Source organism: Oncorhynchus masou, chromosome 22 (assembly GCF_036934945.1).
Source record: "Oncorhynchus masou masou isolate Uvic2021 chromosome 22, UVic_Omas_1.1, whole genome shotgun sequence".
In the NCBI taxonomy this organism is placed as follows: Eukaryota; Metazoa; Chordata; class Actinopteri; order Salmoniformes; family Salmonidae; genus Oncorhynchus; species Oncorhynchus masou.
Window position 1 is genome coordinate 35,263,128 of NC_088233.1, and position 518,452 is coordinate 35,781,579.

The 518,452-nt window shown below is 44.0% G+C and overlaps 9 protein-coding genes across 13 annotated transcripts in view; 5 read left to right on the forward strand and 4 right to left on the reverse strand.

Annotated features, from left to right (window-relative positions):
• The window catches only part of LOC135508713 (trafficking protein particle complex subunit 14-like), a 5,946-nt gene extending 4,380 nt beyond the window's left edge, over positions 1-1,566 (reverse strand). The window contains exon 1 of the mRNA XM_064928942.1: positions 925-1,566. Within this exon, the coding sequence (XP_064785014.1) occupies positions 925-1,443 (519 nt within the window). The 5' untranslated portion in view covers positions 1,444-1,566. The remainder of the gene's footprint in view (positions 1-924) is intronic.
• Positions 1,567-30,800: 29,234 nt separating this feature from the next.
• Positions 30,801-46,475, forward strand: LOC135509390 (transcriptional repressor CTCF-like). Of its 2 annotated transcripts, XM_064930016.1 has the most exons (12): positions 32,026-32,042; positions 32,185-32,275; positions 32,477-32,977; positions 33,131-33,482; positions 33,585-33,755; positions 33,850-34,104; positions 34,201-34,350; positions 38,754-38,914; positions 43,422-43,604; positions 43,705-43,849; positions 43,960-44,208; positions 44,649-46,475. In XM_064930016.1, the coding sequence occupies exons 2-12, from the start codon at positions 32,252-32,254 to the stop codon at positions 44,858-44,860; spliced, it is 2,403 nt and encodes an 800-aa protein (XP_064786088.1). In that variant the 5' UTR covers positions 32,026-32,042; positions 32,185-32,251; the 3' UTR covers positions 44,861-46,475. The 2 variants fall into 2 exon arrangements, with proteins under 2 accessions (XP_064786089.1, XP_064786088.1); XM_064930017.1 differs by lacking the exons at positions 32,026-32,042; positions 32,185-32,275 and adding an exon at positions 30,801-30,968.
• Positions 46,476-46,636: 161 nt separating this feature from the next.
• LOC135509391 (capping protein, Arp2/3 and myosin-I linker protein 3-like) lies at positions 46,637-80,229 on the forward strand. 2 transcript variants are annotated; one of them, XM_064930018.1, is made up of 39 exons: positions 46,637-46,781; positions 47,047-47,141; positions 47,657-47,707; positions 48,939-48,998; positions 51,621-51,742; positions 52,031-52,128; positions 52,269-52,339; positions 52,484-52,633; positions 53,216-53,304; positions 53,535-53,629; positions 53,752-53,838; positions 54,044-54,153; positions 54,969-55,046; positions 55,195-55,271; positions 55,344-55,448; positions 55,603-55,672; positions 55,961-56,042; positions 58,620-58,716; positions 58,828-58,882; positions 61,014-61,186; positions 61,317-61,385; positions 61,523-61,616; positions 61,697-61,795; positions 62,472-62,600; positions 62,745-62,858; positions 63,056-63,231; positions 63,447-63,534; positions 64,027-64,116; positions 64,271-64,337; positions 65,787-66,136; positions 69,665-69,771; positions 70,319-71,051; positions 71,150-71,254; positions 71,563-71,599; positions 76,393-76,467; positions 76,591-76,968; positions 77,596-77,706; positions 79,080-79,184; positions 79,883-80,229. In XM_064930018.1, exons 1-39 carry the CDS (start codon positions 46,745-46,747, stop codon positions 80,080-80,082), a joined length of 4,929 nt encoding a protein of 1,642 aa, XP_064786090.1. In that variant the 5' UTR covers positions 46,637-46,744; the 3' UTR covers positions 80,083-80,229. The 2 variants fall into 2 exon arrangements, with proteins under 2 accessions (XP_064786090.1, XP_064786091.1); XM_064930019.1 differs by having other exon boundaries at positions 79,886-80,229.
• Positions 80,230-80,655: 426 nt separating this feature from the next.
• LOC135509393 (transmembrane protein 170A-like) lies at positions 80,656-87,071 on the reverse strand. Its single transcript, XM_064930022.1, has 3 exons — positions 86,598-87,071; positions 82,964-83,134; positions 80,656-82,814 (listed from the first exon to the last, which is right to left on the reverse strand). The coding sequence occupies exons 1-3, from the start codon at positions 86,710-86,712 to the stop codon at positions 82,684-82,686; spliced, it is 417 nt and encodes a 138-aa protein (XP_064786094.1). The 5' UTR covers positions 86,713-87,071; the 3' UTR covers positions 80,656-82,683.
• A 22-nt stretch (positions 87,072-87,093) lies between these two features.
• On the forward strand, positions 87,094-141,778 carry LOC135509392 (craniofacial development protein 1-like). Of its 2 annotated transcripts, none has more exons than XM_064930021.1 (7): positions 87,094-87,479; positions 87,684-87,816; positions 87,976-88,210; positions 88,392-88,516; positions 91,273-91,398; positions 114,601-114,759; positions 140,522-141,778. In XM_064930021.1, the coding sequence occupies exons 1-7, from the start codon at positions 87,410-87,412 to the stop codon at positions 140,613-140,615; spliced, it is 942 nt and encodes a 313-aa protein (XP_064786093.1). In that variant the 5' UTR covers positions 87,094-87,409; the 3' UTR covers positions 140,616-141,778. The 2 variants fall into 2 exon arrangements, with proteins under 2 accessions (XP_064786093.1, XP_064786092.1); XM_064930020.1 differs by lacking the exon at positions 140,522-141,778 and adding an exon at positions 120,854-122,185.
• An 8,177-nt stretch (positions 141,779-149,955) lies between these two features.
• LOC135509394 (breast cancer anti-estrogen resistance protein 1-like) lies at positions 149,956-282,582 on the forward strand. Its single transcript, XM_064930023.1, is given in 9 exon segments — positions 149,956-150,437; positions 202,354-202,398; positions 246,456-247,190; positions 270,066-270,221; positions 276,069-276,101; positions 276,104-276,172; positions 276,396-277,610; positions 278,691-278,774; positions 280,282-282,582. Coding segments are annotated over 9 exon segments (2,862 nt in total). The 5' UTR covers positions 149,956-150,425; the 3' UTR covers positions 280,795-282,582.
• A 6,859-nt stretch (positions 282,583-289,441) lies between these two features.
• On the reverse strand, positions 289,442-291,585 carry LOC135508714 (apelin receptor-like). The gene has a single exon (XM_064928944.1). It carries the CDS (start codon positions 291,559-291,561, stop codon positions 290,491-290,493), a length of 1,071 nt encoding a protein of 356 aa, XP_064785016.1. The 5' UTR covers positions 291,562-291,585; the 3' UTR covers positions 289,442-290,490.
• A 10,367-nt stretch (positions 291,586-301,952) lies between these two features.
• Positions 301,953-312,497, reverse strand: LOC135509396 (heat shock factor protein 4-like). Its single transcript, XM_064930024.1, has 13 exons — positions 312,372-312,497; positions 310,752-310,860; positions 310,443-310,570; positions 310,245-310,369; positions 309,607-309,682; positions 309,359-309,426; positions 308,009-308,108; positions 307,709-307,830; positions 307,388-307,579; positions 307,153-307,261; positions 306,921-306,986; positions 306,371-306,475; positions 301,953-304,441 (listed from the first exon to the last, which is right to left on the reverse strand). The coding sequence occupies exons 1-12, from the start codon at positions 312,495-312,497 to the stop codon at positions 306,416-306,418; spliced, it is 1,281 nt and encodes a 426-aa protein (XP_064786096.1). The 3' UTR covers positions 301,953-304,441; positions 306,371-306,415.
• A 45,405-nt stretch (positions 312,498-357,902) lies between these two features.
• LOC135509397 (guanine nucleotide-binding protein G(o) subunit alpha) lies at positions 357,903-505,508 on the forward strand. Of its 2 annotated transcripts, none has more exons than XM_064930026.1 (8): positions 357,903-358,336; positions 358,517-358,559; positions 408,282-408,423; positions 473,410-473,570; positions 488,458-488,586; positions 491,099-491,228; positions 500,220-500,373; positions 501,541-505,508. In XM_064930026.1, the coding sequence occupies exons 1-8, from the start codon at positions 358,219-358,221 to the stop codon at positions 501,726-501,728; spliced, it is 1,065 nt and encodes a 354-aa protein (XP_064786098.1). In that variant the 5' UTR covers positions 357,903-358,218; the 3' UTR covers positions 501,729-505,508. The 2 variants fall into 2 exon arrangements, with proteins under 2 accessions (XP_064786098.1, XP_064786097.1); XM_064930025.1 differs by lacking the exons at positions 500,220-500,373; positions 501,541-505,508 and adding exons at positions 495,496-495,649; positions 496,205-499,257.
• Positions 505,509-518,452: the final 12,944 nt, after the last annotated feature.

The window sequence follows — 518,452 nt, forward strand, 5'->3', positions numbered from 1 at the left end:
TGGAAGAAGACAAGAGGCAGAGAAAGAGACAGAGGGTGAACATTACCCATGCTCTATTTACTGCAGTCACAGAGAGAGGTCATTGTTACACAAAATGCCTCTTCATCTTCAGTCAGTCATTAAGAGACAACACAGGGAGTCCCTATTGTTCTCCTCACACACACACACACACACACACACACACACACACACACACACACACACACACACACACACACACACACACACACACTATTATCACGGGGTCAACAAAAGACAGCGGCAGACACAAATACTGTAGATGTTTTCTGATATCTATGCCTATGAGACAACAGTACAGTAGTGGATTTAGTTAGTGTGATCTGTGATGTTGCTGCTGATACTTTACTAGCTAGCTACAACTCTATGATACACATTCAAACAAAGGGACTTTACTTAGCCCATATAAAATCACACATTTCCACAGGCCAGTAGGAAAGACCAACCAACCAACCCCTTATGATGTCATGTCAGTTTCTATCATAGAAGTAGGAATCAGAAATCATTTCTATACTGACACTAATATGAGGCTTATAAGAAAGTTCCCAGTATGTCAGCCAATATACAGTGCGGGTGCTGCTGGGTGTTGATGTTATGATGCAGATTTACAGAATAAAGGTGAGAGGCCATCCCTTAAAAACAAAAAACCTGTCAGTTTGCATTCTGAGGTGACTTGTGAGAGCAGGTCAGAGTAAATATAGCTCAGGTAAGGGGTTAGTGCAGAACAGACCGATAGGGGCAGATACAGAGATGAATTCCCTTAGAAGGGCATATAGAAAGAAAGACATCATTAGATTCCTATCAAAAATGTTCATACCAGAATCTAGGATACCAAAGTTACACAACAAACACACACAATACCAAATAACCCATAACGATCCCCATAACCCATAATGATCACCATACCTGCAACGGCGCCCTGCGGAACTCCCGAACCCCACTACCCGTGCTGTTGTGGATGAGAAGCGGCCTGCAGTCCCTGAAGCCCCGGCATCTCGCATCCACCCTGCCTGTCAACGCCGGAGCCCCGTACTCATCCTCGGCCTCCTCCGTGCCCTCGTCCCCGCTGCTCTGGTAATCGTGGTGGAGATGATGCGACCGGTGCCTGCTCTCTCCGGGGCTGACGCTGGCAACGGCGCACAAAGAACCGGCCAGCTCCCTCCATGCCCGGACACTTGGGGTCTCCGAGCCGAACCCAGCAACATCTTCCCCGCCTCCCACTATATAAATCCCCGGCCCTGTCGGTGTCTCTCCGCTGGACGCGTCCCTGCACCGAAGCACCAGGAGAAAGCGGACCGTCTCACCGAGGTAGAGGTGACTGCGCCGGGGTAAGGTTCTGTAACGGGCCGGGTCCGAAAGGTCGGAGATTGGCACCGCGGGGAAGTACATGAAATACTCGCACTGAGACTCCATCATCCGAACCATCGCAGCAAACAAGCACCTGCCTGTCAAATATAGGCTATAGAGACTGTATATTCTACAAACGCTCCTGATGTAGCCTACACAAACAGATCATCAAGTAATGCACTGATATCAAACCGAATAAGATCCAGCATCCTATCTATTTGATGAACAAAAGGTTAACACCATTCTTGATTTAAAGACAGTAGCCTAGTCATTTCATAGGTCCTGCATCATCATCGCTCCTCTACATACATGTAGCTGCTACTGCAGATGGGCTAGCAGCCTCGGAAGCGATGTTCAAAAGCGCAAGTAGACACGGGCAAAAGTAAATCAGCATAGAGGATGCTGCAACAATAACAAATGGGTTTTCAGAATCATTTATCAACAATGACGTGCCCTGCCCTGTGTGTGTATGTGTGGTTGACCCTGGAATGGATTCAAATTAAAACATAATATAGCCTATTTCTAACCACTTTGAAATAAGTTTGTATATCACATTTTAGCCACACAAACATACAAGGTTATCACTAGTTAACACAGCCACAAAAATCATAATTATGGCTAAACCCCGCCCATTTCTACAATTGATTGTAAAACCTAACCTTAACCACACTGCTCACCTTATGCTTAACCTCAACCTTAAATTAATACCAAAAAGCTAATTTCGTGGCTGTGTTATTTGGTGGGAACCAACATATGGTTTTAGCTAGCAGATTGTAACCGAGGTAAAGACCGTTTCAGACTGGATATTCGCCTGTAGTTTTCCTTACGTCCACCAACCGCAGTTAGGGACCGTCAACATAGTGACAAATCAAAATTTTCAAATTTCAATAGCTATTTAACCACTACTCCTAAAACTTCTAGCTAACCCGAGGGCATAGACACACATTACACACATTTATTTTTTGTCAATTTACATCTTGCACTATTTTAAATAATTTATTTACATTTTTTATTTCAATAGCTTATTGGTCATACCTACTGAACTCAAACAATGTTCAGAATGTCCACTGATTACCCTTCTATATTGCACACCCTTTAGTTTGTCCATTTTCATCTCACAAGATTTTACATTAATTTTTCCAAATGTAAAATTCCAAAAGCTTCAAACATGGTGCAGAATGTACCCTTCTATATCGCACACTCTTGCTTGTGTACTGTAAAATCACTTTGGTCATGTCAATTACACACCTAAGAAGTGTGCAGTGGATATACACTCATATTGCACAACCTCGAGTTCTGTCTCTTCTATATTGTTGTATCCATAATAATGACTTATTTTACCAGTTTTTTTTCTACAGTATTTAACAGTGGTGCACAATAGGAGAGAGACAGATAACATCTCCTTTCATCGTTAATATTAACCATAAAGGAAAAGGGCAAAGTACGAGAGTCATGTTATTAATTGTCCAAAGCAGGGATGAGAGTGAGCTGGTGAGGTAGGCTGCAGTGGGTTTGCTGGTCAATACATATACTGAACATGTAACCACAGTAATGGTGGCCAGTAAATCAATTAATAAAAATGTAATATTGACAAATTAAACAGAAATTGTACACCTTTAATCTTTTCCAACATGTCAACAGACACTTAATTTCAAATAAGTATGAAACATTTCACAGTGTTAATTTTCTCTTTATCTCTGGTTGATGTACATTTCAGAGCCTCTTCAGTGTGGATGGGGTATAGCATACATTTTCAACAACAACCGACTGCACTTCCAGTTTGTGTTCTTTACTCTGTTGAACTATTTTCTCTTCATTCCTGAGCACAGCACATGGAACCACCGTCGGTATGCAAAACATTCAATCTAAAACAAACAAAGCAAAACACGTTATAAATCATATCAAATATCAATGTAGTATGACTGTCAGGACCTGGTTACAAACCTGGGTCTCCGGAGTGAGAAACAGTCACTTAACCAACTGAGCCACGAATAGTCAGCAGAACCCAGAAGATGAGGCAGACACAGCAGTACTTAAGACGGTGTATTTAATAAAGTAAAAAGGAGAAGTCCTTCAATACAAAATGGCAAATCCAAAAGGTGGTAGGTATAGCACAAAAAAGCCTCAAGAGATACTCAAAAAACAAACAGAATTCCACAAGAGCGTCCACCGGAATCGACAAGAATACACAGAACACTAGGGCTGGGTGCTAACATACAAACACAGAGCACAGAACTGAGGGAAACTAAGGGTTTAAAACAATCAGGGGAAACGAGGCACAGGTGCAAATAATAATGGGAATCAAGGGAAAAAACATAAGGTCAAAAAGCACAATGGGGGCATCTAGTGACCAAAACCCGGAACAACCCTGGCCAAATCCTGACAGAATCCCCCCCTAGGAACGGCTCCTGACGTTCCTACCAGCTCTCTCAGGGTGGAGGGCCCTGAACTGACGAATGAGGTCAGGGTCCAGGATGTCTTTGGCAGGAACCCAGGAGTGCTCCTTGGGACCGTAGCCTTCCCAGTCCACCAGATACTGCCAGGACCGCTGCACCCGGCGGGAATCCAGTATCCGATGGACGGTATAAGCCGACTGGCCTCCAATGACACGAGGCGGAGGGGGAGGTCTGTCTGCCGGGACAAGGGGAGAAAAACAACAGGTTTTAACAATGAAATGTGAAATGTGGGATTAATCTTAAGGGATCTGGGTAAGTGTAGGCGATAAGAAACTGGGTTAACTCTCCTGGCAACCTTGAAGGGACCGATGTATTTCTGGGACAGCTTGCGAGACTCCACCCGTAGTGGTAAGTCTCTTGTGGAGAGCCAGACTCTCTGGCCGGGGCGCAGGGTAGGCCCGGGACGGCGACGTCTGTTGGCTTGTTGTTGGTACCTCTGTGAGGAACGCATAAGATTAAGACGGGTCTTCCTCCACATAAGCCGACAGCGTCTGACGAACTTCAAGGCTGAAGGCACTCTGACTTCTGCCTCCTGGTCCGGGAACAATGGAGGAGCATAGCCAAACTGACACGTGCGGGGACATACCAGTGGAGGAGGAGCGCAAGGTGTTGTGCGCGTATTCGGCCCAAACAATAAAGGATGACCATGTGGACGGGTTGTCACGAGTCATACATCGGAGGGTGGTTTCCAGCTCTTGATTCATCCTCTCTGTTTGGCCGTTGGACTCCGGATGGTACCCTGAAGATAGACTGGCAGAAGCCCCCATGAGTTGGCAGAAGGCCTTCCAAAACCTTGAGGCGAACTGGGGACCTCTGTCAGAAACCATATCTTGAGGAATGCCGAAGACTCGGAACACATGATTAATTACCAACTCAGCCGTTTCCTTGGCAGAAGGTAACTTAGTCAGAGGGACGAACCTGGCCGCCTTTGAAAACCTGTCGATTATGACTAGGATAGTAGTATTGCCATGGGATGGAGGAAGTCCAGTAATAAAGTCCAATGAGATATGGGACCAGGGTCTGTGGGGAACAGGTAAAGGGTGAAGGAGTCCTTGAGGGCGGAGGTGAGAAGATTTGCCCTGGCAGCACACGGGACAGGCATTGACGAAAGTGGCAACGTCTTCTCTTATGGTAGGCCACCAGAACTTACGCTGGATGAACTCCAAGGTGCGACCTACGCCCGGATGACAGGTGAGGCGAGAGGAGTGCCCCCACAGAAGGACCTGAGTCCTCACTGCCTTGGGGACAAACAACCGATTGGCAGGACCTCCTTTCGGGTCCGGTTCGCTAGCTTGAGCACGTCTCACGGTATCCTCAACTTGCCACGAGATCGGAGCCACGATCTTAGCAGCAGGAAGGACAGGCATGTCCGTGTCATCTCGAATGGCAGGAGCGTAGACTCGGGACAGGGCATCCGGTTTGAGATTCTTCGACCCGGGCCGATAGGTGAGGATAAACTGGAATCGATTGAAGAAAAGAGACCATCTAGCTTGTCTAGAGTTCAACCGCTTCGCCTGCTGGATATACTCCAGATTTTTGTGGTCCGTAAGCACTTGAAACGGGTGAGAAGCCCCCTCGAGCCAGTGTCTCCATTCCTTCAATGCCATCTTAACCGCTAGGAGTTCACGATCCCCCACATCGTAGTTCCTCTCAGTCGGGGTAAGCCGGTGTGAGAAGAAAGCGCACGGATGAAGCTTCTTGTCTTCACCCCTCTGAGACAGGACAGCTCCAACACCAACCTCTGATGCGTCTACCTCCACCACAAATGGTTCATCCGTAGTCGGTAGTATCAGGATGGGAGCAGAGAGAACGCGCTGCTTGAGTCCTTGGAAGGCCGTCTCAGCTTCTCTTCCCCACAAAAACCTTGCATTGCCACCCTTGGTTAAAGCTGAGAGAGGGGCTGCCACCAAGCTGAAGTTCTTGATGAACTTGCGGTAAAAGTTTGTGAAGCCCAGGAAACGCTGAACTTCCTTAACGGAGTTGGGGGTGGGCCAATCCGCTACCGCCCCTACCTTCCTGGGGTCCATTTGGACTCGACCGGGTTCCACTACAAATGCCAGGAATTGTACTCGGGATGAATGGAATTCACATTTTTCCGGCTTAACGTACAGATGGCTGTCTAGGAGGCGTTTGAGTACTTGTCTGACATGCTTAGTGTGTTCTTGAAGGGAGCTCGAAAAGATGAGGATGTCATCCAGGTAAACGAACACAAATATGTTAAGCATATCCCTAAGCACATCGTTTATGAGCGCTTGGAACACCGCTGGGGCGTTGGTCAGGCCGAAGGGCATCACCAAGTATTCATAGTGACCAGTAGGCTTGTTGAAAGCGGTCTTCCACTCGTCACCAGGTCTGATCCGCACAAGATGGTATGCGTTCCGCAGGTCAAGCTTAGTGAAAACAACTGCTTCCGGGAGCAGCTCGAAGGCTGTGGCCATAAGGGGTAGCGGGTAACGGTTACGGACGGTTATGGCATTGAGTCCCCGGTAGTCGATGCAAGGACGTAATCCACCGTCTTTCTTGGCCACAAAGAAAAACCCTGCTCCCGCCGGGGAGGTGGATGGACGCATGAGGCCTGCTTCCAGAGCGTCCTTGATGTAGGTATCCATAGCAGCTCGTTCGGGTGGAGATAGGGAAAAGATCCGACCCCTGGGGGGGCAAGTGCCCGGAAACAGGTCGATGGGGCAATCGTAAGGTCTATGGGGTGGTAGCATGGTGGCCCTCTGTTTGCTAAACACCAGTTTGAGGTCATGGTAACACTCGGGAACTCGGGTCAGGTCGATGGATTCTAAAGACTCGGGAGTAGAACTCGGAGAATTCTGGAATATACAAGTAGCTTGGCACATAGGACCCCACTGCTTGATAGTGCCCATAGACCAGTCGATGTGAGGGTTATGGCTGTGAAGCCAGGGGTATCCAAGGACGAGAGGGAACTCGGAACAGGAGATCAAATGAAAGTTCATCAATTCCTGGTGTTGTGAAACTGAAAGTCGCAAGGAGGTAGTGACATGAGTGACAAGTCCAGATCCCAAAGGGCTTCCATCCAATGTAGTAACCCTCATGGGGTCACTTAGAGGTTCAGAGGGAACGCCATTGTCCTTCGCCCAGACACCATCCATGAAGTTACCTTCGGCTCCAGAGTCTACCAAGGCTTGAAGGTGAAGCTTGTGGTTGTCCCAGGAGAGAGTGACTGGAATGAGCAGACGGGAGTTGGACGGATGGGAGGAGGTTATGTTTCCCGTTACAGTTCCCCCCGGTCTGTACGGGACAGAGCGTTTCCCTGGAGCCCGGGACACGTGGAACGGAAATGGCCCGGTTTGCCGCAATATAGACAGCGTCGCTCCCTCATCCGGCGGTCTCTCTCAGCCTGGGAGATGCGTCCAATCTGCATGGGTTCCGGTGGAGCCAGCGAGGATAAAGGTGGGGACTCGGAGCTGGGACTGATAGGGGCTAGAGGTCTACGGTTGAGTTCTCTCTCTCTCTCAGACGCTGGTCAATGCGTGAGGCCAACTTGATCAGGGACTCGAGATTGTCCGGTGGTTCCCGAGTGGCCAGTTCATCTTGGATAGTGTCGGAAAGGCCTTTCAGAAAGCACACCGTGAGCGCCTCGTTGTTCCAACCACTCGCTGCTGCCACCGTGCGGGACTGGATGGCATAGTCCGTCACGCTGCGCCAACCTTGGTGGAGAGTCAGGAGCTGTTTGGCTGAGTCAGAACCACTGCTTGGGCCTTGAAACACTCGTTTGAATTCCTCAGCAAAGGCAGAGTAGCTGGCACAGCAGGAACTATGGGCATCCCACACAGCAGTAGCCCAGGCCAGGGCTTTTTCCGACAGCAGGGTGATGATATAAGCGATCTTAGACCGGTCGGTGGGAAACGACGAGGGTTGTAGCTCAAAGGAGAGAGAACATTGGGTGAGAAACCCTTTACAAGCACTTGGATCACCTGAGAACCGTTGGGGAGGTGGAAGACGAGGTTCAGCCAGGGGGTTAACTGCCATGGGTACGTGAATCTGAGGTACTGGGACGGGAACTGTTGCCGGGGTAAGACGATCAGATATTTGCTTAATGGAAGTCAGCATCTCCGACAGAAGATGAGAATGTCTAGCCATTAAGGCCTCTTGCTGAACCAGGGCGGCTTCGTGGCGTTGGACAGTCTCCTGGTGGTGGGACAGCATGGCAAAAAGGTCCTGGGAACTGGCTGCCTCTGGGTTCATTTTTGGCTCTGTGTTTCTGTCAGGACCCGGTTACGAACCTGGGTCTCCAGAGTGAGAAACAGTCACTTAACCAACTGAGCCACGAAGAGTCAGCAGAACCCAGAAGATGAGGCAGACACAGCAGTACTTAAGATGGTGTATTTAATAAAGTAAAAAGGAGAAGTCCTTCAATACAAAATGGCAAATCCAAAAGGTGGTAGGTATAGCACAAAAAAGCCTCAAGAGATACTCAAAAAACAAAAACAGAATTCCACAAGAGCGTCCACCGGAATCGACAAGAATACACAGAACACTAGGGCTGGGTGCTAACATACAAACACAGAGCACAGAACTGAGGGAAACTAAGGGTTTAAATACAATCAGGGAAAACGAGGCACAGGTGCAAATAATAATGGGAATCAAGGGAAAAAACATAAGGTCAAAAAGCACAATGGGGGCATCTAGTGACCAAAACCCGGAACAACCCTGGCCAAATCCTGACAATGACGAATGACGAATTAGCCATTGATTGTGTTTTAATATAAATGATCTTGCATGCCGTCACTGTTGTCAAAAGATTATAAACATGTTAAATGAAGTTACTAACCCAGGCAGTCTCTGGGCCACATCCAGGGTCTTTATCAGTGTCACACATGAAGCAGTGGGTTTGTTGAACTGTGAAATCATAGGCATGAACTGAACATGTGGCTGTCCCACACAACTACACAAAAATAAAGAATTGACATTTACTTTGAATTAAATGTCATTTCATACCAGACATTTTTAGTATATCCTCAGCCATTTCTTTTCGCAGTTGCTCCATGTGTTTTTAAGGTTCCATATCAATTTGGGAGGGAATGTTGGGGAAGTTCGGTGCAACTTCGTTGGCCATCTACACCAAAGAATAAAATATCATTTTTGACCTAATTCTCACATAACAGCTAACCATTCATTATTGAAAATATAACTATCAAACCTGCATTACAAAGACCCCACAGCTGAAGGTGTCCTGCTGCATGGTGGGAGTTATTTCCCCTCCTTTCCACTTTATGTCCACGCAGTCGTCTTTTCCATGGAAGGATCTTCTCATTTTGAAGTATTCTCTTTTTTATGTAAGCATAATGGAATTGTGATTAGTTATAGGCAAATGAATACACAAGCCAAATTTGTATGCTGTTTTCCTTATCACTATAATCTAGTAGTAATTTAGTAATAAAGGTAATTTCCTTAATGCCCCATTCTACACACACAGCCTAAATTATAGTCACTGAACCATTTACGGGACAATAATAAAAGTAGCATATAGGGTCCAACCCTATCACAGAGTGAATGAATGTAGAGCGTTTATAGACTTTAAGAAAAAAATATTAAGTGACAGTTTCATAAGTACGTGCTTAAAGAAAGTCATATCACAAAGATCACAGAAGACAGTGCCCACCAAATCTATGACAATAGAAAATGAATTGTAAGCACCAAAGTGTGTTTGTCAAAATAATATCTGAAAATGTCAGTTGTTAAACATAATACTTCTATTTACAATAGCAATTCATGATATATGCAGTTGAGGAATATTCCATGTACCAACACTACATGTAGGACGGACATAAGACATTCCCACACACAGTATTTTTTTAAAGGTATTTTTTATTTCACCTTTATTTAACCAGGTAAGCCAGTTGAGAACAAGTTCTCATTTACAACTGCAACCTGGCCAAGATAAAGCAAAGCAGTGTGGCACAAACAATAACACAGAGATACACATGGAATAAACAAACGTACAGTCAATAACACAATAGAAAAGTCTATATACAGTGTGTGCAAATGAAGTAAGATTAGAGAGGTAAGCCAATAAACAGGCCGTAGTGGAGAAATAATTACAATTTCACAAATAAACACTGGAGTGATAGATTTGCAGAAGATAAATGTGCAAGTAGAGATACTGGGGTGCAAAGGAGCAAAAAAAATAAAACATATAAATAAAATAAATAACAATATGGGGATGAGGTAGTTGGATGGACTATTTACAGATGGGCTATGTACAGGTGGAATGATCTGTAAGCTGCTCTGATAGCTGATGCTTAAAGACAGTGAGGGAGATATGAGTCTCCAGCTTCAATGATTTTTGCAATTCGTTCCAGTCATTGGCAGCAGAGAACTGGAAGGGAAGACGGCCAAAAGAGGAATTGGTTTTGGGGGTGACCAGTGAAATATACCTGCTGGAGCGAGTGCTACGGGTGGGTGCTGCTATGGTGACCAGTGAGCTGAGATAATGCGGTTCTATGCAGACGACACACAATTAATCTTCTCCTTTCCCCCTTCTGATGACCAGGTGGCGAATCGCATCTCTGCATGTCTGGCAGACATATCAGTGTGGATGACGGATCACCACCTCAAGCTGAACCTCGGCAAGACGGAGCTGCTCTTCCTCCCGGGGAAGGACTACCCGTTCCATGATCTCGCCATCACGGTTGACAACTCCATTGTGTCCTCCTCCCAGAGCGCTAAGAACCTTGGCGTGATCCTGGACAACACCCTGTCGTTCTCAACTAACATCAAGGCGGTGGCCCGTTCCTGTAGGTTCATGCTCTACAACATCCGCAGAGTACGACCCTGCCTCACACAGGAAGCGGCGCAGGTCCTAATCCAGGCACTTGTCATCTCCCGTCTGGATTACTGCAACTCGCTGTTGGCTGGGCTCCCTGCCTGTGCCATTAAACCCCTACAACTCATCCCGTCTGGTGTTCAACCTTCCCAAGTTCTCTCACGTCACCCCGCTCCTCCGCTCTCTCCACTGGCTTCCAGTTGAAGCTCGCATCCGCTACAAGACCATGGTGCTTGCCTACGGAGCTGTGAGGGGAACGGCACCGCAGTACCTCCAGGCTCTGATCAGGCCCTACACCCAAACAAGGGCACTGCGTTCATCCACCTCTGGCCTGCTCGCCTCCCTACCACTGAGGAAGTACAGTTCCCGCTCAGCCCAGTCAAAACTGTTCGCTGCTCTGGACCCCAATGGTGGAACAAACTCCCTCACAACGCCAGGACAGCGGAGTCAATCACCACCTTCCGGAGACACCTGAAACCCCACCTCTTTAAGGAATACCTAGGATAGGATAAAGTAATCCTTCTCACCCCCCCCCTTAAATGATTTAAATGCACTATTGTAAAGTGGCTGTTCCACTGGATGTCATAAGGTGAATTCACCAATTTGTAAGTCGCTCTGGATAAGAGCGTCTGCCAAATGACTTAAATGTAAATGTAAATGTTCTCAATCAGAGGCAGGTGTTTATCGTTGTCTCTGATTGGGAACCATATTTAGGCAGCCATATTCTTTGAGTGTTTCGATGGTGATTGTTCCTGTCTCTGTGTTTGTTTGCACCAGAATAGGCTCGGTCACTTTGGTTTTTCTTTTTTCCTTGTTTTGGAAGAGAAGAGAACGAGCGCCATTCTCCTTGCGGAGATGGTGCAAAATACATCAACACGGTCGGTCCCTGGGATTGGGCTGGCCAACACGATTTGGTTTGCTTGGAAGGAAAAGGAGTTGGAGCCTTTAGGACGGGAAACTTTTGGAAGGATAATATTGATGGGAATTCTAAAGCTGTCGGTGAAGGACGTGTTAAGTTTCCAAGGCAACTCATTGGAGGGAGCATACGACGTGGCACTATATACAGAGGAGAAACACGATGATATCCTGAGAAGGGCAAGAGCAGTGGGAGGTGAGAGGCCGATGAGCCACTATGAAATAACAAGCCTGGCGAAGAACAACTTTAGGGTTGTAACTGTCAACATTTACAACCCATACGTTAAGGACGAAGAGGTGAGGGCCTTTCTGGGGAGATACATGGATAACGTCTCCTCAGCAAGGCACCTCAAAGACTCCCTTGGGTTTTGGAATGGGAGGAGAGGCTTCCAGGCCCTCCTCAGGGAGGACCCAAAGGGACATGGTGGCTACCTCCATCCTCCTGCTATGTTCTCCCTAGGGGCTGACAGGGGGACGTTGTTTTATGCACGTCAGCCCCCATTTTGCAGGCGCTGTATGGCCTACGGCCACATTTTCACCTCGTGCAGCACGAGAAAATGCAGATTTTGTGGATCTGAGGAACACGAGGCGAGGGATTGTGACAAGCCAAAGGCGTGCCACGGGTGTGGCTCGTCAGCACACCTGTGGCGGGGGTGCCCAGCTCGTCAGAGGTCATATGCGTCTGCGGCTGTGGAGGGAGCAGGAGCGGGGGATGGGGGAAGAAGAGGAGGGGAAGGAAGCACGCCTCATGACCAGAGTACAGGTCCAGAGGGGAAGGCCGCAAGGAAGGAGGAGGAGCAAGAAGCGGCAGATGGAAGAAAGAAGGAAACGGAAGGCACGGGAGTAGGAGAAACAGGAAAAGTGGCGGAAGAAGGCAACCGAGTGGAGGAGCATGAGAGAGAAGAAGGCGAGGGAGGAGTGTTGGAGACTGTGGAAGAGCAAGTGGACTGGGGGGAAAGTGCGATTGGCCGACAGTGAGAGGGAGGGGATGGCCAAGAGAGTGATGGGGGTGGGAGAAACTTCTGGGTTGCTGCTGGTTTCCCCAGGCCCTCAACTTCTGTTGGGTGGGGACACACCTAACAAGACTCAGGACTGGGTACAGGAGGAGGTGGGGAGTTTTATGTTTGTGGACTCAGCCTCCCCGATTTTTTTTTCCAATCCAGCTGTAGCACTGGGGAGGGGGAGGATTGTGGGGGTAGACCCAGGGTGCAGAGCACCCCGGAGCCAAACACTATTCCTGCATCCTGGGTTGGTGAGATGGAGGAAGAGGGGGGGATGACGGGAGTACGGATGGTGTTCTCACCGGTAGATATGGAGCAGGGGAGCATCCGGTGAGTCTCCTGTTTTTGTTTTTTTTCTGTCTGGGTTTAGGATTTGAGTGTATTACATGTTTTTATTTTATTCTTTCATGGGGTCTAATTTTACTTTTGTTAGTTTAAATGTAAGGGGTTTAAGGGATTTTGTTAAGAGGAGGGCGGTTTTTAGTTATTTGGAGGGTGTGGGGTTTGATTTGTTTTTTTACAGGAGGTTCACCTGAGGGATGGAGGGGATGTTAGTAGGTTTAAGAGGGAGTGGGACAAGGGGGAGTCGGTTTGGGGTATTGGGGGGGTGCACTCATCGGGGGTAGGGTTTTGTGTGGGCACAGGGAGGTAAAAGTGGAGGATTATTTTGTGGTAATGCAGGGGAGGGTTATAGGGGTGGATGTCACGATAAGGGATTGTAAATGTAGATTAGTGGTGGTGTATGGGCCACAGGTGGTGGCAGGCAGGTGGGAGATGGTGGACTGTCTGACGCCCTGTGTGTCACAAATAGGAAATTAGTGATAGGGGGGGATTTTAATACAGATTTAGGAATAGGGGGGGATAGCAGTGCAGGCGCCATTGCCGGGCTAATGGCTTGCCATGGTCTGGTAGATGGTGGTCTGCACACTACTCCGAAAATGGCCGGTCCTACATGGCGCAACTCCAGGGGTTTGAGCGGAGGCTTGACTATATTTTTGTACCCAGGTCTTTGGGTAAGTTGTCTGGGCGGCTGTTGCCTGTTTTCTTTTCGGATCACGACGGGGTGCTCCTGCAGGTGGGGTCGCCAGTCTGCCTCTTTGGTAGGGGGTACTGGAAGTTAGATCGGGATGTGCTGGAGGAGCAGGCTTTTGTTGACGTTTTTTTGGTTTCTTTTGGAGGCTTGAAGGCCTCCGGTCCATGTGCGAGGGGGTGTTAGAGTGGTGGGAATTAGTTAAGGTGAGGATTAGGGCTTTTATAATAGGATATTGCAAGAGGGAAAAAAGGGAGGAGAGGAGGGAGGTGGATCGTATCCAAAGGTTAATTGAACTCGAATACGAGGCAGGCAGCCTCGGCGGGTCGTTTGACTGGGAGAGATCCGCAACCCTAAAGGCGCAGCTCAGGGAGTTGCAGGAGCGGAAGGCTCGAGCTTTCCTGGAGCGTGCGCATAGTGGCTTTCTAGAACATAATGAGACTTGTTCTGCTATGTTCTTTAAGTCGGTTAGGGCCAGACAGTGTAGGAAGGTAATGCATGGCGTTAGGGAAGAAAATGGTAGTACAGTTAGAGAACCAGAGGATATGGTCAGGGTGACTACTGATCATTTCCAAGGTTTATTTAAGGAAAGGGAAATAGATGTAGAGCAGGGAAATGTGTTTTTAGAACACTTGTCCAGGCGGTTGCCGGAGGACATTAGAGAAGTGATGGAGGCCCAGATTTCACTAGAAGAGGTTGAGAGCGCTCTTAGGAGGATGGGAAAAGGGAAGGTGCCTGGGATGGATGGGCTGCCGGCTGAGTTTTATCTCAAGTTTTGGGGTATACTTGGACCAGTGGTCCTCAAAGTCTTGAAGGCCATCCTTGAGACGTGAGTCCCGGGAGGATCAATGGCTGTTGGTGTGCTGTCACTTTTATATAAGAAGGGGGAAGTAACAGACCTTGGCAACTGGCGGCCGTTGACCATGCTGTGTGTAGATTACAAGCTACTTGCAAAGGTTTTAGCAGACCGGTTGCGCACAGCCTTTCCCTACGTCGTCCATGAGGATCAGACGTGCGGGGTAGAGAGCCGCTCTATTAGATGGAACCTACAGTTAATCAGGGACTCCATCGCTTGGGTTGAAGATAGAGGACTGCCTTTAATGGTAGCAGCGCTAGATCAGGCGAAAGCCTTTGATCGCGTGAATAGATCCTTTTTATTCAGAGTGTTAGGTTGATTAGGATTTGGGAAGAAGTTCATAGGATGGATTCGTACATTATATGTCGGAGCGGGGTGCCGAGTTAGTGTAAATAGTCACTTGGGTGACGTTTTTGACCTCTCGTCTGGGGTCAGGCAGGGGTGCCCACTCTCGGCTCTCCTCTTCGTTCTGTACATGGAGCCTCTGGGGGCTGCCATTAGGGCAGACACAGGGGTGGAAGGCTTGTTGATCCCTGGAAGTGGTGGGCTGCGTGTTAAGATGACGCAGTACGCCGACGACACTTCCTTGCTGCTGTGCAAGGACTCGTGCCTGACAAGGTCCCTTGCCATCTTTGGGGATTTCACCCGAGCGTCGGGAGCAGTTCTGAACCATGCAAAGTCTTCCGTCAAGTTTTTCGGAAGATGGCGCGGTAGAACGGATGTGCCTGGGGGGGTTCTCTCTCTGTGAGGGGGCCCTGAGGATTCTCAGGGTCCATTTTGAGACCTCCGGCTCAGCGACGCTAAACTGGAACATGCGTATCGCAGCGGTACAGAGGAAGCTAGCAATGTGGAAGGCTAGGTATTTGTCTCTTGTGGGTAAAGTCCTGGTCCTAAAGGTGGATGTGTTGCCGTCTCTTTTGTATTTGACGTACATCTACCCATTGCCGGCTTGTCTGAGGAGGCCTCTTGTGAGGCTTGTGTTTCAGTTCATGTGGAGTGGCAGGTGCGAGTGGGTCGCCAGGGCACGCATGATCTGTCCCATCGGGGAGGGAGGTAGGGGGGTACCACATTTCCCCCTCAAGCTGGACACAATTTTTGTTTCTTTCTTGTTAACGGAGCTTGCTCATCCAGTGATACACCCATCCGGTTACCTCCTGCGGGTGTTCTTCTCGTATCAGGCAAGAAGCGTAATGGTGTGGTCTAACACGGGTCCTCGGGCGGAACAGCTGCCGTGGCACTTTGGTCATGCGGCCAAGTGGCTGCGTGCGCACCCTGAGGTTGAAGTTGCCCGAGTAGGTTTAGATCACAGGCACCTGTACGAGGAGGTCAGAAAGGCAGGGAGTCCGGCGCCTGTAGTGGGCATCTCGGAAGTGGTCTGGGAGGGAGTGCAGGCGCGGGGTCTGGACAACAGGCTCAAGGACCTGAATTGGTTGAGCCTCCATAAGTGCTTGCCGGTACGTTCCATCATGTACCGGTATAGTTTGGTGCAATCCCCCACCTGTCCAAGATCCTCTTGTAGCAGGGAGGAGACTGTGCGCCATGTCTTTTGGGACTGTGCCTTTGCCGGAGTAGTATGGGCTAGGGCACGGGTGTTGTTAGGTTTGGTAAGGGGGGATTTTGTATTGACGTGGGCCAGGTTAGAGAGAGGTGTAGGGAGAGCGAGAGGGACGGATAGGGACAGGTTTCTGCTCTGGCTTCTCATGAGTCTCTTTCAACGGGGGCTGTGGGAAGCCAGGCAGAACATGGTGAAGACAGGGAGAGATTGGGGGGGAAGGGATAGTGAGGAGGGTGGAAGGAGATTTGAGTGGGGAGGATGAAGAGGGAGGAGAGGAAGTGGGGGCAGCATGCTGCTCGGGACAGGTGGAAGGGGGGTTTAGGGCTGGGTGTCATTTAGATTTGTAAGGGGATAGATTAGGGACGGGGAGATAGGGAAAGGTATTTTGTAGGGTGACGGGGAGGGAAGATGCTCCCCTGAGGTTTTGTTTGGGGTTTATGTTTAGTTAAATTAGTTTAATTAAAATACCATTATTTGAGTATGTATGACAATTATGAGTTGTAAAGAATGAATGGTATTGAAGATAATAAATAATTTTTTTATAAAAAAATAATAATAATAAAAATTAAAAAAAAGGCTGTTTAGGTTTTCGCGTTACGTGTTTTGTATTGTTTGTGTGTATTCGTTTATTAAATATGTATCAAAATTACCACGCTGCATTTTGGTCCGATCCTTGCTACACCTCCTCTTCAGAGGAGGAGGAAGAAGAGAACCGTAACACTCTCCTGTCCTTGATCCATACCACCTACAGCCATTTGCGGATCTTCTCAGTGTCCATGTGAAAGACAGTTATTGCGAGGCTGCAACATTTGTTATCTTCAAAAAATGTTTTTAACACCCATGTGAAATGAAGGACTGCAAAGCTTACAGATTTAAGTCTAATAGCATGAGATGAAAGTAGACAAACATCAGAGTGTGAGATATGAAGGTCTAGTCAGTGGACATTCTGAACCTTGTTTGAGGTCACATGACCAAGGAGCTATTGAAATTCTAAATTTTGAAAAATTCATGCAAAATCATGTGAGATGAAAATGGACAAACTAAAGGGTGTGCAATATAGAAGGGTAGTCAGTGGACATTCTGGACATTGTTTGAGTCAAGTAGGTCAAATGACCAATGAGCTATTGAAATTTGGATGTAAAAAAGTTTGTATAGGTAGATAACAGGAAATCCAATAGGTTAATGTACAGGCAGGGAATGGGCAACAACAATCATACATGGGAGGAGTACATCACAGGAACCACATCACTCTGAAAATCATGTGTCACAAAACAAACAATACCTCACAGTGATGGGGTGCAAAGAACTGAACTAAATAGTGTGTGATAATGACATACAGGTGGTTGAACAGGTGATTAGAATTCAGGTGATTGGGATATGGAGGTTGAGCTGTGTTGAGGGGATCTACATGTTTGAGAGTGTGAGCTGGAAAGTAAGCTGCGTTCAAGGGATCAGACGTTAAGGTACCCGCTGTATTTAGCCTCATTGTTATTTTATTGTGTTACTTTTTGTTTTATTTTTTTACTTTATTTTATTTAGTAAATATTTTTTAACACAATTTATTGAACTGCATTGTTGGTTAAGGGCTTGTAAGTATCTTATTTGCATAAGTATTCACACCCCTGAGTCAATATGTTAGAATCACATTTGGCAGCGATAACAGCTGTGAGTCTTTCTGGGTAAGTCACCAGAAAGCACACCAGGATTGAACAGTATTTGCACATTTAGTCTTTTTAAAATCCTTCAAGCTCTTCAAACTCAGCCGCTAAGGAACATTCACTCTCTTCTTGGTAAGCAACACCAGTCTATATTTGGCCTTGTGTTTTGGATAATGGTCCTGCTGAAAGGTGAATTAATCTCTGTGTTTTGTGGAAAGCAGACTGAACCAGGTTTTCCTCTGGGATTTTGTCTGTGCTTAGCTCCATTCCGTTTCTTTTTTATCCTGAACAACTCCCCAGTCCTTAATGATTACAAGCATACCCATAACATGATGCAGCTACCACTAAGCTTGACAATATGGAGAGTGGTACTCAGTAATGTGATGTATTGGATTTGCACCAAACATAACACTTTGTATTGAGGACAAAAAGTTACTTGTTGCAAACATGCATGTTTTGTAATATTTTTATTCTGTACAGACATCCTTCTTTTCACACTTAGGTTAATATTGTGGAGTAACTACAATGTTGTTGATTCATCCTCAGTTGTCTATCACAACCATTCAACTCTGCAACTGTTTAAAGTCACCATTGGCTTCATAGTGGAATTCCTGAGTGGTTTCCTTCCTCTCCGGTAACTGAGTTAAGACAGATGTATGTATCTTTGTATTGACTGGGTGTTTTGATACACCATCCAACGTCTAATTAATAACTTCCCAATGCTCAAATGGATAATCAATGTCTGTTTTTTTAACCACAAACCATATGAACATGTTCAACAATATCCCTAATGGTGAGAACAACTCCATACTTTTTTGCTATATCTGGTTTAAAGGGTAGGTAGCATAAACGTCATGTATGGATTTGCATTAGTATACACATCGAAAGCCTCAAAGTAAAGTTACACCTCGCTTGTATTTTTTTCCGAGTTATTACATAAAACCGATCAGAATTCAGAAGAAAGTCATGTTGGAAAATGTTTTTTCCGGAGGTTCATGTACTATGGAGGCCCCGCAAGCCAGCCTATTCCCAACAATGTAAACTTGAACAGAAATAACTTCAAATGTATAACTTAAAGTTGTTTGCACTCGCATCTACTGGTTTCAATAAAAATTTCAGGCAACTTACAAGCAAACACTTTATGAATGTAATGTTCCATATCAACTTGCAAGGTTGCTAACCTTATTAACCTGCTAACGATAGCCCTATTAGCCTGCTAATGTTAGCCCTACCATCCTCCTAATGTTACATTAGCTCTACACGAGTCAGCAAGTTGCTGTCAACACCTAGCTTACAGATACATTAAAGTAAACCAAGTTTTGGGAATGCATAACCAGTTATCAAATAACGTTAGCTATATGCAGTTATGTTAGCCAGTCAGCTAACGTTTGCTATTTAGCTAACTAGCTATTAGCCTTCTCAGCAAGCTAGAGCCCAACCACTGTAGACCAGCTAGAACACAACTAAAACATAACCACAGATCAAAGCATCGAGCGAGCAGAGATTTACAGATTGATGTCTAGGGCACATCCCATGGTAAAACTTAGCTTAGTTCGCTACCAAAGCCAGGGGGAGACAGGCACTTCACCAGCTGATGGAGAGTCAGGATAATCCAAAATAGATAGATTCAAGATGTCCGTCAGCTAGCGCACTTGCACTACTGTAAGTCAAGGTGGAAAAAGTTACAAAACTCCCGTAGCCCACTTCGCAGAGAACATCCCGAAAAGTTGTAAAAAAACAAAACTGAGAACAGACGAGGTCCTACATAATCAGAGCAAGTAGGTATGATTTTCTCTTTAGTTTTGAGCCCACAGTAAGAAGGCAGCAGAGCCTGTCATGCTAAGCGGTTCCAACTAGATAACACAGCTACAAATTCTGTGAAGAGCATGCTGCATGGCCGCACAAGCTCCTCCTTCATACTTCCTGTGATTGGTGGATTGTAGCTCACCACCACCAACACTTGATCTGGAATGTAATTACATGCTAGCATGGTTAGTGGCTAAAGTTAGCCAGCTTGTGCTAGCTACCCAGCTAGCATACAAACTCGGTAGTACAGAGTAGATCCTCCATATGACGTTGAGAAATTGTGCATTGTGGGTATAGTTTAGAAGCTATCCGGAAATAAGATAATAAATATGTAATAACCCCTAAACATAACTATGTACTTATCATGACTACAACTAAGTTACTAAGTATTTGACCACACTGTGTTGTTACATTGGTGAGCAAAAAGTAATGGTTCCTACTCCTTACAGCACAGGTGTCAAACTCAGTTCACAAAGGGTAGAGTGTCTGCAGGTTTTCGGCCTCCCTTGTACTTGATTGATGAATTAAGGTCACCAATTAGTAAGGAACTCCCCACACCTGGTTGTAGAGGGCTTTACTTTCCCCATTACTTTCCCAATGTTGTGGCAACAACGTGCTGGTTGGGAAATGTTGGGAAATGGTGGCTGGATAGGTAGTGCTACAGTACAAACACCAGAAGCATATTCATTCAGTTTAACAAATCTCATCTGAGCACAAATGCAAAGTCAATTAAATTATTAAGATCATTCATACTGTAGTATTTATCTAACTGTATTTATCTAGCTAATGTGTGGGAAGTGTTACCGAGGTGAGCACTGGTTTGCTATGAACAGGAGTCACATTAATGCTAGTGCTGTGATGATACCAGTATCGCAATATTTTTTCCATGGCAAAAAAGAAAATACGAAGCAGAACAAACTCTTTGGTCCTTTTAAAAACCTTCTGTATGTAAAATATTGTGTGATTATAGCTTGGAAAATAAACAAAAGTTGCTGGATATTGGCAGGAACTGGAACACACTGTTGTACACATCGATCCAGAGCTTCTCAAATATGCTCAATGGGTGACATGTCTGGTGAGTATGCAGGCCATGGAAAAACTAGAACCCAGATTCTGGTTCACTGGCTAGCTCGCTAACAACATGGTACTACCATGGCTATGCACAAATTTGAATGGCACAGGAAAAACGTAAAAGGGATAGATAGCCTAAATAAAAGGTAGGATGCATATGCCTAATCAATGTAAGTGAAAATTTTAAGTGTTTCTGCGTTAAAAAGTTTCACCTTTTTTGGCCCTTACCAGTGTGCATCCCTGCTAGTGTCTGGAGTCAGACTGTTCAATCCAATCTATGTTTTTTATGTTCTGCAGACCAAAGAGAGCATCTACCAGCTGGGCTATCTCTGTCGATCAGACAAGGATGTGAGGGATGTTGACATCACACTCTGAATTTAGTTTGATATTCTATTTGAAGGATGGGTAGGGATTAATTTAGAGACACTGGCAAACAAGTTTTGCTGGCTCTTGGTGAGTAGAAGGATAAGAAGTAGATGTTTGATAGGGGACTAAGTGAGATCAAGGGATACAGGGGCATAGAGAGTGGGATTTCTGTGTGAGGGGAAAAGTAAATGAGGGAATAATGGGGTAAGATGTGTGAGAGGAAGGAGACACGTGTGTGTGATTGACGTTCTCTGTGTTCCATCCAGGTGAGGAGGGGAAGTTAGCCCACAGACTGGTTGAGGAGGAAGCGCCACACCTCTTCTCCCCTGGCAGCACGACCTTCTAATGCCACTACAACAGAATACTGAGATTGTCATGCTAATGTCAACACACTGTCACAGAGCCATTAACATCACACACACAGACCAAAATATACTTGCATATTACTACCCTGTGTGTAAATAAATAAGAGCTACTCATGAAGAACTGTGTATTGTAGTAAAATAAAATGGGTGCATCGTTTCAGACCAGTACAGGCCGTCGGAGATGCACCCAGAAAAACAAAATAGAGTATTTGACCCGCTCACACTCACGTTACATATGAGGATTGCATCTGTCCAATACAGCATCCCCATCCTTGCCCCAGCACGGATACACCCAGTCTCCACCAACCAACATCCTTATCCAACCGTTAATTGGCTGACTAAAGTGTCAGTGCGAAGGCAGAAACAAAAATGCGCAGGCCCCCAGGACAAGGACTGGGAGACACCGTTCCAGTGTAATAGGCCTCCCTGCTATTGAAACCCCTGGACAGGATATTGCCAAGCTCCCCTGGAAAATGGCTTCCACATTTTAATAACACTATTTTCATTACAGTGTAGGACTGCCAACAGCATCTCCAAAGGGAGAATCCTAAATATTTATCTGTACCACATTGTTAATGTTGTTGGCGTGTTGTCAACCCATTTACAAAGAATACATTTCCTTGCCAACAAAAGCAGCTTTTCTAAAAGTTGTTGTTCGATCATATCCAACCCAGATGGGTCAGGATGTACACTGAACAAAAATATAAATGCAACATGTAAAGTGTTGGTCCCATGTTTCATGAGCTTACATTTGCACCATATGCACAAAAATCTTATTTATCTAAAATGTTGTGCACAAATTCGTTTACATCCCGGTTATTGAGCATTATCTTTTCCAAGATAATCCATCCACCTGACAGGTGTGACACATCAATACTCTGATGAAACAGCATGATCATTACACAGGTGCACCTTGTGCTGGGGACAATAAAATGCCAATTTAGAATGTGAAGTTTTGTCACACAACACAATGCCACAGACGTCCCAAGTTTTGAGGGAGAGTGCAATTGGAATGCTGATTGCAGGAATGTCCACCAGAGCTGATGCCAGATAATGTAATGTTAATTTCTCTAGCATAAGCCGCCTCCAACATCATTTTAGAGAATTTGGCAGGACATCCAATCGGCCTCACAACCACAGACCACGTGTAACCACGCCAGCCCAGGACCTCCACAACCGGCTTCTTCAACTGTGGGTTGGTCAGAGACGAGCCACCCTGACAGCTGATGAAATTATGGGTTTGCACAACCTAAGAATATCTGCACAAACGTTCAGAAACTGGGAAGCTCATCAGCCTGCTCATCATCCTCACCAGTGTCTTGACCTTACTGCAGTTTGGTGTCGTAATGGGCACGACAATGGGCAGGCTTAAGCTACGGACAATCAACACATTTGCATTTTCTCTATGGCAATTTGAAAGCACAGAGATACCGTGATGAGATTCTCAGGCCCATTGTTGTGCCATTCATCTGCCACCATCACCTCATGTTTCAGCATGATAATGCAGGACCCCATGTTGCAAATGGTAGTGCATGACCCCATGTTGCAAGGATCTATACATAATTCCTTGAAGCTGAAAATGTCCCAGTTCTTCGAAGGCTTGCATACTCACCAGACATGTCACCCATTGAACATGTTTGGGGTGCTCTGAATCGACGTGTACGACAGACAGCGTGTTTCAGTTCCCGCCAATATCCAGCAACTTCGCACAGCCATTGGAGTGGGACAACATTCCACAGGCCATAATCAACAGCCTCGATCAACTCTATGCAAAGGAGATGTGTAATGCTGCATTTGGCAAATTGTGGTCACACCAGATAATGACAGTTTTTCTTTAGCCACGCCCTTACCTTTTTTGTCAAGGTCTCTGTGACCAACAGATGCATATCTCTATTTCCAGTCATGTGAAATCCATAGATTAGGGCCTCATGAATTTATTTCAATTGACTGATTTCCTTATTTGAACTGGAATTTAGTCAAATCTCAGAAATTGTTGTATGCTGCGTTTTATATTTTTGTTCAGTGTACAGTCGTGGCCAAAAGTTTTGAGAATGACACAAATATTAATTTCCACAAAGTTTGCTGCTTCAGTCTCTTTAGATAATTTTGTCAGATGTTACTATGGAATACTGAAGTATAATTACAAGCATTTCATACGTGTCAAAGGCTTTTATTGACAATTAATCAAATCAAATTTATTTATATAGCCCTTCGTACATCAGCTGATATCTCAAAGTGCTTTACAGAAACCCAGCCTAAAACCCCAAACAGCAAGCAATGCAGGTGTAGAAGCACGGTGGCTAGGAAAAACTCCAGAGAAAGGCCAAAACCTAGGAAGAAACCTAGAGAGGAACCAGGCTGTGGGGTGGCCAGTCCTCTTCTCGCTGTGCTGGGTGGAGATTATAACAGAACATGGCCAAGATGTTCAAATGTTCATAAAAGACCAGCATGATCCAATAATAATAAGGCAGAACAGTTGAAACTGGAGCAACAGCACGGCCAGGTGGCCTGGGGACAGCAAGGAGTCATCATGTCAGGTAGTCCTGAGGCATGGTCCTAGGGCTCAGGTCCTCTGAGAGAGAGAAAGAAAGAGAGAAGGAGAATTAGAGAGAGCACACTTAAATTCACACAGGACACCGAATAGGACAGGAGAAGTACTCAAGATATAACAAACTGACCCTAGCCCCTCGACACATAAACTACTGCAGCATAAATACTGGAGGCTGAGACAGGAGGGGTCAGGAGACACTGTGGCCCCATCCGAGGACACCCCCGGACAGGGCCAAACAGGAAGGATATAACCCCACCCACTTTGCCAAAGCACAGCCCCCACACCACTAGAGGGATATCTCCAACCACCAACTTACCATCCTGAGACTTGACCGAGTATAGCCCACAAAGATCTTCGCCACGGCACAACCCAAGGGGGGGCGCCAACCCAGACAGGAAGATCACATCAGTGACTCAACCCACTCAAGTGACCCACCCCTCCTAGGGACGGTATGAAAGAGCCCCAGTAAGCCAGTGACTCAGCCCCTGTAATAGGGTTAGAGGCAGAGAATCCCAGTGGAAAGAGGGCAACCGGCCAGGCAGAGACAGCAAGGGCAGTTCGTTGCTCCAGAGCCTTTCTGTTCACCTTCCCACTCCTGGGCCAGACTACACTCAATCATATGACCCACTGAAGAGATGATTCTTCATTAAAGACTTAAAGGTTGAGACCGAGTTTGCGTCTCTTACATGGGTAGGCAGACCATTCCATAAAAATGGAGCTCTATAGGAGAAAGCCCTGCTTCCAGCTGTTTGCTTAGAAATTCTAGGGACAATTAGGAGGCCTGTGCCTTGTGACCGTAGCGTACGTGTAGGTATGTACGGCAGGACCAAATCAGAGAGATAGGTAGGAGCAAGCCCATGTAATGCTTTGTAGGTTAGCAGTAAAACCTTGAAATCAGCTCTTGCCTTGACAGGAAGCCAGTGTAGGGAGGCTAGCACTGGAGTAATATGATCAAATATTTTGGTTCTAGTCAGGATTCTAGCAGCCGTATTTAGCACTAACTGAAGTTTATTTAGTGCTTTATCCGGGTAGCCGGAAAGTAGAGCATTGCAGTAGTCTAACCTAGAAGTGACAAAAGCATGGATTAATTTTTCTGCATCATTTTTGGACAGAAAGTTTCTGATTTTTGCAATGTTACGTAGATGGAAAAAAGCTGTCCTTGAAATGGTCTTGATATGTTCTTCAAAAGAGAGATCAGGGTCCAGAGTAACGCCGAGGTCCTTCAGTTTTATTTGAGACGACTGTACAACCATTAAGATTAATTGTCAGATTCAACAGAAGATCTCTTTGTTTCTTGGGACCTAGAACAAGCATCTCTGTTTTGTCCGAGTTTAAAAGTAGAAAGTTTGCAGCCATCCACTTCTTATGTCTGAAACACATGCTTCTAGCGAGGCAATTATGGGCTTCACCATGTTTCATTGAAATGTACTGCTGTGTGTCATCCTCATAGTAGTGAAAGTTAACATTATGTTTTTGAATGACATCCCCAAGAGGTAAAATATATAGTGAAAACAATAATGGTCCTAAAACGGAACCTTGAGGAACACCGAAATTTACAGTTGATTTGTCAGAGGACAAACCATTCACAGAGACAAACTGATATCTTTCCGACAGATAAGATCTAAGCCAGGCCAGAACTTGCCGTGTTGACCAATTTGGGTTTCCAATCTCTCCAAAAGAATGTGGTGATCGATGGTATCAAAAGCAGCACTAAGGTCTAGGAGCACGAGGACAGATGCAGAGCCTTGGTCTGATGTCATTTGATTTGATTTGTCAGAATATGTGGGTTTTTGTTTGTCCACCCACCTCTTGAGGATTGACCACAAGTTCTCAATGGGATTAAGGTCTGGGGAGTTTCCTGGCCATGGACCCAAACTATCGATGTTTTGTTCCCCGAGCCACTTAGTTATCACTTTTGCCTTATGGCAAGGTGCTCCATCATGCTGGAAAAGGCATTGTTCGTCACCAAACTGTTACTGGATGGTTGGGAGAAGTTGCTCTCGGAGGATGTGTTGGTACCGTTCTTTATTCATGGCTGTGTTCTTAGGCAAAATTATGAGTGAGCCAACTCCCTTGGCTGAGAAGCAACCCCACACATGAATGGTCTCAGAATGCTTTACTGTTGGCATGACACAAGGACTGATGGTAGCACCTTCTCCGGACAAGCTTTTTTCCGGATGCCCCACACAATCGGAAAGGGGATTCATCAGAGCAAATGACTTTACCCCAGTCCTCAGCCAGTCCAATCCCTGTACCTTTTGCAGAATATCAGTCTGTCCCTGATGTTTTTCTTGGAGAGAATTGGCTTATTTGCTGCCCTACTTGACACCAGGCCATCCTCCAAATGTCTTCGACTCACTGTGCGCGCAGATGCACTCACACCTGCCTGTTGCCATTCCTGAGCAAGCTCTGTACTGGTGGTGCCCCGGTCCCGCAACTGAATCAACTTTAGGAGACGGTCCTGGCGCTTGCTGGACTTTCTTGGGCGCCCTGAAGCCTTCTTCATAGCAATTGAACCGCTCTCCTTGAAGTTCTTGATAATCCGATAAATGATTGATTTAGGTGCAATCTTACTGGCAGCAATATCCTTGCCTGTGAAGCCCTTTTTGTGCAAAGCAATGACGACGGCATGTGTTTCCTTGCAAGTAACCATGGTAGACAGAGGAAGAACAATGATTCCAAGCACCACCCTCCTTTTGAAGCTTCCAGTCTGTTATTCGAACTCAATCAGCATGACAGAGTGATCTCCTGCCTTGTCCTCGTCAACACTCACACCTGTGTAAACGAGAGAATCACTGACATGATGTCAGCTGGTCCTTTTGTGGCAGGGCTGAAATGCAGTGGAAATGTATTTTGGGGATTCAGTTAATTTGCAATTAGTTGCAATTCATCTGATCACTTTTCATAACATTCTGGAGTATATGCAAATTGCCATCATACAAACTGAAGCAGCAGACTGTGAAAATGTATATTTGTATCATTCTCAAAACTTTTGGCCACGACTGTACATACGAGTAAGGGGACCAGCACCTAAGATATCGGGCCCATAACCATGCTTTCCTGCTTTGCAGCGAGCCGACTACCTCTAAGACCTCAGCCTCAGAGATTGGTTGGCATAGAGATTCTCTATGTTTCTGAAAGAGTGAGCGGAGAGCAATCTTATCAAAGAAAGTTGCCTGGTTTTCTCCAAAGTCTGCACACAGTAGAAGTAGTCAAACCTGGAGTATTAGAAAAAAATGTAATCAGTTTAGCGAGATAATCTTGGCAATACTCATTTAAGAGCCTTGTAAAGCATATATCAAAAGCATGTGTTGTAAATTAATCTTTAAGAATTCTGAACATTATCACAAGGATAAGTCTGCTTATTCAAGTGAATGATATTTGTAAAGGACAAAGCATTGATCACAAAAAAACAAAACAATTTAAGACACAACACACAACATTTAGTGCAAACACAAACCCACAGGTACGTGATACTGAAAGAAGTTCAACCAAAAGAACGCAGTCTATCTCGAGAATGTCAATAAACTCCCCTTCCAAGCTCCCTAACCACATATACACGGAGTGTACACCTGCTCTTTCCATTACATAGACTGACTAGATGAATTAAGCTGAAAGCTATGATCCCTTTTTGGTATCGTGTTAAATCCACTTTGATCAGTGTAGATGAAAGGGAGGAGGCAGGTTAAATAATGATTTTGAAAACCTTGAGACAATTGACACATGGATTGTGTATGTGTGCCATTCAGAGGGTGAATGGACAAGACAAAATATGTATGTGCCTTTGAATGGGGTACGGTAGTAGGTGCCAGGCGCACCGGTTTGAGTGTCAAGAACTGCAACTCTGCTGCAACGTTTTTCATTTTCAACATTTTACCGTATGTATAAAGAATGGTCAACCACCCAAAGGACATCCAGCAAACGTGAAACAACTGTGGGAAGCATTGGAGTCAACATGGAATGCTTTTGACACCTTGTAGAGTCCATGCCCTGACAAATTGAGACTGTTCTGAGATCAAAAGGGGGTGCAACTCAATATTAGGATGATGTTCCTAATGTTTTGTACACTCAATGTTTACAGTACCAGTCAAAGGTTTGGACACACCTACTCATTCAATGGTTTTACTTCATTTTTTACTATTTTCTACATTGTAGAATAATAGTGAAGACATCAAAACTATGAAATAACACATATGGAGTCATTAGTAATCAAAAAGTGTTAAATAAAGATGATTCAAAGTAGCCTTGATAACAGCTTTGCACACTCTTGGCATTCTCTCAACCAGCATAACCTGGAACGCTTTTCCAACAGTCTTGAAGGTGCGGAGCACTTGTTGGCTGCTTTTCCTTCACTCTGCGATCTATCCCAAACCATCTCAATTGGGTTGAAGTAGGGTGATTGTGGAGGCCAGGTCATCTGATGCAGCACTCCATCACTCTTCTTCTTGGTCAAATAGCCCTTACACAGACTGGAGGTGTGTTGGGTCATTGTCCTGTTGAAAAACAAATGATAGTCCCACTAAGTGCAAACCAGATGGGATGGCATATTGCTGCAGAATGATGTGGTAGCCATGCTGGTTAAGTGTGCCTTGAATTCTAAATAAATCACTGACAGTGCCACCAGCAAAGCACCCCCACACCAAGACAGAGCGGTTGGAAACTAAAATCTCATATTTGAACTCATCAGACCAAAGGACATATTTCCACTGGTCTAATGTCCATTGCTCGTGTTTCTTGGCCCAAGCAAGTCTCTTTTTCTTATTGGTGTCCTTTAGTAGTGGTTTCTTTGCAGCAATTTGACCATGAAGGCCTGATTTATGTAGTCTCCACTGAACAGCTGATGTTGAGATGTGTCTGTTACTTGAACTCTGTGAAGCATTTATTTGGGCTGCAATTTCTGAGGCTGGTAACTCTAATGAACTTATCCTCTGCAGTAGAGCTAACTCTGGGTCTTCCTTTCCTGTAGCGGTCCTCATGAGAGCCAGTTTCGTCATAGCGCTTGGTGGTTTTTGCGACTGTACTTGATGGAACTTTCAAAGTTCTTGAAATGTTCCGGATTGACTGACCTTCATGTCTTAAAGTAATGATGTCCTGTCATTTGTCTTTGCTTGTTTGAGCTGTTCTTGCCATAGTTTGGATAAGAGCGTCTGCCAAATGACTTAAATGTAATGTAAATGTTTGGACTCAGTATTTTACCAAGGCTATCGTCTGTATACCACCCCTACTTTGTCACAACACAACTTTTTGTCTCAAACACATTAAGGAAAGAAATTCCACAAATTACCTTTAACAAGGAACACCTGTTAATGGAAATGGAAATGCATCCAGGTGACTACCTCATGAAGCTGGTTGAGAGAATGTCAAGAGCGTGTAAAGCTGTCATTAAGACAAAGGGTGGCTACTTTGAAGAACCTCAAATATAAAATATATTTTGATTTGTTTAACACTTTTTTTTGGTTACTACATGGTTCCATGTGTTATTTCATAGTTTTAATGTCTTCACTATTATTCTACAATGTAGAAAATAGTCAAATAAAGAAAAACCCTTGAATGAGTAGGTGTGTCCAAACTTTTGACTGGTATTGTATATACTTCATTATTTTCATGCACCGTTTTCTGAATTGTTAAAAATCTGAGTTATACCAATCAAATAATTTCCCCAGAGGTGGTGAAGGGGGCCATCCTCCTGCGGGAGCCCCCTCACTTAAATGCACTTTTGATCTGCTGTATTTGAAATGAAGCTGGTTTTCTGACGGTCTGTGTGGAGAATGTCAGCGTGTGGAAGGAGTAATGAAGTAAATCATGGGGGTGGAAGGGATTTGGTTGTTCCTCAGATGATGGTGGTACAGTTCCACACTCTAGGACCACAGTCTGATGAGGAGCTTGTTGCCATGCCGGCCAGGAAAAGTCGTCTGGAAAAACATTTATTACAGTGCCATCATTCCATACTATCATTCTATGTTTCATGGGAATATTTTTCCACTGGAAGTGTACACATTATGTAGTTGAATTGTAATTCAGTTGGCATTGTTGAAACAATCTAAGTAAATTAATATTTGGTTTGAGTGCTGATACCTCAATAAGTCACCATTCACTTCCTGAGACTTGCCACTAGGTGATATAACTGAAGATTATTTCAGCTGTATGGGTGGTGGAGTTCTTTTTTATTATCATTATTATTGAACACTTAAAACTGTGATGGACTTGCCTTTTTGGAGCAGAAAACTTCTCACTGAAACAGACAACCAAACTGCTTGTACTGGCCACCTGCTGGCCATTTGAGTGGAATCAGGGTGTGATGAGAACGGGCATTCACTGTACATTATTACGTTTTCAGACTGATCCGTTTTATTATATAGCACTTCAAAATAACAATGGACTTCAGTGGCTTCTTCAATGTATTAATGGCTCAAGTTACAGTGGAGCAAGGTTTAATTAGACTTGAGATGAAATACTGTAAGAATGAATAGATACAGTGCTAATAGAAACAAAGTATATTTATTTACCTTTGACTGCAGCTTTAAAATATATATATTTGTTATATTGTCTGGCAAATATCATGTCTGGCATCAAATGTGATACAAACTATATATTGTAGCCTTGGTGTTTGGCACGGGGTATACATAATTAAATGATTGTTCAAACTGATAGAAAAATCTGGAAATTATTGAAGACAAAATTGAATGGCTCAATGAAATGTATAGGTTTTTAATAATTTTGGTACAACTACACATTTGGAGTATTTATTATAGGCCTGTTGAATAAATATAGAATACAGCCTGTGACAACCACTTTTAACTGCCTGTGAAGATCATAAAACAGACATTGACATTCGGATGAAGTTAGAAATTCAATCAGATTTATGACAAATAACCTCATAAATGATATATTCATTACGGTGTACTGTATTTCAAAAGTAGCGCCCCACATGGCCAATCCCCATAATTCAATGTTTAGAACGGTTTACACCCACCCTCTCGCCACCGCCCCCCTTCAATGCACAGGCGCACTAACTTTCACAAGGCCGCCATTTTGTGCGGAGCCCACTCTGCAAAAGCGGGAGAGGATTAAAACCGCAGGAGAAGAAGGGCGCAATTCTCAGCCATCTCGATCTGATTGAAGAACATACTCTGGGCTTTCTGTCGAATTCAGCGAGGAATTAAACGACGAAGAGCAGGTAAAGTAACAGTACTTTCCAGGAAAGGGGGCAGTTTTGCAGGAGCTTTAATCGGCCTCTAGGTGTCACGATGGGGCTCCCGGTCCAGGCGGTAGACGGGGGTGTTTGTCTCCCTCTATCGTTATCGAACATTCAGCAAAAAAAAAACATTATAACCCAGAAGTTCAACGAAATGTCTCATTAACGAGTATTTTTAGAGCTATATTAGTTTGCACTTTGGCATGGCTCGGTCATTAAATACTTCAACGTGATGGTTTAGTGTTTAGGCCAGGCGTCCATTTTATTTTTCTTCTTTGTGCCAAGATAGAAACTCGCGGCTGCTTATGAAGTCGGCGAGCGACAGATTGTAGCTCAGTACACGGAATTTACTAAATCTCACAAGCATAATCTAACTAGTTAGACCCCTATCTACACAACGTTAGGTTTGTTCGCTAGTAAAGCCATCAATCGAAATTAGCTATAATTTACAAGATCGGTTTACTGTCAATATTGCCCCACCTTGATAATGGCCTTCGCAAAAGCTAACGTTAGTAACCCCTTCCGTTGATCAAACTAACGTTAAATAACTTTCTAATTAGCTAGTTAACGTTCACTGTTTTAATATGACCACATGAACTATAACTTCTAGCGTTAGCTGACAAGCGTTTTAAAATGGTAAGGTCCTAGATGCAAATACTTCACAATTTAGCAGACGCTATTTCTCTAGCAATATAAAAGTTAGCTGGCTTGGCTTGTTGCGCAGACCGAATTCAAACAAGGAAGATACATATCATAAATGTCTCCGGTAGTCATTAATGCGAGCGTTTCCACTAGTACGTGGTATTCCTCCGGTCTCAAATTAATGCGACTTATCTAAAAAAAAAAAGATCTAAATGCCTCTGCTGCAGTTCGTCTTCCATCCAGTGTCCGCTGTCTGATTCAAAGCCTACATCGAGCTAGAATGGACACAAACAGGGTAGAGCTCCCTCTACAACCCGGCTGGTAGCGGTACAAAAACATGACTACCTATGTGACTTCATGTCCACTATCAAAACGCTGGCCATGTTCACTGTGAATGAATGTCACATCGTACTTGTAGGTTGTTTTTGATAATACCAGGTCAGCCACATTTGCTAGACTGGCTTAACTAGCTACGGATGTGTCTGCATTCAATACATTTATTACATAAATCTACATAGGTTTATGTAGACGTTCAACTTGTTTGTCTTCCCCACAGGTTGAGTGTCAGGTAACAGTCAGGAGAGTTGAGTGAGAAATTGAGCAAGCCAAGCAGATCTAGAAAGATGAAGTATTCCTTTCTAGTGCAGGTAACAATTTAGAAAGCTGGGGAAGTTGCATTATGTTTGAGATCTTGCCTGAACTGAACACAGTATGCCATTTTCAGTCTGTTAGGCCTTGCTAGATTGATCATACGTCCTGGTACACTTTCAACATGTATTAATAAATGGTTATGCGTTAAGATTACATTTTAGATTGTGTGCTGATTGGTTTTGGGGTGATTCTCTCAGTTGCTACCGATGGACGGAGGACCAACAGATGTTGTGGTTGAGGCCAAGGACTTCACCTACGAGGGGGAGGAGGTGGTGGCAGACCTGCTCCAGCAAGCAGCAGAAGGGGTGATGGACCAGCAGCCAGAGGGAGTTGCTGGTCTGGATACCCAGCAGCTGGTGGAGGGAGTCAATGTGGAGATGATGGTAATGGACTCCCTGGACCCGGCCCTGCTGCAGTTGAAAACTGAGGTGATGGACGCCCCTGTGGCTACAGCCCACGAGGCCACGGTCACCACGGTGGATGAGACCCAGATCATCACTCTGCAGGTTGTCAACATGGATGAGCAGCAGCTGGGAGGCCTCGGGGAGCTACAGCTGGTCCAGGTCCCTGTCTCTGCTGTCCCTGTCACCCAGGCCACTGTAGAGGCGCTACAGGGCACCTTCGTGGACACCACGGCCATGCCCAAAGATGGAAACCCTGTTATCTGCCACACCCTGCCCCTGCCAGAGGGATTCCAGGTAAGAGAGACTGCACTTCATGACTAAATATTACATTAATTCAGAACTAATGGGAGCATATTTCACTATGCGTGTACAACAATGTTTTGTACCACAGGTGCCTATCTAAATGTACTAGTAGTAGAGAAATTAAAAACACTACTGCGTCTTCAGGTGGTGAAGGTGGGTGCGAATGGTGAGGTGGAAACAGTGGAGCAGGATGAGCTCCAGCACCAAGAGGAACAGCAGGTCCAGCCTGAGGAGGAGGAGGAGCTGCACTGTGAGCCCCAGCCTGAAGAACCACAATGGGCCAAAGACCCCGACTACCAGCCCCCAGCCAAGAAGACCATCAAGAAAGCAAAAAAGAGCACGCTGCGCTACAACACAGAGGGGGATAAAGACAACATGGACGTGTCTGTGTATGATTTTGAGGAGGAGCAGCAGGAAGGGATGCTCTCTGAGGTCAACGCAGAGAAGGTGGTGGGCAACATGAAACCCCCCAAACCCACCAAAATTAAGAAGAAGGGTGAGATTACCCCTTCTTTCTGTGTCCTTTGTTTGTGAGGTATTTTGTAACTAAAGTTGTGGTGCTAAATGCCTCTGCAAGTGCTGACTTTGTATGCTCCAGGTGTGAAGAAAACATTCCAATGTGAGCTGTGTAGCTACACCTGTCCCCGCCGCTCCAACTTGGACCGACACATGAAAAGCCACACAGATGAGAGGCCCCACAAGTGCCATCTGTGTGGAAGGGCCTTCAGGACTGTTACCCTGCTAAGGAACCACCTCAACACACACACAGGTATGGTGACATCATAGGCACATTGACAGACAATTCTATATTCCTGTCCATATTACCATGTTAGATACTATTATAACTCTATTTCTGTTTACAGGTACCAGACCACACAAGTGTCAAGATTGTGACATGGCCTTTGTGACCAGTGGAGAGCTGGTCCGACATCGTCGCTACAAGCACACTCATGAGAAACCCTTCAAGTGCTCCATGTGTGACTATGCCAGTGTAGAGGTGAGCAAGCTAAAGCGGCACATCCGTTCCCACACTGGGGAGCGTCCGTTCCAGTGCAGTCTGTGCAGCTACGCCAGCAGAGACACCTACAAGCTGAAGAGACACATGAGGACACACTCGGGTGAGGCACAGCTGCAGGGATACTGTGTACACACAATTAGTGACTGGCCTGATTTGTTGAACTTGTGCACTCATGTTTTCCTGCTTTGTTTTCCAGGAGAGAAGCCGTACGAGTGCTATATTTGCCACGCCCGTTTCACCCAGAGTGGAACCATGAAGATGCACATCCTGCAGAAGCACACAGAGAATGTGGCTAAGTTCCACTGCCCCCACTGTGACACAGTCATCGCCCGAAAGAGTGACCTGGGTTAGATAGCTAGCCATTGACTTTTGGCCTGATTATCCCAATATGTTGACAGCATAATTTGGAAGTCTCCACCGTTAACTTAATTGTGACTAAGGCTGTTGTGGTGACCGTATTGGCGGTCACGAGTCATGAAGGCAGTAAAATTCCACGTGACCTTTTAGTCACGGTAATTAGGCTTCTCCTAGATCTGCTGCTGATGGTCATTAATAGCCTACCGAACTTGCTAACTGCCTGGTACTCAGCACTCTATTGCCCCTCTAATTACTCTGACATCAATGCAAATGTATTTGGAAATTTAATCAAACACTTTAGGAGCTCGTGTAGCGCAACATTTCTATAGGCTATGCAATTGCGCAAGAAAACAGAGTGATGGTCTCTACAAAAAAGAGGAGGATCCCATCAGCTTTCTATAGGCTAGGCCTAACTATATTTATTTTTCAATTTTCCTAATATTCAGCACATTGCTTATATTTACAACAGGAGTATAGCCTACCTGGCTGGCATGAAAATGAACCATGGGGAAAGCGTCCCCTATTTGCTATTTAAATGCACAGATGACATGTATTTTTTTCATGCTGCACCTGTTTTGTTTCAGGTGCATGATAATGGTCCATTCTAAATCGGAACAAATTTCACACGTATATTATTTAGTATATGTAAAGTTAAGATTAAATCAAGAATAGGCTGATGGGTGACCGTATTAGCCGATCACTTGTGAATTATTGTTTTTTTTGGCGCTAGTGGTTGTATTAATTTGGGATCTATTCTATCCTGCAGCTGTCCCAGACTACGTTTGGAATATTTATTTGGCGCATAGAATAGTTTAACTTTTGTACTATGGTGGATAGTAGATTGACATAGGCTAGTGCTTTAGCTGTTCGTTAAGTCTACTCATCTTGTTGGCTGACAGTAAATGTGGACAGTTCTTCCAATATTTTCAATATGCACCTCGGAATTGGATAAGGATGTGTCTGTCTCCACTTTGTAGCCTGTGAAAAAGACCTGATCACGTGATGGGGAGGTGCTTAGCGCAGCACACCGGGCCAAGGACACAACGTCCACTGGCCGCAAAAGGCCTGGATTTTTTTTAGGGTGCATTATGGCCACAAAGGGGGTGCCGTTGTAAAATTCGAAGCATTATCAAGTGCTTGCATGAATGAGAGGTTAATTAAGTATTTTCAACCTGCTCAAAATCAAAGCAGAGCTCAGCCTTTCAAGCAACTTTTTTCTAATCATCATTAGTTGCATCATGCAGCCTTACACTGAACTCAAACTGGCTGCTCATGTGCGCTGTCGTCCAAACACCAAACACGATCACGACACGCAGGTTAAAATATCAAAACAAACGGAACCAATTACATTCATTTGGGGACATGTTGAAAAGCATTAAACATTTATGGCAATTTAGCTAGCTGGCTTGCACTTGCTAGCTAATTTGCCCTATTTAGCTAGCAGGCTAATTTGTCCTGGGATATAAACATTGAGCTGTTATTTTACCTGAAATGCACAAGGTCCTCAACTCCGAAAATGAATCCACAGATAAAATAGTCAACTGAATAATTTTTAGTCATCTTTTCGTTCCAGGCTTTTTCTTCTTTAAACGTATATGGTGATTGGCATCTAAACTTTCATAGTATTACCACGACGACCGACAACACAGTTCGTCTTTCAATCACCCACGTGGGTATAACCAATGAGGAGATGGGAGAAGCAGGATTTGCAGCGCAATATGTTTCACAAATTGAACTGACTTCTATTTTAGCCCTTGGCAATGCAGACGCTCACGTACAGTGTGGGTGCAATAATTGAATAATTTAGATTTCTAAATGTATTTTGCAACGGTTGCACCGCGAGCGGTATAGTCAGGGTGAACATATAGCCCAACGTTTGTAGAACAAGATACATTAATAACTCTAAATTAAGCATATAGAAGTACCTATTTTTATGTTAACCGCTCAATACCGAAGAGCCGCATGAGCGCACTCCCTCAAATCATTGGGAGAAAATATCCTTTCTATTTTATTCAGCTTTGTTCAATTGTATTCTTCATACTATTAAATATGGTTGCACATTTTGGGGAATATTCAGAGGTGGAAACATGATTAAATCCTCCCAAAAAAACAATTTAGTCACGAATTGAACTTTAATTAAATGAGTTGACTACACATGGGATGATTTCACTGAACAATAAAAGGGAATATTGAATGATCCCCACTGATTCATCTCATCTCCCAAAAAATGATAGTCTAAAAACTAAAGCTTTGGTTGTCTTCCTCTCAGGCTTCCATGTCTTCTCCAAGGACGACCTCAATGTCCACCTCTTGAACATCAGACTCTGAGGCCTCATCTTCACGGTCACTTTCCAACCTTGTTGAGGATGGCTCGTTGTCAGGCTCAAAAAAGCCTGACCAATTTTTCAACCCTTGTATTTTAAAAATATTTTTTACATTTTACCTTTATTTAACTTGGCAAGTCAGTTAAGACCAAATTCTTATTTTCAATGACGGCCTAGGAACACTGGCTTAACTGCCTCAAGGGCATAATGACAGATTTTTACCTTGTCAGCTCGGGAATTCGATCTTGCAACCTTTGCAATGTGGTGCTTTTATTCTTTTCACTTTGCTTGGTGAGGTAGATTGCTGCTATAACTTGATGACGCTTTACATAGCTAATCATTTCCTTGGCTCTCTGTGGAGTGTATCCATTGTTTTCAGTGGCATGGTGTCCTGGAGAAGTAGATTCCAAGCATGAGCAGCACAGCCAATGGGTGTGATGTGAGGGTAGGACTCCTCCACTTTAGACCAAGCAGCCTTCATGTTCGCAGTATTGTCTGTCACCATTGCAAATATCTTCTGTGGTCTAAGGTCATTGATGACTGCGTTTAGCTCATCGGTAATGTAGTGTCTGTTGTCCCTTGTGTATGTGCTCTTGTAGAATACTGGTTGAGGGGTGGAGATGTAGTTAATTATTCCTTGCCCACAATCATTTGACCACCTATCAGAGATGATTGCAATACAGGCTGCTTTCTCTATGATTTGCTTGACCTTCACTTGAACTCTGCATCCAGTAAATGTGTAGATAAAGCATATCTGGTTGGAGGAGTGTTTGCTGGCGAATAACATTCAGAAATCTCTTCCAATACACATTTCCTGTGAGCATCAGAGGTGAACCAGATGCGTACACGGCTCGAGCAAGACATTCATCAGCATTTCTCTGACTACTTTCCTCCATTGGGTCAATAAGGTGTCTGATTCATAATTTTTACCTGAAATAGAAGTATAGGGACTTTTGTCAGAGGTTGCTTGTTGTGAGCGCTGAGGGAACTTTATGCACTTGACCAGATGATTCTGCATCTTTGTTGCATTCTTCGGATATGATTTGCAAATGAAATACAGTGAAATGTCTCCACGCATCAGATAGTGTCTGTGGCATTTTCCTATAAAGATTAGGGGGAAAATTTTACAAAATCCCAAATACAATTCCATGTACAGATAAGTGGTTAAACAGTTAGATTAAACAACTCCTTTGTAAAATGAATATTTAAAATTAAACATGTATGGAAACAGGTGAATTAACACCTCAGTTAGCAGGCTCAAGGAAGCTAAAACAAACTAGCAGAAATTAACAAGTTAGAAATTATTTAAATACAATTTGCTGTAGGATACTATTTACTAGTTAACAAAAATCCTGTATGTCCTAAAAAATATATTCGCCCCACCCAGTATTGCAATCAAAACTTACCAGAAATCATGTCGTCCTTGGCTCAGACAGTGTAGTAGTGTGGGCTCAATGGCATCTCATAGTGTGCAATATCTTGAGAATCAGCTGTACATGTGATGAAGATTGCAATTGAACATACCTGCGATGGAAGAATGCACTGTGCATGCAGAGGGTTACAATTCCATTGAATTGTGGATAGTTTAACCAAGATATGCCACAGGACCTAGAATTGCCTTATGTGTATCCCACAAAAAAAGGTTCACTGTTATAAGCTAACTTTTTTGATGAATTTAAGCAAACATTTCAAAAGTGTCCTGGAAAGTTTCCAACCCATTGCAACCCTACAATTAAATAATGCCACAGAATTTTAAGCAAATCTCATCAGGCTATATTACATGGATTTATTGTGACGGTGTAGGCTATGTTACATGGATTTATTGGACTTTTTAAAATGTATATGTTCCAATTGTCTGCATCATTGGTTTCTAGGCTGTGTGTGGAAGCCAGGAGATGATAAATGTGTTTGTTAATTAACGGTAAATTACAGGGAGACCGATGGTTATTTGCTTGACATTCACCGGCTGACAATTTTGTGATCGCCACAGCCATAATTGTGACTGAACTTGTTTACATGGATGACATCTCTTTCAATAAGCTTTTTTTTGCCCCCTTCTCCCCTTCAGGCGTCCACCTGCGAAAACAGCACTCGTTCATTGAGCAGGGCAGGAAATGTCGTTATTGTGATGCTGTGTTCCACGAGCGCTACGCACTCATCCAGCACCAGAAGTCCCACAAGAACGAGAAACGCTTCAAGTGTGACCAGTGTGATTACTGCTGCAGACAGGTGAGGTCCTGCTGTCTCTAACCTGGGATGATAGAGAATCTAGGCTGGAGTAAATATTAGGGGTATGAACGATTAAACCAGGGGTCGGAACCGGTTCAGGGAACAGAACTCGAAAACTGGAATGGAAGTGCTCAATACTTTTCCTGTACAGAACCATTATTTTAAACTCATTAGAACCAGTTAATAACCTCTTGCTTTGCGGACATGTTTTTCCAGTCCCACAAAAAAACATGCTACAAAGCACCTATGCAAAACCCTCCTTTCAATCAGAAACTTCTTCCAGTGTCTGCCTGCCATCTGAAAATATTTGCCTGTGTGTGCGCATGTAGGCTTCCTTTCCCTCCCCCCGCAGACGCTGTAGTCTAGCCTATTGACGTTAAACCGTGATTCAAATGATTGTGAGAGACATGTTTAATTGGAGAAGAATGGATTCACCGTTTTAATGCTAGTTTAGGATACTATAGTTATCACGTTTCACAACTACTTTTTAAAATTCTGCTGCCGCACTGTAAAAACAAGCTCGTTAGCTAGCTTCTCTGGTCCAACGTTAAGCCAACTCTGAAGTTCAGACATTAAAAGTTCCTCTGTTTAAGCCGCCCCTCCGTTGGTATAATTCTCTGGGCCTAATTCAGATAATACATGTCATCACCAGATGCCCAGCGCTTTAAGCCAAGCTGCCTCCACCCTTTATCCCCACCCGTAAAATTGGTTGCAAACTTCACGCCTTGTCTTTCCATCACACATGTAAACAACTCACTTAACTATAGCTTGCCTGCTCCAAAGAAAGCTGCTCTATCCACACTGCATGATTGGTGAAGAAATGTAATGTTGAGCTAAATGTACAAATATATGATTTCAGAGGTTTAAAAAGGAACAGAAAGAAATTATTAAAAAAATGTACTTTTTTGTTCTAGCCATTTTTACTGGTCAGAACAGTGAAACAAAAAAAAACAGTGGTTCTGTTTTAGAACGAAACGATTGGAAAAAAGTTTTGGACCCAACCCCTGGTTTAAACTTTTTGTTTAAAAAAAAACAAACAAGAAATGTAATTGTTAATATTAAGAAAACAACCAAATTAAAATCACAGTGCCGTTATCACAAAACTACCACTAACAGGTCCTGATCATCATAAAGTTGAAAAATGAACACAAAAGGCCTGCCTAACCCGGTTTGTTACAGCATTGTAATGCATGTAGGGCCTCCCAAGTGGCGCAGCAGTCTAAGGCAGTGTTGAGGCGTCAGTCCTTTAAAAAATATTTTAAGGGGTTTTTATTTTTATTAACCCCTCCCCACCACCCCCCTCTTCAGAAGACAAATATCTTTAGTTTTTTTACAACTTTTTTTGCTACATTTTTACATACATGGTACTTTTATTTAAAGCAGTCAAATAACAGTAATACATTACCAAACATAAGCTCTTTAATCACCACTCTCAGCTCGTCCCTTCTTTCACTATAGACCACCCTAGTTTGGTTTCCATGTGCCATATATAGTTAAATTGTACTATGATGTTTCACAAAATTTTGGAACCTTTCTAATCGTATATTATCCACAGATTGTGAGCTAAAGATGAAAACCTTTCCTACGGGTATTATTATATTGTTTATTGACTGACTACAGCTATCCAAATCACCCAAAACTGTTATTTGTAAGGTTAATTTTAAGTGCATGTTGTGATTTTTTTTTTTTTTAAATGTTTAATAAAAATGTTTTACCTTTTTTGCCATTCCTGAACCTGTGACCAGAAACGAGCTACATAGGGGCAATTCCAGAATAAATTATCTATTGATTCTGTCTCTTCGCGGCAAAATCTACAGAGCTGTGATTGTTGTATGCTCCATATACAGCTCTGGTTGTACTATTTATAGGTATGTGTTTGGGTAAAATGAGGATAACATTTTTATTCTATAAACTACTGACATTTCTCCCAAATTCCTATTAAAAATATTGTCATGTAAGAGCATTTATTTGCAGAACTGTCAAAATAACAAAGATGCAGTGTTGTCAGACCTCAAATAATGCAAAGAAAATAAGTTCATATTCATTTTTAAACACAATACTAATGTTTTAAGTTAGGAAGAGTCCAGAAATCAATATTTGATGGAATAACCCTGATTTTCAATCACTGCTTTCATGTGTCTTGGCATGCTCTCTACCAGTCTTTCACATTGATGTTGGGTGACTTTATGCCACTCCTGGCAGCAAACATTCAAGCAGCTCGGCTTTGTTTGATGGGTTGTGACCATCCATCTTCCTCTTGATCACATTCCAGAGGTTTTCAATGGGGTTCAGGTTTAAAGATTGGACTGGCTTTGACAGGGTCTTGATCTGGTGGTCCTCCATCCACACCTTTATTGACCTGGCTGTGTGGTATGGAGCATTGTCCTGCGGTTAGGCGAGGGTTTGGCCGGAGGTCTTTCCTTAGCTCATCATGCTCTAGCGACTCCTTGTAGCTGGCCTGGTGCTTCCTCTGTTTCCTATGACGCATTGGTGGGTCTGGCTTCCGGGTTAAGCGAGCAGGCATTAAGAAGCAGCGCCGCTTGGCGGGTCGTGTTTCGGAGGACACGTGAAGGGGGTCAAATTGCACTAAGCTATATGGAATCAGTTTTTCATTAAAACAATAAGAAAATGTGAAATCCTATTGTGCTGTATGACCACTAGGGGCAGTGAAGTTCTACCGCAGTCATAAAGTAGGCTAAGGCATTTGTGGCTGCCTGAAAAGCCAGGTGAGATTTTCGTCCTGACGACCGCCGTTAATTCACATTGACTCGTGTTCCTTCCATTTGTTATGTGCATTAGCTACTCTAGCCAAGTGATCACACTTCTTCTCCCTGCATTCTCTTTTCCCTGCATTAGGCCTACCTGTCTCTCTCACAGTTTTGATCTGATCGCTCCCTCTACACACACGCGTGTGTTGCGCGTCCAAGCTCACATTAAGCCTACGGAAATGACTGCCTACAAAAACATATCTAACCGATGAGATACACTAACAAAGCTGTAGAACAGCAACATTCCTTGCCAGATCATGACATTTTTTTCACAATTTCAAAATGGACTGATTGATTTAAAGTAGAGAATACGAGTTCCAACCCTGAACTGCAGTTCTGGAATAATATATATGTGTTTTGTCTATTTTAGGCTTCTTTTTTTGCGAACTGCTATAGTGTTCTGTTTCGAATAGGTTACAACCCCCCCTAAACCCTGGCAGGTTCTGGACTGAAATATGCAACAAAAACATTTTGATGAAGGCAAATAGGGTATTCATTAGTCTCTGGGCCTACTTTGTTTCATGTTTAACAAAAGCCTGCCCACTAAGTTTAAGCTCACAAATCAAACAGGGCAAAAGAAAGCAACATGCCAAATGAGGGTATATATTGGTAAAGAGTGGGAAGAATTTTGGCTTTCTAATGCTGTGAATTGGGCTTTGACTAAACCAGTATCGTAATAATTGTTCAATGTCAACTATGAAAACACGAAGCAGACAACTCTTTGGTCCTTTAAAAACATGCTTTATGAAAATAGTGTGCTATAGCTTGGAAAATGAATAAAATCTGACTGGATGACAACATGATGATCATCCTGGACCTAGCTGTTAAACAGAAACAAACGAAACAGGTAGAGGCTAACCTGAATTTGTCAAATTTTAAAAACTCTCGTTTTGCTCTTAGTTTATAAATGGTTTCATAATGAATACACCCCTGGCTGAGAGAGGGTGTGTGCGATGGTGTGATCAAAATGCACCATATGAGTAGACTGTAAACTGTTGACAATAGACCCATAACTGATCTAAATGGTTGGATAATCAGGCCTAGGCTTTATGGTACCCTGTGTATATAGCTCCATTCTTAATAATAGGTGTGCAGTAGGATATACAGCGTGCAGTAGGATGCTTTGATCAGTTGATTGGCCTTTGTAGGCTACTGTAGAACAAACTTTCCTCTAGTGTGGATGCTCACTAACAGTTTAAAGTCGTGTAATTTATAGTTATCATCCTTTAACGGATGTCCCTTAACACTTAAAGTGGCAAATGCTGCCCTCTAGCGGATAATATGAATATGGTATGAATATAGTAGTGGTTCTCAACCAGGGATTGATTTGATAGAAATCACGACTGCAACATTGATCACCTAGTAAAAAGGGATTCAATATTCCCTGCTATATCAAATCAAATTTTATTTGTCACATACACATGGTTAGCAGATGTTAATGTGAGTGTAGCGAAATGCTTGTGCTTCTAGTTCCGACAATGTTTGTTTTAATGATCATTTTGGAGGGGGAAGGTTAAAAACAGACAGTCAAGTTTCAAGCGCTCTGGAAGGGCCAGGTGAAAATATATATTTTCCTCGGGGGGACCATCCATTTTAATTTCATTGCCATTACCTCCAGGTGTCCCTCAATATAAAAACGTTCACTCATTATGGATACTGGACAATCAGCATAGTTTTGAGATGGAGTTGGTAAAAGTTTTCTGTCCTTGTGTTTTTCTTGCTGTCCTTGCATTGACTAGGAGCGCCATATGCTGATGCACAGGCGCACCCACACAGGAGAGAAGCCTTACGCCTGTAGCCAGTGTGAGAAGACCTTCCGTCAGAAGCAGCTTCTGGACATGCACTTCCGGCGTTACCATGACCCCAACTTTGTGCCTACTGCCTTTGTGTGCACCAAGTGTGGCAAGGCCTTCACCCGCAGAGTATGGACACTTACTCAAACACACATTTATTGCGTGGAAGAATACATCCATTGTTTTTGGTATAGCCCTTCATTTGATCCTTTTGTTAAACTCTCCTCAGAACACCATGGCCAGACATGCAGAGAACTGTAACGGGGATCCTAGTGAAGGAGAGAACGGATCCCCACTCAAGAGAGGACGAGGTGGGAGGAAGAGGAAGATGCGCTCAAGGAAGGACGAAGACGATGATGACGATGACGACAGTGGTGAGAGGCCCTTTCTAATACTGAAACATATCTAATTGTAGTGTCCTATAAACTATTGCTCTTTGGATGTAATGAGATCAGTGTTAGACTCTTTAACTTCCCACCTCCAGAGGACAATGCTGATCCTGAGCTGGATGACATTGATGAAGAGGATGAGGAGGCTGAGGCAGCACTGCTGGAGGAAGAGGAGGAGGAGGAGGAGATGATGGAGTTGGAGCAGGCTCCACCCACCAAACCTATTCCTGCCCCTGTAGAGCCACCTGTCAAGAGGAAACGCGGCAGACCTCCAAAGAACATCCCCAAACCCTCCCCCCCCGCCAAAGCCAGCAAGGCTGCCCCCAAAGGCAAGGCTGCTTCAGGTGAGTTAAATCTCCCTGATCCAATATCATGCAATGTTTAAATCAAGGATGGCGACTTTGATGGGGTAGAGGCCACATCAAATCTGAACTCTGCGATTCTCAAGTTTCCCATGTGTATCAAGAATTAGGCCACCCCCCAAAGGACATCCAGTCAACATGACACAACTGTGGGAAAGCATTGGAGTCCACATGGGCCAGTATCTCTTTGGAACGCTTTCAACACTTTGATGAGTCCATGCCATGATGAATTGAGGCTGTTCTGAGGGCAAAAGTGGCTGCACTTAGTATTTTTTTAACATTTTGGGTAAATTGATCTGCGGGCCTACAAAAAGGGGACGGGCTGCCAGTTGCCCATCCCTGGTCTAAATCTGTGCCCAGTTTATGCTTTACTGACCATTTTAATGTCGAGTTATAATACCGGGTGTTATCTGTCTCCTCAGCTGCAGCCGTCATGCAGGTGGAGGATGAGAATACCGGCGCCATAGAGGACATCATAGTGAAAAAGGAGCAAGAGGCTGAACAGGCTGCCCCAGAGGTGGTGGTGGAGCAACCAGAGGAGGCAGGGGTGGAGACGGTGGAGCTGCCTGGAGCAGACGCTGCCCCCAACGGAGACCTCACCCCTGAGATGATCCTCAGCATGATGGACCGGTGATCTAGCCCACACAGACTGCTCAAAGACATCCCCTTGTCTCAACCTTTCCCTTCAACAAGTCTACCCTCTTCATACGATCTGCCATCTTACAAACCACTCCGCTTTATACTTTTGGTTTTTGTCTTAAACAAATCAGTGTGTTTTCTTATCACTCTCAAACCCACTTCCTTCCATGCATTCACTGTAACAGTTTAAGTTCTAGCTGCTTGGTCTGTAGAAATGTAGATATTTTTATGTGGGAGGAATGTTGTAGAAACGTGTAATAATGGATCCCTTCATGGAGGGATGGTAGCTGAGGTTTGACACGTGGACATTGGGACTTTCTGTAGTGGTCTTCTTCTTTTTTTTTTTTTTTTTTTTTTTTTTTTCAAACTATTTTCTTAACCTGTATGTGAGCTTGACATGGCAACAGTGAGTGCCAGTAATTTCAGCCTTGTTATCTAGGACCTCTGCGGTAGACTAAAACTATTACTTTAACTGTCAAAGGAAGTCCTTCCATATTTTTTACACTTTATTCACTGCATATTACATTTTACTTACTGTTATACTTGTCACAGATTATGGAGTTTGTAGAGGCTTACATTAACTACTGTAATCGGGGACAGTGACATGCATCGACCTACAGTTTTTAAGACTGCAGTTATATTGTACAAACGGTAATCTCGGCTGGTTTTGCTTGTAAATACTTTTTTAGTTTTATTACAAACATATTTTAATCTTTTTCTAGTGATCTAAAAAACTTTAATGCTGGGAGAAAGGAACTCTTAACCAGCTGTTTGGAACACAGGCAGTATGTGGATTTCTAATCTCTTAAATGGGAGGCTTTGCCCACTCTGTAAATCATGTTGGAGATATGATCTTTCCGGTTTTGAGCTTTTTAGCATGAATATCTAGTGTTATTTTTGGAGGTACCGAGGTTAGCAGCTTTACTCACTCTTAACCTACCTAACATCTCGACCGCATGGACTAATGTTAGAGGTTTTGAAAGATGACCATATACGTCTTGTTTTGCTTTTCAAGATAAGGTAGAGAGATTGTGATGTAAATTGCGCCCATGTTCTGGAAAGCTTTAATCAAGTTCTGTGTGAAACTGTAAAGGGGGGAGGTGTCCAATTCAACGAGCTTCAGGTCTTAACTGTAAAGGAAAGATGATTATTAAGGCTTTGGTAATCTTGTGAAGCAGAATGTTTTTCCCAGTTCACTGTTAATTTCTCGAACCATTTTGTCCCAATGGTGCAGTTGTGTTGGATGTATACAGACGCGGTCAGAGGGCCTTGTGGAATTCTGATAAGGAGGTTCAAAAGGGGAGGAGAGAACTATAAGGGAAAGATATTTTGTATCAAGGTTGTTAGTCGTTTCAGAGAACAATGTCCTTTCTTTCATAGACCATTTGACGCTGATACAACATGAAGCTTCCTTCTATATGTAATTGCATTTAAATTGCTTTTGTCAAGCTCTTAAAAATTCTAGGTTGATGCATTTTTGTACCTGGCTGTACTGTGTGAATTTTACAATGATCTGAAAACCAACATAAATACATGTATTGTTGGGTTGAGAGGGCATGTTGGTATGCGGAATGTATTACTGTACAGCTAATAAAAAGATATGGGCCTACTCCTGTTTTTTCCTTTGTATTTTTTGTTGAAGTGTGTTTGACGTTACTATGTTATTGCAGAAGATCATGTAAGGATCTTTAGCAAAGGTGATACTGAAAGGGTTGTCATTTCCTGTCTCAGGGCTCCTAGCTTGCTATGGTTTCACTCTGAGTGTGGTAGACAGCAGCAGGATGTGTGTGTGTACCTCCCAGACCTGCCTGAGCTGCCTCCGCTGCTGCTACTCCCACGCTCTCTCTTACCCCTACTGACAAGAGCTGGGCCCAACATCATGGCTGGCAATACTGACATCTCTTACAGCTTGCAAGGTATGGAGCTCCACTGTTTTTCCTGCCACTTATCTTTCTCAATGTATTCCTGTTTGTATGCTCATTTAAGATTGAGATGGCCTCTATTTTTTTCTCCTGTCTCCCCCGCCCACCCCCCCAAATATATATTTGTGTTACGGCGGTGCCTGTGTTCTCTTGCAAAAGATCTGTCTGAATGCCGGGCTGAATCTGAAATATTTGATTTATTGTATGAATGGCTCGCTGTCCCTGTTATTGTCATTCTTCTCTATTCTCTCCTGAGAAGAGCACATCACTCAGCTGCTGAAGCCTCAGAAGATTTGTCTCATGCGGCAGGTGCAGCTAAACCAACCCAAGGGGAAGGCTGAGAGCAGGGTTCTGGTGAGTAGGGACCTCGTGGTCCCTGGGTCCAACAAATCACTGTGGTGGGTGGTTTTTAACCTGTTATGGTTAAGAAAACCCTGCTTCTTGCCATCGGCTGGGGCTTGTTTGGCGCTGTTGGCATTAGTTTATGTTGACCACAGAGGGTTAAACTATATTAGCTGTGTGTGTTTAAATGTACAAAAGAGCAGCAGCCGGTTATCTGGAATCTGGTGTGTTTGCATATTGGGCTGGAACAAAATGCTACCGGAGGGTCTCGAGGAGGAAGGTTCACCCCTGGAGAAATACAGTGTATCTGTTTGTAATGTGGCTGAAGTTACCAGGTTCCACCTGCAAGTGGAGCTATTAAGCTGACAGCTGACAGTCTACACTGCAATGTGAATGGGGGAGAATTTGAATAAACCTCCAATACAGTTGGCTACATACAATGTAGTCCATTCTCACTCACACACGAGACAGACAGTCATTGATCTTGTAGTGGTTACTGACATGTTTGTTTTTGTTTACACAACCAGGTGATGACTCTATGGAGAGCTTATGTTGTCCACAGTAAGCAACCTGCCAGGGTAAGTGTTTGTGTGTTTACTCATGTCTTGAACACAGTTGCTCCAACTGGAAATCAACTACATGTTAACACCATTGCTTGAGTCTGGTTATGGTCAGTCAGGACCCATTTACAGTCTGATATGAGCTTACAGAAGAATGAGGAAATTATTGTAAAAATAGACTTTGGTTACTGGAAGTTAGGTATGTATCTCCCTTTAGAAGAAATACCCAGCCAGTGCCAACTGAATCCCAGCACGCACCTGAAATAACAGTGAAGACCTGCAGGTCAAGTTGAGTATTAACTTACCGAGCAGAGGAAGGGAGCATGACACGCTAGAGGGAGACTGGAGGAAGGGAGTATGACACGATAGATAGAGAGGGAGACTGGAGGAAGGGAGTATGACATGATAGATAGAGAGGGAGACTGGAGGAAGGGAGCATGGCACACTAGGTGGAGAGGGGGAGTGGAGGAAGGGAGTATGGCACGCTAGGTGGAGAGTGGAGGAAGGGAGCATGGCACGCTAGATGGAGAGTGGAGGAAGGGAGCATGGCACGCTCGATGGAGAGTGGAGGAAGGGAGCATGGCACGCTCGATGGAGAGTGGAGGAAGGGAGCATGGCACGCTCGATGGAGAGTGGAGGAAGGGAGCATGGCACGCTCGATGGAGAGTGGAGGAAGGGAGCATGGCACGCTCGATGGAGAGTGGAGGAAGGGAGCATGGCACGCTCGATGGAGAGGGAGGGTTAAATGGAGCGGCTCAAGGCATTAGAGAGAGGATGGACCTGTATTAGTACATTCTAATACTTGTTATACAGTGTAGAAACAAGTTATGCTGGCCTCAGTTTCACGTGGAAAAAGGGAAGTAACACAAATAAAATGTCATCTCATGTGACTGAAAGTGGACATGACTTTACTTATGCTTATGTCAGTTGTGTACTTTGCTATAGGTACCGTGACCATGCTTGGAGGCCCATGAAGGCAAATGTTTTGTTTAAGGTTCAGTTGTAATGACCTCCTTCCCCCACTGTTAGCTGACATAGAAATGAGAGCTCTTATCTTACTTTGACTCTCATTGGAGCCGTAGCTCCCCCCCCCCCAACTAGGACCTCAGTCTCTCCCACCCACCCCCCCTCTCTTTCTCTCTCTTCCCGTCACCTTCCCTTTCATGTATTAACCTGTGTGAGTCAGTATACATTTTCTGTGTTTGTATCAGTGCTTCACTGTTGTCCACAGTCTGGTCTCTCCCTGCAGGTGGAAAGCTCCTTCAGCTATTTAGAGATTTATGCCATCAGCATTGAGAGTCTTAATCAGGTAAACCAAATAATGTCCTTGTATATGTGTTTGAGTGACATGTTTTGTATTGTGGTGTGTGTCACTTCTAACTTGTCTGTTCTGTTCAGATTGAATGACGTATGTTTCTCAGTACTTCATTGAACTATTTGAAAGCTGCCTGAACCAGGATGCAAAAATGTGTTGCACATACAGTACCTGTACTGTGTATATAAAGGGACCGGGAAACAATGGTACATGGCTGGCTGACCACTGTGACCCATGGTTACCACTGCCTGACCACTGTGACCCATGGTTACCACTGCCTGACCACTGTGACCCATGGTTACCACTGCCTGACCACTGTGACCCATGGTTACCACTGCCTGACCACTGTGACCCATGGTTACCACTGCCTGACCACTGTGACCCATGGTTACCACTGCCTGACCACTGTGACCCATGGTTACCACTGCCTGACCACTGTGACCCATGGTTACCACTGCCTGACCACTGTGACCCATGGTTACCACTGCCTGACCACTGTGACCCATGGTTACCACTGCCTGACCACTGTGACCCATGGTTACCACTGCCTGACCACTGTGACCCATGGTTACCACTGCTTGACCACTGTGACCCATGGTTACCACTGCCTGACCACTGTGACCCATGGTTACCACTGCCTGGGTGTTAAGAGGTTTTAATGTCTGTTGGAAAAATAGCAGCCCTGATTGACAATAAGCTAGCTCTGATCACTGCTGGTCATGTAAATTATTTGCTGTAAAAACATGCTTTGTGCTGAAGCAGGGATCAGAAGCACATAGCAAATTATCCAACTCAATGCTGTTAAATGTGAACAGTAAAATATTCCAGATGTAATTTCTTTGTAATTTAGCAGACATACAGGAGCAATTCGGGTGCCTTGCTCAAGGGCAAATCAACAGGTTGTTCACCTCGTCAACTTGGAGATATCAAACCAGTGACCTTTTGGTTATTGGCCCAATGTTCTTAACCGCTAGGCTACCTGCTGCTGTTGCTGTCCTCAACTCATCACCATATGTTTACAGTGTTTGACCTACCACATATGAAGATGGAATTATACCAGTAAGAAATGGCGTAAACTTCAGATTTCCATCCACTCATCTGAAGAATCCCCTCCTTACGCACCTCTGGTCCCATTCCATATACACAGGATGCAGTCAAAGGTCACCCGACTTCAGTCAGGGCTCTGAGATGGTGGTTTGTCTTCTGTAGCGTTGCAGAGGTTAACACTACGTCCTGTTGGTAGGAAACATTAGTCACCACTACCGGTTCAGGTACTCGAGGGGGGGGTAAACATGTGCAGACTGTCATTCTTTCTCTGACTGTTGCTCAGTTCAGTGACACCAAATATGTTTTAGAACTAACCCAAGATAGACCACAGCCTGTCGTTTCCAATGGGAATGAATGAGCCTAATAGGGTTAAACTGCATTTTAATGTTGACTTCCCTTGATATGCTTTTCCGTAAGCAAAGGGTTTTTACACATGCTCAGATCTTGTGTCTCGAGGGCTATGCGAGTGGACATTTGAAATGTAAGTTATGGAACTCCCTTGCTGACATTAAATGTGGAGAATGATACATTTGCGTTCTTGTTTTAGTTTTTTTGCACCCCCCACTTTGAGACAAAGTCAGGCGCCAATGTCACCACTCACCACAATGTCTACAGTAGTGGGGCGCTGGTCAGTTGTTTGCTGACCTAGAACTGCCTGACTATATGTGATAAAGTGAAAACCTGCACCTGAGCCGAAACCGCTATATAGAAAATACGCTGTAGGCTACAGTCAAAGATGGTGGAATGTTTTTTTTTGACAGGGGGTGCAGTATTTTTTGCCAGGTTTAAATGTTTCTTAAAATTTCCGACGCTGATAAAGAGCACCTCAGACGGTATCTAACTGGGCATTCACATTCTCTCAAGATGCTGAAAGAAAGAAGTCATGTTTCTCCCCTCCTTTTCCCTAGTCAACATTTTGCCTACATTAATATTAAGGCTATGTGAGAGGTTATAGTCCAGATTTCAGTTTCCATTTAACCCATCTGAACAGTAGGCTGCAGTTCCCTTGACGTGCCATAAACCTATTGTAAGTCCCATCTTGTGACTGTTGAATATGTATAGCACCTCACAACCACACATCCATCCACACAATAGTTAATGACCCCAAACCCACCGGGACTGCGAGCTATGAGTCAACCCCTGCATCACTACTCTACAGGTATTTAGTTACACCAAATGAACAAGCAGAGACGGTGGGGTGGCAGCATAGCCTAGTGGTTAGAGCGTTGGACTAGTAACTGAAAGGTTGCAAGATCAAATCCCCGAGCTGACAAGGTACAAATCTGTCCTTCTGCCCCTGAACAAGGCAGTTAACCCACTGTTCCTAGGCCGTCATTGAAAATAAGAATTTGTTCTTAACTGACTTGCCTAGTTAAATAAAGGTAAAATATATATTTTTTTAAAGAGACGGTGTTAATGTGTTTCCGAGTTCATGTGTCCACTAACCACTATACCATTTAGACAATGTTTCTGTCAGAATGTGTATCTGTGTCACTGCGTGTTGGTTGTATGTAATGGTGTTGTCAGACCGATAGAAAGACTCCTTTGTACTGTGTGTTGACCATTTAGGTGGTGATTGAGACGGACAGACAGACCTACTCTCTCAGTCTGACGTCTGTTGAGGACCTCGAGGCTATGGTCAGTCATGTGACAGCTTCTCTGAAGAAGATCTTCCCTGATTCATCTCCAGGGTGAGTGTCGTGGCAATGCAGATGGACATTTTCCTCCCTCAAACATGGTGAGAGTGGCTTGTGATATACTTATAGCAGAAACCCCTGAGGTGAAACATCTACCCATTAACCAACTGATTAGGGCTCCTCTTCTATCCAAGAAATTGAGCTTTTTTTACTCACAGAGGTCACTTCTGAATCATATTTCAATCCAATGCCGATGATAAAGTGGATACCTAATGTAAATATCTGCCATTTTAAGAGGATTAAAATGTGTGACATGTATGTGTGTCGATTTCCTGCCCTCAGGAAGATCCTGAAGAAGATCCCTCCAGACCTGCAGGAGCGGCTGATGAACCTGGCAACCCGGGTGGAGGAGCACCTGACTGGAACACTGGGACCATGTGGTCAGTAGAATCAATCCAAGCTCTGACGCATTGTCCCCTCACTTGTGTGTATTGTACTATGTGGACACTGTGTAGGTGTGTGGATGTGGATTTGTACAATATTTGATCGCTCTGCCATTCCTTGGTTCTCTACACTACAGGAGGCTTCTCAGAGACGTATGCTGCTCTATGTGACTTCAATGAATTACCTTGCAGAGAGGAGGTCCAATGGGTCAGTAGGTTACCATCCCCCTATGACGACACAACATTCAATGTTTCTGATTTAAAAAATATAAAAAATCTACTATTAATATCAACTGATGTCGTCATACATCAAGAATATTAGTAAAGGTGTTTATGATTTTTATTCTTTCAGGATGTGGACAACATCTACTATGTCCAGAATTGTCGGGAATTCAACCTCCTGGATTTCAGTCATCTGGAAAACAGAGATTTGGCCTTATCAGTGGCTGCACTTTCCTTCAACCAATGGTTCACCAAGATCTCCAGCAAAGACCTCAAATTGGTAAACATTTTAGCCACATCTTGGTCTGTTTCTCCAGGTCCAGTTGGAGAGCTCACTGTCTCATGTTATCACTCTCTATCCCTGAGTACTGCTCTCTCTGGGCCTGTCATGACTGTCTGTACGTGTTGGCAGTGTGAGCTGATGATGGGATCCTGTGGCTGACCTAACTGGCAGCCTGGTCTAGGCTGCAGGGGCTAGCAGGGCTTATCAACAGTCCTCACATGTACACACAGACTGTTGTGCCCTGGAGGCAGGGCACGATAATGACTTCATAATCTAGCTACTTTTGTGTTAGTGATACTGGAGTGCCTTTAGGCAATCACATGGCTATGATGGAGTTCAGACGAAATGACCTTCATGATAAGGGAGAGAAGCTGTCTGGAACTGCACAGATGTAGTTATATTTGACAGGAAAATGTATTTAAGGTGGTTTGCAACCAGAGAAAAGGGCTGACACTGAAGATGGAGATCATATGGAGATTCTCATTGAGATTAGATTTCCTGTCAGTGTATGGAGGTGGGATGTCTAATGATTCAATAGAAATCAGAGAAATAATAATCCCCCTCTGTATCTATCCGCAGAGCTCAGAGGTCCAAGAGCAGGTTCTCTTCATGATCAACAGATCCTCCACCTTGGAGGAGGTGTATCTAGAGGGATGTGGGCTCAAACTGTGAGTAGTCTACTACCTGATACACCTTCACCTCATTAAAAAAATCCCTTACTCCCTCCCTCTCTACCTCCCTCCTTCTCCCCCAAAACAGCCTACCTGGTGCCAGAAGCACAGAGGAAGTGGGAAATCTTTTGATTTATGTGATTGGTTGACACTTTATTATTCATTTTAGTTCACAGGAATAACTATTTTTCATTCCTCTTTCTCTCTCCTTGCCCTTCCTCTTGTAGGGATTTTGCAGTGAAGATGGCCTGTGCCCTGCGAGATCACACCTGCTCCGCCATCCACATCATCAACCTGTCAGCCAATCACATAGAGGACAAAGGCAAGCATTTAGTTACCATTGAAAACGTTTTAGGTTTGTCAATGTCCATTGCTAGTGTTCCCTGGAATGGCTAGTGACTACTCATCTGCTCATGTGTGTAACGTTGTGATATCTGTCATCAGGTGTGACAGCTCTCAGTCAGGAACTGGAGAATCTGCCCAATGGTCTCACCCAGCTGTCCCTCTCCAGGATTAGTTTCTCTCACAAAGGTACATTCCAACTCTTCTGTCTGCTGCACCCTTTTGCATGTCCATCTTTCACAAAGATGTGAATGTAATGTCTTTTACATATTCTATTAAAAGCATGCTTGACTACTTGGGTTGCTTTTGTTAGTGCTACATACTGTGAATAAGTAGAGATCCATGCAGCTTCTTTTCTCTCTCTGATTCCTTTCCCTCCCTTTCATCTATCCAGGTCTAGGAAATCTGACTCGGGCGTTATGGCAGAACAAGGCCTTCTCCAGCTCTCTGTGTCACCTGGACCTGTCAGGGAATACAGGCATTTTGGCTACAGAGGAAGCTGTGGTGAGTGCGGGGGCAGCACTTGTTTTCAGTTCACTTCTTAGAATTCAGTCTCGCTCGCTCCATACACTATTACACTTGAGTAAAGCTCCATACTGTAGGCACTGCTAATCTCAGCTAAATGCATTTTGTAATGTATAGGGTGTATCTATGGAACATTAACTCTGTGGTTATATTCAGTAATGGGTTGTCTAGAGGTTATTTGACAAAGGGAGTTTGTTTTGCCAGTACAGTCTCAAGTGACAGGATATGCATGCTACTTGATACTGATATGTGACAGGATATGCATGCTACTTGATACTGATATGTGACAGGATATGCATGCTACTTGATACTGATATGTGACAGGATATGCATGCTACTTGATACTGATATGTGACAGGATATGCATGCTACTTGATACTGATATGTGACAGGATATGCATGCTACTTGATACTGATATGTGACAGGATATGCATGCGATATGTGACAGGATATGCATGATATCTGATATGTGACAGGATATGTGACAGGATATGCATTCTACTTGATACTGATATGTGACAGGATATGCATGCTACTTGATACTGATATGTGACAGGATATGCATGCTACTTGATACTGATATGTGACAGGATATGCATGCTACTTGATACTGATATGTGACAGGATATGCATGCTACTTGATACTGATATGACTTAATGATACAGGAGGAATCTCAATCAGAGTAAATGTATTACTCCACTGTACAGTATTGAATTGAGTTGCCCTGTAGTTGGGTTTGGCTCTAGTCTACAGGACCATAGCACTGAATAGCTTTACATCTTTACCTGTCAGAACCTGTTTAAGTTCCTGTCTGGGACCAATGCTGTATCTTACCTGGACCTGAGTGGCACAGACTGCCCTGTGGACACTGTAAGTGGCCTTTGCCCTTTCACCTCCAGCCAGTTTCTGTCATATTCATCAACTTAAAATACACAACCTGATCTGCTTTTCGATGTCACATGTTTGTGCCAATGTGAACCAATGAACCTTTACATCCCCAACTTCCTTCTCTCCCTAGCTGTTTGTATCTCTGTCAGCAGGCTGCTGCCCCAACCTGGCCCACCTCAACCTGTCCAGAAACTCCTTCTCCCACAGGTGAGCTCCCTGCCATCTGTCATCTCTGACTAGTGTTGTCCAACCCGTCCACTGACCTGTCTCTGTCCCCAGGAAGGTGAGGGAAGTGACGAGGACCGTAAAGGAATTCTTCAGTAAGAGCAATGAGCTCAGATACGTGGGATTGGCAGGAACCAAACTACCCCCAGAGGCTCTCAGGTGAGCACTGATGGAATGTTAAACCAGTGCATGCCAAACAGAATGTGATGCCTACTTATAATTATATGTTTGCATTTTGATTGACATTTGTGTATACTGCTGTTTGATACGCATATTTTTGTGGTGAAATGAACCCAATCGGTCTTGTATGCAGATTGTTGTTGCAGGGTCTTGCCACAAATACCCATCTGTGTGGGCTGGAGCTAGACCTGAGTGGCTGTGAGGTACCTATATATATATATATATATAAACACACACACACACACACACGTTGTCGTGGAAACTCAGTACTGAGAGAGATTTGGTCATTTCTTCAAATAATCACGATTTAATATTGATTAATTATTGCTATAATGAGGCCCCCCCCCCCTGAGTAACCTAACCTTTACACATTTTTCTATCGCAATGTATTGTACACACACATGCACGCCATTCACTTTTTTTTATCATCACGAACCAGGTAGCTGAGCTAGGTTTTGTCTGGCTGATAATCATGTGTATTATATGTGCAGCTGGGGTCTGCTGGAGCCCAGGTGATTCAGGAGCACATCTTTGAAGCCAAGGCCATCAGCAGTCTGGACCTCTCTGACAATGGTATGATTCCTCACCTCACCCATTTTCTCTCTCGCTCTCTCTCCTTCTCACCTTTTCTCCTCTCTCTCGCTCTATGAATCGGATGCTCTCTCATTTTCTTCCTACCAGGAGAGAGTACAGGGAGGTGTGTGTGTTAGGTGGTGCCAGCAGGTGATAAATCACACACAATTCAGATAATATAACATACATTATTCTCTGTGTGTGTGTCTCATGGGATGATCCCCTGCTCTATAGCACAATGAGGAGAGGCCAGGACCAGCCCAGCCTCACCAAGGGGGAGTGGAGGGGGCTGAAGGGCTGTTCTGGGAACTGTTCAGGGGGACTCAGGGGGACCAGTGTGTGGGCATCATTATGATCAAACCCCTTCACTAGAGTTGAATATTCTGTATACATTTCTGAGCAGGAATCTCAAAGGGCAACCGAATGCTGCAGGCAATTTATATTCAAGGCCAAAGAAAACATTTGGTTTTCCATTAATAATATGAAATGTGAAGTACCTGTTTTTTCTGCGTTATTATTATAACTAGGCATACTTTTGGAACTACCAATAGATATGAGAAAATACCATTCTCTTCTCTTACTATGATCTACAGTAGCTTGCGAAAGTATTCATCCCCCTTTGGCATTTTTCCTATTTGATTGCCTTACAACCTGGAATTTAAATGATTTTTGGGGGGCGTTTGTATCATTTGATTTACACAACAGGCCTACCACTTTAAAGATGCAACATATTTGTTATTGTGAAACAAACAAGAAATGAGACAAAAAAAACAGAACTTGAGCGTACATAACTATTCACCCCATACTATTCACCTCCCCAAAGTCAATACTTTGTAGAGCCATCTTTTGTCACAATTACAGCTGCAAGTCTCTTGGGGTATGTCTCAATAAGCTTGGCATATCAAGCCATTATGATTTTTGCCCATTCTTCAAGGCTAAACTGCTCCAGCTCCTTCAAGTCGGGTTCTGCTGGTGTACAGCAATATTTAAGTCATTCCACAGATTCTCAATTGGATTGAGGCTAGGCCATTCCAAGACATTTAAACGTTTCCCAAATGTTTCGCAACCACTCGAGTGTTGTTTTAGCAGTATGCTTAGGGTCATTGTCCTGCTGGAAGGTGAACCGCCGTCCCAGTCTCAAATCTGTGGAAGACTGAAACAGGTTTCCCTCAAGAATTTCCCTGTATTTAGCACCATCATTCCTTCAATTCTGACCAGTTTCCAAGTCCCTGTCGATGAAAAACATCCCCACAGCATGATGCTGCCACCCCCATGATTCACTGTGGGGATGTTGTTCTCGGAGTGATGTGAGGTGTTGGGTTTGTGCCAGACATAGCATTTTCCTTGATGGCCAAAAAGCTAAATTTTAGTCTCATCTGACCAGAATACCTTATTCAATATGTTTGGGGAGTCTCCCACATACCTTTTGGCAAACATCAAATGTGTTTGCTTATTTTTTTCTTTAATAAGCAATGGCTTTTTTTCTGGGCACACTTCCGTAAAGCCCAGCTCTGTGGAGTGTACGGCTTAAAGTGGTCCTATGGACAGATACTCCGATCTCTGCTGTGGAGCTTTGCAGCTCGTTCAGGGTTATCTTTGGTCTCTTTGTTGCCTCTCTGATTAATGCCCTCCTTGCCTGGTCCATGAGTTTTGGTGGGCGGCCCTCTCTTGGCAGGTTTGTTGTGGTGCCATATTCTTTCATTTTTGAATAATAGATTTAATGGTGCTCCGTCGGATGTTCAAAGTTTTGAATATTTTTTTATACCCAAACCATGATCTGTGCTTCTCCACAACTTTGTGGCAAAGAGGGTGAATCCATATGCACAAGTTTTTGAAAAGTTATTTTTTAAATTTCACTTCACCAATTTGGACTATTTTGTGTATGTCCATTACATGAAATCCAAATAAATATCAATTTAAATTACAGGTTGTAATGCAACAAAATAGGAAAAACACCAAGGGGGATGAATACTTTTGCAGGCACTGTAATTTTAAACCTGGTTCTGAAAACACAGTCAAAAGCTGGACCGCTGAGAATAGCTCAAATCATGTTATTTCTGGAACAGGCAGATCAGGCAGGCAGGGCTCCCAGCCTCCATGCAGCACTGAGGAGTGACCAAGGGCAGACACATCAGTGTCAGTCAGAATAGACAGAGCACTTCTGGGACACTGAGGGTCCTGCACCTGCCTGTCTCCCAACCAATTTCCTCATCCATATTAATCCGGTACAGACAGAGCTTGGACAACAATTTATAATGAAGAGCGGCGGTGTATTACTGTAACCATGTAGCATGAACACTTCTGGGGATCACACCGACATCACACTGACCAAGACTATGATGATGTGGTACAATCTCCTACACTAGCCAGTGGCTCAGATATAGAGACCATTCGTTTTCATGGAGCATGCACCTTTCAAAAGGCTCCTGGGAATCCTAATTGGTGAATTTATGACTGAGTAGGCTCAACATAAATTGAGCTGACATGAGATGGCTTCCTCAAAGCATACAGATATACAGCATGCAGAATGTCTACTCTTCCACAGTGAGTTACTGATATACATCTCTCTCCTCTCAGGTTTTGAGAGTGACATGGTCACCTTGGTGCTGTCCATCGGTCGTAGTCACTCCATTCGCCATCTGGCATTGGGACGCAACTTTGCCATGAAGTCCAGGTCAGTAATTAAATCTGTCAGAACCACTGTTTTATATTCATCTACCTGTCAGCTGTCTCTTCACACTCTCTCTCTCTCTCTGTCTCTCTCTCTCTCTATCTCTCCCCACAGAGCTCTAACAGATGTCCTACAGCGTATCGTCCAGCTCATTCAGGAGGAGGAGTGTGTGAGTGCTTGATTTCAGTGCATTCTGAAAGTATTCTGACCCCTTGACTTTTTCCATATTTTGTCATGTTACAGCCTTATTCTAAAATTGATTGAATAAAAAATGTCCTCATCAATCTACACACAATACCCATTCATGACAAAGCGAAAAACAGGTTTTTAGAAATTTTTGCTAATTTGTAAAAATGACAAAAACCGATACCTTATTTACATAAGTATTCAGACACTTTGATATGAGACTTTAAATTGAGCTCAGGTGCACCCTGTTTCCATTGATCATCATTGGGATGTTTCTACAACTTGATTATGGTAAATTCAATTGATTGGGCAAGATTTGGAAAGGCACACACCTGTCTATATAAGGTCCCACAGTTGACAGTGCATGTCAGAGCAAAAGCCAAGCCGTGACATCAAAGGAAATGTCTGTAGAGCTCCGAGACAGGATTGTGTCGAGGCACAGATCTGGGGAATGGGACCAAAAAATGTCTGCAGCATTGAAGGTCCCCAACAACACACTGGCCTCCATCATTCTTAAATGGAAGAAGTTTAGATCCACTCTTCCTAGAGCTGGCCGCCCGGCCAAACTGAGCAATCGGGGGAGAAGGGCCTTGGTCAGGGAGGTGACCAAGAACCCGATGGTCACTCTGAAAGAGCTCCAGAGTTCCTCTGTGGAGATGGGAGAACCTTCCACAAGGACAGCCATCTCTGCAGCACTTCACCAATCAGGTTTTTATGGACTGGCCAGACGGAAGCCACTATTCAGTAAAAGGCACATGACAGCCTGCTTGGAGTTTTCCAAAAGGCACCTAAAGACTCTGACCATGAGAAACAAGATTCTCTGGTCTGATGAAACCAAGATTGAACTCTTTGGCCTGAATGCCAAGTATCTGGAGGAAACCTGGCACCATCCCTACGGTGAAGCACGGTGGAGGCAGCATCATGCTGTGGGGATGTTTTTTAGCGGCAGTGACTGGGAGACTAGTCAGAATCGAAGGAAAGCTGAACGGAGCAAAGTACAGAGAGATCCTTGATGAAAACCTGGTCCACAGTGCTCAGAATCTCAGACTGGGGCGAAGGTTCACCTTCCATCAGGACAATGATACTAAGCACACGGCCAAGACAACGCAGGAGTAGATTCAGGACAAGTCTCTGAATGCCCTTGAGTGGTCCAGCCAGAGGCCGGACTTGAATCTGATCGAACATATCTGGAGAGACCTGAAAATAGCTGTGCAGCGACGTTCCCAATCCAACCTGACAGAGCTTGTGAGGATCTGCAGAAGAATGGGAGAAACTCCCCAAATACAGGTGTGCCAAGCTTGTAGCATCATACCCAAGAAGACTCAATGCTGTAATCGCTGCCAAAGGTGCTTCAACAAAGTACTGAGTAAAGGTTCTGAAAACTTATGTAAATGGCATATTTCAGCTTTTTTTATATACATTAGTAAAACATTTTTACCCTGTTTTTCCTTTGTTTGTAAAATGATGAGGAAAATAAACAATTTAATCCGTTTTAGAATAAGGCATAACCAAATGTGGAAAAAGTCCAGGGGTATGAATACCTTCTGAATGCACTGTACATAGGGCAGAAGCCTCGAAGTTAGAGGATGAGTAACCTGGTGGTAGACGGCTAGTGACAGTGACTAAGTTCAGAGCAGGGTACTGGGTGGAGACCAGCTGTGATTGCTATTTAACAGTCTGATAGCCTTGAGATAGAAGCTGTCTCTCGGTCCCAGCTTTAATGCACCTGTTCTGACCTCGCCTTCTGGGTTGTAGTATTCTCCTGTTCCCTGCTAGGAGAGCTTTGTAATGATGGAGGCTCTGTGGAAGCATAGTCCTCTGGGACCTCCCCTTGAGTGAAAGAAAGTATTTTAATTACCCCAAATCCTTCTCCAGCGAGACGAGGCCCACCTCAGTAATTCACATTGAGCAGCTGAGACTCGTACAGTATACAAGGCTCATTGAAATCAGGCAGACATTTTCTCTGAGTATCAAAGAGCCAGATGTCAGGCTGAAGGTCATGTAATCCAACTGAAGTTTTATCAGGCCCAGAGCCCCAGACTCTGGGCTCTGATTGGACAGATCAGATCAGTGGTGTATGTGTGTGTGTGCATGTGTGTGTGCCATGCCCACAGCCCCTGGAGTCTCTGTCAGTGTGCGACTCCAAGCTGAAGACAGGCACCACCATCCTCATCAACAGCCTGGGTTGCAATGCCAGCCTCACTAAGCTAGACATCAGTGGCAACTGCATCGGAGACACTGGAGCCAAGATGCTGGCCAAGGCCTTACTCATCAACACTAAACTCAGGTAACCTAGCTATAATCCAACGTAACCATAAACTGACCTGCCCCAACCTTGCCTACCCTAGCCTCAATCTGGAATTATATAACCATGAACTAACCATCACCTGACCTGCCCAGTGTATATCTCTACACAGGACTCTGGTCTGGGACAGGAACAATGTGACAGCCAGGGGATTTCTGGATGTGGCCAATGCTCTAGAGAGGTAATTCATAGAGAGGAAGAGTCTCAGTCCATCAAATAGGAATATTGCCTAAAAGATAACGTTACCCCTCTTTTCCTGCCTTTGATTGGTTGATTAATTCCTTATTCTTTTCTCTCTGTGTGTATGCATAAACACAGGAACTTCACACTGCAGCACATATCCATCCCCATGAATGATGTCACACACGGGTATCGTAACAGTCCCGAGAAGACAGAGGAGGCTCTGCAGAAGGTGAGATTGGGTTGTCCACGAGGTGCATGATAAAAAGGGATGTCTGAGTCACCCTGGTATAAAACACCTGTTGTGTCCAGATCCAGTCGTGTCTGATCAGGAACAGCCAGAGAAAGTCTGCAAGCCCAGACCAGATACTAAACCTCCAACAGGGCCTGAAGACCGTACGCTCTGAACAGGTGGGTCAGTCCTTGTTCTTGGAGGCAACAGAAATATACACTGAGTGTACAAAACATTAGGAACACCTGCTCTTTCCATGACATAGACTGATCAGGTGAATCCAGGTAAAAGCTTTGATCCCTTATAGATGTCACCTGTTAATTCCACTTCAATCAGTGTAGATGAAGGGAAGGAAACAGATTAAAGAAGGATTTTTAAGCCGATTGAGACATGGATTGTGTATGTGTGCCATTCAGAGGGTGAGTGGACAAGACAAGAGATTTAAGTGCCTTTGAACAGGGTATGGTAGTAGGTCCCAGGCGCACCAGTTTGAGTGTCAAGAACTGCAATGCTGCTGGGTTTTCACGCTCAACAATTTCCTGTGTGTATTAATGGTTCACCACCCAAAGGACATCTAGCCAACATGATACAACTGTAGGAAGCATTTGAGTCAACATGTGCCAGCATCCTTGTGGAATGCTTTTGACACCTTGTAGAGTCCATGCCCATTGAGGCTGTTATGGGGGCAAAAGGGGGTGCAACTCAATATTAGGAAGGTGTTCCTAATTTTTTTGTGCACTCAGTGTATTAGTGTCTGTTAGTGTCTGTATGTATGAGGGTCTGTTCCTTTCCCATAGTCCTACATTTCAGGCACAATTGCCATTCTCACCCTGTGTCTGTCTGTCTTCATCTCAGCTGGTTCAAGGTCTGTGTCAGAGGTTACAGGAGAGTGTCCGACCTTTAGCCCCCTGCAATATACAGGAAGTGCAGTCAGACATATTGGCTGCAGAGGAAGTGCTTCATAATACTAAAACCTCCATTATGGTAAGGTATCTTTGAGTCCCACTGATACAAAAGGTTCATTTATGTTTTTGAAAGGTCTAGATTCAACATAAACATCCAATGCCTAATAATGAAGGATTTTGAGAATGGTGAAATATCACTAATAAGTTTGTGTTCAACCTCTAGCTATTGCCTTCACTTTATGATCTGGTGAAGACACCCTCTAGTGGTGCAATGCTGCAACACATACTGAATGACACAGCCAAAACAGTCACCAACGAAATAACAGAGGAGATTCAGGTAATACTGCCATTTTTGTTTCTGCATCATGTGTGTGAACAATGTATATGAGGCACATGGTATCAATGTCAGTTACCAACCACTGTTGACGATCAACATTCAGACAAATTGAAGAGATATGTCTAAACCTGCAACGTGTGGTAGGGAAAGTCTCAGGAGAGGTCATCCAGGTGACTGGTATGCCATGTGTGTTCCAGGAGCTGGCTCAGGCCTTGTTGCAGTCAGCCCAGACCCTCTGTCCTAGGGTCACCCACAGGTCAAGTGTCTGTGAGCAGCTGGCTGACTGTGTGGCTAAGAAGTCCAGACAGACAGCTCTGTTCATCCAGGACACCTTCATGCAGCATATAGGAGAACTCATCAGTAACAAACTAAGGTAAACAGCTGAATACACCCACATCCACCGTGAAACAAAAACACAGCTCATGAAGAACACAAACAGTTACATCGTACATAATCCTTGTTGTTTTGTGTCATGCTCATGGAATTTTTCCACCCAGTGCCTCCCACATCTCTCATTAAGCTCACTGGTGTTGCTTAGGATTTACTTCTCCCCTTCCAATATTTCTTTGTTTTTCATTTCTTTTTCAGTGAACTCAAACTGTCAGTTAGTGTCTCCTTGGTGGAAAGTATCATTGATGAGGTTCTGCTGGACTTGTCTGTGGCTCAGCAGAAATTGGTGAGAGAGAGAGGGAGAGAGTGTGTGTGTGTGCCAAGCACACACTGGGAGAAGTTAAGCTACACTACATCTACCCTTAAGAAAAATACAGTTTACTTAACAAAAGTTGTTCCCTACATACAAACTACTTTGTGATAAATGATCATATCCAAATTTGAAATGTCTTAGACAACAAATTGCAAGAACAGATCACAGAATGCGTCATTTAGCCTATTAAACAGAAAAACTGTTTCATGTAAGAACTAGACAGGTCTGATGACGGGTCATATTTTATTTTAGCAAAAATGTAGTGTGAGGCTTCCAATAGATAGCTACACCTATACATGGAAAAACAAGTTATTAACTACTGAAAACACTGAGTTCAACTACCACCAAACTACTGCATAATGTAGTTAAATTACTAGTTGAACTATGTATTTCCCTACTCCGCAACACTCGTTGTGTTGGGTGTGTTTGATTAGTATAACTGGTCACCACCCTCCCTCACCTCAGGACCGTCATATGAGGGAGCAGACCACCTCTGGACTCAAAACCAACGTCCCTCATCTACGAGTGGTAGACCATGACTTCCCCATGGATGATGTAAGAGCTCTAACATAGCCCCTCTCTAAAACACACACAACCCACCATACTAAACAGTATATGCTGTACCATTGTACCAGTCTACACAAGTATCTACATGACCTGCATTAGTTCTTGTTTAATACAACTATCTGAATTTCTCTCTCTTTCTCAGTATGTTCCTGTCATTTGGAGGAGCAGCATCCACTCCAAGAGTATCCGTCCAGCACCCTCAGTGAAAAGTAAGAACCAGGCTTGTCATCAGTCTAATTCTGATTTATTATACAGACTTTTTAGTAGGAGAGCTTGGAGTCTGGGATGAAACTAGGCAGATTGATTACAGTGTTAATCAGGTTTAGTTATTGGCAGCAGTCTGCTACAGCAAAATGCCCTTGACCTGTGATGTCAGCAGCTGCAATCAACCGCCACTGTGATTGGCTTAGAAAAAGGTTTCAACCAGAATTCACAGTTGAAAAGGTCAGGGGTCGTGTCTAAAGCATTTAATTATCCAGTGAGGAGTGAGCTCTAACAAAAGAGGGTCAGAAGGGCAGTAACATGAAAATAATGGAGCAGTCACAACAGAGGGAGATTCCACTAGAGCAATATGTTTCTGGATTGTTCTGCGTAAATCCCTTTAGTGCAATGTGCTCTTAAGTACATCCCAAATCAGATTTAGAACCAGTCAAAATGTGTCAGTGTGTTACACTCCTTCTGTGAGTAGAAAATAACACTGCACTTTTTATCTCCTTGTCTGTGGAAAACTCTGTCAAGAGGCACCTTTAAGCCCATGTGTTTTACTGAACGTGAAGGGGTTATTGCTTATGTGTGTCATTCATGCAGCCCGGAACACTTGAGGGGCTGTCCCCCAATGCGTCTTGGGATTTCCCCCTCCTTGTGATAGTGCTGTGTCAGGGTGCTGTAGGGTTAAGGTCCCATATCGGAGGGGAGATTCTGGGGGGCGGTGATGGAGGTGGTAGGGGGGTTAATACTCTAGCCTCAACAAAAGATAATCAGCTGCCTGTCCAATAAAAAGGGCTGTGGTTAACTGGAGCATGGCCGGGTTACTTTCAGACCACTGAACCTCACTTGGGGGGACAGGGGAGGGAGGGAGAGGGGGGCACCGGCTTACAACTATTGTACAACACCCCCCCCCCTCCTTTGCCACTCTCTCCAGCCGTCCTGCTCTGCCGCTACCTGCAATCTCTCTCTCCCCATCTCTCTTGCACCATCTCTTTTTTTGCTCTCTCCCTCTCGTCCGTCATTTAGATTCAGTGTTGTAAATCTGTCTGATTAGTCTCCTCTCTACTCTGATGTTGAGCCTATATCTATTGTCATCCGTCGGACTCCTCTTCCATCCATATTTTCTGTTTGTAGCTCTCTGATTTTTTTTGTCTCTCCTCCCCCTTTCTTCATCAATGGTCTCTCAATCACTATTCTCAGCTTGTCCTCTCTCTCTCTCCCTCCCTCTCCCCCATTATATCTTACATCCCCTCCCAGTTTATTATCTCCACGTTATACATCGTTGCCCTATTTTTACATGCATCCTATCATACGTCCTGTGCCTTTGTGTGTTGGTACCATTCCCTCTCTCTCTCCTCCTCTCTCTCTGTCTCTCTCTCTCTGTCCTCCTCTCTGTCCCCCTCTCTCTGTCTCTCTCTCTCTCTCTCTCTCTCGTGTTTCTCTCTCTGCAGGTCTCCTGGATGTGGACTCGGAGCAGCAGGCAAGAGAGAGCATGCATTATCAGCAGGAAGGAGCATGGGTAGGAGGGAATGTGCAGGCGCTGTCGTCAACGACGACACTGTCAGTCACAGTGGGAGGCCAGCTGAAATCCGAAGGCCCCTCCCACACAGGGAGAGAGGCGGATGCTGCTCCTGCTCCTGCAGCTGCTGCGGCTCTTAGCAACAGTGAGCCCCGGCGCCCTGAGCCCGCAGATCCTCAGGCCCCTATGGACCTGCCCATCGACTGCCACACACTGAGGCACTACACCCGCTCCAGGCCCAGACCCAACCGTCGGAACAGCAAGCCGCCCAGCAAGACCCAGGTAAGAGGCAACACGATGAGCACCATGGAGGATGGGGATGGAGGGAAGAAAGGCACAGACAGAAGAAGAGAGACTGGGTGGGATGCAGGGAGAGGCTAATCAATTGTAGCGACAGAGTTGCTTTCTGACAGAAGGCTGGATGAGAAGGGATGGCGAGAAAGAGAGATGAGGGAAGAGAAATCAGGGGAGAGCAGAGAGGATGGTGATAGAGGGGGAGGGAAGAGAAATCAGGGGAGAGCAGAGAGGATGGTGATAGAGGGGGAGGGAAGAGAGAAATCAGGGGAGAGCAGAGAGGATGGTGATAGAGGGGGAGGGAAGAAGAGTTGTGATGGCGGTATTCAGGTTATTGCAGCCGCAGCAGCAGAGGCAGTGTCAGTGGCTTGCAGCTCTGGGCATTCTCTCTACATCTCCCTCCTTCCCTCTCTCTGTCGATCTGATTCTATTTCATCGTCTTGTCAGTGCTGCTGCTGTTGATGTGTTGAGGAGCCATTTCTGTGTGTTTTCTCCATATTTCCCCTGCATTAACGGCGGCCCTGTGGTTCTCAGTGGTGGACTGGGGGCTGTCAGAACAGGGCGCTCTCCCCACACTGATTCTGGATGGCTCTGCTCTATGTGACTGCTGTAGCATTTTAATTATTCATGTTTTCACATCAAGGAGTGCTCCCTCTCTTTCACTATCGCTCTCCTGTCAATGCCCTTAGGAGAATCCCTCTTTTTACAGTGTAATATTGTTAAGGATTGTCAATGGGAACTGGTTGTGCACATGTGTGGGTGTGTGCCTGTGGGTATGTGTTTGCATGTATATATTCATCGTCGTGTTTGATTAGAATGTCTCAATGTTCAGCTGGTGCTTGGTGATGATTGATGGAGGTCTAGTGGTCTGTCTGTCTGTGAGTGTGTGTATTTTCCTCTGACACTGTCTGTTTTGCCAACTGATCAAAGACGGCTCTCTGTTATGTGTGAAAAACAATGCTGCAGCCATCTTATAAGCAGCACTTGTTCAAAATAAATGGTTTTCTTTGTAACATCATCTGTGTGCGTCTGTGTTTTGTGTGTCTGTTGTTGTTAGTGCTGCTACATTGGTGTTGTAGTGTGATTCATTGTTGGTGTAGTAACAAGGGAATTATTGTTCTTATTGCAGGTAACACTGTGCAATGGAATGTTTCCCAATACCACATTAACTGGGTGTCTGTATCCCCTGTGTTGTCATTACTGGAACACAGTGTCTACACTTTGTTATTTAGACTGTATTCAAGGTGCCCCATTCTGTACTTCTGTATTTCCAGTGCTGTCGCTGGTTACCTGTGTGTCTGTAATACGATTGAAACAGTATTTCCAGTGCTGATGTCTGTGGCCACCTGTTTTCCTGAATAGTGATTGAAACAGTCCTGGGACCTGTGTGCCTGTAATACAATTGAAACAGTTTATTCATTGCTATTGTCCATGGTTACCTGTGCTTCTGTATAGTAATTGTTCATGCAGTTCATCCCTATGTGGTTATCTGAGCCTCTGGGGTCACTATGCAGTCAGGAAGGACGGGCGGCCAGCTCAGATCAGAGATTTTCTGGAGAGGACGACACTACTCCTCAGTTACCACAGAGATGAGAGGCAGATAGAACCGCTTTACCCTTCTATGGAAAAGGCAGTTCACATATACTTGAAGCTAAGTGTTATGTAGCAGAATTTCTAGTTTGTTTTGTGTCTGGATCTATAGGTTTTTATGAACATAAAACATGCATGTGTATCACAAGTAGGTTTGTCTAATGTGCATGTTGATAATGTAGCTAGTTGGCCTGGTGAAATAAGGGGCCAGGTGGTGGTTGTAGCTTGGAGGGCTGCTGGCTGTGTTGACTGTGGGAAAGGAAAGGGCAGGGTGAACTGTCGCTTTGCTGTAACACTCACTGTGGTTGGTGGAGGTGGTGGGACCGCTCCTCCTTCTGGGTGTGCCTACTGCCTGGCCCACTTTGAATATGCTCACATGACTATCGACTGTATATTATTCCTGCTGTAGAAAAATGTAAAACAATCTGCTTTGGGTTTTTATGTAACAGCATTCCTCCCCAGAAAATGTCTTGCTGCGGAGAGAGAGCTTCTTGTTGTCATGAGGTTTGCTCATAAACCATTCACTTGCCATCACTTAGTGCAATGTTGAAGCCAAAGCACAGCCAGTCCAGTGCTATAGACAGACTAGCAGTTGAATTCTGCAAATGGTGGGAACTCCTACTGAATGATGCTCTGGGAATATGGGTGAGACCATTCCTTTGAAATCCAAGATATCATATTACCAAACATATGTCAGTGATTTCTCTTAGATTTGATGCTCACGGTTAATTGACTTATAGAATTAGATTGAAATATCATTGAATGAGCAGAGCCCTCTACCTACATTGACATGTACTGTATGTGGGAAAAGGCCACCTATTGATGTCCTATTTACCATAATAGAAAATACACTGCAAAGACAATACTACATTATGAAGAAACCAATGGACACACCCCTACCACACAGTCTATCAGTAACTGTTGCTATGCTAGATATATGAAAGTGTTAGTGTGTCGTCATCAATGGAAACACCATCCTTGTGCTTTATGGCAAGTATTTTTCTCTTCCTAAAGATAGAGTGATGGGGATCGTTGCTCTCTGATTGGCTGGGAGGTACTAAATTATTTATAATCCATTTCTCATGCGGCGTGGCACACCATTTGCATACATTTGTTATTGCTGTTCTGCAGTGGGTTGGTTCTCCTGCTCTCTGTAACCACAGCGCCTAAAGGCCTCTCTCCTCCCTCAGTCTGTTCTGCAGTGGGTTGGTTCTCCTGCTCTCTGTAACCACAGCGCCTAAAGGCCTCTCTCCTCCCTCAGTCTATTCAGCAGCAGCTGCACTCATAGACTGGCTAAATACAGAACATCGTCTCAGACACTGAGACACTGAGAAAACAGTCCTCGCCTTCACTCTCTTTCCACCCCTGAAAATTGTCAGCCAATACTACCTGTCAAAATATTGTGCACTGCCTGTTTGTATTTGAGTAAGCGACAGACAACCATTAAGAGATTGCTCTTCCCACCAGCCTGCTAAATAACAGTGAATAATGAATCTTTTAAATCATCACCGTATGATCCAAACTAAAGAGCTGCTCTTCAGACTGGAACAGAGGAGAGAGTGGTGGTGGTGAAGGGGGTGTCTGAGAGATATAATTATATTGTGGAGGATCAGGGAGAGGATGGGGGCTGAGGGGTTGTGTTCTCTGCTGGGACCTGAAGCACAGATGTGCCTGCTGCAGACACACACACTAATGGTCTATAGAATCGAGAGGATGATCTATTGTGTGTGTGTGTGCGTACGGATGCGGGTTTGTTCATAAACATATATTTTTCTCTATAGCATATCTGTTGGCAAGCATCATAATCAGTATGTGTACTGTGAGTGTACTCAGCCTACACTATTCAGTCACACAATGGTATTACCATAAGCATCCGCCAAGCCTCTCTCTCTGTGCGTGTGCGTGTGCGTGTGTGTGTGTGTGCAGGAGCAGGCAGCTGAGAGTGAAGAGAATGGAGCCAATGAGACCATTGGCAGGGTGGATGAGGGAGTAGAGGAGTTCTTCACTAAGAAGATCATCCATGATGACCATCTGTAAGTATCCATATAGTAAACCTCCAAGTGAATACACCTTTCCATACTAATACAGATATGGTATGGATGTACTGCATGCACCCCCACTAAACAAACCAACTAACACTGGCTCTCTGCACCCCCACTAAACAAACCAACTAACACTGGCTCTCTGCACCCCCACTAAATTAACCAACTAACACTGGCTCTCTGCACCCACACTAAACAAACCAACTAACACTGGCTCTCTGCACCCACACTAAACAAACCAACTAACACTGGCTCTCTGCACATGCATGTTCCCACACTCTCCACGAAGACTGACAGACTGACAGGCAATACACACAATGCATATGTACTGTACAAACAGAAAGATAACAGAATGTTTTCGCAGAATGTTTGTCTACTGTAGTTGAAAATGATGTATCCCAAATACACAGCATCCCACTGATCCCATCCCAATAGCCACAACATCCCATCACTAGATAGTGTGAACACTGAACAAGCACCACCACTGAATGGAGACTCAGAAGTGTTGTTGCTGTTTTGTGCTTCACCTCAATTGCAGAAAAGCGCAGAGGGAGGAGATCCTTGACAAAGCACAACCCATAGAGTTGACTTCCACCACCCCTGCCCCTCCCAGCACGTCTGCCCCGGTCCCGCTCCCCTCCAGCACCACCTCCTCTAGCACCTCTTCCTCCTCCGCGACTGAAACAACCACCCTTTCCTCCGCCCCCTCCAAAAACATCAAGAAGAAGTTTGGGGACTTCTTCGCCTTCAAGAAAGGCCGTGCCAGCCGGGGGGCGAAGGGCGAGGTTTGCCCAGAGGGCAAGGTCAAAAAGACCTCCATTGCAGATCTAATCAGACCACTCAGGGAGGCAAAAGAGAAGGAAAAAGAGAGGGAGCGAGACAAAAAGGGGAAATTGGAAGAGGAGAGGGGTGCTAAGGCCACCAGTGTTAATGATTCTGATGCCACCACAACAGTAAGAGCAGCAGAGGACAACACCATGGCCTCCGCCACTCCCTCTGACGTCGCCACTACATCCGCCTCCCTTCCCACCAGTGCCTATGCCCAGGAGAAGGGGACCCCCATGTCCCCCAGCGCTCTGACCCCCAGCCCCGTCATCAGCCCTATTGGGGGGTTCTTGGTGGAGAGGGAGAAGAGCCGGACTCTAGAGAAGAGCAGGACCCCAGATGGAGAGCGGAGGCTGAAGGCCACACGGCGCTCCCTCAGGGATGGGAAGTCCCAGTCCCTCATCCTGCTGACAGGCCTGGAGGATGGCACTGCCACACATGGAAAGGTAGGTACCACTCTGCACTAGTCAGAAAGCACATAGAACCAATCTGTGATAAACAAAATGCACATCATTTAGATATGCCTTTGGTCATCCTCTTCCAGAAACACGCATCTGAGAGCACATCCAGCCTTGAGCAGCGTCTCCACGTCATGCTCCACCGCATGGGGGTGGCCAAGACACCTCCTGCAGACACAAAGACCAGCCAGGTGTGTGTGTTAATGTGTGATATGAATAGTTGAGGACCACCCTTCCTGTTCTCTACTTGACTATTTCCTTTCTGTTCTGAGCACACAGCTGTAGTGGGATTCATTAAGGATTACAGTACCTTTGTGACATTAATGTAATGTGGCATGGCCTTGAATGTCTCAGTATAGTACCTGATGGTGAGGGTGTGACAGCCTCTGTATTGTAAATTATTTAATAGGACTTATCCACTGCAGCCTGCATTTTCAGTCCAGGTAGGAGCACATAGGAGGATAACTCAAGAATAACATTGTCTTCTATCCCCTTGTAGAACAAAGAAGAGGAGCTGAGAAAAGCCAACTCAGAGGGTAAGACTCTCCCCACTCCTCCTCAGCTGTGTGTCTGGGATCTGGGACTTCCTGTTCCTAGCTCCTCTTCACACTGTATGTAGGAGAGAGTGGGGCTGGTTGTCACACTTACTGGTTAGTGTTTTCCTCTCAGGTTGAAATTTATTGTCACAAATCTTGCCCTGGAGGCAGAACTGAGCGATTTCCCCTTAGATAGCCAATTTTGACTTTGCAGCTGGCCTATGTTGTAAAAATAAATGAAAACAAATTAGCTTTTTGGTCTTAATTTAAGGTTAGGCATTAGAGTTAGCTGTGTGGTTAAGGTTAGTGTTAAGGTTAGGTTTAAAATCAGATTGAATGGCTTTGTGGCTGTGCCAGCTTACGGAAATTAAATATATTGAAGATATCTTTTTCATAATAAGATATAACAGTATATTATAACATACCTGTATATATCATTATTAGCCATAATGACAAAAATATATCAAGTATTATAATGAGAATGATTTTAGATTAAAGTGCTAACAGTGTGAATGAAACAATACCCCAATAAAATAACATGTACACACTACCGTTCAAAGGTTTGGGGTCACTTCGAAATGTCCTTGTTTTCCATGAAAACATTGATGAAATTAGTTGCAAAATGAATAGGAAATATTAGTTGCAAAATGAATAGGAAATATAGTCAAGACATTGACAAGGTTATAAATAATCATTTTTAATTGAAATAATAATTTTGCAGCAATTACAGCCTTGCAAACCTTTGGTATTCTAGTCATCAATTTGTTGAGGTAATCTGAAGAGATTTCACCCCATTCTTCCTGAAGGCCCTCCCACAAGTTGGATTGGCTTGATAGGCACTTCTTACGGTCAAGCTGCTCCCACAACAGCTCAATAGGGTTGAGATCCGGTGACTGTGCTGGCCATTCCATTATAGACAGAATACCAGTTGACTGCTTCTTCTCTAAACAGTTCTTGCATAGTTTTGAGCTGTGCTTTGGGTCATTGCCCTGTTGTAGGCCGAAAGTGGCTCCAATTAAGTGCCGTCCACAGGGTATGGCATGGCGTTGCAAAATGGAGTGATAGCCTTCCTTCTTCAAGATCCCTTTTACCCTGTACAAATGTACATAGAAGGAGCAGAGGGTCGGTTTGGGTAGGAGTATTTACTAGCCTCTCGAAGAACTTCATGATGACGAAAGTGAGTGTAACGGGTTGGTAGTCATTCAGTTCCGTTATTTTCACTTTCTTGGACACCGGATGATAGTGGACATCTTGAAGCAGGCCTGAGCTAGAGACAGATTGAAAATGTCCAAAAACACAACAGCTACCTGGTCTGCACATTCTCTGAGGGCACGGCTAGGGATGCCGTCTAGGCCGGTAGCCTTGCAAGGGTTAACAGGTTTGAATGACATAAATATGTCCACCGTGGAGACCGTAAGCACATACAGTGGGGCAAAAAAGTATTTAGTCAGCCACCAATTGTGCAAGTTCTCCCACATAAAAAGATGAGGCCTGTAATTTTCATCATAGGTACACTTCAACTATGATAGACAAATCAGGAAAAAAATCCAGAAAATCACATTGTAGGATTTTTAATGAATTTATTTGCAAATTATTGTGGAAAATAAGTATTTGTTCACCTACAAACAAGCAAGATTTCTGGCTCTCACAGACCTGTAACTTCTTCTTTAAGAGGCTCCTCTGTCCTCCACTCGTTACCTGTATTAATGGCACCTGTTTGAACTTGTTATCAGTATAAAAGACACCTGTCCACAACCTCAAACAGTCACACTCCAAACTCCACTATGGCCAAGACCAAAGAGCTGTCAAAGGACACCAGAAACAAAATTGTAGACCTGCACCAGGCTGGGAAGACTGAATCTGCAATAGGTAAGCAGCTTGGTTTGAAGAAATCAACTGTGGGAGCAATATTAGGAAATGGAAGACATACAAGACCACTGATAATCTCCCTCGATCTGGGGCTCCACACAAGATCTCACCCCGTGGGGTCAAAATGATCACAAGAACGGTGAGCAAAAATACCAGAACCACACGGGGGGACGTAGTGAATGACCTGCAGAGAGCTGGGACCAAAGTAACAAAGCCTACCATCAATAACACACTACGCTGCCAGGGACTCAAATCCTGCAGTGCCAGACGTGTCCCCCTGCTTAAGCCAGTACATGTCCAGGCCCGTCTGAAGTTTGCTAGAGAGCATTTGGATGATCCAGAAGAAGATTGGGAGAATGTCATATGGTCAGATGACACCAAAATTGAACTTTTTGGTAAAATCTCAACTCGTCGTGTTTGGAGGACAAAGAATGCTGAGTTGCATCCAAAGAACACCATACCTACTGTGAAGCATGGGGGTGGAAACATCATGCTTTGGGGCTGTTTTTCTGCAAAGGGACCAGGACGACTGATCCGTGTAAAGGAAAGAATGAATGGGGCCATGTATCGTGAGATTTTGAGTGAAAACCTCCTTCCATCAGCAAGGCCATTGAAGATGAAATGTGGCTGGGTCTTTCAGCATGACAATGATCCCAAACACACCGCCCGGGCAACGAAGGAGTGGCTTCGTAAGAAGCATTTCAAGGTCCTGGAGTGGCCTAGCCAGTCTCCAAATCTCAACCCCATAGAAAATCTTTGGAGGGAGTTGAAAGTCCGTGTTGCCCAGCAACAGCGCCAAAACATCACTGCTCTAGAGGAGATCTGCATGGAGGAATGGGCCAAAATACCAGCAACAGTGTGTGAAAACCTTGTGAAGACTTACAGAAAACGTTTGACCTCTGTCATTGCCAACAAAGGGTATATAACAAAGTATTGAGATGAGTATTTGGTCAATAACAAAAGTTTATTTTCCACCATAATTTGCAAATAAATTCATTAAAAATCCTACAGTGATTTTTCTGGATTTTTTTTTCTCATTTTGTCTGTCATAGTTAGTGTACCTATGATGAAAATACAGGCCTCATCTTTTTAAGAGGGAGAACTTGCATAATTGGTGGCTGACAATACTTTTTTGCCCCACTGTAACTCAAGTTCTCCTCAGAGGCTCTCCTCTGCAGCTCGGTTGTTTTGCATTGGTGTCCGAGACATGACAGACTTTATTTTTGTAATCCTTTATCGTTAGAAGCCTCTGCCACATACGCCTATCCGACCTGTTGAATTGCTCCTCCACGCTGTCCCTATACTTGTCACATGTAGTATATTCAGTGTAGTATATTCATAAGTGAAAAAAGTAAAGCTGTAAACATTTGTGTTAACTCAATGTTTTGTTGAAAACAAGGAATGCTTTTTCAAACAGGAAGAGGCGTGTTTGTGAATGTTGCTGACTCTGTTGGAGAAGCAGGTTCGGAACGGACCAAAACAGAACCAATCATAGACATCCACGTTTCCCAAGTTTTGACACCACAGTATACAGTAGAGCACAACAGAGTACATTCAAGAAAAGTAGTTTATTCAGTAGAGTATATTTCAGTAGAATACAGTATAGTATAATATAATGTATCTCAACTGTACTGTACTCTACTGAATTAAACTCAACTGTACGGTACTCTACTTTGCTGTACTCTACTATACTGAATTAAACTGTACTGTACTCTGCTGAATTAAACTCTACTGTGCTGTACTGTCCAAACTTGTGAAGCATAGAGGGCTTTTCAACATCCAGAAAACAAGTCTTCTATGCATCTTCTCAACGTAATTTAGCTTACTGGGCACATTGTTACAATGGAGATGGTTGTTAGATTGATGTTTTGGTTGCTTATCACAATGTGACAACCATTCCCAATCTTAATTAGCATGCTAATTAAGATGCTAGTTACCACATGGCTTCATCTAGGAACTCACAAATAGGCTTGAAATAAAGCTCTCCCTTTTCTATAAAAAAAGTAATTGTTTATGGATACTCCCATCATACTATTTATTAAAGAAATAACAAGCATATTAATATTTAATTTCACAGATGAAAAATGCAGTTATTCCTCTCACCTCAATGTTTTGTTAGCCTGACCTGAATTGACCAGATGGACACACATTTTTATCTTGAAATTATTACACAGCCACACACACACACACACACACACACACACACACACACACACACTGTGTGGCATCCAACCCCCGGTCTCCCCTACAGATCCTTTCTAGGAAATGTGGCAGCATCTCAGGTTTGCTGTAGACGTGGAGACTAAGTCAACTTAGAGTTGGCTGGTTGCGCTAGATGTCAATGTCTCATCTTATAGTTGTTGAATTGTAGACTGTCAAGTAAAAGTGTTGCTGTGACACTAGTGATGCTAGTATAATGTCAACTGCAGTTGTTGTGCTTCTTGAGTAACCCTTGAAAATACAATGGAACCTATAGATAATATTCCTCTTAATTTTGATTTGATAGAAATGTAAAAAACTGAGCTTATTTCTGTCAAATTCACCTTCCGATGGTGAAGGCCAGTGAGAAGACCAGAGAGGTAAAGGTTAACAGAGAAATCAATCCTACATCTATAAATAAAAATGGTACCTGGAGATGACCGAAATTTAGAGCAGGTCAGAGAGGCTCACGGGAGGTCAGAGCTACACAGACAGGCCAGCCTGGGAGTCATTTCGTCCATCTGTCATTCAGTGCTGGAGGTCAGGGGTCAGTTCACACATCCACTCAGAGGGGAACTCTGCACTATCAGCCAATGGCCTGTGCTCTAAAGGTGACAGTGACAGCGTCCTTTGATGTCTTTTGTGTGGATTTGTTCGTTTTTTCCGTGTCAGGCTGCTTCAATTATGGAGGGTTTGCTATAATCTTCTCTTCTTCTCTTTCTCAGGTGCAATTCTGGACAAAAAACCTGAACCTCCAACCACGTTGATGAAGCCTCGCACTATGTCCACATCAGCTTCAGGTAATTCTGACACTTAAAGCTGGTGAATGGATGTCCACGTAATAAATCCATCCATACTCCAAACCAATATGTAAATGTTATGTTGCAGTAATGACTTCAGTGCTACCGCCCTTCTCTCCTCAGACACCAGGTGGCCAATCAGAGCAGGCCTAACTCCTCTGGAGGCTCTCCGAACAGATAAGCCCCTCCTCCCAGGACGACCCATCGGCCCCCTCCCTCCCAAGCCCACAGTGGCAGCCAAACCCCCTCTCCCTGCCCCCCAGCAGCCCCCTGCTGCAGCTAGGACGTCCCCGGGGTTCCCCCGGCAGCCAAGCAAAGCCACAGGCCCAGAGACCCAGCCAACAGAACCAGAGCCCTCCCAGAGCCAGACCCAGCCCCAGCAGAGGGAGCCCCCCTGCCCCTCCCCCCGCAAGGAGACTCCCCCTGCCCCATCGCCACGCAGGGGACCCTCTGCCCTGGAGAGCAGGGAGCGCTCTGAGAGAGCACAATCAGTTACTGAAGGTACACTTATATACAGTCCTTACCTCTCCTTGGTGACAAAATATATGAGCAGCTTTGGTGTTTTTCTGTCTGAGCAGAAAAAGACCAAGCTGGCTTGTATTTGTATCTTCTCTTTGTCTCTCCAACTCTCTTTGATTATTTGCCTTCCATTATGAGCTTAATATTAAATAATGCAAGAACAGTGAATGCTCAGAGCATAATTACTTCAGTGTCTCTCTCTGTTTTCATATACTGTAATATTTTGTGGATGGCAGCTCCTAATGCACTTGTCTGTATTGGAAAGATTGTTTTACACAATCGAACAGAGCTGAGATCAATCCTGGGAGTCCATTTGCCAGGAGTTGGACTGTATTGGTTTTGACTCAGCAATGCCTAATTCGAATGACTGAATTACCACCACCAATATGTAGCACCCACTCATCTGATGTTATTTGGGTTCAGATTATGGCAGAGGATGGCATCCCAAACATGTGAGCCAAACATGTGTTGGGTAGTGCAATGCCTGGTCTGGTCTTTTTTTTGAACATGAATGTCATTGTGACTCAAGTGTCAAGTGCCTAAACCCACCTCCAGTTATGTTGTGTGTGATTGTGTATCTGAGTCCTGTGTGTCTTGGTCGTCCCCTAGAGAGCCTTCCTAAACCCCGGCCCCGCATGAAGCCCTCTCCCCAGCGGAGAGCTGTGTCTGTCTACGACGACTCTCTCCTCCGAGAACATGCTGCTCTGCTGGACTATGAAGGTGAGCTCAGCAGCAGAGAGAGAGAGAGCACTTCCTGCTGGACACCACAGGCTATTGCAGAGGATCAGAGCCATATAAAGGCTTTACTGTGTGTATACAGTGCCTTTAAAAAGTATTCACACTCCTTGACCATTTCCACATTTTGTTGTGTTACAGCCTGAATTTAACATTATTATTAAATGTAGCTTATGTGTCACTGGCCTACACACACTACGCCATAGTGTCAAAGTGGAAAAACATTGTTTTTAGACATTTTTACAAATTCATAAAAAATTAAAAGCTGAAATGTCTTGAGTCAATAAGTATTCAACCCCTTTGTTATGGCAATCCTAAACAAGTTCAGGAGTAAATATTTGCTTAACAAGTCACATAATAAGTAGCATGGATTCACTCTGTGTGCAATAATAGTGTTTAACATGATTTTTGAGTGACTACTTCATCTCTGTACCCCACACATACAATTATCTGTAAGGTCCCTCAGTCGAGCAGTGAATTTTAAACAGATTCGACCACAAAGACCAGGGAGGTTTTCCAATGCCTCGCAATACACCCAGTTACTACAAAGATACAGGCATCGTTCCTAACTCAGTTGCCGGAGAGGAAAGATACCGCTCAGGGATTTCACCATGAGGCCAATAGTGACTTTAAAACAGTTTAATGGCTGTGATAGGAAAAAAACTGAAGGTGGATCAACAACATTATAGTTACTCCACAATACTAACCTAAATGACAGAATGAAAAGAGGGAAGCCTGTACAGAATACAAATACAATCCAACAAAATACATCACTGAGTACCACTCTTCATATTTTCAAGCATGGTGGTGGCTGCATCATGTTATGGGTATGCTTGTCATCAGCAAGGACTAGGGATTTTTTATGATAAAAATAAACTAAGAGATAAGCACAGGCAACATCCTAGAGGAAAACCTTGTTCAGTCCACTTTCTAACAGACACTGGTAGACAAATTCACCTTTCAGCAGGACAAAAACCTAAAACACAGGTCCAAATATACACTGTAGTAGCTTACCAAGACGACATTGAATGTTCCTGAGTTACAGTTTTGACTTCAATCGGCTTGAAAATCTATGGCTGGACTTGAAAATGTCTGTCTAGCAAGATTCAACAGCCAACTTGACAGAGATTGAAGAATTCCTTAAGGAATAATGTGCAAATATTGTAAAATCCAGGTGTGCAAGCTCTTAGAGACTTCCCCAGAAAGACTCTGAGTGGAATCGCTGATTCTAACGTATTGATTGACACAGGTGTGTGTCAAATACATTGAAAATACTAGTTGTGTTCATAGACGTCCTGCTGCAATTTGGATATGAGGAAAATTCCTGAGGCAGGTTGTTTCTTTCCTCTCCTTCTCAGAGCTGAAGGCAACATTGCCACGATTTCAGAGGTCACCAGCCCAGAAACGTGCCAACCCCGGGGACCTCCCTACCTGTAGTGAGGACCAGCCTGAGGGGAAGGATGGTGAGGAAGAAATATTGACAATTACATTTTATACTGAGTGTTTTTACACATGGGGGGGATAAGTTACTAAGTGAAAATGGTTTGAGAGATTTTAAGATGTGTATGGCTGTAAAATGGATGCTCTTTTTGAGGCATTGTGCCAAATGTACAAATGTTTGGTTTGGGACCTATAAGCCTTGGACTAATGGGCATATGCTCACTTCCTCCCCTTCTTTCTGCTTTGTTCTATAATAATAACTCACCCATCAGGCCATCAGCACCACATACACTGTCGTGCAATTACCATCCTATTATATCTCAAATACTTGTTTGCATTCTGACACAGGGATATTCATCACAATTTCCTGGCAAATCACCTTCAATTACAGACATGAAGGAGGACTGAATATCAGGTCCTTAATGTGACAGATTTATTAAAGCGATGCTTCATCATTATGCCCACAACTCTCAGTAAATATCTACCTTACAGAATGCTATAGAGTGCAGCTATTAACATCTAGAATAACCTTGTTTTGGTTTAAACAGAAATTACTTATTGAATGATAAATCTAATCAAGAAACTTTTGTTTTTCTTTTCACTGTTCAATTTTGTTAGGTTTATCTTTCTGCCAGTAAAAAAGTCAGGTTGTGTCTTGTTCTCTGTTGTCCTTGAGATTGAAAATCTAATCTCTGCTGTGTCTTATTAATAATCCAAACAGCAGAGGAGGAGAGGACTGGCGAGGGGATGGACAGCTGGCCAATAACAGAGGACAAGCCAGGGCCAAGCCCAGTGGGGACCAGTCAGGGAGAGAGCACAGTAGAGAAGAGGGGAGAGACTGTCTCACAGCAGCACACAGCACAGGCAGAAACATCAGACCAAAGAACTGAACCCCCCTTACCAGAGACACACATGGATTGACCTGCGCATAGTCTATTTTCTATCATGTCTACCTTTGCCTTGCACGCCAGATTATGGAGAAAAAAAACAAATTATAAACAAAATGTTTTAAAGAGTAAATCCATACATATACTTGTTAATTATTAAAAAGTTGATTTTTAAGTGTCATTAAGTGCACTTTCCTCACTGCTTTAATTTGATGCACAAAGCTACAAAACCTTTATCAAATATTCAGCAGTGTTTTGCCTAAAGTGCATGGAAAACATGAAACGGCCAAGGAAACATTCTCAGTGATGATCATATAAAGCGCCAGGCTGTCTCATGGAGTGCAGCCTGGATAGTGGCCCCCTCATGATGAGTCATCTGTGTGTAGTTTCTCCTTGGTAACGCCACATTACTCCCTCCGTCCGCCACTGAGCCATGCTACTGCTGGGAGTTGGCTAGTGGAGGCAGTAAAGGCACAGGAGTGCCATCTGTGTGTATGGAGAGGCAGAAAGATGGAGCAGGAGATAAATAATCAGTATTTACTCTGGTGTTATGCAGTATTGTCAAAATGAGTTGAAATCAGTCAGGTGTAAATCAATTCACTACTCAAACGATTAATGTAAACATTTATTACATGAAAATATTAACAATTGGCACTTAATTTACTGTAATAAAATCAACCTTGTAAAAACAAAATCAATCCATGGATTCAAATCACATGGTAAATAAAGAGCATTAACTTAATGGAAATTGAGACAAACCAACCAGCTATAACAAACAGTGTGCAGTCATGCTACAATGAGGAAAGTTAAAGAACTTTAGAAAAAATAAACTCTGTGGAATTGAGGTGTCCAAGGCTTAGATAAGCAGAGCATGGCTTTCAACATGTCACTGCCAGGACGTAGACCAGCTCTGGCCTGCTGTTAACTTCAATCACCACAAATGTCTACATTACAATAATGATTCATAACCCAGTAGTGTTATTGCCAAGCCAACCTCAATATCCTAATTTATTCCTATAACCTGTCTGTTCTCAATCCACCCCTTGTATTATTTACTGCACTTATAATGACCACTACACTGAGGTCACTAATCTGCTGATAGTTTTGGACAATCTGCATGCAGCGGTGCTGAATAATAAAAAACATTTTAGTTTAACTGTAATTAATGCTTCATTTCACTAGTCTTTGCATGTAATAAGAGATCTCTGCAAAGTTGTGATTTTTTTTTTCTTGCTAAATTTGACTTTACCCTTGTCCTTACACACACGACTCCAGATTTATACTCTCGATACACTGTCAAAATCCTTAAAGTAGGATTTCGGGACATGGGGGGCTTTCAGTTTAAACTAAATCGGTTCTCTTTGGTAAAAGTTTAAGAAACTCCACAAGGGATTTTAAGGAAATTAGATTCACATTCATGGTTTAGAGTGAGGTTGCCTCTTCCTTTAGCATAATCAATGCCAAAGTAACAATATATTACACTATTCCTATATACTGTTCACCATTAACACCAAGGCCAATATAAAATTAACAAAAACTGAGCAATGCTGCAAAGGTTCTTGAAAGAGACATACAATTCTATAAGTGTGTTGATGCCAGATAACCAAGTGCAGTCTGCTACTATTAAGATTTCACTCAGAAAGAAGTGTTGCATACACACTGGACGTAACCCGCTGATCAACCATCTGAAAATACCCCTAACAACGTAGAAAAATATTTAAGAGAATAAAATACATGGATCAACTCTATTCCTTATGGCAGTGGTATATTGAAGTCCAGAGCCTGATGGTGTTCTGTTCTACTTGACCATTAATTGCAGCCTCCTGATGTCCCAGGTCTGAATCAGTCCTTGATTAGAAGGGAACAATGAAAAAAACGCTGAGGAACTTGCTTCGAGGTCGAGAGTTGAGTTTTTAGGGCCCCATGGTTCTCAGCAATATACAGAATGCCTCTATGCTTACAGAATAAACTGGAATGGGCTTAAATATTATGTACAAACTTTATTTTACACACCCCAAGTAGGAATGTTAAAGTATAGACAATCTCTAATGCTATAAAACACATGTGGAAATAACAAAGCTTAAAGTTGTAGCTATGTCTGACTTAAAATATTTAAAATGTCAATACCAATGTCATATCATCAAGCACTGTGCCTCATTGTAACGATATTACACCTCAGTCAAGACATTGTATTAAGCTGAATGACTTGGGGAGGAGCAGAGAATGTTCTCCTTTAGTGTTTCTCTAAAGGCATGCAGGCTCAGACATGTATAGGCTAGTCTTTTACAGGCTGTTGAACAGTAAAACTTAAGAGTTTACTCAACCAAATTGTAGAGTGCAATTTTTCTGGAATGTTTCATTCCCAGCCATGTGTATGATACACATAACTCACAAAATGAGAAGGCTAGTTCAGAGTATAGTGCCACAGCCACACACACAACAATCTGAATGAAGAAGACAGAGCCTCTGGTTAGCCCTAAAATATACCACTTTGGAAAATAATCATGTATCAAACAAAGAGTCATCCGGTAATGGTTATAGAAAATAAGGCCTCTGAAGGAACAGCTGTCTCTTGCATATGCCGTCCTGCTGATTGCATGTTCTCACTCCCTTCTTGAATTCCTGTGTCCTTGTGCTAGAGTGTAGCTAGGACTCTGAGGAAGGATATAATGAGAACACAGAAGGACTGGCCCACTCCAAACACCAAGGCCTCCAAGGAGATCATCCTCTTCCCTGCTGCTTTGTAAACCCCAGCTATGGCAGCACCTACAAGCACAAATATTTTTGTTTTGTTTAGAGTAATGTATAAAATAATTTGAACATCATGGCTTTGAGCACTGAGTTGATGAGTAGTGATGTTTGTACTATAATGGATCATGTTCATAGCTTATCAGAAGATGAGGTGAGTAACTCACTGGTAAGGACTCCACCACACACAAGGCCCACGATGCCCATCAGTAGGATGGCGATGGGCATGAAGCGGGCCATCTTGTGTTGTCGCAGGGTGGCGAGGGCCAGGAGAGCAGCGGGGAGGTGGAACACCAGTGAAGAGACAGCAGCCCACAAGAAGACTCCATACCACATCTCTGAGCGAAAGAGCAGAGGGAGTTAAGCAACTGAAGGAAGTAAGTAAGTGTAGGCAGGTTAAGGGCGTTGGTTTGAATCCAAGCCCGGCTAGGAGGGAAAAAAATCTGTCGATGTGACCTTGAGCAAGGCACTTAACCCTAACTACTGCTGTAAGTCGCTCTGGATATGAGCATCTGCTAAATTACTAAAATTTTAAAAATGCAAGTGCATCATGATATAATAGAGCTATTCCATGTAAATGGACCCATGAGCACCAACAGGTGAAGTTCATAGGAGCATGTCAAAGGAAAGCCAAGAGTCAGTTTTTTTATTAAGGTATGTATATACACATTTCTCCAACCAATTTCTATCCTAAAGTTAGGAATAAGCAAATGCTTTGATTTCTGGTCAAACAAATGGAAAAGAAGTCTTAAACATCAACCAGAAAAATTCTTAAAAGATATTAGAAATGCATCGAAACACAATGTTGAAGTAAAGACCCCTGCCTAATATCAGCATTCATATTTCGTTTTGGAGAAATTAATTGCCTTTAAGTTCAAAAAAATATTGCCTACTGTACTGTAATTCTGTTACCAAAAACCCCACATACATGCTGCGAAAACATTTTTGCCCCCTTTCTGATTCTCTCACTTTTTTATGAATATTATCAGATCTTCAACCAAAACCTAATATTGGATAAAAGGAACCTGAGTTTACAAATAACAAAACATGTATAACCATTTTCATGTAGACTTGGATTGTGTGTTTTGGATCATTGTTGTGCTTTATGACCCAGCTGTGCTTCAGCTCACAGACAGAGGGCCTGACATTCTCCTGTACAATTCTCTGATACAGATCACAATTCATGGTTCCTTCTATTAAGGCAAGTAGTCCAGGTCCCGAGGCTGCAACGCATCCCCAAACCATCACACCACCATGCTTGACCGTTGGTATTGGTTTTGTTATTTGTAAACTCAGGTTTCCTTTATCTAATATAAGGTTTTGGTTGAAGATCTGATGATTCAGTATAAAAAAAAATACACCAAAGTAGACAAAATTATAAAGGGGGCAAATACTTTCACAGAACTGTATCTAAGATATTTTCAATTTCTCTCCCTCATGAGGACGGAGGATAGTAAAAGTAAATCTACCAATTAGTTATCGTGTTTCTACTGATGACAATTTTGTTAATTAATTATTAAGTGGGCCTAATTAAAATGCATCCTTCTGTTACCAAATCAGTAACAGAATGAGGGGAAAAATAACAGAATTACTGCAATAGAATTGTCTACAATGGGAAATCATAGTAGTCACAAACCACAGTTGGGTCACCTGTTACGGTCTTCCCTTCCACTAGTATACCACTTTTTACTGTTGTGTTAAAAACAAGAGTGTGAAAACAGTCTGGGCAACCCCTTCCCCTCTCTCTCTCCAGTTAATTTCACCACTCTTTCCATTTACTGTAACTAGCATCCTCACCCACTGACCACCAACCAATACAAGACGTCCCTGGACATTGAAAAGTAATTTAAATTTGGTTAGTCCGCCCTGGCCTGGATTTCAACGTTGATTTTCTTGGTGAGGTTCGGAATGGCCTTGACTTCAGAGTAAGTCTGAACCAATCATAGATGCCTAGTTTCAGAAGTTTGGACAGCACAGTTCAGTACAGTAAAGTGGAGTAGAGTTCAGTACTACAGTGGAGTAGAGTTCAGTACAGTAGAGCAAACTAGAGTACAGTATAATACTCTACAGTACTGAACTATACTCAACTAAACTATACTGTGCTCTGATTCAGAGGGGATGGGTTAAATGCGTTAGACACATTTCAATTGAATACATTCAGTTGTCCAACTGACTAGGTATCCCCCTTTCCCCTGTACTGAACTCTACTATGATGTCCAAACTTGTGAAACTCAGAAGTCTATGATTGATACAGATTTGGTCCAGTCCGGAACAAATGTGGTCTTGTTCAGGGGCAGAGCTCATTAAAATAACCAGTTTGTAGAATAATACCCAAATATGCATGATATTGCATATTTCTACCTTTGTGTACCTATTCAGGATACATCAATGTGAAGAGAATGACATTCATATCCATAATTATGCATTTCTTTAGTACTGATCAGGTATCCATGATGTCATTCTGTTGTTGTTTTTCAACTCAAGGTGTCATAGCTGACACCCCATTAATTCTTTCTGCAGAATTTTGAATCTTAATTCAGATTATACTTACGTTTTTGGAAAACATGGTCACATAAACAGAGATTTTATCATCATTCTGTTACTACATTTTGCATCTGCACTGTTCTTCAAGTAGCCTAAAAGTGTTATTTTATTTCCTGTGTTAACTGTTAAACGTAATCTCGCTAGTCCTTGTGCATTGAGTTGTATCGTTTTTGTTTGGCGTGCATTTTAAAGTGAACCTTCGGAGTCTCAGCGTCATTCTATTACCAAGGAATTGCCCAGAGGTTACACCAGGGCTTCCCAAACTCGGTGCACGTTTTCTGTTTTTGCCCTAGCACTACACAGCTGATTCAAATAATAAACTATTCACCAAGCTTTGATCTTTTGAATCAGTTGCTATCAGACTGTATAATAACTCTAGCTCTTAAAACGGTTCTCCCAAAAATTGTATCAAACAAATTTAATAAAAAAAAATAAAAAAAAACATTTTAATATTTAAAATGTCCATCATGAAACATTTCCTGTAATGTTTTCAATTGTTCAATATTCTATTTATCACATGCGCCGAATACAACAGGTGTAGTAGACCTTACAGTGAAATGCTTACTTAGAAGCCCTTAACCAACAATGCGGTTTTAAGAAAGTAAGAGCTGAGATTGATGTCACGTATTATGTATTTTAAATTAGTGTTTTGCAATTATTAATAATGTAAATTATGCATTAAGTTTTATCTGTAAGCAAGAATAAATCAACTCAAACTCAGTGTTAGGGCAAAAACTAAACACATTCACAGAGTTTGGGAAATGCTGGGTTACACAGACATTACACACATTCCTGTTGTCTCTGACACGTGTTCTGAATTCAATACTACCTACCCAGTACCCATGTTTCACATCCATAATGTAAAACTAACCCCTACATAACGCAGCGAAATAATATAAACTGCTAAAGATTACACATTATATACACATCTCCCACACACAGTAGTCTGGAGAATAATTTTCTCACAAACACATGGAACTTTCTCTAAAAAAGACCACTGCATTGGTGACTAATATATGGATTAACGTTATGGGCAATTTAAAGCTGTCCGCTTGTACGATAACTAATATTGTTGTTATTGCCAGCTAACACAAGATTAGCTACTCAGTGTACGTTTACATAAACTAACGTTAGCTATGTTAACTTAGTTTGCTTACTAGTTAGCTACGTTAAATCGGTTAACGAAACATTCACTTTAGGTTTACAGCGAAAACTGTTCGGCTGGATACAACAGAGCGAGGCGAGATTGAATCTCACCTGAGAAGTCGCTAAGCGATGTGTCGTTGCCTCGATTGGTGCCATTTTTCCTTGGGACCAAATTCAAGCTAAGAATTTGCTGAACAAACCCAATCTCGTTATATCCGTTATGCATGTCTTATGCACATGAGACCACGAATATCCGAATAACACCATGAGAACATTAAAGTTGGATCTAGCAAGTCCACAAGGGTTGGGTTGGTTGATCTTCCTGAATATATCTGTTAGCTCATGTAGCTTGATGTCAACACGACTTGGTTTGACGTCACGCCGTTAACATACTCAAAGGGCTACAAAAACGATTTCACAATCGTAATACGCTAGCTAGCATGTTGAACATAATTTACAAAGAGTATTGACATGTACACATATAACAATGCAATCGATAAAGAAACCGGTATTTAATTTCCAACAACAAATATGCTATAAATCCGTCGTTCTTCACGATTTGTTGATCCTGTGGACTTGCCGTAGTAGAACAGGAAGTCAACAGCTACCAGATAATTACCCATTGAGCTCCTCCCTGTAGCTAGTCACCAAAGCCACACGTTTCCATAGTGTAGAAACTTGTTTAGTATTTGTTCGTTCATTTAGTTGTAGGTATAATAAGCTATACAGCTAGAAACAGTTGATATATTTCTCAATTATTTTGTAACCGCGTGATACTAGCTACAGCCAGGGTTTGTCAGACAACCGGTGCTTTGCCTTTGTAACTTGCTGACGTTACTTGAGACAGCTATCTAGCCAACTATCCATACATTCCCTGCTGTGTTTACTATTGGTAGAACGTGTAGGCTCTTTCTGGAGGGGAAATGATGAATTACTCAGATTATGATTCCGATGGCTATTCTTCAAATGCAGATCAAGACTATGTCCTATCTGGTAAGGTTACTTCCACAATCAGATAGACATGCAATGCTAGAGTTGACAATATATTTTATTACACGTGACAGAACATCATAACCATTCTATACAGTAGTTATGCAATGTAGGTGTCATATTCTTCATGTATGCTTGATGAAAGCTACTGTATTTGTCATTCCATTCAAGTCTTCTAATCATGGTTGTTGTGTGATTGAATGACAGATGACAACCTTAGTGAAGATGACATGAATGAATGTGTGAAAGAGGATGGTCTGGAAGGGGATGACCAGCATGGCCAACAGTCTGATAATGTCACCAAGAAGAAAAAGAAGAAAGGCCAACACATTGGCATGAGGTGAGTGATTCAACACTTTTGTGCTTGGCTTTTGTGATTGCTTTGTTTTGCTCAGTTTTTCTTGTAAAGTCCATGTTGTTAGTCTACTGGAATTGGTGAATGACAATGTACTACTATATTTGTACATTATTTTCCAACTGTACTTGTCAATCCTCATAGGAAAAGAAAGAAAGGAGGACTGAAGTTAGAGGAGTCACTGCATGATGGCAGTGTGGAGGATCAGAAAGTAGAGCAGGGGGAGGAGAGAGAGTTTTCTACTCCCAGGCCCAAGAAGGAGGAGGATGAACAGAAAAAGAAGAAGAAGGCAGATGATTTGTGGGCCAGTTTTCTGAGTGATGTTGGTCACAAATCCAAGCCACCTACCCCAGTGCCGCAGGCTACTACTAAACAGCAGGTATTGCACCAAATATAACAACTCCTGGCCTGTAGAGATACACCAGGCATATGATCGTTGGAACCTGGGTTCTTGTTACAGTTTGGTGGTTGTGCATGTTTTTTGCATTGGAATCAAGTGTTCAGTTTTTGGAACGCTACTCTGATGTTTAACACCTGTTTTGTTTTATTATCTCCACCAGGCTGCACCCACAGACAGTCCGAAGAAGCCCATTTCGGCTCCATCAGAACCTCAACTACCAGAGCCTAAAGAGCCCTCTAAGGTCACCATCACTAAGGTGTTTGACTTTGCTGGCGAAGAGGTCCGGTAAGTTTAGACCACTGTTGGACAATCAACAAATTGATTTATAAAGCCCTTCTTACATCAGCTGATGTCACAAAGTGCTGTACAGAAACCCAGCCTAAAACCCTAAACGGCAAGCAATGCAGGTGTAGAAGCACGGTGGCTAGGAAAAACTCCCTAGAATGGCCAAAACCTAGGAAGAAACCTAGAGAGGAACCAGGCTATGTGGGGTGGCCAGTCCTCTTCTGGCTGTGCCGGGTGGAGATTATAACAGAACATGTACAAGATGTTCAAATGTTCATAGATGACCAGCAGGGTCAAATAATAATAACAGTGGTTGTAGAGGGTGCAACAGGTCAGCACTTCAGGAGTAAATGTCAGTTGGCTTTTCATAGCCGATCATTAAGAGTATCTCTACCGCACCTGCTGTCTCACACAGGACACCAGATAAGACAGGAGAAATACTCCAGATATAACAGACTGACCCTAGCCCTCCAAGACCTAAAATATTGCAGCATAAATACTGGAGGCTGAGACAGGAGGGGTCTATGCATATACTGGTAGATGACCACCTGATGGCAGTGCAACCTAACAGTTGAAACCTTCACATTGTTCCTGAGAAAGTGTCTGAATTCCACAGCATACTGTTGCATTTTGATTTATGAGTTACAACACCAAATGTCAGTTTACAGGCCAAATAATGTGCTGGGAAAGTGTTTTTACTTAGTCGGGGTCTCACTAGTAGTATTATCTATATAATATGAAGCACATTAAAGGACTTTGTTTATTTTCTCTGAAAGCCCTAATTATTGCAACATATGATTACCATTGCACACAGGCAGCTATAACCCAGACCCTAATGGATGCAATCCCCTTAAGGAATGTATTCCCAGAGGGATGTACTGGTTGACCTTAGTATTGGACTGTTCTCCTACACAGTGGTGTATTGGTACATCTTATCCCTGTCATTATGTTCTATTTGAGAAGAGAGTTAGGTCTATTATATCTGATGGAGTGCAGTGTCTGTTGAGGGATTCAGATGCTGTATCATCCACTACACTCAGGGTCGGCATTAGCCTTTTGGGGGCACTAAGCGAGATTTGGTTGGGGGTCCCCCCACCTAGAGGCAAAACATTTGTGGCCCCTCTCTTGACGCAGAGTAACTTTCCTTTAATTCTACACATTTTGCAATGGGTGGAGAGAGAATTTAGCTATTTTTTTTATAACACATTTAATTCAATTCTATAATTTTGTCATTGGGCAGAGAGATATAATGTGCAGTTTTGCAGTACATTTCCTGCAATTCTAAAATACAGGGTGGAAACTTGTGTTTTTGCACCTCCACTTTTTTACCAGCAAATTATAATAATCCATTGGGTAAACTGGTCTGTATCTAAACAATATTACCATTTCATAAATGGTAAAATAGCTTGTGATGTGATTGCATTTTGGAAGCCCGCTCCCACTGTTCCCCAAAGATGAATGGTTTTGACCATGCTCTCTCTACTGCTTTGATTACTGTAGCTAGAAATCACAAGTGCCTGTTTTTTTAATGAAAAGGTACCCGCAAAAGAAAATGTCACAAACTTGTTTATCTATTTTGTGATGTTACATTTGTTTTGGTGTTTTGTTTCGTGTCTGATGCACTGATGGTGTTACATATAATTTGCGACATGCATCATGAGCAATGTCATTGCCATTTCACTTTTCTAGCTATGAGAACAATGGCATGAGCATGGACTTATTTGGCATTGCTGTAGCGCATCAAAATAGCCTGCAAGCAGCCTACCAAATTTTGCACCCTGTCATTACAATGTAGAAAAATGTATCTGTAGGCCAAATCGTTCATTGGTCAGGCTATCCATATTACCGGTGCTTCATCTTATTATTTTTATTTCTATGGTGGACTCGCGGCCACAATTTATGGAACATGGCAAAACTTGAGATAACAATAGATGGCAAATTCAAAGATACTGATTTCCCCTATCCATCTGTGGCAGAGTTCCCTAAATGCTTATGACAAATCCAGCTCAAGAACCTGCTATTGCATAGCCAGCTGGCTAATATTTTGAATACGGTGTAGCAACAACAGATAACATTAGCTAGCTAGATAACTACACTGACAGCTGTCAGTGCCCTACTTGTGGTGATTTCCATTTGGAGTGGAGAAATAACAACAACGTTCCCACCCCCTGCACCTGGTGTGTTTTACTATTCTTACTCACAATAGTAAGAACCCCAACATAATATATATATATTTTTTTTTTGGACCAGGGGCCCTAAGTGACCACAGGGTTGTGTAGATGGGGTGCTAGAAGCGAGTGCAGGGTTTAAGGAGGAAAGGGAGAAGAAACAGAAGAGTGAGAGGCAGAGGCATAGCCTTGAATAAAAAATTACCACTTGGCAGGAGATGGAGGGAAAGTATTGTAAGATATTACAGAATGTTGATTCGTGTTTGTGTGGGAGGGGATTCTTGTACTACCAGCGAGGGACTCAACCAAAAGCATTGGCTTGTAAACAGTGACCAGCCTAAGGGGTTTATGAAACATCAGCCGTGCCGTTTTTGGGAAAAACTGATGTTTTTATGTGTGTGTGAGAGAGAATTATAGAGAGGGTGGGAATTTGTTTAAATGCCAGCCAACCCATGGCTTCTTGTCTGTGTGTCCTTTTCTTGAGAAATGTACAGACTTACGTAACTTGATGATATTTACTTATGTTCGTTAGACTGCCACTAATACAGTCCTGGGTTTAAGTATCTGTCTGTCTTTTTCCATCTCCAGGGTAACCAAAGAGGTTGATGCTGACTCCAAGGAGGCCAAGAGCTTTCTGAAGGCCAAGGAGGAGACACCATATGTACAGACTGTACCCAGAAGATTTGAGCCCCCCTCCCTTGCCCCTGGACCGAGGTACATCCCCACCTAGTCACTACATCACCCAGACACCCACCTCTGTCTCTTAATATTTGACTTGTAGAGCAGTTAAATATCACTGTATTTCCTTAATTAGCACTTTCATTTGTATAGGAACAGAGGTATTTCCACTGCTTAAAGCTGGAACCCTTAATGGTGAAACAACCACGTCTGGTTGCGATATTACAACAATGAAGAAGTTACTGCAAATAACAAACATTGTTTTCCCCCTCGGACTTCATTGCGCGCGATAGAAGAGCACAATATGTATTGCCATTTATTCTCTCTCAGCTCGGCAACAAAAATAATAGTAACGGTGGTGGGGTGGCCAGTGGCGCTGTTTCTCCCTACTGCAGATTCCATCGTTAAGTTACAGTAATGCTAACTGTATAACGTGGTGTCAATTGTGTTTCCACAGCCATGTTTGAATAGTCTGTGAAAGGCGTGTGTATGTGTCTAGGACATGAGGGTATAATCCTTGCCGGTTTCACTCCATTGATTTCTGACAGCTCTTCCAGAAAGCCTTTGATCCTGTCATTCCGCTCTCTCTGCTACCGAGACACCAGGGAAGGGGATTATTGCTCACCTTTCACACTACTCTGATACAACTGGTTGTGTGTGAGTGAGAGGGAGAGTGTTAGAGTGCATTTTAGTAGTGATGGTGGGGGGATCGATATAGTTACATATCTCAATATTATTTTGGACGATAGTATATCAATACTTTGACTCCAAGGTGGAGAACAAGCTATAGGTACCTTTTTTTTAATGGTTTAGTTAGAAAGCCCTAGTCGGCTGTACCTGCGCCAAAACTGGTATTGTTCATCTTATAGCTTGGACTGCATCTTCTTTTTAAATAGTGAGCCAACATATTTTCAGCACTTTCCGTTCCATGACTGGTGAAAACTCATTTCCTCATGCTCTCTTGTCTCTCTGCAGCAGACACATATATAGTGAGCAATATGTTTGAACATCAAATCGCCATATAACCACAGTATCGAATCGCAAAACATATGATATCGTGAAAATTGCAATACATATCGTATCCTGATATTATCGTGAGGATCCCTGGCAATTCTCAACACTGCGTTTTAGTGTATGTGAAGTTGTGGATTCATGTTCCGTTCAAGCTTGCATGTTTGACTACAGTATTTCGGAGTAGTTGAACTTTGCACTGGATGTCAGGGGAAGGAGCTGTGAGTTTGAAGTGGATGTGTGTTGTAGCAGCAGGCGGTGCATCATGCATTGGTGCATCGTGTACTTTTGGCTGCTTGGATAGTGTCTGTGCGTGTGTTGTGTGTATGTTCTGTTTGTACATATTATTTTGTGTGTAATGTGTGTGTATCATTGTCTATCTATGACAGCTCCAGCTGCTCTACTCTCCCGCTCCCCTGCATGTCAATACTTCCCTCTGTTGCCATGGTGTTTAATTTGCCGAGCGCATCTTTCCTCTGAGGCGGTGGCTTGTGTCCAGACAGGAAGTGATATTTTCCTTACAGGATGTACAGTGTGTCCAGAACCATTTCCTGTTGTAGAGGATGGGCTTACCTACAGTACGACAACAGGAAGTAGCCGTCAGTCAGTCAGTAGCCCTCATTCCTGTAGACCAGACCCATTAAGTTAATTACCTCGCCTTAAAACCACATCACAACCTGCTGCATGGACAGGGCAAATGTTGTTTAATTTTGTTCTTATCAGCTTCTAAGGCTCTTTGGACGTTGAGATAACGTTGCAGTTACGTAAGGGTGGCAAACGCTGTGCTGTTACGGAGGTCCCATGGTGCTCTCTTTTTCCCATGTTACACCCACTAGTTTCCCGCCTTAAACAAGAGGCAGAAAAGTGTTGACTGCATTTTTCCACCCTTTGTCACTCCATTATTTTCTCCATCTTCGGCTCTCCTGTCCTGTCTACACCCCATCTCACCACCTCTATCTCTCTGTCTCTGTCTCCTGAGTCCTGTGTGATTGGAGTTAAGCCCCTCTCTCTCTCTCTCTCGTATGATTTGAGGTGAGCATGGTAGTGGAAGGCCTGAGTCAGCAGGACAGGCCCCAGACATGTGATCTCCATTGAGTTCAGCCTCTCTTAAATGAACACGTGCCTCCCTGCCATACTGTTCAGCTCTGTCTGTCTGAGCTCCTACAGCGCTGTAATGTGGCCCTGGCCTTCTGACTGCCATTACTGCGCACAAAAAACTGCTCTCTTGTCTGCTTTTTCATTCACTTTCTGTCTCCCTCCTTTCTCCCTTCTCTCAACCTCATCTCAATCTATTTTTCTCTCTTTCTATCCCCACACCTTCCCTCCCTCCCTGTCTTTCTCTATCTACATTTTATATAATTCTTCCTTTATAGATCTGTTCCAGGGAGGCACTATCAAGATAACTGTATTGAGACATGAAATAAACACAATAAAAGGAAAGATGGCTAAAAACAGAGCTCTGTGGTGCCTGTCGTTGCATAAGGCATCATAGTGGTGTACTCAGCTTTGGCGGTATCCAAATTGTAATACCTTCATGCCGACCTTGTGCCTTACCAGGATATTTGGTAATGTCAGCACTGAACACAAGGGGTGCTATTTTCAAACCCACCTTAGCCTCTGTAATCCATGGTTAGCAATGCTAACAAATACATGTAAAATCCCAGAGAAAGAGCTAACTAAATACTAACGAGCGTATTGCAAACATTGTATACAGTCTCTTACCTAAACTATTTGCAGGACAACTCATAAAGTTTTACAAGTAACGAAAAAAATGCAACTCACATTTTGCTGCACACACACAACAAATATTGGGCAGCAAGGCTCTTGATCCAGGAGGCATTGGAGGCTCCTCAGAGGAGGAGGGGGAGGGCCATCCTCAGTGAATTTCATATATTTTTTTACATAGTGAAACATTAAGAAAGTTAGCCTTTCTAGATAAAACTATACTAAATATATTCACGTCACCAAATAATTGATTAAAATTACAGAAGCCTCAACAGCACAGTCTGGGGTTGCACCATTGTGTACATTTACATTACATTTAAGTCATTTAGCAGACGCTCTTATCCAGAGCGACTTACAAATTGTAGCCACCGGACAGCTAGTTTCTGTCCTCCTCTGGGTACATTGACTTCAATACAAAACCTTGGAGGCTCATGGTTCTCACCCCTTTCATAGACTTACACAGTAATCATTACAACTTCGGGAGGACGTCCTTCAACCTATCAGTGCTCTTGCAGCATGAACTGACATGTTGTCCATCCATTCAATGGATCAGAGAATTAATCTAGTACTGAACGCATAATCTACAGCTAGCTAGCACCGCAGTGCATAAAATGTTGTGAGTAGTTGACTCAGTGAGAGAGCGCGCTATATATATATTTTTTTCCCCACTTGCTTAGCTAGCGAATGCAGCTAGCTAGTTTAGCCCACTCAAACACCCGGCTCAAACAGACAGAAGCTATGTTAGCTAGCTGGCTATGGCTATTCAACACTGGAACTCTTCCAAGTCAAGGTAAACTTTTGGTTTTATTCATTTATTGCCACCGGGGCCAGCTGGTGTAACTGCTAAACTACTTTCTGTATTCTCTACTGCATTATTGTAGCGGGTTTACTAACGCGTTAGTTCTCGTAGCTATTTTGACTATGACGTTAGTCAATATGGTGACAACGTTGTAGGCTGTGTGTATCGGTTATGGTATGAAGGTTTGGCTTGTTCTTTTTGCCTGGTCACAGACAGCTGTTGTGTTGTGCCCTGAAGTCCACAAATGAAGGGAAAAGTTGAGAGGAGGAGAGCTCATAGATGCGAGAACGAGTTGTACAACAAGCAAAGTGATCATGCTATTTGTTTGTCGCTGCTATGAAAGTGAACTGTTTTTGCAGGTGATCAGGGGTGTTCCACTGATTCGGTTGAAAAAAAAAAATCTTATACGGAAGCAAATGGAATGAAACAGGGATAAACATACCTGAATTTGTCCAATAGAAACTCTTGTTTGCAACTGTTGGACAAATGATTACACCCTAGATCAGCTAGATGCAGGCAAGACTGTGCAAGGCGGTATTTAATGTGTCACTGTCTGTCACCTTGATTACTAAAAATGGTCTCTCGACCTGTTGTAGCAACCTTATGAAGGGTATAGGGACAATTTTAGTATCAGGTAGTAGCCTAATCCTATCAATGTTACATTGAGCTGGTTGAATGGAATATGGAGACAGTCATCCGATATACTGTAATAGAAATAAGGTCATGCTCATCTTAAAAGACCCCGACTGCCACTACCTGCTGTTAGACTACCTCAGCTTGATTTTGGAAGATAGCTAACTAGACAATAAATTAGAAAACCAAATGCACAACTTCAGAGAGTTTAGAACATTTTAGACAGTTCACTTAATAGTTATAAGATGTCTAACTGGCAAACATATAGTTGTGAATTTCATACTGTAACTAGATCCCCTGGTGCTTGCTGCTCACAAGGCGGTCTCTCGTCGTTGTGTGCTTGTAAACGAACACCACATGACTGGGGACTACTGGTAAGCTTCATAATGAAAAACTATGTGGCAGGTGTAATGAAGAACGCCATTGCACAAGTTGACTGCTGGTATTTACTTAAGAAGTTAACCAACAAATATTTTGATTTATAAAATAAAAATCAAAAAAATTGTTTAAACGGTATTGAAAAACCATCTTGTGGCTATTTCCAAATAACCCGGTATACGGTATACCGCCCAAGCCTAGCACTCAACAAAAACACCAGCCAACATTTCATCAATCCTCCATCCCCCATCTAATTGAGAGCAGTTGTGTTCATAGATTTGATTGACCTGCTGTCATTCTGTGTGTGTGTGTGTGGGTGGGTGGGTGGGTGGGTGGCTTGGCTATAATCTGCCAGAACAGTGGTCCACAGCGGCATTGTGAAATACTGGCGGTTCAGGCTAAGTGCTATCGATTAGCATACCGCTGAGATTTAGAGCCGCTTGTTGGGAACTCTAGTGATTGGTTGATTGATTGCTCTCTGTCTCTATGGTGCTACCTCACTACTCAACACCGGGTGACATTGATTCTGAACGTAGGCGGGCACACACTCACGTACACATGCACGTACATCATCGCCACTGTGACACAACATTAAGACTGTCTTCTCTACACTTCCTAATGTTACTGTAGTCTTGTGTACACACACACACACATTTGGTTGTTGATAAATATATTTATTCCTGTTTTTCTCATTTCACCTTTCAAGTTATTACATATTTAATGATTTAGAATTTCAGACAAGGTCACAGCCATTTTTTACATTGTTCAGAGGATGTGCTTCTTAATCCTGATCCTGGGGACCCAAATGGGTGCACATTCCCAGCCGCACCCGCACGCACCCAACCCCAAATGGGTGCACGCACGCACCCAACCCCAAATGGGTGCGCACGCACCCCAAATGGGTGCACATTCCCAGCCGCAACCCCAAATGGGTGCACATTCCCAGCCGCACCCGCACGCACAACCCCAAATGGGTGCACATTCCCAGCCGCAACCCCAAATGGGTGCACATTCCCAGCCGCACCCGCACGCACCCAACCCCAAATGGGTGCACATTCCCAGCCGCACCCGCACGCACCCAACCCCAAATGGGTGCACATTCCCAGCCGCACCCAAATGGGTGCACGCACCCAACCCCAAATGGGTGCACATTCCCAGCCGCACCCAAATGGGTGCACGCACCCAACCCCAAATGGGTGCACATTCCCAACCGCACCCGCACGCACCCAACCCCAAATGGGTGCACATTCCCCCGCACGCACCCAACCCCAAATGGGTGCACATTCCCAGCACCCCGCACCCAACCCCAAATGGGTGCACATTCCCAGCGTCACGCACCAACCGCACGCAACCCCAAATGGGTGCACATTCCCAGCCGCACCCCATGCACCCAACCCCAAATGGGTGCACATTCCCAGCCGCACCCGCACGCACCCAACCCCAAATGGGTGCACATTCCCAGCCGCACCCGCACCGCACGCACCCAACCCCGCACCCAACCCCAAATGGGTGCACATTCCCAGCCGCACCCGCACGCACCCAACCCCAAATGGGTGCACATTCCCAGCCGCACCCGCACGCACCCAACCCCAAATGGGTGCACAGCCGCACCGCACGCACCCAACCCCCAGCACCCAACCCCCGCAACCCCAAATGGGTGCACATTCCCAGCCGCACCCGCACGCACCCAACCCCAAATGGGTGCACATTCCCAGCCGCACCCGCACGCACCCAACCCCAAATGGGTGCACATTCCCAGCCGCACCCGCACGCACCCAACCCCAAATGGGTGCACATTCCCAGCCGCACCCGCACCCAACCCCAAATGGGTGCACATTCCACCGCACCCGCATGCACCCAACCCCAAATGGGTGCACATTCCCAGCCGCACCCGCCGCACCCAACCCCAAATGGGTGCACATTCCCAGCCGCACCCGCACGCACCCAACCCCAAATGGGTGCACATTCCCAGCCGCACAGCACGCACACAACCCCAAATGGGTGCACATTCCCAGCCGCACCCGCACGCACCCAACCCCAAATGGGTGCACATTCCCAGCCGCACCCGCCGCACACAACCCCAAATGGGTGCACATTCCCAGCCGCACCCGCACGCACCCCAAATGGGTGCACATTCCCAGCCGCCAACCCCAAATGGGTGCACATTCCCAGCCGCACCCGCACGCACCCAACCCCAAATGGGTGCACATTCCCAGCCGCACCCGCACGCACCCAACCCCAAATGGGTGCACATTCCCAGCCGCACCCGCACGCACCCAACCCCAAATGGGTGCACATTCCCAGCCGCACCCGCACGCACCCAACCCCAAATGGGTGCACATTCCCAGCCGCACCCGCACGCACACAACCCCAAATGGGTGCACATTCCCACCCGCCGCAACCCCAAATGGGTGCACATTGCACACAACCCCAAATGGGTGCACATTCCCAGCCGCCACAACCCCAACCCCAAATGGGTGCACACCCCAAATGGGTGCACATTCCCAACCGCACCCGCATGCACCCAACCCCAGCCGCACCCGCATGCACCCAACCCCAAATGGGTGCACATTCCCAGCCGCACCCGCATGCACCCAACCCCAAATGGGTGCACATTCCCAGCCGCACCCGCATGCACCCAACCCCAAATGGGTGCACATTCCCAGCCGCACCCGCATGCACACAACCCCAAATGGGTGCACATTCCCAGCCGCACCCGCATGCACCCAACCCCAATGAGGGGCTAAATGGGTCCCCAGGGCCAAGAAGCACAGCTTAAAGGTACATGGACGGGTATGGTAGCAGATCTCAGCAGTTTCAAATCAGTTCAACAGAATGGAGGCACGTTAGATATTTGCATAAAAAAATCATAATTACAAAATCAGCGACAGTCAGTCAAGTAAATTACCTGGAAAGTCTTGCCTCTGAAGGAGGGAGGAAATAGATCATTTTCCCTTTTTAAAATGTAACATTTTTTTTTCTAGTTTTAAAAAGTGAATCAAGTCCTGCAGCCATTGACTATGCAATGGTGGGTGACCGTTTTTCCACTCCAGGACTTTACATTTCCTGGCAAAGATAGTAGCAAAAGCAATTACATCCTGCACACCATTAAACCAGTAGGTGGTAGACCAAAAAGGGCCAACAGAGGGCACAATTCTACATTGACTCCAAAAACTACAGACATTGTTGCAAAAACACTTGTCCAAAACACAACGATCTTGGGACAGGATCAAACATATGAAGAACAGTGCAGATGCAAAGTTTATCAACACAATGATGGCACAGCAGCACAAACCATCATTCTGTTACCAAACTTTGCATCTGTTCTTCAAGTAAATGTGTTTTTGTACAAATTTCTATGGAAATTGTTACAAGTAGTCCTTGTGCATAGTTGTAAGGTTTGTTTAACTTTGCAGTCATTGGTTTTTGTTTGACCCCCGGTCTCAGCATTATTCTGTCACCATGGAATTGTCCTTCTTAATTAATGTAATTGTTAACTTCCCACTCTTTGTTCCTGACTGTAACTGGCTCTCTATAAAATAAGCCTGTGTTATGGTGTGTGAGTATTTCAATGTAAACAGGGCAGTTGCATTGGTTGATATTTTTCTGTATTTTTGTGTGTATGACATATGTTCGGTGTGAGTGTGTGTGAATATATTTGTGTGTGCGCACGCTCATGCTTCATGAGAGAGTAAGTATGTCTGCAAAGGCTAATGATTTCCATATGTTCTCAGCTTAGAGGGCTGCTTTTCTAATTCTAGAGGGACATCTCAGGGGCCTATAAATAAACATTTTCTTTTGTTTTTACAAAGATGGAGAGGAAAGCTATCATACATTATGTCTGGCCTGACTCTACACCCAAGTTATACATTAGAGGGATGTCTGTCTGTATTTTTGTGCACTCACTTCTCAATTTAGTGTGTGACTGAGTGCGTTTGTGTGTGTGTACACGTTTTTGCATGTGTGTGTGTATGTAAGTGTGTGTGACTTCGAGCCTGACTGGAACATTTTGCTCCCAGATCAGAACATTTTGCTCCCAGATCAGAACATTCTCATGAATTCTACAAAGTTCTGCAGTGTTATTTTAAAGGGTCTCTGCTCAACTCTGATCTTAACTTAATAAATCGGGGAAAGGAAGGCCTACATCTAGAACAGTAGAGAGGGTGATGAGAGACTACCAGTGAGGTATGCTGCAGCAACAACAGTAGTAGTTTTCTCATCATTGGACTCTATGGCTGTGGACCATCCTCTGGAGCTCTGTAGCACACTCATGTTTCCCATCTCACTGAGAGCTCTGAGAGCAGGTTGCCCTCCAGAGGTGAGGGGTCACGGGATAAGTGGGGTCAGAGCCAGCAGCAGTGTGACTGAGGGAATTAATGAAGGGTAATAGAGTAGAGATGATGAATCTGCGGCGCTGTCAGTGAAGAGAGGTGTGGCAGACGACGAGTGCTCCCCAGATTTAGGAACATAAACTATTTTCCTTCATCATAGATGTGTGTGTCCTCTATTGCTGAGCGATTAGTGCTTTTTGAGGTCGGTTTTGATTCGTTTTTAAATCACGGATTTCGGTTTCGATATTTATTTTACATTAAATGCGCTATACGTTATGTGGGTTGAATACTCTAAAAACTCTATAAAACAATTCGTACAAGTCCCATGATGGTAGTGACTGTCCATTACTGATTACCACTTATTAACCATCATTTATTGACATTACTTTAATACAATATTTGAGATGTTGTGTATTTTATTTGATGAATGTATTATTTCATTCCAGGTCATCATCTCATCTCTATAGAACTGCTGCTTATATCTGTCTGACAAAATCACTATTTGGTAGTTCTTCAAAGGCATACTTTAATGACTGCTGAATACCAACTATCAATCACTTAGATCATGTATTTTCAGGTAGAGAATTCGCGAAGTTAAAGCTGCTCTTTATATCACCTCATGCTCATGCATTCTTTTGTCTCTTCCGTAGCAGGTGTAAAAGAAAACAGACCGGACAAGTAGATGCGAAATGGATTATGGTCATTGTAGTTAATTACCATGTTTTATGCTTTCAATTACACTATATATACAAAAGTAGGTGGACACCCATTCAAATAAGTGGATTTGGCTATCGGGAAGCAACATCAACGCAAGTACTGTTTGCGTTCTCTGGAGTGATGAATCACGCATCACCATTTGGCATTCTGAAGGATGAATTTGGGTTTGGTGGATGCCAGGAGAATGCTACCTGCCCCAATGCATAGTGCCAACTGTAATGTTTGGTGGAGGAGGAATAATAATCTGGGGCTGTTTATCATGGTTTGGGCTTGGCCCCTTAGTTCCAGTGAAGGGAAATCTTAACGCTACAGTATACAATGACATTCTAGACAATTCTGTGCTTCCAACTTTATGGCAACAGTTTGGGAAAGGCCCTTTCCTGTTTCAGTATGACAATGCCCCCTGTGCACAAAGTGAGGGCAATACAGAAATGGTTTGTTGAGATCGGTGTGGAAGAACTTGACTGGCCTGCACAGAGCCCTGACCTCAACCCCATCGAACACCTTTTGGATGAATTGGAATGTAGACTGGGAGCCAGGCCTAATTGCCCAACATCAGTGCCGACCTCACAAATGCTCTTGTGGCTAAACGGGAAATCCCAGCAACAATGTTCCAACATCTAATTGAAAACCTTTCCAGAAGAGTGGAGGCTGAATTAGCAACAAAGGGAGGACTAACTCCATATTATGAGTTTGGTATGAGATATTTGACCAGCAGGTGTCCACATACTTTTGGTCATGTAGTGTATGTAGAATATTGGCCTGTTGGAAACAACAACTCCCTATTAAATTCCACAGTTCATGCTGGATCTGATTTATCTCTAGAAAAACTGTGCAATGTGCTCATTGACCTCACAGAAAAAAACAGAAGGTAATGGGATTCAAATAATTGAACCTGATGTCGGGCAATTAAGTTGTTTTAAAAAACAAAAAATAACCAACATTTTGATGAATCGCTCAGCACTAGTGTCAACGCCCAGAAGTGAAGGACCAGTCATGGTGTTATGTTTCAGCAGGGCTATCAGATGTGCCTCACCACCATAGGTTATTATGTCTGAGTGTTACATGTTGCTATGTTTGTAATGAGAGGGTGCTAAAAGATACTACCTTAAGTGGAGGAGCCTCATTCAGCTGCAGAGCAAAGAGCATCCTCACATACCAGTGAGACCTCTCTATAGAAATCTGCTGTACATGCACCATCTAGAATGTACAAGCTTTGTGTCGTATCTTATGTTGAGATTTCTATGTTTAGGTAGAGTTCTGTGGTGTCATGATAACTGTTGAGGAGATTGACGTAGTCACCCGTAGAGAAGCATCTGTGTGTTTGTTGTGTGTACACACTGCCCGGTCAGGTGACCAGTGAGATGAAATGTCCATTGTATAGCTTTTAAGCTCACCTTACATGGTTACACCACCTTATAACAACCCTTTCTTTAATCCTCATCTTCTTTCAGAATTGTGATTTATCATTGAAAATCTCCCTGGCCTGAATCTGTGTTTGAAATTCACTGCTGAAATGCGGGACCTTACAGATAACTGTATGTGTGGGGTACAGAGATGAATGAGGCAGTCATTAAAAAATCATGTTAAACATTATTGTTGCACATCGGATGAGTCCATGCAACTTATGTGACTTGATAAGCACATTTTTACTCCTGAACAGATTTAGGCTTGCCATAACAAAGGGGTTGAATATTTATTGACTCAAAACATTTCCGTTTTTCATTTTTTATTTGTAAAAACATTATACCACTTTGCTATTATGGTGTATTATGTGTAGAAGTAGGCCAGTGACAAAAACATATCTAAATGTGATACATTTTAAATTCAGGCTGTAACACAACAAAATGTGAAACAAGTCAACGGGTGTGAATACTTTCTGAAGGCACTAAACATTTAATTGCAGCTAAGCACTTAAAACTGGGTTGTGTTTGTGGGGGGTGTATCCATCCACTTGTGTTAGTATGTTTCTGTGAATGTCCTCTCCTTGGCTTTGTTGTAAGGAAACCACTTGCACTACCTGTAACCTCTAGCACATCTTCAGGTTGCAGGTCTATGTGTAGCTGGCTGAGCCTGAGTGAGGTTAAGCTAGGTCTGTGGTGGTGACAGGCTGAGGTCTGCTAGGGTGGTGACAGGCTGAGCCTGAGGTTAAGAGGTCTGTGGTGGTGACAGGCTGAGCCTGAGTGAGGTTAAGCTAGGTCTGTGGTGGTGACAGGCTGAGCCTGAGTGAGGTTAAGCTAGGTCTGTGGTGGTGACAGGCTGAGCCTGAGTGAGGTTAAGCTAGGTCTGTGGTGGTGACAGGCTGAGCCTGAGCTAGGTCTGTGGTGGTGACAGGCTGAGCCTGAGTGAGGCTAAGCTAGGTCTGTGGTGGTGACAGGCTGAGCCTGAGTGAGGCTAAGCTAGGTCTGTGGTGGTGACAGGATGTAACTGCGACACTGGAATGTGAACACATTGTGTCAGTGATGTGTGGGGAGCTGTGACAGGAGAGAGATGACAGTCTCTGTGTACACATTAGCAACCAGTGATCACACTGTGACTGCCACACACACACACACACACACACACACACACACACACACACACACACACACACACACACACACACACACACACACACACACACACACACACACACACACACACACACAGAGCTCTCCAGCAGCCATTATAAGGTGTGGGTAGGTGCAACCCCACTGGGTGGAGCAGAAGGCAGTGTTGTTAAAAGTATGTCTCAGGTTGTGTTTCACAGGACCTGATGCATCACGCCTGCCTATAGTGTGTGTGTGTGTGCGAAGTTCTTTCTTTCAGATGGTGCTTACATTTGTGTTGAGGATGCATCATTTTTGTGAACTTGCATGGGATTTGTTCGTTTTTTATTGGTTAGAGGCAGACAGTGTTTTATGGATAAGAAGCAAGACAAGCACTCACCATGTAGATGTCTCTGTAGGTTACTCTCACCATGTAGATGTGTCAGTAGGTTACTCTCACCACGTAGATGTCTCAGTAGGTTACTCTCACCATGTAGATGTCTCAGTAGGTTACTCTCACCACGTAGATGTCTCAGTAGGTTACACTCACCATGTAGATGTCTCAGTAGGTTACTCTCACCACGTAGATGTCTCAGTAGGTTACTCTCACCACGTAGATGTCTCAGTAGGTTACACTCACCACGTAGATGTCTCAGTAGGTTACACTCACCATGTAGATGTCTCAGTAGGTTACTCTCACCACGTAGATGTCTCAGTAGGTTTACCATGTAGATGTCTCAATAGGTTACCACCATGTAGATGTCTCAGTAGGTTACACTCACCATGTAGATGTCTCAGTAGGTTACTCTCATGTCTCAGTAGGTTACTCTGTAGATGTCTCAGTAGGTTACTCTCACCATGTAGATGTCTCAGTAGGTTACACTCACCATGTAGACCATGTAGATGTCTCAGTAGGTTTCTCTCACCATGTAGATGTCTCAGTAGGTTACAGAATGACATAGGTTGCACGTAGATGTCTCAGTAGGACATGTAGATGTCTCAGTGGATAGATGTCTCAGTTACTCTCACCATGAGATGTCTCAGTGTTACACTCACCATGTAGACCATGTAGATGTCTCAATCCTGTAGATATCTCCAAATGTTTGATTTCGTGTCAGTGGATATGTCCAGACAATGTACACCCACTAATGCACTGTTATCCCAAATGTTTACACACACACACACACACACACACACACACACACACACACACACACACACACACACACACACACACACACACACACACACACACCACCTACCTGAGACACCCAAACCCTGAGCCACATTTCCCCAGACCTCCCTCTTTCCTTTTGAGTTGGTTTGACAGTTTCCCTGGCAACCACAGCAGCAGAGGAACATGTGTGCTGGGGGTATCCTCTGGGAGAAAAACTTTAAACTGTTAGAGGTGCCCTGAGACCCCCCCACCCCCTCTGATTTGGGCCTAGTCTGTGTTAGAGGGCCCGATGAAAGAGGAGAGGCCCCTGATGAAACAGCACACTGGGGCCCACTGCTCTGACGTTCCCTTCTCTTAGCCTGACCTCTGGTGCTCTATGTGTGTCTGCTTTTATGTCATTTCTCCAGACTAAATTGGCCTGAGATGTATTTCTGAATCACATAGTTGTCAGTCCTCTGGAGAGTTCTGGGCTAGTCTGCACTTTATCCCTGATTTGTTTAAACCATCTGGATTTTTACAGAAAGTCAGATTGAGAGAAACTGAGATGGGAAATATTGAGTGGGACTCATGGGGAGGAGTACTGTATGAATAGCCTGTGTGAGAGCGAGCTAGGGCTGGTGAGTGTGTGTAAGTGTGGAGCGAGGCCCCCATTGAGAGGCCCAGCAGGGGAGAGGAGATATTAACCAAAGTGCTGTTTCGTTATTCACTTACGACACATCACAGCCAGACAGAGCAGCGCAGAGTAATGAGCTACTGCTGCAGGTACAGTGTGGCTAGACCTGTTAGGGGACAGAAGGGGCTGTGTATGTCACAGAGTGCCAGAAGGGACCTGTGGCGGTGTCCCAGGGGTGTGCCTGGCCAGGTAGGTCAAGGTTTGTGTGTGTAACCAGGTGGCAGTAGCCAGAGGGTGGTTGGCCAGCTGACCTGGGAACAGGTGGCAGCAGTATAAAAGAGCTCCTCCACAGCAGGTGTTCCCTATTGTTCACCCTAACCTAGAGCTGTCACTCACTCACTTACTCACCCAGGGCAGGGCGTGAGATACCAGCACCCCGGCAACACATTCCTGACTGGACCATGCTTTGAAGATGGGAGGGATGGCGAGAGAGATGGAAAGAGAGAGGAAGGGAGGGATTTAATCTTCTGAGGAAAGTTCAAATGGGTATGTCAGAATACACACTCACACAAAATACGGTTTAGTCCATTTTGGCATCACTTCAGTCACCTGAGTCTTGCATCAGAGAGAGAGTCTGTACTGTAGGCCAGTTGGAGGACAGAGTGGGGCTCGGGCCTCTGGTACGGCTGTTGTTGGCTCATTTAGTTTGATATTATGGGCTTGTTTTAAAAATGAGTCTTTCAAAGGTCTCTATTCAAATTGTCAAGGCTGCAGTGGAATAAAGCCTTTAGCAAATACAATTAAACCTACTCTACTGTCCCTATTCTGGTATCCAAAACACACTCATAATCATGCATAGCCTATCACCGACTGTCCACTGGCTAGATGTTTGCGCTTGTAATGAAAGGATTGTGATTGGGTTGTATTGGACCATTGTGATGCATAACTCCTCTTTTCTCTGGATACTACTCCCGCTCCCTGGCTGATGTTAAGGTCCTCTCTGTCCTACCTGGCCACTGCTCCAGGAGCATTCCTACACATTTTTTCCCTGATATCTGGGTCATTCAAGCATCTCCCTGCCCCGTTGCCCAGACAGACCTCTCAGCACAGGTAAGACAGACAGGGGACAGACGGGGGAAGTTTTAGGTCCACAACGAAGAGGATTTGACCATGGTGTTCTGGACTGTAGTATAACAGAGCATAGTAGTCGTTATTCCTAACTAACCATCAGCACCCACTCCATTTTATTCTAGTGGTCCATTTGTTTGTTATGGGTGAATCCTGGGGTCAGTCCCACTCTGAGAAGGGGACGCATTTCTTCTGGAGCACAATGGAATGTGGTTGGCATCCTGCCAGAGAGACGACCATGTCACAGTCCTGTCTGTCTGCAGGGGGTGGAGGAGGCTCTTAGCCCCACCTCTCCTCACCTCGCTTCGCCTTTTCTGCTCCTCTCCTTCCTTGTGCCAAAGTTGCAGAGCTGCGTGTGTGTGTCATCATTCCCATTTTGTTGTGTGTATTTATTGTGTGTGCACTGTGTAGAGTAAGTGTGTGTCTTCATGCTCTGTGTGTTATCAGTCTCCCTATTTGAGACATCTATAGAGAGAGGCTCTGGTCATGGGAGACCTCAATCTTCAAATAAAATGGATTGTGATTACTGCCAGCCTCCTATCAGCCAGACCCTGTGTGTTTCCCCAAACAGGCCCTGCAGCCTGGGCAGTACATTTAACATTCTCCCCTGCAGCCTGGGCAGTACGTTTAACATTCTCCCCTGCAGCCTGGGCAGTACGTTTAACATTCTCCCCTGCAGCCTGGGCAGTACATTTAACATTCTCCCCAGACAGACACAAAGACACCGAGAGAGGAGTGCTGCAGCCTGGCACACTGCCCAGACCTTCCCCAGCCCACCACACAGGGACGGGGACAGGCTGGATAGAGTATCAGTTGAGCCCTGATGGTCTATTGATCCCCTGTCACAGCAGTTTGGAGCCTGGATTACAGTGGCGTTGTGTGAGCATGTACTGTATGTGTCTATAGCTGCACTGTTTATCGTACCTGTTCTCTAAGGAACTGCTTTGTGTCACTTTCTAGTTTCTCCTTCATCCCTCTTACTCCATCCCTCATTGGTCCTTTATTCAGGGGAGAACGACTGCCCCCTCTCATTGAAGCCACGGAGGTTTAAGGCCGACCATGGTACTTCAGTTATTGTTAGCAGAAAACGGGATCCATCCCCCATTATAGTGAATGGAAAAATGGCAATCTTCGTGTCAGTAAAATGTTTCAAAGACAGTCATGGTACCAATAATTGCTTCAAAATACACCAGATATATGTCCTTGATTCAGTTTATTTTAAAATCGGACACATAAGAAGTTGCTCTTTGAAACATTCACCATAGTACCCTCAAAGCTCATCACTTAGCTAAGAATCCTGGGACTAAACACCTCCATCTGCAACTGGATCCTGGACTTCCTGATGTGTGCCTCCAGGTGGTGAGGGTAGGTAGCAACACATATGCCACGCTGATCCTCAACACTGGAGCCCCTCAGGGGTGCGTGCTCAGTCCCCTTCTGTACTCCCTGTTCACCCACGACTGCATGGCCAGGCACGACTCCAACACCATCATTAAGTTTACAGACGACACAAAACTAGGCCTGATCACCGACAACGACGAGACATCCTATAGGGAGGAGGTTAGAGACCTGCCGGGTGGTGCCAGAATAACAACCTATCCCTCAATGTAACCAATACTAAGGAGATGATTGTGGACTACAGGAAAAGGAGGACCGAGCACGCCCCCATTCTCATCGACGGAGATGTAGTGGAGCAGGTTGGGAGCTTCAAGTTCCTTGGTGTCCACATCACCAACAAACTAGAATGGTCCAAACACTCCAAGACAGTCGTGAAGAGGACACAACAAAGCCTATTCCCCCTCAGGAATTAAAAAAGTTTGGCATGGGTCCTCAGATCCTCAAAAGGTTCTACAGCTGCAATGTCGAGAGCATCCTGACCGGTCGCATCACTGCCTGGTACGGCAACAGCTCGGCCTCCGACCGCAAGGCTCTACAGAGGGTTGTCTGTACAGCCCAGTATATCACTGGGGCAAAGATGCCTGCCATCCAGGACCTCTATACCAGGCGGTGTCAGAGGAAGGCCCTAAAAATTGTAAAAGATTCCAGCCACCCCAGTCATAGACTGTTCTCTCTACTACCACATGGCAAGCGGTCCCGACATGCCAAGTCTAGGACAAAAAGACCCCCCGCCACCCGCCAACCGTCTTTTACGCTACTGCTACTCTCTGTTTATCATATATGCATAGTCACTTTAACCATATCTACATGTACAAACTACCTCAATCACCCCGACTAATCAGTGCCTGTATATAGCCTCGCTACTGTTATAGCCTCGCTACTGTATATGCAGTTGAAGTCGGAAGTTTACATACGTTTAGGTTGGATTCATTAAAACTCATTTTCAACCACGCCACAAATGTCTTGTTAACAAACTATAGTTTTGGCAAGTTGGTTAGGACATCTACTTCATACATGACAAGTAATTTTTCCAGCAATTGTTTACAGGCAGATTATTTAATTTATAATTCACTGTATCACAATTCCAGTGGGTCAGAAGTTTACATGCACTAAGTTGATTGTGCCTTTAAACAGCTTGGAAAATTCCAGAAAATGATGGCATGGCTTTAGAAGCTTCTGTTAGGCTAATTGACATCATTTGAGTCAATTGTAGGTGTACCTGTGGATGTATTTCAAGGTCTACCTTCAACCTCAATGCCTCTTTGCTTGACATCATGGGAAAATCAATAGAAATCAGCCAAGACCTCAGACAAAAAAATTGTAGACCTCCAGTCTTGTTCATCCTTGGGAGCAATTTCCAAACGCCTGAAGGTACCACGTTCATCTGTACAAACAATAGTACGCAAGTATAATTACCATGGGACCACACAATCACAGAACAACAGCAAATGACCTTGTGAAGATGCTGGAGGATTCAGGTACAAAAGTATCTATATCCACAGTAAAACGAGTCCTATATCGACATAGCCTGAAAGGCCGCTCAGCAAGGAAGAAGCCACTGCTCCAAAACCGCCATAAAAAAAGCCGGGCTACGGTTTGCAACTGCACATGGGGACAAAGGTCATACTTATTGGAGAAATGTCCTCTGGTCTGATGAAACAAAAATATAACTGTTTGGCCATAATGTCCATCTTTATGTTTGGAGGAAAAAGGGTGAGGCTTGCAAGCCAAAGAACACCATCCCAACCGTGAAGCATAGGAGTGGCAACGTCATGTTGTGGGGGTGCATTGCTGCAGGAGGGACTGGTGCACTTCACAAAACAGATGGGAGGAAAATGGTGAATATATTGAAGCAACATCTCAAGACATCAGTCAGGAAGATAAAGCTTGGTCTCTAATGGGTCTTCTAAATAGACAATGACCCCAAGCATACTTCCAAAGTTGTGGCAAAATGGCTTAAGGACAACAAAGTCAAGGTATTGGAGTGTCCATCACAAAGCCCTGACCTCAATCATATAGAACATTTGTGGGCAGAACTGAAAAAGTGTGTGCGAGCAATGAGGCCTACAAACCTGACTCAGTTACACCAGCTCTGTCAGGAGGAATGGGCCAAAATTCACTCAACTTATTGGGTCGCTTGTGGAAAGCTACCGACACATTTGACCCAAGTTAACAATGCTACCACATACTAATTGAGTGTATGTAAACTTCTGACCCACTGGGAATGTGATGAAAGAAATAAAAGCTGAAGTAAATAATTCTCTCTACTATTATTCTGACATTTCACATCCTTAAAATAAAGTGGTGATTCTAACTGACCTAAGACGGGGCATTTTTCCTACAATTAAATGTCAGGAATTGTGTTTAAATGTATTTGCCTAAGGTGTATGTAAACTTCTGACTTGTTGTTTTTCCAATGTCTTTTTACTGTTGTTTTTATTTGATTTATTTCTTTACTTACCTATTGTTCACCTAATATATTTATTTTTTAAATATTTATTTTTAGAAATTGCACTGTTGGTTCGTAAGCATTTCACTGTAATGTGTTAACCTGTTGTTGTATTTGGCGCACGTGACAAATAAACTTTGATTTAATGCAGCCTCTAGTACCCCAGTTAGCCTTCAACTTGAGTTACTCAATGAGAGGGGACTTCCCAAACAAGCTCAAACTGCTCATGTTATGTCTCCAAATGTCCTATGTTAATTTTTTTAATCGTGATAAATAGAAATAAAGCATGTTATGTCTCCTTGAGATGCAAGTAAACTGCACCCAAAAACAATGCCACTCCGACATTGCTTGATCTAATATTTATATATTTTATAATTCCACTGTTGGAGCTAGGAACACAAGCATTTTGCTACACCAGCAATAACATTTGCTAAACATGTCTGTCATCAATCAAATTTGATTTTGATTTGATATCTTTTGGTACTTCTTTCATTAGTCCGTCGTTGATATAGTACCAATATGTATTGCATGTCAGCAATCAAGTTTTCAAAATACAGTAGCAGTCAAAGGTTTGGACACACCTACTCATTCAAGGGTTTTTCTTTTCTTTTTACTATTTTGTACATTGCAGAATAATAGTAAAGACTTTAAAACTATGAAATAACACATATGGAATCATGTAGTCATCAAAAAGGTGTTAAACAAATCAAAATAAATATTTTTGATTCTTCAAAGTTGCCACCCTTTGCCTTGATGACAGCTTTGCACACTCTTGGCATTCGCTCAACCAGCTTCACCTGGAATGCTTTTCCAACAGTCTTAAAGGAGTTCCCACATATGCTGAGCACTTGTTGGCTGCTCTTCCTTCACTCTGTGGTCCAACTCATCGCTGCAGAATGCTGTGGTAGCCATGCTGGTTAAGTGTTCCTTAGAATTCTAAATACATCCCAAACCATCACACCACCTCCTCCAAGCTTCACGGTGGGAACCACACATGCAGAGATCATCCGTTCACCTACTCTGCGTCTCACAAAGACACGGCGGTTTGAACCAAAAATCTCAAATTTGGACTCATCAGACCAAAGGACAGATTTCCACCGGTCGAATGTCCATTGCTCGTGTTTCCTGGCCCATGCAAGTCTCTTCTTCCTATTTGTGTCCTTTAGTAGGGGTTTCTTTGCAGGTTAATTGACCATGAAGGCCTGATTCACACAGTTTCCTCTGAACAGCTGATGCTGAGATGTGAAGCATTTATTTGGGCTGCAATTTCTGAGGCTGGTAATTCTAATGAATGTATCCTCTGCAGCAGAGGTAACTCTGGGTCTTCCTTTCCTGTGGCAGTCCTCATCAGAGCCAGTTTCATCATAGCGCTTGATGGTTTTTGCGAAATTTTGAAAGTTCTTGAAATGTGCCGTATTGACTGACCTTTTATATCTTAAGGTAATTATGGACTTTATTTTCTCTTTGATTGTTTGAGCTATTCTTGCCATAATATGGACTTGTTTTTTTACCAAATAACCTTATCTTCTGTATACCACCCCTACCTTGTCACAACTCAACTGATTGGCTCAAAGGCATTAAGAAGGACAGAAATTCCACAAATGAACTTTAAACAAGGCGCACCTGTTAATTGAAATGCATTCTAGGTGACTACCTCATGAAGCTGGTTGAGAGAATGCCAAGAGTGTGCAAACCTGTCAAGGCAACGGGTGGCTACTTTGAAGAATCTAAAATATACTTTGATACTTTCAAAATACAGAAATACTGCTGGTTTGATGCAAAATGCATCATACATGAAAAACATTTTGGGACCATATCAACAATGGACTAATGAAACCAATACATAAAGGGTAGAATTTTGTTTTTTTTTGGGTGGAATTTTCCTTTAACCGTCTTCATTTCACTTCAATGTGCTATTGAGTCTTCAGATAGGGTTGAATGGTGTCATGTGATCGATGGCTTTGTCCATTAATGTGCAGCCATTGCTTGTAATAGAGAAGTTGTGCCACAATATGAGACTCACAAACCTTTACACAGTCACACACATGTTGAAATATTAACACTGGAGTTGTGTAACTGTCCTCTATAGATCTGTGCGCTGTAGCCTGTGTTGGGGGAGGCTGAGGCTCACTTTGCTGCATTAAGGCTTGCTGCTTGCACATGACTGAGCAGCAGCAGCACAGTGTTTTGCAGAGGCCGATGATGCAGTACAGTGATTGGGACATTTGCAGCACTTGTCTTGCGAGCTTCTCCAGGATTAGATCAGGGAAAAGAAAAACAATATTAGATATGACCTTGATTCATTTTTCATTTATCACTACTCCATGTAGTTCTGTTCACCATACACTGTGTTCTAAGTGGATATTATTGTTTTTGTAGATGTAGAAAGATGGCGTGTGTGTGTGTGTGTATGTGTATGTGCTAAGCTATTTGGATGTTTAGTCTGGCCTATGTCAGGCTGTCGTGGGAACAGTGCTCAGTGGGCACAGCTGGCAGAAACTGTGTGTAAGCATGGGCTTATGTGACATGTTCAGTCAGTGCGGTGTGTGTGTGTACATTACTAAGGGAGTGTGTTATTGAGGGGGAGTTTGGTTGTGTGTTGGTAGGATAAGACGTGTCTGTGTGTGTGAGTATTCTGCCATTCTACAGGAAATTGATCTGTTCCTGAAGTGCATCACAGAAAGACCCACAAACAAAACAATGCAGAAGAAAAGTTCCCCCTTGCATTTCTGTTGCCCGCCATCCTCTTCTCTCTGAGCGATGCAGACAGCCCCGGTACAGATGGCAAATGCATTCTGTCAGGCAGACTTTACCCTTGTTTCTCTTCAAAGCACCCTCTCTGTGGAATGAGAACAATATCTGCCTTGTGTGGACCAGGGGTCTTTCTCCTATTCCTCTCTTTCTCTCTGTGTTAATTCACTTCAGTACTTTTAGTAGCAATATACTGTAGTAGCACTGTATGACTGACAATGTGTTACTGATTCAGGCTTGTCGTTGGCCCTACCTCCAGCTGGATTGATTAGTATATGTTTGCCAGTGTGTGTTTGTCCTCTCCTTGCCATTTCATTTTATAGCCAGCCTGTTACAGGCATTTTAGATTATGAGCTGCTTGTTGTAACACACTTCCAATGAGCTGGAACTCTATAAACAGGCTTGTTATCAACATGGTTAGAGTGGGATACATGGTTGTGTGTGGGTTTGCACGTGCGGGTAACGTGCGTGCGCAAGGGTGTATGCTGCCATGTCTTCTTTTGTTGACCTCTGTTTCATTGTCACTTCCATTTCCTGGTTATCCACAAAAACCTTGATATAGGAGACGCCCTTGTTAAACACACCCCGTCTTTACTGTCTGCTGACACACACAGATGCAAACAAAGAGAGGAAAGCATTAGTGTAAACACATTTTGAGTCTGTTCTCCTAGAAGGGACCTGCAATATGACTCAAATGAGCATGAAAGTGCTCGTCCTTGGACCCTGACACCGTCCAGTACCTCCAAGGTCTGATGGTGCCCCAACCACTCCGCCAGCACCCTGGGAGGCGTGCCAGTGTGATGTCTTCAGCTATTTCTCAGCACACATTGTTTAGCATTTCATTGCTGCAGCCAAGAGAAACCTCAGTGTCAGGATGACTTTCTTCTGTATCAAAATGGACTGACATCTTTGTTCACACAGCTGCACAAAGAAATGAGGTGATGCTCTGAAATAAACTGCTAGAAGAATAATTTCAATTCGGGAGCCTGTTTTGTTTGGTTTTATAATCTGAAATCTGTATATTTCCTCTGTCCTGTCTCTTCTTTTCTCTCCTCTCTTCCCTCATTCACTCTCTTCCCCCATTATTCAATTTTCTTAATTGTGAGCATTAGAGCTTGTGACTATTTCATTTAGAGCCCGATACCGATTCAGATTTTTTGGGGGACAAAACTTTACGATATATCTGCCGATACACTGTTTTACGCCGGGGAAATTCAAGTGTAATTATTCCACACTGAATTCTTATAAATTGCCATCCAAAACAGCAATTGTCCAACAAATATGTTTGAAATGTTTTTAAAAAATTACATTGTGAAATGAATCACATCAAGCGTTCAGATAAGCATGAGATTCCCATTTTTCATCCTATTTATTAGTGGAATTATAGGCTGATACCGATATAGAGGTAAAAGGCCAATATCAGCTGACAATATCAGTCGGGCTCCAATTTCATTTATTGCTCTCCCTTGAAAATGTCATAATTTTTCTGAAGATGAGGCTTGCAAAAATATCCAACTTCATCAGCCCTGCGTCACAATGAAGCACCTCCCCTCCTCTGTGTTCTCTTTTATTGTGTAACGTTTAAATGTGTCCCCCTCAGTGTGAAGAGGCCTGTAGGGATGAGTAGCATCCTGAACCGCCTCGGGGGGAAGAAACAGAAGATGAGCACGTTAGAGAAGTCTAAGATGGACTGGAACGCCTTCAAAGACGAGGAAGGCATCGGGGACGAGCTGGCCATCCACAACCGCGGCAAAGAGGGGTGAGTCTCTCTCTAATAGTACCAGCGATGCCATACAATGTACTGCAATACCATTCCACCAGTTCAACAGGCTGGTAAACTGATAGTTCAGTTAAAAAGTATTTTGCCTCTACCCACCAGCCTTATCCTGATGGACTGGTCCTATATAATATCTACTGTCCAGTACTAATGTCCAGTACTAATCCTGAGGTACAGAACACATCTGTGTCACATACCAGTGGCCTTTATCTGTTGTGATGGATCAGCTAGTCCGAAACACCCGAACACAGGCGGGAGGCATGAAATGAACAGACCTGAGGCAGTGGTTGTGGTTCCTTTTCTTTTGTATAGTCACTAAACAGGTTTTCTTTTCGCCAGACAAAATAATTCCAGTACAAGGTAGCGTCCAACAGCGTAAAAATAATACACATAAACTAACCAGGTGACCAAAAGGCCATGGCCAAAAATGGAACACGAAACAACAAACGGCTCCCCTTGTCTTTAGTCTATCATCTACACATCATATTTACAGGGCGAACGTTTCCCTCTATCAATAGCCTGCCTTGTTTAACATAGAGCCGAGGTGCATCAGATGAAGAAGCTTTCTCTGAGGTAGGAAAGTCCAACGTTCTCACAGGTCCCGGTGTCTGCTCCTAATCCACTTCGAGCTCATCTCCTGGCACACCTATATAGAGGGAGACACCTAGCCAATCAGTGGGCCCAGGTATGTACTAATTGGCTTTAAACTGAGTACCGATCCCCTGAGGAGGGTGCTGTCGAGTCGTCTTCTTCCGGCTGGTCACTAAATCCTCACACTATCTACAGTGGTCATCAGCAGGTTGGACTGTGGATAGTCATGAAGAGAATCCCCTATAGACACGAGCTTTGTGATCGACAGCTTGTACCTTGCTGAGCTCTGCAGCAGTCCAGCCTTATTAAGATGCCTAAATGAGTCATGCCTATAAATTGGCAATTGTAAGCATTTAATTGTGTTTGGTAAAAATGATAGACCTTTTTTATGCAAATTTATCAGGAAGTAACTTGATGCCTGCTGTGCCTAAGTGATATAAAGTTGTTTAACGGTAATATTATAAAAATCCTGCTTTTAAACCATTATACTGTGATTTACTTTAATCTCATATTAATATTGTCTGTCTATGACAAGCAGAACGTTTTTGATTAAAATCTATGTATTATTTTATATTAATGTCTAGAAATCAATCTTTGAATTTGCTACCTTGATGAAATCACTCTCCTGCTCCGCTACGATGTAACAATTGCAGGGATGCCAAGATTTAATGGACAGTCGGAAGAGCGAATTAAATGGTAGGAAGGACATCCCAGCTTCAAGTGGTTTCAGATTTCACATCCTACATCACACAGGCTCAGAAAATATAGTGTGGTTGCAGTCCAAAAACGTTATTTTTACGTCCTCCGCACTCGTGCTAGCCACTTTGCCTTGCGGGAATCCTTGTCGAAACTAGATGCAGTTTGTCTTAAGTGGAGGTCCAATTCACTAACGTTGCCCCCTCGATTTAGCAAGGGAATGATCACTTGTGGGGTTGATATGACAATTCAATGCAAACTGTGGTCACGTGTCATACTCCGGTGGCCGGAAAGTGTCAAATGGAATCAACACGGCTGCATTTTCCGCATGTCAGACAAATTATGAATTTTGTAAGCTAGCTTACTAAAACAAATGTATAGATGACATTAGTCGTGTAGTGAGGACCCTATAAAACATAGCTATCTTCATAAACATATTGGAATAAATTACCAAACTATAAAACTAGTTAGCCAGCTATGGGTAACTGTAGCTAGCTAGCTAACTGACAGAAGTGTTAGCTAACTACATTAGCTTGCTAGGTACATTCATACCTTTAGGTTGGTTGTTTTTTGAGCTCAATTTCAAGATTTCAACCAAGGACATTGGCTCTCCGATATGACAATGTAAAACGTCATTCTAGGGCTGTTTAGGGCCACGGTCTGTCTACTTTGAATTTGGACTGCAGCCTCTGTATCCGTGGGAACCAGGGCTATCGCTCAATTCAAGCCATTTTGATCTACAGTGTCCACAGATCGATATAAGCGAAAATGACGTTCGGAATCTGTACCAGAACCACGCAGGTCCCCAAAACAGGGGACTTTACATCTAAGAGGTTTAACAAAAGAATGGTCAAAATATCTCCTCCAGGAGGCGAACCCGCAATGTTATGACCCACAGCTGGGAACTCTAACCATTACACTAGGAACTTAACACCTTGCCTTCGACAGACCATTCACATTTTTTGGAAGCGTTCATTCCAAAATGATTGTGTTACATCACTCAGTAGTGATTCCACATGTATTTCTCTTGCTTGGTTAAAACAGTTGATTTAACCTCTAGCGTCGAGCAATCCCGTATCCGGGAGCGTAATCATAGCCTCAAGCTCATTACCATAACGCAATGTTTCCTATTCATGAAAATCACAAATGAAATGAAATAAATATATTGAAACACAAGCTTAGCCTTTTGTTAACAACACTGTCATCTAAGATTTTCAAAATATGCTTTAACCAAAGCTACACAAGAATTTGTGTAAGATTATTGATAGCCTAGCATTCAGCAGGCAACATTTTCACAAAAACAAGAAAAGCATTCAAAAAAAAATATTTACCTTTGAAGAACTTCGGATGTTTTCAATGACGAGACTCTCAGTTAGATAGCAAATGTTCATTTTTTCCAAAAAGATTATTTGTGTAAGAGAAATAGTTCCGTTTTGTTCATCACGTTTGGCTAAGAAAAAACCCCGAAAATGCAGTCAACACAACACCGAACTTTTTTCCAAATTAGCACCATAATATCGACAGAAACATGGCAAACGTTGTTTAGAATGAATCCTCAAGGTGTTTTTCACAATTCTATTGGATGAAAAATCATTCCTGGCAGTCGGTTTCTCATCCGAGGCAAACGGAAAAATACTGCAGCTGGAGATTACTCAATAATTGCGACAGAGGACACCAAGCGACCACCTGGTAGATGTAGTATCTTATGGTCAATCTTCCAATGATATGCCTACAAATACGTCACAATGCTGCAGACACCTTGGGGAAAACGTGGAAAAGGTAAGCTGACTCCGAGCTCCTCCACAGCCGTATAAGGAGTCATTGCCATGAGGCAGTTTCAAAAAATGCGGCACTTCCTGATTGTATTTTTATCTGGGTTTTTTCTGTAACATCAGTTCTGTGGTATTCACAGACAATATCTTTGCAGTTTTGGAAACGTCAGTGTTTTCTTTCCAAAGCTGTCAATTATATGCATAGTCGAGCATCTTTTCGTGACAAAATATCTTGTTTAAAACAGGAACGTTTTTCATCCAAAAATTAAAATAGCGCCCCCTATATCCAAGAAGTTCAAGTAGTTAACAAAATGCTTGCTAACTTGGTTTTCTTTTGACCTCGCACTGACCTGATCGTATAGCATTTCGTATTATTCTGTATGTAAATCCGTGACATTCCATTTATACTGAACAAAAATATAAATACAACATGCAACAATTTCAAAGATTTTACTGAGTTACAGTTAATAGAAATCAGTCAATTGAAATAAATTCATTAGGCCCTAATCTATGCTGTTCACATGATTGTGCAGGAGTGAAGCCATGGGCCCACCCACTTGGCAGCCTGGCCCAGCCAATCAGAATACATTTTTCACCACAAAAGGGCTTTATTACAGACAGAAATACACCTCAGTTTTAATTTTAAATATATATATTTATATATATTTTTGTATTTTACCTCCTTTTCTCCCCAATTTCGATCTTGTCTCATCGTTGCAACTCCCCAACAGGCTTGGGAGAGGTGAAGGTCGAGTCATGTGTCCTCTGAAACATGACCCGCCAAACCGCGCTCGTTAACTTTTTATGGCTGCAGGGGCAGTATTGAGTAGCTTGGATGAAAAGGTGCCCATTGTAAACGGCCAGCTCCTCAGTCTCAGTTGCTAACATATGCATATTAGTATTGGATAGAAAACACTCTAAAGTTTCCAAAACTGTCAAAATATTGTCTGTGAGTATAACAGAACTGATATTGCAGGCGAAACCCTGAGGAAAATCAAAACAGGAAGTGGCTTCTATTTTGAAAACTCCATGTTCCATAGCCTCCCTTTGCTGGATTTAAAGGGATATGAACCAGATTCCTTTTCCTATCGCTTCCTCAAGGTGTCAAGTCTTCAGACATAGTTTCAGGCTTTTATTTTGAAAAATGAGCCAGAACGATAACATCGTGTCAAGTGGTCAAATGAGTTTGGACAACCATTGTTTTCCCCTCTCCTACTGTGAAAGACATTTGTGGTTGATATATTATCGATTATATATTTTAAAAACAACCTGAGGATTGATTATAAAAAACATGTTTCTGTGGACATTATGGAAACTATTTGGAATTTTTGTCTGTGTTGTCGTGACCGCTCTTTCCTGTTGATTTCTGAACATAATGCGACAAACATACGGAGGTATTTTGGATATAAAAATAATCTTTATGGAACAAACGGAACATTTGTTGTGTAACTGGGAGTCTCGTCAGTGAAAACATCCGATCATCAAAGGTAAACGATTAATTTGGTTGCTTTTCGTGACCAAGCTTCCTGATGCTAAGTGTACTTAATGTTTTGTCGTGCGATCGATAAACTTACACAAACCTTTGGATTGCTTTCGCTGAAAAGCACAATTTCAAAATCTGACATGACAGGTGGATTAACAAAAGGCTAAGCTGTGTTTTCCTATATTGCACTTGTGATTTCATTAATATAAATATTTGTAGTAATATTTATTGAATGTAGCGCTAGGCTATTCAGCGGTTGTTGATGACACAAGTTAACACCTGCAGGCTTAACCCGGAAGCCAGCCGCACCCTGTTCAACTGACAACTGAAGTCACCCAGCCCGCCAGAGCGTGATGAGCCAATTAAAGGCCCCCCCCCCCGCCTAACCTGGACGACGCTGGGCCAATTGTGCGCCGCCCTATGGGATTCCCGGTCAAGGCCGGTTGTGACACAGCCTGAGGTCGAACCCAGGTCTGTAGTGATGCGATGCAGTGCCTTAAACCGCCGCGTCACTCACGAAGCCAGAGAAATTAACATTCAGTTCTCTGGCAGCAGCTCTGGTGGACATTCCTGCAGTCAGCGTGCCATTTGCACGCTCCCTCAACTTGAGACACATGGGACCAACACTTTACATGTTGCGTTTATGTTGTCCTTCAGTATAGTATATGTTATGTTTCGTATGGTATGTATTAATTTGTGGATGGCCATCATCTATTTCACATTATATGTTACGAATTGGAATTTGTATATATTACGAATTTCAATTTGTACGATACGTTATGAATTTCCATGTCATTTTAGGTGAAAATTGGGGGGAAATGGGGCAGATCCTTAAGAGCTTTTAAGTAATCTACTGTCTTATGTAACCATACCAAACGTAACATATCATACTAATTTCAGTGTCCCAGCTTTACATGAGACCAGGATGGCACACAGAATGTTCGGCAAGCAGTGATTCTGAGTAGGATTGCAAAGGGTCGGAAATATTCCAGGAATTTTCCAGAAGTTAGGCCCTGGAATTTGGGGAATTTTGCTTAAAATCATAAGGCAATTCTTGGTCTTGTGGCATATTTTGGTTAAACTATCCATAATTCAATGGAATTGCAACCCTTAGTGCATTCTTCCATCACATGTACAGCTGTTTCTCAAGATATTGCACACTATGAGATGCTATTGAGCCCACACTACTACACTGTCTGAGGCAAGGACTACAAGTTTTGATTACAATACTGGGTGGGGTGAATATATTTTATATGACGTAGATGATATTTTTGTTCACTAGTAAATCGTAGCCTACAGCAAAGTGTGTTTAAATAATTTATAAATTGTTAACCATTTTTGTAGTTATTTTTTGCTAACATGTAGATTTTAGCTTCCTTTGAGCCTGCTAACTGAGGAGTGTTAATTCACCTGTTTCCATACATGTTTAATTCTAAATATTCATCTTACAAAGGAGTTGTTTAATCTAACTGTTTAACCACTTATCTGGAATTGGATTTGTTTTTTTTTGTCATTTTTTTTCTAATCTTTACAGGAAAATGCCACGGGCGCTATCTGATATGTGGAGACATTTCACTGCAGCTAATGTAGAAGGAAACCCTGTGTACATTTGCAAATACTGTGCCAAATCATATGTGAAGAAGAATGCAACAAAGATGCCGAATCATCTGGCCAAGTGCATAAAGTTCCCTCAGCGCTCACATCAAGCAACCTCTGACAAAAGTCCCTATACTTCTATTCGAGGTGAAAATGATGAGTCGGACACCTTATCGATAGCAAAAGCTCATGGTCCTCCTGGAATCAGAAGTTTTTTTGACTCAATGGAGGAACGTAGTCAGAGAAATGCTGATGAATGTCTTGCTCGAGCTATGTATGCAACTGGTTCACCTCTGATGCTCACAGGCAATGTGTATTGGAAAAGATTTCTGAATGTTCTTCGCCCAGCATACACCCCTCCAACCAGACATGCTTTATCTACTCATTTGCTGGATGCAGAGTTCAAGTGAAGGTCAAGCAAATCATAGAGAAAGCAGCCTGTATTGCAATCATCTCTGATAGGTGGTCAAATGATTGTGGGCAAGGAATAATTAACTACATCTCCACCCCTCAACCAGTATTCTACAAGAGCACAGACACACCGGTCTCTACATTGCAGATGAGCTGAAGGCAGTTGTAGTGGCTTCCTTTCGTCTTTACCATAGCCACTGCCCAAGCCTGAAGCGGGGTTGTTTGGTACGCATACAGTCCACACTCAAGGTTTCCAAACGGCCAAACATTCCATGACATCCAGGGATATGGTGCAACAAAAATGTTTATTCTTCTTATATCTAACAAATAAATTATTCTCCAATCAACTTAAAGCAGAGAATACTTGATATGGAAAATACATATTATGACCTGTCTGTATGTCTGTATGTTTGTTTGTATGGTCAAAAAACTATACCGCTCCCGCATCTAGCAAGGACTCCCTCTCCCGAAGGCCCAACTTCCTGCCTTTATCCTAACACACTTACCACAATACAATGGATAGGCAAGAGAGGGGGGACAAAAACTGAGTTACACAAACAACAAATGAATATATCTCGAATCAGGTAAATATAAATCATAATGGTACGTACCTAATATTTCATCATTTACATTAATATTTAATATATTTACACAAATATACATGGAGCTCCATATGTTCAGTCTTTTACGCAAATATGTCCAAATCGGCTCTAACATACCGGCCCCTAATTGTTGACTGCCTGAATGCACAACAATTACTTAATATTCAGACATAGAGCCAATACACAAAACATTCTATACCAGAGCACTATTACAGTTCATAGCTATATACAAATATACAAGGTGCCATATAGAAAAATAGTCCATACATCTCAGTCTGAGTTGAAGTGTAAAGGTGTTCAACTTCCAAAAATGTCAAGAGTTTGACGTCCAAAAATGTATGACATCAAAGAATGTAAGAGTTCAACATCAACGAATCAGGGGTGCACGTGATTCTAAGATGGAGCACTGTGTGTGTGTGTGTGTTTCACTCAGTCGCCTCAAGGAGCAGACAGAGTTTATTGATAGGTCTCTGTAAGATATTGGTCTTAGTCTTAACCATGACGCTCCGGACAAGACCTTTGGCCCCTGGCAAGGCCTCCACCACACGCCCCATTAGCCAGGAGTTCCTTGGGGCGGTGTCATCGACGATGACCACGAGGTCACCAGGACTGAAGTTTCTCTTAGTTTTGTTCCACTTGTTCCGCTCCTGCATAAGTGGAAGATACACCCTGATCCATCTCTTCCAGAAGAGGTCAGTGATATATTGTACTTGCTTCCATCTCCTTCGTGTGTATAGGTCGCTTCTCTGGAATAGTCCTGGTGGCAGGACTGGCTTAGCTTTCAGATGAAGCAGATGGTTCGGAGTCAGGGGTTCTAGATCATTAGGGTCATTTGTTACAGTAGTGATTGGTCTGTCGTTCATAATCGCCTCAACTTCACACAAGGCGGTCTGCAAAGCCTCATCATCCAGTACTTGCTCTTTAAGGACTGAATAGAGGATCTTTTTCACCAGTCGGATCAACCTCTCCCATACCCCCCCATGGTGGGCTCCAGAGGGAGGGTTGAATGACCATGTCACTCCTTCCTTCAGTAATTCATTTTGAATCTTGCTGTGATCTAGCTCTTTCATAGCTTCCCCTAGCTCTCTGTGTGTTCCAACAAAGTTGGTGCCATTGTCTGTTCTGATACTTGTTACTGGGCCCCTTCGACAGATAAACCTGCGCAGGGCATTGATGCAGGAATCAGTATCCAGATAACTAGCAACTTCTAGATGGACAGCTCGACTCACAAGGCAAGTAAAGATCACACCGTACAGCTTCACATGAACACGGCCTCGCTTCACCTCTATGGGGCCGAAGTAATCTATGCCCACATGGGTGAAAGGCGGCAAATCAGGTGACACCCGATCTTGTGGAAGGTCGGCCATCTTCTGTTCTCCAGCTCTAGCTTGCATCCGCCTGCAAAAGACACAGCTCTTAAGGATCTTCCTTGCTAAAGAGTTGGCACAGGGTATCCAATATCGCTGGCGAAGTCTAGAAAGCATGTGACCTCTCCCAGAGTGGCCAACCTGCTCATGGATATGGAGTAAGATCAGTCTAGAGATGTAGGAGTCTTTTGGAAGGATCATAGGATTCTTTAGTTCCGTAGGCATAGCAGCTTTGCTTAACCTTCCTCCTACTCTCAGAATGCCATTGTCAACAATTGGATCAAGCTTACAGATTGAGCCACTTCTCTTGGCACATTGTTTTCCTTTCACAACTAGTGCAATTTCTTGTTTAAAGTGCTGTCGTTGTTCAAATCGGATGATGACTTTTTCTGCTTCATCTAGGTCATCCACAGACAGACTTTCTTTTCCAAACGTCAGTTTGAACTTGTCAATTTGTTCCTTCAGTGAATTTGTCAGACTCTGATCTGGATCAGTTTGAGAGAGAATTTTCTTTTTCTGGCTTAACTGTAGAAGACGTTTCTTCAGTTTCAGCATCCAGGCAACTGCTTTCTTCAAGCTGTTCCATGTTGAATAGTACTCAATCAGTTTGCTGGTTGGACTCTTTTCTTCCACACTTGTACTGTTTACGATTACGTCTTCCCTCACCTCTGGGTCATCCGGAGGGATGGAGTTAAGCTCCTCGGGGACTTTCGGCCATTGAGTTTCTGGTTTCTCCAGGAATTCTGGTCCATTGTGCCATCTCTTTGAGTTCAGGAACATTTCAACATGTAATCCTCTTGAGGCATCATCGGCTGGGTTGTGTTTGGAGTTCAAATACCTCCACTGTTTTGCTTTCGATAGGTCACGGATCATAGCAACCCTATTAGCCACAAAGGTATGGAATCTCTTGGTATCATTGCGGATGTATTTTAGCACAGACTGGCTGTCCGTCCAAAACGTTGACTCCTCAAGTTCAATCTGGAGCTCCAACCTTAACATCCTGTCCACTCGCACTGCCAATGTTGCTGCAGCAAGTTCCAGTCTGGGGATTGTCATCTGCTTGAGTGGAGTCACCCTTGATTTCCCCAGAATGAATGCAATGTGAACCTTTTCCATACCGTTTGTGAACCTAAGGTAGCTTGCCGTGCCATAACCTTGTTCACTTGCATCACCGAAGTGATGCAGCTGTGCCGTCATGACTTGACCAAAGTTCTCAGGCTTCATACACCTGTCTATCTGGAATCTGGAGAGCTGGTCCAGCTCTGAGAGCCATTTCTGCCATGAAATAGAGTGTTCTTCAGGGATGACTTCGTCCCATCCACACTTTAGCTTGCAGAGCACTTGAAGAATTTGCTTTGCCTTTAATACAAATGGGGCGAGGAAACCTAATGGATCATAAATAGAGCTGACAGTTGAGAGAATACCTCTTCTTGTAAGGGGTCTGTTCTTGACAGTGACCCGGAAGGTAAATGCATCTCTTTCAATGTTCCATCGGATTCCAAGTGCTCTTTCAACAGGCAGCTTTTCTCTGTCCAGGTCCAATTCCTTAATCTGCTTGGCTTTGTGTTCATCAGGGATAGAAGCCAGCACAGTGCGGCTGTTGCTGACCCACTTGGTCAATTTGAACCCACCCTGAGAGCACACAACCCTGAGGTTTTTTGTGAGGGCTATGGCTTGTTCTTCTGTGGCCACTGACTTGAGGCAGTCATCAACATAGAAGTTGGACTTGACTGTTTGAATCACCTCTTCATTGTACCTCTCACAGTTGTCTTCTGCAGTCTTTCGCAGTGCAAAGTTTGCACAACTTGGAGAGGATATAGCACCGAAAAGATGAACCTTCATTCTGTACTCCTCCAATCTTTTGTTAGTATCACCGTCCGGCCACCATAGGAATCGCAGGAAGTCTAAGTAATCTTCATGGACAAGAGATGTACCTTTATAGGATGATGAACAGTCAAACACTACTCGTATCGTTCCTTTGCGCTTATGGTGAACGCCGTGGTGTGGTATGTACCATACCTTGCCTTTCTCTCTGAGGAGCTGTTCTTGTGGTACCTTCTCGGCGTAACCTTTTGTTATCATCTCTTCCATGAAGCCTTTGTACTCTGCAGCGTAACCTTTGTCCTTCTTGAACTTCCTGATAATATTTAGAGCCCGCTGCTTTGCCATGTCACAATTGTTTGGCAGGACTACATCTTTTTTTGCGAAAGGGCAACGGTAAGTAGTAGTGATGGTCTTTGAGGGTTATGGAGCTTGATACGATCTCCATAAACCTACGATCCTCAGCTGACATCTCACTTTTCTCTTCATACCCTCTCTCAGGGAAGTCATGGTTGTACTGATTTACAAGAAGAACCCCCAGGTCGGCCATTGAGATACGATTGGCCATCACCGTAGGATGCCCAGATTCTTCTGCCATGGTACAATTGTTAAGAGGACCGTTCATCACCCATCCAAAGAGGGTTTTCACTGCATACGGTCCGTTGCCTTGACTATTTATGATTTTCCAGGGTTCCATTGCCTTTGGAGCATTTACGCCAATCAGGAGTTCGACGTCGGCGTCAATTTCCTTCAACTGAACCTCTTTCAGGTATGGCCACCTTTTGAGATCTTTCTGAGTGGGAATATTTTCTCTTGTCACTGGGATCTTATTTTGGGTGTAGACCTTTGGTAATGCAAGAAATGTGTCACCTTCCACATTGCCAATCTCTAATCCAGATATCTCAAAGCTCTTGGTAGGACTCTCCTGCCCCATTGTGCGTAGCAGAATTTCAGTCTCACTGCCTTTAGCTTGCAACTGCCTCATGAGTCTCTCTGTAGAAAATGTTGCTGAGCTACCAGAATCGAGAAATGCATAGGTTAACGTAGACCTGCTTCCATTTGCCATCTTTACTTGAACTGGCACAATCGCAAGTGCACAATCTGTACCGGCCCCGGTATCTTCACCAGCTTCCAGTGAAACAAGAGCACTGCTGACAGTCTCCTCCCGCTTTACTGCTACACCCCTCGTATCGGCCTTCAGAGATCTAAATCTCTCTCTTCCTTCAATGTGCAGGATCGTGGGGTGCTTTCTTTGACATTTCTGACAGGTCATCCTTCTTTTACATTCTTTGCTTAAGTGTCCTCTCATCAAACAGCCAAAACAAAGGCCTTTTGATCTCAGAAACTCAACCTTGGCTTCGTGTGGCTGTGCCTTCACCTGTTGGCAGTCGACCAGGAAATGCTCACCAGCGCAAAATACACATGAGATACTGGGAGAATCAGAAGGGTAGGTGCCTGGTTTCTTGACTTTGAATGTCTGTTCTTTTAGAGGTTTTTCAGGGTCACAATCTGCCACTACAGCTACTGCAGTGGCAAAGCTGCTTCCCCTACTCTTGGACTTGAACTGCTGCTTAAAGTCAGCTTCTGTTTTGGTTTTAAAAAACCTTTTGTTGATCAGGGGATCTTGGATATCTCCGTACAAAGGATCCTGCAGTATTTTAGCCTGTTTTTCCATGAATGTCACAAGGTCACTGAACTGGGCCCTCAGGTGGCTTCTCTCTAAAATATCACATGCCGTAGACCTCCATTTTTCCCTTAGTTTGTAGGGAAGTTTTGACATGATCAACTTTATGTTGGAGGGAAGATTAAGCTCTTCCATGTTCTGTAGGTCTTGCATAGCGTTACAGCATCCTCTAAGATAGAGTGCATAGCCACCCAGTCCCTTTCCATCATCCGGTTTGATGTTTGTCCAGTTCCAAGCTTTTTCCATGTAAGCAGTGGTGACTTTGATTTCATTGCCAAAGTGTTCCTTTAACAACCTCTTAGCCTCTGCATAGCCTCTTCTGGCTTCCATATGCAGACAACTACGGACCAGATCCTTGGGCTGACCAGAGGTGTACTGTTCCAGGTAATAGAGCCTATCCTGGTGACTGCTTGTCTTATCTTCTATACCATGCTCAAATGCACGCATAAATGGCCTAAAGTTTAGAGGATCACCGTCAAACATAGGTATCTCCCTAACAGGGAGTGTGGCCTGTTTGTGCTGTAGTACAAGGAGGTCAGCAATTTCATTCTGCCTTTGCATGACAGTAGAGAGGTTATCATGGCTGATACCCGCAGTGTTGATTCCGTGTTGATTGCTAGACCTTGATGTTGGCTGCTGAAGGGTGTGGTTTATGGCTGTTTTCTGAATAGGTTTTGATGGCTTTGTGGTCGGTTGTAAAACTCTTTGTAGCGGGGTCTTTGGAACTGCACCTAATGCAGCAAACTCAACAGGTGCTGGTTCAGGTTCCTTATAGACCTCGGGTTCCTGGTTCTCAAAATAAGAGTTCATTCCATCTTCTTGGCTTAGAAAATGGGCTGCCACAACATGGGATTGAGAAGTTGAGTCACTCTCCAGGACCTTCAGTTTGGCATTATATGCTGCTATGTCCGTTTCCAGTGCCATTTTTTCCATCCTAACATTCAGTTGAGCTTTCTCCAGTTCCAATGCATGCTTGTCCTGTAATGATGCTTGGCGAGCTAGTAGAGCTGCTCGTTCTGCCTCAGCTTTTAGGGTGTGCGGAGGACACTGAGGAAGCAGTCTTAGAATACTTTGTTTTACTTGATGTTTTTGACACATTGGAAATGCTGTCATGTGGTTCAATGAGCATTTGAGGCTCGATTTCAGCTTTTTTCCATATTTCCACCTCTTTCAGGAAATGTTCATAAGTTCTCATTCTTGGTTGATAATAGTTAATGCTCTCCTGTTCGTGTTCCTCCTCTGTGACCAGCTCTAGCACAGAATCATGAGCATTCTTAAAGTCATTGAGAACAGCATGAAATGCTTCAAGACTCTCATCCACAGTTTCAATGTTTCCTCCATCAACAAGAAGGGCTTTTATTTCATTCATTTTACGTGTACACACTCCAAGTTTGCCTCTCCGGGCTGCATAGAGTGAATTTAGATGCTCCTCTGCCCTCTCCAGTGGAGTCTTATTTGGGATTTCATCCTCCATCATTCACTTTTAGTTCACTCAATTTACAATGACACAGTTGTTGGTTTTTGATTGTTAAACGTAATGCCCCTTTAGACCTCCTTTAATGCTTTAAAACAGTCCTCCATTTCAGCATATTGACCCATTTTGAATTGCACATGTGCAAGTTCGGCATTTTATATGCGTTTTAAACATTTCATCCCATTATCAGTTGTCCCTTTAATGAAGTTTAAACACACAGTTGGCTTTAGATCCTTAGATTGCATTCGTTGCATTGCATTTCCACTTGAGGCCAAATATTAGACATAAGATTAGGCTACATTGTGCGTAGGATCTCAGTGTTACCCAAACTTAAACTTCTTAATTGTTTTCACAACGCTGTTTTTTGAATTCCATTCCCAAGTTTATCAAACATTCCAATTAAAAGCACGTTTGCGCTTCCATAATATGCATGATCAAACGATCGCATTGAACAGGGCAGCTCATTCATTCGCAGTGGGTTACTCACGGCTGGCGAATTCTAGGAGTTCAAATCCTTCCAAGCGAGCTGTCCTTACGATCCGAATGCAATTACAAATACAACAATATCCAGCGTGTGTCCGAACCGGAGATTTCCTTCCGATAGTAATCCTTCACTGAGTTTTTTGACTTGATTGTAGTGGCTTCCTTTCGTCTTTACCATAGCCACTGCCCAAGCCTGAAGCGGGGTTGTTTGGTACGCATACAGTCCACACTCAAGGTTTCCAAACGGCCAAACATTCCATGACATCCAGGGATATGGTGCAACAACAATGTTTATTCTTCTTATATCTAACAAATAAATTATTCTCCAATCAACTTAACCTGTTGATGCTCTGGGGGCGCTATTTCATTTTTGGATGAAAAACGTTCCCGTTTTAAACAAGATATTTTGTCACAAAAAGATGCTCGACTATGCATATAATTGATAGCTTTCGAAAGAAAACACTCTGACGTGTCCAGAACTACCAAGATATTTTCTGTGCGTGCCCTAGAACGTGAGCTTCAGGCAAAACCAAGATGAGACGGCATCCAGGAAATGAGCAGGATTTTTGAGGCTCTGTTTTCCATTGTCTCCTTATATGGCTGTGAATGCGAGAGGAATGAGCCTGCCCTTTCTGTCGTTTCCCCAAGGTGTCTGCAGCATTGTGACGTATTTGTAGGCAGATCATTGGAAGATTGACCATAAGAGACCACATTTACCAGGTGTCCGCCCGGTGTCCTGCGCCGAAATTGGTGCGCAAAAGACAGCTGCCAGTATTTTTCCATGGGATACAGAGAGGAAAGCAAGCTTCCACGAACTGCATATCAATGAAGAGATATGTGAAAAAACACCTTGAGGATTGATTCCAAACAACGTTTGCCATGTTTCGGTCGATATTATGTAGTTAATCCGGAAAAAGTTTTACGTTGTAGGTGACTGAATTTTCGGTTCGTTTCGGTAGCCAGACGCAATGTAGAAAACGGAACGATTTCTCCTACACACAGACGCTTTCAGGAAAAACTGCGCATTTGGTATGTAACTGAGAGTCTCCTCATTGAAAACATCAGAAGCTCTTCAAAGGTAAATGATTTTATTTATTTGGTTATCTGGTTTTTGTGAAAATGTTGCGTGCTAAATGCTACTCAAAATGCTATGCTAGCTTTGCATACTCTTACACAAATTAGTCAATTTCTATGGTTCAAAAGCATATTTTGAAAATCTGAGATGACAGTGTTGTTAAGAAAAGGCTAAGCTTGAGAGCAGACGCATTATTTTCATTTTATTTGCGATTTTCAGAAATCGTTAACGTTGCGTTATGCTAATGAGCCTGAGGCTTTAGTCACGATCCCGGATCCGGGATGGGGAGTTCCAAGAGGTTAAAGCAGAGAATACTTGATATGGAAAATACATATTATGACCTGTCTGTATGTCTGTATGTTTGTTTGTATGGTCAAAAAACTATACCGCTCCCGCATCTAGCAAGGACTCCCTCTCCCGAAGGCCCAACTTCCTGCCTTTATCCTAACACACTTACCACAATACAATGGATAGGCAAGAGAGGGGGGACAAAAACTGAGTTACACAAACAACAAATGAATATATCTCGAATCAGGTAAATATAAATCATAATGGTACGTACCTAATATTTCATAATTTACATTAATATTTAATATATTTACACAAATATACATGGAGCTCCATATGTTCAGTCTTTTACGCAAATATGTCCAAATCGGCTCTAACAGCAGTCATCAATGACCTTGGACCACAGAAGGTATTTGCTCCAAGGTGACAGACAATGCTGTGAACATGACTGCTGCTCGGTCTAAAGTGGAGGAGTCCTAACATCACATTACACCCATTGGCGTGCTGCTCATGCATTGAATCTGCTCCTCAAGGATGTCATTGCACTGAAAGAAAATGGATACACTCTACAAGAGAGCCAAGGAAATGGTTAGGCAGGGTCATCAAGTTATAGCAGCAATCTACCTCACCAAGCAAAGTGAGAAGAATAAGAGCACCACATTGAAGCTACCCAGCAACACCCGTTGGGGTGGTGTTGTCATTATGTTTGACAGTCTCCTGGAGGGGAAGGAGTCTCTCCAGGAAATGGCCATATCACAGTCTGCCGATATGGACAGCCCCATCAAGAGGATTATGTATTTTGGGAGAGAGTGGTAAGCATCCTGAAACTCTTGAAACCAATAGCAGTAGCCATTGCACAGAATGAGGGAGACAATGCCATCCTGTCTGATGTTCAGGCTCTCCTTGCAGATGTAAGAAAATAAATCCGTACTGCGCACCCTCTTCAGTGTTGCTCCAAGCAGAGGAAATTGCAGTTCTGAGAAGTGTGAAGACTTCTGCCTGAAGCCCATACACGCCGCAGCGTACGTGTTGGACCCCAAGTATGCTGGCAAAAGCATCCTGTCTGGTGCAGAGATCAACAAGGCCTATGTTGTCATCACTTTTGTCTCGCCACTTTGGCCTGGATGAGTGCAAGGTTCTTGGCAGTCTGGCAACGTACAATTCCAAGCAAGGGCTTTGGGATGGAGATGCAATATGGCAGTTGTGCCAACATATCTCATCAGCCACCTTATGGAATGGACTTTGTGGATCTGAGGCTCTTTCCCCTGTTGCCTCCATCATCCTCCAAATCCCACCAACATCAGCCACCTCAGAGCGCAACTGGCCCTTGTTTGGGAACACACACACCAAAGCATGCAACAAGCTGACCAGTACAAGGGTTGAAAAAGTGGTGGCCATCTAGGCAAATTTGAGGATTTTTTAACCTGACAACGAGCCGTCCTCAACAAGGTTGGAAAGACTTAGCCACCTAGCTAATCTAAATATCTGTTTGCATGTATTGATTAACCTCAGCTTGAATATACCAGCTAGCAACATACAGTAGCCTAGGTTTGTTCGCATACACTTCCTGATTGGCAGCTGCGTTGTTCCCGAGCAACCAACCTGGTGTTAGAACTCTGAGATTCGGCCGATAAGAGATGGTAGTGTATTGTCAGAGATGCTACAAGAAGGTAGCACGTCGTTGTTTCTTACTAAGAAATGTGCACGGGAGAGCGATAAGTTATACATTTAATAAAAAACTATTGCACCTACAAATTTTGTCAGTCCAGCATGTTCTTATGTCCAGTGCTCACTTTATGGATGCTATAGTCTAGTTTTAATCCGACATCTAGAATTTGAGCGAGGTCGGCGCAAGTAATATTCTTAAAAATCAATTGCTAACAACCCTGTTAATTAAGAAATTCGGTATGTGGTTCTCGGCTACGGTGGATGGCTCATGGCGAGAGGCGGGGAGTGTTGTGTACCACCAACCGAGTTGATTTAATTATTTTCATTGAAATTGTTGTGATATTGGTTTAGATATGATTGATGGAAGATTTGAATTTAACACTGAGTTTCAATCAAAGCCTATAATCCCCCTGCTTGACCTGTAGCTGTGGAGCAGCTGTCCATCTGCATGCCTTCTCAGAATACCAGCATCATCTGACATCCAGGGCTTTCAGTGGTGCTCATCTCCCTGCCTGCCTGCCTCCTCTCCCAGAACAGGATTTTCTCTCTGCTGTCAGAGAGGCCCTGCAGTGGCATTATTCTTTCCTAAAGGTTACTGTTGAACAGATGAATAATTGAACAGCCCCCCCCCCACCATCTTTCTCTCCTCTTCTCCATCCTCCTCTGTGTCTCTGACTGATGAGCTATGCAGCCTGGCTGCTGGTTGCTGTTCCTGCGTCACAGGAAAGGAAATGTACGGAGCAGAGCTAAGAAAACACAGTCGAGAACAGGTTATATATGAGGTTAGAGGGGGGCAGGGAGTCGGGTGCAGAGCAGCACCTGCTCTATACATAGCAATAGCAGTCCACATCCATTTACCCAGGAGCTCTGCAGATAAGGCGTCCTGCCTTTCACTCCTTGATGCTGATGAATGCACTACTATAGCTTGCCCTTTGCTGCAGTGTATAGGTGTGTGGTTAGGTGAGATCGCGTGTGTATTCATATGCATTTTTAACCTGCTCTTTTCTGAGTACATTTTTGAAACCCCACAAATACACAAAGCACTTGTCCTATGTGCCTGTTGTATGCAGTGAGTGTTTCAGAGCAGCCAACCACAGGAGTGTGAAAAGACACCTATACTAAAGTGGTGCATATACACTGCCCACTTCCTCCTCCCCCTATGTTCTGTGGATATTAATAGATATGTGTGCATCATACATATGCCTATTTCTGTCACACACACAAACCACATAGGAGATAGTCAGGCCATGAAATGAGAGTGAGAGTTCACTCTAAATCGGCAAATGGCGGCCCATGGGCCACCTCCTTTACTCCTTTACAACTTACTATTAAAAGTTAGAATAATAGAATTCACAGGGTGCAATTTCAAAATGTGCTTGTGCATCAGGATGTGTTCTATTATGTCAGTCACTGACAGTCACTCAATAAGCCCATGTCAGCTAAACATTTTTAGATTGGTAAGTTAGTTTAGTGGCCAGCTATTTAAACTTGTAGTAAGCAAGGTCGAATTACTGACCGGGTGGGGCCCCATTGATCATCAGTTATCATATTGAAAACTGCAAACATTTGTCTCAACCCTATGGCAAAATGTGTGGAATTGCAGGAAATTAAATCTAAAACTTCAATTGTTTCTCTTCACTGTCTAGATGTTGCTTAGGGCCCCCAAAAGGCAAGGGTTGACTCTGACTGCATGTGGGTATGGATGTGTGTATGGATGTGTGTATGGATGTGGGTATGGATGTGGGTATGGATGTGGGTATGGATGTGTGTATGGATGTGGGTATGGATGTGGGTATGGATGTGGGTGTGGATGTGGATGTGGATGTGGGTGTGGATGTGGATGTGGGTATGGGTGTGGGTATGGATGTGGGTATGGATGTGTGTACGCAGACCTGCGAGCCACTGCGGCCCCTCATCAGTTCCGATTTTTTTAGTGTGGCTCCCACCCACATTAAAGTCGCCCATCCCCTGGTCTAAATTAACTATGTAACCAACTTTCTTCTGAACATCTCTTTGCTTTTGATCATGAATAATGAATGTTGAAGAGATGTAGGCCAGTCTTATGGTGTGTGTAGCTCACAGTGAGAGCTAAGGGATAAAAGTAATCTGTGTAGACAACAAACTACCTAGCACGCTATATTCCTATCTCCTCAACCACTAAAAGGCTGTCACCTCGATGCTTATCACTTAGTCTAGTTCAAGTGTTCACTCACAGGGAGGTGACCTGCTTTGTAGGGCACATTATGAAATGACAGAGAAATTAATGATGTCAAAATAACACAGTGATGTGGATTGGGTGAAAAATGTGTGCAGATGACCCAATTTTGTCAGGAGGGCCGAGGATCTCTATCAACTGAGTGGGGACAACAGACATGGGCAGTATTTCTGTTACGTGTATTTGAAATATGCATTTTAATTACGTATTTTTTACACTGGGCTGAACTACACTCAAATGTATTTTGTTACAAGATACTTTCGGGAGCTGTAGTTTATTTTCAAAATACTTTTCTATACCATATTTTATAGAGGTTCGCCATTTTTCATGGCCCCCTTTCACCTTGCATTGGTATCAGAAGTCTGATGGTACTATGGTGTGATAAGACCATCTGCTAAATTAACTAAATATAAACGTGTATGTAAAAATTTACAATTGCAAAGAATGCTGAGTATTGTTCTAATGAGCTCTGCCCCGAAACAAGGTTGTCAAAATGGACGTTTCTAGGCAGGTTTCGGAGAATTTACACAGCAGATTAGTAGAATTAGGTTTAACTGTAGCCCACATTGTTTTTTTTTGTATGTTCATTTTCATATGTACATTTTACAAATCCAGAGTGACTTACTGTCAGTGCATTCAACTAGAAACAATACCAGCACAGTCATAGCAAGTAAAATGCTCTGTTACTGAGAATGTTTATTGCCGTTCGGCCCGGCTACTTGTCGTTTATTTTGATACATTGATCTCTCTTTTTTTGTGATTGTATTTTGTAATTTTTGCTCATCCCTGGGTGACACTGAAAGTCAGGTGTCAGGTGATATAGCCAAGTTCTGTAAGGTGGGTTGTTATTGGCAGAGAGGTTTGCCTCTGTTATTGGTCTATTAACTTATACGGCCTTCTGATATCACCAGGCAAGCAAAAACTCCACTCATGCAAAACCTGCTGATTAGAAGGTCCTGTGTAAATTTTATTTTCAACCAGCAACTATCAGGGAAAAAAACTTTTTGATATAGTTTCGTTAGATGTTGTACAATATGATACAAAACATAGAAAACAACAGAATTTTGACTGCACTGGGCCTTTTAAGGGTTCATTTGTCTCTTAAACCCAATAAAAGGAGTCAGACATCTGCTCACCTGTGATTACCCAGCCTGCTCTGGGGCAGGGGATGACATACCTGCTGCCACTGGCTGAGGTCTCTGTATTATCTCTTCCCGTAATCATAACCCAGCCTGCACCTGTCTCCATGGCTACCCAGCACCCCAGTACTCTTCTGTGTGAGCTAGCTCTCTCGTTTCTCCAGTCTCACTGCTTTGGGATGATTTGGTCTCCACCAGGGGGGATACTAATCTAGCATGACATCATTGGAGCAGCCTTGGAGACATTGGGATGATTAACTCTGTCACTGCCTGTTGAGAGTAGAAGAGGCTTTCAACCATGCAGGCAGAGATGTCACACTACCACCACTTACCCTGGTTTTGGCTATGTCTGTCTGTGCTTCAGTATAGGAGATGAGAGAGAAGAGTCTCACTGTATATTCAGCCAATCTAGATTGTGGTGAGATGAAGTAAATATACATTAAATTAAAGACTGTAGTTGGAGAGTTCAGAAATACAGCCTATCCGATACGCTAAATGGCTGCTTTCTCCCAGTTCCTCCCTTTTCTCAGTGTCTCTTTGGGAGGGATGTGGTTGCGGAGGCCAGGGTCCTGAGAGAGAGGCAGCAGTGGGCTGAGGGCGGTCCACTAGGCCACACTAGGAGACCACATAGCTGTTCTTGAAGCTCCAGACAACCCCATGGTAGGGGTTGGGACTGCCCTGGGACTCCTCTCCCACGGGGGGGCCAGTGAGGAGGCCTCCCTCCCTCTGATCCAGGGCCAGACAACAACCAGTGGTGGGCGTGAGCCGTGAGGCTGCTGGTAATGGCTTTGGGGAGGAACTTTGGGTATAGTGGTATCTTTCTAGCTGTCCCTTATGTATAGAGAAGGCTCTATGTGGTGTGCATAGGCCATGCTAGGAGAAGGAAAATGAGATGGAAATCAAATAACATTTTATTGGTCATATACACATATTTAGCAGATGTTGTTGCAGATGTAGCGAAATGCTTGTGTTCCTAGCTCCAACAGTGCAGTAATATCTAACAAAACACACAATTCTAAAAGAATGGAATATATAAATGTTAGATTGAGCAATGTCGCCGTGGAATTGACTAAAATACAGTAAAATAGAATATAGTGTATATACGGTTGAAGTCAGAAGTTTACATACACTTAGGTTGGAGTCATTAAAACTAGATTTTCGGCCTCCCGGGTGGCATAATGGTTAAGCGCATCCAACCCGGAAGCCAGCCGCACCAATGTGTCTGAGGAAACACTGTGCACCTGGCAATCTTGGTTAGTGCGCACTGCGCCCGGCCCGCCACAGGAGTCGCTGGTGCGCGCTAACCAAGGTTGCCAGGTGCACTGTGTTTCCTCAGACACATTGGTGCGGCTGGCTTCCGGGTTGGATGCGTGCTGTGTTAAGAAGCAGTGCTGTTTGGTTGGGTTGTGTATCGGAGGACTTTCAACCTTCGTCTCTCCCGAGCCGTACGGGAGTTGTAGCGACGAGACAAGATAGTAGCTACTAACAATTGGATGCCACGAAAAAGGGGTCAAATTCAACAACAAAAAAACAAAACAAAATAAAACGAGATTTTCAACCACTCCACAAATTTCTTGTTAACAAACTATAGTCGGTTAGGACTAAGTCATTTTTATAACAATTATTTACAGACAGATTATTTCACTTATAATTCACTGTATCACAATTCCAGTGGGTCAGACGTTTGCATACACTAAGTTGACTGTGCCTTTAAACAGCTCGGAAAATTCCAGAAAATTATGTCATGACTTTAGAAGCTTCTGTTAGGCTAATTGACATCTAATTGACATCATTTGAGTCAATTGGAGGTGTACCTCTGGATGTATTTCAAGGCCTACCTTCAAACTCAGTGCCTCTGCTTGATATCATCGAAAAATCTAAAGAAATCAGCCAAGATCTCAGAAAAAAAATTGTAGACCTCCACAAGTCTTGTTCATCCTTGGGAGCAATTTTCAAACGCCTGAAGGTACCAAGTTAATCTGTACAAGTATAAACACCACAGGACCACGCATCCGTCATACCGCTCAGGAAGGAGACGCATTCTGTCTCCTAGAGATTAACATATTTTGGTGCGAAAAGTGCAAATCATCCCCAGAACAACAGCAAAGGACCTTGTGAAGATACTGGAGGAAACAGGTAAAAAAGTATCTATTTCCACAGTAACACGAGTCCTGTATCGACATAACCTGAATGGCCGCTCAGCAACGAAGAAGCCACTGCTCCAAAACCACCATAAGAAAGGCAGACTACGGTTTGCAACTGCACATGGGGACAAAGATCATACTTTTTGGAAGAATGTCCTCTGGTCTGATGAAACAAAAATAGAACTGTTTGGTCATAATGGCCATCGTTATGTTTGGAGGAAAAAGGGGGAGGCTTGCAAGCCGAAGAACACCATCCCAACCGTGAAGCACAGGGGTGGCAGCATAATTTTGTGGGGGTGCTTTGCTTCAGGAGGGACTGGTGCACTTCACAAAATGGATTGCATCATGAAGATGGAAAATTATGTGGATATATTGATGCAACATCTCAAGACATCAGTCAGGAAGTTAAAACTTGGTCTTCCAAATGGACAATGAACTCAAGCATACTTCCACATTTTTGGCAAAATGTCTTAAGGACTACAAAGTCAAGGTATTGGAGTGGCCATCACAAAGCCCTGACCTCAATCCTATAGAGAATTTGTGGGCAGAACTGAAAAAGCGCGTGTGAGCAAGGTGGCCTACAAACCTGACTCCGTTACACCAGCTCTGTCAGGAGAAATGGGCCAATATTCACCCAACTTATTGTGGGAAGCTTGTGGAAGGCTACCTGAAATGTTTGACCCAAGTTAAACAATTTAAAAGGCAATGCTACCAAATACTAATTGAGTGTATGTTAATTTCTGACACACTGGGAATGTGATGAAAGAAATAAAAACTGAAATTAATAATTCTCTACTATTATTCTGACATTTCACATTCTTAAAATAAAGTGGTGATTTGAACTGACTTAAGACAGGGAATTTTTACTAGGATTAAATGTCAGTAATTGTGAAAAACTGAGTTTAAATTTGGCTAAGGTGTATGTAAACCTCTGACTTCAACTGTACATGAGATGAGTAAAGAGATGAGTAAAGCTGTATGTAAACATTATTATTCAAGTGACTAGTGTTCCTTTATTAAAGTGGCCAGTGATTCCAAGCCTATGTACAGTACCATTCAAAAGTTTCGAACACAGCTACTCATTCAAGGGTTTTTCTTAATGTTTACTATTTTCTACATTGTCGAAAAGTAATGAAGATATCAAAACTAGGAAATAACACATGGAATCATGTAGTAAGCAAAAAAGTGTTGAACAAATAAAAATATTTTAGTTTTTAGATTCTTCAAAGTAGCCACCCTTTGCCTGATGACAGCTTTACACACTCTTGGCATTCTCTCAACCAGCTTCATGAGGAATGGTTTTCCAACAGTCTTGAAGGAGTTCCCACATATGCTGAGCACTCGTTGGCTGCTTTTTCTTCACTCTGCGGTCCGACTCATCCCAAACCATCTCAATTGCGTTGAGGTCGGGTGATTGTGGAGGCCAGGTCATCTGATGCAGCACTCCATCACTCTCCTTCTTGGTAAACTAGCCCTTACACAGCCTGGAGGTGTGTTGAGTCATTGTCCTGTTCAAAAACAAATGATACTCCCACTAAGCCCAAACCAGGTGGTATGGGTATTGCTTCAGAATGCTGTGGTAGCCATGCTGACTAAGTGTGCCTTGAATACTAAATAAATCACACACAGTGTCACCAACAAAGCGCCACACCATAACACCTTCTTCATGCAGGGAAATACACATGCGGAGATCATCCGTTCACCCACTCCGTGTCTCACAAAGACACGACGGTTGGAACCAAACATCTCCAATTTGGAATCCAGACCAAAGGACATCTTTCCATCAGTTTAATGGCCATTGCTTGTGTTTCTTTGGTCCAAGTAAGTCTCTTTTTCTTATTGGTGTCCTTTAGTAGTGGTTTCTTTGCAGCAATTCAACCATGAAGGCCTTATCCACACAGTTTCCTCTGAACAGGTGATGTTGAGATGTGTTTGTTACTTGAACTCTGTGAAGCATTTATTTGGACTGCAATTTCTGAGGCTGGTAACTCTAATGAACTTTTCCTCTGCACCAGAGGTAACTCTGGGTCTTCCATCCCTGTGGCGGTCCTCATGAGAGACAGTTTCATCATAGCACTTCACCACTCTGTCTGTGTGGGTGGACCATTTCGGAGGATCTTACGCCAAGGAACTTAAAACTTTCCACCTTCTCCACTCCTGTCTGTTGATGTGGGTGGGACAGGAGTGCCTTCTTGGGTACAGGAACAATGGTGGCCATCTTGAAGCATGTGGGGACAGCAGACTGGGATAGGGAGAGATTGAATATGTCCGTAAACACTCCCGCCAGCTGGTCTGCGCATGCTCTGAGGACGCGGCTAGGGATGCCGTCTAGGCCGGCAGCCTTGCAAGGGTTAACACATTTAAATGTCTTACTCACATCGGCCACGGAGAGGAGAGCCCACAGTCCTTGGTAGCGGGCCATGTCGGTGGCAGTGTATTATACTCAAAGTGGGTAAAGCAGGTGTTTAGTTTGTCTGGAAGCAAGACGTCAGTGTCCGTGACGTGACTGGTTTTCTTTTTGTAGTCTGTGATTGTCTGAAGACCCTGCCACATACGTCTCGTGATTGAGACATTGAATTGCGACTCCACTTTGTTTCTATACTGACATTTTGCTTGTTTGAATGCTTTGCGGCGGGAGTAACTACACTGTTTGTATTCGGCCATACTCCCAGTCAAATTTCCATGGTTAAATGCGGTGGTTCACTTATTAACTCACTCACCAAATCAGCGTATCAATCAATATTATTCACCTGAGGCTACCCGGAACATGTCCCATTCCGCGTGATAAAAACAATCTTGAAAAGTGGATGCCGATTGGTCAGACCAGCGTTGAATAGTCCTTGTCACGATTATGTCCTGTTTGAGTTTCTGCCTAAATGAAGGGAGGAGCAAAATGGTGTCGTGGTCAGATTTGCCGAAGGGAGGGCGGGATGCATGGATCGCGCAAATTAGAGTAGCAGTGATCCAGAGTTTTGCCAGCGTGAGTACTACAATCAATATGCTGATAGAATTTAGGTAGCCATGTTCTCAAATTTGCTTTGTTAAAACCCCCAGGTACAATAAATGCAGCCTCAGGATATATTGTTTCCAGTTTGCATAAAGTCCAGTGAGTGTGTGTGTCTGTGTCTGTGTCTGTGTCTGTGTGTGTCTGTCCGCGCACATGTGGGTGCTTCTTCATATCTCCTGCTAGATGTTTGTTTGATTTAGTAATTATTTTTTCTGTGTTTGTTTTTAGGTATGTGGAAAGAAAGAATTTTCTGGAGAGAGTTGACCACCGGCAGTTTGAGCAGGAAAAGAAAGTGCGTCTCGGCAACATCATGAAACGATGAAAAGGAATAATGTAACAGATACACTTACATTTGTGACACACACAAACTGTACATGCCTGCCCAGTTCCTCCCAAGGTTTCTCAGCCCAATACTTAGCCACTGGACTGTCCATGTCTCTGGATGGCCTACTGACTGTTCCTGCTGCCGGCTGCTCCTTGACCTATCAGACCTCACATACCCAGTTTACACTCAGCACTCTCATTAAACCGCCATCTGTTCCTGGACCTGTGTGTGACCTGAGTCACCTGGACTCAGACCCCTGACACTCAGACCCCTGAGTGGCTTCCTCCCTCTTCCCGATTTAGAGGTGTGGTTGCACTGCTAACTTGCTTGCCTCAGCACATGGCTGTGTGGCCGGGTGTTTCTGTACATTTGCCATAAAAAAAAAGAGAAACCATTCCAGGAGTGAGAAGAGGAGAATGAGTAGCACACCCTGAACTCTGAATCAGACTTTATGACATTGACTTGAAAGAGAGGAAGAATCCACACAGCTCAGATATTTGTGCCTCTCCACCTCCTGCAGTGATTCAGTTTGGTGCGCTGTTCATCGGAAGAGTTCAAGTTGATTGCATTTCACCACCTTGTTGTGCACACTGTGATTCTCTGGAGTTGTTCCAACTAATCTGAAGATAAAACATGGTCTCACTATTATGTACCTTATTTATACCAACAACAATCAGAGATTCTGACATGATAAAAGATTTATCAAGGATTGCTAAACTTTTCTCAACGTAATGACACAGCTCCTATTACAAGGTAATTGTATTGCTGTTCAATAGTAGGCACTCACACACAGGTGAATTCAGGGACTTTAGTTTTAGTTACTGGTTGTTTTTTACCTTTATTTAACCAGGCAAGTCAGTTAAGAACAAATTCTTATTTTCAATGACGGCCTAGGAACAGTGGGTTAACTGCCTGGGAACAACAGATTTGTACCTTGTCAGCTCGGGGGTTTGAACTTGCAACCTTCCGGTTACTAGTCCAACGCTCTAACCACTAGGCTACCCTGCTGCCCCTGGTTGTTAAATGAATGTGTCTGAAGGACTGGCAAGGGTATGATGAAAGTGTGTCTGAATAATCACAGGTGAATTTGGACTTGTTTTGTCTTGTCATCCTGTTGCTGTACTTTGTAACATGGAATAAAGCTTGTCATTTGGTTTGAAGTTGTTGTTTTAGTACTGATGGTCTTGTTTTCCTCGTTTGTACCCCTCACCTCCCTAAGGCCTTATATTCCACCCTTCCTCTTCCCGCTACCAAGGCTCTTCCCCTCTCTCCAGACGACTGTCTACAGACACACTACCATTTAATCATACCCTTGCCAGTCCTTCCCTGCCCCCCTCTTCCCCAAATGCAATTGTTTCTATCTCCCTCAACCCCCAGGTCCTACACCCCCAACCCACCTCCCTCCTATCCCTCACAGGCCTTGGATGGGTGCCTGCCATCTTACCCACTCTGCTCTGTCCTAAATAAGGTCAGAAGACTCCAGTCACACAGTATCTTTCAACCTCATTTCCCCTGTATCCAGGCCCCCTCCACTGCTTCTGTGTTTCCTGCCTGAGTGTTTGGAAGGGAAAGGAGGAGACGCCTGCGCATCCTTCATAGAGGGTAATTGACTTGTTTACGTTACATAGGGATCCACCCTCCATCCCCATGGGTGCAAACTCTACATTTGTTTGTTTCTTCTAATTGTGCTTCATGTTACCAGATGAAACTTACTCTATATTATATATAAGCAGATTTAGATAGAGATCCCGTGTACTGTACTCTCTATTCAGCAGGGATACTCTCACACATGGAAAGACTGCAGACACTATTTCAAAAATAATCATCCTTAACTTTAACTCGGCATTGTTGGGAAAGGACCCGTAAGTAAGCATTTCACTGTTAGTATACATCTGTAGTTTATGACGCATATGACAAATAAAATTTGATTTGAGACATGCATATTATTCATAAACAAGCTCACACAAACAGTTGCGTATTGGATGGAGATTATTATTGTTTACATTTTAGCTAACAGTACGAAATGAAACATACAAAATGAAACATACAGACATACACATCAGCAATCTCAGTCCTGCCCAGACCCAGCTGCTCTCACCCCTATCTCCAGTGCCTGCACTACTCACTACTATGCCCTAAAATTGCACCATTTTGTTCCTCTCCATTGCCTGCGCTCATTCAATATTCAGATAATGAAGCATATGATTTTTTTAATGGTCTTAACTATGGGAGATTGGTTGATTTCCAGTTTAAGTATACGTTTTTCTCAAGACAATTGACGAGAAGAGTATCCTCCAGTCCATCAGGTAACTAACTCACTGCCCCCTCATATGACATGTCTTGAAAGATGCCGACAGATGGATTTGAAGTAAAATTACATTTGTAATACTTTGGATAACTTTCTAACTCCAGAACTTTTGGACTTCATGGCGCTCTCAGAAGGAATGGGTTATTGCGTCATTGTTAGTTTTACATGATGACTCTTGTTGTGCTGTAGAATTTTATTTTCTTTAATTTGTAAAAAACTATACATTGGTTTAAGCGTACATTTTCGTTAGCTGTCATTTTGTTAGTTATGTTTCAACATTCCTTCCATCTTGTGCCAATAGCAATTATTTTTTAAAGTATTGGTTCTTACCTATCATATGAATATCCTTTGACTCAAATAGGTTTCCCTCAAGATTTGCTATGATGTCCAAAATATTTAAAATCTATATTTGTGATAGGAAACGTTTAAGTTGCATGTACAGTGCAACCACTTGACATATTCCACTAGGCAGGGTAGCCTAGTGGTTAGAGCATTGGACTAGTAACCGCAAGGTTGAAAGTTCAAATCCCTGAGCTGACAAGGTACAAATCTGTTGTTCCCAGGCAGTTAACCTACTGTTCCTAGGCCATCATTGAAAATAAGAATTTTTTCTTAAATAAAGCAAAAAAACAACCAGTAACTAAAACTAAAGTCTACTACTTTAAATTCACCTTGGCCTCACGGTGAAATCCCTGAGCGGTTTCCTTCCTCTCCGGCAACTGAGTTTGGAAGTATAACGTTAGTACGTTGATGCAAACAGGATGCCTGTTTTGGAATATTTTTGTTTTGTACAGGCTTCCTTCTTTTCGCTCTGTCAATTAGGTTAGTATTGTGAAGTAACTGCAATGTTGTTGATCCATCCTCAGGAGAAAACTATCACAGCCATTAAACTCTAACTACTTTAATAATAATAATATTGGTGAAAAGTCCGGCAACTGAGTTTGGAAGGATACCTGTATCTTTGTAGTGACTGTGTATTGATACACAACCCAAATTGTAATAAATAACTTCACCATGCTCAAAGGGATATTCAATGTCTGTTTTTACATTTTTTTATTGGAAAACCTCCCTGCTATTTGTGGTTGAATCTGTGTTTGAAATGCACTGCTCGACTGAGGGACCATTTTGTAGGGTGTGGGGTACAGAGATGAGGTAGGCATTCAAAAATTAAACACTATTATTGCACACAGTGTGCTGACAGTGTCAACAGCAAAGCATCATCACACCACCGCCATGCTTCCCGGTGGGAACCACACATGCAGAGATCCATTCACCTACTCTGCGTCTCACAAAGACACAGCGGTTGGAACCAAACATCTCAAATTTGGACTCATCAGACCAAAGGATAGATTTCCATCGGTCTAATGTCCATTGCTGTGTTTCTTGGCCAAAGCAAGTCACTTATTCTTATTGGTAGAGGTTTCTTTGCAGCAATTCGACCACGAAGGCCCGATTCACGCAGTCTCCTCTGAACAGTTGATGTTGACATGTGTCTGTTACTTGACCTACTTGAAATATTTATTCGGGCTGCAAATTCTGAGGCTGGTAACTCTTCTGAACTTATCCTTTGCAGCAGAGGTGACTCTGGGTCTTTCTTTCCTGTGGCGGTCCTCATGAGAGCCAGTTTCATCATAGCAATTGATGGTTTTTGCGACTGCACTTGAAGAAACGTTCAAAGTTCTTAATGTTCTGCATTGACTGACCTTCATGTCTTAAAGAAATGATGGACTGTCATTTATCTTTGCTTATTTGAGCTGTTCTTGCCATAATATGGACTTGGTCTTTTACCAGATAGGGCTATCTTCTGTATACCACCACTACCTTGTCAAAACACAACTGATTGGCATTAAGAAGGAAATAAATTCCACAAAATAACTTTTAACAAAGCACACCTGTTAATTTAAATGCATTCCAGGTGACTACCTCATGAAGCTGATTGAGAGAATGCCAAGAGTGTGCAAAACTGTCAACAAGGCAGGGTGGCTACTTTGAAGAATCTCGAATATAAAATATATTTAGATTTTGTTTAACAATTTTTTTGTTTTGTTATTTCAATGTTTTGATGTCTTCACTATTATTCTACAATGTCGAAAATAATAAAGAAAAACCCTTGAATGACTAGGTGTGTCCAAACTTTTACCAGTACACTCTCCAGAGCTGTGGAGAGCAAGACATCCTCATACTTATTCAAATACACCTTCTCTCATGTTTTCTGTTACTACTCTTGGATGGTTAAGTGACTTTGAGTCCCAAGTAATTTTCCCAGCTTGTCTCCTTCCTTCGCTGACTGCTCACTTCCACCTTGCTGTTACCCTTCAAATGCATTTTAAACTCTCAACTTTGTCACCGTTTATTTTGCTCAGTTTAATTTTACTGCTCTTCACCTCATCTAACTTGCTATCATGTACAAAGGTGAACTTGAAATACTTGTGTTCAACCTGTGCTTGACGATGATGCCAAAATATCTTCCTCCAGTAGAACAATAAAGCTTATCAAACTGAATCTAATTGACGTAGTCTTTACTATGAGCCTTGCCTCGTGACAAAACAACAGATTGAAGGAAAAGGGAAGAGAATGGATAAAGAAGACATGAAGATCAGATTAAAGGCCAAGAGAATGTGGAAGACAGAGATGGCTGAGAAGCAACATTTATATAGATTGTAGACCGTTCCTTCTGTTGTCAATGGAAAGGAGTCTTATTAGTGTGAAGAACCTACTGTAACCTTTAATCCTCCACTGAGGTTGTTGTCTCAAACCTTACCGATAATTCTATATGTGGTGTACAGAAATAAGTTCGTCATTCAAAGATCATGTGAAAAAATATTATTGCACACCTATTATGTGACTTGTTAAGCAAATTTCTACTAACAAAGGGGTTATACACTTATTGATTCTCCACATTTCAGCATTACATTTTTATAAATGAGTTAAAAAATATATGTACAAAAATAATCCACTTTGATATTATGGGGTATTGTGTGTAGGACAGGAACAGAAAATATCAGTTTAACTCATTTTAAATACAGGCTGTAACACAATGAAATGTGGAAAAAGTAAAGTAGTGTGAATACTTAAGGCACTATATTTTCAAGTATTTTCATTCATCAGTGCAAAATTTCTTTTTAATTCTGTGATGTAAATAAATGTATTTCCTATTACCAAGTAATTTACGGGTTCTATACCTTTTAGGTTTCCATGTGGACCAATTTTATCGGTGCATTCTGAAAAGCTATCCAAGGACTGTTCCACATGGTTGTGTTTTTAGGGAGTGATATTGGTTCTTCTAGAATACTTTTCATTTTCCTCCATATTGTTACAGTGTTCTTAACTATGAAGTTGTTAATGTTCCTAGCTTTATCCTTTGAAAACAGACATGTGAAAAGATTCTGGGGATGAGCATGTACATCTTCAATATGTACCCATTGTTCCTCTTTAGTGCACTAAACTATATGTCTCAAGTAAAAGCCCTGGGCAGTGAGTTGATACAATTCCATACCTGGGAGGTTAAAACCACCCTCACACTTTGGGAGATGTAAAACTTCCCTTTTTATTCTATGAGTTTTATTTGCCCATATAAAGTCTGCCATGGCAGAGTATACTTTTTTAACAAATTGATGGAGATTATTCTATATGCTATATACACTAAGTATACAAAACATTAAGAACACCTGCTCTTTCCATGACAGACTGACCAGGTGAATCCAGGTGAAAGCTAAGATCCCTTATTGACGTCACTTGTTAAATCCACTTCAATCAGTGCAGATGAAGTGTAGGAGACAGGTTAAAGAAGGATTTTTAAGCCTTGAGACAATTGAGACATGGATTGTGTATGTGTGCCATTCAAAGGGTGAATGGGCAAGACAAAATATTTAAGTACCTTTGAACAGGGTAATGGTAGTAGGTGACAGGCTCATCAGTTTGTGTCAAGAACTGCAACACCGCTGGGCTTTTCACACTCAACAGTTTCCTGTGTGTATCAAGAATGGTCCACCACCCAAAGGACACCCAGCCAACTTGACACAACTGTGGGAGTCCATCCCCCCATGAATTGAGGCTGTTCTGAGTGGGAAAGGGGAGGGGTGTAACTCAATATTAGGAAGGTGTTCCTAATGTTTGGTATACTCAGTGTAGGCCTTTGTAGGAGGCAGGCAGCAGGTTCCCCGGTGGAGGTGTGTGTGCCTCCTGCATTACATTTCCTCACTGGCACATCTCTTTACAAGCTGCCTCAACACCAGCACACACCAAAGCAGAAACTAGGTCTGCAGAGGCCTGCATGATCCATTCTACACTGCTGTTACACACACACACACCACCTCACTCTCTCTCTCCTCTCTGTCTCTCGCCGTCTTACACGGAGTCAGGAGAGGAGCAGTCATCCTCATCTTTATTCAATTCCCCCCCTCACACACACACTCCTAGAGAGGCCAGTACACTCTCCAGAGCTGTGGAGAGCAAGACAACCTCATACTTATTCAAATACACCTTCTCTCATGTTTTCTGTTACTACTCTTGGATGGTTAAGTGACTTTGAGTCCCAAGTAATTTTCCCAGCTTGTCTCCTTCCTTCGCTGACTGCTCACTTCCACCTTGCTGTTACCCTTCAAATGCATTTTAAACTCTCAACTTTGTCACCGTTTATTTTGCTCAGTTTAATTTTACCGCTCTTCACCTCATCTAACTTGCTATCATGTACGAAGGTGAACTTGAAATACTTGTGAGCAACCTGTGCTTGACGATGATGCCAAAATATCTTCCTCCAGTAGAACAATAAAGCTTATCAAACTGAATCTAATTGACTTAGTCTTTACTATGAGCCTTGCCTCGTGACAAAACAACAGATTGAAGGAAAAGGGAAGAGAATGGATTAAAGAAGACATGAAGATCAGATTAAAGGCCAAGAGAATGTGGAAGACAGAGATGGCTGAGAAGCAACATTTATATAGATTGTAGACCGTTGCTGCTGTTGTCAATGGAAAGGAGTCTTATTAGTGTGAAGAACCTACTGTAACCTTTAATCCTCAAACCTTACACTAACTCAAACACAAATCTTTACCCACACACTGACCCTGACTTAAATACCTACAAAATATCAATTTAAACCCTTAATGCGCCCCCCCGGGTGTATTTATACACTACCCAGAGTGTAATTAATAACTTCACCATGCTCAACAGGATTTTATTGTCAGCTTTTTTTCTCCTACATATCTACCAATAGGTGCCCTTTGCGAGGAATTTGAAAACCCCTCTGGTTTTTGTGGTTGAATCTGTTTTAAATTCATAAGTCTGTTTGTCAAATTTCTGCCCTGCTTGAGCTGCCCCTGGCAACTGTAAGTGCTGTTTTTGTGAAGTGGAAACGTCTAGGAGCAACAACGGTCCAGCTGCAAAGTGGTAGGCCACACAAGCTCACAGAACTCGTCTGTCCTCGGTTGCAACACTCACTACCGAGTTCCGTCAGCACAATAGCTATTTGTCTGGAGATTAATGAAATGGGTTTCCAAGGCTGAGCAGCCACACACAAGCCTAAAATCACCATGTGCAATGCCAAGCGTTGGCTGGAGGGGTGTACAGCTCAAAGGCATTGGACTCTGGAGCAGTAAAAACACGTTTGGTGGAGGAGGAACAATGGTCTGGGGCTGTTTTTCATGGTTCGGGCTCGGCCCCTTCGTTACAGTGAAGGGAAATCTTAACGCTACAGCATAAACTTACGTTCTAGACGATTCTGAGCTTCCAACTTTGTAGCAACAGTTTGGGGAAGGCCCTTTCCTGTTTCAGCATGACAGTGCCCCTGTGCACAAAGTGAGGTCCATACAGAAATGGTTTGTCGAGATCAGTGTGGAAGAACTTCACTGGCCCACACAGAGCCCTGACCTCATCCCCATCGAACACCTTTGACATGAATTGGAATGCCGACTGTGAGCCAGGCATAATTGCCCAACATCAGTGCCCGAACTCACTAATGCTCTTGTGGCTGAATGGAAGCAAGTCCCTGCAGCAATGTTCCAATATCTAGTCTAAAGCTTTCCCAGAAGAGTGGAGGCGGTTTTAGCAGCAAAGGGAGGACCAATTCCATATGAATGCCTATTATTTTGGACTGAGATGTTCGACGAGCATGTGTCCACATACTTTTGGTCATGTAAGGTATCTGGCACACACTTCACATCCAAGCATGTGTAGCTGTCTCTCACCAAGGGCTTCGTTTTCAAATGGGGTAGCTGATTTTAAAATAGCCAACACCTTTGGGAGGATAATTCTAAACAATCACTGGCGCAAGAATCTCAAATAACAGCAGGAGCAAAGTAAGTATGCCTTCCCTCCCTGCTATCCAACCACTGGAAGCTCCTAAAGGCTTTGGTAATACTTCATCCAGGTATAATTCCTTAGAACTTCTTATAAGCATATTTGAGCCTTTACAATGTCTTATAAAAAGGCTTATACATGTCTCCCAATGGATCAAACTGTCTGTTATTCCTACCATGAACGTGCTTATTAGGGTCCATAGTGCTTATGCATTTGAAGAGGGTGATCATAGAGCAGTGCATAAGGTGATTTGTGATGTCTCAAAATCACTTCAAAAGACACCTACACTTCCACCTAGGCATGTAGCCTAGGTTAGGCCACGTTATTGTATAACTAAATGTTTCATTGATTAAACTTCACATTAATTATTGCAATACATTTGACAACAACCTCTCTTTCAGATGTGGTACATTTCCATAAATGTAACCTATTGGACAATTCACTCCAGCAGCCGACAACAATGTAGACATTCCCTTTAAGGGGCAACCTTGGGGAACTCAGAAATTATTCTGATGTAAATGCATAGAATTCAATAGATTAAAAAAAAAATCAAATGCAAAAGCACATGAGTTTAATAGGATCAATTAGGGCAGGCTATAGCCGTATCACGATTTTTTAAAACGAGCTTATTGCTGTATCTTCTTTTTGATGGTGGAAAAAAGGAGACCATCCCTTTAAATAAAACTTGATGATTCCATTAGAACGGCAGCAGCAGCAGCAGCAGTGATACACGCAGCCGCCCAACCTGGCCGCAGCAAGATTGTTGAGCAACATTTTTTCCCCGTCTACATGACACAGGTGCGATTTAAAACATTATTATATTTGTTTTATACATTCTTGGGAGGATAAACGAAACGTGTGACATAGAAGAACAATAGGAGAACGTGTTTACGGTATTGGAGACACGGGTGCTCTGGACGTTCATGAGGTGGACTTCGCCGCATTTGGTGGGCTGCTCCTAGCTTGGAAAATCCCACCACATATCCCTGACATTCATTCCAACTCGACCTGTACGGTGAACTGTCACCGACACGTAGATACATTTGAAAGGAAAAGCATGGAATAAAGCCTGACATCGAAGGAGTCCTGAAGAAAAGTAGTTTTTTTTCTGGTGAAAAGTAGTCCACTGCTTGTTTTAAATAACCTATTCATTATTAAGTAGCCTAGGAGAGGCATAGCCTACTCTTACAACTCACCACAAGATGTCTGTTCCGGTAAGTCTTATTTAAAGGTTAGATTTTACATTTGGCATGAACTTTTGTTGACTACAAATAGTCAGCGATACAATGTGGCCAAGTGTAATTTCCTTTGCTGCTCTGCCATTTGAAATGCACTAGGCTATGTGTCAGTGATGAGTATGCTACGTCTCGTGTATTACTTTTGTAGTATAATTGTAATACCACCGTTATAATGATATGAGATATGTATTTTCAATGTGTCTCTAATTTGTAAAAATGTCCACACTAGGAGTGCAAGCTCCAACGCACACTGCTAGCTGTCAGGCTGTTGGCAAACTGTCAAATTTGACTTGTAGGAGTGCCAACGTTGCAGCCTGGGTTTTGTGAGTTACATAGTGTTGAGTTGAAACTTTACTGCAATTATGTAACCACCTGTATAGTTTGAGTCTAAGGCCAAACGTATTGGACTTGGACACTTCAACATGTTTGTGGTGATTATGAAGTTATGTGAATAGGATCAGGAATATGCAGTTTTGCTGGAGACCATTTTTGCTTTCTGTTGTCTTTTTCTGTTGTGTTTCCTGTTGCCTTGCACCATTAATCCAACAGCCTGCAAATCAGTAAATAGCCCGATTGTGTACCCCTAATCATATCAAAAGGTACCAGTTCCATCCTTTGATGTGTATTTGGGTTGTGTACTGTAGGTGTGTGTGTAGATATTCAGGATACGACTGTTCCCCTTGGCTAAGCACTGTTCTATCTAGCTTGGCATGCGTTGTTATGCACACAGATAAAACAGCGTGCTCTAACCTGTGTGAGGATTCCTTTGGCAATACACATCGCAACCCTAGCAGTTTGTGAAGAGATTCCAAGTTTGTGTATCTTGCTGCTTGAAATTCAGAACTCATTGTTTTCCCTGTTAGGCTTAGGGAGTAAAATGTGCTGATTACAGGGTTGTCTCCTAAACACTGAGATATATGGAGGCATCTTTGCCTGTAGATCATCTGGACACATGATATATACCATTTTATGAACTGAGTGGTTCGAGCCATGCTGATTGGCTAAAAGCCATGGTATAACAGACCTAATACCACGGGTATGACAAACATTTATTTTTGCTGCTCTAATTATGTTGGTGACCAGTTTATAATAGCAATAAGGCACCTTGGGGGTTTGTGGTATATTGCCAATATACCACGGCTAAGGGCTGTGTCCAGGCACTCCGTGTTACGTCTGGCATAAGAACAGCCCTTAGCCGTGGTATATTGGCCACCTACCACACCCCTTTGTGCCTTATTGCTTAAATCAGCCATGCTTATAGCCTCATTCAATTACAGCGATGTAAATGTGTAATGAACAAGCGTTATTTCCTTGTTTGCTTTGCTATGTGTTTGAGCACATTATGAATCACTAACTGTATTAGGCTACACTTTTAGAAAAACGGTGCTATCCAGAACCTAAAAGGGTTCTTCAGCGGTCCTCATAGGAGAACCCTTTGAATAACTATTTTTGGTTCCAGGTAGAGCACTTTCCACACACTCTGCGCTGTATTCAACAAACACAGTCCAGATTGCAAATCCCATGCCTTGCGGCCCGGGTTTGATGGCAACAACTGCTGTTCTCTGTGCAGACAGGATGACGAGTCTCCTAAACACCATCGGTAAACCCAGCACCGTAATGACTCCCCCATCTCCATGCCAACTAGTCTGAGCCCCTTCACCTGGCTGCCACAAATGTCACTGGGAAATCAAAGACAAACAGGCAGGGCCATGGTATGACTGTCTACCTAACCCAGTGGACAAATCATTCTTGCACACTTTTCCATTGCGTAGATATCATTTAAGATTTCCCATAGAAATCAAGTTAGATATGGGGGTGTTTTGGAAGATGGCTGATGTATAACAGCTCATTTCCATTTGTACACTACTATTATTGAGGTAATAGTGTAGTAACATTGTAATTACAACGTTATAGCTGTCAATATAACATCTGCTATAGGCTACATTTTAGTCTGGGAATGCAGATTTTTCAACGCATCCGATGTTGTTGCTTGGGTGATGGGTGTATTCCCTTGATGGCCTGCCAGAATTCTAATAGACTGGGAGTCCCCGTGGAGAGTATCCTCCTGCAGTATTTGATGGGTTAATTCCTCCAGTCAACCATATTATGAGGGAAATTAAACTGATGTTTGGATGGGATCAGCCCATAGAGTTAAGCATGCTTAGGTGAACATGAAGTCCCAGTTGGCTAGTAGTAGGGGTCCCAATGTTCCAACGCTGCAAGGCTTAGATGCTAAACACCCTGTCATTCACCATTCACATCTGTGGCTTTTTAGTCATCCCTCATTTGATATTATGAATTTAACATTTGCAGGTTGTAATCCACTGATTTACTATACGTAGAATATAATAGCATCAATTGCATTGTTGTATATATATGTATATTGTATATAGGTTGCTATTATAGTTTACAGTGTAGCATGCTTTTGCAAATGCAAACATTTTGGCAATATGCATGTCCTGAATACAGTACAATGGGACATATGGATAGATATAAAATCAAATCAAAGTTTATTTGTCACGTCTGCCGAATACAAAATGCTTACTTACAGGCTCTAACCAATGGTGCCAAAAAAAGGTAGGTGTGTGTGTGTGTGTGTAGGTAAGTAAAGAAATAAAACAACAGTAGAAAGACATTTGAAAAAAAGAGTAGCAAGGCTATATACAGACACCTGTTAGTCAGGCTTATTGAGGTAGTATGTACATGTAGGTATCGTTAAAGTGACTATGCATATATGATGAACAGAGTAGCAGAAGCGTAAAAAGAGGGGTTGGCGGGTGGTGGGACACAATGCAGATAGCCCGGTTAGCCAATGTGCGGGAGCACTGGTTGGTCGGCTCAATTGAGGTAGTATGTACGTGAATGTATAGTTAAAGTGAATAAGCATATAAGATAAACAGAGAATAGCAGCAGGGGGGGCACACAATGCAAATAGTCCGGGTAACCATTGGTCACCTGCTCTGGCTTGGGGGTAAAAACAGTTGAGAAGCCTTTTTTATCCTAAAGCTGGCACTCCGAGTACCGCTTGCCATGCAGTGGTAGAGAGAACAGTTTATGATGGGGTGGCTGCGGTCTTTGACAATTTTTAGGGCCTTCCTCTGACACCGCCTGGTGTAGAGGTCCTGGATGGCAGGCAGCTTTGCCCCAGTGATGTACTGGGCCGTATGCACTACCCTCTGAAGTGCCTTGCGGTCGGAGGCCGAGCAATTGCCGTACCAGGCAGTGATGCAACCAGTCAGGATGCTCTCGATGTTGCAGCTGTAGAACCTTTTGAGGATCTCAGGGCCCATGCCAAATCTTTTTAGTTTCCTGAGGGGGAATAGGCTTTGTCGTGCCCTCTTCATGTCTTGGTGTGTTTGGACCAATCTAGTTTGTTGTTGATGTGAACACCAAGGAATTTGAAGCTCTCAACCTGCTCCACTACAGCCCCGTCGATGAGAATGGGGATGTGCTCTGTGCTCCTTTTCCTGTAGTCCACAATCATCTCCTTAGTCTTGGTTACATTGAGTGATAGGTTGTTATTCTGGCACCACCCGGACAGGTCTCTGACCTCCTCCCTATAGGCTCGTCGTTGTCGGTGATCAGGCCTACCACTGTTGTGTCGTCAGCAAACTTATATACATTAATGCATGCAGCCCAATGTACAAGCATTCATAACATGCCATGAATTGATGTGGCCTATTGAGAATGTAGCACCTCTACCAGAGTACAGAGTATTCTTATCTTTAATATGAGCTCAGTTTCCCCAAGGGAACATCTCCGCTCAGCTGCAGTCTTTCTCGCCCCTCCCTCCCTCCCTCCCTCCCTCCCTCCCTCCCTCCCTCCCTCCCTCCCTCCCTCCCTCCCTCCCTCCCTCCCTCCCTCCCTCCCTCCCTCCCTCCCTCCCTCCCTCCCTCCCCCTCCCTCCCTCCCTCCCTCCCTCCTTGCCAGCAGCCATGCAATGTAGGACACAAGGGGGTTAAATGGGACGTCTGCCGGGGCTCTATCGACAGCCCTCATATCTCCCTCTCAGAAGCCTGACATTTGACGCTTGTCATAGATGATGCTCCACATACATATTCCTAATTGGGTTCATTTCCATAACCCCTATCAAGCTCTGGCTATTTGTATGGGCAACATTTAGCCATCAGCCTCCCTTCCTTCTTTGTGTCTATCACATGTAAATCTCTATTCTACTAGATAGGTACACATAACTCACAGCAAATGCATTATTACACAGGAGGTGAGGTTGCTTATAAGTCATCCAAAATGCATAGAATACAATGTACTACAACAGTGCAACCAGCTACCATCAACCAGTTGATGTAGCCTATTTGTAATTCAGACACACACACATGCATGTACATATCCACACAGGCATTCAAACACGCACACACAGTCACACACACACTCAGACACAACCTCTCTTGCAAGGGAAGCCAGGCTTCCCCAAAAACTGACCAGAAGAAAAAAACTGAAATAAATGGTCTTTTGTCTGTCTGTGTTTCATCATTTGCCCACAATTCACAAGAGGCTGAATGTATGGTCCTGGAGTACCAAAGAAAGTATCAAGGGAAGCTTGTTAGCTGAAATTGTCCCTTTCCTCAATTAGCCATGGATGGAGATAAGGATTTGATTTGGACTTGTGGTTTTACTTCATTCTTGGTCCTGGACAATGATTATATGATTATAACGGTGATTCTGATCCAACCATAAATTCATACATTGTGCCCCTGGCCTGTGAGGATGGAAGTTCAATATGTAGCTAGATGTAGAAGGCTAATGTTAACTAGCTGGCTCATCATTACCCATGAAAGGAAGTTAGGCTAGTGAGCAAGCATTTTAGCCAGGACAACAACAACTGAAAGCATGTAGTCTACTGTATGACAGAGTCATAGACAGTCTCGGCGACATGAAAGAGAACAGGATAGTATTGGAGTTTCTCTACAACTAAGGTGAGTCAACATGTGTTTTGTTCTCGCGCGCGCACACACACACACACACACACACACACACACACACACACACAGACTGAGGAAGCATCTTAATCCAGCAGTCAGCTGACACATCAATTTGTTTACAACTGACAGCTCAGGAGATATTATCATATTTATGCTATAAAAAGCTGCAGGTAGAAATATGAATAAACATTTAAGCATACATATGTAAACTGCCGCATGTCTCTTTTTCCCTAAATATACCATCATCAGGTGTCAATGGACCACACAGAGCAACTGCTCATCATTCAGTTATTTTCTATTCCAATAGCACTGTACACTGAAATGGTGTTCTGATGCTATCTAGTCATCCTATCCAGGGTCTTATAGAGTTCAGTAATGGTATTGACTATTGCGTGTCTGTCATCAGTCAGCCACAGCTGACCTACTAATACCAAGGGCCCATCCACAGTCAGCCTGTCATATGAATCTCCACTAAAGGCCATGTCTTGTGACTGGTTGGTTTTATCTGATCTACAGCTAATACGTCTTGCTTGACTTTTCTCCTTCCATCGTTGAACTGCCAGTATTTCAGGGAGAAGAGGTGGCATCAGCCTTTCTGAAAGCTAGTCCCTGTGGCTAAGAGGAGAGCAATAGAGCAGAGCAGTGTGTGTGGTGGGACTGGGGCTGTGTGGAGTCTGTCCTCACTCACGCTCAAACAGTCAGACACACAATGGAGGAGCAGAGCCACTGCTGCATGCCAGAACATTCCTGCTCCAACGGTCCCTGGGGAATTCACTTTCCTCACTCTGCTCACTCACTGAAGAGAGACTGTGTGTGTGTGTGTGTGTGTGTGTGTGTGTGTGTGTGTGTGTGTGTGTGTGTGTGTGTGTGTGTGTGTGTGTGTGTGTGTGTGTGTGTGTGTGTGTGTGTGTGTGTGTGTGTGTGTTTGCGTGCGAGCGAGTGAGCGAACGAGCGAGAGAGAGAGGAGAGAGATTCTGCAAGAAGATTGAGTATTGGTTTGTACCTACATGTATGTGTGTTTTAGAGGACAGTGTGTGTAAAGGGGTGTGTAGATATGCGTGGGACATTGAATGAGTGTGTGTGGGAGAGCTACCCTATGTATGTGATCTTACATTCTTCTACTGTCCTCCATCAATCTTGTAACAGTGCAGTATGTGTGTGATCATCTGGTATCTTGTGGGAGGACTGTGTGCATACTTGTATATGTGTGCGTCGTTTGTATATGTGTGCGTCGTTTGTGCATGTTTAAAACATTGTTTTAACCAGGCTAGTCAATTAAGAACAAATGATTATTTACAATGATGGACTGGCAAGAGGCAAAAGGCCTCCAGTGGGACGGTGGCTGGGTTTAAAAAAGCACAACAACAAAAAACAATGGAAGACAAAACTAACAATACAGATCGAAGCTACTGGCAACAGCACAAATACAACAGCAAGCAAACAGAGGGATGTGTGTGTGAAGTAAAACGACATGCTTCCTTACATTAGGCATTGCAAGTACTTGCGCGTGTGTGTGAAACCTTCTGAGTCAGTGTGGGAATGCTCAGTAATGAATAGCACTGTGTGGTGAAATTCCGTTCTGTGCGTCTACATTCTTATATGTGTTAAACCCTCTGTCTGAGAAAGTGTGTGAATGCTCAGCAGTGTGGTTCTCTGTCAGTCTATGTGGCGGTGGACTGGCAGCAGCAGCAGCAGTCATGTATCTCTCAGCCAGGACTCTGTAGCTATTGCTGTTATTTATTATCTTGGCTATTTCTAGTAGCAAACGCCACTATTTGGCGTCTCTCCCTCAATCTCTTTCTTTTTGTGTTCTTCTCTGTTCTCTTCATCCCTATCCATCATTCTAGCCATCTCCCTCCTCCTCTCCTCCTCCCTCCTTCTCTCCTCCCTCATCTCCTCCTCTCTCCTTCTCTCCGCTTCTCACCTTCTCTCCTCCTCTCCTCCACCCACCCTTTCTTCTCCTCCACCGCACCCTTTCTCCTCCACCCACCCTTTCTTCTCCTCCACCGCACCCTTTCTCCTCCTCTCTCGTCCTCCCTCCTTCTCTTCTCCTCCCTCGTCTCTTCCTCCCTCCTTCTCTTCTCCTCCCTCATCTCCTCCTCCTACCCTCTCTCCTCCTCTCTTCTTCTCTCCTTCTCCCACCCTTTCTTCTCCTCCCTCATCTCATCCTCTCTCCTACCCCCTCTCCTTCTTTCCTCCTCCCACCCTCTCTCCTCCTCCCACCTACTCTCCTCTCCTCATCCCACCCTTCTCCTCCCTCGTCTCCTCCTCCCTCCTTCTCCCCCTCCCACCCTCCTTCCTTCTCTCCTCCCCATCTGCTGTTCTTTCCATGTTTATCCCATCATCTTCTTATTCCAGTTTCTTCCTCTTTGTCTTGGTTAATGATGGGCAGTACAGCCTTTGTCTTGGTTAATGATGGGCAGTACAGCCTTTGTCTTGGTTATAGGATGGGCAGTACAGCATTTGTCTTGGTTAATGATGGGCAGTACAGCCTTTGTCTTGGTTAATGATGGGCAGTACAGCCTTTGTCTTGGTTAATGATGGGCAGTACAGCCTTTGTCTTGGTTAATGATGGGCAGTACAGGCTTTGTCTTGGTTAATGATGGGCAGTACAGCCTTTGTCTTGGTTAATGATGGGCAGTACAGCCTTTGTCTTGGTTAATGATGGGCAGTACAGCCTTTGTCTTGGTTAATGATGGGCAGTACAGCCTTTGTCTTGGTATAGGATGGGCAGTACAGCATTTGTCTTGGTTAATGATGGGCTGTACAGCCTTTGTCTTGGTATAGGATGGGCAGTACAGCCTTTGTCTTGGTTAATGATGGGCAGTACAGCCTTTGTCTTGGTATAGGATGGGCAGTACAGCATTTGTCTTGGTTAATGATGGGCAGTACAGCCTTTGTCTTGGTATAGGATGGGCAGTACAGCCTTTGTCTTGGTTAATGATGGGCAGTACAGCCTTTGTCTTGGTATAGGATGGGCAGTACAGCCTTTGTCTTGGTATAGGATGGGCAGTACAGCCTTTGTCTTGGTTAATGATGGCAGTACAGCCTTTGTCTTGGTATAGGATGGGCAGTACAGCCTTTGTCTTGGTTAATGATGGCAGTACAGCCTTTGTCTTGGTATATGATGGGCTGTACTGTATGCAGTGTATTGGTCAGTGCGGGAAAGGGAAAGGGGGATACCTAGTCAGTTGTACAACTGAATCCATTAAACTGAAATGTGTCTTCCGCATTTAACCCAACCCCTCTGAATCTGAGCGGTGCGGGGGGGCTGCCTTAATCAACATCCAGGTCAACGGCGCCCGGGAAACGGTGGGTTAACTGCCTTGCTCAGGAGCAGAATGACAGATTTTTGCCTTGTCAGCTCTGGGATTTGATCCAGCAACCTTTCACTGGCCTAACGCTCCTACCCGCCAGGCTACCTGCCACCCTTATACAACTCAGTGTGAGACCCAAGCAGTTATCTTCTCATTTCAAAGCCTGGTGTCATTTTCCTCACACTGTCTCCTGGTTTGTCCCCAGTGATCTGGCCTAGACAGACAGCACTGGATTTCAGCCCTGTGGTCAGAAGTATTATGCCTTCTCTCCCAGGGAAAATCACCATCACAAAACACGATCCCGCACTCACCTCCCTGAGGAGAAGTCCTTACTTATGCTTTTATATCGTCCTGTTTGATATGAGCCTGTGAGAATGTGGGCCACGCTGAGGCAGAGATGGCTTCCCACAGAGTTGTGACCTCCTGATGAGAGAGAGAGAGAGAGAGAGACACTCCTAACCTCCTGCCAAATGTATGACCATATTAGAGACACATATCCCTCAGATTACACAGATCCACCAAGAAATCGAAAACAAATCCAATTTTGATAAACTCCCATATCTATTGGGTGAAATACCACAGTGTACCATCACAGCAGCAAGATTTGTGACCTGTTGCCACAAGAAAAGGGCAACTAGTGAAGAACAAACACCATTGTAAATACAACCCATATTTATGTTTATTTATTTTCCCTTTTGTACTTAACCATTTGCACATCGTTACAACACTGTATATAGACACAATATGACATTTGAAATGTCTTTATTCGTTTGGAACTTCTGTGAGTGTAATGTTTACTGTTCATTTGTATTGTTTATTTCACTTTTGTATATTATCTCTTCACTTGCTTTGGCAATGTTAACATATGTTTCCCATGCCAATAAAGCCCCATGAATTGAATTGATATTCCTCTGTGGCCTTTATAAGAGCCATAATGAAACCCAGGGTTTCTCAGTGCCTTCTGGGTAGACTGTCAGAGCATAATAACCCCTCCACGTTGTTTCACTGCTCTCTAAATCACATCATCTCATTATGTGCTTCTCATTAGCCGTGCATACTTGTCTTCATGACAGGGGGAGAGAGTGGTATGTTTGTGTCAGTGTGATGTGCATATGCGGGTGTCATGAACAGTATGTTGGTGCACAATTGTTTTGCTCGATGCTATATGTGTGAGGTATGTGAGGGTCAAATTGAGCAGCTGTGAGACAGACAGACAGACAGACAGACAGACAGACAGACAGACAGGCAAGAGTGTGTGTGTATTGTGTCTGTTCCTTCTGCCAAAGCATCCCGTCCCTGGCTTCGTAAATCTCCTGGCTGATCTGCGTTGTGGCGCTGTTAATGGCTGCCCATCGATCACGCTCACGTGTGCATTATCGCTGACGTGGTTAGGTGCAGGCTTAGCGACTTATTTCGCTGGAAATTGGCCAGTCAATTTGGCAGAGAAGGACAGCGCCGGTCCAGAGAATTGATCATCATTTGAAATGCAAAGCTGTTGGCAGCATAAACGAGTGTGCAAGTGAAAGGGTCAACTGAAGAGCATGAGCTAGAGAGAGGAGGATGGGGATGGGGAAGGAGAGAGAGAGGGGGATGGGGAAGGAGAGAGAGAGGGGGATGGGGAAGGAGAGAGAGAGGGGGATGGGGAAGGGAGAGAGAGGGATGGGGAAGGAGAGAGAGAGGGGGATGGGGAAGGAGAGAGAGAGGGGGATGGGGAAGGAGAGAGAGAGGGGGATGGGGAAGGAGAGAGAGAGGGGATGGGGAAGGAGAGAGAGAGGAGGATGGAGATGGGGAAGGAGAGAGAGAGGAGGATGGGGATGGGGAAGGAGAGAGAGAGGGGGATGGGGAAGGAGAGAGAGAGGAGGATGGAGATGGGGAAGGAGAGAGAGAGGGGGATGGGGAAGGAGAGAGAGATGGGGGTGGGGAAGGAGAGAGAGAGGAGGATGGGGAAGGAGAGAGAGATGGGGATGGGGAAGGAGAGAGAGAGGAGGATGAGAGAGGAGGATGGGGAAGGAGAGAGAGAGGAGGATGGGGAAGGGGAAGGAGAGAGAGGGGAGGATGGGGATGGGGAAGGAGAGAGAGAGGAGGATGGGGATGGGGAGGGGAGGAGGATGGGGAAGGAGAGAGAGAGGAGGATGGGGATGGGGAAGGAGAGAGAGGAGGATGGGGAAGGAGAGAGAGGAGGATGGGGAAGGAGAGAGAGAGGAGGATGGGGATGGGGAAGGAGAGAGAGAGGAGGATGGGGATGGGGAAGGAGAGGGAGGAGGATGGGGAAGGAGAGAGAGAGGAGGATGGGGATGGGGAAGGAGAGAGAGAGGAGGGTGGGGAAGGAGAGAGAGAGAGGAGGATGGAGAGAGGGTGATGGGGAAGGAGAGAGAGAGGGGGATGGGGAAGGAGAGAGAGAGGGGGATGGGTAAGGAGAGAGAGAGGAGGATGGGGATGGGGAATGAGAGAGGATGGGGATGGGGAAGGAGAGAGAGAGGGGGATGGGGAAGGAGAGAGAGGGGGATGGGGAAGGAGAGAGAGAGGAGGATGGGGAAGGAGAGAGAGAGGAGGATGGGGATGGGGAAGGAGAGAGAGGGGGATGGGGAAGGAGAGAGAGAGGAGGATGGGGATGGGGAAGGAGAGAGAGAGGAGGATGGGGATGGGGAAGGAGAGAGAGAGGAGGATTGGGAAAGAGAGAGAGAGGAGGATGGGGAAGGAGAGAGAGAGGAGGATGGGGATGGGGAAGGAGAGAGAGAGGAGGATGGGGAAGGGGAAGGAGAGAGAGAGGAGGATGGGGATGGGGAAGGAGAGAGAGAGGAGGATGGGGATGGGGAAGGAGAGAGAGAGGAGGATGAGAGAGGGGGATGGGGAAGGAGAGAGAGAGGGGGATGGGGAAGGAGAGAGAGAGGGGGATGGGAAAGGAGAGAGAGAGGAGGCTGGAGAGAGGAGGATGGGGATGAGGAAGGAGAGAGAGAGGGGGATGGGATGGGGAAGGAGAGAGAGAGGAGGATGTGATGGGGAAGGAGAGAGAGAGGAGGATGGAGAGATGGGGATGGGGAAGGAGAGAGAGAGGAGGATGGGGAAGGAGAGAGAGAGGAGGATGGGGATGGGGAAGGAGAGAAGGATGGAGAGAGGGTGTAGGGAGGAGAGGAGAGTAGTTAAGGGCATGTATAATCGAGTACTCGAACGGACCTCAAAACTCGATCTTTAATCAGAGATACAATTTTTTTCTAATTCTGTACAGCTACTGGGTGGAATGTGCTTTGAAATTCTGTCTGGAAGATGTTCATTTGCTATGACTCTAGTGTTCCATTTGTACATGTGCATTTGTGGAGCACAACATCAAAGAAACCAAGGTAGGCATTAATTGCACAGTTCCATAATTCCCTTTCCCCTCCATGTCTCACTCACTCAATTGCATTCCGACCGCTCCCTCCACACACATGTGCCGAGTTCGCACACAAGCTCCCATTAGGCCTACAGAAATATATGTATCTAACTGATGGGACACAAGCTCCCATTAGGCCTACAGAAATAAATGTATCTAACTGATGGGACACAAGCTCCCATTAGGCCTACAGAAATAAATGTATCTAACTGATGTACTCAAGCTCCCATTAAGCCTACAAAAATAAATATCTCTAACTGATGGGACACAAGCTCCCATTAGGCCTACAGAAATAAATGTATCTAACTGATGGGACACAAGCTCCCATCAGGCCTACAAAAATAAATATCTCTAACTGATGGGATACAAGCTCCCATTAGGCCTACAGAAATAAATGTCTCTAACTGATGGGATACAAGCTCCCATGAGGCCTACAGAAATAAATGTCTCTAACTGATGGGATACAAGCTCCCATTAGGCCTACATAAATAAATGTCTCTAACTGATGGGACACAAGCTCCCATCAGGCCTACAAAAATAAATATCTCTAACTGATGGGACACAAGCTCCCATTAGGCCTACAGAAATAAATGTATCTAACTGATGGGACACAAGCTCCCATGAGGCCTACAGAAATAAAGAAATAAATGCCTACAGAAATAAATGTATCTAACTGATGGGACACAAGCTCCCATTAGGCCTACAGAAATAAATGGGATACAAGCTCCCATGAGGCCTACAGAAATAAATGTCTCTAACTGATGGGATAGGCCTCTAACTGATGGGACACAAGCTCCCATGAGGCCTACAGAAATAAATGTCTCTAACTGATGGGACACAAGCTCCCATGAGGCCTACAGAAATAAATGTATCTAACTGATGGGACACAATGGGACACAAGCTCCCATCAGGCCTACAGAAATAAATGTCCCAGGCCTACTCTAACTGATGGGATACAAGCTCCCATTAGGCCTACAGAAATAAATGTATCTAACTGATGGGACACAAGCTCCCATTAGGCCTACAGAAATAAATGTATCTAACTGATGGGACACAAGCTCCCATTAGGCCTACAGAAATAAATGTATCTAACTGATGGGACACAAGCTCCCATGAGGCCTACAGAAATAAATGTATCTAACTGATGGGACACAAGCTCCCATGAGGCCTACAGAAATAAATGTCTCTAACTGATGGGACACAAGCTCCCATTAGGCCTACAGAAATAAATGTATCTAACTGATGGGACACAAGCTCCCATGAGGCCTACAGAAATAAATGTATCTAACTGATGGGACACAAGCTCCCATTAGGCCTACAGAAATAAATGTATCTAACTGATGGGACACAAGCTCCCATTAGGCCTACAGAAATAAATGTATCTAACTGATGGGACACAAGCTCCCATTAGGCCTACAGAAATAAATGTCTCTAACTGATGGGACTAACAAGCTACATTCCTTGCCGACAGTTTTATCACAAATGTAAAATGGACTGGTTGATTGAAGTAAGGAAATATGTGTTCCAAAAATGAGCTAGAGTTTTGGAATAATTGGATCTTGTCTATTTTCTGCTTAGGTTACTTTGCAAACTGCTGTTACCATTATGAATAGGTGAGCTTAGGATATAACCCCCCTAAACATAGACAATTTTCCACACTTAAAATATGCAAAAACATTTGTTTGAGAAAGACAGCGTATTTATATCAGAATCATTAAGCCTACTCACCAAACAGATGTCCATAATTCATCCCCATGCAGTGCTCAATGTGGAATTGTTTATCCATTTAGAAAATTCAAAACAGGCAGAGTAAACTAAATGGAATATCTGTTGGCCTATATTGAAAAGAAGACACATTTTGGTTTGTAACCCTGAAAGAAATGGTCTTTCAACATGTGAAACTAAAAGCCCCGTTTCAAATGATCTCTCTTTCAGAGTATCTGGCAACTTTTACATTTACAAAAATATTCTGTTAGATTTGATTCTGTTATATTACATCATGTTTTTTGCCAATCTTAAAATAAATAAGGAATTGTTGTACACTGTTGACATATAGATAAATGCACACATTTTATTCCAGTTCTAAAAATGTATTATTATGAATACAACAACAAACAGAGCAGGCACCTGAACAGTCAACAGTCATCCCTAGGAGTAGTACAACATCAATATGCCCATCCCTAGGAGTAGTACAACATCAATATGTCCATCTCCAGGAGTAGTACAACATCAATATGTCCATCTCCAGGAGTAGTACAACATCAATATGCCCATCCATAGGAGTAGTACAACATCAATATGTCCATCCCTAGGAGTAGTACAACATCAATATGTCCATCTCCAGGAGTAGTACAACATCAATATGTCCATCTCCAGGAGTAGTACAACATCAATATGTCCATCTCCAGGAGTAGTACAACATCAATATGTCCATCCCTAGGAGTAGTACAACATCAATATGTCCATCTCTAGGAGTAGTACAACATCAATATGTCCATCCCTAGGAGTAGTACAACATCAATATGTCCATCTCCAGGAGTAGTACAACATCAATATGTCCATCTCCAGGAGTAGTACAACATCAATATGTCCATCCCTAGGAGTAGTACAACATCAATATGTCCATCTCTAGGAGTAGTACAACATCAATATGCCCATCCCTAGGAGTAGTACAACATCAATATGTCCATCCCTAGGAGTAGTACAACATCAATATGTCCATCTCCAGGAGTAGTACAACATCAATATGCCCACCCCTAGGAGTAGTACAACATCAATATGTCCATCTCCAGGAGTAGTACAACATCAATATGCCCACCCCTAGGAGTAGTACAACATCAATATGTCCATCTCCAGGAGTAGTACAACATCAATATGCCCATCCCTAGGAGTAGTACAACATCAATATGCCCACTGCTGCTTCTGCAGCCAAAGCATGGTGTTATAAAGAGATAATGTTATGTAGCTCCTAGCAGTAAGACCTCCCCCTCATTTAGTCCTAATCTCCTCTCTTCTAAACCTCTAGTAAACCCTCTGATGACTCCACAACAGCATGGCATTCAGCATGCAGCAGCATTTCCATGGAACACAGGACTAATGTGTTTCTGCTTACCATTTAAGACATAGGCTCCTACAGTGGGTCAGGGAGTTAGTAGGCTACTGTACGTCTCTTAGAGCCTTATGGTGGATAGTGTAATTTTCTTACTAGAGATGATCAACTCCACGGCAGGGCTGCTGTTCCATTAGATTAATTTTCTAAGCAAAAACTAATTACTGGAGCCCCAGCTGAGTCAGTGTTTTTGCATGCTCAAGTTCTCAAGAGGTTCCTGAGAGAAGCACTAGACCAACAGTCAGATGTAATCAGCTTAGCCCACTGCGCCACACAGCAGGCCGGAGAGTAGGACCGCTGGGCTGCAGAGAGCAGGCGGCTCAGATAGAATGGAATAGTGTGTGTTTGTGTAGTAGTGTGTGTATAATGTGTGTGTGTGTGTGTGTATAATGTGTGAGTGTGTGTGTATAATGTGTGTGTGTGTGTATAATGTGTGTGTGTGTATGTGTATAATGTGTGTGTATGTGTATAATGTGTGTGTGTGTATGTGTATAATGTGTGTGTGTGTGTGTGTATAATGTGTGTGTGTGTGTATAATGTGTGTGTGTATGTGTATAATGTGTGTGTGTGTGTGTGAATAATGTGTGTGTGTGTGTGTGTGTGTGTGTGTGTGTGTGTGTGTGTGTGTGTGTGTTATGTGTGTGTGTGTGTATAATGTGTGTGTGTGTATGTGTATAATGTGTGTGTATGTGTATAATGTGTGTGTGTGTATGTGTATAATGTGTGTGTGTGTGTGTGTGTATAATGTGTGTGTGTGTGTATAATGTGTGTGTGTATGTGTATAATGTGTGTGTGTGTGTGTGTGTGAATAATGTGTGTGTGTGTGTGTGTGTGTGTGTGTGTGTGTGTGTGTGTGTGTGTGTGTGTGTGTGTGTGTGTGTGTGTGTGTGAGAGCATTAGCCTGTGCTAGTAATGTATTATCTATGAGCAGCTAACAGTGTGAAGAGCCTTTAATCCGTGCCCACGCAATGTAAAGAACCTCTAATCTGAGTGAAGGTTACAGTTGCTTTGTGCATTTACATTTCCTAAATCACTGATGCATTATGAATAATGTATGCACAGGCTCAACGGATCCAATCTGGTGATTGATGGATTCCGACAGATAAATTAAGGTTTATGTTTCCATCTTTAATTCAGACATTTAGCGCCGTCTGCTCTCGTACGCTATTACTGTACCATTCAACATATAGGGAAATCTGTTGGTGTGGTTTTGAGTTATAATGGAAATGAGAATTGATTATGGCATAATGGGTTTTATGATGATAAACTAACCTGTGGATGACTTTTAAGTATTGTTCTGTACATTTGAGAGGGAGGGATCTTTCTCTTTGTGACCTCCATCAGCCCCATCAGTCACCATTCTCCCCTCCCTGACGCCCTCTCTCCGCCCTGTTCCCTCCCCAATAGGCATTGTCATGAAGAGGGCACAACAACGCCTATTCCCCCTCAGGAGACTGAAAAAATTTGGCAAAGGCCCTCAGATCCTCAAAAAGGTCTACAGCTGCACGATCGAGAGCATGTAGGCGGTGGTTACATCACCGCCTACAGAGGGTAGTGCGTACGGCCCAGTACATCACTCGGGCCAAGCTTCCTACCATCCAGGACATCTATACCAGGCGGTTTCAGAGGAAGGCCCTAAAAATGGCCAAAGATTCCAGCCACCCTAGTCATAGACTGTTCTCTCTGCTACTGCACAGCAAGCGGTACCGGAGCACCAAGTCTAGGTCCAAAAGGCTTCTTATCAGCTTCTACCCCAACCCATAAGACTCCTGAACATCTAATCAAAAGGCTACCCGGACTATTTGCATTGACCCCCCCATTTTTATGCTGCTGCTACTCTGTTTATTATCACTTTACCTACATGTGTATATTACCTTAATTACCTCAGCTAACCTGTGCCCCTTCACAATGACTCTGTAACGGTACCCCTGTATTTTGCCTCGTTACTGTTATTTCATTGTTGTTTTTTCATGATTTGTTATTTTACTATTTTCTTCTTATTTATTTTAATTGTATTTATTTTTTACTTCAGTTTATTTTAGTAAATACTTTCTTAACCCTTATTTTTCTTAAAACTGCATTGTTGGTTAAGGGCTTGTATGTAAGCATTTCACTGTACACCTGTTGTATTCGGCGCGTGACTTGATTTCATTTGATTTTCCCCTCCCTGTCGCTCTCTCTGCCCTGTTCCCTCCCTGACATGAGCCTGCTCTTGGTGGAAATGTGTCATTCCTTGTGGGCCAGCCCTGTCACTCTGCTCTGACTTATCTACTGATGGAGGTTAGGCCATTTCTGATTGGGGATTTAGAGCAAAAAGATAGCGGAAAAGAGGATGGAAAAGATGAGGAGGAGAAAGACATAGATATATAGAGCTAGACAGAGGGATCTAGAGCTAGACAGAGATATATAGAGCTAGACAAAGAGATATAGAGCTAGACAAAGAGATATAGAGCTAGACAGAGCGATATGGAGCTAGACAGAGAGATATAGAGCTTGACAGAGAGATATAGAGTTAGACAGAGAGATATAGAGCTAGACAGAGGGATATAGAGCTAGACAGAGGGATATAGAGCTAGACAGAGGGATATAGAGCTAGACAGAGGGATATAGAGCTAGACAGAGGGATATAGAGCTAGACAGAGGGATATAGAGCTAGACAGAGAGATATAGAGCTAGACAGAGGGATATAGAGCTAGACAGAGAGATATAGAGCTAGACAGAGAGATATAGAGCTAGACAGAGGGATATAGAGCTAGACAGAGAGATATAGAGCTAGACAGAGGGATATAGAGCTAGACAAAGAGATATAGAGCTAGACAGAGGGATATAGAGCTAGACAGAGATATAGAGCTAGACAGAGAGATATAGAGCTAGACAAAGAGATATAGAGCTAGACAGAGGGATATAGAGAGCAGAGATATAGAGCTAGACAGAGGGATATAGAGCTAGACAGAGAGATATAGAGCTAGACAGAGGGATATAGAGCTAGACAGAGAGATATAGAGCTAGACAGGGGGAAAGGATTTCATGACGCTGACTCTATGTCATTTAGACACTTGTTGCTGCCCCTATCCCTCATCAATGCAGCTGCCGGATTACCATTGCATCAGCAGCACCATAGTGTTAACCGAATGTTGCGGCTCCCATTTTCCGCTCGTGAAGCGACCTTTATGTGCCTAACGCACCTCTTTATTGCCAGTTCCCGGGATTAAGCCTGGCTTGTGAAGGATAATGAAAGGACTCCACCCGTTATTACTGCGGCTTTGGGGGGAGATAGAAGGTCATTTATGATTTTGAAGATGGTTTTTGATTTCTCGCACAAAATCACGCTTCACAGGCTTGAGTGAAGGCAATTATTTGTCTTCTTTTTGTGTGATTGTGAGTGAAGGGAGATTATTGCTGCTCCTATGACCACAGCCCTTCCACACACATTACACACATACCCAGTGCTCACACGCACACCCACATTACACACACTCACACCAACCACCCACATTATACACACTCACACCCATACACACCAACCACCCACATTACACACACTCATACCCATACACACCAACCACCCACATTATACACACTCACACCAACCACCCACATTATACACACTCACACCCATACACACCAACCACCCACATTACACACACTCACACCCATACACACCAACCACCCACATTATACACACTCACACTCACACTCACAAACACACACACCAACCACCCACACCCATACACACCAACCACCCACACTCACACCAACCACCCACATTATACACACTCACACTCACAAACACACACACCAACCACCCACATTACACACACTCACACCCATACACACCAACACACACACACACACACACACACACACACACTCACACACACATACACAATAACAACAACACACTCAAGACAGTAGGAGGCTATCTGTAATGCCGTGTGTATGGCAGGTTTTTGTTCTTGGAGCATCTTTCCACTTGGAGAGACTTACAGAGCACCACACGGTTTAGTTCTATATTATAAGCACCGGGCCAGCGTTTTGGTTGGGCTCCTGGGAGCTCAGTATGCTCATCAGTAAACATTAATGTTCCTCAGCTGCCTTTTATATCCATACTTATGCTCAGAGCGTAACACCAAGCCCTTTTTATACACACAGGATTTTAGATTTCAGTTCAGTCAGCGGGTATAGTTTTAAGATCCACTTTACTCGTAAAAACTGTGTGTTAAATTAATGCAGAATCTAATGTTTTGGCTAAAGCTAGGATTTTGAAATGAGATGTCCTTATAGACTGCTGATGTGGTATTTCAGCTCTCTATTTGGCTCCAGCTCGTAGTAGGGACATATGGGATACCTCCACCACTCCTCATTCCCACTAGGATCTCACAGGTGGCATATGGTCGCTGGTGCCTCTTCCTACACCGATGCTCTGCTACATGTCCTCAAACAGAAGGTGTACTGATCACTGAAGTCAGAGGTCAAAGGGTACAGCTGTTACCTGGTCTTCCTGGGGTTAGATAGGTGTTCCAGGACAGTGTAAGACGGCCCTGTTCAATCTTAGTCAATAAGGTTTGGTAAGGTTGTTATGACAGGGTTGGCAGGGCCTTAGGCCTTAGCTGGGAAATGGCTACAGTGAAGGCTGCAAACATCAGGGCTTGCAGGCATTGGAGCTTCAGGTTTCTCTCAGGGGGGTTAAAGGGAAGATGGCTCTGAAGTCATTGGTCTGTGGAGGTGGTGGGAACCAGGGCTAAATGGCTTTTGGTCCTGAGCCATAGGAGACCAGGGAGAAGGGATGGGTTGGATTTCAGCAACATTTGGGTATAGATTGTAGAGTAGATTGAAGATGAAATCAGAATCAAATGACGAAGACTCACATAACACACCGTGTCCCACATATCCCCACCTGACTGATGCTTCTCAGTCCCCAAGTCCCCACCTGACTGATGCTTCTCCGTCCCCACCTGACTGATGCTTCTCAGTCCCCATGTCCCCATCTGACTGATGCTTCTCAGTCCCCCATATCCCCACCTAACTGATGCTTCTCAGTCCCCACCTGACTGATGCTTCTCAGTCCCCACCTGACTGATGCTTCTCAGTCCCCATGTCCCCATCTGACTGATGCTTCTCAGTCCCCCATATCCCCACCTGACTGATGCTTCTCAGTCCCCACCTGACTGATGCTTCTCAGTCCCCACCTAACTGATGCTTCTCAGTCCCCACCTGACTGATGCTTCTCAGTCCCCACCTGACTGATGCTTCTCAGTCCCCTTGTCCCCACCTGACTGATGCTTCTCCGTCCCCACCTGACTGATGCTTCTCAGTCCCCATGTCCCCATCTGACTGATGCTTCTCAGTCCCCCATATCCCCACCTAACTGATGCTTCTCAGTCCCCACCTGACTGATGCTTCTCAGTCCCCACCTGACTGATGCTTCTCAGTCCCCATGTCCCCATCTGACTGATGCTTCTCAGTCCCCCATATCCCCACCTGACTGATGCTTCTCAGTCCCCACCTGACTGATGCTTCTCAGTCCCCATGTCCCCACCTGACTGATGCTTCTCAGTCCCCACCTAACTGATGCTTCTCAGTCCCCACCTGACTGATGCTTCTCAGTCCCCACCTGACTGATGCTTCTCAGTCCCCCATATCCCCACCTAACTGATGCTTCTCAGTCCACATATCCCCACCTGACTGATGCTTCTCAGTCCCCATGTCCCCATCTGACTGATGCTTCTCAGTCCCCCATATCCCCACCTGACTGATGCTTCTCAGTCCCCATGTCCCCACCTGACTGATGCTTCTCAGTCCCCACCTGACTGATGCTTCTCAGTCCCCCATATCCCCACCTAACTGATGCTTCTCAGTCCACATATCCCCACCTGACTGATGCTTCTCAGTCCCCATGTCACCACCTGACTGATGCTTCTCAGTCCCCACCTGACTGATGCTTCTCAGTCCCCCATATCCCCACCTAACTGATGCTTCTCAGTCCACATATCCCCACCTGACTGATGCTTCTCAGTCCCCATGTCACCACCTGACTGATGCATCTCAGTCCCCTTGTCCCCACCTGACTGATGCTTCTCAGTCTCCCATATCCCCACCTAACTGATGCTTCTCAGTCCCCATATCCCCACCTGACTGATGCTTCTCAGTCCACATATCCCCACCTGTCTGATGCTTGTCAGTCCCCATATCCCCACCTGTCTGATGCTTCTCAGTCTGCATATCCCCACCTGAATGATATCCCCACCTGAATGATGCTTCTCAGTCCCCCATATCCCCACCTGTCTGATGCCTCTCAGTCTGCATATCCCCACCTGTCTGATGCTTCTCAGTCCCCATGTCCCCACCTGACTGATGCTTCTCAGTCCCCACCTGACTGATGCTTCTCAGTCCCCACCTGACTGATGCTTCTCAGTCCCCCATGTCCCCACCTGACTGATGCTTCTCAGTCCGCATATCCCCACCTGTCTGATGCTTCTCAGTCCGCATATCCTCACCTGACTGATGCTTCTCAGTCCGCATATCCCCACCTGTCTGATGCTTCTCAGTCCGCATATCCCCACCTGACTGATGCTTCTCAGTCCGCATATCCCCACCTGTCTGATGCTTCTCAGTCCGCATATCCCCACCTGACTGATGCTTCTCAGTCCGCATATCCCCACCTGACTGATGCTTCTCAGTCCGCATATCCCCACCTGACTGATGCTTCTCAGTCCGCATATCCCCACCTGTCTGATGCTTCTCAGTCCGCATGTCCCCACCTGAATGATGCTTCTCAGTCCCCCATATCCCCACCTGTCTGATGCTTCTCAGTCTGCATATCCTCGCCTGACTGATGCTTCTCAGTCCCCCATATCCCCACCTGACTGATGCTTCTCAGTCCGCATATCCCCACCTGTCTGATGCTTCTCAGTCCGCATATCCCCACCTGACTGATGCTTCTCAGTCCGCATATCCCCACCTGTCTGATGCTTCTCAGTCTGCATATCCCCACCTGACTGATGCTTCATGTCTGAGTCCACCTGACATATCCCCACCTGTCTGATGCTTCTCAGTCCGCATATCCCCACCTGACTGATGCTTCTCAGTCCCCAGTCTGACTGATATCCCCACCTGACTGATGCTTCTCAGTCCCCATATCCCCACCTGACTGATGCTTCTCAGTCCACATATCCCCACCTGTCTGATGCTTCTCAGTCACCACCCCATGTCCCCACCTGTCTGATGCTTCTCAGTCCCCATATCCCCACCTAACTGATGCCATATCCCCACCTGACTGATGCTTCTCAGTCCACATATCCCCACCTGTCTGATGCTTGTCAGTCCCCATATCCCCACCTGTCTGATGCTTCTCAGTCTGCATATCCCCACCTGAATGATGCTTGTCAGTCCCCATATCCCCACCTGACTGATGCTTCTCAGTCCCCATATCCCCACCTGACTGATGCTTCTCAGTCCCCCATATCCCCACCTGTCTGATGCCTCTCAGTCTGCATATCCCCACCTGTCTGATGCTTCTCAGTCCCCATGTCCCCACCTGACTGATGCTTCTCAGTCCCCACCTGACTGATGCTTCTCAGTCCCCACCTGACTGATGCTTCTCAGTCCCCCATGTCCCCACCTGACTGATGCTTCTCAGTCCGCATATCCCCACCTGTCTGATGCTTCTCAGTCCGCATATCCCCACCTGTCTGATGCTCAGTCATATCCCCACCTGACTGATGCTTCTCAGTCCGCATATCCCCACCTGACTGATGCTTTCAGTCCGCATATCCCCACCTGTCTGATGCTTCTCAGCATATCCCCACCTGACTGATGCTTCTCAGTCTGCATATCCCCACCTGTCTGATGCTCAGTCTGCATATCCCCACCTGAATGATGCTTGTCAGCATATCCCCACCTGTCTGATGCTTCTCAGTCTGCATAGTCCCCATATCCCCACCTGACTGATCTTCTCAGTCCCCATATCCCCACCTGTCTGATGCTGATTCTCAGTCTGACTGATGCAGTATCCCCACCTGACTGATGCTTCTCCCCACCTGACTGATGCTTCTCAGTCCGCATATCCCCACCTGTCTGATGCTTCTCAGTCCGCATATCCCCACCTGTCTGATGCTTCTCAGTCTGCATATCCTCACCTGACTGATGATTCTCAGTCCTCTTGTGGCCTGTGATGTTGTTTATCTCTGGGTATTTGCCGTGAGCTGACGGACACGTGCAGTGCTGCTTGTTTGGAGTGTGTGGGCTGACCCGTCCATCACATCCTGCGCCCCCGTCGCCCAGTTGGCCAGGAACGTCATCTGCTCAGCTGCCATCCTCAGAGCCACAGCTGAATTGGTTTTGAACCGAGAGGGCAAGCAATTTACTCCACATTCAGAGACCATTCCACTTCGCAGAACCCAGAGAAGTGAGGAAGGGGCCGATCCGGGAGAGAGGGAGCGAGATAGAGATGGAATAGAGGAGGGAAACGAGGGCTTTGGTGAAAGATGTGGAGGCCATAGAGAGAGGTGAAAGTGAGAAAGGAAATGAGAGAGGGATTGAAGTAGAGAAAATAGGGGGAAAGGGGAATAATACCACTATTTGGATGGAGTGATGGAAAGAGAAATTCAAGCACAGAGATGATGAGCTTGAGTGATGTAGAGACAGACTCCTGTATGCTTTTAGTCCTCTTTCAAGACACATAAATGGATCTTATTTTCAAAATTTGTATGCAAAGACGTAAACACATTTGTACAGTCGGACTAGCAGCTTCAGAAGCACAGGAAATATGATCCTCACAGGAGCCCTGGCAGCCAATATATCTACCAAAGCAAACTGAGAAAAAAACACTATCCTAAGTGTTGCCTCAGCGTTTCTGGAATGGCCTGAATAGGTTATTTGTCTCAGCTACGGGTTTGAAAGCTGATGGGCAGACTCCTGGACCGCCATGCTGGAATGTGGGATCACTCCAGAGTCTGGGCCCAGAGGCTGAGAGCTGAGCTGAGCCCAGGCGAGGTCCAACAGACAGACAGCAGGAGCAGCAGGAGCTGGAAAGTGTTGTTGAGCCAAACTGGGCCAGCTCCAGCCTGATGTCCTGTCATCATCACCACCACACAGCCCTGCTCTGCTCACATCATCCCAGCCTGCACCTCCTCCTTTTCCAGGAGTCTATTTTAGCACCAGAATAACTCAAATACCATTTATTTCCTGTGAACATTAAGTTCAAGAGTACTAAATTCAGCTGTTCAAATCAGATGTGCAGATGTATATGCATGCCCTGGTTCCATGGATCTAGGTCATTATCTGAGACAAATTAGGATCTGTAGACAGTTTAATTGGCAGAGGAACTGTATGCACACGGGTAGCGTACAGCGGTGTTAATGTACTACTACAGATAACACCCAAGATGGCAGATATTATGCAACCGTTATGATAACTCTTATGATGACACAAGTTCTGTGAGGATGTTATGTGAGGATGTTCTGTGGGTGTAACAGTGTTGCTTCCCTCCCTCTCTTTGCCCCAACCTGGACTTGAACCAGGGACCCTCTGAACACATCAGCAACTGCCTCCCACGAAGCATCGTTACCTTTCGCTCTACAAAAGCCGCTGCCTTTGCAGCGCAAGGGAAACAACTACTTCAAGGTGTCAGAGCGAGTGACGCACACCGCTAACTAGCTACCCATTTGACACCAGTTACATGAGAAGCATGTTATAGCCTAGAAATAGCCCCCAAATAAACAGCAGAATGTTGAACATATTGCTGACATGGTGGAAGATACAGTAAGTTTGTTCTGATGTGTTCTGGATTGTATTTTAGAGCCCAGTCAGCTCTTCGCAAAGGCTCTGTCTAAAGCTCTTTGAATCCATGCCACCTGCCTCAGCTGTGGTCTTGGGACGGCTCCAGGTCCAGGGAGAGTCAGTCTGTCTCTGGGTAGCAGCAGCTCCTGAAATATCCCCCTGCAGTATTTCCAGCGGAGTGGAGGAACGGATGGATGCTGGGGTATTTTTACTCAAGGCATGCAGCCCCGTCACATGACCCCATAGACAGCCTTGAGTCTCTCAATGAAGTCACGGTGTCCTTCTGTTCTTCTGGATTCAATACGGTATTTTCAGGCCCCTGTAATTTATGTATCTCCTCTAAGTATGTTTAAAGCCTCCTTTTTAGCTGGGTATGGTGAATGTTAAAGGATAATATCAAATTCCTATACTCTAGTGCATCGTTAGAACACTGTATCACCCATTTGAATCTTTAATGTTCTTGCCCATGGAAAAGCATGGCGATAGTGAACAATTAATCTCTTGTGGACAGACTATGTAAACATCTGACCAAATTACATTTTAGTTCTGGGTTAACCGATATTAGTAAACGGTTGATATGCTGATGTACAGTAGCTAGCTGTACCTTCCCACAGTAAAAAGTAATGGTGTCAGCTTCCCAGCAGAATCCCCCTCTGAGGAGATTGAAGGGAATTGCAGGAAATGGACAGAAATCACTCCGTGCTGGAGGGCGGAAGACCTTGTCCTATTGGCTCCCATAATGGATTTCCCACCTAACCAAAGCTATATTTCGCAATTCTGGACCATGAGTTTACTGTACCTTTTATTTAAGGTTACTTTGACACTTTTTTTTTCAAACTCCATTGTACAATTTAGGCCATTTATAGGACAGCTACACCATCGAGAGCACCCTGACTGGTTGCGTCAACTGCTCGGCATCCGACCGCAAGGCGCGACAGAGGGTAGTGCGTACGGCCCGGTACATCACTGGGGCCAAGCTTCCTGCCATCCAGGACTTTTATACCAGGCGGTGTCAAAGGAAGGCCTCTGACACTGCAATAAGACTTCTAAAATTGACCACCTTTTTTAGGCTGCTGCTACTCACTGTTTATTATCTGTCACTTTACCCCTACCTACATGTACATATTACCTCAATTACCTCAACTAACCTGTACCCCCACACATTGACTCAGTACCAGTATCCCCTGTATTTAGCCTCGTTATTGTTATTTTAATGTGTAACTTTTTTTACTTTAGTGTATCCAAACTTTTTTTTTTCAATTTTTTTTTGCAAATATTTTCTTACTTACTTTTTAAAAAACTATGCGTTGTTGGTTAAGGGCTTGTAAATAAGCATTTCACAGTAACGTCTACACCTGTTGTATCTGGCACATGTGACAAATAAAATGGGATTTGATTTATGAAAATTAACCTCTGGCCTGTTAACTTTGTTGAATTATGTAATCGATGTGCTTCGATGGCAGATTCATGTGTTGATGAATGTGTATTTGATGACTGACTGGTGTGTGTTAATGCTTGTGAGGATGGAAAGATGTGTTTGAGGGTATGTTGTGTGTGTATGAGTGATGTGTGTGTCAGTGACGGTGTTAGCTGGTGTGTGCTAGGCCAGGGGCAAGAGCTGCACATCCTCTGTCCATCAACACAATGGCCACCGGGAGAGAGTCCAGCTGGGAGAAGCATTGTTCTGGGCTGCTACAAGCTTCCTGTTCCTTCATGCTGAGCTAGCTAACACGTTCTCATCACTGCCTGGACATCTGCATTGATAGGTGTCTAGCCAGTGATTGTCACTGAGATAGCTGCAGATGAAGCAGAGCAGTCTGACTTGTGAAAATGTGCATCAGGCTTACTGAAAATCCTCCTCCCCTGGTCAAAGGGGGGAGTTTAGAATTGGACAGTCTTATCTAGGATTTCTGGAGGGGAATCAAGCAGGGCCCAAGACAGCTTTGCAGATCTGCAATTTCCTTGGCTGGCCCTCAGGGAAATCTCACTCAGTGGTCTCCCAGCCACGCAAGCCTCCCTTCATCCCTCATGGGCATGAGTGGACAGACACAGTGCACTGCCTTCAGCAGTCAGAACCAACTCTCATCCTTACTCTTCCTTTACTACAAGTCTGTTCTGTAGACGGAGTGGTTCCATTTACTAGGGGTGGATAAACGGTAAAGTGGTGAGATGTACAGTATATGAATAATTAACTACATTACTTCCATTGTCAGTATTTTCATGTTACTGTATTTCCCTAACAATAATGACATTGTTGTTAGCTATATGGTAGTACAGAATGTCTATGACAGAAAGGAGAGCTAACAGACGACCCTTATTACGTTGTTACAGTTGTCACAGTACAGTAGTAGGAGACGTGATAAGGAAGTACAGATCACACGTTCCCAGCATCTCCCAGAGGCCCCTTTGGGATACGCTGCGACCGCACTGGGCATGCCCAGTACACTCAGGTCAACAAATGGAGCATTCATTTGTCCACACTGGGTGCCTGGAAACTTGGCTGGCTTGGTACAGGGCAGTATTGACAAGGTCTCACATTAGTGTGTGTTTCAACATTAGCCTATGTGTGTATGTTTTTTCACTCACACTCAAAGCTTTTAGTATCAAGGTCTTAGGAGGGTTGGCTTGGAGGTAATCACAGGCACGTAAGAGACAGACAGACATACTTGTGAATGGGGGCTGCATAACAGCTTTAATACCAAACTACCATCAGCAGGTCAGTGTGTAGTGCAGCAGGTTCCACAGTGGCTGGCTACTCTAAATATGGTGACAGGAAGTAAAGAACTGGCAGGGCTCAATGTTGTGGAAACAATGGAGTCATAGTGGCTGGCTATTAGTGCCTAGTTAACGTATATAACAGAGACTAATCACTGACCTTATGCAATGTGGCAGCATTGTCGTTATTACATGTCACAGCAAATTGAGTGGCAGATGAACTCGATGGTGTTGATTTTAGTTGTTGATTTATATGCCAGTTCTCAGCATGCACCCTCATTCAAATCTAGATAAAAGCTGACAATGAATGTTACCATGGCCTATAACAGACCCTTTCGGATTTATTGCTGTAGTTCAACTCTCCAACCACTATTCCATTTCCTCCTCCCATTCTGGAATCTTAAGATCCCAAAGAATCTGCCCTTGGAAAGAACGTTTTTTTCCCATGGTAACAAACCTTTAAAACAGTTTATCTTCTCTAACGAAGCAGTTAACTTGGAGAAACAAACTTTGTGAATGTGGATGTTCTATGTAGACTACACGAGGCTCTCTAACACAGAAAATCACTGAAATCCATAATATGAATGTAGGTCGCCTCTGTTAGGAGTTGTCTCATGTGCAATGACATGTCTCATGCCCAGGCCTCTACACTCCACATAGTAGTAGGAGGCTATGCCCAGTCCCCATGCAGTCCACATGAGCTAGCTGTAGCTGGCTATCTATAGCCCTTCCTCTGTTCATGTCATGCATTGATAGACATCAAACTAAGGGCTTAACTCTAATGGGAAAACGGGGCTGTGCTATTTCCATGCAGAGAGATGACTTTCCTCATTTTCTGTGGCTCTGTAGTCCCACATCATTATTGTAGATTAAGGGAAGATACCCGCCTCAGTAGCTCAGAGTTCTAATTGGTTTTCAGATGATTAGGCTTTGATTTACCAGCAACTTATAATTTTATTTCTCTGTAATGAAGTCATTTCTCGCTTTCCTCATCATCATGTCTTTGTGTATTGTAGTAAGGTCTCTGAGGAGAGAAGAGGCTAATGCAGGGTAGGGAAGCACAGGGCAGTTAGAAGGAATTTTCTGCAGCTCTTTAACTATCTGACTACTGCACCTCTATGTGCACCTTTCCCCATAATGTACATAGCTTAGAGTGTTTGAGTTTTCCTGTGTGTTTGCATGTGAGATCTCTGCTTACATGGAATGGAAAAGTGTTACCATCGGTAGTGGTACTGGGTTACCAACCTTAGGGTTATTTTTGCTGTCATCATTACATACATCATGGTGTGCCATGAGAAGTATAGGGGTTGGTTGCGTGTACAGCATATAGAGTATGTGAAGGCTTTAGAAAAAAAATGTGTTACCCTGGCTGGGTGGAGGCTCTCTCCTCTGCTGTCCATCACACACATCCCCTGATCTACATATCACCATGGCCCCTGGACATGCTATAGAACCCAGTAACATTACACACACACACACACAATGCATTAAAGCATATTTTAATGGTATGTGAATATCAATATAACACGGTTCAGTGGAGCAGAACAAAGGCTTTGGAGTTTAGCTGCCTAGATGAAACCCACACATGAAACCATTGCTGCTGCTGTGCTCCTGTCCTGGGATATAAAGGATGGGAAATATGAGTCTTCACCTTGTAGTCTTTGAGTCCTATATGGCAACCTGAAAATAGTTATTTAGCAATGATTACCAACCAATTTGACAAAGCTTGAAGAATTTTTTAAATAATGTGCAAATGTTGCATAACCCAAGTGTGGAAAGCTCTTAGAGATTTACCCAGAAACACTCACAGCTGTAATCGCTGCCAAATGTGCTTCTACAATGTATTGGCAGGGGTGTGAATACTTATTGAAAATTAAATACAGAAATATCTTATTTACATAAAATGTGCAAACATTTCTAACAACGTTTCCACTTTGTCATTATGGGGTATGGTGTGTAGATGGGTGATAAAAATATATATTTAATCCATTTTGAATTCAGGCTGTAAAACAATAAAATGTGTAATAAGTCAAGTGGTATGAATACTTTGAGGGCACTCTATATATCGAAATATACTGTTTTGTAGAAAGAGGAGGTAGCAGAGAGGAGTCTAGCCACAGCTATTGCATTAGAGTTAATATTGTAAGATAATTGAGGTCTCGGGATGTGCCATTGTTATTGTGTTCTTAGCCTGTAAGGTTTGTCTGTCAGGTCATGGCAGGGTTTGTGTATCTACCCCCTGTGTTGTTATTGCTTAGTGTGATGGTAGGTGGTCTGTCTGTACAGTAGGTCTGAATATTGTTAATGTGTTTATGAATGAGCGCTGAGATCTCGGTTAGGGCTATGGCCTGTAGTTCAGCAGCATGCTCTGGGGGATTATTAGCCCTGACAGGACTATTAGCCCTGAGGAAAGAATCTGTCTCTTAGGATGACCACATATCCCGGATTGTGTGGGACAGTCCTGCATTTTGTCCCGCGTCCTGCAACCAAATAATCATGTACCGCATTTTATCAACAAATTCAAACACCACATATTTCAGTTAGACTTTCCTGCCTGTGTCTTGTAGTCACATTGCACTTGTAAAAATATATACATCATAATGAATGTGGTACTGGTGATGTTTAACACTTCTCCAATCGTTGTTGAGATCTGATATTTTGTGCAGCGCAAGACAAATCGAAAGGCCGATGTAATAGGCCTATCATCAACCAATCATATTTCTCAAATACTTTCGTGCAAAATTCTAGATAAAATTGAAGGGCAGTTAGTAGTTCATCCTAACTAAAAGTGTACTTCTGACGAAGAGCTACACAAGTAAGTAAATAGCCGTATTAGACTAAAAGATATAAGGTTTGTCAAATTTGTGATGCTCTCTATGCTTATTAGTTGCCCATTCAACATATGTGCTGCTATTTCACTAAATCCTGTTTTAGAATTCTCCCTTCCTAACTGTTTTACATTCCCTGAGACCAACCAGAAATGTTTCCCAGATTTTCGTAAAACAGCCACACGTAGTCTCATTTCTGCATCACCAAATTTTGCTCAAGGCAAAAGAGTAGGCACTAGAATCCCACAGTGGATGTGTCATAATACCCATAAAACCAAGCGGTCAAACAGGGAAATGGTTCCAATCGTTTTTCCACCTCTCATTTTTCCCCATAGGGAATTTTTAGAAACACTTACAGTAAAATACAGGCTGTGCTTCCTGTAGGCTTGCCCTGGCTTGAGGTTTTGATAACCATGTAAATCTTTATCGGACAAGGTGACTTTTATCAATATATTCAGCTCTATTTACTCTCAGATTGTAAAATGATAATTAGCATCAAAGTAGACATCATGCAAGACGACAAATCCCTGCATGCTTCTGCATGTCATCTCCAGCCGACGCCTTTGCTAACAGATGGTGTCAATTTAAAACTTGCACAAGACAGCTCATAGAATTGTAAATTTAAAGAAATGTAGTAATGAATAAATTGGCTACATTTCACTAATATTCAAAAGTTAATCCCGAGATTCTTACCTCGATTTGGCAGTCTTGTCCAGATCATCATGGCTTTTGTAGTCCTTTATGACAGCCACATTAGCAGCTAATTAGCGTATCATTTTTGGAGGGTAAATACAGACGAATATATTGAGAAAAGTCACCTTGTCCACAAGAGATTTACATGGTTAGCAAAATGTCACACCAGGGTAAGCTTACACAAAACACAGCCCTTATTTTAAGTGTTTGTAAAATCCCCTATGGGATAAATGAATGCTGAAAAAAACAATTGGAACCATTTCCTTGTTTGACCACTTTATGGGTATTATGATTCATACTGTGGTACTTCTTATAGCCTACGTTTTGTTTGGTACAGCAGGAGCAGGGCTATAGCGCTGCCGGAGCCGCCACTTCTCACAATGGTGTTGATTTAGTAAAGTTAGATCAAAGCAGAATCTTGGAAGATCACATAATGATTCATTAGTAGTCTACATAACAGCACCAAATATAATAGCGTAGTATAACTTTACTGTTACACCAAAACACCACCTCAACTCACCTCAACTCAACCTTGCGCTACTAGGTAGAATGTGCTTGGATTAAAACTAAATACAGGAAGGCTACATACTTTGTTAACACCATCTGCTCTAATGTGCACACGAAACATTTGCTCTAATTTGCTCACGAAACATCTGCTCTGATTTGCTCACAAAACATCTGCTCTAATTTGCTCACGAAACATCTGCTCTAATTTGCTCACAAAACATCTGCTCTAATTTGCTCACAAAACATCTGCTCTAATTTGCTCACAAAACATCTGCTCTAATTTGCTCACAAAACATCTGCTCTAATTTGCACACATTTATTCCATCATTCATCATTGAAGAACGATCTGGCCTTAATGGCCATGTATTCTTATAATCTCCACCCGGCACAGCCAGAAGAGGACTGGCCACCCCTCAGAGCCTGGTTCCTCTAAGTTTCTTCCTAGGTTCCTGCCGTTCTAGGGAGTTTTTCCAAGCCACCGTGTTTCTACATCTGAATTGCTTGCTTTTGGGGGTTTTAGGCTGGGTTTCTGTACAGCACTTTGTGACATATGCTGATGTAACAAGGGCTTTATCAATACATTTGATTTGATTTAATTCAAGAAAATCTAATTGCATATTCCCATGAAACTGATTGAGATCAATTCATTGTGAAGAATTATCTTTCGATTGACAGTAGTGAGTACAGTTACATGCACACAAAAATGTGATTACTTTAGATAGTCAGACTAATTAAATAGTTTGACTAAAACATTTACTTGCTTTGCAAGAAGAACGATTTCCCTAATATTCCTGTTTACATGGACACATCTGAAATCAGGCTACCTGATGGCACTAAATCCAGAAAATCAACAATCAAAATAAACGTTCTACCACAGCAAACATGTTACTTTTGGGATCAAATCATTTGATTTGGAGTTTGGACGTATAAAGTATGTATGTGAAAACTACTTCTAAGATGTATATGTTAATTTGTCGCAAACTGACTTCACACATGCTAAAGAGGGAGGCTCGCTCGGCTGGTGCTAGCACACGTGCGGATCAAATACACTGCTGGGACGACGATTAAGGTGTTTACATGTTTTAATAATTCGAATGATTGCTCAGAAAAAACAGGTGTTTTAAATCGGGGTATTCTTACTTCGTAAGTAAGTCACCTTACTGGCACTACCTGCCCTGGCCTCAGCCTGCCATATCTCTTATTCTGCTACACAGGCTTTAGCTCGCTACAACCAGTGTGTGTTTGTGTGTGAGAGAGAGATGGCTGGCCCCCGCTGTAGAGTGTGCATGCAGCCATGTGTGCACTGAGCTTAAACAGAACATAGGAGCTGTTGTTTTGCAGCAGTATTATTTTTCAGCTCTTCCAATGTTTCATATATGGGAATTAACGGGACTATATGGGATTTAATGGAAATGTATGCGCATTAATATTAATACCATTTAAATGTATATTTTTGCATTGATGTAGTTTTTTTTTTATATAGTTTTTTTGCATTGGATATATTTACCATATCATATGGAGACAGAAACATAAACCTTATCATAAGCAGACATAATTGCAAATTATTAAATTCTTCCAATAGATTTTTTTAAACAATTTAGTTACAAATTTAACTTTAATTAAATGAGTTGACTCTTCACATTGGATGATTTCACTGAACAACAAAAGGGAATATTGAATGATCCACAATGATTCCATCAAATCTCCCAAAAACATTTAACATACATCTGTAAAATGATAGTCTAGATACTAAAGCTTTGGTTGTCCTTCTCTCAGGCTTCCATGTCTTCTCCCTGGACCTCCTCAATGTCCACCTCTTGAACATCAGACTCTGAGGCCTCATCTTCAATATCACTTTCCAACCTCGTTGTCAGGCTCAAAAAGCCTCAAATTTGACCGGATGGCCACCGATTTTTCAACCCTTGATTGGTCAGCCTGTTGCGTGTTTTGGTGTGTGTCTTCCCAAACAAGGACCAGTTGCGCTCTGAGGCGGCTGATGTTGATGGGATTTGGAGGATGGAGGCAACAGGGGAAAGCGCCTCAGATCCACAAAGTCCCTTCCACCAGGTGGCTGATGAGATATGTTGGCACGACTGCCATATTGCATCTCCATCCCAAAGCCCTTGCTTGGAAGTGTACTTTGCCAGACTGCCAAGAACCTTGCCCTCATCCAGGCCAAGGTGGTGAGACACAGTAATGATGATACTATAGGCCCTGTTGATCTCTGCACCAGACAGGATGCACTTGTCAGCAAACTTAGGGTCCAACATGTATGCCGAGGCGTGTATGGGCTTCAGGCAGGAGTCTTAATTTCAGAACTGCAGTTTCCAATGCTTGGAGCAACAGTAAAGTGGGCAGGACGGTACGGTTTTGTATTCTTACATCTGCAAGCAGAATCTGAACATCAGACAGGATGGCATTGTCTCCCTCAATCCGTGCAATGGCTACTTTTATAGGTTTCAGGAGTTTCAGGCTGCTTACCAAATTACATAATCCAGGAGGATCCTCTTGATGGGGCTGGCCATATTGGTAGACTGTGATATGGACATTTATTTGAGAGACTCCTTCCCCTCCAGGAGAATGTCAAACATGATGACAACACCACCCCAACGGGTATTGCTGGGTAGCTTCATTGTGGTGCTCTTATTCTTCTCACTTTGCTTGGTGAGGTAGATTGCCACTATATGACCCTTCACATACCTAACCATTTCCTTGACTCTCTTGTAGAGTGTATCCATTGTTTTCAGTGCCATGATGTTATTGAGGAGCAGATTCAATGCATGAACAGCACAGCCAATGGGTGTGATGTGAGGGTAGGACTCCTCCACTTTAGACCAAGTAGCCTTCATGTTCACAGCAGTCTGTCACCGGTGCAAATACCTTCTGTGGTCCAAGGTCATTGATGACTGCCTTCAGTTCATCTGCAATGTAGAGACCGGTGTGTCTGTCTCTTGTGTCTGTGCTCCTGTAGAATACTAGTTGAGGGGTGGAGTTGATGTAGTTAATTATTCCTTGCCCACGAACATTCGACCACCCATCAGAGATGATTGCAATACAGTCTGCTTTCTCTATGATTTGCTTGACCTTCACTTGAACTCTGTTGAACTCTGCATCCAGCAAATGAGTAGATAAAGCATGTCTGGTTGGAGGGGTGTATGCTGGGCGAAGAACATTCAGAAATCTTTTCCAATACACATTGCCTGTGAGCATCAGAGGTGAACCAGTTGCATACATAGCTCGAGCAAGACATTCATCATTTCGCTGACTATGTTCCTCCATTGTGTCAAAAAACGTCTGATTCCAGGAGGACCATGAGCTGTTGTTATCGATAAGGTGTCTGATTCCAGGAGGACCATGAGCTGTTGCTATCGATAAGGTGTCTGATTCCAGGAGGACATGAGCTGTTGCTATCGATAAGGTGTCTGATTCCAGGAGGACCATGAGCTGTTGCTATCAATAAGGTGTCTGATTCCAGGAGGACCATGAGCTGTTGCTATCGATAAGGTGTCTGATTCCAGGAGGACCATGAGCTGTTGCTATCGATAAGGTGTCTGATTCCAGGAGGACCACGAGCTGTTGCTATCGATAAGGTGTCTGATTCCAGGAGGACCACGAGCTGTTGCTATCGATAAGGTGTCTGATTCCAGGAGGACCACGAGCTGTTGCTATCGATAAGGTGTCTGATTCCAGGAGGACCACGAGCTGTTGCTATCGATAAGGTGTCTGATTCATCATTTTCACCTCGAATAAAAGTGGAGTGACTTTTGTCAGACGTTGCTTTTTGTGAGCATTGAGGAAACTTTATGCACTTGGCCAGATGACACGGCATCTTTGTTGCATTCTACACATATTGTTTGGTACAATATTTGCAAATGTACACAGATTTTCCTTCTACATTAGCTGCAGTGAAATGTCTCCACACATCAGATAGTGCCCGTGGTACTAAAATTAGTAAAAAAATAAATACAAATGCATGTACAGATAAATAGTTAAGCAGTTAGATTAAACAACTTCTTTGTAAGATAAATGTTTTAACATTAAACATGTATGGAAACAGGTAAATAAAACACTCCTCAAGCAAGCTAAAACCCACATGGTAGCAAAAACTAACTAGCAGAAATTGTTAACAATTTAGAAATAATTTAAAACACACTTTGCTGTAGGCTACTATTTACTAGTTAACAAAAAATTGTCATATAAAATATATCCACCCACCCAGTATTGTAATCATAACTTACCAGAAAGCATGTGGTCCTTGGCTCAGACAGTTTAGTAGTGTGGGCTCAATAGCATCTCATTAGTGTGCAATATCTTGAGAATCAGCTGTACATGTGATGAAGAGTGCACTTGAACATACCTGTGATGGAAGAATGCACTGTGCATGCAAGAGATTGCAATTCCATTGAATTGTGGATCGTTTAACCAAAATGTGCCACAAGACCTAGAATTGCCTTACGTGTAAAACTAGAATTGCCTTACCACAAAAAAAAGGTTCACTGTTATAAGCTAACTTTTTTGATGAATTTAAGCAAAATCCCCAAATCTCCAGGGCTTAACTCCCCATCGAAATGTTTGGAAATTTCCCGTAAAGTTTCCCACCCTTTGCAGCGCTACTAGTCGTACAGTATGTACTGGAGACACGTGGTATACACCGTCCAATGAAATGCTTTCTTCCAGATTCCTTTTCACCAACACAACAGTAAGAAATAATACAAGATAAGAATAAACATAAGAATATGAACTTAAAGTAAATAAATAATAAATAAAAACATGTTAGCATAAGTATAATACAGGAAGGCACAATTTATAGTCCAAAATTTACATGTGTTTTGGGGGGGTAAGTATTTACATTTTGCCATATTTAGCTATAATAATAAGTATGGTAGCAGCTGTTTTGACCTGTGTGCGTGAGTGAGTGCTGTTGGTATCAGACCTAATGCTCCGATACCATCTCCCCGATGGTAAGGGAGAGAACAGCTTGTGGCTGGGGTGTGTGGGGTCCTTGATGATGCTGCGGGCCTTCCTCAAGCATCGCTTTGAGTAGATGTCCTGGATGGGTGGGAGCACAATCCCAGTGATGTACTAGTCGTCTTTTCCACCCGCAAGAGGGCCTTGCGGTCGTGGACGGTGCAAATAGATGATGCAGCGGTAGTATTTGGAGAGGTCCCGGATTTCTTCAACCACCTGAGCAACTTAAACTCAGACTCTCTCTACTGCAGGGATCATCAGTGTCGCAGAGGTCTAAGGCGTCAATACAGACCCAGGTTCGATCCAGCGCTGTATCACAACCGGTCATGATCGGGAGTTCCATAGAGCGGCGCACATTTGGCCCAGCGACGTCCGGGTTAGGGGAGGGTTTGGCCGTCATTATAAATAAGAATTGACTTGCCAAGTTAAATAAAAGGTTCAATCAAATAGATGTAATATTTGACTGAAACAATCATTTCAAACCTTGCTTACATTTGTGTGTGTGTGTGTGTGTGTGTGTGTATATATATATATATTATGCGTGGGAATACTTTGGAACAGAATCCCGAAATTAATAAGATACATTATTTGTATGACTTTTTTAGGTTACATGATGTTAGATAAATTATCTTGGTACAAAAAAAAAAATCAAGAAAACAAAAACCAATTTAAAGTGAATTATCACTCAATATAAGATATTTAGGCTTGCTTTATTTCACTTTTTGCAGTGCTCTCCTGAGAATAGATGACCTTGGTGCCATCTGTGAACTCACAGCCTTAATCCCCCCCCCAGTCCTCTCAGGCTTCTTACAGGCTCTGGCCCTGACAGTTGATTGGCGTTGGTCTGAGGGACTCTAAATCAGCGTTAACACAAATCTCATTCCAGCCAGCCCTCATTCCATCTCCTCCTCCACACAAACCCCATCCCACTGCTCCCCCTTTAAATCCTGACGGGATGCTGCTGCTAGACAACAAACATTCACTGAAGAACCAGAAATGAAAATGTCTTTGTCAGTATGCTCCCCAGTCAGTGTCCTCCCAGTATTTAGGCCCCTCCTTCCTCCTGGGACTTCATCGATCATGTTTGAGAGGAACAGCTAGAGGTGAATATGTAAAAGCATTTCCCCTGCGTGGGCAGACATAGCCTTTTGAAAAGTTTCCATCTCTGAATAAGCAGGGCCAGGAAATGCTATTGTTATTATTTTGATTTAAAGTAGGACTCATTTTCCAATTAGCCTACTCCACTTATGAGGAGGTATAAAAAGCTCTGTGCCACTTGCTCATGTGCCCTCATGGATGAAGCGTTCTAGCTCTGCTCAACCCGCCTTTTTTTCTCCCTCTCTATCCAGAGTGCCCTGTGATGTAGGGCTGGCACAATAATCGCATAATCACGTAACCGTCAATACAGACCCAGGTTCGATCCAAAAATGACAAGTTTGACAATAGCCATGGCCATTTTCCGCTGTAGGCTGCTCTGCAGAGATCGGTAAGCTGCTCTGACAGCTGATGTTTAAAGTTAGAGAGGGAGATAAGTCTCTAACGTCAGTGATTTTTGCAATTTGTTCCAGTCATTAGCAGCAGAGAACTGGAAGGAAAGGCGGCCAAAGTAGGAGTTGGCTTTGGGGATGACCAGTGAAATATACCTGCTGGAGCGCGTGCTACGGGTGGGTGTTGCTATGGTGACCAGTGAGCTGGGATAAGGCGGGGCTTACCTAGCAAAGACTTAGATGACCAGTAGCAAGTGGGTTTGGCGACGAATATGAAGTGAGAGCCAGCCAACGAAAGCATACAGGTCGCAGTGGTGTGTAGTATATGGGGCTTTGGTGACAAAACGGATGGCACTGTGATAGACAACATCTAATTTGCTGAGTAGAGTATTGGAGGCTATTTCGTAAATGACATCGCCGAAGTCAAGGATCGGTAGGATAGTCAGTTTTACGAGGTTATGTTTAGCAGAGTGAAGGAGGCTCTGTTGCGAAATAGGAAGCCGATTCTAGATTTAATTTTGGACTGGAGATGCTTAAGAGTCTGGAAGGAGAGTTTACAGTCTAACCAGACATTTGTTGTTGTCCACATATTCTAAGTCAGAAATGTCCAGAGTAGTGATGCTAGTCGGGCGGGTGCACGCAGTGATCGGTTGAAAAGCATGCCTTTAGTTTTACTAGCTTTTAAGAGCAGTTGGAAGAAGAAGTGTTGTATGGCATTGAAGCTCATCTGGAGATTTGTTAACTTCTTATGGTATAGGGGACGCTTGCGTCCTACTTGGCCAAAAGCCAGGGAAAATGCAGTTTGGTAAATTCAAATAACTTTCATTAAACCACACATGTAGATACTAAATTAAAGCTACACTTGTTGTGAATCCAGCCAACATGTCAGATTTAAAAAAAAGAAAGGCTTTTCGGCAAAAGCATAAGAAGCTATTATCTGATGATAGCACAACCGTAAACAAAGAGTAGCATATTTCAACCCTGCAGGCGCTACACAAAACGCAGAAATAAAATATAAACCATGCCTTACCTTTGACGAGCTTCTTTTGTTGGCACTCCAATATGACCCATAAACATCACAATTGGTCCTTTTGTTCGATTAATTCCGTACATATATATCCAAAATGTCCATTTATTTGGCGCGTTTAATCCAGAAAAAAAGAGCTTCCAAATTGCGCAACGACACTACAAAATATTTCAAAAGTTGCCTGTAAACTTTGCCAAAACATTTCAAACTACTTTTGTAATACAACTTTAGGTATTTTTAAACATTAATAATCAAATTGAAGACGGGTCTATGTGTTTTCAATAGCGGACGAGAGGAAACTAACGCTACTTTTCAAGCCTTGTGCAACTCTCAGTGTTACCCATTTCCTAGATGGCCATACTTCTTCATTGCACAAAGGAATAACCTCCACCAAATTCCAAAGACTGGTAACATCCAGTGGAAGCGGTAAAAACTGAGAACAAGTGCCTAAGAAATATCGTTTCCCAAGGAGAACTCACTGAACAGACAGACCTGTTTTGGGGGGTTTTGCCTGCTACATAAGTTCTGTTATACACAGACATGATTCAAACAGTTTTAGAAACTTCAGAGTGTTTTCTATCCAAATCTACTAATAATATGCATATCCTATATTTTTGGCATGAGTAGTAGGAAGTTGAAATTGGGCACGCTACTTATCCAAAAGTGAAAATGCTGCCCCCTATACCTTAAGTTAAGCAAGGATTCAGAGACTAGGCTATAAAAACTAGTCGTCTTGTGTGTTGGGAACAGAGAATAAAAGGAGCAGATTTCTGGGCATGGTGGAATATATTCAGGACTAGCCAATACAGCAGTGTGCAAGGCATATTGACATTAGAGAGAGGCATAAAGCAGTCACAGGTGTTGATCGGGAGAGCTAAGACAACAGGTAAATGGCGATGAATGTGCAGAGCAGGTCAGTTATGTACATACAGGACCTGAGTTCGAGGCTGGGACTGACAGATAAACAAAATGAGGTACCATGTTATTGAAAATGTCCAGGGGGCATCAGCTGTGTAGCCGAGTGATCATAGGGTACAAAGAACAGCAATAGGTGAGTCAGGGAGCTGTTCAGTAGTCAATACTACGCTAGGCAAGTGAGAAACACAGCGCTTAGAAAGCTAGCGGGCCGGGGCAAGAAGATGGCTCTTCGGCGACATCGCAATGGAAATCCCATTGAGACCATATCAGGAGACCACGTCGGCAGATCAGTCGTGATGGATCGGCGGGGCTCCACGTCGACAACAAAGAGTCCAGGTCAATTGGAAAAAGAGGTATTGTAGCCCTAGAATTAGCTGGTATATGGGCCTAGCTAGTGGCTAGCTCAAGGCTAACTGGTGCTTGTTTCGGGACAGAGACATTAGCTAACAGTAGCCACTCGACGATCCGGTGTAATGATCCAGATCGGCAGGAATCCGGTGATGTGGTAGAGAGAAGCAGTCCGATATGCTCTAGGTTGATATCGCGCTCTGCAGACTGGCAGGTATTGTCCAGCTGTGGCTAACAAAGACTAGTAGCTAGTTAGCTGGCTAGCTCCTGACGGAGGGTCCAGTTATAAGGAATAAAAATAGCAGATCCGTACCACATTGGGTGAGGCAGGTTGCAGGAAAGTATATTTAGTTTGTAGATAGAAAGTGAGATTAAAATGTATACGAGAAAAGAAAATGGCTATTTACACGGGATAAAAGAAAGACAAACACAACACACAACCGACTACTACGCCATATTGGAAATGACATCTTCTAGTTTTGGAAACAGAAAACTGTATTGAGATCAAATGTTTAGTCGATGAGAAAATGAGCAGAATGTCTGCCAAAATCCATCATGATCCATCTTCTCCCACTGCCGGCCACTGAGCTTCCTCTCACCACCATATTTGGTAGTGAGTGGAAAAGCCAACCGGATACTTCACATTTATACATACAGTGAAATATCTGTCTCATTGTACTATCCAGGGGTGCAACTTTCACTGGGGACATATCCCCCCCCCCCACATTCTGAAATTGCATTTATGTCCCCCCCAGTTTTATCTTTGGAATGTGGTACAAGGCAACGGTGTGCATTAGGCCCATGCAGATGCCTCAGAGTGGTCGGGTAGGCTGTTTGGAGTGTTTATCCAACTGGATAATAGCCCTTACACAGCCTGGAGATGTGTTTGGTTTTTCAACAGGACAATGACCTATGATAGTCCCTCTAAGCGCAAACTAGATGGGATGGTAGCCATGCTGGTTAAGTGTGCCTTGAATGCTAAATAAATCACTGACAGTGTCACTAGCAAAGCACTCCCACACCATTACACCTCCTCCATGCTTTACGGTGGGAACCACACATGCGGAGATCGTCCGTTCACCTACTCTGCATCTCACAAGACACGGCGGTTGGAACCAAACATATCAAATTTGGACTCATCAGACCAAAGGACAGATTTCCACTGGTCTAATGTCCATTCCTCGTGTTTCTTGGCCCAAGCAAGTCTCTTCTTATTGGTATCCTTTAGTCATGATTTATAACTACTGAACTTATCCTCTGCTGCAGAGGTAACTCTGGGTCTTCCTTTCCTGTGGCAATACTCAAGCCATTTTTATCATAGCGCTTGATGGTTTTTGCGACTGCACTTGAAGAAACTTTCAAAGTTCTTGAAATGTTCCGGATTGACTGATCTTCATGTAATGATGGACTGCCGTTTCTCTTTGCTTCTCTGTGCTTATTTAAGCTGTTCTTCCCATAATATGGACTTGGTCGTTTACCAGATAGGGCTATCTTCTGTATACCAACCCTACCTTGTCACAACACAAACGATGGGCTCAAACACATTAAGAAGGAACAAAATTCCACAAATTAACTTTTAACAAGCACACCTGTTAATTGAAATGCATTCCAGGTGAATACCTCATGAAGCTAGTTGAGAGAATGCCCAGAGTGTGCAAAGCAAAGGGTTTCTACTTTGAAGAATCTCAAATATATTTTTATTTGTTTAACACTTTCTTGGTTACTACATGATTCCATATGTATTATTACATGTTTTGATGTTCACTATTACTCTACGATGTAGAAAATAGTAAAAAATAAAGAAAACCCCTTGAATGAGTAGGTGTGTCCAAACTTTTGACTGGTACTGTATTATATTGTTTTGTCCCCCGCACTTCTAAAACCAAAGTTGCTCCCCTGGTTCTATCTGTGACATTGGCGCAGCTTGCTAGTTAGCTAACATTAGTTATCAACAGCAGTCACAAGCCAAACATTGCTTTAAAAAAAGCAACTGCCACCTTGTGGTGTGGAGTATTTTTAAAGAGGCTGATCAACATACGATCTGTGCTATGTGATCAACAGAAAGTTGGTGTGTCTGAGGCTTAAAATCAGAATCTGCAGTCTTTTTTAATGCGTTCTTTAAATGTATTAAAACAATTGTACAACCCAAATGCTAGAAACGGTTATTAATATGGAACATAGTGACTAGATGTGTATTTTTTTGTATACAGTGATGCTACAACATCGTTATACCATAATGTGTTGCATCTCCCACCCTCCTTCCTCACCTCCATCCCTCCTTGCCTCCCTCCCACCCTCCGCCCCAGAGCAATGCTAATTGGAGGAGGCTGAGATGCATTATCAGAGGGCCTGCGCTCCCTGCAGTGCTGATTGGACGCGTTTACTTGGCCTGCTTTCTGGCTGACCGCCGTCACCGTTTGTTTTACCAGAGAGAAAACACTGCTACATTTAACTATGTTTTACTCTGTTAAAACCTACAGAGTCCCACAACAGCAGTAGGTGTTTTCAGGCATACTTTATGCTCTGACGGCAGTGTGATTAGTGGAGCTAGCTGTAGGTGTTCTGAGGCAGCTCTGTTGGGTCCAGTGAGACAACCTGTGCTATGTGTTGTGTAGAGAGGATGAAGAATGAGCAGTGGGTTAGAGGACATAGCCCATGTATAATCATTGTGGCGTGTTGCGTGTGACCTGTGCTGATGGATCGCCAGAGAAGAATGCGGAGCGCCACATCGATTGTCTTATCAGCAGAACTGGACAGACCGGTCTGTCTCAAAGGGTCCTTCAGGGCTGGTAGCCATAGTAACCTCTCTCTCTGACCCCGAGGCCTGTGTCAGCAGAAGCAGCAATGTGCTAGTCTCTCTCTCTCTGTTTAGTGTGTGTGTGTCAGTCAGTGGTGGTCGGTGCTGTTTACTATTAGGGAGGACAATTGTTTTAATGAGTATGGCCTTATTTCAATATTGGATGACTGTCATTCATATTCCATTCACCCAGCTCAATGTAACATCGATAGGTTTAGTTTACTACATAATACTTGAATTTGCCCAGGTCGAGAGGCAAATTGGACTGCTCAACGTGACAGACAGTGACACATTCAATACTGCCTTGCACACTCTTGCCTGCATCTAGCTGATCTGGGGTGTAATGATTAGTTCAAACATCTGCAAAACTGAATATACAAAATAGGGTAGGTCCATCCCCGTTTCATTTTGTTATAATTCAGTCTTCTGTGATGTACATAGTGTAATATTGGGATACAAACTCAAAATGTAATACATTTCAACTCTATATCTGACATGGTACAGGTGTCTTCTGTTTTTTAAGCCCATAACCATGTGTATGAGGTGTATGCTTTTGTTTCACAGTAGATTTGTTCAAGACTACCAATAATCACTCTGTGTGACCCTGACTAAGCCTACTGCAGTAAAAGGTTAAGAAACATTTCGCAACGGAATCGCAGACTGATCACCCGCACACAGTTACTTCCGGCGCCGACAGAGATGGCCGCCTCGCTTCGCGTTCCTAGGAAACTATGCAGTTTTTTTTTTCGTGTTATTTCTTACATTAGTACCCCAGGTCATCTTAGGTTTCATTACATACAGTCGAGAAGAACTACTGAATATAAGAGCAGCGTCAACTCATCAGTACGACCAAGAATATGACTTTCGCGAAGCGGATCCTGTGTTCTGCCTTTCACCCAGGACAACTGAATGGATCCCAGCCGGCGACCCAAAAAAACGACTTTGTAAAAGAGGGAAACGAGGCGGTCTTCTGGTCAGACTCCGGAGACGGGCACATCGTGCACCACTCCCTAGTATACTTCTCGCCAATGTCCAGTCTCTTGACAACAAGGTTGATGAAATCCGAGCAAGGGTAGCATTCCAGAGGGACATCAGAGACTGTAACGTTCTTTGCTTCATGGAAACATGGCTCACTGGAGAGACGCTATCGGAGTTGGTGCAGCCAGCTGGTTTCTCCACGCATCGCGCCGACAGAAACAAACATCTTTCTGGTAAGAAGAGGGGCGGGGGCGTATACCTTATGGCTAACAAGACCTGGTGTGATCACAAAAACATACAGGAACTCAAATCCTTCTGTTCACCCAATTTAGAATTCCTCACAATCAAGTGTCGACCGCATTATCTACCAAGGGAATTCTCTTCGATTATAATCACAGCCGTATATATTCCCCCCCAAGCAGACACATCGATGGCTCTGAACGAACTTTATTTGACTCTCTGCAAACTGGAATCCATACATCCTGAGGCTGCATTCATTGTAGCTGGGGATTTTAACAAGGCTAATCTGAAAACAAGACTCCCTAAATTGTATCAGCATATCGATTGCGCAACCAGGGCTGGCAAAACCTTGGATCATTGCTATTCTAACTTCCGCGACGCATATAAGGCCCTGCCCTGCCCTCCTTTTGGAAAAGCTGACCACGACTCCATTTTGTTGATCCCTGCCTACAGACAGAAACTAAAACAAGAAGCTCCCACGCTGAGGTCTGTCCAACGCTGGTCCAACCAATCTGATTCCACACTCCAAGACTGCTTCCATCACGTGGACTGGGATATGTTTCGTATTGCGTCAGACAACAACATTGACGAATACGCTGATTTGGTGTGCGAGTTCATTAGAACGTGCGTTGAAGATGTCGTTCCCATAGCAACGATAAACCGTGGATTGATGGCAGCATTCGCGTGAAACTGAAAGCGCGAACCACTGCTTTTAAATCAGGGCAAGGTGACCGGAAACATGACCGAATACAAACAGTGCAGCTATTCCCTCCGCAAGGCAATCAAACAAGCTAAGTGTCAGTATAGAGACAAAGTAGAATCTCAATTCAACGGCTCAGACACAAGAGGTATGTGGCAGGGTCTACAGTCAAGCACGGATTACAAAAAGAAAACCAGTCCCGTCACGGACCAGGATGTCTTGCTCCCAGGCAGACTAAATAACTTTTTGCCCGCTTTGAGGACAATACAGTGCCACTGACACGGCCTGCAACAAAAACATGCGGACTCTCCTTCACTGCAGCCTAGGTGAGTAAAACATTTAAAACGTGTTAACCCTCGCAAGGCTACAGTCCCAGACGGCATCCCCAGCCGCGCCCTCAGAGCATGCTCAGACCAGCTGGCTGGTGTGTTTACGGACATATTCAATCAATCCCTATACCAGTCTGCTGTTCCCACATGCTTCAAGAGGGCCACCATTGTTCCTGTTCCCAAGAAAGCTAAGGTAACTGAGCTAAACGACTACCGCCCCGTAGCACTCACTTCCGTCATCATGAAGTGCTTTGAGAGACTAGTCAAGGACCATATCACCTCCACCCTACCTGACACCCTAGACCCACTCCAATTTGCTTACCGCCCAAATAGGTCCACAGACGATGCAATCTCAACCACACTGCACTAACCCATCTGGACAAGAGGAATACCTATGTGAGAATGCTGTTCATCGACATCAGCTCGGCATTTAACACCATAGTACCCTCCAAGCTCGTCATCAAGCTCGAGACCCTAGGTCTCGACCCCGCCCTGTGCAACTGGGTACTGGACTTCCTGATGGGTCGCCCCCAAGTGGTGAGGGTAGGCAACAACATCTCCACCCCGCTGATCCTCAACACTGGGGCCCCACAAGGGTGCGTTCTGAGCCCTCTCCTGTACTCCCTGTTCACCCACGACTGCATGGCCACATACGCCTCCAACGCAATCATCAAGTTTGCGGACGACACAACAGTGGTAGGCTTGATTACCAACAACGACGAGACGGCCTACATGGAGGAGGTGAGGGCCCTCGGAGTGTGGTGTCAGGAAAATAACCTCACACTCAACGTCAACAAAACTAAGGAGATGATTGTGGACTTCAGGAAACAGCAGAGGGAACACCCCCCTATCCACATCGATGGGACAGTAGTGGAGAGGGTAGTAAGTTAAGTTCCTCGGCATACACATCACAGACAAACTGAATTGGTCCACCCACACAGACAGCATCGTGAAGAAGGCGCTCAAACTTCTACAAAAAAGCACTCAAACTTCTACAGATGCACAATCGAGAGCATCCTGGCGGGCTGTATCGCCGCCTGGTACGGTAACTGCTCCGCCCACAACCGTAAGGCTCTCCAGAGGGTAGTGAGGTCTGCACAACGCATCACCGGGGGCAAACTACCTGCCCTCCAGGAGGACACCTACACCACCCGATGTTACAGGAAAGCCATAAAGATCATCAAGGACAACAACCACCCGAGCCACTGCCTGTTCACTCCGCTATCATCCAGAAGGCGAGGTCAGTACAGATGCATCAAAGCTGGGACCGAGAGACTGAAAAACAGCTTCTATCTCAAGGCCATCAGACTGTTAAACAGCTACCACTAACATTGAGTGGCTGCTGCCAACACACTGACTCAACTCCAGCCACTTTAATAATGGGAATTGATGGGAAATTATGTAAAATATATCACTAGCCACTAAACAATGCTACCTAATATAATGTTTACATACGTATACATATGAGATGAATAATGTAGGGTATATACTGTACTCTATATCATCTACCGCATCTTTATGTAATTCATGTATCACTAGCCACTTTAAGTATGTAAACATCTCATATGTATATACTGTACTCGAGACCATCTACTGTATCTTGCCTATGCTGCTCTGTACCATCACTCATTCATATATATTTATGTACATATTCTTTATCCCCTTATACACACATGTGTAAGACAGTAGTTTTGGAATTGTTAGTTAGATTACTTGTTGGTTATTACTGCATTGTCGGAACTAGAAGCACAAGCATTTCGCTACACTCGCATTAACATCTGCTAATCATGTGTATGTGACATAGCAGCCATATACAGCATCATCACTTTGCTCGTTGTATAACTCCTTCTAGCATCTACGCATTTTCCTACTCTCACCTTTTCCATTGACTTTTGGACTTCAGTGCACAACACAACAGCTGTCTGTGGCAGACAAAAAAAGAAACTCTCCAAGCCAAATCTTTATACCATAACCACTAACTGCTACACAGCCTATATCATTGTCATCATATTAGCTAATGTCATAGTCAACATAGCTACTGGAACTAATGTGTTAGTAAACCCACAATCCAAGTGTACAATCAATCAGTACAGTGTACAGCAAGCAGTTTAGAGGATACACTGCTGGGCCCCGGTGGCAAAACATTTAATAAAGCTTACCTTGACTTGGAAGAGTTGCGGTGTTGTAACGGTTTTCTATATGCGAAAGAGAGTCGGACCAAAATGCAGCGTGGCTATTGTGATTCATATTTTAATGAAACAAGGAAAACCACGAATCAATACAAAAACAACAAACGTAACACGAAAACCAAAAAAGCCTATACTGGTGCAAACTAACACGCAACAGAAATAAGGACAATCACGCACAAAACACTCAAAGAATATGACTGCCCAAATATGGTTCCCAATCAGAGACAACGATAAACACCTGCCTCTGATTGAGAACCACTTCAGACAGCCATAGACTAAGCTAGAACACCCCACCAAGCTACAATCCCAATACCTATGAAATAACCCCAAGACAAAACACACCACATACAAAAACCCATGTCACACCCTGGCCTGACCAAATAGATAAAGAAAACACAAAATACTAAGACCAGGGCGTGACAGGTGTTGGATAGCCTTACCCAGCTAGTTAACATAAATAGCATTCCTCTCTGAGTCAGGTTGTTGAGTAGGCTACATTAGCTAGCTAAGTAATTGAAAGGTAAACTAAGAAGAATAAATTACATACAATTAAATATAGCTCTCTCTCTCTCTGCTGCTTCTTCTTAATTTTGGATGAAATGAATTTGTTCAAAACTGTTAAACTATTGTCTTTCTCTCTCTTTGAGTCAACTACTCACCACATGTTATGCACTGCAGTGCTAGCTAGCTGTAGCTTATGCTTTCAGTACTAGATTCATTCTCTGATCCTTTGATTGGATGAACAGGTCAGTTCATGCTGCAAGAGCTCTGATAGGTTGGAGGTCATCCTTTGGAAGTTGTCATAATTACTGTGTAAGTCTATGGAAGGGGGTGAGAACCATGAGCCTCCTCGGTTTTGTATTGAAGTCAATGTACCAAGAGGAGGACGGAAGCCAGCTGTCCTACTGCTACACCAACCGTGGTGCTACCCTACAGAGTGCTGTTGAGGCTACTGAGGACCTTATTTGCAAAACAGTGTTTTAATCAGTTATTTGGTGACATCAAATCAAATCAAAGTTTCTTTGCCACGTGCGCCAAATACAACAGGTGTAGACCTTCCAATGAAATGCTTACTTACAGGCTCTAACCAATGTGAATATATTTAGTATAGTTTCATCGAAAAAGGATAACTTTTTTAATGTTTCACAATTTGTATTTTTATGGAGGATGGTCCTCCTCTAAGGAACATCCACTGGGGGTGTGAGGGTGCAGAAACGTAATGCAAGTGTGTGTATGCTCTCATGTGTGCTACATGAGGTATATTATAGCAGAAGAGATTTGATGAACATGGGGTAGGCACTAGGCAGCCTGGCATTGACTGCTTTACACTTGGAGACAATTACACAGAGTGGAAAATGTAATAGTATGGTGTTTAGAACCGGTAGTCATGTTAGTGTTAGGTGTTATGCCTTTCCACAGGAGATGATTCTCCCTCCCTCTCCCCTCCCGCTTTCCCCTCCTGTCCCCTCCCTCTCCCCTCCTACTTTCCCCTCCTGTCCGCTACCTCTCCCCTCCTACTTTCCCCTCCTGTCCCCTCCCTCTCCCCTCCTACTTTCCCCTCCTGTCCGCTACCTCTCCCCCTTCTCTGCTTTCCCCTCCTGTCCGCTACCTCTCCCCCTCCAGTCCTCGGGTGACATTACCTGCCCTCCTGCTTTGAGTTTGAGTTTATTTTTTATTTTTACAGGGACAGTGCACATTAATCAACGTTTCAGTAAAAGTGCCAGTTTTAGCCAGCCGGCTAATTTTCAACCGCAGTCCCTGGGCAGGTTATTAAAAACAATTACAATATAGACAATAGCAACATAGGACAAGCAATACATAGCAAACAGACAGAGCAACATAGGACAAGCAAGACGTAGCATACAGACAGAGCAACATAGAACAAAAAGCAGCAAGACAAAATTCATAAAAGCAACAAAGTGTTTCCACACCTCACAAGCTACAGACAACAGACAACATGGAAAGCGGCAACACACAGCTAGGGACCATGTTCACAAATCTGATTGACCTTTAGCCATGTCTTCAAGCATTTTGTGAAAGTGTGATATGTGGTGCAGTTATGTGTGTCTGATGGCAGTGTATTCCAGACATGGGAAGCTCTCACAGAGAATGCAGATTTACTAAAGGCGCTTTTCCTTAGGGGAACTATACAGTCACCTCTCATGGCAGACCTTGTGGATCTGCTGCCATATGTCTGGGTTTTCTGTTTAACAAAAATATTGAGTGGAGGGGGAGCCAGGCCATTAAGGATCTTGAATACAAGACATGCGTCGGTGTATTGCACAAGATTTTCCCAACTCAAGAGCTCATGCTTTCTAAGGATGTGACAATGATGATGGCTATTGGGCTTCCTATCAAGCACTTTGAGAGCCTGTTTGTAGACAGACTGAATAGGTTTTAATGTTGTACAGCAAGCTTGGGCCCAACTAGTCAAGCAGTATGTTAAGTGGGGGAGTATCATAGAGTTGAAGTACAGTTTTGCTACCTCTGTAGTCAAACAATTTCGTATATATCGGAAATTAGCTAGGTTGAATTTAGTTATTTGAATTACCTTTTTCACATGCTTTTTAAAAGAGAGGTTGGAATCAAGTATGATGTCAAGGTACTTAAAATCGGATACCACCTGGAGCTTCTCCCCTGACACATAGACATCTGGCTCAGTAGCATCTGTTGCCCTCTTTGTGAAGAACATGCAAACAGTTTTTTTCACATTGAGATGCAAACACGAGTCACTGAGCCACTTTGTAACCTGGACCATTACAGTAGTGAGTTCTTGTGCAGCTTGTTGTTTGCTCTTTGCATGCACATATATCACTGTATCATCTGCATACATTTGAACTTCAGACCCAGTACAGACAGAAGGCAGATCATTAATGTACAGGCTGAACAGGAGGGGCCCCAGTATTGACCCTTGGGGCACGCCCACATCATAGCTACGAGTGGGCGACAGCTCATTGCTCACTCTGACACACTGAGTTCTGCCTTCAAGGTATGATTGCATCCATCTCAAGGCATCAGGGGAAAAGTTGAACTTGGACAATTTTGTGATGAGAATCTCATGATTAACAGTATCAAAAGCCTTCCTTAGGTCCAGAAACACAGCCCCAACAGCACCCCCTTTGTCCATCTTGGACTTCACATTTTCCAGAAGAAAGCAGTTGGCCGTTTCTGTGGAGTGTTTCGCTCTGAAGCCAAACTGCACTTTCCCCTCCTGTCCGCTACCTCTCCACCTTCTCTGCTTTCCCCTCCTGTCCCCTCCCTCCTGTCCCCTCCCTCTCCCCTCCTGCTTTCCCCTCCTGTCCGCTACCTCTCCCCCTTCTCTGCTTTCCCCTCCTGTCCGCTACCTCTACCCCTCCAGTCCTCGGGTGACATTACCTGCCCTCTTTCCTGACACAGAGGATGCATACCGGGTGACACATGGTGATGAGTAATGGCTTCCCAGGGCCCATAAAGACACTAACAGGACTGTGGGGCTCAGTAAGGGGGGTGTCAGTTACCTGGGTCATGTGATAAGCTGATATAGTGGTCGCTGTGGTGTCTTTGAGGTGCCTGTCCCTAGGAGTGCCATGGGAGATGGGCTGGCTGTGTGTGGGGGTGTAATAATAGGGTGCTGAGGTGGAGCACTGACTGCTATTGTTCCTCAGACAGTTCAAACAGTCTTTTGTGCTGTTTGCTTGACGCATGGACACCTGAAACATTACCAGATATCTATTAGTTTGTTCCCATAATGCACACTTAAATACCTTCTCACCTGTCTAGTTCACTATGCTACATCAGCCAAAGCTTTCTAACAGTGACACTTTTTGGCAGTTGTTCTCTAAACCTGGAAAAGGTCTATATTTAGGCCAGGTTGTGTCTGTGTTGGTTCAAAGGGCCTTGTTGCTTTGAAGTAATGAAAGACAAAGAGATAAAACAGAGCAGATCAGAGGTGGCTAGGCCAGCTGTGTCAACAACAGGTTGTTTCATCAGCCCTTATCTCCCAGCACTCTACTGTACTGTTACCTCTCTCAGCAAGAGTCACCAGGGGCTTCCCCTCCCCAACACCTTATCCCCGCAGCCACAGGAAGACCTTAGAGACTGTTTGAGAGGTTAACAATACATTTTACACACTCAATGATAGCATGTTACTACAGGGTGGAATATTTCCAGGCACATTTGTATGTTGACGTTTATTGTCTTGAGTCTTGTCTTGGAGGCAGAACTGAGAGATTTGACCTTAGACAAACCAGCTGCAAAGTCAAAATTTGCTATATTGTAAAAATTCATGACAACTAAAATGTGCTTTTCAGTCTTCATTTAAGGTTAGGGTTCGGCAATAGGGTTAGCAGTGTGGTTAAGGTTAGAGATAAGGTTAGGGTTAGGTTTAAAATCAGATTTGATGACTTTGTGGCTGTGACAGCTAGTGACCACTCTGCAGAGCTGCCACCAGAACAAGATTCATAACGATGAAATATGAACAGGACTTGACAGGTTAGGAAGTTAGGTCCTGACACACGCTCACACTCACGCTTATGCTCGCAGACACTGGGATGTTGGTGCTTCACTGCTTTCCCAAACAGAATTAGCATGAAATGAAGATGGGCATGTTTGTGTCGAGCTGCTGCTCGCTTCCCTGACTTATTATTGTCATCTCATCACTTCCTCCTTCCCAGGTGTTCTGTAGAATGTTTGACTGCCTGCAGGGGGCATCATCAGAGGTAGGTACAGTACTGCATGGTGTGATCAGTACTGACCATTGATGGGTTGATGAATATACAACTGAACCTTGAACCTGTTATAGAACTGGGCCAGGGCCAGATGTAACACAGGACTAACCAGAGAGATTACTTTTTGGAGCGTGGTGCAGTTTGGTTAACCAGTTTGATTGATGTTCTAGCTAAACATCAATGATGTGTGCACTGTGCATGAATGTGGGTTCTCTACTGCGTGTTTACAGTGATGATTAATTGCTAAGTGTACCACTGCCTCCAGACATCCACTGACCTCCCAACTAGCAATTCTAGGGAGAGAGAATGATTTTGTAATGTTACCCGTAATGTTCCTGTAATGGTTGAGTGTCCAGTTTTTGTTAGTTATGGGAACATTATGTCTATGCTAGCAAAAAACTTCTGAGAACCTTTTTAGCATGTTTTGGCGTTAGAGTGAGAACGTTCCCTTAATTTCAAACAAAACATACCCAGAACGTGCTTACCATGTTCTCAGAATATCCCATATGAATGTTCTAGACACGCTTCATGGGATGCTGCAAGAACATTCATGTGTCCAGTTTTCTGTGGGTTAAGAGAATATTTCATCAACATCCCAACAAACATACACAGAACATGGTTGCCATGTTCTCAGAACATACGATCTTAAAGTTCTGGGTAAGATGTATTTAACATTAAGGGGATGGTCTCTTGGAGACATCCTTGCACATCACAGGAACATTCCTCTAAAAATGTTATTTAATGACCAAATGAGACTCTTAAGGGAACGTTCTCTAAAGTTGGGGGAACATTTGTTGTTAGCTGGGCTGGTGCCTCTTCTCGAGCTGAAACTGTGTAGAGGCTGCTATTCTTTTCTGTGTTTCTTCCCTTTTGCTCTCATCTCCATCCCTTCCATCCATCCTATCACTCCCTCTATCTTTTAATCAATCTCCCCTACACTCTCATCACTACTCATCATTTCCCCTCTCCTTGTTCTTATCCTTCCTCTTCCCACTCTCCTCTTTTCTCTTTCTCTCTCTTTTTCTCTCGGAGCTATACTTGGTTGTGTGGCAGTGCTGTGCGCCCCGTCAGCTCTCTAATGGCGGCTCCCACTGTGCAGGGCTCTATTTCAGCCATGGCCTCGAAATGAAGCTCCAATTGCCAGCTCATCAGCCAGGGCGTTCTTCATTCCTTAAGCAGATCTGATCTAGCGCTGATTAAACACTGCTAATTTCTTCTCACGCTGGCTCCAAGCGTCTGTGCAAATAACAATGTGAAGGGATTAAAACAGCCTTAGGCGAGTGAGGGTACAACACAACAGCATTAGGAGAGGGAGGGTACAACACAACAGCATTAGGAGAGGGAGGGTACAACACAACAGCATTAGGAGAGGGAGGGTACAACACAACAGCATTAGGAGAGGGAGGGTACAACACAACAACATTAGGAGAGGGAGGGTACAACAGCATTAGGAGAGGGACAACACAACAGCATTAGGAGAGGGAGGGTACAACACAGCAGCATTAGGAGAGGGAGGTACAACACAACAACAGCATTAGGAGAGGGAGGGTACAACACAACAACATTAGGAGAGGGAGGGTACAACACACCAGTATTAGGAGAGGGAGGGTACAACACAACAACATTAGGAGAGGGAGGGTACAACACAACAGTATTAGGAGAGGGAGGGTACAAACAACAACATTAGGAGAGGGAGGGTACAACACAACAGCATTAGGAGAGGGAGGGTACAAACACAGTATTAGGAGAGGGAGGGTACAACACAGCAACATTAGGAGAGGGAGGGTACAACACAACACTATTAGGAGAGGGAGGGTACAACACAACAACATTAGGAGAGGGAGGGTACAACACAGCAGTATTAGGAGAGGGAGGGTACAACACAGCAACATTAGGAGAGGGAGGGTACAACACAACACTATTAGGAGAGGGAGGGTACAACACAACAACATTAGGAGAGGGAGAGAACAACACAACAACATTAGGAGGGTACAACAGCATTAGGAGAGGGGGTACAACACAACAGCATTAGGGTACAACAGCATTAGGAGAGGGAGGGTACAACACAACAGCATTAGGAGAGGGAGGGTACAACACAACAGCATTAGGAGAGGGAGGGTACAACACAACAGCATTAGGAGAGGGAGGGTACAACACACCAGTATTAGGAGAGGGAGGGTACAACACAACAACATTAGGAGAGGGAGGGTACAACACAACACTATTAGGAGAGGGAGGGTACAACACAACAACATTAGGAGAGGGAGGGTACAACAGCATTAGGAGAGGGAGGGTACAACAGCATTAGGAGAGGGAGGGTACAACACACCAGTATTAGGAGAGGGAGGGTACAACACAACACTATTAGGAGAGGGAGGGAACAACACAACAACATTAGGAGAGGGAGGGTACAACACAACAGCATTAGGAGAGGGAGGGTACAACACAGCAGCATTAGGAGAGGGAGGGTACAACACAACAGCATTAGGAGAGGGAGAGAACAACACAACAGCATTAGGAGAGGGAGGGTACAACATCATTAGGAGAGGGAGGGTACAACACAACAACATTAGGAGAGGGAGGGTAAAACAGCATTAGGAGAGGGAGGGTACAACACAACAGCATTAGGAGAGGGAGGGTACAACACAACAGCATTAGGAGAGGGAGGGTACAACACAACAGCATTAGGAGAGGGAGGGTACAACACAACAGTATTAGGAGAGGGAGGGTAAAACAGCATTAGGAGAGGGAGGGTACAACACAACAGCATTAGGAGAGGGAGGGTAAAACAGCATTAGGAGAGGGAGGGTACAACACAACAGCATTAGGAGAGGGAGGGTACAACACACCAGTATTAGGAGAGGGAGGGTACAACACAACACTATTAGGAGAGGGAGGGTACAACACAACAGCATTAGTAGAGGGAGGGTACAACACACCAGTATTAGGAGAGGGAGGGTACAACACAACACTATTAGGAGAGGGAGGGTACAACACAACAACATTAGGAGAGGGAGGGTACAACAGCATTAGGAGAGGGAGGGTACAACACAACACTATTAGGAGAGGGAGGGTACAACACAACATTATTAGGAGAGGGAGGGTACAACACAACAGTATTAGGAGAGGGAGGGTACAACACAACAGCATTAGGAGAGGGAGGGTACAACACAATACTATTAGGAGAGGGAGGGTACAACACAATACTATTAGGAGATGGAGGGTACAACACAACAGCATTAGGAGAGGGAGGGTACAACACAACATTATTAGGAGAGGGAGGGTACAACACAACAGTATTAGGAGAGGGAGGGTACAACACAACAGCATTAGGAGAGGGAGGGTACAACACAACATTATTAGGAGAGGGAGGGTACAACACAACAACATTAGGAGAGGGAGGGTACAACACAACAGCATTAGTAGAGGGAGGGTAGAACACAACACTATTAGGAGAGGGAGGGTACAACACAACATTATTAGGAGAGGGAGGGTACAACACAACAGTATTAGGAGAGGGAGGGTACAACACAACAGCATTAGGAGAGGGAGGGTACAACACAACAATATTAGGAGAGGGAGGGTACAACACAACAACATTAGGAGAGGGAGGGTACAACAGCATTAGGAGAGGGAGGGTACAACACAATACTATTAGGAGAGGGAGGGTACAACACAATACTATTAGGAGAGGGAGGGTACAACACAACAGCATTAGTAGAGGGAGGGTACAACACAACAGCATTAGGAGAGGGAGGGTACAACACAACATTATTAGGAGAGGGAGGGTACAACACAACATTATTAGGAGAGGGAGGGTACAACACAACAGTATTAGGAGAGGGAGGGTACAACACAACAGCATTAGTAGAGGGAGGGTACAACACAACATTATTAGCAGAGGGAGGGTACTACACAACAGCATTAGGAGAGGGAGGGTACAAAACAACAGCATTATAAGAGGGAGGGTACTACAGCATTAGTAGAGGGAGGGTACTACAGCATTAGTAGAGGGAGGGTACTACAGCATTAGTAGAGGGAGGGTACTACAGCATTAGTAGAAGGAGGGTACTACAGCATTAGGAGAGGGAGGGTACTACAGCATTAGTAGAGGGAGGGTACTACAACATTAGTAAAGGGAGGGTACTACAACATTAGTAAAGGGAGGGTATTACAACATTAGCAGAGGGAGGGTACTACAGCATTAGTAGAGGGAGGGTACTACAGCATTAGTAGAAGGAGGGTACTACAGCATTAGGAGAGGGAGGGTATTACAACATTAGCAGAGGGAGGGTACTACACAACAGCATTAGTAGAGGGAGGGTACAACACAACAGCATTATAAGAGGGAGGGTACTACAGCATTAGTAGAGGGAGGGTAATACAGCATTAGGAGAGGGAGGGTACTACAGCATTAGGAGAGGGAGGGTACTACAGCATTAGTAGAGGGAGGGTACTACAGCATTAGTAGAGGGAGGGTACTACAGCATTAGGAGAGGGAGGGTACAACACAACACTATTAGGAGAGGGAGGGTACAACACAACAACATTAGGAGAGGGAGGGTACAACAGCATTAGGAGAGGGAGGGTACAACACAACAACATTAGGAGAGGGAGGGTACAACACAACAGTATTAGGAGAGGGAGGGTAAAACAGCATTAGGAGAGGGAGGGTACAACACAATACTATTAGGAGAGGGAGGGTACAACACAACAGCATTAGGAGAGGGGGGGTACAACACACCAGTATTAGGAGAGGGAGGGTACAACACAACACTATTAGGAGAGGGAGGGTACAACACAACACTATTAGGAGAGGGAGGGTACAACACAACAACATTAGGAGAGGGAGGGTACAACAGCATTAGGAGAGGGAGGGTACAACACAACACTATTAGGAGAGGGAGGGTACAACACAACATTATTAGGAGAGGGAGGGTACAACACAACAGTATTAGGAGAGGGAGGGTACAACACAACAGCATTAGGAGAGGGAGGGTACAACACAACAATATTAGGAGAGGGAGGGTACAACACAACAGCATTAGGAGAGGGAGGGTACAACACAACAACATTAGGAGAGGGAGGGTACAACAGCATTAGGAGAGGGAGGGTACAACACAATACTATTAGGAGAGGGAGGGTACAACACAATACTATTAGGAGAGGGAGGGTACAACACAATACTATTAGGAGATGGAGGGTACAACACAACAGCATTAGGAGAGGGAGGGTACAACAGCATTAGGAGAGGGAGGGTACAACACAATACTATTAGGAGAGGGAGGGTACAACACAATACTATTAGGAGAGGGAGGGTACAACACAAGACTATTAGGAGATGGAGGGTACAACACAACAGCATTAGGAGAGGGAGGGTACAACACAACATTATTAGGAGAGGGAGGGTACAACACAACAGTATTAGGAGAGGGAGGGTACAACACAACAGCATTAGGAGAGGGAGGGTACAACACAACATTATTAGGAGAGGGAGGGTACAACACAACAACATTAGGAGAGGGAGGGTACAACACAACAGCATTAGTAGAGGGAGGGTATTACAACATTAGCAGAGGGAGGGTACAACACAACACTATTAGGAGAGGGAGGGTACAACACAACATTATTAGGAGAGGGAGGGTACAACACAACAGTATTAGGAGAGGGAGGGTACAACACAACAGCATTAGGAGAGGGAGGGTACAACACAACATTATTAGGAGAGGGAGGGTACAACACAACAACATTAGGAGAGGGAGGGTACAACAGCATTAGGAGAGGGAGGGTACAACACAATACTATTAGGAGAGGGAGGGTACAACACAATACTATTAGGAGAGGGAGGGTACAACACAACAGCATTAGTAGAGGGAGGGTACAACACAACAGCATTAGGAGAGGGAGGGTACAACACAACATTATTAGGAGAGGGAGGGTACAACACAACATTATTAGGAGAGGGAGGGTACAACACAACAGTATTAGGAGAGGGAGGGTACAACACAACAGCATTAGTAGAGGGAGGGTACAACACAACATTATTAGCAGAGGGAGGGTACTACACAACAGCATTAGGAGAGGGAGGGTACAAAACAACAGCATTATAAGAGGGAGGGTACTACAGCATTAGTAGAGGGAGGGTACTACAGCATTAGTAGAGGGAGGGTACTACAGCATTAGTAGAGGGAGGGTACTACAGCATTAGTAGAAGGAGGGTACTACAGCATTAGGAGAGGGAGGGTACTACAGCATTAGTAGAGGGAGGGTACTACAACATTAGTAAAGGGAGGGTACTACAACATTAGTAAAGGGAGGGTATTACAACATTAGCAGAGGGAGGGTACTACAGCATTAGTAGAGGGAGGGTACTACAGCATTAGTAGAAGGAGGGTACTACAGCATTAGGAGAGGGAGGGTATTACAACATTAGCAGAGGGAGGGTACTACACAACAGCATTAGTAGAGGGAGGGTACAACACAACAGCATTATAAGAGGGAGGGTACTACAGCATTAGTAGAGGGAGGGTAATACAGCATTAGGAGAGGGAGGGTACTACAGCATTAGGAGAGGGAGGGTACTACAGCATTAGTAGAGGGAGGGTACTACAGCATTAGTAGAGGGAGGGTACTACAGCATTAGGAGAGGGAGGGTACAACACAACACTATTAGGAGAGGGAGGGTACAACACAACAACATTAGGAGAGGGAGGGTACAACAGCATTAGGAGAGGGAGGGTACAACACAACAACATTAGGAGAGGGAGGGTACAACACAACAGTATTAGGAGAGGGAGGGTAAAACAGCATTAGGAGAGGGAGGGTACAACACAACAGCATTAGGAGAGGGGGGGTACAACACACCAGTATTAGGAGAGGGAGGGTACAACACAACACTATTAGGAGAGGGAGGGTACAACACAACACTATTAGGAGAGGGAGGGTACAACACAACAACATTAGGAGAGGGAGGGTACAACAGCATTAGGAGAGGGAGGGTACAACACAACACTATTAGGAGAGGGAGGGTACAACACAACATTATTAGGAGAGGGAGGGTACAACACAACAGTATTAGGAGAGGGAGGGTACAACACAACAGCATTAGGAGAGGGAGGGTACAACACAACAATATTAGGAGAGGGAGGGTACAACACAACAGCATTAGGAGAGGGAGGGTACAACACAACAACATTAGGAGAGGGAGGGTACAACAGCATTAGGAGAGGGAGGGTACAACACAATACTATTAGGAGAGGGAGGGTACAACACAATACTATTAGGAGATGGAGGGTACAACACAACAGCATTAGGAGAGGGAGGGTACAACACAACATTATTAGGAGAGGGAGGGTACAACACAACAGTATTAGGAGAGGGAGGGTACAACACAACAGCATTAGGAGAGGGAGGGTACAACACAACATTATTAGGAGAGGGAGGGTACAACACAACAACATTAGGAGAGGGAGGGTACAACACAACAGCATTAGTAGAGGGAGGGTATTACAACATTAGCAGAGGGAGGGTACAACACAACACTATTAGGAGAGGGAGGGTACAACACAACATTATTAGGAGAGGGAGGGTACAACACAACAGTATTAGGAGAGGGAGGGTACAACACAACAGCATTAGTAGAGGGAGGGTATTACAACATTAGCAGAGGGAGGGTACAACACAACACTATTAGGAGAGGGAGGGTACAGCACAACAGCATTAGGAGAGGGAGGGTACAACACAACATTATTAGGAGAGGGAGGGTACAACACAACAACATTAGGAGAGGGAGGGTACAACACAACAGCATTAGTAGAGGGAGGGTATTACAACATTAGCAGAGGGAGGGTACTACACAACAGCATTAGTAGAGGGAGGGTATTACAACATTAGCAGAGGGAGGGTACAAAACAACAGCATTATAAGAGGGAGGGTACTACAGCATTAGGAGAGGGAGGGTACTACAGCATTAGCAGAGGGAGGGTACTACAGCATTAGTAGAGGGAGGGTAATACAGCATTAGCAGAGGGAGGGTACTACAGCATTAGTAGAAGGAGGGTACTACAGCATTAGGAGAGGGAGGGTACTACAGCATTAGTAGAGGGAGGGTACTACAACATTAGTAAAGGGAGGGTACTACAACATTAGTAAAGGGAGGGTATTACAACATTAGCAGAGGGAGGGTACTACAGCATTAGTAGAGGGAGGGTACTACAGCATTAGTAGAAGGAGGGTACTACAGCATTAGGAGAGGGAGGGTATTACAACATTAGCAGAGGGAGGGTACTACACAACAGCATTAGTAGAGGGAGGGTACAACACAACAGCATTATAAGAGGGAGGGTACTACAGCATTAGTAGATGGAGGGTAATACAGCATTAGGAGAGGGAGGGTATTACAACATTAGCAGAGGGAGGGTACTACACAACAGCATTAGTAGAGGGAGGGTACAACACAACAGCATTATAATAGGGAGGGTACTACAGCATTAGTAGAGGGAGGGTAATACAGCATTAGGAGAGGGAGGGTACTACAGCATTAGTAGAGGGAGGGTACATTTACATTTACATTTAAGTCATTTAGCAGACGCTCTTATCCAGAGCGACTTACAAATTGGTGAATTCACCTTCTGACATCCAGTGGAACAGCCACTTTACAATAGTGCATCTAAATCATTAAGGGGGGGGGGTGAGAAGGATTACTTATCCTATCCTAGGTATTCCTTGAAGAGGTGGGGTTTCAGGTGTCTCCGGAAGGTGGTGATTGACTCCGCTGTCCTGGCGTCGTGAGGGAGTTTGTTCCACCATTGGGGGCCAGAGCAGCGAACAGTTTTGACTGGGCTGAGCGGGAACTGTACTTCCTCAATGGTAGGGAGGCGAGCAGGCCAGAGGTGGATGAACGCAGTGCCCTTGCTTGGGTGTAGGGCCTGATCAGAGCCTGGAGGTACTGCGGTGCCGTTCCCCTCACAGCTCCGTAGGCAAGCACCATGGTCTTGTAGCGGATGCGAGCTTCAACTGGAAGCCAGTGGAGAGAGCGGAGGAGCGGGGTGACGTGAGAGAACTTGGGAAGGTTGAACACCAGACGGGCTGCGGCGTTCTGGATGAGTTGTAGGGGTTTAATGGCACAGGCAGGGAGCCCAGCCAACAGCGAGTTGCAGTAATCCAGACGGGAGATGACAAGTGCCTGGATTAGGACCTGCGCCGCTTCCTGTGTGAGGCAGGGTCGTACTCTGCGGATGTTGTAGAGCATGAACCTACAGGAACGGGCCACCGCCATGATGTTGGTTGAGAACGACAGGGTGTTGTCCAGGATCACGCCAAGGTTCTTAGCGCTCTGGGAGGAGGACACAATGGAGTTGTCAACCGTGATGGCGAGATCATGGAACGGGCAGTCCTTCCCCGGGAGGAAGAGCAGCTCCGTCTTGCCGAGGTTCAGCTTGAGGTGGTGATCCGTCATCCACACTGATATGTCTGCCAGACATGCAGAGATGCGATTCGCCACCTGGTCATCAGAAGGGGGAAAGGAGAAGATTAATTGTGTGTCGTCTGCATAGCAATGATAGGAGAGACCATGTGAGGTTATGACAGAGCCAAGTGACTTGGTGTATAGCGAGAATAGGAGAGGGCCTAGAACAGAGCCCTGGGGGACACCAGTGGTGAGAGCGCGTGGCGAGGAGACAGATTCTCGCCACGCCACCTGGTAGGAGCGACCTGTCAGGTAGGACGCAATCCAAGCGTGGGCCGCGCCGGAGATGCCCAACTCGGAGAGGGTGGAGAGGAGGATCTGATGGTTCACAGTATCGAAGGCAGCCGATAGGTCTAGAAGGATGAGAGCAGAGGAGAGAGAGTTAGCTTTAGCAGTGCGGAGCGCCTCCGTGATGCAGAGAAGAGCAGTCTCAGTTGAATGACTAGTCTTGAAACCTGACTGATTTGGATCAAGAAGGTCATTCTGAGAGAGATAGCGGGAGAGCTGGCCAAGGACGGCACGTTCAAGAGTTTTGGAGAGAAAAGAAAGAAGGGATACTGGTCTGTAGTTGTTGACATCGGAGGGATCGAGTGTAGGTTTCTTCAGAAGGGGTGCAACTCTCGCTCTCTTGAAGACGGAAGGGACGTAGCCAGCGGTCAGGGATGAGTTGATGAGCGAGGTGAGGTAAGGGAGAAGGTCTCCGGAAATGGTCTGGAGGAGAGAGGAGGGATAGATAGGGTCGAGCGGGCAGGTTGTTGGGCGGCCGGCCGTCACAAGAAGCGAGATTTCATCTGGAGAGAGAGGGGAGAAAGAGGTCAGAGCACAGGGTAGGGCAGTGTGAGCAGAACCAGCGGTGTCGTTTGACTTAGCAAACGAGGATCGGATGTCGTCGACCTTCTTTTCAAAATGGTTGACGAAGTCATCTGCAGAGAGGGAGGAGGGGGGGGAGGGGGGAGGATTCAGGAGGGAGGAGAAGGTGGCAAAGAGCTTCCTAGGGTTAGAGGCAGATGCTTGGAATTTAGAGTGGTAGAAAGTGGCTTTAGCAGCAGAGACAGAGGAGGAAAATGTAGAGAGGAGGGAGTGAAAGGATGCCAGGTCCGCAGGGAGGCGAAGTTTTCCTCCATTTCCGCTCGGCTGCCCGGAGCTCTGTTCTGTGAGCTCGCAATGAGTCATCGAGCCACGGAGCGGGGGGGGAGGACCGAGCCGGCCTGGAGGATAGGGGACATAGAGAGTCAAAGGATGCAGAAAGGGAAGAGAGGAGGGTTGAGGAGGCAGAGTCAGGAGAAAGGTTGGAGAAGGTATGAGCAGAGGGAAGAGATGAAAGGATGGAAGAGGAAAGAGTAGCGGGGGGAGAGAGAGCGAAGGTTGGGACGGCGCGATACCATCCGAGTAGGGGCAGTGTGGGAAGTGTTGGATGAGAGCGAGAGGGAAAAGGATACAAGGTAGTGGTCGGAGACTTGGAGGGGAGTTGCAGTGAGGTTAGTGGAAGAACAGCATCTAGTAAAGATGAGGTCGAGCGTATTGCCTGCCTTGTGAGTAGGGGGGGAAGGTGAGAGGGTGAGGTCAAAAGAGGAGAGGAGTGGAAAGAAGGAGGCAGAGAGGAATGAGTCAAAGGTAGACGGGTACAACATTAGCAGGGTACTACAGCATTAGCAGAGGGAGGGTACTAGAGCATTAGTAGAGGGAGGGTACTACAGCATTAGCAGAGGGAGGGTACTACAGCATTAGTAGAGGGAGGGTACTACAGCATTAGTAGAGGGAGGGTACTACAGCATTAGTAGAGGGAGGGTACTACAGCATTAGCAGAGGGAGGGTACTACAGCATTAGTAGAGGGAGGGTACTACAGCATTAGCAGAGGGAGGGTACTACAGCATTAGTAGAGGGAGGGTACTACAGCATTAGTAGAGGGAGGGTACTACAGCATTAGTAGAGGGAGGGTACTACAGCATTAGTAGAGGGAGGGTACTACAGCATTAGGAGAGGGAGGGTACTACAGCATTAGCAGAGGGAGGGTACTACAGCATTAGTAGAGGGAGGGTACTACAGCATTAGCAGAGGGAGGGTACTACAGCATTAGTAGAGGGAGGGTACTACAGCATTAGTAGAGGGAGGGTACTACAGCATTAGTAGAGGGAGGGTACTACAGCATTAGTAGAGGGAGGGTACTACCGCATTAGCAGAGGGAGGGTACTACAGCATTAGGAGAGGGAGGGTACTACAGCATTAGTAGAAGGAGGGTACTACAGCATTAGCAGAGGGAGGGTACTACAGCATTAGTAGAGGGAGGGTATTACAACATTAGCAGAGGGAGGGTACTACACAACAGCATTAGGAGAGGGAGGGTACAACACAACAGCATTATAAGAGGGAGGGTACTACAGCATTAGGAGAGGGACGGTACTACAGCATTAGGAGAGGGAGGGTAAAACAGCATTAGTAGAAGGAGGGTACTACAGCATTAGTAGAGGGAGGGTACTACAACATTAGGAGAGGGAGGGTACTGCAACATTAGCAGAGGGAGGGTACCACAGCATTAGTAGAGGGTGGGTACTATAACATTAGCAGATGGAGGGTACTACAACATTAGTAGAGGGAGGGTACCACAACATTAGTAGAAGGAGGGTACTACAACATTAATAGAGGGAGGGTACTACAACATTAGCAGAGGGAGGGTACTACAACATTAGCAGAGGGAGGGTACTACAACATTAGCAGAGGGGGAGGGTACTACAACATTAGCAGAGGGAGGGTACTACAACATTAGCAGAGGGAGGGTACTACAACATTCATATTCACTGAACTCCAGGGATGGGGTACTACAACATTAGCAGAGGGAGGGTACTACAACATTAGTAGAGGGAGGGTACTACAACATTAGCAGAGGGAGGGTACTACAACATTAGCAGAGGGAGGGTACTACAACATTAGCAGAGGGAGGGTACTACAACATTAGCAGAGGGAGGGTACTACAACATTAGCAGAGGGAGGGTACTACAACATTAGCAGAGGGAGGGTACTACAACATTAGCAGAGGGAGGGTACTACAACATTAGTAGAGGGAGGGTATTACAACATTAGCAGAGGGAGGGTATTACAACATTAGCAGAGGGAGGGTACTACAACATTAGTAGAGGGAGGGTACTACAACATTAGCAGGGAGGTACTACAACATTAGCAGAGGGAGGGTACTACAACATTAGCAGAGGGAGGGTATTACAACATTAGCAGAGGGAGGGTACTACAACATTAGCAGAGGGAGGGTACTACAACATTAGCAGAGGGAGGGTATTACAACATTAGCAGAGGGAGGGTATTACAACATTAGCAGAGGGAGGGTACTACAACATTAGCAGAGGGAGGGTATTACAACATTAGCAGAGGGAGGGTACTACAACATTAGGGGGTACTACAACATTAGTAGAGGGGGTATTACAACATTAGCAGAGGGAGGGTACTACAACATTAGCAGAGGGAGGGTATTACAACATTAGCAGAGGGAGGGTACAACACAACAGTGACACTGCACAGGGGTTGCTTCATGGTCCACTATCAGCCTGTAATGTCCCTGTCCATCAGTCCTTCTTGTCCCTGTCATCATTTTGATTATAACTCTCTTCATATTCACTGAACTCCATGGTGATGGGCTGTAATACCACAATCTATATTCTCTACACTACAGTCTGTTAGAGGTGTTCACAGGTTTTATAGCATTTTCCCAGGCTGCGTTGGTTCTGACCCCACCACCCAGAGATAATGACACCAGGATGTGCTCCTAATGTGGTTGTAGACAGTGCTCTTGCTGCCTTGGCTCTGGGGTTGGGATTGACTGTCGAAGCACCTCCTGCTGTCTGAAAGTGGAGCCTCCAAATTGTCCAATGAATTCCAGTGCCCCCCCAGTGTTTTTGCCTCTTGGAAGTGGAACACAGCCTAGAAATCTCATTTGCCATTCCAAATGTATTGTGTATGATGTCATTCCTATTCCAGGGGGTGAGAGACAAGACAAGGAGATGAATGTGCACGGTGGCTTTGTCTTGAGGGTGACATCAAGGCATGGACGAATAGTTGGTTCCAGTGAAGTGGTGCCGTTGGCAGTGTGGCCACTACAGTATGCCTACTGTATGTGTTCACCAGCACTGTGAATAGTGTGTCTGTTTCCTTACAATTCATCTGTGTGAGGTCTAAGAGCCCTTTCGCCTCCATGCTATCCAAGCCACTAATTAGTTTATTAGCCCGGCCTGTCTTTCAGTTTGACTGGCACAAGCGCCTATTCACCTAATCCCACAAGCAGGCAGGCAGGCTGAGTGTGTGAGTTAGTGTGTGAAGCAGGGAGCTGGTGTTTAAGTGTCTCAGTGGTGTTAGCGACACAGCAGGCATCAGAGAGCTGTGCTGATACTGATCTGCTCATTAGACAGCGTTATTCCCCATGCAGCTCTGACACACACCGCCTCCTCTTTCACAAAGCTCAGTGGAACGCACCGATCACAACGCCGGATCTGACTGACCCCTGACCTCGTCCGTGTGGTGTTGTCATAGACAGAGAGGGATAGTCAGTGGGGTGGGTCATCTAATGATTTGTCCCCACTACAGCCGCCAGCCTACCTGGTCTTAAATCGTCTTGTTAAACAGTGGTCCCTCCACCTCTTGTTTCTCACTAACACACATTCCTCTGATGAATGAGTGTCATGTTTCACTGGGCGGTAGTGGAGCTAGCGAACCTTAGAGGTTGTGGACCTCACAGGGGTAATGGATGGCCCTCAGGGTGATAGCCGCAAGGTGAACACGCCTGACCTTACACCACTTTGGCCTTCTAGGACAAACACAGGACAGAGACATTGACCACATTTCACTCCTGTCACTTCACCAGATGACTAACATATCTCAGAGGGACCAGTAGTGTCAACAACTGGTTGGCACCATGTCCTAATTTGGTCGAAGGCTGTCCAATTACATAGATCTCTTTGGTTATACTGCAAGGACATTTGGATGTGATTATGTGATGCTTGTCTTATGTTTGCAGTATAAACAAATACAAACTTTATGGTGGCCACTGATTCCATGGTTACCTTGATTTGTGTAATCTCCAAGGGGGCAGTAGTGCGCTCCAATCCCCAGAGCCATATACAGTATACAGTACCTATGTATCTCTGTATACATTTCTCTTTGCTCAGCCCTGATATCTGTTGAATAGTTAGTTAACTTCTTGGTGACAGGGGGGCAGTATTGAGTAGCTTGGATGAATAAGGTGCCCAGAGTAAACTGCCTGCTACTCTGTCAAAGATGCTAATATATAGTATTGGATAGAAAACACTCTGAGGTTTCTAAAACTGTTTGAATGATGTCTGTGAGTATAACAGAACTCATATGGCAGGCAAAAACCTGAGAGAAATCCAACCAGGAAGTGGGAAATCTGAGGCTAGTAGTTTTTTTAAACTCGGCCCCTATTGTAGATACAGTGGGATATTGGTTATGTTGCACTTCCTAAGGCTTCCACTAGATGTCAACAGTCTTTTGAACTTTGTTTGAGGATTCTACTGTGAAGGGGGCCGGATGAGAGAGGAATGAGTCGGGTGTCTGGCAGATTGCCACAGGCTCTGAGGCGCGGTCACGAGAGAGTTCGCTCTCGTTCCATTGCTTTTCTACAGACAATGGAATTCTCCGGTTGGAACATTATTGAACAATGCTGTTCATCGACTACAGCTCGGCATTCAACACCATAGTACCCTGGGTCTCGACCCCGCCCTGTGCAACTGGGTACTGGACTTCCTGACGGTCCGCCCCCAGGTGGTGAGGGTAGGTAACAACATCTCCTCCCCGCTGATCCTCAACACTGGGGCCCCACAAGGGTGCGTTCTGAGCCCTCTCCTGTACTCCCTGTTCACCCACGACTGCGTGGCCACGCACGCCTCCAACTCAATCATCAAGTTTGCGGACGACACAACAGTGGTAGGCTTGATTACCAACAACGACGAGACGGCCTACAGGGAGGAGGTGAGGGCCCTCAGAGTGTGGTGTCAGGAAAATAACCTCACACTCAACGTCAACAAAACTAAGTAGATGATTGTGGACTTCAGGAAACAGCAGAGGGAACACCCCCCTATCCACATCGATGGAACAGTAGTGGAAAGGGTAGCAAGTTTTAAGTTCCTCGGCATACACATCACAGACAAACTGAATTGGTCCACTCACACAGACAGCATCATGAAGAAGGCGCAGCAGCGCCTCTTCAACCTCAGGAGGCTGAAGAAATTCGGCTTGTCACCAAAAGCACTCACAAACTTCTACAGATGCACAATCGAGAGCATCCTGGCGGGCTGTATCACCGCCTGGTACGGCAACTGCTCCGCCCTCAACCGTAAGGCTCTCCAGAGGGTAGTGAGGTCTGCACAACGCATCACCGGGGGCAAACTACCTGCCCTCCAGGACACCTACACCACCCGATGTTACAGGAAGGCCATAAAGATCATCAAGGACATCAACCACCAGAGCCACTGCCTGTTCACCCCGCTATCATCCAGAAGGCGAGGTCAGTACAGGTGCATCAAAGCTGGGACCGAGAGACTGAAAAACAGCTTCTATCTCAAGGCCATCAGACTGTTAAACAGCCACCACTAACATTGAGTGGCTGCTGCCAACACACTGACACTGACTCAACTCCAGCCACTTTAATAATGGGAATTGATGGGAAATTATGTAAATATATCACTAGCCACTTTAAACAATGCTACCTTATATAATGTTACTTACCCTACATTATTCATCTCATATGCATACGTATATACTGTACTCTATATCATCGACTGCATCCTTATGTAATACATGTATCACTAGCCACTTTAACTATGCCACTTTGTTTACATACTCATCTCATATGTATATACTGTACTCGATACCATCTACTGTATCTTGCCTATGCTGCTCTGTACCATCACTCATTCATATATCCTTATGTACATATTCTTTATCCCCTTACACTGTGTATAAGACAGTAGTTTAGGAATTGTTAGTTAGATTACTTGTTGGTTATTACTGCATTGTCGGAACTAGAAGCACAAGCATTTCGCTACACTCGCATTAACATCTGCTAACCATGTGTATGTGACAAATAAAATTTGATTTGATTTGATGATAAAAACATCCTAAATATTGATTTTATACTTAGTTTGACAAGTTTCTACGGGCTGTAACAGAACTTTTTTAACTTTTCGTCCGACGTTCGGCGGGACCTGAACGCGCTTTTGGATTTGTTTACCAAATGCCCTAACAAAAGAAGCTATTTGGACATAAATGATGGACATTATCAAACAAAATTCCTGGGAGTGCATACTGATGAAGATCATCAAAGGTAAGTGAATATTTATAATGCTATTTATGACTAATGTTGACTACCCAATATGGAAGATATCTTTTTGGCTGCTTTGTTGTCTGAAAGCTGTACTCAGATTATTGCATAGTTTGCTTTTTACGTAAAGTTTTTTTGAAATCTGACACAGCGGTTGCATTAAGGAGAAGTATATCTCTAATTCCATGTATAACAGTTGTATTTTCATCAACATTTATAATTTTGATGTATTTCTGTGAATAGATGTGGCTCTCTGCACAATCACCACATGTTTTAGAACTACTGAATGTAACGCACCAATGTAAAATGAGATCGTTTGATATAAATATGCACTTTATCGAACAAAACATACATGTATTGTGTAACATGAAGTCCTATGGAGTGTCATCTGATGAAGATCATCAAAGGTTAGTAATTAATTTTACCTCTATTTGTGCTTTTTGTGACTCCTCTCTTTGGCTGTAAAAATGGCTGTGTTTTTCTGTGACTTGGTGGTGACCTAACATAATCGTTTGTGGTGCATTCGCTGTAAAGCATTTTTGAAATCAGATACTGTGGCTGGATTAACGAGAATGTTATCTTTAAAATGGTGTAAAATACTTGTATGCTTGAGGAATTTTAATTATGAGATTTTTGTTGTTTTGAATTTGGCGCCCTGCACTTTCACTGGCTGTTGGCGAGGTGGGACGCTACAGTCTCACATATCCCAGAGAGGTTTTAACAGCTCTGACCTGTATGTTATTTTCCTCCAATTAATAGTTTTTTGTCTCTTTTTTATTTTTATGGTTCCACTAGACGAGAGCTCTTTTAAATGATAAAGACAGCTGATTAGAATACAGTGCATAGCTACAGAACTCATTATAGCTCTGTGAACCCTGAACCACACTGTTCACTTATTCCTCATTAGCTGTCATCTGTTGTCATGGTTTCACGGGGCTAGGAACATCTGTGTGGCACTTGAACACGGTTAGGTAGTGTACCTGTGTTGAAATTAACACATATTTTTTTAGTCAATCTTTACCGTTTGAACAAGTGTATTTATAGCTCATATTTCTCTCAAGAAGCTTGCCTGCTCCATGATCCCCATCCACAAGGGAGGCTGTGGCTGTACGGCGGTAATATTACAGTAGCCTAGTTGACAGTTACAAATGGCTGAGCTGACTAATCAAATTAAATTAGACCGTAGTCACACTTCAGTGAGAATTGTAATGATATTAAGTTAGATGGCAGTTACTGATGGCCTGTCATGGCTGGCGCCGGTGCTTTCACCTCAACACCTCTCTAGGGCTACCTGTTATTTCATCTATACAGGGCTACGGCTGGGCTCCGGTTCACACCCAACACCTCAGATACAAGACCACAGAGCAGAGACAGTAATGCAAACACATATCAGGCAGATGGAGAGAGGGAAAGGCATCTTCAGAGATATAACTCTGCCTATGACGAAAGGGATTATTGCAGTTATTTGAAGGAACATAGCGGAAATCCTTCACATATCTCCAATTCTCCAGACATCTGCTCCAGAGAATGGTTTGGCTGTGTTGTTCAAGCTATAGATTATAGTGATAAACATCAATATTACAGGTATATTACAAGTAATTGTGTCATGCCTATTTTGACATGTTTAGTGATGGTGACCACCAAGCTGCATTGTTTTGTAGTGACTCAGTCCTGCCACTGTGCCCATAGGAAAAGGTCCCCTTCCTGGAATTTATGGTTGGAAAGTCCGAAGTTATGGTAGAGTTAGGGTTGCAAAATAAAACTTTTAATAAATTCCCTGGATTTCCCGAAGACCCGGTTGGAGGTTTCCTTGAATCAGTAGGGAATAAGTAGGAAATCCATAGTCCTCAATCCAGGATTTCTGGAAAACCAGGGAATTTATTGAAAATTCACAGAATTTTGTAACCCTAGGTGGATTGTAGAGTTTGAGCCACATTCCTACATTCCAACCTGACTGAAGGGAAAACTGTGTTTGTTTTTCTTAGACTGTGTGTCTTGTGTCTATGTAAGTAATTCTGTCTGTGTGTGTCTTTTGTCTGTGTAACTCTGTGTTCCTGTGTGTGTGTGTGTGTGTGTATCTGTTGTGAGTGAGAGTGTATTTGTGTGTGTGTTTGTGTATACCGTACACTACCATTCAGAAATAAAGTGTAGGCATGGTTCATGTTGTAAATAACTATTGTAGCTGGAAAAGGCAGATTTTTTATGGAATATCTACATAGGCGTACAGAGGCCCATTATCAGCAACCACCAACCTGTGTTCCAATGGCACGTTGTGTTAGCTAATCCAAGTTTATCATTTTAAAAGGCTAATTGAAGCAATAAAACTGGCCTTCTTTAGACTAGTTGAGTATCTGGAGCATCAGCATTTGTGGGTTCGATTACAGGCTCAAAATGGCCAGAAACTAAAAACCTTCTTCTGAAACTCGTTTGTCTATTATTGTTATGAGAAATGAAGGAGATTCCATGCGCAAAATTGCCAAGAAACTGAAGATCTCGTACAACACTGTGTACTACTCCCTTCATAGAACAACGCAAACCAGAATATAGTCAGGAGTGGGAGGCCCCAGTGCACAACTGAGCAAGAGGACAAGTACATTAGAGTGTCTAGTTTGAGAAACAGATGCCTCACAAGTCCTCAACTGGCAGCTTCATTAAATAGTACCTGCAGAACACCCATCTCAATATCAACAGGGAAGAGGCGACTCCGGGATGCTGGCCTTCTAGGCAGTGTTTCTCTGTCCAGTGTCTGTGTTCCTTTGCCCATCTTAATATTTTATTTTTATTGGCCAGTCTGAGATATGGCTTTTTCTTTGCAACTCTGATTAGAAGGCCTGCATCCCGGAGTCTCCTCTTTACTGTTGACGTTGAGACGGGTGTTTTGCGGGTACTATGTAATGAAGCTTCCAGTTGAGGAATTGTGAGGCATTTGTTTCTCAAACTAGACACTCTAATGTACTAATGTAGATATTTTTGTTAACTGCATGTGTGACATAACTCCACCAGTCCTATTTATGATATAATTTACAAATATTATACTTTTTTTAATCAATTAGTATATTTGAGTTTAACCATAATATTTCTTGTAGTATTTGTTCTGTCTCTTCTGGTGGATTAAACTGAACTCAGTATTTGTGTTTGGCTCCGGAGCCCGGAGCCAGGCAGCAGATTTCACAAGATTTTAGCTGATTACTCTTCAGTGGAAGTGCTGCCGAACTAATAGCAGCACAACGACACCCAACTATAATAGAGATTAAAATGAAAAAGCAGATCAGGAGAATGTAATTAACTTGTCAGTGGAAAAGCGTATTTTGGGAGAATCTGAGGTCCTATTGGACCTCCTCTCCTCTGCATACAGAACGCCTAAGCATCTCAGTGAGGAAGACGTTTTTCCCCAAACAATGACTTCCTCCAGGGATCATCTTCTCTCGTTTAGCCTGGAAATACAATCAGCCTCCCATTCTCCACACACAGAGATAATGCCATTTGCTTCCTGACGCATTAATGCTAATCTTTTTATTGCAGCGAAACAGAGAGAGGGAAATTACCCCTGTGCTTCAGAGCGCTTATACTGAGGAACAGGCAGCTTTGTGGAGCGAGCTTTGATGAAAGAAATACTCACTTTGTGGTTTTTAATCATCTCAGAGTATTAACAAGCTTTCCTGATAAGAAAACAAATGAAATATAAAATCAGAGAATAAACAAATGCAATTATCTATGGAAATGAATGTTGAAGCTGTTCAGATCAATCCTATTACTCGGGGGGAAGGGGATTTGTAAACACTTACAGTGAATATTGTTCATTTATCATGGTAGGCTATAGCTTGTTTTTTCCTGTGCATCCCAGTCTCCTCCCTCAAACTGCCAGTCTGGAGCGATGATCCAAAATGTCAGATCACACTTTCAGGATCTTTGACGCTGTATCCTGTAAGAGGACAGACTTTGTCCTGTGTCTGTGCGTGTGCGTGTGTGTGTGTCACTGTCCATCCAACGTGTGCGAGCAAGCTTGATTGTGTTTCGTTGTGGATGAGTGTATTACTGTGTTTTTGGAGGATTTCCCCACTCTTTCATCTTAAGCCTTTGAAAAGCCTTATGTTACAGACTGCACAGCAGGACTGACACAGACACAACAAAATAATCAGTCTTTTACTTTTTGCCCTTCGAAGCTGCAGGAATATTCCTGTTGACCAGGGGGGTTGGATGTCAAACACAAGGATGTGCATTGTTTCACTCTCAGCCACTATGAATGATGTCACAGTTTTGCAGCACGGTCCCATTCCCCACAGGACACCCTTTGTTATTATGCATAGTTTGGATACGACTGTGTGGATGATACAACTGTTTGGAATCAAAAGAAATGCCTTTCAATTATAACGGCTTACTAGTCAGAGGCTTACAGTAGTAGGGTTAATCAGTACAAATGACAGCTTGAGGTTTAGTCAAACCCTAATAATGATTAAATATCTATTTGAATTATGGAATACTAAAATCCACATTGTCATAGGCTTATACTAAAATTCATAAAATCTCACTGTAGAATGGGCTCATTTAATGCTAAACATCACACACATTATAGAATAAGTCATTTTTAAGGGGTTAATTATGTAATTAGTGATCCACGTGATTCACCATTGTGAGCTGGTTTTGGGGAGATGGTGGAGGGAGAGCTGGAGAGACTGTGGTCCTGCCCAGCAACAGTCCCAGTAGGACCTCTGTACTCCCTGTGAATTCACAGAGAGACCGAAACATAACCTCAATTCACTAAGAAACAGAATTTCCATATTTCCTTATTCACATTTGGTGAACTACATCTCTTGTCCTCCTTAATGATAAGTCTGTTCTGTCTGAGCATGGCGAAGGGGAGCCAGTGTTTTCAGGCATTTGTACAATGTGTGAGTGACAAAGGCTGTGTGCTGGCTGGAGCAGGGGGCCATAGGGGCCAGGGACCAGGGCTGTGGCGGGTGAGGCTAGGCCAGGAGAGGCACTCAGTGTGTAGGTGTGAGGAATGCATGGGCAGTTGGACAGCTATGGTCTGGACAACACCAGCACAATGGACCCAGTGTTCTGCTGCACAGCAATGACAGAACCAACAGACCCTAGATGCAAGCCATGCAGACCCACAAGGTCTAGCTGAGAGATGTGTCTGAATTATGTGCTGCGGGTGCAACTGTATGTGCCTGCGGTTAATGACTTGTAGTCCACTGTTATATCTTCTTCTTCTGAGATATTTAGCACCGCAATATTCTCTGGTCAGGTTTACAGGTCTATGTGTGTACCATTTATTGAATGTCTTTCTTTGTGCCATGTGGTATTTTGACAGGTAGTTAAGCCTGTTACTCTGGGCTCAGGTCTTCTCTCCTGGGCCAGGGGTATTGATTAGTGGGCCCGGGTGGGGGGTGGCTCATTAGCTAAGTAGTGAGAGGGGAGGAGGGGAGGGAGTCTAATTGAAGTAATGTCTGACTCTGATGTGATGGTCTAATCTCTGTGTCTGAACTGGCTCTCTGTTTAATTGATAGCTGTGATCTCACCGAGGGTCTGACGAGAGAGACTGGGACTGTTGTACGGGTCCCATGAGACAACAGTCCCATGAGACCATGTAAAACTCTGAACTTCACACGTGTGTGTGTGAATTTGTGCTGCGTATGTGTGTATTGAGCACCAGAAGTGAGTCTACTTCAGTGAAACAGCTCAATCACCATGGTGATTGATACACCTCAGGACCTTTGGCTTCTTTCTTTCCTTCTTAATGTGTTTGAGCCAATCAGTTGTGTTGTGACAAGGTAGGGGTGGTATACAGAAGATAGCCCTATCTGGTAAAAGGCCTAGTCCATATTATGGCAAGAACAGTTCAAATAAGGAAAGAGAAAGAAAGTCCATAATTACTTTAAGACATGAAGGTCAGTCAATACGGAACATTTCAAGAACTTTGAAAATGTCTTCAAGGGAAGTCGCAAAAACCATCAAGCGCTATGATGAAACTGACTCTGATGTGGACTGCCACAGGAAAGGAAGACCCAGAGTTACCTCTGCTGCAGAGGATACATTCATTAGAATTACCAGCCTCACAAATTGCAGCCCAAATAAATGCTTCACAGAGTTCAAGTAACAGACACATCTCAACATCAACTGTTCAGAGGAGACTGCGTGAATCAGGCCTTCATGGTTGAATTGCTGCAAAGAAACCACTACTAAAGGTCACCAATAAGAAGAAGAGACTTGCTTGGGCCAAGAAACACGAGAAATAGATATTAGATCGGTGGAAATCTGTCCTTTGGTCTGATGAGTCCAAATTTGAGATGTTTGGTATCCATCTCCTTCAAGACTGTTGGAAACACATTCCAGGTGAAGCTGGTTGAGAGAATGCCAAGAGTGTGCAAAGCTGTCATCAAGGCAAAAGGTGGCCACTTTGAAGAATCTCAAATATGAAATAATTTTGATTTGTTTAACACTTTTTTGCTTACTACATGATTCCATGTGTGTTATTTCATAGTTTTGAGGTCTTCACTATTATTAGAAAATAGTAAAAAATAAAGAAAAACCCTTTAATGAGTCGGTGTGTCCAAACTTTTGACTGGTACTGTATATTCAGCATGACATTCATATGAGCATTATAATATGATTACAACCCAAAAGTAATGTGAAATGCACTCATAACTTAGCTATGACAGCAATATATTTAGACTACTTTGCATTTGTCTGGGCTTGCTAGCAGTAGCCACTAGCCAGCCAGCAGACCTGGGTGGCGCATTACACCCTGGGAGTTGAAATGCACTCTTGGAATCGTAGTATCACAGTTTCTAAACCCAGAGGTGCATCATGGACAAACTGAAATGGTCCACCCACACAGACAGCATGGTGAAGTAGGCACAGCAGCTCCTCTTCAAGCTCAGGAAGCTGAAGAAATTTGGCTTGTCACCAAAAACACTCACTAACTTTTACAGGTGCACAATCAAGAGCATCCTGTCGGGCTGTATCACCGCCTGGTACGGTAACTGCACAGCCCACAACTGTAAGCCTCTCCAGAGGGTAGTGAGGTCTGCACAACGCATCACCGGGCGCAAACTACCTGCCCTCCAGAACACCTACACCACCCAATGTCACAGGAAGGCCAATAAGATCATCAAGGACAACAACCACCCGAGCCACTGCCTGTTCACCCCGCTATCATCCAGAAGGTGAGGTCAATAGAGAAGCATCAAAGCTGGGAACAAGAAACTGAAAAACAGCTTATATCTCAAGGCCATCAGACTGTTAAACAGTGACCACTAACATTGAGGGCCTTCTGCCAACATACTGACTCAAATCTCTAGCCACTTTAATAAATAAAAAGTGGATGTAATAAATGTATCACTAGTCACTTTAAACAATGCCACTTTATATAATGTTTACATACCATACATTACTCATCTCATATGTTTATACTGTACTCTATACCATCTCCTGCATCTTGCCTATGCCGTTTGGCCATCGCTCATTCATATATTTGTATGTACATATTCTTATTCATTCCTTTACACCTATGTGTATAAGGTAGTTGTTGTGAAATTGTTAGATTACTTGTTAGATATTCCTGCATGGTCGGAACTAGAAGCACAAACATTTCGCTACACTAGCATTAACATCTGCTAACCATGTGTATGTGACAAATAAAATTTGATTTGATTTGATATGAGGCGCAATATCGTTAGACCTTCGGGAACACTGCGAAACAGACTAAACAGACCAGAACGGGGTTCGGGATTTGAGAAGTCAATGAGAAATGTGAAAAATTATTCTTTAGTGGTTCATTTTCTCTAAATCTAAAGGCACAACCTCGATTCCAGCCACTCTCTTAAGTAGTTTTAACTCCAACCTCGTGGAAGTGACATGTTTTAATTTTCTTAAAAAACAACTTTATATTGAAGAATTGCCTTTGATTTGACGGCCAGCACATGCGCGGTTCGGCGCGAGACAACCGGCCCGATGACTTGTTTCTACGCATGTGCTTAGCTAGCCAACGTCGCCATGACATCACCTACGAGTGTGATAGTGGATTATTATTGGAGAAGCAGTTTCTGCCTATCTTCATACTGTAGACTTTGGTAGTATTCTGTGTAAAATCCATTGTATTTCTATGGTGTCAGTGCTACTGTCTATTATCTATCCTGTTGCTTAGTCACTTTACCCCTACCTATATACATATCTACCTCAATATCGTCGAGTCGGTACTGGTACCCCATGTACAGTGGGGCTAAAAAGTATTTAGTCAGCCACCAATTGTGCAAGTTCTCCCACTTAAAAAGATGAGAGAGGCCTGTAATTTTCATCATAGGTACACTTCAACAGACAGACAAAATGAGAAAAAAAATCCAGAAAATCACATTGTAGGATTTTTAATGAATGTATTTGCAAATTATGGTGGAAAATAAGTATTTGGTCAATAACAAAAGTTTATCTCAATACTTTGTTATATACCCTTTGTTGGCAATGACAGAGGTCAGACGTTTTCTGTAAGTCTTCACAAGGTTTTCACACACTGTTGCTGGTATTTTGGCCCATTCCTCCATGCAGATCTCCTCTAGAGCAGTGATGTTTTGGGGCTGTTGCTGGGCAACACGGACTTTTAACTCCCTCCAAAGATTTTCTATGGGGTTGAGACCTGGAGACTGGCTAGGCCACTCCAGGACCTTGACATGCTTCTTACGAAGCCACTCCTTCGTTGCCCGGGCGGTGTGTTTGGGATCATTGTCATGCTGAAAGACCCAGCCACGTTTCATCTTCAATGCCCTTGCTGATGGAAGGAGGTTTTCACTCAAAATCTCACGATATATGGCCCCATTCATTCTTTCCTTTACACGGATCAGTCGTCCTGGTCCCTTTGCAGAAAAACAGCCTCATAGCATGATGTTTCCACCCCCTTGCTTCACGGTAGGTATTGGTGTTCTTTGCATGCAACTCAGCATTATTTTTCCTCCAAACACGACGAGTTGAGTTTTTACCAAAAATGTATATTTTGGTTTCATCTGACCATATGACATTCTCCCAATCTTCTTCTGAATCATCCAAATGCTCTCCAGCAAACTTCAGACGGGCCTGGACATGTACTGGCTTAAGCAGGGGGACACATCTGGCACTGCAGGATTTGAGTCCCTGGCAGCGTAGTATGTTACTGATGGTAGGTTTTGTTACTTTGGTCCCGGCTCTCTGCAGGTCATTCACTAGGTCCCCCCGTGTGGTTCTGGGATTTTTGCTCACCGTTCTTGTGATCATTTTGACCCCACGGGGTGAGATCTTGTGTGGAGCCCCAGATCGAGGGAGATTATCAGTGATCTTGTATGTCTTCCATTACCTAATAATTGCTCCCACAGTTGATTTCTTCAAACCAAGCTGCTTACCTATTGCAGATTCAGTCTTCCCAGCCTGGTGCAGGTCTACAATTTTGTTTCTGGTGTCCTTTGACAGCTCTTTGGTCTTGGCCATAGTGGAGTTTGGAGTGTGACTGTTTGAGGTTCTGGACAGGTGTCTTTTATACTGATAACAAGTTCAAACAGGTGCCATTAATACAGGTAACGAGTGGAGGACAGAGGAGCCTCTTAAAGAAGAAGTTACAGGTCTGTGAGAGCCAGAAATCTTGCTTGTTTGTAGGTGACCAAATACTTATTTTCTACCATAATTTGCAAATAAATTAATTAAATATCCTACAATGTGATTTTCTGGATTTGTTTTTCTCATTTTGTCTGTCATAGTTGAAGTGTACCTATGATGAAAATTACAGGCCTCTCATCTTTTTAAGTGGGAGAACTTGCACAATTGGCGGCTGACTAAATACTTTTTTGCCCCACTGTATATAGCTCATTGTGTATTTATTTCTGTTACTATTTTTTATTTTCTATTATAAAAAAATACAATAAAAAGTATTTTGCATGGTTGGGAAGGGCCCATCAGTAAACATTTCTGTCAGGATTTGGCCAGGGTTGTTCCGGGTTTTGGTCAGTAGATGTCCCCATTGTGCTTTTTGTCCCTATGTTTTTCCCTTGATCCCCATTATTATTTGCACCTGTGTCTCGTTTCCCCTGATTGTATTTAAACCCTTTGTTTCCCTCAGTTCTGTGCTCTGTGTTTGTATGTTAGCACCCTGCCCTAGTGTTCTGTGTACTCTTGTCGATTCCGGGTGTAGTTCTTGTGGTATTCTGTTTTTTGTTTTTGTTTATTTTTTGGTGAGTTTCTTTTGAGGTCTTTTTGTGTTTTTCCTACCACCTTTTGGATTTGCCATTTTTTGCATTTTAGGATTTTTTCTTTATTAAATACACCGTCTTAAGTACTGCTGTGTCTGCCTCATCTTCTGGCTTCTGCTGTCTATTCGTGGCTCAGTTGGTTAAGTGACTGTTTCTCACTCCGGAGACCCAGGTTCGAAACCGGGTCCTGACAATTTCACTGTTAGTCCACACATGTTGTTTATAAGGTATGTGACAATAACAATTTGTTTTCATTTTATGGTGTGTAGACTATTGCAATATAGAAGCTTCAGAAATTAGCTTGTCGTTTTGGAACTAAACTATTAATTTAATACATTCAGTTATTTTCCTGTAATGAATAATGAATCATTGTGCCACGACTTCCGCCGAAGTCGGCCCTTCTCCTTGTTCGGGTGGTGTTCGGCGGTCAACGTCACCGGCTTTCTAGTCACCACCGATCCATGTTTCAGTTTTGTTTTGTCTGTATTACACACACCTGGTTTCAATTCCCATATCATGTTCCTTATTTAACCCTCTGGCATACATTTCTGTTCTATCCGTGATTGTTGGTGTCTTCAGTGGTTGTTGATTGTGCTAGTGTGTATGTATGTTCCTATTTGGAATTTTGATTGACTTTTTTTGAGTAAACTCAGTTGTGTTGCTCAAAACCTGTGTCCTGTGCCTGACTCCGCTACATCTCTGCACCCAATCGCTGACACATAGGTCAAATGCAGTGGTTCTCAAACATCTCCTCTGGGACCCCCAGACATTTCACAGCTCAGTTGTCGCCCTGAACTAAGTCACCTGATTAATCTAGTCAAGGGCTCGATGATTAGTTGACTATTTGAATCAGGTGTGCTGGCTGTGGAATAGTTCAAATACATGCAACAACTGGGGGTTCCCAAGGAGAGGTTTGAGAACCCCTGGTCTAATGAATGTCAGTTGAACCAATATTATGGCCATACTGTACATGAGCAAATTAAACCTGATATGTATCAATTTACATTTGAAAACAGTTTAGATGTTATTGTCAAATTAGTCTCAGATATGGTTTTTCATAAGGAACATTTAAGATGTTCTTCTGTTATTTAATATGTTGTTGAACTTTTTTTTATGAATATAGAATAGAATATATTCTATTTGTTATTTTAGTTCTACCAGTTCTTCATATTGTTCAATGTTTAAATAAATAAAACCCAGTGGTTATTCTGTGACTAGCTGATATGCTTTCTTTTTTTGCTGTGGTATCCTTTCGGTATCAAGTATCGTTTTGGTTTTGAATATAATTTTGGTATTGAATATCGTGATGCTTCACCTGGTATCTGTTTCAAAGTCAAAATTCTGGTTTCGTGACGACATTAGTTCTGAGGCTTGACAAGTAGTGCCTGCTACAGTGGTTCGGCCCATGGGACAGTGTGAGCCCTGCTAGACTGTCACCTCTATTCTGTCTCCCACAGCCTGCTGACATTTCTAGTGCTTTGTGTGGTGTTTTTTTTCTCCATAGTTTATGATTGTAGTAGGTGCTGTTGCCCTCCATGCATTACACCTCTTTGACTGTAGTCTATGTAGGCTATGTAATGGTCTACCCACAGCCCTCATTCTGTAAGGAACATGTGTCTCCGCCCTTTTTCACATCATACAGCCCCCACCTCCATGATAACACTCTCTTATCTTTTTCTCAATTCAATTCAAAGGGCTTTGTTGTCATGGGAAACATATGTTTACATTGCCAAAGCAAAAGTTCCAAAGGAATAGAGACATTTCAAATGTCATATTGTGTCTATATACAGTGTTGTAACGATGTGCAAATAGTTAAAGTACAAAAGGGAAAATAAATAAATATACATATGGGTTGTATTTACAATGGTATTTGTTCTTCACTGGTTGCCCTTTTCTTGTGGCAACAGGTCACAAATCTTGCTGCTGTGATGGCACACTGTGGTATTTCACCCAGTAGATATGGGAGTTTATCAAAATTGGATTTGTTTTTGAATTCTTTGTGTGTCCATGTAATCTGAAGAAAATATTTGTCTCTAATATGGTCATACATTTGGCAGGAGGTTAGGAAGTCTCTCTCTTTCTCACTCTCACCTTCACATACCTCATTCATATAACTATACCATATCCTGCTCACCTTTCTGTCTCATAACAAAGTCTAGCCACTATTGATTTAATCAGTATACTGTAGTATGCCACATGGAGGTGAGTCATGTTTGGGTGTTGGACATATCTGCATGGAGACTGAATGGTTCCATTGGAAGCAATTGGTGTTGAGTTAGTTCTGGAATATTGATTGAGAAGTTGGCCTGTATTTGACCTCCTGACCTGCTTAATCTGGTTTAGATGGATGACTAGGAGTTGGATGTCATCCCAGTTGGATGTCATACCATTGTTTGTTTTCCCTGAGCCGTGAACTCTACCTTAGATACGGACTTAAAGCTTTCTTCAACAACCTTCAGATTTTTCAGAGTACTTTAATGGCATCTTAACAGTCTTGTGAGATTTCCCTTGTAGAACTACTTATGTTACAGTGCCTTGCGAAAGTATTCGGCCCCCTTGAACTTTGCGACTTTTTGCCACATTACAGGCTTCAAACATAAAGATATAAAACTGTATTTTTTGTGAAGAATCAACAACAAGTGGGACACAATCATGAAGTGGAATGACATTTATTGGATATTTCAAACTTTTTTAACAAATCAAAAACTGAAAAATTGGGTGTGCAAAATTATTCAGCCCCTTTACTTTCAGTGCAGCAAACTCTCTCCAGAAGTTCAGTGAGGATCTCTGAATGATCCAATGTTGACCTAAATGACTAATGATGATAAATACAATCCACCTGTGTGTAATCAAGTCTCCGTATAAATGCACCTGAACTGTGATAGTCTCAGAGGTCCGTTAAAAGCACAGAGAGCATCATGAAGAACAAGGAACACACCAGGCAGGTCCGAGATACTGTTGTGAAGAAGTTTAAAGCCGGATTTGGATACAAAAAGATTTCCCAAGCTTTAAACATCCCAAGGAGCACTGTGCAAGCGATAATATTGAAATGGAAAGAGTATCAGACCACTGCAAATCTACCAAGACCTGGCCGTCCCTCTAAACTTTCAGCACATACAAGGAGAAGACTGATCAGAGATGCAGCCAAGAGGCCCATGATCACTCTGGATGAACTGCAGAGATCTACAGCTGAGGTGGGAGACTGTCCATAGGACAACAATCAGTTGTATATTGCACAAATCTGGCCTTTATGGAAGAGTGGCAAGAAGAAAGCCATTTCTTAAAGATATCCATAAAAAGTGTCGTTTAAAGTTTGCCACAAGCCACCTGGGAGACACACCAAACATGTGGAAGAAGGTGCTCTGGTTCGATGAAACCAAAATTGAACTTTTTGGCAACAATGCAAAACGTTATGTTTGGCGTAAAAGCAACACATCTCATCACCCTGACCACACCATCCCCACTGTCAAACATGGTGGTGGCAGCATCATGGTTTGGGCCTGCTTTTCTTCAGCAGGGACAGGGAAGATGGTTAAAATTGATGGGTAGATGGATGGAGCCAAATACAGGACCATTCTGGAAGAATACCTGATGGAGTCTGCAAAAGACCTGAAACTGGGACGGAGATTTGTCTTCCAACAAGACAATGATCCAAAACATGAAGGAAAATCTACAATGGAATGGTTCAAAAATAAACATATCCAGGTGTTAGTATGGCCAAGTCAAAGTCCAGACCTGAATCCAATCGAGAATCTGTGGAAAGAACTGAAAACTGCTGTTCACAAATGCTCTCCATCCAACCTCACTGAGCTCGAGCTGTTTTGCAAGGAGGAATGGGAAAAAAATTCAGTCTCTCGATGTGCAAAACTGATAGAGACATACCCCAAGCGACTTACAGCTGTAATCGCAGCAAAAGGTGGCGCTACAAAGTATTAACTTAAGGGGGCTGAATAATTTTGCACGCCCAATTTTTCAGTTTTTGATTTGTTAAAAAAGTTTGAAATATCCAATAAATGTTGTTCCACTTCATGATTGTCCCACTTGTTGATTCTTCACAAAAAAATACAGTTTTATATCTTTATGTTTGAAGCCTGAAATGTGGCAAAAGGTCGCAAAGTTCAAGGGGGCCAAATACTTTCGCAAGGCACTGTATATACACTTATTATAAGGGCACAGGGCAAGACCCAAATGCAGACACAGGAGGCAGATGGTTGAGCTCCGATATTTATTACACCAAAAGGGGTAGGCAAAAGGCAGGTCGGGGACAGGCGAGATTTCATAAACCAGGTCAGAGTCCAAACAGTACCAGGGGATAGACAGGCTCGAGGTCAGGACAGGCAGAGTGGTCAGGCAGGAGGATTCGGCATCAGGACAGGCAAGGGTCAAAACCAGGAGGGCTAGGAAAAAACAGACTGGGAAAAAGAGGAGCTAGGAGAAACGCTGGTTGACCTGGCAAAACAAGACGAACTGGCACAGAGAGACAGGAAACACAGATAAATACACCGGAGACTAATGGGGAAAACAGGAGACACCTGGAGGTGGGTGGAGACAATCACCAAGACAGGTGAAACAGATCAGGGCGTAACACTTATACAGTTATTGTGTTATACTCTGATTTACCAAGTTCATTTCTCAAAGGACACCCCTTGTATGATATAAAAAATGATTCACTAATTTATTTTGTGGTGTGGTTGTTGGGTAGGGGCTGCATGACCGACACTGAGATATTCTACCCAGTTGATATTATACTGAACACAAATATAAATGCAACATGCAACAATTACAAAGATTTTACTGAGTTACAGTTCATATAAGGAAATCAGTCAATTGAAATGAATTCATTAGGCCCTAATCTATGGATTTCACTTGACTGGGAATACAGATATGCATCTGTTCACAGATACCTTAAAGAAAGTAGGGGCATGGATCAGAAAACCAGTCAGTACCTGGTGTGACCACCATTTGCCCCATGCAGCGCGACAGATATTTCGCATAGAGTTGATCATGCTGTTGATTGTGGCCTGTGGAACATTTTGAGTTTCCAGGAATTGTGTACAGATCCTTGCGACATCGGACCGTGCATTATCATGCTGAAACATGAGGTGATGGAGGTGGATAAATGGCATCTGTTCACAGATACCTTAAAGAAAGTAGGGGCATGGATCAGAAAACCAGTCAGTACCTGGTGTGACCACCATTTGCCCCATGCAACGCGACAGATATTTCGCATAGAGTTGATCATGCTGTTGATTGTGGCCTGTGGAACATTTTGAGTTTCCAGGAATTGTGTACAGATTCTTGCGACATCGGACCGTGCATTATCATGCTGAAACATGAGGTGATGGAGGTGGATAAATGGCACAACAGTGGGCCTCAGGATCTCGTCACGGTATCTCTGTGAATTCAAATTGCCATCGATAAAATGCAACTGTGTTCATTGTCCGTAGTTTATACCTGCCTATACCATAACCTCACAGCCACCATGGGGCACTCTGTTCACAAAGTTAACATCAGCAAACCGCTCAGCCACACGACACCATACATGTGGTCTGCGATTGTGAGGCCGGTTGGCCATACTGCCAAATTCTCTAAAACAACGTTGGACGCGGCTTATAGTAGAAAAATGTACATTCAATTCTCTGGCAACAGCTCTGGTGGACATTCCTGCAGTCAGCATGCCAATTGCACGCTCCCTCAACAGTTGAGACATTTGTGGCATTGTGTTGTGTGACACAACTGCACATTTTAGAGTGGCCTTCTATTGTCCCCAGCACAAGGTGCATCTGTGTAATAACCATGGTGTTTAATCAGCTTCGTGATGTGCCACACCTGTCAGATGGATAGATTGTCTTGTCTTGGATTTGAATGTGTGTGTTGTAGTACAACACACTGCCCGTAATAGTGTTTAGACATGCATTATTAGATTGACTAACATGTAACGGTATCACAACCGGCCGTGATTGGGAGTCCCATAGGGTGGTGCACAATTGGCCCAGCGTCGTCTGGATTTGGCCAGGGTAGACCGTCATTGTAAATAAGAATTTGTTAAGGTTAAATCAAATCAAATACGGAGTGTATAATGTGTGTATAATGTGTTCATGTATCTGAGCAACAATGGGAGACGAAAGAGAAATAAGAATAGTTTTAGTGAGGAGGGAAATGCCAATTGAGTCTATAGCCAGCGGGTAGATAATACAAATAGAGATGAGATTGGTGAGGAGGAAAAGAGTGAGCCGAGGTGGCTGGGGGAGGTATGTGTGTTCTGCTGGGGTAATTCATTTTTTTGAAAACCTCAGTGTCTGTGTCCCTCCAAGGTCTGAGCACAGGCACTAAACATTCCACACAGCCAGGGGGAGAGAGAGAGGGCAAGATTCATTAACATAAGAAGAGGTCCTTCGACCAATCACAGCCCGAGAGTGGGAACTGGGGGGTGTCGGATTACTGCGCATTCTTCCCTCCCTCTCCTGGCCAGAGACAGAGAGCAAGTGGGAGTCGGGAGAAGCAGCGAAGGACAGACACAGAGAGAGAGAGAGATGTAAATGGGACAGTCTCATTCTTGCACTCTGAGATCACAGTGCCAGAGAATGTGTTAGGATCTTCCCAAGTCCTTCTGCCTGGGAAAGAGACAACAGGGAACTTTAACTGGTGACTAGACAGGGGCTGTTTCCAGGACCAAATCGCTGCCCTGTTACTCCTGTCTGGAGTCTGTCGGACGGACCCACACAAGAGGGCTGAAAATGAACTATCTGGTGAGTGTGTAATGTTTGTGTTTGCTGTTCCCATTGCTGTGTGAACACTTTTGTCGGGACATACTAAATGCCCCAAATGGGAAAGAGTAGAGATGTGGAAAAAAGAGAGGGAGGGCAGCACACTGAGGGAAGAAAAGGACTCGAGTGGGGGGAACTTGAGTTAACATGTTTTCTGTGTATTTTACCTTTTCTTAGTTACTTTGTTTGCTGTGCTATGCATCTCAGAATGTATATTGTGTTGTCTATTTGAGGTAGATAGAAATGTTAAGTTAAAATTCTACACACGAAAGGAGAAGAATAGAACACAAGTAAACTCTCCTTGGTCTTTTTCATACTAGTTCCTGAACAAAGTGTCGTGTTATTTTCTGCTGTCCTGTTTGGTTTGTAAAGGCCCCGCTTCTCTGAAAGGGGGAGAGTTGGAGGACTTAAGACGCTGTTAGAAGAAAGGGCTTTGGAACAGCCAGACAGGAGGGAGAGACATGGAGCTCCGCTGCTCTGGGCTGCCTCTGCTGACTCAGGAGAAAGTTGAAAGATTAAGGTTTTATAGAGAGAGTAGAGGGGAGAGAAAAGTCTTTGGCAGTACCGTCCGTTCCTTGCTATTGTTTGAAAGTGTTGGCATTCTGTCAGCTTGTAGTGCTGTAATTACACAGGGGTTTGGTATTTGGTTGACAGGACCATACTGCATTTCCGTCTCAGAGGCTTATGCTCTTTAGCAGCACTGGGGCCGACCCCCTGGAGAGGCTTTGGATACTCCCCTTGTTTATCCCTTGGCCTGGGGTTTCACACACACATTAGAACACATGTAATTACAAAATCAACAAACACCACTGGCATTACCATATGTCTTCTAGACATTTCCTATTTGTCTTTAATTAACAATGACTGATTGGTGATGAGGTTATGTAGATGGAAGGTTTAGCCTTCATGTCTAAGATATGTTTATTTCCCAGGTTGGCCTGGGTAATTATGGATGCCATTTTGAGAGAAGCCTTGTAATGTGCTAGGTAGCTATCGGCTTGCTATTTCACAAGGAGGGGTTAATGAAGCCAGGTGTGATGCTAGTTTACAAATCAGGGGTTCCCAAACTCTTTTGGCCAGCGACCCCATTTTGATATAAAAAAAAACAATTTGTGACCCACCATGTAAAACAAGTTATGTAATCAACAGCCAATGTTAACTTTAAAACATTTTTATTAATATGACAACCTACAGTATATATGTGTTCCTGAGAATTATCTTTCAGTGTTGTCCTAATATTTTGTAGCTTAAACCATTCAAAAGATAGAGACATATTTGTATGAAGAAAACAGAAACCATTATTTTTATTACATCTGCATCGAGCTGCTACCAGAGGTTACTGACTTAACCCTGGTTCTATGAACCAAACGCACATTTTCTCTCATGACCCCATTTTCAAATCAGGCGAACCCTAGTTTGGGAAACTCTGGTATAAATAGATTAAGTGGATTCCCACCATGCAGTAGTGACTGAGTGAGTAAGTGGGGGTGTCTGTGGGGGTCAAAGGAAGAGTGGCTCTCAGGCCTACAGAGAGCTCAACTGAGTAACTCAAAGGCCCTTGCCTCTCGCCCCTGTCTCCGAGGCCTGACTAATTTCTGACTGACTCACAGCCTCCTGCCTGCCTGGGTGCTGGGGTGGAATTCCCCCTGTCATTCCCTGGGAGATCTGACAGTGAAACCCCTCACCCAGTCAGTCCCTTCCCTCAGAGAGATTATAGGTGCCACACAGTCACTGAGCGTAGTAATACCCACTGGGACACCAAGCGCCAGGCTGTGACTCAGCCCAGGTGTAGCAGGAAGGTTGATACAAGGAGGGTCACTCGACACTGGTGAAACTGTCAGCTCTGACGTGTCTACACAACCAACCATCAGTCACAGGGTTTCAGGTATAGGTTATAAACAGATTATTGGTACACACAGACATGTAAAATATATACCAAACATGAACATAAGAAGATGTTAGTGACTCAAATACAGTGCATTCGGAAAGTATTCAGACCACTTGACTTTTCCACATTGTGTTAATTTACAGCCTTATTCTAAAATGTATTAAATTATTTTTTTCCCTCATCAATCTCCACAAAATACCCCATAATGACAAAGTGAAAACAGGTTTTTAGACATTTTTGCAAATGTATTAAAATAAAAAAACAGAATGACCTTATTTACATAAGTATTCAGGCCCTTTGCTATGAGACTCAAAATTGAGCTCAGGTGCATCCTGTTTCCATTGCTCATCCTTGAGATGGTTCTACAACTGGATTGTAATCCACCTGTTGTCAATTGAATTGATTGGACACGATTTGGAAAGGCACACACCTGTCTATATAAGGTCCCACAGTTGACAGTGCATGTCAGAGCAAAAACCAAGCCATGAAGTCGAAGGCATTGTCCGTAGAGCTCAGAGATTGGATTGTGTCGAGGTACAGATTTGGGGATGGATACCAAAAAATGTCTGCAGCATTTAAGGTCTACAAGAACACAGTGGTCTCCATCATTCTGAAATGGAAGAAGTTTGGAACCACCAAGACTCTTCCTAGAGCTTTCCGCCCGGACGAACTGAGGGTAATCGCGGGTCAGAGAGCTGACCAAGATCCCAATGGTCACTCTGACAGAAATCCAGAGTTCCTTTGTGGAGATGGGAGAACCTTCCAGAAGGACAACCGTCTCTGCAGCAATCAGGCCATTATGGTAGAGTGGCCAGACGGAAGCCACTGTACAGTAAAAAGGACATGACAGCCCTCTTGGAGTTTGGAAAAAGGCACCTAAAGGACTCTCAAACCATGAAAAATAAGATTCTCTGGTCTGATGAAACCAAGATTGAACTCTTTGGCCTGAATGCCATGTGTCACGTCTGGAGGAAACCTGGCACCATCCCTACAGTAAAGCATGGTGGTGGCAGCATCATGCTGTGGTTGATGTTTTTCAGAGGGTGGGACTGGGAGACTAGTCAGGATCAAGGGAAAGATGAACGGAGCAAAGGACAGAGAGATCCTTGATAAAAAATCTGGAGCGCTCAGGACCTCAGACTGGGGCGAAGGTTCACCTTCCAACAAGACAATGACCCTAAGCACACAACCAAGACAACACAGGAATGGCTTTGGGATAAGTCTCTGAATGTCCTTGAGTGGCCCAGCCCGAGCCCGGACTTGAACCTGATCGAACATCTCTGGAGAGACCTGAAAATAGCTGTGTAACGACGCTTCCCATCTAACCTGACAGAGGATGAGAGGATCTGCAGAGAAGACTGGGAGAAACTCCTCATATACAGGTGTGCCATGAATGTATTGTCATACCCAAGAAGACTCGAGGCTGTAAATGTGATAATTCAGTTTTAAAGTTTTAATACATTTGCAAAATTTATACAAACCTGTTTTTGCTTTGTCATTACTGGGTATTGTGTGTAGATTGATGAGGGGCAAAAAAACTATTTAATCCATTTTAGAATTAGGCTGTAATGTAACAAAATATGGGAAAAGTCAAGGAAGAATACTTTCCGAATCCATACAGTACAGTGTGCTATCACTCAAATAATTATGTTGAATTTGTTCTTTGTCATGAAGGTGTCATCATGTAGATGCTAAACATCATAATTTCATGGTGTTTTTCAAAGAGCTTTACGTTGAAGAAAACTACAGGTTTGAAACAGACCTTGGTTTGTGGCTGGCCTAATCTCTTAAACACAGTTCACCCAGTCTCTTCCGCAGATAGCACTGGCAGTATCTCTCTTTTCCCAGTTTAGCAGCCAACAACAGGGCCTGGGGGCACATGTTTTCTGCTGTAGTCAAACTGCACTCTCCCCAGGGCACCTGCTTTATGTGGGGGATAATTGGGCTTTACTGGAGGAATAGAGGCAGAGACGGAGGGAGTTCAGATAAGAAACCCGTTGCAGAGCAGAACAGCTAGCTAGGCCTACACCAGGCAAAATGGATTCTGCACAAAGCGCTGGGTTTTCAGCTGTCTGATCTAGTTACAATAGCGCTTGGCTTTCTCCTCACACAGCCAGGTTGGTTTGATGCCCTCAGGGCAGTTGAACGAGCCAGGGAATGCTGTTGTCAAAGCTAACAGAACAGAACACATATCCAATGATATTTTATCTAAACAGATTGACTGAGGTAGTTCTGTGAGGCACATGCAGATGCTCTAAAAACCTGTAGAGCTGTGCCATTTCGCTTGGTTGAACCTTCCCATTCCATCCTAAGCAGTAGGCCTATCCTTATCTTGTCTTTGTATTTCCCTTCCCTGAAATGTATCAGAGTGCTCCCTGAATTCCTAGCCTTGTCTCTCACACCGAACCACTGGAATGTTTGGCTGAGGTCACAATGACGTTTCACGCTCTGGAAAATCATTGTATCTCTCCACTGTATCCCCACTCAAGGCTGTAATTTTAGGATTTATTGTCGGGCATTGAGAGTTCTGTACATGTTTTTGCCATTGCGACTGCCTGTGTTTATAGATGAGAGGAGAAATTGTTTTGGTATGTAGATAGGAGAAATCAGAACTGGGTGTCATTGTCCTTCCTCTCTCGCTCTGTGATTACAACAGTGGAACTTCTGTCAGCTTTGTGTGGCATACAGGGTGGAGTTCCACCACACACTCACGGTTAGCCTGTCACTCAGTCTTGTGCAATGGGCAGAGCTCAAGCACTTTGTTGTAGCCTGTAGCTCCAAGAATCAGAGATCTTTTCTTACCGCTGTTGAAACTTGACAGGGAGGAGGGGGTTGATGCTCTTTGTGTGTTATTTGTCTCTTTTTTTCCACCTTGAGAAGAGATGATTCATAATAGTGGCACACATTTTAGCATGCTTTAGTGTGAATGTCTATTTGTGTGAAATCCTTTATTTGACTTGGCCTATATATTGTAGGTGTGACTGATAAGATTTGAAAGTATGCTATGTTGATTACCACCTTATGAACGAGTCTTTCGAGCTAGTATGAATGTCTGTGTTTGTATTTTGTGTAGCGTGTTGTAGAAGGGGTGTTGTGACACCTTTGGATTGTGAGGTAACAGGAGAGGTGTATGTAGAGGTTGTGGAATGTTCCGATGAGGGGTCCGCTGAGAGCTGGTGCTCGTGGGAGACGGGTCTGGGCTCGTCCGGAGAACACCAAGGACATGGAGAGAGATCAAGATGTAACACACCAACACATACACACATTCACTGGAATAACAACATCAATTCTAAAAAATAGACATAATAAATGGAATTTACTGATATAGCCTATTTTCAACTAGGAGAGTGGTGTGCCTCTTTAACCTCTACGCTACCTTATGCTATTGTCTCTTATAGGTTATTTGTGTTTAGTCTTGTCCTGCAGGATTCTTTTCCTGCAGCTAGACCCTGTTTGACTACTGTAGTTTATTGTTCACATTGTTTGCCTACAAATGGTCCCATATGGGCTTCTCGCTGGTCTTTTTATGAGGTAGACCCAAATTGTTGCTTGCTACCTTGTGGGAAGACGCCAATACCTCCACAGCAGCAGCACATTGTGTCTGTGTGTGTCACAGCAGTGTCTGTCTCAGCTGATAAAGACCAAAACAAAATCCCCATTGGACTGACTGAGTCACATCTCTCCATTCCCTCACTCTGGCCTTGTTTTTCTGCTTGGCAGGCAGACAGACAGACTGTCACGCCCTGACCTTAGAGAGCCTTTTAAATCTCTATTTGGTAGGTCAGGGTGTGACTACGGTGGGCAATCTATGTTTTCTTTTTCTTTGTTGGCCTGGTATGGTTCCCAATCAGAGGCAACTGTCTATCATTGTCTCTGATTGGGGATCATATTTAGGCAGCCTTTTCCCACCTGTTGTTTGCGGGATCTTGTTTTTGGATTGTTGCTTTGAGCCATACAAGGCTGTATGTTTCGTTGGTTACGAGATATTTCATTGTCTGGAGGCGTTAGAAAAAGGTTGTATTTTTCCACAAAGCACAGTGAGCAGCGTGTCCTGAGCTGCATGCGCTCTGGATCGGAAGGTGAACCCACTTCCTGTGTCATCCATATTCAATCACTCACACAGACAGACAGACAGACAGACAGACAGACAGACAGACAGAGACAGACAGACAGACAGACAGACAGACAGACAGACAGACAGACAGACAGACAGACAGACAGACAGACAGACAGACAGACAGTGTCTGATCCATCCATCTGATACTGAGTCTGCTCCTGGTCTGTGAGTATGTCATATACCACTGGCTTACACACAGGCCTAGCCAAGGCTTTGCTGTAATTGCAGTCTGTGTACTGCTGCTATGCTGCTGTGAGCATCTGAAGAGTCAAAGGCTATGTACCTGCATGCTATTTAGCCCCAGAGAAAGCCAGTGACTTCTCAGACGTCTACCCCCAAACCAAAAAATGAAAAGTTTACTTTTTGTAACCCAGTGGCACTGTTTGGCCAGGCTCAGGTGGCTAATGTGATTTAAGCAGCAGAGACAGCCTTGTTTTGTCTGCAGCGTCTATCTGTTTTAAACTAATAAAAACTTTCGATGACTGAGGGGGCGTTTGTTTAAAAGGGTGGGGGCTGGATGGGTAGAACAGAGAGACAGAAACAGCACAAAGGAGAAAGGGCAGAGTATTGTTTGCAAAAGACATGACTTATTGCTGTGATGCTTTGTAAGTCGAGGAGAGAGGGCTTTCATAAAATGTCTGTGCCCAAAGTCCTGTCTCCGTGGGACAAATATACAGTCGTGTACAAAACACACATACACCCTCTTGTGAGTTAACTAGTGTGTGTCCCACGGGGTCACGTAGAGGCAAAAGACAAAGACCACCCTGCCCTCTCACGTTCACGCACGCGCACACACACACACACACACACACACACACACACACACTTGCTGCCTTCCCCTTCACTGACCTTTCTGCACTGAGCGTGCTTAACCAGCTGCCACATTACTTCCTGCTCAGTGGCTGTCTGAATGGACACTGCAGCCATTTCCTTCCCTCTCCCAGACCCACTGCACCTCTTTTTCCTCTCCCTCTCTTCCTGTGGATCTCTCTCCCTTTCCTTCATTTCTACCATCACTCTTTCCCTAGTTCATACCCTAGCTTCTTCAGCTTGCTGTTAAGTGTAAATGTGTAAGATCCCCATTCCATGACCCTTCTAAATGCAAATCAATGAACATTTAGGCCTCTGGACTCTCTCTCTCTCTTCACCTCTTTCTTCTCCACTCTTTCTTTCGTGGAGTGATAACGTTTGCCGTCAGATTTTGGCTGCTCCCGGCTCGAGGGTGATGGGGGCAGGCTTTGACCTGCTATTACCACAGGGACCTCCACGGTGATGTGTTAGCATAGTGACTTAGCTGTACACAGCTAGAAAACTGCTGGACCCCCGTGACTCACTGTTGCCATTGTCAGGTTTCTACCCCAAACAAAGGAAATGGAGCACAGCACAGACAGAGCCACTGGGTTAGTATGGCCACCTGAACAACATTGTTGTTAGAACAACAGATTCAAATGAGCCCTTGCTGTTTTGACTAGAGTTGGAGGTTGGCAGAATAGAAACAGATTGTGACCCGGCAGAGTTGAGTTTTCTAGTCATGGCGATGTCTCCACCCTCAGCTGTGTCTGGGCTGGTGTGTACTTCGTATATGCAATTTATAGTAGGGAGTGAGACTAGTAGTCATCTAGTTATTTACTCATACCCAATCAGAACGGCACATGATTCATTCTCTAAGCACTTCCTGTTTCTGTGGCCAGAGTGAGAAAAACAGGGAGAGATCTGTGGGTGAGTTATACTGAGATTTGGCAGGCAGGCCTTCGGCTAATAAAGGCAAAGTTCAAATCTTGTGATGTCATCAGTCCTCTCTGTCCACTCCCTCGCTTCAACAGGAAATGAACTTATGACAGAGAGCAGCAGACAAAGCATGGTCGTCAAAGGAATCTCTTTATTTTTGTCTGAAGGGAGAGATGGATGGAATAGATAAAGAGGACAAGCTGGAAAGGGAGAGTAAAGATAAAATGGAAGACTTGGCAATATGAGGCACCATGCTACCCTTATCATTCCCTCATTGCCACTTAAGCTTATAGAAGAATTTATACTTCTGACTCTCATTCTATTCAAACCTCTGTTAACATCCTCTCTAAAACCATTCACATTTCACGTGGCCTTTTTGAAGGTAGGGATTACTTTAAACCATTTATCTGTCCACGTTGAGTAGAATCCATTTATCCATTAACACCAGCTGATTTGATACATCCCTGGTGGGAAATGGAGAATCACTCTGGAGTCCTGGGAATGCTCAGTGAGTCTGAAGACGTAAGCTCTGCTGCAGTCAAGATGTTGCTGTGAGTAAAACTCAAAGTATAATGAGCTCTTTCTACTAGTCTGAGGACCCCTCATTATTTCACAATCAATGTGTGTGTGTCAGTGTGTGTGTTTATGTGTCTCTGCCTGGTCAGTGTGTGTTCGGCCTGCATGGTGACATCGCAGACAGCTTCTGGCCACAAGAGAACCACTCAGAGGCTATAGTAGGGCGCTGTGTGTGTGGATCTGCCCGTCCAGAACCTCCTCAGGCGTGATGGGCCATGGTCTCAGAGCAGCTGTCCCTCTCCCATTACAAGAAGGCCATTCATCAGACTGTGACCGGGAGATAGGCCCTGACTGTCCCTCCAATAGACCAGCACACAGCCCTGCATTCATCACTATCCCAATATGCTCTGAGTCAATCCCTGAATACACATGACGCAGACAGCGATGCATCACATCACAGCAACCCTCACTCAGCACGGGGACAATTCTGATTCCTTACGTTGACTACATATAGGGAACATCTGAACGTACATTAACATTGCCATTACCGTCAAGGTAATGTCATAGCACAATAATCACACATGTTTATAATTGACCATGTCTGGCACACAGAGAGTAGGCAACGCAGGGTCTGTTGTAATTGTCTCTATCTGGCAGTGGAACAGGGGTGTTTGATATCTCATCATGAGACTGAAGGAGCCAGGGTGGGGGATGGTACATTTCTTACCTGACTGGGATTCAGGCAGCACAAAGAATGTGGGACATTTTATTTCTGGTATTGAGCACCTATATGCGTGTGTGTGTGTGTGTGTGTGTGTGTGTGTGTGTGTGTGTGTGTGTGTGTGTGTGTGTGTGTGTGTGTGTGTGTGTGTGTGTGTGTGTGTGTGTGTGTATCAGAGAGAATGACAGAGAGAGGGGGGTTGTCAGGTCAGGGTGTGTTATAATGGGTTTTAGACGGGGGAAACTTCCTGACAAGACGACACCATATTAATAACTACACTGTGAGCAGAGTCACACTATCTCCTGCCTTGAACCCCGCTCCCCACACCCAGTCAGACTCGGCACAAACATCCTTATCCCAGTGATAGTCAATCTGGGCTGGGGAGGGAGCGAGCCATGTGCAAGCGGGTGGAGACAGAGCGGGAGTACTCTGGGCACGTAAAGGATCAGCCCTGTGTCCTGTGTGGCATTGCTCCTTGGTAGAGGCCTGGGTGCTGAATAGACAGATGAATAGGAGCAAGAAATGAGAGGCCCCTCTGATTAATACGGCAGTATTGACTCTCACTCTCTCTTCCTCTCTTATTAAACACAAAGACACTAAGTTGGACAACGGGAAGCCAGGCAATAAATCAGGAAGTGGAGGCTCCTCACAATTAACTAATCAGACTTAGTTAATTTAGCTTGGGGACATTGATGGAGGACTGTGTGTGACCTGAGGTCTAGTGAAGGGGGCCACTTGAAGGGGCCGTGTGTGTGTGTGTGTGTGTGTGTGTGTGTGTGTGTGTGTGTGTGTGTGTGTGTGTGTGTGTGTGTGTGTGTGTGTGTGTGTGTGTGTGTGTGTGTGTGTGTGTGTGTGTGTGTGTGTGTGTGTGTGTGTGTGTGTGTGTGTGTGTGTGTGTGTGTGTGAGTGATCTGGCCCCATGCCAGGCTTGTCGTGCCACTCTGTACTAGTGCCAGGTTAAGGGAGAGGAGGAGGTACCGGTCAGGGGCGCACTCCAAATATTAGTTTAGTTTCAAAGCGTCCCAAAGTGAGTGGGTGGCTGTTTGCTCTGGGCAGACAGATGGAGCCTGTGTTGTGTCCTGCTAGGTGTCAGCTGTAAATTATAGTTATTTCACTGTCCTGGAAGGCCTTAAGTCTGGGGAGTCAGTCTGCACCAGCACTAGGGCATGTGACAGTCCAACATTATGGAAGAGTTCTTTCTCACTGAAGGGTACTACAACAGTAGTAGGAGACACATATTTTCTGTAAATGTTAAGGAATAATGAACTAACCCTCTCTTTCCTGTCTTCTGCAGAACGTGCTGGCCAAGGCCCTGTACGACAATGTGGCCGAGTCCCCAGACGAGCTGTCCTTCCGGAAGGGTGATATCATGACGGTATTGGAGCGGGACACCCAGGGTCTGGACGGCTGGTGGCTCTGCTCTCTGCATGGACGCCAGGGCATCGTCCCCGGCAACCGACTCAAGATCCTGGTGGGCATGTATGACAAGGCGGGCCAGCAGCAGCAGCCTCCACTCCTCCAGGCCCCCCAGGCTGGCTCTGCCCAGACCCAGAGCCTGAGCCAGCTGGCCTTCCCCCCGCAGAGTGCCTACACTAAGCCCTCCCCCTCCTCCCAGTACACAGCCATGCACCCTGCCTTCTCCAACCCTGGTCCTGTCCCCGCCCTACCCGACAGCATCTACATGATGCCCCCCAACCATGGCAAGCCCTCCCCTTCAAGCCTGTACCAGATACCCACGGGCCCCCAAGCCCCACCCAAGGCCCCCATGCTCGCCCAGAAGCAGTACCACGCCCCTGTCCAGGACATCTACCAGGTGCCTCCCTCCATGGGGCCAGCTCCTGTCCAGGACATCTACCAGGTGCCTCCCTCCATGGGGCCAGCTCCTGTCCAGGACATCTACCAGGTGCCCCCTTCAGCAAGAGGGCCTGTTCCTGGGCAGGATATCTACCAGGTTCCTCCCTCACTGAGCCAGACTCAGATCCCCCCCTCCATAGAAAAGAGGAGCTGGGACTCTAAACCTCTAGGAAAGGTAAGAAAAACGTTTTGAGACACATAGTCACATAACACAACAAACACATTCCTCTAAAACCATAAATACAGACGGTCTCGTTAGACATTCAGGTCCAAAATAGCTGGTTTAAGCTCTCATTGTCATCTGACCTCATCCTGGTTGGGATCTGAGCATCTTCCTGTTATTGTTTTTCCCTCATGTCCTCCAGTCTCTGTCTGTTCTCACTCTAAACAACAGCTCAAGGTTCCCTGTCATTTTCAAAGCCGCAGGGATGACAGGAAAGAAAACAGAGGATAGAATGATAAAAGAAAACCCAAAAGAGAGAGAGGGGGGATGGGGGGAGGAGAGGGGGACAGACATTGGAATAAATAATGGGGTGTTTAATAATTCAGGTATCTATCTCCTGAAGTTGGGTGAGTAAGCGTTTTGATCTGTTAGGCAGCAGGCTGGAAGGGGAGGGGGTACCAGTACCAGCCAGGCAGTGTGGTAACAGTGCAGTGTGTTGTGACTGGTGTTCTGCAGGGAGTGCCCCCCAGGCCTGCCTTAGTGCACTCAGCCATGTGTGAGAGCAGCGCTGGGAAGTGAAGTGTGATGATGATGATGGGAGAGTGATGGGGAGGTAGTGACAAGGTGCACCTGGTCCCTGCATGAGGGGGCGTCGCACATGAGACAGCTCACCATCTTAAATGAGGCTGCTGCTGCCATAGAAAGGGAATTATATAATATATACAGTATAGTATATCTAATCCTATAGCCCCCCCCCCCTAACCCCTAGCAGGGCTCTCTGAGAGGCATGACCACAGGGATTTGTCCCTCACAGTGGGGGGCTGGAGATGGGCCTTGCCATGTTGACAATCTGCCTCTCAATAAGTCCTGAGATGACTCGGAAATACTGAATCACACAGAAGGAAAAGAGAGTGAAATGTACAATAGTGAGTGACTGACAAAGCAAGCATACATTGCCTTTGTGTCCCCTACTGTGTGTTGAACCTTTGACCTGTCACCAATGATCAATGGGTGCATCCTGAAAACAACCTGAAAACGAGAGGAGAATAACAGCTGTAGAAAAAGAGAGTGAATGGCTTCCAGGCTGAGACAACCTCTGTTTTTAGGTGACATGAGCGACATCAGAGAAAGGCATCAGTGAATCAAAGATTTTATTTAACTAGGCAAGTCAGTTAAGAACAAATTCTTATTTTACAATGACGGGCTACCCCGGCCAAACCTCCCCTAACCCTGACAACACTGGGCCAATTGTTCGCCGCCCTATGGGGCGAACAATCACCGCCGGTTGTGATACAGCCCGGGATTGAACCAGGGTCTGTAGTGTCGCCTCTAGCACTGAGATGCAGTGACTTAGACAACTGCTCCACTCAGGAGCGAAGGATGAGTCCAAGGCCAGGGCTCACAGAGTCACAGTGGAAAGGATCTATGAGGAGCAACATAATTTCCATGACAGCTCCTGCCTGATGATAAGACGATCAGAGGACTTCAACAGAGTTCACACTCCAGCCCAGAGCAGGGTGTTTCCAAATGTTCCATTGGATGATTGTAGAGTGATGCCTCAGTCTTTTGGAATGCTCTTAGCGTCATGTACTGTATGTCATCAGCAGGCAGTACAGGGAGGAGGGAGGACAAGCAACACCAGGCAGTACAGGGAGGAGGGAGGAGAAGCAGCACCAGGCAGTACAGGGAGGAGGGAGGAGAAGCAGCACCAAGCAGTACAGGGAGGAGGGAGGAGAAGCAGCACCAAGCAATACAGGGAGGAGGGAGGAGAAGCAGCACCAGGCAGTACAGGGAGGAGGGAGGAGAAGCAGCACCAGGCAGTACAGGGAGGAGGGAGGAGAAGCAGCACCAGGCAGTACAGGGAGGAGGGAGGAGAAGCAGCACCAGGCAGCACAGGGAGGAGGGAGGAGAAGCAGAACCAGGCAGCACAGGGAGGAGGGAGGAGAAGCAGCACCAGGCAGTACAGGGAGGAGGGAGGAGAAGCAGCACCAGGCAGTACAGGGAGGAGGGAGGAGAAGCAGCACCAGTAGGGAGTAGTACAGATGAAAATCCCCTATGGTTTTATCTCACCACAGCCTCAAGTTAGTGGCACTGGCAGGATCTGAATTGCCTAAGATGGTGGTGAAGTGGTAGAGATTTTTATCAAGGTAATTCTTCACTGACGCATTAGCTAATTTTGCTCTTAACGCTGTGGTGTGCAGGTTCTTTATGCACGTTGTTACCTTGTGAATGCCCTTAATTGTTATCACTTGTCCTTGTGCCCGTACTGAACCGCTTCACCCGCCCCCCTGCTCCACCACTGCCAGTTTCTCAATACAAGATAAGGAGTTCCTGCTGAGAGAAGAGATGACAGACATCGAGCCAACACACACACACACAGCTCTCACATACAAACTGGGATGAACACTAATTAGGGAGTGATGAAAAACCCAGGCATTGTCTCATCATCCTTTGCTGCCGGAGGAGGTAGAAACTAGTACAAATACAAGGTTACTGCTACACAGAACACTTGGCAAAGCATCTGAAAAGCAGGAAGCTTAACACACACTCAGAATCTCACTCTAACCCCATCTCCACAGTGTGATGTTGTTATGCTGCTAGCTTGGTTTTGTCTTTTCATTGGGGTATGTTGTGGATGCAGGCCCGACCCCCTCAGCCTTTTCCTCAGATGGACTGGCATCACATTTTATTCATCACATGCTTCGTAAACAACAGGTGTGGACTAACAGTGAAATGCTTACTGACGGGCCCTTCCCAACAATGCAGAGAGAAGGAACATAGAGAAATAATAGAAAAGTAAAACAGGTAATAATAAAAGTAATAATAAATACATAATGAGTAACGATGACTTGGCCATACTATATACACAGGGTACCAGTACCTGATTCGATGTGCAGGGCTATCATTGAGGTAGGTATGTACATAAGGAAGTCCAGGTAGCTATTTAACTAACTATTTAACTAACTATTTAGCAGTCTTATGGCTTGGGGGTAGAAGCTGTTCACGGAGGGGTGATGGGTGGAGGGGTGAGGAGAGTGGTAATAATGCCCCTGTACAAGGAGCTTCCCACAGACTCGTGTTTGAAGGGGAGTAGGGGGGCAGGGGGGCGCCCTGATCCCAGTCAGCTGTGCCAGCCAGGCCTTGTCCAGGTCTGGGGGACTGGGGCAAGAGGTGGGAGAGGGTTGCAGAAGGCCAAGCAGCAGCTGGAACAACTGTGATTGGTTAGCAGGCTTTACATCAAACAGAACGTCTGAGGAGGGGCGTGGCGGCACGCGCTTCAAAACCCTGACACACTCCTCCAAGAGGCTGGAATTCCTCAGCCCCCCCCCTCCTTTCGCTCAGTCCCCCCCCCCCTCCTTTCGCTCAGTCCCCACTCTCCATCCGACTGTGTTTTTCAGTTTTCTACCTAATCCATTTATGCTTCATTAGCATGCCACCCAGCCGCTCCAAAAAACAACCCCCACCTCCTCTTCAAACCATGGCAACAGCTTAGCCCAGCCGGAGAAAAAACAAGTAAACAATTCACCGCTGTCCCTACGTCCTCTTCCCTTCTGAGAGGACAGACACAGAACCTTAGTGGCCTCAGTAAACACCCAGCTGCGTTGGAGCTGAAAACGCCACTGCACTCTGTGTCTCTGCAACCCAATTCATCAGAAAGTATATATTTGATCAAAGTTATGAAGACTCTTAGCTATCGCCCTCAGTACCTTTAGCAGTGTTGCTATTAGAGGTCATGAACTTGCTCTTGTATGTCTGTAGGTGAATCCACTGATCTACTCGTGATAACTGCTGATAGGGGCTTGAGAGTTGCACCACTCAGACTTTGACTGCAGGGAGGAATGACAGACAGCACTCTGAGTGAGGACTGGAGCTACTACCTGATCTTTACAACCTCACTCTCCTGCAACTGTGTAGAAAGTATACAAAGTACAATGTGTGTCTGTGACTGAATGACACGTTCATGGCCGAGCTCATTGCTTTGTGTGAAGCAGATAGTAAGGGGAGAGGTGGAGGCAGGACGGCCTGTTTGAACCTGGGTTCCTTTGATTAGGCCGAGGTAGGTAGATCAAGCCTTCTTATCACCTGCAGCCTCTAATGACCCTGGCCTGTTTGCAGGTGAGAGACGCTGTGATAAGGAGCAGGCTGCCCAGGGCTAACAGCACAAGCTAATCTCCTCTGCTCTGCTCTGTGGATTGAGATTCTGCTGGTGGTTTTGTGGACTCCCTGCTCTGAAAGTCAATGTGTAATCTCAGGAGTGTTTAAAAAGACCTGGTGGGCGCTCACCTGAAATATAGGGAGGAGGAGATGGAGGAGCAGGCAAACATTTTGGGGGAGGGGTCGTTGTGAAGTGAGGGGGGAGAGTGAGACGTGAGGGGAGAGAAAATGAAGGTGTGTGTGATCTCCTGCTGAAGAAATGACTGCATGCTGCTGCCTGTAGGTGTATCTGCTGCCTGTAGGTGTAACTGCTTCCTGTAGATGTATCTGCTGCCTGTAGGTGTAACTGCTGCCTGTAGGTGTATCTGCTGCCTGTAGGTGTAACTGCTTCCTGTAGGTGTAACTGCTTCCTGTAGATGTATCGGCTGCCTGTAGGTGTAACTGCTGCCTGTAGGTATATCTGATGCCTGTAGGTGTATCTGATGTAACTGCTGCCTGTAGATGTATCTGCTGCCTGTAGGTGTATCTGCTACCTGTAGGTTTATCTGATGCCTGTAGGTGTATCTGATGTAACTGCTGCCTGTAGATGTATCTGCTGCCTGTAGGTGTATCTGCTGCCTGTAGGTGTATCTGCTGCCTGTAGGTGTATCTGCTACCTGTAGGTGTATCTGCTGCCTGTAGGTGTATCTGCTGCCTGTAGGTGTATCTGATGTAACTGCTGCCTGTAGGTGTATCTGCTGCCTGTAGGTGTATCTGCTGCCTGTAGGTGTATCTGCTGCCTGTAGTTGTATCTGCTGCCTGTAGGTGTATCTGCTGCCTGTAGGTGTATCTGCTGCCTGTAGGTGTATCTGATGTATCTGCTGCCTGTAGGTGTATCTGCTGCTTGTAGGTGTATCTGCTGCCTGTAGGTGTATCTGCTGCCTGTAGTTGTATCTGCTGCCTGTAGTTGTATCTGCTGCTTGTAGGTGTATCTGCTGCCTGTAGGTGTATCTGCTGCCTGTAGGTGTATCTGCTGCCTGTAGGTGTATCTGCTGCCTGTAGATGTATCTGCTGCCTGTTGGTGTAACTGCTGCCTGTAGGTGTATCTGCTGCCTGTAGGTGTATCTGCTGCCTGTAGGTGTATCTGCTGCCTGTAGGTGTATCTGATGTAACTGCTGCCTGTAGATGTATCTGCTGCCTGTAGGTGTATCTGCTGCCTGTAGATGTATCTGCTGCCTGCAGATGTATCTGCTGCCTGTAGGTGTAACTGCTGCCTGTAGGTGTATCTGCTGCCTGTAGGTGTATCTGCTGCCTGTAGGTGTATCTGCTGCCTGTAGGTGTATCTGATGTAACTGCTGCCTGTAGGTGTATCTGCTGCCTGTAGGTGTATCTGATGTAACTGCTGCCTGTAGATGTAACTGCTGCCTGTAGGTGTATCTGCTGTAACTGCTGCCCGTAGGTGTATCTGATGTAACTGCTGCCTGTAGATGTAACTGCTGCCTGTAGATGTATCTGCTGCCTGTAGGTGTATCTGATGTAACTGCTGCCTGTAGGTGTATCTGCTGCCTGTAGGTGTATCTGCTGCCTGTAGATATATCTGCTGCCTGTAGGTATATCTGCTGCCTATAGGTATATCTGCTGCCTCTAGGTATATCTGCTGCCTGTAGATATATCTGCTGCCTGTAGGTATATCTGCTGCCTGTAGGTGTATCTGCTGCCTGTAGGTATATCTGCTGCCTGTAGGTATATCTGCTGCCTGTAGGTATATCTGCTGCCTGTAGGTATATCTGCTGCCTGTAGGTATATCTGCTGCCTGTAGGTATAGCTCTCACTAAGCACTGGGACATTATCTCTTCACCCATCTAGCACATAAATATACTAAATATGGTAGCACCTTACGTGTACGTGTGAGCACCCACATATATGTGAACGTGCAGGCACATATGTGTGTGTGTGTGTGTGAGGGAGAAAGAGAATTGAATTGAAAGAATCAAATCAAATCAAATTTTATTTGTCACATACACATGGTTAGCAGATGTTAATGCGAGTGTAGCGAAATGCTTGTGCTTCTAGAGTGAGAGTGAATGTGAGGAGGGAAAAGAGAGAGATACTGTAGATGGATGTTCACGGCGAGGAGGCACTCTTCCGCAGACTGGAGCATCCGTCTAAAAGCAGTGCAGCTGTCAGTCCGGGGTTTGGAAGTGTGCTCATCCATAGAGATGAGATGGGTGCTTTGTATTCCCGTTATTGCCTCATGGGCTTGTAATTTTGTGACCCTCTTTAGCTGTAACCCACACGTTTCTATGTGCCCTGCCTCTCTCCGTACCTCACTCCCACACGGCCTCTCTCTGTACCTCACTCCCACACTGCCTCTCTCTGTACCTCACTCCCACACTGCCTCTCTCTGTACCTCACTCCCACACGGCCTCTCTCTGTACCTCACTCCCACACTGCCTCTCTCTGTACCTCACTCCCACACTGCCTCTCTCTGTACCTCACTCCCACACTGCCTCTCTCTGTGCCTCACTCCCACACGGCCTCTCTCTGTACCTCACTACCACACGGCCTCTCTCTGTGCCTCACTCCCACACGGCCTCTCTCTGTACCTCACTCCCACACGGCCTCTCTCTGTACCTCACTCCCACACGGCCTCTCTCTGTGCCTCACTCCCACACGGCCTCTCTCTGTGCCTCACTCCCACACGGCCTCTCTCTGTACCTCACTCCCACACTGCCTCTCTCTGTGCCTCACTCCCACACGGCCTCTCTCTGTACCTCACTCCCACACGGCCCTCTGCCTCTGTGCCTCACTCCCACACTGCCTCTCTCTGTACCTCACTCCCACACTGCCTCTCTCTGTACCTCACTCCCACCCTGCCTCTCTCTGTACCTCACTCCCACACTGCCTCTCTCTGTACCTCACTCCCACCCTGCCTCTCTCTGTACCTCACTCCCACACGGCCTCTCTCTGTACCTCACTCCCACACGGCCTCTCTCTGTGTCTCACTCCCACACGGCCTCTCTCTGTGTCTCACTCCCACACGGCCTCTGTAGTTTCTCTTCATCTCAGCCTGGGTGCCAGAGGAGCTCTTCTCTTCTCTGCCACACACTCTATCACAATCCCAATTCTTTTTAGGAGTCTCTTTGCTTTCTTTCTTCCCTTCTGTTCTATATCTCTCCTCCTCCCATACCCTCCCTCACTTCCTCTGTCTATGTAAGCGGAGACATCCTCCTGACCACGAAAGCCTTCCTGTCTGATTGTGTGAATGTAGGCATTGCTCTGCGGCACTCTGGGGTTAAAGTCTCCATAGATGAAAAGGGTATCTCTGGGCCTAATTGGTGAGCATTGAGTGCCCTTCTAAAAGGGGCTCTTTCGGCCCACATCACTGCACATGCTCGAGCAGAGAGAGGGAGGGAGGGGGAGAGAGAGAGAGGGAGGCCTTGCCCCACGCTGCTCAATTTTTTTTTTTACCTTTATTTAACTAGGCAAGTCAGTTAAGAACAAATTCTTATTTTCAATGACAACCTAGGAACAGTGGGTTAACCGCCTTGTTCAGGGGCAGAACGACAGTGACAGTCGTTAGACTCCTTGTTCCCCGGGCCTTTCCACTGGAATGTAATGTAGAGCTGGAGCTGAGTGACTGGACAAGCATCTCTGCACGGTGCTCCACCATGCATTGAGAATACCTTCAGAATGTTGTGGCACGGGGACTGTGTGACTGTGACAGTGTATAAATAGAGGCTCCAGATGTGAGCGTCCCTGCCCAGCTGTTCTGGGCTGTGCTCTGGGAAGAGAACACTGGGAGGGTCAGGTAGCTGTGGTAGGAGCTCCAGACAGTCCTCCTCAGCCTGAGCTCATGCTCCAGCAGTAACAGGAGTGCTAGTATAGTAATGACTCAATGCTGGGATGCAGCTTTAATGGCTCTGCCTGCCCTCAGTCATGGCCTTCAATTGGGCCCAAGCTTTAGGAGCCCAACTTGAAGTGTGTTTGGTTTCGGACAGCATAGTACTGAAGTGGCTTTAGGTTAGTCTTTATAGGAACAGAGTTCACTCTTCTAGTCCATGGCATCACCAAAGGGAACTGTGTGGGTATGTGGTAACCTCTTGGATGGTGGCTGCTCAGGCATTTCTCTGTGAAGGGTGTTGGTGCATGAGGGTGAGTTGAGGACTGGTGAGCTGTGGGTACATGCCGGTACCCAGGGACGAAGGAGATAGAGGATGCCCATCTGGCACAGTGGTTCTTACTGTGGGCAGTGGTGTAAAGTAAAAATACTTTCAAGTACTACTTAAGTAGTTTTTTGGTGTAGCTGTACTTTACTTTTTATATTTTTGGCAACTTTAACTTTTTCTTCACTACATTCCTGATGAAAAGAATGTACTTTTTACTCCATACATTTTCCCTGACACCCAAAAGTACTCGTTACATTTTGACAGGAAAATGGTCCACATACATTTATCAAGAGAACATCCCTGGTCATCCCTACTGCCTCTGATCTGGTGGACTCACTAAACACAAATGCTTAGTTTGTAAATGATGTCTGAGTGTTGGAGTGTGCCCCTGGCTGTCCATAAATAAATATAAAAACAAGAAAATTGTGCCCTCTGGTTTGCGTAATATAAGGAAGTTGAAATTATTTATACATTTACTTTTGATACTTAAGGACATTTTAGTGATTCAATTTACATTTGATACTTAAGTATATTTAAAACCAAATACTTTTACACTTTTACTCAAATAGTATTTTACTGGGTGACTCACTTTTTCTTTTAAGGTATCTTTATTTTTACTCAAGTATGACAATAATTGAGTACTTTTTCCACCACTGACTGTGGGCTCATTGGTCAGTAGCACTGAGGGATCTCTACTGTATAGCCTCTCACTACGGACCCAGGTGAATCTATATGTGAGTCACACACACTGCCTCTGTAGATATGATTCAGTGTGTGTGTGTGTGTGTGTGTGTGTGTGTGTGTGTGTGTGTTTAAAAGCCTTGTTTCTTGCCTGCCGGGTCTCTCCTCCATTACCTGCTGTGGACTCATTTTCTGCTCTGATAGTGTAGAGAAAGGGAGTATGGGAAAGAGGGAAGGGTAGAGTGGGAGAGTGCAGAGGGAATTAGAGGGGACACAGTCCCCTGAGCAGTGGAGCGCGGGTGGGGTCTTTTTGGGCTCTCATGTACAATTTCAGCCCGGGTCCTGTTATTACCTCCCCACAAAGCCTGCATCAGATAGAGGGGAGGGACTGGGGGGAGTCGATAGGAGGGTAATGAGGGACACAGGGACATGGATCTGCCCTCAGCATAAACAACAGGTCCCCACAAGCCTCTGTGTTATCCAGTGGCACTCATCAAAGGGATGGGATATCACAGGAACCAGAGAGACTCTTTGTTCTGGGCTGGGAGAGTCAAACTGGAGAGAGAGAGGCCAGGTCAGAGTGAAGGGACACAGGGTTCAGCGTGTCCTCACACACACACACACACACACTGCATCTCCTCTGTCAACTCAGCACACACTCCTGACTTCCGAGAAGGGTCATTAGTGTGAGGATGTGTGTGTGATTGTGTCCATGTATGGCTTTGTTTGTGAGTGTGTGTGTGTGTGGTGTGTGAGGTTGGACCTATTAGTGAGTAGTAAACCCAGTGGTCTCGGCTTCAGTAGGGGCTCTTTGATGTTTTCACGGTCCTCTCAGTAGGGTCAGGGATAAAATGGACTAACCTTCATTAAGGAGACAGGAAATACATGAAGCTTGAAATAATGGGGACCAAATGCTACTTTGGGCTATGTTCTAATGTCACTCATGTTAAAAACACATCTTATTTGTCACGTGCTTCGTATACAGGTGTAGACTAACAGTGAAATGCTTACAACTGCTCATTGTCAGGCTAACAACATACAGTAGATGCAAACAACATACAAGCATTTCTATTCCCACTTGACTATCGCTCTATGTAATCATAGAAAGTAGAGATGAATAGCTTTTCCTGTTCTCTTCTGACCTGTCCTGTGACAGATACCCTGTCACTGCCTGGATACTGCTCTCACTGTGTTTCCACGGTAACGCAGTCACGTCCATTCAAATGAATAGGTTGGAGAGAGCAGAGACAGACCTAAGTGTTGTGTTGCCAGGAGATGCTGAAGAAAGATTGTGGCGTTTTATGTGGGGACTGTAGATAAACACACAGAAAGAGAGAGTTGCAGAGAGAGGAGTAGAGAGTGGTGCTCCCAGCCACTCACGCCCTGCCCAGTCATGGCAGCTATGTGTGGCATGCATCCCAGGCCTGTGGGGTTGTTGAGGGGGTCTTTGCGGATTAGTGGTTGGGGGCTCCCTGTCTCCAGGAGTACTGTACCCCAGTCCTGCCAGGCTCACCAGGCTGAACCACACTGGCCCGGGGCATGCCACATGCCGGAGAGCTCCGACACAAATGTGGAGTTAATTAGGCTCTGATTAATCCTGCAGCCTGGACCAGGGAACCAGGGATATGGGGCTGTAAATCTACCACCCTGCGTCAGCGTCTCAACCCCCAACACTGACTCTGCTACAGCCAGGCTTTACTTCTCTGCTCCCATTTACTGCTGCTGCTGCTGGGAGGGATACCAGCTCTCATCTGGGTCACACACCAGCTGCTTTGAAAATGTTAGGTTAAACAACCTTATGTCTGAGGGAGGATTAAAACCTTATTTTAGAGCATGCTCGGAATTTAAACCCACTACTATACTACTATATATAGCTGACGTGGTCTGTTGGAACCTTGTCACATACATTTATAAATGTGCAGTTTACCGTGTACATATAGGATAAAATTACTACCTTTCGGACAGCTTCGATTGACCCTTATTTGACCTTTCCTCTGTCCTGTTATCTGTGCTCTGTGTCTAACCTGTACTGTGTCCAAGCCACATTGCCTCCCACTCTCTCTCCGCCATCTTGGAGTGGGCGGCGGTGCAGATGAGTTCTCTCTTCTCTGGCAGCCACATCACACTCCAGCTGAGGACCCCGGAGCTGGGTTGCCATGACGCAGCTGCAGCCTGCCATGCCCTGTGCTGCGCTGGGACGGGAGCTGACATCACAGCTGATCATGCCTGTAACCTGTGCAGCTGCGAGGCAGGGGCAACACTCCCCAGTCCCTCAGCCATGTAGGGGAAAAGATGAGGAAAATAACATTGAAAAGAGAGGCTTGGAGGGAGTGTCATCATCTTCTGAACAACTGAATGATTCCTCCATGCCAGCAGGACACAGAGTGCCCCCCATCCCCCCCCTACACATCCCTCTATCCCCCTGTACAAAAAAAGGAATGTTCGCAGCTTGTGCCACAGATGGCCTCCCATCAGGCTGAGATGGGGGAGATGGTGGGGGGGTATGTGGAGGAATTTTCCTGCGAGGTCGGCCACCTAATCCTCATGAAGATAAAAAGATTAAGTTACTTCAACTCCCCTCAGCGTTTGGACTTTGACCCTTTTTGTGCAATAGCACTCAGAGCTTTGTTATTCATGGTCTAGTCAGGGCACTGTGTTAACTTTACAACACTCTCACGCTGCATGTGAACTGAAATGGGCTTCCTCTGGGAGTAACAGAAACACACATCAGTAGATTCAGACTGCATTTTCTACCAAAACATAAATCTCATTGAATTCTCCTAATGATAGGTATGAAATTATGATTATTAGGTTGCTGGTAACACCTTATCTAAGGTGTTTGAATCTACTGTAGGTGTTTAAATGTGGTCATTTGTACCTCTGTTGGTAAAGCATGGTGCTTGTAACTTCAGGGTCGTGAGTTTGAGTCCCGGTACCACCCACATGTAAAATGTATGCAGGAAGTCACTTTGGAAAAAAGTGTCTGCTAAATGGTGTTTATAAGCATCAACAAGTTCTTATGGTATGGGTATAAAAGAAGACAACAATCTGAGTTAAATGTTCAAACGTGAGCAGTTTCATTTTAAAACAGGTGAGCAGTTTCATTTTAAAACATGTGAGCAGTTTCATTTTAAAACATGTGAGCAGTTTCATTTTAAAACATGTGAGCAGTTTCATTTTAAAACATGTGAGCAGTTTCATTTTAAAACATGTGACATCCAACGTGGAATATTAATCTTCGTACTCTGACCTTTGTTCACTTGAAAGACCACATCACAAGGCTTTATTTGTCTTTCCTATTGCAGGTGGACTGGAAAAAACCCTTGTGTTCTGAAACGATCTGAACAGACAGACATGGTGTCAGCTGGGTTAGGGGTCAGTGGACTGTGGGTGGTGGGGGGGTCTACAGTCTGTTCCTCTCCTTGGGGTGACCTCTGTTCCAACAGACAGACCTTATGGCCAACTGCCAGCCCAGTGAAGCAGTGAGGGCTCAGGTCAGAGCGGCACCGCTCCCTATTGTTCCACAACCTCAATGTCTCCTCGTCTTTTAGTGACATCATTATTATGACCTGATAGAATGTTGTGACAGCTGGCTGCTGGGTGTTGTTGTCCCCCCCCCCCCCACTCCCATTGACAGAAGCCTTTCAACACTATTGATGAGGACTTGGCTAAGAGCCAAAGCCCATATGTGCCCCCGTGCCCTCCCCTCTCCAACACCTTCCTCATTGATAATTCACACTATTGATCACCATTAGTTATGCAGTTCATGGCCTCAGAGGGATCCTCCATTAACGTAGATGAGGTTAAGGGCCGGCTAAGGAGGTCATTGATAGGGCTGGCTCGTTACCATGTGATCAATTACCAAAAACCAATAATGTTGCCTTCTAATCTTTTTAATAGCTTATGGAGGATCTGTCGATAAGAGCCAGGTTAAGTGATAGATATCTGACTCTCACTTACTGCTGTCAATAGTAGTGTGATGCGCCCAGGAACATGATGGTGTGTGTGATCCATATTTCTGTAGTCTGTTTACATTCATGTGAACCAGAAAAACATGCCAGACAATACACAAGTCAAGAATAATAATTATGAATAAACTCAGAATGACATGTTGTCAGTAGTGCTTGCATATTCCATCCTGTCACCCATTTAGCACAAAGTAACAGGTATGTAAGTCGCTCTGGATAAGAGCGTCTGCCAAATGACTTAAATGTAAATGTATGTTGTTACTATGCTGTTGTAAAAGGTAGGTGTTCTTTAGCTCAAGTGGAGCATACAGTACATGTTATGATCTGATCTATATCTCAGTATGAGAGGAGAATGAGTGTTTTGTGGTAGAGAAGGCTGCAGAGGAGGCTGTGCGATATTGTCCTAGGATGTGTTAGATGAAACACCTGCTGTGTTTCTTAAACGTGTGTGAAGCTGGCTAGCTCTGTGGAGAATGGGTTGTCTGGAGAGACGAGGAATTGAAGGCAGGGAAAGGAGGAGAAAGAAAAGGGGGGAGAGGGAGGGAGGGAGTTTGATGTATGGAGAGATTCAAATATGACTTTGATTCAGTTGATTTCATTTGTTCTGGGGTTTTTCCTTAGTCCTATTTCAGTTTATAGGCTGTCAGTTAAAGACATCTACTCAATTTCTTTAGACACTGGTTCTGAATGAATGGGGAACTAAGGGAAGCTGTAGGGGAGGAGATGGAGGAAGGATACAGGGATGAGACATATTAACAGAGGCAGATTGTCAGATTTATTTAATGGGCAATGGCTTAATTACCCGTTTAGCTGGGCTGTCACCTTTCAAGTGGCAGGCAGCCTGACTGGGAGAGCAAATATTATTAGAGGATCCGGGCGAGTTGTGACGTTTCATTAGCAAATAATGTGATTGGTTTCTTAAATCCCAGTCCAGCAGGCTACTGAGGTAACCTCCACAAAGTAGAGCCAGAGAAGGGGAGCAGAATCAACAGCAAAGGCAGGTGCATGAGGGTGCGTGCAATTTGTGTATGCAAGTGTTTACAGTTGAAGTCGGAAGTTTACATACACCTTAGCCAAAATCATTTAAACTCAGTTTTTCACAATTCCGGACATTTAATCCTAGTAAAAATTCCCTGTCTTAGAAATGTGAAACATCAGAATAATAGCAGAGTGAATGATTTCTTTCAGCTTTATTAGATTTTACATTTATTCCCAGTGTGTCAGACGTTTACATACACTCAATTAGTATTTGGTAGCATTGCCTTTACATTGTTTAACTTGGGTCAAACGTTTCAGGTAGCCTTCCACAAGCTTCCCACAATAAGTTGGGTGAATTATGGTCCAGTCCTCCTGACAGAGCTGGTGAAACTGAGTCAGGTTTGTAGGCCTCCTTGCTTGCACACGCTTTTCAGTTCTGCCCACATATTTTATATAGGATTGAGGTCAGGGCTTTGTGATGGCTACTCCAATACCTTGACTTTGTTGTCCTTAAGCCATTTTGCCACAACTTTGGAAGTTTGCTTGGGGTCATTGTCCATTTGGAAGACCCATTTGCGACCAAGCTTTAACTTCCTAACTGATGTCTTGAGATGTTGCTTCAATATATCCACATAATTTTCCTCCTTCATGATGCCATCTATTTTGTGAAGTTCACCAGTCGCTCCTGCAGCAAAGCACCCCCACAACATGATGCTGCCACCCCTACAACATGATGCTGCCACCCCTGTGTTTCACGGTTGGGATGGTGTTCTTTGGCTTGCAAGCCTCCACCTTTTTCCTCCAAACATAACGATGGTCATTATGGCCAAACAGTTCTATTTTAGACCAGAGGACATTTCTCCAAAAAGTACAATCTTTGTCCCCATGTGCAGCTGCAAACCATAGTCTGGCTTTTTTATGGCGGTTTGGGAGCAGTGGCTTCTTCCTTGCTGAGTGGCCTTTTAGGTTATGTTGATACAGAACTTGTTTTCCTGTGGATATAGATACTTTTGTGCCTGTTTTGTCCAGCATCTTCACAAGGTCCTTTGCTGTTGATCTGTGATTGATTTATACTTTTCGCACCAAATGCATTCATCTCTAGGAGACAGAACGCGTCTCCTTCCTGAACGGTATGAAGGCTGCGTGGTCCCATGGTGTTTATCCTTGCGTACTATTGTTTGCACAGATGAACGTGGTACCTTCAGGCGTTTGGAAATTGCTCCCAAGGATGAACCAGACTTGTGGAGGTCTACATTGTTTTTCTAAAGTCTTGGCTGATTTCTTTTGATTTTCCGATGATGTCAAGCAAAGAGGCACTGAGTTTGAAGGTAGACCTTGAAATACATCCACAGATACACCTCCAATTGACTCAAATGATGTCAATTAGCCAATCAGAAGCTGTTTAAAGGCACAGTCAACTTAGTGTATGTAAACTTCTGACCCACTGGAATTGTGATACAGTGAATTATAAATGAAATAATCTGTCTGTAAACAATTGTTCGGAAAATTACTTGTGTCATTCACAAAGTAGATGTCCTAACTATAGTTTGTTAGCAAGAAATTTGTGGAGTGGTTGAACAACGAGTTTTAATGACTCCAACCTAAGTGTATGTAAACTTCCGACTTCAACTGTATATGTGTATTTGTTCATCTGACTATCTAAAATGGACAATGGATTTATTTTAGTGAATGTGAATTCATATATCGATTACTATTGCTGCATTATAAACTTGGGTGGTATCCAGAATGTCATACCTTCATACTGGCCTTGTGCCACACAGGGATATTTGGTAATACCGGCACTGAACACAAAGGCCACTATTTTCAAACCCCACTTAGCAATGCTAACAAGTGCATGTAAAATCCCATATAGAATGCTAACTAAATGCTACAGTCGCTGACTGAAACTATTTGCAGGACAGACGTCCCAGCTTATAACATTTTACACGTAACTCAAAAATGCTACTCACAGTTTGCTGCACACACAAAACAAATATTAGACAGCAAGGCTCTTGATCCAGGAGGGGATTCTCTGCTGTTACCAAGTGAAGCTTCATTTTGGAAGAAGCTAGCCACTTAGCTAGATAGCAAACTAACTACAAAATTAGCAAACCAGATGCACAACTGCAGAGCATTTAGAACATTTTAGACAGTTAACTTAATAGTTTTAAGATATCTAACTGGCAAACATATAGTTTTGAAATCCATACTGTAACTATACTGAACAAAAATATAAACGAAACATCTAGAATTTCAACGATTTTACTGAGTTACAGTTCATATAAGGAAATCAGTCAATTGAAATAAATAAATTATTCCCTAATCTATGGATTTCACATGACTGTGCAGGGGCGCAGCCATGGGTGGTTCTGGGAGGGTATCTCCATTGGGGAGCCAGGCCCAGCCAATCAGAATGAGTTTTTCCCCACAAAAGGGCTTTATTACAGACAGAAATACTCCTCTGTTTCATCAGCTGCTTGAATGGCTGGTCTCAGACGATCCCACAGGTGAAGAAGCCGGATGTGCAGGCTAGCGTGGTTACATTTGGTCTGCGGGGTGAGGCCGGTTGAACGTACTGCCAAATTCTCTGAAACAACGTTGGAGGTTGCTTATGGTAGAGAAATTAACATTAAATTATCCTGCAACAGCCCAAGTGGACATTCCTGCAGTCAGTGTGCCAATTGCACTCTCCCTCAACTTGAGACATATTGTGTTGTGTGACAAACTACCAGTGACTCGCTCAGTAGGGAAGTGGTCAGATGACGCAGATGCTACACTACAGGACTGTTTTTCTCTAGCACAGACTGGAATATGTTCCAAGATTCATCCAATGGCATTGAGGAATATATCACCTCAGTCACAGGCATCATCAATAAGTACATCGACGACATTGTCCCCACAGTGACTGTACGTACATATCCCAACCAGAAGCCATGGATTACAGGCAACATCCGCACCGAGCTAAAAGCTAGAGCTGCAGCTTTCAAGGAGTGGGACACTAATCCGGACGCTTATAAGAAATCTTGCTATGCCCTCAGACGAACCATCAAACAGGCAAACCGTCAATACAGGACTAAGATTGAATCCAACTACACCGGCTCGACACTCGTCGGATGTGGCAGAGCTTGCAAACTATTACGGACTACAAAGGGAAATCCAACTGCGAGCTGCCCAGTGACGCGAGCCTACCAGATGAGCTAAATGCTTTTTATGCTCTCTTCGAGGCAAGCAACACTGAAGCATGCATGAGAGCATCAGCTGTTCCGGACGTGTGATAACGCTCTCCGTAGTAAGCATTTAATGGTAAAGTCTACAATTGTGTGTATTCGGCGCATGTGAAAAATACAATTTGATTTGATTTGATTTTAGAGTGACTGGGGACTAATCTTAAGCTTCATAATGAAAAAATATATGGCAGGTGTAATGAAGAATGTGATTTTCTTTTTCTCATAACATATAGCACAAGTTGCTACAAATATACACTACCATTCAAAAGTTTGGCCTTGTTTTTGAAAGAAAAGCACATTTTGTTGTCCATTAAAATAACATAACATTGATCAGAAATACAGTGTAGACATTGTTAATGTTGTAAATGACTATTGTAGTTGGAAACGGCAGATTTTTAATGGAATATCTACATAGGCGTACATAGGCCCATTATCAGCAACCATCACTCCTGTGTTCCAATGTCACATTGTGTTAGCTAATCCAAGTTTATCCAAGTCTGTATAGTTAGTATCAGTGAGGTTTTTGTATTGTATAGTGTTTTTAGGGCTTCTTTGCCCATGCCCAATGTCATTCCATTATGTTGTATGGATTGTGGCTTGGCTGTATCTAATCCAGTGTCTATCAGTCAGACTGGAGAAATCCACTTCCTCTGTCACTGTGTCATGCTAATCACGGCCCTTTGATCCTGGTCCTCATCAGCTGAACACTAACATGCATCTGCATGGGCTCCAATGCTTCCTTTGTCAGCCAGGCTGAGATATTGACGGCCTATAGGGAGCAGTCCCTCCCCTCGTTCCTCACTGGGGTGTCCAGAGGGGATGTGGGGTGTCTGGCAGTGAGGGGATCAGCTAGAGAGAAGGGGGGATGGGACCAGGGGAACCTGTCAGAACTCTGTGAAGTTATCGCCTCTGAAACCCGTAGTAAGCTAGGCATGACTGCTTCAGTGACGTCTAGAGATCTCCTCAGCTTGCTTCTGCATGTTTAGTTTTGCCCTTGTCTGGCACTGAAAAGAGACAGGCTAGCAGACACGACCAGAACTACACACCCTTACTGTAGCCTAGGCTCCAGAGGAAAGGACCAGGGATACTTTCAGTTTTTTTGGAAATGGGATTGACTGCGCTCGTGTGTGTGTTTACTCATAACCCCAAATCCCGCGGTTATATCCGCTGAGTGGGCGGGATTAGGGTCATGAAATATTGTGTGGATGAAGGGCGGGTGTGTGGGTGGGTGGCGGGCAGGCTGAATTAAGAGAAAACAATGCATGAAAAAATCCATACATGTATAATTTTTGTGCAATTCATATCTATAGGCTACATTGATGTTTTTCTGTCATCTTTTTTTCTGTCATTAGTGCGTAAGCCTCGCTGTACGTGTGCCAAATACACACCAATCGCCAAATATTATATCCACTGAGGCAAAAATTACACTAAACAGAGAACAGTACAGTGCATTTTCTATATTTACAACATAAACAGTACTAGTCAAAAGTTTGGACACACCTACTCATTCAAAGGTTTTCTTAATTTTTTTGAACGTTCTACATTGTAGAATAATTGTGAAGACATCACAACTGTTAAACAAATGAAAATATATTTTATAGTTTAGATTCTTCAAAGTAGGCACCCTCTACCATGATGACAGCTTTGCACACTCTTGGCATTCTCTCAACCAGCTTCACCTGGAATGATTTTCCAACAGTATTGAAGGAGTTCCCACATATCCTGAGCACTTGTTGGCTGCTTTTCCTTCACTCTGCAGTCCAACTCATCCCAAACCATCTCAATTGGGTTGAGGTCAGGTGATTGTGGAGGCCAGGTCATCTGATGCAGCACTCCATCACTCTCCTTATTTGTCAAATAGCCCTTACACAGCCTGGAGGTGTTGAGTCATTATCCTGTTGAAAAACAAATGATAGTCCCACTAAGCGCGAACCAGATGGGATGGGCATATCGCAGCAGAATGCTGTGGTAGCCGTGCTGGTTAAGTGTGCCTTGAATTCTAAATAAATAACCGACATTGTCACCAGCAAAGCACCCCCACACATCACACCGCCTCCTCAATGCTTCATGGTGGGAACCACACATGTTCACCTACTCTGCCTCTCACAAAGACACGGCGGTTGGAACCAAAAATCTCAAATTTGGACTCATCAGACCAAAGGACAGATGTCCACCGGTCTAATGTCTATTGCTCATGTTTCTTGGCCCAATTAAGTCTCTTCTTCTTATTGGTGTCCTTTAATAGCTGTTTCTTTGCAGCAATTCAACCATGAAGGTTGAATCAGGCTCCTCTGAACAGTGATGTGGAGATACGCGTCTGTTACTTGAACTCTGTGAAGCATTTATTTGGGCTGCAATTTCTGAGACTGGTAACTCTAATTAACCTATCCTCTGCAGAAGAGGTAACTCTGGGTCTTCATTTCCTGTGGCGGACCTCATGAGAGCCAGTTTCATCATAATCGCTTGATGGTTTTTGCGACTGCCCTCGAAGAAACTTTCAAAGTTCTTGAAATGTGCCTGATTGACTGACCTTCATGTCTTAAAGTAATGATGGACGGTCATTTCTCTTTGTTTATTTGAGCTGTTCTTACCATAATGTGGACTTGGTCTTTTACCAAATAGGGCTATCTTCTGTATACCACCCCTACCTTGTCACAACACAATTGATTTGCTCAAACACATTAATAAGAAGGAAAGGAATTCCACATATTAACAAGGCACACCTGTTAATTGAAATGCATTCCACGTGACTACCTCATGAAGCTGGTTGAGGGAATGCCAAGAGTGTGAAAAGCTGTCAAGGCAAAGGGTGTCTAATTTGAAGAATTTTAAATGTAACATATATTTTGATTTGTTTAACACTTTCATGATTCCATGTGTTATTTCATAGTCTTGATGTCTTAACTAATTTCTACAATGTAGAAAATAGTCAAAATAAAGAAAAACCCATGAATGAGTAGGTGTGTCCAAACTTTCGACTGGTACTGTAGTTGGGAGGTTGCAAACGGTTTATTACCACTGGTGTGTGTGCAGGCATGTGTGTGTGATTGGACTGCTATTTTCCTCTCCCATCAGTAGTGAAGGCAGAAGCAGCAGTGTATCTGTAGCTGGGAGTAGATAATCAGAGATTTCCCCAGTGCCCTGATTGGGAGAGAGATAACATTCCTTATCTGTGTGATTCCATAGCCCTTGCCTGCAGGGGATCGATAGCAGGGCCAGATTAAAGGAAGTGAGAGGAGAGGAGAAAGACACACACACACAGCCAGAGGTGCTCAGATAGACTTCCAAGGAGCACTGATGCAGGACATTATGTGGTGGTGACATGACATGATATGGTCCTGATAGGAAGCGCTAATGATTTGATTTTCAATATCCTGTGATGTATTGAATACTAAATCTGAGTACTAGTTTGGATGGACACTTATGTTCCAGTTACTGTCTCTGTATTGAAAGCAGCCAGTGTGCTGTTATCAGTCAGTCTGTTTTCATTTCCCAGGCCCAGACAGTTGACATAACACTGAGACTATAATACTGTGGGTAAATAGGCAGACAATAGGACAGGCGTTGTTCCCACACTGACCTGCCAAGACCTCCATTCTGTTTTTACTGTCTCTGGGGTTAATCCAGACCCTGACTCTGTTACAGGCTGTTTTGGCTCCTCACTGTGGGTCAGGGGAATTTCATTAAGAGTCTTGAGTGGATATAATGTGTTCTCTCCTGTTATCCTCTACGGATCATCAACTAGATTCAGCCGTGGGACAATGTTTTCTTGAGTGGAAGGTCAGGGGGCCAGAACATAACTACCAATTAGTAGTAGACTGCAAAACGCCCAAACAGATGGAATATTTCACTAAAACATTATAATTTCAAACCTTGTGTAATGCTCCGGGTGTCGTGGGTGTGGAGTCAAATGCAGGAGACAGAGAGTTCAATGCTGTGCGTCTTTAATAGCACCAACGCACCACAGGGTGCTCACAATAGTTACGTTCCCAAACACAGGGAATCAAAATGTACAACAAAAAATACACGACCAAGTACTAACACGTACCTCTACAACAGAGCCGAAGGTTACACTGAAATAATCCCGCACAACAACCAGGCGGGCCGGCTGTCTAATAAAGACAAACTAATTAAACATAAACAGGTGCTACCACTAAACATACAAGGAGGGGGAGGAAAGACAATCAGTGGCAGCTAATAGGCCGGTGACAACGACCGCCGAGCGCCACCCGCCCGGGAAAGGGAACCACCCTCGGTCAGACTCGTGACACCTTGCTTACATTTGTACATGATCACGTACACTGAATGTTCATTGCAATTGGAACACCTGCTCTTTCCATGACACAGACTGACCAGGTGAATCAAGGTGAAAGCTATTATCCCTTATTAATGTCATTTGTTAAATCAGGTTAAAGAAGGATTTTTAAGCCTTGAGACAATTGAGACATTGATTGTGTATGTGTGCCATTCAGAGGGTAAATAGGCAGGACAAAAGATTTAGGTGCCAGGCACAATGGTTTGAGTGTGTCAAGAACTGCAACATTGCTGGGTTTTTCACATTCAACAGATTCCCATGTGTATCAAGAACACTTTGAACACTTTGAACACCTTGTAGAGTCCCAGATGGATTGAGACTGTTCTGAAGGCGAAGGGGGGTGTTCTATTGTTTGTACAGTCAGTGTATATCTCTCTGTTATGTGTGGAAATACTTTGGAACAGAAGAGCATTGAAATCACTTGGAGCTGATTTGCTGGTGTTTTTACACTCTTTTATAAAGTACAGTTGAAGTAGGAAGTTTACATACACTTAGGTTGGAGTCATTAAAACACGGTTTTCAACCACTCCACAAATTTCGTGTTAATTTCTTGTTATAGTTTTGGCAAGTCGGTTAGGACATCTACTTTGTGACACAAGTAATTTTTCCAACAATTGTTTACAGACATTTTATTTAACTTATAATTCACTGTATCACAATTCCAGTGGGTCAGAAGTTTACATACACTAAGAGTGATTTGCTGCAGGAGGGGCTGGTGCACTCCCCAAAATAGATTGCATCACGAGGGAGGAAAATTATGTGGATATATTGAAGCAACATCTCAAGACATCAGTCAGGAAGTTAAAACTTGGTCGCAAATGGGTCTTCCAAATGGACAGTGACCCCCAAGTATACTTCCAAAGTTGTGGCAAAATGGCTTAAGGACAACAAAGTCAAGCTATTGGAGTGGCCATCACAAAGCCCTGACCTCAATCCTATAGAAAAATTGTGGGCAGAACTGAAAAAGCGCGTGTGAGCAAGGAGGCCTACAAACCTGACTCGGAGGAATGGGCCAAAATTCACCCAACTTATTGTGGGACGCTTGTGGAAGGCTACCCGAAATGTTTGACCCAAGTAAAAGGCAATGCTACCAAATACTAATTGAGTATATGTACACTTCTGACCCACTGGGAATGTGATGAAACACATAAAAGCTGAAATAAATAATACTCTCTACTATTATTCTGACGTTTCACATTCTTAAAATAAAGTGGTGATCCTAACTGACCTAAAACAGGGCATTTTTACTAGGTTTGAATGCCAGGAATTGTGAAAAACTGAGTTTAAATGCATTAGGCTAAGGTGTATGTAAACTTCCGACTTCAACTGTACATAAGCTTTAAAGATGCATCAATTTGCTAAAATCTTCTAAGGGACCATTTCACTAACCTCATGCCTCTCTCGCTCTCCGTCAGGTGGTGGTGCCGACGCGGGTGGGCCAGGTGTATGTGTATGACACGGGAAAGTCGGAGCAGGATGAGTATGATGTCCCTCCCAGACACACGCCTCCCTCCCAGCAGTCACAGGATATTTATGACGTTCCCCCAACCCGCGCCCAGTACAGCCAACAGGTGAGGAGTCAGCTAGTCTCTGTCTCTGTCTCCCCATCTCCCTCTCAATTTCAATTAAATTTGCTTTATTGGCATGACGTAACAATGTACATATTGCCAAAGCTTACTTTTGATATTTACAATATAAAAATAATAAGAATCAAAATTGTCAAGGGACTACAGTAACAACTATAACCAAAGGTCAAAATAACCATCCATTGAACAATAACAATAAGCATACAGTAGAGGACATGTGCAGGTTGATTGGTCTGTCAGATACTGTCCCTCATCTTATGACAGGCAGCAATGTTGTGCGCTGCCAACCCACAGCTCTCTGCGTCCTCCCCAAACAGGACGGGTAGCCTACTCTCAGAGGTCTTTGAAACCTTGAATAAGGGTTTCAAATTTGGGTAAATGACAGTCTCTAATTGTTTTATATTTTTGACATTTTGTCAAAAATGCAGCTCCATCTCATGTTCTGCTGTTGTGCAGTGGTTGCACAGCCTTTCCTCTGCAGGGAGCCAGGTTTTCCTGCGTCTACCCTTCTCAATGGCAAGTCTGTGCTCACTGAGCCTGTACTTTGTCAACGTTTTTCTTGGGTTCTGATCAGTAACCATGGTCAAATTGTTTGCCATGGTGTACTGTCGATTTAGGGCAAGACAGCACTGCATTGTGCTTGTGTTTCCCAATAATTGATTGTGTTGTAATTTGTTTAATTCTGATTGATTGGATGTTCTGGTCCTGATGCTTCAGTGTGTTAGTAGAACAGGTTTGTGAACTCAGCCCCAGGACTAGCTGGATGAGGGGACTCTTTTCTTTGCTCAGCTCTTTGCATTGCAGGGCTTGGTAATAATATGAGAGGGGGTCACTGTATTTTAGATGTTTCCAAAACTGAATTGCTCTTTTTTGAGTTTTTATTATTAGTGATATTGGCCTAATTCTGCCCTACATGCATTGTTTGTAGTTTTCCTCTGGACGTGAAGGAGAATCTTACATTAAATTAAATAAATCTTTAATTTTAATAGGTATTTCAATTTGAATTTGTTTTTTAATGGCGTAGAATGTCCTGTATGCTTTCTCTCTCAGTTCATTCACTGCCTCATCTCTCTCTCTCTCACCTGTATTTATGTTCAAATGCTGCACTCTCCCGCTTCTCTAGTATACAGTAATACACCCACATACAGACACAAATCACTGAAGATACAATTTCTCATCTTCCATATCATCAGCAATTGAGCCACACTAGTCTTGACCTCTTACCCTTGACCACCCCAGTGATGGTGGTGTCCTGTGTATGAGGGGGTGTAGTATTCATGTCCTCTCACTGTCCTGCCTCGCCACTTATTGTCTCTGATGTCACTGAAGTAATTTCGTCCCCTCCACAAGATGGATGGCTATTTTTCCTCTCTGCTGGCTTAGACACACTTCCTGACTCGACTGGTCATCTTTCTACGAAGTGTCTCATTAACCTCTCATTAATATCTGATGTATTGGGAATATTAAACCTCTCTCTCTCTCGATCTCTCTCTCTCTCTCCCTCTCTCTATCTCTCTCCCTCTCTCTCCCCTCTCTGTCTCTCTCTCTCTCTGTCTCTCTCCCTCCCTCTCTCTGTCTCTCTCTCTCTCTGTCCCTCTCTCCCTCTCTATCTGTCTCTCTCTCCCTCTGTCCCTCTCTCCCTCTCTCTCTCCCTCACTCTCTGTCTCTCCCTCTCTCTCTGTCTCTGTCTCTCTCTCCCTCTCTCTCCCCCTCTCTCTCTGTCTATCTCTTTCTCTGTCCCTCTCTCTCCCTCTCTCTCTGTCTCTCTCACTCTCTTTGTGTGTTTAAACCCACGGCAGCTCTGGGATTCCACATTTATTTTTAGAGGAGGTCATACATTACTAGCAGGGGAAGTAGATATTTCATTGTCTGGAGGCGTTAGAAAAAGGTTGTATTTTTCCACAAAGCACCGTGAGCAGCGTGTCCTGAGCTGCATGCGCTCTGGATCGGAAGGTGAACCCACTTCCTGTGTCATCCATCCATCCTCACTCACACACACACACAGACAGACACACAGACACACAGACACACAGACGCACAGGCGGCACACATACACACACAGGCTCCTGAAGCAGATAGAGAAACACACAGCCATTCCCTCTACTGACATCATCTATTCCCAAAACAAGTCACATGCATTCAAGCACAACATATCAGGACAAATGGCTGCAAGACATGGTGAAAGAGAGGGAAAGAGAACCAGCTGGAGGGAGGAGAGAATGAGGGAAAGAGAACCAGCTGGAGGGAGGAGAGAATGAGGGAAAGAGAACCAGCTGGAGGGAGGAGAGAATGAGGGAAAGAGAACCAGCTGGAGGGAGGAGAGAATGAGGGAAAGAGAACCAGCTGGAGGGAGGAGAAAATGAGGGAAAGAGAACCAGCTGGAGGGAGGAGAGAATGAAGGAAAGAGAACCAGCTGGAGGGAGGAGAGAATGAGGGAAAGAGAACCAGCTGGAGGGAGGAGAGAATGAGGGAAAGAGAACCAGCTAGAGGGTGGAGAGAATGAGGGAAAGAGAACCAGCTGGAGGGAGGAGAGAATGAGGGAAAGAGAACCAGCTGGAGGGAGGAGAGAATGAAGGAAAGAGAACCAGTTGGGGGAGAAGAGAATGAAGGAAAGAGAACCAGCTGGAGGGAGGAGAGAATGAGGGAAAGAGAACCAGCTGGAGGGAGGAGAGAATGAAGGAAAGAGAACCAGTTGGGGGGAGAAGAGAATGAAGGAAAGAGAACCAGCTGGAGGGAGGAGAGAATGAGGGAAAGAGAACCAGCTGGAGGGAGGAGAGAATGAGGGAAAGAGAACCAGCTGTAGGGAGGAGAGAATGAGGGAAAGAGAACCAGTTGGGGGGAGAAGAGAATGAAGGAAAGAGAACCAGCTGGAGGGAGGAGAGAATGAGGGAAAGAGAACCAGCTGTAGGGAGGAGAGAATGAGGGAAAGAGAACCAGCTAGAGGGTGGAGAGAATGAGGGAAAGAGAACCAGCTGGAGGGAGGAGAGAATGGAAAGAGAGGAAAAGCTGTTTGACAGCGTCAGAAAGAGTATAGTGCTGGGACTGGAGGGATATCATTGCATTCAAGTTCAGATAGCAGGCCTAAGATCAGTCAGTGGGTTCTGTGGACAATCCAATGGGCCCTGGCTTTGGTTTTCTGCTGAAAGGAGTAACACAACCATCTCATTTTCACTCCAAACTGTCTGCGATCAGATCAGTGTACCCACTGAATACCAACTCCAAACAACATCGCATGAATTCAAGATTCTGACAAAGTGTTTTGGCAAGGTGCCCAATGGTTGTGAAGGTGGATTTGGTATTCATACTGTCGTCCCTCTTGCCTCCTCCCTCTGTCACTCTAATTCCCCAAAGGCCCGGGGAACAGATTGTATCACATTGTTTGTGCAGAATTATAATTGCTAATCTGTTTGTTTGGAGACAGTCACATGGCGAGAGATGGGAGTGCAATTTTCTGTGTGTTATTAGGGGTTCAGGATTGGATGGAGGAGTTGGCTTGTCCGTCTGCTGCTGTTTGCTGTCAGGTCATAGAGAAACGAGGATGAAGTTGAATCTTAGATACCACTTACTCTGTTCCTCCTCAGGTGCAATGCTCATTGACAACCAGCTAGCAGATAATCCTGCCTCAGCATCATAAACTTTAGAGAGTGTCTCTTGTCAGACCCTGGAAGTAGATTGGGTTGTGTGTTTGTGAATGTACGTGTGTGTCACACATGGTGCATCAATCTGATGTTTATTATCAACAAAGATCTTTTTAATACAGCCAATAACCTAAAAGCTGTAGCTTTAAACTGCCCTCTAAAACTCATCACCAATCTCATTGACTTGGTGACTTCCATCATCACCTATATACACTGAACAAAAATATAAACGCAACATGTAAAGTGTTGGTCCCATGTTTCATGAGCTGAAATACAATATCCCAGAAATATTCCATACACAGAAACATTTTATTTCTCTAAACATATGTGCAGAAATGTATTTTCATCCCTGTTAGTGAGCATTTTTCCTTTGCCAATATAATCCATCCACCATCCATCCATGGCACATCAAGAAGCTGATTAAACTGCATCTTCATTGCACAGGTGCACCTTGTGCTGGGAACAATAAAATGCCACTATAAAATGTGCTGTTTTGTCACACAACACAATGCCACAGATGTATCAAGTTTTGAGAGAGCGTGCAATTGGCCTGCTGTGTCACGTGTGCTCACTCTGCGGCCTCTAGGTCACCAAGCTGCTCATTAAGGTAGTCCTAAAGGTTTTTAGGGTGTGTCTTTTAAGTGTTTGGACTGCAGCCACTGACTTGTTTTCTGGTCCACGCCCTTACTTGTTTTAAAAGGTATCTGTGACCAACAGATGCATATCTGTATTCCAGTCATGTGAAATCCATAGATTAGGGCCTAATGGATGAATTTAATTAACTGCTTTCCTCATATGAACTGTAACTCAGTAAAATCTTTGAAATTGTTGCATGTTTATATTTTTGTTCAGTGTACTTGTGAAATACTCTACTAATCAAAGCTGTAAAAGTAGTGTGCAAAACAACAGAGGTTTCATGGGCTGGAGAGAGAGAGAGAGAGACAGGACTTTCGCTGCTGCAGGGCAGTGTGTTCCAGAAGTTTACTCATACAAGACTGACGGCAAAGTTAATTCCCTTGCCGCTGCTCCAGGCTGAAGTGCATTATGGGATTGTATTGACTTTAACAGTGCCTTAGAAAAGAGTGTTTTTGCAATAGGCATCCTCTCAACACACATTCTGCAGCATTGTTGCAGAAATATCTCCACATTATTTTGAATGTTGCATTTTGTGGGCATCACACACATATCCTAATAGTTTTCATACATGTCCTACCGTGGAGAATGTATGCACAACTTTGCCTGCCTACATATCCACATTGCTCCGGGCCAACTGATGTTTTTTTCTCCACAATGAGTCTGGATTTGCCTCCCTCCCATATGATTTCTAGAATGTAAACACATTCTGACTGTTCTGATTTGTCCCAGAAACTGATGGGTTGGGCCAGAGCCGGCTTACATGATACTCTGATTGGTTAGATTTGTTGGAGACCATCCAATCGCTAATGAATTTGTTTTGTACGGTGCCCCTCATTTTGAAGTCAAACAACGACTTCAGGATGTCAGTTTCAGAATGAATGTAGAAATCGCTAGAGCGCGGAAATAAATTCAGGGGGAGTCGTCAGACAAGGCACAACTGACCAGTGTCACAGAGGTTTAGTCAGAACAGAGTTAGCACTGAGGTTAAGGTCTCTGCTGTATAAGAGATTCTCTTCAGTTGTTTCCAACTTTGGTCATGCTCCAGTCCATCCAGCTCCCTGTGTGCGTGTCAGGGCAGTCCCAGACAGGATGTGTGTCCTCTGTGTAGGAGTGGGAGAGATGGTCCTCATGTTGTGTGTGCCAGTGCCCTTACTGACCCCCTCTCAGCCTGCAGCCTCAATAATGCCTCCCTCCCTCCCCCCTTGTAGGGAAGGCAGTGGAGAAAAGAGGGGCCCCAGGGAGAGACGAGATTAGAGGACAAAGTGGGCAGAGTGTCTGGGTCCCTCCCGCCCTCCCCACCTCCTCCACATTAATCCAGCACGCCCTCAGAAGCTTGATTTAATTTGTTCCTCCCTTTTTAATATGCTCATAAATTGAGTCTGCTGCAGCTGTAACTGAGCTCTCATTGCTGATTGTATATTTATGTGTATGTCTGTATGTGTGCAAGTATGAACGTGTGTGTGTGTGTGTATGTATATATATCTGATGTGTGTTAATGTAAATTGTTCTTTATTGTGGGGTGTGTGTGTTTTACCTCTCTGTGTCCCCCCCCATCCAGGTGTATGACACACCCCCAATGGCGGTGAAAGGCCCCCCAGTGGTCAAGACATCTATGACACACCCCCCAGTGTGGACAAGAGCCAACTGCTCTCTCAGCAAACGGTGAGGCTGCAGCTACTGCACCACTAACACATCCTCTCTGTCTGTTGTTGTCGTAGAGGAGGGACACAGGGGGATACTCATCAGTCACAGTGGACTTTACCATCTGTACTTGATAGGTGGTGTCTTCTCCTTATCAGAATGTGTGTTTGACATCATTATGATGTCCTATGGCAGTGAGGTTAAGTACAGTGTGTGTTTGACGTTGCCTCTGTCTCCCTCCCAGGTGTACGACTTCCCCCCCTCCGTCAGCAAGGATGTTCCAGACGCTCCTATCAGGGAGGAGACCTATGACGTGCCCCCCCACTTTGCCAAGCTGAAGAGTCTGGAGAGCCAGAACCAGGGCTATCTGATCCCCGGTGGGCCTGAGCCCCCCATCCCTGAAGATGTGTACGATATCCCTCCCCCTCCCCTCACCGGAAAGCACCACCCAGACACCCACCTGGGTCAGGAGATCTACGACATCCCCGCCAGTCTGAAGAAGGGTGGACTCCATGACCCCCAGGATGTGTATGATTTCCCCCGCGAGCGGCCTGCAGGCGAGGACTCCATCTATGACATCCCCCCTCAGGTGGTGCGAGATGCGGGCGCCACAGAGGAGCTGACTGTCAGCTTCAAACGCCTGTCTGCCTCCAGCACGGGCAGCACCCGCAGCAACCTGTCCACCTCCTCTCTGGACATGGTGCCAGTCAGGGAGTCGGCGGTGCCCAGCCAGTCCGGCCCAGGGAAACTGTTGATCCTGGATCTAGATCAGGCCATGGAGCGCCTCTCCCGTCTGCAGCAGGGGGTGGAGGGCTCTGTCTCCCTCCTCATGTCCTTCATCAGTGGGAACTGGCGCAGCCCCACCCAGATGGAGGCCAACCTGCCAGCCATCAGGCAGGCGGTGGACAGGATGAGGGTGGCTGTCAGGGACCTGCTGGAGTTTGCCAGGGGGGCTGTGGCCAACTCTGCCCAGGCCACTGACCGCACGTTACAGGCCAAGCTGGGCAAGCAGGTGCAGAAGATGGAGGAGGCCTTCCAGGGCCTTGTCAAGTACAGCCAGGCTCTGGATGCTGTGGCCTGGGCCCCTTTTGCCCTGATGACGCCCTCAGCAGGCAGCAGTGGGGATGACCTGGACCGGCTGGTCATGTGTGCCCGGGGTGTGCCTGACGACACCAAACAGCTGGCCTCCTTTCTCCATGGCAACGCCTCGCTGCTCTTCAAAAGGACAAACAAGCAGCAGCAGCTTCCTCTGCCCCCCGTCCCCCATGCCGCTGATCTCATGGGTCAGATGACCAACAACAACATCTCAGCCTATCAGATGGGAGACGGGAGAGCCAACATTCAGTCCCGCCCCCTGCCGTCCCCGCCCAAGCTCACAGCCGAGGAGGAGACCCGTGACCGGCCGTACGAGACCACCGAGGAGGGATGGATGGAGGACTATGACTATGTGCATTTACAGGTAAAACCCCCTCTTATGAATCATCACACATTTATGTCCTCATTTATCAGTAGAGAATTAGTTTGGTGTATATTGGTACTCTGAATCAACAGCACCAGTACTTCCTCATAGCGGTACGGTGGTTCGGAACAATCAGCAACACTCTACATTAGCCCATGGATTATGTTAAGCATGTCGAGCCATGGTGTCTGTCTGTGTTCAATGATACGCCGGAGTGTGAGATGAGAGAGAGGATAGACTCCCGGTGTATCTCCATTTCCACACCACAGCCAGCAGATCAATGCCCCATACAAGGCTTCCCCATGTGGGCGACGCATACTCCCCCAGTGCACTGCTTCAGGTGTCATCATCAATTATCAATACTACATGTACAGGCGTGTTTCTCTACATACCCATCATACATCATCACCATCTCTGTCCATTGTTGCTGTTGTTGCCCTCACGTGCAGCAGTATTGTGGTTGTGAAAATGCAAGAGGAACAGATGATTTTAAGACGATATGATATCTTTGTGGGTGGCAGGTAGCCTTGCGGTAAGAGTGTTGAGCCAGTAACCAAAATGTTGCTAGTTCGAAGCCGACAAGGGGAAACCCTAACTTAACCCTAATTCTCCAGGGTTGCAGTTGATAATGGCAGAGCCTGGCCGTGACCCCACTCTCTGAGTTGGGATAGGCAAAAAAACACATTTCCAATTCACTCATACATATTAATACACACTTGTTCATGTGTGAAATAGGAAAAATATAAGCACCCACCAAATTATTATTATCTAAGAGACATTTATATATTCACTGTTTCAGTGCTTTGTGTGTGTGTAGCACACTAACATACAAACCCTGAATTCATGTGTCAACTACCCAGCAGAGCTGTTGTGTGTGGTCTGGTCTGATATGAGCTCATACTGCCCTCTGCTGATTAGGAGAATTATCACATGTTGAGTCAGACGGATCATTTTATATGGGTGATCCTTTCTTGATCCAGTAGAATTAAAATCCCATCCCAGCATTGTCTGAGCGTGTTTGTGTCTGTCTATGTGCTTGGAGCAGTAAGTTTACTCTTCTTTCCGTCCTTTGGTTTCCAGGGTAAGGAGGAGTTTGAGAAGAATCAGAGGCAATTATTAGAGAAAGGGACCAGACACAACAAAACCACACTGGAACAGCAGCAGGTGAGGATCTGTGGGTCTGTCAGTGAGCGAGTGGATGTGTAAATGACAGGCAGCCCAATTCTGATATTTGTTTTACTAATTGGTCTTTTTTGTGCCCGGTTTCCCAAAAGCATCTTAACTTCTTGGCGCACCCATCCCGTTAGCGGGATCATTTTCGTCAACATCCGCTGAATTGCAGAGCGCCAAATTCAAATTAAATTGCTAAAAATATTTAATTTTCATGAAATTACAAGTGCAATATAGCAAAACACAGCTTTGCTTGTTGGTAATCCACCTTGCGTGTCAGAGTTCAAAAAAGTTTTACAGCAAAAGCTATCCAAGCGTTTATGTTAGGACATCTCTCTCAGCAGACAAAACATTACAAACAGCTAGCAGCACAGTAGATTGGTAACGATAATCAGAAAAGCAATAAAATGAATCGCTTACCTTTGATGATCTTCGAATGTTTGCACTCACGAAACTCCCAGTTACACAATAAATGTTCCTTTTGTTCCATAAAGATTATTTTTATATCCAAAATACCTCTATTTGGTTGGCGCGTTTTGTTCAGAAATCCACAGGCTTGAGCGGTCACGACGGGGCAGACGAAAATTCCAAATAGTATCCGTAAAGTTCGTAGAAACATGTCAAACTTTTTTTATAATCAACCCTCAGGTTGTTTTTACAATAAATAATCAATAATATTTCAACCGGACCGTAGCTTTTTCAATAGGAGAGAGAGAGAAAATGTCTGCTCCAAGCTGTTGCGCATGCAAAACTCTGCTGGCACCCAGCCATCCACTGACGCGATGTGATCTTTCTCGCTCTCAGAATAAAAGCCTGAAACTATGCCTAAAGACTGTTCACACCATGTGGAAGCCACAGAGAAAGGAATCTGGTTGATATCCCCTTAAAAGGAGGGAAGGCATGCAATGGAACAGGGAGATTCGGTTCTCTTAGGCCTTGTTGGAAGAAAATAAATCCTTGTTGGATTTTCCTCAGGTTTTCACCTGCAATATCAGTTCTGTTATACTCACAGACAATATTTTGACCGTTTTGGAAACTTTACAGTGTTTTCTATCTTAATCTGACAATTTAATGCATATTCTAGATTCTGAGAAATAGGCAGTTTCAGTTGGGTACGTTTTTCATCCAAAAATCAAAATACTGCCCCCTACACTCAACAGGTTTAAGGCTAAATTCATCTTAGAACAATAGGAACTAATGGTTCTAACGATGAACTTAGCCTTAAAATGCTTTTGGGAAACCGGGCCCTGATCTTTTCACATCAGATCCATTTCAGAGCTGATCTGATTGGTCAAACGATCAATTGGTGAAAAAAATATCAGAATTGGGCTGCTTCTCTAAAAGCAGCCTTTGTCAATAATAAGGGAGTGTTTGGAAGGACATTATATGTGACTGTAGTGTTACATTGGTGTCTCAGAGGCTGAGCTTTCAGTCAGTTCATATGGGATGTTTACAGATCAGGCAGATATTTATTTACTCTCTTTGTTCCCATCTACTGCAGCTTAAACAGTTTGAGCGACTGGAGCAGGAAGTCAGCCGGCCAATCAACAACGATATCTCAGGCTGGACTCCGCCTCCCCACTACCCAACGGCCCAGCGGAGCAAGCTGAGCATGGGCGACCGGCAGCTGCTGCTCTTCTACTCGGAACAGTGTGAGGCCAACGTCACCACCCTCACCAACGCCATCGACGCCTTCTACTCCTCCATCAACAACAACCAGCCGCCCAAGATCTTTGTGGCTCACAGCAAGTTTGTCATCCTCAGCGCACACAAGCTGGTGTTCATCGGGGACACGCTCTCGCGACAGGTCAAGTCCCCAGAGGTGCGGGCGCATGTGGCCCAGCACAGTAACACACTGTGTGACAAACTCAAGGACATTGTAGTGAGCACCAAGACTGCAGCGCTGCAGTACCCGTCCCCCGGTGCGGCGCGAGACATGACGGAGAGGGTGAGGGAGCTGGCCGGCTGCACACAGCAGTTCCGCATGGCTCTGGGCCAGCTGGTGGCCATGTGAACCTCCGGTCCTGAGACACTGACATGGGAAGTTCACACTGGGACACACAGCACCCACACACCCAGTGGGTCACTGTCACAGACACATGGACCCTTCAACCTCCTCTTGTGCTTTTTATTTCAAAAAAGGACAACTATCTAACTGGGCTGGGCCAATGGTTGTAAATTAATCATTGTAAATATTTTAAGTTACTATTAGCCAGAAAAAAAAGTCAAAGAAAATGAACTTCCACTATATATATATATATGTTTTTGAGACCTGGAAAACATGATGTAGTCTTTAGACAATGTCCATTATTATTATTGTTGCTATACTGTAATTATTGCTCTGCTTATTATAATTGTTATCATTATTGTTATAATGCGTTGATTAAGGATGTTTACATTTCAAACACATTGTATGTATTACGTAATGCTGTTTTTCATCCCAGATGATCAAATATGGTGGATTTTGTTAAAGTAATGTACTTGTCAGGTGAGCTGTAGGATATGTTGACAGAAAATGAATAGCTTTCCTTGGAGCTGTCAAAGGAGGCTCGTGTGGGGATCGTGTTGTGAGTGTAAGGCATTCTGGGTAGGGGCTGGGAGGGAGAGGTTTCCCTGACAGTTAATAACATTCTCAGATATACTGCTGTCATGGGACAGGATTCATTTGAGTAGTTCTACATGCTAATTAAAATGCCCCAATTAGAAGACTGTCTTATAATACTATCTCTTCCTTTGAGATAGAAGTCAGAATGAAAAGAACAAACCTGATTTGGAGGTAAAAAATCTGAGGTTAAAATAAATATGAATTTACGTATTTTTTTCTGCATTACAACTTCCCTTGTTCTTCAAAAGCACAAGGCTTTATCCGTCTGTCTGCTGCTCCTAGAGTGCTTGTTGTATCACCACACTCTCCCAGACTCTCATAGTCCTGCATGCTCTCTGTGATGTAAAAAGGGTTGGTTTGGACTCCTCTGTGGCTCCACTGTTCTAGAAGTCGCCTGTGTTCCAGACCATGCTCTATGCTCACCTCATACAGGAATAACTCTGCTTTCCCTCCCCCTAGCACATCCTGGACAGCACCACTGCACCCTGCAGGCCAGGGAAACCCGCTGTGGGGGTAAAGGTGTGAGAAGTGCATTTGAATCATTAGCATACACTCAACACCCTTGTAAATTGATGAGCAAATTAGGGAGTGGTTGTTTGTGAGCCACATCTCTGAATTTTACCAAATGTATGTGTACACACACACACACACACACACACACACACACACACACACACACACACACACACACACACACACACACATAATATTGAAGGTAATGTCTGTTTGCATAACAGTAACCATTCTTGACACTTCAAATGACTCTGCAGCAGCTGTATCATATCCCCACTTCCGATAGCTGTACCAGAGGTATGTGAGTTAGCTTGGCCAGTGGGTGTGTTTTACTAGTTCTTGAGTCGTGGAGACATCTCCACATGAAGCAGAGGAATCTGCTGCCACTCCAGTTTCCATTGTCCAGTTTTCTAAAATCTGATTGGCTGTATTCCAAGTATCAGATTACATATTGTACTATAAAGCGCTGCAACATGTTGTTGTGGGTATAGTTGAAACCCCTATCAAGTAAAAATAATACCTTGAAAACAAAGCAGACTGGTATTTGTGGTGATGTTATTATGGTCTCAAATCTGTGTTTTATGATTTGAAATATATATGTTAAGGATATTGCATAACTGGAAAATATATGCTTAATATATTTTCATTAAAAAATAAACTTCAAACCTACTCTCTCTTTAAGAAGCTATGTGCTGTGAGTGAAATTGCATATACTAGACATGCTTAGTTAATTGTAAGATAATTGTCAGTAACTTCAGCACTAACACCAACTCCTGAGAGATATCTGATCTCCTTGTCAAGTGTGTCTCTACTTACCCTGGGGCGAAAGTTCATTAGAGTTACCAGCCTCAGAAATTGCAGCTCAAATAAATGCTTCACCGAGTTCAAGTAACAGTCACACCTCAACATCAACTGTTCAGAGGAGACTGCGTGAATCAGGCCTTTATGGTCGAATTGCTGCAAAGAAACCACTACTGAAGGACACCAATAAGAAGAAGAGACTTGCTAGGGCCAAGACACATGCGCAATGGACATTAGACCAGCGGAAATCTGTCCTTTGGTCTGATGAGTCCAAATTTGAGATTTTTGATTCCAAACACTGTGTCTTTGTGAGACGCAGAGAAGGTGAACGGATGATCTCTGCATGTGTGGTTCCCACCGTGAAACATGGAGGAGGAGGTGTGATGGTGTGGGGTGCTTTGCTGGTGACACTGTCTGTAATTTATTTAGAATTCAAGGCACATTTAACCAGCATGGCTACCACAGCATTCTGCAGCGATTTGCCATCCCATCTGGTTTGCGCTTAGAGGGACTATCATTTGTTTTTCAACAGGACAATGACCCAACACACCTCCAGGCTGCATAAGGAGTATTTAACCAATAAGGAGAGTGATGGAGTGCTGCATCAGATGACCTGGCCTCCACAATCACCCTACCTCAACCCAATTAAGATGGTTTGCGATGAATTGGACTGCAATGTGAAGGAAAAGCAGTCAACAAGTGCTCAGCATATGTGGGAATTTCTTCGACTGTTGGAAAATCATTCCATGTGAAGCTGGTTGAGAGTATGCAAAACTGTCATCAAGGCTACTTTGAAGAATCTAAACTATAAAATATAATTTGATTTGTTTAACACTTTTTGTGGTTACTACATGATTCCATATGTGTTATTTCATAGTTTTGATGTTTTAAACTATTATTCGACAATGTAGAAAATAGTCAAAGAAAGAAAAACAATTGAATGAGTAGGTGTGTCCAAACGTTTGACTGGTAAAGGTTTTGAGACTGCCAAAAGTTTTGAGAATGACACAAATATTAATTTTCACAAAGTCTGCTGCCTCAGTTTGTATGATGGCAATTTGCATATACTCCAGAATGTTATGAAGAGTGGTCAGATGAATTGCAACTAATTGCAAAGTCCCTCTTTGCCATGCAAATTAACTGAATCCCCCCAAAAACTTTTCCACAACATTTCAGCCCTACCTCAAAAGAACCAGCTGACATGTCAGTAATTCTCTCGTTAACACAGGCGTGAGTGTTGACGAGGACAAGGCTGGAGATCACTCTGTCATGCTGATTGAGTTTGAATAACAGACTGGAAGCTTCAAAAGGAGGGTGGTGCTTGGAGTCATTGTACTTCCTCTGTCAACCATGGTTACCTGCAAGGAAGCACGTGCCGTCATCATTGCTTTGCACATAAAGGGCTTTCACATGCAAGGATATTGCTGCCAGTAAGATTTCACCGAAATCAATCATTTATCGGATCATCAAGAACTTCAAGGAGAGAGGTTCAATTGTTGTGAAGAAAGCTTCAGGGAGCCCAAGAAAGTCCAGCAAGCGCCAGGACCGTCTCCTAAAGTTGATTCAGCTGCGGGATCGGGGCACCACCAGTACAGAGCTTGCTCAGGAATGGCAGCAGGCAGGTGTGAGTGCATCTGCACGCACAGTGAGGCGAAGACTTTTGGAAGATGGCCTGGTGTCAAGAAGGGCAGCAAAGAAGCCACTTTTCTCCAGGAAAAACATTGGGGACAGACTGATATTCTGCAAAAGGTACAGGGATTGGACTGCTGAGAACTGGGGTAAAGTCATTGTCTTTGATGAATCCCCTTTCGGATGGTTTGGGACATTTGGAAAAAGCTTGTCCGGAGAAGACAAGGTGAGCACTACCATCAGTCATGTGTCATGCCAACAATGAAGCATCCTGAGACCATTCATGTGTGGGGTTGTTTCTCAGCCAAGGAAGTTGGCTCACTCACAATTTCGCCTAAGAACACAGCCATGAATAAAGAATGGTACCAACACATCCTCCAAGAGCAACTTCTCCCAAGCATCCAGGAACAGTTTGGTGATGAACAATGCCTTTTCCAGCATGATGGAGCACCTTGCCATAAGGCAAAAGTGATAACTAAGTGGCTCGGGGAACAAAACATTGATATTTTGGGTCCATGGCCAGGAAACTCCGCAGACCTTAATCCCATTGAGAACTTGTGGTCAATCCTCAAGAGGCGGGTGGACAAACAAAACCCCACAAATTCTGACAAACTCCAAGCATTGATTATGCAAGAATGGGCTGCCATTAGTCAGGATGTGGCCCAGAAGTTAATTGACAGCATGCCAGGGTGGATTGCAGAGGTCTTGAAAAAGAAGGGTCAACACTGTAATTGTTGACTCTTTGCATCAACTTCATGTAATTGTCAGTAAAAGCCTTGACACTTATGAAATGCTTGTAATTATACTTCAGTATTCCATAGTAACATCTGACAAAAATATCTAAAGACACTGAAGCAGCAAACTTTGTGGAAATTCATATTTGTGTCATTCTCAAAACCTTTGGCCACGACTGTATATACATATTTTTTTGTATTTTACCCCCTTTTTCTCCACAATTTCAGGCGCCCGGAATGCCACAAGGAGTCGCTAGAACACAATGAGCCAAGTTAAGCCCCCCCGGCCAAACCTTCCCCAAACCTGGTCGACACTGTGCCAATTGTGCGCTGCCCTATGGGACTCCCAGTCACGGTTGGTTGGGATCAAATCCTGGGTCTGTAGTGACGCCTTAAGCGCCTTAGTAGACCGCTTCATCACTCAGTAGGCCCCGGTCCGCAGTGACTCCGTTTATACCTGATTCTAACATACGTCTTTTGTCATGATCTTGTTCACATTCTGATTGTGTCCACATTTTTAGACAGGTGTAGATGATTAAAAGACTCATTGTGATCTACCTCCTGAGGTAGTCAGACACGCATTGTGTCTGGATATCTTACAAATGTAGATGGATATGGAGAGTGAAATCATTTAATCATTATCCCGCCCTCTAAAATCATTGACAGGTGGCACCGTTGACTTATGGCATCAATATGTCTTAAAATAAATAAATACATATTATTTTGAATGAATATGTGTCAAATAATTTGCATACAGGGAAGGACCTGGAAATCTGTTCATAGTACAGACACAGTGGACTATGAGACACATATTTCTGAAAATGTGGGCACAATCAGAATGTGGAAAAGATTAGGACAAAGGACGCATGTTAGCGGCAGGTATAAACGAGGCTACTGTGAAACTATAGAAACTAAATTGTTAATATCTTAATGTGTAACTAAGGCCTAGAGTCAATCAGATCCAGCGTGATGCCCCATTTACATTGTGATGTATTTCATTATGTCGTGCTTCAACTTCATACAATCTCATTCCGCTACTGGACGGAGAGTATAGGATAGGGTTTAACAACTCAAGACAAGGTGGAGGAGAGCATAGTCTCTCGTCAGAGATCGCATTTATTTGGGGAAATGGCTAAATATGACCTTTTCATTCGACAGGATAAACATATTGTTCTAGTTGATAATAAAACATTACATTTAATTACTTATTACTCAACTTATTTGTATTTTTTTCTCAACGTTTTTATGATTATTGCAAGCAACAAGAGAATACATACCTACTACGGTAGAAAATAGAAAATGACGCTCATTGGAGTTAACTACATTCACTGGAGTATCTGACATAGGCTTTGAAAAAGCACCGGTGAACAGGCTACCAGTGCAGCAAGTGTTGCTGGCTGCCGGTAAGCTTTCTTGACTTGGACATACAGTTGAAGTCGGAAGTTTATATACACTTATATTGGAGTCATTAAAACTAGTTTATAATTCACTGTATCACAATTCCAGTGGGTCAGAAGTTTACATACTCTAAGTTGACTGTGCTTTTAAACAGCTTGGAAAATCCAGAAAATTATGTCATGGCTTTAGAAGCTTCTGATAGGCTAATTGACATTATTTGAGTCAATTGGAGGTGTACCTGTGGATGTATTTCAAGGCCTACCTTCAAACTCAGTGCCTCTTCCCTTGACATCATGGGAAAATCAAAAGAAATCAGGCAAGACCTCAGAAAAATAATTGTAGACCTCCACAAGTCTGGTTCATCCTTGGGAGCAATTAACAATTTTCCTGAGCCGTCATACCGCTCAAGAAGGAGACGCGTTCTGTCTCCTAGAGATGAATGCACTTTGGTGCGAAAAGTGCAAATTAATCCCAGAACAACAGCAAAGGACCTTGTGAAGATGCTGGAGGATTCAGGTACAAAAGTATCTATATCCACAGTAAAACGAGTCCTATATCGACATAACCTGAAAGACTGCTCAGCAAGGAAGAAGCCACTGCTCCAAAACCGCCATTAAAAAAGCCGGGCTATGGTTTGCAACTGCACATGGGGACAAAGGTCATACTTATTGGAGAAATGTCCTCTGGTCTGATGAAACAAAAATATAACTGTTTGGCCATAATGACCTTCGTTATGTTTGGAGGAAAAAGGGGGAGGCTTGCAAGCCGAAGAACACCATCCCAACCGTGAAGCACGAGGGTGGCAGCATCATGTTGTGGGGGTGCTTTTCTGCAGGAGGGACTGGTGCAATTCACAAAATAGATGGCATCATGAGAAGGAGAATTGAAGCAACATCTCAATACATCAGTCAGGAAGTTAAAGCTTGGTCGCAAATGGGTCTTCCAAATGGACAATGACCCCAAGCATACTTACAAAGTTGTGGCAAAATGGCTTAAGGACAACAAAGTCAAGGTACTGGAGTGGCCATCACTAAGCCCTGACCTCAATCCTATAGAAAATGTGTGGGCAGAACTGAAAAAGCGTGTGCGAGCAAGGAGGCCTCTAAACCTAACTCAGTTACAGTTTGAATTTAAGTATGCTCTCTCGAATTCTCTCTTTTTCTCTTTCTTTCTTTTTCTCTTTAGGAGGACCTGAGCCCTAGGACCATGCCTCAGGACTACCTGGCATGATGACTCCTTGCTGTCTCCAGTCCAACTGGCCGTGCTGCTGCTCCAGTTTCAGCTGTTCTGCCTGCGGCTATGGAACCCTGACCTGTTCACCAGACATGCTACCTGTCCCAGACCTGCTGTTTTCAACTCTCTAGAGACAGCAGTAGCGGTAGAGATACTCTCAATGATCGGCTATGAAAAGCCAACTGACATTTACTCCTGAGGTGCTGACCTGTTGCACCCTCAACAACTACTGTGATTATTATTATTTGACCATGCTGGTCATCTATGAACATTTTAACATCTTGGCCATGTTCTGTTATAATAATCTCCACCCGGCACAGCCAGAAGAGGACTGTCCACCCCTCATAGCCTGGTTCCTCTCTAGGTTTCTTGCTAGGTTTTGGCCTTAGGTTGGGTTTCTGTACAGCACTTTGAGATATCAGCTGATGTAAGAAGGGCTATATAAATACATTTGATTTGATCTGATTTGAGTTACACCAGCTCTGTCAGGAGGAATGGGTCAAAAGTCACCCAACTTATTGTGGGAAGCTTGTGGAAGGCTACCCAAAACGTTTGATCCAAGTTAAACCATTTAAAGGCAATGCTACCAAATACTAATTGAGTGTATGTAAACATCTGACCCACTGGGAATGTGATGAAAGAAATAAAAGCTGAAATAAATCATTCTCTCTACTATTATTCTGACATTTCACATTCTTAAAATAAAGTGGTGACCCTAACTGACCTAAGACAGGGAATTTTTACTAGGATTAGGTGTCAGGAATTGTGAAAAACTGAGTTTAAATGTGTTTGGCTAAGGTGTATGTAAACTTCCGACTTCAACTGTATGTTTGGTACACCTTTTACAATTATAATGTGGGGAGGTCAAAATAATCAAAAACGATCTACCAAATCTATTCATGTTAAAATGTCTCCTTGCCATTATCATTCACCTGATGATAAGACAAGATGTGGAGACTGTCACGTTCTGACCTTTATTTCCTTTGTTTTGTCTTTATTTAGTATGGTCAGGGCGTGAGTTGGGGTGGGCAGTCTATGTTTTGGGTTTCTATGTTTTGGTTTCTGTTTAGGCCTAGTATGGTTCTCAATCAGAGGCAGCTGTTTATCGTTGTCCCTGATTGAGAACCATATTTAGGTAGCCTCGTTTTCACTGGTGTTTGTGGGTGTTTGTTTCCTGTGTCAGTGCCTCACGGGACTGTTTCGTTTTCATTTCACTTTGTTATTTTGTGTTTGTGTTCATGTTCAGTTTTTTCTATTAAAACATGGACACTTACCACGCTGCGTATTGGTCCGATCCTTGCTACACCTCTTCAGACGAAGAGGAGGAGATCTGCCGTTACAGAGACATATTTTTGCTAACGTATGATGGGAGTCCCTGGTTCGCCAGTTTGTCTGGGAGGGGGTCCCTGGGAAAGAAAAGGTCCCTGGTCTATACCAATGCAGTAATATTAAGCATGAATCCTATTATGAAGACACTTGATCGCAATGTTAAGTTGTGTTTTATCTTCATGTGGCCTTGTGAATTTCAGCAATGATTGCAAGGTCAGTCTTTTAATACACAGCAGTGACCCTGCCTGATTATTCCAAACACACTGACTTTGTCAATGTTACTGTATTAGCGGGATTATGGAGTATAACCACAGCTAGTGCAAAGGAAGGTGGGGATAATTTCATACACACACACACACACTTTGTATGCAAATAAAACATCAGATAAAACAAAGGCCATACCACAAAAGGCAAATGTATAACAAACAAATAGCTGTTTACTTCTTCTACATGTACAGTACATCAAGCCACCACAGGCAATGATTTATTAGCAATTATTTTCACCATAAAATACATCAAATAACTGCACAATGCAGCAGCGTTGTTCAGTGATAATTACGTTCACCATTAATTAAAAGATAAAACAACGATGTTATCAGGATGTTTCTCTACACAGAAGGAACACTATTTTAATGTGCACTTTATTCAAAGCCTTGATATGGTTTTTCATCTTCATATAAAATAGTTATTTGGTCAATTCATAATCAGGTACCCGATACCAATTTAGCGTCAAACATTTAAATCAGCAAATCAATGAGTTTTAATGAAAAGATTGTGAAATATTCAGGAGGCATGTTTTATACCACACAGAATTTTATAGTTTTGCTCTGATTATTTTTTATCCACCAAGTGTTTTGGTGTTTTACTGGAAACTGTGAAGCTCAAGCTTTTGAGAGACAGAGAGCTATAAATGTCAGAGACAAACCACACTGGCCTACATTTGACAAGCAAAATACCACCCATCAAATAAGTATAGAAAAATCAAACATGTTCTGAACACAGGAAAAAGACTAAATGAGAGGGCTTGCAGAGAGATTCGGATCATCCACTATTCGACTTTGATTCATTCGGATTCTGGCTTGTGTAAAACACAATAATGTATTTAAGTATCTAAAAAGATACCACAAAATGTATCCTTATATCATTCTAATCATAAAATAATTATTGGTTAGTAATAAAAACATTCATTTATAACATATTTTACATTCCCCAGCAAGAAAACCAAACATTTCGCTCGAACAGAAAGGGGAAGTAACAAAGAGTCACTGAAAACAATCAAAACAGGTGGGGTTTTAGAAGGGGTTCTGAAAGACACTCGTGGGTTTGTCCACTGAAAGTTCAAAATCATGTAAATGTTACAACCAAAATGCAAACACGTATTCTGCCAAAGAACTTGTTTGATCACCTGCCTGATTGCACTACACCACTGTGTTGGCCCCACACGAAGCTACTGCAGTAATCACAATAATCAGACAGAAGTTGCATTCATGGGGTTGGTTTGATTCTGATCCTGTGGCTTAATTCTCTTTTGTCTTTCATACACAAAGGCATACAAGAAGGGGTTCAAACAGCTGTTGATTAAGATCAGAGCCTTGGCATTATCCCCAACCATCCTCCTAAAATATTTAATGTTGTGGTAGTCTCGCGGATGAGCCGTTCTGACTAAAATAGCAGCAATATCTACCGTATTGATGATATTTACAGGCATCCAGACTATAAAGAAGGTTACTAAAATGCTGGTCACTAGATTTTTCATTCTCTGATGCCTTGAGACAGCGTTTCGATGCATTGAGCATTCCTCTTCTGTATCCTTTGGCTTGGTCCTCTTCTGGAAACAAAAGTAGCATGTGGCCAGGATGGAGAAAGGGATGACAAACCCAAAAATAGTCTCCATCAGAAGAATTGACACTTTCTCCCATTCAAACATTGTACTCCTTTGGCACCTCAGCCGTCCCCTCTTGGGCTCAACCCCTCGAGTGAAGACAATGGGGAAGGCGAGGACACACACCAGTACCCAGAGGCCCACCAGCATCTTATTATGTCGCTCCTTGAGGTGTCGCTCCTTGGAAGGGTTGTTGCTCATTGTGTTTCTAGTCTCATTCTTCGCAATGCAGTGCCGGTGCACACCTATCAAGGTGACATTCAGAACACTGCCATATAAACAGCAGTACAGGCCGTAGGTGGAGAGGCCACACATCCAAGGACCAAGGGTCCATTCATAGGTCAGTACGTAGATGACCAGAGGGATGGTGCTGAGGGACAAAGTGTCTGAGACAGCTAGGCTCAGGATCAACTTCAGAGAGAAGCTCTCGTTCTCCTTCAACGTCATGTGCTTGATTTTTTTAGCAAGGGTGACGATCACTGCTATATTGCAAGGCAGTCCCACTAGAAAGCACAGCCCCAGAACCAAGCAAGGGGCTAGAACATTCAAGTCCCTGGATGTATTGTTGGAGGTGAGGTTGCTGTCCAAGATGGTGGTACAGTTGGAAGTAAGGTTCCCATCAAAGTTGAAGGAGGTAGAAAAGTTGGTCGGCTGCATGGTGAAATGGCTTTGTGTTAGTACTCCACAGCAGAGTGAAGAGAAACTAGAAGCTCAGGAAAATAACTTGGTTCATGTTTTAAATGAGCATGACAACATCTACTCCCGCCCCCACACACACACACACACATACTTGGTTCACCAATCAAATGTTAGCCTACTTGGCACCTTTTCAAAAATATTCTATACATTGTGTATTACCGGAAGCATTTTACATAATTCTGCATTTATTAAGAAGATAGATATTTGAGGGCATCAGTGGTAGATAGCAGATTGCAGGAAAATAAACTGTCCTCATACTAAAAATAATTTGAAGAAAATAAACAATCTGTGGACATTGTCTATCTATGTTTGTTGATTATAGATGTTATGGTAAGTAGTTGCCCGACAAAGCTGTGATCCTGGAGGTTAGAAGCTCTGCTATTCTCCATTCCCAATGCTCTGAATATACTGGACATTTATAGCTAGTTCCGTTTAATGAATTACCAAGGAGTTAAGAAAGACAGTGAAGTATGTTACAATGATTAAAAACACAAAGCACACCGTTTTATTTTGTTCACATCTACACCAACATAAAAATTATACTTTTGTGTGAGTACATGTCACAACGTTATAAATCTGTAAGAATAAAAAAGTTGACAGAAAAAGATTAATAACACTATCTTTATTTTCTATACAGATCAATATTCAAATGTTTAGTACCACTGGGCACTCTGTTTAAAGCTAGGTGTAGTGAAATCCTGCTTGCCCCTTTTCCTCTGCCCAGACTGAACTCACAGAGACAGTCCTTGATCGCCACACACAGGTTGTTGGGATTTAATTTTAAATTAAGTTGAACCTGCAACAAAAATAAAAGGTTGTATTGTGAATATACAAACTAATCTAAAAACAATGCACATGTATCAAGAAGCTGATTAAACAGATCATTACACAGGTACATGTGTACAGGTACTGGGGACAATAAAAGGCCACTTTAAAATGTGCTGTTTTGCCACACAACACATGCCAAAGATGTCTCAAGTTTTGATGGGGCGTGCAATTGGCATACTGACTGCAAAAATGTCCACCAGAGCTGTTGCCAGAGAATTGAATGTTAATTTCTCTCTCATAAACTGCCTCCCTAAATTGTATCAGCATATCGATTGCGTAACCAGGGCTAGTAAAACCTTGGATCATTGCTATTCTAACTACCGTGACGCATATAAGGCCCTCTCCCGCCTACAGACAGAAGCTAAAACAAGAAGCTCCCGCGCTGAGGTCTGTTCAACGCTGGTCCGACCAATCTGATTCCACGCTCCAAGACTGCTTCCATCACGTGGACTGGGATATGTTTCGTATTGCGTCAAACAACAACATTGACGAATACGCTGATTCGGTGAGCGAGTTCATTAGAGCGTGCGTTGAAGATGTCGTTCCCATAGCAACGATTAAAACATTCTCAAACCAGAAACCGTGGATTGATGGCAGCATTCGCGTGAAACTGAAAGCACGAATCACTGCTTTTAATCAGGGCAAGGTGACTGGAAACATGACCGAATACAAACAGTGTAGCTATTCCCTCCACAAGGCAATCAAACAAGCTAAGCGTCAGTATAGAGACAAAGTAGAATTGCAAATCAACAGCTCAGACACAAGAGGTATATGGCAGGGTCTACAGTCAATCACGCATTACAAAAAGAAAACCAGCCCAGTCACGGACCAGGATGTCTTGCTCCCAGGCAGACTAAATAACTTTTTTGCCCACTTTGAGGACAATACAGTGCCACTGACACGCCCGCAAACAAAACATGCAGACTCTCCTTCACTGCAGCCGAGGTGAGTAAAACATTTAAACGTGTTAACCCTCGCAAGGCTTCAGGACCAGACGGCATCAGCTGGCTGGTGTGTTTACGGACATATTCAATCAATCCTTATCCCAGTCTGCTGCTCCTACATGCTTCAAGAGGGCCACCATTGTTCCTGTTCCCAAGAATACTAAGGTAACTGAACTAAACGACTACCGCCCCGTAGCACTCACTTCCGTCATCATGAAGTGCTTTGAGAGACTAGTCAAGGACCATATCACCTCCACCCTACCTGACACCCTAGACCCACTCCAATGTGCTTACCGCCCAAATAGGTCCACAGACGATGCAATCTCAACCACACTGCACACTAACCCATCTGGACAAGAGGAATACCTATGTGAGAATGCTGTTCATCGACTACAGCTCAGCATTTAACACCATAGTACCCTCCAAACTCGTCATCAAGCTCGAGACCCTGGGTCTCGACCCCGCTCTGTGCAACTGGGTACTGGACTTCCTGACGGGCCGCCCCCAGGTGGTGAGGGTAGGTAACAACATCTCCACCCCGCTGATCCTCAACACTGGGGCCCCACAAGGGTGCGTTCTAAGCCCTCTCATGTCCTCCCTGTTCACCCACGACTGCGTGGCCACGCACGCCTCCAACTCAATCATCAAGTTTGTGGACGACACTACAGTGGTAGGCTTGATTACCAACAACGACGAGACAACCTACAGGGAGGAGGTGAGGGCCCTCGGAGTGTGGTGTCAGGAAAATAACCTCACACTCAACGTCAACAAAACTAAGGAGATGATTGTGGATTTCAGGAAACAGCAGAGGGAACACCCCCCTATCCACATCGATGGGACAGTAGTGGAGAGGGTAGTAAATTTTAAGTTCCTCGGCATACACATCACAGACAAACTGAATTGGTCCACCCACACAGACAGCATTGTGAAGAAGGCGCAGCAGCGCCTCTTCAACCTCAGGAGGCTGAAGAAATTCGGCTTGTCACCAAAGGCATTCAAACTTTTCATATGCACAATCGAGAGCATTCTGTCGGGCTGTATCACCGCCTGGTACGGCAACTGCTCCGCCCACAACCGTAAGGCTCTCCAGAGGGTAGTGAGGTCTGCACAACGCATCACTGGGGGCAAACTACCTGCCCTCCAGGACACCTACACCACCCGATGTCACAGGAAGGCCATAAAGATTATGACTTCCGGCGCCGACAGAGATGGCCGCCTCGCTTCGCGTTCCTAGGAAACTATGCAGTTTTTTGTTTTTTTACGTGTTATTTCTTACATTAGTACCTCAGGTCATCTTAGGTTTCATTACATACAGCCGAGAAGAACTACTGTATATAAGATCAGCGTCAACTCACCAGCGTCAACTCACCATCAGTACGACCAAGAATATGTTTTTCGCGACGCGGATCCTGTGTTCTGCCTTACAAACAGGACAACGGAATGGATCGCATGCAGCGACCCCAAAAACGACTCCGAAAAAGAGGGAAACGTAGCGGTCTTCTGGTCAGACTACGGAGACGGGCACATCGTGCCCCACTTCCTAGCATTCTTCTTGCCAATGTCCAGTCTCTTGACAACAAGGTTGATGAAATCCGAGCAAGGGTAGCATTCCAGAGGGACATCAGAGACTGTAACGTTCTGTGCTTCACGGAAACATGGCTCACTGGAGAGACGCTATCCGATGCGGTGCAGCCAAAGGGTTTCTCCACGCATCGCGCCGACAGAAACAAACACCTTTCTGGTAAGAAGAGGGGTGGGGGTGTATGCCTTATGGCTAACGAGGCATGGTGCGATGAAAGAAACATACAGGAACTCAAATCCTTCTGTTCACCTGATTTAGAATTCCTCACAATCAAATGTAGACCGCATTACCTACCAAGAGAATTCTCTTCGATTATAATCACAGCCGTATATATCCCCCCCCAAGCAGACACATCGATGGCTCTGAACGAACTTTATTTAACTCTTTGCAAACTGGAAACCATTTATCCGGAGGCTGCATTCATCGTTGTTGGGGATTTTAACAAGGCTAATCTGAAAACAAGACTCCCTAAATTTTATCAGCATATCGATTGCGCAACCAGGGGCGGAAAAACCTTGGATCACTGTTACTCTAACTTCCGCGACGCATATAAGGCCCTGCCCCGCCCCCCTTTCGGAAAAGCTGACCACGACTCCATTTTGCTGATACCTGCCTACAGACAAAAGCTAAAAAAAGAAGCTCCCACGCTGAGGTCTGTCCAACGCTGGTCCGACCAAGCTGACTCCACGCTCCAAGACTGCTTCCATCACGTGGACTAGGACATGTTTCGTATTGCGTCAAATAACAACATTGACGAATACGCTGATTCGGTGTGCGAGTTCATTAGAACGTGCGTTGAAGATGTCGTTCCCATAGCAACGATTAAAACATTCCCTAACCAGAAACCTTGGATTGATGGCAGCATTCGAGTGAAACTGAAAGCGCGAACCACTGCTTTCATTCAGGGCAAGGTGTCTGGTAACATGACTGAATACAAACAATGCAGCTATTCCCTCCGTAAGGCTATCAAACAAGCTAAGCGTCAGTACAGAGACAAAGTAGAATCCCAATTCAACGGCTCAGACACAAGAGGCATTCGGCTTGTCACCAAAAGCACTCACAAACTTCTACAGAGGCACAATCGAGAGCATCCTGGCGGGCTGTATCACCGCCTGGTACGGCAACTGCTCCGCCCTCAACCGTAAGGCTCTCCAGAGGGTAGTGAGGTCTGCACAACGCATCATCGGGGGCAAACTACCTGCCCTCCAGGACACCTACACCACCCGATGTTACAGGAAGGCCATAAAGATCATCAAGGACATCTACCACCCGAGCCACTGCCTGTTCACCCCGCTATCATCCAGAAGGCAAGGTCAGTACAGGTGCATCAAAGCTGGGACCGAGAGACTGAAAAACAGCTTCTATCTCAAGGCCATCAGACTGTTAAACAGCCACCACTAACATTGAGTTGCTGCTGCCAACACACTGACTCATCTCCAGCCACTTTAATAATGGGAATTGATGTAAAATATATCACTAGCCACTTTAAATAATGCTACTTAATATAATGTTTACATACCCTACATTATTCATCTCATATGTATACGTATATACTGTACTCTATATCATCTACTGCATCTTTATGTAATACATGTATCACTAGCCACTTTAAACTATGCCACTTTGTTTACATGCCCTACATTACTCATCTCATATGTATATACTGTACTCGATACCATCTACTGCATCTTGCCTATGCCGCTCTGTACCATCACTCATTCATATATATTTATGTACATATTCTTTATCCCTTTACACTTGTGTGTATAAGGTAGAAGTTTTGGAATTGTTAGTTATATTACTCGTTGGTTATTACTGCATTGTCGGAACTAGAAGCACAAGCATTTCACTACACTCGCATTAACATCTGCTAACCAAGTGTATGTGACAAATAAATTTGATTTGATTTTGATTTTTAGAGAATTTGTCAGTAAGTCCAACCGGCCTCATAATCATATACCACACCTTCCCTGGACGTCCACATCCAGCTTCTTCACCTGCAGGATCATCTGAAGGGGGTGGGGGATTTCTCTCTGTAACAAGGGCATTTTGTGGGGGAAAAACTTATTCTGATTGGCTGGGCCTGTCTCCCCAGTGGGTAGGCCTATGCCCTTCCAGGCCCAACCATGGCTGTACACCTGCCCAGTCATGTGAAATCCATAGATTAGGGCCTAATGATTTTATTTCAATTGACTGATTTCCTTATATGAACTGTAACTCATTAAAATCGTAGAAATTATTGCATGTTGCGTTTATAATTTTGTTCGGTATACTTGACTCTGTTTGACAATGACTACTATAATATCATCAGTATACACCTATCATAATAATTGGGGAAAACTGAGAGATTTTTTAAAACACTGTTTTGATCATCAACCTTTTTTGGTTTAGGTCCAATCCCTGATTTCTGAAGCATCCTCAGGTCAGCTCTAATTAGGATCACAAAGATGAACTGGTTAGTCCTTACTTACCTTAGTCTGGGACTTCCTAGTCTAGAGATAATTTATCTGAAGTTAAGCAATATCTCAGAAAGTCATTTTTTAAAATCTGGATGAAATTAAGTAGAATTAGCCTGGTCTTGACTTAAATTAAAATCAGTCTGGGTAACCACCACCACCACTCCAAGTTTATCTGGAATTAAGCCCAAAATATTTGAGGAATGCTATTGGTTGACGATAGACCTATGACATTGGCCTACGTCTTGCGCTGCGCAGAATATCAGATCTCAACAACGATTGGAGAATTGTTTAACATCACCAGTACCACATCCTTATTATTTACTGTTGAAGTCGGAAATGTACATACACCTTAGCCAAATACATTTAAACTCAGTTCTTCACAATTCCTGACATTTAATCCCAGTAAAAATGATTTGTTTTAGGTCAGTTAGGATCACAACTTTATTTTAAGAATGTGAAATGTCAGAATAATAGAGATAATGATTTATTTCTGCTTTTATTTCTTTCATCACATTCCCAGTGGGTTCAGAAGTTTGCATACACTCATGTGGTAGCATTGCCTATAAATTGTTTAACTTGGGTAAAACGTTTTCGGTAGCCTTCCACAAGCTTCCCACAATAAAGTGGGTGAATTTTGGCCCATTCCTCCTGACAGAGCTGGTGTAACTGAGTCAGGTTTGTAGGCCTCCTTGCTCACACACGCTTTTTCAGTTCTGCCCACAAATGTTCTATAGGATTGAGGTCAGGGCTTTGTGATGGCCACTCTCATACCTTGACTTTGCTGTCCTGAAGCTATTTTTCCACAACTTTGGAAGTATGCTTGGGATCATTGTCCATTTGAAGACCCATTAGAGACCAAGCTTTATCTTCCTGACTGATGTCTTGAGATGTTGCTTCAATATATTCACCATTTTCCTCCCATCTGTTTTGTGAAGTGCACCAGTCCCTCCTGCAGCAAAGCACCCCCACAACATGAATTTTCCAAGCTATTGAAAGGCACAGTCAACTTAGAGTATGTAAACTTCTGACCCACTGGAATTGTGATACAGTGAATTAGAAGTGAAATAATCTGTCTGTAAACAATTGGAAAAATGACTTGTGTCATGCACAAAGTAGATGTCCTAACCGACTTGCCAAAACTATAGTTTGTTATAGTGGTTGAAAAACGAATTTTAATGACTCCAACCTAAGTGTATGTAAACTTCCGACTTCAACTGTATATATTTTCATAAATGCAACACGATGCAAGAGACAGGTAGAAATGTCTGACTAGAATATGGGGCAAATCTACATTATTTTTCAAAATTTGAGGTGTTTTAATTTGTTGATTAAATGCGAGATATGATTGTTTGGTTGCAGGACATGGAACAAAGAGCCAAAATGCAGAACTGTCCCGCACAATCTAGGACATTTGTTCGCCCTGGACTGCTATACGATCTGCACCCACCTCAAAAGACGAGGCATCCATTCAGATTTGGCTCAACGCCACACATTTTAATAAAACCCCGAAACTACTCTCAATTGCTCTTTTCACTTTGTGGACAGGAAACCTCCAGAGCACCACCCTATTCCAGAAAAGTATATTGGCTACGATGCCCATAAAGACGATGCCCATAAAAGACGATGCCCATAAAAGACGATGCCCATAAAAGACGATGCCCATAAAAGAAGCGAAGGCAGAAGAAGCGAAGACGTCATCAATTCAAACATGTAATGTTACAACTAGCCAAGTGTAATAAAATAATATACTTACATAGCTGCTCTAGCTATGTAAACACAATCCAACTCTGAACACATTGACCATACTAGTCAGTCAGCTACAATTAATGTTAGTCACGCCTATCTGTTTAATTTCTTTGCCAACAACAAGTTGCTAGTCTGTGTAGATATGAGAACATGCATTCAGGTTAGAAAATGTAGCTAGCTAACGTAACCTAATTGATTTGAGACACATTGTATTTAGCTAACTTGTTTTTTTACGTTTGAGTGTTGTGTCATGTCGGAGTGATCGGAGGAACGACTGAGCATTCAAGTGCTCAGGGCTTGGTAGGAAAGCAAGAAACCTTCTCACCATTGACAGCCGAAATCGCTGCCATTTTCATTGGACATCCGAGTTCAGCATGTGGGACAGATCAGGGTCCACAAATCATACCCGAGTTTCCAGTCGTAATTACAAGTTGGAAGGGTGTTCATGTGTATTTTCCCAGTAGGAAGGTCGTATTTACAAGTTCCCAACACGACGTGTATGTGGCATTGGTCAAGTTTGCAAAAAATAAGTAGTTAACATTCTTACATTTTGTACAGATGATCGTCATGGTGACAGTTTACAGCAAAGCTAGATATGATGACCAGATGCAAACTGCGGAATTCAAATCAAGTTGGAAGATTCAGCTACATGACAAAATGGCCTCCAAACAAATCCACCTGTCATAAAAAAATCCAATGTCACAAAGTTGAGGAACTATTAACCAAAAACCATTCTCAAAAACGACACCTGCTCAACAATTTACACTGGCATTCTTTGCACATTTCTTTCCTTACACATTTCAACAGAACCAACTTCAAGCTGGACATCATGGATCTAATGCTGATGACCCTGATCAGGCAGAAATTCAACCTATTCCAAGAAGATCTTGCAGGTTTCCCAGAGTCTTGTAAGCAGGATCATATCCCACTGCATGAAAGTAACTAAGGAGCAAAAATACTTAGAATCTGTACTGCTTGTTAACCTCTACCCTCAGTGCCACCCTCTACTCCCACCCCCAAAGATGAGTTTTCCTTTCATTTTTGATGAGTTAACAGCTATCATATAGTTCTTACAGAAATCATGTAAAATAATTATGCTGCTTAGAAAAAATTTAACTGATCACATATACATGAGAAAATACTATAATTTCATGCTAGGTCTCTTTTTTGGTAAAATACCCTAATTTCATGCTAGGTCTCTTTTTGGTAAAATACTCCACCTGTTATGGATACAGTTATCCTGTGTGTGTGTGTGTATCCTGTGTGTGTGTTTCTTTTCTCTCCTTCTCCCCTCACAGGTGAAAATCATCACTCCCCAATCAGTCAACAACCAATCATCAATCAGAAGACACACCTCCTCCAATTTCCTGACCTATCACAGTTCCTTCCCCATGGTTTAAAAACCCCATTTGTTTGTTCTAGAGCCCAGCTCAGCTCAGCTCAATCTCTCTGTAAATGCCATGTCTGTAGGTCTCTGTGTTTCACTCTCGCTTTGTGTCGTAACCTCTCTTTTGTTTAAGCACCTCATAGCACTTTGTCATCACCTGTGAGTATTGTTTTTGGTTATGGTGTTTGTGTTTGATTGCTGGTGGAAAAGGGGGAAACCAAGACAAGTCGCCCATGGGCATACACTACCCGTAGGTGAACTTTGTTAAATACACTAGTTAGAACTGGGCGGACCACCCACTGTATTTTTGGTTAGTTAGTTAGCTGTTGTTAAAGTAGGCTAGTCTAGCTTAGGGGTGTTTTTGAATACTTATTGTTTCTTTCCTTGGGTCCAGCTCAGCCCCTTTTCCTGCTCCCCCCATTACCGTGTGTTTATAAATAAACCTAGAGTTTGACGGTAGATTTCAGTTGTCGTACTTATTTCGTTCACACTTTTCCTTTGTCACAATAATAATTTGCATGAGTTATGTTACGAGTCTCATTACCATCCCCCCTAGACTGTCGGGCCAAAAGGGATTCGTAACACCACCCTTCCCTCTTCCCCTCCCCACAAACAAACGAGAGCGCTTGTAAAATGCTCACTTTTATTTTTAACTACTTTTATTGTCATTGCATACATGTTTTGTTTCATTGTGACTTTAGTCCAGTTCTGCCCATGTACAACACTGTCCTTGCAAAGCCATAGACAAAGATGCATTATAACGATGGATTTATTTTGTTACAGAAGATGATTAATCCAAAAAATGTAAATACTTTGAGTCTGCAATCTTGACAAGCATTATGTATATTTAAAAACATCCGATCATCAACATCCGATCAGTGCAAATGAATAAAAAATAAATACAATGCCAATTGAATGTAAAGTATCACTCCTAGCAAATCAGAGAAACACTCATATTTCAGTAATAAAGAAAACACTGATAAATACTAAGTCTAAATGAACACTGCTTAATCTAATACAATGATAATTCTTAGTGCAATTTCAATTATACACCACCTTACATTTCCCTCTTCTAAGACTATCGTCTACAGGTGTTACTTATGATGCAGCCTCTGATACAGTTACTTTATACATTCCAAGGGTCATTGATGTATTGCAACCTTGTGAATTCTCACAACTCTGTAATATTGCACAGTATAGTATTATCAGTTCAAAAGGGAGATTGTCAAGACCTGGGCTGTTTTCCATGTAGATGTGTCCTCCACAGTTAAAAGAAGTGCACTGGTGTTTCTTCAGATTCTGATGGTTTTCCAGAAATTCCAAATTATCTGAGGAATATAGGATGTCTATCAAAATCATATGAGCCTGCTCAGATCATTGAGAAGAGGGTGGGGGAGGGTATTGCACCCCCCCCCCCCTACATCATCAGTCCACATCCATACCTTCTGGAGTTTGTATAAGAAAGATACACTACATGACCAAAAGTATGTGGACATCTGCTCGTCGAACATCTCATTCCAAAATCATGGGCATTAATATGGAGTTGGTCCCCCCCTTTGCTGCTATAACAGCTTCCACTCTCCTGGGAAGGCTTTCTACTAGATGTTGGAACATTGCTGCAGGGACTTCCTTCCATTCAGCCATCAGTGAGGTTGGGCACTGATGTTGGGCGATTAGGCCTGGCTCACAGTCTGCGTTCCAATTCATCCCAAAAGTGTTCGATGAGGTTGAGGTCAGAGCTGTGCTCAGGCAAGTCAAGTCAAGATCTCCCACACCGATCTCCATAAACCATTTCTGTATGGGCCTTGCTTTGTGCACTGGGGCATTGTCATGCTGAAACAGGGGGCCTTCCCCAAACTGTTGCCACAAAGTTGGAAGCACAGAATCATCTAGAATGTCATTGTATGCTGTAGCATTAAGATCTTCCTTCACTGGAACTAAGGGGCCCGAACCATGAACAGCCCCAGACCATTATTTCTCCTCCACCAAACTTTACAGTTGGTACAATGCATTGGGGCAGGTAGCATTCTCCTGACATCCTCCAAACCCAGATTTGTCCGTTGGACTGCCAGATGGTGAAGCAGGATTCATCACTCCAGAGAACGCATTTCCACTGCTCCAGAGTCCAATGGCGGCGAGCTTTACACAACTCCAGCCGACGCTTGGTATTCCACATTGTGATCCTAGGCTTGTGTGTGGCTGCTTTGCCATGGAAACCTATTTCATGAAGCTCCCGAACAGTTCTTGTGCTGATGTTGCTTCCAGAGGCAGTTCGAAATTTGATAGTGTGAGTTGCAACCGAGGACAGATGATTTTTACGTGCTATGCACTTCAGCGGTCCTGTTCTGTAAGCTTGTGGCCTATCACTTCGCGGCTAAGCCGTTGTTGCTCCTAGACAATTACAGTGCGTACAGTTGACCGGGGCACCTCTAGCAGGGCAGAAATTTGACGAACTGATTGTTGGAAAGGTAGCATCCTATGACGGTGCCACATTGAAATTCACTGAGCTCTTCAGTAAGGCCAGTCTACTGCCAATGTTCATCTATTGAGACTGCATGTCTGTGTTCTCTATTATATGCAACTGTCAGCAACGGGTCTGGCTGAAATAGCGGAATACACTAATTTGAAGGGGTGTCCACATACTTTTGTTTGTATATTGTGTATAATCCAAATATGGGATTTGGCCTGTCTCTGAAACAAATGGAGGCATTGTAGAGTCCAAATGCTCTAGGGAGGCTCTTCATCTGTCTTGAAATCAAACGTTACTTTGCCTCTATCCACCACTAAAATCAATGGAAGGTCATAATGTTTATCTATAATAAATCAGGTTAAACTAGTCAGAAAAAAGAGAGATGTGGTAGCTAGAAAGTTATATGGATGGAAGAAAAAAGACAAATAGACAGACACAGGTTTAGTGACACTAGTACATCTCTCTTTCCTCTCTGTTTAGTGAGTCACATTGATCTTATCTAAACTTCAGCTGAAGTTGGGTCATCTCGCTCTTCATCTACATTTGACTAATGCACAGTATTTAACAATTTGTCTAAGTTACTCTTGTGCACAGGAGTGTTTCAAGGGAAATATATGGATTGTGATTAAGAATAAATTGTGATACAAATTGTGCAAAACAGCAATGTATGGTGTCTTCATTGTTTTTTTCAAATGGGAAGTCTATCATAAATATTTCCTAGACCTCTCACATTAAAAACATACAGAAGATAACACTATTTCTGTAATTTTATGAATATCATTTTGAAATACAAATATAGTATTTGCACAAGAATATAATTTTCATACCAAATGGGCTATTTGGGAAATAAATCAGCGCCACAAGCAGAAACTCTCCCACACAGAATAAAGTGCTTACAAACTTGGGCCACTTTGGTATGATGCAACTTTGCATACTACCACTGGAATGATGGCAGAGAACAGTAGAACTTGCTGGTTGTACTCCAATTCTGTGCTAGGAATTTATCCTGGAAATATCAACTGGTCGGTTGGTCTTTCATGAGTTGAAGTCCCTCAGTCAGGCACTCGAAATGTAGCTCAGGCAAGTTTTAGATAGAGAAGCCATTGCTTATGTCAGGATGTCCTGCGGATCAACTTTTGAAGTGAAAACTGCCAGGGTCTCCACCAATAAAACTGTTGAACTTCAGTGAAGGAAGTCTGAATAATTCCAAATAGATTAACCTCTGGTTCTCTGAAAAGCCATATAGTGCTTCTGAAAAAAACTCCCCAGAGCTGACAGTCTGGTGGATGGAAGGTGGGCCCACAGAGCTCTGAGTGACAGGAATCCCTCCTGCTCTGCTCACATTGGGTCAGGTGCGCTGGATCTAAGACGTGACGACTGCGGATGGAACACATCTGAGAGCCTTGAGGAATGTCTTGTTTTCTGGCCAAAAGCAGAAACACAAAAGAAAGGTAAATATTTTCTATTCTCAGTACAAACTGAGCTGTCCATCAGTAGTGGTGTGTGGGTAAAGTCATTGGGGAAGCCAAGCCAGGGAAAAAAACTGCCATATTACAACCTATTGCGTTGTTTGCTCTATAACCTGTTAGGTCTATATTTCAGTGTGAAGGCATATGAACTAAGGCCGAGACAATAAACTTTTGTTTCATCACAAAACCGGAGAACAACATATGTCCACAAAACATATTGCATGTAACAAACAGTTACATGACCTATCAAGTTAATGTTTGACATTTTCGGACTACTAAACAACTATTGATTTAGAACCACGAGTTACCGCAAGTGTCAAAGAAAACAGGCACTGCCTCCACTATGCCAGCACCATTTCATCATCTAATCACTTAAGTCTAATACATTGACAACTAAACGATACCAAAAACGATAACTAAATATGATGTGGCTGTACACGGTCCTGCTTGCTGTCGGTAAGTGGAAAAAACATGTTGACTCATGTTCAAAAACATGTTGAAAAATGCCATCCTCTTTCATGTTGCCTAAACGGTCTATACACGCTTTTAGTTTGTTGTCCTAGGTTACTAAAATGCTTGCTCACCTAACTTTCTTTCATGAGCAACAATGTGCCAGGCCAGCTAGTTAACTACATATACATTAGCTAGCGACATGTTGAACTTCCATCCTCTGGCCAGGGGCTCAATGTATGCATTTATGGTTTGATCAGAATCACCTTTATAATCATTGGCCAGTACAGAGAATTAAGTAAAACCACAAGCCCAAATCCCTATCTCCATCCATGGGTAATTTAGGAAAGGGACAATTTTAGCTAGCTAGCTACCGGAGGACAATGACAATGAGTTATAACAATTCAAGTTATGACGATGTTGTTTGGCTTCATATGTGATAGGTGTGAAGCCAAATGCAAACTGGCTTCCCTTGACACTTTTTTTTGGTGCGCCAAGACCATTCACAGCTGAACTCACTCAGTTTAGCGCAACGCTGATTGGTTATTTTTATTTAAATAATGATCAAGGGAGGCCAAATGCTCGCTGCCTTCCCTTGCATTCAATGCTACAGACGGCAACAATGTCATACTCTTTTTGATCAGACAGCATAGATGGGCTACACATACAGAGACAGAGGGGCGCCGTTTCGTTCACTTGGATGCTTCCTCCAGTAAGATATGTTCAGCCTCTTGCGAATTTAAGGAAATTTATGAAACACAGAGACAAAATAAATTATTTTTATGTTTTTTTCTTGGTCATTTTTGGCATCCATGAATACACGCCACTGCTGCCCATATGATCATTCAACCACGCACAAAGATCCAGTTCTAGAAATGGCCTGTGGTTCAAAGTGTACCCAATTGTCATACTTGAGTAAAAGTAAAGATGTCTTAATAGAAAATGACTCAAGTAAAAGTGAAAGTCACCCAGTAGAATAATTGAGTAAAAGTATTTGATTTGAAATATACTTAAGTATCAAAAGTAAATGCAATTACTAAAATATACATTAGTATCAAAAGTAAACGCTATAAATCACTTCAACTCCTTATATTAAGCAAACCAGACAGCATGGTTTTCTTGTTAAAAAATGTCCGGATAGCGAGGGGCACCCTCCAACAGTGACATAATTTACAAACAACGCATGTGTTGATCGAGTTTGCTAGATCAGAGGCAGAAGGGATGACCACGTGTTCTCTTGATATGTGTGTGAATTGGGCCATTTTCTTGTTCTGCTAAGCATTCCAAATGTAGCAACTTCTTTTGGGTGTCAGGGAAAATGTATGAGAGTAAAAAGTACATATTTTCTTAGGAATGTAGTGGAGTAAAAGTTGTCAAATAGAAATAGTGAAGTACAGATACCCCCCAAAAACTCACTCACCCCTCACTGTACCTGTCTTTGTCAGGACTAGCCTGTGTCAGCTGATCTGTCAAGCCGTTACTGTTCCTCACAGCCAGCGTTGGGGTAAGCCTCTGCCTCCTGGTTCTGAAACATGTACTGGAACACATGATTCATGGGGGGGATTAGATACTACTAAAGATAACACTGACCAGTACTATAAACCAACTGCAGAGAGGCTACATGCACAGCACACACTGATTCATACTCCCAAGAAGTGAGGTCAAATGTTGACAAGTTGGTTTTACCATTACCTGCCTTTGTCTAAAGCCAGTCATTTATGGCTGACACAGTAATGGTCGTTCTTAAAATCTGATTTGAAACCTAATCTTAACTCTAACCTAAACCACACTGCTAACCTTATATTAAGACAGAATTTTACGAAATATACCATTTCAACTTTGTGGCTGTGGCAACTAGTGGAAAATCACAGTAACTCATAACTTGTGTTGACTTTACTGACTGGTTGATTTCACTGAATATATAACTAGACTTCAAGATATAATATCTGGGCAGAGTTATATCAAACACATATTCTACTCACTGATTTTAGGTTGGACTCCATATCATTAAAGTTCCACTCACTCAAGGGCAGGTTGAAATTGAATGGCTGTAAAGAGAGAACAGCGTCATATCAGTATGAGCTCTTATCTAGTGAAGAGAAACTTCACATGGGAGCTATTATGCCTGTTTCTGCAGTAACGTTGTTTCCCCCGTGCTTCCGGGGGACAGGTTTTAAACACACTGTCTGCCAAGCTTCGGAGTGTCCTACTCACATCTATGACAGCAGCGGTGGGCTCTACGCTTTGCTGGTGGGTCCTCAGGAGAAGCTGCAAGTCCTCTAGACTCATGTCCACATTCTCTACAGCATCAGGTACTTCTGGTCTACAACACACACACCATATTACACTACTTGGGCTTCACTTGAAAACAATACATTAATATGTAATAAAATAAAACAATGTAGAGCTGTTTATCTGTGTGTGTGTGTGGGGGGGGGGGGGGGTGTACCTTTCCAGAGCAGGTCTCTTGCTCCTCCTCTCTGCTCCAGACCCTCTGCCCTCCAGGACGGACTGTACCATGGCAACATGGAGGACAGGGGGTTCAGAACACACCTCGCAGGAGCCCAGTGGAACACCATCACCCCGGCCTCGTACCCCTGGGCTCACTGGTTCCTCTTTGATAAGCATCATACACTTATCCCTGTGTGGGGACAGAAACACAGCATTCTTATTGGTTTATATCAGCCCTGATGAATAAGGCTAGATACTGGATTTTTTTACTTTGGAAATCACTACAGGACAAAAGGTGACTTTGACCTTTGATCCTCACCGTGTCTCCTCTGTTTGCATTTGAATGGCCATATTGGTGGGTTGTGACATTTCTGTAACGTCTGATATGATTGGTCCTCCTGTCATTGCACTATTGGAGCAAGAGGCAGTTTCTGTAGATGGCTGTAGAGAAGGAGCAGTAAGAGAGTTTGATTAAAGGTTTGTGAAGCTCACAGCCTGACAGTCACTGTGCAGTTCAAAATATAAAGGGCTTTATTTGATGATAATCATAATGACCCAATGCTAAATGGAAACTATAAATGCAGTACAACTAGCAAAAAGGTACAGAGTGGGTTCTCACCGACTGGATATAGAAGGGCTCATGCAGGGACTCCATTTGGTGGCTATGGCTGAACTTAGAGGCTGGAGGTGTGGTGGAGCCAACATCCAACATGAGGGGACTGGGTGGGCCATGCATCACCATGAGGGGGAATATTGACAAAACAATGCGAGTCAATGGAAATACTCTTGTGCAATGACATGCCATGGAACTGACAGAGCCATAGAGAGCTGTGTCTGCTCGTCTTTACTGGATGAGAGCCAAGGATAAGGGGAGGTAACTGCAAGGGTGACTAATAAAGCAGTGGTAGTTTTGAGAAACTAGCTTGGCTTGAGTAGAACACAGACCTTAAAACACTGAATAACCCACTTGCTTTTCAAACACTGAGAAAAGTTAATGTATGTTAGTAATTACACTATGTAATTGACTTGTGATATTTTCTTTCATTTATCTTATACCAGCCACTACTGTTTCTATTTTCCCAAGGCTGTGTACACAATCTCTATCAGTTTAATTTACTGCAACCAATACTTAGCACAAACAGCAGGGCACAATGACAACATGAATTGAATTGTAGAACACAGCTATGCCACAGTGATGAATGTGAACAATGTCCAGTTAATGTAGTCAGTTGTGATTGTAAATCTTTAGGTGTTATGGACATGACAGTTGTAATTCAGTCGTACAACTGAATGCATTCAACTGAAATGTGTCTTCCGCATTTAACCAAACGCCTCTGAATCAGAGAGGAGTTGCCATAATCGACATCCACGTCTTCTAATGGGTTAACTGCCTTGCTCAGGTGCAGAACGACAGATTTTTACCTTGTCAGCTCTGGGATTTGATCCAGCAACCTTTTGGTTACTGGCCCAATGCTCTAACTACTAGGCTACCTGCGAACATATGAGCGTTGTATGTGACTGTGCCTCGTCCTTCGACCGATTTGTTCACACGGGTCACACAAGCTGACAGTGCATTTCTCTTAGAGGATAGAGGGTCATGCGCCCTGGTTAAGTGGGGTGGTGTGGGTGTGAGAGGATGGGAGGGGGGGTGAGTGATTGTGTGTGTGTGTGTGTGTGTGTGTGTGGTGTGGGGCTTAGAGCTCAGTAGGTCTGATTCAGCATTCAGCTCCATTCATCTCAACTGTGATTGTGCAGCGCGTCAGCTGACCACATCCAGCTGAGTTGGCCGTTCCCACTGCAGTGTTTGTGTTACTATTGTCGATTTGTTAGTATAGTGTGTTAATGAGTGTATGTACATACAGGTGTGTTTGTGTGTGTGTTTTTGAGTGCATGTATTGTTAATCTTAGCCTTTGTGTGTGTACATGTGTGTGTGTGTGTGTACACTACAAAGAGAAGCAGTATACTCACAGCTTTCTCTTCATTCCTACAGTGCTGGGTGCGTTTGATTGCATCTGGCTGAATAGGAACTGAATCAGCTATAAAGGAGCAAAAAAACAGAATGATGCAGCACAAAGTCTCTCTAGACAGACGGGTTGTCTCTTACAATGTACCGCGGTCTGGGTTTCTGAGACTAGCACGAAAGTAACACACTGACTCCTCCCCTGTCGCTCGCTCTCTAGCACACACACTTGTCATGTTTGTTCAGAGGTTCTCACCTTGTTCATGACTTTCTGCTGCTGGGTGTGGTTCTGTCTCAGTGAGACCACCTCTCTCCACAGCACCTCATTCTGTCTGGAGGAGTAAGACAGACCATTGTGACATTCACCACTTCATTATCAACCCCCTCACTCACCATCCAGCATGTGTGTGATCTATGTGTGATTAAATGGTGTGACTAGGCAATGCTCTGATTTCAGCCTGTTCATACTGATGTGTCATCTGAGCGCTCAGCCAAATGTCATCCACCTATTCCAGATCAGACAGAGACATGTGACAAGATCACCTCTGCTACCTGACGCATCCACCTGACCAGCACACCGGACACTACTATAGGGCGCAACGGTCAGGTGAGCGGCTGAATGTTCTCTTCAACCAATGTAGACAATAGACCAAACCATTGGAACATACAATGCGGCCAGGGACAATGCATGGACTACTGAGGATGGACTATGAGTTGCTTTGACTCTGTTGCATATGGCTTAGTATGATTAGTAATATGTTTTGTCCCAGTTCAGTGCCTCAAACTAAATTCCATTAAACCAGCTACAGTACTGTATTGATTTAGCATGTGTCATACATTGTGGATATAGTTATGATTGATGCGTTGTATCAGCACACTGTTCTTCCAACTTACTGTTTCATGTCTTGCATCTGACACTCCATGTTCTCTTGTTGACTGCGCAGCACCTGCACCTCATACAGCAGCTTACTCAAGTCCTCCTGTCGTACTTTAGTCTCTTCACTCTTCACGATGGAGACCTAAACACACACACAGAGGTCTTACCGTGTGTGTATGTGTGTGTGTGTTTTATTTCCTAGGTTTCTGTCTCACCTTCCTCTTGATGTGCTCCAGCAGGTGTTCGTGGCCTTGCAGGAAGTAGAGGTGCTGGAACTCTGTGTCGTCTCGCTCTGGCTTCACCAGGCCACTCTGCTCTATGTTCACCACCTTCCTGAAGCCATCTGCACACCAGTCCACAGTTAGCGGCACACAACACACACCTCCAGAAGCACAAACACTCAAATAAATGCCTATCCTACAGTACCTACACAATACACAAGTCATTCCTACACTATTTACTTCTAAATACTGCTAAATATCCGAGAGGGTCTTTATTCTTTAGTGATGAGGAGAGGTACTCACACATGTTGAGCTGACGGACAAAGCTGGCCATGTTGTTATGTTTGAAGTATTTTGGCAGCACCTCCTTGGCAAACCTTCCCTGGTCAAAAACATGGAAGCTGGTTCCAGTCTGAGGGACAGAACCAAAATAGGGGTTTGTGTTTAAGTTCTATGGACCACTGATTGGCCATTGACTACCTCAATCCAACATTCAGAACAGTTTCCCAGACACAGATCAATGTTTTTTAGTCCAGGACGTTAGTGTCAAAACCATATAAGGCTCAGTACTATAAATCATGTCAATGTTGATCAAATAGGAAGTCTTTATTTGCTTTACAACAAGAAGTCCATATTAAAATCTTTACTTTGCATTTCCTAGTTCTTTTTGAAAAGACTATCTGGAGTCGAGCAGACAGGGGAATCTTAGCCACTTCCCTTTTTCATTTCTTAGAATTTAAGCATACTGAAATGAAAGTTGAGGGAAAAACATTTCAGTAAGCTGTACACTACCTATTTCACAGTAAAGCAATGACAAGATTATGCACTTTTGTCACTTAGTCAAAGTCCAGTAGCACAGGGGTAATCAACCTAGGGTCAGCGAAAATATTTTTAGAAAATTCCCCCCCAATGTCTTTATGAATATTGCTAGCAACAGCAGAATGAATACATTTTCAGTAGAAAATAGCAGCATGTCTTCTTTCTAATGATGACAACTTTATTTCTTGGATATAAAACAAAATGCCAACCTATGGCTAATCTTTGTTTAACAAGCGAAACAGCTGCTATAAGTGAAAATGTGTTACCTTTCTAGCTCAGCGTTGGGGAGTAGCCTAGTGAACTGCATGTAGTTCAACTACTTGGTGGTAGTTGAACTAAATTCAAATCTTGGTAGTGTTTTAGACATAACTTTTTTGCCATGTAGCGGTGAAGCTATCCTGCGTTCACGTGCTCAACTTTGTTTCATTCTGTGCTTTTCGGTCACTGTGCAAGAAAAAGGTTGAAGAGCCCTGCAGTGTCACATTATTTTAGAGTTAAAAATAGGTTGGCCAAATTATTTCAATTTTTTTTTGTAATGTTAATATATATCTGTCCCAATACGAGTCCAACACACAAAATCAGCTAATGATCATGATGAAATCATTCTTTAATTTTCTCAAAGATAGCTACTCACTGAATATTTGGGGACTCTGTAAACGAGATTGTGGAGTCTTCGGCATTACAGTATCAGGTACAAAAATAAAGATGTCGAGGGGTGCTTAGTGTGTGGTCTCACCACACCTTCAAAGACACAATGCTGACATACTAGTCATTATTTTTATTACATTTTCCATACTTTTATAAAGGGAACAAGACATAGGCATTTTCTAATTTCACTGATGAATTGCAAGGCAGGCAAGTACGTGTCAAGTTAACCAAAGGTTTAAACAGATATCTTGTTTTGTTAACCTGGGTATAAATGGTCACCAATTGATTTGATGTTCAAACATCGAACTATCCTTGAGTAATAGACAAGTAGAATCTTCACTATAATAGACTTCTCTATCTTGTAATTTCTATCAAACACATGAAATATATTCCACTGTATGAAAGACCGCTAACTCTCTTTAACCAACCAGAAGTGTAAGTCCTTCAGGTACTCACAGCACTCCAGCAGATGAGATGGTTGGTGTCCGGGTCCTCAACCAGGGTCCACAGTTTGGTTAGGAAGGCAGGCACATTACTGGCATAACCCCCATCCACACCAATAGAGCCAGGAGATTCCTGCATGGCTGTTTTTCAGTTGGAAGAACAAACTGTTATTAAGAATGTGTATGAGAGTGTGTGTACGTGCCCAGGTCCTACTCCATTTCTGAGCTGCTTTGCTGCTGACTCTCTCTGGACTACTCATTCGGCCATATCAGGCCCTGTCATCCCTACAGGCCAGCGTCAGCACAAACCTGCCCCTGCAGCGTCACCATAGCGTCTCCAACACAAAAGACCCCACTGGGGAACAATACAGGCCATCACAAAGCCTAAAATAATACCACACTGTCATGCCAAACAATAGGAGCACCAGCACAGGAGCGCTGGTGAGTACGTGAGTGTATCCAGATATAAACACTCCTATAAGAACAACTTTTCAGGACCAGCTCCAAGAGGAGAGTCGTTGTCTCAAAGACCGCGCATTCATCACAATTCATAAAGGCCATGATTACACCAACCTACACTCACAGACTCATCTACATTGTACAGTATGTGGTTTGTAAGATTTTTTGTATCAACAACCACTGGTTTTGTGTCACAATTTTGCGAGAAATTTGTTTGCGAGGTTGTTTGTGTCATTGAAAAATCTGATAAAATAAATTTCAAATCCTGGTCAGAAATAAATTAGTTCCTATTTGTGACCATGCCATTTGAATTCTTGTTTGCATCCCTGGAGAATGTGAATTTTATGTATCTTGATCTGTGGTTAGTCACATGACAAATACACTGAACAAAAATATAAATCCAACATGTGAAGTGTTGGTCCCATGCTTCAAGAACTGAAATAAAAGATCCCAAAAAGCTTATTTCTCTCAAATGTTGTGCACAAATTTGTTAACATCCCTATTGGTGATAATTTCATCCACCTGATAGATGTGGCATATCAAGAAGCTGATTAAACAGCATAATCATTACACAGGTGCACCTTGTGCTGGTGACAATAGTCCACTCTAAAATGGGAAGTTGTGTCCCACAACACAATGCCACAGATGTCTCATGTTTTGAGGGAGCGTGCAATTGGCACGCTGACTGCAGGAATGTCCACCGGAGCTTTTGCCAGAGAATTTTATGTTCCTTGTTCTACCATTAGCCGCCTCCAACTTCATTTTAGAGAAATTGGCAGTACATCCAACCAGCATCACAAGCGCAGACCACATGTAACCACACCAGCCCAGGACCTCCACATTTGGCTTCTTCACCTGCCAGATCGTCGGAGACCAGCCACCTGGACAGCTGATGAAACCGTGGATTTGCACAACCAAATCATTTCTGTACAAACTGTCTCAGGAAAGCTCATCTGCACACTCGTCATCCTCACCAGGGTCTTGACCTGACTGCAGTTCGGCATCATAACCAACTTCAGTGGGCAAATGCTCACCTTCAATGAATCACGGTATGGCATCGTGTGGTCGAGTGGTTTGCTGATGTCAACGTTGTGAACAGAGCCCCATGGTGGCAATGTGTTTATGCTATGGGCAGGCATAAGCTACGGACAATGAACACAATTGCATTTTATCGATGACAATTTCAAAGCACAGAGATACCATGACGAGATCCTTATCCTGATCCCGCAATAACCATGTTTCAGCATGATAATGCACAATCCCATGTCGCAAGGATCTATACAGAATTCCTGGAAGTTGACAATGTTCAAGTTCTTCGATGGCCTGCATACTCACCAGACATGTCATCTAGTGAGCGTGTTTGGGATGCTCTGGATTGACATGTACGACAGCGTGTTCCAGTTCCGATTACCTTATATGAACTGGAACTGGAACTGGAACTTTCACGTCTACTCCAACTCCTCCCCTCCAGCATTCAACTTTGCCGGTATACTAACCACCGGTCCTGGGATTCATCATTACGCACACCTGGCATCAATCATTACACACACCTGCACGTCATCATGATAATCACCTGGACTCCATTACCTTCCTGATTACCCCCCCTATATCTGTCACTTCCTTTGGTTCTTTCCTCAGTCACTAATGTTCCTGCGTTTATGCGTAGAGGCCGCTGTTATGGTGTCTCGTTTGTTGTGTTATTAAATCTTTCACCTGCTTCTTGACTCTCAGCGTCTTTGTTACAGTAACTCAGTAAAATCTTTGAAATTGTTTAATTTATATATTTTTTTATATTTTTGTCCAGTGTCGTTAAGTTTCTTAGGTAAACCATTTTTTAAACATAAAAACAAATTATGAAATACAATCAATCAAATTAAATCAAGCCTATAATTGGGAAAACGTGACATGATTAAACAAAACTGAAGGCAATTACAAAAAGAAACACCAAAGTGCAAAACATCAAATCAAATTATTTTGATCCATACACATATACATGAATGCAAAATAGTAACATGAAAATGTTTGACTTATATTTAAGGCTGGCATATAGGCCACCTTTCAAACGAGCAGCAACCTTTGTACAACACTTGGCCACAATGAGCCCTTCAATAATCACTCACCCAGCACTCTTTTTCCATCTCAAATAAGGGCAGTGGTTAAAGTACTTACGTAAAAATACTTTCAAGTACTACTAAGTAGTTTGCTTTGGTATCTGTACCTTACTATTTATATTTTTGACAACTTTTACTTACTAGATTCCTAAAGAAATGTACTTTCTACTCCTTACATTTTCCCTGACACCCAAAAGTACATTTTGAATGCTTAGCAGAACAGGTGTGCCCCTGACTATTCATACTTTTTTTTTTTAAACGATACAAATGTGCTGTCTGGTTTGCCTAATATAATGAATTTGAGATGATTTATACTTTTACTTTTGATACTTAAACATATTTTTGAAATTACATTTACTTTTCATACTTAAGTATATTTCAAACCCAATACTTTTAGACTTTTACTCAAGTAGTATTTTACTGGGTGACTTTCACTTTCACTTGACTCATTTTCTATTAAGGTATCTTTACTTTTACTCAAGTATGACAATTGGGTACTTTTCCCACCACTTCATAACGGAAATGTAACTTTGTTCTGGCCTATAATGTTAAAATAATGGACTTCTGGCGCCATCTGGTGCCAGAAAATCATATACTACGGATGGCCAGTTTATAGTCACTGCACATAGAACACTGTAATAACGAGGTGTCTCATATCCTCTTTCATTTGAATATGAGCTTCACAATGTCTTCCAGGTGGACCAACAGGATGTCTCCAACAGCTATCCAGGTTCAGAGGCTTCATGCAGGCAGGCCAAAAATGCCCTCTCTGCCCTGGAAGCATAAAACATCAGCAACGCTGGTCCATTAGAGAAACATACAGCACTGCTAGCTAATTTAAGCAACCTGTCAAAGATACAGTAAGGATGTCATAAGGTGAATTCACCAATTTGTAAGTCGCTCTGGATAAGAGCGTCTGCCAAATGACTTAAATGTAAATGTAAGTTAGAACAGTAGGCTAAATTATGAAAGGAAAAGGGACCACATTATTAGGGTGAGGGCGACACATGGGCTACTAACAGCTTACTACACAACATACACTTAGTATTACTTTCTTAGCTACAATATACATATCTCACTGGAATATTACATCATTTATGCAGCAGCATACAATACATTTATGGACTCACCTTGTTGTCACAAATATTGTCATCAAACTTTTCTCATCAAAGTCTGGCATTCTCTGGATTTATGGTGCTTTCAAGAGAACTGGGAACTCCAAAAAAAGGTTGAATCATGATGACGTCAGTGATCTTCAGGTCGTAGCTCTAGAAAGAGGCCCAAATTCCCGACTTACAATTCCGAGTTGGATGACCTTTCAAAACCTACTTTTCCAGTCGGAGCTAGTTTTTTCCTGTGTTCCCAGTTGTCTTGAACTCAACTAAAGTCAGATTTTCCAGTTCTGAGTCCCCTTATGCCATAGTTTGTATATCTCAATTGTCAGTAGAAACCACATTTGTTTAAGCAAGTCAGTCATATGAACTATGTTTTTTTTAAAGGCAGTTAAATGAGGCTGAATTAACTGTTTCGCTGCCAGACAAGGCTCCGCTGATAGCCCGGTGTAGCAGTGGTAATGTTTTGGGACTGCTGTTGGGACAGCTTTATGTAGTCCCTAACAGTTTGTGGGCACCATTTGTCACAGAAATAGTGCAGTGTAACGGTTTTCTTGAGTTGAAGGAGAGGCGGACCAAAACGCAGCGTGGTGGTTATTCATGGTACTTTAATAAAGACACTATACATGAATAAACTAACAAAAACAATAAAACGTGAGAAAACCTAAACAGCCTATCTGGTGAAAACAAACACAGAGACAGGAACAATCACCCACCAACACACAGTGAAACCCAGGCTACCTAAGTATGATTCTCAATCAGAGACAACTAATGACACCTGCCTCTGATTGAGAACCATACTAGGCCGAAACCTAGAAATACCCAAATCATAGAAAAACAAACAGACTGCCCACCCCAACTCACGCCCTGACCATACTAAATAATGACAAAACAAAGGAAATAAAGGTCAGAACGTGACACCCCCCCCCCCCCCCAAAGGTGCGGACTCCGGTCGCAAAACCTTAACCTATAGGGGAGGGCCTGGGTGGGCGTCTGTCCGCGGTGGCTGCTCTGGCGCAGGACGCGGACCCCACTTCACCAACGTCTTAGTCCGCCTTCTTGTCCACTTCCGTGGCCTCCTAACCACGGTGACCCTACTAAATGACCCCACTGGACTGAGGGGCAGCTCGGGACAGAGGGGCAGCCCGGGACAGAGGGGCGGAAGCTCTGGACAGAGGGGGGAAGCTCTGGACAGAGGGGGGGAAGCTCTGGACAGAGGGGGGGAAGCTCTAGACAGAGGGGCTGAAGCTCTGGACAGAAGGGCAGGGGCTCTGGGCTGAGGGGCTCTGACGCCTCTGGGCTGAGGGGCTCTGGCGCCTCTGGGCTGACTGGCGGCACTGGCGGCCCCTGGCTGACTGGCGGCACTGGCGGCCCCTGGCTGACTGGCGGCACTGGATGCGTAGAGCCGGCTTCATGGCACTTGGCTCGATGCTCACTCTAGCCCGGCCGATACGTGGAGCTGGTATGTACCGCACCGGGCTATGCACCTGCACTGGGGACACCGTGCGCTCCACCGCATAACACGGTGCCTGCCCGGTCTCTCTCGCCCCCCGGTAAGCACAGGAAGTTGGCGCAGGTCTCCTACCTGTCTTCGCCACACTTCCTGTGTGCCTCCCACCAATATATTTTTGGGGCTGACTCTCGGGCTTCCATCCACGCCGCCGTGCTGCCTCCTCATACCAGCGCCTCTCCGCCTTCTCCACCTCCAGCTCTTCTTTGGGGCGGCGATATTCTCCTGGCTGTGCCCAGGGTCTTTTTCCGTCCAATTCGTCCTCCCATGTCCATTCCTCGCGCTGCTCCTGCTGCCGCTTCTCCTGCTGTACCTTGGGGCGGCGACACTCCTCTGGTTTTGCCCAGGGTCCTCTCCCGTCGAGGATTTCTTCCCAAGTCCAGAAGTCCTTATTTCACTGCTCCTGCTGCTGCCCGTTACCACACCGTTTGGTCCTGTTGTGGTGGGTGATTCTGTAAGGTGAAGGAGAGGCGGACCAAAACGCAGCGTGGTGGTTATTCATGGTACTTTAATAAAGACACTATACATGAATAAACTAACAAAAACAATAAATGTGAGAAAACCTAAACAGCCTATCTGGTGAAAACAAACACAGAGACAGGAACAATCACCCACCAACAGGTTAAGTTTAGGCATTTACTCAGAATTCTTAAGGTTATGCATTCACTCTGAATAGTTAAGGTAAGGGTTAAGGTTTGGGATAGGCTGAAAACAAAAATATTAAAAACAACTTTCTATCGCTGGATTTGAACACGGAAACAGAGGCAGATGGTTACGCCCATCCGCCATCCCTGTCCACAATGCCCTAGCAAAACCGAAACCTACTTGAAGGTAATAGCTCTCACTGTTGCCCCTAGTGGCCGGTTTCCACGCCATCTCCTGACGTCATCAGATATGGATGAATGTCGAATATTGACTTGTATCCCGGGTCAACTGCCTGGTAAAATTACTGACGAAAAAAATACTTAGCTCGCCAGCTAAGTTAGCAAATGTTAGGTAAGTAGTTAATTAGCTAGCTAACTAACTGCTGGAGTGTTTTACTAGCTAGCTTGCTAGCTAACATGATCTAAAATTGTCAATGACTGAGATAATATGTAATTATGATAGCTAGGTCTATTTAACCTGAATGGATAATTAGTAATGTTAGCTAGCTTTTTACCCACCGTTTTTGATCAGCCACAGTACCTTGCCCATTTGTCTGTTGAAAAGTAATACCTATTTGTCTGTTGGACAGTAACTCCTCTCAGCGCTGGCTCCACTGTCTGGTAGACTTGCTGCAACAGTCCTCATTCACGAGCGTGCCGGATCAATTTGATCTTCCGGATTTGGTGGGAGAATTAACCCACCCACTGGGTCATATCTCAATAACCCAACATTAAAAACCCAACCTTGCACTTTTTAAAGAAAATAACTCAACAAAATTACCCAATGCCTGCAACCCAGCAGATTGGGCACCCAAACAACCCAGCATTTTTTTTGATTGTACAGCACAGCTTCAAAAAGCACTCAATGAGTCTCTGCATTTGAACTTTGTGTTTATTGTGCTATAGCATGATAACCCGAATTCAATGTAATTCCAGTGTAAGAAAAAAAATGTTCAACTGCCCCCTTCGTCACTTTATCCCAGCTCCGGGTCTGGAAATACCTATGCAGAGTAAAACATGTTCGACTGCCCCCTTCGTCACTTTATCCCAGCTCCGGGTCTGGAAATACCTATGCAGAGTAAAACATGTTCGACTGCCCCCTTCGTCACTTTATCCCAGCTCCGGGTCTGGAAATACCTATGCAGAGTAAAACATGTTCGACTGCCCCCTTCGTCACTTTATCCCAGCTCCGGGTCTGGAAATACCTATGCAGAGTAAAACATGTTCGACTGCCCCCTTCGTCACTTTATCCCAGCTCCGGGTCTGGAAATACCTATGCAGAGTAAAACATGTTCGACTGCCCCCTTCGTCACTTTATCCCAGCTCCGGGTCTGGAAATACCTATGCAGAGTAAAACATGTTCGACTGCCCCCTTCGTCACTTTATCCCAGCTCCGGGTCTGGAAATACCTATGCAGAGTAAAAAATGTTCAACTGCCCCCTTCGTCACTTTATCCCAGCTCCGGGTCTGGAAATACCTATGCAGAGTAAAACATGTTCGACTGCCCCCTTCGTCACTTTATCCCAGCTCTGGGTCTGGAAATACCTATGCAGAGTAAAAAATGCATTGCCTTGATGTATATTCTCTTGGCCTGGTCATGTATATCATGGGCATGCTAGAACTGAAGGGCTATAATAGATGTTGTACCTACAGTTTGTTGACAGAACAGTAGAATCCAGCAGAGAAGGTCCAGTATAAATCTAACCATAATGAATGAGGCCAATGCATTAACATGCGTTCCGATGTTTTATTTTTTTCCCAGGTGGAGGATTTGTTTGGATTTCTCTTATCTCATTACTCCCTAAACACACACAGTAAGTACTCCTTTACACCAGGGGAAGGTTGACGGTCACACCATGGTCAAGTCTAGTGGAGGCATTACAGGATGTTTGATAAGCTGACTTGCAAAGCCAAATCCTGTTGGCTCTGTACAGTTTGGATTTACACCTGTCATGTTTCTGTTATACTACACTGTTATATCAGACATATCTGTTCCACCTAATTGGATCCAATGATATGCATCTTTCTGTGATGTTCCCTATATCTATGGCAGGCAGTCTTACTTACCATGGGTTATGCAATCCTGGACTTGTCAGCCGCCAGGAAAGATTAAAATAAGATGAAGCACTTAAAACACTCATCTGTGGTCACCAGTGCAGCCTCAGGGTCATGATCTAGTAATTAATCAAGTTAAAAGCCTCATGTAAGCTGCTAACATGGTGTCCCCCAGCAACACTACCCAGTGAAGTGCATCACCATGTACACAGCATTATGCCCATGCTATAATCAAGGGAGACACTCAAGTTTTTTAATCCAATATCTCTTGACACATTCATGAAAATAGTAATGGCCTCTAAAACTTCAAGCTGCATACTGTACCCTATTCCAACTAAACTATTGAAAGAGCTGCTTCCTGTTCTTGGCCCTCCAATGTAGAGCATAATAAATGGCTCCCTATCCACCGGATGTGAACCAACCTCACTAAAAGTGGAAGTAATAAAGCCTCTCTTGAAAAAGTCGAACCTTGACCCAGAAAATATAAAAAGCTATTGGCCTACAGTATATCGAATCTCCCATTCCTCTACAAAAAAAAATGAAAAAGCTGTTGCACAGCAACTCACTGCCTTCCTGAAGATAAACAATGTATACGAAATGCTTCAATCTGGTTCTAGACCCCATCTTAGCACTGAGACTGCACTCATGAAGGTGGTAAATTATATTTTAATGGTGTCAGACCAAGGTTCTACATCTGTCCTCGTGTTCCTAGACCTTAGTGCTGCTTTTGACACCATCAATCACCACATTCTTTTGGAGAAATAGGAAACCCAAATTGGTCTACATGGACAAGTTCTGGTCTGGTTTAGATCTTATCTGTCGGGAAAGATATCAGTTTATCTCTGTGGATGCTTTGTTCTCTGACAAATCAACTGTAAATTTCAGTGTTCCTCAAGGTTCCGTTTTAGGACCACTATTGTTTTTACTATATATTTGACATCTTGGTGATGTAATTCGGAAACATCATGTTAACTTTCACTGCTATGCAGATGATACACAGCTGTACATTTCAATGAAACCTGGTGAAGCCCCAAAATTGCCCTCCCTGGAAGCCTGTGTTTCAGACATAAGGAAGTGGATGGCGGCAAATTCTTTACTTTTAAACTCGGGAAAAACAGAGATGCTAGTTCTAGGTCCCAAGAAACAAAGAGATCTTCAATTCAAATCAAAATCAAATCAAACTTTATTTGCCAAATGTGGGGAATACAACAAGTGTAGACTTTACCGTGAAATGCTTACTTACAGCCCTTAACCAACAGTGCAGTTCGAGAAGAAGAAAATATTTACCAAGTAGGCTAAAATAAAAAGTGATAATAAAAAGTAACACAATAAGAGTAACAATAACGAGGCTATATACAGTGGGAACCGGTACCGAGTCAGTGTGCGGGGGTACAGGCTAGTTGAGGTAATCTGTACATGTAGGTGAGGGCAAAGTGACTATCCATAGGTAACAAACAAACAGCGAGTAGCAGCAGTGTACAAAAGGGAGGGGGGGGGGGGGTCAATGTAATCTGTAATCTTAATCTTGATGGTTGTACAGTCGCCTCAAATAAAACTGTGAAGGACCTCGGCATTACTCTGGACCCTGATCTCTCTTTTGATGAACATATTAAGACTATTTCAAGAACAGCTTTTTTCCATCTTCTAACATTGCAAAAATCTGAAACTTTCTGTCCAAAAATTATGCTGAAAAAATGAATCCATGCTTTTGTCACTTCTAGATTAGATTACTGCAATAATCTACTTTTCTGCTACCCGGATAAAGCACTAAATAAACTTCAGTTAGTGCTAAACACGGCTGCTAGAATCTTGACTAGAACCAAAAAATGTGATCATATTACTCCAGTACTAGCCTCTCTACACTGGCTTCCTGTTAAGGCTAGGGATGATTTCAAGGCTTTACTGCTAACCCACAAAGCATTACGTGGGCTTGCTCATACCTATCTCTCCCATTTGGTCCTGCCGTACATACCTACACGTACACTACGATCACAAGACGCAGGCCTCCTTATTGTCCCTAGAATTTATAAGCAAACAGCTTGGTCTGCCTATCCATGTGATAGACGCAGACTCTGTCTCGACCTTTAAGTTGATTGAGTGTAGTCTGGCCCAGGGGTGTGAAGGTGACCAGAAGGCACTGGAGCGACGAACCACCCTTGCTGTCTCTGCCTGGCCAGTTCCCCTCTCTCCACCGGGATTCTCTGCTAACCCTATTATGGGGTCTGAGCCACTGGCTTACTGGTGCTCTTATATCCCGTCCCTAGGAGGGGTGCGTCACTTGAGTGGGTTGAGTCACTGACGTGATCTTCCTGTCCAGGTGCCCCCCTCGGGTTCGTGCCGAGGGGAGATCTTCGTGGGCTATACTCGGCCTTGTCTCAGGGTAGTAAGTTGGTGGTTGAAGATATCCTTCCACTGGTGTGGGGGCTGTGCTTTGGCATTATATCCTGCCTGGGGTTATATCCTTCCTGTTTGGCCCTGTCCGGGGGTATCGTCGGACGGGACCACAGTGTCTCCCGACCCCTCCTGTGTCAGCCTCCAGTATTTATACAGCAATAGTTTATGTGTTGGGAGGCAATAGTTTATGTGTTGGGCTCAGTCTGTTATATCTGGAGTATTTCTCCTCTCTTGTCTCGTGTCCTGTGTGAATTTAAGTATGTTCCCTCTAATTTTCTCTCTCTTTCTCTCTCTCTCTTTCTCTCTTTCTCCCTTTCTCTCTTCTCTCGGATGACCTGAGCCCTAGGACTATGCCTCAGGACTACCTGGGCTGATGACTCCTTGCTGTCCCTAGTCCACCTAGTCGTGCTGCTGCTCCAGTTTCAACTTTTCTGCCTGCGGCTATTGAACCCTGACCCGTTCACTGGACGTGCCACCTTATCCCGGACCTGCTGTTTTTGACTCTCTCTCTCTATCACACCTGCAGTCTCTAACTCTGAATGATCGGCTATGAAAAGCCAACTGACATTTACTCCTGAGGTGCTGACCTGTTGCACCCTCTACAACCACTGTGATTATTATTATTTGACCATGCTGGTCATCTATGAATGTTTGAACATCTTGGCCATGTACTGTTATAATCTCCACCCGGTACAGCCTGAAGAAGACTGGCCACCCCTCAGAGCCTGGTACCTCTCTAGGTTTCTTCTTAGGTTCATGCCTTTCTAGGGAGTTTTTCCTAGCCACCATGCTTCTACATCTGCATTGCTTGCTGTTTGGGGATTTAGGCTGGTTTCTGTAGAGCACTTTGTGACATCAGCTGATGTAAAAAGGGCTTTATAAATACATTTGATTGATTGATTGATTGATTGATTGATTAAAAAATTGCCTCCAAGCTTTCATGGTCAGATTTTTCCCAATAGACTACTTTGAAGCAAGGTAAGACATGCCTCATAATATGAAATAAAAAATTCAGATTTCAAAAAATTAAGTATATTTTCAAAATACATACTGCCTCCAGCTCACATTGTAAAGTGGTGGCTGAAGTGCTGATAGCCTTTTGGCTACACTTAAATGGTGAATGGGAGAAGCGCTTCAATTACCAGTTGAGAAATAAACATTTTAGCAATTTTTAATTGTGCGCCAAAACTGTTTTTAACATGATTTAGAATTGTTGTGCAATTAGTGGGCTTATAAAAGCCCATGTTTTACTCCAGCAGCAACCAGCTGAGGAGCTGCAGGAGAATTCCCACTCAAAATAGGCTCTGTATGCTGTGTGCGTGTGATAGTTGAGTTGGATAAATAAGATACACTATATATACAAAAGTATGTGGACAGCCCTTCAAATTAGTGGATTTTGCTATTTCAGCCACACCCGTTGCTGATAGGTGTATAAAATCGAGCACAAAGCCATGCAATCTCCATAGACAAACATTGGCAGTAGAATGACCTCAGTGACTTTCAACATGGCTCCGTCATAGGAAGCCACCTTTCCAACAAATCAGTTCGTCAAATTTCTGCCTTGCTAGAGCGCCCCCAGTCAACTGTAAGTGCTGTTATTGTGAAATGGAAACATCTAGGAGCAACAACGGCTCAGCCGGCAAAGTGGTAGGCCTGCTGAGTGTGGGACCGCTTAGTGCTGAAGCGTGTAGCTCGTATAAATTGTCTGTCTTCGGTTGCAACACTCACTACAGAGTTCCAAACTACCTCTGTAAGCAACGTCAGCACAAGAACTGTTCGTTGGGAGCTTCATGAAATGGGTTTCCATGATCAAGCAACCGCACACAAGCCTAAGATCACCATGCGCAATGCCAAGCTTCGGCTGGAGTGGTGTAAAGCTCGTCCCCATTGGACTCTGGAACAGTGGAAATGTGTTTTCTGGAATGATGAATCACGCTTCACCATCGGGCAGTCCGACAGACGAATCTGGATGCCAGGAGAACACTACCTGCCCAAATTCATAGTGCCAACTGTAAAGTTTGGTGGAGGATAAATAATGGTCTAGGGCTGTTTTTCATGGTTCGGGCTAGGCCCCTTAGTTCCAGTGAAGGGAAATCTTAACGCTACAGCATACAATGACATTCCAATTTTGTGGCAACAGTTTGGAGAAGGCCCTTTCCCTTTTCAGGATGACAATGCCCCCGTGAAAAAAAATCGAGGTCCATACAGAAGTGGTTTGTCGAGATCGGTGTGGAAGAACTTGACTGGCCTGCACAAAGCCCTGACCTCAAGCCCATTGAACACCTTTGTTCTGAATTGGAACGTATACTGCAAGCCCGGTCCATCTAGTAGAAAGCCTTCCCTGGCCTCCCGGGTGGCGTAGTGGTTAAGGGCGCTGTGCCACCAGAGACTCTGGGTTTGCGCCTAGGCTCTGTCGCAACCGGCCGTGACCGGGAGGTCCGTGGGGCGACGCACAATTGGCCAAGCGTCGTCGGGGTTAGGGAGGGTTTGGCCCGTAGGGATATCCTTGTCTCATCACGCACCAGCGACTCCTGTGGCGGACTGGGCACAGTGCGCGCTAACCAAGGTTGCCAGGTGCACTGTGTTTCCTCTGACACATTGGTGCGACTGGCTTCCGGGTTGGATGCGCGCTGTGTTAAGAAGCAGTGCGGCTTGTTTGGGTTGTGTATCGGAGGACGCAAGACTTTCGACCTTTGTCTCTCCCGAGCCCGTACGGGAGTTGTAGCGAGGAGACAAGATAGTAGCTACTAACAATTGGACACCACGAAAAAGGGGGTAAAAAATTGTAAAAAGAAGAAAAAAAAGAAAGACTTCCCAGAAGAGTGGAGGCTGTTATAGCAGCAAATGGGGGATGAACTCCATGACTTTGGAATGAGATGAGCAGGTGAGCGATGAGCAGGTGTCCACATTCTTTTGGTCCTTGTGCATGACAGTCAAATGTATTTACATCCACTGGTACAGTATTTCCATCAATGAATAAAAAGCATTATTTTGCAATGAGACTTTTTTCTCTAGGTCATTATGACCGGCAACAGTTTTATCGGCTTTTCATTTTTTTATTTGCCAAAAGCCTGCAATTGCCTCCTAACAGAAACCCTGGTGTCAGTATAAGTATGTTGTGTGGGTAGCGACCAGTGTGTGAGTGTGTGGGTAGCGACCAGTGTGTGTGCATAGAATCAGTGCAAGAGAGTTAGTAAAAAAAGGGTAAATGCAGGTAATCCGGGTACCCATTTGATTAGCTATTTAGCAGCCTTGTTTAGCAGTCTTATAGCTTGAGGGTATAAGCTGTACCGCTTGCCATGCGGTAGTAGAGAGAACAGTAAACGGCTTGGTTGGCTGGAGTCTTTGTGCCTTGCAGTTGCCATATCAAGCAGTGATGCCGCCAGTCAAGATACTCACAATAGTGCCGCTGTAGAATCTTTTGAGGATCTGAGGGCCCATGCCAAATCTTTTCAGCCTTCTGAGGGGGAAGAGGCACTGTCGTGCCCTCTTCACAACTGTGTGAGTGTGTGTGGAACATGTTAACCTTAGTAATGTGGACACAGAGGAACTTCAATCTCTCAGCCTGTTCCACAACATCCCCATCGATGTGGTTGGGGGTGTGCTCAGCCCTCCGTTTCCTGTAGTCCACGATCAGCTTCTTTGTTTTGTTGACTTTGAGGGAGAGGTTGTTGTCCTAGCACCACGTTGACATGTCTCTGACCTCCTCCCTATAGGCTGCCTCATCGTCCTCGTTGATCAATTCTACCAACATTGTGTTGTCAGACAACTTGAGGGTGTTGGCCAGGCAGTCGTGGGTGAACAGGGAGTACAGGAAGGGACTAAGCACACTTCTGGGGGGGCCCCATGTTGATGGTCAGTGTGGGGGATGTGTTGTTGCCTACCCTCACTGCCTGGGGGTGGCCCGTCAGGACGTCCAGGATTCAGTTGCAGAGGAAGTTGTTCAGTCCCACGGTCCTGAGCTTGGTGATGAGGGGAGTAATGCTGAGTTGTAGTCAATGAACAGCATTCTTACATAGTTATTAATTTTGTCCAGGTGGTTGAGGGCAGTGTGGAGTGCAATAGAGATTGCGTCATCTGTGGATCTGTTGGGACGGTATGCGAATTGGAGTGGAACTAATTGTCACGCCCTGGTCGAAATATATTATGTTTATCTTCATTTATTTGGTCAGGCCAGGGTGTGACATGGGTTATTGCGGTGTGTTTTTGTCTTGGGGTTTTGTGGGGTGTCTAGCATAGTCTATGGCTGCCTGAGGCGGTTCTCAATCAGAGTCAGGTGATTATCATTGTCTCTGATTGGGAACCATATTTAGGCAGCCATATTCTTTGAGTGTTTCGTGGGTGATTGTTGCTGTCTCTGTGTTTATGTTCACCAGATAGGCTGTATAGTTTTTCACGTTCCGTCTGTTGTTTTGTACATTCAGTTATTTCATGTCTATTCGAATTTTCATTAATAAACATGAGTAACCACCACGCTGCATTTTGGTCCGCTCCTCCTTCAACAGAAGAACGTTGTTACATTAATGGTGTCGATCTGAGCCATGATTAGGCTTTCAATGCATTTCATCGCTATAGATGTGAGTGCGACAGGACGATAGTCATTTAGGCAGGTTACCTTGGCTTTTTGGGGCACAGGGACTAAGGTGGTCTGCTTGAAACAAGTTGATATTACTGACCGGGTCAGGGATAGGTTGAAAATGTCAGTGAAGACACTTACCAGCTGGTCAGCGCATGCTCTGAATATGCGTCCTGGTATTCCATCTGGCCCCACATTCTTGCGAATGTTAACCTGTTCAAAGGTCTAACTCACATCGGCTACGGAGAGCAAGATCACACAATCATCCAGAACAGCTGGTGCTCTCATGCATGCTTCAGTGTTTCTTGCCTCAAAGCGAGAATAGAAGGCATTTAGCTCATCTGGTAGGTCGCATCGCTGTGCAGCTTGTGGCTGGGTTTCCATTAGAGGTCGACAGATTATGATTTTTCAACACCGATACCGGTTATTGGAGGACCAAAAAAAAGCCGATAACGATTAATCGGACGATTTTTAAAATGTATTTGTAATAATGACAATTACAACAATACTGAATGAACACTTATTTTAACTTAATATAATACATCAAGAAAAATCCATTTAGCCTCAAATAAATAATGAAACCTGTTCAATTTGGTTTAAATAATGCAAAAACAAAGTGTTGGAGAACAAAATAAAAGTGCAATATGTACCATGTAAACAAAGCTAACGTTTAAGTTCCTTGCTCAGAACATGAGAACATATGAAAGTTGGTGGTTCCTTTTAATATGAGTCTTCAATATTCCCAGGTAAGGGGTTTTAGGTTGTAGTTAATATAGTATTTATAGGACTATTTCTCTCTATATGATTTGTATTTCATATGCCTTTGACTATTGGATGTTCTTAAAGGCACTTTAGTGTTGCCAGTGTAACAGTACAGCTTCCGTCCCTCTCCTCGCTCCTACCTGGGCTCGAACCAGGAACACATTGACAACAGCCACCCTCGAAGCAGCATTATCCATGCAGAGCAAGGGGGACAACTACTCCAAGTCTCAGAGCGAGTGACGTTTGAAATGCTATTAGTGCTAACTAGCCTGCCATTTCACATCGATTACACCAGCCTAATCTCGGGAGTTAATAGGCTTGAAGTCATAAACAGCTCAATGCTTGAAGCATTGTGAAGAGCTGCTGGCAAAATGCACGAAAGTGCTGTTTGAATGAATGCTTACGAGCCTGTTGCTGCCTACCATCGCTCAGTCAGACTGCTTCTATCAAATATCAAATCATAGACTTAATTATAACATAATAACACACAGAAATATGAGCCTTTGGTCATTAATATGGCCACATCCAGGAAACTATCATTTCGAAAACAAAACAACAAAACAACAAAAATTCTTTCAGTGAAATACGGAACCGTTCCGTATTTCATCTAACGGGTGGCATCCATAAGTCTAAATATTCCTGTAACATTGTACAACCTTCAATGTTATGTCATAATTAGTAAAATTCTGGCAAATTAGTTCGCAATAAGCCAGGCTGCCCAAAATGTTGCATATACCCTGACTCTGCGTTCAATAAACGCAAGAGAAGTTATACAATTTCACCTGGTTAATATTGCCTGCTAACCTGGATTTGTTTTAGCTAAATATGCAGGTTTAAAAATATATTCTTCTGTGTATTGATTTTAAGAAAGGCATTGGTGTTTATGGTTAGGTACAGTCATGCAACGATTGTGCTTTCTTCGCAAATGCGCTTTTGTTAAATCATCCCCCTGCGTTGCATCGATTATATGCAACGCAGGACACGCTAGATAAACTAGTAATATCATCAACCATGTGTAGTTAACTAGTGATTATAATTGATTGATTGCTTTTTATAAGATAAGTTTAATGCTAGCTAGCAACTTACCTTGGCTTCTACTGCATTCACGTAACAGGCAGGCTCTTCGTGGAGTGCAATGAGAGGCAGGTGGTTAGCGCGTTGGACTAGTTAACTGTAAGGTTGCAAGATTGAATCCCGGAGCTGACAAGGTAAAAATCTGTCGTTCTGCTCCTGAACAAGGCAGTTAACCCACCGTTCCTAGGCCGTCATTGAAAATAAGAATGTGTTCTTAACTGACTTGCCTAGTTAAAAAGTCCAAAATACCGATTTCTGATTGTTATGAAAACTTGAAATCGGCCTTTATTAATCAGCCATTCCGATTAATCGGTCGACCTCTAGTTTCCATTTGTGATCCGTGATAGTTTGCAAGCACTGCCATCAAGCATCAGAGCCAGCATAATAGGATTCGATATTAGACCTGTATTGAAATGTTTTCTGTTTGTCGGAGGTCGCGGCAGGATTTCTTATAAGCGTCCCGCTCCTTGAAAGCGGCAGAACGTTAGCTCAGTGCGGCTGTGTCCTGTAATCCTTGGCTTCTGGTTGGGGGAGGTATGTACGGTGACGACATCGTGGATGTACTCATTAATAAAGCCGGTGACTGATGTAGTAAACTCCTCAATGTTATAGGATGAATCCCGGAACATATTCCAATATGTGGTAGTGACACAGTCCTGTACCTTAGCATCCATTTCATTGGACCACTTCCATATTGAGCCTGTCACTGGTACTTCCTGTTTGAGTTTTTCTTGTAAGCAGGAGGATAGAGTAATTGTCTGATTTGCCAAAGGGATTTTTATTTTATTTTTACCTTTATTTAACTAGGCAAGTCAGTTAAGAACAAATTCTTATTTTCAATGACAGCCTAGGAACAATGGGTTAACTGCCTTGTTCAGGGGCAGAACAACAGATTTTTACCTTGTCGGCTCGGGATTTGGTCTTGCAACCTTTGCGGTTACTAGTCCAACGCTCTAACCATTAGGCTACCCGGATAGGTTTATTTGAACAGTGAGAGACAGAATAACAACAAAAAATACAGAGAAACGCATGTCAACAATGTTTTAAATTGATTTGCATTTTAATGAGGGAAATAAGTATTTGACCCCCTCTCAATCAGAAAGATTTCTGGCTCCCAGGTTTCTTTTATACAGGTAACGAGCTAATTTTAGGAGCACACTCTTAAAGGGAGTGCTCCTGATCTCAACTTGTTACCTGTATAAAAGACACCTGTCCACAGAAGCAATCAATCAATCAGATTCCAAACTCTCCACCATGGCCAAGACCAAAGAGCTCTCCAAGGATGTCAGGGACAAGATTGTAGACCTACACAAGGCTGGAATGGGCTACAAGACCATCGCCAAGCAGCTTGGTGAGAAGGTGACAACAGTTGGTGTGATTATTCGCAAATGGAAGAAACACAAAAGAACTGTCAATCTCCCTCGGCCTGGGACTCCATGCAAGATCTCACCTCTTAGTGAAGAGAGACTGGCATGCATATTATTAATATTAACATGTCTGTGTGTGGAATAAAGGCGATTTAGAGTCTTGTCACATCTAGTTGCACAGGTGACATACTGGTAAAAATGAGGTAAAATGGATTAAAGTTTCCCTGCTTTAAAATCACTGGCCACAAATGTTCATGTTTGCTTATCTACTGTAGACTAAGGTCCAGGTGTGTGAAAGTGAAAGATAGGCTGTTAAGAGGACTGCTCCTGTTTACAGTGAGACAGACATTCTCCTGACTATGTTTTTTCATTTAGTGAAATACTTTCATCCATTACTACCTTTATGTAGCTGGGATTCGATCTTTGGCATTTGAATTAGATTTAAACCCTTTTATCCAGATATTGGTCTGAGAGGTTTCCTGCGGCTTTCATAAGCTATACAGTGCATTCGGAAATTATTCAGACCCCTTGACTTTTCCCACATTATGTTACGTTACAGCCTTATTCTAAAATGGATTACATTGTTTTTCCCCCTCATCAATCTACACACAATACCTTATAATGACAAAGCAAAAACAGGTTTTTAGAAACCTGCTCATTTATAAAAAATAAAAAATAAAAAAAGTAAAATATTACATTTACATGAATATTAAGACACTTTACTCAGTACTTTGTTGAAGCACCTTTGGCAGCGATTACAGACTCAAGTTTTCTTGGGTATGACGCAAGCTTGGCACATGTTTTTTGGGGGAGTTTCACCCCTTCCTCTCTGCAGATCCTCTCAAGCTCTGTCAGATTGGATGGGGAGCGTTGCTGCACAGCTATTTTCAGGTCGCTCCAGAGATCGGGTTCAAGTTCGGGCTCTGGCTGGGCCACTCAAGGACATTCAGAGACCTGCCGCTGAAAAACATCCCCCCCATGCTGTCACCACCAGGTTTGTGCCTTTTACTGGCCACTCTACCATAAAGGCCTGATTAGTGGAGTGCTGCAGAGATGGTTGTCCTTGTGGAAGGTTCACCCATCTCCACAGAGGAACTCTAAAGCTCTCTCAGAGTGACCATCAGGTTCATGGTCACATCCCTGACCAAGGCCCTTCTCCTCCAATGGCTCAGTTTGTCCGGGCGGACAGTTCTAGGAAAAGTCTTGGTGACTCCGAACTTCTTCCATTTTTATGATGGTGGTTATTTCATTACTGTAACTGTTTTATATGTTCATATGTTGTACACATTAAATGAATGTCAGATATTTGTCCCTCTGTTTTCTTTCCCTCCACAGAGCTGCCCAAGGAGCTCCCCCTCCAGGAATCTCTCACTGCATCAGGGCCGCCCATCCCTACACACTCTCCCCCAAATACCGGAGGCTGGAAACACATCATGGTGTCCTCCGAGATCACATAAGAAGCAGTAGCACATAATGCAACAGATGCATAACAACAGACACTGGACATTGTGAAAGTGGTTTAAATTGAAAATGATTTCATGAAAATATGCAGCATTGTCATAACACATTGCTTGTCCTGCCACTTAACACCAAGTTTCACTAAAACTATTTAAATAGCTAGGTACAATGCAACTGGATTACTATTGCAACAACACATCATCAGTAGGGTAAAACTAACCTGTCTCACGACGGTCTAAACCCAGCTCATTGTTACATAGGGCTTTCACTGTACCTGGACATAAAAGTAAAAAATCAAAAAATTATGCAGAAAAATTCATCCATGCTTTTGTCACTTCTAGGTTAGACTACTGCAATGCTCTACTTTCCGGCTACCCAGATAAAGCACAAAATAAACTTCAGTTAGTGCTAAATACGGCTGCTAGAATCCTGACTAGAACCAAAAAATTTGATCATATTACTCCAGTGCTAGCCTACCTACACTGGCTTCCTGTCAAAGCAAGGGCTGATTTCAAGGTTTTACTGCTAACCTACAAAGCATTACATGGGCTTGCTCCTACCTATCTTTCTGATTTGGTCCTGCCGTACATACCTACACGTACGCTACGTTCACAAGACGCAGGCCTCCTAATTGTCCCTAGAATTTCTAAGCAAACAGCTGGAGGCAGGGCTTTCTCCTATAGAGCTCCATTTTTATGGAACGGTCTGCCTACCCATGTCAGAGACGCAAACTCGGTCTCAACCTTTAAGTCTTTACTGAAGACTCATCTCTTCAGTGGGTCATATGATTGAGTGTAGTCTGGCCCAGGAGTGGGAAGGTGAACAGAAAGGCTCTGAGCAACGAACCACCCTTGCTGTCTCTGCCTGGCCGATTCCCCTCTTTCCACTGGGATTCTCTGCCTCTAACCCTATTACAGGGGCTGAGTCACTGGCTTACTGGGGCTCTCTCATGCCGTCGCTGGAGGGGGTGCGTCACCTGTGTGGGTTGATTCACTGATGTGGTCATCCTGTCTGGGTTGGCACCCCCGCCTTGGGTTGTGCCATGGCGGAGATCTTTGCGTGCTATACTCAGCTTTGTCTCAGGATGGTAAGTTGGTGGTTGAAGATATCCCTCTAGTGGTGTGGGGGCTGTGCTTTGGCAAAGTGGGTGGGGTTATATCCTTCCTGTTTGGCCCTGTCCGGGGGTTTCCTCGGATGGGGCCACAGTGTCTCCTGACCCCTCCTGTCTCAGCCTCCAGTATTTATGCTGCAGTAGTTTATGTGTCGGGGGGCTGGGGTCAGTTTGTTATATCTGGAGTACTTCTCCTGTCCAATTCGGTGTTCTGTGTGAATCTAAGTGTGCGTTCTCTAATTCTCTCCTTCTCTCTCTCGGAGGACCTGAGCCCTAGGACCATGCCCCAGGACTACCTGACATGATGACTCCTTGCTGTCCCCAGTTCACCTGGCCGTGCTGCTGCTCCAGTTTCAACTGTTCTACCTTATTATTATTCGACCATGCTGGTCATTTATGAACATTTGAACATCTTGGCCATGTTCTGTTATAATCTCCACCCGGCACAGCCGGAAGAGGACTGGCCACCCCACATATGTTATGTACTTGAGTGAAGACCCAAAAGCGGTTTTAACAGAAAACAGAGTTCTTTAATGAAAAAACAGGAATGGCATAAATCCTCTTCCAACGTAGTCAATGGAACAAAAGAACGTAGTATAATGCAGGATGCACCTGCCAGGCAGACTCCGACAGGATAGGACAAGGTGGAAGCAAACGGGACGACAGCTTGCTTCTGGCATCAAAAAACACAAACAAGAATCAGACACTGAAAGTAGCAGGAACAGAGAGAGAAATAGAGACCTAATCAGAGGGGGAAGAGAGAACAGGTGGGGAAAGAGTGAATGAGCTAGTTAGGGGAAATGTAGAACAGCTGAAGAATGAGAGACAGAGAAGGTAACCTAAAAAGACCAGCAGAGAGAGACAGAGTGAAGAGAAAGGACAGGAACAGACATAACAAGACATGACAGTACCCCCCCCCACTCACCGAGCTCCTCCTGGCGCACTCGAGGAGGAAACCTGGCGGCAACGGAGGAAATCATCGATCAGCGAACGGTCCAGCACGTCCCGAGAGGGAACCCAACTCCTCTCCTCAGGACCGTACCCCTCCCAATCCACTAGGTACTGATGACCACGGCCCCGAGGGCGCATGTCCAAAATCTTACGAACCCTGTAGATGGGTGCGCCCTCGACAAGGATGGGGGGGAGGGACGAGCGGGGGGCGCGAAGAACGGGCTTAACACAGGAGACATGGAAGACCGGGTGAACGCGACGAAGATAGCGCGGGAGAAGAAGTCGCACTGCGACAGGATTAATGACCTGAGAAATACGGAACGGACCAATGAACCGCGGGGCCAACTTGCGAGAAGCTGTCTTAAGGGGAAGGTTCTGAGTGGAGAGCCATACTCTCTGACCGCAACAATATCTAGGACTCTTGGTCCTACGCTTATTAGCGGCCCTCACAGTCTGCGCCCTATTACGGCAAAGTGCCGACCTGACCCCCTTCCAGGTGCGCTCGCAACGCTGGACAAAAGCCTGAGCGGAGGGACGCAGGACTCGGCGAGCTGAGATGAGAACAGCGGAGGCTGGTACCCGAGGCTACTCTGAAAAGGGGATAGACCGGTAGCAGACGAGGGAAGCGAGTTGTGGGCGTACTCTGCCCAGGGAGCTGTTCTGACCAAGACGCAGGGTTACGAAAAGAAAGACTGCGTAAATGCGACCAACAGTCTGATTGGCCCGTTCGGCTTGACCGTTAGACTGGGGATGAAAGCCGGACGAGAGACTGACGGAAGCCCCAATCAAACGGCAAAACTCCCTCCAAAATTGGGACGTGAACTGCGGGCCTCTGTCGGAAACGACGTCAGAAGGAAGGCCATGAATACGGAAAACATTCTCGATAATGATCTGAGCCGTCTCCTTAGCAGAAGGGAGCTTATCGAGAGGAATGAAATGAGCCGCCTTAGAGAATCTATCGACAACCGTAAGAATAACTGTCTTCCCCGCTGATGAAGGCAGTCCGGTGATAAAATCTAAAGCGATGTGAGACCACGGTCGAGAGGGAATGGGAAGCGGTCTGAGACGGCCGGCAGGAGGAGAGTTCCCAGATTTAGTCTGCGCGCAGACCGAACAAGCGGCGACGAATCGACGCGCGTCACGTTCCCGAGTGGGCCACCAGAAACGCTGGCGAATGGAAGCGAGCGTACCCCGAACGCCGGGGTGGCCGGCTAACTTGGCAGAGTGGGCCCACTGAAGAACGGCCGGACGAGTAGGAACGGGAACGAACAGAAGGTTCCTAGGACAAGCTCGCGGCGACGGAGTGTGAGCGAGTGCCTGCTTTACCTGCCTCTCAATTCCCCAGACAGTCAACCCGACAACACGCCCGTCAGGGAGAATCCCCTCGGGGTCGGTGGAGACCTCAGAAGAACTGAAGAGACGAGATAAAGCATCAGGCTTGGTGTTTTTGAGCCCGGACGATAAGAAATAATAAACTCGAAACGAGCGAAAAACAGAGCCCAACGAGCCTGACGCGCATTAAGTCGTTTGGCTGAACGGATGTACTCAAGGTTCCTATGGTCAGTCCAAACGACAAAAGGAACGGTCGCCCCCTCCAACCACTGTCGCCATTCGCCTAGGGCTAAGCGGATGGCGAGCAGTTCGCGATTACCAACATCATAGTTACGTTCTGACGGCGATAAGCGATGAGAGAAAAACGCGCAAGGATGGACCTTGCCGTCAGAGAGAGAGCGCTGAGAAAGAATGGCTCCCACGCCCACCTCTGACGCGTCAACCTCAACAACAAACTGTCTAGAGATGTCAGGTGTAACAAGAATAGGAGCGGATGTAAAACGATTCTTAAGAAGATCAAAAGCTCCCTGGGCGGAAACGGACCACTTAAAGCACGTCTTAACAGAAGTAAGGGCTGTGAGGGGAGCTGCCACCTGACCGAAATTACGGATGAAACGACGATAGAAATTAGCGAAGCCCAGAAAGCGCTGCAGCTCGACGCGTGACTTAGGAACGGGCCAATCAATGACAGCCTGGACCTTAGCGGGATCCATCTTAATGCCCTCAGCGGAAATAACGGAACCGAGAAAAGGGACAGAGGCGGCATGAAAAATGCACTTCTCAGCCTTCACATAAAGACAGTTCTCCAAAAGGCGCTGGAGGACGCGTCGCACGTGCTGAACATGAATCGAGAGAGACGGAGAAAAAATCAGGATATCGTCCATGTAAACGAAAACAAAAATGTTCAGCATGTCTCTCAGGACGTCGTTAACTAGTGCCTGAAAGACAGCTGGAGCGTTAACGAGGCCGAAAGGAAGAACCCGGTATTCAAAGTGCCCTAACGGAGTGTTAAACGCCGTCTTCCACTCGTCCCCCTCCCTGATGCGCACGAGATGGTAGGCGTTACGAAGGTCCAATTTGGTGAAAAACCTGGCTCCCTGCAGGATCTCGAAGGCTGAAGACATAAGAGGAAGCGGGTAACGATTCTTAACTGTTATGTCATTCAGCCCTCGATAATCCACGCATGGGCGCAGGGACCCGTCCTTCTTCTGAACAAAAAAAAACCCCGCTCCGGCGGGAGAGGAGGAGGAGACTATGGTACCGGCGTTGAGCGAAACCGACAAATAATCCTCGAGAGCCTTACGTTCGGGAGCCGACAGAGAGTATAATCTACCCCGGGGGAGTAGTTCCCGGAAGGAGATCAATACTACAGTCATACGACCGGTGTGGAGGGAGAGAAGTGGCCTTGGAACGACTGAACACCGTGCGCAGATCGTGATACTCCTCCGGCACCCCTGTCAAATCGCCAGGCTCCTCCTGTGAAGAAGAGACAGAGGAAACAGGAGGGATAGCAGACATTAAACAGGTCACATGACAAGAAACATTCCAGGATAGGATAGTATTACTAGACCAATTAATAGAAGGGTTATGGCGCACTAGCCAGGGATGACCCAAAACAACAGGTGTAAAAGGTGAACGAAAAATTAAAAAAGAAATGGTTTCGCTATGATTACCAGAGACAGTGAGGGTTAAAGGCAGCGTCTCACGCTGAATCTTGGGGAGAGAACTACCATCTAAAGCGAACAAGGCCGTGGGCTCCCTAACTGTCTGAGAGGAATGTCATGTTCCCGAGCCCAGGTCTCGTCCATAAAACAGCCCTCCGCCCCAGAGTCTATCAAGGCACTGCAGGAAGCAGATGAACCGGGCCAGCGGAGATGGACCGGAAAGGTAGTGCGTGATCCAGAAGGAGAGGCCTGAGTAATTGCGCTCACCAGTAGCCCTCCCTTTACTGATGAGCTCTGGCTTTTACTGGACATGAGGTGACAAAATGACCAGCGGAGCCGCAGTAGAGACAGAGGCGATTGGTGATTCTCCGTTCCTTCTCCTTGGCCGAGATGCGGATACCCCCAGCTGCATAGGCTCAGCATCCGAGCCGGCGGAGGAGGGTGGCAGTGATGCGGCAGGTGGCAGTGATGTGGAGAGGGGAGCAACGGAGAACGCGAGCTCCTTTCCACGAGCTCGGCGACGAAGATCAAACCGTCGCTCTATGCGAATAGCGAGGGCTATTAAGGAGTCCAGACAGGAAGGAACCTCCCGGGAGAGGATCTCATCCTTAACCTCGACGAGGAGACCCTCCAGAAAACGAGCGAGCAAAGCCGGCTCGTTCCAGTCACTAGAGGCAGCGAGAGTGCGAAACTCAATAGAATAATCCGTTATGGATCTATTCCCCTGACATAGGGAAGACAGGGCCCTGGAAGCCTCCTCGCCAAAAACAGAACGGTCAAAAACCCGTATCATCTCCTCCTTAAAGTCCTGATACTGGTTAATACACTCAGCCCTCGCCTCCCAGATTGCCGTGCCCCACTCACGCGCCCGTCCGGTAAGGAGAGAAATGACGTAGGCGATGCGGGCTGCGCTCCTGGAGTAAGTGTTGGGCTGGAGAGAGAACACCACATCACACTGAGTGAGGAATGAGCGGCACTCAGTGGGCTCCCCAGAGTAACACGGCGGGTTGTTGATCCTGGGCTCCGGAGACTCGGAAACCCTGGAAGTGGGCGGTGGATCGAGGTGGAGTTGGTGAACCTGTCTTGTGAGGTCGGAGACTTGGACGGCCAGGGTCTCAACGGCATGTCGAGCAGCAGACAATTCCTCCTCGTGTCTGCCTAGCATCGCTCCCTGGATCTCGACGGCGGAGTGAAAAGGGTCCGGAGCCGCTGGGTCCATTCTTGGTCTGATTCTTCTGTTATGTACTTGAGTGAAGACCCAAAAGCGGTTTTAACAGAAAACAGAGTTCTTTAATGAAAAAACAGGAATGGCATAAATCCTCTTCCAACGTAGTCAATGGAACAAAAGAACGTAGTATAATGCAGGATGCACCTGCCAGGCAGACTCCGACAGGATAGGACAAGGTGGAAGCAAACGGGACGACAGCTTGCTTCTGGCATCAAAAAACACAAACAAGAATCAGACACTGAAAGTAGCAGGAACAGAGAGAGAAATAGAGACCTAATCAGAGGGGGAAGAGAGAACAGGTGGGGAAAGAGTGAATGAGCTAGTTAGGGGAAATGTAGAACAGCTGAAGAATGAGAGACAGAGAAGGTAACCTAAAAAGACCAGCAGAGAGAGACAGAGTGAAGAGAAAGGACAGGAACAGACATAACAAGACATGACAACATATGCTCTCTCTAATTCTCTTTCTTTCTTTCTCTCTCTCGGAGGACCTGAGCCCTAGGACCATGCCCCAGGACTACCTGACATGATGACTCCTTGCTGTCCCCAGTTCACCTGGCCGTGCTGCTGCTCCAGTTTCAACTGTTCTACCTTATTATTATTCGACCATGCTGGTCATTTATGAACATTTGAACATCTTGGCCATGTTCTGTTATAATCTCCACCCGGCACAGCCGGAAGAGGACTGGCCACCCCACATATGCTCTCTCTAATTCTCTTTCTTTCTCTCTCTCGGAGGACCTGAGCCCTAGGACCATGCCCCAGGACTACCTGACATGATGACTCCTTGCTGTCCCCAGTCCACCTGGCCGTGCTGCTGCTCCAGTTTCAACTGTTCTGCCTTATTATTATTCGACCATGCTGGTCATTTATGAACATTTGAACATCTTGGCCATGTTCTGTTATAATCTCTACCCGGCACAGCCAGAAGAGGACTGGCCACCCCACATAGCCTGGTTCCTCTCTAGGTTTCTTCCTAGGTTTTGGCCTTTCTAGGGAGTTTTTCCTAACCACCGTGCTTCTACACCTGCATTGCTTGCTGTTTTGGGTTTTAGGCTGGGTTTCTGTACATCACTTGAGATATCAGCTGATGTACGAAGGGCTATATAAATAAATTTGATTTGATTTGATTTACAGTATATGTGTGAAATAGGACCAATATAAGCACCCACCAAACTCTTATTATAGCCCCTTCTCAGTAGTAAACTCGAAATACATTGCTTATTGTATTAATGTCAAGATATAGTTAGCCATGTGATTTGACATTTCTATTATGAAAACAAGCATAGGATTATGTAGCATAAAGATGTATGTATTTTTGTTGTTGTAGTTCTATGTAACAAGGTGGGGGAAAAAAAACATATTTAAAAATGTATATATTTCAAATTCAGACTAACACAACAATATGTGGAAAAAGTCAAGGGGTGTGAATAGTTTTTGAAGGCACTCTAATAGCAACCTAATTTGATTTCCCCTATAATCACTGCATTTAATTTCGCAAAATGATGAAAGTGACTTTGAATTATCCCATGGTTATATTTTATGATGAAAAGATCTGTGACACATTAACAAAAAATATAAGTAGCTTGTTTCTGTTCCTCCCCCCTTCTCCAGTCACCCCTTGTTCATATTCGACCATCAACTCCCAAGCAGCATGCCCATGTAGAGCTGTGCTGGATGGATTACATTTTCTTTTTTACATTGTGCTGTCAAATCAGGTTAGTGCTTTGCATTCCTTTCAGACATTTTATTAAATTATCTTTGATATATTGTCAAGTACAGGACTTCGTTTTTAAAGCTAGAATCTTTACTTGCTACCTACATCACTGACTTATACATTAATTATATATACACCCATTGATTCCTGAAGACTATAACTTATAAATGCCTCATGAGCTTAGTTCAACTGTCGAACCCCATCAATACCCAAAATATAGGTTTTTTTACTCACAATGTTGGTAAACAACGTACATGTAAACAAACACTATATATCCTCAAAACATGGTTACAACTATACTTGATATCGTAGATGGGCAGTTATTGAATCCATAGCTCTTACATTTCTCCAGGCCCATCCCTCAGCTTTTTTCAACTGCGGATTCTAGCTTTAATACTCACTGAGAATGCAAGCATTTATAGGAAGCTACTGTAAATTAAATTAACTTTATTGTGATGAAGTGCAGAGATGCCATGTACAGTAATTCTGCCCTTAGAACGGACCTTGGTCTTCAGCTATATCTGTCTGGGAGAAGGCCTCAGTGAAGGCCTCACTGAATTCCAGGTTACAGTTCCATTATGTGGTTTGATGCTTTGGCTGAGTTGTAAGGAGGGCTCATGACTTCGATATTCAATAACTTAATTTTATCAGATGCTCTGAAAGTAACTCAATGACTTTGCAAACTGACATTCTGTTTGTCCCTTGATTTCTCACACCTCTCTCTCTCTGTCTGCCTCTAGATAAAGTAATGAAGTTACTCTTCTGTACAGCTCCACTCTCTCGCTCTCTGTCTGGCTCTAGATAAAGTAATGAAGTTACTCTTCTGTACAGCTCCACTCTCTCGCTCTCTGTCTGGCTCTAGATAAAGTAATGAAGTTACTCTTCTGTACAGCTCCACTCTCTCGCTCTCTGTCTGGCTCTAGATAAAGTAATGAAGTTACTCTTCTGTACAGCTCCACTCTCTCGCTCTCTGTCTGGCTCTAGATAAAGTAATGAAGTTACTCTTCTGTACAGCTCCATTCTCTCTGTAGTTGCTCAGTTTTCCTTGGCTCTTTCTCCTCCTGCCTCGCCACAGCTGGGATGCAAGAAGTTGAGAAAAGCTGTTAATATACAGTGCATTTGGAAAGTATTCAGACCCCTTGACCTTTTCTACATTTTGTTAAATTGCAGCCTTATTCTAAAATGGAATAAATAAATAAAAACCCTCAATCTACACACAATACCCAATAAAGACAAAGCGAAATGACAGTACTCAGTAATGTGTCATACTGGATTTTTGCCCAAACATAACAGTTTGTATTCAGGACAAAAAGTTAAATGCTTTACCACATTTTTTGCAGTATTACTTTAGTGGCTTGTTGCAAAACAGGATACATGTTTTGTATTTTAATTTTTTTGTACAGGGTTCCTTATTTTCACTCTGTCAATTAGGTTAGTGTTGTGGAGTAACTACTCTGTTGTTGATCCATCCTCAGTTTTCTCCTATCACAGCCATTAAACTCCGTAACTATTTTAAAGTTACCATTGGTCTCCTGGTGAAATCTCAGAGAGGTTTCCTGCCTCTCCGGCAACTGAGTTAGGAAGGATGCCTGTATCTTTGTAGTGACTAGGTGTATTGACACACCATCCAAAGTGTAATTAATAATTTCACCATTCTCAAAGGGATATTCCGTGTCTACTTTTACCCATCTACCAATAGGTACTCACTTCTGTCATCATGAAGTGCTTTGAGAGACTAGTCAATGATCATATCACCTCTACCTTACCTGACACCCTAGACCCACTCCAATTTGCTTACCGCCCCAATAGATCCACAGACGATATAATCGCCATCGCACCGCAAACTGCCCTATCCCATTTGGACTAGAGGAATACCTATGTAAGAATGCAGTTCATAGCTCAGCATTCAACACCATAGCACCCTCCAAGCTCATCATTAAGCTTGAGGCCCTGGGTCTGCACCCCGCCCTGTTCAACTGGTTCCTGGAATTCCTGACGGGCCACCTCCAGGTGGTGAAGGTAGGAGACACCAACTCCACTTCACTGATCCTCAACACTGGGGCCCCACAAGGAGGCGTGCTCAACCACCTCCTGTACTCCCTGTTCACCCATGACTGCTTGGCCTCGCACGCCTCCAACTCAATTATCAAGTTTACAGATGACACAACAGTAGTAGGCCTGATTACCAACAATGACGAGACAGCCTACAGAGAGGAGGTGAGGGCCCTAGGAGTGTGGGGCCAGGAAAATAACCTTTCATCCAACGTCAAAAAAACAAAGGAGCTGATCGTGAACTTCAGGAAACAGCAGAGGGAGCACCCCCCAATCCACATCGATGGGACTGCAGTGGAGAAGGTGAAAAGATTCAAGTTCTTCGGCGTACACATCACTGACAAACTGAAATGGACCACCCACACAGACAGTGTGGTGAAGAAGGCGCAACAGCGAGAGGTTGAAGAAATTTGGCGTGGCACCTAAAACCCTCACAAATGTCTACAGATGCACATTGAGAGCATTCTGTCGGGCTGTATTACGGCCTGGTATGGCATCTGCACCTCCTGAAACCGCAGGGCTCTCCAGAGGGTGGTGTGGTCTGCCCACCGCATCACCAGGGGGGCAAACTACCTGCCCTCCTGGACACCTACAGCACTCGATGTCACAGGAAGGCCAAAAAGATCATCAAGGACAACAACCACCTGAACCACAGCCTGTTCACCCCGCTATCATCCAGAAGGCGAGGTCAGTACAGGTGCATCAAAGCTGGGACCAAGAGACTGAAAAACAGCTTCTATCTCAAGGCCACCAGACTGTTAAATTAGACTAGGCTACTGCCCCTTATACATAGACTTGAAATCACTGGCCACTTTAATCATGGAACACTAGTGACCTTAATAATGTTGACATATTTTACATTACTCATCTCATATGTATATACCGTATTCTATCCTATTCTACTGTTTCTTAGTCTATGCTACTCTGACATTGCTCATCCAAATATTTATATATTCTTAATTCCATTCCATTAATTTAGATTTGTGTGTATTGTTTGTATTTTTGTGAAATTGTTACATGTTACTAGGTATTACTGCACTGTCGGCGGTAGAAAAAAAGCATTTCACTACATCCGCAATGACATCTGCTAAACATGTGTTTGTGACAAATAAAATTAGATTCAATTGTTTTTAGGTATCCTTTGCGAGGCATTGGAAAATCTCCCTGGTTTTTTGTGGTTGAAGCTGAGCTTTGTAGTTCACTGCTCAACTGAGGGACCTTGCAGATAATTGTATGTGTGGGGTACAGAGATGAGGTAGTATTTCAAATTCATGTTAAACACTATCATTGCACATAGAGTGAGTCCAAGCAACTTGTCATATGATTCATATGTTGATGATGTAAATCATATTTGCTGGTCTGTGGTGTGTAATGAGGAGCAACCAGACGCTGCACTTGACACATTTATGAAGCTACTTATTCCAGTTACTAATAAACACCCATTAAGAAAATGACTGTAAAAATGGTTAAATCCCCTTGGATTGATGAGGAATTGAAAAATTGTATGGTTGAGAGGGATGAAGCAAAAGGTATGGCAATTAAGTCTGGCAGCCCAACTGATTGGCAAACGTACTTCAAATTAAGAAATCATGTGACTAAACTAAATAAAAATAAACTACACTATGAAACAAATATCAATTATATAAAGATTGATTGTAAAAAAGGTTTGGGGCACCTTAAATGAAATTTTGGGGAAAAAGCCAACTCGGCTCCTTCATTTATTGAATCAGATGGCTCATTCATCACAAAGCCCACTGATATTGCAAACTACTTTAATGACTTTTTCATTGGCAAGATAAGCAAACTATGGGATGAAATGCCGGCAACAAACGCAGACACTACACATCCAAGTATATCAGACCAAATTATGAAAGACAAGCAGTGTACTTTTGTAATGATCTTCTTCATCTGAGGAACAGGAAAGATCGGACCAAAACGCAGCGTGGTAAGTGTCCATGTTAATTTACTTTAAAAAAATATATATATATTTCACCTTTATTTAACCAGGTAGGCTAGTTGAGAACAAGTTCTCATTTGCAACTGCGACCTGGCCAAGATAAAGCACAGCAGTGTGAACAGACAACACATGGAGTAAACAATTAACAAGTCAATAACACAGTAGAAAAAAAGAGAGTCTATATACATTGTGTGCAAAAGGCATGAGGAGGTAGGCGAATAATTACAATTTTGCAGATTAACACTGGAGTGATAAATGATCAGATGGTCATGTACAGGTAGAGATATTGGTGTGCAAAAGAGCAGAAAAGTAAATAAATATAAACAGTATGGGGATGAGGTAGGTAAAATTGGGTGGGCTATTTACCGATAGACTATGTACAGCTGCAACGATCGGTTAGCTGCTCAGATAGCAGATGTTTGAAGTTGGTGAGGGAGATAAAAGTCTCCAACTTCAGTGATTTTTGCAATTCGTTCCAGTCACAGGCAGCAGAGAACTGGAACAAAAGGCGGCCAAATGAGGTGTTGGCTTTAGGGATGATCAGTGAGATACACCTGCTGGAGCGCGTGCTACGGGTGGGTGTTGCCATCGTGACCAGTGAACTGAGATAAGGTGGAGCTTTACCTAGCATGGACTTGTAGATGACCTGGAGCCAGTGGGTCTGGCGACGAATATGTAGCGAGGGCCAGCCGACTAGAGCATACAGGTTGCAGTGGTGGGTGGTATAAGGTACTTTAGTAACAAAATGGATGGCATTGTGATAAACTGCATCCAGTTTGCTGAGTAGAGTATTGGAAGCTATTTTGTAGATGACATCGCCGAAGTCGAGGATCGGTAGGATAGTCAGTTTTACTAGTTTAAGTTTTGCGCCGTGAGCGAAGGAGGCTTTGTTGCGGAATAGAAAGCCGACTCTAGATTTGATTTTCGATTGGAGATGTTTGATATGAGTCTGGAAGGAGAGTTTACAGTCTAGCCAGACACCTAGGTACTTATAGATGTCCACATATTCTAGGTCGGAACCATCCAGGGTGGTGATGCTAGTCGGGCGTGCGGGTGCAGGCAGCGAACGGTTGAAAAGCATGCATTTGGTTTTACTAGCAGTTGGAGGCCACGGAAGGAGTGTTGTATGGCATTGAAGCTCGTTTGGAGGTTAGATAGCACAGTGTCCAAGGACGGGCCGGAAGTATACAGAATGGTGTCGTCTGCATAGAGGTGGATCAGGGAATCGCCCGCAGCAAGAGCAACATCATTGATATATACAGAGAAAAGAGTCGGCCCGAGAATTGAACCCTGTGGCACCCCCATAGAGACTGCCAGAGGACCGGACAGCATGCCCTCCGATTTGACACACTGAACTCTGTCTGCAAAGTAGTTGGTGAACCAGGCAAGGCAGTCATCAGAAAAACCGAGGCTACTGAGTCTGCCGATAAGAATATGGTGATTGACAGAGTCGAAAGCCTTGGCAAGGTCGATGAAGACGGCTGCACAGTACTGTCTTTTATCGATGGCGGTTATGATATCGTTTAGTACCTTGAGCGTGGCTGAGGTGCACCGGTGAACAGCTTGGAAACCAGATTGCACAGCGGAGAAGGTACGGTAGGATTCGAGATGGTCAGTGACCTGTTTGTTGACTTGGCTTTCGAAGACCTTAGATAGGCAGGGCAGGATGGATATAGGTCTGTAACAGTTTGGGTCCAGGGTGTCTCCCCCTTTGAAGAGGGGGATGACTGCGACAGCTTTCCAATCCTTGGGGATCTCAGACGATATGAAAGAGAGGTTGAACAGGCTGGTAATAGGGGTTGCGACAATGGTGGCGGATAGTTTCAGAATTAGAGGGTCCAGATTGTCAAGCCCAGCTGATTTGTACGGGTCCAGGTTTTGCAGCTCTTTCAGAACATCTGCTATCTGGATTTGGGTAAAGGAGAACCTGGAGAGGCTTGGGCGAATAGCTGCGCGGGTGGGGGGGGGCGGAGCTGTTGGCCGAGGTTGGAGTAGCCAGGAAGAAGGCATGGCCAGCCGTTGAGAAATGCTTGTTGAAGTTTTCGATAATCATGGATTTATCGGTGGTGCCCGTGTTGCCTAGCCTCAGTGCAGTTGGCAGCTGGGAGGAGGTGCTCTTGTTTTCCATGGACTTTACAGTGTCCCAGAACTTTTTGGAGTTAGAGCTACAGGATGCAAATTTCTGCCTGAAGAAGCTGGCCTTTGCTTTCCTGACTGACTGCGTGTATTGGTTCCTGACTTCCCTGAACAGTTGCATATCGCGGGGACTATTCGATGCTATTGCCGTCCGCTACAGGATGTTTTTGTGTTGGTCGAGGGCAGTCAGGTCTGGAGTGAACCAAGGGCTATATCTGTTCTTAGTTCTGCATTTTTTGAACAGAGCATGCTTATCTAAAATGGTGAGGAAGTTACTTTTAAAGAATGACCAGGCATCCTCAACTGACGGAGATGAGGTCAATATCCTTCCAGGATACTCGGGCCAGGTCGATTAGAAAGGCCTGCTCACAGAAGTGTTTTAGGGAGCGTTTGACATTGATGAGGGGTGAGCGTTTGACTGCGGATCCGTAGCGGATACAGGTAATGAGGCAGTGATTGCTGAGATCCTGGTTGAAGACAGGGGAGGTTATTTGGAGGGCCAGTTGGTCAGGATGACGTCTATGACGGTGCCCTTGTTTACAGATTTAGGGTTGTACCTGGTGGATTCCTTGATGATTTGTGTGAGATTGAGGGCATCTAACTTAGATTGTAGGACTGCCGGGGTGTTAAGCATGTCCCAGTTTAGGTCACCTAACAGAACAAACTCTGAAGCTAGATGGGGGGCGATCAATTCACAAATGGTGCCCAGGGCACAGCTGGGAGCTGAGGGGGGGTCGGTAGCAAGCGGCAACAGTGAGAGACTTATTTCTGGAGAGAGTCATTTTTAAAATTAGTAGTTCGAACTGTTTGGGTATGGACCTGGAAAGTATGACATTACTTTGCAGGCTATCTCTGCAGTAGACTGCAACTCCTCCCCCTTTGACAGTTCTATCTTGATGGAAAATGTTATAATCTCAGAATTTTTGGTGGCCTTCCTGAGCCAGGATTCAGACACGGCAAGGACATCTCTGCTAGCAGAGGGTGCTAAAGCAGTGAGTAAAACAAACTTAGGGAGGAGGCTTCTGATGTTGACATGCATGAAACCAAGGCTTTTTCGATCACAGAAGTCAACAAATTAGGGTGCCTGGGGACATGCAGGGCCTGGGTTTATCTCCACATCACCTGCGGAACAGAGGAGGAGTAGTATGAGGGTGCGGCTAACTTATTTATGTGCTCTGAAAAGTAACTTTGCTAACTGTCATTCTGTTTGATTATTCACACCTCTCTCGCTCTCTGTCTGCCTCTAGATAAAATAATGAAGTTACTCTTCTGTACAGCTCCATTCTCTTTGTAGCTGCTCAGTTTTCCTTGGCTCCTTGGAAATGTTTGCAAACATCTAAAAAACAAAAACAGAAATTCCTTATTTACATACTGTAAGTATGCAAACCCTTTGCTATGAGAGTCGAAATTGACCTGCATCCTGTTTCTATTGATCATCCTTGAGATGTTTATACAACTTGATTGGAGTCCACCTGCGGTAAATTCAATTGATTGGACATCATTTGGAAATGCACACACCTATCTATATAAGGTCCCACAGTTGACTGTGCATGTCAGAGAAATACCAAGTCATGAAGTCGAAGGAATTGTCCGTAGAGCTCCGAAACAGGATAGTACCAAAACATTTCTGCATCATTGAAGGTCCCCAAGAACACAGTTGCCTCAATCATTCTTAAATGGAAGAAGTTTGGAACCACCAAGACTCTTCATAGAGCTGGCCGCCCAGCCAAACTGAGCAATCGGGGGAGAAGGGCTTTGGTCAGGGATGTGACCAAGAACCTGATGGTCACTCTGACAGAGCTCTAGACTTCCTCTGTGGAGATGGGAGAACCTTCCAGAAGGACAACCATCTCTGCAGCACTCCACCAATCAGGCCTTTATGGTAGAGTGGCCAGACGGAAGCCACTCCTTAGTAAAAGGCACATGGCTGCCTGCTTAAAGTTTGCCAAAAGTCAGCTAAAGAACTCTCAGACCAAGAGAAACAAAATCCCTGGTCTGATTGATTGAACTCTTTGGCCTGAATGCCAAGCATCACGTCTGGATCAAACCTGGTACCATCCCTACGGTGAAGCATGGTGGTGGCAGCATCATGCTGTGGGGATGTTTTTCAGCGGCAGGGACTGGGAGACTAGTCAGGATCAAGGCAAAGATGAACAGATGAAGATGAATACTTTTGCAATAAAAAAATGTTTTTGCTTTGTCACTAAGGGGAGTGTTTGTAGATTGAAGGAAAATAACAATTGAATCCATTTTAGAATAAGGCTGTAACGTAACAAAAATGTGGAAAAATTCAAGGGGTCTGAATATTTTCCAAATGCACTGCAACAGTGACCCCTTGAGAATGCTGCAGATGAGTGTGAATTAAGTTGTTTACAGTTTTTTTCGATTGCTAAACGACAGTGGGCACAACTGGAGTCACATGTGCAAAACTCTAACTACAGTCTGCACTACCAACAGTCACCTGAGCTAAACAGTTCACATCACCTGCAAAACTCATTCCAAGCAACACAACTCTTAACACATGGCTCAAAACACGCTCAGTGCTGCCAAACACTATGCACAACCCTCACTGAGATAACACACACTGTCACTCAGAACACACTGAGAGTAAAAACACTAGCATCAAACACCAATACAGAAAATACAAACTTTTCATCTTTACAGTTTGAACAATTTCAGTGACTTCATACAAAGTAATATTTTCTTCAAAGAGAAGAGTGACATTCTTTCACGTGATTTATTATTTTTTTAGAACATAACAATTCTTTAAGGTAAATGAAAATTAGCAGTTTGCTTCAATAGTCTGTAGTTATTTACGGAATTACAGTAATGAGAAAAAAAGGTAGAAACTAAAAGTACATACTGTAATTCGAACAAATAATTGAGGGGCTAATCCTGCCTCTCTCTAACATCAGGCCACAGGTTTTCTTCAACATCACATCTAATGTTCTCTTGCCATGCACCTGGAGAAGAACCTTCTGGAGTGCCTTATCCATCCCTGGCAGTCCTCTGGACTCGTGTCCTCACATCCGGCACGCATGGCTTCCAAAAGAGACATTTGGTCATGTGGGTGGTGACCAAACACTTTCCACCTCCAGGCAGAGAAAAACTCCTCAATTGGGTTGAGGAAGGGTGAATATGCAGGCAGGTACAAAACCATAAATATGTGATGTGCTGCAAACCAATCTGTGACAGCTGCAGAGTGGTGAAAAGCAACGTTATCGCAAACTATGACAAAAACTTGGGGGTTTCTTACTGGCTCCCCCTGTTCTGCTGGCACTAGCTGAGCATAGAGCTGTTCTAGGAAAGCTATAAGCCTTTATGTGTTGTATGGGCCAATGAGTGGTGTGTTGAGAAGCAAACCATCATTGGCCATTGCAGCACACATGGTGATATTTCCCCCCCTTTGGCCTGGAACCTCCACAGTGGCCCTTTGACCGATAACATTCCTTCCTCTGCGCCGTGTTTTGGCAAGGTTAAATCCAGCTTCATCGATAAATACAAATGAATGTGGTCTTTCCAGTGCTTCCACCTCCATTACTCTCTGAAAAACAGTAAGTGCACAGTTTTACTGTAGAAATGCTAATGTTTTTTTTTTTACTGTAAATATTTTGTATAGCTGTGTACGTAACCTCACGTCTTACCTGGACATATTGATATCTTTGCTCTTTTACCCGTTCACTGTTTCTCTCGAACGGTACAGTGTATAACTGTTTCATTGTAACTTGGTGTTTCTTTAGGACTCGAGCAATAGTTGTTGTGCTGACAGAATTAACATTTTCAAATATATCAATAGCAGCCAGCACTCTATCTTGAATCTCCCGCAGTTTTATTGCATTGTTGACAACAACCATGTCAACAATAGCATTTTCCTGCGCATCTGAAAATATTTTTCCTCTTCCCCCTGTTGAGGGCAGCCTTTGGGTCCTGTTGTAAAAATATATTTTACAGTCAAACTTACTGTAATATATTTATTTTATTTTATTTTTTTATTTCACCTTTATTTAACCAGGTAGGCTAGTTGAGAACAAGTTCTCATTTGCAACTGCGACCTGGCCAAGATAAAGCATAGCAGTGTGAACAGACAACACAGAGTTACACATGGAGTAAACAATTAACAAGTCAATAACACAGTAGAAAAAAAGGGGAGTCTATATACATTGTGTGTAAAAGGCATGAGGAGGTAGGCGAATAATTACAATTTTGCAGATTAACACTGGGGTGATAAATGATCAGATGGTCATGTACAGGTAGAGATATTGGTGTGCAAAAGAGCAGAAAAGTAAATAAATAAAAACAGTATGGGGATGAGGTAGGTGAAAATGGGTGGGCTATTTACCAATAGACTATGTACAGCTGCAGCGATCGGTTAGCTGCTCAGATAGCAGATGTTTGAAGTTGGTGAGGGAGATAAAAGTCTCCAACTTCAGGGATTTTTGCAATTCGTTCCAGTCACAGGCAGCAGAGTATTGGAACGAAAGGCAGCCAAATGAGGTGTTGGCTTTAGGGATGATCAGTGAGATACACCTGCTGGAGCGCGTGCTACGGATGGGTGTTGCCATCGTGACCAGTGGACTGAGATAAGGCGGAGCTTTACTTAGCATGGACTTGTAGATGACCTGGAGCCAGTGGGTATGTGTAAATATTATATAATTGCAATACAAAATAGATTCCTGTAATGTTTTCATTTACTGTAAGGATGTAACTCTCACCTGTTTGTATGATGGAAAATTTGCATTACAGATGCCACTGTGGATCTTTGCAGATTGGGTTGCACCCTCAACCCTGCCTCTCTCAATGAGAGACCATGGTTCACGACATGGTCTATAAGTGTAGCCCTTATTTCATCTGAAATAACAGCTCTTTGTCTTCTTTGTCTTCCTCCACGCATCTGCCCTCTCCCTGTCACCCTTCTCCCTCCACGAACCCATCTTCCTTGTTCCATTTCCAAAATGAGTCTTTCTGAGCTCTACCTATATATACTGTAATATGTGTGTGTGTTCACTAACAAGTCTAAAACAAGACACCTGCTTAGCCTTTCAGCTGAAATTGCGATCAGCAGTGTTCGAAAGGCACAAGGCTGAAATCTATTCCGTTTTGAATGTGTGGTTCACAGTTTTGACAGCAGTGTGTTAGCATTTGAACAAAGTGCTGTAAATCCACGGTGTTGTGCAGGTTGTGGTTAAAGTCATGGGATAAGTGTGTAGAGTTTTGAAAACTGTGTTCAAGCAATGAAAAACGAACTAGAGTTTGGTCCACATGAACTGCTGCTGTGCAAACTGTAGTTAGAGTTTTGCACATGTGACTCCAGTTGTGTCCACTGTCGTTTAGCAATCGAAAAAAACTGTAAAAACCACCAAAATTGTATAGTATCTTTGCTTCACACTCTGTCCTCTGTCATTCTCCCTTCATCATTATCATCCCTCCCACAGTATGTAAAGGAACTGAACGGCTTCTGTATTACCACTAGCTCTTTTCAGACAGATCTGTTGCAGAGCTTAAAATCTATCGCTGTACTAAATGATATAAATACTTATCATGTTCATTCTGAAAGGGGCCAGCCAAGCCGTATACTCAGACTGCTTTAAATTGACCTGTAGGCTACGGAATGAGGTTGGACGAGAAAATAAATGTTTACAGATGAGGTTGAAGAATTTAGGAAAGGACAACAATTATGAATTTTCAGACTGGACCTTTCTGACATTTCATTAAAACGCTTCTCTGGGAGAAGCCTCAACGGTCTGGAGATAATTATATTGCCTGCTACATTACCGCAGGGAGATTGTCACTCCATGACCATCCCACTCTCAGGGACACTGCTGCTCATCTGGCAAAGGCTGAATGTTGCTCCTCATGCTCTCAGAGATCTATTAAAATGTGTGTGTGTGTGTGTGTGTGTGTGTGTGTGTGTGTGTGTGTGTGTGTGTGTGTGTGTGTGTGTGTGTGTGTGTGTGTGTGTGTGTGTGTGTGTGTGTGTGTGTGTGTGTGTGTGTGTGTGTGTGTGTGTGTGTGTGTGTGTGTGTGTGTGTGTGTGTGTGTGTGTGTGTGTGTGTGTGTGTGTGTGTGTGTGTGTGTGTGTGTGTGTGTGTGTGCGTGCGTGCGTGCGTGCGTGCGTGCGTGCGTGTGGCGGCAGGGTAGCCTAGTGGTTAGAGCGTTGGACTCATAACTGAAAGGTTGTGAGTTCAAACCCCCGAGCTGACAAGGTACAAATCTGTCGTTCTGCCCCTGAACAGGTAGTTAACCCACTGTTCCCAGGCCGTCATTGAAAATAAGAATTTGTTCTTAACTGACTTGCCTGGTTAAAAAAAAGGTAAAATAAATAAAATCAAATCAAATTTTATTTGTCACATACACATGGTTAGCAGATGTTAATGCGAGTGTAGCGAGTGGAGCTCCTTCAGACACTGACGCTAAAGTAACAATCCTCTGGCCTGATTTAATTTCCAAAGATTGAAGGTCTAGGCAGGATGTTGAAAAAGTCAATTGTTGTAAATTAGCACTTGCATCCAGTTTGAATATAGAGATGGAGATACAGTATGTGATCAAGTCTAACCTCTGGCACTTTCACAGTGAATATGTCAAATTAATAACTGTTAGGGTGTCATTATTTTGGATTGGGCTGCTCAGAACAGTATGTGATGAACTCCATAGAGTCAATTATTTTGAATAAGCGAGTGACCTCACCGATTGAAACGCTATTAGCGTGCACCTCCGCTCTCTTGCTAGCCATTTCACTTCGGTTACACACGCACGCACACACACGCACGCACACTCACACACGCACTCACACACACACACACACACACACACACACACACACACACACACACACACACACACACACACACACACACACACACACACACACACACACACACACACACACACTAATAATAATAATCTTTCCACCAATAAAAATCAAATATAGCATTGATATTTGATTACTTATGGAAAAAGGCATATTATATCAGAATAAAGGATAATTTTCATCTAACGGACTGAATCGGTTTCATCGAGTGTTGTTTAGCTACCTTTTGTCTGCCCGTGGCTGCCTCTTGCATGGTTCCTGGAAACCTTGCATCATATCAGATGTATTCATTGTGCAACAGGATCAAATATATTATCAAAGCTTGTTACTTAGATTTGGGGATTTTCCCCCTAAACTTGTTACTTAAATTAGGGGATTTTTCAGAAGAACTCTTACCAATTGTTCTGTATGAGTATAGATGAAGATTATAGGTATTCACTCACAGTCAAGATGCTTTTTTTGTAATCATACCCCTTCAACTCATCATCACTAAAATTGGCTATTCCAGCTATCATGTGGCAGCCTACCCTCTCACACAATTGATTCCTGAGTAGGAGATTAGATTGCACTTCTGGCTAATGTAATGCAGAGAGCATGATACTCCTGTCTCCTTCCTTCAACTGTTATTCCTTCGCTCTCTTGCCTGTTGTTTATATCAGCCTCACAGTGTTGTTAAATAAGTGATCATGTGTGTGCAATAAATCAAAAGGATACTGATTATTTTGTACATTATGTATTTTCATATTGATAAATCACATACAATTTCTATCCACAGGCAGACAGATGTAAACTGGCCCAGATCACTTAGAGAGAATGAAAAGGAGCTTTACACTTTCAGAGGGTAATCTTGATAGCATCTATTAATTGATTTAAGAAGACGCTGTTAGCAGCATATCTCCAATATCCACACAAAGATAAAATGGTGTTCTATAGAAATATTGAGGTTTTTCATGGGGACTAATAGTGCACGAGAAAATACCTCTTCATCATTAAATCAGCTTTCTTTCCTCTCGCATGGACCTCTCACCTGCTAATTTGTTCTTTACAAGACCCAAGAGCAAGTCCCAGGTCAGACTATTGTTGAGATCACCATGATGTAGCAGGTGAGATTCCCACAAGATAGAGGATTCAATTAAATGTCAAGAAAACAAGGGGAGTGATTGGGGACATTACCCTGTGTAGGGTGCAGTCTTTTGGACAGGATGTTAAATGGGTGTCCTGACTCTCTGTGGTCCTTAACGATTCCATGGCACTTATCGTAAGAGTAGGGGTGTTAACCCCGGTGTCCTGCCTAAATCCCCTATCTGGCCCTCATGGCCATCGAATCATCCCCAGCTTCCAATTGGCACATTCATCTCCCCTCCTCCCCCTTGTAACTATTCCCCAGATCATTGCTGTAAATGAGATTGTGTTCTCAGTCAACTTACCTGGTATAATAAGGGTTAAATAAAAGTTAAATAGAAAGTAATAGGGAAGGGAAAAGAAAGATGAGGAAAATCATTGCATATATTATGTCACTCTGTTTCAGAAAGAGAGGGAGAGCATAAAAGCGAACCTGAAATGTTTATGATTAAGAATCCTTGTGTGACTGTTTCTGCGTGTGTATATAGGGGCTGCACCAATATGATTGAATGCATTGTAATCTGCATAGGCTGACAGAAGACAAGCCCTGGCTGACTACTATGTAATGGTGTATGGGCAGACATCCACTACCAAGTTCAATTATCACACAGACACTTATGTGTTATTTCAATTCTCTCTATTCTATTCTGAAAGGAACACTCACTGTCACAATGGAGAACATTGACCAGATATCTATGCTAAACTCACCATATGATAACTATCAAAATTGTAATACAGTGCCTTCAGAAATTATTCACACCCCTTGACTTTTTCCATATTTCGTGTTACAGCGTGAATTTAAAATGGATTCAATCTATATTGTGTCACTGCTCTACACACAATACCCCATAATGTCAGGGTGGAATTATGTTTTTAGAATTGTTACAAATTAATTAAAAATGAAAAGCTGAAATGTCTTGAGTCAATAAGTATTCAACACTTTTGTATTGGCAAGCCTAAATAAGTTCAGGAGAGTAAAAATGTGTTTAACAAGTCACATAATTGTATAGTTGTATGGATAATAGTGTTTAACATGATTTTTAAATGACTACCCTCTGAACCACACACACACAATTATATGTAAGGTTCCTCAGTCAAGCAGTGAATTTCAAACACAGATTCAACCACAATGACCAAGGAAGTTTTTCAATGGTACGCAAAGAAGGGCACCTATTGGTAAAAAAAAAATCTCTTTGAGCATGGTGCAGTTATTATTTACATTGTGTATCAATACACTCAGTCACAACAACGATACAGGCACCCTTGATAACAGTTGCCGGTGAGGAAGGAAACCGCTCAAGGATTTCACCATGAGGCCAGTTACAGAGTTTAACGGCTGTGATAGGAGCTACTGTAACTAAGGATGTAACAATAATAACATAAATGACAGAGTAAAAAGAAGGAAGCCTGTACAGAATAAAAATATTCCAAAACATGCATCCTGTTTGTAATAAAGGTCTAAAGTAATATTGAAACAAAAAAATCCAGCAATCTACACACAATACCCCATATTGACAAAGCAAAAACCGTTTTTTTTTAAATGTTTGCAAAAATTATTATACATTGAAAAATACTGAAATGTCACATTTACATAAGTATTCAGACCCTTTACTCAGTACTTTGTTGCAGCACCTTTGGCAGTGACTACAGCCTCGAGTCTTCTTAGGTATGACGCTACAAGGTTGGCACACCTGTATTTGCGGAGTTTCACCTATTCTTCTCTGCAGATCCTCTTAAGCTCTGTCAGGTTGGATGGGGAGCGTTGCTGCACAGCTATTTTCATGTCTCTCCAGAGATATTTGATCGGGTTCAAGCCCGGGCTCTGGCTGGGCTACTCAAGGGCATTCAGAGACTTGTCCCGAAGCCACTCCTACATTGCCTTGGCTCTGTGCTTTGGGTCCTAGTCCTGTTGGAAGGTGAACCTTCGCCCCAGTCAGAGGTGCTGAGAGCTCTGGAGCAGGTTTCCACAGGATCTCTCTGTACCTTGCTCCGTTCATCTTTACTGCAGATTGTCCATCTGGAAGGTTCTCCCATCTCCACAGAGGAACTCTGGAGCTCTGTCAGAGTGACTATTGGGTTCTTGGTCACCTTCCTGACCAAGGCCCTTCTCCCCCGGTTGCTCAGTTTGGCTGGGTGGCCAGCTCTAGGAAGAGTCTTGGTGGTTCTAAACTTCTTCCATTTAAGAATGACGGAGGCCACTGTGTTCTTGGGTAACTTCAATGCTGCAGACATTTTTCGACACAATCCTGTCTCTGAGCTCTACGGACAATTCCTTTGACCTTATGGCTTGGCTTTTTCTCTGACATGCACATTCAACTTTGGGTCCTTATATGGTTGTGTGCCTTTCCAAATCATGTCCAATCAATTGAATTTACCACAGGTGGACTCCAATCAAGTTGTAGAAACATCTCAAGGATGATCAATGGAAACAGGATGCTCCTGAGCTCAATTTCAGGTCTCATAGCAAAGGGTCTGAATACGTATGTAAATAAGGTATCTTTTTAAAAATTGTAATACATTTGCTAAAGTTTCTAAAAAACTTTTTAGCTTTGTCATTGTGGGGTATTGTGTGTAGATTGCTGAGGATATTTGTATTTAATCCATTTTACAATAAGGCTGTAATGCAACAAAATGTGGAAAAAGTGAAGGGGTCTGAATACTTTCTGAAGGCACTGTATTTTCAAGCATAGTGGTGGCTGTATCATGTTATGGGTATGCTTGTCATCGGCAAGGATTAGGGAGTTTTTTTTGGATAAAAATACATGGAATAGAGCTAAGCACAGGTGACAAACTAGAGGAGAACTTGGTTCAGTCTGCTTTCCAACAAACACTAGGAGACAAATGCACCTTTCAGCAGGACAATTATCTTAAATACAAGGCCAAATATTCACTGCAGTTGCTTACCAAGATGACATTGAATGTTCCTGAGTGCCTATTTACAGTTCTGACTTAAATTGGCGTGAAAATCTATGGCAGGCTTGAATATTGTCAACTTGACTGAGCTTGAAGAATTTTAAGAATAAATGGGCAAATATTGTACAATCCAGGTGTCCAAAGCTCTTAAGCCTTGTTCATACTGCAGGCCTCAATGTTCAAATCAGTTTTGTTTTTCAAATCCGTTTTGGAATACTGACTGTCCAAATAGCAAGTGACAAGTCACCAAATCAAATGTGTGTGTTCAGAGGCTGGTTATGGCACACGGCACAGCCAGGTAACTGGCCTCATGTGCACTGCTGAATAATGAATTTAAATCTATTGTATTGAATAATACATTTCATTTGACCTACATTAAATGGTATTGTAAAATAACTTAATTGTCACAACAAATAAATCATGAATGAATTCAAAATCTATGAAAAATACCTGCTGGTGTTTCAAAACTAAATACCGGTTTCATCAGATGCTAATGATGTACTCCAGCCATTTACATGTACTCATTTAACAGATGCTCGTTCTTAACCAGGGCTACTAACATGAGCAATTAGAGTTAAGTGCCTTGTGCAAGGGCACATTGACTTTTTGCCTAGGGGATTCGAACCAGTGACCTTTTGGCTACTGGCCACATGCTCTGAACCATTAAGCTACCTGACGACCCGTAATTAGATGAACAGTGTGCTATTTGCATAATAAGTTAATTACAAGCCAATTATGATTTAATAAGATCACACCTAACCCAGACAGACAATCTGTTTTGCTTCCTTTGCATATCAGAGGAAATCTGACACAACTGGAAAGCTACCTGCTCTGTTACAGAAATCCCTGTCCGAAAAGTTAACCCCTGTATAATAAATAAAATAAAAATGACTTGAGACCGTCAAACAGGCAGTGCAAAACCGTACTCTGCCACCAGGACAGTGGCTCGAGCATGTATCCTGCGCTGATTGGTCCTGACGTCAGCGAGATTGTCTGAGTGCGGAGCCAAGCGCGCTCCCCCCTACATTGAGCAAGCTAAACGATGCGAGCGCTCGCAGCCGTCGCCGCCGCCCAGTAGAGTTTCCCAGCCCGCGGACCAAGCACAACAACACCGAAAAAACAGACCGTGTGAGGGCAATATACGAAGACCAGTGCTTTTTTCAAACGTTATCGTGGGGGATTTTTTTAAATGCTTTAACTAGTCGCCGACAGAGCGCGAGAGAGTGGAACGAGACCGAGTCAGCCAGCCTAGAGAGGGATAAGGAAGAAAGAGGGAAAGTAATTGCTGGTATATTTTGGTCCTCGCCAACCGTTACTTTGGATATCAAGAAGATCAGAGGTTGTGTAGTCATGGGATGTACACTGAGCGCCGAGGAGAGAGCGGCTTTGGACAGGAGCAAGGCTATCGAGAAAAATCTAAAAGAAGATGGAGTCACTGCCGCGAAAGACGTAAAACTACTCCTGCTTGGTAAGATGCTTCAGGAGGAGGGGTGGCCCTCGGCTTCTTGTCCATAATCTGAAGTGTCAAAATCACACACCCGCTTTCTGGTTCCATAGCCAGACTCTAATCTGACTATGAATAGGAATATAAATGAAAACTACAGCATTTATGTACTTTACAGCCCCTTGTCTCTTTTCATCCCCCCAGGGGCTGGGGAGTCAGGAAAAAGTACCATCGTGAAACAGATGAAGTAAGTGCCACGGTCTAGCAATTCTTTGCATTGAATGTGTGTGATGGATAGGCTACGCATGAGGCTACACACACACACAGTGGCTATAGCTTGTGATTGAAGAGTATAGGCTACAGAAGCTTATTTGGTCCGCCATATTTTAAAGTAATTATTACCTTTACTGGCGGGAAGAGTTACTGGCGGTGTAATTTATTGGCTTAAACCGTTGCGGTTACGGGAACATATCGATGAGCTGTTCACAAAAATGGTGCTGAAATCGGAACCTGTTTTGCCTACAGCTAATGCACTTTGGCTTTCACCGAGAGCTTGTCTGTCTACAATAAACCGCGCACTGACCAGTTTCGAGAATCCCTCTCTCAATTAATCTTTGTGGCATGTTTAATCGCACATTTATGCCCCCTGGCCCTCATTATTTGATCTCGCGGTTTGCGGGCTGCTTTATAAAGTGTAGAGAAATAAGCGTGTAATAGCTACTATATGTAACTGGGGTATAGAATACAGCCTTAAAACTGGACACCGTTTGTGGGCTATATCTGCTGGTTTGAACGTTTGGTTGGTGTCAATGCCAAATTAGTTGATTCTGTGAAGTAAACCCAAGCGATATAGTTGATGAAGATATTAAATTGTTCTCAAATAGCTTACACACATGTAGGATATCTGGTCGAATAATTGGGTGGGAACTTATCACGGCCATTTTTATTTGCCTGCCTTTAAGCCAACACCCTTTCTTTGCCGAATTACATGCCTTTAATCAATCAAACCAATCGTTATGCAATTTCAGACATTCATCTAATTAAGAAGTCAGATTAATGTTTTAATGGCTGTCATTATTTCAACTGCATACCAGCATAGTGTGTGTCTTGGTCTCAGTTTGCTGTGGGGATGCATCTAGACTTGTATATGAATCTTGTCTTGAATAGGCTGGTGTATGCCTACACTGGCATTGGCACATTCGTAGTTTTGATTATGGTTTACGCAACCTATAATAAAGAAAGGGACAGGAATGCGACTGGTTGTCAGATATTTGATAAAGAAACGCCGCACATTTTCAATTGATTGCTACTGCCATTTTCAGACACCTTCGGAGTAATTGTTGTCTGTGATTAAATAACATCTAATAGCTACCACAACCTTTTCAGTTTTAACTTTTTAACCACCTGAATCGAAGTACCTATTGCAGAATAATTTCAGCCGGTTTGGGTGGTGGACAGCGCCCCTCAGCCTGTGCTCAATGGTTTCCCTTCGGACATTCTCGACTCTTTCCGTTATTGGGATCAAGTTCTCTGAACAAGGGTGGAAAACCCGGAGTGGCATTTCACACCTTTGGTCATCTCTGGATGTTCAATGACGTGTTGTAGTGATTTCAGCGGGTCTGGAGGTTTAGGGTAATGCAATATCGTGTGGATGAAGGGTGGGTGGGTGGTGGGCGGGTTGAATAAAGAGAAAGCATTGCATTAAAAATCAATAAAATGTTTAATTCTTGTTGAATTCATATCTGTAGGCTACATTTAGGTTTTTCTTTCATTATTTGTATCTGCTGTTAGTGCGTAGCCTAAGCCCAAGCTTTAGGGCCTAACTGTTGCATGCCAAATACACACCAATTGCCAAATGCTTTTGGGAATGTTGGCAGAAAAAGTACTAGAGAAAAGCTGTAATATGGAGAGATGAAAATAAAATAAAAAATAAAATATAGACCAACTGTAAATTGACTCGGGAACAGGAGTGGAGAAATATTATTTCTTTCTTTCAGCGTCTTGAAAGCTGATAGTATTTTTAAAATCACACAAAATATTGATCCAAGCCGAACTGAAATCTTATCAAAAACATGTTGGGTCATTTTAACAGCTCATAATTTCCTTAAAACCAGTCAAATTGGAAATTTTACCCGAACATTTTCCCATTTCTTTTTGTGGAGTTATTTAATTTTCTCCCTGGTCCCTAAATGACTACAGAGAAGCAGAGAAAAACTTTACCGATGTCAACTAGATGAAGCATTCATTCTATCGATCTATGACATTCTGGTGAGCAAGGGTTTATTTGGTCTTCTAGAGCAACAAGTAATGACAGAAGAAAAGCTGCATGCATCTAATTCTAGTCAAGTTGACAAACAAACCGTCAGAAATAAGAAGAAACTTAGTCCCATCTATAAAGGCCTGTCAAAAAATGGTTCCACCATCTTGACCGTACAGTGTATTTTTCTATATTTGCAGGTTAGAGTCGGGTGCGGGCCTCAGATTCTCACTTCATTACATAGCCGGGCGGTTGCCGATGGGTTATTAGCAATTACAGGCGGGTGCGGGTGAACAAACAGCTGACCCACGCATCACCATTGTGTTGCTAAGAGAGCTGTCACCTTGGCAGATTCGATTGAGATTATGTTTTTTGTAAATAGGTACATTGGTGGCATGAGCAGCATCATTTCATTATGAAGAAGAAACCAAATTGCATTTGATGCAAAAGTGAGTGAAAAATGATAAGGGAAGGTTTTAAAAGCAATTTCGTAACTACTCTAACCAAATGCAATTATATTTGTCACATGCTTCGTAAAAGAACAGGTGTAGACTAACAGTGAAACGGTTACTTACAGGCCCTTTCCAACATTGAGTAACGATAACATGTGCAGGGGTACGAGGTCGAGGAATAAAGTGACTAGGCAACAGGATAGATAAAACAGTAGCAGCAGCGTATGTGATGAGCCAAAAAGATTTGTGCAAAAAGGGTCAATGCAGATAGTGAAATAGTTAACCAAATAGCAACCCGGACTAACTATTTATCACTCTTATGACTTGGGAGTAGAAGCTGTTCAGGGTCCTGCTGGTTCCAGACTTGGTGCATCGGTACCACTTGCCATGCAGTAGCAGACAGAACAGTTTATGTCTTGGGTGACTGTAGTCTCAATTTTTAGGACCTTCTGACACCATCTGGTATCTAGGTCTTGGATGACAGGGTGCACCAGTGATGTACTGGGCCTCACTACACTCTGTAGCGCCTTGCAGTCAAATGCCGAGCAGTTGCCATTCCAAGCGGTAATGCAGCCAGTCAAATGCTCTCAAATGGTGCAGCTGTAGAACATAGAGGATCTGAGGGCCCTGGACAAATCTTTTCTAGACTACTAAGGGGGAAGAGGCGTTGTCGTGCCCTCTTCACAACTGTGTTGTTTTGTGGGGACCATGATAGATCCTTAGTGATGTGGATACAGAGGAACTTGATGCTCTACGTTTCAAGTAGGAGTAACCTCCTACTTGAAACGTAAGTATTACAGACTGGGTCAGGGAGAGGTTGAAAATGTCAGTGAAGACGCTTGTCAGCTGGTTGGCTCATGCTCCGAGTACACGTCTGAATGTTAACCTGTTCAAAGGTCTTACTCACATTGGCTACGGAGAGCGTGATCACACAGTCGTCCAGAACAGCTGGTTCTCATCCATGGTTGTGCTGTTTGTCTCGAGGCGAACATAGAAGACATTTGGCTTGTCTGGTAGGCTCATGACTGGGTTTCCCTTTGTAATCCGTGATAATTTTCTATGCCCTGCCAAATCGGACGAGTGGCAGAACCAGCGAAGTAGGATTCGATCTTAGTCCTGTATTGACACCTTGCCTGTTTGATGGCTCGTCAGATGTCTTAGCAGGATTTCTTATAAGCGTCCGGATTAGTGTCCCGCTCCTTGAAAGCAGTAGCTCTAGCCTTAAACTCAGTGCTGAGGTTGCCTCTAATCCTTGTATTCTGGTTAGACATCGTTGATGCACTTAGTAATGAAGCCGGTGACTGATGTGGTAAACTCCTCAATACCATCGGATGAATCTCTGGAACATATTCCAGTCTGTGCTAGTGAAACAGTCCTGTAGCTTAGCATCCCCTTCATTGGACCACTTCTGTATTGAGCGCATCGCTGGTACTTCCTGTTTGAGTTTTTGCTTGTGAGCAGGAATCAGGAGGATATGGTCAAATGGAGGGCGAGGGAGATCTTTGTATGTGTTTTTGTGTGGTGTAAAGGTGATCTACAGTTTTGTCACCTCTAATTGTACAGGTGACATGCTGGTAGAATTAAGGTAAGACCAATTACATTTTTCCTGCATTAAAATCCCCGGTCACTAGAAGCACCGGCTCTCGATGATCATTTTCTTGTTTGCTTATGGCCCTGTACAGCAATGGAGGCTTCTGAGGGCAGGACGGCTCATAATAAAGCCTGGAACGGTGCTAATGGAATGGCTTCAAACACATGGAAACCATGTGATTAATGTATTTGATACCATTCCACTGATTCCGCTCCAGCCATTACCACGAGTCTGTCCTCCCCAATTAAGGTGCCACCAACCTCCTCTGCTATACAGCTCATTGAGTGTGGTCTTAGTGCCACCAACCTCCTCTGCCATACAGCTCATTGAGTGTGGTCTTAGAGCCACCAACCTCCTCTGCCATACAGCTCATTGAGTGTGGTCTTAGTGCCACCAACCTCCTCTGCTATACAGCTCATTGAGTGTGCTCTTAGAGCATCGGTTTGTGGTGGTAAAGCTACAAAAAATCTAGATGGAAACTCTTTGTAAATAATATAGTCTACAGTTTATTCTAAGTTAGGCGAGCAGAACCTCAAGACTGTCTTAATATTAGGGATTGTGCTCCAGCTGTTAACAAAGACACCATCCCCTTGAGCTTACCCGAGGCTGCCGTTCGATCCTGCCGGTACATAAAGAAAATCCATGTCCTTGTTTGGCCACGACTCCTAGAAATGTAGAATATTACAGTTCTCCAGGCCCCGTTGATAGGATAGTCTTGAACGGAGCTTGTTCCTTTGTTTTCCAGTGATTGTATGTTGTTCATCAATAAAACGGAGGGGATTTAAGAGTCGAGGCCGTTATAGCAGCAAAGGGGGGAACCAACTCCATATTAATGCCCATGATTTTGTAATGAGTGTTATACAAGCAGGTGTTCACATACTTTTGTAATGAGATAGAGATATAGATGATAGATATCCACACACGCAATAATTTCAACTATTTCTGAGTTACAGTTCATAAGGAAATAGGTCAATTTAAATAAATTCATTGGGCCCTAATCTATGGATTTCACATGACTATGCAGGGGCGCAGCCAATCAGAATAACTTATTTTGCACAAAAAGTGCTTTATTACAGAAATAAATACTCCTCAATTTCATCAGTTGTCCAGTTGGCTTGTCTCAGAAGATCCTGCAGGCGAAGAAGCCGGATGTGGAGGTCCTGGGCTGGCATGGTTACACGTGGTCTACGGTTGTGACGCCGGTTGGACATACTACCAAATTCTCTAAAACGATGTCTGAGGCGGCTTATGGTAGAGAAATGAACATTAAATTCTCTGGCACCAGCTCTGATCGCGACAAACCATTTCTGTATGGACCTCACTTTATGCACGGGGGTATTGTCATGGTGAAACAGGGAAGGGCCTTCCCCAAACTTTTGCCATAAAGTTGGAAGCACAGAATCGTCTAGAATGTCATTGTATGCTGTAGTGTTAAGATTTCCCTTCACTGGAATTAAGGGGCCTAGCCTGAACCATGGAAGAACAGCCCCAGACCATTATTCTTCCTTCACCAAACTTTACAGTTGGCACTATGCATTGGGGCAGGTAGTGTTCTCCTAGTGTTCTCCTGACGTTGCTTCCAGAGGCAGTTTTGAACGCGGTAGTGAGTGTTGCAACAGAGGACAGAATATTTACACGCTATACGCTTCAGTACTTGGCGGTCCCGTTATGTGAGCTTGTGTGACCTACCACTTGACGGCTGAGCCGGTTGTTGCTTCTATACATTGACTTCACAATAACGGCACTTACAGTTGACCGGGACAGCTCTAGCAGGGCAGAAATTTAACAAACTGACTTGTTGGAAAGGTGGTATCCTATAATGTTGCCACGTTGAAAGTAACTGAGCTCTTCACTAAAGCCATTATACTGCCAATGTTTGTCTATGGAGATTGCATGGCTGTGTGGTCGATTTTATACACCTGTCAGCAACGGGTGTGGCTGAAATATCCACTGATTTGAAGGGGTGTCCACATACTTGTGTGTGATATATACACACACACACAAATATTCTATAGATTTCAACAATTTTGTATAACAATAAATAAAACTCAAGTTTTGAATTTGGCATTGTTTTGTGTATCAGTTCATAAAGTATATGCCATGGAATTAAGTACACAGACATTTTCCTCCCCACTATTTTGCAACCTGTATGGCACAGCTGTCAATGTTTTGGTCCTTAAATGAAACTGGTATACTTTATTTATCACAATTTGCTTTAGCCAATTTTGGTCTTTAATGCAGGGCCGACAGACAACTTCATTACCTTCAGGGTATTTATTAACAAGGCACAGTATAAGGACACAGAGGTGCAAGGAGTACAAAACATTAGGAACACCTACTCTTTCCATGACAGACTTACCAGGTGAAAGCTATGATCCCTTATTGATGTCACTTGTTAAATCCACTTCAGTGTAGATGAAGCGGAGGAGACAGGTTTAAGAAGGATTTGTAAGCCTTGAGACATGGATTGTGCATGTGTGCCATTGAGGGTGAATGGGCAAGCCAAAATATTTAAGTGGCTTTGAACATGGTATGGTAGTGTCCATGCCCCGATTAATTGAGGCTGTTCTGAGGGCAAAGAGGGTACAATTCAACATTCGGGAGGTGTTTTGTACACATACATTCAGACAAAGGAAGTATTCTAAGGCATATAAGTGGTCTAATTCACGATGTACATTTACAGTGAGCACCAAAAGTATTGGGACAGTGACATTTGTTGTTTTGGCTCTGTACTCCAGCACTTTGGATTTGAAGTGATACAATGACTAGGAGGTTAAAGTTAACTGTCTGAGTTAACTGTCTAATTTGAGGGTAAGAATAGAATAAGTTTCTAAGCACGTCTACATGAATGTGGATGCTACCATGATTACGGATAGACCTGAATGAATCATGAATAATGAGTGAGAAAGACAGATGCACAAATATCATACCCCAAGACATGATAACCTAACCTCTCACAATAACAGGGATTAATCTTTTTTTTTTGTGGGGAGGGGGGGGGTGATATGTGCATCTAACTTTCTCAGTCATTCACAATTCTTTCAGGACTATCTGTAATCGTGGTAGCATCCTCATTAATGTAGAAGTGTTTAGAAACATGTTCTATTCTTATTTACAAGAAAACAGACACTACGTTACTTACTATTTATTTCTATTGGGCACAAAATAATCTGAAACCACCGAAACAGAAGGCAAATGCATCCAACAAATTTGTAGTCAAACAAGCATGACATAGTCATTGCATGCCAGGAATATGGGACGAAATACTTTTTACTACTTGAATACACAAGTGAATTACCTAATACTTTTGTACAAAAAGTGCTGTAATTTCTAAATGGTTCACCTAATATGGATGGAAATATCCTCAAATTAAAGCTGACAGTCTCCATGTTATCCTCATAGTATCATTTCAAGTCCAAAGTGCTGGAGTACAGAGCCAAAACAACAACAAATGTGTCACTGTCCCAGTACTTTCAGAGTTCACTATATATACAGGCAAGGAAGTCAGCACTATGCAATCTTATTAACACATGGACAGCTCCTTACTTACACTCGGGCACGTAGGCCACCAAAAACACTGAACACCTGGAAATGGAGATGAACTGCATTTATAGCTGAGGAAGGGAGAGGAATGATGATTATCAGAGTGAGTTCAGGTTTGGTGAGTTGGCAGCAGAGGGGGCGTGTCCAGAGGGTAATTAGGGAATTGGTGAGATGGCATGGACCTTCAGAACAGCTACCCTGAGCTTTTTTTGCTAGTGAAGCGTAGATGAATGGGGAATGGGGAGCATTAGTTTTAAAGCCCAGCTAATGAGGAATTTAATTGGATGAGAATGCAAGACTGTGAAATCGCTAGCCAGCAGTGATTACAATACAGAATAATATGTTGCTGCAGGTGCAATGGAAGCATGTCTGGAATGTTGGCGTGTGTGAGAATAAATCTGTGTGTTTGTCTGACCTGAGAGGAACAACGTCTAGTGTGTTAAGTGTTCATGGGCTTGATTTTCACACCGCTATTCACGAAAAGGTGTGAAACCATGTCTCTCTTTGTGTTTGTTTGTTTTCTGTGTGTCAGAGAGAGACGTGAACAGAGATCGAGAGGGTGAGAGCGAGGGTGGGGGTGGGTGCTAATATTTGCCAAGCAGAGTGCATGCAGTAAAGGTTTTCAGGATATGTGATTATGCTACTTAACTGGACCTTTGTCCAGGCAGCAATACCCATCTGCCTCATCATTAGCAGTGTGAGGAGGAAGTGACTAAACTCATGTCACACTAACTCCAACTGGACTGGACTATTTTACCTAATGCTTAGGCCACACTTTACTATCAAGGAATGGTCAGAGGAATAAATTGTGCACTGTGTATTAGACCGAGGGGGGGTTGGGGGTGTGTGTGTGTGTGTGTGTGTGTGTGTGTGTGTGTCGATGAGATGTAGGCCATGTGTGAACAGGCATCTCTATCTCTTTTTCCTCTCTCTGAGAGGAATGTTTGGACCATCTGTTTATAAAGACGGTGTATTTTATGTGTATGGGAAGAGTGGGTCCAGAGTTGGTCCAGGTGGTAAACTGACCACTAGGGCCAGGGTTGGGTAAATGTAATCCGTTACAGTTACTAGTTATCTGTCCAATCCGCATTAAATGGTTGAATGGAAACCTGGTGTAATCAGCTACTCCCCAACCCTGCCGAGGGCTCTCTGTGGCGTTTTGTATTTGTAAGCATGCCATGATGATGTGTGTGCCACACTGTGTGCGTGTGTGAGATTAGATTTTTTTTCACTTGCACATACAGTGGCTTGCGAAAGTATTCACCCCCTTGGCATTTTTCCCATCAACCTGGAATTAAAATAGATTTTTTGGGGGGTTTGTATCATTTGATTTTCACAATAAAAAATATTTTGCATCTTCAAAGTGGTAGGCATGTTGTGTAACAAACAAGAAATAAGACAAAAAAAACAGGAAACTTGAGCGTACATAACTATTCACCCCCCCCCAAGTCAATGCTTTGTAGAGACAACGTTTGCAGCAATTACAGCTGCAAGTCTCTTGGGGTATGTCTCTATCAGCTTGGCACATCTAGCCACTAGGGTTTTTGCCCGTTCTTCAAGGCTAAACTGCTCCAGCTCTTTCAAGTTGGATGGGTTCCGCTGGTGTACAGCAATCTTTAAGTCATACCACAGATTCTCAATTGGATTGAGGTCTGTGCTTTGACTAGGCCATTCCAAGACATTTAAATGTTTCCCTTAAACCACTCGAGTGTTGCTTCAGCAGTATGCTTAGGGCCATTGTCCTGCTGGAAGATGGACCTTCATCCCGGTCTCAAAGCTGTGGAAGAATGAAACAGGTTTTCCCTCAAGAATTTCCCTGTATTTAGCGTTATCCATCATTCCTTAAATTCTGACCAGTTTCCCAGTCCCTGCTGATGAAAAACATCCCCACAGCATGATGCTGCCACCACAATGCTTCACTGTGGGGATGGTGTTCTCAGGGGGGATGAGAGGTGTTAGGTTTGCGCCAGACATAGCATTTTCCTTGATGGCCAAAAAGCTAAATTTTAGTCTCATCTGACCAGAGTGCCTTCTTCCATATGTTTGGGGAGTCTCCCACATGCCTTTTGGCAAACACAAACATGTTTGCTTATTGTCTTCTGGCCACTCTTTTGTAAAGCCCAGCTCTATGGAGTGTATGGCTTAAAGTGGTCCTATGGACAGATACTCCAATCTCTGCTGTGGAGCTTTGCAACTCCTTCAGGGTTTCCATTCTCCGCTGTGGAGCTTTGCAGCTCCTTCAGGGTTTCCAAACTCCGTTGTGGAGCTTTGCAGCTCCTTCAGGGTTATATTTGGTCTCTTTGTTGCCTCTCTGATTAATGCCCTCCTTGCCAGGTCCGTAAGGTTTGTTGTGGTGAGCTATTCTTTCCATCTTTGAATATTTAATGATTTAATGATGCTCAAAGTTTCTGATATTTTTTTATAGCCCAACCTTGATCTGTACTTCTCCACAACTTTGTCCATGACCTGTTTGGAGAGCTCCTTGGTCTTCATAGTACCGCTTGCTTGGTGGTGCCCCTTGCTTAGTGGTGTTGCAGACTCTGGGGCCTTTCAGAACAGGTGTGTATATATACTGAGATCATGTGACAGATCATGTGACACTTAGATTGCACACAGGTGGACTTTATTATGTGACTTCTGAAGGTAATTGGTTGCACCAGATCTTATTTATGGCCTTCATAGCAAAGGTGGTGAATACATATGCACACACCACTTTTCTGTTTTTTATTTTTTAGAATTTTTTGAAACAAGTATTTGTTTTTCATTTCCCTTCACCAATTTGGATATTTTGTGTATGTCCATTACATTAAATCCAAATAAAAGCCATTTAAATAACAAAATAGGAAAAATACCAAGGGGGTGAATACTTTTGCAAAGCGCTGTAAGGGGCTTTGTAAATCAAATTTGGATGTATTAGCAGTTTATTAAATGATTGGATAAAGGAAAGGAAAAGGAAAGGAATTGAAGTTGGTATTAGACCTGGATAACTGACATGATTGTTGAAGTTCTAAGGGTAGAGCAGTCTGATGACTCTGCTTATATTAGTCACATGAACTATGTGTCCTCCTCTTTGATTGGACTGTGATGTTCATCCCCGCTATTCTCCTTTCAAAATATGACTGAGTTTGATAGTGAAAGCAGTAGGAGAGGTTTTAGATGTTTGTCAAGCATTTCCTCAGCCTATCTGTCTGTATTAGTCTCCATGGTTCTCTGGTCTCTGTTCTGCTCATTAGCAGTCTCTGTTGTGTGAGACAGTCCCAATTGTTCTCTTTACCTCCATCTGTGGTCCAGCCTCTCATACACACATACACTAAAGCCCAGCACGGGCATGAAATTTAGGCCAAGCCCTACCCATGCCTGTGACGTTCAGGCCCTACCATACCGGGGCCCAAATTACATCTGCCAAATTTAAGGCCCGCGTAGTTAGTATACCCATTAATTGCTAGTCTCTATCTGTCCCCCGCACAGCCCCCTCCGTTCCGTGTGTGTGAGTATCCATAGCAACGGCTCCACTTTTGTTAACTTGCTTAATGACGAGATGTGAAATAGCTGTTAGCTAGCTACTTTTCATCACTCTAAACTCTGACAAAACTCATAAAACATTATTGTTTTCTGTGAAATAATCTCGACTCTGACAATGTTTTGTCATCCTAGAACATCCACAGTATACCACAGTGTTAAAATAGTGAAAAATATTTTTCAGTGGCAATTGAGGAGACAATAACTGACTAAATAGACCCAGAAAAAACTATGACTACACTGAACAAAAACATAAATGCAACATGCAATAATTTCAAAGATTTTAATGAGTTACAGTTCATGTAAAGAAATCAGTCAACTTAAATAAATAAATTAGGCCCTAATCTATGGATTTCACGACTGGGAATACAGATATGCATCTGTTTGTCACAGATGCCTTTAAAAAAAGATAGTGGCGTGGATCAGAAACCCAGTCAATATCTGGTGTAACCACCATTTGCCTCATGCAATGTGACACATCTCCTTCGCATAGAGTTGATCAAGCTGTTGCCTGTGGAATATTCCACTCCTCTTCAATGGCTGTGCGAAGTTGCTGGATATTGGTAGGAACTGGAACACACGGTCGTACACGTAGATTCTGAGCATCCCAAACATGCTCATTGGGTGACATCTCTGGTGAGTATGCAGGCCATTGATGAACTGGGACATTTACAGCTTCCAGGAATTGTGTACAGATCCTTGTGACATGGGTCTGTGCATTATCATTGTGAGACATGAGGTGATGGCGGCAGATGAATGAACAATGAGCCTCAAGATCTCATTACAGTATCTCTGTGCATTCAAATTGCCATCGATAAAATGCAATTGTATTTGTTGTCCGTAGCTTATGCCTGCCCATACCATAACCACCACCACCGCCACCATGTGGCACTCTGTTCACAACGTTGACATCAGCAAACTTCTCACCCACACAACGCCATACACTCTGTCTGCCATCTGTCCGGTAGAGATGAAACCAGAATTCATCCGTGAAGAGGACACTTCTCCTGCGTGACAGTGGCCATCGAAGGTGAGCATTTACTCACGTTGGTTACGACGCTGAACTAAAGTCAGGTCAAGACTCTGGTGATGACGATGAGACGGTTTCTGACAGTTTGTGCTGAAATTCTTTCTGTTGTGTAAACCGAGTTTTATCAGCCGTCCGAGTGGCTGGTCTCAGACGATCCATTTTACAGACAATTTCATTTTACTTATCGTGTAGATTCAACAAAGACTGAATGCAACATTAGCACAAGAGAAGACAGCGTTAGCACCCACTAGTTGACAGGGAAAAATACTACCTACCTCAAGAGACATCTGAAAGAGCATCATCCCAATATATAAGCGTTGGTAGGATAACAGATTGCTAGTTACTGCTAGTTAGTTGCTAGTTACTGCTAGTTAGTTGTTTTCTGCAACCTATCATTCCACTACTTTGATTACAATATAGTTACAGCATGCAAAGGAGCAGGGCTCCAGACTGAAACCATTTTCTGGCATTTTGTGACCCTTTGACTTGGCTGTGTGAGTTAAATTTGTAATTGATTGTGTGCGAGCTGAACATTTCATTACAAGGTCACCTCACTCAAAAGTTTTAAAATGTCCTATTTTTTGGGTGGCTACAACCATGATTTGGTCAAACAGTAAAGTGCATTATAAAAACCTCATGATTCCTGTAATTAAAGTCTGCCCACCCCCTGGGCCTGTTTGCTGGGGTCTGTTCTGTTGGGACCTGCTGCTGTGATGAGTGAGCCACTGTATGTGCCCTCCGGGAGAGAGAAAAAAGGCTTCTGATTGTATACAATTGAAAAAAGTCAAATTGCGGGAAATACAGTGCATTCGGAAAGTATTCAGACCCCTTGACTTTTTCCACATTCTGTTACATTACAGCCTTATTCTAAAATTGATTAAATTGTTTTTTTGCCTTGTCAATCTACACACAGTACCCCATAATAACAAAGCAAAAACACGTTTTTATAAATGTTTGCACATTTTGAAAAATAAAAAAACTTAAATATGACATTTACATAAGTATTCAGACCTTTTACTTAGTACTTTGCTGAAACACCTTTGGCAGCGATTTCTGCCTGAGGACTCTGGAGCAGGTTTTCATCAAGGATCTCTCTGTACTTTGCCCCATTCATCTTTTCCTCGATCCTGGCTAGTCTCCCAGTCCCTGCTGCTGAAAGAATCCCCACAGCTTGATGCTGCCACCACCATGCTTCACTGTAGGGATGATGCCAGGTTTTCTCCAGACGTGATGCTTGGCATTCAGGTCTGAGAGTCTTTAGGTGTCTTTTGGCAAACTCCAAACGGGCTGTCATGTGTTTTTTACTGAGGAGTGATTTCCATCCGGCCACTCTACCATAAAGGCCTGATTGGTGGAGTGCTGCAGAGATGGTTGTCCTTCTGGAAGGTTCCCTCCTCTCCACAGAAGAACTCTAGAGCTCTGTCAGTGACCATCGGGATCTTGGTCACCTACCAAGACCAAGGCCCTTCTCCCCCGATTGCTCAGTTTGGCTGGGCGGCCAGCTATAGGAAGAGTCTTGGTGGTTACAAGCCTCTTCTATTTAAGAGTGATGGAGGCCACTGTGTTCTTGAGGACTTTCAATGCTGCAGATATTTTTTGGTACCCTTCCCCAGATCTGTGCCTCGACACAATCGGAGCTCTACGGACAATTTCTTAGACCTCATATAGACAAGTCTGTACCTTTCCAAATCATGTCCAATCTATTGAATTTACCACAAGTGGATTCTAATCCCGTTGCAGAAATATCTCAAGGATGATGAATGGAAACATGATCCACTTGCGCTCAATTTCGAGTCTGTAACGTAAAGACGTGGAGAAAGTCAAAGGGTTCAAAAAACTTTCCAAAGGCACTGTACCTTTGGAAACAACTACTGTTGTTCTCAGCTTTCTGTGGGTATACTTTTCATTTGAGCTCAATAGCAACTATTTTTTACAACCGAGATATTTGATATGGCTTTCAGATCTGAAGTGCGCGAAATGCGCAATTGCACATCAGCCATTGCGTGTGCATAGGGTAGCAGGGCTAAAACTGCAAAATCAAAAGGGACATTATATTTGCTGGTGGATTAATACATGGCTACTAGCACTGGGTATTATATTTTGTGTCAGTGAGCTAGCTAATGTCTTTTGAGGTTTCACTTCCTCACGTTGAATAAGCCCCAAAATTAGCCTATGATATCGATCTATTTAAAGATGTAGGCAAATTCATCTCTTTTGAACAAAAAAAAATCTGACATTTCGGGAGTCCTATTTTTAACAGTAAAATATAACAACAATACCCTATTGTTAACTCACAATTCATGACAATCACTGGATTAGGTTGCTCCACAAAATGTCTCAGTCTATTACACAGTTAAAAGCACTGTGTAATACTTTAAAAGGTGAATGAGAAAGCAGTTTTCCTATTGCATGACGCCGCAAATCTTTTTTGGGGGTGCTACCAAGTCATGGTCTGGTGCCACTGGAAAAGTTGGTGGCACTGGTGAAATGTTAAGCTGGAGCCCTGCTAAGGGGTGTGATTTTTAATCTGTAGTTGGTTGTTGGGAGGAAAATTATGCGATCGGATGTTATGCAGGAAAATATGTTGATAGAACCAGCATGAACCATGTATGTTGGTGCACATGGAAGTCAGTGATTTATGTTTACTATAGGTTAATGAGGCAATGCAAATGTGATGTAACAAAAATATGACTAAAAATACAATTTTATTTAGTTGTCTGAAATGGCCCACTGTTTTCATCATTTTGACCATAACTAGACTAAATAACTACTAAATCTAAAACAGAGTGCCAAAATGAACAGTGGTATACCATAGTGCCCATCATCTTAGTATAGAACACGCATCAACTTAAACCTTCTTCCTCTAAACCAGCTGTCTCCTCTTCATATCAGAAAAAGCGATTGTGTTCATGTTGTAGGTTAAACAACCCCTAGCTTCCCTCCCGGTGTAACCTGAAGAGGCCAGTGTTTTGTTGTTAGCGCTTTCTGATGCAGAGGCAGTGATAAAAGGAGAACAACAAAGACACAGAGCCTCCACTGAATTACTGCTGTCAGAAGAATCAATAGAACTGGGCTGTATTGACACACACTCACTGTAGATCTCATTGAATATGCAGACTTTAAGGTTTTGTTCTACAGCCGTTGTTGTGTTTTACATCTATTTGTGAGCCTGAATAACAGCTACATTCATATCTGTACATTGGTCACGTAATAATATGAATCTTAGTTTGCCTATTTCCTAATAGAAAGTCTAGCTAAAGAATCAGTTTATTGAACACAATGGAAATGGTTCCCTTTTCTTGGGTATAAATAATGTAACTGTGGAATGTTCTATAGAATGTCCCCAGGACAGTCCCAAATGTGAATTGAAATCGAGCTACAATGTAGTGCCAAAATGACAAGCTTTGGAACAGTGTCGAGAGCAGACTGTGTGTGAAGACGTGGGAGTGTGCAACCAGCATGCTTTAGTAGGAGCTGATTTGCTTCAATGACTAATTTCTATAGGGAAATGTGGGAGGGACAATACAAATGAAGACCATAAAATGGTATTGTGTGTGTTCTCATCCTGATGGCCTAGGAAAGGGACACTCCCTGTATCTGCCTTCAGATGAAACTGACTCACTGAGCTAAGCCAGAGAGGAAGAGGCGAAACGAGAGGGTCCAGTCCCGTCAAAATCTGTCCACGCGTGAACACACCGATTCTGCTTAATACGCAGACCGCCTGCCTTCCCGCCTTTGGGACAATGACTCCCATTGTTAGAGCAGAGACGAGACCATCTTGCCATTATATATGGTATCGCTGGCTAAGCTGAGCTGACATAGAAAAGAAAAGGTGCAGCGTGGCACACTGCTGGGTTGTGAAGCACTGTTCTGTACGCTCAGTCTGGTCTATACTGAACTTCCCCCGCTTCTGCTTATCCTTGTCACTAAGCTCTGGAAACTCCCCCATGCCTACTCTATCTGTTTCAGGCGCTATGTCCTTTCTCATCTCTAGAAAGTCTCTCTTTTCTCCTAGACACTCATTATACACTCGCCCTGCTCTCATTCACTCTCTGTTCCCTCTCTCTCTCTGTTTTCTCCTGTTTCTCTCTTTCTCTATGGCTGCTCTCTCGCTTTCTGTTCCCTCTCTCTCTCTGTTTTCTCCTGTTTCTCTCTTTCTCTATGGCTGCTCTCTCGCTTTCTGTTCCCTCTCTCTCTGTTTTCTCCTGTTTCTCTCTTTCTCTATGGCTGCTCTCTCGCTCTCTGTTCCCTCTCTCTGTTTTCTCCTGTTTCTGTCTTTCTTTATGGCTGCTCTCTCACTCTCTGTTCCCTCTCTCTCTGTTTTCTCCTGTTTCTCACTTTCTCTATGGCTGCTCTCTTGGCCCTGTATCTCTGTAGTCTCTCTATTCCTCATTCGGTGCTGCTTCCACACTTAGCGTGGGGATGCTAATCACGTTAAGAGTGCCAGTCTAGCCACCTCTGATGACGTGATTGGAGGTGACTGACCGGAGCAAGAACAAACCAGGGCCAGCCGGCCCGGCTGCACCATTCCCAGACCCTTACTGTAATTTTCCCACCGTGAGGCTAGGAGTGATGGGGGTAGGGGGTTGGAGGATGCTGATCCGCTCTGGCACGTAGGTCTGTCTTTCCTCCAGAACAGGTTTCATTTAGGGCTCAGACTGCAGAGAGGGGGGGGGGGGGGTTCCAGGATGGACAAATGAACTCAAGTGTTACATAACGGAAAGTCACAAATTGAATGTAGCCTATGTGTTTGTCTCATAACCGCAGTCGCCATCTAACAGTCCCATGCTCTGCCATACATTGGCTGAGCTCTCTTATGGGTTTGTTTACTGGTTCAATGACAGACACCCAGCGCTGCAGAACACTGAAGCTCATGGTAACATACAGTATCTCTAGATAGCTGTCCTTGTGTTGCCATATCATGCCCGGTTTGCATCCACTTTGCATTAGCTACTGGCATAGAGAGAGAGAGAGACATGCAAAACACAGGGCAAAGACCGTGTGGTCTAATTATAGCCATGCTTGAACTGCTTAAGCACAGTGTAGACACACATTTGACATCACATCGGACCGCACATCATCACATCAGACTACCAGACCTAGAGAGAGTTCAGGATGGGATTTTTCCAGCCACTTGCGTCCTCTTAACCTTTTCCCTAAGAGACCTCGGTGGGTTTTCAATGGGTCAGTGAAGATCACAGTTACAGAATCTTTGTTCACATTTCAGGCCAACAATGAATGCAGCTAGCTCTAGCAGTTTACAGCATTTATCAAATTAGCGCTGCTGTTAAAATTTGGTCTGTCGTGGGGTCCCTGGCTTTTGGTGGAATGTCATTAGGTCTGAGATGGAAGAAGGTGGAGAAGTCCTGCTTCAAAGGAATCTTAAACTGTTGAGCCATTCATGGTCTCACTGGATTTCAGTGAGATATTAATCTGTGCTCACTTGAAGAGTGTTCCCTTGCGTCTATCTGCACTGCATTATAACGCATGATAATCATCAGCATTCATTATGTGGACAAACGTTTTTCTTGTGCTTGCCTGAGTAACTGCAGGTCACGTGAGATGTGTAGCCAGGAGCTCTAGTACAACTTAGGCATACAGTGTATTCGGAAAGTATTCAGACCCCTTCACATTTTCCACATTTTGTTACATTACAGCCTTATTCTAAAATTGATGAAATTAATCTACACTACACCCCATAATGACAAAGCGAAAACAGGTTTGTAGAATGTTTTGAACATTTAAAAAAAAAACTAAAAACAATAATGCTTATTTAAATAAGTATTCAGACCCTTTACTACGAGACTCGAAATTGAGCACTGCTGAATCCTGTTCCCATTAATCATCCTTGAGATGTTTCTACAACTTGATTGGAGTCCACCTGTTGTAAATTCAATTGATTGGACATGATTTGGAAAGTCACATACCTGTCTATATAAGGTCGCACAGTTGACAGTGCATGTCAGAGCAAAACCAAGCAATGAGGTTGAATGAACTGTCCGTAGAGCTCCGAGACAAGATTGTGTTGAGGCACAGATCTGGGGAAGGGCCTCCATCATTCTTAAATGGAAGAAGTTTGGAACCACCAAGTCTCATCCTAGAGCTGGCCACCCAGCCAAACTGAGCAATCGGGGAGAAGGGCCTTGGTCAGTGAGTTGACCAAGAACCCGATGGTCTCTCTGACAGAGCTCTGTAGTTCCTCTGTGGAGATGGCAGAAACTTCCAGATGGCCAATCATCTCTGCAGTACTCCCCCAATCAGGCCTTTATGATAGAGTGGCCACATGGAAGCCACTCCTCAGTAAAAGACTCATGACAGCTCACTTGGAGTTTGCCAAAAGACACCTAAAGACTCTCAGACTGAGAAGCAAGATTCTCTGGTCTGATGAAACCAAGATCGAACTCTTTGGGCTGAATGCCAAGCATCACGTCTGGAGGAAACCTGGCATCATCCCTACGGTGAAGCATGGTGGTGGCAGCATCATGCTGTGGGGATTTGTTTTGCCGGAATGGACTGGGAGAATAGTCAGGATCGAGGCAAAGATGAACGGAGAGAAGTACAGAGATCCTTGTTGAAAATATGGTCCAGAGCGCTCAGGACTTCAGATTGGGGCGAAGTTTCACCTTCCAACAGGACAACGACCCAAAGCACACATCCAAAACAACACAGGAGTGGCTTTGGGATAAGTCTCTGAATGTCCTTGAGTGGCCCAGCCAGAGCCCGGACTTGAACCTGATCAAACATTTCTGGAGAGACCTGAAAATAGCTGTGCAGCGACGTTCCCCATCCAACCTGAGGATGAGAGGATCTGCAGAGGAATGGGAGAAAGCGTCATACCCAAGAAGACTCGAGGCTGTAATCTCTGCCAAAGGTGCTTCAACAAAGTACTGAGTGAAGGGTCTGAATACTTATGTAAATGTGATATTTCAGTTTTAAAAAATTTGCTAAAATGTCAAAGAACCTGTTTTTGCTTGGTCATAATGGGGTATTGTGTGTAGATTGATAAGGATTGATAAAGTTAACTGGTCTGAATACTTTCCGAATGCACTGTATACATACGCAATTTCTTTATATGCTCTCACTCATCTACAGATTAAATGGAGTGAGGAGATGCACTACTTGTGAGGGTTTTGCTAATGTGAGGTCCTCTTTTTCTCTCCACTGTACTCAACTACTCTAGTGTATCACAGTTAATGTGTCAGTGTGTGAATCAAGGCTCTTGTACCAGGATGGAGTAGGACAGGTTGATGAAGGCTGGGCTGGGCAGAGGGACTAAGCTCTGGTTGGCTCTGCTGTTGTTGCTACTGTCGGGAGGGCTGCCTGGAGGACATGATTAGTTTCTGGAAAAGAGGAATGTGGCATATTCCCCATATCTCCTCCTCTCTGTCTGTGCACTGAGGGGAATGTGAGGGGAATGATGGCAGTACTGCTAGTGCACTGGGACAGCCTGCTACTTCACTTATGCTCTTTCTGCCTCTAACCTTTCTCTATTTCTCAGATTCTTTCGCTCTCCCATCTGGACCCTCCCTTGCTTTCTTTATGACTCTCTCTCCCTCTCTACCACCCTCCCTCCCTTTTTCACTATGGTCCAGATGCACTCGTCGATTGCAGAGCCAGAGCTGACCAACCAGCCAGTCAGTGAGTACATGTGCTGGTCAGGTCCATGCAGGGGAACAAAGGTTCTTTGTCTGTGGTCTGGGAGGTGTTTGTGTTGGGCAGCAGATCCCCGGTCAGGTCCTGTACAGACCAGACAAAGGGGCCTTGTTGGAAAGGCTGTTTGTGTTGGGCCCCTCAGCTGATCTGAGGTCAGGTGATCCAGAGCACATCTGTGGTACTGTATGTCTGATGTCTGAATTTAGCCAATACCTAACTACTGTGACCATGCACAGTCTAATTATATGGTATGCACGTACATTACAACACGGAGCTCTTATATCATTGTGTGAATTGAAAAATCTAATTGCATACTTTGCCATGGATAAAATGACAGTCCAGGTGTGGTCTAATCAGAATGGTGTAACCATGTGTTGACCAGCTTCTTTGCTACTCTGAGTAATAGTCAGTGATGTAGTTGTTCTGGTTTGTGTTGCTGTGAGCAGTGTTAATTTGAGGAGGTTGTGACAGTGTTTTACTGGGTTGTGTCAGAATAACCTTTGCCAGATAGGTGTGGGGTAGCGAAATTGGCCTGTGTGGCAAGCAATGCCCTCCCACCGGTGGATAGCCTCCAGGGGGACGAGGAGGAGGAGGCTGTAAATTAGCTCTAGCTGCTTTTAATGTTAATTACAGATGCAGGTGGAACAGCGTGGAGAGGAGGACAGTGCGGGGTGGGGTGAGGGGCAGAAGTAGTAAATGCAGAGGCAGTCAATTCTACGTGGAGTCACAGTGCTTTGCCCTCTACCAGCACCTCTACACCTCAGGCCTGGTGTGTCAATGTACATTGTCATCAGACAAGTAGGAACAGCTCTCCACAGCAAAGAAGAAGGTATAATAGCTAGTCCCAAAATGGCACTTGATCCAGACAGATACACTCTGCTACTGCTCCGTTCAATCAATTGGCATCTTTTGAATTCAATGTCATTACATTAGAACATTTGTATGTTCATTTTTCAGACAGCCATGTATGCATTAATGAATCAATTATAGAATCATACAATCAATTTGACTTTGTTTTTTACCAATCTAACGACATAACAACATAATGGTAATCATTTATATGAATGGTAAATCTATTGATCTCAAGACCCAGCTTAGGCCTATCCACAATACATGGAAATGCATATTTGATAGAAGTATGTGCTTGCATTCAGTTATTGAGCTGGTTTTGGCTGATTTCATGGAGCTACAGGTGATAAACAATTACCCTTCCCGAGCACATCCCAATCCACATTGACATGGCTGTAGTGGAGAGGGTCGAGAACTTTTAAGTTCCTCTGTATTCACATCTCTTAAGAAATTAGCATGATCTACACACACCAACACAGTTGTGAAGAAGGCATGACAGTGCCTCTTCCACACCTGGAGGCTGAAAAGATTTAGCATGGTTCCTCAGATCCTCAAAACGTTCTACAGTTGCACCACTGAGAGCATCTTGACTGGCTGCATCGCCGCTTGGTATGGCAACCGCTTGGCATCTGACTGCAAGGCGCTACACAGGGTAGTGAGGCCCAGTACATCACTGGGGTCAAACTCCCTGCCATCCAGGACCTATGTCACCCAAGTCATAGACTGTTCTCTCTGCTACTGCACGGAAAGTGGTACCGATGCAGCAAGTGTGGAACTAACAGGATCCGGAATATCTTCTACAGCAAAGCCATAAGACTGCTAAATAGTTAACCAAATTGCTACCTTGACTATCTGCTTTGACCCCCCCCATTTGCACCAACTCCTTTGACTCATCACATACGCTGCTGCTGCTTATTATCTATCCTGTTTCCTAGTCACTTTACCCCTACATACTGTACATATCTATCTACCTGAGTTACCCCGTACCCCTACATACTGTACATATCTAACTACCGGAGTTACCCCGTACCCCTACATACTGTACATATCTATCTACCTGAGTTACCCCATACCCCTACATACTGTACATATCTACCTGAGTTACCCCGTACCCCTACATACTGTACATATCTACCTGAGTTACCCCGTACCCCTACATACTGTACATATCTACCTGAGTTACCCCGTACCCCTACATACTGTACATATCTACCTGAGTTACCCCGTACCCCTACATACTGTACATATCTACTGGAGTGACCTCGTACCCCTACATACTGTACATATCTACCTGAGTTACCCCGTACCCCTACATACTGTACATATCTACCTGAGTTACCCCGTACCCCTACATACTGTACATATCTACCTGAGTTACCCCCGTACCCCTACATACTGTACATATCTACCTGAGTTACCCCGCACCCCTACATACTGTACATATCTAACTGAGTTACCCCGTACCCCTACATACTGTACATATCTAACTGAGTTACCCCGTACCCCTACATACTGTACATATCTAACTGAGTTACCCCGTACCCCTACATACTGTACATATCTACCTGAGTTACTCCGTACCCCTACATACTGTACATATCTATCTACCGGAGTTACCCCTTACCCCTACATACTGTACATATCTACCTGAGTTACCCCGTACCCCTACATACTGTACATATCTACCTGAGTTACCCCGTACCCCTACATACTGTACATATCTACCTGAGTTACCCCGTACCCCTACATACTGTACATATCTACCTGAGTTACCCCGTACCCCTACATACTGTACATATCTACCTGAGTTACCCCGTACCCCTACATACTGTACATATCTACCTGAGTTACCCCGTACCCCCTACATACTGTACATATCTACCTGAGTTACCCCTTACCCCCGACATACTGTACATATCTACCTGAGTTACCCCGTACCCCTACATACTGTACATATCTACCTGAGTTACCCCGTACCCCTACATACTGTACATATCTACCTGAGTTACCCCGTACCCCTACATACTGTACATATCTACCTGAGTTACCCCTTACCCCCTACATACTGTACATATCTACCTGAGTTACCCCGTACCCCTACATACTGTACATATCTATCTACCGGAGTTACCCCGTACCCCTAAATACTGTAATATCTACCCGAGTTACCCCGTACCCCTACATACTGTACATATCTACCTGAGTTACCCCGTACCCCGACATACTGTACATATCTACCTGAGTTACCCCGTACCCCGACATACTGTACATATCTACCTGAGTTACCCCGCACCCTACATACTGTACATATCTACCTGAGTTACCCCGTACCCCTACATACTGTACATATCTACCTGAGTTACCCCGTACCCCTACATACTGTAATATCTACCCGAGTTACCCCGTACCCCTACATACTGTACATATCTACCTGAGTTACCCCGTACCCCTACATACTGTACATATCTACCTGAGTTACCCCGTACCCCTACATACTGTACATGTCTATCTACCGGAGTTACCCCGTACCCCTACATACTGTACATATCTACCTGAGTTACTCCGTACCCCTACATACTGTACATATCTACCTGAGTTACCTCTTACCCCTACGTACTGTACATATCTATCTACCTGAGTTACCCCGTACCCCTACATACTGTAATATCTACCCGAGTTACCCCGTACCCCTACATACTGTACATATCTACCTGAGTTACCCCGTACCCCTACATACTGTACATGTCTATCTACCGGAGTTACCCCGTACCCCTACATACTGTACATATCTACCTGAGTTACCCCGTACCCCTACATACTGTACATATCTACCTGAGTTACCCCGTACCCCGACATACTGTACATATCTACTTGAGTTACCCCGCACCCTACATACTGTACATATCTACCTGAGTTACCCCGTACCCCTACATACTGTACATATCTACCTGAGTTACCCCGTACCCCTACATACTGTAATATCTACCCGAGTTACCCCGTACCCCTACATACTGTACATATCTACCTGAGTTACCCCGTACCCCTACATACTGTACATATCTACCTGAGTTACCCCGTACCCCTACATACTGTACATGTCTATCTACCGGAGTTACCCCGTACCCCTACATACTGTACATATCTACCTGAGTTACTCCGTACCCCTACATACTGTACATATCTACCTGAGTTACCTCTTACCCCTACGTACTGTACATATCTATCTACCGGAGTTACACCGTACCCCTACATACTGTAATATCTACCCGAGTTACCCCGTACCCCTACATACTGTACATATCTACCTGAGTTACCCCGTACCCCTACATACTGTACATATCTACCTGAGTTACCCCGTACCCCTACATACTGTACATATCTACCTGAGTTACCCCGTACCCCTACATACTGTACATATCTACCTGAGTTACCCTGTACCCCTACATACTGTACATATCTACCTGAGTTACCCCGTACCCCTACATACTGTACATATCTCCCTGAGTTACCCCGTACCCCTACATACTGTACATATCTCCCTGAGTTACCCCGTACCCCTACATACTGTACATATCTATCTACCGGAGTTACCCCGCACCCCTACATACTGTACATATCTACCTGAGTTACACCGTACCCCTACATACTGTACATATCTACCTGAGTTACCCCGTACCCCTACATACTGTACATATCTACCTGAGTTACCCCGTACTCCTACATACTGTACATATCTACCTGAGTTACCCTGTACCCCTACATACTGTACATATCTACCTGAGTTACCCCGTACCCCTACATACTGTACATATCTCCCTGAGTTACCCCGTACCCCTACATACTGTACATATCTCCCTGAGTTACCCCGTACCCCTACATACTGTACATATCTATCTACCGGAGTTACCCCGCACCCCTACATACTGTACATATCTACCTGAGTTACACCGTACCCTACATACTGTACATATCTACCTGAGTTACACCGTACCCCTAAATACTGTACATATCTCCCTGAGTTACCCCGTACCCCTACATACTGTACATATCTATCTACCGGAGTTACCCCGTAACCCTACATACAGTACATATCTATCTACCTGAGTTACCCCGTACCCCTACATACTGTACATATCTACCTGAGTTACCCCGTACCCCTACATACTGTACATATCTACCTGAGTTACCCCGTACCCCTACATACTGTACATATCTACCTGAGTTACCCCGTACCCCTACATACAGTACATATCTATCTACCTGAGTTACCCCGCACCCCTACATACTGTACATATCTAACTGAGTTACCCCGTACCCCTACATACTGTACATATCTACCTGAGTTACTCCGTACCCCTACATACTGTACATATCTATCTACCGGAGTTACCCCTTACCCCTACATACTGTACATATCTACCTGAGTTACCCCGCACCCCTACATACTGTACATATCTAACTGAGTTACCCCGTACCCCTACATACTGTACATATCTACCTGAGTTACCCCGTACCCCTACATACTGTACATATCTACCTGAGTTACCCCGTACCCCTACATACTGTACATATCTACCTGAGTTACTCCGTACCCCTACATACTGTACATATCTGCCTGAGTTACCCCTTACCCCCGACATACTGTACATATCTACCTGAGTTACCCCTACCCCTACATACTGTACATATCTACCTGAGTTACCCCTTACCCCCGACATACTGTACATATCTACCTGAGTTACCCCTTACCCCCGACATACTGTACATATCTACCTGAGTTACCCCGTACCCCTACATACTGTACATATCTACCTGAGTTACCCCGTACCCCTACATACTGTACATATCTATCTACCTGAGTTACCCCGTACCCCGACATACTGTACATATCTACCTGAGTTACCCCGCACCCCTACATACTGTACATATCTACCTGAGTTACCCCGTACCCCTACATACTGTACATATCTACCTGAGTTACCCCGTACCCGTACATACTGTACATATCTACCTGAGTTACCCCGTACCCCTACATACTGTACATATCTACCTGAGTTACCCCGTACCCCTACATACTGTACATGTCTATCTACCGGAGTTACCCCGTACCCCTACATACTGTACATATCTACCTGAGTTACTCCGTACCCCTACATACTGTACATATCTACCTGTTACCTCTTACCCCTACGTACTGTACATATCTATCTACCTGAGTTACCCCGTACCCCTACATACTGTAATATCTACCCGAGTTACCCCGTACCCCTACATACTGTACATATCTACCTGAGTTACCCCGTACCCCTACATACTGTACATATCTACCTGAGTTACCCCGTACCCCTACATACTGTACATATCTACCTGAGTTACCCCGTACCCCTACATACTGTACATATCTACCTGAGTTACCCCGTACCCCTACATACTGTACATATCTACCTGAGTTACCCCGTACCCCTACATACTGTACATATCTACCTGAGTTACCCCGTACCCCTACATACTGTACATATCTACCTGAGTTACCCCGTACCCCTACATACTGTACATATCTACCTGAGTTACCCCGTACCCCTACATACTGTACATATCTACCTGAGTTACCCCTTACCCCCGACATACTGTACATATCTACCTGAGTTACCCCGTACCCCTACATACTGTACATATCTACCTGAGTTACCCCTTACCCCCGACATACTGTACATATCTACCTGAGTTACCCCTTACCCCCGACATACTGTACATATCTACCTGAGTTACCCCGTACCCCTACATACTGTACATATCTACCTGAGTTACCCCGTACCCCTACATACTGTACATATCTACCTGAGTTACCCCGTACCCCTACATACTGTACATATCTATCTACCTGAGTTACCCCGTACCCCGACATACTGTACATATCTATCTACCTGAGTTACCCCGCACCCCTACATACTGTACATATCTACCTGAGTTACCCCGTACCCCTACATACTGTACATATCTACCTGAGTTACCCCGTACCCGTACATACTGTACATATCTACCTGAGTTACCCCGTACCCCTACATACTGTACATATCTACCTGAGTTACCCCGTACCCCTACATACTGTACATGTCTATCTACCGGAGTTACCCCGTACCCCTACATACTGTACATATCTACCTGTTACCTCTTACCCCTACGTACTGTACATATCTATCTACCTGAGTTACCCCACCCCTACATACTGTAATATCTACCCGAGTTACCCCGTACCCCTACATACTGTACATATCTACCTGAGTTACCCCGTACCCCCGACATACTGTACATATCTACCTGAGTTACCCCGTACCCCTACATACTGTACATATCTACCTGAGTTACTCCGTACCCCTACATACTGTACATATCTACCTGAGTTACCTCTTACCCCTACGTACTGTACATATCTATCTACCTGAGTTACCCCGTACCCCTACATACTGTAATATCTACCCGAGTTACCCCGTACCCCTACATACTGTACATATCTACCTGAGTTACCCCGTACCCCTACATACTGTACATATCTCCCTGAGTTACCCCGTACCCCTACATACTGTACATATCTCCCTGAGTTACCCCGTACCCCTACATACTGTACATATCTATCTACCGGAGTTACCCCGCACCCCTACATACTGTACATATCTACCTGAGTTACACCGTACCCCTACATACTGTACATATCTACCTGAGTTACCCCGTACCCCTACATACTGTACATATCTACCTGAGTTACCCCGTACTCCTACATACTGTACATATCTACCTGAGTTACCCTGTACCCCTACATACTGTACATATCTACCTGAGTTACCCCGTACCCCTACATACTGTACATATCTCCCTGAGTTACCCCGTACCCCTACATACTGTACATATCTCCCTGAGTTACCCCGTACCCCTACATACTGTACATATCTATCTACCGGAGTTACCCCGCACCCCTACATACTGTACATATCTACCTGAGTTACACCGTACCCCTACATACTGTACATATCTACCTGAGTTACACCGTACCCCTAAATACTGTACATATCTCCCTGAGTTACCCCGTACCCCTACATACTGTACATATCTATCTACCGGAGTTACCCCGTAACCCTACATACAGTACATATCTATCTACCTGAGTTACCCCGTACCCCTACATACTGTACATATCTACCTGAGTTACCCCGTACCCCTACATACTGTACATATCTACCTGAGTTACCCCGTACCCCTACATACTGTACATATCTACCTGAGTTACCCCGTACCCCTACATACAGTACATATCTATCTACCTGAGTTACCCCGCACCCCTACATACTGTACATATCTAACTGAGTTACCCCGTACCCCTACATACTGTACATATCTACCTGAGTTACTCCGTACCCCTACATACTGTACATATCTATCTACCGGAGTTACCCCTTACCCCTACATACTGTACATATCTACCTGAGTTACCCCGCACCCCTACATACTGTACATATCTAACTGAGTTACCCCGTACCCCTACATACTGTACATATCTACCTGAGTTACCCCGTACCCCTACATACTGTACATATCTACCTGAGTTACCCCGTACCCCTACATACTGTACATATCTACCTGAGTTACTCCGTACCCCTACATACTGTACATATCTGCCTGAGTTACCCCTTACCCCCGACATACTGTACATATCTACCTGAGTTACCCCCTACCCCTACATACTGTACATATCTACCTGAGTTACCCCTTACCCCCGACATACTGTACATATCTACCTGAGTTACCCCTTACCCCCGACATACTGTACATATCTACCTGAGTTACCCCGTACCCCTACATACTGTACATATCTACCTGAGTTACCCCGTACCCCTACATACTGTACATATCTATCTACCTGAGTTACCCCGTACCCCGACATACTGTACATATCTACCTGAGTTACCCCGCACCCCTACATACTGTACATATCTACCTGAGTTACCCCGTACCCCTACATACTGTACATATCTACCTGAGTTACCCCGTACCCGTACATACTGTACATATCTACCTGAGTTACCCCGTACCCCTACATACTGTACATATCTACCTGAGTTACCCCGTACCCCTACATACTGTACATGTCTATCTACCGGAGTTACCCCGTACCCCTACATACTGTACATATCTACCTGAGTTACTCCGTACCCCTACATACTGTACATATCTACCTGTTACCTCTTACCCCTACGTACTGTACATATCTATCTACCTGAGTTACCCCGTACCCCTACATACTGTAATATCTACCCGAGTTACCCCGTACCCCTACATACTGTACATATCTACCTGAGTTACCCCGTACCCCTACATACTGTACATATCTACCTGAGTTACCCCGTACCCCTACATACTGTACATATCTACCTGAGTTACCCCGTACCCCTACATACTGTACATATCTACCTGAGTTACCCCGTACCCCTACATACTGTACATATCTACCTGAGTTACCCCGTACCCCTACATACTGTACATATCTACCTGAGTTACCCCGTACCCCTACATACTGTACATATCTACCTGAGTTACCCCGTACCCCTACATACTGTACATATCTACCTGAGTTACCCCGTACCCCTACATACTGTACATATCTACCTGAGTTACCCCTTACCCCCGACATACTGTACATATCTACCTGAGTTACCCCGTACCCCTACATACTGTACATATCTACCTGAGTTACCCCTTACCCCCGACATACTGTACATATCTACCTGAGTTACCCCTTACCCCCGACATACTGTACATATCTACCTGAGTTACCCCGTACCCCTACATACTGTACATATCTACCTGAGTTACCCCGTACCCCTACATACTGTACATATCTACCTGAGTTACCCCGTACCCCTACATACTGTACATATCTATCTACCTGAGTTACCCCGTACCCCGACATACTGTACATATCTACCTGAGTTACCCCGCACCCCTACATACTGTACATATCTACCTGAGTTACCCCGTACCCCTACATACTGTACATATCTACCTGAGTTACCCCGTACCCGTACATACTGTACATATCTACCTGAGTTACCCCGTACCCCTACATACTGTACATATCTACCTGAGTTACCCCGTACCCCTACATACTGTACATGTCTATCTACCGGAGTTACCCCGTACCCCTACATACTGTACATATCTACCTGTTACCTCTTACCCCTACGTACTGTACATATCTATCTACCTGAGTTACCCCGTACCCCTACATACTGTAATATCTACCCGAGTTACCCCGTACCCCTACATACTGTACATATCTACCTGAGTTACCCCGTACCCCCGACATACTGTACATATCTACCTGAGTTACCCCGTACCCCTACATACTGTACATATCTACCTGAGTTACCCCGTACCCCTACATACTGTACATATCTACCTGAGTTACCCCGTACCCCTACATACTGTACATATCTACCTGAGTTACCCCGTACCCCTACATACTGTACATATCTACCTGAGTTACCCCGTACCCCTACATACTGTACATATCTACCTGAGTTACCCCGTACCCCTACATACTGTACATATCTACCTGAGTTACCCCGTACCCCTACATACTGTACATATCTACCTGAGTTACCCCGTACCCCTACATACTGTACATATCTACCTGAGTTACCCCGTACCCCTACATACTGTACATATCTACCTGGGTTACTCCGTACCCCTACATACTGTACATATCTATCTACCTGAGTTACCCCGCACCCCTACATACTGTACATATCTTCCTGAGTTACCCCGTACCCCTACATACTGTACATGTCTACCGGAGTTACCTCGTACCCCTACATACTGTACACATCTACCTGAGTTACACCGCACCCCTACATACTGTACATATCTACCTGAGTTACACCGTACCCCTAAATACTGTACATATCTACCTGAGTTACCCCGTACCCCTACATACTGTACATATCTACCTGAGTTACCCCGTACCCCTACATACTGTACATATCTACCTGAGTTACCCCGCACCCCTACATACTGTACATATCTACCTGAGTTACCCCGTACCCCTACATACTGTACACATCTATCTACCTGAGTTACCCCGCACCCCTACATACTGTACATATCTACCTGAGTTACCCCGTACCCCTACATACTGTACATATCTATATACCTGAGTTACCCCGCACCCCTACATACTGTACATATCTACCTGAGTTACCCCGTACCCCTACATAAGTACATATCTATCTACCTGAGTTACCCCGCACCCCTACATACTGTACATATCTACCTGAGTTACCCCGTACCCCTACATACTGTACATATCTACCTGAGTTACCCCGTACCCCTACATACTGTACATATCTATCTACCTGAGTTACCCCGTACCCCTACATACTGTACATATCTATCTACCGGAGTTACCCCGTACCCCTACATACTGTAATATCTACCTGAGTTACCCCGTACCCCTACATACTGTACATATGTACCTGAGTTACCCCGTACCCCTACATACTGTACATATCTAACTGAGTTACCCCGTACCCCTACATACTGTACATATCTATCTACCTGAGTTACCCCGTACCCCTACATACAGTACATATCTATCTACCTGAGTTACCCCGTACCCCTACATACAGTACATATCTATCTACCTGAGTTACCCCGCACCCCTACATACTGTACATATCTACCTGAGTTACTCCGTACCCCTACATACTGTACATATCTACCTGAGTTACCCCGTACCCCTACATACTGTACATATCTATCTACAGGAGTTACCCCGCACCCCGACATACTGTACATATCTATCTACCTGAGTTACCCCATACCCCTACATACTGTACATATCTTCCTGAGTTACCCCGTACCCCTACATACTGTACATGTCTACCGGAGTGACCTCGTACCCCTACATACTGTACATATCTACCTGAGTTACCCCGTACCCCTACATACTGTACATATCTACCTGAGTTACCCCCTACCCCTACATACTGTACATATTTATCTACCGGAGTTACCCCTTACCCCTACATACTGTACATATCTATCTACCTGAGTTACCCCGCACCCCTACATACTGTACATATCTTCCTGAGTTACCCCGTACCCCTACATACTGTACATGTCTACCGGAGTTACCTCGTACCCCTACATACTGTACACATCTACCTGAGTTACACCGCACCCCTACATACTGTACATATCTACCTGAGTTACACCGTACCCCTAAATACTGTACATATCTAACTGAGTTACCCCGTACCCCTACATACTGTACATGTCTACCGGAGTTACCTCGTACCCCTACATACTGTACACATCTACCTGAGTTACACCGCACCCCTACATACTGTACATATCTACCTGAGTTACACCGTACCCCTAAATACTGTACATATCTAACTGAGTTACCCCGTACCCCTACATACTGTACATATCTACCTGAGTTACCCCGTACCCCTACATACTGTACATATCTACCTGAGTTACCCCGTACCCCTACATACTGTACATATCTACCTGAGTTACCCCGCACCCCTACATACTGTACATATCTACCTGAGTTACCCCGTACCCCTACATACTGTACATATCTATATACCTGAGTTACCCCGCACCCCTACATACTGTACATATCTACCTGAGTTACCCCGTACCCCTACATAAGTACATATCTATCTACCTGAGTTACCCCGCACCCCTACATACTGTACATATCTACCTGAGTTACCCCGTACCCCTACATACTGTACATATCTACCTGAGTTACCCCGTACCCCTACATACTCTACATATCTATCTACCTGAGTTACCCCGTACCCCTACATACTGTACATATCTATCTACCGGAGTTACCCCGTACCCCTACATACTGTAATATCTACCTGAGTTACCCCGTACCCCTACATACTGTACATATGTACCTGAGTTACCCCGTACCCCTACATACTGTACATATCTAACTGAGTTACCCCGTACCCCTACATACTGTACATATCTATCTACCTGAGTTACCCCGTACCCCTACATACTGTACATATCTATCTACAGGAGTTACCCCGCACCCCGACATACTGTACATATCTATCTACCTGAGTTACCCCATACCCCTACATACTGTACATATCTTCCTGAGTTACCCCGTACCCCTACATACTGTACATGTCTACCGGAGTGACCTCGTACCCCTACATACTGTACATATCTACCTGAGTTACCCCGTACCCCTACATACTGTACATATCTACCTGAGTTACCCCTACCCCTACATACTGTACATATTTATCTACCGGAGTTACCCCTTACCCCTACATACTGTACATATCTATCTACCTGAGTTACCCCGCACCCCTACATACTGTACATATCTTCCTGAGTTACCCCGTACCCCTACATACTGTACATGTCTACCGGAGTTACCTCGTACCCCTACATACTGTACACATCTACCTGAGTTACACCGCACCCCTACATACTGTACATATCTACCTGAGTTACACCGTACCCCTAAATACTGTACATATCTAACTGAGTTACCCCGTACCCCTACATACTGTACATATCTACCTGAGTTACCCCGTACCCCTACATACTGTACATATCTACCTGAGTTACCCCGCACCCCTACATACTCTACATATCTACCTGAGTTACCCCGTACCCCTACATACTGTACACATCTATCTACCTGAGTTACCCCGCACCCCTACATACTGTACATATCTACCTGAGTTACCCCGTACCCCTACATACTGTACATATCTATATACCTGAGTTACCCCGCACCCCTACATACTGTACATATCTACCTGAGTTACCCCGTACCCCTACATAAGTACATATCTATCTACCTGAGTTACCCCGCACCCCTACATACTGTACATATCTACCTGAGTTACCCCGTACCCCTACATACTGTACATATCTACCTGAGTTACCCCGTACCCCTACATACTCTACATATCTATCTACCTGAGTTACCCCGTACCCCTACATACTGTACATATCTATCTACCGGAGTTACCCCGTACCCCTACATACTGTAATATCTACCTGAGTTACCCCGTACCCCTACATACTGTACATATGTACCTGAGTTACCCCGTACCCCTACATACTGTACATATCTAACTGAGTTACCCCGTACCCCTACATACTGTACATATCTATCTACCTGAGTTACCCCGTACCCCTACATACAGTACATATCTATCTACCTGAGTTACCCCGTACCCCTACATACAGTACATATCTATCTACCTGAGTTACCCCGCACCCCTACATACTGTACATATCTACCTGAGTTACCCCGCACCCCTACATACTGTACATATCTACCTGAGTTACTCCGTACCCCTACATACTGTACATATCTACCTGAGTTACCCCGTACCCCTACATACTGTACATATCTATCTACAGGAGTTACCCCGCACCCCGACATACTGTACATATCTATCTACCTGAGTTACCCCATACCCCTACATACTGTACATATCTTCCTGAGTTACCCCGTACCCCTACATACTGTACATGTCTACCGGAGTGACCTCGTACCCCTACATACTGTACATATCTACCTGAGTTACCCCGTACCCCTACATACTGTACATATCTACCTGAGTTACCCCCTACCCCTACATACTGTACATATTTATCTACCGGAGTTACCCCTTACCCCTACATACTGTACATATCTACCTGAGTTACCCCACCCCTACATACTGTACATATCTATCTACCTGAGTTACCCCGTACCCCTACATACTGTACATATCTACATGAGTTACCCCGTACCCCTACATACTGTACAAATCTACCTGAGTTACCCCGTACCCCTACATACTGTACATATCTACCTGAGTTACCCCGCACCCCTACATACTGTACATATCTACCTACCTGAGTTACCCCATACCCCTACATACTGTACATATCTACCTGAGTTACCCCATACCCCTACATACTGTAATATCTACCTGAGTTACCCCGTACCCCTACATACTGTACATATGTACCTGAGTTACCCCGTACCCCTACATACTGTACATATCTAACTGAGTTACCCCGTACCCCTACATACTGTACATATCTATCTACCTGAGTTACCCCGTACCCCTACATACAGTACATATCTATCTACCTGAGTTACCCCGTACCCCTACATACAGTACATATCTATCTACCTGAGTTACCCCGCACCCCTACATACTGTACATATCTACCTGAGTTACTCCGTACCCCTACATACTGTACATATCTACCTGAGTTACCCCGTACCCCTACATACTGTACATATCTATCTACAGGAGTTACCCCGCACCCCGACATACTGTACATATCTATCTACCTGAGTTACCCCATACCCCTACATACTGTACATATCTTCCTGAGTTACCCCGTACCCCTACATACTGTACATGTCTACCGGAGTGACCTCGTACCCCTACATACTGTACATATCTACCTGAGTTACCCCGTACCCCTACATACTGTACATATCTACCTGAGTTACCCCCTACCCCTACATACTGTACATATTTATCTACCGGAGTTACCCCTTACCCCTACATACTGTACATATCTATCTACCTGAGTTACCCCGCACCCCTACATACTGTACATATCTTCCTGAGTTACCCCGTACCCCTACATACTGTACATGTCTACCGGAGTTACCTCGTACCCCTACATACTGTACACATCTACCTGAGTTACACCGCACCCCTACATACTGTACATATCTACCTGAGTTACACCGTACCCCTAAATACTGTACATATCTAACTGAGTTACCCCGTACCCCTACATACTGTACATATCTACCTGAGTTACCCCGTACCCCTACATACTGTACATATCTACCTGAGTTACCCCGCACCCCTACATACTCTACATATCTACCTGAGTTACCCCGTACCCCTACATACTGTACACATCTATCTACCTGAGTTACCCCGCACCCCTACATACTGTACATATCTACCTGAGTTACCCCGTACCCCTACATACTGTACATATCTATATACCTGAGTTACCCCGCACCCCTACATACTGTACATATCTACCTGAGTTACCCCGTACCCCTACATAAGTACATATCTATCTACCTGAGTTACCCCGCACCCCTACATACTGTACATATCTACCTGAGTTACCCCGTACCCCTACATACTGTACATATCTACCTGAGTTACCCCGTACCCCTACATACTCTACATATCTATCTACCTGAGTTACCCCGTACCCCTACATACTGTACATATCTATCTACCGGAGTTACCCCGTACCCCTACATACTGTAATATCTACCTGAGTTACCCCGTACCCCTACATACTGTACATATGTACCTGAGTTACCCCGTACCCCTACATACTGTACATATCTAACTGAGTTACCCCGTACCCCTACATACTGTACATATCTATCTACCTGAGTTACCCCGTACCCCTACATACAGTACATATCTATCTACCTGAGTTACCCCGTACCCCTACATACAGTACATATCTATCTACCTGAGTTACCCCGCACCCCTACATACTGTACATATCTACCTGAGTTACTCCGTACCCCTACATACTGTACATATCTACCTGAGTTACCCCGTACCCCTACATACTGTACATATCTATCTACAGGAGTTACCCCGCACCCCGACATACTGTACATATCTATCTACCTGAGTTACCCCATACCCCTACATACTGTACATATCTTCCTGAGTTACCCCGTACCCCTACATACTGTACATGTCTACCGGAGTGACCTCGTACCCCTACATACTGTACATATCTACCTGAGTTACCCCGTACCCCTACATACTGTACATATCTACCTGAGTTACCCCCTACCCCTACATACTGTACATATTTATCTACCGGAGTTACCCCTTACCCCTACATACTGTACATATCTACCTGAGTTACCCCGTACCCCTACATACTGTACATATCTATCTACCTGAGTTACCCCGTACCCCTACATACTGTACATATCTACATGAGTTACCCCGTACCCCTACATACTGTACAAATCTACCTGAGTTACCCCGTACCCCTACATACTGTACATATCTACCTGAGTTACCCCGCACCCCTACATACTGTACATATCTACCTACCTGAGTTACCCCATACCCCTACATACTGTACATATCTACCTGAGTTACCCCATACCCCTACATACTGTACATTTCTACCGGAGTTACCCCTTACCCCTACATACTGTACATATCTACCTGAGTTACCCCATACCCCTACATACAGTACATATCTATCTACCTGAGTTACCCCGCACCCCTACATACTGTACATATCTACCTGAGTTACCCCGCACCCCTACATACTGTACATATCTACCTGAGTTACCCCGTACCCCTACATACTGTACATATCTACCGGAGTTACCCCGTACCCCTACATACTGTACATATCTACCTGAGTTACCCCGTACCCCTAAATACTGTACATATCTACCTGAGTTACCCCGTACCCCTACATACTGTACATATCTACCTGAGTTACCCCGTATCCCTACATACTGTACATATCTACCTTAGTTACCCCGTACCCCTACATACTGTACATATCTAACTGAGTTACCCCGTACCACTACATACAGTACATATCTATCTACCTGAGTTACCCCGTACCCCTACATACAGTACATATCTATCTACCTGAGTTACCCCGTACCCCTACATACAGTACATATCTATCTACCTGAGTTACCCCGCACCCCTACATACTGTACATATCTACCTGAGTTACTCCGTACCCCTACATACTGTACATATCTACCTGAGTTACCCCGTACCCCTACATACTGTACATATCTATCTACAGGAGTTACCCCGCACCCCGACATACTGTACATATCTATCTACCTGAGTTACCCCATACCCCTACATACTGTACATATCTTCCTGAGTTACCCCGTACCCCTACATACTGTACATGTCTACCGGAGTTACCTCGTACCCCTACATACTGTACATATCTACCTGAGTTACCCCGTACCCCTACATACTGTACATATCTATCTACCGGAGTTACCCCTTACCCCTACATACTGTACATATCTATCTACAGGAGTTACCCCGCACCCCTACATACTGTACATATCTATCTACTTGAGTTACCCCATACCCCTACATACTGTACATATCTACCAGAGTTACCCCATACCCCTACATACTGTACATAGGGGTACGGGGTAACTCAGGTAGATATGTACAGTATGTAGGGGTGCGGGGTAACTCAGGTAGATATGTACAGTATGTCGGGGTACGGGGTAACTCAGGTAGATAGATATGTACAGTATGTAGGGGTACGGGGTAACTCAGGTAGATATGTACAGTATGTAGGGGTACGGGGTAACTCAGGTAGATATGTACAGTATGTCGGGGGTAAGGGGTAACTCAGGTAGATATGTACAGTATGTAGGGGTAGGGGGTAACTCAGGTAGATATGTACAGTATGTCGGGGGTAAGTGTTAACTCAGGTAGATATGTACAGTATGTAGGGGTACGGGGTAACTCAGGTAGATATGTACAGTATGTAGGGGTACGGGGTAACTCAGGTAGATATGTACAGTATGTAGGGGTACGGGGTAACTCAGGTAGATATGTAAGTTATGTTTTATTTTTATTTTACCTTTATTTAACCAGGCAATTCAGTTAAGAACAAATTCTTATTTTCAATGACGGCCTAGGAACAGTGGGTTAACTGCCTTGTTCAGGGGCAGAACGACAGATTTGTACCTTGTCAGCTCAGGGATTTGAACTTGCAACCTTTTGGTTACTAGTCCAACGCTCTAACCACTAGGCTACCCTGCCGCCCCAAAGGGCAAGAAGAAAGCCATTTCTTAAAGATATCCATAAAAAGTGTATTTTAAAGTTTGCCACAAGCCACCTGGGAGACAAACCAAACATGTGGAAGAAGGTGCTCTGGTCAGATGAAACCAAAATTGAACTATTTGGCAACAATGCAAAACGTTAAGTTTGGCGTAAAAGCAACACAGCTCATCACCCTGAACACACCATTCCCACTGTCAAACATGGTGGTGGCAGCATCATGGTTTGGGCCTGCTTTTCTTCAGCAGGGACAGGGAAGATGGTTAAAATTGATGGGAAGATGGATGGAGCCAACTACAGGACCATTCTGGAAGAAAACCTGATGGAGTCTGCAAAAGACCTGAGACTGGGACAGAGATTTGTCTGCCAACAAGACAATGATCCAAAACATAAAGCAAAATCTACAATGGAATGGTTCAAAAATAAACATATCCAGGTGTTAGAATGGCCAAGTCAAAGTCCAGACCTGAATCCAATCGAGAATCTGTGGAAAGAACTGAAAACAGTTGTTCACAAATGCTCTCCATCCAACCTCACTGAGCTCGAGCTGTTTTGCAAGGAGGAATGGGAAAACATTTCAGTCTCTCGATGTGCAAAACTGATAGAGACATACCCCAAGCGACTTACAGCTGTAATCGCAGCAAAAGGTGGCGCTACAAAGTATTAACTTAAGGGGGCTGAATAATTTCGCACGCCCAATTTTTCAGTTTTTGATTTGTTAAAAAAGTTTGAAATATCCAATAAATGTCGTTCCACTTCATGATTGTGTCCCACTTGTTGCTGATTCTTCACAAAAAAATACAGTTTATATCTTTATGTTTGAAGCCTGAAATGTGGCAAAAGGTCGCAAAGTTCAAGGGGGCCGAATACTTTCGCAAGGCACTGTACACAACTTGAAGCAACCACATATCTATCTATGGAGCACATTCTGATAAGCCAGTGAGGAGTCAAGCCTCGACACACCTAAAACTAATTTATTTACGACTGGCTACCTCCAGCTCTTGTGCTCATAATTCCCGCAGTGAAAATAGCAAACTTTTCTGACACACCCCTGCACCTATGTCGCTAACGCTAGCACTAAGATGTACCATTAATTTAGGTTTGTAAAATAGAGCCCACAGTCAGTTCAAGGGGGAGACGTGAGGGAGAGACGATTAAGTGAAATCAGCTTTGAAATCAGCATATTTTGCATTATGGTTTGCATATTATCACAAACAAAGTACTAGGGTAGTGAATTGATGTTATCTTTAGCTGTAAACGTGCAAGGAAAGTACTGTAAGCCTACAAAGCTGGAAGCTGATGGTTATCTTCTCACATTGTAGCTAGTGTGTTCTAGGCTAGCCTGTATGGACATTGTTTTGTTAGTTAACACAAATTAAGTTGAAACATTTCTACATGCCGTGTACCATTATTTAAGTGTATTAACTTCTGTGCAGCATGAGTGGGGAGCAAACATGATTTAGCCCAGACTCCTGGGACAGGCTGGAGCTAGTAACAAAAAGTACGGAACCGTTTTTCATGTTTTAGTACTGAAAAGTACAGATGGTTTTGGTACATGGCTGAGATGCCACCCTGTATCCTCCAAACTGGTTAAATATAGCTGTGATCAGAACAGGCTAGAGCCCAAAACCCTGCAGGGCTCAAAGATGATATTCTGCTGCCTCAGCAATACACCTCTTATATTCATCCCCTTCTCCTTCTCCTCCTTGGGTTCCAGGGGAGATGACAATGGCAGATATAATTACAGGATGACAAACGACCAGGAGGGAGAGGAGAGGGGGGGGGGGGGAAGAGGGGTAGAAGCAGAGGACTATGTGAATGAGGGGACAATGGCTGCTGGGAGGGATCAGGCTGGGATTTAATGACAGCTGTAGTAATGCAGATCTGTCACTGTAATTATTCAGCGTTTGTGACTGATCAAGGCTGTGTGTGAAGCGAACCCAAAATTACTGTCACCCTCTCCCAGCAACCAGCTGGCAAGTCCCAATTGATAGAGGACACTTCATAATCTCAGTGGCAGAATTGAGCTCTGAGCGGGGTCTGGGAGGGTGAGAGGAGGGATCAGCAGATATAGTCAGGAAGATGCAGTGTTTCAGCAAGAGAGAGGTGGGAAGAGAGGGGGAGGGTAAAATACAGTGGGTCCTTAGATACACCCTATAATTACTGTTGTGTGATTGTGTTTTTGTATGAATATAGACATTGCGGTTTGATATCATAAAGCTAATGTGAGATGGAAGTTGAATGCAGTGAGGGAGTGGTGTTGTGTGCCTGTTCCAATCTAGGACTAGCCGAGGTGTGGTGCTGCCGTAACCCTGGCGGTGTCTGTGCATCCCAAATTACATCCTATTCCCAATATAGTGCAATGGGTCCAATTGGGTCTATGGGCACTAAAAAGGAAAGGGGGTGCCATTTAGGTAGCAGTCCATGTGTGTGTCTGTGAGTCGACCTCGGGGTGTGGGGGACAGATTGGTGCTAAAGGCTGGAGCATCTGATGCTTGGGAGGCAGCGCTCCTCTGATTGCAGAGGTTATAAATAGTGCCCCCAACGCTGGTAGGGAATCAAAGTAGCTGTGTCCCGGGGCCGATGACAGCAACAGCACTGGAGCGTGCCGGGAGCACAAAGGATCATTTGTGTGGCATGACGATTTGCAAACTCAAAATTACTGGCTTAAAAATCCCATTCATCCCCCTCGTACTTCTCTCAACAGTGAAATAGGTGTAATAAACCTGTACACAATACAAGGCACTCCATTTATTGTAAGACCAAAAGCATTATGTAAACAGTTTTTCTGTTTTCTGTGGGGAAAACAAGTATGTGGAATTTCGTCAGTCAGTACAGTACATGGCTAGAATGCAAAATGACCACTCCATCACTTCTTAGAAGCCCCTCCCTCTGTGTGAGAGGCATTGGTGGTAGAGGTTCCAGTTCACAGATCTCCACGTGTCAGACACCAAGGAGGGCCTAATGTGCTCTCTGTTCTGCCTTCCCCAGCGGCTACCTGTCGCCATCCCCTCCCTCCTCTCCTCTCCTCCCAGCTGACAGACGGCCTGGAGAGACCCAAATGAGAAAAGTCCTCAAGCGTGAAAAGCACAGACCCTTCGAACATTAAAATGATCCTCCAATTGTGCTGCTCCGTTACTCTGTACCTATTTTCTTTCTTTCTCACCCTCTCTCTCTCTCTCCCCCTCTCTCTATGTGTTACTTAATGAGGGTCCCTTTATAAACTTGGTGGGAAGGGAAGGCAGTAATAATGATCTGAGCTCTCCTGTGGTGTTCCACCCACACACACTGCCTGATGAGGCTTTGCAGAGAGGAATGGAAACCAAGGGAAGATGACTTGGAAAATGTAACACACTAATGAAAGCCATAACGATTTAAAAAAACTGTACTTTTCATGTCCTTACACTCAAGGGTAAAGCAGAAGCCTTTTGACCCTTCTTACTGGGAAGGCTGGTTTTACCATATACTGTAGCAGACAGCAGGTTACACTGCACAGTGTGGTACGGTAAATCCTGCAGTCTCATTTCAGAGCTCTCTCCCTCCACTGCTCTGCAATGGGACACAGGGGGAAAGACAAGACTTTAATCACCCTTGTAGAGTGACTTGTAATCACTCTTGTATCAGCTCCTGAAATGCACTCTGCAGACTGTACTGTGTGTTGTAGCTAGCTGACCAGTGGTGTGGGCCTGGACCTGCTCTTTCTGACAGATGGCCTGGTATAAGGACTTGCTGTACTTTCAGTGTCTCCTATCAGAAACAGAACAATGAATCATTTGACCCCTGGGACATCAGAAACCCCTGGGACATCAGAAACCCCTGGGACATGCCCTTAGCTTTATTGTGATTTAGAGATTGCCTATAGACGTGTTGTTTTTAACCCCTGGATTATTAATCAGTCACCTGAGATGGTGCGCTCACTGGAGTTTCATCACAGAGGAAAACAGAGGCACAGCTGGCAGCGGTGCTGGGTGATATTGGCTCGACATGATATTTACTAAATTTTTGCAAGGTTGCAGGTGTAGAGTGTTGTTTTAATGGTGATTTAGAGATCTGTGGTTGTGTCGGGTCAGAGGAGAGCTGTGGTCACTATGGGTCATCCCAATGGGGCAGTGGTCAGTGTAGAGAGATGTGGAGACGGATGTTCTGCTTTCTGTTGGGTCTGTGGTTAAGACATTGAGCAGCAGTGTTTGTTTAGTAAATGTAATGTCTAGTGTGGTGTTGGTCCTGTGGAACATGTACAGAGTACAGGTCGACCGATTATGTTTTTTTTTTAACACTGATATTGGAGGACCAAAAAAGCCGATGCCGATTAAAAAATAAATACATTTTATATATATATATATTTAAAAAAATGTTTTTATTTGTAATAACGACAATACTGAATGAACACTTATTTTAACTTAATATAATACATCAATAAAAATCTATTTAGCCTCAAATAAATAATGAAACATGTTCAATTTGGTTTAAATAATGCAAAAACAAAGTGTTGGGGAAGTAAAAGTGCAATATGTGCCATGTAAAAAAAGCTAACGTTTGAGTTCCTTGCTCAGAACATGAGAACATTTGAAAGTTGGTGGTTCCTTTTAACATGAGTCTTCTATATTCCAAGGTAAGAGGTTTTAGGTTGTGGCTAATATAGTATTTATAGGACTATTTCTCTCTATACCATTTGTATTTCATATACCTTTGACTATTGGATGTTCTTATAGGCACTATAGTATTGCCAATGTAACAGTATAGCTTCCGTCCCTCTCCTCGCCCCTACCAGGGCTCGAACCAGGAACACATCAATAACAGCCACACTCGAAGCAGCGTTACCCGTCGCTCCACAAAAACCGCGGCCCTTGCAGAGGAAGGGGAATAACTACTCCAAGTCTCAGAGCGAGTGACGTTTGAAACTCTATTAGCGCACACCCAGCTAACTAGCTAGCCATTTCACATCGGTTACACCAGCCATTAGGCTGATAGGCTTGAAGTCATAAACAGCGCTGTGCTTGCGAAGAGCTGCTGGCAAAATGCACGAAAGTGCTGTTTGAATGAATGCTTACGAGCCTGCTGCTGCCTACCATTGCTCAGTCAGACTGCTCTATCAAATCATAGACTTAATTATAACATAATAACACACAGAAATACATTAATATGGTCAAATCCGGAAACTATCATTTCGAAAACAAAACATTTATTATTTCAGTGAAATACGGAACCGTTAGGTATTTTATCTAACGAGTGGCATCCCTAAGTCGAAATATTCTTGTTACACTGCACAACCTTCAATGTTATGTCATAATTACATAAAATTCTGGCAAATTAGTTCGCAATGAGCCAGGCTGCCCAAACTGTTGCATATACCCTGACTCTGCGTGCAATGAACGCAAGAGAAGTGACACAATTTCACCTGGTTAATATTGCCTGCTAACCTGGATTTCTTTTAGGATTTGCCCCAAACATAACGCATTGTATTCAGGACATAAAGTGAATTACTTTTTCACTTTTTTTCTTGTATTAATTTACTGCCTTATTGCAAACAGGATGCATGTTTTGGAATAGTTTTATTCTGTACATGATTCCTTTTTTTCACTCTGTCAATTAGGTTAGTATTGTGGATTAACTACAATGTTGTTGATCGATCCGCAGTGTTCTCCGGTCACAGCTATCAACTCTAACTGTTTTAAAGTCACCATTGGCCTCGTGGTGAACTCCTTGAGCTTTTTCCTTCCTCTCTGGCAACTGAGTTAGTAAGGACGACTGTATCTTTGTAGTGACTGGGTATATTGATACACCATCCCGAGTGTAATGAATTACTTCACCATGCTCAAAAGGATATTCAACTTCTGATTTTTTTATTTACCAATAAGTTAGTTCCCTTCTTTGTGAGGCATTGGAAAACCTCCCTGGTTTTTGTGGTTGAATCTGTTTTTGAAATCCACTGCTTGACTGAGGGACCTTATAGACAATTGTATCTGTGGGGTACAGAGATGAAGTAGTCATTCAAAAATGTAACATGTTAAGCAAATGTTTACTCCTGAACTTATTTAGACTTGCCATGACAAAGGGGTTTAAAACACATTGACTCAAGACATTTCAGATTTTCATTTATAATTAATTTGTAAAAATAAATAAATAATAAAATATAAAAGTCAAACATAATTTCACTTGGACATTATGGGGTATGTGACACAAAATCCAAATGTAATCCATTTTAAATTCCGGCTGTAAAACAACAAAATGTGGAAAAAGTAAAGTGGTGTTAATACGTTCTGAAGGAACTCTATATAATGGTGTGTAAAGACAATATGGACAGTATATGAATAAAAAACTGTGTACAGCAGTAGTTCTATAGGATGTGCCATGACTAGAATACAGTATATGCATATAAAGTTGGTAAAGGAGTATGTAAAAATGATCAAGGTGATCATTGTTCAATGACTATGTACATAGGCCAAAAAAGTCTCTTAAGGTGCAGGGTAGAGTACCGGGTGGTAGGCGGCTAGTAACAGTGATTAAGTTTCAGGGAAGGGTACTGGGCGGAGGCCAGCTAGCGGTGACTGTTTAACAGTCTGATGGCCTGGAGATAGAAGCTGTTTGTCAGTCTCTCGGTCTCAGCTTTCTACTGTCTCCTTCTTGTAGATGGTAGCGGGGTGAACAGACCGTGGCTCAGGTGGATGAGGCCCTTCCCTACCATGTAAGCAGTCTTTGGACAAGATAGAAATCCATGCTTTGGTTTTGCTGTCCACTGTTTCAAATGCTAACCTTTTAGCTTTTAGTATGTATATTAGTATTTTCACGATTCATGTCCAAATCATCCTAAAGTATCAAAACATTTATTGTGTAACTCAATGATGTTACTGATAGATGATTCGGGTATGAAGCGTGGAAATGCTAATATAGGTACAGCTGACTTGCATTGGATTTGTGCCACTAATGCTAAAAAGTTAGCATTTGAAACAGTGGCCAGCTAAACAAAACTAAGCATGGTTTTCTTTTATCCCTTGTCCATACACTGCCTACAGGGAAACATATACGTCATTTTATAATTTGGGTGAACTATGCCTTTAAAAGAAATCACCTACTAGCAGGAACAGTGCCAGCTAGTGGTCAGAACCTGGTAAAATCAGGATGTAGGATAAGACATAAACCTAACAACTTCAATCAAATCAAATGTATTTATATAGCCCTTCTTACATCAGCTGATATCTCAAAGTGCTGTACAGAAACACAGCCTAAAATCCCAAACAGCAAGCAATGCAGGTGTAGAAGCACAGTGGCTAGGAAAAACTCTCTAGAAAAGGCCAAAACCTAGGAAGAAACCTAGAGAGGAACCAGGCTACGAGGGGTGGCCAGTCCTCTTCTGGCTGTGCCGGGTGGAGATAACAGAACATGGCCAAGATATTCAAATGTTCATAAATGACCAGCATGGTCAAATAATAATAATCACAGTAGTTGTCGAGGGTGCAACAGGTCAGCACCTCAGGAGTAAATGTCAGTTGGCTTTTCATAGCTGATCATTGAGAGTATCTCTACAGCTCCTGCTGTCTCTAGAGATTTGAAAACAGCAGGTCTGGGACAGGCAGCACGTCCGGTGAACAGGTCAGGGTTCCATAGCCGCAGGCAGAACAGTTGAAACTGGAGCAACAGTACGGCCACGTGGACTGGGGACATCAAGGAGTCATCATGCCAGGTAGTCTTGAGGTATGGTCCTAGGGCTCAGGTCCTCCGAAAGAGAGAAAGAAAGAGAGAATTAGAGAGAGCATACTTAAATCCACACAGGACACCGGATAAGACAGGAGAAATACTCCAGATATAACAGACTTACCCTAGCCCCCCGACACATAAAATACTGCAGCATAAATACTGGAGGATGAGACAGGAGGGGTCAGGAGACACTGTGGCCCCATCCAATGACACCCCCGGACAGGGTATAACCCCACCCACTTTGTCAAAGCACGGCCCCCACACCACTAGAGGGATTTCTTCAACCACCAACTTACCATCCAGAGACCAGGCCAAATATAGCCCACAAAAATCTCCGCCACAGCACAACCCAAGGGGGTTGACAGAAAGACCACATCAGTGACTCAACCCACTCAAGTGATGCACCCCTCCTCGGGACGGCATGGACTCATTTATCTGATCAGGGGTGGGGGGACATCACCATCATGACAATACTCCAAGCCTCAGCACCATACTACTTGCCAGACATAGATAACTGATATTGTATAATATTTTTTATTAGGGTGAGATTGGTGTAGGGGATCAATGAGTGTCTTTTGACCATTCCTTTGGATTCCTCAGGGGGGGGGGGGGGGTCCTGGCTGGCACATGCCTATCTCTGCCAAGGTACACCTGGTCTGCCAGTCACAATGCCAGCTGGTAAAACAAGTCTGTTAAAGAGGAAGGAAAACAGTGTCTGAGCGAGCTTTCATTTCCCTTAGAGAAGAGCTAGGCTCTGACAATCGATACCAGAGTCATTGACCACAGGTTTATGGGACTCCTCAAAGTAAGGTGACTCACACAACTACACACAGTAGGCTATATAATGCAAAGCTCCCCTACCTTCTGTACATTCCTCAACCCTTCCACATATGCTCTGTGCTGGGGAGAGTAGGAACCTTCCCCCCTCTCCTCTGGAACCCCCCGCCCACCAGCCCAGGTATCAGTAGTGCAGAACCAGTGTGTCCCCCGTGCTGTTTATTACACCCACAGATAAAGCATTCGTCATAGGAAGATTATGGTTGAAAGAGGGAGGGAGAGAGAGAGAAGACGGGGAGAGCAAAGGGGAGATAGAGGCAATATTCCCTTGTCGTTGACACGCACATGTCTGTGTCACAGCAGCATTACTGCTGAGCAGTAGGTAAGTCACTGTCACACACACACACACACACATGTAAATTAGCTATTTCATCATAAATCTTGTTCTGGAGGCAGCTCTGCAGTGTTCACTAGCTGTCACAGCCACAAAGTCATAAAAACATCAAACCTAACCTTAACCACACTGCTAACCGTAATGCCTAACACTAACCGTAAAATAAAAGACCAAAAAGTGAATTTTTGTTTTCATGAATGTTTACAATATAGCCAATTTAGACTTTGCAGCTGTTTAATTAAGGGGAAAACTCTCAGTTCTGCCTCCAGGACAAGACTCATGACAATAAACGTCAGCCTGCCACACACACACAGCTTTGTTTTTGTGAAATTTCAGAACTTTTTGGAGTATAAAAATATTGATCATTAGAAATTATATTTTCCCTAACAACACCCCTACCCCCAAATATAACCTTAACCCCCCAAAACCTAACCCTAACCTTAAACCTAACCCTAAAACCTAACCCTAACCTTAACCCCAGAACCTAACCATAACTATTAGGCTTAAAGTAGCATTTTAACTAATTCAGGGCCTCTAAAAAGTTATTTTCCTACCCTTTCAGGACATTCGGGTGAAATGTTAGGACATTGGGCTCCTGATAATCAGTGGTGGAAAAGTACCCAACTATCATACTTGGGTAAAGGTAAAGATACCTTAATAGAAAATGACTGAAGTAAAAGTCACCCAGTAAAATTCTACTTGAGTAAAAGTATAAAAGTATTTGGTTTAAAATATACTTAAGTATCAAAAGTCAAAGTATGAATAATTTCTAATTCCTTATAATAAGCCAACCAGGCGGCTCCATTTCCTTTTCTTTATTTACTGAAAGCCAGGGTCACACTCCAACATTCAGACATAATTTACAAACGAAGCATGTGTGTTTAGTGAGTCCTCCAGATCAGAGGCAGCAGGGATGATCAGAGATGTTCGGTTGATAAGTGTGTGAATTTGACCATTTTCCTCTCTTTCTAAACATTCAAAATGTATCGAGTACTTTTGAATGTCAAGGAAAATGTATGGAGTAAAAAGTATAATATTTTCTTAAGGAATGTAGTGAAGTAAAAATAGTCAAAGTATAAATAGTATAGTAAAATACAGATACCCAAAAAAACTACTTAGGCAGTACCTTTAAAGTATTTTTACTTATGTACTTTACACCACTGCTGATAATGTAGGAAAGCAAGTACACACACACACACACACACACACACACACACACACACACACACACACACACACACACACACACACATCAGGGCAAGTTCAGGCTTGTCAGTGTATTGAGAGAGTAGTGATATGAGTCGAGACAAACAGAGTCTTATGAAAGGCATGCTACTGAAGAGGAGGCATATTGCTGTTGGAGGATCACAAACTGTATCTGTGTGTTACAGCCGCAGGCTTCTTGGGCTGGGACACTCTGCCTCTCTCTTGCGCAGTAAGTCAGGGCTTAGGGCGCTGACATCTCTCTGCCTTTCTTTTTATATGCTTGGCCTACTTCAAAGGGCACACACACACACACTCACTTTCACAAACACAAAGCTCAGCCCTGTACTCTTTGTTGGTAGGAGCTCATGCTCCATCTGGTCCATTAAAAGGACTGGGGACTGGATATCATGACCAGTGAGGGTGTGGGGCTGGGCGGTGAGGTGTTAATGGTGCCTGTAGGGGGTAAATAGTCTGAGCCGCTCTCTGCTGTGGTGTTTGTGTCGTGAAGAGGAGATCTCAGACCTGGGGTCAATGTGTCTCCATGTGTATCTGCCTAATGGGGCGCACTCTCCACATCTGGTCCTGGACTAGCTCTGGCTGCTGGGTGGGGGAGAAACTCTCAGATCTCCCCCTCTCCCCCTTTCTTCAACGGCCATCTACAGCGGCAACGGAGCAAATGAAAGGAAAATAGAATTAAGATGGAGCCAGGCTGAGGAAGAGAGAGGAGCTCAGGGCTTCCCAAGCCTCTGTGTTTCTGTGTGTGTGTGATAAAGTATGTGTGCCTCTGCGTGTCTGCCACCAGTATGTGTGCCTCTGCCTGTCTGCCACCAGTGTGTGTGCCTCTGCGTGACTGCCACCAGTATGTGTGCCTCTGTGTGTCTGCCACCAGTATGTGTGCCTCTGCGTGTCTGCCACCAGTATGTGTGCCTCTGCGTGTCTGCCACCAGTATGTGTGCCTCTGCGTGTCTGCCACCAGTGTGTCTGCCACCAGTATGTGTGCCTCTGCGTGTCTGCCACCAGTATGTGTGCCGTGGACATGACGTCTCTGTTTAGGTAAATGCCCACCTGACCTGCATGAATCACATTCATGTTTGCAGGATTATCCACGAGGATGGCTTCTCTGGAGATGATGTGAAGCAGTACAAGCCTGTGGTCTACAGCAACACAATCCAGTCTCTGGCTGCCATCGTCCGTGCCATGGACACCCTTGGCCTGGAGTACGGAGACAAGGAGAGAAAAGTGAGTGTCTCTACTGCGCTATCTCTACATTGTACATTGTAGCACTGGACTACAACTAGACTGACAGACACACACACACACGCATACCCACTGTCATGCACATTAGTAAGCAGAGTATTGTGTGCTGTTACCACTATATACTGTAGTGAAGGCCTCCCAAACACATTTATATCAACAAATACACAAACTGTCAAACACTGACGGACACCAATATATTCACCCACAGGATTTTAACAAGTGAAACCAGTCAAAACACCCATTCATCCTTATCCATCTGTGAAAATCCATAACCTCAATGTTGTAGCAGATAATTGGCCACAAGGCTCTGACAGGATATGGAACAGAGCATTGGTCTCTGCTTCTATAAATCTCTTACTGAGAGGAGTGCAGGAGAAAATGTAGATTCACACAACACACTATCTGTCTTTAATATTACTACTATTATTACCCAGCACCAAGGAGGTAAGCAGACATTTCAAATTGTAATACTGTATTCAGACCATGATGAATATACGATCAGGAAGAACATGAGATAAATGTGTTTAGTTGATATGTCACTTATACTGTGCCATGATTCGTTTATAGCAGCATTGTTAAATTACGTTGGTGCCAACAATGACGATGATGAATGGCGAAGATGGTGGGAATGGTTTTGAATTGAGTATTGGTTCTATCCACAGCGTTAAACTGCCGATAGCAGGATTGCAGTGTGAGCTGGAGGGTAATGGGGTCAAGGGTGCATAGCTGTGTCAGTACATGACCTCAAAGTGGCCTTATTAAGAGGACAAGACAGGGTGAAGGAAGGTGTACAGTAGGATATCTGAGCTGCACTCCTAATGCCTCCTCTCATGTGTTGTGTTGTATCCATTCCCCTGCCGTGCTCTGTTCCCTCTCTAAAACAGGAGGGACACCACTGACTCTGACCTTTCCAGGAAGTCCTTTATATTTTAATCAAACCAATGCTATCCATACCTTGGGACAAGGCCTCTGAAATACCCAGCTACTATTGATTGTGATATTATCTCTTTCTGCTGCTAGAACCTGAGCCAGGAGATGACAGGCCACAGGGGTTGTGTCCTTAGAAATACTATTCTCTGTGCTTTTGCCTTTCTCAGTCAAGTAATTTAGAGAGTGTGTGTGCGCGTGAGTGTGTGTGCGCGTGAGTGTGTGTGCGCGTGAGTGAGTGAATGAGTGAATGAGTGAGTGAGTGAGTGAGTGAGTGAGTGAGTGAGTGAGTGAGTGAGTGAGTGAGTGTGAGTGAGAGTGAGAGAGAGAGAGAGAGTGCGTGCGTGCGTGTGTGAGTTTGTGTTCGTCCCTGCATGCATGCATGTGTGTGTGTCTATGACCCAAAAGTAAACTCCCCAAAAGCAATTTGTGAAATCGGTCGGAGTTCACTGTCCCCAGGTGGAGAGTCTCTTTCTCTCCCTAATGGAGAGAGAGAACGAGGTACCGCCACAGAAAGAGAGATGATTGGCTGCCTCAGAGAGAATTAGAGGAGAGAATGAATGTGAGAGGGAGAATAGGGAATGAAGGGTAGGTGAGTCCCTGAAAGGTGTGTCCTGTTGAGGACCCCTGTTTAGAGTTGTATGGTAGTGTGAGTGTTTCTCCATATAGCCTATATGTGCAGTAGAGGTTGACACGGGAATGAGAATTAATTCCTGTCCTATCTTTTTCCCCGTACTGTCCTGATCCCTATATAACCCCGGAACTTTCCTGTCCTTTCCAGTGGTTCGGTCCCAATAAAAATCACTTCTGTCCCCTCCCATGTTCATTTTTACACAGCAGAAATCAGAAATAACTTCCTTCTATAGCTGCTCACCAGGATGGTCATTTGACCTTTTTTGACTGTTTTGAGTACTTGCATGATTTTTTTTTTCTATACTCGAATGGACAGTGTTTGTACGGTCTTGAAAATCGTGGAAAAGTTGTGGAATTTTAAAATGGTGTTTTCCAGGTCTGGAAAAATTTTGGAAAATGTTCAAATCTGAAAAGTTTTGAAAAAGTTATGGAAATGTATTTAATTTATTCAGGCACAGTTTAAAAATATTTTAACAATCAAATAAAAATCAGCCAGGCTCGGAACGACACTTTAGCTCGTCTATGTTTGCACGCATCACCTGCTTGTGTGCGAGAAGTGTGGGCCGTTGGTCAAGGAGAGTGAGGCAGTCGGACAATGCAGCATCAGGTAGGCCTAGCCTATAAAATACAGTATGATAGAGAAGAGACTAACTAGGTAGGTAGACAATTAAAAACATATCTTGTACCCTCTAGTTAACTGTTAAGCTATAAATGTTTTTGTCATGTCATCAATGTCCAAAAAAAAACGTTCCACCGACACTCGCGGATAATGCCATACAACGATGATTTACTGTTTTTGAACGATTCATATGAATCATTAAAACAAATATTTTTGATGAAACTAATGATTCACTTCATCATTGTATTATTTGAATCGGTTCAATCGCATTGAATCAAATCATGTGAATCAAATTAATCATTTGTAAATCTTGAATATTCATTATAGGAAAAAAAAAGATACTTTGGATTACTTTTGGATTATGATTATACAAAACTTGTTTTGTGGATACTTCCAGTTGATTTGGGGATCCAATGTATGGAGTATTGTAACTCAATGATGCTAGTCAGCCTGCAAAGTAAACACTTCTAAGGTAGATAAATATGACGACAGGTGAATAAAAAGTAGTGTGGCCTATCATAGCCATTTAATCTTTAATATGTTGAATGAGCAAATGATTTCGAAAAGGCATCAAATGTAATGTTGCAATGTTTTACATGCATTTTTTGTCCGAAATGCCTTCTGGAACATGTGAACTTTCATGTGCCTTAATAACAAACTTGTATGCCATCTGTAAAAGCAAATACAATTGTTAAATTACGAGCCTAGTTGGTTTAGCCACACTTCTGTCTATAACATGAGCTGATCAGTATGTGTCGGTAACCCTTTCTAACGCTGCTTTTTAAAAGATATATCACATAGTAGAACTGCAAAGGTGTTGCTCTCCACTTTCTGGAGGACTGAGTTTTGAAATCAGTGGAATGCCCGGTAGAATTGGGGTATGATAGCCAATGAAATTGAGAAAATTCAGGCGTTTGATTGCAAATATGCAGATGGTGTCAAAAAGAGAACGCTGTTGTATAAAACACCTGTTTCCGGATTACATCTTCAAACTAAGGGCAACCATGGCATCCATGACACAGAGGGAGAAGCGTCCATCCATGTTTACGGGTGAGATAGTCTAGCTAGCTACATTTTCATATATCACACATTTCTAATTTTGTTAAAGTTAGTGTACTGTTAGCTAGCTAGCTAACTTTAGCTGGCTGGCTCGTTAGCTAACGTCACTTGTATGACCTGTGTAGTAATATTATTTGTATCTCAGAGACATTTGAATTGCTAGTTGTAGCCTAATGTTAGCTTGCTAACATTGAACCTGCAGCTATCCTGCAGATTCATGCAGGGTAGTAACGTTATGAGTTGGGATCATGGTTCATTGTTTAGCTAGCTAGCTACATGTCTGAAGAAAAGACTCCACTATGCAAGTAACCATTTCAATAGAATGTTCATGATATCACTGCGACAAATGTCGATAGACATGGTTGGTAAATTCGCTCTCTACTCCGATTTCAGAGCTCTCTCTTCTGAGTGTGCCAGAGCGCAGAATAACTGATGAATTTATGAACGCTCAACACCCATTGAATATTGCCAGTGTCAGTAACGCTGGCAAAAAAAGCGTAATTAAATTGTTGCCAGCAGCACATTTGCTGTCATCAACGCTCTGGATAACATAAAAACAGCCTAACAAGCTCTGCTAGGACCAGTAAAATGGTCAGAGTGAACTGTTCTCTCATTTGTGTCTGGAAGTAGCTAGCAAGCTAGCCAACATTAACCAGTTAGCTTGCGTGCTTGACTGCTATTGTTTGGTCAGAATGATCGGATCAACACCACTCCTCGGCCAGAGCGTCCAGTGTGCACTCTGAATGCTCATAGAGCGAAACGCTCTGAATTTACATACGAACAATCTGGCAACGCTCTGAGTTTATGAACGCCCAGAGCACACTCTGGCACTCCAGATTAAATTTAAAAACACACCTGTAGTATAAACCAGCCTTTAGTTTTGAAATCTTTGGTTGTTTAGTACATAGCCTCATATGTGAATCCTTAAAGAGATGGGTGGGGCTAAAGCTTAAGAGGGTGTGAACGATACTGAATGGGTGTAGGCAGAGAGCCCTCCAGTAGGTGTACCAAAACATTCAAGGGTCATTTTTATCAAAAGTGAGGTTACAAGTTAATCAACTTTCAAACCAGAATTACTTCTCCTTGTTCTTCAACTGTAGTGTATGATACACCATTTTCTAGCACTGAGTCTCTACTTGTATCCAATGTAAAAAAAACACCATTTAAAATTCTGCTACATCAAGACCGAATCGAGGCGGTCGATCACATATTTCTAATCCCCCTCCCCCCAAACAACTCTGTTTCTAACTATTCCTGTACTGCCTATTCCTGTGGACTGTCGATCCTGTCCTGTCCTGAACTTGACTCTATAACTTCATACCTTTTCCTGTTTCAACCTCTGTGCAGACAGGGGTGTGGCAGCATGGAACGGAGTCCTCCCCCCCCCCACCCTGGCTGGGCTGGCCAGCTGGCTCACACCTCTTTAATCTGGAGTGTGAAGCTTTTATTGGAGCTGCTCTCTCAACAGTCAAGCAACCGCACTCACTCCTTCTGTCTTTCTCTCTAACTCTCTCCCTTTTCCTCTCTCTCCTCTCCTTGTTCTCGCTCTTGCCATCTTTCAAACGTGTCCTCGTCCTGAGTCCTTCTCTCTTTCTCCCTTCCTCTCACTAGTCATCTGATTGTCTCCCTCCTCTACTTCCTTCTCTCGGTATCTCTCAACCTCTTCTTTCTCTCAGTACAATCCTGTTGCCATGGCTACCCTGTGTTTTTCCTTTCTCTCAACACATTCCACAAGTCTTTGTCCAAGGGCAATGTCACTTGCATGAAGGGAGAAAACACATCAGCCCTAGAACTGTGGAGAGGCAGTCCATGCAGTCCACTTGCTGCTCTGTGACCAAGCATCAATCTACTCTAGCATTTATGCCACACCCACTCTGTATGCAGCCATATATAGGCCTACTTGATGTGTTTCTATCAATATGGTTTAATGATGTTCTGACTCTGAGCCCTGCCAGTGTTATCATCTCCCTGCTCATTGGAGAGTGTGGATGACTCCAGTCCCATAGCTGGCAGAACTATTTCCATTGTTCCAGCTTCCGAAGCTTTTCACTCTTTATGATCCATTTCCCTGTGCTCACCACACATGATAAAACCCCAATGAGCCAGCATCCATTTCCTCCCTGGCTCCCTCCCTCTGTCCAGCCCAGTGACTCTCTGACATTCATTTCATCTCTGCTACGGCTATGCTCACTAAAGCATCCATAGTGGAGCATTGGACTGATCCAATACGTAAGGTAAGGAAAACCACTCTACTTTCACTGTGATCTCTGTGTTCCTGGATCATATGGGTGTGGTTTGCATGGTTGGTGGTAGAGGCCTCGTGTCGTGCCATGATAACCCACTCAAAAAGCCAGTCTCTGGCCTGGCACCGAACACGACTGCTGGCCATCCGAATGCACCCATGTGGCCTCCCCTCAAATTCATAGACAGCGCTATGGATGCAAGGACTGACCATCAATGATATCAAAATTGTAGTTTTAAACATGTTTTGAGCGGATATAGCGTTTGTTTGCATGACCTTTGTTGACAAACATTGGAGTAAAACATGTTTATATTCTTGGTTGTGATGGGGTATGACAGTTGAACTAAGCTCAAAAGTAATTTATAAGTTATATTCTTCAAGAATCAATAGGTACATATCATTAAGGTACATCTCATTAAGTCCAAAATTGGATTTAGCATCTGCTGATTGCCCCTTTACCTCTTGAAACTCCCCATCCCGGATCCGGGATTGTGACTAAGCCTCAGGCTCATTAGCATAACTCAACGTTAACGATTTCTGAAAATCGCAAATAAAATTAAAATAATGCGTTTGCTCTCAAGCTTAGCCTTTTCTTAACAACACTGTCATCTCAGATTTTCAAAATATGCTTTTGAACCATAGAAATTGACTAATTTGTGTAAGAGTATGCAAAGCTAGCATAGCATTTTGTGTAGCATGTAGCACGCAACATTTTCACAAAAGCCAGATAACCAAATAAATAAAATCATTTACCTTTGAAGAGCTTCTGATGTTTTCAATGAGGAGACTCCCAGCCACATACCAAATGCGCAGTGTTTCCTGAAAGCGTCTGTGTGTAGGAGAAATCGTTCCGTTTTCTACATTGCGCCTGGCTACCGAAACGAACCGAAAATGCAGTCACCTACAACGTGAAACTTTTTCCGGATTAACTACATAATATCGACCGAAACATGGCAAACGTTGTTTGGAATCAATCCTCAAGGTGTTTTTTCACATATCTCTTCATTGACATGCAGTTCATGGAAGCTTGCTTCTCTCTCTGTGCCCCATCGAAAAATACTGGCAGGTGACTTTTGCGCACCAATTTCGGCGCAGGACACCGGGCGGACACGTGGTAAATGTGGTCTCTTATGGTCAATCTTCCAACGATCTGCCTACAAATACGTCACAATGCTGCAGACACCTTGGGGAAACGACAGAAAGGGCAGACTCATTCCTCTTGCGTTCACAGCCATATAAGGAGATCATGAAAGACAGAGCCTCAAAAATCCTTGTCATTTCCTGGATGCCAAGTCATCTTGGTTTTGCCTGAAGCTCACGTTAAAGGGCACGCACAGAGAAGATATTTGTATTTCTGGACACGTCAGAGTGTTTTCTTTCGAACAGTAGCAATTATATGCATAGTCGAGCATTTTTTTGTGACAAAATATCTTGTTTAAAACGGGAACGTTTTTCTTCCAAAAATGAAATAGCGCCACCATAAGTGTAAGAGGTTAAAGAGGTAGTGCTGTCAGTGCTGGGTTAGTGAGAGAACACAACAGAACAACAGGCGGAGGAAAGGTGGGGTAAGGGCTCCCTGTGGACAGGTGAACAGAGGGAGGGCCTACAGTGAGGAGAGAAGGTGGCAGATGTCCACAGTGCCTCCGCCAGCCTGGATGTCTGGGGTCTGTTGAGGGAGTCTGGTGGTGTGGGTCTTAAGCCCTGGGGTGGAGGTCTGGAAGGGGAAGTGTTGTGATGGTATAGTCCACCTGGCTCCCGCTTTGCCCTCTTGTTCTGAGGCTGAGAGGAGGGCGGGCGCCTGTCTATTCCTCAATGTCACAGTGACGCCATGGCGCTGATTAAACTCCCACTCCTCATTAGAGGAAACATCCACAGAGACAAAGAGACAAAGGGTCAGGTAAAAACACATGCACACACAATTCACACCTCTGTCAGAGTGACACAACCCAGTCATCATATTGAGAGCAACTGGCTTCTCAACCTGAAGAATAGCATCTGTATCCTTCTGTTTTGCGAACATATTTGTTTCCTGTGCTATGATATGTAATGATAGTTTTTTTCCCCAGTATCACCAATGCTTTGTGAATGTACTATAATACCGGTCTAAATATCAGTCCCTGGCATAGCCAGATAATTGTCCCCCCCTGGCAACACAGCCAATTTGTGTTTATGGGTTAATACATCAGTGTTCTGTTGATATCCTGCCTCCGACTGGAAACCCATGCTTCATGCCATGTGTTTATGAGGTTAATACATCACTGTTCTGTTGATATCCTGCCTCCAACTGGAAACCCATGCTTCATGCCATGTGTTTATGAGGTTAATACATCACTGTTCTGTTGATATCCTGCCTCCAACTGGAAACCCATGCTTCATGCCATGTGTTTATGAGGTTAATACATCACTGTTCTGTTGATATCCTGCCTCCAACTGGAAACCCATGCTTCATGCCATGTGTTTATGAGGTTAATACATCACTGTTCTGTTGATATCCTGCCTCCAACTGGAAACCCATGCTTCATGCCATGTGTTTATGAGGTTAATACATCACTGTTCTGTTGATATCCTGTCTCCGACTGGAAACCCATGCTTCATGCCATGTGTTTATGGGGTTAATACATCACTGAGGCGTTTGATGAGTGTGTGTGGTGCTTTGAAGGTCCCCCTGTGGGGGTGAAAGCAGTATGAACTCTAACCAGGTTATGAAGGTCATTTTTTTAAAGAAAAAGCCTTCCACATTTAGAAGGAGCTCATCGACTCAGAGCTGGGGAGAACAGATCAACATTTTTTTGAAGTGTATGGTCTCTCATCTGTGCAGCTGGCTGTAGTCCAGCAGAGGTGGGCACCTTTCATCTGTCCTCTCCTTCCCCTCCACCCTAACCTCCTCTGATCCCCTGTTCCCTCCTCTGATCCCCCAGCTCTCTGCCAGAGAAGGTTCCAAATATCCACAGTAGCACACAAACAGTCCCGAAAGGATTGATTCATTAGACTTTTAAACAATCAATCAATCACCTCTGATGTTTAGAGCAGGTTCCAGCCTCCCACTGGTGATCTCCATGTTGGTGACATTGCTAGACAGCCAGTTTAATGAAGTTATATCATTAGTACTGCACATCCCAGAAGATGTCATTAAAACTCTGGGTTACCTGGCTGTTGGCTTATTAGCTGAGAAACTAAATGTATCTTAGCAGAAAAATTAACAGTATCTTAGCAACTATGATAACTTTGAATAATACCTGAAAAATATATTCCTGCATCATTGTTGCATTTTTGTCCAATTTTGTTACCTCAAGTAAACAATATTATCATACTGTTTGGTCGATGTGATTCATATTGATAGCCCAGGAAAATATATGATCATACTGTTTGGTCGATGTGATTCATATTGATAGCCCAGGAAAATATATGATCATACTGTTTGGTCGATGTGATTCATATTGATAGCCCAGGAAAATATATGATCATACTGTTTGGTCGATGTGATTCATATTGATAGCCCAGGAAAATATATGATCATACTGTTTGGTCGATGTGATTCATATTGATAGCCCAGGAAAATATATGATCATACTGTTTGGTCAATGTGATTCATATTGATAGCCCAGGAAAATATATGATCATACTGTTTGGTCGATGTGATTTCATATTGATAGCCCAGGAAAATATATGATCATACTGTTTGGTCGATGTGATTTCATATTGATAGCCCAGGAAAATATATTATCATACTGTTTGGTCGATGTGATTTCATATTGATAGCCCAGGAAAATATATGTGGGAATTGTAAATGTTTAATATTCTAAATTTGTTTGCTGAATAACCCCTAACACACTGTAGACATAGCTTATTAGTGATGATTACACTACACATGCAACTCCCATTTATGGGACATCATTTCAGATGTGCTGGGCATGAGTGGCTACTTTCACATGATCTATGAGCTGCTTTTGGCTTAGCCAAGGTTTGTATTTAGACATAAATACATTTCTTTAGGTTATTGATAAAGCACTTGTGTATTTTCCTGTGTCAGAAAGGGATAACAGTTCCAATGCAGTAGCATCATTGTTTAGTGTGATAATCTAAACCCATACTCCGTATCAATGCAAACCTCTGTAAGATTTCCACTGATATCAGCTATTTCTTTACTGAACTTCACTAATATTCAGTAATGCGCAGCTCTGATGGCTAAATGGTCAGTTCTATGGGCTTCATACATTTACATTACATTTACATTAAAGTCATTTAGCATACGCTCTTATCCAGAGCGACTTACAAATTGGTGAATTCACCTTCTGACATCCAGTGGAACAGCCACTTTACAATAGTGCATCTAAGTCATTAAGGGGGGGGGGGTGAGAAGGATTACTTATCCTATCCTAGGTATTCCTTGAAGAGGTGGGGTTTCATACAAAGGGTAATGTGGTAATTTATAGATTCTGAGAATGAATGCCCCCGAGAAGTATTAGCAGACTTCTTCCCCTGGCAGATCAGAGTAGGGAGAGAATGTCTCACTGAGGGGATTATGTCTGTGTTCATTTATACAATTTAATTGATACAAATCATTGAACCTCATTACAGGGCAGAGGGTTGGGAGGGAAATCCACAGATCCTCTAATATTCAGAATGATCTCATCTAATTTGGATAAGACTAATTCATTTCAGTCTGTAAATGAATGGAGCTCAACTAGCTAAGCCGTTGCTGCACAGACCTGACTGAGACTGGTGATATTCCTCTGGAGGATGACTGGTGTTGGGTCGTCTGGTTCCACCCTGTCAATAGCCTTCACGATATGTTCTGTCACTCAATCAATATATTGACACTGCACTCATTTTAGCTGGGTCTTAACCAATCACAATGATTTGCTCTGTGCCTACCAATCATAGACTTCACACATTCCAGTAGCCTAAGCTTTATGTCATGGTGTCAAGCTCCTTTTCATGGCTTCTCTGCCAGTGATGATGCCTCTGCAATGGAGTTGAACATATTATACGGTTTGAACAACAAGCGGTACCTCATCCAGACGATCTTTGGAGTGGTGACGAGCTAGCCACCACTCACACCCACCAGACACCTCTCATTAGAGCACAAATACTGTGTGTGTATGTGTGAGTGGTGACGAGCTAGCCACCACTCACACCCACCAGACACCTCTCATTAGAGCACAAATACTGTGTGTGTATGTGTGAGTGGTGACGAGCTAGCCACCACTCACACCCACCAGACACCTTTCATTAGAGCACAAATACTGTGTGTGTATGTGTGAGTGCATGTGTGCATTTGTCATGGTACCACTGTAGTAACCAGTCTATGAAATGGCGGGTGTGGTTTTGCTTTGTTTAGGAAGAGTTTTCTCTCTTAACCCGACAGAGCGAGAGATAGAGCGATAGAGAGAGAAAGAGAGCAGCACACAGGCGGCTTTAAAGAAAGAACCTACATAACTTACTTCTGCAGCTGTTAAAATATTCCCTGTTGGCCTCCCCTCATCTTCACAAAGACTATAGCTTCATCAGGCAACCACCATCCCAGGCTAGCTTCTAGCGTGACTACATGAATCCCCCCCTCCCCCAATTTCTCTCAATAATATTTAATATTTTTAACACCAAGTTAGGCATACCTAATTTCAAAATAGGCCATCACCACTGTCAATCGTGAATGATCATTCTTCACATTTTACCGGTGAAATGTCCAAACTGCGTCTTCATGCCAATCGATCTCAATCAGTTTCATGGGAACATGCAATTAGATCTTCTACAATGACAGTTTGGTGAGTGAATTAGAGCAAACTATATAGCCTTGCTGTATGTTGTTTCAATCAAAGCACATTCTGCTTAGTGGCCGCATGATACATTTGATTGATTATTTAGTTACCCATCCTAAAATGAAATGAGGTGGTGTTTTTGGTGTAACAGTAAAGTTATACTACACAATTATATTTGGTTCTGTTATGTAGAATAGTAATGAATTATTATATGATCTTCCAAGATTCAGCTTTGATCTAACTTTACTAAATCAACTCCATTGTGAGAAGTGGTGGAGCAATGCTCTGGTGCGCTCCAGCAGGCAGCACTACACCCCTGCAGTCCGCTGCCCCAAACACCCAGCCTACTCTTTTGTTCAGAAATGATGCAGAAATGAGAGACCGCTTGTGGCTGTTTTATGAAAATCTGGAAATATTTGACCAAGTAAACATTTCTAGTTTGTCTCAGGGAATGTAAAACAGTTAGGTAGGGAGATTTGTTTAACGGGATTGAGTGAAGTAGCAGTGTTGAATGAGCAACTAATGAGCATGGAGAGACTCACAAGTTTGACCAAGATACCTGATATATTTTAGTCTAATACGGCTATTTGCAGTGCTGTTACAGTGCAGTTTTTGATTTGTCATTATGGGTATTGTGTGTAGATTGAATAGGGGGAAAAATCTATTTTATCCATTTTAGAATAAGGCTGTAACAACGACTCCGGGATGCTGGCCTTCTATGCAGAGTTGCAAAGAAAAAGCCATATCTCAGACTGGCCAATAAAAATAAAAGATAGGCAAAAGAACACAGCCACTGGACAGAAGAACTCTGCCTAGAAGGCCAGCATCCCAGAGTCGCCTCTTCACTGTTGATATTGAGACTGGTGTTTTGCGGGCACTATTTAATGAAGCTGCCAGTTGAGGACTTGTTTGTTTCTCAAACTAGACACTAATGTACTTGTCCTCTTGCTCAGTAGTGCACCGGGGCCTCCCACTCCTCTTTCTATTCTGGTTAGAGCCAGTTTGCTTTGTTCTGTGAAGGGAGTAGTACACAGCGTTGTATGAGATCTTACATTTCTTGGCAATTTCTTGCATGGAATAGCCTTACATTTCTCAGAACAAGAATATACTGACGAGTTTCAGAAGAAAGTTCTTTGTTTCTGGCCATTTCGAGCCTGTAATCGAACCCACAAATGCTGATGCTCCAGATACTCAACTAGTCTAAGGCCAGTTTAATTGCTTCTTTAATCAGAACAACAGTTTTCAGCTGTGCTAATATAATTGCAAAATGGTTTTCTAATGATCAATTAGCCTTTTAAAAGGATAAACTTGGATTTAGCTAACACAACGTGCCATTGGAACACAGGAGTGATGGTTGCTGATAATGGGCCTCTGTACGCCTATGTAGATATTCCATTAAAAATCTGCCTTTTCCAGCTACAATAGTAATTTAATACACTGTATTTCTGATAAATGTTATGTTATTTTAATGGACAACAAATGTGCTTTTATTTCAAAAACAAGGACATTTCTAAGTGACCCCAAACTTTTGAATGGTAGTGTATATAATATATATATATAATAATATTGTGGCAAAGAAGGGGGTCAAGTGGTAAAAGGCAGATATGTGAGAGCAGAACTAATAAACGGGCTCTGCCCGATCACTAAAATGGCCACTTCTGTCAGAACTACAGATCACAAAATGGCCGACCACCAAAACTACAAGTCCCAGAAGCAAGGGGAACCCTCAGAAGGTGGAGCCAACCCACAGATAAAGGGTCAAGAAAAACCAGGAAGAGAAGAAGAGAGTGCTGGAAGGATCTATGAACAATAGAGAAAGAGACAATAGAGATTGGCTGGATTTACCGTGTATGAGTTGGACTGTTTTGGACTTACCTGTTGGCATTTGGACCTGGACCTACCGAGAACCCGATTCGTGTACCGAACCCTGCTATCCTTGACCTCGCCTACGGCCTGGGTGGACCAGGACGGAGAAACAAACACACAGGTACTGTCCTGTTCAAAAGAACTCTCATTCTTGGGTGATTTGGTGACAGTTTACCACTTAGTTTGTGACAAACGCTCCTAACCTTGAAGAGGTTTGCCAATATATATTATATTATATTATATATATTTTTTTTTACTAGGTAGCATTAGCTAGCGGTAGTCGGCTGTACCTGCGCCAAAACCACAGTCTTTTTCATCCTATAGCTATAGTTCTCAGTCTTCTTTTCACTTTTATTTCCATGTCTGATCAAAAAAACAATTCTCATGCTCTTTGTCTCTCTGCAGGAGACATATAGTGAGAAATATGTTTGGAACATCAAATCGCAATAAAATCACAGGATCGAATCTAAATGCATATCGTTTTGGCATGTAAATATCATGATAATGTCATATCGTAAGGCCCTGGCAATTCCCAGCCCTACAGGATCTCTCTTCACTACTCCCCCAGGCTAACAAACTATCTGCATTAATTTCAAGGGCCCTTGAGCGTGGGCAAGAGCTGGCCCAGCTTCAATAGCAGAATGACACAAATTAGAAAACATTGCTGGTAATAGGAAGTCGATAGTTGTAGGCGTAAACTTATTACCCTTTTAGTGCTTTAATGACAGGAGAGAATTTCTCTTCACCAAGACCTTCTTCACCGGTCGTGTGAACACCCACTGTTCAGTCATTCACTGATGAGGGTGTGGGAAGGCAGACAGAATAGGGTGGAAGCTCCTTGGACAAGAGAGGGTAGTTTATTTACTGCACCTTGTATCCACAGATACCATGCAAGGCAGAAACGAACAGTGATTTGTTACCTTTATCAGTCAGCAGCACCTTGGCAATGGTTGTGGTGTTATTAACTCGGGTGTAGCTGAGGTCCATGGATAGTCTGAGGCATAATGCTGCTGCTGTGTGTCTGCGTCATGACTGGTTTGAAGTGTTGGGTTGTGGTGGGATCAGCTGCCACAATTGTTGGGCACTCATCCTGTAAGTACAGCCCCCTCTCCTACTGGACACCAGCTTGAGTAGAATTTACTCTGACTTGTTGTTTAGGATTATTATTTGGAGCCGCCTGAGAGACATCTTTGTCTTTGTTGCCAGGACCGATCCCTCACATCATATGATCTGCTCAAAAAGCACTGCCCATTCAAGGTGGGCATTCCTGATAAAAATGGATCCATGATGCTTTGTTTGTCTCCCCTTGTTTGTCAGACAACATCACAAGGTGGTAAAATTAGTGTATTGTTCTATTTGGGTATCACACGAAGCAGACTGCACTTCCATGGTTCCGCCTGGCATTTAAAACAGAGCTGTCACAGTGAGTGCCGTTACATGCACACAATAATGCAATTAATATAATAGTTTGATTAAACCATTTACATGCTTAGCAAGAAGAACGATTTCCCTAATAATCCTGTTTACATGGACACGTCTGAAATCAGGCTACCTGATGCCACTCTGATAAATGCAGAAAATCACCAAGCAAAATAAACCTACATATAAAGTACGGACATATAAAGTTTGTATGTGAAAACTACTTCTAAGATGTATACATTCAGTTGTTCCAAACTCACTTCACCTGCGCTGAAGAGGGAGGCTGGCTCGGCGGGTGCTAGCACGTGCACATATCAAATACACCGCTGGAACGCCGACTAAGGTGTTTAAATGTTCTAATCATTTGAACGATTGCTCACAAAACCAGGAGTTTTAATCGGCTTATGCTTACTTCGATTTTGACCTGACACCGATTAAGATTAGCAGAGTATTGTGTTTACATGACTATCGCAAAATCTGCCTACTGCCATAATCAGTTTAATATCGAATTATTTGTGTACTTTTAAACGTTCTCAGAGACTCATCTGGAGGGAAGAAGTGGGAAATAGATCATGTAGAGATGCAGTCTTGAGAGCAGATATTCAGGAGGAGACCGAAGCTTCTGGTGCAAAGGTGGCCATATTTATTTTCAGTGATAGTGATAGCCGGCAATGAATATTTACAAGACAAACAGGTAGCCAATAGACTTCTCAAACAAAATAACAAACCTCATCATAAGCTTATAAGAGGCTTACCTTGAAGCCTCCATCACTGTTACAGGTTAGTGGTGTACCTGGCTCAAGCAGCCTCCTCCACTATCACCAAACCCAATCTAGAAATCTTAGAAACCCCAAAACAGGCATCCTCTAAGCCCCTCCCTGGGACATGCCCATGTCCAATGACAAGTAACCACATAACTGGTATACAAATGTATCTGTCTCTCTCATAATTACCCCGTTACACACATTCCGTCTTAAACAGATGTGACCACTTCCATGTACACTTTCAATTTGGCTTTAAACGTTAATGAGGAATCCTTACATGAATGAAACGGGCGAATAACGGGAACCCAGCAACATGCAGCGGTGCGCAACGACACAGACAAGGCAGGACACACAGAGGTCCGACACAACGTGGGAAGTATGAACAAAATGAAACCAGTTTCTAGCTGGTGAGTGTTACGAGGATTCTGTGCACCGAAACATCCCTTCACTCTGGTAGGTTAGAGACAGGAAAATAACAGTGTTTATGTGTCGAACCGATTATACGGAAAACCTTTCTATAAACATTTCCCAACCGAACTGAGCATGAACTATAAACAGTAACTTACTGCTAACAAATGAGCTAAAGAATAATCTAGCCATGTGGAGTATAATGCTTCTAGAAATAAATGGCAGAATTCACAAGAGACATAAAACAAGCTATTTTAACATAGGGCCTAATGGCAGATTAGACAGTGTTCATGACGAGTGGGTATAAATCCACATCGTCACAAGAGGATGTTTTACTCTCTATTGTAATAATGGCCAGGTTGAAATTGGACTTGATTTCCTCTGGGTAGAGATGGGATTGACGATTCTATGGAAGATTGAAAATAGCCCCAAAAACACATCATCAGTCCATTTTGATAAAGGTCACTTACTTAATGCTGCGCTCCCTCCCTGGAATTACTGTTGACTCCTAGCCACTGCTAGGTTGAACTTCACATTTAAGACAGTTATTGTAATAATTCAACATCATTGCTTTTTAATATTTTTTTGGGGTGTATCCACAATTGTGCTTAGAGAGCATAGAGATCCTTCAATTGTCCCATATGTAATTATACGGTTTTCAGTTTCTCTATGGTCTTTTTACGTTCACGTTAACATTCGGCCATGTACCGGATTGTGTGGGTTGTCTTTAAAAAATAATAATACAAAATTGGCGGGTGCTTCTATTTGTCATTGTTTTTCTCTGTCATAACAATGCCCTACCTCAGTAGGTCTATAGTTATATAGCCGGATATCAGGCTGCTCTTTGTTGCTCTCTCTGTTGGAGTGTGGCGCCGTTAGGGAGATGAGGCTCTGGAGGTGGGTTAGCTCAGCAGATGGTGGATGCTCTGCTCCGCTCTGCATCACTCTTCATGTTTATGTGAGCCAAAGCCACTCTCCACAGAGGAAGTGATGGTCCACAAAGTTGTCCTTATATGGAGGAGTCTGCAAAGCTCCAAACCCCCCTCTGTACAGTAACTATGAGCCCCACTGTAAATCAAGACTTTTTCCACCACTGCTTTCAGCAAGGTGAGGATCAGTATTGTACTTGCAGTAGATGCTCTATTTGGGTGGTACTATGATGCTCATCGGATTATGAACCGGGGTCTCCCATGTGAGAAACTAACGTCTTAGACCTTCGGACCAAGAGTGGGCCTCCGGGCTGACAATGGTTTTGAAGTTCGCAGGCGGGGCTACTCATCACATGACCATGACCGGCTCATATCCGCTACAGTTGCATGGTGCTGGAAATGTCATACAAAAATTCACATCTAAAATTGGCTGCCAAGAAAGCTCTTCATTTTGGCGAGTGTGTATTCTCAATGTATCCCAGCAGAGAGTTTGGAAATGTGCCATTTGTGATTTAGAGGTCCATTCACCGACGAGAAGCAGCTAGAGAAATGGCACTGCAGAATCAGGCTTAATCTGGTTTAGCATCTCACAGATGTTTGTTGTGACTGTGTTAGTATTCAGTTCATCTGGGTCCTTTTCCCTTATCTCAGATTTCTCCATATCTTTTTGTGACACTCCTGAGGATGACATGCCCCTCCCCCAGGTGATGGGTTCCATTCATTGGTCACCTTTGCCTTCCTGCCTCTGTGATCAGTTCCCTGTGTTCATGGTGTCTGAGCCCCTTTGTGTTTATTGCGTGCCATCTATCAGTCATGTTGACAGGCCCTCAGTGAGCTGGAGCGCTGCATTCTAATGCACTGCAAGCCAAGGGGATGAGAGAGGGGAGGTGAGGGGTTGGCAGAGCAGAGCGGGGGAGTGGGCTGACTGTCAGACACCGTCTCTTGTCCCAGTGTTGGCTGTTTTTTATTTCCTTGTTTACTCAGTAACTGTGGGTTTGTTTGAAGCAGTGCTGCGACTCTGTCTGGGGAGCTTTCCTATGGCTCGGCAGGCTCACAGCTCAGTCCAAACCATTAGGCAAGATTTATCATCACCATTAGAGGACCCAGTCAGAGAGGGTTGGCTCTGAGGCTGTACACCTCAGCTCCCCTGAAGCCAGGCAGATAGCTGAGATGTCTTCCGCTCTGCCGTCAGCGTGGTGGGGTCTTTATGTCAGCACATCACCACATCTCTGGTCCTGGTTGATGAGGAGGACGAGACACTGCCTGGCGCTCATTCCATCACCCCTCAGTCATGAGACTGGAAACTCAAAGGATTTTCCAAATTATCCACATTGTCATGAGTTATGAAAGTACTGCTGGTGCCCACCCACTAGGTAGTAAGGAGTTTTATTGTAGTGGCCTCGCTTTGAGGTTTGTCCAGATCTATACAGAACATGATACCCTTAGTATTTATTAATTGTCTCTGGCTCTGAACAGTCAATGTAGCAAATCAGATGTGGTCAGGTCTAGTATTGTGGTCATTCATAGAAGGCTTATACACACAGTGTATCTGGTGTGTGTTTCAGATGTGTGGTGGGGGCTTGACGCCAGTGTATGTCAGGTCAGATACCGATGGGGAATAACATGCCATCGGGGATGGTCACAGATGCCGACAGTCAGAGAAATGAACATCGCTCTTTCCCATGAGACCTCAAGCACAGAACCCAGTTCATTCCTCTACAGAGCAAGGGGTTTAGATGGGCTCCGACATGCATCCCAGCATTAAGTGTGCTTCAAGGAACAGTTTCTCATCCCACAACTCGGCTCCGCCCCACGCTGCCGACTGGCTCTGTCATATCAAGGAGGTCAGGGGGAAACAGAGCTGTCTGCTGAACTGGATTAATCTCTCTAGAAAACAGCTGAACCTCCATGGCTCTGTTAACCAGAGCTGAAAGGACAAGAGGGCCACAGTGTTCTCTCAATGGATCTACATGCTCGGCGCCACACACTGGCGACCACAAGGCCCTGCTTCTGTTTCCCTCAGCCCCAGCCATAAGAAGTCATGAGACACACAGAGAGGAGAGTTATTAAAGAGAGGGACAGAGGAGGGGGGGGGTGAAAGAAATGGGGGATAAACATACAACATTATAAAATCCATGTACACAAACAACAAGGGTGCGGTTAAAATTGGCAAAAAACTAATTTATTTCCACAGGGCTGTAAGACAGGGAGGCAGCTTAATCCCCCACCCTCTTCAACATATTTATCAACTAATTTGCGAGGGCACTAGAAGAGTCTGCAGCACCCGGCCTCACCCTACTAGAATCTGAAGTCAAATGTCTACTGTTTGCTGATGATCTGGTGCTTCTGTCCTCAACCAAGGAGGGAATAGAGCAGCACCTAGATCTTCTGCACAGATTCTGTCAGACCTGGGACCTGACAGTAAATCTCAGTAAGACCAAAATTATGGTGTTCCAAAAAAGGTCCAGTTGCCAGGACCACAAATAGAAATTCCACCGAGACAACGTTGCCCTAGAGCACACAAAAAATGATACATACCTCGGCCTAAACATGAGCGCCACAGGTAACTTCCACAAAGCTGTGAACGAGCTGAGAAGGGCCTTCTATGCAATCAAAAGGAACATAACATTCAACATACCAATTAGGATCTGGCTAAAAATACTTTAATTAGTTATAGAACGCTTTGCCCTTCATGGTTGTGAGGTCTGGGGTCTACTCACCAACCCAGAATTCACAAAATGGGACAAACACCAAATTGAGACTCTGCATGCAGAATTCTGCAAAAATATCCCCAAATAATGGAAGCAAAGCAGAATTAAGCCGATACCCGCTAATTATCAAAATCTAGAAAAGAGCCGTTAAATTCTACAACCACCTAAAAGGAACCGCTTCCCAAACCTTCCATAACAAAGCCATCACCTACAGAGAAATTAACCTGGGGAAGAGTCCCCTAAGCAAGCTGGTCCTGGGGCTCTGTTCACAAACAGATCCCACAGAGCCCCAGGACAGCAACACAATTAGACACAATCAAATCATGAGAAACCAAAAAGATAATTACTTGACACATTGGAAAGAATTAACAAAAAAAACCCAGAGCAAAATCGAATGCTATTTGGCCATAAACAGAGAGTACACAGTGGCAGAACATCTGACCACTGTGACTGACCCAAACTTAAGGAAAGCTTTGATTATGTACAGACTCTGTGATCATAGCCATGTTATTGAGAAAGGCCGCCGTAGGCAGACCTAGCTCTCAAGCAATTTTGAATAACTCCCATATCTTTTGGGTTAAATACCACAGTGTGCCATCACAGCATCAATATTTGTGACCTGTTGCCACAAGAAAAGGGCAACCAGTGAAGAATAAACACCATTGTAAATACAACCCATATTTATGTTTATTTATTTTCCCTTTTGTGTCTTTATTCTTTTGGAACTTTTGTCAGTGTAATGTTTACAGTTAATTTGTACTGTTTATTTCACTTTTGTTTATTATCTACTTCACTTGCTTTGTCAATGTTAACATATGTTTGCCATGCCAGGAAATTGAAATTGAAATGAGAGAGAGAAGAGTAAGACAGTGAAGGGAAAGATGGGGGATGGGAGAGACAGGGAGAGGACAGAGGAAAAGGCTGTCTATAAATACGATGCAGGAGTGAAAAAGAGATGGAACATTGTGATCAAGTAGAGAACCCAGTGTTCTCTTACTATGTGCTTCAGTGCGTTTTTGGTTGTCTGTTGATTTGTTTGTTGTGCGTGTCTGTGTGTGTGTGTGTGTGTGTGTTCTGTGATGTGTGCTGCAGTTTACTTTATACAGTATGTGAGTTGTATGTTCTCTGTATATTTCTGTATTTTCGTGAGCTCAATTCAGCAACAGAAACGTCTGTCTTTAATAATGCATCAGCCCTCAGCCAGCAGCACGGTCTGAATGTAAGGCCAGTGTGTCGGTAATGAATCTGAATGCCTGCCGTTAATTAAGGAATATAATTAAGATATAAATCCTCTCTAACTGGATTCCTGCTAACTGTTAGGATTGTAAACATCATGGTGTTGTGGAAGCTGAGGAGAGGGTTAGCGGGGCGAGGCAGGAAGGGGGTGTTGGCCAGAGCTCTGAGGAGTCTGAGAAGGCTGAGACATCACAGAGAGGAGCAGGTGGGGAGGAATGAGAAGGGCCGCTGGGCCGGTCATATAAAAGAGGAGTGGAGAGAGCCGCTCCCCGTCACAGACTGGGGCTAGGACTGGGGGGTGGGGGGTTTAGAGAGGGGGGTAATCTCTCTCTCCTCCCTCCACTGATCCACTGACTGGGCCTAATAAACCCCAAGTCGGAGCTGGTGGAAACGGGGACCGGGCCATGCTTGCTCCGTTTCCCTAGTTTCCGACTTTGACTTTACTATCCCCCCCATCCCACCTCCATCCCTCCTTTCTCCCTGTCTTCAGTTCATGTCCCGACTGAGCTGCTTATGAACAATCATTTTGCTTGTAGCACTAAATAATACAGTCTATGAATTTCTATTTAATTATTTAATCTTATTTATAACTGGCTGATACATTTGGCAGCTTGGAAGCAGGATTAGAGGTGTTGTTTGGACCAGAATAGGAGGCTAAGAGGTAAAAATGTTAAAGCCATGTGGGTCTGTGCCCAGTCAGTTTCTGTCCCGGAGGTTGGCTCCCTGTCCCGGAGGTTGGCTCCCTGTCCCGGAGGTTGGCTCCCTGTCCCGGAGGTTGGCTCCCTGTCCCGGAGGTTGGCTCCCTGTCCCGGAGGTTGGCTCCCTGTCCCGGAGGTTGGCTCCCTGTCCCGGAGGTTGGCTCCCTGTCCCGGAGGTTGGCTCCCTGTCCCGGTGACAGACTGAGTGCTTATGTCGGCTAAGATTGTTTTGTTATGGGCACAATAAGCACTACACAGAAGGGACTTTGGGCCATGTGGTTTTGTGCATGTATGAACAATTGAGTACAGTGTATTTGTATCCCAGAGAACCTCAGATTGTCTACCAGTCAACAAACGGTGCTATGACGTGTCCTTCCCAAATTACACTTGGCTGCCGCCTCCCGTGCAATGACAGGCCTGTAGAATAATGTGTGTGTAGAGGGTGTGTGGTTCAGGGGGTGACTGCTGAATGGGGGTTACTCACAGGATGAAAGATGAGTTGCCGTACCCTACATTTTCCCTCAACAGTACAGGATGGAGACACTTTCACCAGTGAGTATGTGTATGTTCCTCTGTGTTAAGGAACGTTGTCCCACTCCCAGATTGATTGACAGATCTGGATCCTTGACAAAGACAAACCGATCCATCTTGCAGGATCACTTTCAGCCCCAGACAATGTTATTGAACCTCAGTACAGGTGATACGTCACTTTGCACCCTTTTCCACAACATGTCACTCAACTGTTCTGACATTACTTATTTCTTTGCTCATAGCTCTTTCTTTAGTATTTTATTTGGATCTAAAGCCATTCCCAGTCTCCGGAGAACTACCCTGTTACATGGAGTTGGTGTAGTCCCCTGTCTCATCTTGTCAATCAGCTTGCTATCTAGCTCAGTGGACTATACCACCTCAGCAGGGGTGCAACGACAGTTCCCAGCTCTTTGGGTGTCAGATACTCTACATCAATGGAGATCATCTCCAAGCTGTGTGCCTTATTATCCTGACACATAGTCACCACACACAGTGTTCTGCATATTTAACAGTCTGACTGCACTGGGTAGGAGGTAGGTGAAGTAAGGCACATTCCTCTCTTTGTAGACCGTTGGAAACATCTACATCTGGTTTGGGACTATAAGAGGGATTATCTTTAGCATCTTCTGTGGGGGAAACCAAACATGTGACCGTTTGTGAAACCTCCGTCTTGATAAGAAAACATTCATGTTCCCAGCTTTCCACAGGGCAGAGGTGAGAGCACTTCCTCTGAGCAGACCAGCCTACCCTGACTCCCGATTCAGCTTTATTAATGTGACCTTGACTTCAGCTGGCTTTTTCCATTGTCAGAATAATTCATCTCTAGGATGTAAAAGCACAGGTTCTGTAGTCGTTGGGCCTGTCTTATGAGACAGACTCTGATGTACCGGTTGTTATCAAGGTGTATTTTGAAAGAGTTTTTTTCCCGAAGATACTGTTACTTGTCATTGTTTCTCTTCTGTGTGTGTGTGCTCGTGTGTGCGATTGTGCATGCAACCGTGTGCGTGTGTATAGTTGATTCAGCACCGGCAGCTTAATGATCCTTGGCCTTGTGCTACTGCAGGTAATGAACAAACTGACTTGCAGGTAATGAACAAACTGCTTTCAAAGCCCATGCTCTGCCTATATCCACAGCCTTCGTCAGAGATACAGCATTGGCTCTCTATCTGCCTCACAAAGCCTTGATAGAAGTACATCTGGGCCATTTGATGGTTATATAGTAAGGAGAAACCCACACACGGCTGTTTACTAATCTTTACATATCGGCTTCAAGGTTTTTGTCAGAGCTTTTGTGAGTTTTTTTCATTAACACTCTTACGTAGCCATAACCCTACCCACATGCGTTCCACGCATCGAATGGGGTTGGAGTCGAGGGTAAACAAATAAGTGCTGCCAAACATAACAATGTGCATTTCATAAATATTAGAATAAAGTGTGTATTAAACACATCTGTGAAACCACAATGAAGACATCGACCCATCAAGTAGGTTTTCATAAATCATTGGGTACAGCGCAAGAAAAACGTCAGAGTAATCTGAAGTGGAGGCATTAATTCATGTTCACAACATAACATACATAGGCATTTCATAATTTAGACTCTTAGGGAATAATGTCTGGAGGGTGAACATCCCAAAACATTCTCTCTTGCTCAGTATTATTTATATCACCTCCTCAGTCTGATATCTTGACCTTCTCTATGCCACAAAATCTAAAAGGTAGAGATGTCATGTTTCAGCTCATTAAAATGTACAGCGACTGGATAATCCCTGTCCTTTCTCCTGATTGAACTGGTCAAAAAGTAAACAGGAAAGAAACCAGAATCTACTAGTCTAGTAGACAGCTTGTTGATGTATTGTGATTGGAAGTGATTTTATGTGTTCTTTTCAATGGGGTGAATGATGTGCGGAGGAGCATGTTTGAGCATGTAAGTATTGGTATTGTTGTTTGCTATTGTGTGAGGGTGTGTTTGTATTTTGTGTGTGCGCGCGGGTGTGTGTGCTTGTGCACGCGTATCTCTGTCCATGCTGGCACTGCAATTAGTGGCTAGTCTTCAATAATGTAGGGTCTAAGGAATACCCTGACTGTGTGGCTGAGTATAGAGCTGGTGTGCGGGCGCGCGCTGGCATTTAGCACCTAATCAATCCCCTGCGCTGCCTGGTGCTGCTAATTGAAGGTTAAGAGAGAACAGCAGCATGAGCCGGTGCTCACTGTGGAATAGAGCAGAACATCACCAGCCACAGCCTCTCCCACCTCACGCTCTTACTCATCTCTCTGCCCTTTTACGTCCTGTTTGAAATCAATACAAAGGCTACCTAGCCATTTATTTCTGGGGATCTTCAGCACCTCTGGTCACATGAGCCAGAGGTTTACAAATGAATTTGAGCTGTCAATTCTCTGCTGAATGGGCAGAACACAGAGAATGATGATTGCTGGCTGTGATAGGACCGTGATGCTGCACGGTGTCAGCAGCAGCAGAGGAGCGGGGGAAAATCCTGCAGGTGATTGGTGATTCATTCTGATGTCTGGTGGTATTCTCTCGCCCTCCACTTCTGGAGGGGGACTCAGATTAGAGGAATGGGAGGGGACATGAAGAGAAATAGACAGGGGAGACAGAGGGTGAAATGTTAACACACACAAATAGAGGGAAAGAGAGAGTGCAGTTGAAAGGACCTGTCTTGGCCTTGCCTTTGTGTGACTAAGAGTTAGGGCACAAAACTTAGAACAATGTGAGGCTAATCTGGCAACCTACTGTTAAAATGTAGATTCCAGGTATGTGGTGCTGAAGGCAGAATATATCACTGGTGTTGAAGCGGATCAAGATTGGTTCCTCTTTGAAGACATAGAGCACAGTACTGTAGAACTTCAATTAATGAACCACCCGTTGTTTATTTGCTTCAATCCCTGAACACAACCGGTGCTTATTAGAGACCGGCTTCTTTTGAAGCCAGGCGTCCATTTCCTTAATGCACACAGCTTTTGCGCAATAAAATGTTGAAAAGACTACCACACTGTTTATTGTGACCAGTATAAACATCATAATAACACATCCATCGCAGATCAGACTCGCAAAGAATAGGCTGCCTATCATACACCCACGATTTGGCGCTTCAGCACCGTGGGGAGTGGTACCTCTGCTAGCTTGAATTGTATGTTTTTTGGTGACGCCATGGCGAGCAATGATGACATGGCTAGCAACGATGACATGGCTAGCAACGATCACAGAATACAAATACAATGTTTTTAATGCACATGACCATGGGAATATCAGAGCCTTGCCCATTGTAACCTCGTAAACAACCCCGTAACGGCTATTAAAAGGGACAGGCGGCTATTTGAGAGACTGCTTTTAATTGAAGTTTTACGGTATGTGTGTGCCCAGGGATAAATTGTGTGTTTCTTTTATCCAGCCACACTGCGGGTGGTGTTGTTGTTGGTGATCATCATTTGTTGTTTATTTGTGTTGTCTTTACCATCCATCCCTTTCCCTCCCACACGCTCCTCTCTCCCTCCTCACTCACTATGAGTCAACACTCTCTCACTCTCCCACTCACACATTGAACAAGAGTGCATTATCATGGAATGGAAATGGCCATTGTAAATAACACCTTTAAAGTGTTGTATTATTGGGTTTGGTTAATGATTGCGGTTGCTCTTGAGATTTGGGTTCATACATAGCTTTCAGTGTGTGACACCCCCATCCATCGGACTAGCTGGTCAACTCAACAGACACACCCCAGAATCGTAGCTGTGTTGTGTGTTATGCTTGTTTCTGTATTTGTGTGTTTGCGTGAGTGGGTGTGTGTGTTTTCTGGTCTGATAACGAGCCACAGTTAGACGTATTTGCATACGCTAGTAAATGAGGGGAAACACAGTGTAATAAAGACGTGGAGGAGCCTCTAGTTCATTATGTGCAGCCAGTGAAATGAAAAGGGGAATAGAAATGGGAGCCAGGGAGGGGCACCATTTTGAGTTATGAGTTGTGAGGTACAATAGGCCTCCATTCCCTCTCGCACTGAGCAGGACCCACCAGGAAGAGGATAGGATAGAGGGATGCTGCACTGAGCAGGGCCCACCAGGAAGAGTCTGGACAGAGGGATGCTGCACTGAGCAGGGCCCACCAGGAAGAGGATAGGATAGAGGGATGCTGATGAGCAGGACCCACCAGGGAGTCTGGCTGCACTGAGCAGGGCCCACCAGGAAGATGATAGGATAGAGGGATGCTGCACTGAGCAGGGCCCACCAGGAAGAGGACAGGATAGAGGGATGCTGCACTGAGCAGGGCCCACCAGGAAGAGGATAGGATAGAGGGATGCTGCACTGAGCAGGGCCCACCAGGAAGAGGATAGGATAGAGGGATGCTGCACTGAGCAGGGCCCACCAGGAAGAGGATAGGATAGAGGGATGCTGCCTGGCCCACCAGAGGGATGCTGCACTGAGCAGGACCCACCAGGAAGAGGATAGGATAGAGGGATGCTGCACTGAGCAGGGCCCACCAGGAAGTGGACTGGATAGAGGGATGCTGCACTGAGCAGGACCCACCAGGAAGAGGATGGATGGAGGGATGCTGCACTGAGCAGGGCCCACCAGGAAGAGGATAGGATAGAGGGATGCTGCACTGAGCAGGACCCACCAGGAAGTGGATAGGATAGAGGGATGCTGCACTGAGCAGGGCCCACCAGGAAGAGGATAGGATAGAGGGATGCTGCACTGAGCAGGGCCCACCAGGAAGAGGCTGGATAGAGGGATGCTGCACTGAGCAGGGCCCACCAGGAAGAGGCTGGATATAGGGATGCTGCACTGAGCAGGGCCCACCAGGAAGAGGATAGGATAGAGGGATGCTGCACTGAGCAGGGCCCACCAGGAAGAGCCTGGACGGAGGGATGCTGCACTGAGCAGGACCCACCAGGAAGAGGATAGGATAGAGGGATGCTGCACTGAGCAGGGCCCACCAGGAAGAGGATAGGATAGAGGGATGCTGGCCCACAGGAAGAGGCTGGATATAGGGATGCTGCACTGCAGGACCCACCAGGAAGAGGATAGGATAGAGGGATGCTGCACTGAGCAGGACCCACCAGGAAGAGGCTGGATAGAGGGATGCTGCACTGAGCAGGGCCCACCAGGAAGAGGATAGGATAGAGGGATGCTGCACTGAGCAGGGCCCACCAGGAAGAGGATAGGATAGAGGGATGCTGCACTGAGCAGGGCCCACCAGGAAGAGGATAGGATAGAGGGATGCTGCACTGAGCAGGGCCCACCAGGAAGAGCCTGGACAGAGGGATGCTGCACTGAGCAGGGCCCACCAGGAAGAGGATAGGATAGAGGGATGCTGCACTGAGCAGGGCCCACCAGGAAGAGTCTGGATATAGGGATGCTGCACTGAGCAGGACCCACCAGAAAGAGGATAGGATAGAGGGATGCTGCACTGAGCAGGGCCCACCAGGAAGAGGATAGGATAGAGGGATGCTGCACTGAGCAGGGCCCACCAGGAAGAGGCTGGATATAGGGATGCTGCACTGAGCAGGGCCCACCAGGAAGAGGATAGGATAGAGGGATGCTGCACTGAGCAGGGCCCACCAGGAAGAGGATGTGATAGAGGGATGCTGCACTGAGCAGGGCCCACCAGGAAGTGGATAGGATATAGGGATGCTGCACTGACCAGGGCCCACCAGGCTGGAAGGGATGGATGAGCAGGGCCCACCAGGAAGAGGATGTGATAGAGGGATGCTGCACTGAGCAGGGCCCACCAGGAAGAGGCTGGATAGAGGGCTGCACAGATCTACATTGGGGGAAATAGCTTTAAATTATGAACTCAATTTAAAGCTGCATATGTCTGTAGATGAATTATTGACTGTTGAAATGGGTGTTCCACTGGAGAGGAGGTAGAGAGGGTCAGGGAGATGAGAGCAGGGACTAGCAGGTGTATCAGCCAGCCCATATACCAGATCCCCATCCGTACTACCAGCCAGGCAGAGAGATCTAGTGGTAGTGGTACGATCAGAGCAGACAGGGCTGGATGTTACAGCCTTCCACGCTCAATACCTGAGCCCAGTGAGATTCCTAGAGCGTCCTGGTAATGTTCTTCTCAAAGAGGTGCTATGCTCTCACCACCAGTCCACAGCTCCACACCAAGAGAGATCTGTGCTCAATGTCTGACTCATTTTCAAGAATAATTCAAAGACCGATAATTCCCATTACCGTATGATCAGCCAACTGACTGACAAACATAAATGACGTTGAAGCTAATATAGGAAACCTTACTGTTTGAGATAAATGACCTTATCTAAACCAGTGAACTAAGTAGATAACCTATTATCTGACATTGCCATTGAGCAGAATGATAAATAGTAGGCTATTGAATGTTGTGGTTTGAGATCATATCATTGCAGTGTAACTGTGGAGCGGTTCATCAATGGAAACCTGCAGGTTATACTGATTCACTGCTGATTCACACACTACCTCTGTATGGAGTCAGTATAATTTCACAGTCTCGACAGTAACCGACAGAACACAATAACACAAACAGGATCCAGTATAACCATGATGCATCTGCAGCCCTTACACTATCATAGGCAATGTTGGTATCTCTCCGGATCATCATGGACCTTTCACTTAGGGATAAGCGTTAATAGCTGTGGGAGCGTCATTCAGTATTCATTGTGGACTATACTACATCTCTACAGCTATCCCTCCCTACCAAACCCCTCCATTATGAGTGCAATGAGCAACTAGGTCTCTCCCTGGTTTTAATGCTCTTTGTGTTGCAGTTTAAAGTGCTCCACGATTGATTAAATGGGAGTGTGGTGTTAGGCTGCTGGAGGAAGAGAAGAAGCTGAAGAGGGGGTGAAGGGGAGTGTGAGATGACATGAGAAGAAGACGGCCCCAATGTGTCTGGACTCGTAATGGAGTGCACTTCCACAAGTCTCTTTCTTTCACTCTTGCTTCCCGTTCCCATTCTCTCCCTCTTTCTCTCTCCACCCGTCCTCTTTCACTCTTCTCCTCTCCCTCTTTGTCTTTCTCTGCTTCTCTCTCTCTGTTGCTCTTTCTGTTTCTCACTCTTGTTTTCTCTCTCTGCTTCTTTCTCTCTTTGCTTCTCTCTCTCTGTTTCTCTCTCTCTCTCTCTCTCTCTGTTTCTCTCTCCCCCTCCCCCTCTCTCCCTGATGTTAGACAGAGCCTTCTGGACACTTGATGCCAGGCAGCTGGACCAGGCAGTGACCTGCTCCTAGCCCTCCTAGTGAACATGCCTTTCACGTATTTCAGATGCTAGACAACCCCACTTGTTTACTTATTTAGATGCTGTTTGAATTATTGAAGATCAAACAGTCAAATAGCAGTCTCCCTGAAACGGTTTACAACGTCTGCCCAATCTGAAATGAATCAAGAAAAATATGCATCTGAAAATTATCCAACTCTATAGTGGTGTTGCCACCCATGGGCACCATTTGAAACTCATGGAAAGATCTTGGTAAACCCTACGAGCCATCCATCAGTACAGTGACAGTGAAATTGAAGTATTCAGACCCCTGACCTTTTCCACACTACAGTCTTATTCTAAAATGTATTAACTAAAAAAAAAATCATCAAGCTACACACAAATACCCCTTAATGACAAAGCAAAAACAGGTTTTTAGAAATGTTTGCAAATGTAGTAAAAATAAAAAACAGATACCTTATTTATATAAGTTTTCAGACCCTTTGCTATGAGACTCAAAATTGAGCTCAGGTGCATCCTGTTTCCATTGATCATCCTTGATTAGAGGATGTGGTAAATCCAAATCATGTCCAATCAATTGAAAAGGCACACACCTGTCTATATTAGGCCCCACAGTTGACAGTGCACGTCAGAGCAAAAACAAAGCCATGAGATTAAAGGAATTGTCCGTAGAGCTCCAAGGCAGGATTGTGTCGAGGCACAGATCTGGAGAAGGGTACCAAAAAATGTCTGCAGCATTGAAGCTCCAGAAGAACACAGTGGCCTCCATCATTCTTAAATGGAAGACGTTTGGAACCACCAAGACTCTTCCTAGAGCTAGCTTCCATGACAAACGGAGTAATCGGAGGAGAACGGCCTTGGTCAGGGATGTGACGCCGACAGAGATGGCCGCCTCGCTTCGCGTTCCTAGGAAACTATGCAGTTTTGTTTTTTTACGTGTTATTTCTTACATTAGTACCCCAGGTCATCTTAGGTTTCATTACATACAGTCGAGAAGAACTACTGAATGTAAGATCAGCGTCAACTCACCATCAGTACGACCAAGAATATGACTTTCGCGAAGCGGATCCTGTGTTCTGCCTTTCAACCAGGACAACGGAATGGATCCCAGCCGGTGACCCCAAAAAACGACTTCGTAAAAGAGGGAAACGAGGCGGTCTTCTGGTCAGACTCCGGAGACGGGCACATCGGGCACCACTCCCTAGCATTCTTCTCGCCAATGTCCAGTCTCTTGACAACAAGGTTGATGAAATCTGTAACGTTCTTTGCTTCACGGAAACATGGCTCACTGGAGAGACGCTATCGGACGCGGTGCAGCCAGCGGGTTTCTCCACGCATCGCGCCGACAGAAACAAACACCTTTCTGGTAAGAAGAGGAGCGGGGGCGTATGCCTTATGGCTAACGAGACGTGGTGTGATCACAGAAACATACAGTAACTCAAATCCTTCTGTTCACCTGATTTAGAATTCCTCACAATCAAATGTAGACCACATTATCTACCAAGAGAATTCTTTTTGATTATAATCACAGCCGTATATATTCCCCCCCCAAGCAGACACATCGATGGCTCTGAACGAACTTTATTTGACTCTCTGCAAACTGGAATCCATACATCCTGAGGCTGTATTCATTGTAGCTGGGGATTTTAACAAGGCTAATCTGAAAACAAGACTCCCTAAATTGTATCAGCATATCGATTGCGCCACCAGGGCTGTCAAAACCTTGGATCATTGTTATTCTGACTTCCGCAACGCATATAAGGCCCTGCCCCACCCTCCTTTCGGAAAAGCTGACCACGACTCCATTTTGCTGATCCCTGCCTACAGACAGAAACTAAAACAAGAAGCTCCCACGCTGAGGTCTGTCCAACGCTGGTCCGACCAAGCTGATTCCACACTCCAAGACTGCTTCCATCACGTGGACTGGGACATGTTTCGTATTGCATCAGACAACAACATTGACGAATACGCTGATTCGGTGTGCGAGTTCATTAGAACGTGCGTTGAAGATGTCGTTCCCATAGCAACAATTAAAACATTCCCTGACCAGAAACCGTGGATTGATGGCAGCATTCGGGTGAAACTGAAAGCGCGAACCACTGCTTTTAATCAGGGAAAGGTGACTGGTAACATGACCGAATACAAACAGTGCAGCTACTCCCTCTGCAAGGCTATCAAACAAGCTAAGCGTCAGTAGAGAGACAAAGTAGAATCTCAATTCAACGGCTCAGACACGAGGTATGTGGCAGGGTCTACAGTCAATCACGGACTACAAGAAGAAATCCAGCCCAGTCACGGACCAGGATGTCTTGCTCCCAGGCAGACTAAATAACTTTTTTGTCCGCTTTGAGGACAATACAGTGCCACTGACACAGCCTGCAACGAAAACATGCGGTCTCTCCTTCACTGCAGCCGAGGTGAGTAAAACATTTAAACGTGTTAACCCTCGCAAGGCTGCAGGCCCAGACAGCATCCCCAGCCGCGCCCTCAGAGCATGCGCAGACCAGCTGGCTGGTGTGTTTACGGACATATTCAATCAATCTCTATACCAGTCTGCTGTTCCCACATGCTTCAAGAGCGCTAAGAACCTTGGCGTGATCCTGGACAACACCCTGTCGTTCTCAACTAACATCAAGGCGGTGGCCCGTTCCTGTAGGTTCATGCTCTACAACATCCGCAAAGTACGCCCCTGCCTCACACAGGAAGCGGCGCAGGTCCTAATCCAGGCACTTGTCATCTCCCGTCTGGATTACTGCAACTCGCTGTTGGCTGGGCTCCCTGCCTGTGCCATTAAACCCCTACAACTCATCCAGAACGCCGCAGCCCGTCTGGTGTTCAACCTTCCCAAGTTCTCTCACGTCACCCCGCTCCTCCGCTCTCTCCACTGGCTTCCAGTTGAAGCTCGCATCCGCTACAAGACCATGGTGCTTGCCTACGGAGCTGTGAGGGGAACGGCACCGCAGTACCTCCAGGCTCTGATCAGGCCCTACACCCAAACAAGGGCACTGCGTTCATCCACCTCTGGCCTGCTCGCCTCCCTACCACTGAGGAAGTACAGTTCCCGCTCAGCCCAGTCAAAACTGTTTGCTGCTCTGGCCCCCAATGGTGGAACAAACTCCCTCACGACGCCAGGACAGCGGAGTCAATCACCACCTTCCGGAGACACCTGAAACCCCACCTCTTCAAGGAATACCTAGGATAGGATAAAGCAATCCTTCTCACCCCCCCCTTAAATGATTTAGATGCACTATTGTAAAGTGGCTGTTCCACTGATGTCAGAAGGTGAATTCACCAATTTGTAAGTCGCTCTGGATAAGAGCGTCTGCTAAATGACTTAAATGTAAATGTAAATGTAAGAGGGCCACCATTGTTCCTGTTCCCAAGAAAGCTAAGGTAACTGAGCTAAACGACTACCGCCCCGTAGCACTCACTTCCGTCATCATGAAGTGCTTTGAGAGACTAGTCAAGGACCATATCACCTCCACCCTACCTGACACCCTGGGAGACCCTGGGTCTCGACCCCGCCCTGTGCAACTGGTTACTGGACTCCCTGACGGGCCGCCCCCAGGTGGTGAGGGTAGGCAACAACATCTCCACCCCGCTGATCCTCAAGACTGAGGCCCCACAAGGGTGCGTTCTGAGCCCTCTCCTGTACTCCTTGTTCACCCACGACTGCGCGGCCACGCACGCCTCCAACTCAATCATCAAGTTTGCGGACGACACGAGTGGTAGGCTTAATTACCAACAACGACGAGACGGCCTACAGGGAGGAGGTGAGGGCCCTCAGGACAATAACCTCACACTCAACGTCAACAAAACTAAGGAGATGATTGTGGACTTCAGGAAACAGCAGAGGGAACATCCCCCTATCCACATAGATGGAACAGTAGTGGAGAGGGTAGTAAGTTTTAAGTTCCTCGGCATACACATCACAGACAAACTGAATTGGTCCACTCACACAGACGGCATCGTGAAGAAGGCGCGGCATCGTGAAGAAGGCGCAGCAGCGCCTCTTCAACCTCAGGAGGCGGAAGAAATTCTGCTTGTCACCAAAAGCACTCACAAACTTCTACAGATGCACAATCGAGAGCATCCTGGTGGGCTGTATCACCGCCTGGTATGGCAACTGCTCTGCCCACAACCGTAAGGCTCTCCAGAGGGTAGTGAGGTCTGCACAACGCATCACCGGGGGCAAACTACCTGCCCTCCAGGACACCTACACCACCCGATGTCACAGGAAGGCCATAAAGATCATCAAGGACAACACCCACCCGAGCCACTGCCTGTTCACCCCGCTATCATCCAGAAGGCGAGGTCAGTACAGGTGCATCAAAGCTGGGACCGAGAGACTGAAAAACAGCTTCTATCTCAAGGCCATCAGACTGTTAAACAGCAACCACTAACATTGAGTGGTTGCTGCCAACACACTGACTCAACTCCAGCCACTTTAATAATGGGAATTGATGGGAAATGATGTAAAATATATCACTAGCCACTTTAAACAATGCTACCTAATATAATGTTTACATACCCTACATTATTCATCTCATATGTATACGTATATACTGTACTCTATATCATCTACTGCATCCTTATGTAATACATGTATCACTAGCCACTTTAACTATGCCACTTTGTTTACATACTCATCTCATATGTATATACTGTACTCAATACCATCTACTGTATCTTGCCTATGCTGCTCTGCACCATCACTCATTCATATCCTTATGTACATATTCTTTATCCCCTTACACTGTGTATAAGAAATTAGTTTTGGAATTGTTAGTTAGATTACCTGTTGGTTATTACTGCATTGTCGGAACTAGAAGCACAAGCATTTCGCTACACTCGCATTAACATCTGCTAACCATGTGTATGTGACAAATAAAATTTGATTTGATTTGACCAAGATCCCAATGGTCATTCTGACAGAGCTCCAGAGTTCCTCTGTGAAGATGGGTTGTCCTTCTGGAAAGTTCTCCATCTCTGCAGCACTCCACCAATCAGGTCTTTATGGTAGAGTGGCCAGACAGAAGCCACTCCTCAGTAACAGGTACATGACAGCCCGTTTGGTGTTTGCCAAAAGGCATCTAAAGGACTCTCAGACCATGAGAAACAAGATTCTCTGGTCTGATGAAAACAAGATTGAACTCTTTGGCTTGAATGCCAGGTGTCATGTCTGGAGGAAACCTGGTACCATCCCTACGGAGAAGCGTGGTGGCAGCATCATGCTGTGTGAATGTTTTTCAGCGGTTGGGACTGGGAGACTAGTCAGGATCGAGGGGAAAGAGGAACGGAGCAAAGTACAGAGATCCTTGATGAAAACCTGCTCCAGAGAGCTCGGGACCTGGGGCGAAGGTTCAACGACCCTAAGCACACAGCCAAGACAATGCAGGACTGACTTTGGGACAAGTCTCAAAATGTCCTTGAGTGGCCCAGCCAGAACCCGATCAAATATTTCAGGAGAGACCTGAAAATATCTGTGCATCGATGTTTTCCATCTAACCTGACATAGCTTGAGAGGATCTGCAGAGAATAATGGGAGAAACTCCCCAAATACAGGTGTGCCAAGCTAGTAGCTTCATACCCAAGAGACTCAAGGCTGTAATCATTGTCAAAGGTGCTTCAACAAAGTACTGAGTAAAGGGTGTGAATAATTATGTAAATGTGATTTTTCATTTATTTATTTTTTAAGCATGTTTTTGCTTTGTTGTTATGAGTTCTTGTGTGTAGATTGATGAGGAGAAAAAAAAACTATTTTAGAATAAGGGGCCTGAATACTTTGCGAATGCACTGAACATATCTAGTCGTCGTTCAGTGGGCCATCAATACTGTCGGCCTTGGTTTAATGTTTCACTGCATGCCAAAGTTCAACAATATTTATGTAAGTATGTCTCTGTTCTGCCTTCTCTTTGACTAGACATCAGTATAAGTGCATTGTACAAGCTGTACTTAAAACTGCTAGAAGAGCAGAGCAGACTTAACATCACATCCATAGTGGCGCAGCGGTATTGCATCTAATTGGTAGAGGCGTCACTACAGACCCTGGTTCGATTCCAGCCATGATTGGGAGTCCTATAGGGTGGCGCACAATTGTCCCAGCATCATCCGGGTTAGGGTTTGGCCAGGGTAGGCCATCATTGTAAATAAGAATTTGTTCTTAACTGACTTGCCTAGTTAAATAAAAGTTAAATACATTTTAAAAATACCCATTACTCTTCAACCACTGGTGAAAAGCTCAGGAACTGTACAGTGTCATCTCTTTCTATTATTCAACTGATTTGAATATTATCTTTGGCCTTTATTTGGGCTCACATCCCGTAAATAGAACAACAGCATTGGATTCCTTATGGGCAGGCATGCTCCTGTTTGCCATGCATACGTTTTTATTCCTCTGCCGTGTGTAGCTCGTGTATGTGTGTGAACAGTGCCTGCCGGTTGATGTGGGTTAATGTAGAACACTTTTCTCTTCTCAATTTAGCCCCTGACAGCGGTGCTCCATGCAAGGCCCAGCTGAGAGCAGACTGGCAAGCAGAGTGGGTAGCTCGTGTGAAGGCTTAATAGAGCCAGATTGAATGCCGGTAATGGATTGGAGAGGGAATGGAGAGTGGGATGGGTTGGAGAGGAGAGGAAGAGAAAGGACAGAAAAGCATGGAAGATGTGAAATGTGTTAGGGGGTGGTAGATGTCATCTCAAAGAGCCCAGTCTTCTGGTCAGCTGGTGCAGAGCTGCTGCTTTCTAACGGTCTGCTGCAGAGAGCTGAGCCCATGTGCTGTCTTCCGGAGTTCAACACACACACACACAGTCGCACACACACAACCACATGCATGATCACAAACCACACACATACAGTTGAAGTCAGAAGTTTACATACACTTCGGTTGGAGTCATTAAAACTTGTTTTTACAACCACTCCACACATTTCTTGTTAACAAACTATAGTTTTGGCAAGTCGGTTAGGACATGTGCATGACACAAGGAATTTTTCCAACAATTGTTTACAGACAGATTAACTAACTTTAAAATTCACTATCACAATTCTAATGGGTCAGAAGTTTACATACACTAAGTTGACTGTGCCTTTAAACAGCTTGGAAAATTCCAGAAAAGGATGTCATGGCTTTAGAAGCTTCTGATAGGCTAATTGACATCATTTGAGTCAATTGGAGGTGTACCTGTGGATGTATTTCATGGCCTACCTTCAAACTCAGTGTCTCTTTGCTTGACATCATGGGAAAATCAAAATAAATCAGCCAGGATCTGAGAAACAAGATTGTAGACCTCCACAAGTCTGGTTCATCCTTGGGAGCAATTTCCAAACGCCTGAATGTACCACGTTTATCTGTACAAACAATAGTATGCAAGTATAAACACCATGGGACCATGCAGCTGTCATACCACTCAGGAAGAAGACATGTTCTCTCTCCTAGAGATGAACGTACTTTGGTGTGAAAGTGTAAATCAATCCCAGAACAACAGCAAAGTAGCTGCAGTTAATTTAGTTTGACCTGTTTTTTTATTGACATTTCTTTGTATATATCCATCAAAATTATGCTGATTCATGATTTCGACTGGCTGAAAAAAGATATCTGTCTCGTCCTGACACGTTAATTCTCAATTTGTCACGTGTACTCCCTCTCCGGCCTCTAGGTTATCAGGCTGCTGATTACCCCTCACACCTGTCACCATCGTCAAGCGTACCTGCGCCTCATGACACTCACCTGGACTCCATCACCTCCCTGATTACCTCCCCTATATCTGTCACTCCCCTTGGTTCTTTCCTCAGGTGTTATTGACTCTGTTTCATGTTTATTGTGTTGTTTGTGTTTCATGTTTATTGTGTTGTTTGTGTTGTTTGTGTTTCATGTTTATTGTGTTGTTTATTTATTAAAACAGTGGAGATCGAATTTCAATATTGAGAAATTGTTGCAAATATCGGGACAGACATTTGTGCAAACTCCCGTTGTTGCAAACCAAATGTTAGGCGAGAAGCAAGAAGAAATAATGTCTGCTTTTTTTACAGTGGAAATCAAGTTAATGGATTGGCTGGCTGGGCTGATGGGACAGTGGATGTGCAGGGATTTCTCAGATGGAACAGAAAACAAGATGCCCATTTTTGCGTCATAGGCTTAACCATGCTAAACAGGTTTTTTAGTATGGCTTCGAATGCATCTCAATCAATCACTGCTTGTTTTGACCAACCTGTTGTAGAATGAATTCTATTTGTGTTGGCAACCATGTTATTCTACCCACAATATGACTTTAAGTCTTTAGCGTAAGTTGTTTTCTGTCAGCATTCCAAATAATGTCATTTTGAGTAATGTTCTATATGCAAAATTAAATGGAAGCATTAGAGAAGCAGCAGGTAGAATCTCTAAGGCATCACCAGGTCAGCTCTACTGCACCCTACTTCTCAATGGGCAAATGAGTTAAGAAGCCATCATCGGCAATTAATACAAATCCCTCCAAAATGAAATGCACTGGCTAAGTCTAAATAGCTTAATATCATCCCCAAACCCTGCGCTCATACAGATTGAATTGAATTTGACATCCCAAATAGTCTGGCCTTTGTGTAATTGAAATAGTTTGCAGATTAATATAAGCATAAGAACACAATTCTGAGCTAAAAATAATTTTGATTTGATTGACATATGGATGGGAATGCCCACGATGAAAGGACAGGTGTCAGATACAGGAAGGCTTTCAATTAGACACTTATGATCAGACAGTAGTAGTAGTAGTGGTGGTGGTGGTGGTGGTGGTGGTGGTGGTGGTGGTAGTAGTAGTTGTAGTATTGGTGGTGGCAGTAGTGTTGTCACAATACCAGATTTTTGACTTCAATACCAGGTTTAATATCACGGTATCATGACACTCAATATCGAAATGATACTCGAAACCGGAACGATACCATGGCAACAAAAAAAAAGAGAGCGTATTACACAGAATAACCACTGGGCTTTATTTATTTTTACATTGAACAATATGTAGAACAACTAAAATAACAAATATATTATATTCTATATAAAATTCTAGATATATACTATATAAAATGTCATGCAAAAAAATAAAACACAATTTTAAATATCATAAGAATATCTTAAGTTTCCTCATGCAGAACCATATCTGAGACTCAGAGAATACTAAATAATTTTACAACTATATCTAAACTGTTTTGAAATGCAATTTCATAAATATCAGGGTTCATTTGTAATGCAAGATGGCACCGGAACGGATGGCAGCTGTTTTATTGGCTCTTAACCAACTGTGCTATTTTATGTTTTTTTGCATTGTTTATAACTTGTTTTGTACATAATGTTGCTGCTGCCGGAAAAATAATTATTCTTTAATGAGTCAGACGGCAAGGATATACTCCAAACATCCAAACAGGCCCTCATCCCCGTCATTCGCTGGAGAAAGAAGCTGAGATTTTGCGGAAAGAGATCGGGGTAACTTGTGAGGATCAGGCGACGAGTGGCTAATCTGCCTTTGCCATCAGTACTGTTAGCTAACGTTCAATGGAAAATAAATGGGACAAACTGAAAGCACGTATATTCTACCAACGGGACATTAAAAACTGTAATATCTTATGTTTCACCGAGTCGTTTCACCAACGACATTAATAACATACAGCTGGAGGGTTATACACTCTTATCGGCAGGATAGAACAGCAGCCTCTGGTAAGACACGGGGCGGGGGCCTATGCATATTTGTTAACAACAGCTGGTGCACGATATCTAAGGAAGTCTCAAGGTTTTGCTCGCCTGAGGTAGAGCAGCTCATGATAAGCTGTAGACCACACTATCTATCTAGTGAGTTTTCATCTGTATTTTTCGTAGCTATCTACATACCACCACAGACCAATGCTGGCACTAAAACCGCACTCAATGAGACGTATACCGCCATAAGCAAACAGGAAAATGCTCATCCAGAGGCGGCACTCCTAGTGGCCGAGGACTTTAATGCAGGGAAACTTAAATCAGTTTTACCTAATTTCTATCAGCATGTTAAATGTGCAACAAGAGGGAAAAAACTCTAGAACACACAGGTAGGCATACAAAGCTCTCTCTCACCCTCAATTTGGCCAATCTGACCATAATTCTATCCTCCGGATTCCTGCTTACAAGCAAAAATGAAAGCAGGAAGCACCAGTGATTCGGTCTATAAAAATGTCAGATGAAGCAGATGCTAAACTACAGGACTGTTTTGTTAGCACAGACTGGAATATGTTCCGGGATTCTTCCGATGGCATTGAGGGGTACACCACATCAGTCACTGGCTTTATCAATAAGTGCATCAATGACATTGTGCCCACAGTAACTGTACGTACATACCCCAACCAGAAGCCATGGATTACAGGCAACATTCATACTGAGTTAAAGGTTAAAGCTGCCGCTTTCAAGGAGCGGAACTCTAACCCGGAAGCCTATCAGAAATCCCACTGTGCCCTCCGACGAACCATCAAACAGGCAAAGCGTCAATATAGGACTAAGATCAAATCGTACTACATCGGCTACGACGCTCGTCGGATGTGGCAGGGCTTGCAAACTATTACAGACTACAAAGGGAAGCACAGCCGAGAGCTGCTCAGTGACACGTGCCTACCAGACAAGCAAAATAACTTCTATGCTCGCTTCGAGGAAAGTAACACTTAAATATGGATGAGAGCCTCAGCTGTTCCGGATGACTGTGTGATCACACACTCAGCAGCCAATGTGAGTAAGACCTTTTAAACAGGTCAACATTCACGAGCAGAAGGACCAGACGGATTACAAGGATATGTCCTCCGAGCATTGCGCTAACCAACTGGCAAATGTCTTCACTGATATTTTCAACCTCTCCCTGTCTGAGTCTGTAATACCACCATGTTTCAAGCAGACCACCATAGTCATGGTGCCCAAGAACACTAAGGTAACCTGCCTAAATTACTACCGACCCGTAGCACTCACGTCTGTAGCCATGAAATGCTTTGAAAGGCGGGTCATGGCTCACATCAACACCATTATGCCAGAAACCCTAGACCAACTCCAATTTGCATAACGCTCCAACAGATCCACAGATGTACTCCACACTGCCCTTCCACACCTGGACAAAAGGAACACCTATGTGAGAATGCTATTCATTGACTACAGCTCAGCGTTCAACATCATAGTGCCCTCAAAGCTCATCACTAAGCTAAGGACCCTGGGACTAAGCACCTGTGTCAGCTGCATGCCCAAGCACAAGTTGCCTGACTAGCTACTGCCTCATGAGAAGATTCAGACAAATTACTAGACAGACTCGATCCTCTCTATCCATATATGACGTTAGACACATTTGACAGAAGTACCGAAAGTAACAAAAATTCTTGTACCGAATCGTTTTTCATTTTCTAGTATCAAAAAAGTACCGAAGTTTCAGTGCACTAAATCAAATTTTATTTGTCACATACACATGGTTAGCAGATGTTAATGCGAGTGTAGCGAAATGCTTGTGCTTCTAGTTCCGACAATGCGGTAATAACCAACGAGTAATCTAACCTAACAATTTCACAACTACCTTATACACACAATGTAACTAACGGTTCTCCTCCTCTTCTGACGAGGAGAATGAAATATCAGACCAATGCACAGCGTCGTATGTGTCCATAATATATTTATTAACCTGAACACTGAAAACAAGACCAAGAGAAATAAATGAAAACCGATACAGTTCTTTATGGTAAAACACAGAAAACAACTACCCACAAAACCCATGTGGGCAAGAGCTACCTAAGTACGGTTCTAAATCAGAGACAACGATAGACAGCTGTCCCTGATTGAAAACCATACCCGGCCAAAAACAAAGAAATACAAAAACATAGAAAAAGGAACGTAGAATTCCCACCCTAGTCACACCCTGGCCTAAACAAAATAGAGAATAAAAGCCTATGGCCAAGGCGTGACACACAAGTGTAAAGGGATGAAGAATATGTATAAAGATATATGAATGAATGATGGTACAGAACGGCAAAGGCAAAATGCAGTAGATGGTATCGAGTACAGTATATACATATGAGACGAGTAATGTAGGGTATGTAAACATTATATTAAATGGCATTGTTTAAAGTGTCTAGTGATACATTTTTTACATCAATTATTCCAATATTAAAGTGGCTGGAGTTGAGTCAGTATGTTGGCAGCAGCCACTCAATGTTAGTGCTGGCTCTTTAATAGTCTGATGGCCTTGAGATAGAAGCTGTTTTTCAGTCACTCGGTCTCAGCTTTGATGCACCTGTACTGACCTCGCCTTCTGGATGATAGCGGGGTGAACAGGCAGTGGCTCAGGTGGTTGTTGTCCTTGATGATCTTTATGGCCTTCCTGTGACATCGGGTGGTGTAGGTGTCCTGGAGGGCAGGTAGATTGCCCCCGGTGATGCGTTGTGCAGACCTCACTACCCTCTGGAAATCCTTACGGTTGTGGGCGGAGCAGTTGCCGTACCAAGTGGTGATACAGCCCGACAGGATGCTCTCGATTGTGCATATGAAAAGTTTGAGTGCTTTTGGTGACCAGCCAAATTTCTTTAGCCTCCTGAGGTTGAAGAGGTGCTGCTGTGCCTTCTTCACAATGCTGTCTGTGTGGGTGGACCAATTCAGTTTGTCCGTGATGTGTACGCCGAGGAACTTCAAACTTACTACCCTCTCCACTACTGTCCCGTCATTGTGGATAGGGGGGTGCTCCCTCTGCTGTTTCCTGAAGTCCACGATCATCTCCTTTGTTTTGTTGACGTTGAGTGTGAGGTTATTTTCCTGACACCACACTCCGAGGGCCCTCACCTCCTCCCTGTCGGCCGTCTCGTCATTGTTGGTAATCAAGCCTACCACTGTAGTGTAGTGTAGTCTGCAAACTTAATGATTGAGTTAGATGCAGTCGTGGGTGAACAGGGAGTACAGGAGAGGGCTCAGAACGCACCCTTGTGCAGTCCCAGTATTGAGGATCAGCGGGGTGGAGTTGTTACCTACCCTCACCACCCGGGGGCGGCCTGTCAGGAAGTCCAGTACCCAGTTGCACAGGGCGGGGAAGAGACCCAGGGTCTCGAGCTTGATGACGAGTTTGGAGGGTACTATGGTGTTAAATGCTGAGCTGTAGTCGATGAACAGCATTCTCACATAGGTATTCCTCTTGTCCAGATGGGTTTGGGCAGTGTGGTTGCGATTGCGTCATCTGCGGACCTATTGGGGCGGTAAGCAAATTGGAGTGGGTCTAGGGTGTCAGGTAGAGTGGAGGTGATATGGTCCTTGACTAATCTCTCAAAGCACTTCATGATGACGGAAGTGAGTGCTACGGGGTCTTAGTCGTTTAGCTCAGTTACCTTAGCTTTCTTGGGAACAGGAACAATGGTGGCCCTCTTGAATGTGGGAACAGCAGACTGGGATAAGGATTGATTGAATATGTCCGTAAACACACCAGCCAGCTGGTCTGCGCATGCTCTGTGGACGCGCCTGGGGATGCCGTCTCGGCCTGCAGCCTTGCGAGGGTTAACACGTTTAAATGTTTTACTCACGTCGGCTGCAGTGAAGGAGAGTCCGCAGGTTTTGGTAGCTGGCCATGTCAGTGGCACTGTATTGTCCTCAAAGCGAGCAAAGAAGTTGTTTAGTCTGTCTGGGAGCAAGTCATCCTGGTCCGCGACGGGGCTGGTTTTCTTTTTGTAGTCTGTGATTGACTGTAAATCCTGCCACATACCTCTTGTGCCTGAGCCGTTGAATTGCAACTCTACTTTGTCTCTATACTGACGCTTAGCTTGTTTGTTTGCCTTGCGGAGGGAATAGCTACACTGTTTGTATTCTGTCATGTTTCCGGTCACCTTGCCCTGGTTAAAAGCAGTGGTTCGCGCGAATGATGCCATCAATCCACGGTTTCTTGTTTGGGAATGTTTTATTAGTTGCTGGGGGTACGACATCACAGATGCACTTGCTAATAAACTCGCTCACCGAATCAGCGTATTCATCAATGTTATTTATAGCTGATTTAGAAGAGTACTGTGTGACAAACTGAGAAAATAAGATAATCTAATTCAATAGCTCTTCATTACAGTTATCACTATCAAACTAATGCATTCAGGGGCTAGATATATATTTAGGTCCATGAAACAAGGTGCTCCTCTTCAGCTGATAAGCAGCACTCGTGTGTGTGTGTGTGTGTGTGTGTGTGTGTGTGTGTGTGTGTGTGTGTGTGTGTGTGTGTGTGTCCCAGTTTAAGTGTAGTGTGTGTCCCAGTTTAAGTGTAGTGTGTGTCCCAGTTTAAGTGTAGTGTGTGTCCAGTGTCCTCTCTATCACATTACTGGGTGCTGGCTGTTGGTTAGTCTTGGGTGTGATGATCTTCTACCACATTACTGGGTGCTGACAGTTGGTTAGTCTTGGGTGTGATGATCCTCTACCACTTTACTGGGTGCTGACTGTTGGTTAGTCTTGGGTGTGATGATCCTCTACCACATTACTGGGTGCTGACTGTTGGTTAGTCTTGGGTGTGATGATCCTCTGACATTACTGGGTGCTGACTGTTGGTTAGTCTTGGGTGTGATGATCCTCTACCACATTACTGGGTGCTGACTGTTGGTTAGTCTTCGGTGTGATGTATGATCCTCTCTCCACACGGAGGGAGTTCCAGCTTGTCTTTCCTGGGTTGTCGGAAACTCTGTGGACATCTGGTTTTCCGTCCTGTCTGCTCTCTTCCCTTCCCGCTCTCTCAGGGTGGATTTTCATTAATTTTTCCATAATCGGAGCTGTGCTGCTAGGAAACAGGTGGTTGCCACAAAGACATAGTTCATTGGAGACTTAAAGAAGAATAGGAACACTGCATCTAAGTGATCTCAGCGTTCCATTGGTTGGGATGGCTCTGAATAGGGCCCAGGCTTTCTTTCTTTTACATTTTCCCACCCTCCCTATATAACACATTATCTCTGTCTTTGGTGTGATGATACTATGACTTCCTATCGATGTTATTATGAGTGGTTTAAGGGGTGGAATTACATTTCTATGAGTTGTCAATACTACGATACATTAGATACAGAGAATATGGTACCAGATCCCTTTTCCATCATTGCACTCACCTCTCACCCACTACTGCACTAATGGACCACTACTACTACTACAACCTGAGTATGAAATTAAAAGGTATAGGTCAGGATGATGACAAAGCAGTGACATTAAGACAGGAGAAGATATGGATCCTGTTGCACTCTCTCTAATTACTCCTCCTCCCTGTGTGGTGTCCCAGGGGTCTTGCCAGACGGGTGCCACTGTGTGCAACCTCCACCTGTGGGCATGTCATTTCCACCTGGCTGGGCACACAGGCCAGCGTAATTACTGGCCTGCCACAGCACAGAGACAACGCCCTGACGCCCATGTTGTTTGTTATTCGCAGGCTGCCACTTAATTTGATTTCCTCCTCTCACTGGCTCCCCTGAGTGCCCTGCGAACTGCTCTGGGACGCCTGAGAGGGGTGGGGGTAAGGGTTGGGGATAGTCCCATATGGGGGTGCACTCCTAAACAATAATGTGTTGACAGAAAGGATGGAGTGTTTTTACTGCATGCTGTAAATTCTGTGGACCTGCGCCCAGACAGAGGCTGAGGAGTGAGATAGCTGAGATTCTCTGGTAACATTCATAGTGCATCCAGCAACCCTACTGAAGCCATGTAGCTACCTACCTGCTGGTAGGTATGGTGTTAACCACAGAGCCTACTGTCTACAAAATGGTGAGAAAGACTGACACCTAGACAAATGAGGAATCTCACTGAGGTGTGTTTCAGAGGGGTGGAGGTGGCAGCTTTCTGCTGCTTCTGAAAAATAAATGTTTGTTAAGTCTGTTGAGGCAGAGAGGAGCAGAGAGGAGAGGAGCAGAGAGGAGAGGAGCAGAGAGGAGAGGAGCAGAGAGGAGAGGAGCGGAGAGGAGCGGAGAGGAGATGAGAGGAGCGGAGAGGAGAGGAGCAGAGAGGAGAGGAGCAGAGAGGAGAGAGGAGAGGAGCAGAGAGGAGAGGAGCGGAGAGGAGCAGAGAGGAGCAGAGAGGAGAGGAGCAGAGAGGAGAGGAGAGGAGCAGAGAGGAGAGGAGCAGAGAGGAGAGGAGAGGAGCAGAGAGGAGCAGAGAGGAGAGGAGCAGAGAGGAGAGGAGCAGAGAGGAGCAGAGAGGAGAGGAGCAGAGAGGAGAGGAGCAGAGAGGAGAGGAGCGGAGAGGAGAGGAGAGGAGAGGAGCAGAGAGGAGAGGAGAGGAGCAGAGAGGAGAGGAGCAGAGAGGAGAGGAGCAGAGAGGAGCAGAGAGGAGAGGAGCAGAGAGGAGAGGAGCAGAGAGGAGAGGAGCGGAGAGGAGAGGAGAGGAGCAGAGCGGAGCGGAGAGGAGCGGAGCAGAGAGGAAAGGAGCGGAGCAGAGAGGAGAGGAGCGGAGCAGAGAGGAGAGGAGCAGAGAGGAGAGGAGAGGAGAGGAGGAGAGGAGCGGAGCAGAGAGGAGAGGAGGAGAGGAGCGGAGCAGAGAGGAGAGGAGCGGAGAGGAGAGGAGCAGAGAGGAGAAGAGAGGAGCAGAGAGGAGAGGAGGAGAGAGGAGAGGAGCAGAGAGGAGAGGAGCGGAGAGGAGAGGAGCAGAGAGGAGAGGAGCAGAGAGGAGAGGCGCAGAGAGGAGAGGAGCAGAGAGGAGAAGAGAGGAGCAGAGAGGAGAAGAGAGGAGCAGAGAGGAGAGGAGAGGAGCAGGCCAAGGGTAATGCTGCTGCTATTGGAGCCGACAGTGGAGAGTAGATTGCTCTTTAATAAATGCCAGGCCTCAGCTGACACAGCAGCAACCCGCAGGCCTACAGACAGACAGCACCACATCCACTGCCAAATCCATCATCAGTCTGTACACTACACTCACACAAACTCACACCTTGCTGTAGCTAATAGCTATGAGAGGGGAGAGAGACTAGATAGCTACGAGATAGATGCTAAAAAGATAGCTACGAGATAGATAGATAGTTAGCTACTATATTGAGAGAGAGATAGCTACGTACTAGATACAGTTGAAGTTGGAAGTTTACATACACTTAGGTTGGAGTCTTGTCTTGTTAACAAACTATAGTTTTAGCAAGTTGGTTAGGACATCTACTTTGTGCATGACACAAGGCATTTTTCCAACAATTGTTTACAGACAGATTGTCACTTATAATTCACTGTATCACAATTCCAGTTGGTCAGAAGCTTACAACCAAGTTGACTGTGCCTTTATAAAGCTTGAAAAATTCCAGAAAATGTCATGGCTTTAGAAGCTTCTGATAGGCTAATTGACTTCATTTGAGTCAATAGGAGGTGTACCTGTGGATGTATTCCAAGACCTACCTTCAAACGCAGTGCCTCTTTACTTGACATCATGGGAAAAGCATAAGAAATCAGCCAAATAATTCTACAGAAAAATAATTGTAGACCTCCAAGTCTGGTTCATCCTTGGGAGCAATTTCCAAACGATTGAAGGTACCACTTTCATCTGTACAAACAATAGTACGCAAGTATAAACACAATGGGACCACGCAGCCGTCATACCACTCAGGAAGGATACGCGGTCTGTCTCCTAGAGATTAACGTACTTTGGTGCGAAAAGTGTAAATCAATCCCAGAAGAACAGCAAAGGACCTTGTGAAGATGCTGGAGGAAACAGGTACAAAAGTATCTATATCCACAGTAAAACAAGTCCTATATCGACATAACTTGAAAGGCCACTCAGCAAGGAAGAAGGAAGAAGCCAAAGCTTTGCTGCAGGAGGGACTCTTTTAACCAAAAGATCACAGATAAGATCATTATTTTTACATTAATTTTAGGCCCTGATGACATAGCAGCGGGAGGCAGGAGGTTAATGGTGTGGCTCGGGGCAGGCAGGAGGTTAATGGTGTGGCTCGAGGCAGGCAGGAGGTTAATGGTGTGGCTCGGGGCGGGCAGGAGGTTAATGGTGTGGCTCGAGGCAGGCAGGAGGTTAATGGTGTGGCTCGGGGCAGGCAGGAGATTAATGGTGTGGCTCGTGGCAGGCAGGAGGTTAATGGTGTGGCTCGGGGCAGACAGGAGATTTATTGTGTGGCTTGGGGCAGGCAGGAGGTTAATGTTGTGGCTCGGGGCAGGCAGGAGATTAATTGTGTGGCTCAGGGCAGACAGGAGGTTAATGGTGTGGCTCGAGGCAGGCAGGAGGTTAATGGTGTGGCTCGGGGCGGGCAGGAGGTTAATGGTGTGGCTCAGTGCAGGCAGGGCGTGGCCCCTGGTCTCCTCTCCACTCAGCTTGGCAATAGAGACACTGTCACAACGCATAGTAGCCTACTGTATGGCCTTTAAGGCTGACAACCATTAGGCCACAACTGCAGGAAAGCAGAATAACAGTTAAATATTTTATCAGGTCAATAATTCAGCAGCTGCCGTGGGAGGCACAGAGATAGGAGAAAGGTGAGAGCAAAGTAGTGAGGGAGAGGGAGGAAGGTATGAGAGGTAGCGGGAGCAAGGGAGAGAGGTAGAGTGAGCATCAGACCCAAGATGACATTCCTCAGGAAGGGCCTGATAACCATGGTAACTGGAGCTGAATGTCATGATGCAGAGTAGTGAAGGGGGGACTAGTGAGCAAGCGACAGAGAAAGAGGGACTATAATGAAGTGGAGGGCTGGCAGCAGTGAGGGGTGTAGTACATACAGTGGGGAGAACAAGTATTTGATACACTGCCAATTTTGCAGGTTTTCCTACTTACAAAGCATGTAGAGGTCTGTAATTTTTATCATAGGTACACTTCAACTGCAAGAGACGGAATCTAAAACAAAAATCCAGAAAATCACATTGTATGATTTTTAAGTAATTCATTTGCATTTTATTGCATGACATAAGTATTTGATACATCAGAAAAGCAGAACTTAATATTTGGTTAAGAAACCTTTGTTTGCAATTACAGAGATCATACGTTTCCTGTAGTTCTTGACCAGGTTTGCACACACTGCAGCAGGGATTTTGGCCCACTCCTCCATACAGACCTCCAGATCCTTCAGGTTTCGGGGCTGTCGCTGGGCAATATGGACTTTCAGCTCCCTCCAAAGATTTTCTATTGGGTTCAGGTCTGGAGACTGGCGAGACCACTCCAGGACCTTGAGATGCTTCTTACGGAGCCACTCCTTAGTTGCCCTGGCTGTGTGTGTTTGGTCGTTGTCATGCTGGAAGACCCAGCCATGATCCATCTGCAATGCTCTTACTGGGGGAAGGAGGTTGTTGGCCAAGATCCCGCGATACATGGCCCCATCCATCCTCCCCTCAATACGGTGCAGTCGTCCTGTCCCCTTTGCAGAAAAGCATCCCCAAAGAATGATGTTTCCACCTTCATGCTTCACGGTTGGGATGGTGTTCTTAGGGTTGTACTTATCCTTCTTCTTCCTCCAAACATGGCGAGTGGAGTTAAGACAAAAATAGAGCCTTTTGGTCTAATCAGACCACATGACCTTCTCTTCTCTGGATCATCCAGATGGTCATTGACAAACTTCAGACGGGCCTGGACATGCGCTGGCTTGAGCAATGGGATCTTGCGTGCGCTGCAGGATTTTAATCCATGACGGCGTAGTGTGTTACTAATGGTTTTCTTTGAGACTGTGGTCCCAGCTCTCTTCAGGTCATTGACCAGGTCCTGTCGTGTAGTTCTGGGCTGATCCTTCACCTTCCTCGTGATCATTGATGCCCCACGAGGTGACATCTTGCATGGAGCCCCAGGCCGAGGGTGATTGACCGTCATCTTGAACTTCTTGAATTGCGCCAGTTGTTGCCTTCTCACCAAGCTGCTTGCCTATTGTCCTGTAGCCCATCCCAGCCTTGTGCAGGTCTACAATTTTATCCCTGATGTCCCTACACAGCCTTCTAGTCTTGGCCTTTGTGGAGAGGTTGGAGTCTGTTTGATTGAGTGTGTGGACAGGTGTCTTTTATACAGGTAACGAGTTCAAACAGGTGCAGTTAATACAGGTAATGAGTGGAGAACAGGAGGGCTTCTTAAAGAAAAACTAACAGGTCTGTGAGAGCCGGAATTCTTACTGGTTGGTAGGTGATCAAATACTTATGTCATGCAATAAAATGCAATTTAATTACATAAAAATCATACAATGTGATTTTCTGGATTTTTGAACTCTACATGCTTTTGTAAGTTGGAAAAACTGCAAAATCGGCAGTGTATCAAATACTTGTTCTCCCCAATGTATCTGAGTTGTGTGTTGTTTCAATTCAGTGTCCATCTAGAAAAGGTACTATGTCTATCTGTAAATCAGAAGCGTCCCGTGGAGAGTAATGACATAAAAATCTAGTATGTTTAGAAGTGGTGAGAGAGTGTGGGAGAGGTTTAAGAGTAGATTGAAAAAAAAACACAGGGAAAGGGAGGGGTGAACAAGGGAGAGGTAACGAAGGACATGAGGGGTTTAGATAGAGGGGGAGGTAGCAAAGGACATGAGTGGTTGAGATGGAAGGAGAAGGGAGAGGTAGCGAAGGACATAACGAGTTGTGAGAAGGAGAAGGGAGAGGTAGCGAAGGACATGAGGAGTTGAGAGAGGGAGAAATGAAAAGGAAGAGGTAGAGAAGGACATGATGGGTTGAGATAGAAGGGAGAGGTAGCAAAGGTCATGAGGATTTGAGATAGAAGGAGAAGGGAGAGGTAGCGAAGGACATGATGGGTTGAGATAGAAGGAGAAGGGAGAGGTAGCGAAGGACATGAGGGGTTGAGAGAGTGAAAAAGAAGAAGGGAGAGGTAGCGAAGGACATGAGGGGTTGAGAGAGGGAGAAGGGAGAGGTAGCGAAGGACATGAGGAGTTGAGATTGAGGGAGAAAGGAGAAGGGAGAGTTAGTGAAGGACATGAGGAGTTGAGATTGAGGGAGAAAGGAGAAGGGAGAGGTAGCGAAGGACATGAGGGGTTGATATGGAAGGAGAAGGGAGAGGTAGCAAAGGACATGAGGGGTTGAGAGAGGGAGAAATGAGAAGGGAGAGGTAGCGAAGGACATGAGGAGTTGAGAGAGGGAGAAATGAGAAGGGCGAGGTAGTGAAGGACATGAGGAGTTGAGAAAGGAGAAGGGAGAGTTAGTGAAGGACATGAGGAGTTGAGATAGAGATGTAGCGAAGGACAGAGGGAGAAGGGAGAGGTAGCAAAGGACATGAGGAGTTGAGATAGAGGGAGAGGTAGTGAAGGACATGAGGAGTTGAGATGAAGAGAGATGTAGCGAAGGACAGAGGGAGAAGGGAGAGGTAGCAAAGGACATGAGGAGTTGAGATAGAGATGTAGCGAAGGACATAGAGGGAGAAGGGAGAGGTAGCAAAGGACATGAGGAGTTGAGATAGAGATGTAGCGAAGGACATAGAGGGAGAAGGGAGAGGTAGCGAAGGACATGAGGAGTTGAGATAGAGATGTAGCGAAGGACATAGAGGGAGAAGGGAGAGGTAGCGAAGGACATGAGGAGTTGAGATAGAGATGTAGCGAAGGACATAGAGGGAGAAGGGAGAGGTAGCGAAGGACATGAGGAGTTGAGATAGAGATGTAGCGAAGGATATAGAGGGAGAAGGGAGAGGTAGCGAAGGACATGAGGAGTTGAGAAAGGAGAAAGGAGAAGGGAGAGTTAGTGAAGGACATGAGGAGTTGAGATAGAGATGTAGCGAGGGAGAAGGGAGAGGTAGCAAAGGACATGAGGAGTTGAGATAGAGGGAGAGGTAGCGAAGGACATGAGGGGTTGAGATAGAGGGAGAAAGATGAAGGAAACCATGTTTGTGGACACAGTCTACTATGATGTCAGGGTCACCATACATGCATACATACAGAGAAGGACACACCTCCCCTTTGACATGGAAGGCATAACTTGTGCTTTGAGTATAACTGTAGATACTGTATTCTAATGTACTATGTTCTTTTCTATTGAATATATTAAATAAGAGGCAATGCTGTCATGATGATGGCTATAGAATTCCCACGCAGAGCTATTGATCACAGTGGACTTTTTGTAGCTGTGTTCTGGGTTTACCTTCAGCTACATTCTTCTCTGCTGGATTATGCTCTACAGGTGTGGCCAGGGGATTATCATAGATGTCGATACCGGAGGCCATTTGGTTTTCACATGGAGCTCCGCGGTGACGGCTGCAGTGACCTTCCTGAAGAATGTCCATGTTGTGCCCCAGGACAGCTAATGCTGCTGAACATTGATCTTTGACCTTTTCCTTCATTGCTAATTCAACTGGGGGTGCTGCTCACAGAAAGACATCCACTCACTGGTCTCTTTCTTCATCTGGAGGCCCTATTCACAATCACAGAGAATAGAAGAGAGACGACGGCAGTATATAGGGCTCTGTAAAATCGGCATTGCAGAGAACGCGCACGGTATCACAGAAACCATACATTAAACAATGGGTTTAACTTTGTAGGGAACCAACTAAATGTATTGAATTTATTCGAAAAGTAATTCATTTGCCCAAGATTATCATAGAACATGAACAAAATGCATCAGTGATTTGTATTTTCCTTCAACTTTCTGAGGTTCAATGGCACAAGAATGCCCCTGTATGTGTGTGCACGTTTGTCTACCACTTAGCGATGATGCTAATATCATGACAACCGTCTTCTGGTAGGTGGAAATACTTTCCCAAAAACCTTCTCAATGAAATGGTAACTACAAAGTAGCTAGTTCCTACCTGGCAGAATAAACTTCGAACATCCAATTTTGTTTTTTGTTTTATTAAAAAAGTGTTTATAGAGCAAAACCCTGAAAAAACTGAAAACTGGAAAAACTAAATGGGGAAAATATGCATGTTGGGAGAGAAAAACATATTTTATAGGGCCCTAAGTATATACAGTAATTGTTTATGAAAATAACTGTTCATGTAATATCAGAGCTTGGTCTCAGGAAATTGGATTAGACCACCGGTCTCTCCTGGGAGAGGAAGAGGAAGCAGCCCACTGTTTAATTGTAATGTGACATGACGGTTTGTCCACAGAGCCCTCATCCCTCTGTATAGTTACTGTACAGTACACAACATGCAGTAAAGGGAGAGCCATAAACGGAAGTGATCAATATTTTCTGTATCCTTATCTGTTCTAGACCCGTAGTGGAGGCTCCGAGGGTGGTTAAACAGCCTCTGCTGTGGTTCTGCTGTATATCAGAGTAGCATCTCTCCATCTGAAGAACTCAGAGCAGGCGTCTGCCACAGAGGCTCCCTGTACAGTACCTTGAGTAGTGGACCATGAGGCCTGAGCAGCAGCTGCTGACAGAGCCAGCCAAGTGATCATGACCACACACACACATTGGGATAATTAACCCTGAGTGATGGATAGCCATCTGTGCATAATGTCCAGCACCTGACTGTTCATAATTACTGTGCAGCCTCTCAGGATCATCAGTGGAGTGGAGGCTGTTCAGCTCACCCACCACACAGACTGTTACAGTGGAACAGGAAGTTGTGTAACCCGGGGGAAAAGTACAAGCCTATTATTCTAGTCCCAGATCTGTTTGTGCTGTATAGCCAGGTCCTACTGTATGGTCATTGGTTATGCCAAACATAACAAATCTGGGACCAGAATAGTATAGTACTGCATGAAACCTAAAAATGTCCTACATTACATTTAACCTGCACCCCTTCTCCTCATCACTATCCTAATCCTCAATTTTGAGCTGTGATCAAAATGTGTTTTTTTTAAGATAAGATAACAGTAGCTAAGAATGGGAGTACATTAGAACATGGGGTGTTGTGGTGATACAGTCTGAGAAGGGTTTATTATAATACCAATAAACAGGCACTTTGTGAGCTTTTAATCCTAATCTGTGCTGGTGCTGGGGAGTAGTGGTGCTGGTACTGGATCTCACAGGGCTGGGTGAGAAGGGCAGGCAGGAAGTCACCTGTTTGATGTGGACCCACACAGGAGCAGGGAGCAGGCAGGGTGCAGCCAGGCTCAGGGAGGGACCAGGGACCTTATATCTCAGCAGGGAGTAGATCGCCTCTGATGGCCCTGCTCTAATTAGGAAGGAAAGGTCACCTCTGTCGCTGCGTTGGCACTAAACAAATGGAGGCCACCTTGACTAGACTAGCCCATGGAGTTTAAAATGCACCATAGTTCACGCTAATAATTTTACATTTCATGGTTTGTAGGTTTCCTCACTACAACGGTGGGATGAGGTTTATTCATTAAGGTGCTATCAGGCTTTCCCTGTATTGGCCGAACGGCTTTTCTTCTTTTCACTTTGGAAAATGTCAATTTGGGATTCAGGAATGTGTACCGTCTCTTTTTCATGGAGCGAGAGACAGAGAGGAGATATACAGAGAGGAGATATACACAGAGGAGATATACACAGAGGAGATATACACAGAGGAGATATACAGAGAGGAGATATACACAGAGGAGATATACAGAGAGGAGATATACAGAGAGGAGATATACAGAGAGGAGATATACAGAGAGGAGATATACAGAGAGGAGATATACAGAGAGGCGATATACAGAGAGGCGATATACATAGAGGAGATATACAGAGAGGAGATATACAGAGAGGAGATATACAGAGAGGCGATATACATAGAGGAGATATACATAGAGGAGATATACAGAGAGGAGATATACACAGAGGAGATATACACAGAGGAGATGTACAGAGAGGAGATATACAGAGAGGAGATATACAGAGAGGAGATATACAGAGAGGAGATATACAGAGAGGAGATATACAGAGAGGAGATATACAGAGAGGAGATATACAGAGAGGAGATATACAGAGAGGCGATATACATAGAGGAGATATACATAGAGGAGATATACACAGAGGAGATATACACAGAGGAGATATACAGAGAGGAGATATACAGAGAGGAGATATACAGAGAGAAAGATATACATAGAGGAGATATACAGAGAGGAGATATACAGCGAGGAGATATACATTATTCAAATCCCTCAGCATCCTTTTAAAGAGAGCCTGCTTACTCTAATGAATGAATGCTGATGAAGATTCTATTCTCCCCAGCCTGGCACAGGGGTGATAATGAATCGCTATGATGTGTTTGTTTGAAGCTGATTTAAATTCAATAGGCAATCACAGTCCCCATTATCCATGTGTGCGTCATTCTATGAAGCAAAATAAAAATGAGAGAGTGATGGGGGAAAAAATCAGTACAGTTACATATCACAATATTATTTTGGACGGTATTATCTTGATACTTCTGTGATGTGTATGCCGAGGAACTTAAAACTTGCTACTCTCTCCACTACTGTTCCACCCCGCTATCCACATCGATGGAACAGTAGTGGAGAGAGTAGCAAGTTTTAAGTTCCTCGGCATACACATCACAGACAAACTGAATTGGTCCACTCACACAGACAGCATCGTGAAGAAGGCGCAGCAGCGCCTCTTCAACCTCAGGAGGCTGAAGAAATTCGGCTTGTCACCAAAGGCACTCACAAACTTCTACAGATGCACAATCGAGAGCATCCTGGCGGGCTGTATCACCGCCTGGTACGGCAACTGCTCCGCCCTCAACCGTAAGGCTCTCCAGAGGGTAGTGAGGTCTGCACAACGCATCATCGTGGGCAAACTACCTGCCCTCCAGGACACCTACACCACCCGATGTTACAGGAAGGCCATAAAGATCATCGAGGACATCAACCACCCGAGCCACTGCCTGTTCACCCCGCTATCATCCAGAAGGCGAGGTCAGTACAGGTGCATCAAAGCTGGGACCGAGAGACTGAAAAACAGCTTCTATCTCAAGGCCATCAGACTGTTAAACAGCCACCACTAACATTGAGTGGCTGCTGCCAACACACTGACACTGACTCAACTCCAGCCACTTTAATAATGGGAATTGATGGGAAATGATGTAAATATATCACCAGCCACTTTAAACAATGCTACCTTATATAATGTTACTTACCCTACATTATTCATCTCATATGCATACGTATATCATCGACTGCATCCTTATGTAATACATGTATCACTAGCCACTTTAACTATGCCACTTTGTTTACATACTCATCTCATATGTATATACTGTACTCTACCATCTACTGTATCTTGCCTATGCTGCTCTGTACCATCACTCATTCATATATCCTTATGTACATATTCTTTATCCCTTTACACTGTGTATAAGACAGTAGTTTAGGAATTGTTAGTTAGATTACTTGTTGGTTATTACTGCATTGTCGGAACTAGAAGCACAAGCATTTCGCTACACTCGCATTAACATCTGCTAACCATGTGTATGTGACAAATAAATTTGATTTGATTTGATACTTTGACTCAAAGTACTCCCTTCACAGAACAGCGCAAACTGGCTCTAACCAGAATAGAAAGAGCAGTGGGAGGCACCGGTGCACAACTGAGCAAGAGGACAAGTACATTAGATTGTCTAGTTTGAGAAACAGAAGCCTCACAAGTCCTCAACTGGCAGCTTCATTAAATAGTACCCGCAACACAACAGTGAAGAGGCAACTCTGGGATGCTGGTCTTCTAGGCAGTGTTCCTCTGTCCAGTGTCTGTATTCTTTTGCCCATCTTAATCTTTTATTTTTATTGGCCAGTCTGAGATATGGCTTTTTCTTTGCAACTCTGCCTAGAAGGCCAGCATCCCGGAATCCCTTCTTCACTGTTGATGTTAAGACTGGTGTTTAGTGGGTACTATTTAACCTCTCTGGGATATGTAACGCTAGCGTCCCACCTGTCCAAAAGCCAGTGAAAATGCAGAGCGCCAAATTCAAATAAATTACTATAAAAATCTAACTTTCATGAAATCACACATGTAAAATACAATTAAAGCTACACGTTGTGAATCCAGCCAACATGTCAGATTTCAAAAAGGGTTTTCGGCAAAAGCAAACAATGCTATTATCTGAGGGTAGCACCTCCGTAAACAAAGAGAGAAAACATATTTCAACCCTGCAGGCACAACATAAAACGCAGAAATCAAAATAGCTTCTTTTGTTGGCACTCCAATATGTCCCATAAACATCACAAATGGTCATTTTGTTAGATTAATTCCGTCGATATATATCTAAAATGTCAATTTATTTGACGCGTTTGATCCAGAAAAACACCGGTTCCAACTTGTGCAACGTGACTACAAAATATCTCAAAAGTTACCTGTAAACTTTGCCAAAACATTTCAAACTACTTTTGTAATACAACTTTAGGTATTTTTTAAAGTAAATAATCGATTAAATTGAAGACTGGATGATCTGTGTTCAATACAGGAAGAAAACAAACTGACTCTACCTTTCTGGTCACGCGCATCTATCTAACAGTACACTTGAAGTGACCCTCGTTTTGAACAGGGGTACTTCATTACACAAAGGAAAAACCTCAACCAATTTCTAACGACTGGTGACATCCAGTGGAAGTGGTAGGAACTGCAAGAAGGTCCCTTAGAAATCAGGATACCCAATGAAATCCCATTGAAAAGAGTGACCTCAAAACAAAAAAACTCTGAATGGTTTGTCCTTGGGGTTTCGCATGCTACATAAGTTCTGTTATACTCAAAGACCGTTTTAGAAACTTCAGAATGTTTTCTATCCAAATCTACTAATAATATGCATATCTTATCTTCTGGGAATGAGTAGGAGGCAGTTGAATTTGGGAATGCATTTCATCCGGATGTGAAAATACTGCCCCCTGTCACCAAGAAGTTAATGAAGCTGCCAGTTGAGAACTTGAGGTATCTGTTTCTCAAACTAAACAATCTAATGTATTTGTCCTCTTGCTCAGTTGTGCACCGGGGCCTCCCACTCCTCCTTCTATTCTGGTTAGAGACCGTTTGCTTTGTTCTGTGAAGGGAGTAGTACACAGCGTTGTATAATATCTTCAGTTTATTGGCAATTTCTTGCATGGAATAGCTTTCATTTCTCAGAACAAGAATAGACTGACGAGTTTCTGGCCATTTTGAGCCTGTAATCGAACCCACAAATGCTGATGCTCCAGATACCCATCTAGTCTAAAGAAGGCCAGTTGTATTGCTTCTTTAATCAGGATAACAGTTTTCAGCTGTGCATAATTGAAAGGGGTTTTCGATTGATCAATTAGCCTTTTAAAATTATAAACTTGGATTAGCTAACGCAACGTGCCATTGGACAGAGGAGTGATGGTTGCTGGTAATGAATGGGTTTATGTACGCCTATGTAGATATTCCATAAAAATCAGCCTTTTCTAGCTACAAATGTAATTTACAACATTAACAATGTCTACACTGTATTTCTGATCAATGTCTATGCTGCATTTCTGATCAATTTGATATTATTTTAAGGGACAAAAATGTGCTTTTGTTTAAACATAAACAAGGACATTTCTAAGTGACCCCAAACTTTTGAACCATGGTGTATACAGTACCAGTCAAACGTTTGGACACACCTACTCATTCCAGGGATTTTCTTTAATTTTACTATTTTTCAGTTTCATAAGGTAGTCACCTTGAATGCATTTTAATTAATGGGTGTGCCTTGTTAAAAGTTCATTTGTTGAATTTCTTTCCTTCTTAAAAAGACAATTTCAGAAAATGATGTCATGGCTTTAGAGGTTTCTGACTGCTAATTGACATCATTTGAGTCAATTGGAGTTGTACCTGTGGATGTATTTCAAGGCCTACCTTCAAACTCAGTGCCTCTTTGCTTGACATCATGGGAAAATCGAAAGAAATCAGCCAAGGACTCCGAAAAAAAATGGTAGACCACAAGTCTGGTTCATCCTTGGGAGCAATTTCCAAACGCCTGAAGGTACCACGTTCATCTGTGCAAACAATAGTACACAAGTATAAACACCATGGGACGATGCAGCAGTCATACCACTCAGGAAGGAGATGCGTTCTGTGTCCTAGAGATTAACGTACTTTGGTGCAAAAAGTGCAAATCAATCCCAGAACAACAGCAAAGGACCTTGTGAGTGAAGATGCTGGAGGAAACAGGTACAAAAGTATCTATATCCACAGTAAAACGAGTCCTATATCGACATAACCTGAAAGGCCACTCAGCAAGGAAGAAGACACTGCTCCAAAACAGCCATAAAAAAGCCAGACTACGGTTTGCAACTGCACATGGGGACAAAGATCGTACTTTTTGGAGAAATGTCCTCTGGTCTGATGAAACAAAAATACAACTGTTTGGCCATAATGACCATTGTTATGTTTGGAGGAAAAAGGGGGAGGCTTGCAAGCTGAAGAACACCATCCCAACCATGAAGCACGAGGGTGGCAGCATCATGTTGTGGGGTTGCTTTGCTGCAGGAGGGGCTGGTGCACTTCACAAAACAGATGGCATCATGAGGGTGGAAAATGATGTGGATATATTGAAGCAACACTCAATACATCAGTCAGGAAGGTAAAGCTTGGTCGCAAATGGGTCTTCCAAATGGACAATGACCCCAAGCATACTTCCAAAGTTGTGGCAAAATGGCTTGAGGACAACAAAGTCAAGGTATTGGAGTGGCCATCACAAAGCCCTGACCTCAATCCCACAGAAAATTTGTGGGCAAAACTGATAAAGCGTGTGTGAGCAAGGAGGCCTACAAACCCGACTCAGTTACACAAGCTCTGTCAGGAGGAATGGGGCAAAATTCACCAAACGTATTGTGGGAAGCTTGTGGAAGGTTACCCAAAACATTTGACCCAAGTTAAAGAATTTAAGGCAACGCTACCAAATACTAATTGACTGTATGTAACTTTCTGACCCACTGGGAATGTGATGAAAGAAATAATTCTCTCTACTATTATTCTGACATTTCACATTCTTAAAATAAAGTGGTGATGCTAACTATGGTGATTCTAATTTTTACTCTGATTAAATGTCAGGAATTGTGAAAAACTGAGTTTAAATGTAATTGGCTAAGGTGTATGTAAACTTACGACTTCAACTGTAACTCTGGGTCATCCTTTCCTGTGGCAGTCCTCATGAGAGACAGTTTCATCATAGCGCTTGATGGTTTTTGCGACTGCACTTGAAGAAACTTTCAAATCTCGTGAAATGTTCCAGATTGACTGACTTTCATGTCTTAAAGTAATGATGGACTGTAATTTCGCTTTGCTTATTTGAGCTGTTCTTGCCATAATATGGACCAAATAGGGCTATCTTCTGTATACCACCCCCTACAACACAACTGATTGGCTTAAACACATTAAAGGCACAGTCAACTTAGTGTATGTATACTTCTGACCCAATGAAATTGTGACACAGTGAATTATAAGTGAAATAATCTGTCTGTAAATAATTGTTGAAAAAAATCCTTGTGTCATGTACAAAGCAGATGCCAAAACTATAGTTTGTTAACAAGAAATTTGTGGAGTGGTTGTAAAACAAATTTGAATGACTCCAACCTTTGTATGTAAACTTCCGACTTCAACTGTATCTCTGTTGCAGAAGATAAGTTCATTAGAGTTACCAGACTCAGAAATTGCAGCCCAAATAAATGCTGCACAGAGTTCAACTGTTTTTATTCATATTTTTTTTATTTAACCTTTATTTAACTAGGCAAGCCAGTTAAGAACAAATTCATATTTACATTGACAGCCTACCCCAGCCAAACCCTAACCCAGATGACACTGGGACAATTGTACACTGCCCTATGGGACTCCCAATCTCGGCTGTTGTGATACAGCCTGGAATCGAGCCAGGGTTTGTAGTGATGCCTCTAGCACTGAGATGCAGTGCCTTAGACCGCTGCGCCACTCAGGAGCCCCCCTGTTCAGAGGAGAAGCATTCATGGTCGAATTGCTGCAAAGAAACCACTACTAAAGGACACCAATAAGAAGAAGACGAGCAATGGACAATGGACATTAGACCGGTGGACATCTGTCCTTTGGTCCGATGAGTCCAAATTTGAGATTTTTGGTTCCAAACGCCGTGTCTTTGTGAGAAAAGGAGTAGGTGAACAAATGATCTTCGCATGTGTGGTTTCCACCGTGAAGCATGGAGAAGGAGGTGTGATGCTGTGGGGGTGCTTTGCTGGTGACACTATCATGGATTAATTTAGAATTCAAGGCACAATTTACCGATATGGCTACCACATCATTCTGCAGCGATACGCCATCCCATCTGGTTTGCGCTTTGTCCCATTATAATTTGTTTTTCAACAGGACAATGACCCTAATCACACCTCCAGGCTGTGTAAGGGCTATTTGACCAAGAAGGAGGGTGCTGGAGTGGTGCATCAGACGACCTGGCCTCCACAATCACCTGACCTCAACCCAATTGAGATGGTTTGGGAGGAGTTGGACCGTAGAATGATGGAAAAGCAGCCAACAAGTTTTCAGCATATGTGGGAACTCCTTCAACACTGTTGGAAAAGCATTCCCCATGAAGCTGGTTGAGAGAATGCCAAGAGTTTGCAAAGCTGTCATCAAGGCAAAGGGTGGCTACTTTGAATAATCTAAAATATAATGTATATTTGAATTTCTTTAACACTTTTTTGGTTACTACTTGATTCCAAATGTGTTATTTCATAGTGTTGATGTCTTCACTATATTGAAAACTTCCACCTTGCATTGGCCATTCCATTCAAAATGTTCTGGACAAGTTACTGCCTGTGGGCCTACAGCACATAAACAGTATGTGTCCATTTTTATTGTAAGATGTTAGCCGTCCAATATCATGAGAACATCTGAGTCGCACAAAACAGCTTTCTAGTGTTCAACCGCCATATTCTGCTTGACTGCTGGACAATAAAGGCCTGATAAAATGTGTGGCCTTCTCTAAGGGCCAGTAGTGGGAGATGACACAGGGATGTGGCCCTAAGCTGCCTTTTGAACAGTTGAATGGATGTGGAGTGTGGAGGCAATCTGAGTCAGAGGCAGTGGGTGTCAGTTGGAGATAAATGCCCTTTTGAGTTTATATCAGTCAGGGGTCAGTGGAGATCGTTCCTATCAGGCCGTGCGTGGATTTGTTTTTGTTTTGACTCTTGAAACCGTCTATAGTGGAGGAGGTGTGGCCTACAGGGCTCCATCCAACTGAGTTCACAGGGCCTGTACTTAAAGGTTAGGCTTACTAGGAGACAGAGAGCCTTTTTTACATTCAGCGTCACTACGTCAAGGGAAATATGGTATTCTTTCTAACAAAGACATATATGTTTTAAGATGTTGTATATTCCTGGAAATAATCAGAATTCTTGTAAACATAACTGCTTTGAAAACATAGCTTGTCGAAAAAAGTTGTCTCTTGGTACAACTTAACCCGGGAATGGGGTAATTTGAGCATCGGGACAAGGTCAGTTGAGCTGCCTTGGGATATGTGGGTGATCGTGTCCTGTGTCAGTGGGTGATGGTGCTGGTAGGTCAAAGTTTAATTCATGGAATAGGGGTGTGGCATATTGTATATCTTAAATGTATGCCTACATTCAAATATAGATCTCGCTGTTCAATATGACTTACCCTTCCATTTCTTGACCAGTTGTATGGGTAAGGGATGTTGTTTCGATGTGCCAATTTCTCTACATTTGAGGCAACTAAAGGGGCTGAAAATGGTCCTGTGATTCTTGATATGTTTATCAAAGACCTTAAGACCTTATGTTCCTGCTCTGTCATAGCCTCGTTTCACACAACTCCATGTGTTTCTTGTTTGTCAATGTACCTCTTCAGTGTCATTCAGTCTATTTTATTTAGCCCTTGCTGCTGCTCAAATGGACATCTCCCTTTTCTTACTTGACACAAAGAGTTCTACATGAAACATAAACGAGTTCTACCTGGAACCAGAAAGGGTTTTCCTAAGGGCACCGCGAAAGAACCCATATAACCCACAGAAAGGGTTCTCCTTTTTGGAGCCCTTTTTTCTAAGATTTAGGACCTCTTAATGGCGCTTATAGAGACCCCAAATTATGTATCTACTTTGGTTTAGATACGAGCATAATGAAACCTGTAACACAATACATTCATTTGACTTGGTAAAAATCTGTGTTTTGGACCTAACTTGCTTACCACTTTGTCCATGTGGTTTCTTCACAGACTCCATGAAAATATGACATCTTCATAAATATTTGGTCACATGGTTACTTTTGTATATGGTTTCCTAGAAACAAGGGGTGGCTCAACTAACCATTTGACTCAACTTACCACACTCTCCCCTAGTATGGAAATACAGGTGGTAATATTACAGCTGGAGCTTCTTGGTATGTATTTTAGTGTGTCAGACCTTAATGGTGATAGCAGTTCCTGTGCTGGGTTCCAGATGTCCCCAGGCCTTTCGTGTTGATGTGAACACAGCAGTCTCTCTCTCCCACCAGGGAAAAAACGGTATGGCATAGAGAGAATCTCCTGAGATACCAAATTGGCAATTCCAACTTGATTCGCATTTTCTCTCTCTCCCCTTAAAGCTATTCTCTATTTCTCACGCTTGTTTTTGTGCTGATTTTGGTTGAAGTGTTCCTCTCTCTCCTTGCTCAGTTGGCTGGTCTAGCCTCTTTCCCCAGGTTAGGACTGCAGAGCGAGTCTGACCTAAAATGCTGGGCTTTGTCACAGCTAAGCTGCCCAGCTCTCCTGCTAAAAGGAACAAAACGCTCTTTTCAGGACCTTGGCTGCAGACACTGCATGGCTTTGTGTTAGTGTAACTTTGGACCAATGCTACATAAAGAAGTGAGAATGACATCAGGGCAATTATGTAAGGAAGGGAAGTGTTGAGCAAGTGAGGAGATTAGAGGAAGGGAGAAAGCACTGTTTTATTTTTTTGCATGCCTCATCCTGTCCACCATTAAAGAGGAGATTGCAGGTACAGTGGGGCAAAAATGTATTTAGTCAGTCACCTATTGTGCAAGTTCTCCCACTTAAAAAGATGAGAGAGGCCTGTAATTGTCATCATAGGTACACTTCAACTGTGACAGACAAAATGAGAGAAAAAAATCCAGAAAATCACATTGTAGGATTTTTAATTAATTTATTTGCAAATTATGGTGGAAAATAAGTATTTGGTCAATAACAAAAGTTTATCTCAATACTTTGTTATATACCCTTTGTTGGCAATGACAGAGGTCAAACGTTTTCTGTAAGTCTTCACAAGGTTTTCACACACTGTTGCTGGTATTTTGGCCCATTCCTCCCCTCGTATGGTTCTGGGATTTTTGCTCACCGTTCTTGTGATCATTTTGACCCCACGGGGTGAGATCTTGCGTGGAGCCCCAGATCGAGGGAGATTATCAGTGGTCTTGTATGTCTTCCATATCCTAATAATTGCTCCCACAGTTGATTTCTTCAAACCAAGCTGCGTACCTATTGCAGATTCAGTCTTCCCAGCCTGGTGCAGGTCTACAATTTTGTTTCTGGTGTCCTTTGACAGCTCTTTGGTCTTGGCCATAGTGGAGTTTGGAGTGTGACTGTTTGAGGTTGTGGACAGCTGTCTTTTATACTGATAACAAGTTCAAACAGGTGCCATTAATACAGGTAACGAGTGAAGGACAGAGGAGCCTCTTAAAGAAGACGTTTACAGGTCTGTGAGAGCCAGAAATCTTGCTTGTTTGTAGGTGACCAAATACTTATTTTCCACCATAATTTGCAAATAAATAAATAAAAAATCCTACAATGTGATTTTCTGGATTTTTTTTCTAATTATGTCTGTCATAGTTGAAGTGTACCTATGATGAAAATTACAGGCCTCTCTCATCTTTTTAAGTGGGAGAACTTGCACAATTGATGACTGACTAAATACGTTTTTTGCCCCACTGTAGGTGTGTGTGTGAGCAGACCAATGTGTATCCGGTGTGTAGATCATTATCAATGATTTTGTGTATTGATCAGCTTCAGAGCAGCAGCAGCAGCTGGTGAAACATAGAGGCTGAGGAGGTTTTTTTTCCCTTCTTAGTGATGCCCATGACCTTTACTCTGTTGGTAACTAGGGACCTGATTGGTGCTGTGAGTGACAAACAGGCAGCAGCTGCTGTGTCAAAGCTGTAGCATGTCCCAGCACATACTAGAGCCTGTCAATCAAACTCTGGTGGGTGTCAACTGCACATGGTCATTCAGAGAGGGCACACGGGTCAATGACTCCCTACACTACTATGTTATCACACTCCAATACTCAGGGTGGGTTGGTAGGTGGTTGTTCCATTTCAATATGGACTAGGAGCGGAGCCCACAGGATGTGGGTGGGATTAGCAGCTGCAGAGATGAGAGGCAGAGTAGTGGTCCATAAACACACACACACACGACGCCCAGCCTGTAATTGAGTCACTGTTGCATAACTCTCTAGCCAGGCAGTGGGGGGTCGGTAATAAGGGCTGAAACACTTTCCCAGACCCAGTGCTCAGTTCGGGACATTGTGACTAGTTTTTGGGGTGATGCGGGGAAGGCAGGATCACTCCTTCCAGGATGCTCCTCTCCTGTAACCTTTGCATTTGTAGACACTAGTGGAATGAAAAACAGTTATTTCATTTCAGCTCCTAGATTTAGATATCTCTACCCTTACAAAAAAAGATTGCAGTTTTGAAACTGCAGTAACTGCAGTCAGCTGTGGTGTTTTGGACTCAGTCATTGCAGAATAGTGAAACTGCAATTATAGTGCACTGTAACTGCAGTTACACTGCACAATTACAGTAAAAAAATATATATTTTGGAGGCAATATTTGCAGTGTTCTACTGTTATACTGCACTCTAACTGCAATTGTTTTTCATACGGGTATTTTTTAATTACACTGTAATTTTAGAAGTATTATCTTTGCACAGGAATTACCTCTCTGATTGTATTGTGATATGGATACTTAATGTGAGTGCTATATCTGTTCCTTTCTACAGGCTGATGTTTTCCTCTCTACAGGCTTGTGTGTATTGGGCGGCAGCTAGCCTAGTGGTTAAGAGTGTTGGGAAAGTAACTGAAAAGATGCTGGTTCAAATCCCTTAGCTGACTAAGTGAAAAATCTGTCAATGTGCCCTTGAGCAAGGTACTTAACCATAATTGCTCCTGTAAGTCTCTCTGGATAAGAATGGTTACTAAATTACAAATATGTAAATGTACTGTATTAAAGGTGCTATGTATAATGTACCTGTTGTTCCTCTCCCTCCTCAGGCTGATGCTAAGATGGTGTGTGACGTGGTGAGTCGTATGGAGGACACTGAGCCCTACTCTCCTGAGCTCCTGGGGGCTATGATCCGCCTGTGGTCTGACTCCGGCATCCAGGAGTGCTTCAGCCGCGCCAGAGAATACCAGCTCAATGACTCTGCCCAATAGTGAGTACTACTTTACCTCTACTGCCCCCCATAGGAGGACCTAGTGCTGCAGGATCAATACAACTCTCATTACTCTGCTCCAATCGATGAAAGTGTTTATGGATCACACATACATAAATGTCATCCACTTACTACATTAATTGATGTCCATGTGACATTAGTCATATACAACAAATATGAAGCAACTTTTTTGTGTTTTATAGACAAATTAGTTTGAGGCCCAAAGTGAATTGGTAAATTCCTGTGCTCGGTTGTAAATCAATTGGTATCAAACACACACTACCGATCAAAAATTGTTGAACACTTACTCATTTTAGGGTTTTCTTTATTTTTTACTAATTTCTACATTGTAGAATAATAGTGAATATATCAAAACAATGAAATAACACATGGAATCATGTAGTTACCAAAAAAGTGTTAAACAAATAAAAATACATTTTATATTTGAGATTCTTCAAATAGCCACCTTTTGACTTGATGACAGCTTTGCACACTCTTGGCATTCTCTCAAACAGCTTCATGAGGTCGTCACCTGGAATGCATTTCAATTAACACGTGTGCCTTCTTAAAAGTTAACTTGTGAATTTATTTCCTCAATGTGTTTGAGCCAATCAGTTGTGTTGTGACAAGGTAGGGGGAGTATACAGAAGATAGCCCTATCTGGTAAAAGACAGAGTCCATATTATGGCAAGAACAGCTCAAATAAGCAAAGAGAAATGACAGTCCATCATTACTTTAAGACATGAAGGTCAGTCAATAGGAAAAATGTCAAGAACATTGAAAGTTTCTTCAAGTGCAGTCGCAAAAACCATCAAGCGCTATGATGAAACGGGCTCTCATGAGGACAGCCACAGGAATGTTCAGAAGTTCTTTAGAGTTACCAGCCCCCGAAATTGCATCTCACAGAGTTCAAGTAACAGACACATCTCAACATCAACTGTTCAGAGGAGATTATGTGAATCAGGCCTTCATGGTCGATTTGTTGCACCTGCAAAAACGATTGCTCTGATGTGCGAGTGCCTTTTGAATTGCTGCAAAGAAACCACTACTAAAGGACACCAATAATAAGAAGAGACTTGCGAGCAATGGACATTAGACTGGTGGAAATTTGGAGTCCAAATTTGTGATTTCTTATTCCAACTGCTGTCTTTGTGAGACGGTTTGGGAGAAAAGATGATCTCTGCATGTGTTTTTCCCACTGTGAAGCATGGAGGAGGAGGTGTTATGGTGTGGGGGTGCTTTGCTGGTGTCACTCTGAAATATTTAGAATTTATCGGCACACTTAACCAGCATGGCTACCACAGCATTTTGCAGCGATACACCATCCCATCCCATCTGGTTTGGACTTAGTCCCACTATCATTTATTTTTCAACAGGACAATAACCCAACCCACCTCCAGGTTGTGTAAGGGCTATTTTACCAAGAAGGAAAGTGATGGAGTGCTGCATCAGATGACCTGGCCTCCACCAAATTGAGAGGGTTTAGGATGAGTCGGACCTCAGAGTGAAGGAAAAGCAGCCAACAAGTGCTCAGCATATGTGAGAACTCATTCAAGGCTGTTGGAAAAGCATTCCAGGTGAAGCTGGTTGAGAGAATGCCAAGAGTGTACAAAGCTGTCATCAATGCAAAGGGTGGCTATTTTAAATAGATAATATAAAGTATATAAAGTATATTTTGAATTGTTTAACACATTTTTGGTTACTACATGATTCCATATGTGTTATTTCATAGTTGTGATGTCTTCACTATCATTCTAGTATTTAGAAAATAGTAAAAAAATAAATAAAGATAAACCCTTGAATGAGTAGGTGTTCTAAAACTTTTGACCTGTAGTGTATGTATGATCAGGGCCTAAAATTAATAACCGGCCCTCACCAAATGACAATGCGGGTAGATTTTGGCATTGGTGGGTAAGATGTCTATTTCACAAGCCATGTTGGCTGATGGACAGGGCTCTACAGTGTGAGCATTTCCCTCGCATTTGTGAAGAAAAATCGTCAAGTATGAATACAGTTATAGCTAAATAAATGCTGCAGTAGCTGTTTTCAAAGTATTTCTGCCGTTTTGTTCCTATAGCCTATCCCACCTCGAGCTTCAACACTGCCTGGCTGGGGACTGTGCACACATGAACAACTAAGTGAAGGATTCATTTTTAAGAGTGCTGCGCACAGGCATAAAAGTCAGTCTATTTTGCTTGAAACGAAAGTCTACTGAAGTGAGACTTTGTCCTTGTGTTTCTTGGCTATTTACAATGTTTTGTTCACAAGCTAGGTTGTTTTCCAATGTTTGAGTTTCAACCGCTAGGGAAGAGAAGACAATGCGGCTACTAGTCAGGGGCTGCAGTCCAAACTCAAAGTAGACAGCCCTTGGCCCTAAACCCTCATCCTTTGAATGACGTTTTACATCCGAGTGTTTGGAGAGGGAGAGATGTTTGGAGAGGCAACGTCCTTGGTGGAAATCTTGAAGTTGTGCTTAAAGACAATCAACCTATAGCTATTAATGTACCTAGCTAGCTAACAATTCTGTAGTTTGGTCATTTATTCCAATACATTTCAGAATTCCCAAAAATATGTTTATGAAGCTAACTACGTTTTATAGGCTCCTCACTACGAGACTAAACCAATTTGCCAATGCTAAAATCTATGTAATTTTTATATATTTATTTTTAGCAAGCTAGCATCATGAATTGTTGGTCATATCAACCCCACAAGTGATCAAAGTTTTTCACTCGCTCCGTCAAGCTAAATTGAGGGCCGAGTGGGCAACGTTTGTGAATTGGACCTCCACTTAAGATGGCAAACAAATTGCATCCGGTTTCGATGGGGATTCCCCAAAGTGGCTATTGTGAGGGCTGAGGGGGTAAAAATAACATGTTTGGAATGCAGCCATGCTCTCAATCTCACAGGCACAAACATGACTTGAGTCACATTACCACGGTAACCATTAAAAGGGCAGGTGAACATTTTTGTCTCGTCTGTGATATTTTGGTTAAAAGACTCGAGTCATAAAATATTAAATTAAACAATGTACCACATTACTTCTTACTAGTAATAGATGTATTGTTTTTAGAAACATTACAAAGCATGCTCATCTGTTATTTTGTGTTTTGCTGGTGTGATTTTAGCAACAATCGCAAAACAATTGGGCTGGTTAAGAAATCTAAGTTGCTGGAAAGTAATCTGAAAGTAACTGAAAGTAATCCGATTACGTTACTGAGTTTGGGTAATCCAAAAGTTATGTTATTGATTACAATTTTGGACAGAACTGTAAACGAATACTTTTAGAAAGTAACCTACCCAACCCTGAGGACTAGTGTGGAGAACAACAGCGTGTAGAACAGCAGTGATGTAGACTGGAGCAGGATAGAGAGGGAATGATTAAAGGACATAGCCAGTAGTGAGTTGCTCAGCTTCTCTGAGGTGGCTTAAGCCCATAGTATTGCATTCCTGAGAAAATTCATTTATATTAGTGTGTCCTGCGAAAGGTCACGAAACACATTTATTTCACATTTACATGGAACACAATTAATTGTGTTGTAAATGTCATAGCATTTAGGAATGATGTTTGATTACTGGTAGTCCAGGATATCATTCAAGACGAATTCAGTTTTGTCCGGATCTGCATTATAGAAACGTTGCATAACACTTTGAGGTGATATGGATGGATATGTCTATCAATGTCTTTTGACATATGAAAGCAGCCCACATGATATGTAGAGTTAAGAGTCATGGTACTCAGAGCAGTCTCTCTCTCTCTCTCCCCTCTCTCTCTCAGTGGCCCTGGATATGACCTCAGTGATATATTATCAGTGTGTGGATACTCTTCATTTGTGACCCATTTAGTTTCAATGTGCACATTTATTACACTGGTAAAGTGTGTTCTCAGACAGTGCTCTTGTGAGGAGTATGTTTACCAAAAGCACCATTTTAAGATTTGTAGTCAAAGTACACATTGTTCTTCTCATCAATTGAAATAATATGTTGCTATTTAAAGAATAAAAAATACAATTTAAAAAGCATATATCATAGCTCCCAACTAGATCATACATGGCAGCCATTTTGTGCTACAGAGCTCACCACCCATCAGCATCACAGAAGCAGTGCTGTGATTTATCACAAACTTTGCCAGAGGCCCATCAGATAAGTTGTTACCATGTGTGGCTCATCCCCACTCCCTATGTGGAAGGCCCCCCAACCCCAACAAACATGAGGGGTAGGAGGGGTAAACAGACTTCCTGCAATTATTCAAAATGTTCCATGTGGCAGATAGAAACGTGTTGTTTTATAGATTGTTATGCAATTGTTTTTGTTTTTTGCCATGAGAATTTTGCCTTGAGAATTTCCTGCTACTCTAAACATTTTGATTTGAGGCTAAGAGAAACTGTTAAACTGTTTTAAAGTAACAGTGAAAATCGTACTTTTAAAAGTTAATTCTGTTAACTCATACCTAAATAATGTTGTTGACTCATCCTACACTCGTATTTGTGGCCAAAATATAAATGGGAAAACACTTCAAAAACCCCCACCTCAAACTTGAATCTCAAACAGATCGTTTTAAAAAATGCTGAGGAGGATGAGCTGGGCAATCAGCGGTCTACTCGTATTAATCTTTTTAATCATGGGTCTACTCGTATTAATCTTTTTAATCATGGGTCTACTCGTATTAATCTTTTTAATCATGGGTCTACTCGTACTCGTATTAATCTTTTATTAATCTTTTTAATCATGGGTCTACTCGTATTAATCTCTTTAATCATGGGTCTACTCGTATTAATCTTTTTAATCATGGGTCTACTCGTATTAATCTTTTTAATCATGGGTCTACTCGTATTAATCTTTTTAATCATGGGTCTACTCGTATTAATCTTTTTAATCATGGGTCTACTCGTATTAATCTTTTTAAATCATGGGGTTTAATCTTTTTAATCATGGGCATTTAATCTTTTTAATGTATTAATCTCTTTAATCGGTCGTATTAATCTTTTTAATCATGGGCATTAATCTTTTAATAATGTATTAATCTCTTTAATCATGGGTCTACTCGTATTAATCTTTTTAATGATCAGTTGACTCGCATTTATCTTTTTAATGATCGGTTTACTCGCATTTATCTTTTTAATGATCGGTCTACTCGCATTAATCTTTTTAATCATCGTCTACTGGTATTCATCTTTTTAATCATTGGTCAACTCATATTCATCTTTTTAATCATTGATCTACTTGTATTCATCTTTTTAATCGTCGTTATATGCCCACACCATTCTGTTGTTGGGGTATGCCCACACCATTCTGTTGTTGGGGTATGCCCACACCATTCTGTTGTTGGGGTATGCCCACACCATTCTGGTGTTGGGGTATGCCCACACCATTCTGGTGTTGGGGTATGTCCACACCATTCTGTTGTTTGGGTATGCCCACACCATTCTGTTGTCGGGGTATGCCCACACCATTCTGTTGTCGAGGTATGCCCACACCATTCTGTTGTCGAGGTATGCCCACACCATTCTGTTGTCGAGGTATGCCCACACCATTCTGTTGTCGGGGTATGCCCACACCATTCTGTTGTCGGGGTATGCCCACACCATTCTGTTGTCGGGGTATGCCCACACCATTCTGTTGTCGGGGTATGCCCACACCATTCTGTTGTCGGGGTATGCCCACACCATTCTGTTGTTGGGGTATGCCCACACCATTCTGTTGTTGGGGTATGCCCACACCATTCCAACACAGAAAAGCTACTTCATTATAATTTTTTAGAAGGAAAATTATTTCACTCATATTGTAATTAGTTATAGATCATATTTCATAGGAATCTGGAAAAACGGGACAGTTACTTTAAAGGTTGACTTTGGGCAAAAAACGCAAAATAAAGGCTTTAAAAATGTATAACTGATCAACGCATCATCATGCCATATCATCTCATGCTTAAAAAAAAATTCTGAATAAGATATTTGGCTCCAGTAGTGTCATTTCTTACCGATCTCCACATTTTTTACCGATCTCCACATTTTTTACCGATCTCCACATTTCTTACCGATCTCCTGCAATTCTACACATTTTACCATTCCTTATCACGTGTTCATATGCTATCTGGGGGGCCTCAAACCAAAAAATGTATTAATAAGATGTCACTCATATTGTCATTAATTCTAATATGAAGAGTTACTCATATTTATTTTAAAGAAATTACTTGGGGGAATGAATCAACCTGTTTTGACATGTCCCCCCCATCCCTCGTGGCAATTTCGCCTATGCCAAGAATCTTCCAACTGGAACTTTGGGGAAACCAGAGAATTTATTGAAAGCTTCCAGAATTTTGCAACCCCAGGTATACCACAGGACACTTAGTTCTCTCTGTTTTCTCTGTTCTCCTCTTTCGGCCCTCTACTTTCTGAACTCTCTTTTTTTCTGTGAATCGCTCTCTTTAGCGCCACCTCTTTCCTTGCTATTTCCCTCCCCTTGATCTCACCAACTCCTTTCTTTCCCGCCACATCAACCATCCCTGCTCCCCTCCTTCTCTCCTTTCCTCCTTCTCTCCTCCCTCTCCAACACCAGCCTTTGGAGTGATTGGGAGCAGCCGACAGCAGGCATGGTGCTGAGAGGTTTTGCCATGCAGAGCACTCAAGCTGGACAATGAGGAGGAGGGGAAAGGGGGAGAGAGAGAAGGGTGGAGGTGTGTTTGGGGGGGAGTTACTGGCAGGGAGCCAGTAGTAAGGGACAGATGAGTCCCCCATACAAAAGAGAGTCCCCTCCTACGCACCCCACCTCTACACCATTTCAACAGACCCCAGATGACCCAGTCTTATCCTCCCAGCATAGATAGAACCTCATCACTATTCATATTGGTAGGGAGAGCATGACGCTTACATCACCACTGGGTCTCAGAGCCACAGAACTGCTATATTACATCAGATACCAGACCTCAAATCCCTTTGGATTGTATTCATCATGTTAGTTATTGGTGGACAATATGGATGTTAGTTTAATGAACTCCAGTAAATATTTCAAGTGAGTTTGGGCTGGAAGATAAGTCAGAAATCATATTTAATTCAGACCACGCTGATATCCAGTTGGATAGAAATGTTAATTGTGTCATGGCAGAGGAGTAAACACACGTAGACACGTTCTGCTGCTTAGTCCTCATTGGACTGTGCTCTTTCTGTTCCAAAGTAGACGGCAATGAAACTATGATACTATTGTATGAGACTAGACTGTACAAGTTACCACTCACAGTCCTTCATGGAAATCCCTCTTTTATATAGCCAGCTGAAATTTGCATTGGCAGTTTTTATTTGAGGATAAACAATACATCATAATGGGGAGAGAGGCAAACACAGATAGGAGGAATGGAAGGAAGAAAGGAGAGCGAGAGAGAACAAATCAGTGATGGACAAAGAGGGGAGAGACAGAGAGGGTGGCAGAGGAGAGTGTGCTAACTTGTAATATTTAAACAGTAAGGAGGAGCTGTAACCTATATATTCTCATTATATCTTGTTTATGCTCTTTTGGTTTAGAAGAATAACTTAGAGGGGAAATGTGCTTTTTGTTAGGGCTGGTTGATATGTTGTAAGAACTGATATTGTGGTATGAATATGATGTGCATGAATCAAACATTAATTGACAGTAATGACTGTGTTCCCTGTTGTGTTGATGTCGCCCCCTGGATGCAGTGAGGTTTACTTCATCTCTCTGTGCAGGTGGGCTGGCCTGTTATGGCAGGGCAGGGTGAATCCGCTCTATGGAGAAGTTTCATCTGAATTTAAATGGCCATGTCAGTGTTAGCTTTGGACACACTTTGTAGAGATATGACATCTCATTCCACTTCCAGCAGTTGCATAATAGGTCTCCCCCACTGCTCTTCCTCTATCTCCCTGGCCTGCCTCCATCCTCTCTTTCTTTCTTTTTCTTTCTTTGTTTCTTTCTTTCTCCCTGTGTTATTTTCTCTGCCCCTCTCCTTATATTATGAACAGGGAAGCAGTACTATGGACACAGCCATAGGCACTACTGTTAATGAGCTGCATTAGTTCTGGGCAGCCTGCCACTCAAACAGAGAGCTTGGCAACGGATGCAGCACATTGACCACTGAACATCGGCTTGTGTTAGTCATTTATCAAACATTTCACGTGTACACACATTTAAAAGCATTCAGCAACATACCGTACTGCGGCTCCATGCAGTGTAGGGTTGTGTTGTGCAGTGGAAGTGCCCCCCTCATTGGGTCGTGTCACCAGGCCAGTGGCCAGGGTGGAATGTTAACACACTGCTGCCAAATATTGCAGCTTCCCAGCGAAGTCTCACAGATCTTCATCTGGACACAGATCAGTGACACCATTACACATAAAACACAGATGAAGGGAGAAAAGATGTTAGGATGTAATATATGTGTGTGTCAGTTTAAGTGTCCTCTCTACCACATTACTGGGTGCTGACTGTTGGTTAGTCTTGGGTGTGATGATCCTCTACCACATTACTGGGTGCTGACTGTTGGTTAGTCTTGGGTGTGATGATCCTCTACCACATTACTGGGTGCTGACTGTTGGTTAGTCTTGGGTGTGATGATCCTCTACCACATTACTGGGTGCTGACTGTTGGTTAGTCTTGGGTGTGATGATCCTCTACCACATTACTGGGTGCTGACTGTTGATCTTGGGTGTGATGATCCCTACCACATTACTGACACATTACTGGGTGCTGACTGTTGGTTAGTCTTGGGTGTGATGATCCTCTGACATTACTGGGTGCTGACTGTTGGTTAGTCTTGGGTGTGATGATCCTCTACCACATTACTGGGTGCTGACTGTTGGTTAGTCTTGGGTGTGATGATCCTCTACCACATTACTGGGTGCTGACTGTTGGTTAGTCTTGGGTGTGATGATCCTCTACCACATTACTGGGTGCTGACTGTTGGTTAGTCTTGGGTGTGATGATCCTCTACCACATTACTGGGTGCTGACTGTTGGTTAGTCTTGGGTGTGATGATCCTCTACCACATTACTGGGTGCTGACTGTTGGTTAGTCTTGGGTGTGATGATCCTCTACCACATTACTGGGTGCTGACTGTTGGTTAGTCTTGGGTGTGATGATCCTCTACCACATTACTGGGTGCTGACTGTTGGTTAGTCTTGGGTGTGATGATCCTCTCATTACTGGGTGCTGACATTGACTACCACATTACTGGGGTGCTGACTGTTGGTTAGTCTTGGGTGTGATGATCCTCTACCACATTACTGGGTGCTGACTGTTGGTTAGTCTTGGGTGTGATGATCCTCTACCACATTACTGGTGCTGCTGACTGTTGGTTAGTCTTGGGTGTGATGATCCTCTACCACATTACTGGGTGCTGACTGTTGGTTAGTCTTGGGTGTGATGATCCTCTACCACATTACTGGGTGCTGACTGTTGGTTAGTCTTGGGTGTGATGATCCTCTACCACATTACTGGGTGCTGACTGTTGGTTAGTCTTGGGTGTGATGATCCTCTACCACATTACTGGGTGCTGACTGTTGGTTAGTCTTGGGTGTGATGATCCTCTACCACATTACTGGGTGCTGACTGTTGGTTAGTCTTGGGTGTGATCCTCTACCACATTACTGGGTGCTGACTGTTGGTTAGTCTTGGGTGTGATGATCCTCTACCACATTACTGGGTGCTGACTGTTGGTTAGTCTTGGGTGTGATGATCCTCTACCACATTACTGGGTGCTGACTGTTGGTTAGTCTTGGGTGTGATGATCCTCTACCACATTACTGGGTGCTGACTGTTGGTTAGTCTTGGGTGTGATGATCCTCTGACTGTTGGTTAGTCTTGGGTGTGATGATTACATTACTGGGTGCTGACTGTTGGTTAGTCTTGGGTGTGATGATCCTCTACCACATTACTGGGTGCTGACTGTTGGTTAGTCTTGGGTGTGATGATCCTCTACCACATTACTGGGTGCTGACTGTTGGTTAGTCTTGGGTGTGATGATCCTCTACCACATTACTGGGTGCTGACTGTTGGTTAGTCTTGGGTGTGATGATCCTCTACCACATTACTGGGTGCTGACTGTTGGTTAGTCTTGGGTGTGATGATCCTCTACCACATTACTGGGTGCTCTGTTGGTTAGTCTTGGGTGTGATGATCCTCTACCACATTACTGGGTGCTGACTGTTGGTTAGTCTTGGGTGTGATGATCCTCTACCACATTACTGGGTGCTGACTGTTGGTTAGTCTTGGGTGTGATGATCCTCTACCACATTACTGGGTGCTGACTGTTGGTTAGTCTTGGGTGTGATGATCCTCTACCACATTACTGGGTGCTGACTGTTGGTTAGTCTTGGGTGTGATGATCCTCCTACCACATTACTGGGTGCTGACTGTTGGTTAGTCTTGGGTGTGATGATCCTCTACCACATTACTGGGTGCTGACTGTTGGTTAGTCTTGGGTGTGATGATCCTCTACTGGGTGCTGACATTACTGGGTGCTGACTGTTGGTTAGTCTTGGGTGTGATGATCCTCTACCACATTACTGGGTGCTGACTGTTGGTTAGTCTTGGGTGTGATGATCCTCTACCACATTACTGGGTGCTGACTGTTGGTTAGTCTTGGGTGTGATGATCCTCTACCACATTACTGGGTGCTGACTGTTGGTTAGTCTTGGGTGTGATGATCCTCTACCACATTACTGGGTGCTGACTGTTGGTTAGTCTTGGGTGTGATGATCCTCTACCACATTACTGGGTGCTGACTGTTGGTTAGTCTTGGGTGTGATGATCCTCTACCACATTACTGGGTGCTGACTGTTGGTTAGTCTTGGGTGTGATGATCCTCTACCACATTACTGGGTGCTGACTGTTGGTTAGTCTTGGGTGTGATGATCCTCTACCACATTACTGGGTGCTGACTGTTGGTTAGTCTTGGGTGTGATGATCCTCTACCACATTACTGGGTGCTGACTGTTGGTTAGTCTTGGGTGTGATGATCCTCTGACATTACTGGGTGCTGACTGTTGGTTAGTCTTGGGTGTGATGATCCTCTACCACATTACTGGGTGCTGACTGTTGGTTAGTCTTGGGTGTGATGATCCTCTACCACATTACTGGGTGCTGACTGTTGGTTAGTCTTGGGTGTGATGATCCTCTACCACATTACTGGGTGCTGACTGGGTGCTGACTGTTGGTTAGTCTTGGGTGTGATGATCCTCTGATCCTCCACATTACTGGGTGCTGACTGTTGGTTAGTCTTGGGTGTGATGATCCTCTACCACATTACTGGGTGCTGACTGTTGGTTAGTCTTGGGTGTGATGATCCTCTACTGACTGTTGGTTACATTACTGGGTGCTGACTGTTGGTTAGTCTTGGGTGTGATGATCCTCTACCACATTACTGGGTGCTGACTGTTGGTTAGTCTTGGGTGTGATGATCCTCTACCACATTACTGGGTGCTGACTGTTGGTTAGTCTTGGGTGTGATGATCCTCTACCACATTACTGGGTGCTGACTGTTGGTTAGTCTTGGGTGTGATGATCCTCTACCACATTACTGGGTGCTGACTGTTGGTTAGTCTTGGGTGTGATGATCCTGTTGGTTAGTCTTGGGTGTGATGACATTACTGGGTGCTGACTGTTGGTTAGTCTTGGGTGTGATGATCCTCTACCACATTACTGGGTGCTGACTGTTGGTTAGTCTTGGGTGTGATGATCTGACTCTGATCCTCTACCACATTACTGGGTGCTGACTGTTGGTTAGTCTTGGGTGTGATGATCCTCTACCACATTACTGGGTGGGTGCTGACTGTTGGTTAGTCTTGGGTGTGATGATCCTCTACCACATTACTGGGTGCTGACTGTTGGTTAGTCTTGGGTGTGATGATCCTCTACCACATTACTGGGTGCTGACTGTTGGTTAGTCTTGGGTGTGATGATCCTCTACCACATTACTGGGTGCTGACTGTTGGTTAGTCTTGGGTGTGATGATCCTCTACCACATTACTGGGTGCTGACTGTTGGTTAGTCTTGGTGTATGATCCTCTACCACATTACTGGGTGCTGACTGTTGTTAGTCTTGGGTGTGATGATCCTCTACCACATTACTGGGTGCTGACTGTTGGTTAGTCTTGGGTGTGATGATCCTCTACCACATTACTGGGTGCTGACTGTTGGTTAGTCTTGGGTGTGATGATCCTCTACCACATTACTGGGTGCTGACTGTTGGTTAGTCTTGGGTGTGATGATCCTCTACCACATTACTGGGTGCTGACTGTTGGTTAGTCTTGGGTGTGATGATCCTCTACCACATTACTGGGTGCTGACTGTTGGTTAGTCTTGGGTGTGATGATCCTCTACCACATTACTGGGTGCTGACTGTTGGTTAGTCTTGGGTGTGATGATCCTCTACCACATTACTGGGTGCTGACTGTTGGTTATGATCCTCTACCACATTACTGGGTGCTGACTGTTGGTTCTGGGTGTGATGATCCTCTACCACATTACTGGGTGCTGACTGTTGGAGTCTTGGGTGTGATGATCCTCTACCACATTACTGGGTGCTGACTGTTGGTTAGTCTTGGGTGTGATGATCCTCTACCACATTACTGGGTGCTGACTGTTGGTTAGTCTTGGGTGTGATGATCCTCTACCACATTACTGGGTGTGCTGACTGTTGGTTAGTCTTGGGTGTGATGATCCTCTACCACATTACTGGGTGCTGACTGTTGGTTAGTCTTGGGTGTGATGATCCTCTACCACATTACTGGGTGCTGACTGTTGGTTAGTCTTGGGTGTGATGATCCTCTACCACATTACTGGGTGCTGACTGTTGGTTAGTCTTGGGTGTGATGATCCTCTACCACATTACTGGGTGCTGACTGTTGGTTAGTCTTGGGTGTGATGATCCTCTGACATTACTGGGTGCTGACTGTTGGTTAGTCTTGGGTGTGATGATCCTCTACCACATTACTGGGTGCTGACTGTTGGTTAGTCTTGGGTGTGATGATCCTCTACACATTACATTAGTCTTGGGTGGATGTGCTGACTGTTGGTTAGTCTTGGGTGTGATGATCCTCTGACATTACTGGGTGCTGACTGTTGGTTAGTCTTGGGTGTGATGATCCTCTACCACATTACTGGGTGCTGACTGTTGGTTAGTCTTGGGTGTGATGATCCTCTGACATTACTGGGTGCTGACTGTTGGTTAGTCTTGGGTGTGATGATCCTCTACCACATTACTGGGTGCTGACTGTTGGTTAGTCTTGGGTGTGATGATCCTCTACCACATTACTGGGTGCTGACTGTTGGTTAGTCTTGGGTGTGATGATCCTCTACCACATTACTGGGTGCTGACTGTTGGTTAGTCTTGGGTGTGATGATCCTCTACCACATTACTGGGTGCTGACTGTTGGTTAGTCTTGGGGTGTGATGATCCTCTTGGGTGTGATGATCCCACATTACTGGGTGCTGACTGTTGGTTAGTCTTGGGTGTGATGATCCTCTACCACATTACTGGGTGCTGACTGTTGGTTAGTCTTGGGTGTGATGTTCCTCTACCACATTACTGGGTGCTGACTGTTGGTTAGTCTTGGGTGTGATGATCCTCTACCACATTACTGGGTGCTGACTGTTGGTTAGTCTTGGGTGTGATGATCCTCTGACATTACTGGGTGCTGGCTGTTGGTTAGTCTTGGGTGTGATGATCCTCTACCACATTACTGGGTGCTGACTGTTGGTTAGTCTTGATCCTCTGACATTACTGGGTGCTGGTGTGATGATGACCTGGGTCTGACATTACTGGGTGCTGACTGTTGGTTAGTCTTGGGTGTGATGATCCTCTACCACATTACTGGGTGCTGACTGTTGGTTAGTCTTGGGTGTGATGATCCTCTGACATTACTGGGTGCTGGCTGTTGGTTAGTCTTGGGTGTGATGATCCTCTACCACATTACTGGGTGCTGACTGTTGGTTAGTCTTGGGTGTGATGATCCTCTGACATTACTGGGTGCACATTACTGGGTGCTGACTGTTGGTTAGTCTTGGGTGTGATGATCCTCTACCACATTACTGGGTGCATTACTGGGTGCTGACTGTTGGTTAGTCTTGGGTGTGATGATCCTCTGACATTACTGTGGTGCTGACTGTTGGTTAGTCTTGGGTGTGATGATCCTCTACCACATTACTGGGTGCTGACTGTTGGTTAGTCTTGGGTGTGATGATCCTCTGACATTACTGGGTGCTGGCTGTTGGTTAGTCTTGGGTGTGATGATCCTCTACCACATTACTGGGTGCTGACTGTTGGTTAGTCTTGGGTGTGATGATCCTCTACCACATTACTGGGTGCTGACTGTTGGTTAGTCTTGGGTGTGATGATCCTCTGACATTACTGGGTGCTGGCTGTTGGTTAGTCTTGGGTGTGATGATCCTCTACCACATTACTGGGTGCTGACTGTTGGTTAGTCTTCGGTGTGATGTATGATCCTCTCCACACGGAGGGAGTTACAGCTTGTTTTTCCTGGGTTGTCATCCTTGTCTATTTCCCCTTATATTGATCGTCACCACTCCTGCATGTGGAGCAGTAGATTTGCACCCAGTCCTAAGCAATCCCAGCTGCTCTAGCTGATGTTGTGCTATATTTTGAGCAATAGACCAGTCTTTGATATTTCCTGTCTAAAATGTCCATTATTGGCCTCGTCACTGGAGTGCACTGTTCCACCCCTTCAAATTCCAATGTTGTCTAGTCCTCTGGGTTTTAGGCCAGACTACTATCTCTCCAATCAATGATTTGAATCACTTAATTTAGTTCTGTGGTGCAAAGAAAACCAGTGTGTACTTGACCCAGAATTACACAGAGGCCCTGTTTCAGTCCTTACAGTTTAGTCCAATGGATTGATCTTAACTGGCCTATGTCTTTCCTCAGCTACCTAGACAGTTTAGACCGGATCGGTGCACCTGACTACCAGCCCACAGAGCAGGACATCCTCAGAACCCGAGTCAAGACCACTGGCATTGTAGAAACTCACTTTGTCTTCAAGAATCTGCACTTCAGGTAAGACATTGGCTCAGTGCTCCTCTTCCTCCTCAAATATCTCTCTACTCTAACTACTTAATGATTATTTTTTTATATATTCCAACTGGTTATGCTGCATTTACGTTGACCTTTTCATGGAACCATGACTAGACGTCTAGTCTCATAGACTAGACGTAACATAGTAAATGTAAATCTGGGACACTAATTAGTATGATAGGTTACGTTTGGTATGGTTGCACAAGACAGATGGTCACTTAAGGCAAAGACAAAAGTAGGGTGGTTGGGTGGGCGTATAACGCGAATGTCTAGCAACCCAAAAGTTTCAAGCTTGAATCTCATCACGGGAAACTTTTGTAAGCTAATTAGCAACTTTTAACTACTTACTACTTTTTAGCTACTTTGCAACTACTTAGCATGTTAGCTAACTCTTCGCTTAACCCTGACCTTAACCCTTTAACATAACTCCTAAATTTAACCTTAAACCTAGCCTAGCTAACGTTAGCCAGCTTGCAAACATTAGCCACTTAGCTAGAATTCACAACATGTCATACGTTTTGCAAATTCATAACATTGTACATTTTGCAAATTCGGAACATATTTTGCAAATTCGGAACAAATAATATGAATTGTAATTCACAATATATCATACGAAATGGGTGATGGACATCCCCAAATGAATACATACCATACGAAACATAACATATCATACTAAGTGTCTCGGATTTACATACAGAATCATACGAAATGCTCTGAGACCTGGTTGTGTAAACGGTCTTTTGTAGCTAAAGTATGTGTGGTTAAATGGTGATTATGATGTGTCATACATGGATTGTACCCTAGATTCTTTTTTTTTTCATTATTGTACCATGGCAATTAACATTTTCTTTTTTTAAATGAATGAGCACTGGGATCAGCACAGAGCGCTGGGAGAAAAGGAGCTGTGACTGAATGTACATTTAAATTATACTCTTTAGTTAATTATTCTAGAACTGCCAAACCTGAAGACATACTATTTAAGTTTAAATCATTAAGTATTACCTGGATATTTTGTGGTATTTAATGCACTGTAAAATCTAGTGCTACCAATTCATTATATTACTCAATCTTTTTTAAAGTGGGATGTACATTGAAAAAGCAGGATGTGCAATTAAAATCAATTCAGCTTGTTTTTTGACAAGGTAAAAATCTGTTGTTCTGCCCCTGAGCAAGGCAGTTAACCCACCCTTTCCCGGGCGCCAAAGAAGTGATTGTCTATTAAGGCAGCCCCTCGCACCTCTCTGATTCAGAGGTGTTGGGGTAAATGCGGAAGACACATTTCAGTTGAATGCAATCAGTTGCACAACTAACTACGTATTCCCCTTTCCTTTCCATTTAGCTTGGTTTAACATGATCATGTTAATATCAGTTGTTTTTCTATCACAAAAAAAGAGGGCTTGTATTTTTCCTCTGCTCCTCACACAGCGGCCTTCCTGCCAGCCTGCCTGAAGGGCCTGCTAGCACAAAGCAGCTCTTTGTTCATCTCCTTCTCTGACTCAGTCAGCTGATTGAGAACAAAAAATACATTATGAAAATAATGTGTTAAAGGTCCAATTCAGCCATTTTTATCTCTATTAAATCATTTCTGTGTAACAATTAAGTACCTTACTATGATTGTTTTAAATTTCTCAAGCAATAATTTTGATTGGATTTCTAGGAGTGGTCTAAACTGAAAACTGAAAACTAGCTGTTATTAGCAGAGAGGTTTGGAGCTATCTTATTGGTCTATTAACTAATTTACTGCGTGGTGATGTCAACAGGCAGGGCAAAATATCTATCATGCCAAAACAAGCTGAAATTTCAGGCCGTCTTTTCAAACAGCTCTTACACTAAAACGGCATTATAATAATTTTCACAATTTCACAGTATTTTTCCAACCTCAGTGTGTAAATATATAGAAAACACAGGGAAATCACGTTTTTGACTGCACTGGGCCTTTAATATAATATGTATAAAACAGTGCAGGACTGTCAGGCTTTGATGTTCCATTAATTCCTGATCCTAAATCTTGCTCTCTGACAGGCTTTTTGCGAGGGCTAATGTAGTGTTCTGGTACTGAAGAATGTTCTAGTCTCGTGGTACTGGACTGTTGTCCTTTCCCAGACCTGTTCCAGTAACCCCAGCAGTTGTGGGTGTGCCCTGCCCCTGACCTGAAATGCTGTATCTACAGTATAGAGACCTCTCCAGCCTTCTGTTTGCTGGCCTGTGGCAGCAAACCCTTTGAAATCCATTGTTATTCAGATGTAGGGAGGGGTTGGAAATCTGTGCATGAGCCTAACCTCAATGGAAAATTACTGTAGCTATGTTACTCAAACTATAAGTGGGAGCAATTTCAAAATGAATATGCCATACCAATGTGTTTTTGTTATGTCAAACTGACTGTATGTGGTAGATATTGTACTGACACTGTATACTTTATACTACAGTATGTGATCTCTGAATGGTTGCTTTTGGTTTTTCTGTGCACGTGTAATGGATGGTGTGTGTTCCATAGGCTGTTTGATGTGGGAGGTCAGAGGTCGGAGAGGAAGAAATGGATACACTGCTTTGAGGACGTGACAGCCATTATCTTCTGTGTGGCACTGAGTGGGTACGACCAGGTGCTGCATGAAGACGAAACCACGGTGAGTTTCGCACACACACACACACACACACACACACACACACACACACACACACACACACACACACACTTAATTAATTGTGTCTATATCTCCATAAAACACTCTACAATGCAGCTCAATAATTTCCTTTTAATATGAGTCATGTACGTTTCCTTAGTTGAATACATCAACATAATGAACAACAGTTTCCTACACCGGGGTTACAGTGCCTTGCGAAAGTATTCGGTCCCTGGGCATTTTGTTTTGTTTATTTTTTTCTAGTGAAACAAACAAGAAATAAGACAAAAAACACTTGTGCATAACTATTCACCCCAAAGTCAATACTTTGAGGAGCCACCTTTTGCCGCAATTACAGCTACAAGTCTCTTGGGGCATGTCTCTATACGCTTGGCACATCTAGCCACTGGAATTTTTGCCCATTCTTCAAGGCAAAACTGCTCCAGCTCCTTCAAGTAGGATGGGTTCCGCTGGTGTACAGCAATCTTTAAGTCATACCACAGATTCTCAACTGGATTGAGGTCTGGGCTTTGACTAGGCCATTCAAGACATTTAAATGTTTTCCCTTAAACCACTCAAGTGTTGTTTTATCAGTACGCTTAGGGTCATTGTCCTGCTGAAAGGTGAACCTCCGTTCCAGTCTCAAGTCTCTGGAAGACTGAAACAGGTTTCCCTCAAAAATGTCCCTGTATTTAGCGCCATCCATCATTCCTTCAATTTTGACCAGTTTCCCAGTCCCTGCCGATGAAAAACATCTCCACAGCATGATGCTGCCACCACCATGCTTCACTGTGGGGATGGTGTTCTCTGGGTGATGAGGTGTTGGGTTAGCGCCAGACATAGCATTTTGCTTGATGGCCATAAAGCTCAATTTTAGTCTCATCTAACCAGAGTACCTTCTTCCATATGTTTGGGGAGTCACCCACACGCCTTCTGGCGAACACCAAACTTGTTTGCTTATTTTTTTCTTTAAGCAATGGCTTTTTTTCTGACTACTCTTCCGTAAAGCCCAGCTCTGTGGAGTGTACGGCTTAAAGTGGTCCTATGGACAGATACTCCGATCTCCGCTCTGGAGCTTTGCAGCTCGTTCAGGGTTATCTTTGGTCTCTTTGTTGCCTCTCTGATTAATGCCCTCCTTGCCTGGTCTGTGAGTTTTGGTGGACAGCCCTCTCTTGGCAGGTTTGTTGTGGTGCCATATTCTTTCCATTTTTGAATAATGGATTTAATGTTGCTCCGTGGGATGTTCAAAGTTTCTTTCTTTTTTTATAACCCAACCCTGAACTGTACTTCTCCACAACTTTGTCCCAGACCTGTTTGGAGAACTCCTTGGTCTTCATAGTGACGTTTGCTTAGTGGTGTTAGACTCTGAGGCCTTTCAGTGTATATATACTCAGATCATGTGACAGATCATGTGACTCTTAGATTGCACACAGGTGGACTTTATTTAATTAATTATGTGACTTCTGAAGGTAATTGGTTGCACCAGATCTTATTTAGGGGCTTCATGGCAGAGGGGGTGAATACATATGCACACACCACTTTTCAGTTTTTTATTTTTTAAGTAAGTGTTTTCATTTCACTTCACCAATTTGTACTACTTTCTGTATGTCCATTACAAGAAATAAAAATAAAAATCCATTTAAATTACAGGTTGTAATGCAACAAAATAGGAAAACGCCAAGGGGGATGAATACTTTTGCAAGGCGCTGTATGTACAGTACACATCCAGTGGCGTAACGCCGTTTCGTGAGGTCCGAGTAATGAAAACGGCCAACTTCTTGCTATTCTACACATTTAGCTGGGACTGGTCTGAGTGGGAAGGGAAGAACTGAAAACTAGCTGTTATTAGCATAGAGGTTTGGAACTCTCTTTCTTATTGGTCTACTAATTTACTGCCTGGTGATGTCATAACTAAAATAGGCTGAAATTCCAGTCAATCTTTTCAAACAGCTGTTACACTAAAAGGGCATTGCCAGGGCTGCGGGGAGGTGTGCTACGCCAGTGTACCACATCCCTGGTTTCCTGCTACTCATGTTGAAATGAAGGGTTCACAATTACCATTACCAACCATTTTATCTATGGATCCTCAGCTTTATCTCTACTCTGAAACACATTGCTAATGTACAGTAGCTTACATTGATATGACCGTTCACATGCAAGTGCAGATTCATTTTGGATTTGTTTTTTGATAAGCAAAAATATGTGAGGAGCTTTACATAACACAGCATTAGATTAGACCATGTAGTTACTGTATTTCTCTCTATGCAAACACAGCAGTCACACTTCCCATCTGGTTCCACCCAGTTCTCTACCATAACCTCTGGTTGTATCAGCTGGTGTTAATGCCCAGGCAAATGAGTTGATTTCCATACAGTTGCTTAGTTAGTGAGCATCCCTGAGCACCCCCATGACCAATGGCAGTGCGTGAACAGTGTTTTCGGGGCCTATATGTGCGATATACAACTCTAACATCCAGTATAATCTCTCCCAGGCCTGTTTAAAAGCCTCACTACATTTATTCTACTGCCATTTCCAAAAGCAGCTGGGTTTATTTTAGAACTATTTCTATAGTTCAGGATAATCCTACTTGAAAATACAACAAAATGTTTGAGAATAGAAGGCAATTCCCTTAATTCAGTACAGACTGATTAACAGACATGATAAACCAAACAAGGAAGGAACACTGGCTCTATTGAACTATTCTTCTAACAGGTTGAAGGGCTCCTAAATCAAAGTCATATTTGTTTACTCCTGGACTCCTATACACATGCCCGCACGTGTGTATCAACACACACACACACACACACACACAAACGCATTAATTTCTTGCTCCCTCTATCTGGCTTCCTTTCCCTGTTTTTCCCCTTCATGCAAGTATTAGCACCCACTCAAAGACATGCACAGCAGGGCATCGAAAAAATGTTTCTACAGCAATCCTGTTCAATAAATGTAACTGCAAGGTTTGGTTTCGGTCCTTCCTGCCTGCTCTACAGTTTTCTCCTTTTATCGTTGGGGGGAGTGTGTGTGTGCGTGCTAGCACATGACTGTGGGTGCGTTTCTGCTTCTGCGAGCGTGCACGTGTGTGTGTTTAAGAGTGGAGATGAGTTGGGCCCTTGTGCATGTCCATCTCTGCTCCACTGAGCCCCTCCAGCAGCTCTCGTCTCTCCTTCAACGTCTTCTCGTCTCAGCTCCTCTCCTGTCATCTCTCGCCACCGGCTGTCCTCTCTAACCAATCGCCAAATGCTAAAAACCCACCTGGTTCCACAGAGGGCCCTCCCACCAAACATGTGTACAGGTATGAAACCTTAAACAAGGACAAAGAGTCCAAAATCATCTGGAAAGAGTTAAAAGCAGCACTCCTTCTGGTTGTGATGTGATTCTATGTGTACATAGTATGTATGTACTCTATGTAACTGTGTGTATTTACCTGTGAGTGCCTGTGACTTGCACTGTGAGGATGATATGACACTGTCTGTACTGTAGTATGCGTTGCCTTGTTCTCAGAGTTACTTGTCAGAGGCTCAATCAACTGATGAGAGAAATGCTAAACTATGGTCATTAGTTTTCCTATCTCTTCTCTTTCTCATTTTCTAAGAATTACAAACACTACAAGAACAGTGTCTGTGACTCTTCTTGTTCTATCAACAGATTATGATTGGCTTTTTCCTCTGCTCTATTTAATCTGATTGGGTTGTGCGAGCCCTCTCTGCTGCTCTAAGTGAAATGTGATTGGTTGTAAAGGAGCAGTCGTGACTTTCTTCTTTGTGTCTTTTCCACTGTTATTGAGAACAAGGCAACAATTCACTCACACCAGATCGAGTGTCTGCTTCCAACTCTACAAACACCCTGGTGAAATTACGTATCAATTGTCTAGAAATGTATTTGCATGCCCTCCCATCCCTGTTCTAGAGAGAAGCACACAGGGTTTGTCCTAGACCAAGGCTACGTACCTAATAACATTGTGCATGAACAAGGCTCCCCTCCCAGGATGCTGCATACTTGTCATACTTAACATATTACCATGACACTGTGGCAAACAGGATCATGATAATGAAGTACTGTAGACACTTTATTTTAGAATGTTCTTGGATCTCGGGGGAAGTGGCTCATATACAGTTAACGCTTTAACTCCTGGAAGGGGCATTTCAAGTTTAGTTTCTGTTCTGCTTTGTAGTTTCCTTTCTTCACTTGTTTCTCTTATTTTGTGTGACATAGTTAGAAAGAGAGCCACACAGCAGACTGACTGACGTTGTTTTCTCTATACCCACAGAACCGCATGCATGAGTCTATGAAGCTGTTCGACAGCATCTGTAACAACAAATGGTTCACAGACACCTCCATCATTCTATTTCTCAACAAGAAGGACATATTCGAGCAGAAAATTAAGAAATCTCCCCTTAGTATCTGCTTCCCGGAGTACACAGGTAATTGATGAAGAGTGGAAGGCTATTGGGCTAGGAGAACAGAGGGATGGAGTAGCAACAGGAAGGACAACTAGAAGAAGGGATAGTGTGGCAATGAGTGATCATGTGTAGAAAGGCTTGAAGAGGGATTATTAGCTTTCGGAATCAGAACTGGAGAAGAGGATTCGGTCTTATTATTCTCTTCTCATTTACTCACCCCTTACCTGGCATGACTCCATGTTATCATCGTAGGGCTTATAGTGCAGAGCAGCCCAGGAGTCTGGCTAGCCTGCTGTACTCGCTGTGTAAACCAAGGCCTCCCTACACAGTTACAGGATAATCCAGCCACTTAGACAAACACTAGGTTTTACATTGGGTGTGTAATATTGAAAAGAAACATAGTTTTATGTCCGTTCTTGTCCTTATATCTTTTTATTTTTTGTCTGCTTATCTTTCCCTTTTATTTTCATCTTTCTACTTCTTCTTTCTTTTATTAACTGACCTTTCCACATCCCGTCTTGGACCATATATTTTCTCCATTTCCTTTTTCTCCTGCTTTTTCACACCTTTCTGCAGGCACGGACACCTTCATGGAGGCGGTGGGCCACATACAGTCTCAGTACGAGAGCAGGAACAAGTCCCTCCAGAAGGAAGTGTATGCCCACATCACCTGTGCCACCGACACCAACAACATCCAGTTTGTGTTTGACGCTGTCACCGATGTCATCATCGCCAAAAACCTGCGTGGTTGTGGCCTGTATTAACCCAGAGGATAGACCCAGTGTGCCCCTGGATAGAACCATCTCCTCCACTTTTCCCTCAGTCTTTTATGGTTTTAGATTTGTTTATATAATAAAACATTTTAAATCAGTTGTAGAAAGAGAGACAGTTGTATTTTAGGCCTCAGGCTTTGCACATCACAAGGAGAGGTGAAGTCATGAAAAGAGAGGACTCTTGAATGGAACAATTAGTTTTAGTTTGATAAAGAATACACATTTTGACAATTTGATACAAAAGTCATTTTAGTGGTAGATTATTTCTGTATGTTTGGTAATATGCTGCATTGTTTTACTAAAACACTTGCACAATGTTACACAACAGTAATAATTGCCTAACTGGAATTGGGTCACCACCATAAACAATAATATACAGTTTACAAGGAAAACTGCTCATCTTTACCAACAAAGTATCTCTTTTGCTTATTGAGTAGTAGTCATCTGATATGAGAGGAATTTGTGCCTGGACAGTTTTGTGAAACACTTTGAAGTGGGAATTGGAGTTGAAGAGTTGAGATGTGTTTGTGGCTAGTGGAAGATGTTACCGTGTAAATAATGTGAATTTCAGGATTTTTTTGTTGAAATATTATTTGTTCCGCTTATATGTCATGTGGGTTCCAAGATTTTTGTATTGGTTGGCTTTTTTGGGCTATTCTCTAATATTTGTACGATTCAATGTTTCGGTGTGAAATGTGTAAGATTTGAAAGTACAGCCAAAGATGTTTTGAGCCCTTTACACTGCAGTGGTCTCACTGAAGGGTACATTTGCCCAAACCGTACGGTGTATTTGCGTAACTAATTGTAACCCATTTATAATGGAAATTGGTAGCAGTGGTAATCTTCATAAAAGTCACTGCCTGTTGAGTTAGAGCTGTAGAAATATTCACCCGTCATATTTAGTTCAGATTTTCTGGTTGAGGTTTAGGTGCCTCAGCAGTCTCAATCAAGCACTGGGAGTTGTTTGACTTACATTGATGGTGATTGGCCTGGCTATGTCAGTAACTCATTTGCCTTACCGGTGCCAATGCTATATTCTTAATGGGAGCGTCAATAGGATAAGCAGGGGGTGTTTAATGTGTGTGTGTGTGTGAGGTCAAATAAGTTAGTATCTGTTTGTAGTATACTGTAAGAGAGAGCGTGTGTAGGATGAGGTTATCCAGGAAACAGCTGTTCCATTTCTCATTACACAGAACCTCAGGAAGGACACCAAATGTCACAACACCCTCCCTGTCATTTGCCAGATAATGCCAAACCACTCTAAGAAGGGGAGAAGCCTGTTGGTTTCTTGCCAAATAAAACCCTGCTCCCTGAGGTTTGATTCCGTCCTCCTCTTTTAGCTGTGCTCTTGTCATGGCTGTAGGAAGCTCTCTTCGAAATCACTAATTTGTCACACCCATGCAGGTGCCGGGTGAGTGGGGGTAGGGCAGATGTTTCCATGACGATCGTTCTCAGCACCACGCCTGCCTTAGCTGGCAGGTGCAGCCTCCTGTGTGTCAGGTGACTCTGACAGCCACTGCGTTGATTCTCTGGGCTCTGTGAAAGATTTGTTGACTGAACTGCAGTACACTACAACACCATTGCAGTAAGTTACTGTGTTGCTTCGGGTAGGTGCGCTGCAGGAAGCAAAGGCTGTGCCAGCTCCACAACAGGACATGGTCTCTGAGTTCTCATGGGCAGAAGAAATCTCATTCTGTGCCAAATCTGTTGAGACGGTGTTGGTGTGCCACATTTTCTGATGAATAAAAAGCTTGTCCGTGCTGCGGTGTCGGCAGGCAGAGTCACAGCTGGAGTTTTCTATACCAGAGGCTAAACTAAGATGGAAGCCTTCAGAAGTCTAGCAGGGCATGTGTGTGTGTCCCAGAGCACCCAACCAGATGGTCTCTCTGCTCATTGTATAGCTTGGCCTTACATCTGACTGATGGCCTATAAAGCCTGTGTCCTTGGTCCAGGGAATGAAGGGTAATAATATCAGGGAACGGCAGGCAGAGAACGCTGGTAATAGAGTTTATGTGCACAGCAGTGAGGCTGATGGATAATGGAGTCTTAGGGCTAAGGTAAAGAGACAGATTGGTAAGTGTATCTGCTGGAGAGAAACGGATGGGAGGTACAATATGTGGCCCTGAGTAAACTAGATCTCCAGTCTGGTGGTTACCGAGAGAGAGAGAGAGCAGTGGATATGGTATACAGTAGTGTGGTCCTCTGATGTAATAGAGATTAGTTTACCACGTCTGCACTTTGCCTTGGTGGAGATGGTTCACGTGATGTACAGAAACTGTCTGGAGCTATAATACAGTTGATTAGCTGTCAGGCTCTCCCAGCACCCAGTGTGTCAGTCCCTGTCAAGCACACACGCACACACATACAAAACACATACACACACCAAGGTACTTCCAATCACAGCAGGCAAAACATACCAATATTTCAACTGCAGCCATAAATAATAAAACAATCGGCACAACAATATAACTTTTGAAAAGGAGAATTCTTTCCCTGAATGCATTTCACCCTATGTGACACCAAGACTGTCTCTGCATCTGCATGGGAGGAATACATTGGAGGCTATTCTCTGGAGCTTACCACAACCCCTATGAGGAAATTAAATTGTTGTTCATTTGAAAATGCAGTGTCCGTCCAAACCATACAACACCGTACCAAGCCACCAACCCACAAGCAGCACTAGGATGCTGACAGTACAGTACGTCATGGTATGATTTAGTGCCTGTTCTCTAGTAGGTGTTGTTTGTGTCTCACTGATGTAATTATTGTTTGCTCATTCGTCTCTTTCACTGTTATGATTATTTATTGAAGGGTGTATTTAAATGAAGGAAATAATAAAGCACCACATGAAACTCTGTCTGACCCTTCCTCACTCTCTTTTTTCTCTCTCTCCCTCTGTCGCTCTCTCCCAGGCCAAGTGCCTGCTTCTTTATGACTCATGGCACTCTCTCTGCGTCATGTTTACCCTGGAAAAGGGAATTATTTAAATAGAGGTCATGGGCTTGATTCAAGTTGGATGATGATCAAGTTTGTGTATCCGCCGTGCAGAGTGCTTTGCTCTTTCTCTCTCTCTCTCTCTCTCTCTCTCTTTCTCTCTCTCTCTCTCTCTCTCTCTCTCTCTCTCTACTCTGTCCTTCCTTGCCCAATGGGATGCTACTGAGCTAATTATGAGCGTGTCACCGCCTGCAGTACAGAGCCCAGGGGACTATGAGAAACAAACTACTGCCCGTTGCACAGCACACTCACACAAACTTTACACTAACACACAACACCTCTCTCAGTACCACAACACACACTCTTACAGACACAATATTTCACTATGTCTCTCCATTCTCTTTCTTGATCTCTCTCTGCATGTTGATGAGAACTGTGAAGGGATGATTGGACTGGTCCTGTCTCTCTCTCTCTCCTCTGCCCCCTGTTTATCACCTGAGTCATTGTCAGACACATGGACACTGAGCACAGCAGCTGCTAGCTGTCTCCTAGAAACATCTCATTATGTCTGATTCTAGCCATTCAATGTTCTTTATCGCAGAGCTCAATTGTTCGGATTGGTTCAACAAAGTTTCATTCGCAACCCTTTCTTCTCCTACTTAGCAGTCTGTCCTGTCCGAGTGCTTTGGGAGGCACTCTCTCTCTACTGTCCTCAAGTCATGAAGCTTGGTTCAACTAGTGCAGCTTGGTTTTTATTGCTCTGATGCTAACCTTTCCACGTGATCTGTTTCTCTCTCCCTCCCTACCTCTCTTCCTTCTCTTTCTCTCTTCCTACCTCTGCTTCTGTCCTCCTTTCTCTCTTCCTCCTTTACTCTCCACTGCAGAATCGCATGCACGAGTCTCTTATGCTGTTCGATTCCATCTGTAACAACAAATTCTTCATTGACACTTCCATCATTCTCTTCCTCAACAAGAAAGATCTGTTTGCCGAAAAGATCAAGAAATCTGCCTTGAGTATCTGTTTCCCTGAGTATACCGGTAAGTATACCAGATAAAAAAGAACGTGGTTAAACAGACTAACATATAACATCTGATAACAAAAAAAGGATGACAAAATCAACTTCAAATCCATTTCCACACAATAGAAATCTTCCATCTTCCTCCAACAAATGGACACTTTTGTACATTTTGTAAATGTAAGAATTGCCAAATCGTATCTGCTAGCTGAAACCCTGAAGTTGAGTCTAAAAATCCACCTAGGTCTTGACTATGTGATCTTAAAAGGAGTTGACATTGTGGTATATTCAACCAGAGGGGAATACAAATATTTAGTTTCTCTAACCCCCTCCCCCTTGCCCCCTCTCTCTCTCCTGTCTGACAAGGTGAGATGGTCAACCATAGCCTAAGAGAGAATAAAAGCAGAGCCACGCTTGAGCAGTCATGGAGAAGGGATGGCCAGTGAGGGCTGTCTCCGTCCCTGTCTGCTCAGGCACAGACAGACAGACACCATACCCTTTCCTTTCCCTGCTTAGAGAGCCGCAGGGGACACATTTATATATTTTATTTGGCCTTTATTTATCCAGGAGAGTCAATTTAAGGAACAAATTCTTATTTACAATGACGGCCTGGCCAGTGACGACTGGGAAATGCAGTGCAATAAATAATTAATTAATAAACACTGCAGAAGTGAACGTTATTCTGCAGCCTTCCACATTTGACACAAAGCTAAGCCAATGGGACCGTTGTATTCTCATGGTAACTAAAGTCACATGGGTTCTCTCAATAGAGTATTGTGATTTTTGCAATAGAGCTAACTACAGATGTCAGATCTATATTGATCACCCTGTTGCAGGCAAGAAGAAAAAAACTTGTAGTGTAGTTGAGGTTTAAAAAGGCTTCTGAAGTTCGAAATTTTAGACTTGGACGTCCATTAATTATAATCCACATAATTCACATTTCCTGTTGCTGCAGGATTATTTTCCTTCTGTAGCAAACTGGCTCAAACGAATATCTGCATAGTTATGTTTGTTATGCTAATATATTTATGTAGCAGAATGTAAAAACATATTGAATGGAATGAATTCAGGCCCTAAAAGCTCTCTTCAGCTTAGTTCTTACTCTTTCACTGTTACCTTTCTCTCTGTTCTGTTTTTCCTCCTTTCTCCCTCTTCCTCTCTTTTACTCTCTCCATTACCTCCATTACAGGTTCTAACACCTATGACGATGCAGCTGCCTACATCCAAGCACAATTTGAGAGCAAGAACCGCTCGCCTAATAAGGAGATCTACTGTCACCTGACGTGTGCCACGGATACAGGGAACATCCAGGTGGTGTTTGACGCTGTTACTGACATCATCATCGCCAACAACCTGCGAGGCTGTGGTTTGTACTAAGCCCTGATCGCTTCACCTCTGGAAATTATTCTAATTGAAAATGCAACTTGGTAAATAATGAAATTTAAAAAATAGGCATACGTATATATAAATATATATACAGTACCAATCAAAAGTTTGGACACACCTACACATTCAAGGGTTTTTCTTTATTTTTACTATTTTCTACATTGTAGAATAATATCGAAGACATCAAACTATGAAATAACACATGGAATCATGTAGAAACCAAAAAAGTGTTAAACAAATCAAAATATATTTTAGATTATTCAAAGTAGCCACCCTTTGCCTTGATGACAGCTTTGCACACTCTTGGCCTTCTCTCAACTAGTACAAATAAAGAAAAACCCTTGAATGAGTAGGTGTGCCCAAACTTTTGATTGGTACTGTGTATAATGGGGCCATACTTGCAAACATTAGAAACAGTTTGCCTTTAAACTGTTTCTCCGTCTCAAAATGTGCATCAGCCAATTAATATTGTTGATTAGTATCATTGTCCCATCAAATAGTCTGGCACATTTTAGCCCTATCCTAACCTCACCAGCTGTCGGTGATTATTCTGTATAACAAATTCCACAAAGATATTAGACTTTTTATCCACCACGGCATTTCTTGAAATAGGTTAACCCTGGCCACCAGAGGGATATTTTAAACCTATTTGGTTTGGTATGTTAGGCCTATGTAGAACACTAATTAATCATTAAGTTATTAATTTTTTACATTTAATTTAACCTTTATTTAACCAGGTAGGCCAGTGACAAGTTCTCATTTACAACTGCGAGCTGGCCAAGATAAAGCAAAGCAGTGCGACAAAAATCAACAACACAGAGTTACACATAAACAAACCTACAGTCAATAACAATAGAACAAGTATATATACAGTGTGTGCAAATGGAGTAAGGAGGTAAGGCAATAAATAGGCCAATCAATAGTAGCAAAGTAATTACAATTTAGAAAATAAACACCGGAGTGATAGATGTGCAAGTAGAAATACAGTTGTGCAAAAGAGCAACAAAAAAAAGTATATAAAAATATGGGGATGAGCGATCGGTAAGCTGCTCAGATAGCTGATGTTTAAAGTTAGTGAAGGAGATATAAGTCTCCAACTTCAGCGATTTTTGCAATTCGTTCCAGTCATTGGCAGCAGAGAACTGGAAGGAAAGGCGGCCAAAGGAGGTGTTGGCTTTGGACATGACCAGTGAGATGTACCTGCTGGAGCGTGTGCTACGGGTGGGTGTTGTTATGGTGACTAGTGAGCTGAGACTTATAGATGACCTGGAGCCAGTGGGTCTGGTGACAAATTGCTAGATATTGATTCAGCTTTGACCTAAACTTTATTAAACATGCACCATTCTAAGAAGTGGTGAAGCGTGGCTCCGGTGTGCTCCAGCAGATCTACACTCCTGTATAACAGTGTGTCAGTCTGCAAGAGGGACTCCAAGAAGCTTCTCATTAAATATATTTGTAATTTACAAGGTTTTGGCTGCACCCTTACATCACAATAAATATAATTCTACATTTCAAAGGAAAAAAACTATACCTCACCTGGAATTCGAACTTGCTGCAAACAACGAAAATTACCAGAAGCCAAGATCACAACAGTGAGCTATCTGTCCAATTGAACTTTTGTGCGTGTTTTAGTAACTTTGATTAGCAGATCAACATGTGACTTCTGTTAAGGATGCTCTCATGAAAAAGTGAATTTGTTACAGAAAATAATCATGTCCAGCTGGTGATGTTAGCATAGGGCTAAATATGCCAGGTTATCTAATGGGAAAAGCTAACAAGTAGTGTTCTATCACGTGCAACTACATCAATGATTTTATTTGACTGGTGTGGATTTAAATGTAAATGTTTTAATGTTCGAAAGTATGGCCCCATTGTTTTTAGTTCGTCTTCGAGGCGCTGCCAACAGAACTGATTTCTTATAGAAACCCAGCCTTTAAAATTTTAGAACAAAGTTGAGAACTCGTTTAATGTTTTTTTTTTCCCCTTCCCAACTGTCTTTTTGTTTTTAACAAAACAACCTTGTTTTTCATAATGTTTTTGTATTTTTTTTATGTTTATCATGTCTATATTTATTACATGAATATCAGTCCATGGGTGACCTGTACACATTTGCCTGAGTATATTACTGTTGTAACTATGCTGAAAACTGTTCTAGCTCTAACAATGGCTATGATAGGTATGATGGTCATGAGTATGACAGTAAATATCAGTTTCTTTCTTTTGTACCAGACTGGGTTTTCATGGTAATCCTGGAAGTTCTGTTCAGCTATTTGATCATTTAGTTAAAAGGAAACACCCAGGATTGATGCACCCTTTTTCCACCCATCCCTTCCTGTCACTCCGGTGGGCCTTTGCCATTGGCTGTGTGGATTTTGGAGCGGGGAGTCACAGCTTGTGACCCAAAGCCTCTGAACCGGATATCTGAAAAGTGTCATATCAGTGCCAACCCCAGGAGAATGATAGGTTTGGAGATAGGCCTAGGAACACCTTGTTACTGTAATGAATACCTATTAACATGATCATGTAAGGAACTTATACTTTTTTATGATCATTTATTTATTTATCGTCTGTTCCACACACCACCTCTGCACTCACCACACACCTTGTACTTTATTCCTCCACTCATCTTTTTATTTTTCTAGCACCCACCTCTCTCACCTCTCGTTGAATTGTTTTGGGTTGGCCATTAGCTGGGTAGTGGTGTCTCCCGTCACGCCTCCTGACACAAATAGCATGAGCAACCCTTCAGCCTTTGTATAAAAATAATAATAAAAATAAAAAGAAGGAGTTAAACGCGTCACATAAGAAAACGTTGAGAAAAAATCCTACAAAATCCACACAAAAAAAGGTAAAAGAAATGGGAAAAAACGAAAGACAAAAGACAACAGCGACATAAAGAGACAACCATCATATGGACTGGGTGTTACCAGTAATGTGGAGATTTGAGGTCAAGGGTCATTGGACTGTGTCTTGGTAGAAAGCTGTAGATCCTTGGGTTCTAAAATCTTTACAAAGTTAACAAAAAAGTATGATTATGACAATAATAACAATGCAGAAAATGATGATGATTATAATTACAATATCAATGATAATGATGATTCTGTAATATTATTGAAGTATATTTCTTGTGCTTTGTAGCTACAGAACATTTTTTTCTTTCCCCCTTTTAAAAAAAATGTTTGACAAGGGTTCCCGTGATCCACACTTGAACTGTTTTTACTGACTTACTGATGTTTATGAACTGTACTGATTATTTCTGCCTGTTCTCCCCTGCATTACAGTGTCTTTACTTAGCCTGACTTATATATATATATAATATCTATTTTTTTTATTTTGTTAGTTTGGAAGAACCACTTTGGAGCACGTCCTGTCCCATTGCTGTTAAGGGCGGGGTGTGTACGCGGCTGTACAGATTCATGCGCTTTCTTTTATTTGGGGGGAATTGTACTCAAACACCTTCCAGGTCTGCATAGAAAAGCACAGCTCTCACTTCACACATAGATTTGGAAAGATGTATCTCTCCTCCCTATCTGCCTTCTTGATTTAAATGTTTTTAAAGAATACTGTGTATTATTACATATACCAGTTTGGCATTCTTTTTCTTTTGATCCCCTCCTTTTTCCTCCATTTTTTATCTCAGTAAATGCTTTTCCGTGCTGCTTTTTCTCCCTCCTCTTTAGGGAATGGTTGTTCTTTCATGTGGGATGTTCGTGCTGGAATACCAATCGAATGTAGTGTTTACATTAAAAGCCACAGTTTTCATGACTACAACTTGGGGCCTTCTGATTCTTATTGTCACTCATAATTAACCTTCTATCTATTACACTGTCCTCTGGCACCTGACACCTTCTATCTATTACACTGTCCTCTGGCACCTGACACCTTCTATCTATTACACTGTCCTCTGGCACCTGACACCTTCTATCTATTACACTGTCCTCTGGCACCTGACACCTTCTATCTATTACACTGTCCTCTGGCACCTGACACCTTCTATCTATTACACTGTCCTCTGGCACCTGACACCTTCTATCTATTACACTGTCCTCTGGCACCTGACACCTTCTATCTATTACACTGTCCTCTGGCACCTGACACCTTCTATCTATTACACTGTCCTCTGGCACCTGACACCTTCTATCTATTACACTGTCCTCTGGCACCTGACACCTTCTATCTATTACACTGTCCTCTGACACCTTCTATCTATTACACTGTCCTCTGGCACCTGACACCTTCTATCACACTGTCCTCTGGCACCTGGCACCTGACACCTTCTAGCACTTGACAAACTGCTAATAAGATAAACAACACCGTGAAACTAAGTAAGAATGCACGAAACAACATAACCAGTGCTGTGGCGGTCATTACATTTAGTCAGCCATGACTGTCAAGCAAATAACTGCTGGTCTCACGGTAATTGATCGTTAATGAACATAAACACATTTAGCATGCCCTGGCGTCCACACAGCCTTCAAGCCACTGATGCAGACCTTTGGAACATCTACATTTTAAAAAGTCTAATAAATCCATGTAATATAGCCTAAACCTTCACATTAAATCCATTATTTATTTTAGACAAGAGGTCCTACTAGGTCCTGATCTGGCTGTGTGCTACTCTAGTTCATTTAGCAGACAAGATTTGCTTAGAATTCCGTGGCATTATTTCATTGAATTTTATAGTCTGAAGAATACAGTTGAACATAGCTGAATAAAATATAAAGGATATTTTCTCCAAACGATTTCCGAGGGCATGTGCACACTATTCTGTGTTGAGCGGTTAATTAACAAAGAAATGGGTCCTCCGATATGCTTCATTTAGAGTTTTATTTATCAAATCAAATTTATTTATATAGCCCTTCGTGCATCAGCTGATATCTCAAAGTGCTGTACAGAAACCCAGCCTAAAACCCCAAACAGCAAGCAATGCAGGTGTAGAAGCCAGGAAATTCTAGGCCTGGTGAGAATATTATCAAGTGCTTGTCAAATTGTGAATGACAGATTGATGAAGTGTGTGCAACCTGCACAAGAAACAAAGCAGAGCTCATGCAACTTTTTTCAAATCATCATTAGAGTCGACTTTAGTTGTGTTACAGACGCTATATGTTTAGATTTTTAATACATTTTTAGGCTGCATGATGCGACTCTAATGATGATTTGAAAAAAGTTGCATGTAAGGCATGAGCTCTGCTTTGTTTCTTGTGCAGGTTGCACACACTTCATCAATCTGTCATTCACAATTTGACAAGCACTTGATAATATTCTCACCAGGCCTAGAATTTCCTGGCGGCATCCCCCTTGTGTGGCCGTTAAGCCCCCTAAAGAAATCCATACCTTTTGCAGCCCAAGTGGCCATTGTGCCCTTGGGCTGAATATAATAATTATATCTCCCTTCTCCAGGCTGCCAATCACCATGCTCCAAAGCACCTCACTCACATATCTCAATTCTTATTAACGAATGCCCATGACATGATCTAGTCCTTCTCACGGGCATCACAGCTCTGAAGTGGGCTGCAAATGAAGACAGACACACCAGGGATGTAACTGTGTAAGTCCTTATTGAATTCCGAGGCACATATTGAACGTGTTAGAAGAACTGTCCACGTTGACTTTTCAAACAACCGCTAAAGCAGCTAACAAACAGCTAAAGCAGCTAACGAACAGCTAAAGTAGCTAACAAACAGCTAAAGCAGCTAACGAACAGCTAAAGCAGCTAACAAACAGCTAAAGCACTAGCCTACAGTATGTCAATATCCTATCTCCCATAGTACAAAAGCTGACCTATTCTATTGGTCAACTTGTCCTGTGCAATAAATAAATATTCCAAACATAGTCTGGGACAGTTGTGGGATGCAATAGATCCCAAATTAATCCAACCACTCATATCAAAAAACATTTAAAAGCAATGATGCTTATGCAACAAATCGGAATGTTTTTAGCTTAAAATTTTGATAAACTATTAGGCTATTTCTTCACATTATAAGCGCAGCAATGCGCACACAGCAGTAGACTATACACGCAAATGTACCAAAATGCAATCATAGGGGGCATACACCACTCTCAAAAGTGACCACAAATGTGCTTTATTATGAAGGTGCATTTGTATGGTGAAAATGATCTTCCCCAAACTTGAAAATCACACGCCAACTCTGTATGCCAGTTAGGTTAAGTGTGCTTACATGTAAGAAGTTATTTGGCCACTTCAGCTGTGATACAAAACGTATTAAAACATGAGGTGTGATACTGACCTTATTAAAACATAGAGGCCTATGGGCTAGGCTACATGAGGTGTGATACTGACCTTATTAAAACATAGAGGCCTATGGGCTAGGCTGCATGAGGTGTGATACTGACCTTATTAAAACATAGAGGCCTATGGGCTGGGCTACATGAGGTGTGATACTGACCTTATTAAAACATAGAGGCCTATGGGCTAGGCTGCATGAGGTGTGATACTGACCTTATTAAAACATAGAGGCCTATGGGCTGGGCTACATGAGGTGTGATACTGACCTTATTAAAACATAGAGGCCTATGGGCTAGGCTACATGAGGTGTGATACTGACCTTATTAAAACATAGAGGCCTATGGGCTAGGCTACATGAGGTGTGATACTGACCTTATTAAAACATAGAGGCCTATGGGCTAGGCTACATGAGGTGTGATACTGACCTTATTAAAACATAGAGGCCTATGGGCTAGGCTGCATGAGGTGTGATACTGACCTTATTAAAACATAGAGGCCTATGGGCTAGGCTACATGAGGTGTGTGACTATGATTTGAAAAAGTTGCAAAAAAAAATCTGTTTCTTGCCTTATATTGCACATGCTGGGCATCATTCACAAGGCTAATATTGTCACCCATCAGTATATTCTTAATTAAATCTTGTCTTTACATATGCTAAATAATATATGTGTAAAATGAGTTTTGATTTAGAACGGACCATTATCATGCACCTGTCTCGAAACAGGGGCAGGGGGAAAAAATACATGTCATCATGTAGTTAAATAGCGATTGGAGGATGCTTTTCCATGTGGTTCATTTTCATGCCAGCCAAGTAGGCTATACTCCTGTTGTAAAGCGAAGCAATGTGCTTAATATTAGGAAAGTTTAGAAATAAATATACTAGGTCTAGCCTATAGAAAGCCGATGGAATCCTCCTCTTTTAATAGAAGCCATCAAAGTGCTGCTGTTTCACGCAATTGCATAGCCTATAGAAATGTTGCATAATATGAACCCATGATTCGACTCATGTTTCATTCGATTTTTTAATACATTTGCATTGATGTCAGAGTGATTAGAGGGACAATAGAGTGCTGAGTACCAGGCAGTTAGCAAGTTTGATAGGCTACTAATGACCATCGGCAGCAACAGAGCTTGGAGAACCTCGTTAGTGTGACTAAACGGTCACTTGGAATTTGACTGCAGTCATGACTCGTGACCTCCGATATGGAGGTCATATGGTCACCATAACAGCTCTAAACATAACTGCTAATCATTCCACAAGCTTAAGCTTGGTTGGATAAGAATTTTGGGTTGTGACTCATCTGATAGATTGAGTGTATAGAAACCATGTATTTGATACCATTCCAGGTATTCCACTCCAGCCATTACCACCAGCCCATCCTCCCTAATTAAGGTGCCACTAATCTCCTGTGGTGAGTGTGTGATGGAGGCCCATATTCAGTGAAATAGCTGTGAGGAGGGAGGTGACGGGATGAAAGGATCACTTCCCCTCCATCCTTCCCCCTGCCTGGAAAGGATGTCCTGCTGCTAACTGACATCTCTGCTGGGCAGGGGTTGGAGGGAGTCGGCTCAGCCCCGGGGGGTACACATAGGCTACACACACCATGCATGAGGCTGACTGCCTCATACACACACACCCCATCCATGAGACAGACTACACACACAGTGACACACCATCCATGAAACTGAAACACCAAAATCCATGAAACACATACTATCCATCAGACCAGAGATCCCTGGTCGTACACGGTACCCTAAAACACATCAACCTTCTACACACAATAAAAATATGAACGCAACATGCAACAATTTCAAATATTTTATTGAGATAGTCAATTTAAATAAATTCCATAGGCCCTAATCTATGGATTTCACAATAATGAGAATACAGATATGGATCTGTTGGTCACAGATATCTTTAAAAAGGCAGGGGTGTGGATCGGAATACCAGTCAGTATCTGGTGTGACCACCATTTGCCTCATGCAGAGCGACACATCTCCTTCACATGGAGTAGATCAGGCTGATGATTGTGGCCTGTGGAATGGTGTCCCACTCCTCTTCAACAGCTGTGCGAAGTTGCTGGATATTGGCGGGAACTGGAACACGCATGCTCAATGGGTGGTGACATGTCTGGTAAGTATGCAGGTATTGGAAGAACTGGGACATTTTCAGTTTCCAGGATTTGTGTATAGATCCTTGCAACATGGGATCATGCATTATTATGCTGAAACACAAGGTGATGGCGGCGGATGAATAGCACAACATTGGGCCTCAGGATCTCGTCACAGTATCTCTGTGCATTTAAAACTTGTTATGGCTGCAATCCCGATATCAGGATAAGTGTCATCAACAACCACTGAATAGCATAGCGCTACATACAATAAATATTACTATAAATATTTATATTCATGAAATCACAAGTGCAATATAAGAAAACCCAGTTTAGCCTTTTGTTAATCCACCTGTCGTGTCAGATTTTGAAATTATGCTTTACAGCGAAAGCAATCCAAGCGTTTGTGTAAGTTTACCGATCACACAAGAAAACATTAAGTACACTTAGCATCAGTTAGCTCGGTCACGAAAATCAGAAAAGCAATCAAATTAATCATTTACCTTTGATGATCTTCGGATGTTTTCACTCACGAGATTCCCAGTTACACAACAAATGTTCCTTTTGTTCCATAAAGATTATTTTTAGATCCAAAATACCTCTGTTTGTTTGTCGCGTTATGTTCAGAAATCCACAGGAAAGAGCGGTCACGACAACGCAGATGACAATTCCAAATAGTTTCCATAATGTCCACAGAAACATGTCATTATGTTTCTGTGGACATTGTTTTTCAAATATATAATCGATAATACATCAACCGCAAATGTATTTCACAGTAGGAAAAGGGGAAAACAATGGCTGTCCAAATTCTGTTGCGCGAGCAAAACTCATGTGACCACTTGACCCGATGTTATCGTTCTGGCTCATTTTTCAAAATAAAAGCCTGAAACTATGTCTGAAGACTGTTGACACCTTGAGGAAGCGATAGGAAAAGGAATCTGGTTCATATCCCTTTAAATCCAGCAGGGTTTCGCCTACAAAATCAGTTCTGTTATACTCACAGACAATATTTTGACAGTTTTGGAAACTTTAGAGTGTTTTCTATCCAATACTAATAATAATATGCATATATTAGCAACTGAGACTGAGGAGCTGGCCATTTACAATGGGCACCTTTTCATCCAAACTACTCAATACTGCCCCTGCAGTCATAAAAAGTCAAATTGCCATCGATAAAATGCAATATTGGTTGCTGTCCGTGGTTTATGCTTGCCCATACCATAATACCACCGCTACCATGGGGCACTCTGTTCACAACATTGATATCAGCAAACCGCTCGCCCACAAGACACCATCTGCCCAGTATTGTTGACACCTGGATTCATCCGGGAAGAGCACACTTCTCCAGCATGCCAGTGGCCATCGAAGTTGAACATTTGCCCACTGAAGTCGGTTACGACGCCAAACTGCAGTCAGGTTAAGACCCTGGTGAGGACGACAAGTAGGCAGATGCGCTTCGCTGAGATGGTTTTTGACAGTTTATGAAGAAATTGTTTGGTTGTGCAAACCCACAGTTTCATCAGCTGTCCGGGTAAACTGGTCACAGATGATCCCTCACGTGAAGATTGTCCAAGTTCAACTTTTCCCCCCGATGCCTTGATAGATGAAATCATACCTTGAAGGCAGAACTCAGTGTGTCAGAGTGAGCAATGAGCTGTCGCCCACTCTTAGCTATGATGTGGGTGTGCCCCAAGGGTCAATACTGGGGCCCCTCCTGTTCTGCCTGTACATTAATGATCTGCCTTTTGTCTCTACTGGGTCTGAAGTTCAAATGTATGCAGATGATAGTGATATATGTGCATGCAAAGAGCAAACAAGCTGCACAAGAACTCACTAAAGTAATGGTCCAGGTTACAAAGTAGCTCAGTGACTCGTGTATGCATCTCAATGTGAAAAAAACTGTCTGCATGTTTTTCACAAAGAGGGCAACAGATGCTAATGAGCCAGATGTCTATGTGTCAGGGGAGAAGCTCCAGGTGGTATTGTAACGGTTTTCATGCGGTGAAAGAGAGTCGGACCAAAATGCAGCGTGTAGATTGCGATCCATGTTTAATGAACAAAACGTAACACGAATCTAAATACAAACACTACAAAACAAAGAACGTAACAAAAACCGAAACAGCCTATACTAGTGTAAACTAACACAGAAACAAGGACACTAAGGACAATCACCCACGAAACACACAAAGAATATGGCTGCCTAAAGATGGTTCCCAATCAGAGACAACGATAATCACCTGACTCTGATTGAGAACCGCCTCAGGCAGCCATAGACTAACGCTAGACATCCCACAAAACCCCAAGACAAAAACACACCACAATAACCCATGTCACACCCTGGCCTGACCGAATAAATGAAGAATAAACATAACATATTTCGACCAGGGCGTGACAGAACCCCCCCCCCTAAGGTGCGGACTCCCGGACGCACATCAAAACAATAGGGAGGGTCCGGGTGGGCGTCTGTCCATGGTGGCGGCTCCGGCGCGGGACGTGGAACCTACTCTATAAATGTCTTAGTCCCCCCTCCTCGCGTCCTAGGATACTCCACCTTCGCCGCCGACCATGGCCTAGTAGTCCTCGCCCAGAACTCCACTGGACTGAGGGTCAGCTCGGGACTGAGGGGCAGCTCGGGACAGAGGGGCAGCTCGGGGCAGAGACAGCTCGGGACTGAGGGGAAGCTCGGCACTGAGAGGAAGCTCGGCACTGAGAGGAAGCCCGGCACTGAGAGGAAGCCCGGCACTGAGAGGAAGCCCAGAACTGAGAGGAAGCCCAGCCCTGAGAGGATGCTCAGCCAGGTATTTGGATCCGGCAGATCCTGGCTGGTTGACAGTTCTGGCAGATCCTGGCTGACTGGCAGATCTGGAAGAGTCTGGTTGACTGGCAGATCTGGAAGAGTGGTTGACTGGCAGATCTGGAAGAATCTGGTTGACTGGCAGATCTGGAAGAGTCTGGCTGACTGGCAGATCTGGAAGAGTCTGGCTGACTGGCAGATCTGGAAGAGTCTGGCTGACTGGCGGATCTGGAAGAGTCTGGCTGACTGGTGGATCTGGAAGAGTCTGGCTGACTGACGGATCTGGCTGCTCCATGCTGACTAGCGGCTCTGGCTGCTCCATGTAGACTGACAGCTCTGGCGGCTTCTTGCAGACTGACAGCTCTGGCTGATCCATGCAGACTGGCAGCTCCATGCAGACTGACAGCTCCTTGCAGACTGACAGCTCCTTGTAGACTGGCAGCTCCTTGCAGACTGACAGCTCCATGCAGACTGGTAGCTCCGGCTGCTCCATGCAGACTGACAGCTCCATGCAGACTGGCCCTCCGGCTGCTCCATACAGACTGACAGCTCCATGCAGACTGGCAGCTCCGGCTGTTCCATGAAGACTGACAGCTCTGGCTGCTCCATGTAGACTGACAGTTCTGGCTGCTCCATGCAGACTGACAGCTCCATGCAGATTGGCAGCTCCGGCTGTTCATGAAGACTGACTGCTCTGACTGCTCCATGTAGACTGACTGCTCTGGCTGCTCCATGTAGACTGACAGCTCTGGCTGCTCCATGTAGACTGACAGCTCTGGCTGCTCCATGTAGACTGACAGCTCTGGCTGCTCCATGCAGACTGACAGCTCGGGCTGCGCTAAACAGGCGGGAGACTCCAGCAGCGCTGTAGAGGAGGAAGGCTCTGGCTGCGCTAAACAGGCGGGAGACTCCAGCAGCACAGGAGAGGAGGAAGGCTCTGGATGCGCTAAACAGGCGGGAGACTCCGGCAGCGCTATAGAGGAGGAAGGCTCTGGCAGCGCTGGAGAGGCGAGGCGCACAGAAGGTCTGATGCGTGGTGCTGGCACTGGTGGTACTGGGCCGAGGACACGCACAGGAAGCCTGGTGCGGGGAGCCGCCACCGGAGGACTGGTGTGTGGAGGTGGCACTGGATAGACCGGACTGTGCAGGCGCACTGGAGCTCTTGAGCACCGAGCCTTCCCAACTTTACCTGGCTCGATGCCCACTCTATCCCGGCCAATACGAGGAGCTGGTATATACCGCACCGGGCTATACACCCGCACTGGAGACACCGTGCACTCCACAGCATAACACGGTGCCTGCCCGGTCTCTTTAGCCCCCCGGTAAGCACAGGAAGTTTGTGCAGGTCTCCTACCTGGCGTAGCCATACTCCCTGTGAGCCCCCCCCAAGAAATTTTTGGGGCTGACTCTCGGGCTTCCTTCCGCGCCGCCGTGCTTGCTTCGCCATCTCCATTCTCCTATAACCTTCTTCGCACTGCTCCAGTGAATCCCAGGCGGGCTCCGGCACTCTCCCTGGGTCGACCGCCCACCTGTCTATTTCCTCCCATGCTCCTGCCTGTTAACACGCTGCTTGGTCCGTTTGTGGTGGGTGATTCTGTAACGGTTTTCATGCGGTGAAAGAGAGTCGGACCAAAATGCAGCGTGTAGATTGCGATCCATGTTTAATGAACAAAACGTAACACGAATCTAAATACAAACACTACAAAACAAAGAACGTAACGAAAACCGAAACAGCCTATACTAGTGTAAACTAACACAGATACAGGAACAAGGACACTAAGGACAATCACCCACGAAACACACAAAGAATATGGCTGCCTAAATATGGTTCCCAATCAGAGACAACGATAATCACCTGACTCTGATTGAGAACCGCCTCAGGCAGCCATAGACTAACGCTAGACATCCCACAAAACCCCAAGACAAAAACACACCACAATAACCCATGTCACACCCTGGCTTGACCGAATAAATGAAGAATAAACATAATATATTTCGACCAGGTCGTGACAGGTATGTGATTTTAAGAACCTTGGTATAACGGTTTTCTTCTGGGGAAAGAGAGGCGGACCAAAATGCAGCGTGGTTAGTTTTGTACATCTTTAATAAAGATAAAAATACAACAATCTACAAAACAAGAAACGTGAAAAAACCAAAACAGTCCTATCTGGTGCCACAAACACAAAGACAGGAACAATCACCCACAAGAGACCTAAAGAATATGGCTGCCTAAATATGGTTCCCAATCAGAGACAATGATAAACACCGGCCTCTGATTGAGAACCACTCTAGGCAACCATAGACTTACCTAGAGTACTACTCTAACCACAATCCCATAACTACAAACAACCCCAGACAAAACAAACCACATAAATCCTCATGTCACACCCTGGCCTAACCAAAATAATAACGAAAACACAGAATACTAAGGCCAGGGCGTGACACTTGGCATCATACTTGATTCCAACCTCTCTTTTAAAAAGCATGTGAAAAAGGTAATTCAAATAACCAAATTCTACCTAGGCAATTTCCGATTAATACGAAATTGTTTGACTGCAGAAGTAGCAAAATTGAGCTCCTGAGTTGGGAAAATCTTGTGCAATACACCGACGCATATCTTGTATTCAAGATCCTAAATGGCCTGGCTCCCCCTCCACTCAGTAGTTTTGTTAAACAGAAAACCCAAACATATGGCAGCAGATCCACAAGGTCTGCCATGAGAGGTGACTATAGTTCCCTTAAGGATAAGCATCAGACACACAACTGCACCACCTATCACACTTTCAGAAGATGTATAAATACATGGCTAAAGGCCAATCAGATTTGTGAACATAATCCCTAGCTGTGTATTGTCGCGTTCCATGTTGTCTGTTGTCTATAGCTTGTGAGTTGTGGAAACACTTTGTTGCTTTTATGGATTTTGTCTTGTAGCTTTTTCTGTCTGTATGCTACATCTTGCTTGTCCTATGTTGCTCTGCGTGTGCTCACTGCTCAATGATTGTCTATGTTGTAATTGTTTTTAATTTTGCCTGCCCAGGGACTACGGTCATCAATTAGCCGGCTGGCTGAAACTGGCACTTTAACTGAAATGTTGATTAATGTGCACTGTCCCTTTAAAAATTAAAATAAACTCAAGAAGCTGGATTTGGAGGTCCTGGGCTGGCATGGTTACACATGGTCTGCGGTTGTGAGGCCGGTTGGACGTACTACCAAATTCTCTAAAACTATGTTGGAGGTGGCTTATGGTAGAGAAATTAACATTACATTACATTCTCTGGAAACAGGACAAATGTTCACTAACAGAGATGTAAACAAATTTGTGGCCAAAATCTGAGAGAAATAAGCTTATTGAGTGTATGGAAGATTTCTCTGATCTTTTATTTAAGCTCATGAAACCATGTTGGGTTTATATATATATATATATATATATATATATATATATATATATATATATATATATATATATCAGAGACAGAGTGGTCATTCAGTACAGAAGCACACAGTCATGCCCAAGAGGGGGGATTCTGATTGGGCTGAGGCTGCAAGTTCAGTGGGTTCAGCCATGGCACAGATAGATGGCGAGAGAGAATGATTGTGAAGAGGGTAGATAGGAAGTGAGGGAGGATGGTGATTAATTGAGTGATAGATTAAATAGAGTGGCGTGTTGAGTTGCAGTTAAGCATTAGAGACTTGATCTTAGACACTACATAGTGAAAGAACATGAATAGTTTTACCAGAGGGCCATTGTTTTAAAAACACCCAAATCTATTTGAAATATGGGATTATTAAGGGATTAGCTGTGCATCACAAAATGCAAACAAACATGTAAATCATCTCAACAAACATCACATTTTCCTAATTGAGATGGTCACCAGTATCAGTGGAATTATAATACTGTCACAACTACAGTTTTTATTTATTTGATTTATTTCACCTTTATTTCAGTAGGCTATGTCTGGCCAGCCTGATTCCTTAGCATGACAGACTGTTTTATCAGTGATGGACAGAGGGAGATTGAGGAAGAGAAAGAGGGAGTGTTTATTTTAAAGATGGCATCAGCAGAGTGGATGGGTACTGAATGGGTTCTGTAGTCTGAGCTCTGTGTAATGGATCAATTGCACCATCTTCTGGTCCGAAAGGGGAGGTGCGTTTGTGGTCCCACCTCTCGATGAATTACTGTAGTTTTATACTGTACCCTTACAGTACTTTACCTTATAAAGTTAAAGCATGGCATTATATCAAAAACAGACAGTGACATTTTAGGACGTGGAGCATTGCGTTTACTCACCGGTCAACCACGTAACCTACACTCACTTAGATATATAGCCTAGTTGTCGCATAAACACACACAAACACAAACACTTCTCTCATCTATCAAGACAAGTTTGTGGTTGTAAAAGCTGACACATCTTGGAGCTCTGGTTTAGAGGTGAGAAGTAGATGTAGTATCATCACATGCTTTTTGAGAAAGAGCTGCTATTCCGACTGGTCCTTGAGACTCATAGAGTAGGCCTATATTCTCTCCTCTTCATTTAGTGCTCTAGAACTGGACTGTGTGTGTTGCTCATGCATGCTTTGTCTGACTGGAACAGTCAGGGTGTGAGGTCACCGTGAGTGAATTCAGAGTCTCGGAATGCCCCAAAACTCCTGTGCCTTATTCCTGTCCCCGCCAGCCTCACATCACACACCAACCAACAGGATATTTATAGCACAGCAGTGCTGTCTGTCTGTTGCTAGGAGACCGCCTGCTGCAGAATTCTCAAGCAAGCAGTCCCCTTTTCGTTTACAAGATGAAATGTTCCATGAAAATTGCTACTATACAAATCATTGTATATACAGGTGACTGGGTTACCCAACCAACCCATCTATTTGTCTGTACAGTGTGAATGCATCTGAGCTGTAGGCCTATTCCTCCTAGCCACACAGGGCTTTTCCCTCAACATTCTGTACAGTATTAGATTAAAACAATGCATAACACATTCACACCAATAAATACATAAGTGCCCGCTCATGGGAATGGACAGGGACAATAGTGTTGGCTCTGAGAAGGGTCCTGGGAGTCTTCTTAGATAGAAACCCACACTGCTGCCTGTAAGACATCTGCTCACATGTACATTTTCTAGCAAGTCCTCCACAGTGTCTTATTTATTCTGGGGGAGGGGGTGTCATTGCTATTGAATGATCCTTGAATGAAGAAAATATGCTGATCATGTTTATTCCTCAAGGGTCAGGGCCCTCAATCTATGATTGCTATGGATAATAACTGGCTTTCTGCTTTGGGCCCAGCTCAGTAACACAACGTTGTTCTTTTGTTTGTGCTGCTTGTTGCATCGTTTACTGTGGCCTGATAATATAACAGTATGGTGAATTCAGTTAACAAGATTCATGCTTGTGTTGCATCTCTCTCTCTCTCATTCCCAATCTTTTGGGGATTTTTTTCAGCACAGGGCCACAGGCAGGTCTACACAGTAGATGCACAGTGGAAATAACTTATTGTATGGCTGTGTTCCCTCTGGTGGACAAAAATCCTACTACAATTCCGTAGAATAAAAATATATTTATC

Excerpts from the sequence above, each read along its gene's own strand:
- LOC135509390 (XM_064930016.1), top strand. The coding sequence starts at position 32,252 with ATGAAGTATTCCTTTCTAGTGCAG. Across the intron at positions 33,483-33,584 it reads CACCAAAATTAAGAAGAAGG|GTGTGAAGAAAACATTCCAA; the intron begins GTGAGATTACCC and ends TGTATGCTCCAG. Across the intron at positions 43,605-43,704 it reads GCAAGGCCTTCACCCGCAGA|AACACCATGGCCAGACATGC; the intron begins GTATGGACACTT and ends AACTCTCCTCAG.
- LOC135509391 (XM_064930018.1), top strand. The coding sequence starts at position 46,745 with ATGGCTGGCAATACTGACATCTCTTACAGCTTGCAAG. Across the intron at positions 55,673-55,960 it reads TAGACCTGAGTGGCTGTGAG|CTGGGGTCTGCTGGAGCCCA; the intron begins GTACCTATATAT and ends TTATATGTGCAG. Across the intron at positions 61,187-61,316 it reads CTCATCAACACTAAACTCAG|GACTCTGGTCTGGGACAGGA; the intron begins GTAACCTAGCTA and ends ATCTCTACACAG.
- LOC135509393 (XM_064930022.1), bottom strand. The coding sequence starts at position 86,712 with ATGCATAACGGATATAACGAGATTGGGTTTGTTCAGCAAATTCTTAGC. Across the intron at positions 83,135-86,597 it reads ATCGCTTAGCGACTTCTCAG|AGATGTGGTATGGAGTCTTC; the intron begins GTGAGATTCAAT and ends TCTTTCGCTCAG. Across the intron at positions 82,815-82,963 it reads GTGTGGTGGAGTCCTTACCA|GTGCTGCCATAGCTGGGGTT; the intron begins GTGAGTTACTCA and ends TTGTGCTTGTAG.
- LOC135509392 (XM_064930020.1), top strand. The coding sequence starts at position 87,410 with ATGATGAATTACTCAGATTATGATTCCGATGGCTATTCTTCAAATGCA. Across the intron at positions 87,480-87,683 it reads TCAAGACTATGTCCTATCTG|ATGACAACCTTAGTGAAGAT; the intron begins GTAAGGTTACTT and ends ATTGAATGACAG. Across the intron at positions 87,817-87,975 it reads GGCCAACACATTGGCATGAG|GAAAAGAAAGAAAGGAGGAC; the intron begins GTGAGTGATTCA and ends CAATCCTCATAG.
- LOC135508714 (XM_064928944.1), bottom strand. The coding sequence starts at position 291,561 with ATGCAGCCGACCAACTTTTCTACCTCCTTCAACTTTGATGGGAACCTT.
- LOC135509396 (XM_064930024.1), bottom strand. The coding sequence starts at position 312,497 with ATGCAGGAATCTCCTGGCTCTATTGGTGTGGATGGGGGTTATGCCAGT. Across the intron at positions 308,109-309,358 it reads GTAGGAATGAAGAGAAAGCT|TCCCCTCATGTTGGATGTTG; the intron begins GTGAGTATACTG and ends TGGCCCACCCAG. Across the intron at positions 307,831-308,008 it reads AGCCCTTCTATATCCAGTCG|CCATCTACAGAAACTGCCTC; the intron begins GTGAGAACCCAC and ends CCTTCTCTACAG.
- LOC135509397 (XM_064930026.1), top strand. The coding sequence starts at position 358,219 with ATGGGATGTACACTGAGCGCCGAGGAGAGAGCGGCTTTGGACAGGAGC. Across the intron at positions 408,424-473,409 it reads ACGGAGACAAGGAGAGAAAA|GCTGATGCTAAGATGGTGTG; the intron begins GTGAGTGTCTCT and ends CTCCCTCCTCAG. Across the intron at positions 473,571-488,457 it reads CTCAATGACTCTGCCCAATA|CTACCTAGACAGTTTAGACC; the intron begins GTGAGTACTACT and ends GTCTTTCCTCAG.